Here is a 493,100-nt window from a genome sequence, read left to right on the forward strand (position 1 = left end):
TTGGAGACTTTGTTTTATTTATTTTTCTGTAATTAGGTGGAGTTTATTTTCACTACTTGACTGGAGATTCTTTTTTCTTTTAAATCATCAATGGATATATAAAAGATAATTCATTAATAGTTATAATTAATTAATTACAATGTGTAATTAATATTTAAAGTGATAATAAAATTATTTGGCTGGCATAAATGGCCGAAATCGGCGGAGAGAAAGTGAGAGGTTTGAAAAGAAACTCGAATAACAAAAGGTCATTTTGATGATAGCGATGACAGGATTGGTATTATTTGAAATTCGCGGTCACTGACTATTTTGGCATTTATTTAGTATGTGGTTTCTTTTCCTGACTGCCTTGGAGCCTATGGATGTCATGGTCAATATCTTAGTATAGTCAGCTCTCATTTATTCTATAAAATAAATCTTTAAAATTTTTTTTTAAGGATATCTAGTACTTTTGCTGGGTTCTAATTTAAAAATTAGACGGTCATTGTAATGAATTTTAATTAATATTTATTTATAAAATTTATTTATGATGGAGATTGAACTTGAAAAGGATTATTGGAGATATTGTGATATGGAGAGGTAATCGCGGTAATCTTGTTCCTTTTAAGGAGAACTAGGGTCTCGCAATATCCTTGACTTATATAAATTTTTAATGTTAATTTCAACATTTATGACGCATGTTATTACAGTCTAATTTTATTTATCAAGACTTTACTTTTTAATAATTGGAATAAATTATTTTTTTAATTAGTGTTATTTGTTTAAAAATGTAATTTCAATGTCGGTTGTAAAATTTGCGGTTTATTAAGTAAATTTCACAAAATTTTACTATTGCATTAGTTCTCATACCCTAAAAAATCGGAAGTGGTTATAGATTTTATTTAAATCCAAATTTACTCCGTTATTCGGAATTATGAAGTTTGAGAAAAATTCACTCTGCATTCGGAGTAAAGGGGAAGTTTTTTTTTCTAGTGAAGTGGCTTTGGAGTGAACTGGATTTTATTTAAATTCACATTTACTCCAAACCAGAGTTTCAGTATTAAAATACTCCCTTTCGGAGTAATTTCACTCTGAGAGAATTAAATAAATACATAGTTACCCGTTCCGGGTTCACTCCGTAAATTTTTTATGGTGTAGCGTAATTTTGATCAAATACACTGTAAACAATTTGCGGAGTAAACGCAGATTAAATCCGGGGACATTTTTAAAAACTTTTGAAATTCCAAGCCTATCTTATCGGTCGAAAAACTTGAAAACGAACTTGGGAAAAATTCCACAGTGGAGCCACAATCTTGACACGTTATTTTATATAAAAAACATGAATACATGCAACTGCCGTCTATTAAATTTACTTATCAATTAATTGATTGATTTAATTGTGCAATTAATAAATTTTCTCCGTATAAAATTTATAAAAATAAAAATTTTATTTTTATTTTCTGATGATAATGTAGAATTATATTTCCTTGATCTCTAGTCAGTAGGGTAGGGCTTGAGTTGTTCAACACCAAATAATTTGAAAAATTAAAATTGTGTTTTTTTACTGTTAGTAACAGAAATTACAATATTTTCAGTTTTTCATAACTAAATTTTTTTTTTACTGACAAACTTTATAAATCAAATCGCGTCATCCCATAAAAAATACCTTAGTAATGAATAAGACAAATTATTTAAATTCATTTTTTTTCCGGCAATAAACTTATAGATTATTTCCAATTCTGAAAAAAAAAAATAATGTATGATAAAAATTTATATCCAAAAGTACTTATTCGATTTTCGAATAAAAAATTAGTCATATATTTATATTTAAATCGAATGATAAAATTACCATAACAATATTCTTCTAAATTGCAATAAAAAAAGCTCGCATGTCAATAACAGACAATGCATTAAATTTTTATCGAAAACTCATCGATCAAATAACCCGCAATTCAGGACAATGCAAACTCTGTGAAACTGTAAAATTTTTCTGTCATGATCGATTGGACTACATACAACACATTTTATTTTTTATTTATATATATTCCCTCTTTTTCACTCTCCGTCCATCCTACTCGACAACCCAGAGCTCGATATACATTCATATACGATATGTATATCTATAGATCCATCCATTTTTGCAACAACTATTCCTATTACACTTTCTACGCTACTTCGTAACTCGTAACACATATATAATTGACGCCCATCACTCATCTATTGATCTTCGATTACAAACTTCATACTCACGCCCATTTTACTTAACATTCAAATCTTTTGAAAGTTCTTACTCCCACTCGGAAAACTAATTAATTGATAATTTAATAAATTTCGGAGTTATTCAAATATTGAAAACATTCACTGGCTCAAATTTATGAATTTTGCATACAAAAATATGTATACAAACATGAAATTTATGTTCGCTATCAATAATTTCGATTTAATTGAATTTTTTTTTTTTTTTTATGAAAATTCTTTGGTTTTTTCTTGGGTATTGTCAAATATGAGTCGAATTTGATAATAAATATGTTACAGAAGCGTTTTGAAATATTTTTGATCTTATTTCAGTCATATTTTTGAAAAATTTTCAATGTCTCCTGAAATTTATCAAAAATTATGAGTTTCGTCTTTTGAAAACAGAAATAGAAGTAATCAAATACCGGTTTATTAAATAGGGATATAAATTCACTTGAAATAGGACCTGAATAAATTTTATGATCGCAGGAAAAAAGGAAAAGTAGAAAAATTAGACAAATTCAGTAAAAACAGTTTCAAATAATAATTTTGTTAGATATAATGACCAATAGTCAATTATACAGTTTAAAATGTACGTAGACTGTGAAAAAATCTGATGAGAATCCGGAGTTAATATGGATTTTATTTAAATTCAAATTCGCCGCCACTCGGAATCCCGTTTAAAAAAAAACGGAGCGAATACGGAATTTTTTTCAGCTGAATGATTTGAATTTTATTTCAATCCTCATTCATCTCGATCCAGAGTCATCTTATTATAAACTCCGTTTCGGAGTCAATTTCACTCTAAAGCGTTCCCTCCGCGCATTTTTTACACCACGTGACCCAATATTCAGTAAAATCCTGAAATTCTTATTTGAAAATGTCATTTCTCCTGATTTTTTTTTTGCATGCATCCGAAAAATATTTGTCTGTAAACAAAGTCATGAATAATTAATGAATTTGTTAAAAAAAGTGGACAGTGACCCATACAACCCTTACAATAATTACTATCCCTTCGTTCCGCAATGTCAGAATTAAATTTTGACAGCTGTCAGTCATTAAAATCACGCCTATTTCAAAATCCGCATGTGAAAAAAATATAAATATTAATATTTCTATTACTGTAACCATTATTATTATTATACATTAATGGTTTTATTAGTACATTTGTATACATGAATTAACAATTGAAATAGCCGTCAACATTTAAACTCACTTGTTTTCACTTTACTCTCTGGATGATTCAATTGTCAATTATTAAAGCCGCAACGAATCGCCCCGTTGCCAAATATATGAGGGTTACTTTTAAATCTAGGGTTTATATATCTTTAAAAGAAGTTTTTATACATTTATATAAACATATATATATATCTATATATATTGACATAGATATATATAATAATACATAAAATATAAATTTATATTTATCAAGATACGGAAAAAATTTATTCGTTCCTGAAAAATCGGGGGTCAGTCGAATTGAATAAAAAAGTGAAAAATATGTTTAATAGCAAAGTGTGTCAGCTCTGCGGTATAATAAAGGATGTAGGGTAAAGTGGATATAAATAGTGTATACATAAAATAAAATGTAATGGTAAATTTGAATAATATGTAAATCGGGTGAAACTGTCGGGTGGCTAGTGGATAATAAATATATAGTAAATGCGTGGGTGATTTAATTGGTGGAACGACCTCCTCGATCAATTCAATTACACAGATTTAATCGAGTTATCGACCGTACGACAATCATTATTTTCGGCTAGATGTAGTATTTTTATCTGTGTAAGAACACACATTCAGAGATTACAAGTACAGATGGCCTGTGAAAATAGCCCGTTGATTCTTCGTGACTTGCTGGACGTTTTAACGATTAAATTTGTCCATTCGTGTTAGGGCACACTTAGTCCCTAGTGAACTTGTTCTGACTTTTCTAATAATTAATTTTAATTAACAAATTGTTCTGGATTGAATCTTTTGATTTACATGGCATCGTGCGATAAAAATAAATAGTAATTTTATATAAAACTGTGGTGGAGCGGATGACACTCTTATCCTCGAGCTCAACTGACCGGGTTTAGGTTCAAATCTCACAGTCAGCGAAATGAATTATTTTTCAGAAGTTGATACAATGTATTGCTTTTTGAGGCTCGTTTCCTGCAGAAGAAGAACCCAACCTGTCTGCAATCTTGTCCACTAAAAAATTTTCTCTAGGATTTGTCTAGGATTTGTCTAGGATTGTCGGAGAAATAAATTTTTCAAAGTTTTCTCTAGGATTTGTCTAGGATTTGTCTAGGATTTGTCTAGGATTGTCAGAGAAATAAGTTTTTCCATGTTTTCTCCAGGATTTGTCTAGGATTTGTCTAGGATTTGTCTAGGATATGTCTAGGATTTTTAAGGAAATGAATTTTTCTAAGTTTTCTCTAGGAATGTCTAGGATTGTCGGAGAAATAAATTTTTCAAAGTTTTCTCTAGGATTTGTCTAGGATTTGTCTAGGATTGTCAGAGAAATAAATTTTTCAAAGTTTTCTCCAGAATTTGTCTAGGATTTGTCTAGGATATGTCTAGGATTTTCAAAGAAATAAATTTTTCTAAGTTTTCTCTAGGATTTCTCTAGGATTGTCAGAGAAACAAGTTTTTCCAAGTTTTCTCCAGAATTTGTCTAGGATTTGTCTAGGATATGTCTAGGATTTTCAAAGAAATAAATTTTTCTAAGTTTTCTCTAGGATTTCTCTAGGATTGTCAGAGAAACAAGTTTTTCCAAGTTTTCTCTAGGATTTGTCTAGGATTTGTCTAGGATTGTCAGAGAAATAAATTTTTCAAAGTTTTCTCTAGGATTTGTCTAGGATTGTCAGAGAAATAAGTTTTTCTAAGTTTTCTCTAGGATTTGTCTAGGATATGTCTAGGATTTTTAAAGAAATAAATTTTTCTAAGTTTTCTCTAGGATTTGTCTAGGATTTGTCTAGGATATGTCTAGGATTTTCAAAGAAATAAATTTTTCTAAGTTTTCATTAGGATCCGTCTAGAATTTGTCTAGGAATAATCATTTTGTTTCATTTTTATGTGCTACTGAGATTTTAGAAGCCTTATCTCAAGCTTCTATAGAAAATACAGACTCAATACAGACTCGGAGCTCGATATTGTAAGGAATAATCATTTTCTTCCATTTTTATGTGCTACTGAGATTTTAGAAGCCTTTTCTCAAGCTTCCATAGAAAATACAGACTCAATACAAACTCAATACAGACTCGGAGCTCGATATTATAAGGAATAATCATTTTCTTTTATTTTTATGTGCTACTGAGATTTTCTCTCGGATTTGTCTAGGATTTTCAAAGAAATAAATTTTTCTATGTTTTCTCTAGGATTTGTCTAGGATTTCTCTAGGATTTTCAGAGAAATTAATTTTTCTAAGTTTTTGTCTTGGGTGAGTCTAGGATTTCTCTTGGATTTATAGAAAACTTCTTAATAACGCTGGCACATGAAAGCGAAGGAACACAATTTTTTTTTCTTACCACCCAGCCCTGAGTTTGGATTGTTTACGTAGTGAGTATGGAATGTTTACGTGCTGAGTGTGTATTTTCCGTGGAAGTTTCAGACGAATCTTCCGAAATATCGCTAGCACATAAAACTAAAGCGCAAAAATTTCCCCAAGTTTTCTTTCGGGTAGAAATATTTTCCTGCCCTAAAAAAATTTTATTTTCAATTAATCATAAAAAAAAGTTCCTGGGGAAAGTAAAATTTTTTTTGCGCCAGGAAACTATTTCTTTTTCATTTGAAATTGCAACAAAATAATTAAAAAATTTAATGATTTTATATAATTAATAAAAAATAATAAAATCAATTCATTTTTATATGTTTAATAAATCATTTCATTTTAATGTTTAAATTTTCCCCCTTGTCAATTGGGTCACTTTGCAAATTTACGACTGCAAACATTATCCATAACGTCCCCAAAAATTATATACTGCGGTACAATAATGTTGTAATATACATATAATAAATATAATATCTGTAGTATGTATGTAAGTTGGTGTATATATATTATATGAAAAGTTAATGGCTGTAACGGTATCGGTGATAAATTAATATTTTCGATTGTCCGAGTGTCCTCGAGTGATGGACAAACAAATCGTAAAGTACCGAAGAGAAGAGAGTGGACAGAAATAAAGACAAAGGTAATAATAATATGAAGGGATGAAGAGGGGTGGATAAAAATTATCACGTAGTGACTCGGTTCGCGCGATGACCAGTCGGACAATGCCTGGTCAATTATTGACGATTGTGTTACACCAACTGTTACATATATACGAAAACTCTATTTTTGTTGGTGAGTCCTGTCGATTATTGGGGGAGTGACCGCTCGCCAATCAACTTTTGTACTGTTTGAGTGTTTTTGTAAGAAATAAGAAACTTACATTGGCTTTTTATATCTATGTCCAGTTAATGTATGCATGTTTGCTTTATTCTTTAGCTCTTTGTTCGCTGACTAGACTTGATAAATATTATCAGTTTAATTAATTTTATTTTGTAATTTTAAAATATACTGAATATAAATGTAATATTTGTATCTGTCTTCATGACAAAAATTTGAAATTTTTTAAAAAATTAATTGTTTCAACAACAAATGGGATTTTGATCTTTTTGAAGTCAAGTTTTTGGTTTGTAGAAAATTTCCAGTTGGTTTTCAGATAATTTTCTATGAAATCGTACTGTCAGTTTTAGAATTTAATGAAATTTTCCAGATAAGTATATAATTATAAGAAAACGATACAATTTTTGAAAAGTTAGAGGAAAAATAAAATCGAAGAAACCTGTGATTTCTCATGTACCTGAAAATCGGAACGGACCGAAAATAAAAAAACAGAGTGAAAAGTAAAAAATTTATTGGATCTTTTGAAATTTTTCGTATAAACGCTAATGTGTCAGCCAATAATTGCAAGCCACCCCCACCTACTCCTCACGCAGTAAAATTTCGTAAATTTTTTTCGTTTTTGCGCGAAAAACGTTCTGATCTTCATGTTCATGATTTCTGCAGCTGAATGTTAAATTATGAAAATCAGTCTTACTGAATCTCTAACTCTTCAAAAATTCAATCGCACCTTTTTCTCATTATTACCTACTCTGTGGAAAATTTCCTGCTACAAAATTTAAATTTTGTACCAGTTTTCTTATGGTCCAAGGTTACAATGCACCCATAGTAAAATTTGTAGGAAATTTTTCACAGTGTAGCAAGATGTCAAATTTTGCTAAATTCTAAACGGTAATTTTAAAACTGAGTATTACCTTAAATATTTTCAATAAATTGTTTTTTCACTTCTGTCCGGCCTCACTTCCTGTCATCAACAAAACAAAAATTTGTTTACAAACAAAAATAAAAAACTACAAATATATAAATCAACCATTTATAACAAAAACCAAAATGTCTTATCCACGTGACTTAGCACGCGTGCGAGACAAACAGTCACGTGTATTAACAGGAAGTTAAGTGCCGGAAGTTTTAGCACCGCGTCTTTCCGTCGCAACCTCTTAACTCTACCTCCTACTGTCCCATTATACCTTCACAATCAGTTAATCACAATCATACTTGTGCACAAAACACAATAAATCAACTTAACTCGCCATCGAATTAAATGTATAACCCGTCGTCATAACTCTTCGCCCTTTATCCCTTTTTCCTCCGCTATCATTTCCGCCGATAAATAAATTTAAATTTTTTCTAGTTCCCGCCCATTTCAACGGGCATCGAAAAATTTTTTCCCAATATCCAATAAAATATTTCTGATATTTTACCATAAATATCAACCTCCAAACAATATCTATATATTATAAAATTTAATAAAATGAATAATTAATAGACATTTGTTATATTAATATGCAAAACAATGCAGAATATGCTTATGTCCTATAAGTTATAGTTTTTTAAAATAAAAAAAATTTATATGCAAGAGTAAGTCGCCAGGTGTTCATAAAACATTTGCATTCTTATTATATATACAAACTCTGTTATGTTCCGTAATATAATATAACATAACAGGAGTTTCTGTACAACAAAATACAACACCCTGGCATTAGTCTAATTTTATCGCGTTTCGTGTGCTTGTTACCATGTAATAAATTCCATCTTGAGGGCAAAGAGTCGAGAGTGCAGCCCAGTGATTCACTCTTTATCTTTATAAAATTATTTTAAAATACCACAAACCCTTTATAAATAAAAATCAATACAATAGGGCGTAAATAAAAATTTAATTACTGGTAAATTTTTTTTTTCGCAGATTTAAAATAATTATTTTTATTTTTTAACAATTGTCGAGTTTATAATTTTTTTTTTACCAATTTGCTGCTCGTATTTCTCTGGGTAATGATTTTAATTAGACGTAAAGTAGATGGAAAAATATAACCGTGATAGAAAGAGATAAAATAAAAAAATAAATAAAAAATGTAATGAGAGAAAAAGTTTTTCTGGTACTCGGGAAAATCAACTAGTGCAGATGCTCTCTTATTTTTATTATGGTGAATCTTGTACATGTCTTTGGACTCATTGAAAAAGACTAAAAAAAAAGGCCCGTCTTTCGTTTGCACTCTATTCTTTTTACGAGTAGAGCAGTGAAAAAAATATTTAAGAGTCGAGAAAGAAAGAAAGGGGAATAATGAGGGAGATGAAGGCGAAAGAGAGACGTCTGTGGGAACGAGGATGTTTGAAAGAAAAAAATTAAAGTGCAAAGGGGAGACACAGAGACATTGAAAATAACAAAGAGAGATGGATAACTGAGCATATGACTCTCCCTTATTTATATATACATATGTGTACATGTGTGTGTGTGTGTATGTATGTGCGCGTTTTCTTTATTTAGAGCTTGATCTCTTTGTCGCTCTTAAAAATTGCATAATGGACTGCAGACTCCATCAGCAAGATTTTTGGTAAGGGGATGAAGAAGTGGCTTTTAGTCCGCTAGGTGTTTCGGGGTAAAAAATGAAAATAAATAAAAATGGAATATAAAGAATAATAAGGAATGAAAAGAAATAAAAAAGACTGGATAAAGGAAAAGGTTAAATATAAAAGGATGTAAAAAACACTTTTTTTTTGAGACACGCGATCAAATTTTTGTCGTGTGTTGGACGTGTGTATCTATATGGTATTCAAAAATTTAAGTCAATTCAGTTTTTTTGGGGATAAAACTTTCAAGTTGACAACTCCACTAATGCGGGTAAACTTTGGATGATAAATTTTTTTTTTTTCATAAACTACTCGTTTGAAATTGAGCGGAATTTTTTTTTATGCTTGCTTAGGTTATTTGTTTTTTTGGAAGTTTTTCAAAACTTTGTCATTTTTTTGTTTGTTTGTTGTACGTAATTTTTATTTAACTTGAAGGAACTTTATGGAAATTATAAAAAAAAAATTATTATGTGGACTAGATATTTTTGGTAATTATTAATGGCGTAAAAATTAAATTAGTCTCCATAAATTCAGATATTGAGAATATTTGAACCTCATTAATTACTTAAACTCCTCAGCGATTGTCTGCAAGCAAAAAAATTATTTATTCCCTTAAATAATTTATATAATTTTTTTTTATCGACTAGAAAAATTCAGATATGTTAAATAAAACTTTAATTGAAAAAGTTTTAAATTAATCAGTACTTTTAATGGAAAATAAAAATTCAATTGATAGAAATTTTAAAAAAATTATAGTTAATTTTTAAATTCGAAATTCGTTCATAAAATTTATAAAATCGCTCATTAATTTGATATTTCTTCTGTAAATAAAAAAAAAATTGCATGTAGATTATTAGCTGTTTGTAGTGCAGATATATAACAAACATAAAAGAAAAAATTCACCCCCGAGGATATAATCAAAAGTTAACCGATTAGTCAGCCAAGTTCCCAGGACTCGACGATAATCGTGTGAGCGCGTGCTGGAACCAATTCCTGTGTGAATTTCATTGAGCCCACCCTCTCAATCGTCCCTTTTCTCTTTACTCCCTTTGTGCTCACTAGCCTACGCACAATCATTTTATACATATACAACAAATGTATGGATCTCGTAGATGTAGAAGTAGTACTCGACCAGTAAAATCACTTTAACGCGAATGTTGACCGTGTGGGAGTGATTTCACGGTGGCTTCCCTATATCTATTTTAAAAAGCTCGAGCTCTCGATATCTCGTACGATATACACGACACTCTTATCTCTTGCTCAAACAGCATCGCAAAATATATATGTATATGTATATTCAATCACTTGAGTACTGTATTCTTCGCTGCTATCAACCACCTTGTCCAGTCACGTGCCACTTTATTATTACGTATTATTATAACCACCACTACTATTACTTTGTACGTTGAGGTTTTGTTTCCATGCTAAATTATTCATTGAATTTTTAATTAACTATTGTTGTTGTTCATTGCGATAAGTATATTCTTACAGGATTTTGTAATTATAAAAATAAATAATTCAAAAAGCGTGAATTTTAGTTTTTGAAAGGGGTTACGAATAAAAGGGCGGCAAAATGGTGAATTTAAAAAAAATTATAAAAATTTTTTTTTGTAACAGTAATTTATAAAATATATCGAGTATATTAAACATATAAATATATAAAAATATACTTTAGTATTTAAAAAATACATTTTATCGTTTTTTTACTCAAAAAAAAATTTTGAATAAATTTATGGCTACTCCATTATAAATTTTTTTTCTCAATAATTTATAAAATATAAAAATATATTTTGATATGAAAAACATTTATGTTTTTTTTTAAATGAAAGCGGGAATTTTTAAATTTTCGTTAATCCAAAAATAATCCGAATTAAAGTAAAAAAAAAAATTCAAAAACCAAAATAACTAATAACAATGAAAATTTAAAAAAAAAACAAAAGTGATAGATATCTTGATTTTAAAGAATAAGATTTCTTTGTGCAAATGGCATTTCATCCCCTATCAAAAATTATGACACGCGTTCCCACGAAATCGTGCCCCTACTCTCTGGATCTCTTCCCCTAGCCGGGCACCTAACCAGTATCCTAAACACGTAATTCGTCCAGATACTGTTCTTCAATACTTACTAACATTACACACACACACTGTAAAAACCATGTGCATACTGGCACACATGTTTCAGTCTTTCAGTGCGTACACAGTACCCCATATCCAGCGAAATCCCCACCACGACCACCACGTGGCGAGCGTACGCATTTTCTCCCTTCCTCCGATCCTCGTGACCGTAGGTTAGGTCGTGTGTCGTGCTCGTCCTCCCGCACACGACATACGTTTGCCGCCACGCGACCGGTCCGCACGTAGTCCAGAATATACGCACTCTCAACTTGCTCTTACTTTTGCGTCTAAGTTCAAGTCCATCCACTATCCTAGTAATTTTAATCAGCGTTCATAATTATTACCACCATATCCAAGTGCCTCGGACGTGCTTTCATTTTTTAAAAATTTTAAAAAATACATATCAACTATTTGTGACCGTTCCCATACGTGTTAAGTGTGAACTGAAGTGTTGATTAATTTTATTGGTCAAGAAAAAATATAAAATGTGGCGTGTAGTGGTAGCAAGATCAGATGACAACAGCACTCTGCTGTCATCAGAAATATCAACGAGCACAGTGGGACCGGGTCATCATCTGTCAAGTATACCTGGACCACCAGCAGGTCATCATTATTATCCGACTTATCCACCACCACCTCCCCCACCGCCACCTCATCACGCGTATCAACCTCAGCATGACATGCGCCATGATATGAGACCTGATCCTCATCTCAGACCTGAGCTAAGACACCAAGAGATGCTGAGACCTGATTTACATCATCGGCAGGATATGAGGAATGACAGTATGAGACAAGACATGAGAAATGACAGCATGAGACAGGACATGAGACACGATTTGAATGTTCAGGGCCACCATGGAGACTTAAATGCTGGTGGAATGAGACAACAGAGCCAACATGATTTAACTGAGCTGAGACCTAGTCACGAATTGCCGGAACTTAAAATTGACGGACCGGAATTGAGGAGTCGGAGTGATTCCCAGCAGCAACAACAGCAGCAAGGGCATCAGCAGAGAAATTTAAAGAGGACTATGAGTGACTCTGATTGTGATGACGTTTTTTCAGAAGAAAGTGGCAAAGAACCGTAAGTTTATTTTTTTTATTTTTTCGAGCAAAACAAATCAATCGGATAATTGATGATAATAAAAGTGATAAATGTCAATGGAAAATTTTTTACAAAAACAATTACTCGATTTGATAACAAGTAATTAAGAGTACGGTAATTACTTTTAAATAAAACTGTTAGAGTTATTTTATTTTTAAATTTTATCGGTAATTAAAGAAGCTGTGTGTTGGTTTAAATTGATAATGGAAATTTTTTTACACTTTAAATTCAAGGACTAATTGAAGTTTAATGAAACGACACTGATAGAAGGATTTCTTAGTATTAAAAAAGATTTGTTAAGATTTAACAAATCATTTCTTAAACATCATTTTTTTGTATTTAATAAATATTTCTTAGCATCTAATAAACGATTTCTTTCCATTTGAAAAATGATTTATTAGTATTTAATAAATCACTTTTTAACATTTAATGAATCACTTTTTAATAATTAATAAATGAATATTCTATATTTAATATATTTTTTATTATTTGAACAAATTTTTTTTTATATTTAAGAAATTATCTATTAACTTATTTATCAAAATTTAATTCATAAAATCACACAGTTCAAGAATATATATCTATATATGTTTTTGCATGCAGCTACACACATTCATTAATATTTATATTTATAAACAAAAATAACTAAAACAGCCATCGTATAAAATTTTCTGTTCTTTTAATTTCAAAATACAATTTCATAGTAATTAACACTATAACTAGAATAAACAAATTAAAATTTCTTATATTAAACTATGCTGAGAAATAACATAAAATCCGTTTGATAGTGCATGTGATTTTAATGGTTTTATATTTGATTAAAATTGAACTGAATAAAACTAACAAGGCTTTCATATTTTCATATTTATAATATGGATGACAATTTACAAAACACTTCTGATATAAATATTATTTAAGTATATGAGAGCTTCAGTTGTAAGTTACGTTTACACACACACATCTAGCTCTTTTAATACGTGTACACCACTACAAGCTCGTGTGTATCCCTCTACCGACAAATTCGTCTAAGAAATATTTATTAAATATTAACAAGCCTTGTTTGGTGCTAACAAATATTTCTTTTATGTTAATAAGGCTTTGTTAGCATTAAAAATATTTCTTAATAATAAAGAAGTTACTTATTTCATTATAATAAATATTGTTAATAATTACTAAATATTTGTTAAATCCAAAAAAGTCAATTGAGAAAAATTTAATAAATCAATTTATTACTCCTAAACAAATCCTTCTATCAGTGGATAAAATTTTACAAGTAATGAGATATTTAATTGGTAAAAAATATTTTTGGATGAATTGTAAAAGTGACGGTTCAATTGAGGAAAAAAATTTTTTTTTTTGCAGACATTATTGCGCAGAAAGTTGTTACTGCGAATTTACTAGTCTTCGCTTGATACAAAAAAATATGTTCTTTTAATTCTTATAAATAGAATAAAAATTTAATTCAATTAATTCACAACATTAGTAGTAAATAAATTATAATTTTGGAGTTACTTATTGTGGTCAATAATTGAGGCTCAGTTTTTTATGTTTATATGAATTAGAAATAATTAAATAGTATAGAATTTTAATAAAAAGTATCAGGGTACAATAGAATTAATTATTGCTACGAAATTGAGAGTATATATTTTCATTTGAATTTTGGTTTTATTTATTATACATGTATATATTTTATGAATATTCATAAGTCATTTGTATATTTGTCCGTTGCTTTATAGACTTACAACAGGCGCAATCAACTTGTCATTGTTATAAAATGCTAATAATTAGTCTAGAGTAGAAAAAAAAACTTTTTCTTAAATTTCAATATTTGTAATTTTAATTTTTTATTATTTACAACCGCACAATCAATAAAAATAATTATTTTTTACCAAGCAAATACTCAAAAATATTTTTCAATATTTCAAAACAAAAATTGCCGCTTAATTATTCAAAATATCAAAAACTTTAATGAAACCTTTTTTTTTCACTCTTTAAATTTTCTACAAAAATGGTCTCATTGATTTTTTTCCTCCAGTCAATATTTTGAGTTCCAGAACCTTTACAAGAGTTTCAAAAAAATTTCTTTCAATTTGGAAGTTTAAATTTTTAAAAAACTCAAATGTTGTAAATTAATTTTGATTAATTTTTTATTGGAATAAAAAAATGCAAAATAAAAAAAATGAAAAATAATTTGAATATTTAAATATAAATGAATTATTTTTAGTTGCAATTCACCTGGTGGTGATTCTTGTCAGCACACATCCCGCAAGCGTAGACGTGGAATGATTGAAAAGAAGCGACGTGATAGAATAAATGCATCTCTTGGTGAATTACGGCGTTTAGTACCAGCGGCCGCGCGTGATCCACACTCGGGAAAACTCGAGAAAGCCGAAATACTACAGCTAACTGTTGAACATCTGAGGACCTTGAGAAATAAAGGTAAATATCACGTTATTCAATCTCTTCACCCGTTAAATATAATCTTTATTATTATCATTATGTATTAAAAAACCTGATGCAAGTCCTTGCGTAACGGATTTTTTTGAAGGACACGCGGAAGTAGTTCTCAAAATTTTTATACCCACCCATTGCTAAGTTGCGTATGAATGGTGTTTTTTTCTCGAGAAGAAAACTGAATGAGTTTTTGAAAATTGAAGGCTGAGCTCAAGACCTTCACGCCTACGGTATTTTTTATATATATATATATATATATATATATATATATATATATATATATATATATATATATATATATATATATATATATATATATATATATAATCTTGAGTTTGTGTTTTGCTCAACCGGAAGACACCTGTTGACCGCCTAAGGGATTTTTAAGAGACATTAAATTCAAAAAAGACCGTAACTGTAATTTTTTTATTTAGATTTCTGTAACCGTATTGCCATCTGTTATTTACCGCAACTGTTTATATTTTTATTTTTTATTTTAAATATAAAAAATTCATTAATTAATTAAAAATTTTTTTATTCAATAAATCAAAATATAAATAACTTTTTTAATTAATTAAATTTTTTTACATCTAATTTTTGATAAATTTAGTTTGTGTAAAAAAAACTTTTAATGGCTTACACAATTTTTATTTTTTTTGGAACAGAAAAAAAAGGATTTTTTGGTGCGAAAAATTTTTCACCGTTCCAAGCAAATGTTTATTTTCAATTTCTTGGAAAAAGTAAAAATTTTTTGCTCCAAGAAATCCTTTTTTCTGTGGATTAAAAAAAAATTTATTTGGTAATTAATTAATTAATTAAAAGAAAATAAAAATTATGGTGAACATAAATATTATGGTTGAGAATGAATGTAATGTTTTTAAAAATAATTATTTGAATGGTCTCACGAGTTCCGATTTCTCTACTCGTGGTATTGGTTTGTAACTAGCGGAGTCCTACCAGGAAGTTGGTGGTCCTGACGAATTAAAAGCAATAGAAAATAAGAAGCAGGTGCTGTAGCCAGCACCCTGAGCAGTAGTTCGGTCTTGGTTATAATATTTTTGCTGTACTGAGTATGGGATCCTGTGGGAAGCGAGGAGGAAGTCAACAACTCTTCCGAGTGGCGTTCCCACGATTGACGTACACACATTGCACGAAATATTACTGCCTATATATATGTGTATATATATTTTCGAGAGCGATAGTTTGGTAGGGGAACTGTCCGAGTGGAGTATGGAGAATATCAATGCGGTGTGAGTGAGGGAGAGTAAGAGTGAGAGTGAGAAAAAAGACCGAGGGGTGGGAGCTCCCCCTCAGGCACCCCATGAAAATGAGTCGAGAACTACACACTACTGGTGCTGAGTGTAGCAGAGGTGCCACTCTGTGTAGGGCAGATGCAGAGCCGCTCTGTGGGAAACCAGCAGCGATCCTATTGCTTCGTGATCATTTTTACTCATTTCATTTTAAATTTATACACACACCCCAGAAGCCACTTTTTTAAATTAACCCAATGAAAATAAATGTAAACCAAAACACTTAACTATTTTTATTAAAAAAAAAAAAAAAACAAAAAATTGCCCTTGCATTAATTAATTAATTTAGCATGATAGTGAAGTTAGCCGACGTCTAATTTTTGAATTATTTTTTAAACAATAAATTATAAAATAAAAATATTTGAAAAAATTACACTTGTAGTTTTTTAAATTTTCTACATGTGCATTTTTTTAATTTTTTTTTTTTTTAATTGAATTGTCAAAAAAAAAATCGAAAATTATCTACTAACTTTAGGCTCATTTAAATTAATAATTTTGAATAAAATGATCACTAAAAATTTTGAAAATTATTTTTCTACAAAAAATGAACAAAGAGTTTCCACTTGAAAAATCAGTTTCATTATTGTTCCATTTTCAGTAAACTCTAGTATATTAAAAAAAAAGAAAAAAAACATATGTATGATTTTTAGGATTTATGCTAAAATTATCCATGCTCGATCAAGTATGAAAAGCGAAAGAAAATTTTCTCACAAGGCTCATGCTCAGGGGTTGATTAGGATGGGTTTATTATACAGGCGCCCATTTTGCAGTGATGCAGCCGGCAAACTAAACGGGAGACAGGTAGCGTGGGAACCATTTAGACCCCCATAGATCCCAACCAGACACATTAGTCCACAGCACACATCCCCATACACACACTCTTACATATAAATACATTAAGTCCTCGTGCATATGACAGTCAATAGCAAAAGTGTCCCATGCACGAAAATACATTCCCCTTTAACTTTTATTTATTTTTTCTCATTCACTTGATCAGTCCACAGCCACAACTCGTAGCTCAGAGTCTAGAGAGAGATAAAAACCCGTCAAGGGAATTGAGGGGATTATCGTGGCCTGTTAAATGACAAATCTAATTTAATAGTCCTATCCCACTTGTAACTGCACACGAAATAAAACCAAAACTCATTTATCCCGCCGTTATTTTATAACTATTTTTTATCACCCATACCGCCAACACCCTCCAGACTCTAGAATTTATTAAAATGCCCCAGCAAAATAAAATATTTTTTTAATTTACGTCCAATCGGCTCGTAATTTTTCTACTTGTATTATATTTAAACAAAACAGTCTAGTGAATTTATAAATAAAACCAAAAATATTCCAGGTCCAGAGGGTTATGACACAACAAAATTGGCGATGGATTACCACGCAGTGGGGTGGGGCGAGTGCGCCGCTGAAGTTGGACGTTATCTGGTGACAATGGAAGGCCTTGATGAACGTGATCCTCTGAGATTACGTTTGCTGTCTCATCTGCAGAGTTTTCATCGTGAGCACCCGCCTAGTAATACATCATCGATTCCACCTACTGGTTCAATCACCGCGACGTCAACCGGATCTGTTAATTATGAAGGAATGACTGGGGGTAATGGAATGCCGCCAGGTACTGGAGTACCTCCGCTCATTGGAGGGGGTGCGATCGGCTGGGGACAATATCCTGGTCAGTATCCCCAGCAGCAGCACGGAAAACCTTATCGACCTTGGGGTGCTGAGTTGGCTTACTAATAACAATAATCATAATAATTATTATTATTGTTGCTGTTACATGAAAAAATTTGAGGAGAGAAAGCCAGTGAATAAACAGCGGATGGTTTATTTATTTAATCCTCTTTAAAATTTACTCCATTCGGATTTTAATAAAATCCAGATCACTCTGAAATTACTCCGCTGATAAAACTCCGAAACTCTCAGTAACGGAGTGAATTTGAATTCAAATAAAATTCGAATTTCCCTCAAATTTTTTTCAGTGCGTCTTCGTACAAAATCTGCTACCAATAGCACGTGTATATATTTAATTATTTTTTAAGAGTGATAATAATTTTTTAGTCATAACTTGTACCTAAGTGTGGAGATTTTTTATTTTATTTTAATTTAATTATTATTAGTATTATCTATAATTTATTGTCAGTAATGAGACTCTTGTACAGTGTAATTAATTATAATTTTTTTTGTAAATATTTATGTGAGTCTCCGGATTAATTTTAAATAAATTATATAAATATAAATATATTTATAGAGAATAATAAAGTGCCATTTAAAAATAAATAAATTATTATATATTTATAATTAAAAGTGTAAAGTATTTTTTGCAATATGTTTTTGAATTAAAAATAAAAATTGTATTTTTAATTACAGAATAAAATTTTATAAGTAATGAAGATAATTGCAATTAAATTTAAAAAAAAACATTATCTTTTTTTTTACTATATAATACTGAAATTTCAGTTGACCTGGTATTTTTTCAGCAAAAAAAATGTATTTATTTTTATTCTTTTCTCATGTTAAATTACCCCTTTATATCCCATTCAGTTTTCTCTCTATTATTCCGCGTTTCTGGGCACTATATTTTTTTACCATTCCAACTTGTTTGGAATAATAATCCTCAAAGTTGGAAAGCAATGGCCGTACGAATTCCCGGGTTAAACAAAATATGAAATATTGTCGAGGGGAAGAGGGTAAACCGGTTCTAATTAACAACTTGCAATAAGTAGAATACAATCTTTGCACCCCCATCGGCATCTTTTTATTTTGAACGCAAAACCATCCAATTTGCTCGAATATTCTTCACCCCACTACTTTGCTCGCCACGTGTCTATTATTCGGCCCTTACTTAATTTTACATTTACATTTTGACATCATTTATTTTTTTAATTTTACTCATTATTATTTTATAGTTAGACTTTTACTTCACTTTGGGTCTACTCAAACCTACATATATTTTTGATAATTAACTCCATAATTATTATTATTATTTTATTTCAAAATCACTATCGTACATAATTATAAATTAGATAAATTATTAGATTAACGATTTTTCTTTTTAAATTGAGAAAAAGGAGGACAGTATTTTGAATTTTTTTACTTAAGGGGAACCACTAGTGTAATTGCCTAAAAAAATATGATTTTTGGGAATTTTTTTTTGAGAAAACTACTGCATGGAGTGTTTTAATGTTTAAAGGATATATAATGAGTACAAGATTTAATTTTTGTACCAAAAAATTTAAAATTTTGCGGGTTATTCACAATCTCTTACCGCCCAAAAAAAAAGTCCCCCACTGTACTGATAGCAACCTTCCGGTGCATGAAATAAAAAAAAAACCAAAAAGTTTATTAAACTAGAAGACATTTTTCGTACCATGACCCTCGATCGAACGGACAAATTTAAATTTAAAAAAATGGCGGGGTTTTTAACAAAAAAATTCAAATTTTCCGCGAAAATTTGATGATGTTTGACCTGTTCTATTGTCGTAAAAAAATAAATTTTGACGAAAACGTAGCCCAAGTTTCAAAATATTATTTTTTTTTTTCATGTTTTCAATAAATTAAAAAAAATATAATTATTTATGTATAAATTCAAGTGGGAAATACTAATTCCATAATTTAATAATAGTAAGAAATTAATTTTTTTTTCTTACATATTCAAATATCACATAATAAAATACCAGTATGAATATCACGGGATGGTATTACGTTAAAATGTCAGTCAAAATATGATATTTGGTCTAGTTCTATTGTGACTGTAATATTTTATCGTAATTTCAAAATTTTTTTAGCACCAATGCAAAAAAAAAAATTCTTTTATTAATACTGAAGTTAAATAAAAAAAAATTAGCACTTGATATTCATGAAGTGCATCCATTAAATCATTCAACTACAAAATACTAAAAAAATATTGCTGTCAAAAAAATAATTGTTTTTATTATAAAATGAATATAATCAGCGAAATCAAAACCGATTGATTAACTCGAATACTGTAAATATGAACCACTAAATAAATATCAAGCCCTTGTAAATCTTTTTTAATTAAAAAAGCTATCGAACTTGAAAAATAAATCAGTAAAATAAATTTTTTTCACTCCACTAAATAAATAAATTTATAAAAAACTTTTAGTCAATAAAAATAAATGAAGCCCTGAAAAAAAAACAGGACAATAAAAAAAAATGAAACAGGAATAAAATAACTCTAAAATAATTATGGAAGATTTATCATAATTTATTGGAGCTCATTGTAAACTTTCACAGCCGTAATACAAAATAACTTATCATTTATCATACAATATTTAAAATTTATTAAGATTTATATGGACATACAAATATCTACTAACTAAAAATATGACAAGTAAATGATTTTATTAATTAGTTTTAAATGGCTACAAGCCACTGATATTTACACTTAATTCGCACGTGTATCGTTGATATTTCAGACCCTCCTCAATCTACGTCATAGTCAGATAAATATAACATATATGTATAATTTTGCTCAGTGACGTTCGATAATTTTAAAATAAATTCATTGACGTCATCCATACACCACCATATATATTCATACATTAAATATACACATATATATCAGGGATGTTTGAGTCGATTTGCATCCAACCGAATATAACTATCAAAAGTCAAAACGAATAATTTGAATTTTCTAACTATTCAATTCGAATTAGAAAATTTCGATCAACTTTCAAATATATAATGTGAACTTATTTGTTTGACGTTACCAAAAGTAATCTCGTAATTCGTGTCTGAGATCTACTACCCTTGAAAAAAATTTGAATTATATAAAAAATATCACAATTTTGTCATTAAAAAAAAATTCAAATTATTCGTAAAGTTTTGAATAATTCAAAAATTTATAAATGACGCGTAAGTTCAAATTATTCGCACACCTCTAATATATATATATATTTTAATTATCAATTAAATTAATTAATAAATTATTGCTTAAGTCTGTGCCAAAATAATAGGCGTTGAGCAAAATAAAAGTAACAATTCATTGTTTTTTTTTCGTTGGACATGTAGGCTAATAATTATCAATAAATATAAATATATATATATATAAGTAATAAATTTAAGGAAAGTGATTTTTTCATTGATATCGATAATTAATACTCATTAGTAATTAAAATACTTAAAATTACATATACATGTAGACTAGATATTAGGAAAAATGATTAAAAAATTTCCGTATAAAAAAAAGTAGCTTTGGTTAAATGATCATTTCATTTTCGCGGTTTTCATTCTTTTGATTTTCATGCTCAATGCAGTAGCAGCACATTGAGTTGCACTCGTCGAAACCCTCCATTATGTAGGTTACATATGTATCGATACTGTGAGTGTCAAGCGACGAGAGGGACCAGGACAATGATGTGACCTCGGGCTCGATGTATGTCACTGTCCATCCTGGTACTGCTGTCGTCACCAGCTCACATGGTACCTGGTTGTTACCATCGCAATTACTGCGGCCATTATTACTGTGATTGCCACTATAATTATTGATATTAAGCTGCGGGTTTATTAGTCTCGGCTGTTTCTGCTGCGATTTTGTCACCACCCGACTTTTCGTTGATAATTTTTTAATCGCCTAAAAAATATTAACATTAATTTTTAAAAATTCACTTGTTCACAATTAATTTTTTTTATTCAAATTTTTAAAAAAATTCCAATTTACTGAGACTATTTTCTATTTTTAAAAATAAAAATAATTTACCTTTAGGATTCTCCTTCCGGATTCAGTGAGAGCTTTCTTGAACATTCTCCTGGTTTATCGATCCTGTGGTGGAATTGCGACTACTAGGAACTCGCCCTTTTTTCCTCCAGTCCTCAGTTACACGGTAAAAAAATATATTTCACAGTTGTGAAGTTAAAGCACGGCCGGGCTTGATCAAAGCGTAACCGTGTAAACAAAAGCTTTATATCAATATCTGTATATATATATTTATGTTAATATTTATGTGTATGTATAGTAGGACGCGAATCAATAGAGTAAATAAATAAGACGTCGGCGATTATTGATGAGTAACAAAATAAATAGAGATGCGAATGTCGCGACGCCCGACGTCGTAATGCTGGCTCTTAGCTAAACGAGGCTCCTATTTATAACCTCGAGAGTTGAGCCAGAACACCGCGACTCCCGCTTATCAGAAAAGCCAGGCGCGGTAACCCCTGACTAGTCGGGTCACTGTCTAAGGGTAGGGGCTGGGCTGCCTCATGTTACTTTTAATATTTCAAAGTGTTGGTGCCCTACATTACCAATAATTACATTTGTCTATATAAATATACATATTCATATATATTTATTTTGTTTTCATTAAATTACCATATTAATAGACAAAATTTAATAAAACTTCTATGTATAAATAATATTCAAATTTTAAAACTTTAAAAAGACAAAGTTTAATTGAGACGCGGATGACATGATCCGAAATTAAAGTCGAGCTCGCAGGCTGGTAAAACACCACCGGTAATTTAAAGTTTGTAGGAATAATGGAGAACATGAACGAATAAGAGAGAATATTATTTTTCAGTTTTGTTCTTGCTTTAATTTTTATGAGCTGTCTGAGTGTGAGTGTGCGGTCTCGATGCTCGGGTTGTCTAGATTAAAAAATAACTCAATTAATGCTTTAAGTCTTTGCATTCGTCGGTCATAAGCTAGAGTTGGTAATAATTTAAAATTATTGATTAAAACAAGTTATTATTTATTTAAAAACTTTAATCTTTGTGTATGTATGGATACAGTATGTACTAGTTTTTTAATATTACACGGGAGATTATAGTTATTTTTAGACATTATTTGAATTTTAGAGCAATGAAGTTGCTGGAGTTAATTTTTTATTTATTTGAAATTTTAGTGCAATTATTAACTCATTTGTTTTTCATTTATTGAGCTCTCATTAAACTTAATTTTTATTCCAGATGACTGATATAAATTTTTAATAAAATTAAAAAAAAAGTTTTGGAGTTATTCCATTTCACAAAAATTTTTTTTCTACTCCGTGAAAAACCGGGAGTTATTATGGATTTTGTTTAAATTCAAATTCACTCCGATTCGGAATTAATTTATTATACTGGTTAGCCGACGGTTAATGATTTTTGGACTTGTTTTTAAAAAACAAATTATAAAAAAAAAAATATTCCAAAAAATTGCACTTATAGTTTTTAAAATTTTCTACGTGTGCATATTTTTAGTTTTTTTTTTTTTTTGTAATTTATATGTTGAAAAAAAATCTGGAAATTACTAATTGTCAGCTAACTTCAGGATCATAATTAAATGCCAATAATTTTTGGACTTCTTTTTAAAAAACAAATTATAAAAAAAAAAATATTCCAAAAAATTGCACTTATAGTTTTTAAAATTTTCTGCATGCGCATATTTTTAGTTTTTTTTTTTTTTTGTAATTTATACTTTGAAAAAAAATCTGAAAATTACTAATTGTCAGCTAACTTCAGGATCACAATTAAATGATAATAATTTTTGGACTTTTTTTTAAAAAATAAATTATAAAATTAATTTTACTCCGAACCGGAGTTTCAAAATTACAATAAACTCTTTTTGGGAGTAAATTTTACTCCAAGGGCATTTAAATAAATAATCATCCGCTCCGCATTTACTCTGGATTTAAAATTTAATTAAAGTCTCTATTCATTCCCACTCCGTAAATTCATAATTTATTGCCAACAAAAAATAAAAATAATTTCCAAAGATACTAATGTTGGAAAAAGCAATAGAGTATTTTTAAAAATACGCGGGGGACAAGAAACCGAGGGGCAAACGTACGCGTTAAATAAAAACCAACTCTGCGGTCTGAGCGTGTACGCATAACGAATTGTCCTGACATGTCCCTCGGGCCTGATGATGTGCGACCTGCACATCCACATTCGCCCATATGAGAGCACTCTGCTTCGAAAAGATGAAATTGCATGGAATATTGGATTAGCATGAGATTGATCGAGTCTCTATACAGAGTATTTTCATTCGATAAATTACTTGATCGCATAAAAAAAATCTCCTTGTTTCACTTATGTCCTCATCGTCATTTTCCCCATCCAATCTCGCCGACGATTCCAATAAATTATGCACGGGATGCTTCGTTTACCATAAACTCAATTCGCATCAATCAAAATTTCATTAGCAATCCAAAAATAATCACATCAGCTCATTTAAATTTTATCAATAAAAATCTCCGCAATTTAATTTATCAGTAAAAAATATTTAAAAATTAATCCCGTAACCCAGAATTCCACCGCAAACTTCACATGACTGACACACTTTTACTTTGACACCGTCTTAACAATTTCGCAGCGCAAAGTGCCAGACAATTTTCTTCAACACGCGACAAACACGCGACAACACGCGTCATAGTCGCGTGTTAATAAACTCAAAGACCATTTTTGCCTTTGATCACTTCTTCCCACACGATTTTATCATTTAATATTCTTCTATATTTATACCCACATCCTATCAATAATTAATTAACGAACTACTTAATTAATTAATCCCCCACACCCGCTTAATTAAAAATAATAAATTACCTTAATCAAAATTAATTATTTTAAAATCACTCGCAATTTAAAATCCAGCATTTACTCTATTTACTGAATTACTAACAGGTAAATTATTCAAGCGCTTTAAATATTAATGAATAAATAAATTAATTTAGTAAGTAATTAAAAAATTATAAAAAAATAGTAATTAAGTTTAATGAAGGGATTAAATATTTAAATATAACTAGGCGCGTATTATTTTAAGCTCTTTTGTGATGAGCTAAACAAAATTTGAAGCTACGTAATGAAAGCTCACTAAATACACTATGCAACTAAATGTAATAGTAATGTACATATTTTATATATATATATATATGTGTATGCATAGTATGTAGAATATATACAATGGATATGGAAGAAAGAAATCTAAAGTAAATCGCGCTGATGGGTTTCCAGTTCCCGCGTAGTTGGCCGCGTGTTGACGCGTGCGTGAGTCGCGTGTGAGCGACGTCGTTCTCACGCGACGCCACGCGTCGTCCTTCGCCCTTGTCCTCTTTTTATATCTACAAAACTTTTATTCTTAATACTTTGTACAACACATATACATATACAAAGTACTAAAACTCCTCTTTCTCACTTAACTTTTATCCATTTTACCCATTCTCTTATTCGCTCTTAGCTCAAAGCCGCAGCAAAGACCCCCCTCGAGCGACCCAGACGTGAAATGACACGTGCCCGCTCCGAAAAAGGAAAAACTTATAATTGTCATAACATCGCCCTTTGCTTTTTCTTATTCTTTTGATCATTATTCTTAATCCGACCCCGCGTTTTTTTAAATTTATTTTTGAAAATTTCGCTGGGTCAAATTAATAACTTTTTTTTTTTTTATCTCTTTTATAGTATTCTCTGAAAGCTATAATAAATTTAAACTGTATAGAAAAGCGGGCAAGACGGGGTAATTAGGGAAATACAAAATTTTCGAGGACTCAAACACGCAAAAATTTTTTTTTTGATACTTAGAGTAAATAGAAAAAATTTTCAGTCAGCATTAAGAAAAATTTTATTTTTGCGGGAAAAATGGGTTACCCCCTAAAAAAGTAAAAAAAAAATTCTGGATAGTAAATAAATGGGATTACATAAATTTTTTTGTAAATAATTTATGTTAAGAAACAATTTTTAATAGTTTTTATCATAAAACCAAAGTGACTGACACTCGATTTTTGAAAAAGTTTAACAAAAAAAATTCAAAATGATATTCAATTATATTTACAAAAACGATTTTGAAATATTTAAAAAGAAAGAAATTTTTTTTTTTTCAATTTTAAGGGTACCCCGTTTTGCCCCCTATCTCATATATATCAGCATAATAACAATTTGAAATTGGAAATGATGTATAACGATCGGCGCGTGCCGTCACGTGTCTATGCGTTCAAATATTTTTTTTCATATTTTTTTTCTTTTTTTTTTAATATATATATATATGTATATAGTATTACACCGGTTCTTATTCTCATTTAGAACCGTACTGTGAGTATGTGGGAGTTAATGTACATGTTCATTCAAATAAAATAAGCCTCAGCTAATTGCGCGCTCGTTCCATTAGAGATTAAACTTCAAAAGAATATTCGTCCTCATATTTCGTCATATATATACCTATATGTGTATGTAGATACAGTATAGAAAAAGTAACAGACCAGCTCTCGATACCACTCCTATTACTCACCCCACTGGTTTAATTAAATGTTAAGAGAAAATAAAATACATAAACATAAATAATATTGATAATTATTTTTATTTGCTATAAAAATTGATTTGGGGACTAGTTTATTTAATTAATTAATTAAAAGTCAATATTGTTGCGAGCTTTAAGACTCGTCTTTGTCAAAAAATCACGTACAGTAAATTTGACGTTAAATTTTGAATAAAATAATTTATTAAAGGAAAGAAAAATAGTAATTGGAGTAAGTGAGGACCAGATTGAAAAATTTTTAATTTCGACCCGCCAAATTTATTAGCAGTCGAGTGTCGATGCGTGGGAATCACTCGAATTCGGACCTCACACGCGTCTAGCGCAAGAGAAAAGTTGTAACAAAATAAAGGGGCTGATCGAGGGTTAATGTGTGAGTGCGCACATAAAAAAAAGTTCAGTACCTAATCACTGATCAATCTATTTGATCAAAACTTTTACGTTCACTCATTTTTTTTAATACTCATCGCGCAAGTAATTATTCACTTGTGGTGAAGTAAAAATCAGATAAATTATTTTCAAAAAGTTAAAGATCTTAGTAATTTATTTTTTACAAATCACGACATTTACTCACGTATTTTTATTTTCTTTTTTTTTTATGGAAACTACGGTAGAATTTTTATTAAATATTTTCTTATTTTTTATGTCAAGTTTTTACATATTAATGGAAGTTAAACTTTTATGTAGGAACTAGCCCCTTAAAAACTTATCCACTAAAAATTTTTATATATTTATATGCTGCAAAGGCGTTTAAACTTTTTCACTGATTCCAGAATAATTAAACTTTATACTCATGTTTATAAATATTTTTAAAATGTCTTGTAAAAAGAAAAAAGTTCACGAGTTTAAAATAATTCGTTTAGAAAAAAAACCGCGTAAAAAATCAAATTATAAAAAAACTAAAGAAAAAGCCGGAAAAAATGGAGCCTGGAAAAAAAATGAAAATGGTCTCAAAATTACAAAAATTGTACTGATTCATATAAATTTGAATACAAAATATATATGTAACTGAAATTGCGAACGGTCAATTGAACGCCAATATATATAGATATACATTATAAGAAAAATAGTAAAAAAAGAATCAAAGTTTTGAGTGACCTTAACCCCCATGGAAAAACATAATAATTGTGTAGAGAAGCCCTAGATTTTCATATCCCATCAATTCCATGGCCTTCGAGTGTCGGAAGTACTGGAATTTCCAGCTTAAAAATTTTGAAACGGCGAAAAAAATTCTGGCTACACTTTACCCCTCTGGAAAAAATTCGTTTCGAACTCTTCCAGCTGGAAATTCCAGTCCTTCGACACTCGGAGGTGGATGAAACTGTGACACCATAAAATTCAGGTGACTCCAGACATGGTAGAATTTTTTCCAGAGGGGTAAAGTGTAGTTAGAATTTTTTCCGCCGTTTCAAAATTTTCAAGCTGGAAATTCCAGTACTTCCGACACTCGAAGGCCGTGGAATTGATGGGATATGAGAATCTAGGGCTTCCCTACACAATTATTATATTTTTCCATGGGTACAAAGGTCACTCAAAACTTTGATTCTTTTTTTACTATTTTTCTTATTATATATATCTATATATATTGGCGTTCAATTGACCGATCGCAACTTCAGTAACATAAATATATGAAATTCAATTTTCAAATAAAAATTTTTTAAACAAAAATAAAAAATTCTTGTCTCTCCCTTGAATAAAAAAAAAATTTACACAAAAAAATTAAAAAAATGTATTACACACACAAGGTAAGACAGATCTCTCCCAAAATAAAACTAGATGGCAGTAGTTGTCTGGCGTAAAATCAACCCCAGCCATGCGCATTCAAACAAATAAGGGTGTGTTTCATTACAACAAAATAATCCACTAAAATAAATCAATTATCAGGCAACTCCATTAAATTATCATTAATAATTAATAAAATCCATGATGAGTAAATAGACAAATAAACAAATACCCTGGCAACCCAGTGATGATAAATGACAGCCGACATTGGTAACGATGTTTAGAACAAAATAAAGAGGATTGAGGGTGAATTTAGTCGGTTATTAAATGACGTTTAACTCTCGTAGGGGATGGAAGTATAGGTGTGGAAAAGGGGCCAAGAGAGGACCACGAGAGGAGATTGGTTACTGGTATCTGGGTGTGGGTGGCTGGCGCCGAGATGTAGGAAGAAGTGGAACCAGCTCCGTCCCGAGTCTTCGACGGTTTTCGGCCGGCCGGCCAGTCGTCGCTCCGCTCTCCACGGCAGGTGCTCTCTTTTACTGTTCCAGTGCTTCCACCAGCGTCCAATATCACTCATCTGCTCCAATACTAAATTTTATCCGTGGGCTCACGATATTTTATATTCAAAAATTTTATTCCTTTCAATTCAGTCAATCCATTCACTGCTTCATTCATTCATTCATTCATTTAGTTAATTAACTAATCAATGAATAAATAAATAAATAAATTAATTAATTAATTAACTAGTTAGCCAGTTGACAAAATGTATAAGTTAGCGAGGGTAATTTTAATATTTTTTTTTAAGAGAAAAATAATTTTAAAAGTGCATAAGTGAAATGTCATAGCGTGTAATCGATTATTAGCGGATGTCATGGATTGCTGAATTCGAGAGGCATTCAGAAGAGGAATAAGCGAGAGAAATAGATAAAGAAAGAGAGAGTGAGTTAGTTTCGAGAGAAGATACTCGAGGTAAATCGTAAACCAAGAGAATAATCGCAGTGACCGAGATTCGCGAGTGGGTTTAGTTGAGCTTGGGAAATTTTTTTTAAATATTTATGAATTAAAAAAAAAAAATACCCTTCAACTCAAAGGTATTTACACATGTGAGTAATTTTTTTTTTTTTAAATTTGAAATTTTAACGAAAAATTTTTAATTTTGAAATTACAAGGGGTTGTAATTTAGAGTAAAATTGTTAAATTAATATAAAATATATTAGAGAATGAAAATGGATAAAGTTGAATGAAATGTTTTTAACGTAGATCAAAGTTATCACGTACTTTGTCAAACCTAATTTACGAGTTTTACCCGACGTAACTTTATTTTTTTTATGTTTTTTTTTTTTTCCTCTTTCTTAAGAGATTGACTTTAGGAGATAGTGATAATAGAGAAAGGTAAAATGAAAAAAAGCAAAGCTGGAGAATGAGGAGTTAAAGAAAAAATGACGACAAGTCGTCAGCATTTGTGAAGGCACCTCGAGCGATTTTATGAAGTGAAGATTCTTGGGAATAAAAGTTGAAATATAAATATAAAAAAGAAAAAAACGTAATAGAGGCGACTGCGAATAGGAAAAAAAGCGAATGAGCATATTATAAAGGAACGAAATATTTTCTTTTGTAGTCGTCGCGTGGCAGCTGACGATCAAAGAACCAGATCGATATTTTTTATCATCGGGTTTGAAAAGTTGGACAGCGAGCAGCAACAGAGCAAAAAGTATATTGAAAAGGAAAAGCTGAATAAAAAAAGGAAACGGGATTGGAAAACTGTCCTTAGTTGGCCTCAGACTTTAATCATTGCGAGCAAATGAACAACAACCAAGTTGTCGGCCGGGGAGGTGGCAAACCGGGGAGGTGTGAATTAGAACTCATTTGGCTGAGTGTGCCTCGAGAAACAGACACGGTTTGTTAATTTATCACTATTATCATTATTATTTTATTTTTATCCTTAAATTTTATATATTTTTTGTGATTCTCAAGTTTGCAGACAATTAAAAATTTTCGAATTTATTTTTTCAACAATTTAATTAAAAAATGAAAAAAAATAAAAATTGCACTTGTAGAAAATTTAAAAAACTACAGGTGCAATTTTTTAAAATATTTTTTTTTTTAATTTATCATTTTTAAAAAGATCCCAAAATTATCAGCTCGGTTAACTTCATGATCTTGAAATTAGCAGACCACAATTTTCGAATTTTTCAACAATTTTATAAAAAAATAAAAAATAAAAATATGCACATGTAGAAAATTTTAAAAACTACAAGTGCAATTTTTTGAAATATTTTTTTTTTCATAATTTATTGTCTAAAAAAAATCCAAAAATTATTGGGTATCAGCAAACTTCAGTATCATATTTTTTATTACCAAAGTTTTTTATTACACAGTAAAAAATTTTGATTTTATTTCAATTCAAATTCGCTCCATCTCTCAGAGTTCTGGAGTTAAAAAAATTTTAATCCACATCTACTTATTCGGAGTTTTCTGGAGTTAATTTCACTCCGCAGGGGATTAAATAAAAAGTCATCCGCCGGATCGAATCTGCGTTCATTCCGAAATATTTTACCGTACATATATATTGTATTTTAATACAAATCCACGTAAAAGGATTTTCATGTTTTAAATAATTTATAATTATTAACTTTCTAAAGACCGTGCATTAAAATTTGTTACCTTGGTTTTATTTTTTTATTTTTATTTACTTTTATTTTTATTACTTTTCAGGTTTCCTTGATTGATGAATTTATGTCGCGTGTCTCTTGATAGAACACGATCAATTACTGTACACCATTACGTATATATATATACATAAAAAAATATTTAAATGTAAATTCAATGCCAACTAGAAAAAAAACTAATACTACTACTGCTACTACTACTAATAATAATAATAATAATAAATAATAATGTGTAATACACGAGAACGACACAATCGCACGGAAGAATCGTGATATTGAATAATAATAAAAAATAATTTAGCATAAAAAAGTAAGAAAATGTTTTTGGTAAATCGATAGAGTGGAACTGAATTATTCACTTCCGTTTAATAAGGAAGTAATCATGGTCTGTCAATAATAATTGGACATCTGTAAATGAGTCTGGTATTTGATTACACTCTAGCGTAGAAGATAAATAATAAAAAAAGAAATTATTATTATTACATATATGTGTATAGACATATATAAAAATATCTAGATAAGAGGTACACACGATACAGGTTTATTTTTAAATCGATTGAAAGGGTTAAGAGGAAATAAAAGTAAAAAAAAAAAGCAAATAGAGTAGGAAGGAAGGAGAGTAAAGAGGCCATCGGAAGAGACGGAGGAAATTCGAGAAGGAAATCCATCTAAGGAGCAGCCCTCGGTTTTCCCAGGCTAATGGTTGTCCTGAGGTGTGTCACTTTTTAAAATTCGTGGCCCAGCAGGAACCGCAGCTTAGCCGAGCAACTGAGTGGTTTGTGAAAAAAGACCTGACCCATTACTTATTTCAGCCGTCGAAAAATCTAAATTGTTTTTTTTTTATCCATTTTTTTTATTAAAACATCCAGCTGGAGCAGTAATGTGGAGCACTTGTCGTCTGCTCTGATCGTTCTCAGTCCCAGTGAGACTTTGAATCGATAACGCAGTTGCCTCGTGCTCTTGGTACTGCCACCGCAATATATATCACAACGTCTATGACAAATACAAATACAGATACAAATACAAATACAAATACAAATACAAATACAAATACGAGTACGAATGTAAGAGCATACAATACGAGGTCTATAAGAGAACAACGAAAGCACATGCTGTATTATTTGTCGAGATTATCCAAGTGGACGTCGGAAAACAAGTGGATGAATAATAAGACCGACCGAGGACTCTGATAAAAAATTCAAGGAAATGAATATAATAAATAATAATAATAATGATAATGATAACAACAATAGGAAAAAACATAAAGAGAAATAATAATTCACTGATGTAGCTTTCTCGTTTATCTCGACATGAGGAATGTTCCAGTCAAACGGAAACATTAACAAAGGAAAAGATAAACGGTTTAAGTATTTGAGGTAATTGCCAGATGAACGATTTTTTTACAAATCGATTAGATACAATACTGAAATTATTTTTATCTGATGAAAATATTTACGGCTTATCATCTATATAAGTACATATATATGTATAAAATTTATTGATAAAGGAGAAGAAATGTTTGTTGGTATTTAACAACCGATAAATAAAAAATCTAAAAACATTGTGCTTAGTCATCCTTGTCTTGCCCTCTGGGGAAATACGGGCGTTACATTGGATTGGTTTTTGTTCCGCCGCAGGACGAGCTACTGAACTGAGGGCGAAAGGGTGAGATCCAGGGAGAGACAGGGGAAGGAAAGAGAGGAGAGACGAGAGAAGAGAGGAAAGGGCTGGCGATACTGAGAGGATGAGACGGGTGAAATTGATTGCACACGTTCAAGAGACCTAATAACCTTCGGACATGGGTCAAGCTACGAGGAAACGTAAAACATCGAGCTATCAGTCTGCTCGTTAAATTTATTTTTACTATAATTTATTTATGGGCTTAATGGCTACGGGTTATGGCTTACAGTTATTAAGATAGTTCATGGTTATTATTATGATTATTAGGTAGCTGTGCTAGTCAGACCTCATAATATTTTGTGACTAAACATATAAATATATATATATATATATATATATATACATATAAATTTAAAATGACAAAGTGGCTATTAATTGTTATTTTACATCTGATGGTTCTGCTGGAGAGCGGCCAAGTCGGTTGGTCCCGACAACCGACTGAACGCGAGGCGATATTGATACCTGGTGATATCGTCCTCGGCGGGCTGTTTCCGGTACACGAAAAGGGCGACTTTACGTGCGGACCGAAAATTTATAACCGCGGGGTACAGAGACTCGAGGCGATGCTGTTTGCTGTCGATCAGATAAACAAAGACGATAAAATATTGCCGGGTATTTCATTGGGTGTCCACATTCTTGACACTTGCAGTCGCGATACCTATGCGCTGAATCAAAGCCTGCACTTTGTCAGAGCCTCGTTGTCGAACTTGGACATCAGCGTACTGGAATGCGCGGACGGAACTCCGCCGCGGATGAAAAAAGCTGCTGCTGCTGGACGGATTTTTGGGGTCATCGGTGGATCATACAGTTCTGTTTCACTTCAGGTATATATTTATTTTTATATAAGCATTTTAATCAATAGAATATATATATGTCTGTATATTTTTTTTTCTGATGTTGATATTAAATATTTTCATTTTTTTTTTTTTTTTTTTTTTTTTTTTGTTATTTGAAAATATTTTATTGTGCAAATTAAGTGAGACGTGACTTTATAATTGTTTGGTTGATAATAATAACAATTTTGAATTTACTGGACTACAGTTCTCCGATTTATTTAGTTAATAAATAAAGTAAAATATTTAGAGGAGTTTTAATTTGAAATAAATGTAAATTTTACAAACGTTTGAATTTATAATAAAATTATATATTTATCCAGGTCATATATATTTGTGTTTTATGAAAATATTTATAAGCAATAAATAAATAATATATTTTTTTTTCTAAGTCGTAAATATTGAGCGGTAAAAATAATTTTTAAAACACTAAATACTTTACAGCCCGTTTTTAAATTCACATAAATTTTTTATGCACGTGCCAAACTTTTCATAAAATTAAAAAAATGTTTTGGTAATAAATTGTCTGGTATTTCGCACTGTTCCCGCGTAGAAAAAAAATATAATAAAACAAATCAGAAATAAATATTTTAAGAATTTTAATTAATTCATTTAAATAATTTGAATTTTTTCAAAACTCCCGCTATTGCTTGGATTCCAAAAGACGTGCAGTTAACATTAAACGTACACGAAAATTTATTTTTTTATTTTTAAAATTTAAAACAGTTTCCCGCTTTTACTAATTTTTGGTTTTAAATTTTTAAATCCATTTTTTATCTTCATTACTGTCATAGTTTTTTTTCTTTGTCTCAAAACTTTAAAATGGAATTCAGTTTTCATTGTAAATATTTGTACTTACGCAGCAATTTTAAAATAGGACTTTAGTTGATAATAAATATTACAATAAAGGAATCCCGAGTGAAATGAGGCTGCTATTTAATGAAAAGAAGACAAATTTCAAGTATTCATTAAAAAAATTTACTTTATTTTCGGGAAAAATAGGGAGGCTTAAAAAATGATTTTTAAAAATTTTAAAAAATAATTCGCGCGTAAATTTATACATAAATTAAAAAAAAATTTTTAAAATAAATTCTGACATTTTTGACTGCCCGAACTAAATTTCAAAAATAATAAGCCAACTTAAATTTCCTTAAATAAAAAAAAAAAATCCCTTTATTTTCTACTTGTAAATTGTCTTTACGCAATATTAAAATAGCAAAATTCACTGTTATAACAAACCAATAAATTGTAATTATCAATGAGTAAATTATTTAAAGCCGAAATTGCCTGACCAAATATTTACCTAAACTTTGTCTGACTGAATGTTTATCTAGACTAAAATTACTGACTAACAAGTAATAGCCTTGACAGTACTAGTATTAGTGAGTAGTCACGTATCGCAATAGTCAAACGTGGGTTAAATCTCTCTACAAAATGAACTTTTCAAACAGCAATTATAAATTACCAGAGAAAATAAAGGAAAGATATAAACCACCCAGAGAATTTTCAAGCTCGTAAATAATTTGTGAGATTTAAAACGTGCCCGCGTATTATGTTGGTAAGACAATAAATGTACCGTAAAATCCCAGTGTCATGAAGAATGAGTAAAAATAACTCACGGGAGGTAAATTAACAAAGTTTAATGATTTTAAAAATAATAACAATGGCAATAATGTCTGAGTACCGCACGTGTGATAGAGAACAAGTAATACAGCCGATAGGAATTAAATAGCCTCTGACTGAAAATTATATTTCTGGCGGGATTCCAAGTTATCTAGCCCGCGATACGGTGCTTAAAGAACACGGTGTGTTAAAAAAATTACTTTCTCTAATCTATTTATGTTGGCAGGCTGCCAAGAATATACATGTGTGTACATGTGTACAAAATAAAGGGAAAGTGGGATTTGTTTTTCGAATAGTGGACCCAGTGGTAATGAAAATTATAAAACTTTTTTTTTTTTTTAAGGTCGCCAATTTGCTGAGGCTCTTTCATATTCCTCAAATATCACCGGCCTCGACGGCAAAAGCTCTCAGCGATAAGACGAGATTTGACTATTTCGCACGTACTGTGCCGCCTGATACATTCCAGTCGATTGCGCTTGTTGATGTTGTCAAAAGCGCTAACTGGTCTTACGTGTCTACTGTTCATTCTGAGGGATCTTATGGAGAATCTGGTATCGAGGTATATTATTATTTCTACTACTACTACTATTATCGCACTGTAAAAAAATCGGCAGTTGATTAGGAGTGATTACGGATTTTATTTGAATCCAAATTTACTTTTTATAAGGAGTTTACTTTTTACGTGTCCTGAAGTTCACAGACAAGTAAGAATTTTTTTATTTTTTTTCAATAGATGACAAAAAAAAAAAACTAAAAAAATGCACACGTGGAAAATTATAAAAACTATAAGTGCAATTTTTTAAAATATTTTTTTTTATAAATTGTTTTGAAAAAAATCTAAAAGTTATCAGACGTCGGCTAATTTCAGTAGTACGGAGTGATCTGGATTTTATTTAAATCCACATTAAACTTTTTGGAGTAAATTTTACTCCAATTATGATTATGATAAAAGTTGATTAATCTATTAATTAAAAATTTGGTCAATGGCTTATAGAAACTAAATATTTAAATTTTATCAATGAGCCGATTTAAATATTTTAATAACCAGACTCCGTTGCTTAATAGACAGCGATGAGTGTTAATCTTCTTAATAAGTTTTGAATAATTAACTAACAAGGATTTTTGATAAAGCTCTCTTGAGTATTCTAAAGCCGATGCTAAAAAAATTAAGTCTATTTCCATCTCTACTTTATAAGATAAAATGAAATTTTTGAAAAAAATGGCTGTCAATTTCCTAAATTAATGACGTGAAAAAATTGACCCTTTTTTTCGCATGTCTATTTTGTGTTTTCCAAAACCGTGACACGTCGATAAAAAAAAGTAATTAAAATTCACTCGTTCAAACACTCGACTAGCGGTAAAATAAAACGGGTAAAAATCATAGGACAAAATCCAGGGTTTAGGTTAACAACTGAAGCGTGAAAACGTATGAATAGTTAATTTAATCAAATTCCACTTGAGCTTTTGTATTACAGAAACTCCTTAAACTCATGCCCTATTCCTTTCTAACCCAGTTCCTTGTCCTCAGATCCAATTTCCATACTCCCTTACTCTCTCCCTTTACTCCATTCCCTACACGAAATATTAATTATTACAAATTATTCACAGGTATTTACCCGTCAGGCAACGGAACGTAATGTATGTATAGCAGCAGCCGAAAAAGTTCCAAGTGCCGCAGATGATAAAGATTTTGACAGTATTATTCAACGTCTATCTAAGAAATCAAATGCCCGTGCTGTTGTGCTCTTCACACGCGCCGAAGATGCACGGAGAATATTAGAGGCAGCACGTCGATCAAACATAACTCAGCCGTTCCAATGGATTGCGAGCGACGGCTGGGGACGGCAAAACAAATTAGTCGAGGGTATTGAAGACGAAGCAGAGGGTGCCATTACCGTTGAGCTCCAGTCCAAAACCATACCCAGTTTTGACGACTACATGCAATCTCTGACACCTCAAATAAATAAACGTAATCCGTGGTTCGGCGAATACTGGGAAGATGTTTTTGACTGCACACTACCAAAAAATCAACCTGTGATAATTAAAAAATATAATAATAATAATAATAGTAGTAATAATTATAATAGTAAAAATATAAATATTTGTTCGTCGAAATTACGACTGTCGCCGTCAAAGGGATACGAGCAAGAGTCTAAAGTACAATTTGTAGTTGACGCAGTGTACGCTTTTGCACTGGCACTTAACAATTTACAAAAAGATCTCTGTAAGGGTAAGGGGCTTTGTCAAGCGATGATCGATTACGACAAGGGGATCTTCTATAAGAACTATCTACTCAACGTGTCGTTCACAGGTGAGAGATGTTGTTTATTATGTTTTTAATGATTCTATCATGACGTGCCGACGTTATAATAACAATCGGAGTGATAATAATTATTGGGATCGATAAGATGCTGGAAATAATGAGCTCATTTATTTAATTTTTTTTTTTTTATATATTTATATATATGTGAGATAAATTATTTATTTCTTTGTTATTCTATTACTGTCATTGCTCATTTTTTTCGGGACATTTATTATTCTTTACAGCAGATATATTTATGGCGTAGGGCGGACGGGAAAATATTGATTTTAATAAATTTATAAATTTATCTGGAGATTTTGGTGGTTTGTGAAGAATAATTATTATTATTATGTTTTAAGATCAAGTTAAATAAAAGTAATTTATAAATAAATTTATTTAACAATCGATACGGACACTGGATTTTTTGTCAGCCAGGATTTTATTGTTTTTAAATAATTTTGAGAACAGAAATTTTTATTACTTGGACTCGAGTCTTGTAAATTTTTTATATTTTATAATTTTTCGAGATAATTATTTTTAAAAATCGTTAAAATTTTTTTTAGGGTAATTTTACTGTAAAAAATTTATGGAGTAAATTCGGAGAGTACGAAGAGGATGAATTTTTTTTTAAATCTACTCAAAGTAAAATTTACTCCAAAGGAGAATTTTTCAAAATTAAAATTCTGGATCGGAGTAAATATGGATTAAATCTAAAGAATGTGGAACAGATGATTTTTTTTTTGTAATCCACCCGGAGTAAAATTTACTCCAAAAAGGAAATTTAAAAAAATTTGAATTCCGGATTGAAGTAAATGCGGATTAAAATAAAATTTACATGATTCCGTTAAAAAAACTCAGTATTTAATTTGTATGGGGAGTAATTTTTTTTTTTTTTGAATCCGGAACTCAGAAGGAGTGACTTTGAAATGAAATAAAATTTATATGTACTCCCGATAAATTTATTTTTAAAAATAATAATAATAGTAAAAGTGAATAGGAGATAATACGTAGAAAGGTTGAAGAGGACGATTCAAGTGTGAAAACGTGAGTAAAGAGGTGAATATAAACTAGTTGGCTCACTTTAGCGATATGCTTCTCGGTATGTCTCAGCCCTTGAGAAGATGACTAGAGTACCACGCAGCAGGTCTATCTAGTTACACGTCAATATCCAAAGACTATCGATCCCAGGCTATGGAAAATCGCTCGCTGCCGTTTATTATTCCGGGCTAAATTGCGGCCCATAACTATCGTCCATATAAATATAAATATCTAATGGAGGATGTCTCGCATATAAAAATCTTGAAGAAAAATATAAAAATATATCATCACGTATGATACCCATATACATTTGCCGTGAGAATTATTTATTTTATATATATAATATATTATACGAGTGTCGCTGTGCAGGATCAGGGTGGCAAGATACATAATCGGAAAATAAACTAGGGACAAGGTTGTCAAGGAAAATCCCTTTTGAAATATCCCAAGATACATTTTAGCTCGTGACTTGAATACTAATGATCATTTTTATAAATATATACATATACATATTTTTATACAGCTGTGTATTATTATTATTGTTATGCTAATTTATTTTATTATTTTTTTTTTCATCATTATTATTAATAAAAAATAATAATAATTTAAAGGGTTATTAGAATTCAGCATATTTTTATTTTGAGATAAAGGTAAAATAGTGATTTAAATATTTAAGATAATTAGTAATCTTCTTTGTACTCTGAAACCTTTTACAGAAGAGGATTTATCCTTAAATTAATATTTAATGCTTTTAGATCTTGTAAGAAATTTTAATAATAATAATAATAATAATCATACTACTACTGCTGCTGCTACTACTACTACTTGGATACTCTCCATTTTAAAACACAATAACTGATAATAATAAAATTTTTGAAACATAAATTGAATCATGTTCACAAAACACTGAATCCAAAAATAATAAAAACCCGATTTTGAAAAATTTGTCCCTTACTGTGGTTTAAATTTGGGCAGCCGTTCTACTATTACTACTACTGCAACTATTACTACTACTGCAACTATTACTACTATTATTACTAATAATAGTATACTTTACAAAAATTTGACGAGTGAACGCGAATTAAATTCAGAGTGAATGCGAAACAAATTTATTTAATCCCCTTGGAGTGAAATTTACTCTGGGGAGTTTTTTTTAATACTAAAAAAACTCCGAATCGTAGTTAATGCAGATTGAAATAAAATCCAGACCACTCCGAATTACTCCGCTAAAAAAACAAACTCCCTACTAACTCCGTATACCGAGTGATTTTTTTTTTACTCCGAAACGGAGTGAATTCGAATTTAAATAAAATCCGCAATCACTCCCGATTTTTTACCGTGTAATAATAATAATTTTTAAACAAAGCGACTACGATTTCACTGATCTACTCTATTGACATCAATTTATTACATTGAAGGTAAAGTTTCAATAAATATTTTTAACATCAAACCCAATTTTTAAATGAATAAAAGATGTAAACTTAATTGCTAAAAATTAATAAACTTATCATAAAAAGGATGTCAATTAAAAAATTGAGTCTGAAGATGTTAAAAATATTTAACGAAACGTTACCCACCTAACAATTTGATGTCAACAACTTAAATCAATAAAGCCATAGTTCTTTTATTCAAAAAAAAAAAATATAAGAGTTGTCGTCTTATAAATTCAACAAATAAAATATGATATTGTTCATATAATAAAATATATCCCGTAACAAAGCATCTAATTTTATCATTTGATCCAGCAGCAACGATTGAAGGTCAAGTGTCTCAAAATAAATTCCAAGCTTTTAGTTATACATTTACACTGGTCATATATATCTATGATTTCTCTCGGCAACAGAATTAAACTCTGCATAATAAAGCTGGTGTTAGAGTTTGTAGTTAAATATTAAAAAAAAAAAAAAAAAAAAAAAAATTGTAAACTAAGTGATGTAAAGTGAGAGGAAAACAGAAACACGTGCATTGATTCCGTAACTCGAGAATATATGACCTTATACTGGTGAGAGACCTCTAGGAGTTATATTATAAATAATAAGGACGTTGACAAATTAAAATATGTATATATATATATATATATATATATATATATATACATATATATAGCAAATTTAATATACGCACAGTAAGCTGTTATGTAAGCTTGTGAATATGGATTTGCTAATTTAAATAACAATAATAATAATCAGATAATATTTTGTTACAGATTCTGCTGGCAGTGAAGTGAAATTTGATGAACACGGCGACGGTCTCGCGAGATATGAAATCCTTAATTTTCGTAAAAATGATCCTAATATTAGTAATGGGTACAACTATCAAGTAAGTTATTTATTGATAATATTTAAAGTATCTAAATGATGCTAACTGTGTTGTGATTTTGTAAAATGTTTAAGGTCGTGGGAAAGTGGTACAACGGATTGAGTATAAATATTGACGAATTTGTGTGGGCAAAAGGAGCTGACAGTATTCCAACGTCGGTGTGTTCGTTACCCTGCGAATCGGGAATGATTCGCAAGCAACAGGGAGATACCTGTTGCTGGGTGTGCGATCGCTGTGAGGAATACGAATACGTTTATGATGACACCACTTGTAAAGAGTGCAGTCCTGGATACTGGCCGCATCCAGACAAACGTGGCTGCTATGCGCTCCCGGTAAAATACATAAGATGGGACAGTGCCTTCGCGATCGCACCGGCAGTGATATCGTGTCTGGGTATCATTGTCACACTCGCAGTCGCTGGACTGATGTTTCATCACCGCAGTACTCCGGTTGTCAGAGCCTCGGGTCGTGAATTGACAATTATATTACTTGCGGGTGTACTTGTTTGTTATTTAAATACTTTTGTTCTGCTTGCCCAGCCAACTTTTGCTACATGTGTACTCCAGAGGTTCGGTGTAGGCGTTAGTTTCAGCGCCGTCTATGGAGCGCTGTTGACCAAAACTAATAGGTAACCAAAACTAAATTTGACACCTAAAAATTTTAAGATAATTTTTACCGAAAAATAAACACGGTCACTGAGTAGTTGACAAATTTCCGCGTAAAATGAGTACCCACATCGATATATTTCTTCAACTTATTTATTAACGAATTTAATTGTCACTACAAATTACCAAATTGTTGTCAATTTAGACTTTTTTCAAAAATATTGATGTGGGTACTCATTTTACTCGCAGTCGCCTAATCTAGACCGTAGACTGTCTCTCTATCAAAATTTCGCAAAAAAAAAAATTATTTGATTATCATAATAATGAAAATTTTTTTTTGTAACCCAAATATATGGATGTGGGTACTCAAACTAGAGGAAATCAGATGGAGAACGAGAAAATGCTAATGATTTTGTTCTAAATTTTGTTTAGAATCGCGAGGATCTTCGACTCGGCATCAAGATCTGCGGTTCGTCCCAAGTACATCAGCCCGCGGTCGCAGGTGTGCATTGCGACCTTCCTTATAGGACTGCAAGTGATGCTAACCCTCGTGTGGATGATAGTCGAGCCCGCGGGTACTCGTCACTTCTACCCAGATCGCCGTCAAGTTATTCTTAAGTGCAATATACAAGACATGAGTTTTTTATTTTCTCAGCTATATAACGCGCTTTTAATAGTAATAGCAACAGTTTATGCAGTGAAAACGCGAAAAATACCTGAAAACTTTAACGAGAGTAAGTTTATCGGTTTCACAATGTACACAACATGTATAATATGGTTAGCGTTCGTGCCGATTTACTTTGGCACCGGTAATGCACATGAAATACAAATAACGACACTCTGTGTTGCCATAAGTTTAAGCGCATCAGTGACATTAGTGTGTTTGTATTCGCCTAAAGTATATATCATAGTCTTCCAACCAGATAAAAATATACGGGGTAAAGTAACAATGGGTAGTAGTACATTTAAAAAACAAGGAAGCAGTGCTGGTACTTCATCCGTTGCTAAATGTAAGTATTTCTTTTTTTTATTCATAAATATTTCATATTCATTTTAAATTTAATTTTTTTCTTTCTTCGCATTAATCCAAGCCCAGACCCAGATCCAGACCTAGACCAAAACTCGACGATTTCATATAACACGTAAATTAATTTTATTTTTATTTATAATATAATTATTTTATCTGTTGATCCATTTAATTCAAAATTATGACGTTTAACTGACGGGTAATTTTAATGACGTGATATGTGTTGCATGCATTTACTTGTTATTTAACATGAAGCTATCGCGTGTGTATTTCATATTTTATTTTTTTATTAAGCTCTGGGTTTTTAATATTTTTATCTAAGTCTAGATTTTATGTAACATATATTATCATATTTTTTTTTTAATTTTTATATCAATGCAATTTAAATTTACAATTTGAATAACACAATTACAAGTGTCATTACTCTGGCGAATGCAAATTTGACTCTATTTAGTACTCCAATAAATTTCGTCCATTTAATAAAATATACATCGCTTTTATCTAAATGACATTTATATTTTATGGACTAATGAAGCTTATTATTTTCGTAATGATAATAATTTATTTACAATCGCCCGGGAAAAAAAAAAACTGGGGTTTGATGATATCTTTCATATATTGCCATGCATGTAACGGCAAATATGAGCTTGTATAAACATATATTATTATGCATACATTTAGCTGCGGTATTGTAGTCCATTATTAAAATCTATTTACTATCAATAGTAGATAAATATATGCAAATATATCAGTGTCTGGAAAAATTACTACTTTTTCTTTTAAAAATTAAAAAAAATCACCTTAAGGATTAGGTTTTAATTAAAAAATTTAGGGTCGCTTATTGTGATTTAGGGATTGCTGTTAAAATTTCCTGCCGCGCTTCAAGGAAATTAAAAATTATTTAAAATGAGAAAATATATTTGTAGGATCAAATTCATATTTATATAGTTCATATAAATGTATATGAGGAATTATAATTTACTCAATTCAAAAAAATATGTCATTGCTACTGCACTAATATTCGAATTTAAATCAAGTAATTTTTTGAAAAAAAAAAACAAGAAAAATTACAGATTCAAATAATAATTGCTGGTTTATTAAATTATCGCGTAAAAAGTAAATTTGAAACTGCCGCGATTAAGAAAAATGATTTGGGATAATTCAAAAAAATTTGAAATTCAAAATAATTTGAATCAACTAATATATAATAGATATACTTAATATGTAGCAAATCATTTTTCTTAATTAAGCTGTAAAAATTTGCTATTCAGGATTCCATTTAATAAAATTATCATTTGAAAGTGTAATTATTACTGAATTTTTCAAATATTTTCAGTTTTTAAATTTAACCGCCGCGTTACTTTATGAAGCTAAAATTTTTGATGCCTACTTTTTCTTATAAATAAATTATCTGTTTCACATAATTTTACATAAAATTTAATACTTTGCTATAAAAGTATCCAGAAACAAATATCATAAAATTGAACGTTCAAAACTTACCGAGCGCCAAATTTGAATTTTCAAGTCATCATATATTTTAAATGCAAACTTTTTAAAAAATTATTTGTAATAATTTATATATATTTATTAAAAAATATAGCGCATATTTATTTTAAACACTTATTATTATTATTATGACGTTTGATATTTAAATTATTTTCAAGACTTAACGTAACTGAGTTTAATTATTTGAATAATTTATTTACGGTGTCATGAGAAGTTGATGGATTTTAGTAGCAGCATAAATTAATTTTAAGACGCCCTCGACTTATTTAAATCACCGTAATAAAATTCTGTGTTAATTTAAAATAATTTTATATTTTTTAATGACATTTATCCGGAGTATATTAATTTTTATGTCAAGTACTTTCCATTATTTAATTTTAGGTTATAAATTTCAAATTAAAAATTTTTATTTACTCAAACGTTGCCCGACTATCAAATTTCATTACTGCGCACTATTATTATTTGAAATTTAAAAAAAATAAAAAAATTACGTTTTGAAGGCTAAAAGACATTTAAATCTAACGACGTACGTTGTCAAGAAAGTAATTATTAATTTTAAAAGCTTCGCTCTGGTTATTTTAGTTCCCTATAAAAGTCTATCGAAAGTAAGCGCGAGCATCGATTTTATAAATTTTAAATGTCGCTCCCGGGTAATATCACTCTCATACACTTTTCTTAAAGCTAATGAAGATAACTCACTTTATTTTTTTTATTATTTAACTTCAGATAAAACTTTAGACACAATATCAACTTCGAACTTTTAAAAAATCTAAAATAATTTAGTGTCCCGAGATAACTTTTTAAAACTCACTAAATTTACACTTACAAACATAAAAAATATTTTAGCTGAAAATTATTTAATTTAATTTGAAAATATTTATGATACTTTTAGAAAATACATTTAGAGAATTTTTGAACTGCGACAGTTTAGTTTTTAAATTTACGATAAGTGTTCGGCGCGAGATTTCAAATGCATCTTTTTTTAAATCATTACGAAATCGGAACTAATTAAGCGGCCATTTTTTTTTTTTTGTTGAAGACATCTTTTAATTTATGTGCAAGCAAGCAATAAGTATAAGTACTAATTGATATTATCTCAATATTAAATATGTAAACAAATTTAAAATACTAGAGATATAAATTCTCTCGTCATAAATTAATTTCTAGTCTCTATAATAGAGACTCTAAACATCAGACAAATTTAAAATTTTAAATAAATAGAGTAAATAATTTAAAAAATAATATTTATAAAAAATGCACTTGTCAATTTCAAAATTTTTTAAATGCCCATTTTTTCAAATTTTTATTTTATTAATTATTTTTTCTATTCATTAATAATTTTAAATTTATCACGTTACAAATTTTAGTAAATAAAAATTGAATATTTTAAGTCATTGTTACCTAATTTGATTTAGAAAATTTTGATTTTGAATTTTTAACCATTTTTAAAAATAATTAAGTCGATTATTTTTCAAGTATGAATTTTAAAAAATATTTTTAATAGACAAGACTAAAAATTTTTAATCTCTTATATTTGAATAATTATACAGATACTGAAAAGATAAAATTTTTTGGCGCGAAAATTTTTTTTTGCCTCAAAATTTTGAATTTAGTAGGATTTAGTAAATATAGATATACAAATTCATGGAGTGATCGAGTACTAGGTCTTTTACTTTAAGTAATAAAAGAAAAAAAAATGGCAATTGAAATGGACACAGTCTAATCATGTCAATAAAATAAAATTTACCGTTGATGTAAAACTAAAGTAAAAGTAAAATAAATTTCCCCAGATTGATAGTACAATTGACAGTATAAATTTACTGATACTTATCACCCTGATATCTATTTACAGATACCGGTTGTGAGATGAGCAGCGAACATGTACCATTACGTAGTGCATTGTGTGCTGTCGTTCAAACCTCAGTGGGAGTTACCGGCGTTACGGAAATTTCACAGTCATCGAACGCTTCTGAACAAGTCGCTCAGTTATAAATATATAAATACAAATACAAATACATATTATAAATATATATATATCTAAATAAATAAATAAAGACTCGACAGACTATAGACCTAGTCAATAAAACATAAAAAATAACTTAAGATAAAAAGACTTGACAGTGTAACTGTTTATCTTCAAAAGATATTTAAATTAACAAAATAAAAAGCCTAAAATTGTCGACGTGCTAAAGAATTTCGAACGTTTATAGACACCTGTCAACTACACTTAAATTATCAAATAATTTTCGATGAATGAATGCAAGATTTACAATATAAATATATATATTAATAAATATATCTACCAAAGATTTTCATTAAATAAAAGATAAAATACAATAACAGATTCTGTTGTATTTGTTATCATATATATGTATATATATATGAATACGTATACATGTTCTACTCAATTGTTCATCTATGTCATTGTTGTCTCGTTACTTGGTTGTTGACTCTTATCATTATTTATCATCGTTCATTAATTAATAATGTAGTTTCAAGTAGCGATTTATTATTATTAATATATAAAAAATATATATAATATAAAGTATCAGATAAATTTATGCAAATGCAACTCAAGTTATCGAAATACTCGAGGCCTATTTGTATAGTCAATAAAATTATTTTAAAACTGTTTTTATTAAATTTTATAATTAATTTTTTTTTAATTATTTATGAGAAATTTTTTTTAATTAAAAAAAAAGTTAATTATCAATTGCTATCGATTATTTATTGCAAAATACTTTTTTTTTATTTAAAAAATTTTTTCTTACAAGTTTTTTATGCAAAAAAAAATTTTGGCGGCAAAATATAAATTTTTTAAACCGCGAAATTTTTTATAATAAAATCGATAGTTTTTAAAATTAAAATATATGATAAATTTATGTTGCAATAATTTATAAACTGATTATTAATTAATTTTTTAAAATTTCTCATAATTAATATTTTTCTTAAAGACTTTTAATTAATTAATAAGTGTTAATTTTATATAAATGATTTATATTTAAATTTTACTTTATTTATTAATTAATTGATTTAAATAATTGTTAAAATTATTAATGATTAATTATGTTAACTGTTAATTATTATTTACAAAACAAATCTAGTCTGAGGCCTAGTAAAATTTATTTTAAAAAAATATTTTTTTGAAAATAATTGCAATAATAATTGCAATTTATTTAAAGACACTTTATATCAGTATCAATAAATATAATAAATAATAATAATAATGCACTGGAAAGAGAATTAAAACTAAAATAAAATAACGATAAATGTATTGTTTAATTATAAAAGTTATGAGAGTATATAAGTTTGAGTTAAATTGTAAATAAAATGGTTTAAAAATAAAAAATATACGACCAACATACACGAAAAAAAAAAAAAAGTCACTAATGTAATACTTTATCACTGTACACCCGTATCGTTAATTTAAACATGAAGATAACTTGGATGTTCATTAAGGTCAAGCATTTATTTACATTTAACAATAATTGTTTAAGTCATTTGTTATTTTAATGTTGGAGTAATTTGATTTATGAAATTTAAATTTTAATAATTCGAATATTTTAAGCGCGCGGAATTATTTGATAATTGGGATCAGAAAAAGTTATTGTGTAGAGCTAATTTTAATCGGAATCGCGATTTAGTTAAGACAGAGTGTGGTTATCAGTATTACGAAAGTGTGATGTGTTTATGAATAAATTTAATTTAATATCAACAGCAGTCAGACTCGTACGTATTAATACTACATAATTATTTTATTAAATTCTATGGCCTGGACAGCTAGATTTTTTCCAATTATTAAATTGGTAAGTATTCAGTTTTAATAAGCAATTATTTTATTTTTTTTTAATTGTTAATTTACTTTTATTTTAGGGTAGAGGTAGCAGATTATTGTCAGTAAGTTCAATAAATTATGGGTCAGTGATTCCATTTAAATTATCAGATATTGGCGAGGGAATTAAAGAAGTCATTGTTAAAGAATGGTAAATTATTTTAATTATTTTAAAGTCATCGTAATATCATATGCTTTTAAAATTACCCATGGCAAAGTAATTTAATTAATTAAATACTTGCCCATATTGTTTACTGGGTTATTTTGTCATGGGTTATTTTACCGTGGGTAATTTTTCATGGGTTATTTTGTAGTGGGTCATTTTTATGGGGTATGTTGTCATGGGTTACTCAACTGTGGGTAATTTTTCATGGATTACTTTGTAGTGGATTATTTTTATGGGTTATTTTATAGTGATACATTTTACGTTGGTAATTTTATTGAGTAATTTTTTATGTTAATTTATTTAAGAGTATTTTTTCCATCAGTAATTTTTCAAGAAATTTTACTATGAGAAATTTTATTGGTTATTTTTTTATGGGCAATTTTTTATGGGTTATTTTTTAATTCATATCACCGTATAATCATCAATCAATTCAAAATAAAAAATATCTACTAAAGTATGACTTTTATTTTAAAAAATTGATTTTTTTTTTAAATAATTTATTAAAGCTACTGAATAAAAAAAAAAATAATAATAATAATAATAATAATAGGTTTGTAAAACCAGGAGATAAAGTATCACAGTTTGACAATATCTGCGAAGTACAAAGTGACAAAGCATCAGTAACAATAACAAGTCGTTACGACGGGCAAATTAAAGCACTTCATTATAAAGTCGACGATGTAGCACTTGTTGGAGATGCTTTAGTTGATATCGAGTTACCAGATGACAATTCTCAAGAAGTTGTCGGTGTCAATGAAGAAACAATAGCTACTAAGAAACAGGAGCCGATACAAGGGGCTGCAAATGAACTTTCCGAGGTGAATAAAGGGGAAGATAATAACAACACCAAAGTCCTTACGACACCAGCAGTAAGAAGACTGGCTGCCGAGAGTAATATTGACCTTAAAGACGTTCCGGCAACGGGAAAAGCCGGCAGAGTTCTTAAGGAAGATATTTTAGCTTACTTGGAAGCTGGTAAATTTATTAAACCTCAGAATGTCGATAACCGAGGAGCGAATAAAAGTGAGGAGAGGAGGGACAACGAAGAAATTGTTCCTCTGATGGGTTATCAGAAGCACATGTGGAAAACTATGTCGCAGTCTCGGGTGGGTTTTGGTCTTAACAAATCGCTTTGGTTTATTGATTTTGAATTTAATATTTAATTTGCCCACGTTTGTTATTTATTGCAGAGTATTCCCCACTTCGTTTATTCCGACGAGTGCGACGTGACCAAGTTACTGGAGCTACGTAATGAATCAAAGGATTATCTAAAGACGAGCCACGGAATTTCATTGTCATTTACTCCGTTCTTTGTTAAGGCGACGTCAAAGGCATTGGAAAAATACCCGAGATTAAATTCATGGCTCGATGAACAAGCACAGGCACTAAAAATATTCAAAACTCATAATATTAGCTTAGCTATGGACACAACACAAGGCTTAATTGTTCCCAATATCAAGGATGTACAGAATCTGGGGATTATTGATATCGCCAAGGAACTTAATCGGCTCCAAGCACTGGGTCAGAAAGCCGCCTTCCCAATTGCTGATGTCACTGGTGGTACTTTTACTTTGTCTAATATTGGAGCTGTGAGTTCATACATAATAATCATAATTAATAATTAATAATTAATAATTAATAATTACAGATATCTTAGTCATATTTATGAATTTAAAAAATATTAAAAAGGAGTTCAAGTTAAATTGACGTTAAAAATTAACAGAAAAATTTTAAATATTTTTTGTACTGGAGTAAATTACTCAGTTTCTAGCTCTTTTTAATTTAAAAGATCTAATATTTTAAATTGGTCGTGATTTTTAACCTCTGAGGCCTTAATTTTTATCAGGATCGTCGTCTTAGAAATTCTATAGAAAATCTAGACTCCTGAGTTCAGCAAGAGCGGGAAGTTTTGGAGTTTTTCCTTAGAGTTAACTGTTTTTCAAATTTCTTTATAGATTTCATAGTCGCTTTTTTTTAAAAGTTTGAAAAATAGCGGGTATTTTATGGGGGAGAGAATTTCTTACGTTGACATGTTCGGTAAATTTTACTGGAGAAACAGAAAAAAATGTATGAATTTTATTATACTGTCGGTAAAACGAAACAGGAAGTTGAGTTGCCTAAAATAGGATTGTAGAGATTTCAAAAATTTCCCAGGCTCAATAATAATTATAGTGGAAGATAATTTTTTTAATTGACAGCATAATAAAGATTCGTAAATTTTTCTCTGTAGTTTTATTTTAGAGTAATTATAGCAGTCATAAATGAGCTGTCAGAAGTTTAATTATTAATAATTAAATAAATGAATAAATTAATTACAGATTGGGGGAACATACGCGAAGCCAATGATCCTTCCACCGCAAATAATAATTGGTGTGATTGGCAAAGTACAAAAATTACCACGTTTTGATAACAAAGGAAGCGTAACACCAGCAAATATTGTTTGCGTAAGTTGGGCAGCTGATCACCGGGTTGTCGACGGTGCCACAGTGGCTCGATTTTCAAATCAATGGAAATTTTATGTAGAAAATCCCCATCTTCTGATGCTGTAATTTACTAAATAATTAAAGTCTACAAACCGCAACAATATTCAAAACGTTTTGTTATAAATATATAAAGGATCAAGTACGAGACTTATTAATATATTTATATTTATATATAGACATATATTTTTTAAATATTTATTTACATCCAAACCCGTTTCATGACATGACATTTTCCAATATATTTTATTAATCAACCATAGATTTAAGTAATAGTTACTGTTATTTTTTATTTATTATTTATAATAATATTAATATTTATAATAATAATAATATTTAAAATTCTAACATGATTTAAAACTATCTACTTAGATACAAATCATCCAAAAAACATAGTCAGTCTGTCAAGTTTGAAGTAGAAGAGGTATTGATCGAGAGCATTGTCACCCTCTTTTTATTTACAGAATATTTTTTTGCCATTTAATTCTTATGTCAAAACATTATTTGTTTATCTGTACACAGAAAAAAAAAATTTCTTGGTGCAAGAAAAATTTTTTATTATGAAATCAAGACTAAAATTTTCTTAGGACTAGAAAAAATTTCTTAGCGCAAGAAATTTTTTTCTTACCCCAAAAAATTGTCTCTTAACTCAAGAAAATTTTCTATCACGCCAAGAAAATTTTGAGTTTCAATTGAAAATTCAAAAAATTTATCTGGATGAGTAAAATTTTTTTTCACTAAGAAATTCTTTTTTTTCTGTGTAATTTTTTTAAAAATTTTATTTTGATCGAGAAGTTTGAGTATTTTTAATCACCCCGTGGATTTTTTTTTGAATATTAATCTCTTATAGAGCTCTAAAAGACTCAACAACTATATCCACACGAGGATATTACTTGACCTCGTATTATTATTATTAAAAGAGTATACATATTATAAATATAATATATTTTGTTATACATATAGATCGGGCCACGAGGAACGACGAATATATGACTAGTCATCTATTGTTTTAAACATTTTAAATGCTTTCTTTTTTTTGCTTTTTGTTTATTTATTATTTTATTTTATTAATCCTTTTATTTTTAATCAATAACATTTCGCATTTATAATTATTTGTGACACAAATTATACTTCCATCTATTTTTGGTATTTATGCAGTCACATATTTTGAACCAAAAAATTATTGTTTCTTTTTCAATTTTTGCAGATTGATTCAAAAAATTATTTTTAATTAGTGAAACACCAGCGAATTAATTTTTGAAAAATATATAAATAGATTTTCGAAATTTCAGATTTTAACCCCAGGCTACCGAACCTTAATTTTATTTTTGATTTCAGTTATAATTGAAATTAAATATATAAATATATATTTTCTATAAAATGAAGAATTCTACCAAGTAATAATTTTTTGAATAAATCTGCAGTGTATACATAAAATTTAAGTACATTTTCAGACAGTACCCTCCAATTTTTGAAAATATTCAGTAACTTTTTACTGTCAACCGTATTAAAATTGTATGAATCAGTTTCCAAGAAAATTAAGGCATCAATTGAAAAAAGATAACATGAACTTCTCCCAGAGAGAGACTGAACTTCCGAATTACCCCCTCTACCGATTATTGCTGTACTGCGCATGCGTAAGAAAGTGGGAGAAACCTCATAGTACACCCAAAGTAGGAGTGAAAACCGGAAGCTAAATAAATTTCCACTAAGTTTTGAGATGAAAACTGAAATTTATTTACCAAATTTTATTTGGCTGCTAATTGATGACAACTTTAATTAATTTTTTTTTAAATCTATACCTCGTCGTCAAATTTTCTCGTGAACTCACTTCGGGTGTTTTCGGTTTTACTCCTCTAGGTCTTCTGTGTAAATATTCTCCCACTTTTTTTTACGCATGCGCAGTTTAGAAATAATCGTAGTGGGGACAGTTTCAAAGTTCAGTCTCTCTCTAGACGAAGTCCGATTACTTCTTTTCAATCAATGCTTTGACTTTTTTTTAATTAATTAATAAAATTTAGATACGGTCATCAGACAATTTAAAAAAACTAAAGGATATTGTCTGAGAATATCCTGAAAACCAAAAAAAGACTGAAAAAAACCAACCAACAATATTCTACAACCAGAAATGAGTAATATCGCAACCACATAATTACTTATTTTATAATTAATAATAAAAATAATAATAATAATAAGAGAGAAACCAATGGAACGTTTAGCTATGGCAGCATTACGCTTTTGTTATTAAATAAAATAAATTTATTTATTATTGCTATAGATAAATACACGACAATTTGTTCTCTCTCCACTACTCTTCATCATTAATGTATCAATTAATAACAAAAACAAATACAATACATTAATCAATACATTAACAACGAAGTCTGATCGACTGTTGTCGAAAATTTAATTTTTAAATATTTATAATTTATTAAATTATCATTTAAATAACAGAAAAGCTACTTAGATCTATCGTATCACTGGGAAGTTATTAATTTTTTTTTTTTATTATTTAATATTAAATAATTTATTTATTAATTATTTTGTTTCTCTCTTTTATATGCAAGGATTAGTCTTATAGTTTTCAGTCACTCAATTTATATTTTTAAAAATTAGTGACTTTGATTATTTAGCATAAGTTTTAGGTACAAGTTTATTATTTTATTCTCGAGAACAACCACGTTAGAATTTTTTTTTTTATTACTATATAATAGTTTACCAGGAGATCTTTTAAATACAGTCGACTACCCGATATAAGCCTGGTCTGGGGGACGCAGGGAAATTTTTATTAGAATTTCAGTCTTCCCACTACCGTGCGTTTAGTTTTGTTCCCGACTACCCGTTATAAGCCACTTTTATTTTATATAATTTTAAACGTCATATTAACATTTTGTTACATACGCGACTATCCCGATTTTCCTGGTGCTTATGGCGCTAAAATAAATACTTATCTTTTTACACTAATAATAATTATAATGAAAAAAAATTATAATGATAACGGTATTGATTACAGTAATAATTAAAATAATAATTTTGTTGATCAACTTAATGCTCAATAAAACTTTTAAATTGTAACAGAAGCTTTTAATATAATTCATCATTACAATTACCAACAATAAATTATATTTTACTTAATAATGATTGAATTATTATCCGCGAAAGATAGACAGTAAATTTTCATCATTAATTTGTCCATTTTTCCTGTTGTTAGTTTATAATTTAGAGAATTTTAACGGAGGCTTATAACGGGCTCTCTGGTACGAAACTCCTCAGAGTGGTTAAGTGGGGAAGTTGTTTGGACTCAGTAACTCCCGATTGAGGGAAGAGGCTTATCGGGTAGTTGACTGTATTTAATCAAACAATAAGTGCCGTATAAAAATAAAAAAATAATTTCTGAAGCCCAAATAAATTTCAAATGCAACCCGTAGTCAAATAATCAGTCAAAGAAAATGAACCAGCAAAAAAATTTAAATTTAAATCAACCTGCTAATTAAATATCTCCTGGATTTATTACCGACAATTGCATTTCAACCAGTGATATAAATATCTAATTGTTTGACAACAGTTTATTATAATTTATATTCTTTTTTTTTTAATATTATTATTAATTTTTAAATATTTATAAATTACGGCACATAGAAGAATATTTTCATTTATAATTTTTCTTGGCATTTGTCTTTCATTTATCTTTGACTTTTAATTATTATTTCTCTTAAAGTAAATTTTTGTATATAATAATATACAATATATTTATTTTGTTAATTTATTATCATAATTAATTAATTAATTAATAAATTAAATTACTATTTTATTTAATCACTCGCTAATCTGGAGATGAAAAAATAAAATAGTTTTATAGTAAAATAAAAAAAAACTATTAATTTAGTTTAAATTAGTGAGTATTGAGAAAAATATATAAATATGTGCGTGTAACTAATGTGCGCATGCTAATTTATATTGAATTTAGTAATTAATATTCCTAATAATAATAATAAAGTTTATAATGGATTGAAATATTTTTTTCTTTTTTTTTTGAGTACAAAAACTAAATCCTCCGTAGTAGATATATGTATATATTTATATATATATATATATATATATATATATATATATATATATATATATATATATATATAATAACAATAATAATAATTAGTATTATTATTATTATCATTTGAAAATACAAAAGGTACATTTTGTTTTGTGCACTTTATGGAAAACACAATTGATTAAATACTCAGATATTATTTAAAATTTTTTTTTTTTGTTTTTTACTTTTTTAAGTAAAGTTATCACAATTTTATTTTAAATTGTTGCGATAATTTTATGCGGAGTACGGAAAATACTTTTTCAGTCTAATGTTGAGATTGGAAAACAATTAATTAAAAACAAAAATTAATCTAAAGAACTGTCATGACAAACTCACCATTAATTTTTTTCTTGTTTTAAATATTATTATATCCCGCTTATTTTTTTTTCTTACTGATGCCTGCTAATCAGCATCGTAACAACGTCGCCAGTTGATCTTAAAATAGCAACTGCACGATCATGATCAGAATTCGAAAAATCAATTCCATCAACTTCGAGGATTTTATCACCGGGACGTAATGTTCCTTGTGCTGGTCCATCTGGATTTACTTTTGTTACTATTATTCCCTATTTTAAAACAAATCAATAATAATAATGAATAATTCATTTATTTTTCATCATAAAGACTCAACCCTAGCGGATTTAAATTACAGTAATTATCGTAATTTACAGTATTTCGAAAAATTACGGCAGTTTAATGTAGAATAAAGTATCGCAGTGTTACGATAAAAATACTGAAAATTTATCGTATAAATACAAATCCGCTAGAGGACTTAATTTTTAAAATTAAAAAAAATAATAAACTAAGTAAATAAAAATAAATCTTACAGTTTGATTTCCTGCTAAGCCCCCGGCAATACTAAAGCCAAGCCCAGGATTTTTTTTAACTTTAACTGGTATCTGAAATGAAACGAAAAAATAAATAATTAAATTATTTGTAAATTAACTATAAAAAATGATTTAAAAAATATGAATTACCACATTAACATTTTTATGCTGACCAAACATCCACTTTGTTTTCGATTTAGATTTATAAATATCAGAGCCACTATTATTTAATGAATAATTAATATTGTTAGACATAGACATAGAGACAGATACAGGAGTGCTACGACCTGAGTTATTTTTATCACTGTGTAATTCAATTGAATTATCAAGTGAGGGGGTGTAAACATGCATGTCAGTTTGTTGCGACGGAGGCTGCTGAGTGACTGGTGAAGGTGACATTTCATCTTTATTGCCATTGAATCTCCACGAGCGATCTGAATGTCGGAGCTGATTGTGACCTGACGATAACGGACTGCGATATTTTCTGCCAGTGATTGGCGAGGTCGGCGTGTTGATGTCGCTTTGAATTTTATCTCGATATCTATCATAGTCATCTTGACTTGAATAAACATTTCTTTCATTAATCGATACCGAATCATTGTCCGACAGGGAAATAGAACAATCGGGATTTTTAATACTACGCATTATCGGTATCCTACTGGGTTTGTCTTCACGGAATATAAAATTACGGTTGTCTTGATCATTAACATTAATAATTGATGACGTGTCGATGATACTACTGCTACCATCAACAACATCATCATTGTTATTGCTATTGCTGCTCATGTTCATCAAGCGTTTGTCTTTACTCCTAAATGAATTCGATAAATGATTGTCATTATGGTACGGAATTAATCCTCCTCTACCACAATCTCCAATTCCGCCTCCTCCAATTCCTCTGCCATCAGCATCAGCGTTAAGACGATTCAGTTGTTGGAAAAACGCGGCCTGCTTTGAAAAAGCCGCGGCAATGTGATAAGGCGGTGGCGCTAATGGGATTTCATTGCCCGTTTTACCCAAAGACTCAATCCCGTTAGAATCAGTGGGACTTTTGTAAGCCTCTGCGAGCTTCTCGGACTCTACGATCTTGGCGGTGTTTGTTCGCGAGTACTCCTCGGGTTTCCAAGTAGAGCTCACGTAGTCCGCAATTGTCGGCGGTCGTGAGAGACTTTCGTTAGTTTGCGGGTTACGGATGCACTTGGCTTCGCGGATTTCCGGTGACTTTTCCAGTGCCAGCACTGGACGACTTTCTTCAGAGTAATCTGGACTCGGGCCGTCGATTTGGTTCGGCTGAATGTTACTTTGATCTCTTGATACTAGATAAGAATTCTGTAATAAAAGTAGTAATTAAAATTATTTTTAATTTATGTTTATTGGTATATTATTTACATACTTCGTGGTATGAGTTGTGATTTATGCTGCTGTTGATCATCGGCACTGCTTTAGCTACAACAGCTTCTTTGATCATTCCTTCTCGTTCCATATGAATCTGAATAAAAAAATTATTTTATTTTATTTTTTAAAATTTATTACATGAGTAAAATTTTTTTTTTTTAAATTGAGCTGTCACTTAATTTAAAAAATCATTAAAAAAATTTTCTAATTCTACGGCAACAAGAAAAAATTATTGGCAAAATTAAAAAAAAAATATTCCATAGCAAATGTAATTAAATTTCTGTCAAGTTTACTAAAAATTATATGTACTTACTCTTTGATCGTGTATAGATTGATGATGAAGATTACGCGCATGTCGAGCCAAATTACGAAGCTCTTTAGGATATGGGGTAGGTGCACGATGTAGTTGTCTCGGGACCTCTGTTTCTAATTCTGTGGCAAAACAAATTCTCCTTCCAGTCCCAACAATTGAACCGGAAATTGGTCCCACTGCTTGCTCCATTTCTATTTAATTTCAACACAAACACAAACCCCAGATAAAAAAAAAATAATACCATAAATAAATAAAAAATATCTTTTACCAAATGACAAAACCTCGTTTAAAATTAATACTTTACCCTTTCATTCCTCATCCACCACCTCACTCTCAACTAGCAGCGTAACATTTTTAAATTAATCAACCGAGTCTTTAAAAATTCCTTTCAACAACAATAAATATGTGTCAACTTACGTTCAAGTTCCTTGCGCTGTTTCTGAGGTAACATAAAGCAACTCAGCACCATCATGTCTTCCTCGTGATTGAACTCCTGCTGCAGAGGCACCAGCGGCTGGCTCTGGTTGTCGCTCAGCCAAAGAGCTTTTAAATTATTCAAGTTAAGCATCGACACCGGCAAAAATTGTATGCAATTATTTACGAGATTTAAAACACAGAGCGATGACAAGTGTCCTATTTCCGGTGGCACACTCGTTATATTATTTGACCGCAGTGACAATAATGACAGCGCACTGCAGCTCCCTAACTCCGGTGGTATCGAACGCAAATAATTATTATCCGCATTCAAACAATGCAACTTACGGAGTAAACCTATCGAAGACGGCAAATATTCAAGGAAATTTTTAGTCACTATCAATTCTTCTAAACTCGACATCTGTCCAATATCATCTGGCAGTGAATTTAATTGATTATCGTCTATTTTTAATGTTACTATTGTACGTAAATAACACAGCGAGTCGGGTAATTGAAGAATTTCATTTGAGGAAAAATTAATAATTGATATGTCGCGCCAGCCTTGAATTTCAGCTGGTACGCTGTCAACAGAGTTCATCGTGCAGTCAAAGTGATTTAGACGGTACAGCTGCTCGATGTTCGGAGGAATACGTCGTATGTCATTACCGTCAATCCACAGTTCTGTTAAATTTGTTAAATCACCGACGACTTCTGGCAACTCTGTGAAGTCGTTATTCCCGATATCGAGACGCTGGAGATTTACGAGACGACTCATTGATTTTGGCAGGGTCATCATATTGTTTTCACGTAACTCAAGTGTTTTTAATGCTGATAGTCTTCCGAAATTCGCTGGTAAGTACTCTATGTATGCGTCATTTATATATAACTCACGTAGTCCTGTTATATGGGTTATTGCCTCGGGAAAACGCTCGAATGGATTTACGCTCAGGTCTATTGACCGTAAATTTTTGCATTCTTTTATATTGTCCGGTAGCTCTTTTATGCCTGAAAATTTTAATAAATATTATTTTAATTTATCATTTTTTAGTAATTAAATAAAATATTTTTTTTTATAACTGCATTGAAAATAAATTTAAATCTGTATAGTCAATTTAAGATCAATGAAATTGAACGGATTTTAAATAATTAATTGAGATGACAATATAATTTTCAGATGCGCTATTGGTCTTAAATTGAGTCATTTAATTGACTTTTAAATTTTACGCCTTTAAATTTTAATTATAAAAAATATGTGCGGCGGGATAAAAAACGATTTCAAACTTTCATGGTAGTCAGCCTCATCCTGGTCTGAAATTATTTTTTTCATTCCTGGTGACACAATTCACTATTTTATTTTTCTACACAGACAAAAAATTTTCACGCCCTAAGATTTTTTTTTTTTTGCATTAAGAATTAAAAATAAAAATTTTATTAGGGCGGGAAAAAATTTCTGTCTTCATTTCATAGTGAAAATTTTTTTTGCGCCAAAAATTTTTGTTTCTGTGTACAAAAAAAAATAATAAATAAAAAAAAAAATATATATTTACTATTTTTACTGAGATCTAAACTCTCAAGATTAATGAGTGATGCTATGGCGGGTGGTAATGTCGTAATTTCATTGTCGCTTAACGACAATACGCGTAATTCATGACACTGAAATAATGGCCTCGGTAAATCCTTTATCTACAAAAAAAAATAAGTCCAATTAGATACTTAATTAATTAATTAATTGATCAATTATAACTAAGAATAAACAAGCAACCTTTAAGTAAACATTTAAATTATCAATTCCGACATTACTTTGCTGTACAAAGTTTATAAATTAATTATTTAAAAAGTTATCTAAAACTTTTAAAAACTTTAAATAACCACTTCCATTAGTCTACTCCCATAAATTAATAATTAATAAATAAAATCTATCAACTCGGTTGCTATTTAGACAAGTGCTCTACTTATTTTTAGCATTTTAATTCCTCTATCTCTACTCAGCTCTTTTTTACCATAAATTATTCAATTAATCTAGCAAACGACTTGTTTTTTTTTTTTTAAATTATCCAGAAGTCTGATTACTCAGCTGCTAATTAAAAAGAATAATAATAATAATAATTTACCCTATTGGCATCAAGATAAAGCATCTCCAGTGTCCTCTCATAAATGAACACATCTGGTGGTACATCATAAAGATTGCAATGATTTAGTTGTAATTCACAAATGTCTTCTTCCTGTGCTCTCAAACATGCAGTGCACTGCCACCAAGAGCTACCCATTTCACATACGTCTGTAATAATAATAATTGTTTATTTATTTATTAATTAATTAAACTACGCAATGACAATCAATTTTTTTAATTTGTTCAAAGACAGTTCAATTAATGATAACAAAAAAATAAATATTGAAAAAAATATATGGAAAAATTTCACTTATAGTTTATCAAATTTTCTACATGTGTATTTTTTTAAAATACTTTTTTTTAAATATTTAAGTATTAAAAAAAATTATTAAAATTTCAAATGTCTGCTAACTTTGTAATACTGAAGTTAACCGACATCCAATAATTTTTGAATTTTTTTTTAAAGCAGTAAATCATAAAAAAAAAATATTTGAAAAAATTGCACCTATAGTTTATTAAATTTTCTACATGTGCATTTTTTTAATTTTTATTTTTTTGTAATTCATTTGATGAAAAAAAAATCAGAAAATTTTTAAATGCTTTAACTTCAGGATCATGCTAACTTTACTGTCATATGATACTGAAGTTAGCCGACGTCTAATAATTTTTATATATTTTTAAAAAGGAGAGGTAAAAAAAAAAAACTTTCAAAAAATGGGCCTATAGTTTTTTTAATTTCCTACATGCGCATATTTTTAGTTTAAATTTTTTTTTTGATTTGTTTAAAAAGAATCTTAATTACCATATTAACATGAAAATTTTCTTTTTATACTTTTTCATGAATTAAAATATTAAATGTCAAAAAATAGAGCAGTGGCCACAAATGCTACTTCTACGCTAACTGTCAATAATTATTTAGAATAATAATAATAATTACCCTTCAATCGTCAGGAACCGACGAACAGCATGTGAAATTTTTTTAAAACGTCAAGCAGAAAAAAATCACACACGATTATTAGATAAAATAACAGACATATAATTTGATTTTCTTCGGTTGGGTCTCAGGCACATCATCCTCTTCGTCTTGGTGGTCGTTGTCGTAAATCCAATTAATCAATGACCCCAAGTTGTGTTCAGTCGGCCGTATGATCACGATTTAATTAAAAACCCAGCACTTAATAACAACCAGCAGATAAATATCAGCTCACAATTAACAATTTACGATCAGAAACCACGACCAGGTGAACTTGTCAGCGTCATCCTCACGGTTTTCCTGCAAGGAAAATAAATAATTTAGAGCGTGAGATAATTTAATAATAAAGATGGCACCATCATTGTGGTGTATATTATTTTTATAGGAAATTAAACACTCAATTGGCCTACCAGAGTCCATTGTGCCGCGACCACGGGGATGATCGATAGGGAATTTTAAAACAATCGCCTACGGTTATTATTTTAAAATGGATGGGATCAGAGAACCACTGAAGCTGATATAATAACTAGTGTAATGAAATATTTGATGGTGTAGTGTAGTGTGTATGTTGAAGGATCACGATGCTCGAGCTAACGGAGCTTCTTCAGAGTTCAAAGTGATCCGTCACTGGCAGCTGGCTTTGCTTGTGCGGGTATGGGTTTACTTCCAACACTGGGATCGCAGTATCATCCTCAACGTCTATACACACTACACTACGTATGGAAACGATCTCTACACCCTCACCTAACTCACCAACACTGACAACTGACAACCAGCTTAGCTTGCTCTTGCTCTTGCTCTCTTTTGATCCCTCTTGCTACCACTAACTCTCTACTCTTCTGCTCTATCTCTGGCTCTCTCTCTGGTCCATACTAAATAAACTTCGTGAAATAGCTATCAACAGCGCTACTGTCGCGGTTATTCTTTTTTAAAATATTTATTTTTATACCCACAGTGCCGTAGCTAAATTATTTATTATTTTAATTAATTACTCATATTTAATTATAATTTTATTATGTTTTTTTATTTTAAATTTTCGCGCCATTTTTTATTTTTTATTTAAACTAATATATATATACATAATATATACATATATATATATATTATATATATAAATATATAATATTTAATAATTATAATTAATTACTAGATAATTAATAGAATTCAAATTTCAAATTTTTCCCGCTTTTAAAATAATTTAAATATTTAAAAACTAATGATATTAATTAAATAATTAGGTACTTAATTAAAAATATAATTAAAAATTAAATATAATTAATAAATCAATAATTAAATATATAAATATATGAAAAATATATATATATAATTTAATTACTTATAACTATAAATTTAAATAATTAAAAGTAAAAAATGACAAACTTGAATTTTAAAAAAATGACTTGTTTAAATAATTTAAATTTATTTAATAACTTTTTTTAATTATTTAAATAGATCAATTATCCCACAATAAATAAAAATAAATATCACAAGACAATAAATAAAAACAAAAACTAAACGTCAAGAAACTGCTGCCGCCAAACGTCAAATTTTCAAATCAGTTAACGAGGTTATATTATTAGTTATATTGTTTTTTTCTTTTTTTTTATGACAATTATATATTTTTCATTCATAATATCGCTTGGCACTTGCTCCTGCTCAATTCCAGTGCTCAGTGTTCAGTTTATTGTTGTCCTCAGCACAATATATCTCTATGTACAGTGATACCAAGAACAATTACTTGGAGTTCAATACAAATAATAATAATAATAATAATAATAATAATAACACTTATTATTTATTTAGTACCTCCATCAATCAGTACAAAGATCAACAAATGCTGAGAATTCAAGTTCAAGGCGACAGCAGACACTAAATTTAAATATTCAAAAAATTTATCATCTTTAAGGACATTTTTCCTAGAAGATTTAAAAAAAAAAAATAAACTAATGACAGTTGTCAGTGAAATGTTTGTGTTTACGCGGTCATTACTCTGAAAATAATCAGCAAATAATAAAAATTAAAAAAAAAACGCAGCACTTTCACATTTAAATTTAAATAATAATTGAAGTTACTATTTAATGTCTTTAATTAACCCGAGGTTATCGTGTGTAAAGTAAGAATTTATAAAGATATTAATATTAATGTTTATCATTATGACGTTTAGCTATTAATTAAATTAAAAAATGATTTGCTAAAATGTATGTGCTAATAAAATGTAAAAATGATAAGATTATTTAATCATTTTTATAAAAATTTAAACGTCTTGATTCGTAAGACACGATGAACTGTATTATTTATAAGTAATCCTATCTCACGTCATTATCTAAGAGTATTAATGAGTGATTATATATTAAGTTAATTAAGAATCATGTAAATTTTTAATATATCGAGACTTGTGCTCTGTCATTTAGGTGATGAACACCACAGCCGCTGCGTCTCTTCCTTCAGGAGCAGCAAATTAACTCAGACAATTTTAAAATTTTTGTTAATTTCGATGATGTTGAGTAAATTACCACAAGAATTCCGTCGGTATCAACGCAATCGTAATCAATTGCGGCATATTTTCAAGGAAACCCAACGCACTTTAGACGTTATCAATCATGAAAACTTTTTTCCTGAAGGTAAACTTTTTATTCAATGTCAGTAATTATTTAAATTTGATTTTACATCAGTGATTTTATTAAATATTATATTAATAATAATTGATTGTATTTTCTAGAAAATATTATTGATGAGTTATTACCCTCCTTAACTCTGGAGCGGCTGACTCATATTCTTGATAATCACCCGGCAATAGTGATATTGGGACAAGATTCCAAGTCGAAAGCTGCTTTGGTGAATCGTTTGTTGGCGCGAGATATCCTGCCAGTAACTGATGGATCATGGCGGTGGATTAAATTTAGTTATGGTCAGATGAATAACGTCAGTCTGACACTGGGATTGGAGTACGAAGTCGTGGACGGAAGTCAGGCTGCGGAAAAATCTTGGGAGACATTGACAGCTGAAGATTTAAACAGATCCTGCAATGAGGATTTGAATTGCCCGACGGTATTGGACGTCAAGTTGGACAGAGCGGTCCTCAAAGACGGTCTCCAGATATTTGTGGTACCCGATATCGCGGCAATAAGGACACTGGCTAAAGGAGCGCTGGGTATTTTGCCAATTTTTTTGTACGCACTGGGCGATTACCCGTTGACGGAATTAAATACTGAGGAGTTGAGAGAATTGAAAGAAACTTATCCGTATAACCCGGTACTGTTTGTTTCTTCGTTGGCTAACGTTGTGATTGACGGAGTCGAAGGTGATCTGACCGAGTCGGAGCAACATCGTCTGCAAAGTCAAACTGAAAGTAACGTAGTAAATGTCAAAAATGATGACATGAATGATAAAAAAGAAGAAGACGGATTTAATTTAGAGAAAATGAATTCTTTGGGTCGAACTTGGCTCGACCAATTAGGAGGCCTGGGTTTTTTACGCGTCGAAGACCCGGTGGAAGTTGATCAAATGACTTGGCTAGTCAGCAGCGAGTATGTGAGTGCCAGCGACTTTGTCGATTCTTACAAAAAAATCGACCGAGTCCTTCACTTTACACGCAGCTGCCTTCAAACCTACCTCGTTAACGCGAGTAATTACTTGACTGAAATTCAAACAAATTCTCTACGTAAATTTATTCTCAGTGCCTTTGATATGGCGCGCGAAATTCAAATAACTCCCCGTAGAATTCAGTACGCTCAGCAAAAAGAAAATGAGTTGTATGCAAGTTTGATGAACGTCGTTAATAAAAATCAAGACGAACTCGCGGTATTGATCCATAATATCATTCAAGAAATGAAACAGGATTTGTCGGCATCGAGAAATGATTCTTATCAGTACCAAAACAATAATTTGAATGACAATGAGCAGGGATCTTATGATGAATCTCGTCGCGAGTGGTGTGCGACTGTACGTACAGCAACGACAGAAGTTCAGAGATTAGTGTTCAGACGTCTGAGTGAGAAAGTAGCACGACAACTAGTTACGTCTGTTAATTGTTTGAGGGAAACTTTTGTCGGTACACTGCAGCGCTGCTTGCTTGAGTTGGAAAAAAGTTACGACTCAAATAATCATCATGACGCAAATTTACTGGCGAGCGACGCACTGAAACAGATATTATCTGCGGCTTATAATGTTGAGTTGCATAACTCGTCGCCGTCGTTGGTACACTCGTTTATTGAACGTCTGAGACAACTGTTCAAGTCAATACCACTGCCATGGTCACCGACCCCGACGTTAGATGAAACCTGGCGCAAACGGGTGACAATAGACGTACTAAATTCATTGTGCGCTGGTAGATTAGCGCGCACTATCTCGACACAATTTCGTGATAAAATAAAAGCTTCGCATGATGCATTTCACGCGGCGTTGAGATCCCTGGAAAATCATTACTCGGGTAAATTGGAGCGGACTGAAGAACAGAGAGTTGCGATACGTAAAATACACGCGCCTAGACTTGCTAAGCTCGCGCTGGAGGCAACGTCGATGAGCGACTTGGTAAGATATGGGATCCCGCATCAGGGAAAAGAAATTGGACGAGGTCAGTACGGGGTCGTGTTTGCTTGCGATGCTTGGGCAGGTGCACCAGGTCCCTGTGCAGTTAAATCCGTGGTGCCGCCTGATGAAAGACACTGGAATGACCTGGCAATGGAGTTTTATTATACGAGATCAATTCCGGATCATAAGAGAATTGTTAAATTGCGCGGTTCGATTATCGATTACAGTTATGGCGGCGGTGGCTGTGGAGCGGGAGCTGCTGTCTTACTGATAACTGACCGCATGACCCGTGATTTGTACTGCGGGATACGGGCTGGGCTGCCCTGGATTACGAGGATACAGATCGCTATCGATGTGCTCGAGGGGATTCGTTATCTACACTCTCAAGGGCTTGTCCATCGGGATATTAAGCTGAAGAATGTCCTGCTGGACACGGAAAATCGTGCTAAATTAACAGATCTTGGTTTTTGTATAACTGAGGCCATGATGAGCGGAAGTGTCGTCGGAACTCCTGTTCATATGGCCCCGGAGTTACTCTCTGGGCACTACGACAGCAGCGTTGATGTCTACGCATTTGGTATTTTATTTTGGTACATCTGTGCTGGACACACCAAGATGCCATTTGCCTTCGAGCAATTCCATAACAAAGAACAGCTTTGGACTAGTGTTCGCAAAGGTAAGAATAATTTTAACTCTAACTCTAAAAAAAAAAAATGTTTAATTAATAAAAGTATCAACAGTATGAATAATTGAAATTTATGACCAGGTTTACGTCCAGAAAGGCTGGCGAGCTTCGACGACGAGTGCTGGGAACTAATGGAGCAGTGCTGGGCTGGCGAACCGTCCCGACGTCCACTTCTAGGCGCGATCCTCCCAGTCCTGGAGCTGATACGCGACAAAGCAGACTTAGGCAAGTTGACGGCTGAACCCGACGCAACCAAACAGCACAGCTCGTCCTCGTCCTCGTCCTCGATGAGGAATCCTGCTTTAGCACTCGCTGAACCCAACAATCAAAGAGGAACTATGTCAAGTCCTCTTCTAAAACGTAGACCTCTCCGTCCTCTAAAATATCCTACTCTCCATATGACTAATTTATTTCACACTAGTGTCTGCTCGAATCTCTACGTGCAAATGCGCGAATTTTAATTATTATTTATTAAGACTGCTTTGTTGGTATTTAGTCTACAAGACTGTTTATCTTTCAATGAAAAATTTATTTAATTGATAATCCCTGGTAGCCAAGTTGACCGCAACTTGTTGACAATTCACTGCCGTAACCTGTCGCCGTTGACCGTAAAAATTGACAACTTTCAGCTTCTGTAACTTTTGCCTACAAGTTTATCAGAAAGTTGACGTCAAGTTGATCACAACTTCTGTACATCAATTTTCTGATCAGAAACTCTGGCTATCAGGGAACTTGTAAGATAATTTTCTAAAGCTTTAAATTTTCTATTTTCCTTAATATATTTATTTATTTTTTTTTTTTTTTTTTTCCAAAGAAATTATCAACCCATTTAATTTAAATTCTTAAGTTATTGTCACAACTATTTAAATACAAAGTGCGTTTCTGATTAATTTATAAAATAACTCGTGATAAAATAGAATAAAATTAGAACCCGTAGATAGCGTAGTAAATATTGTCCGCATTTGTACTCTATCTTAGCTATTAATTTAAATTACTTGGCACTTTTTGTTAACATAAATTTATTTAAATGCTACCACTACTGCTACTATTTTTACTACTACTTCTACTCTATTATTGAAAGTGATAGCACTTGTTCCCCATTTGTTACGCATTAACTTTTTTTTTAAGATAGCGTAATCCTGAGTACTAATAATGTTTATAAAGTTGTTATACTTTTCGTAGTCGATGGCGAAAACGAAATGTTGTTTTTTGTTCAATAAATTATTAGAATTAACATCAAAGTGAAATAAATTTTTGTTAATAAATGAATTTACTGTAAATATTTAAATAAAAAATGAATATATTTTTATAATTTCGTTGTTCGTCATTCGTCTATCGTTATCCCTTTACATAAATATATATATTAATTACTTTGTTTTGCTTATAAATTTGTTCTGTTTTCATTTTTAATTATTTATAAACCTTGAATACATATAATATATAGAAATATTTATCAGTATTTAATATTTATAATAAAAACAAAATAATCTAATAATAAAATGTGATAATTTGATTAAAAATATATTTTTTTAATGAGCAATCAACTGTTGGAAATAATAAATTTTTGTTTTTATATATAATTATAATAATAATAGATATTTCAAATGATTAATTGATTGATTAATTAATTAAGTTCAATGACCTAGTTTTAATAATTATATAAAAAATAATGATTTGATACTAAAATTATCGAATATATAATTTTTTTTTCAGATGTATTTAGTTACTCTGATTAATTAATAGCCGATTAATTAGATCGTGGGTCAATCAACTTTTAAAATGAGATGTGAGAAGACGAAAAATAAAAAGTTTATATCTACTGGATTTTTAAAATTAGATATCAAATCAAGAGCGTGCTCCTGAAAAATTCAGACATAAAAAAATATTACTTTTTTTTTACTTACTCGTTATATTTAAATTACGCGCTTATGTTAATAATATTAATTTTAATTAATGAGTTTCCAATTTAAAATTAGTTTTATCAGTTTTATCAGTTTGATTTTTTTTTGACTTGCAAATAGTTGTAGTGCTTCTGTACTGATTATGTGATAAGTAAATTTATATAAATATTAATTTTTGTACTCAATAAAAATGATATTTTTTATACTGATGACATAATTTATTTATTTGACTAAGACAGTAGGTCGAAGTTATTTTGTGCTTGCTCTAGGTCATGGAGGAACTTGTAAAACTGACTGAGTGTCATTTCCGTAAATAAATCTTTCATTCTACCATCGTTTTCTAACAGCAATTTTAATTGCAAAAATGTTTTTCCTACTTTATCGGATTCGCTGCTTGATGCTGTCACTGAAAAATAAATTTGTGTGAATGTAGCAGACATCAGACAAAGTTTAAATTATAAATAAGGAGAGTAAATAATTAAAAAAATAATATTTTTAAAAAATGAACTTATTAATTTTTTAATTTTTTAAATGCCCATTTTTTAAAAATTTTATTTCATTAATTATTTATAATTTTAAATTTAATATCTGCTGCATTTACACTCATAAAAATGAATAAATTTATTTATGAGTATAAATGTAACAGATATGATACGTTAATTAAATTTTAAAAAATGCGCGAACTGATTTTTCATTTTTCTAAATACGCAGTTTTTATTTTTATCCCACGTACATTTTTTTTATGTATTTAAAAATTTATAAAATTCCCACCTGTCAGTTACATTCACGCTCATATTTATTTTCGGCGTCAATTAAATATGGAGTTAATTTGAAATTTTTTTTTGGCGGGGTATTTTCAACTGAAATTTTTTTTTAGGAAAATTTTCACGGAATATTACTGTGGGTAATTTTTATTTATAAATTAATTAATAAATTAAGTATTTTTTTTTTAAGAAAACAAATCGATATAAATATTTGATATATTTCGTGAAAATTTGTAGAAATGAAATATTTGTTTTAAATAGTATAAAAAAATTTAGCGGTTAATTATAAATTTAAAGTGAAATCAATAAGTAAATAAATAAATATGACAAAAAATATATTAAAGGTTATTTACCACCAAATTTCCAAGCAATGTCAACGAGAGTATTTTTTGATTCCTCCATTTTAATTAAAAAAAATTAATTACTTATTTATTTATTATTTAAATACTTATATTTTATATTATTATTGTTATTAGTAGATATCATTAATGAGTTTTGTATACAATTCGTTTTTGTTGTTAATATTTTTGACGTTTTGTATAACCAAATGAACATTCACGCAGCCATTTTTAAATAAAAAATTTAAACAGCCGGCGCGCATGCGTATCCATAAAGTGAGACATTGTTTCCGCCATTTTTATTAATTTGAATTTTAAAAAATAAATTTTTCATTTTAATTTGAATCTATGTTTAATTATCTTGTATATTTTTACATAAATGAGTAATTTAATATAAAGTACATATAAAATAATTAAATTTAGAAGATAAAATAATTTTTAAAATTTAAATTAATTTTTTATTTGCTACATTTTGATATTTAACGAAATTGTTTATATAAAAAAAAAGTACTGAATATTGTTATGGGAAAAAAATAAAATGACAATGTCGCAATCTACTGAATTTAATAAGTTTATACGTAAAAAAATAAATCAACCTAAAATGCGTCCATTGCCACTATTGAATGAATCTGAGACAAGAATTGGTGATAAAATAAAATATCTGAGCAAATTCCAAATAGATAAGGTATCAATATGTCGCGCGACGAGGTTATAAGTTCACTAAAAATTTATATTGTTTACGTATCAATGATAAGATATATATTTTTAAATTTATAAATATCCCATTATTATTTATAATAATATTGTATAAAAATTTATTATTTTTATGTTACTCAAGATACGAGCTCGCGAAGTGCAAGAAATCATGGGAATGAAAGCAGAAAAAATGAAAATAAAATTTGAAAAAAATGCTGATGAATATCAGACACATCAGTGCCAATTCGCGCCAGCGCCAAATTTAATTAGAGAAAAATTTTTAAATTTTGCGAATAATTTACCAGTCACTGGATTACTTCCGGTAACTATAAATTTATTAAAAAATTTCAAACGTTTCAGTCAAATAAATAAACTCAATACTTCAAATTAATTTTCTTTGGATATTTTTTTAGTAAATTTTCCTTTTTCCCCCGTCACTCAAGTTAATAATGAAGTTTACCGAAGTTCTAATAATTTGAACCCGTACTTCCCCCCATCTCTTGACGTCTTCTTTCATTAAAACTTTAGACTAGTGAGCCAATAACAGATTAACTATCGTAGGACGCAATCCTACATTTTTACAGATGCCCTCAATTGCCCCGAGTTGTAACTTCAGTGTTTAGTATCGTGTAGTGCGCAATAAAGTTTATTACCGGCATTGAAACAAATAAACTCTCCTAATAAAGACTGAAACGTTTGTCATATAATAAATTGGCAAGCATTTAAATGGCTCATATGTTTGCAGACTTGGGAGCGTAATATCAAACGTCTTATTCCTAGAAAATTACGTAAAAAATATTCAAAATTATTTTATAATCACCTGGAAGATACGAAAAATTTTTACAAAAACACAATGCACGAGTTTGGAATAAATTTCATAATAATTTCTAACACTCAAGGTTTATTAGAAGAATCAGCTTTCAAATTTGATGGCAGGACTATTCATCGTTTCCGTTTTTTAAAAAACCGCCAAAGGCTTGAAACTAAATATTTTCATCATCATAATTTGATTAAAAATATTTTTCTACACGCTCAGATTCCAAGTGTATTATTTGACTTCCGGCGATATCGATTACTGGGAGCTCTTGATATTTTTGAGTATATATTTTTTATTTATTTTTTTTTTTTTTTTATCAATAATATTAATAATAATAATAATCCTTATTATTTCAGATTTTATGATTTAGTAGATGAAAATATAGAAAAAGATTCGTGGGTAATTACAAAATCTTATTACACTCATATAGTAACTTTACTAACGACCAAAAGATATATAAATGATATACAAAAAAATATGTTGCCTTCATTTATAAAATGCTCATCAAAATTATTAGCTTACCAAATAATTAAAATTTTAATGACAAGTATCACGGATATGCTGAATATTCTCGAAGATAATTCAATCCGGCCTTCATTATCCGTCAGTTTAAAATGTGAGAACAACGATCTTATTACATCGCCAACAAAGCAACATTTTTTATCTCATTTTCATCAGTTTATTGACAAAATAGCCACCGTCGGTTTACAATTACAGCCACTTGAGTCCTGGATGGACATGAAAGATGATCAGGAATTATTATCTGCCCTACTTCCCGAGTGGTTTATGCTCGAATCCCACTCAAGACTCACCGAAATCATCGAAAATTACTGGCAACATATTGACACTTATGTTAAAGATCTTCAAAGTAAATTTAAAATAATTTACAGCCCAGAAGCCCAAGCAGAAATTCGCGAATTTATTGACTGCGATTACAGTTTCCATGAAGGAGCCTTCAAAATTGACGATTTCAATAAACTGATTACTGAAATCGATGGTCTACCCAAAAACGAATACATAGCAGACATTAAAATATCACAATCGTCAGCCAAAGACGGCCTGAAATATTACACCGAAATATTTCGCGAGCATATAATTCAAGAGTTGTTGCAAAAACAGCGTAAATTTAATCATGAAATCTGTTCATCTTTCGAAGCCGTCAGAAATCGAGTTTTGAATATTCCTGAGACGACCAAAGAGTTACTGGAACTGGGTGACGATATGGTAACACTGACGACGTCATTTATGGCGGAAATGGAGGGAAAAATAAATTTCACTGTGACAAAAATGCTGTCGATGATAGAAATGACAACTCTGGACTACGATGACATTGAACTGAACCGCGAAACCGTAAATTGGCTCGCAAAAATAAAGCCAATTTTAGAACAAGGTAATCTGCAGTACGAGCAGATGAAATTCGCATTAGAAGAAAAGTTACAGCAGCGAAAAAACGATCTCATTGCTTCTATTGAAGATTTGTTTGCATATTTAGAAATAATGGATCTTATGGACGATGCCGAGCGTATTTTTGATTACCTTGAAGACATGAGGAAGCTTGTACGCTCTTTAGATCGCTTGGATGATGAAATAAACTGGATAAATAACGAAGAAAGTTTATTCAAATTTCCACAGACATATTTTCCACGGGTGAAAGAACTGAAGGGCATTATAATACCCTTTTATGAATTGATTTATCAGGCACGCAAATGGCAACGAGACTCTGGTGTCTGGTTGGACGGACCCTTCGAGTACTTGGACGCAGGAGTTATAGAAAATCGCACTGCAGACTATTATGCCTTTTTCAACAAAGTGTCGAAAGAGTATCGAGTTAAAATAAAAATGCAAATAGCTACTGGCTATCCTTACATATTCTCTGGTTCTATTGACGATTATGACCCACTGAACCAACCTGCCCCACTTAAACTGTGCCATCAGTTATTAGAAGACATCAAGTGGTTCAAAAAATACATGCCGTTGGCTGTTTGTCTGGTGAATCCGGCATTGAATCAAAGACACTGGGACGAAATGTCAGCGATAGCTGGCCATGATATTACTCCGGATGCTGGAACGACTTTGAGAAAATTAATTGACCAAAATCTTATGGAAGACGTTGGTAAATATGAGGCTATAAGTGTTAATGCTTCTAAAGAGGCGGCACTGGTGGATCTTTTTAATAAAATAAAGCAAGAATGGGACAGCGTTTTATTTAATACGATGATTTATAAAGATTCTGGAGTTAATATTTTGACGCAATTGGACGATGTAATACTGATACTAGAAGAACACACGATAAAACTTCAAGGAATGCGAGGTTCTGCATTTGTAAAACCTGTCGAAAATGAAGTAAAACTTTTCTACGAACTTCTTGTCCGTATCAGAAAGACAATTGACGAGTGGTCGAAACTGCAAGTCCAGTGGATTTATTTGTTGCCCATTTTTACGAGCCCTGATATAATTGCCCAGCTACCAGAAGAAGCTGCAATGTTTTCTGAAGTCAATAAGACTTTTTGTGAAATTATGGAGTCTGTTGGTGAGGATCCAAGGGTCAGAGAGTCAGCAGGTTCTTTGGGACTGCTGGAAAAACTCGAAGAAGCCAATGAACTGATGGAAAAAATAAATCATGGGGTGGTTGAGTATTTAGAGAAAAAACGATTATTTTTTCCGCGATTTTTCTTCCTCAGCAATGATGACATGCTAGAAATTCTTTCGGAAACGAAAGACCCGTTGCGTGTTCAGCCGCATTTGAAGAAGTGCTTCGAAGGAATTGCTAAATTGGGATTCAATGAAGACCGTGAAATTTATTCGATGGTCGGGGATGACGGAGAAGAAATAATGATGCAGGAAGTTATTTCTACTGACGCGGCAAAGGGTTGCGTCGAAAAGTGGCTTGTGAAAGTGGAAGAACAGATGGTAAAGACAATAAAACATGAAATAATGGTCAGTTATTTTGATTACGAAGTTACGGAACGCGTTAAATGGGCGTTAATTTGGCCGGGGCAGGTTGTTTTGTGCGTTTCACAAATTTATTGGTCGTTGGCTGTAACAAATAGTCTTTTGACTCAGACTATTTCTGCTCTCGAGTCACTTTACGATGCTCTTAAATCCCAGATGATTGACATGGTCGATTTGGTGAAAGGTAAAATGTCTATTTGTCAGTTTATAAGTTTATTTACGATGAATTGCGCTTATTTTTGGCGTGCGGAATAATGAAAAAAATTTGACGTGTTGGTTGTGGAAATAATGCTTTGTTTCCAGGTAAACTGAATACACAAAACCGCACGACTCTCAATGCATTAATAACAATAGACGTTCATGCTCAAGATGTGGTGAAGCTATTGATCGACAAAAGAATCACTAGTGAGACAGACTTCGAGTGGCTGGCACAGTTACGTTATTATTGGCAAGACAATGTACTCGTTAGAATAATAAACTCAACAGTTAAATATGCCTATGAATATTTAGGCAATTGTTCAAGGCTTGTTATTACACCGTTAACTGATCGGTAAGTTTTTTTGTTGTGGTAATTTTAAATAAAGTCACTTATAGATGTAAATGGGACAAAATGATAACATTAGGGAGCTATGAAAATATTTTAAACACTAAAATTTCCCAATACTCTACTTAGTTCTTCTTTCTATTCGTTTGAACAATTAATCATAGATGCTATCGCACATTGATTGGAGCATACTCGCTACATTTGAATGGCGCGCCAGAAGGCCCAGCAGGAACTGGCAAGACTGAGACGACCAAAGATTTAGCCCGAGCGATAGCAGTCCAATGCGTTGTCTTCAACTGTTCAGAAGCGCTGGATTACAAAAATATGGGGAAATTTTTCAAAGGATTGGCGGCGTGCGGTGCCTGGGCCTGCTTTGATGAGTTCAACCGTATTGAGCTAGAAGTTCTTTCAGTAGTGGCTCAGCAGATTCTTTGTATCATTCAGGCAGTTCGTGGCAATTTAGAAAAGTTTGTCTTTGAGGGAACGGAATTACCCTTGAATCCAGCAGTTTATATCTGCATTACCATGAACCCTGGCTATGCAGGACGTTCTGAACTTCCTGATAATCTAAAAGTACTTTTTAGAACTGTCGCGATGATGGTTCCAGATTATGCGATGATTGGAGAAATATTTTTATATTCATCTGGATTCAATTCCGCGCGTATTTTATCAGTTAAAATTGTCACCACTTATAAATTATGCTCAGAACAATTGTCAACGCAGTCACACTACGATTATGGAATGCGCGCAGTAAAAACGGTGCTTCTAGCAGCACAGAATTTGAAAATAAAATATCCTGATGCGGACGAAACTATTTTGATACTCCGCGCAATCGTTGACGTTAATTTGCCGAAATTTTTAGCTCACGACGTTCCACTTTTTCAAGGTATCATTTCTGACTTATTTCCAGGTGTTGATTTGCCTTCTCCTAATTATGACATCCTCATAAAATCCGTAAAAGAAGTCGCAGAGACGCGAAATCTTCAAGCAGTAGATGGATTTCTTTTGAAAATAATTCAAACTTATGAAATGATGATTGTGCGGCACGGATTCATGCTTGTAGGTGATCCTTGTGGTGGAAAAACTTCTGTTCTTCATACTTTAGCAGACGCATTGACTCTGATGGCCGAGTGGGATAATGAACAAGGCGCCAAAACAATTTATACGACAATAAACCCAAAATCTATAACAATAGGCCAATTGTATGGACAATTTGATCCTGTGTCATCAGAATGGAGTGACGGAGTCTGTGCTGTAGCTTTTCGTCAGTATAGTTCCGCTGAAGACTCTCTATCATCAAGACAGTGGATTATTTTTGACGGACCGGTCGATGCAGTGTGGATAGAAAATCTCAATACCGTTTTAGATGACAATAAGAAACTCTGCTTGACTTCGGGTGAAGTTATGCAGATGACTAGCGCCATGTCTATGATTTTCGAAGCCATGGATCTGCTCCAAGCCTCACCGGCTACTGTTTCTCGATGCGGGATGATCTACATCGAGCCCCATGTGCTCGGATGGCGTCCCATCGCGGAATCCTGGTACAAAACTCTTCCTTCCTGGTCTGAAGACTATGTAGACATAATTAGAGACATGTTTGAGTGGTTGATTGATGGGTGCTTAGAATTTACTCGAAAGAAGTGCCGAATCACTTTGCACGCAGGCCAAATCAATCAGGTAACAAGTACTTTGAATTTATTTCAAATGATTATGGATGACACGGTAAATGATGCCAGCAATAAAGACTCAGAAGACATTAAAGACAATATAAAGTTCTGGTTCCAAGCTGCGATGATTCTTTCCACAGTTTGGGGAGTCTCGGGTACTCTGGATCGGGATTCTCATCACAAATTTAATGAGTTTTTAACTGAGATTTGGAAAAACGAAAATTCTAGCCTTCCGATACCTGAAAGCATCACCCGAGACATAATTTTGCTACCTTCTGAAGACATACACGATAGTTTCTACGTTTTTCGTGGGAAAGGTCACTGGAAAACATTTGCCGAAGAATTAAAAACTGAAAATCCTATTGAGACTTGCAGTATTACGCAGATGGTAGTACCAACTACAGACACTATTAAATACCAACGTCTTTTCCATCAGCATATCAAACACAACAAAAGATTTTTGCTCTACGGTGCCACAGGAACAGGAAAAAGTTTTTACATTCAAGATTTAATGACAAACAAACTTCACGAAAAGTATATACCGAATTTAATAACATTCACTACACACACTACTGCAGTCTTAGCTCAAGAGCTGGTAATTTCGAAACTCCAGCGCCGAAAACGTCACTATAGCCCTGGAAATGGAAACTCATGTGTTGTCTTCATCGACGACGTCAACATGCCCGCAAAAGAAGCTTACGGAGCTCAGCCGGCAATCGAATTGCTGCGTCAAATGTTCGATCACGATTACTGGTATGATTCCAAGGATCCTGAGAAAATAACCGTGTCCGATACACTATTCATTTGCGCCATGAGCCCGCCAGGAGGCAGTCGTCAAGAAATCTATCACCGATTTCTCAGGCATTTCAATTTACTGACAATTAACAATTTCAGTGACGAAAGCATCTGCAGAATTTTTTCAACAATCGCTAACATGGGGTTCAAAAGAAATGGATTCGCTTCTGATGTCAATGTTACGGCAAATTTAATAGTGAATGCTACTCTAGAAATTTTCAAACGGGCAATAAATGATTTGAGACCTACCCCTGCTAAATCCCATTACGCATTCAATCTCCGTGACTTTACGCGCGTAATTACTGGCTGCGTAATGATCAAAAAGGAATCCATCGAGTCCCGGTCGACATTCACTCGTCTTTGGGTCCATGAAACTTTACGAGTTTTCGGAGACCGTTTAGTAGACAGTGCTGACAATTCCTGGCTCTTTGATCAGCTCAAACAAATAGTTTCTAGAGTTATGAAAGAGTCATTTGAAAGTGTGTTCAATGATTTGCCGAAAGAAAACGATCAATTGACTGAAAAGAGCCTCAGAAGTCTGATATTTGGTACCTTCATGGACGACTCTTTAGACAAAAAGTATGAGGAAGTGACTTCAATGGAGTTATTTCAGCAGATTGTGCTGCAGAATCTTGAAGATTATAACGCAACCCATCATACAGCTTTGGACATCGTGCCTTTTCGTTACGCGCTCGAACATCTAGCTCGGGTAAGCAGAATTATAGCCACACCCGGTGGTAATTTACTTATGGTAGGAGTCGGTGGATCTGGACGTCAATCCTTGACAAAATTAGCTACCGCGATGGCTGACTATGACTTGTTCCAACCGGAAATAACAAGTACTTATGGCGTAAACGAATGGCACGAAGATATTAAAGGGATTTGTAAAACGTCCGGTGCTCGTGGAAAAGATTTAGTTTTTCTTATTGCAGAGACTCAAATTACTGATAAAGTATTTCTGTCAGACATCGACGGGCTTTTGAATGCCGGTGAAGTTCCTAATTTGTTCAATGCAGAAGAGCGGCAGGAAATTATCGAAATCTGTCGTTCAACGGCAGCCAAAGACGAGGACAATATAACTTCTGATGGATCGATAGTGTCAGTGCTGGCGTACTTTGTAAGCCGGTGCAAAGAAAAACTTCATCTTATGTTGTGTTTTACACCAATAGGAGAGTCATTTAGAACACGTCTGAGATTGTATCCAAGTCTGGTGAATTGTTGCACTATCGACTGGTTTGAAGTTTGGCCAGAAGAAGCCCTCGAGCAAGTTGCTATCAAGTTTACAGCGGATATTAATGTCGTGGATCAAGTAAAAGTAAATGCTGTTACTGCCTGCAAGTACTTTCACGTGTGTGCTAAAAATATTGCTGAAGAGTTTTATCGATTAACCGGAAAACAAACTTATATTACATCCACGGCATTTTTAGGCTTGATACGAAATTACGCGCGGTTGATTAAAGTCAAGCAAGAAGAAATTTCTGAAGCACGAGCTCGATACGTGAGTGGCCTTGACAAACTGGCATTCGCTGCCGAAGAAATTAAAAGGATGAAAATAAACGTGGAAGCTCTACAACCAGAATTGGAAGCATCGGCTCGAGAAACTGTCGAAACTATGAAGCAGGTGGAAAATGAGAGTGCGGTGGTAGAGGAAGCGACCATTCAAGTGAAGAAAGAAGAAGAAGCTGCTAATCATCATGCTGAGATTGCTGGTGCATTGAAAATTGAATGCGAAGCAGATCTTGCTTCTGCACTTCCCATTCTCAATGAAGCTCTACGGGCTCTCGATACTTTAAAGCCCAAAGATATTTCGCTAGTTAAAGCCATGAAAAACCCACCAGCTGGTATTAAATTAGTCATGGCAGCTGTTTGTGTTATGTTAAATATTCAACCTGACAGAAAAGTCTCTCCCACTACGGGGAAGATCCTCCTTGACTACTGGAAACCCAGCAAAAAACTACTCAGTGATATTAAATTTTTAGATTCCCTAAAAAATTATGACAAAGACAATATTCCATTGCAAACAATAGAGACAATTAAACGCGTTTATCTGATGGATAAAAATTTTGAGCCAGCGATTGTCGCAAAAGCTTCGCAGGCTGCAGAAGGACTTTGCAAATGGATTCGCGCAATGGTACTTTATGACAAAGTTGCTAGAGAAATAGCACCAAAAAAGCGAAAACTAGAAGACGTGGAAAAAGATTACTCTGAAACTATGATTATTTTAGAGGAAAAACGTCTTGCCTGTACAGAGTTAACGAACAAATTAACGATCTTGAAGGATAATTTAGATAAAATTTTAGAAAGAAAAATAAATCTTGAAAATGAAGTGTCCCGTTGCCGCAATAAATTAATACGGGCGGAAAAATTAATAAGTGGTTTGGGAGGCGAAGAACGTCGTTGGTTGATAACTGCCGAAAATTTGCTTAAATCTTATGAAACTTTGCCAGGCGATATTTTAATATCTTGTGCCATAATAGCGTACTTGGCGCCATTCACATCAACTTATCGAGCAGATAATATAAATAAATGGACACTTTATATCAAGGATATAAAAATTCCTTGCTCGCAAGAGTTTCATTTTGTGAAAATTTTAGGCAATGATTTACAAATAAACACGTGGAATATTTCGGGCCTGCCTAGGGACGTATTTTCAACAGAAAATGCTGTGATTATGTCCAATAGCGAGCGTTGGAGTTTATTTATTGATCCGCAGAGTCAAGCTAATAGATGGATTCGCACGATGGAGAAATCGAGCGACGTTGAAATTGTTAAATTAACAGACAAAAATTATATGAGTGTCGTTGAGCAGTGCATTGAATTCGGTAAGCCGGTATTGATTGAAAATATTTATGAAGAATTGGACGCTTCACTGGACCCGATACTCATGAAAAACATCTACAGAGTCGCCAGCGAGTTTTATATAACTCTAGGTGAAAAAATAATAAAATACAGTGAAAAATTCCGTCTCTACATGACAACTAAATTACGGAATCCCCATTACGTGCCAGAAGTTTTTAATAAAGTCACGGTAATTAATTTTTCACTGACTAAAATAGCGCTCGAGGACCAACTTCTAGGGCTTGTTGTGGCCAAAGAGCGACCGGAATTGCAAGAGAAACGCGAGTACTTGATAGTACAGGGAGCGGCTAATAAAAAAGCACTTCAAGAAGTTGAAGATAACATCCTGAAAACTCTGTCTTCGGGCACGGGTTCAGAGATTCTTGAAGACGAGGAAGCTGTGGGAATTCTAGATTCGTCTAAGATACTGTCAACAGACATTTTGAAGAAGCAACAAGCATCCGAAGAGACTCAACGTAAAATAGAAACCGCGAGAAATGATTACGCATCAATTGCTAAATATTCTTCAGCTCTTTATTACACGTGCACAGATTTGCCTAATATTGAACCGATGTATCAGTACTCATTAGCCTGGTTCATTAATCTCTATGTCACCACAATCGAGACTGCTCATAAAAGCAAACTATTGCAAAAAAGATTAAATTTTTTACGCGATACTTTTACTTACAATCTTTATCAAAATATAAGCAGGTCATTGTTCGAAAAAGATAAACCGCTTTACGGATTTATTTTGTACACGACAATTTTAATCGAGCGACAAGAAATAACTGCTGAAGAATTGAATTTATTTTTATCTGCTATCGATGTTAAGAAAATGGAAAATCCAATCGACTGGTTGCCAGATAAATCGTGGCTCAAATTATGCCAACTTGATTGTCTGGGAGTGTTTAAAGATTTTGTAAAAAGTTTTCTCAATAATTTACAAGTCTGGAAAAATTTTTATAACGCGGATATAAATTCCCAAAGTGTACAATTACCGGCGCCTTGGGACAAAGAGCTAACGGACTTTCAGAAATTAATTATCATGAGAATAATACATCCGGACAAAGTTTTACAAATGATAATAAAATTCATCGAACGGGGAATGGGAAATAAATTTATCTTGCCAGTTACTTTTGACCTTACGAAATCTTATAATGACTCAAACTCGTTGAACCCTTTGATATTTATTTTATCTCAGGGTTCAGATCCCACTGCGTCTCTATTTAATTTTGCAGCGGCGATGAATTATCAAGATAAATTTATTACTATTTCATTGGGGCAGGGTCAAGGAGCGCGGGCTGAAAAATTAATTAGAGAAGGCCAGAAAAATGGCGAGTGGGTCTGCTTGCAGAATTGTCATTTAGCTGCCTCATGGATGCCCGCGTTAGAAAAAATATGCGAGCAATTTGACTCAACCAATACGTCAACTAATTTTCGGCTGTGGTTAACGAGTTACCCTACGGCTAAATTTCCTATTTCTGTCCTCGAAAACGCAGTGAAAATGACAAACGAACCGCCCAGAGGATTGCAGCAGAATTTAATGCGTTTGTATTCGTCGGAGCCTTTGAAAAATCCCGAATTTTTTGACAGCTGTCCTGGAAAAGAAAAAATTTTCTTACGTTTGACTTACGGTCTCTGTTTTTTCCACGCAGTTATACAGGAGCGTAAAAATTATGGCCCGCAGGGTTGGAATATTCCTTACGGCTTTAATGAATCAGATTTTGAAATTTCTATAAATCAATTGCAAATATTTATTAATCAATTCAATGAATTACCGCTGAAAGCAATTACTTACTTAACAGGAGAGTGTAATTACGGCGGACGCGTTACGGATGATCGTGACCGCCGTTGTTTACAAACAATCCTCCAGGATTATTATAATTATGAAATAGTAACAGACGACCGGTATAAATTGACCGAGGGCTCAGATGAATATTACAGCGTGCCTCGTAAAAATAATTACCACGAGTATGTAAAACAAATCCAGCGGATTCCACTGGATCCTGAACCTCAAGTATTTGGTCTGCATGCGAATGCGAGGATTACCCGAGACTTGGAAACATCCAGGATTTTTTTCGATTCCCTGCGCAAAATCTCCGGCACTGTCTCCCTTGCGGGCGGAGTTACTACAGGAGATTTTGGTTCTAAGCAAGACGAATTGCTGCTGGCAATAAAACGAGACATTTATGAAAGACTTCCGGATTTATTTGACCTCGAAGCTGCTGTAAAAAAGTATCCAGTACGTTATGATGAATCAATGAACACGGTATTAGTTCAGGAATTAGAACGTTACAATAATTTACTCCATGTTGTACGAACGAGTCTTGAAATGCTGGAAAACGCAATCTGGGGAATTATTGTTATGACTTATGAATTAGAAGTAATTTATAATTTATACTATTTAGATATTTTTTAAAAAATATGTAATTTTAAATATAAATTATTTATTACAGATAATTTATAATGAAATATTAAGCGGCAAAATTCCTTCTTTATGGATAAAATCTAGCGCATACCCGTCGTTAAAATCGCTTGGTAATTTTATAGCCGATTTATTGAAACGTCTTGAGTTTTTTAAAAATTGGCTGGATCACGGGAAACCCGAAACTTTTTGGATCTCTGGGTTTTCATTTGCCCACGCGTTTTTAACTGGCGCCATGCAAAACTTTGCACGCAAGTACAAAATATCAATCGACAAACTAGACTTTGACTTTGAGGTATTTAATATTTTTCCTCAAAAAATTATTAAATAGTAAAAAAAAAATAAAATTCTATCAACAGGTGATGTCAGATAAATTAAATTCAGCCCCAGCAGACGGTGTCTATATCTACGGATTATATTTAACTGGTGGCCGTTGGGATTTATCGAAAAAAGTCCTCACTGAAAGCCACTCAAAAATTTTGTACGACCCACTGCCGACTGTCTGGTTAAAGCCAACGGAAATAATAAATATTAATCGGCATAATCCCATTCGATATGAATGCCCACTGTACATAACATCTGAGCGATTTGGTAGCCTTAAAACAACGGGGCATTCAACAAATTACGTCTTGATGATTCTGCTGGACACGGAATTACCAGTCAGTCATTGGATCAAGCGAGGCCTTGCTCTCTTATGTCAGCTAACTGATTAAAGACAATTATCTATCATCATCTTCGTCATGTCTATTTACAATAACATTCACATCAACATTAATAATATTTATCCTACATATATATGAGTATGTACTCCAAGACCAAGACCTCAGCAACTCCTTTAATTAAAAAAAAAAAAAAAAGTTCAGCGAAAGGGTGTGGTCTCAGTTGCTAGGAAAAATCAGCGCATTCAATAATGGTTTAGCATCACACAGTATATATAAAGTATCTGCAGTACATAATATTAAACCTCAGCTCGAATCCAGTATCCAGTTCCAAAGTAACCAGAGTTACAGCAGACAGAGTTCTGGTAAATGAGAGTAAAAACTTTTAAACTCAATATACCTACCAGGGCATATTATTTAAAGTATTAGAGTACCAGTGCCAGCGCCTATATAGACCAGAGCCAGAGAGCATGAATCCATTACCCGAGTGCTTGAAACGAAACGCGCATTGCACTGCAATTACGCGTCTGCGCAAACAAAATGCATATTCTCATGTACACGCTTTCCATCATGCATTTACCAAATCATTTAAACTATTAATCATCAATCTAGCCTAGCAAGTTCCGTACCCATTGCCCATTTAATTTAATATTCATCATCATCAGTAAACAGAATCACCTAGATCATGAAAACAATTAATTAAAATACTCACTAGCATCTTGATTTGCCATAAACTTGATACCCGCAACCTGATACGCTATTGTTTATTTCACGATGTGTTGATTGCCTAGATGTCCATCCAACAAATCCTGAATTAACTGTAAAAAAAAAACAAGTGGTTATTCGTCATGAGAGATCATCATCAGACAACTAGCAAAGTTTGGATGTGTGCTGGTACCAAGACAAGACATTAGCGGTCTGTGTATGAAGAATCATGAATCATAGATATGATACGAGTACCAGTGCCAGCACCAGCACCAGCACCGGCACCAGTGTCAAGTATACAATATAGGTATATATAATATAATATAAAAAGAGAGTTGATAACCACTGGAGTCTTGTGTTCATACTCACACATTTAAAGATTACATAGAAACGATACCCAAGTAGGATGTAGAGATGGAGTTAGTAGTTGCTGATGCTCCGTGCCAGTGTGATGATGAAAAAAAAGAGTGGGGAGTCTTCAGGGTTCTGTTCTGTTCTGTGGGTGTTTGCTTCAGGTTCGAGCATCACCGTTTCATACTGACGCACCAGCCGTGTGCTTTGTCATTGTCTTTGATAAATAAATAGCTAAGAAGCTTCCGAGGAAGCTTTTCACGGAGCTCACAGTGTAAGTGCGCAAACTGAGTGCTAGTTTTTTATTTATTTTTATTTGCAATTATTGTAATTATGATGAGGATGATGGTGGTGATGATTCAAGTGATTGTGGTGTAGAATGATAAATATTTTTTGAGGATGTGATGCCGGGTAGCAGGACTAGTGATCAATGAACTCTCTCTCTTGCCTCTCTCTCTCGCTGGTTAGCGCGGTCTCTCTCTGGTATCTGAATGTCTTGGTGTTTTGGGGCGTGCTCCTTCAGTGTTAAACTCTAGCTCACACTCCACCGGATCTCCATGAACAAGTTTTAACGTACTCCTTTTTTTATTGCTATTATTATTATTATTATTTATTGTTTTTTTCCATTACTATTATTATTATTATTATTATAAAGGTGCGTGGCCTTCGATTTATGCATTTATTTTTAGCACGTAATTTAACGTCGTGAAATTATATATTTTTTTTTTTGTTTTAATGATGACGTTGAAAGTGAGCAAGTGAACTTAATTTGTAAAGCTGTTATCATTTTATTTGAATAATATTTTATTTTATTTAAATTTGCCGGGTTTATTTTTTTAAATTTAAATTTTAATTTCGCTGGCAATTTATTTTACTGATACGATAAAAAAACCAGGAGTTTTTTTTTATTGACTGTTATCGGTTACATCAGAGTGAAGAGCAGAGAGTGACATGTTCTATATATTTTCTTTTTGTTACTTTTTTTAATCTCGAAACTAAAAAAAAAAATCCGGCTTTTATCTTCGGGTAATTTTTGGTGAAATCGACTGGTTTATTTTTAGTTTGTATTTATTTAACTTTGCTTTCCTCTTTTCGACTCTGTATGGAGGCTGGTTTGCTGATAATAATAATTTATGATTTTTTTTTAAAGATGAAGACCTAACGAGGTACAACCGGGCCAATGAATGCTCATTGACGAGGACAAAAGAGTCCGCGGGAGGTGACGAGTAGAATTACGCGGATGTTTTTTTTTATTTTAAATAAGAAATGATTGATATTGACAACAACTTCGGCATGATGGGAAGCTCCAAGATGCCGCACAGCCACTCAACTCCGGCTGGCGTTGACGGTGGAAGTCGTACTCCGCCTACGACACCACGTAAAGCTGGAAAAATGCTCGCCGTGAGAGTGCAAATGCTTGATGACAAAGTCACCATGTTCCAAGTCCAGGTAAAATCATCATCATTTATCTTTTTTTTAAACTTATCTCGAAAAATGAACTTGTCAAGTCTAAAACGTATTTTTTACAATTGAATACGCGACGTAAGTACGTGAAAATGATCGATTATTGAGGTCAATGGGTCTAACTTACAAGTACTCTTGTCATTCTTCAATACCTCGTTCAAAGTTTAATGAATCTCATGTATGGTTTCTTCAAGTATTTAAAATTTGTTACAATACTGATACTTAATAATTAAAATTATTATTGTCATTAATTGAAATCAATAAAAAATAAATAAAATACAAGAAGTGGAGCCTTGAAGTAACGTCAGTCAGATGAGTGATGAAAAGGACCAATTGTCTGATAAATTTAACCCGTGATTCACTTATAAATCTATTAGAAATTACACATATATGTATGTACGCTTATGCATGCCCCTCGGTACATATATCTATATATTTAATACATAATATATGATATAATTTCCACAAGGATGGACTATTAGAGCACATAACTTATCGGGCGTAATGCATAAAACAGCAAATGAAGGTACAAAGATGCAGGCTGCGGTGACCTATTGATTTATTTATTTTTCTTCCCTATCTTCAACGAAAATTATAAAAAATATAATCCTATAAATAAAATATATATATAAATAAATAAATCAATCAGTTTAATTTATATGTTTACTGTCGACAGGCTAAAGCATTGGGAAGAGTTTTGTTTGATCAAGTATGTAAGCAGTTAAATTTATTGGAGGCTGACTACTTCGGGCTGGAGTACCAGGAGCCAAATGGAACTAAGGTAAAAAAAAATTATTAATTCCATTTAAAGGGCGCGATAAATCCGACCTCTTTTTCCGAATTTATTTAAAACCCTCTGAAGTAGTGAGGTCTAAAATTATTTCGTCCGTTACCTGGTTTATTGAACAATAGCTATGTTATTTTTATATAAAATAGTCGATAGTATTTTTAGCGGCAGTTATATATTTTAAATGGTTGATGGTTTTATTTTCAGTACTGGTTGGATTTAGAGAAACCTGTTTGTCGACAAGTAGGTTTAACAATGGTCGATCCACTGTTAAGATTCTGTGTTAAATTTTACACACCGGACCCAGGACAATTGGAGGAAGAATTTACAAGATATTTATTTTGTTTGCAAATAAAACGAGATCTTGCTCATGGTCTACTTCAATGTAATGACAATACTGCTGCATTAATGGCTAGTTACATTGTGCAAGGTAATATATATATGCATGTCTTTTTAATTCTATGTATTCATATTTATATATAGCCCTCACTTATAATAATAGCAGATGTGTCAAAAGAACTGATGAATTATTACGTGCGATAAATTTAAATAAACCAATTGTATTGTCATTATTATTAATTTTTTATTCTTCCTCTTTCAGCTGAATGTGGTGATTATGTAATTGAAGATTATCCAGATCATACTTATTTGTCGACATACAAATTCGTCCCGCATCAGGATCATGAACTTGAAAGAAGAATTATGGAAAATCATAAAAAACATTCGTAAGTTTTTTAATTTAGGGCAGTCTCACACTGCCCCCACTTTTTTTAAATATTCAATGACTCGACTGTCACCGAGATATAGATTTGATAAAAAATTACTCACAGTTGTTATCAATTGGAAGTCAAACAAAATTTGGTAAATAAATTTCAGTAAAATCTTCATGTCAAATTTTCTCTAATTGATAGCAACTGTAAGTAATTTTTTAAAAAATTAATTAATAAAATTTAATATGATTGACAGTTCAAGGTCATTGAATATTTAAAAAAAGTCGAGAGGGGTCTGATAATTCCCTTAATTTATCAGTTTATTTATTTGTAATTATCATTACTTAGAATAAATATTTGACATTGATCTAAATAAATAAATTAATTATAGAGGTCAGTCTCCAGCGGAAGCAGATTTAAATTTATTAGAAACGGCTCGACGATGTGAACTTTACGGCATGAAAATGCATCAAGCTAAGGTGAGACACTACTGAATATATTATCGGTTATTAGTTAATTTATTAGCTAATTGATTATTAATAGGAATGTATTGATTACGGTTAATGTGTTATGCAGGACCATGAGGGAGTTCCATTGAATCTGGCGGTCGCGCATATGGGCATCGTGGTCTTCCAAGGTTACACCAAGATCAACACCTTTAGTTGGGCGAAAATACGCAAAATCAGCTTCAAAAGAAAACGATTTTTAATAAAATTACACCCGGAGGGTTACGGCTATTACAAAGACACCGTTGAATTTTTCTTTGACGGACGTAATGAGTGTAAAAATTTTTGGAAAAAGTGCGTCGAGAATCACGGGTTCTTCCGTTGCTCTGTTGTCAAACGCGTGTTGAGACAAAAAACGCGGGTCCTTAGTCGTGGATCTTCCTTTAGGTAATTAAATAATAAATTATTATTTTTATTAATTATTAATTAATGCCTGTTAATTTATTTATTTATTTATTTATTTATGCTTATCAGGTATAGCGGAAAGACACAAAAGCAAATCGTCGAATTCGTGCGCGATAATTACGTAAAACGTCAAACATTTCAAAGGTCAGTTTAAATTAAATTACCACGCTTATGCTTTTTTTAAAATTAAACAAAACTTTAATAATAATTATACTATAAATAATTACAATTATAATTACAATAATTTAATAATATTTATCATCCCCAAGTATTGTAGATAGTGCATGAGTAATTATTGCGTCCCCTGGAGTCCAAATGTTGGTTTTAAAAGTTCATGAATATTATTTATCATAATGTGCACACCTGATAAATTGTCACACAATGTTTGTTTATATTTAATTACTGTAATTATTTATTATTTAATTTAAATAATACTGGCACGTCTCTCTTCCAAGAAGTGTCCATTTAAATAATTAATTTAAAATTATTGCAAAAAAATAATTTAATAAAATGTAAGATAAATTTTACGGGTTTTAAACTTGTAAATATATATATATATATATATATATATATATATATATATATATATATATATATATATATATTTAGTAGACGACTAAGTATACTCCGAAATAGCTTATTCGTCAGATTACTTGCTTAGTAATCCAAAAGTTCCGTGTTCAAATCCCAGCAGTACGCCGTAATCCAACACGAGCCAAAGTATTGAGTATAGAATAATGTTATTAAATTTATTCTGATAATTAAACTTTGGTAAATAAAACTACAACGTATATACAGTTTCGTTTGTTAAATAAATAATAAATGAAATAGAATTCGTTGGAACAAGAAAAATTTTTGCAATAATTTTGAAAACGTAAATTAACCCATTTAATTTTTTATTTAAATATCTATCGGTATTAATTATTTATTATTTTATTTTAAAATAATTACGCACAAAAGTAATATTTATTATTATAAATATTAAATATTAAATGTTAGAGTGTTGCCTGCTCGGACAAATGGGTGGCGGGGAGTCAGGCTCACCATCAGGCACGAATTTAATCACCTGAATGATCGATGTTTAATCCCTTTTTATTTATCAATAACACTACAGTCTTATTATTATTTTTTTTTATCTATTCACTTATTTTATTATTATTATTTTATTTAATAATAAATTTACTTGTTTCCCGTTAACGTCCTCACTGTCCCTAAGTTCACTCAAATGAAAAATCGCAATAATGCTCCATGTTTTATTTTTAGCTGACAAAAAAATAAATTAGTTGGATTTTAAATTAGTCACGATTTAGATAACAAAATCCTTATCGTACAACACACCCGTAATTATTTTATTTAACTTTTTCTGTTTTATCCTTGTAAATATTTAGCAAACAACAAATAATAACAATAATTATATATATGTATACATATATTACAATTCATATCCGGCACTTAATCACTGATAAGATATTTCCGCGGCAATCGCACAATCTGCGAAAGCTTTTACACTTTTTTTAACATTCGCATGCTAAATTTATTTATTTAATGGACTAACGAATTTTTTTTTTTTTTTTTTTTTTTTTTAATTATGCAGACTCGATATTTTTGGTCACATAAAATATGAAATTTTTTACAATCTTATCTACAAATCGCATATTGATTTAAAAGATTTTTTTTTATCATTGATTTCATTAAAAAAAAAAAAATTAGTATATAATTTATCAAATTATAGCTGACGTCATAAGCCTGGTCTACGGGACGCAGGGGAATTTTTATTTGAATTTCAGTCTTCCCATTACCGTGCGTTTAGTTTTGTTCCTGACTACCCGTTATAAGCCACTTTTATTTTATATAATTTTAAATGTCATATTAACATTTTGTTACATACGCGACTATCCCGATTTTCCTGGTGCTTATGGCGCTAAAATAAATACTTATCTTTTTACACTAATAATAATTATAATGAAAAAAAATGATAATGATAACGGTATTGATTACAGTAATAATTAAAATAATAATTTTGTTGATCAACTTAATGCTCAATAAAACTTTTAAATTGTAACAGAAGCTTTTAATATAATTCATCATTACAATTACCAACAATAAATTATATTTTACTTAATAATGATTAAATTATTATCCGCGAAAGATAGACAGTAAATTTTCATCATTAATTTGTCTATTTTTCCTGTTGTTAGTTTATAATTTAGAGAATTTTAACGGAGGCTTATAACGGGCTCTCTGGTACGAAACTCCTTAGAGTGGTTAAGTGGGGAAGTTGTTTGGACTCAGTAACTCCCGATTGAGGGAAGAAGCTTATGACGGGTAGTCGACTGTAATTAATTAATAAAAGTAATTTTATATTGTGAGGAAAGAAATAAAATTCTGTCTCATGCCGTGACAGGCACGATATATTTTTACAATTACCTGCAATAAAACTTATAATTTAAATGCTGGTCAGTCGAAACGAGAGACTTTTTATATAAATTAAACTGTCAACTTGGTCAGTTAGGATGACACATGATTATTCTGAGAGTTACAATTAAAAAATCAAATTGTGACAGGGTTTAAATTAAGTCTCAAACTAATTTACCGGGTAGGAACAGACGGTTTCTGACCCAGAAAAGAGACTGATGATTTTCAACCCGATAAATTGCTCGGTGTTAACTCGAGTGCTTCGACTGACTAAAAAGGCATTATATCGTAGATAAAAAATAAGTTTTTTTGATAAATTTGCTGATGAGTAGGCAAGAAGAAATTATATTATTTTTTTTCTGTGGCCAAAAATAATTTGATTCTGCATAGTTAGCATTTTAAAAAGTAAAAAAAATGATTTCATATAGAAAAAAAGAAGTGATATTGATTTTCATATTTTTCTGAATGACATCATTATTTTTATACAAAAGAGTACACACATTTTTTGTCATCAAGCCGTAGTTAATTATTCATGAAGGTTTCAAACCCTACGAGTTTCCAGCGCTTTAGAGCAGGATAAAAAATTCATAAATTATTTTTTAAACAAAAATTCTATTTAAAAAAAATAATAAAAGCATAAGATAAAAAAATGCAGATCTCAGCGCCCGAGGTCTATGGAGATGAAGTGAAAAAAAAATGCACTGGATGCGAATAATTATAAGGAAAAAAATATACTTTTTATTTAAATATAGCCAAAAAAAAAAAAAAATTAATATAAAAAGACAATGAAAGAAAGGTTGTCATCCTGATATAAAAGCGTGACACAGGTCTGATGCTGAACTTGACTCTCTCTTGCTCGCAGGTCCAATTCATTCCGGCAGACTAGCGGTTGTAGGGCATTGCAGGGCTCGGAGGGGGGAGGTTATCGTGGCGCCACCCCTAGCAGCTCGCTTATGGGCAGCTCCAGCATCTCTGCCCACCCCCTCCTGCCCCTTGGCGACCCTGGTATGTACCACGACCGAACAACACTGATATAAATTCACCAATTAAATTTATCTTCAATAAAATAATAATTAATTATTTATTTCAAAATATCAAATTTTAAATCTTTTTTTTTATTGGATTTCGCTTTTTTCATTTTTTTTTATTTTAAAGTAATTTGTAAATAAACGTCCTATTGTAGAGTAGTGCTTAGGTGACATAGACAGTAGGAGCTTTTTTTATTTTTATTAATTTATTTTTTTTTTCATTTAATTGATCAGTTGAAGCTGCATTTGATAATTAAAATTAAAGACAAATCGGCAGAATGACCACCGATTAAATTTTTATAAAATACAATGTTGTGGTTTTTTTTTTTTTTAATTAAATAAATACCAGTAGTTGCTATTTGCTATAAAAATTTTTAAATTAAGACTTCTCACAAAATTTCCGCTTCTGATTGTCATAAAAGCATTGCCCTGATATTTAACAGAATAAATTAAACGAATAATTAGAAAAAAAAGTGATTTCTTAAAATAAATAATGAAAAAAAAAAAAAAAAAAAAAATACTAATGATATTAAATGATTTAGCCCTGGGAACACCTCATCTGTCTCTGTCATGCGGCTCGATGACGCCGGATTCTCCGACGACTGTGACGAGTGTCTCGATGGGCGGGACGAGTCATCACCGTCGCGACGACACAGCTATGTCCTGTCGGACGCTCACCTCTATCGACGTCCATACACCAGCTACTCCCAATCAAGTACCGGGACGACATATTACGGCTGCTCACCAGCAACTCCATCATCATCAGCAGCAGCAGCAGCAGCAACTTCACCACCAGCAGCAGCAGCAACAACGGATAACATCATCAACAGGTCGTATCAGCCCCTCTAACAGCAGTCCCCCAGAATTTCCACCACCCCGACCCTTACCCCGACATCCTTGGCAGCGTTCCGCAAGCTGTCGTGAGCTTTACGCGACTTCCTTCGAAGATTCAGGTCGCGCGCGGCAGCCTCGCAATGACAAGCTGGAAGCCGGGTTAGCAGACACCTTCCAGCTGCCATCGCAAGGCGAATTAGATGCACCTGTAACTCGTTACGACGAGAGTAATCGTTCGTACAGTGCAGCGAGCTCAAAGCTACCATCGCTCGATCACGACTCAGTGCCCGAACGCGTTTACAGCAGCTCTTATCCCGGCACTTCCTCGGTCTCTACTGAGTCCGGGCACGAAGAGTCGGGACCAGGAGCTGACCTATCCCACGACGATTTGTCCCACGACTCCTACGAGCTCCTCGAGCGCGAGCACGAGTTTGAGTATCCCGAGTCTTATTCGAGTCCTCACGAGGACGACGACGAACAGGAGGCACTGTCTGATCAGAGCGACGAAGGAATCGAACACGAAATGTTTCAAATGGACTCTGAAACTGATTCCTTCGTCAAACATCGTTCTATTAAATCTACCGACAAACAATTATTTAAATCTGTACTCGCGGATATTAAAAATGTTAATAAATCAAAGTCTACGGATCGGCACTCAACTCTTAATAAATTAGATAATAATACTAATAATAATAACAACAATAATATTATCAGTAATTTAATTCCACTGACGACAGCTATGACGACGACGACCACGACAATTACTAACAATAATTTAATTGTTACAGAGGCGCGAATTCAGCGTTCGTCGACGCAAATCGAACGTAAATTTGAAATTAAAAATAATATAGGTGACTCAGGTAAGCCGCCGTTGCCGCACCAGGATACCGTTAGAAAAGACCCGGTTATTTTACAAGTGCAGAAGCAAAAGTTGACTGTTTTGAATGAATTAAAGAGTTTGAAACCTAAGTATAAGATAACGCACGTGGATTCCGAAGTGTTGAGAGATGAGGGAATAATGCGACCTAAATCCCGTATTGACGATGACTTGAGTCCGGTCGACGGCAATAAAACAATTTTAGACCAAGCTCGCGAGAGGACAACACGCGCTAGAAGTATCGTCAGTCTGGAGGATCAAATTCATCGGCCGTATATCGAGACCGGTAGTCTCGGAAGAAATCACGGGAATAAAAAACGGGAGGAGACTAGAAGTATTGAGAAATTGATGGCCAAGGAGAGGAAAAATATTGAGAGAGAAGAGCGTAAGAGGATGGAACGGGATGTCAGACGGTGGGATAAGAGTGATCGCGATAGGAGATCGTCGATGGGACGTGTGGATTCCCGAGAAAGACGTAGTATGGAACGACTTGATTTCCGTGAGACTTATTCTGTACGTGTGGAGAGAGATGACAGCCGCGAGTTGCGACGCAGCATTGAAAGACTCGATTCAATTGAACGAAATAACGGGGAGAGATTTATTATTGACACGAGTATCAATAATAAAGAGCGCAATGGCAAGCGTAATCATCGGGATTCATGCCGTGGCAAGAGTGTCGAGCGCTTGGATTCGAGGGAACTGAGGAAGAGCATGGAGAGAATCGATTCGAGGGAAAGCCGCAGAAGTCCTGGTAAGACTCACGAGTATGAGAGACACACATGGGAGCGGATTGATTCTGGCAACAAGAGTCCCTTTGATCACCGCCACAGCTCTTCACGCGACGTACGTGGAAAGAGTTACGAGCGTCTGGATTCCCGTGAACGAGAGCGGCCTACTTTCGACTTCGATCCACGGACTATTGAACGTCTGAGTTCGCTAGAGAAGACTGTGCTCGAGCGATTTATTCCCGCGGATTCATTGGATAAGAGCTACGACAATGGTAATGGCAAAAAATATTCTGGCAGCAAAACTTCTGCTGACAGACGTAGTTTTAGTAGAGTTGATTCTCGGGAGAGACGCAGTCTAGAGAGATTGGATTCACGTGAACGGAGACGTAGTATCGAGTGCTTGGAGCCGTGTAGTGAAAATTCACATCGCCGGAGAGACACAAGAGATAAAAAAGATGAGCTGCCTAGAGAACGTGATGACTGGAGAAGTTTGGAACGTGCTCGCAAAGAGGCCGAGCGGCTTGAACGTGAGCGACAGATCAAAGTATTTATGGAGACACGTAATGACGCTGATTTACCACTGGAATGTGAAGCTAAAATGAAGTCATCATTTACTGAGTACGATCCCAAAGTCGTTGGCGGAGTTATTGTTGGCTTCGAAGAGACTTCTTTAGCGGGACACATTCCCGTCGAACGGACCAAGAGCGATCCTTGTCCTGGACGGCAGCGAATTGGGTCGAACAGCAAGAGACATATGCTGATGCACCAGAAATCTATCGATCTTACGCCCGCCGACTCAGGTGACGAGGACGCGTTTATTGCCGAGGCACCACGTAAAAGTAACGACATTCCTTATACACTTCACAAGCGCGTCATGAATGGGACAGTGTCTGAAGACAAGTCAGAATCAGATAGCGGTAAAAATTCTACAAGCAAAGTCACCAGTAAGTCTATCGATTTAGTTAAACTACCGATTAAACAAGTGACAGATGTGTCAATGCTAGATTTAACAAAACTACCGCCCACTCCGAATGCTATTACAAAATTGATAACAGATCGACCGAAGAGTATTCTTATAAGTCCTGACAAAACAAAGTCTCCAAAAATACTCAGTCCTAAATTATCACCAACGGAACCTAAAATAATTCACATAAATACGGAAAAGACACCTACGGGTATTTTAAAATCACCTTTGAAGACGATGGATAAAATAAAAAATGAAATAGCGATGCACAAGTCTGCGAGCGTTGATAAAAAAATCCACAAGTTATCACCTACTGATCCCAATGTCACGATTATTTCGGTGATTGATAAGAAGAGTAAAAAATCACCCGCTGACTCCGGGTCTGAGCGGTCGCCTTCCAAGGGGCAGAGCCTAGCGAGCATCGTTTGCTTGGAAATGAAGCAGGTACTGGAGAAAAAGGAGGTTCAGAAAGAGCGGCTGAAGGTTCCGGACGACTCGCTAGAGAAGCAAGACAGCATTGAGAAAATTCCGCTGCCAGAGATTCCTATCCGAGGTGGAATTATCAGATCACCGACATTAGAAAGGTCTCCGACCAAAGACAAGTCGCCGTTGCGGTCACCGACTAAAGAAAAATCACCCGTCAAGTCGCCGACTATAAAATCACCGACTAGAGAAGTGATAACTGTTGACATTGAGCCTCAGCCGCCGGCTACACCCACACACAGACCGACTACGCCGATAAATATTCCACCGGCTTCGCCGACACGTAAGCCAGACGCATCTCCGAAGACTTCAACAGCAACTTCACCAGCTAAAAAGCCTGAGAAACCAAAGACTCTTGAAAAGCCCAGCATACCTGAGAAAACAAAACGTATTTTAGATCGTATTGAGTCACGATTCTCTGAAATAAGTAAAAATTCACCGACAAAAGTATCACGTCCTAAAATAATAGACACTGGGTTTGATGACTTCGTTGATCCGGTAGCAGATTTACCGCTTGATGACGTCCCAGTTAAGCCAGCGTTTGAATTGGAGACACTAAAAGTGCCTGACTTTAATCCATTTATGCTGAGACCGCATGCAGAGCCGCTGCGTTCAAAGTCGCTGTCGCTGGCTGAGGAGAAGGCGCCGATAGATACTCTGCTGTCACCGGAAGTTGAGAACAAACACTTTGTGCCAGATGTGTCGCCGAAGAAAATAAAAAAAGCCAAGTCGGAACCCAAGAAGGATTTCAAGAAACAGTCGAAGTCACTTGAAGGCGACAAGCCGCCGCTCAAGAAGACGGGATCCAAAGAGTCACGCGTGTCGCCGGCGACCTCTAAGATAGACAAGTCGAAGTTAAAATTAGACATGCCGCAGGAAATAATAATCATTGACTCGACGGACGTTGACGTTGATGTGGAACCGGAGATCAGTATTGTACAGAAAGGGAGATCCAAGTCGGTGACCCGGTTGACTGATCGCTCTCTGTCTAAAGATGAAGAGCCGAAGAAACCGCGTGCTAAGTCCGCGTCCGTTGATGATGAATTGATAAAAGGAATTGTTGTTTTTAAAGTTGATAAGGCGCGGCCCAAGTCTCTGGGGATTTCCAAGAGTCTCAGCAACACGGAAAAGGATTCTATCGACAGAGTATCCCCGAAGAAAATAATGAAAGGCAAATCTGTTGATGGCAAAGTGTCTCCTATTCGCAGATCACCTTCTCGTTCACCCGCACGCAGTCCTGATGCCAAAGAGTTGCCGGTCCTTAAAGACGAAGGCGAAGAAGAAGCGGCGGCTGAGGAACTTGAAGTAAAACCAGACGTAGACAAAGACGAGGATAAGTCAAAATTAAAATTGAATGATACTGCGCAAGACAAATTGGTGATTCGTGAAAGTGGACCAGTGCTACGACGTATGGATTCTATTCAGTCACCAGCTATTCAACGTCGTGCGAAATCTTTGGACACTACGGCGCCATTGATTCCGTTAAATAAATTACCACCAGCAAACGCTTTGTCTCCTAAAGACGACACCGTTGATGACCCTGATGATAAAGCTCTGGATAATGATAAAAAAGAAATAAAACTAGCCATTGAAGTATCACCCAATCATCGTTCAGACAGCACTGATCCTACTCCAGTACCAGAAATTTTTACCGACTCGCAATCAATGACTGAGCCCTCGACTCAGTACCTCGAGTCACCGTTGAATGAATTCCAAGATATAACAACTTGTCCGGATTTGATTCCGTATGAGCAAGAAAGTGGACAAGTTCAGCAGAGACCATCGCAAGAAGTTGAAACGGTAACGACGAAGATTAAGCCGGCTACGAGGTTCATTGATCAAAGTTCTGTTGAATCATCAGCGGAGCCAGACATTGTTCAAGACAATCAGATAAAGCCCCTGAGCGATGTTAAAAAGACCAAGGGGGAGAAGAAAGCCGAGAGTTCTAGTGGCACTGACAGCTCGGAGGGTGAGAAGAAAGGGATTGATCGTAAAATGAAGACAATTGGCTCGTCCCTATCGATCACTACTGACGAGGCAACTCCACGTGGTTCAATTGAACGCGATGATGTGCCGAATGTCACGGTGAGCATCGTCGAGGGACAGATGGAGATGCCGATTGATTACTTTGATGGGGATGATGCTCCACATATGGTTAAATCGCCGATTCAGATTTCTATTGAGGAGTGTTCGGATGCCGAGGAAGAACCATCGGCGAGTGAAGAACAGAATGATGAGTTATTTGACCAGGCGGTTTTCCAGGCCCAGCAGCAGGAGAAGCAACGACTGGATTCAGCTGGAGACACCAGTGAAGACACTTTGGATGCTCTGGATGCACAAATTCAGATGCAGGGACCTGACAGTGACGTCTCGTCGCCGGATTACGCTGACAAGATGGACGAGAAGACGTTGGTTGAAGTCGAGTTGACACCTGAGTACTTGGAGATGCGTAAAGAGGACGATGAAGAAGCTGAAGAACTCCCGGAAGATGAACCACCGAGAATGGACTCCGCGGACCTGAGCAACGCGGATTTGGATAATAAAAAATCACGACTGAGTACTGAACGATCGAGAAGTGAAGAGACGATAACTTATACTCCGGATCGCGAGGATCCTGACTCAAGTTCTTGCTCAATAGCCCGTCCACTGGGTATCGGAGTCCTGCAGCCGATTGTGGATCACCGTGAGATCGCGATGATCAAAGAAAGCCGCCGAGAACTTTCGTTGGAAGACGAGAGCAGCAGTGGATCTCAACCAGGACCAAGAATGGAAATGAGTTCCACGTGGAAGCCATTTCCTCTTGAGAGTTCTGGGAGTTCTAGTCTAGAAGACGCGGGCTGGATGCCTCCAGATAGCGATCAGCATCATCAGTACCCGGAAGGTGCTTCGGGTGAAGACAGCTTCAGAGAAGACCTCGCAGACTATCCGGGAGCTCTTGCGTACACAATAGGTCCAGAAATTCTAGCCAATTACGGAGCTTTTGCTCTGTCGCGCACACTTTCACGTATTTCTGAAAGATCGACAACTTCCGAGCAAGATAAGAGCGATCTCGAGGACTCATTTAAGCCGTCATCAAGGTCACCGAGTCTGGATGACGAGTCTCTGATGTCTAGCGACCATCAGCCTTCATTGTCATCAGATCCGCCTTCTGGAACAGCTTTGCCGTCGGTTTCTGACGATCGCAGAACCTCTTCAGAGCTCCCAGACATTCCTATAGACGTACCAGGTAATCCGGATGACGACACAAAGTCCCCGAGAACCAGGAGATCTAGATTGCAGTTACAGACTTCAGAAGACTGGCCATCGCCTCCCAGCTCTCCGGTCTTCGAGACTCCGGTGGTCAGTCACGTGGAAACCTTCTACATGGAAATAAAACCCGAGGAAGCTGTCAAAGTGACTGTGACTGACAGCACCGAGACACCGCGTAACGAAGACAGTGACTCGAGCGACGAAAATCGAACTCTGCATGACGATTTGCACTCGGGGCTGCTCGAGGACAACCAGAGCTCAACTTCTGCGACTTTAGTCGATGGCACAGTTAAAATAGTCGTCAAGCCGCGCAGCAATTCCTACATAACTGGTTCCTCACACAGCGAAGACACTTCCATGGGTCTCTCCATGTCCGAGTGGTCGAGTTCCAACAACACAGTCCGTCAATTTTGCCAGTACTCTGGCACCAAGTCCGATGACAACTCACTTGCCGAGCTCGGCGCTTCTATTTCCGACTGGTCCGGCAGCACTACTGTCATCCCCGGGCAGCAATACTACACGGCAATAGCCGCGGAAAAAAGCCAAAGTGACACTACGACTTCGGAAAAAAGTGTCACAAGCATGCGTCCAAATTCTAAATGCCAAAATGTCAATTTATCAGCATCACGAGAAGACCTGACTAACTTGGGCTTCGATGATGACGACACCGGTTACCCCGATGACGGCGAAGAAGGCGAAGGAGATGACGATCAAAGAAACGACGAGTTCAACGAAGCGCGCAAGTTTGTCGAGAGTCAATTCGACGAGCACCGCAAACGCTACGACGATGATCAATCGACAAACGCTTACACTGACATATCACCACCGCAGATAGTATTTCACCGTGACTACGATGACGAGGAGGAAGAAGGAGTCGATGAAGATTTGGAGTTCGGTGCATTGCCAAGTATACCTGTGCCTATTTTAGAAGAAGAGGAAGAAGACGAAGACCAACATCTGTATGACAATGTGCCGGTACGTAATATAGGCCGAGGAAGAATGAAGGTCAGTCCTGCTGACAGCATGTCAGAGGACACCCAAGACAGATACTCTGGTCTGGCTTCAAGGTCGAGGTCTGGAGACGACGAATGGAGTTTCGAAGAACCGCGAGTTGAAATGAGTCTAGATGAAGATCGATCTTCCCGGGCATTAAAAGAAGCTGCTCATAAATTCAATCGCGGGTACTCGGACCCCGTGCCTCTGGACAACAGACGCGGCACCAGGTCCACTCAGCGACCTGTGATTTTTCCCAATAGAGCTAAGTCAACTCCTTACTACTCGACGACGAGCTTGAGCGGGGAGTCGACGACCTCCAGTCCTCCGATGCCAGTGCGCACGCAAATACGAACTAAGACCATGGCAGCTTACGCCGCATGTCGCAGTCCCCAGAGCGAGGGTGACACTTCCTCGAGCATGGACAGTCCCGCACACACTCCAGACCGCGGGCAACGCGCTTTCAGGCGCAAGCGGCAGCTCAACGCCAAACGACGGCATCGCGTCTCGATGGACTTGGAGATAAAAGACGGACACGTCGTCTCCAGCACGGATTCTAGTTTTGACGTCGCCAACATTCCGCCCCCGCTCCTGATCGAGGAACAGGAGGATGTAAATCCCGACGAAGAGGAGGAAGATATGATGGAGACTCTGGGTCATGAACAATAGATTCTGTAATTTATTTATTGAGTTTTAAGTTTTTCGAGAGGATTTTCGAGACTGATAACAACGAGATACGTCAATAGACTAAACGATTTAATCGTTTTAAATAACACAAGCAATGTCGAGTGCTCGTGATGGCTACTTAATACAGGAATTGAACTATAAAAAATAAATAGAGATCAAAATGATTTTTTTTTTCTTCAAGCGGAATGTCTTGGAGAGAAAAAATAATCGCGTAAGCATTGTTGAGTATAGAACTGTTTACGATAAAAAAATAAATAAAAAAAACACAAGTTGAGAGGATGTTCGATTGAGGTGTAGAGCAGTAGAGTCTTAGTGCTAGGCTTGTAGTTAGGTCACAATAAAATACTCGATAGTATTAAGTCGTTACTAAAGGAATTTAAAATAGGAATGAGTAAATCAATACAATAAATAATAATATTTATTATTATAAATTAATTCATTAATTAATTGATTGATTGATTGGTTGAAGGAACAATAGAACTGACGATTAAGTTTACAAATGGATGACAATCATCGCGCCACGCGTCAGTCATCAATTATTAACAATACACTTTCCTCCCTTAATCTACTATAGCAAACGGGTAATTTAATAAATCTCATATATATTTATATATATACATATATACATAGAAAAAAAAAATTATTAGTGCAGAAAATTTTTACTCGCCCTAATTTTCTTGATGTCAAGAAATTTTTTGCATTCTGGATTGGATACAAAAATTTTCTTGAAGAGAAAATTTTTCTTAAAGCGGGAAAATTTTTATTGGGGACGAGAAAAAAATTCTTGCGCCAAGAAATATTTTTTTTTCTGTGTAAAGTAAAAGATCTAATACCTGATCAGGTTAGTATTCGATTACTCCATATATTTGTATCTATATTTAGTAAATATAGATATACAAATATATGAGTGATTGGGTACTAGTTCCCTGATCGGGTATTAAGTCTCTTACCTTATATATTATATGATTTCGGGAGTGATTTACGTTCAATAAGTAATAATTATGACAAAAAATAATAAAGTTGCTCAATATTATAGATTAACGTCACGTCGATTTTTATTAATTAACTATTTACTTTATTGTATTTTTTTTAAAATCCTCTATTAGGATTTGAAAATATTATTTGTGATAAATGTGCCATATTTATTTTATAATTTAATTTTTAAAAATTTACACAGTATTACTAATTCAATTTAAAAAATAGCGCAAGTTGAGTGCCGAATCGACGACTTGCCAGGGAATTGGTCACACAAATAGACAAAAAAAAAAAAAAAAAAAAAAAAAAAAAAAAAAAAGTAGAGACTGTATTATTTTATTTAAAAATATATGGTCGTAAATTAATGTGGAGTTCTATAAAGTTTGAATGTATGTGCGACTGTCAAGTTGACGAGAAAAAAACTTTTGAATTTAATTGCGTTTGAAGTAAATGCAAAAAAATGTATTTTCTTTGGCATGAGGAGGACCGATTGTACAATTAAAAATAATCACGTAGACTCGTATCGGTATTACCTGTAAAATAATGCATCTATAGACCATCATACCCCATTATGCACAATCATTGCACAAATTAATTTACACGATTATTAATTATGATTAATTAATAATTTTTTAAGTTATATCATTTTTTTTACTTTTATATTCATTGGAAAATTCATTTCATTTTAGCATTACTCCAATTAGAAAAACGACTGATATAATTGTGTACTCAATTAAATTATAATATCGTTAATTATTAAGCACACGAGCCTCGCCCAATTACACGTAGTTCAAATAATAAATTTAATTAATTAATTAATTAAATAATAAATAAATTACTATTAAATAAAAATGCCAGAGTAGGCGATAAATAATTTTATTAGGGAACAATTATTAGGAAATATTAATTTGAAAAAAAAAAAAAAAAAAAAAAAATAATTACGTTTTTAAAAAAGTCGACTTGAAAGCCCGCGGTTTTAATTGATCGATGTAATTTAATTGGTTAATTAATTAATTGGCGGGCTTTGTTTTTTTATTTAAATGTAATTAATTGATGGGTCAATTAAAAATGAATTTGGTGTAGTTGAATTATTATGAAAGTAGTACGTAACATTTTGACAGGTGGTGATTACAACCGATGGAACTACACTAATGGATACGTTAATTCGCCGGCTTGGCACGTGCCATTCCGGGTCAACCCGGTGCGTAATGTATTGGCTCATGCAACGCCACGCACACTCACTAATCGGTTCTTACCAGCCTATCCAGAATGAACAACCGCATATGTGGGGTAATACAACTTAAAAAAAAAAGACAAAAATATGAAAATTAAAAATGCCTTTAAGAGGAGAGACATTTTAGTTTAGGGACAAAATTTTTATTATTTTTTTTTATATAATTTTACAATTTAGTTCAAATTTTTAAAAACAGCAAAAAAATTTTCACTCCTGCCGAGAAAATTTTATATCATAAATTGAAAACAAAAATTTTCTTGGAGAAAAAAATTTCTTGCATTGAAAAATTTCAAAATTCTAATTTTTTTTTAAATCAGCCGCGAAATTTAAAAAAAAAAAATTGAATTTTTTGTTGTAAAAAAATCGGATAATTATAAAAGTAAATTAATTTTTTTTTTTAATTTATACCAAAGAATTCTAGTCAAATTAATTATAATTATTTTTATACTTAGAAAAAAAATAATTACATTAAAATTTGATAAAAATTTCACCTGCGCGGGATTCAAACTCGGGAACTCCGGTCACAACCAAAATTAGTAACTTCTCATAACTTTTGTCCTTAGACTAATTGTCTTAAAACTCAAATAGGCAAAAATAAAATAAATTATTTTTATTTAAAAAAAAAATTACAGTTAAGCTGAGTACCACGTATCACACGGCGAATCTTGAAATTTATTTTATAAATTTCCAGATAATAAAAAAAAAAAAAATATGTAAAAATAAAATTTCTTTTTCCATTTTATTTAAATTTTAATAATTATGCATATTTTTAAAAACTAGATTTAGATGCATCACAATCACATTCCATCACATTCTTATTTTTTTCATCTACTGTATAGTTCACTAGATCACCTTAGAATAGTTTACAATTTCATTTATCAGCAAATTATAATTAATCCCAACATTGTAAATAAATCTCAGTGATTTATTCCCTCAATGTTTGCCGCGGACATTAATGCCCTCGAGTGCCAATTAGATTTTTTTAGACAAAATATTTTTCATTGCTTGTCTCGTAGTTAACTATATATAAATTTACATACATACATACATAAATAAATACATTCATACATATAAATAAATGATATAATCAAATTACACATAATCATTAATATTAATTAAAGACATTAAAACACTTGACTCTCTTTCTCTGTCCTGTGTTGTGTGGTACTTAGCATCCCCGCATCTAATTATTGTTAATTACAATTAATTACTAACTATTAATAACACTATATATATACACATTAATTAATTTATTAATTAATTAATAATTTGATTGGTTGATTTGTTAATTACCCCACCTATGAACCATTTAATAAGTAGCGACCCTTTTAATTCCGTCATTACCATAAAAAAAAAAAACTTTTTTAATTAATAACTTGATAATTATAAATAATTAATTATATTTAAATAATTAATTATTGGATGTGAAGCACAAAAAAACGCACCATTTAAAATAATGATCCTGAAGTTAGTAGACAATTAACTATTTTCGGATTTTTTTTTCGAAAAATAAATTACAAAAAAAATGCACATGTAAAAAATTTTAAAAACTACAGGTGCAATTTTTTCAAATATTTTTTTTTTCATAATTTCATTTTGAAAATGAAAAATAAAAAAATTATTAGACGAGTAACTTCAGTATCATAATAAGCCGATGTCTGATAATTTTTTGATTTTTCTAAAAATTATAAATATGAAAAATAAAAATATTTTGAAAAATTGCACCTGTAGTTTTTTAAATTTTCTACAAGTGCAATTTTTTAAATATTTTTTTTTATTCATAATTTATCGATTTTGAAAAATTCCAAAAATTATCGAACGTCGGTTAACTTCAGTATCATTTATGATAATTCATTTTTTAAAAAATAAATATATATGTATGTATATTTATATATATATATATTTATATATATATATATATTTAAGGTGCCTTTATGTATGTTTTTTTTTTAATTATTAATTAATTAGTAATTGATATAGATGTCAATGAATCACCACCTGTCGACTGCAGCAATGGGAATATTTAAAAAAAAATATAAATATTAATATAAAAATAATTAATTATTAATTATTGATTATTAATAATTAAAAAAAAAATTCCCTTTTATAAAACGTAAATATTTTTTTTCATCCTTGTACTCATACACTCCTTTTATAAAATTTTTAAAAATCTCGTCACTATTGCGCATGTTAGTTTTACTAAATCTCTATTTAATTGACTAATTAATCAATTGATTAATTAATTAATTAAAACCTTCTGTCACCGAGAGAAAGAGAGAGAGAAAGAAATTAATTATAATCCCGTTTTTATATTAATTGAAAAAAAAAAATGAAAAAAAACTTTGAGAAATTTTTTTATCAAGAAAAATTTATATGATAATTTGTTAACAAGATGATAAATATGATAATTTTTTCTTAGATCAATTTCCGAATTATTCATGTTGCACAGTTGAAATTTATTAATCACGTCATTATTGTTGTTAATTAATTAAAAAAATAATAATTATTATTATTATAAATATATAAAAAAAAAATTCTCGACGATACGGTATCAAATAAATTGTACAAGTGAATATATTTAAATATTTTACGGTAAAATTTATCTTGAGGTCGTCAGTCTAATTTATAAATTGATAATTAATTAATAAATTAAGTTAATAAATAATTATCAGTATTAATTATTGAAACTGTCGGTCAAGAATTTTTTTTCGTGAGCTTTAAAAATTCAATTTAATTAAATTTATTAACAATAATAATAATAATTAATAATACTAATAATAATAATACAATTAATCATAAATTCTGACGATCTTAAAAAAACGTAACTTTTACCCGTTTGTCTTTTGGCAGAATATATAAATAAATAAATAAATAATTAATAATAATAATAATGAAGAATGAAAGGTAAAGGTACGCGTCGATTTTATAACAATAAACGATGCTTGTTAAAAACAAATTAATAACGTTATTCGATAAATCAAATTGAGCTCTTCCTGCGTGTTTAATAAAACGCAAATAAAAAGTAAATAAATGAAATTATTAAATAAAATATAAAATAATATTAAATTGAGGAAGAACGTGATGGAAAAATAAAAATTTTAAAGTGAACAAAATAATAAAAATTAAATCGTAGGAAATTTATTGTACATTGATTATTGATACATAATAATAACATTAATAAATTATATACAAAGTCATTTACAGGCGTTAGTTTTTAATCTTTTGTAAAAAAAAATTTTAGTTCTTTTTTTAAATTCTTTATTTTTTTTTTCATTTATCAGAGTTGCCAGTCACCCAGGTAGCACACGACTGTGACATCAGTTTTCAGGCAACTTTTTGACTTGATAAGGCATTAATATGTTGACAAAACGATCAGAATTTATGTCACTGAAAAAATATCTACTGAAAAGACAACACAAGTGACGAAAAAAAGTAAATTATAGATAGTGGTAAAATAAGTCATGTAAATGACTTTTCAATTGACATGAGACAGGAAAAACAACACGTCTTTGTCTCCGGAACCAACACTTGCATGTCGTATTCATACCAAAAAAAATGACGGACAAAAAAAAATTTGTCTTGTTCTTTTAAAAGACATTTTAAAGTTGACTCTGTGCTACTTGGGGCAAAAAAAAGAAATTACGAATTTAAAAATTTTATTCGCCCCAGTGGGATTCGAACTCCGATCTTTCAGTTTTAAGTCTCCATATCGGACATAAAAATATTCAAATTTATGACCAGGATATTTTATAAAAATAAATTATTAATTCAAATTTTTTTTACTAAATAAAATTTTAGCTTTTTTTTTCTAGTGAATTTAAAATTTGAATTTGCGCGGCAACTCTGCTTTTATTATTTCAAGAGTTTATGAAATATTTAATTTTTTAAACCTTTTTATTTTTATTATTATTATTTTTTTTGTATCTTTCTTAAATATTAAATCGCACTCGTGGAATTGTTGGTCGACTGGATGACAATACCAAGTGTGAGTAATCCCCATGTAAAGGAAAAAAAAAACTCTATATAATATATATTTTAATTAAATGTTTTTCCATGTTACTGATTGCGCACCAACACAAAATTATCCGCTGCATCTATTATTTATTTTACATACATTAAATATTTATATTATTTAAGTAATCAATTAATAATAATAATTATTGTTATGTTTTTTTAATGAGGGTCCGATTTTATTTGTGCATCCAAACCTTAAGAGACTTTATATTTAAATAAATAAAGTGATAAATTATAATTTAAAACTTAGCACAATTTCGAATGCACGGCACGTTATTTTATTTTCAGATATATTTAGAATATAATTATTATTTTAATTTAATTTAATGATTTTTTCTACGCTGCAATGTCGCATGTTCCTCAGTTTGTCTCACTCCACATTTTTTTAAATTGTGAGATTTATTTAAATTATGATTTTATAATATTATTTTTATTGCAGATGGTGTTGATGCTAAAGAAGCCCAAGACCAAGACCAAGATCAAGATCATGAACAAGTTCAAGTTCAAGATCGGACGCCAAAGGCTGAAAATAATAATTCATTTTTCCTGAATGGCAAAACTGAAAAGACAAATGGTCTTGCGGATATTAGTGTCAATGTTAGTGTGATAAATGCTGCTAATTTAAGTCTTGAAAGAACGGCTAAGATTGGCGAGCTTGATGATTCAGATCTTAAAAAAACTAAGGTAACTTTTATTCTGATTAATTTTTTACTTTAACATGTAATTGATTATAAATAAATGGAAAAATTTGAAAAATGGTTGACTTTGCGGGCCAACAAATCTTTCTGCTATTTTTGAGCTCACTGCGCTCAGAGACGTCATTATTTGTAAATTTTTAACCTCAGAAAACTTTTACTTCTTTTAAAAAATTTTTTGCATTATAAATTGAAAATAAAAATTTCTTGGGGTGAGAAACTTTTTTTTTTTCTGAAAAAATTTCGCTGAAAAAAAAATTAATATTTGTCAGATATCTTTGGAACAAAACTGATTTACAAATATTTTGGGACAATCAAGAAGATTTTTAAAACTAAGTTTTGATTAAATGTTGAAGCAAATCTATCAAGTGGTTTACGAGTTAAGTAACAAAAACCTAAAAAACTTTTTTGATTTTCTACTCGTCTGATTGACTTCAAAATCTTATCAATTTTAAATTTTGATAAGCCCTTTTGCACATCATTTCAAAACGTCGAGATCTGATGAAAACTCGATTTCAAAAAATTGAACCAAAATTAATAACTTCCCTTTATTTTAAAATTTTAAATTTTCATATTGAAAAGTTAAAAAATATTAAATTAATTACAGAAATGGCCAACAGACAAAGCTTATTTTATTGCCAAAGAACTTCTTATGACCGAGAGAACTTTCAAGAAGGATTTGGACGTAATAAATGTGGTGAGTAAAATACTATTATTTTCTAGTATCAACTGCTTGATTTACTGAATTAAATGAGGGTATGTTCAGTGGTTTAGAGAAGAAGTGTCAAGAGAATCCGATTTGGAAGGGGAATCCGCAGTGGGGTTGATAGAACTGCTAGCTGATGCTCACGGGCCGTGTTTACAAGAAATGGAAGTGCGTTTAGCTAGATGGGAGAGCAACGCGCGGCACAATATTGGTGACTTTCTCTATAACACTCTGCTAAACGTTCTGCCACTCTACGATCAATACTTGGAGAACTTAATGCCAGTGCTCGAGAAGATGGAATACTCAATCCGCACATCACGTCGCTTCGACCAATTATGCCGGGAATTCGAGAGCCAGAAATACTGTTACCTTCCTCTGAGTTCATTTCTCCTGAAGCCGCTTCAGCGACTGCTTCACTACAACAGTATTATAGATCGTCTGCTAGATCACTATCCAAAAGACCACACCGACTTCGAGGACTGTCTTGCTGCGCGAGACCGTCTCGGAGAAACTCTTCTAGAGGGACTGACAGTTTTGAACCAGGCCCAGAACCTCGTCCAGCTCTGCGAGCTGCAGCGCGACATCAATGGGTTCGATAATTTAGTCCAGGAAGGACGTCGTTTTATTCGTCAAGGATGCTTGCAGAAATACAGTCTCAAGGGCTATCAGCAGCGGATGTTTTTTTTATTTTCCGATATTTTACTCTATACATTCCGTACTCAGCAACCTGCGCAGTGCTTCCGTGTGCAAGGTCAGCTGCCGCTCAAGGGGATGGTCATTAAAGATGGGGAGGATAACAAAACTGGCTCGGATTTTGTGTTTGTCATTGAACAGGGCAATCAATCATTGACTGCCGCTGCCAATAATGAAGAGGACAAGGAGCGATGGCTAGAAGATCTAAATATGGCTATCGCGCAAGCTGATACTGTTGATGGAAAAACTCCTTATCTCAGTCTTAAATCATCAAGTAATTATTTTATTTTACCCGGAAAAAAATATTATTTTTAAAAATTCAAATTGGAAAAATTTATATTTTTAGCGGCACTAGGATCGACAGATGAAGTGGGTCTTGAATTAGACCGAACGAACTGCGGTGGAGCCAAAGCATCTCAGCGTAGCAACACAACCGTCCATGTGTGCTGGCACCGGAACACCAGCATAAGTTACAGCGACCAATTGCGGGCTTTCCAGAACCAACTTAGCGGGTTTTTACTCCGCAAGTTTAAAAACAGCAACGGCTGGCAGAAGCTCTGGGTCGTTTTTACCAACTTTTGTTTATTTTTTTACAAATCACACCAGGACGACTTCCCGCTCGCGAGTCTCCCGCTTCTGGGTTACACCGTCTCGACACCCTCCGAAAAAGATGGCATTAATAAAGACTATGTATTTAAATTGCAATTTAAAAATCATGTTTACTTCTTCCGCGCCGAAAGTGACTTCACATTCGGAAGGTATTTATATTTTTTTCTTTAAATTAATAATTTAAAATTCAAATTTTTTTTTAATTACTTATTAATTAAATTTTTTTTTTCAGATGGATGGAAGTAATAAGAAGTGCGACACAGCAAAGTCACATTCCAATTAACTTTGCCGAGAAGGAAAGTTATTGAAACTTTATAAAGTTTTTATTATTTTATTTAATTAAAAAAAAAAAAAAAAAAAAAAAAAATACGCAACAGCTGTATGTATTTATTGATTTTTATACTTTTAAATGCTTGATCTACTATTTTTTATTATGAATTTTTAAAATTTTATATTTAAAAAATCTAGTTATTCAATGAGCAATAAAAAAAAAGTGATCTCCCTCTTTATATATGTCAAAATATATCAGGTGGAATATCTCAGTCACTAATATCTCAAGGTAAACAAAAGTAAAAAATATTTTTGCTGAGATTTTTTTGTTTGACTCGTAATTTTTTTAAAGAAATGAGGGAGAGACCGATAAAAAATCAAAATATAAAAAAACGCGGCCTTAAAAAAATCCAATAATTTTAAATTCCAATTGGTGAAAAATTTTTACTCTAATATTTTATTTTTACAACAAAAAAAGAGACAATTATTGATTGTAAATAATAGTCTTGCAATTAAAAAGCGAGACAACAAACATCGAATTAACGTTAGGATATTTTTTTTAATTAATATAATTTTATTTACACTAGAGTTATGTCCCTGACAATAATTTTGTTGAAATTTTTAAAACTATTAGTAATAATAATAATAATAATAATAATATTAATTAACCAAGTAAATGTTATAAACAAAAAAAGAGAAATGTTATCTAGATAAATTTTAATTATTTTATAAAAATTCGTCCATGTTTTTTATGAATCAACCGGTTGATTAATTAAATAATTGATTATTGTAATAACAAGTGATTGTTTACTTTAAATATTATTGTATTTTATTTAATTATCTATACTATTAATTATCATTAATCGAGACTGTAAGAATATTAAGACTTTGCAAATATATACGATCGGAAATAATTATATCGAATCAATTTCAATATCAATTACCGCAATTTATGTAATTAAAGTACATATATATACATATATAAATAAATAATATCATAAATAAACATATAGGCAGCTTATAATTAAAATCTTTTTTAATTTTACATGAATAAGGAATTGTTTTTACAAGGATTTGATTTAATCCTAAAACTGATCGTTTCTATGGAATTTATAAAAATAAAACCCAGTTATAAATAAACGTTATATATAAATATAAATAAAAAATAAGAATATGTTTTGTTTATTTATCTGGACCTCATATATTTTTTTCAATAGTAGATTTGAATTAAAACGGGTTATTAGAGTAATTATGATTATAATGAAAAAGTTTGTGGTTGTGATTAACGCGATGGTAAAAATGCAAGTGACGTTGATGAGCGTTTAGTTTAATTTATCTTTGCTGTCAGATTGTGTGGGAAATAGATGCGATGTCTTAATGCACAGAACGGGGTTGAGGCAAACATTTTTTTTATCGCGAATAAAAATCTTTTATTTACGTTTTATTTATGGACGTAAGTAGACGTACTTATTTATAATTACTTTGGATTATTATTATCGGTTTTGGTAAAAATATTTTACTAAATGGGTTAATGATTGTTAAATAATTTATACAGAGTAAATATAAGTTATAGTTTTACTGCACAGATATTTTTGTTTGCTTGTAAAAATTATTTGAATTTTAAATTTTATTTAACAGAATTAATTTTTTAAAGTCTGAGAATTTAAATTTTTGTAAAATTTTTTTTTTAATTCTTTGGGATTTTTTGGAAAAAAATAAATTTGTTTTTTTTTTTTTTTTAATTAAAACTCGGGTATAAAATTCAAGCTTACGAAAGATTCTTATCGTATATTTTGTAATGCATTTTTATGGATTTAACTGATAAAAAATAATCCTGAAGACTTAAAATTATGCCCGATGTTTAAAATTAAGAGCCGGCATTTAAATTGTCATTAAAAAATCTCGATTGCTTAAAAAACTTTACGTTAAAAAAAAGAAAAAGTTTAATTTGGCCTAGAGAATAAAATAATAAAATAAAAAATTACTTTACCAATTTAATATGAACACAATTCCTTATCAATTCAAATCCATATCAACTTCCCGCCTTTTTTTTAAATTAATTTACATCAACAATTCATCCAGACAATCACCAACAAATCTACTTCGATTACAAAGAATAATTTTTTTGAGCAAAAAAAAAAACCGGTTTAAAACCCGGGAATTCCCGATGCCGCTCCAAGGAATAAATACAAACTTTAAATAAAAAATTATAAACTTTACGAAACTTGATTGCTACTATGACTCATGACTAAAAAAAAATAAAAAAAATCTAACAAAATATTGACAGTGAAAAAAACTTATTAATATATTTCCTAAAGTGAATAAATTAAATGAACAGGAAGTAAAAAGTTTAAATTAATTTATTTTTCTGGCTTTGACTCGACTCGAAATAAAATTAAACAGCAACTGTATTAATTCATAAGTTACAAGAATAAATATTTTTAATAGATACGTTTGAAAAATCAGTGAACGAGTTAAATATTCATTACTTTACTCACTCGTAAGTACAGTATCGATGAAGGCAATCTCCTTTCCATCATCATCATCATCATCATCATAATATTTATATTTACCGCAGCAGACTACAAACAAATATTTTTAATACCATCTTCACGATGAGGTAATCATTTTTTTTTCTGTTATATAATAAATTTTAATTACGATTATAAATATAAAAAAATAAGTCATTGGAATAAATGTCATCCATTATTAATTATAATTGTAATTAATCATTAGAAATTATTGATCTTAATAAAAAATTTTTTTTAATTAATCGATAATTTAAAATGAACAATTTATTTTAAAAAAAATAAAAACTGACCTTGTCCTAAATTTGAAATTTAAAATTTTGCAAAGAAAACTAGAACTACGCATTACTGAAGTTTATTCCTATCATAGGTTATCAGACATCAGTTTAAAGATGTGACCTGCTGCAGTTCAAGTTTATCTATTTTATTTATTATTTATTTTAAAATTTATATGTACGCTAGTTTGAATCTATTGATATTTTAAAATGAGAGCAGACAAATTCCCATGCTCGACTGCCCTCGTTTTTAATCTGTTTGTTTTATTATTATTATTATTTATTATTTATCAGCAGAAAGATTATTTTGGAAAATCCAAAAGATTTATTCTATTCCCGATGAGTCATAAAGGATTTTCCCCGCCATTTTGCCGGGAATTTTAAATTTTAAAATGAAGGTATTTAATTATGAGTCTGAATGTAGCTGACAATTTTTGAATTAAAGAATAAATAAATAAAATTTGTAAAATGCGCACTTGGAAAATTTTAAAATCTGTACGCGCATTTTTTTGTTCGAATAGCAGACATCAGACAACTTATAAATTTTAAATAAATTTAAAAAAAAGGATGATACTGAATTTAGTCTAATAATTTTTGAATTTCTTTTCAAAATCATAAATTATAAAAAAAAATATTTCAAATAATTGCACCAGTTTTTAAAATTTTTACATATGCATATTTTTCGATTTTTGTAATTAGTATAAAAAAAATTCAAAAATTTCTAATTGCTAAATTCAAAATCATAAAAAATGCGACGCTAGTAAAGTTAGCGGACATTTGAAAATTTTTAAAACTTTGAAATAAATTTAAATGTTTATAAAATAAAAATAAAAAAATGCATGTTTAGAAAATTCAAAATTCACATTCATTTTTTCAAATTTTTATGTAATTAAAAAATTGACATATGCCCGCTACATTCACACTCAAAAAATGCGCGTACTTTTTTTTAAATTATCGACGCAATTTTGAAATTTTATTTATTCATTCAAAAATAAAAAAAATTGTCAAATGTCTGGTACGTTCACACCCACAATTTTCAAAAATTTTATCAATTTATTTATTCAAAATTATAAATTGTCTCATACCTGCTCCACTCACACTCATTATTTATTTATATTTTATTTGTTTGTTTGTTTGTTTGACTGCAGAATTATAAGTTTTGGATTAACGACCGCGTGACCTTGACAAGGATTATGATAAATAATGGGTATTTCAGAGAATAAATAAAAAGTGTGATATTGAATTACGAGGAAGTGTAAGACATCTTGATGTTGATGCGTCGATCAGTTGGGGGACGTGAGGAAGGAGGTGAGTAAAGAATGAGCTGAAGAAATAAAGTAGAGGTGGGAGTCTGTGGGTATATTACATCCCGGTCGCTGGATGATCAGCACAGTTCGACATGGCAAGGAGTAAAATAAGCATCGGCCTCGTGGCCCTACTGGTACTTACAGCAAACGCTTATGGTAAAATCAACTGTTCATAAATTTGTAAATCAAAAATTGTTCTGATAATTTATAACAATAAATTTAATTACAGATTTTAGGAACACGAGATCCTCGTCATCGAGCAGTTCCTCAAGTTCGAGCTCGAGTGGAATCGATGGCAAAACTCACACGAAGACGGACACTAAAGTAGAAGGAGGTGGTACTGCTGATGCTGATGCTAAGGCAATAGGTGATGGTGGTCTGGTATTTGACGATGACAATTTTGGGTACGGCTTCAGTGGAGGTCATGGGGCACATGGACTTAATGCTGGATACGGAGCAAATGGTGGCCAAGGTCTCGTCGGTGCGGGTGGAGCTGGACATGGACATGTTGGAGCAGGAGGCTTCAATCATGGATACTCTGGTGGAAGTGGTTATGAACATGGACAAGTTGGTGGAGGCCATGGGCAATACGTAGGAGGTCAAGGCGGTCATGGATATGCTGGTGGACAGAGTGGAATTGGTGGACAATATGGTGGAGTTGGAGGTGGATCCGGTTATGGAAATGGTCTGAGTACTGGTGGAGCTGGAGCTAATGCTGGAGCCGGAGCTAATGCTGGAGCTGGAGCTAATGCTGGTGCGTCAGCTCAAGCCGCGGCTGGTGCGACTGCGACTGCTGGAGCTTCCGGTTAGTTGATTAAATTAGTTTGTATATTTTTTAATTATTTATGGTGGATTTTTATTTTATTCAAGGTGTTGGAGGCGGACATGGCGGTCCAGGATATGGAGGTGCCGGACAAGTAGGACATGGAGGCGGATATGGAGGTAGTCAATTTGGAAGTGGTGGTGGTTATCATGAAGAAAGTGGTTTTCATTCTAGTGGTGGTGGTTATAAGCATGACAGTAGTTATGGAAGTGGTGTAGGAACTGGAGGAGGACCAATTATCCTTAATGGTCAAGACCATGGAAGTCATGGTGCAGGTTTTGGTATTGTTGGTAGTGGCGATGAAGGCCATAAAGGTGTTGGTGGAGGTCACGGTGGTTTTGAAGAGCATGGTAGTATCGGTGGAGGTCATGGAGGTATTGAAGAGCATGGTAGTATTGGTGGAGGCCATGGAGGTTTTGATACTATTGGCGGCCATAAAGGTGTTAGTGGAGGATACGGTAGTTTCGCAGAGCATGGTAGTTATTCAGAGCATGGTAGTATAGGCGGAGGTCATGGAGGTCACGGAGGTGAAAATGTATTTTTGGGCGGCCACAAAGGCGTTGGTGGAGGACATGGTGGTTTTGAAGAGCATGGTAGCATTGGCGGCCATAAAGGCGCTGGTGGAGATTTAGGATTTGGATCTTCTAACACTAATATTAATTCTATTTCTAACGCTAACGCTCAAGCTCAAGCTCAAGCTGGTAAGGCTTTTACTATCGCCAGCAATTTAATAACTTATTTCCAAACTAAATTTAATTAACAGTGACTATGAATGTTTGCTAATTAATTAATTGTCGCAGGAGCAGGAGCAGGAGCAACTGGTGGTGGATACAACACTGGTGGTGGATACAACGGTAATTATGGTACCCATGGTTCAGGTGGACATGGCTCGGGTGGATATGGTGGACATGGATCAGGTGGATATGCCTCAGGTGGACATGGCTCAGGTGGATATGGTCAAGGTACCTACGGTGGTAATTATGATCTTGGTGGTGGTCTTGGATTAGGACAAATTGACCCATGTTTCGCACCTACTAGTATCGCTTGTAAGCTCGCATGTTATAAAACGGTGGTGGTTTCCATCTAATAATTCAGCAAACTATTAAATTATCTCTATACAAAATATTATCATGGCAATTTTTTACCAGGTGCTGGGTTTGGTAACACGGGTGGTTACGGAGGCAACGGTGGCTATGGAAGTCATGGTGGTGCCAGTGGAAGTCACGGTGGTGTCGGTGGACAACATGGTGGTGTTGGTGGCGGATATTATCAAGGTGCTGGTGGACACGGTGGCTCAGGTTATGGCGGTGGAGCAGCGAACGCTAATGCCAATGCAAATGCCCTAGCCAATGCTAATGCTAATGCCAATGCCAACGCCAATGCCAATGCCGTTGCAAATGCACAGGCTGGTGCCGGAGGGGGTGCAACTGCCAATGCTGTTGCCAACGCCAACGCCAATGCAAACGCACTTGCCACCGGTCAGGGTAATGCCTATGGAGGTGGTTATGGAAACGGTTACGACAACGGCTACGGACACGGTTACGGAAACAACGGATTCGAGTAAGAATTATTTAGTTATATACTATTTTTAAAATAAATTTAAAAAAGAAACTCGTTTACTCGCTCAAGGTAAACTTGATTTTAATTTTTTTACATGACGTCAGTGATTTTTTATTTTTTCTCCGCACAAGGAAAAATTTTTAAATATTTACTTTTTTATTGCAGCATATTCTCGCGTGTCGGAGAAGATGCAGACGCTGAAAAAGTAGGCAACAAAACTCCGGAAGTAAATAAAACTGGAACTGTTGATAATGCCAAGGGAGTCTACAGCAGCAGCTCATCTAAGGTTGATGACAAAGGCAAGGGTACTTATCATGTCGAAGCTGGAAAAATTAATTGATTTTATAAATTGATTAATTAATTAATAGCGTATTATTTAAATCTCAGTATCTATAAGTTTATAAATATAATTAGTTTGTAATTTAAAGAGAACAAAATATCAAATAAATATATACGTTTTTAATAAATCCTGTTTGTTGTTTATACATTTATATGATGTTACTAGATTATAAGTTGTCGGGAAGAGAAAGGTCTTGGTCTCGAGGTCGCGCGACCGTGACAGTGGGATTAGATTACGAATTACGAAGGAGGCATTTCCAAACGTAATAGTCAGAGTGATGTTTAGTAGTTATAAGCTATTATATATAAATATGTAATGAGAGTATCGCATCTAAGTATACTAGACGCTTATCAACACAAGTTGCGCAAGAGTATTCTGGAATTCTTGCAGTGATGTCAACTTGTAGTTTTTACTTTTGATATTGATATGAAATTTTTATATCGTTATTTATTGAATAATAAAGTGTTTATATTGAATTTGATAAAAATATAATGTTTTTTTTTTTTTTTGAGGTCAGTTGGATAATTTTTCGATTCATAGATTTGATAAGCTGTATTTTTTAGTTAAAATATTTTATGAAAAATTGGGGGAAAAAAATGATAGTGAAGTGGCTGAGGTCTAATAATTTTTTATTTTTTTTAGAGGAAGATAAATTGAATAAAAAAATTCTATAAATTTTGTTAGACGGCGATCTTGATCGAAATAAAGGCGTCCGTTGGATGTTTCGAGGCATTGGTGATGTCAGAGAAATCTTCTGGAAGAATGCTAGCACAGTGAAGTGGAGGAAAATAATTTTTTTTCACAACACCGAGTCCTGGGTCTAGATTTCCTATGGATTTTCTGTATATTTTTTATGTATTTTCTATCTCTTTTCAATGGAATTTCTTAGACGACGATCTCAACCAAATTTAAAACATCCGTTGGATGCTTAAAGGCCTCGAGGGTATCAGACATCTTTTGGAAGAATGCTCGCCCACAGAAATTAAGGAGAAAAATTTTTTCAGTAAATAGAAAATTTCCATAACTGACTAGTAATCATAATTATAAATTAAAATAAAACCCCACAGATTATTATCCAAGTATATTTATTTATTTATTCAAAAATCAGGTAAACAAAATTACATAACTAATTTATCAGTCAAAGACAATTGAATCATTTTGATCAGTTGTACTAGTACTATTACTAAGTGCAGGTTTGATATCACTGACAATTTCTTTATCAGAACCAGCATCATCTTTTTTAGCAGCATCCAAAGCAGTTCCATTCTTAGGATCCATATCATCATCATCTCCACCACTTCTGCTGCGGAAGTAATCATAGTTTCCATATCCCGGCACGACTCCCGGTCTCTCGTAATACGGATTGTACCCATAATTATTATTATTATTCTGTCCAGTAGCCAGTGCAGTCGCCAAAGCCGAGCTCAGACCATCAGGTCTAGCATTCGCAGCACCGGCACCAGCAGAAGCAACCGGTCGCCCGTAACGATCTAGGCCCGCAAATGCCGCAGCAGAACTTGATGAACTTGATGAATCATACGGGTTGTAACGATTGTAGCCATTGTTATTGTAACTGTTGCTCATTGCCTGTGCGTTACTGCTTCCAAATCCATTACCAGATGCTTCAGCTCTTGTCTCAGCATTTGAATAACCACCTGACCCCACACTCTGGGCATTACCTCGAGCATTTGAATATCCATTTTGACTGTTAGCTTGTGCGCCTGCTTGTGCATTTGAATATCCACCATAATTATGACTGTGCGCATTTCCACGAGCATTCGAAAACGCGCCATCACTATTTGCTTGGGCTTCTGCTTGCGCTTGTGAATTACTTCCGTAATTATTTCTGTCGAATCTATTTGAAAAAAAAAAAAAAAATTCAATTAATAAAGTACTTAATTAATTAGGGCAGGGAGAGACAAAATGGAATACCTTTAAAATTTTATAAAAATCATTTTTTTAAATATAATTGAGCATTATTTTGAATTTTTTATTCTGTCCTTGAAAAATTCTGTTTTTTCAAATTGAAAATACTTTCAAATTTTGTAATTTAATTAATTATTCAATCTTTTACTTCGAAGTTAATAATAAATAAAAAATTAACAATCTTAAGTACGTAATTAAATTTTTTCAAAAAAAGAAAGTGTCACTCAAAAAATGTCTTTTATTTTATGATACTTAAAATTTTTTTTTCTTCCCTTGCATACAATAATTATACGAATTGTAATTTTTCTTTTCATTAATTACTTGTAAGATTTAATGAAATTTACTTAATTTCCAGAAATTTATTTTCCCTTTTTTAGGGAGTTCCCCATTTTACCCGCGAAAAATAAAAATTTTTTCTATTAAAATATTAAAAAAAAAATTAATTTGAGTCCTCGGAAAAGTATTTTCTTGAATACCCATTTTGCCCCTCCCCTCCACCCTAATTAATTAATTATTTAAATAAATTACCTTTGATTGATTGGTGAGTCATACTGCCCATTGATATCATAAGAACGTCTGGCATTATATTGACGCTGTTCATTTCTCAATGCATCCAATTCATCAGGAAAATAAAATTGATTTGCCCAAACTATTTTTTAAAAAATTAATTATTAATTATCAAGTAATTTAAGTAAGTAAATAAATAAGAATACCTACCGGTGGTGAACAAGAGAAGAAATAAAATAGCAGAAGTCATTTTGATATCCGAGATAATTTACGTTTATCAATAACAGAACTCAAAACTTGACTGAACGATTCGGCAAAGTTGGCTGGATTTTTATACGTGAAACTGGTGATGATGACGATGATTATGGCCTAGTAAAGTACCGCGTGGATAAACCAGAACTAATACACCCAAATCTTACGTCGGATGTAAAAAACTATTCATATCTTGACAGTCCCCTCTTAAATTATTTTTCTTCAGAGGATAATGTTAACGTCTTTTAGTAAACACGCGGTAAATTATTCAAATAGTGGGAAAGATTATTTTAGTTCATTGACTTAAAAATATTTATTGTTGTTTTTTTTTATTTTTTGAATTAAGTAACTTATGTAACTGGTAATTTATTTGAAATATATGAGCGCTGGTTATTAGATTTTAAGAGCTGAAAGAGGTCTAATGAAATGTTTAATATTTAATGTTGATTCTTGGAACAGGTATCCGCGGTCAAAGTCTGGGTAAATCCATCAGAGTGGCCATGAAAAATAACCCATTGGTACATAATGTGTTATGTGTACATTTGATTATTGCTGTCATGTTAATAGAAGACCTTCCTCTAGGCGCTGGGTTTTTCTACCATATACTTATATTCGCGTATGTATTTTTAAATATAAATTAGTCTTGACATTCAAAATACTTATATTTACTGTTAAATAATTATTTTTTTAAATTTAAATAAAGAGACTGAGATTTTTATTTTATTTAAACGAAAGAATTTACATCAGTAGATATTTTATTTTCAAAATCATATCAGTGACGTGCAGGTTTTTTTGGTTTATCTTCGTTAGATCCAAGTTATCAGAAATTTATATGTAGCCGATTAGAACAGGACCTGTAATAAAAAAAGTTTTATTTTATTTTGTGGAAATTAATAGTTAATTTGATTTTATATTAATTTTATAGAAAACGATCTATTTTGGTAAAAAAAAAAAATTTGTATTTTTGGCGGTAAAAAAATTTTTCAAATTTTTTTTGCTTTGGTTGTAAATATTCATTTTTTTTTTTAGGAAAAAAATTTAATTACTTAGCGCGAAAAAATGTTTTGAAAAATTTTATAAATTTTTTTTTTTCCTATTGACTTCTGTGTGTTTAAAAAATTTTTTAAGAAATCGCGATTTAAATCTAAAGTGAATTATTTTTTAATAAATTATTTTTTTAGAATAAAATTGACAAAAGAAGTTTATTTAAATTTCAAAACTCTAGATCAGAGTGAATGCGCATTAAATAAAATTCATAATACCCCGAAGTTCACTGAAAAAAAAACTCCGTATGCAGAGTGACTTTTTTTATAAATTCCGGAACTCGACAAAAAATTTTTAATAACTAAAATAATTGATAAATATTTACCATTTCTTCCGTATCCACCATAGCCACCATTTCCACGGCGATTTCCACCGTATCCACCATAACCACCATATCCTCGTTGATTACCGTACCCATAACCACCTCCACCATATCCTCGTCCATAATTTCCATACATTCCATAGCCACCTCTACCTCTTCCCCCATACATTCCGTATCCTCTACCGTAACCTTTTAATAAAAATAAATAATAATTAAAATAAAAATATTAATTAAGATAACAAATAATAATTACCTTGTCCTTGACTGAGAGCAATTAGTGCAGCAATAATAATAAATGCCCAAATAAACTTCATTGTTATAAAAATATATTTTTATAATGAGACTAAATAAATTTAAGATAAAATTCTTAAAGAAGAAATAAAACTGATGGCTCCAATAAAGATGCTGCGTCCTTTTATACTAATCATTTAAATAATGATAATAGTAATTAAATAAAAATATAAAGATGATTGAATGACAAATTTACTCAATGACAGGCGTTGGATATTTCCGAGTAAATAAATACAAATAATTTGCTAATTATTGTATTTACGTATTCCATTAATTTAAAGTGTCAATTAATTTGTTAGATAATTATTTTTTTCTGAGGAGTACACTATTTATCTGTTTCAACGATTCAGACATGTGGGCAATTATTGATTATTATCTTTGAGAAGAAATTGAGGAAAGCTGAACATTTGTATTTTCTTGAAAATTTATTTGTTTTTTGTAGTTTTATTATTTCATACTATATCTAATCGATAATTATGAGCGGCAAATTAACATGATTATTTTTTAATTAATAAAAAAAAACACAGTAGGTTGTGACGTAGTAGAAATTAATTTATTTAAAATAAAATGATACATCAGTAGCTACAATATTTTCAAAATCATAGTCGTGACCTCCAGGTTTTTTAAATTATTTCTTTTAACCGCCAAAATTGAATCCAAATCCATTGGGGCCTGGAATAATAAAAATTTTATTTTTGCTTTATTTATACAAATAATTGGTAAATTTTGAAAAATTGATTTATTTTTGTTTAAATAAATTTATTGTGCTAATATTGAATTTTCACAGATTAAAATTATTGATAATAAAAATATCTCAATAATTTATTTGTAAATAATGATATTTTAAATTTTTTGGTACTAGAAAATATATATTTTTTAATTAATTTAAAATTTTAATGGTTTCTTCACTGCCAAAAATTGAGGAGTGAACGTGAATTATATCTGCAGTGAATGATGAGTAAATAATTTTTTTGAATCCTTGGAGTAAAATTTACTTCAAATGGAAGTTTATTTTAAAATTGAAACTCTGGTTCAGAGTTCATGAGGATTTGAATAACATCCATAATCGTCTCTGCTGGGTAACAAACTCCCTATTTACTCCGGATGCGGAGTAATTTCTTATCGACTCCGGGTGACGGAGTAAATTCGGATTCAAATAAAATTTGTAATCACTTCATTGGAACACAAACTCTATATTTACTCCGTATGCGAAGTCATTTTTTTTTACTTCGCAACTCCGAGTGACGGAGTCAAGTCGGATTTAAATATAAAATCTGTTAACACTCCGAATTCACTCCCGATTTTTTACAGTGTTTTAATATTCATTTAAAAAAAAAAAATTATATATGAAGACGACAAAAAATTTTGAATATTCAAAAATGAATAAAGTAGCCTGTAAAAAATTTTCTATTCTTACCCAATCCAGCATTTCCACCGTATTCATCATTTCTTCCATATCCATCATTTGGACCACGTCCTCGGCCATTATTTCCATTTCCTCGACCATTATTACCATTCATTCCATATCCACCTCTTCCTCCATTCATTCCGTATCCTCCGAAACCTTTTAACAAAAATAAATAAAAGAACAATTAAAATAAATATCTTAATTAAGATAAAAAATAATAATTACCTTGTCCTTGACTAAGTGCAATTAATGCAGCAATAATAATAAATGCCCACAGAAACTTCATTATGATAAAAAAAATATCTTTGTAATGAGATCTAATAAATTCAAGATGAAATTCTCAAAGTTGAAATAAGACTGATGGCACTAGAGAAGATGCTGCATCTTTTTATACTTGTGAATTTAATAATAATAGCAATAATAATAACGAAATAATAATGAAATAATGAAAATTACAAATAATTTTACTATAAATTTATTCAATGATCGGCATTGAAATTTTTCCAATAGGAAATAAACAGAAACAATATAAGTAAATACTAATTGTGCTTACATACATGTATTTATTTTAAGTGTCAATTATTTTATCATATAAGTATTATATATTTATTTGTTAAAAAGTAAAATAAGCATGTAATGCAATTAATAAAGAAACTGTTCAAATATATGTATATTAATTTTGTTATTTAAATTTTTTTAAACTTCTGGAGATTTTTTAATTTATTTTTCAGTAGTATCCAGATCGACCGTAACCATTGACTCCGTATCCAGTAGTCCCATATCCATTAGTACCATATCCATATCCGTATCCATTGGGATTGTATCCATATCCGCCTTTAAAATTATAAAATAAATAAAAAGTCAAAATGCGCGAGTTTTTTAAATTTATGTCTACATATTCTTAACATTGATATTTATTTAGACAATAATTTATACTCATATTTTTTATGATACTGAAAGTAAAATAAAATTTTTCGAATATGCACAAATAGTATATTACGCACCAAGGGAGGAAATTAGTGCGTTTCCATCCGCGCAATTATACACGCGGGTTGGAATTCTTCACTTTCCTCCCTTGGTGTGTAATATACTATTTCTTCAAGTATTTTTCACCATCTCTGCAGCAAAAGTTTAAATTCCTGCCCTGTTTAGAAAGAAAAAAGTTGTTCTTTTCTTTTATTATGAGAAAACAAAGAACGGAAACTAGCGGATGTGAGATTTTTCCCATGAACAGAAGCAAAAATTTGAACTTCCAGGTGCAGATCTGGTGAAAAATCGCCTTCGGCTCTAGCAATTACATACCCAGGTCAGAATGTCTTACTTTCCGCCCTAGGTGTGTAATGTACTAATTTTTATTGTCTGCTACTTTCAGTATCACAATTTTTTAAGGATCGAAAATCAATAACTCAAGTATGAATTAAAATTACTAAGAAAGTTAATCAGCTTAAATATAATTACCGTAACCATAACCACGTCCATTATATCCATTGTACCCATTGTAGCCTAGATTACCATAACGATTATTGTATCCATATCCATAGTCTCTATTGTACAGACCAGTGTCTTTATCATCTTTGCCAGTATCTGTAATCGCATAACAAAAATTTTTCAATAATTAGCAAATAAACTTATGGTTACTAGTCTAATTAAAATAAATAATTACCTTCTCCTTGACAAACAGCAAAAAATAGGGCGGCAATTACAACAAATGAACCGAATAATTTCATTTTTAGCTTTTAAACCTCAAGTAGGTAACACTCGTTGAATACTATCGATAGCTCGAAATGCAAACTGATGTTACGACAAGACAAAATGAGTCCTTTTATACTGAGATTTTATTTAAAAAAAAAATGTAAACTTATCTTATGACAAATCTTGATGTTTGGCATTGACGTTTTTTATTTATTAGTTGTTCTATTAATTAGTAATTTTTACAAATGTTAATAATGCAGTTAAGTAGACACGATAGATGTAAAGGATGAATATTTTTTTAGAATTGAAGGATTGATAGGCTGAGAAGGTAAGTAGTGATTATCGATACTGATGAGTATAAATAAAAATTATTAAATAACAGGTTCACTGACAAGTTAATTTGAACAATTTTTATTATTTATTTATTTATTTATTATAATAGTATATAATAATGAAAATACAATTAATTACAGATCACTAAGGAGTGCTGAGAATTTATTGTATGGGTATGGGTTTTCTTGCGTCTGCAGATTTATTTAAATTAACATCCGAAGGACTTTTTTTGATTCTAAGGCTGAATGTTACTTTCTGGTATGAAACCGATAAATAATCAATTATGTTATCAAAAAAATTATTTTGAAAAAATTTCGCGCATTGATTTGCTGTAAAAAATTTATTTTATTAGAAAAAAATAATTCATTATTTTAAAATGACAAAAAAATATGAGCGTGAATGTAGCAGACATGAAATTTAAAATTATTAAACAGTAAATAATTTAAAAAATTATGTTTATAAAAAATGCACATGAATTTTTAAATTTTTTGAAAGCGCAATTTTTTAAAAATTTAATTTTATTAATTATTTAGCCTATTTATTAATAATTATAAATTTGTCTGATGTCTACATTCACACATAAAAAATTTGATTCTGAAGTCAGCAGACAATTAACAATTTTCGAATTTTTTTCAACAATTTTAAAAATATAAAAATATGCACATGCAGAAAATTAAATAAAGTACACGTGCAATTTTTTAAAATTTACTTTTTATAAATCCAAAAATTGTTAGACCTCAACTGAATTCAGTATAAAAAAATTGTTTTATTGAAAAATAATATTTTAATTAATTAAACAATAATAAGTAATTAAATTTTTATAAAAAAAATTGACTAAATAATTTCTAATTAATTAGCAGTACCATTATTTTTGTTATTTTTATTATCATTACTATTAGTATAATCATCATTGTCATTTTCATCATCATCGAAGACTTCAATCTTAGGCTTAAAATAACAAACATAATTATTTTTTAATTCAGGTACGATCTCAAATAAATGATCAATTTCACACTGAGGTAATTGTCGAATAACCGCGAAGCTCTGAGGCTGCAGACGGCAGCAGCATTTAGCGAATCCTTCAAAAAGCTTTGGGTTGGTCCATATTTTTTTCAAAACTAGCCGCTGCAAAATATTCAAAACGAACTCACTGAGCTGCGGGTGGTGAATCAAAGCTTGCATTACAGTGCGCATGAGTAAAATCGGCAAGGGAGTTTGATCGACCAGCCGATTTATGACAATCGCTAGTATTTCTTGGGTAAAAATTTCTTTTTCAGCGAAACATAACGCGGTGCCAGCGACCAGAGTCTTGAGATCAACTTCGGTAGATTTCAAGTTATGCAGAGCAATCATCAGTTCAGTAGGAGTCAATGGCGATTTCTGTGATGGATCTGCGTTCCTATTGGCTGCGAATGACAGCCGATTGATGACTTCTTTCACGACCAATGGGTTCAGCTTGATAAGTTTGGGTAAGATGGCAATGACTTCTTTTTTGGTCAGTCCATTCAACACAGGAATCAAAAAACGCACGTCCAAGGAACGGGTTTCATATATTTTGCGGACACAGGAAACTAGTTCAGGACTTGGTACTTCTTTTTCAGTTAATATATGAAGAATGCGTGTTACCAGAGTTTCTGAACCTCTGGGATAGTTTTCCACGAGGGTAAATAACTCAGGAGAATCGATTCCGAATGAACGTATTGAACTTTCCATCAATTTTATAACAAATCTTCTAACATTGGGCTTCATGGACGTGTAAATACGCGCTAGCTGATTAATTAGACCCTTGTTTATTTGCAGCAGAACTTGATAGAGACCTAGACAAGCCCGTACTGTTGATTCAGACCATTGGGTTTCTACTTGATCCCGCCCGCGGTCTCGCCCAAAGAGAACTTCCGGCGGAGATTCAAGTCCCAGGAATCCTAAATATATCACTGCGTACTCGGAAATAAATTTACTGAGATCTTCGCGGGCACAGAGCTCGACTATGATGCTGATGGCAGGCTCGCTGATAGCCGATTGCTGGTGTCCCGAATGGAAGAGTAGAATATTCAGGAATTGTAACTTCTTAGTAGGCCTTAGGGAGATCAAGTCTTTTAATAAGTAAAGAGAACTATTAGCGCGTACGTCGCAGATGATCTTCAACGAGTCCACCATTTCCTCAGTTATCAGAGGAACGTCCAAGTACAGACGTGCTAATAATAGATCACAATCTTTGTGGGAATTTATCAGAGCCACCAAAGTTGACAGCAGATTATTGTAAGCTTGCAGTGGCGCTTCTTGCTTGCTGCTATTTATTAAAATCCGTCTTTTGAATCCCTGGTCCAGAGCGTACTCTTCATACAGCAAACCAACAGCCAGATCTAGTCTTGTCCCCAAGTCCTCAGAAATATACAGCAGGACAAGTTTTTTTATTTCAGGGTTTAGTGTCGCTAATCTTAGTAATATTTTAGAACGATTTGATAAAACTCCACCTGGAAGCGAATTTTCTGAACTGATGATCCTGTCAATTGTTATCATTAGCATTTTTTGCTGGGTAGCTTTCGAAAGCTGTGGAATATTAAAGCCTTCTTGACCATCATTTTCCTGTTTTACTTTAATAGAAGTGTCCGTTGGCTCTTGATTTAAGTCTTTCATTACAAAATCATCATCATTTTTTGGTAGTTTCAATTTTTTTTGTGAATCATTCATTTTTCCTGATACGTCTTTTGGTGATTTACTAATTTTTCTAGAATCATCATTTTTTTTACGGGCAGTTTGTTTCAATTGGGCAGCTAGCAAGTGAGCAATTTCACCACGTTGAGACGATAGATCATGAGGAACAGAGAAGTCAGGATATTTTTGTAAAAATTTATCTCCAGTCATTTCATCCGGAACTCGGCTCATTCCGTCGATCACTAACTCGGTAGCAACATCAACAGTTAGACGTTGGAGTATAAAATTATCAGACAACTCAATATTCGCTGGAGAAGTCTCGAATTTCGTACGCTTAATTGAGCTGCTTGCTGGTGTCTCCAGTTGGCGCTTGGCTACATGATTTAGGTCGTCTACAGGCTCCTGCTTGATTCTAACTCGAGCTGAATGATTCCTCAACTCCTGCAGTGACTTTTCCAACTGTTTCTTCACGCTGAGGATCTGCCATGAAGACAACGTTGGCGGCAGGCTGCCCTGCAGGCGCTTTAGTTCCTCGATGACTCTGCCAATAAACTGCGGGCGCATTTTCGCTATCCGGACGATAGTCCCCATGCAAGTTATCAAGTTAACGCTGGTTACGTGCGGCGAACTATGAAATTCAATCAGAAAATCCATGACCTGATTGGCTTCTTCCTCAAGCTTGCGATGCCGCAGTATTTTAAGAGTCAGCGGTACGTCTTCTAGTGAAAAATCACCAGGATTTTTTTGTATCTCTGGGTTGGGGTGTGTCTGCAGCAGCACGACGGCTTCAAGAAATTTAATAGCCTGTGTACGTATTCCCTCGTTGTCACTGTCGATCATTTTCATGACCTGAGTTTTTACGGTACTCAGTTTATTCCAAGCGGTTTCCATTTCCGGTGTCACTGATGAGTTGGCAATCCATTTTAACGCAGATGTTAGAATGCGAATGCTAGTACGGGTTGAACGTTTTACAACTGCTGGCACTCTGTCACTGAGCAAAAGGATCAGAGGTGTCAGCATTTCAGGAATTTTATCTGGATACTTATCACTGTAAAAATTATCTTTAATTAATTAATTGTCGGAATAAAAGTCTAGAGGTTTAATTACCCAGCTTGTTCAATGAAACCAGCAACTAGCCTCCTCACATCTTTATTTGAGTCTGAACAAAATGACAAGAGATCACCAAAACTACTGCTTGTTTGCTGGGGATCGTTATGCAGTAAATATTCTTGAACTTTAGAGAGATTTTCTATCTTTATCTTGTCATTTTGACTCACAACTACCTCGTTTAACCACTCAGAAATTTGCTGCTTAGGATTCATGTTATCTAGAACTAGAAGTGCCAATACCCAGGCTCAGTTGTTGATAAAAAATAAAAACTGAAATAATTAATTTTATATTTGTTATTAAAATACTAAGTAGTAATTGTTATACATGAGGTTATGTTTTCTAACATAGTAGAAAATACAAGATGGCCGGTGACAGTGATCTAGTGACCCCAAAAAGAAGAAAAGTCAAGAAAAGAAGATACAAATATGACGAGTGCGAATGTAGCTGTCAATTCGAAAAATTTTTAAATAAGTGAATTAAATTTGAATTTATTAAAATTTTAAAAATGATCATAATCATTTTTTTAAAAAATCAAAAAATTATTAGACGTCTAACTTCAGTATCATCAGAATAAATTTCAGCGCCTCTAGTGTACAATTCTTCAACTATATTTTTTAAAAGTTCCACTAGTGCGCATGCGCAAAATTTGAAAATAAGAACGCGTAGCAAAAGCACTCCATTGTAGTTCGAGCTGTCGTCAATGTCGCGTATTTTTACCCGTAACCGCTAATTCAAGTCAGTAATTTTGAAAAAAGTTAATTGTGAATTAAATTAAAGTGGTAGTTTTATTTAAAAAAGTGATAAAAGTGACAAGTATATTAAGTTTTGTAATTTTGTCGATGAATTTGGTGTTCAATCATGGCTGCGCTGGTTCCAGGGTCAGACCTAAAAAGTTTTCAGACAAAAATCATCAACCGGTAAATAAAATACATTTTTTTATTATTTTATTTTTATTCAGCGTACATATTTAGTACAGAATTATTTTTTTTACTTATAAAAATTAATTGAATATTTAATTATTTAAAATTACAAATTGAAGACTGCGGCCGACTTCGGTCCATTACATATTAATTAATTAATTATTGTTCCCATCATCCTGATGGTTGTCTACGTAATTATTTTCCTTCGGAATTCCATCAACATGACTTAGATTACTTTTATCATCATGTCCGTTATCTACATGATCATCATTTTCTTCATCATAATGATCATCATAACGGACATCACTAGAACTAACAACAGCGCTTTCATTTCCCCGAGCTCCAGTTGCTGAATCCTCATTCAAATTATTCGGATTAGAACCTGGACCATCAGCTGCTAAATTATTCTCGTGCTCGCCTGCAGTTGCCTCTATTTGATTACCACCAGACTCTTCTGAACCTTCAACACTTGGCTCCAGTCCAACTTCAGTTTCATCTCCTCCGTTCTCACATCTCGCGTATTTAGTAACAACACATTCTCTGGTTACTGCGTCAAAGCACAAACCAGCTGAGCAATTTTTGGCAAATGGGAATCCACCAACACATACACAAAATCTCGAGCAATCTTTATGCGGCAGCAAACAGGGGTCCCTTGCTCCACATAATGAACAATTTCCAATACATTCATCATGTTTTTCATCAGCAGAATCCTCTTCTACAGCAGGTACTTCAATTTCTTCTTTATCTTCACTAGTATCTAGACTATTGTCAATAGAATTTTTATCAGCATCTAATTCATCAGTAGCACGTTCATTATCATTTTCATCTGAAAATGTTAATTCATTATCTTCATTATTGTCTAATTGATTATTTCCATCAGTATTCAGTTGATTAGCTCCAGTTTGATCAAATTTATTATACTGTTCAGTATCTGATTGATTATTTCCATTAGCATTCAATTGATTGGCTGCATCAGCACCAACTTTATCATGTTCAGTAGCAGTATTTGATTTTGGGACTTCAATTTTACACTTGGCCTCTTCTGGATCCACGCAACAATTACGTTCAACACTAAAGTGAAGATTGTCAGCACACGTCAGTAATTCCAGGCGCCCATTTTCCTTGCAACGGCAAAATTTATCACAATCCTGATGAGCAAACAAGACTGTTTCAAAGTTACCATCACTATCCATCGTACAATTGCCCAAGCAACCGTCGAATTTATTCAGACATTTAGCTTCTTTCGGGTTGACGCACTTGTTCAGCAATTCTGAGTAATGATAATTTCTGCTACATTTTCGTGTTAATTTATAGCCTCCCACCATACACATGCAGTATTTGTCGCAATCATCGTGAGGTAAATAGTGAGTAAAATATAATTTATCGTTGAACGATGGGCATTTTCCTATACATGTTCCCAGAGTTTTTATTCTGTTTAAAAAACTTCTGGTCTTCGGGAACATATATTTTGTAGCTTCATATTCTCTTGCTTGTTCTGCAGTCACTCCAATTATGGCGATCGACAAAATAACTATGAAAGATAATTAGAGTAAAAATTATTAATTAATTAATTAGTTAACTAAGTAGTGAAAATTGGAATCTTGCAATTACTTACCGAAAAACCGCAACATTTTGAATTATCGAATAAAAGAACAGCAGAAACTAAACTCAGTTTATGAATATTTCTTCACACGCATCTTCTTTTTATATGATAACTTTTGCAATAAATATTATAAATAAATAATGTTGCTATGAAAAAAGAATTAATTAAATGGGTCTTAATTACCCTAAGTAAATTTAATTATGAATATACTTAACTTTTATCAGTTTAATTTTTTAACACATTTTGATTGACTAACGTCATATTTTATATAAAATTCATCACCAGATTCCATTGTAATAAATTTTTAAATTAGATTATTTATATTTCTTAATAATAAATTACTTATAAATAATAAAAAAATTTATAGCTGCCAATAAGCGACAATTGATGGGTAAAAAAATATTGAACACTTGCGTAAATTTCTATTATATAATAGTTTTTTCCCGCCAAGAAATTTTTTTTTTGTGTTGTATTACATCACATATAGCTTTTAATTATTCATTTATTTTATCTCAGTACAATTAACATTTGATTTATAGTCACACGTTTGAGTTTTTTGGTTGAAAAATAAATCATCAGGACAATTAATAATTTCCGCATGACCGAAGTCGCATACGCAGAATTGTGTGCAATTTTTGTGGACAATATGGACAGTATGATCCAGTGAATTTTCTGCTGGGCATTTTTTCGTGCATCCTTGATTACTTTTACTGACACTGCATTGATCGTAAGTGTCAATACACTTTTTCTGTTTCGCTGAAAAATATTTATTGCCCTTGCATTTTTTTTGTGAGAGAAACCCTAGAGTGCATTCGCAGTATTTTTGACAGTCCTCGTGGGCTAGTTTAGTAAATTCAAATAATTTGCACTGTCTAGCGCAGTCAGATCCACTTTTTTTCAGTTGTAAATTTTCTGCGCCGTCAACTTCATTGATATTCAAATTATTTTCTTCAAATTCAGAAAATTCAATTGCGGTAGCAAATGTCATTAAAGTAATAATCACTATAATAATTATAATTTATAATTAATTTAGTAAATAATTTAGATAAATTTTTTTTCATACTTTACCCAAATATTTAAACATTTTGTAATTTATTTTAAATAATTATTTTAATGACAATGACAATTGGCGCGCAGAAACTCACATACTGACGTTTAATCTTGACCATCAACATTTATAATTCTTACAATCTAATCTAATATTATATTCATTATAAAAATTATAAAAAATAAAAAACTTAATCTTTATCTTATTAATTTAAAAAAACAAATAAAGATGATTTTTAAAAATAATTTTATTACAATAATAAAATAAATAAAACAATAAACTATGGAATACATTTTGAAAGAATTTCTATAATTTTAAAATTACAATTACTAAGTTTACTATTAATGTTCAATTGAACCGACACCAGTACAATTAGCGTTGAAAAAAAAATCGCATACTTTGCTTGCATTATTAAAATGTAAATTTGCCGGGCAGTTGATAACAATTTTTTCGCCCCAGTTACATTTACAAAATTTTTTACAATTTTTGTGAGGGATGTGAAGCGTATAATTAAGTGAGTTAGTCATTGGACAGTTGCCTAAACACCCTTCGACTTCTTGGTCTTCTTTGTCATCAACTTGCTCAGTGATTTCGTTGTCATAGTTGATGGTTTTTGATAACGTACGTTGTGACGCGAGATATTTAAATTCTTCGATACGATTTGGTGATTGGCAGTCAACATTGTAAGGCCAATCACAACTTTTGACTTTATTATTAAATAATAATCCTGCAGGACAGTTCGTTGGTTTTGCTGCACCCCAATCACACATACAGAATTTGGTGCAATTTTTATTGGGCAGTAATTCAACGTGATCGAGTAGATTTTTTGATGGACAGGTTCCTATGCATCCATTTTCATCAATTGGTGGCGTTGTTGTTGAAGGTTCTGTCGTTGGAGATGATGTCGTTGGAGGCTCTATTGTTGAAGGTGATGTTGAAGAAGGTAGTATTGGAGTTAATGTAGTGTCTAAAGATACATTTTTACATTCAGTTAATGATGGATGAACACATTTTCCCCAGAGATATGAGAAATATTTTCCATCTTCACATGAATATTCAATCAGCTCTCCCCATGGCGTACATTCGCAATATTTATCACAGTCTTCGTGTTCCAATAAATGATCCAACCCATAATCATCATGCATATCATCGTCAATCCAACTCTCACATTCTCCAATACATTTCGATGCATATGTTGTACCAAAAAATGCAACCACCAATACCACTGCAATATAAAATTTCATTTTAATTTCACGTAAATAAAAAAACAATTGGTAATTCTATAAATAAAAGCTTTAATTATTTTTACTAGAAATTTATTATTTCTGTACATTTTTTGTCTATGTACAATTATAATTATCATCACTCATTTATTACCAATAGTATAAAAAACAATTCTAGATAATTTTCAAAGTTAATTTTAAAAAATTACTTACCCAATAATTTCATGCTGATTTTTCCGTCTCTAGAATTTTTTTTCATCTCAAAAAAATGAGGGATACTTCGACCAAGTCAATAAATCGTGTGTATAAAAAATATGACCACAATTATCTTATATTTTAATTCGTAATCAAGCACTCGATAATAATCACCAAATCAGCCAATCAATTTGATGAAATTCATGTAAATTATGCGTCATTGTCATACGTAATTAACTATTTTAAAAACAAGTAAAGCTAAATTGCTTGTATTATCGGTCCACTTCAACTTTACCTGAAATTCTTATCATATTACATCTACTTATTGTATATTGCAAGTTAAAAAAACCAAAAGATTAATTATTATCTAATTTGAGAAATTTATTATCAAAAGATCTTATATAATCGCTAAATACAATCAGTAACACATTGAATTAACTATACACAGAAAATAAAGATTTCTTATAACAAACAATTTTTAATCACCTCAAAAAAATTTTAATTTGCCCAAAAATAAAATTTCCATTCTGAATTGACATCAAAAAATTGAAACTCAAAATTGACATCAAATACAATGACAAGAAAAAATCTTTTAGGGCGAGAAATTTTTTCCAGTCGTAAAAAAATTTTTGTTTTCATTTCATAATGAAAAATATTTATTTCCATGTCAATTTACTCTTCTAATATATATATTTTTAAAAATTAATAACTAAATATAAGCCGATTTTTACAATCAGCCTCAGCAGGACTAACACACTCATGAATATCCATTGAAAAATGTAAATTATAATTGCATTCCATTTCCGCAGGGTTACCATTGACGCAAATGCAGTATTTAGTACAATCACCATGGGCTAGATACTCAAAATCATCAGGATTTTGTGAACACGTGCCAATGCAATGAGTATTCTCTGGTATCAATGAAGGAGTAGTAGAAGTAGTTGTAGTTGCATCCGAAATACAGACTGCTTCGTTAGGCGGATAACAAATCCCATGGGTAATACTGTATTTGAAGCCATACGGGCAATCTTTAACCAGCGCAGTGCCTTTCTCACATATACAAAATTTACGGCAATCAGCGTTGGGCAAAACGTGGACAGCTTGTGGCCAATTTTCATCCGGACACTTTCCAATGCAACCCATTCTTCTTTCCGCACACTTGGCGAATTTAGGCAACACACATCTTCGTAACTCAACTGACCAATGTTTGTTTCTCGGGCATTTCTTTACAAACAGATGCCCCAAAAAGCATTTGCAAAATTTGTTGCAATCCTCGTGAGGTAATATTGAAAAAATATGTTTCGAAGGCCATGAACATTTTCCGATGCACTTTGACAAATCCATTGGTTTTATTTCATCAAATAAATTAAACTCTCTTAAACTCACACTTTCCATTGCTGACGCGTACGTCAGCCCGAATATCAAAACTATAATTTGGAGATTAATTATAAATTATGCATTCAATAATTAATTAGAAAAATTTTTATCAATACTTACTGAGAAACAACATTTTGTTTCAGTATCTGTCGTTCTTTTAACAAAACTACTGAGCAAATGTGAACTTAAAGTCTTTTATACTTAATACTGATCACTAAATAGTTTAAATTACAGATGTACTCTATTAGTTCAATGAGTCAGTATGAGTAAAAAAATAAAATTCATGATATGAAATCTAGTGTAAATATTAACAGACATAGGATAACTTAAAAATGGTTTTAAATTATCAAATTACTTAATATTTATTTTTTTATTGTTGATAATTTGATGATAGTAGATATCTTGAGAAAAATTTAATATAAAAAGTATATTATTAAATTTAATTAATTAATTTTAATATTAAAAATAAATAACAACATGAATTTATTTATTTATTTGTAAACAAAACGATGGACACAATGATTAATATAAAAAATTTATTTAAAATTAGTAATCATAATCACTATTAGGACAATTGGCATAATATGGAAGGTCACAGCGAGCCTGTTCTACATTAAAGTCCAAACCCTCTGGACAATTGTGTACTTCGGTATTTTTTTCACACCGACACAAGCAAAATTTATTGCAGTTCTCATGAGCCAGTAGACAAACTTTGTTAGGATCTTCACAAAAACACTCTCCTATGCAGCCTCTAGAACTATAGTCTTCTTCTTGGCATTGAGCTTCTGCGGGGTTCATGCAGACAAAATTTTTTGACGAAAAATGGAGACCTTCTGGACATGATGCTTCTATTGGTCTGCCCTGGCTGCACATGCAATATTTAGAGCAAATTTTATGGGGCAAATACGGAATGTAGGTGTCTCTGCAACTCCCGATGCAATCGGTCGATTTTGCTGATATTTTTGAGATTGAAACAGCAGCGGTTATCGCTAAAATTGCTGTGAAAATTTATAAATAATTATTTTATTATTTTAAAATTAAGTTGGTTACTTACTTAGAAATTTACTCATTTTTCGGGCTTTTAAATAGTTAACGATGGTATAGAAATGACTAAAGACGTTATGAATTTTTAGTTTCCTTTATATAGCCAACTAATCGCTAGAATTAATCGATTAATGCCATGTAATGGACTTTACTTTTGGCTATAAAAAAAAAACTATGATACGTGTACTATCTAATTTATCTAATCATCTATCTGTTGCTACCTGTTTTTACAATTTTAGGATTTATCTCGTTTGAGTGCTCATGTTGATATGATTAATTACATTTTAACATGCGTCGTAAGAAAAAAGAATCGATAGTCACAATACCATTAAAGTAAAATTTCATTAACTTGGAAAAAAATTTGTTTTTTTGTATTATCGGGGCGTTTCGAATAAACTGGAAAAATTTGAAAAAATTATGTAGGAATTACAGTTTCAAAAAATTTCAGGATTTTTTAAAAATATTTAATAAAAAGACTACTGGAAATTCTATTCAAAAATTCTTATTTTTTAAGGATTTCCAAATGGTTACGAAAAATCGGAAATTTCCTAGAAACTTGACATCGAAAGTCCCTTCTCTTGTAATTTTTAAAAATTTGCAAAATCTTAAATCCACAAGAACAAGTAAAATTTCGAAAAACCTTTGAAATGAAATTTGAATTTATTTTTGCTCTTTAATTGTGTGAGAAATATTTATTGTATAAAAAAATATAATATATAAGAATTTATTTTTTATAAATGTAAAAGATAGAAAATATGTTTATCATTGATTTTAAAATTCGATATTGAATTATCTCTCTGAAAGTCTTTCGATGCCGGAAGACCCAATCACGGGAATATGTAATCACAAGTTATCACCAAAATAAAAAAAATAAGGTCTCTAAAGTTTAATTTGTATATTCTAAAGCGGGAATTTTTCATATTTTGGGCTGGAAAAAATTTTTATCATAGACTATTTCAAAACTCTTTTTATTGAATTATTTATTTGACTGTGGGTTAATATACAAAACAAAAAAAAACATCTGTGTTGTGAAATTTAATATTAACAATTTTAGTTTTCAAACCTCAATACTTTCAGATACAAATAGAATTTTCTAATAATATATATATTTAAATTATAAATATATACATTTTTTTAAATATCATAGATAAAAAAAACTGGAGTACTGAAAAAATATTAAAATAAAATCATTGAATTTTTATTACAAAAAACAAGACACGATTTCATTGAAAAAAAAATTATTTTTTTAATTATTTATTATTTCATAATACAACGATCCATAGAATAATCAGTAAAAAAGCTTTAAATAAAAAATCAATTAAAAATAAGTAGAATTATAATCAGAATGGGCACAGCGTGCGATTTCCGGTTGGACGCATTTTTTTTCTGGCCAACTAAATAATAATTCAGCCGGACAACTGTGAATAATTCTATCATAGCCTTGAATACACAAACAATATTTGTTACAATTTTTGTGGGGAAGTAAATAAATAACATTTGGCTGCATATTTGCTGGACACTTTCCAATACAGTCTTCAGAATTTACTTCCTGGTGATCATTCACTTCATTCGGTTGTAAGCAACTGTTCGTTTCCGGTATGAAATTCGCTCCAGGTTGGCACTTCATTACAATGGGGTTCCCAAAGTAACACAAGCAGAATTTTTTGGGGTCTGAGTGAGGGAGGTAATTTATTGAACTGTCGCATTTCCCAACACAAGATGACTTCGATTGACTAATTGCAGCTACGTCCTCATTCTGATTATCGTTTTTGATAGCAGATCTGTCTTCTTGACATTCAGCGTCCCAAGGATTCATGCAGACGTGATTTTCTGGTGAAAAATGTAGGTCAGCAGGACATGACATCTCAGTAGGTCGTCCATGATTGCAGACGCAAAATTTTGTACAAATTTTGTGTGGCAAATACGGAGTTTCACTATTTTGACAGTTTCCGATGCATTCTGATATTTCTGATGACACTTTTGACAAAGTGATCAAAATAACGATCACCGAAATTACTAAAAAAAAAAAAAGTTTAATTAATTTATAATAAGTAGCAACGTTTTTTTCTTTTTGACAAAACTACTTATCGCTTTTGAATTTATTGAGATAATAAATATGTATTATGATTGTTTAGAACTTACTTAAACATTGACGCATTATGTGGGTCTTGAAATATTTAACACTATTAGAATTATTCAAATGATACCGCGGTCTTTTATCTGCCATTTATATAGAACACTAATCGCTAAAATATACTGATAAAATTATTTGGTGTAAGCATTTATCAAATTAATATATAACAAGGAAGTGGGATATATTTTTGATTACCAAAAAACAATGATATGATAGTATTATCTAATTTATCTAATCATCAGTGTTTGTTTTTTATTTTTATTTCGATAGAATTCAAATGCCTTTTGACAGTGACTCTCCTATTTCAGTTTATCTAGATGTACAAATATTTTTAAATTCTCGTAACGGTTTTCGATAGTTTGTATTTTTCTCTCATAAGTACACTGAGAAAAAAAATTAAATTCGGGTAAATATTTTTGAAACCTATATTGTACGAAAAATTTTTTTTAAGTTTTGAGAATATTATTTTTAACAAAATGAGAAGATGAAAAAGAAAATTTCAGTCGCTAGTCTTATGCCCACTTCCTCTCTAGCAGTTCCCAAAGATATTCAGTCCAATTTTTTCCAAGTTTCGCAGCAAGAAATTTTTCTAAGTCCTCATACTGAAAATTATAAAGGAAAAGTTTCAAAAAATCGACCATTCAGGATTTAGTGATATGAATTTCTGTGCTATAAAAAAAAAAAATTTGGTTTTGAGAAAAAATAAATTTTTCTTGGCTTTTTAAGAAAACTTGACATCTTAAAGTTGTCCTGCTACTTGGGAATAAAAATGCCATTGCATGTTTTTTGCCGCCAATTTAAAATTGATAATAACCCGCGTATTTTTAGTAGATCGCACACTGCCATCTTCTGTTTCATATCAGAACTTTATCATCATCTTCATTGATGGTAAGTTTCATTCAAAATTTCCCTCTTCGGGCACATAATTTTATCAGAGTACGATAAAATGAAAATCATTAATTCGAAATCATTGAAATTCAAAAGTTTCACTATCTTAAATTATTAAATTAAAACTACAAAGCGAATTAAAAGTGGGATCACTGAGTTGACATCAAAAGCAAATAGTTTAAGGAAAATATCAAAGTATCAAAGTTTCGTTATCTTTTACACAGAAACTTTTTATAAAAATAATTTTTCAGTGGTTAATATTTAAAGCCGAGATGTATAATTTTGCAAGTACTCTTACCTTATTAGTGTCAAAGGCACTCGACCTAAAAAGCTCGAATGCCAGGTCGTTCCCGCCTGTAACCATCACTAATGGTACGTAGACTAAATAAAAAAGAAAAAATAATAATAATAATAATAAAAAATAACACAAACAAGAAGGTCAAAGATGAAACAAAAAACGTGTCGTGACTTTTACTCTGTAAAAAATCAGGAGTAAATTCGGAGTGATTACGGATTTTATTTAAATTTCACATGATACTGGTTAGCCGACTCCTAATAATTTTTGAATTTTTGTTTTAGCAATAAATTATAACAAAAAAAATATTTGAAAAAATTGCACCTATAGCTTTTTAAATTTTCTACATGTGCATATTTTTAGTTTTCATTTTTTCGTAATTGATTTTTTAAAAAACAAATCCAAAAGTATAAAAAGTTATTTAATCAGCGTTCGCTCCCGAAATTTTTTACAGTGTATCGAAAAATGAAAGATATCATGAATACAATTATAATAAACATCGGGCAATTATTATTATATAACAATCCAGAACACAAGATGTACATTTCATATTTATATTTTTTAAATATATTGTGTACATAGATTTATTTATTGTATGTTTTATTTATAATTTTTTGGTTTCTTGAAGACTTTCGGTAAAACACTTTTATTTTGTACCTCCATTTCATGTTTCTGAGTATATTTACGAAGATACTATATATGTTTGTATATTATTTCTTTAGTTTTATTCATACATCAATTAGAGAAGTCAACATGTCATGTTCATCCCCTTTACCGTTAATTCAATCGGAAGCCTCTTAGTATTTTTATTTAAATTACGCATGAGTAAAAAAAAAATTTATTTTTCTCAAAATAACTCGGATGAACGTGACAGGAAAATTATCTGAATAAAATATACGTCGTCATCAATAATCAAGGAACACACACGTGTTTTTTTTTTTTCTTTTTTAGGTAAAAGACCCCATTGTAAATTGACATTGTAGCGAGGGGATAAAACCTCCGCTTGTCTTTAATTTTTAAATATTTGTTCCATTTATTACTAACGTAATAATAAATGGTAATTATTAATCAATAATAATTATTAAATATTACATAATTCGGTTTTATCATTTAGTTAATCATGTCATTCATATTAATTATAAAATTATACAGAAAGTAAATAAAATTCAAATATTCATCCGCTCGCACATCCACACACACGCAAATATACATATATATTTACCTATTTTTCACTTTTGTAATAAGTATGTAATTATTAGTTTTCAACACACTCGAGCGTGCAGACGATTCATCGATTCAAAGTTCCCTCTTTTTTTGTCTGTATCCATATATTTATTTTTTTTTCTTTTCTCTTTGTGTCTTTGCCCAAACATTCTCGAGTATTTATACGAAGAATCGACCGTAAAAATAGTTAATACAGGTAATAATATACGGAATTGACTAGAATGTATCCGCGCAGCGATCGAGTAAGTCTCAGTCATAAATTTGGACCATTTTATTGTGTAATTGTTTTTTTTTTAAATACGCTGCACTATTTTGTGTTGAAATGCTCCAATAAAATGTAGAAAAAAATCAACATTTGGCAACGTAGTATATATATATTTTTTTTTACTTCTGGGCTTTGTCAAACCCATCGATCAGCGTCTCTATTATAAACTTTATCGTAAGTTTATATATAGTCTCCACATTATCCGTGTAGCGATCCTCGAGAGTGCGTTTAACAGCCTCCAAAAACGGTGTTTCTATTTTCTGTAACATATTAATGCGAGTAAATCCTTTATCATCCCTTTATAATATGACATATTAAATTTTTTTATAGCCTTATATTTTATAGCTGTCGATTTATGGATAAATATTGTAGCAACTTTGACGTGAATGAATAATATATGGGAGTATATATCGTGCGGGATGAAGGAAAACGTTATGGCTTAGACCTCAAGTCGGCTAACACACATTAACATACATAGATAATGTATATGTACATGGGTAGAAGTGTATATAAATATATCTTTATAGTATTTTCATATAAGCTGTCTTTTACGCCCTCTTTGTCTAATAAAAGGACAATAGGACCAATAGACAAGCTCACCCTTCGCTTTTCCTGTTTCTGCAGGGATGTCGCGAGCAAGAACATGAGCGACGTTAACCGCTAGAGAGAATCAAATCAAAGAGCCTTTTGTAATATATATATATATATATATATTGGATTGAGGAAGAATATAATATGATTAAACCACATACCGCCATAACATCATTATCATTATCGTATTTAAAATTTATTTTCGGTATTTATGTCAATGGTACATGAGTTTAGGAGTGTCAATAATTTGAACTTAGGAATTATTCCTATCAAATTTAATAATTAGAACTTGGAATTAAATTATTCATAAATTTTCAAATTATTCATACACGGAAAAAAATATATGGAATTTCAACATGCTGTCGATTAAAATTTAAACAGGAAGTCACCAAAAAAATATTAGGCAGCACTAAAAAGAATTATATACTTAAAAGTTAGATAAATTGAATTATAGTAGAGAACAAGAAATTTTTCAAGGCTCACAATTGTAATAGTTATAGTAGAGCATGATGTTTTTGGTGACTTCCGGTTTCAAGTTTGGTCGATAGAATACTAAAAATTCGTCCGTTTTTTATCTCAATTTTTCTGCGGGTATTTTCGAATTATTTTAAAATTAACGACTGTGTCAAAAATTTTCTTTTGATAAAATTGTTATATATTTTCCAAAAATTCAAATTTTTGCCAGAGGTAATTAGAACTCATATGAAAGCACAACAAAATAATTACTTGGTAATTTTAAAAAATTAAGCTCTATTAAATAAAATTTAAATATTTGAATTCCAATCAAATTTCTCGGATTTTAATCGAATAATTTTAAAAGAATAATTCTATGAGAATCGAAGACAATTCGCACAGTCCTAAGTCTAGATAAACTTTTGAATAAAATTAAACATCTAATTATGTATTTGTTAATATGAATAGTTACCCAAAAATATTGTTTGTTGAATCCTGGTATTTTGGTATGAGATGCGCCAACTTGATGAAGATATGTTAAGAAGGCATCCATATCATCTAGACTTTTAATACTTTCATCTAAAGTTTCCATAACTGTATTCGCGTGTTCCGCGAGCTCCATGCTCTCAGCTTGCTGTTCTCTCGTTTTAAGTTCTCGAAATTTGGTAAATAGATTAAGGAGCTCGCTGTTGTCTTCGAAGAGCCTGTAAAATATATCAGTTATCGATATGTGAAAAAAAAATGAGAGAAGAAGAATAAAGAGAAGCAATTTACAGAACACAGTATTTAAATAAAGACTTAAAATTCACTTGACACGTGAACCGTGATTCATATATACATGCATGATTGAAGCAACTAGTACGACAGCACACATATGTATGGTAAAACGAGGGCAAAGGGCATGTACACACAGAAAGGCTTATTGATTCGCCAAGCAGGTTGACCGCTGGACCGAGAAACGTATCACCTTTTGTAACGGCGCTTCGTAACGCGTGAATACCAACATGTATTAATTCCACTTGTTTTATTTAAAGCTTTCTTAGCTAAATTACAGACGATTCCCGAATGTAAATAAAACTGATCGACGGTAAATCAACATTTGGTTAAATAATTTATAATTGAGATATAAATAGACCTGACTTACCAAACCAAACACTAAATGCTAAAATCATTTTTGATGTGTATATATATATATATATATATATATATATATATATATATATATATATATATATATATATATATATATATATATATATATTTATGTATTCAGACGAGGGTTGATGCCTATAAGGAAGATCCATCAAGTGTTATCAAGAGATTATATGAAAAATTTAATATATTAAATAAATGAAGGTTATAAGCCGATCTCGAGGACGGAAAATGATTAAACGATTAGTTGCTATCCAGGAACATTAACATTAACACCGCCTCCAGACATCCCTCCTTCAATTTCACGCTGAGTTTATCTCGCGAAATTTAATTATGTTTCCGTTTTTCTCATCTTCGATATTGTTTATTTATAATATGATGTTTCATATATTATTTATAGATGATACTAAATATTTTTTATCATTACGCTCGACAAATATAATAAAGAATCTATCTCTGTATAAATATATATACAAAAAAATATAATAAGGCAAAAAAATCTTCACTCGCCCCAAGAAAATTTCATGATACTGAAATTAGCCATTGCCATAACTTTTGAATTTTTTTAAAAATGAAAAATTTTAAAATAAAAAATATTTTGGAAAAATGCACACATAGTTTTTTAAATTTTCTACAAGTGCATATTTTTATTTTATTTTTTTTTAATTAAATTAAAAAAAAAAAATTCAAAATTTATTTTCCCGCCAAGAAATTGAATTTTTTTTGTTTCTATTTTTAATCTGTCGTATATTTGTGGCTAATAGTTTAATACAAATCCATTAGACGTTTATTTCGAGTTATTTTCTCATAGGAATTTGACGTCAAAGGGATGAGGATCGTATTTACGCATTATAGGGTGTAGTGTGTCTCAGTGGGAAGGTTTTATCACTTTACTTCTCCACCAACATGTTGAGATTAATTTCCGGTGAAGCTCATTGATCATTGACGCAGAGAAATGTGTTTAAAATTGATATCGTCTGTCGAGCTGGTTAGTTTTTTTTTCTTTAACAAGTCGATAGTTTTAAAGTCTCTTTTGTTAATAAAAATACTCTACATCCACATATATATATATATATATATATCTACATATAGGGATGTAGGGATGTGTAGAATGAATAAACAGCATAGCGGAATTGATAAAACCACACGATATGATATTTAAATTTAAACGAGAATATAAAGGACGGCTTACTTGACAAACATATAAACTCCAGTTGGTTCCATAGCTCGTGCAACGGCTTTCCAACTTGCGATAATGGTAAATTTTTGTCTCGCTGTTAATGGTAATCGCGGATCAGTCGCTGCTGGAGGTGGTGGCGATTCTCTGCCACCTTGACTAGGCTGCGTCGTCGATGACGCCAATTTGCTGAGATCGCACCCCATTGTTTTTTAAATATTTAAATCCAGTCACTGACACTTTACACTTTACCTAATTTTTATCTACGCCACCTACGCGACACATAAATTTATATCTTTATCCATCTTTATCACCATTTTAAAATAAACATCAGTCTCTCCTCCCTTCCAAACCTGCGAGGCTCTGCTACCAGACAATTATTAAAAAAAAAAAAAACGCGGCAATCTTTTTAAATTAAATAACAAAAATAAAATATCCAGGTTCTATATAAAAAAAAAAAAAAAAAAATGAAAAAAAAATTTATCGAGTTTAAAAAAAGTTCAATTGAGCTTTTATTCTTTCTACTAAAACTCCAGCATTACTTTATTTATTATCTTCAACTTATCCCGCGCTTCAAAGATTCTTCCATCTTTATCCCGCCAATTTTTTTCATTTTACGCCGCGTTGTATTTCTATTATAAATTTTATTCTTTTTAAAAACTATCAGCTGGGAAAAATCCGACAGAGCACTCACTCACAGGTGGCAATAACCAGCTTATTTTTGATGACAGGTATAACCGAGCTTCCAATTGTAGTAACAATAACAATAACAACAACAACAACAACACAATGCTGGGGATCACACTCCAATAAAGGCTGTGACCTACTACCGTTAACTCTGTTTCCAGAATCAGACTCATTGCATTTATTTACCTACGAGCCTCTCAGAGCTTTTCTCATTCCGCAACTGCAACAAAAAATCTAATAATAAAACTTTACACTTGACATCATACACTACCTCATACTCTCTCTATATATATATGTATATATATATTACATTAGATCCATTTTATTATTAATATCAACATTATTATACTTATTATTCCTCACCTTTCTGTACCTCGCAAGCTCCAGCCTTGGATTATTATCTTGTCTCATCGATGCTAATATTATCATCCGATTTTATTTTTTTTTTTTTTATTACAATAAATCAAGTATAGACATTAATTATTATAAAAAAAAATATCAATCGATAATTTGTTGTATCTTCCTCTAAAATCTGACACGCAAATGATAGACATGATAATAATAGGGCAGTATCGTACAAGAGCAGACGTTTATTTGTAACAATTCTTTTATATATATATATATATATATATATATATATATATATATATATATATATATATATATATTTTTTTTGAATAGATACGAATATACCACAGAATGAAAGTAAAATAGAGATGAGAGCAGAGCTTTTCAGATCAGACACAACGTCGCGTCAATAAAACGTTACTTTTTTGTTGGTTTATAGCGTCGTTAAAAAACTTTATGATTTATTTTTATTGCTGGATGACTTGCAAGCTTACTTTACTCCGAATTTAAAATTTTTGGATTATTATTAGTAGTATTATTGTTATTATTACTATTATTATTATTATTATTATTAATAAGTTGTGAATGTTTACAGATGCAGAGAGTTAAATATGTGAAGAGGTATATATAGATATAGTTATTACATAATCACCCTCGAAAACTGGAGATAAAATTGGTCAAGGGTGAAAACTCGAATGATGTTGCCTGCAGCCCAGACGAGCCGAGACTAAGGCCATATCGTAATAAACCCTCGAACGCGCGCTTGCGCCCCAATTGCGGATTCTGCTGTAGTCTGATGATGTGAGTTAGTTTCGATGCTTTTTATCCACATAGTTGATGCACATATATATATATATATATATACATATATACTATTATTATTATTATTGTTATTATCTTGTGTATTAAATTTTAAAAAGCTATATCTATTTTACAGGTATTATTATTAACCGTCTTCGCCTTACCAGCCGCATTACGAGCCGAGCTACGAGGGATTTATTTTTTATTGAGTTAATGACTACGGACAAAATTACTTTTGTTCTTTATATATTTTATCAGGGGTTAATTATTTATCTAACTGCTGGAGAAGAGAATGAATTTTTATGGTACATTGATTTTTTATAAATAATTTTGTTGTCAAGTGATTTTAGGGGATGAATTTTAGAGAAGAATATTAAAAGTAAAAAAATGTATGTATAGGTGTAGGTGAAGGTATAGGTATAAATGGTGTATTCTTTAAAGATTGAGAGTAGGGAGGGATGTTGAAAATAAGTATATGGCTGAAGGCGTTCTGTGGCAGATTTTGTTCAGAGCAGTTTCGTTCACGAACCGCGAAACAGCCGGCTATTTCTTCATCATCCCTGGAGCTAGTTTTTTAACACGCCGTTCTGCTAGAAATTCCGTTGTAATGTGAATCGTCGCGAATATCTTTTCCGGTTTGTTATTTTTTTTTTTTTTAATTATTTTATTATTATTATCCTCTACGCTTGTTATTATAACTTAATATTTTTTTCCCATTACATTTTGTTCGCTTTGCATTTATCATAATCTGTCTTGTCTCCACGGTTTACTGCCTGGTAAATTACCTCTGTTATAAGATTTTTCACTTGTATAATAACGATCATTATACTCGATTAACGGGGATCCGAAGACTCAAGTGGTCTAGCATTCAGCTCAAGGTATTTATAAAAAAAAATTTATTTTAAATATTTAACTTTGTTCAAAGCAAATTAATACAAAGTACTCTTGCCATCTGGCAAAAGCTCGAGGGATACTTAGAGAGCAATATCCTCGATCCCGAAAACTTAAAACCTGAGCTAAAATTAAAAATAAATAAGCAAATAAATATGGATGATATAAACCACAGGTTTGCAAAATATAAGTTTTACTTTTTTACGAGTCTCGGCGAATTTCTAGGCCCTATCGAGCCCGACCAAAGGCAGAGCTAAATATTTAGCAACATGAAGCCATAGGTTTCAGGAGCACAGACATATAATTAGAGTCCAAGGCATCTCGTGAGAAAATGCTCCAACGCACAATGATTGTAGATCACGAAATATCTTGTTCTCTCTCCTCTCCCTCTCGCTCTTTCCCTCGTTCTCTCTTTTTATTTATGCATGCTACTTCTTTGTTAATATTACACTGATGGCTATAAAGATACTTTGGTTAGCAATCCGGTGGCATTCACTCCTCGGTTTCATCAATATTTTATTCTATTTTTAGAATTTAAATAATTATTATTGTTTTATTTATTTTCAGATCTGGGATTGCGACATGAAGACAAAGAACGTGAATCGGAATTCATTCAAGCATCAGGTAAGAGTGTATCGAACGGCGTAATTAAAATTCTGTTCTATATCCAGTACACCTGTTTGTTCTTTAAGGCAACCCTTCTTTTCAACGGGGAATAAAACACACCCGTTCTTTTTATGTTTCAGAGAATATCTTCACAGTCCTTGCCTCAAGGTACGCACTAAATATTATTTTTAACTTTAAAACGTAATTTAATTAGTACACAAAAAAAGGATTTCTTTATGAAAATTTTTATTTCTTAAGGCGAGAAAATTTTTTATTTTCATTTCATACTGCGAATATTTTTTCCGCCAAAAAAGTCTTTTTTTTCTGCGTACACCGAAATATAAAATAACTATTGGAATTTTATTTTATTTTATTTTATTACAAAAAAGCGCGAAAATTTAAAGAGTTCACTCAAAATCATTTTCTTACCGAAAAATTCTGAGCTCAATTCAAAATTTGTTATTTTTTTGTAGTGTAAATAATTCAATTTTTTATTAATGACATGCGGATGATTATCTGATGAATTTTCATTGTTAATTGTGAGTAAAACTGGGTCTGAATGAATCATTACTCTTCCATTTCTACATAGTGTTCATTTATGGAGTAATTTCGAGTAACTTTTGAATAAAAAATAAAATAAAAGGAACCAGTTTTTATTTTGTTTTTGGCTCAGGTTTACTCTAAATCGTAGTGTAAATTTTATCAAAAAATTATCTTCATATACCGAAGAAAATATAATTTTTCAAGTCATTCTTTTTATTAGCGTAATTACCCGAAAAGTATTTCTTTTTTTACAAATTCCTATACTAAGCCCAGTAAATATAATTTCCACAAGATTACTGATGGAAATCTCTCATGTTACATATGTCCTTTTAATCCTAGAGTACGTAGCCAGTGAACTGGATCACGAACTACTCAAACAGTTCTCAGTGTTTAGATTACACGGACTGAGCTACAGATTACAGTATAAAGGTTTAGATCGGAAACTCCATTCTCTCTTTTTTTTATTGTGAGGCATTGTATGAACATATACATATACATATTCATATTCATATTCATATAGATGTAGGCATAGATATACACAAATAGGTAGACATAGATGTAATAGAGCCAGGGTGTGTGTATTCTAAAGACCATGTATAGCTGAGCTCGTATCCTGAGAGTGGGACGAGTCAACACTCTCGATCCTTTTCCTCAACTTTACTCCATCATCATGTCTTCGTATGTTGGTTGAGTCTTTCTTTCTCTTCAGTACTTCACTTACTCCTTCTCTTCCACCTGGCATTTTGTAGCCATCCGGATAACCTGTTCGATGCTCAGCGTCAGTCGCGGGAACGCCGGATTTACCTGCGATACATTCAGACCTATCCCTTTATTACTCCATCAATACCTCTTATTTATTATCATTATTATTAATAGTAGCCATTGTCTAATTTTTTAATCACTCATGAACACAACAAGTGAACTAATTAAGTGGTTGCTTTAATTTCAATTAATGACAATGATTTATTTTAAATAATCGCCAGTAATTAATAAATATCAGTGTCGGTGGTGAAGTATTAATTATATAGAACAATAATTAAGTGAGTCATTAATTAAAGGATTGAAAAAAAAAATCAGGTAAGACTGAATTTTTAAAAATTTTTAAAATATTATAGGAATTACGGAACAAAGTTAAAAAATGATTGAATGTTAGAACAGTTGATTAATTAGTAGAGTAAACTATTTTTTTTAAACAGACACGGTGTTGAGAGAAAGACATATGACGTGAATCAGCGGTCATATATTTATAATTTGAAAGTATTGATAGATGTGTGATGTATTCGTTTCAAGAGTGAAAACGTTACAAGTTTATTTCTTTAAAGAAACAGGTTTTAAAAATTAAGTAAAAAAATACTACTACGATATCGTTAAATAAACAAGACACCGGATTTCTATCCATCGAAATTTAAAAAATTCAAAATTAATTAAATTAAATACAAGTTTATTATAAATTTTAATTATAATTAAACGTTGAGATAAGATTCTGCTGTAAATGTTTGCAACAAGTATTGGTTAAAAAATATATCATGGAGTAGTTATAGTGATGGTAATTAGGGTAAGAACAAGACTGGTTTTTCTATTCACTTGGCGTGATCCTGCGCTGCTTGCGTTTAGTTCATTGCTCTGTGCATGATCCACACGCGTATGTAAGTACGTCCCTTCAAACATATATAAATATATATGTACGTAACATACAAGATTCTCTTTACTTCTCAAGGTGACTTTTGCCAGTAATGGCGATTGTGACGCCCGCGATGGTAATACACTGGAAGTACTTAAAACTCGGTATTATTTTATATATATATATGTATAGATATGTACTACTGCTTACTGGAAGGAAGTAAATACATGAGCAGGATATATAATAGTGTAAAACATTTGAGAGTAGCAACAGGTGTAGGATTTAAAAATAATTTAGACGGATTTATATTTTCTTTTACAAGAAATTTTATAATTTTTGCTGAATTTAAATAACTCCAAGCTGGATACTTAACGGTACTGTCTAATGGGTGATACGATAATTTTAAATCGATGCATGAACCTAATCCACTTTACAGTTATAATAGAATTATTGTAATAATAATAATAAATCGCGGTTATAGATGAGGCAGATGTTTCAGGATTCAGATTATTGATATAAATAGAGGAGCACATTCATAAATGATGAGACATATATGTGATACTGAAAGTACCCGACATCTGATGATTTTAGTTTTTAATTACCGGGTTAATAAAAAAAAAGTCATAAGAAATTTTTAAAAGTATACATAGAAAAAAAAATTTTTGGCGGGAAAAATTTTTATTTTCCTTAAGAAAATTTTTTCACTATAAGTTGAAAAAAAAATTTCTTGGGGCGAAACAAAATTTTTTGTAAGAAAATTTTTGTCTTTAATTCAAAATTCAAAATATTTTTTGTACCAAGAAATTCATTTTTTTTGAGCACGATAAAATTTTTTAAAAATTTTTGCATGTCAGTTAATTGAAAATGATAAATTTTTTTAATGTCTGCCACTCAGCATCATATTTATACATGGTTATACATATATATATATATATATATATATATATATATATATATATATATATATATATGTATTTGCATGATATGATAATTTTTTTTGAACAAATAAAGTAAAATCCCGATCATGTTTTACAGACATACTTAGTGGCAGTAAAACAAGTTAAAGAATCCAAGGGCAGGAGATTTTTCTTCGTAGGATACATCTCGTGGCAACTTGAGCGATATAGAGTCTCGATAATCGCCAACAAATTCTAGCCGAGGCATATCTCTTGCACGATATATCTTTTATCATATTTATTTGCATTCCTATCCGTACTCACCGTTTATTGAGAATAATTACAGAAAAAAACATCTTTTTTTCCTATAAACAGGTTATTATCTCGCTGTTTACTCCTTTTAATTTAATTATAATTATTATAATATCGCATGCATCATAATAAAATATAATTAACTCGGAAAAATAGTTCCGTTAATATTTATAATAAAAGTATTAAATTAGCTTACAAATAAGTGCTCATTCTTACTTTTAATGCGGTTCGGACGCTATTTTATTTATTTACAGTTTTCATATAAATATAAATATCAAAAATATATAAATATCGTGAGAAAATCCGTTATTGTCATAACTCGTAAGTGTCTTCGGTTGACGAACAATAAAAGGGTCTTAAAATAAAGCAGGTAGTATGAAAGTAGGTAAATACTTACTCTTATATATACATATACATATATATACACATATATATGTTGATGCGATTTTTAGATTCACCCAGGCGTACTTCCCCATCGTGTATTCACCCAGTAAGTAGTCTACGTCTTATTACTCACCACCGGGATCTCCTCGCTGTCTTTATTTCTCTCCCTCTACTTTATATCCATTAGGATATATATATATGTATACATATATAACAAGAGGAAAATAGTAATAGACGTAAGCCCATTAACGGTATTTATCATCCGTGCAGGTGAGATTAATAAAAAAAAAGGAGCAATCAGCACGGTGATACTCCGTATCGGCGATCGCTCCCCGGTCCATGGACTTGGAGCCAGGATTATTCAGTTAATAAAATTCAGTACAGTATTAACTCATTACTATCGTAGTAGTAAATTGTATAGAGTTTATAAAAATAGTCATAGTGAATGCACGAGGGCGTACCTACACGGTCTATGGGCTCGTTCGGAGGAGAATAAATTATTTTATATTCTGTTCTGTCTTTTACTGGGTATGGGTATGGTATGGGTCTTGGTCTTGGTCTTGGAATGGGACTCAGTTGGTGTATGGCCCCCAAGTTAAGACGTATGTGGTGGGATGATACCGGAAGTGAAGCCAGAGCGGCGGAACCTACTCGTACCCGGACGTTCGTTCAATGGAAAGTTTGTTTCTTCAGAGTTGTACTGAGAGCTGGACTCTTGAGTCACTAAACTAGTCTTCTCCGCATACACAACATCTTCTGGACTATCGTGTGCGATTTTATATACGTTTTACCACAATATATAACATCCTTTGCACCTTTAAAAGGTTCGCCCACTTTTGTGCCCATTGTCTGTTTACATATTGTGCTAAATATATATTATATACATATTATATAATAAAAATATAATAAAGAAGCCGACAACATATTGGTAAGAAATTAACAGAAATGGTCAGCCAACACGCAATGGCTACTACAGTGCGTAAAGTAAAGCAGGAAAATCGGTTACGTCGACAAAATAATTTTAATCACGGTACAGATAATAACTTTTTATTTTTACTTACCGAAATTATTATTTGATTTGTATTTTTATTGAAGAATGGCTTACATTGATAATTGTTTTTGTTTTATTGCAGATGAAGAAACAGTTTATAAGACGATTTCGTCATCGAAATCGGTGTCGAGGAGTATAAATAATCAAGGAAGAAATAATAATAGTGACTGCAGTGCAGTCTTACAAGTTGAATTAGGATTTCAACACAGAATGCCACCTCTCTATGGGGAGGAACAGACTCCCAATCAAAACCAGCAAAGTCTTCAAACTCACAGCAATAAATTTCCGGTATTGTTCTATAATTATAATTATAATTATTATTATTATCAATACATATCTAAGATTATTAGATTTTTTTAAAATATAAAGCACAGTAAAAATAATAATAAGACAATCGGGTAATTTCATAAGACGGTGAGACAATTAATTAATAATTTAAAAATGAAAGATCGGCACGCAAGCCTGTTCGCGAACCAGTAACCGTTCAAGACTTGTTAAACCTGATGAAATAGTTTTACGTTAATCGTACAACCAAACGCGGGATGTATTGGCGAAGGGGCGGAGAAGGGGATGTTACTATTCTTGGGAATTTTCTCAAGGGACTACACTCCCGGGACGTACACGGAAGACAAAGGCGTTGGGTATGCTACTGCTATCACCATCATCATCATCATCATCATCATCATGATCATCATCTATATACCGTTTACCGGAAACGCCAGCGCGATTACGGCAGTACAACATGTAGCTCATACGTCACTTTGCTGGCTTTTGGTTGATATGAATTTGCGAATTGGTCATCACCTTCAAACCTAATTTTCATTCATTATACTTATATATATATGTAAATTTAATTTATGAAATACCGCTATATAATTTCCTCGGTTTGTTGCAGATTGAACGAGAAGTAGTTTTGAGTTCCGTTGACAAAAACACAAAGATACCGATTTTACATGAGTACAACAAAAGAAGCGGACTAAGTCGCGCGATAGCTCCCGACGCCCCGGTCAAACAGCAGGCCTGGGTTCAGGAGGTGAGCTTATTAATTTTTTACTCAAACAGAAACAGCACACAACACTATTTATGTTATTATTTTTAAAAGGAAATAATTCGTAGTAGAGATCCTGGTACATTGTTCCTTTTCAAGACAAACTTATTTTTCTCATGATTACGAGTTATATGTCGGCGGTTTTAAATGGAGACATATATGTATCTAAATCTCAAACTGTGTAACTCTATCATCTATTAAGACTATTTTCCCGCGTCTAGCTCACATACGATTGTCCCAGATCTGCACAAGGATTGTCACGAACGTGAAAGGCAAACTTCCGTAGGGAATCTAACGCCGAGTCGAGTGTGTTTCTCTTAACTTTTATATATACTTACCCAATTCGCTCTATATACATATATATATATAATATATTTATATATATAACTAAAGAATAAACTCTTTAATAGTGTTAGACAACTACTTTCTTATGTAGCTTTTCTTCAGTATTTCTTCCTTGCCTTCCTTATTTTACCCATAAAAGATAAATGGATATATATACATATATATATATATGTAGATAGATAGATAGATAGATGCGCTCGCCTGTTCAATTTATAACTTATCTGCAACACGTCCCATGCCTCATCATTTTATAGGATATTAAATAACAAAAAGCTTTGTATTATGATATATATTTTTGATAAATAGCTAACAATAACCCGTGTGAAAAAATTCGCTTCAAAAATATTCAAAAAAGTTTGATACAAAGAACTTATAAATTTTAGACAGATTGTAAAGTTTAACTTTTTTTTATCTTTTAAGACTTTTGTAAAAAATATAGTTGATTTATAACTTTATGTAGAGGAATTTTCAGCCAGATGAAAATTTTTTGAAACATAATTCGCAAAACAAATTTTGACTACTTTTCTCTCGTTCAAAAATCTAGTACTGTTACTTTCTACAGATTTGAGTGAAATTATAACTTTTTTAAAAAGGACATTCACATTTTTTTCCTTCTAATTCAGATTTCAAAATATATATTTTTGAACGAGATAGAAATTTGGTCAAAGTACGTTTTAAAAAATTTATTTAAAAAAAATTCTTATTTAGGTGGAAATACCTTCACGCAAAGTTATAAGTCAACTTTATTTTTTACTAATAAGCCTGAAAGTTAGAAAAAAGTTCAATGAAGTTATAATTTGTCTCAAAGTCAGAAGTTCTTTACTTCGAACTTTTTCGAAGGGATTTTTTTTTACATAACAAGGACAAAACATTTAAATAATAATAACAATACATAGAGAAATTCTCATTGGAAATCACATTTAAAAAAAAATCAACTTTTGTAAAAATGACATTTTCTTAAGTAGTAAATCGAAATTTATGTCCCATACAAAAAAAAACATCTCGAGCTGAACTTAGATTTCTTTAATTAAGAAAATGATTCTATATAAAGTCATAAATTTTTAAACTAAAAATATATAAGACTGAAAATTTCCAATAGCGAAATTTCTTATAAGAAGAAAACACAATATTTCTAAAAGTTATTTTTTCTCTATGGATGGTGTCATAGTACCGGGCCACGTTGGCCACCTGACGTCATCTCAAACACATGGAAAAATTACTACGGCCATATGAAAATTTACAAAGATCATATCACAAATTACTGTAACCATTGGAAATTTGACTGGTCATAGTAATTTTTGCAATATGTTTATTTTAATTTACATCAAGTAGCCAACACTGTACGACTTTGCTATGACACCATAGCAATTCAAACAAGAATATTTTCTCCGCGTAATAAATACAATAAATTAAAAAAAAAAATCTTAAGTGTATACAGACGCCTGTTGTAATTGGCCCGTGGGAGTAGGATTTGCCATTGTTTGATGGATATATAACGCAATTATTATGAAAGCCAGCACAAGAAAAAAATACGTTATGGGTAAACACGTATACTGAAGAATAAACACGCGGATTAGAAATATAGCCAATCAATTAAAACGATGGAAGAAATAAATATAAAACCCTATATACTACATTCTCTCTTACTGTGAAAATAAAGAAAATTCGGTTTAGTGAGCACATATGGAAGAAAGACATAAATTTATATTTATCTTCGGACTTTCTTGTAACTAAAAGTATTTTATGAGTTTATATTTTTTTAAATGTTTTTCTGTCCCTGTTTGTTTTTTCTTGTTACTTAGTTTTTATACTTAGTCTTCCAAGTTTCTCTTATATTATAAAAGTGTAGATCGAGATAGAGAGAGTCCGCTCCGTATGCGAGATGCGTGAGACAACATCGCGCGCGTCCTATCACGAAGACTTTAACTGTCGCTTGGGACTTATTATTCCAGTCGTATCTTTTCTCAGGATTTGACGTACGGTCAAAGACTCGGAAATTTTTCTCCACTATTTATTTATATATAAATACATGTATCAGCTAAAATGATAAATTGTTTTGTATTTTTTTATAAAAAAAAACTTTGGTGTCATATCTGGTTGATTTATTTGCGCTCAGGGTAACCAAGTAGATCACCGACAGGATCATGTGCAAAATTTTCAAACCCAGGACATTTATACGTAAGAATTTTTTTTAGTTTTTATTATTGCACACCTCAGGCGTGAACACTTTTTTTATTGTTGTGTATGAATTTGTAATTACGATAACTTTTTAAAAATGTCATGAAATGGCCGAAATTCTTTTTTCAGTACCTTTGTATTTTTTGTCGTAAGAACCCTACAGAAAATCAGTATCTAAATCCTTTTTGTTTAATTGTAATTAATAAAAAAAACTTAAAACCGGTAGTTGATAAAAAATTTAACTGCCATTTTTATTTTTTATTTTTTTCTCCACCTACTGGCAGCACTAGTGTCAGTAGGGTTAAAAACGGCATTTAAAAAAAAAGCGGGATTTTTAAATAATAAAAATGAATCTGAAAGTAATAACAAAATAAATATTGATAATTATTATGAGCGACTGAGGCGCGCACTTTTTTGACTTTAAAATTTTTGTTTTTATTTAAATTTTGATTTATATAAAATCAGGTCAACACCAACAGGAGCAGTACCACGAATAACAAAATCAGAAGACGACCGTACAAAATCACTTTCACGAACATATCATACGATCAAGGACATGATTTCTAGTCGTTTCGGTCCCTCGAGAAAAGACATTGAACCAGACGTTGAAGTGAGTCTCAATAATGTGACAGAAGAAATTAGAAAATCAAATAAAAGTATCGACGAGGAGGAGAGTAAAAAAAAAGAAAGTATCTACAGCAAATCATCACGATCGCAAGACCCATCTATGAAGATGCAACACTTTCAGCCAAATAATGCCTACAATGCTCAATCATACAACTCATATTACCAAAGTTCCCAGAACGGTATTATGCAATCGGGACAGCTTTCGAACGCGCAATTACACCCAAGTCTTCCAGGGCAGTCTGCCCAGCTGCATGTCAGCCACATAACACCTCCAGGCGGTGTCCAAACCGTTCATCAGACACAAGTCTCTGCTTACAATCCCCCGGTACCTGGTACGAGAAACGATTACGTCGTTCAAGGCTCCAGTGGGATACAGCAGCCTCATCAGCTACAAAATCCCCCTGTCGGGAAGCACGGACTGCCTATGCAACCTGTGTCCGCAGCAGGACCTAATCATCAGAGCTACCAGAGTCCTCAGCAGCTGATACATCAGTCGCAGATTCATCAGAGTCCTAGATTTTCTCATCAGCACATGCAGAATATGCACCAGAGACAGTTGATCCAGCAACAGCAGCAGCAGCAGCAACATAATATGGGAGCAGGTCAACAACCCAGTCCAAGATCAACCGCTAGAGCCCAACAACAATCACTATTTCCTGCTGGTGTCTCTTATCAACAGTATCAGCAAGTCAGGCAGACTATCTCGAGATCTCAGATTGATTTACCGAGCACTTCTCGACAGGCTCTTGACGTAAGAATTTTAGGGCAAGAAGTTTTTTATCATTACAATAAAGGTAGACCTGGTTATCAAGCTCCGCCACAGGTTTATATTAAACAAGATAATAATAATAAGGAGAGTAATAACGAGCTGCGTTCATCGATGATGGAGAAAGCCATGTCTCAGCCCCACTTGTGTTACGATGACATAAATAATCAAGATATTGGAAATAGTAACCCAGATAATACATTGTCATCAGAAAAGTACGAAATTACCGTCGAGGGCAGAGGACAAGAGTTTGCTGATGACAAAAATGATAATGCCCAAAGAAGAGCCCAGAACGGGGACTTCAGACCTGACACGAGCTTCGGAAACCGCAGAGACGATGTCAGGTGTTCGAAAAAAGATTCTGAGAAATTTAATCAGGAACAGGAACTGAGTGCGAATGATAAGAACGAGCTGGGGCACAATAAAGTTCAAGAGCAAGCAGTAAAACGCGAAGATTTGTCTGAAAGTAATGGGAAAGATGGTAAAAAAAGCGCGCAGTTAAAACCAGAGGAACGAAAATCTCCGGAGGATAAAAAAACCTCCGAGTTGAAGAAGGAAGATCTGGAAAACGGGATGATGAGGCTGAAAATAAATCATAATCAAGGCTCGGGCTCGGATTATGATAAACCAGGTCAGAGTTCCAGCAACGTCGACTCGGGAAGAGGCTCTGCCGTTTATTCGAGTGGTCGACGACCGCCGCCAGTCGATCAAAATAATGGCCAAAGTATGTTACTACTTTTGAAATAATAAAATTTATTTAATGCTCGTATTTTTTATGGGATTTTATTTTAATGGCGTCTTTATTCTCCAATAGACAGAGACTCGGAATGGGTGGATATCGTGGAATCTGAACTGCGTAGCATTTTAGAACCGTCAAGAGACATTCCGGCGATGGCTCACTCTACTCTCTCGGAGAGCGTATCTTCGGTGACGCCACCACTGCCACCACTTTCGCCTCACGGAAGTCCCCGGACTCCGAGAAATCGATACACGTCAAGGTAAATACGTCTATCAAGCCCTACACCATTATTATTATTGTTGTTGTTGTATTTTTTTTATCCATTACTTCAATATGTTATTCAATTTAACAGTTTGCCGTATGGAGCGAAACCCAATTACACTGACTACGGAAAAAATACCGATAAGAGAAATTTTCAGAGCAACATCAAACATCGCGGGGCTTCGACATCAAAAAAAGACGCGGCTAAAAAATTTTCCCACCGTAAGTTTATTAATTTTTTTTATAGATAAATAAATATTTTAAATATCTAATAAATTTTATTTGATAGTTTTCGGTGTAGAAGCAGCGGATTTAACTTCGACGACAACTGGACTGGACTTAGACTCGATGTTGGACAGAAGCGACTCGGATCTGAGCACAAACGACGCGAGAACTATCAGAAAACAACTTGAAGGCCTGGAAAACATGTACAGCGAAGTAAGTTTACGGGTAATTGAATAAACTAGGATGCGATGGTTACAGCAAAGTAATTTCAGGTTTTGAAACTGCTCGGCGGAAGTGTTAAAAAACGAAAGAAAGCACGAGGACTAACGAGCTACGGATCGGTATCTTCATTACCAACCTCTTCGGTATCTTCGAGGCCGATCGCTCGGCACCACGACAAGAGGAGATCGCATGTAGTTGATGAGAGGATTAAAAAAGCCAAAGATATTAAGAGCGTAAACAAACGGTTTCAACGGCTTGAGTCCCACGTAGTTACCCTGGCACGTTCCGTAGCTCATTTGTCGTCGGAAATGCGCACTCAGCATTTAATGATACAAGAAATGGAAAATATTCGGGGCGAAATAGCCGCGCTGAGGACTCAAACCAGTATGGCGATGGTCAGATCTCAGTCTCAGCCGTTAATTAAAGACGCCGAATTGCCCGCACTCTCCAATCCTTCGAGGGTTAAAAAGTTGACGAAATTTTTTGGTACTGAGCCTCCACTTATCCGGCTGTTTCTTAGAGAACTTGGTTATGAGGTATACTCTTTATCTTTGCTACTGAAACCTGTGTTCCTTATGAGCTAAAATATATAAAAATTATGATATATATAATATATAAAAATAACACTCGCACTGTAAAAAATTTTCGGAGCAAATGCGCATTAAATCCGAAGTGAAGTTCAGAATTAACTTCAATAAGAATTTAAAAAATAGTCAATAATAATAATTAAAATTGCAAATATATAAATTACTAATTAATGTACTGATTTGTAGAAATATGCAGCTGCATTCGAAAAAGAAAAAGTTGGAATGGTCGAATTACCGTATCTGTGTGAAGAAAGACTTCAAAAAATGGGCGTACCTTTAGGACCGAGACTGAGGATTCTTCAAGAGGCTAGGATATCCGTTTGCAAAGATCCTATCTATGTAGTATAATATTTATAACACGAGACATTATCGAATGGCGAATAAAATAATTTACCGATAAATTATAAATTTACCGTACTACCAATAACTTCTTCAACGATCTGTAAATAATTATAATTTTTTCCACTTAAAAGTATAAATTTGATTGATCATATATCTGATATCTAATTTCAAAACCTAGTACGAGACAATTTTTCATTATTTTTGAATTTTTTTTTTAAAAAAATGAAAGTATGAATCTGAGGTTTTAAATTTGGCGCCACTGGTTAATGATTATAAGAAGATAAAAAGCTGCTTTAAAAAATGATCTATTAGCCAAAGAGAAAATGTCTTAACGAACTCAATTTAAAATAAAAAATAAATGATCCGAGGTTAACTTTGGAAATTGCTTTAGCTACCAAAGAAATAACGTTACTGCTCGCGAGTACCAAAAAAATTTTTGGTTTTTTTATATTACTATTAACTACATTATTATATACTATAATTATTAAATTACCTATTGTACAGTCATATATTAATGTAACATTAATTTTTCATAAGAAACCTTATTTTTAAATTACTCTGAATAAATTTTCTACTTAACTTTTTATATAATAGAGTAAATAAAACGGTTGTAAAATTTTCCCAATCATTATTATTACTTATTACTATTATTACTTTAATCATTGACCTTATTATTTATTGTTAATTATTGTATTTAATAAACTCTTACATTGTTTAAGAAAACAATTCACACGAAACAATAGTTCAGTTTATTTAATTTATAAATATAATTTAATGCGCGTGATATATCTACTTATTCAAGATATTTCATGACCTTTGATTCTTAATGGCTCAATCGCGTTTTAAACTTTTTTTTATTTTTTATCCGTTCATAGCTAAAATGAATATTCACAAAGAAATTAGCCTGCAAAGATTAATTTAAATTTTAAAACCACTGATATAAATATTTAATTGATCCCATAATATTTATATAAATTATTATTTTTGGCCATAGTAAGTCGTGTTAGTTGGACCAGTTTTAACAGGAAATACACAATTTAACAATTGCGTCCAATTATTTTTCTAGCGGTCTCTCTACTTTAACTAAGTCTTTGATTGACCGATATAAGGCTGCTCTTGAATACTTTTTATGATTCATCGTCTACTCTATTTTTTTTTTCTTCATTTATTATCATTATTATTTATTATTTTTAGTACCATAATTTTCAATTTATATTAAAAATATTTGTAAATAAAAATTTCAATATTTTTTAAAAAATAATTTATTATTTTATTCAAATTATTCATTTCAAGTACAGAAGGACCTCGTTATAAGACTATATTGCTTTTTTATAAATCAGGTATCGCGATAATTTTAGAGAGAAACTAAGTCTTATAACGAGATCCTACTGTACTTGTACTGGAAAAAATTTGTAATAAATTCGGAGTGAATGCGAATTTTTATTTAAATTTGAATTCACTCAAAGTCGCGGATTTAAAATAAAAATCGCATACGGAATTAATACAGAATTTTTTAATATTAAACTTCTTTCTGCATTTAATTTCTGTCCCTAGGTGACTAAATAAATGAAAAATCATCTCCAGATTTAATTCAAATTCACTCCGAATTTTTTCCAAGTATCAATAAAAAAAAATTAATTAAGAAATAAAAGGAAAATATCACTAAATATTACAAGTATTCGATCAATGTATATTTATAATAAATACTTTATAATAAGTATTTAATTACAGCCACTTTCTTGTTACTTAAAAAAAAAAATCATTGAAAAAAATATTTAAATACAAATAAAAAAAATAAAGTATTCGAATTACTTTAAAAGAATTTAAATAAATATTCCATATACTGCCGCGTCAAGATAAAAAAATTCTACCCCTAGAAATAAAAATTTGAATATTTAAAAAAATTATGAAATAAAAAAAAAAGTATTTTATATAAATTTATTGTAATTAAATAGACGTGAGTAATGGACACGTGCACACCCACAAATATAATTTATTATAAAAATTCCATACATATATATGTATATATAAGGGATATAGTAAGATGACTTAAGTTAATGTTTAACAAAAACGATACTATCTCAATTAACCTACGCCCCGCTTTAGATACTCGTTCATCATATCTTTAAATATATATAAGTATCCGAGCTTTAGTTTAAGCTCATCATTACATTTTATTCCATTCTATTCCATTCATTTCGATTCAAGCAGTCACGACGTTACGACATTATGAAGTACTTTGCAATTTTTATCGTACTGGGCTTTATTGGATTCTCTATTTCTGAAGTGATACAAAGTCGAAATTGCGAATATCCTGAAGGTAATCCATTCATTTTCTTTTCCAATAATTATTTTAATTTTTTTTTTATACAAAAATAATAAAATTCCAGGGACAGTAATAAACTGCACAGTACACGAAGTGCGCGTCGATCCTTGCAAAGAAGCCGATCAAGGAAAACCATGTCGCATTAAACGAGGACAAAACGCCAGTATTTCATTCGATTACACAGCAAGTAAGTTAATTTTTACTAAAAAAATTGGGAGTAAGTTTTTTGTTTAAGTCAAAATTTACTTAATTACTCCAAAAAAAATTACTCTGCATAAAGAAATTTTTTCAGTAAAGTGATTTCGTGATTTAAATTTTACCCGAATTTCAATGGAAAAATAAATTTCCTCTCAATAAATTTCGCTTCAGATTAAATCCGCGTTAACTTTAAAATTTTCTACATACTGAAAAAAAATCAGTAGTGAATTCGGAGTGATTATGGATTTAAATTCAATCCAGATTGACTCCGTCACTTGGATACGGAGTTTGTTTCTCCAGCAGAGTGATTTCGGAGTGATCTGGATTTTTTAAAATTGTCAAGAGAAAATTGATTGAAATAATTCAAGTGATAATGATCTGAATTTTTATGATGCCTAAATTTTTTCAGACTTTGAGGGAAACAGTTTGGAAAGTCGCGCTTACTGGGCTAGTCAGGTGATCGATCTACCTTTTGTCGGGATGGAAACCAACGCCTGCGCGACGACCGTTTGTCCCGTTCAACCAGGACAAAAGCAAACTTACGATATTAGTCTTCCTATCTTAAAATCATTCCCAGCTGTAAGTTATTTATCTATATATTTATATAAATTACTTTTTATTTTTATCAACACATAAATTTTTAATTCAAAATCATTTAGATAAGACCGCATGTTCTATTGAAGAGCACTGGCCTCTGAATTGATAAATTGTCATGAATAACTCTTGTTAAAATGGATAATAATAGCTCATAGATAATTGTTATTTCGAAAAAGAATCAAATGTTATTGAGTACAATTGATTAATTAACGTATTGATAAAAAAAAAATTCAATACTTTCTTTAGTTCTTCTACTCGTTCATTTATTGGTTTTTATTTTATTTATTATTTATTATTTTTTTTTTTTTTTTTATAGAGAACCTATGACGTTAAATGGAAGTTATGGAATCCTCAGCAACAGGAATGCTGCTTCATTTTCCAAATTAAATTACATAAATAAAATTTTTTTTTATTTAATATCGCACTGGTTTAAATAATTGTTCAATTTGTCCATTTTTACCAAAAAAAAAAAAAAATGATTTCTTGGCGCAAAAATTTGAAATTAAAAATTAAAAAGAAAATTTTCTCAGGGCTAAAAAAAATTTTATTGTCACGTTTTTTTTTTTAAATTTAAAATGCAAAAAATTTCTAGGGACAAGTAAAAATTTTCTGCACTAAGAAATACTTTTTTTTTTATGTATAATTAATTAAAAATAAAATAATTAAATACCTGATAATTGACATTTTTTTTTTCATTTATTATAAGTACGCATTTTTAATTCATTTCTTTTTCCCGCTAAAATTTTTTAAAATAAAAAATTGTAGTTTAATTAAAAATTACTTCTTCATAAAGTAATGAAAATAATTTAAAAAATTATAATTTTTGAAAATAAATTTTTGTCAAAAAAATATTTACTGTGATAATTATTATTTTTTGTTGTTTATTATAATGGAGGGAATTAAATAAATAATTAATCAAATTTTTGAGTGAAAAAAAAAAAAATAAAAAGTAAACCGCTGCGGACAGGATTCGAACCTGTGCGGGCATAGCCCATTGGATTTCGAGTCCAACTCCTTAACCACTCGGACACCGCAGCCGATATTCGATATCGAGGAAAACTCTCCCATTTATACTCATCTGTACTTTCGCATTATAATTAATCACATTAATAACAATAATTAATGTTTTTTCTGTCATAAACCAGCGATAATACTTTTAAAAATAACTATAATTGTAAATTAACACAGAAAGTTAAAAATAGACTGCGATAAGTGAAAAATTTAAGGGGAAAAAATGATTAATTTTTTAAATAAAAAAATATGTACTTTAATTTTGACATCAGTATTGCTAAGGTCAGAAAGATTAAATTAACTTTTACTGCCGCAACTTGTCGACAATTTGCTGCGAAAATTTATGACAATTTTTCGTCAATTAATGGATGCTAACTTTTGCTACCAGCTTTCTCAAAAAATTGACATCAACTTATAGAGATGTCAACTTGGCAGCAGATTGTCGTCAACTTGGCTATCAGTACATTTATATAATATACTAATAATTATCTTTTATTTTTTTTTTAATTAATACAATTTATTTTTTATGTACAATATCAATTAGCGTTAATTAAATTAAATAAATTAATGCGCGCCGAAGATCGTTATCTGAATATCCCTTATTAAATAAAACGATCCACTCAATGTTAAATGTACATCAATATAGTAAAATTAAACTAATTTCAGTCTTACAGAAGAATATTAAATTATCTATAATAAGATAACATGTAAATTATAGATGAAACAATCTACATATTAAAATAAAAAGCGCTTTTGATCAAGAATTCTTTCAAATCGGCGTTACTGAAATAATCCATTATTTCTCTGAAGCACGGAAACGGTAACTTGTAGATGGGTTTGAAAATAAGATGCTCTGAGACCTTATCTAAAAGTCTTTTTCTGGCGTATCCTCTCCAGAAGCATCCACTGATGATTTCCCAATAGTGCGGGAACTTTGTTTTGTAGCTTTCCAATTTAAATTTATTAAAAATATCATCATTGTTCAAGAACGCAATTATTGTGACCAAATTAGCAGTCACGAGGTCATAGTAAGTAATACCGTCGCTTAATATTTCAAGCTTCATTTTTTTTATTTCTGTTTCATATGTTTTTTGATATTTAAATGGGTTTGAAAAGCTAATCATCATGTCGCTGTCAGGATATGTGGATCTAGTTATCAGGGCATCGATAATACTTTTATTGACATATAAATTCAAAAGCTTTAGCTTCAAAACGTGCTGAGTAAAAAAATCAACAATGTCTTCAACTTTATTTGCTTGGGATAAAAAATTTGAATCCGGGTTATCTTCTTTCCGATTTCTGAATAGATGATCTAAAAGTCCATAATCAAGAGGTGTGTGGCCATCGTCACAGAAGATATTAATATCAGCGCCATATTTAAGTAAGTTTTTGATAGACTCCAATCTTCTGAACTGAAATGCAGAATGAAGTGGCGTTCTTCCTCGACTGTTTAAAAAGTTAACATCAGCTCCGTATTCAATTAAGAGCTTCAAATGACTACTATGACCACACACAGCGGTGTGCAGTATGGGAGAATGTGCTCTGTTACTAAATAAATTAACATCTACTTCATGTCTTAAAGAAGAGTACGGACCTTGTTGCTGAATGTACCTAACTATTAGCTCTACTCTTGTAATTCGACTAAGTTGAACAGCTGTGCGCAGAATGCGCTCAGTATTGTGATAATCCAATGCTTTTAAATCCTGATGCGTGAAGACATATTCAAAAGCCTCTTTGTCTTGATTACTAAAAGCATAAGTGATTAGAGCATCGCCATTTTCATCTTGGAAATTGATGTCAACACCTCTTTTAATTAGCATCTCAATAAATTTTTTTGGGCTGTAGCTGAAAGCTAAACTGAGTGCTGAACCCTGATACCCTCGTGGATCCACGTACTTTTGGTGGATATCAGCGCCGTGGTCTAGAAGAAGTTCAAGAACTTTGCAGTCATCGTTATCTTTGATAGCTGCGTGAATAGGATAGTAAAATGTGGAGAAATAATTTATTGATGTATCAGCGGCAAAGGGTCCATTTTTAATATCAGTACGTGCGCCATTGATAAGAAGGAGTTTTACCATTTCTTCATCTTCATTTGCACAGGCAATATATAACGCCGTCTTTGCACCAGGACGTGTATAGTCAATGTAATTAACATCAACACCACGGGCCAGTAACAGACTTACGATGTTTAAATATTTTTTTTCAACTGACTCATATAAAACGTTGTAAGTCTTCAATGCCTTGTTGATATCAACACACAGGCACTTGGTCAATAATTTTGCTAATAACTCAACGTGGCCTTTGTCAAGCAGATGATTTAGTAGTTTCACGTAACTTTGATCCGAGATGTTATTGTCAGACATATGATCCACCAGTACTTCTAGTATCGTGTTTTTATTGTAAAATCTTAAGGGATCATTATTATAATTGTAAGACAAGATTGCGATATCAAGTGTATTTTTAGAATAGTGACTTTTTTTATCAATATCAGCTCCTTTCTTCAACAGCTTCTCTACTATGTTAGGATTCCGATATTTAACTGCCAACTTTAGTGGCGTATCTTGATTTGTTTCATTATCATTATTTACTGGAACGTTTCTTGCTAACAGAAAGTCTATGATTTCATTATTTCTGTTCTCTACGGCAGTGCAAAGTAATTTATATCCATACATCCATTCTGATAAATCATCAGGTAGGTTGAGCGAGTTTATAATTCTCTTTAGTTTGGCTGCATCTTTATTGCAAACAGCTTTGAACATTTGCATTTCTGCTTCCATCTTCATAAAAAAAAAAAAAAAAAAAAATCATGTCGCTGTTTAATCAGATATAAAGTAATCAATCAAACCTGAAAATTTAATTAAAAGCAGTAGCCCTTAATTTTTGAAAATTCTAAATGACATTTCTGCCATGGCCATATTCAAATTTTATTAAATAATTTAAAAAATGAATCCAAAAATTATTAGACGTCGACTAACTTCAGTATCAGAATAAAAAAAGCTATGGGTGCAACTTTGGAAGTTTTTTTTTATTATTATTTATCATTTTGGAAAACATCAAAAAATTATTTAACATTGACTAACTGATATTATCAAAAACTACAGTAAAAAAAAATAAAATTTCCATATAATTTTTAGAATTTAAAAAAAAAATGAAATCAATTTTATAAATAAAATATTTTCAAGACTTTCTTAACCTATAAAAATTAGCATATTTAAAAATTAATTACAAAACTAAAACTATAAAAAAAAATAATAAGTGTGAATGTAGCAGACAATTGACAGTTTTAAATTTTTGAATAAACAAACAAAATGTAAGTACAGCAACAATTAAACAAGTATTTAGAAAATTAAAAAATTGGAGCGTGCAATTTTTTCAAATTAATTATTTGAATCTCTCTGTCTATTTATTTAAAATTTCTAAACTCCCGCATGTCTGCTGCATTAACATTTACAAAAAATAATTATTTACCTCAAAACAAGTTTATTAAATTTTCAAAAAAATTTAAATACTCATAAATAAAACATTCAAAAATAAACAAGTTATATTTCAATAATCATACACCAAATGTATATTAAATTAAATATATTTAACTCACAGCCACCAGAGGTCTCACTATTCCCAAACCACTTTCTTAATTTATATACATATATACCTATATATATCAGGAAATTTTGAACAATGAACGCATTCAAAGATTACAATCCACTGCCATTTTATGAATTTAAAATAATTATTACAAATAAATAAATAAATAAACAAATTAATTACAGGATTAAGAAGGCTAGATCACTAAATCATCTGCTAGACTATAGAAACTACATAGATAAATAATAATAAACATTGTGTTTAGTTTTAAAGTCAGCATAAAGTAAAAGTATCCAAGAACGTGCCCACAATTTCCAGAACCCGGTTCTCCCAACAACCGCTGATTTTAAAAAACTATCAAACTTCCCGCCAAAAAATTCAAACTCTTCCTAACAAGTAAGTAGCTCTCGTTACATGAATCGCTCGGCAGTAAAACAAATAAATATCCAGGTTTATATTTCAGGTGAGAAATTTATGATAAATTATTTGAACGCGACGTCACTGGGGTCTTAACGTTGCCTGCTGGCACAACTCACCAACAACTCACCTGTTGGCCTCGCTTGAGAACAGTTGATCTCTGTCGATCTGAGTTCATACACACAATAAAAATTACACACTATATACTACTCACTACAAACAGTAATATCAATTTTATATATTAATATATAATATATAACATACACTAATTTCCATAAAAATATTTAAACACAGTGCGGACTACAATTGAATGCTGTCTTGCGGAATTAGCAGTTCACATGTCGCAAGTTTTTGAGTTTCGCATAAATATTTCCTGTATTTAAATTATCCATCAATTAATTTATCAATCAATTAACTGATAGTTATATTTATCAAGTGTCAGTTTAAATTGTCTTCAAAATAATTCAAATGCGGTCAGTTCTCCAATAGCTTGCAGATGAATCGAAGGTAAGCAAGACTGCCAAAAAATGTCAATGAAAATAAATTATATAAAAGTAAATATCAGTGATATATGTAGTGATTTGCTGTCGAGAAATAATTAACAGCATGTATGTATATATGTATATACTTTTTTTTTGAATAATAGTAAGTACTTGTAGTAAAAAAAGGGTAATAGTATAAGAATAAGATGGTACATATATTGTATAGGCAAAGGTTGGGTGTTGGGTCACGTTCCCAAGTTCCGTTCCCACGGAATCGCGATAACCGTGACGGCATTGCATGCTCGTACCATATCTAACTATATTGTAACAATATAAGAAGCAAAATTCTTTATATCATATATATTTTTAGAAATTTTTTTTATCTAATACTGTTGTCATTAGCGCAATAATGATAACGTTATCTTGTTATCATTTAAAGTTGCGTTTTATAATTTTAAGTTTCAGGTTTTTTGGAGTTTTTGAATTTAGTGAGCGGTAAAAATTTAATTTAATTTAGTATGTGGAAGAATGAAATAAAAAGTAACGGACTAGATGTTAATGGTGATAATTTAATACTGATAGATAGAGTTAAAAAGTAATACCGGTATTCAGGCATTCTCTCCGCGATTTCTACACCTCAACGACATATGCAAATGCATTTCCTACCATTTCTTCAGCGTCTTATTGTAGTTTAGTGACCTTCTTGTGTATATATGTGTAACGTACATTCCTGTAGCATGATATGTTAATTTAATAGCCGTACTATTAATTTGTTATCTGAGTAACGTAAAAGTGAATAACAATTATGAGGATGAAGATGAGGACGATGGAAATTAATAATGCGAGGTAATTTTAAATTAATCCCAGTAAATAGCTGACAAATAAATTCGCGGATTAAATTATAATCTTTTAAGGACTTGACACAATAATGTAAGATGAACGGTGACCGACTATTAACCAATAAGGTAATGTTCATGCTGGGTCAATGTTTACTGGTTTTATATTACACCTTATATCAACCCTGGATACCTAATACTGCAGCAACAAGTCCACTGACTTTCCTTTATCGTTTTTATTTTTTTTTTCTTTTCATTTTACTCTTTCACTTTTTCATTATTTAAAACTTGCTCGGACTTTAAAACCTTGGAAGTTATTTAACCCTTCGGTGGTTAATTGAAAATTCGAGACACGAATGTTGTCTGGGGTGAAGTTTACTCAACAATGAAAATTGTTTTTTAGAAAATTTAATTCTACGCAAAAAAAAAAAAATGATTCTGAAGTTGGCAGACAATTAAAAATTTTCAGATTTGTTTTATCAACACAAAATTAAAAAAAAAAAAAAAAAACTAAAAAATGCACATATAGAAAATTTAAAAAACTACAGGTGCAATTTTTTAAAATATTTTTTTTTTTTATAATTTACGGTTAAAAAAAAATCTAAAAATTATTAGACATGTAATTGATTTTAAATTCTTAAATAATTTAATAAATAAATTTATATTGAAACAGATGATGAGCATTAAAGAGCCATGAGTAAAAATCAATCAAGGATGATGCATGTAAACGGGCACAATCAGAGCTCATCTCAGGAAATGGGTAAGTTGCCACCAATTATATTATTAATTAATTAAGTAGACAATTAACTTAATTTGGTGTCGACGTTATTGGCTAGACTACGATCGTAATTGTGGGTGTTGTTAAATTGATTCGGCTCCGTCGATTGTTTCGTCAACAATAGAATTTAAGTCCTTTAATAGCGTCAAGTGTGCCCGTAACACTGTGCTTTGATGTGTACTATAAATAAATTGTTTTCGCTTGATTTTCGTTTTCAATGGAATGGGAGCGCCAGATATTTTATTCAAAATACGTCTCAAGGTTCTGCAAACAACCGTTTAATTCAACTATAATTTAAGTCTACATTATTTTAATTATTTTTTTTTTTTTTGTTATCGCGTCAGTTTGATGGATAAACAGATAAATCCGTCAAGTCGGATTTTGGAGTAACTCAGTCTTGCGTATCCATTCGTAAACTCATCCATAAACGGTCAAAAGGGTGCGAGACAAAATCATTTGAGTGTAAATTACCAGCAGACTAAAGATCTTACAAACTATTGAGGAGTAAGAGACCAGAGAATACTTGGACGTGAGCAATTAACGCTGCGGTTTAGTGTTAATAATACGATACGGCTCATTGACTTAAATAATTCAAAATATATACAATGCATATAACAACCATGACACATCCTTACGTTTAAACTGCTTTTTATTTCATTTTTTATAAAGAAAAAAAATATCCAAGTAATTATTTAATTTTTTTCACGATTGTTCGATTTATTTTCAAAGTTAATTTAAAATCTACTTGACCAATTAATTTAAAAAATTAACGAGCTATTAATATTTATGAATTTTTTCAATTGCCACAAGAATTATTTAAAGGAAATTAATTTCCAAGATACTGAGTCCGTACATCCGTACACTCCTTTAAAAATCCTTTTAAAAATAATAAAAACACAGCCTTGGAAACTAACTCGCGTTAAAAAAGGCAATAAATTTCTAGTATTGTCTAACATTTGATTTATTTTACTCCATGATTAAAATTACGCGGGAATTTTTTCAAACTTTAATTCGCGACTCGTGAACTTTGTTTTAAATTTTTATAATTTAAAATATCCAGCCGTGAAAGCTCTTACATTAAAAAAGGTCATAAATTTCTAGTATTGTCTGGTTTGATTTATTCTACTCCCTAATTAAAATTACGCGGGAATTTTTTCAAATTTAAATTCCCGCGGATATTTTAAATATTAATAAATTCTTCAATCAAAGAATAATTCAAATCAATAAATAAATTTCCGATAGCCATCCACTCCTTAAAAAATCATTTTAAAAAATAAAAACAAATTCCTCAGCCTTGGGAGCTAAAACTCGTATTTTAAAAATGCAATTAATATCCAGTATTGTTTGACATTTGATTTATTTAACTCCATAATCAATATTACGCATACATTAGCTGGATGAGTTAACAAAGCAAAGTATACCGTATCCATTATTCAAATAATTTGAATTGAGCCCTCCCGGAAACATACAATTATGACTTCCGTTAAATGCAGACTCGATTGTTGGCTAAATAATATTATTAAAAAAAAAAAATACATAGATCATCAATACAGACGCAGTAAAACAAAATTCTTCAAACGGATGTCAAATCTATGAAACTACAAGCTGTTATGTAACAATAAATAAGTTTAATTGAGAGATTACTTATCTAAATGACAAAGTGTAAGGCAATGTAACGCGTCATCTGAACAATCTCAACTATTATATTATCTGTTGTACAACAAAACTAAACGCGTTATTGATCGCGAGTCTCCACCAAACCAGCTGGACTATTACGCGATTTAATGTGAGCTGTTCTGACAGTAGCGTTAGAACTGGCTCTGAAAATACACATGCGTTCGAATGCGCACTCTTGCAAGCGCACCCTCGTTTTTTAACTTACGTTGTCATTGTTTACCTTCGCTTACACTTAAATTATTTATTTACTTAATGATAATTTTAAATATATTGTTTTTTATACCCGAAACTCGATAATAAATAAAACGCATCACAGTACAACAAATGTAAATAAACTGAGGACTTTTTTTTGACCGTAAATAACACGTTATATATGTATATATTTCATATATTGTTATCGTAACATATTTTTAAATTTAATGGCATTGAAATTTTATTTTAAAAAATTTTTTGTCATTTCGTATTTTAAAGTGTAAGCTGTTGAGTATTTAAAAAATATATATAGATATATGTGTGTATATATTATTGGTAAAGTAACGGTGAATAATTATTAAGTAATTAGTTAATAAAATACCGAGCGCATAAATATTTATTACGTTATTAAAATATTTAAATGCCGGGTACGTGGTTGTGAATTTATTAATAATTTTATATATTTATTTATTAGTAAATAAATAAATTTTAAGAATATTTATATAGATGGAGTTATTTAATACGGGTTCAAATGACTGAAAAAAAGTGATTAGTGATTAGTGAAGGAGGTTATCGATAGTATTTAAAATAAATGATTTAAATTACAAAAGAGGTCACGGGGAGTTTAAATATTTAAAATGTCTACAGACATGATGAATACAATTGACGAAGCTGATCAGGCTTGGAGTGAGTATTTTGAAACTGAACATCCTGTTGTTTGAATTTATATTTTTTAATTACAATTGTTTTTTTGTGCATTAAGGAAATTTTCGGACAGTGTCTCCCTCCAGTTTTAAAAAATATTCAAAGACTTAACTGTCAAAATCGTAATAAAATTTGATTAATTAATTAAAAAGCAATTAGAGCAATCAAAGATGAATTTTAAAAAAATTAGTGACAGTTGTCATCAATTAGAAGTCACTCGAAATGTGGTAAATAAATTTCAGTAAAATTATGTCAATTTTATCATTATAATTTTCAAATTTCGTTTGACTCCTAATTGATGACAACTGTAATTTTTTTTTATTTTGAATACAGATATGACAGTTGAGTAATTGAATATTTTTAAAAAATGGGGCGGGCACTGACCGGAAATGTCCTTAATAAATTATTTGGCAATGATGGGTTCAATTTTACTGAGTACTGTAACCCAAATAGCAGAGATAGCTTTAAGATGTCAAAGATTTCTTAAAAAGGACAAGACAAATTTTATTTTGTCCCCGAGCCAAATTTTTTTATAAAAACAAAACATACAGATTTGTCCTAGAAGTCACAGGAAAATTGACGTCGTTTAGATGACGTTTATAATTAACTATTTGCCGTCATTTCTTTCAAATCCTCTAATCAAATAATTTTTTTGACATAAATTTCTGACATTGCAAGTGTCCTACTTGAGAATTCATAAAAGGCGGGAATTTTTTGAATTTAAATTTTCAAATAATGAATATTTTTTATTTTATTGCAGATGAGATGTTGGAATGCGAGACAGGATCTCTCCTTGGCAGAGTAGCAGACCTCGAGAGACAGTCCTTGGCACAAAGGGACGAGATTGTCTGTCTCCGTGCAACTTTAGCAGACGCATTACGACGTATAACGCAGCTGGAGAACCGTGACAAGAGAGATGACGAGAAACATGATAGAAAGAATGATAGATTGTTGTCGTCGCCTTTGAGAAACGGTCATATATCTTTGAGAGGTGAGCGGTAAATTATTTTTTTTTAAAATACACTTTTCATGTCAAAGCTAAGTCTGAATTATTAAACAATATAGGGATTGAAATATATATATATAGAGTACAGAGAGTACAGAAATGATCGTGCCAAGGCACGATATCACTTGAATGAATTTGCCAGCGCAATTGCCCCAAATATCCAGCAATGTCTACAATGGAATTATAATCACGTGCGTGACTTGTTTATTCCTGATATGATTCTTAGACATGTGGGTATTTTATTTAAGCAACACTAAATATCGAGCAATCACCTTGACTTGAGTACACCAGAGTTCTCATACTCATCACCAGGAAACTCTTCAAGGTCAATTTTATTTAGAGGGGAAAGTTCGTGACAGTGTTGTACTAAAATAAGTTTTTATGTTAAGAACGTGCATGTACTGTATATATATATACATATTAGATTGTTGAGGCCATTTCCGTTCTCATCTGCTGGCGGTACTTTCTCTATCCATTTTAAAAAAATAATTATACGTGGTATTATCCGTAATAAAATTTAGTTTGTGGATTAAATAAATATATTATTATATTTTTCAGCGACACAAAATTCTGTACAAAAGGATGTGATGAGAAACCGACAGACTAATTCACCGTGCCTAAAAAATTCATCGTCTTCTGGATCAAGTCAGGATGTCAGAGATTCAAATGTTAATTCTAGAAGACCTGCTAGTTATACTGCACCTTCGCAACTGCCACAAAGGTTGCTTTTATTGTTTATACATTCATATAAATATATATTTATATATAAATCATTCGTCTTCGGATTTTTTATTTCCCATTTAAATAATATGGAATTAAAAAATTCTAAGCTTGGAATTTTATACCTAGGAGGAGATATTTGTGTAGGAAATTGGATGCTCTACAAAAAAAGTCTCTTCATTTTTTGATAAATGCTTTTGTTCAAAAGTTATTGGAGCTTGAAGTCAAATTTGCGGGAAATTTCTAGATCTTCTTACTTTTCTGACGAAACTATCAGACTTATCACAAAATGTCACAGGATCTTTTTTGTAAAGAATTTTATTCCCTACAAATTATCTCTGATAAAGTTTTTTAAATTTTTGCATTGTTCTCGAGTTATTTTAATTTTAGTCGAGCTCTTAAAAAAAGTAGTTCCGATGGATTTCAAATCTTGACATTAAAATGAAAATATTTAGAAAACGGTGCGGAATTCAAAAAAACTTTACAGGACATAATTTGTAGGAAATAAAATTGTCTACAAAAAAGGTCCTGTGGCATTTTGTGATAAGTTTGATAGTTTCGCTGGAAAAATGAAAAGATCTCGAAATTTCCTATAAATTTGACTTCGAGCTCCAATAACTGAACAGATGAATTTATCAAGAAGTTATAAGAGACTTTTTTTGTAGACCGTTCAACTTTCTACAAAAGTATATCCTCATCTTATCTTTACAATGAGCCATTGCCGAGTTATAAAATTCCAAATTTGATTTTTTTATTCCATCTTATTTGAATAAGAAATGAAAAATCCTGGTGACGTCTCTTAATATTAATAGCAAGAGTTTAAACTTTGTTAAATTTTTTTTGACCCACCCTAATACTCATAATTTATTTCAGACGATCAGTCCACTACCAATCAACAAATTCATTGCATTCAGACAGTCCCAGTAGCAGCAGTGTCTCCCCTGTGCCATCACCCAGCCCTAGAGCGACCCCATTACCCACTGCCAGGTACTGCCTTACTTTTAATTAATAATTCCATCCAATAATTACTAAACATCATCAGCAGGTCGCCTACCGCCCGATCCAACGGACCTCCTCAAAGTAGTCTGAGACGCGCGAAACGTTGGTCATCAACCGGAGACTTTATTCACTCTCCCCAGTCGCCAAACAATTCTCACCTAACCAGCTCCAGGTAATTTTAATAATTAACTCAACTCTACTTTAGTAAATCGCTTGACAAATAAATAAATAAGTAATTTATTATTCAGTACTTAGTACTACGTTAGTTATTTTGCTGCTCCTGTCATTAGCACCGCATGCTTTTCGTTTGCATTGTCGTTAATTTGTAGATTATCAACATCAACCAAGTCACTGTTCAACCTGTTCAAGCCTCCGGTCCTGAACAACGTCAAGCATGGGTAATTAATTTCATTTCTGTGCTCTCACTATTAAACTCACTCTTTTTTTTATTTTTCCTAGAATATTTATTTATTTCCTACTTAGCTCATTAATTATAAATACATATTTTTAAATTTGAGTGGTATAATTATAATTGTTGATGTACGCGCATCGCTGGTGTCGAAGAAAGTTATTTATTTCCGGTATCATGCAATATTCCCACCGACACTTTCGCGTGTGTAATTTCTTGTACATCAAGTTCCAGTGATACCCGTCAGCAACAAAAAACTCGATAAAAAAAATATATATATATATATATATATATATATATATATTCTATGGCTTTCAAGGTTCGCGCTTATATTTACGTAACGTATAAATTTTAATCCTCACGATCTCTTATTTTTTTTATTGTAAAAAAAAATTGTCCGCCATTATCTGACGTCATCTGACGCATTGTACCAGAGTAGGAGACTATTATCTGTCAGTAGTCGTCGCGGTTGTGACTAAAAAAAATAAGTGTGTTAGTGACTAAAAATATACTACTAGTTTATTAAGATAATAATAAATGAAATATAATTGAAAATTATTTGTTATTTTATTTAGTACCAGAGACATGCAGTACAACGAGTCGGAAGGGACCGTGCGAATGTATTTGCGTGGAAGACCCATAGTCCTCCATGTTCCTACATCCTATGTTGATAGTTACGACCTACACAAAGTTAACACACCACCGCAGAGTAAATTGAAGCTGGACTGGGTCTATGGATACCGGGGAAAAGATTGCCGCAGTAATTTACACCTTTTGCCGACTGGTGAAATTGTATACTTTGTCGCATCCGTGGTCGTCCTTTATAATATGGAAGAACACTGCCAGAGGCACTATTTAGGACATACTGATGATGTTAAATGTATTGCCATTCATCCTAATAAATTAGTCGTCGCTACTGGACAAGTTGCCGGTACTGACAAACGGGATGCGATGGTAATTATTTTTTTATTTAATTATAATAGTGTCGCTAGTAATTCCAAAAGGGCGTAGAATTTTTTTTCAAGGACAATCGATTTATAGAACGGGTAGGTTGCGTTTATGGCCGCTGCTCCATTTTTTTATATTTAATACTTTAATTAAATTAATGAAAAAGTATAAAATAAAATATATTTTTTCCTGTGCCCTTTTGGTTTTAAACTCAGTGACTGAAGTCACAAATGTATAAAAATCTAAGTCGTTTTGGAATTAGTGATGTGATATATATTTAAAATAATAATATTTCAGCCTCACATAAGAATATGGAACGCAGTAAGTCTTGCTACGCTGACTGTAATTGGCGTTGGTGAATTCGACGGATCAATTTGTTGCCTGTCATTTTCAAAAGCTGACGGCGGGAGTTTTCTTTGTGCAATTGACGAGACTTCTGATCACAATATTTCTATTTGGGATTGGCAGAAGGGTGAACGCGGTACCAAAGTTACCGAGACGAAGGTATAATTGTGGATATTTAATAAGACATCCGGGTTTCTTTAATATAATTATTTGAATTTCAGTGCTCAGTGGACACGGTCGTGTGCGCAGAGTGGCATCCGTTGGAACGCAACCAAATAGTATCCTGTGGCAAAGGACACGTATCATTCTGGTCACTTGACAATGGCGGTATGCTTTATAAACGTATGGGAGTTTTTGAGAGCCGGGAGAAGCCAAGATACGTAACTTGTTTGGCGTTTAATCAAAATGGTGACGTTTTAACTGGAGATAGTAATGGAAATGTAATTATATGGGCGCGAGGTAATTTTTTTTTAAATTTTCCCGCCGTAATTTATTTTTAAAAATATTTATTATGATAATTTTTTTTTTAAGGGACAAATACTATTTCTACGTTGGTAAAAAGTTTACATGAAGGATCAATATTTTCAATATGTGTATTGAAGAACGGAAATATTGTCACCGGAGGTGGTAAAGACGGTCGTATTCTATACTTGGATAACTCCTTGCAACCAACAGGTGAAGGAGCACAAATTGAAGATCATTTTGGCGGAATAAGAACAGTGTCAGAAGGAAGGGGGTCGCAATTATTGATCGGCACTACGAGAAATTGTATTCTAGTTGGAGACACGGAAATAGGATTCTGTCCAGCGATGCTGGGTCACACTGAAGAGGTATGGGGTCTTGCTGCACATCCTACTTTGCCCCAATTCGCGACCGCTGGACATGACAGACTTCTCCAGATGTGGGACAGTCTCAGTCATTCGGTCGTTTGGAGCAAAGACATAGGAGAGTTGGCTCAGAGCGTTTGTTTTTCTCCCGATGGCAGTGTTATGGTGGTAGGATGTGTCTCTGGTAAATGGCTGGTTATTGACAGCGAGTCGAGGGAATTTTATACCCATCATTCAGATGGTTCGGAGGCGCTTCAGGTTGCTAGATATTCACCCGATGGTACTCTACTAGCTATCGGCTCACGTGATAATTGTATTTATATTTATCAAATAAATGAGACGGCTAAAAAATATAACAGAGTCGGTAGATGTATGGTAAGCATTACTAATTATTTTAACACTAATTACTAGCCAACTGGTAAATAATTGAAAGTTTTACTAATGGATTTTTTGATAATTATTTTTTTAGGGACATTCAAGTTTTGTTACTCATCTAGATTGGTCTGTAGACAGTCAATATTTACGAAGTAATAGTGGAGATTATGAATTATTATATTGTACGTATTTATTTAATTTTACTTCAGTCAAATCTGAGAAATTTACTGACAATTGACGTCAAAAATTATTTTGTCAATTTTTTAAAAAATAATTTCCTAGACAATATTAAATATATAAGTACTTGTAATTATAAGTAAACTGCAACTCGTATCACTCAACATAACATCCAATTTGTTAAAAATTTATCTTGACTTCTATTTAATTACAAAGTGATGGTAAAAAATTATTCAGTAAATTTATTTTATAAACTAATTTTCTAGTCACAATAAATTTGGCGCAAAAACTCAAAATTCAAAAAATGACGGTCAACTTTTTGATGGTCAATTGACGTCAATTGTCTAGACAATTTCTCTGCCTTAGATTTCTATATAAAATAATTCGAATTTATTTATTTATTTATGATTCAGGGAATCCTGGAGTATGCAGACAAATTCCACAATCATCAAATTTAAAAGACATTGAATGGGCAACACATACATGCGTGATATCCTTTGAAACGATAGGAATCTGGCCAGAAGGTGCTGACGGTACGGACGTCAACAATTGCAGCCGCAGTGGGGAGGGTAAATTACTGGCAACTGGAGATGACTTTGGTAAAGTCAGATTATTTTCTTATCCGGCGTGTCAGCCAAAGGTAACACAGACTCGATATTTTATCACTGTACCGCTGAATGCTGCTTAGTGAAAAATAATAATAATAAATTTAATTTTCTAGTCACTTTCATACACGTACGGCGGACACTCGAGTCATGTAACAAACGTTACATTCCTTCACGATGACACACGTATTGTATCAATAGGTGGAAACGATACCAGTGTTCTTCAATGGATTGTTAATTAATAAAACAAATAAACCGATAACACACAAGTCGAAAATATTTCAAACCAACACATTAAATGCACAATCAAAATATTGTTTTTAAATAAACTCAGTAATCCTTGGAAAGTTATTTTATATATTATTATATTTAAATATAAATATATAATAATATATGTAATGATACCGTCCATACAAGATATGTCAATTTTCACACGCGCGTGCTGCGAGACTTGTGTTGTTGATTATTTTTTTTAAAAACAATAATTACTATCAATATATATAAATAAATATATATATATTTTCAATGAGAGTTAATTATAATGTAAGAAGAAGTATATTTTTTTGGAAAGTCTTTAACTAAATTAATTTAAATTTAATAAAATAGTGTACAATAATTTACTATACTGTAAAAAATTTCGGAGTACATGCGAAGTCAATTCGGAGCAAATTGATGTTTATTTGCTTAATCCTCGGAGTAAAATTTACTCCCAAAGGGATGATCCTGGTTAGCAAACAATTAACAATTTTAGAATTTCTTTTTTCAACAATTTAATTACAAAAAAAAAAATCTAAAAAAATGCACATGCAGAAAATTAAAAAAACTACAGACGCATTTTTTTAATAATTTTTTGTTTAAAAAAAAATAAAAAATTATTTGACCTCGATTAACTTCAGTATCATCCAGAGGGAGTTTATTTGAAAATTAAAACTCTGAATCAGAGAAATAAAACCCAGTTAACTCCAACATTACTCCACTAAAAAGAAACTCCGTACGCGGTTTTTTTTGTACTCCGAAATGAGTGAATTCGAATTCAAATAAAATCCGAAGTCACTCCGAATTTTAAAATGCAATATTTAGTTATTGTTTCTGTTAAATATTAATTTTTTAAAATTACCCGCTCTACCAAAGTCATTTTTTTTTTTTTTTAATTAAACGGTGTCAATATTAAATTGCCCATTTATGTCAAATTAATAATATTTATATTTATAACTTGTACAGTTATTTTTCTTTGTCATAAGTACTGCAATATTATTATTATTATAATTAAAATTAATATTATTTACGTTCAATACTTGAGCCGTAAATGTAAAAAATGTTTTTCATACTACAGTTCATGTATCAATAATTTGATAATTACATTACAATTCGAGTTGTGAAAATTAATAAACCAGTCCAACAAAAATAAATTATTTATACCTATCACTTGCGAAACAAATGTCATAACATACCGCTACTAAATAATTAAGTTAATAATCCACGTAGATTCGCGATCGAATAATAACATGACCGCGGTATCCTGATTTTTTTTCTTATTAATAATTATAATTACATATATATTTATCTCTTCATCAACTCGGATGATTGGCTCGCGCAATCACAAGCAACTATGTACTTAATGTATGACGTACGCGCTCCAGCTTGCGATTCGCGGTGTCAGTAATCCAGTGGATTGATATAAACGCGACTTATGTTGTGTATTACATGGACAGGAGTAATGTCTTATATTGTGTATGGCACAAAGAAACTACAAGCAAACAAACGTACGGTACGGAAGTAGGACAACACTTTCCCTCGTCTCAATTCTCGGTTGGTAAATCCATTGTTATTTACCTCTACCCGGCTTCATTACTCTACTCTTTGCTTATACAATTAACTCGGGTAAACGCTTATCAATAAGTTAAGTGTCAACTATCAGACGGAATTAAATTACTTTTACTATGTGACAATGATAAAATCATTGATGAAATCACGATGATTAACATAAGTAAAAGTGCATTTTTAAAAATATATTAATGATAAAATAAAATGTCATGCGATGAGTAAGTAAGGGAATAGAGCGAGCGAGTGAATGAGTAAATATATGAAAAGAATATAGAATATAATATAGAAGGAAAAGAAAAGGGAGATGATGGTATCATATAGAGGAACCACTTGGCTACTTACATACCACTCCAAATCAAGGACCAGACCAACCAGACATACCGGTTTTCTTTCTTCCTTCTTGCTCACCCCTAAACAGGATGCACTAAATTTTTTTTTTCTTAACTTCTCCCTTCTCTTGTACATTTATCTTTTTTACCCGGAATATTCTACAGGGCATACAGGTGTCCCATGATCGGCGAATCATCTGAAAAATAATATTATTATTGAACAAAATTTAATAACTAGGCAGTAATCGATCGTGTTATGAAATCCGAATCAGAATAAACGGGGTGACATGAGATTTTTGCGGGTAATTTAATAGCTGATACTTGGTATCGAGTATGATAATGATATGTGCTGATGAATTGATGATAATGATGGGTGATGTATGTAAATTAAATTTTTTTGTTCTGAAGCCAGGAGCCAGGAGCCCTTACAATTGCTGAGACAACATCACACGTCTTGAGGAGACGATGCGACATGATGATGTGTACTTATGACCACAGAATACTCAAAGAGCTGCATATTCACGTGCATTGTTGCACGACACTCTCCCTGACATGGCTTGACGCAAGAATGCCTCAACGTGTGATACTTGCTAACGAATTGTCTGGTTTTTTACTTTTTTTATATGGTTTTTCAATATGCGCATACATTATATTTACTTTTTCTCTTTGCAAGTAGCAGAGGATATGTATAAGATACTCACTTTTTTTTACTTCGTCATTGTCTACATTAATAAATGGGAAGATAGTACGGAAGTTAACTAATGTCTAGACATTTTTTTCAAAAAGTTAAACTATTTTAAAAATTGCGCCAGTAGATTTTTTTATTTTTTACTTGTATTTTTTTTTTTTTTTAATTGATTTGTTGAAAGAAAAAATTGAAAACTGTCAATTATCTAGTAACTCCAGGATCTATTGGGAGCCATTTTGAATTTATGATACTGAAGTTAGCTGAGGTTTAATAATTTTTGGATTTCTTTCAAAATGATAAATTATAAAAAAAATATAAGTGTGAGTGTAGCAGACATTAGATAATTTATAAATTTGAAATATTGAAATTTTAAACAAATACGCGTACGGATTTTGAATTTTATTCATTTGTTCTAAAATTTGAAAAATTGACAACTGCTACATTCACACTCACATAAAAATACATTTATAGTTTTTTTAACTTTCTATATGTGTACTTTTAGTTTTTTTTTTTTTTTTTTTTAATTGACTTGTTGGAAAAAAAAATTGAAAATTGACTGTCTACTAACTTCAGGATCATTTAAATTTTCGTACTAACCTTGAAACTTTATAAATGTGAATGTAGCAGGTATGAAACAATTTATAAATTTTGAATAAATAAATAAATTAATTAAAATAATGAAGTTAAAAAAGTGCGCGTAAAAATTTTTAAATTTTTTAAATACTCATTTATTTATTTTTATTCTACTTCATTTTATTTTACGTTCAAAAAATTGTTAATTGTCAACTACTCTCACACTTATGAAACTTTTTCATATATATGTAATATATATTAATATAAAATATCATAAAATAAGTATCATGTTTTGTAGACAATTTGAAAACGTATTTTATTATAAAAAGTATTTCAATTTAAAAAATTATTCAAATTTTTATAAAATTTTCGCGCCATTTACATAAATCGTGTCATAGTTTCATATTAAACCTAAATGTGCTTGACTATTGATGCATTATTTAAACCGCAGTCGTCTTTCATAAAAAAAAAAACATTCTATATATTTATTATATATAAAAAAATTTATATTAATAAACAAAATGTGTTTTTTCAGTGAAGTTCCTTCAGTGAAGAAATTGGATAAGTCGCATTTTTTATAAAAATCAACTGAAAAATTAATTTTCAAACTAAAGTATGACATTTCATATATTTTCTGGCAAACAGGGGCTGAGGGTCTGATCCTGATAAAATTCTCATCCCATTACTCAGCAAAAATGACAGAAACAATATTTGTCTAGATTTTTTTTTTCAAATTTTAAATATGAACCTTAGCTCCATAAAAAAAAATGATATCGCTAAAAATTCCATAACTCGCAGGGAAGTGAAGTATTGCTAGTTTTAAATACATTGATATAGAAGCTACTCCAAATTATCATACACTTCCTTCCGGTGATGATAATTCGCTATCGCACATATACTCCATCGGCAATTAACGTCGCAATACTAGATCTACCGATCCGATAACCAGAATCATCAGCTAGAATTTTTTTATAAAAATAAGGAAAAATTTCTATTCATATTTATATGCACAGGTATTGGGAATGATGAATTGTCAGGGAGTTTTGTTTATCATTTTTTTATGCTCGTTAAGAGCTTCCTTGGGAGTAATGAATAGTAAGAGTGAGTCGACTATCACGAAATATATAAGAAAAAAATTTAAAAAAAAATATATATATATATATACCAAGACTGAACTGAACCACTGAAAGGGAAAAAATAAAAAAACTGGGAGGTGCAGTGTAAGTGGTATGATGTAGAAGTATAATACTCTATAGTGCCGTTTTGCTGTGTATACATGAAACTGAGTGAGAAATGAAGCTGCATCTTTACAACTGAAAAGAGAAAAGATTAAAAATAAAAAAATAAATATATTTATATATATATATGTATACAAGTACCGCAGTTGAGACGAAACAGGTTCTGTTATTCCTCTGGCGGTTTGAAGATGCTGAGGAAGAGAGCAGCATTAAAAGAAGATGGATAAAAAATAAAACCATAGTGAGGTAAAAAAAAAAATTTATATATATATATATATATATATATTATAAAAAAAAAAATTCTATGGCAAATTACTTCACTCTTCAGGTCTCTTATTCGCAGACCCATCAGTTATTTTTATTATTAACAAAATTTTTAGCAAGCGCATCAGCTGATTATTGTTATTATATATTTAAATATGTTATTTATTAATAATAAAAATTATACAACTACGTAGAAGTATTGTTTTTACATTTAAATATCAGTCGTCTGTTGCGGGTGCACATAAAAACCTATGGAATCATTAAACGCATATGACTGGGAATTATTTCATATGCGTAACGCGACGCGCAATACTACACCATGAGTTAAAACGTACGCGGTATTATGTATTATATTATTATTTTTATTATTATTAGTTGCTGCTGTATACTGTATACTGTTTTATTTTATTTTTCCTTATATATCTTTTACGCGGTTAAATTTTTATCACTATTTCTTCAGAGCTTTGTTTCAAGATTTTAAAAACGGCATCACGTTTTTAAAACTTCCTCTGACTTGAATCTTTTACTGAATATCTAATATCTTTTTTTTATTTTTATTTTTTATATATAAAAATTCTTAATACTTGTACATGTACATAAATTATAAATTATATAAAATTTTATAACATTTGTCTAAATTTAAAAAAAAAATTGTACTCCAATATTCAGACCTCGTATTTATTTAACTTAAATTATTTAAAGACTGAAAATGAATTATTTTCTTACTGACTAGATGGATTTATTGCTAAAACTATTTTAAATCTGTTTAATTATTATTTTAATGAAAGTAAATGGGGGTCTGACTACTGGAATTTAGCTTAAAACTATCTTATTATTTTTAAAAAATAAATATAAAATTTAAATTATTTTATTATTTTAGATTCTAAAAAAAAAATTTAACGAGTAGCATGGAAAAAAAATATAAAAAAACTGAGGGCTAATTTTCGAAGGCGTAGGGGCTGGGTAATTTATCTCTATTCAGAAAAAGGTAAATTTGAAAAATTACTGTTTGAAATAAAAATCAAGGGTCTCTTTTAAAACATGAATTTCACAATTCGTTCAGGTGATTAGTAGTTTTTAAGTTTAAATTACAATTTTATGCTTTAAGTAATAAAATTTTTAATAAATGAAAACTGTATTAACAGTATTTAAATTCGAGCTGTGCGAACTACGAATAATTTGAAAATTTTCTTTTGAAGAATTTAAATTTGTAAAATTTTTTTATAATAATTCAAATTTTAGCGGGAGATAAATAGAATTTAAACACAAATTTACAAAAAGTTATTTTTGTTTACTTCAAAAATTCTTAATTGAATAAAAATTTAATATTTGAAAGCTGATCAGAATTTTCTCGTTTCAAATCGAGTAAATTTAAGTTACAAATAATTCGAAAAATGAATAATTTGATAATTTTCAAATCACTCGATTCAAATTTTGAATCTAATATAACTTTTGATTCAGACATGATTCGCACACCCCTAATTTAAATATTAATTTCAAAATAAATAAATAAAAATTACAATAATAAAAAAAAAAAAAATTTTTTTCTACAGTTATGGGAAATAAAAAAAAATTCCGAGCGACTTTGACCCGTGAATAAAAAAAAGTCACTGTAAATACACACATGTATTTGTATAAATTACTCTTGGTAATATTCTGAATGAAGATGATGAGTCGGACTGTACTGTAAATTTGTATCAATTGCTCGTACAGCTGCAGCTTCAATTTATTGTGGGATTAGAAACAATGAGTGAGGTCAACTGGCGATGGTTCCTATACCTTCTTGTCAGAAAATAAGTGCAGACCCGTGGTTATAGAGTACTTAGTGCTCAGTGTACAACCCAAGACCGCCTCATCATTTCATTGCTCTTATTTGTTGCTCTGGACTACTGTGCGACCGCTTATGACGTCAATATCCGAAATTACCAGATGCTGATCACGCTCTGTCCCACCATCTTCTTGTACTTCTTTGTGCATTAATCAATTCATTCTCTACTCAACTACACATAAATACGTACATACATATGTACATACTATTAAACCACACGGCTCTTAATAACGCAATCAAACAATCCTCATATATTTTTTTATATAGATATACATCGACTCGATGGTTGAAAATAAAAAAAATTATCTTAGAGTCGTAATCTTCTTAGTAAATTATTATTAGTGTTAAAAAAAAAGCCGATAACAAAGTATATATATGTACACATGTACATTATATATATATTTATATATATATGTATGTATGTATGCGGGTATCCTTGAGAAAAATAATAAATTCATAACGTAATCACGTATTTAGTATAAGAAGTTGAATGGCCAAGTAAGTATCAAGTTGATTATTATTATTATTATTTATTAAAATTAAAAAAAGACAGTTGTACATATGTATAAAGAGGACAACTTATTATTATTTTTATTGCATATTGTATTATTGATGTATGCATGTAATTTAATGTGTAAATTTAGTGTTCAAATATGGGCCCACTACTCCAATTAATTTAAAACGATAACCCGGAATGGAAACTGAAGATAAATTTTACCCAACTTTTGTATGATAAGTGATAAATTTTATTTTCAACAATAAGTACTTGTCTGTGTACATAAAAGTGAATGGGGATTAAGTTAATTTTTAAAATATTGAGTGATAGAAGTCAATAGATATAAAAATAAATATATATATTGTGTGTATGGATGTATTTGTGAAATAAAATTTCTTCGTCTGGTTGCTTTGTTTGCCCACATCTCTCGCTCCCTCTTGTATTAAAGATACTCTCCATTCCAAGAAGTGTACAGTCATCGGAAAAAGTACCCGCTAAATTGCGTTACTTTAAATCAACCAGTCATATGTGTATTCACATTCATATATCCATACACACATTTAATCCATCTATCAATAATAAATACGAAATTACGTCCATAAAACATTATTCTCTTTATAACTTTATTTATTAATTGATAAAATTACTTTTATGTATTTATATAAATATATTTGGCTACTGTACAAAAATATAAATAACACATGTACGTAAAAAGACATCATATATACACATACACATAAATATATGTATGTACATACACGTGTTCGTAAAAAAAAACTTATTTTTTTACTGCTGATACGGGTGATATTGGGAAATATATATACATATATATATATTTTTCAAAAACGATTTTTAGCCATGAAAAAAACAAATTAAGGTAAACGGAAGCTTCTCACTGCGTTAATAAAAATATATGTACATACAACCATGATGTAAATATATATATATATACATATATATATATATATAGAAGATTATAAACACGCACTGTGTACGGCCATGAACGCATGCGGCGCGATACGGAACCTCTCCTTTGTCCGTCAACTGCTGATGCTTATAAGTATAAAAATATATATATATATATATGCGTGCGCGTGTGAGAAGTTAAGTATGAGAACGACGTAGGTATTATATATATGCATATGTGTACACATATGAAAATATATATATATATATATATATATGTATATATATATAGGTGGGGCAAACACGTACATAAGCTGATACAAAACCTACTCCTTTGTTCGCATGCGATATATCTTTCATTTCTTCCATGAAGAATTACGCCCTCATGTATCACATAAAATTATAAATCAAAAATAGACTTAATATATCAATTTTTATATATATCTTATCATTTGGAGCTCTTCCTACTTTAGGTGATCTTGAAATGTCGATAACTAAGTACAAAGGTATTTCTGAAATAACTGAAGTAGACTAAAATAAATAATAAAAAAAGAATAAGGCATTTGTTGTCAATTAACATGAAAAAAGAAACATTTCCGGTTTAAAGTTTTATAGTTTGAATAAAATTATAAGAGTGAATATTTTATTCAATTTAAACGAGGATCTGTGGACATTTTCTTTATAATATTTACGTTGATCGGGTTTGCTGAGTTATAAAGTGGACAAACAGGTATAAGGAAAATCACACAGAATGTGTTACCTCAATGTCATTCAATGAATAGTATTTGTATTTTTATATTGTATGAGTAAAAAAATTCAAATTGTAAAGATTAAATTTAAAAGATCCATGTCCGCCATTATTTTTCTTTTTATGATGTTAAAATAGTAATTTGTGGCGGGTTTAAATCTAGCAGAAACCCTACTGCGTTCAGTTTCTCAACACACAAAAAAATCTTAGCTTGGCATTGGCAATTTTGTTACACTCGGTTTTTACGACTTGCTCGGTTTTACTTTTTTCTAGGTTCCGAAACTCTGTCACTAAAAAATAATCCTCTTCAAACACTCTTATCGGTTTTACTTTTTCGTTAACATAAAAAAAAAAACTCCAGGCCCATGCCCTATCTCATGCTTAAAATCACATGGAATAGAAACACAAACTACTTTACTGTGCTCTCATATATTATCCCAAGTACTTAAATTATTTAAAGCCAAGTATAAACTGACTAAAAACTAACACCGATCAGTTTTTGCTTTAAATATTTTTAAAATTATTCTCTATAGAAAATTTTCGTATATTTTTGACGACCTCCCACGCACATGATGCCAATGTGTTTAATTTTCTTACAAGGGTAAAAAATTAAACTCACGTGATGCACTTGTCATCTTAGCATGGGGTTACAGCTATTTTCACTCTTCATACATATTCTGTATCTGATCATGTCATACACTAACACTTTTATTCAGTTTATTTTTTTTATTTCAAGTCTTTTTATATCCCTCGTACATTAAATGCATCAATGACTCACTATAGTCTCTCATTTTTTTTTTTTTAAACATTTACGTTCCATATCATTGGAACTTCCACATGAATCAAAAGACTCTATTATAATGACAATGCGCGGCAAAAAATTGTCGCTTCTATCTAAATTTATAAATAAAAATAATAATAACATTATTATTATTATTTTTATTATTATTTATAAATTAACAGCATACAGGTGTAATATTATTTACACGAAAGGTTATGCGTGTATAATTTTCTTTTGTAAGGATATTTAGGGATCGTGGTTTCAGAGGGGAAAACCTGCGTCATGGTCTTGAGTTTGTATATATATGTATATATGCAACCGTATACAGATTTAGTTTTGAAAAAAATTTATAGCCAGAGTTTAAAACCAGAATACAATAGTACACCTTGCGAATTTGTCTAAAAGTTCCCCTTGTGATACACAACGCACTCAACAGGTGAATATTAATTCAAATGTTAATATGAAATATTGTCTGAACCCGGGTCAAAAAATAAAATTTTGGTGTAATTTTAAAATTTGAAAATGAAACGAGTCTGACAAGACAAAATGATGTCAAGTTTAAGTTATTTTTGTTATAAATGGAAAGCATATTTGGTTTTGACTTCCTTTTGACTAACATGTCATATTTAGGATCGATTTATGACATGTCAAATTAAAGTCACGTTGTCTTGGATTTGAATCCAAGTCCAAATTGACTTCAATTTTTAAGTTTGAAAATTTATGTTAGAGTTAAAAAAAATTATGGCAGTCGAAATTGAGTTAGTTAAGTCAAATGAGTCAAAAAAGTTGAAATTATTTTTTTTGACCCGAGAATACAAGGTTTTATTAAAACAATACTAAATATATAGTTTTTAATGACATGGAATCATTAAAATTCAATTACTGAAATGTCATTAGTATATTCATGAAAAGTCATAGCATTTTAGCGATGGAAATGAATAAGTAATGAGATAATTTACAATATTCAGTTTTTGAAAAAAGATACTATTGAGTGAACTTATTTTACATAATTTAATGCAACTTGGGTAATTTTTGAATACGGTATGCCTTTACCACCTTGAAAAGAGGTTGAGTCAATTTTAGGGAAAAATTTTAGTTTGAAACTCAATAGCACGCGGAGAAAAGATATTTTTTTTTCTATAGTAAATTATGCTATTGAAAATTTTTGATTCAATGGATTTTTGGTTCGGGAACTTATAAATTTAATACAAAGCAGTTTTCTGAATGGAAAACTGAGTTTTTAGTACAAAATAATGAATTCTATATTTTTTCAATGTTGTGAAAAGACATTTAGATTTTGAGCCACATGAAAAATCATAGAATTCATCGATTTTATTTTTTCTCTTTCACTCTTCAGAAATTCGATTGGATCTTTTTCTTATCGATGAAAGGTCACAAAATTTTCAAGTCCGGACATTTTTGGGCCTAGTGATCGGCCAAAAATCGCTCTTAATAGTTTTCAGCCCTGTGCTCCATATCTGGACCTTTTGTCGACCACTTTTCGGTCCAAAAAAAATTTTATTATTTTTTTTACTTGAAAATTTTTCTACCTGGATAACGAAAAAGTACAAAGAAAAATTTCTACTGTAACATTATGGCAAAAGTAATTTCCTACACATTTTTTGCCCTATAGCAAATGACTAATGTATGGCAAACATTAAAATTTGAATTATTACCATAAGTACTAAAAAAACTTCCTTCTAGGGATCTATATCTATGCCACGTTCTAATGCGATTTTTTTGAACACGTTTTAAATTTACTCAATACTTTATGACCATCATAAACTCAAAAAGTTTTATCACAGTAAAGTATTGAATTTCGTTACATCATTCTGTTCTGACGAAATTGATTTTTTGTGATAATAAAATATCATAGTACTATATATAAATATTAATTCGATACTTAAATTTTAAAGATACTTTTTATCAATGCGGCCCGAAAAATTTTTGAAAAAAATGCACCCAGCTTAATTTATGATTTCGTAAATTACATATAAAAATAAACTTATCACAAAAGATAAATTTTTGTCATTCTAGTGTTTTACACATACTTAATTAACACTGATTAGATAAACATAATATTTATTGAGTGATAAAGGAATGATTGATATATAAAAATATATCAGACGATTGGATTACACGTAAGATTAATAAACTTTGTTTAAAAACAAAAAATTTAAATGATACTGAAAATAGCAGGTATCTAAAACGTTTATTGTTGATAAACGAATTAAATATTTAAAAATTTAAAAAATCTCCTCAATATCCATTTTTAAAAAATATTATTTTACATAAAAGTTGTATGTAAAAAATTAGCGGATAAATTTAAAAATAATTTCGGAAAAACCTTTCGGTTAAAAACTGCGCGAAATAATAGACGTCATGAATTCATAAAATAAAATTATAAATATAATAAAAGAAAATTGGTTTTACGGAAAAATAAACGTACAGATGCATCATTGATGACGTAAACGAAGTAAAAAAAAAATGATATATCATATAAAAGTTAGCATTGATATATAATCAACTACACTTAATATCAAAACAAAAATCTTATGCAAGATGAAGAATTGACGCAAATCTCTATCATCTATAATTAATCACATATATCTTACGTATTAAGTCCTTCTTCATGTTTAGTCATAAAAAAAACAAAACGTACATATTCTGCTCATTTTTTCACATTACCATGATTTTTAATCGCAAAAAATAACATGTCCTGTTTACCCGCATTTTCGAAGGACCTTATTCAACCATGACTGCTTCAAACTTGCTTGTTATTATTATCATTTGACTTTTCTGCATTGTTGAGTACCGAGGATACCAACTATTTACTCAACTTAAACGTTTTATTGATGACTATCAATGAATACAGTGACCGTTATCATCATTATTATATATATTTAGACAGTTTTCAGAAATAATACTACTTATGAAATAGTTATAATATTATATTAACATAAATATATGTATATATAATAGTGTCTGTAAGTATAATATAATACAACTAACAATGTTTCATGAGAATCAGAGAAACCGGATACGATAACGTGCTATCTAAAAGCAAACTGATATAAAAATTACAGCCAGTAGCACTTTCAACTTTAATTTATAAATTATACTTTTATTAATACCCATTAAATATATATATATATATATATATATATATATATATATATATATACATTGAATGATGAAATATATAAAGGCCTCATTATCTAGAATAATTAATTATTGTATTGCTCAACTGCGCACCATTCAATATTTATTTGACTCTAAATTTAATTGACTTGCGTATTTGGAAAATTTCATACTATTTATACTAATGTGTAATTGGATGATGGTTTTTAGACGGTAATTGAATAAATGATTAATTATTAATTGTTGATAATTGGTGATTGTTAATTTATAATTGAGTATGATGAATTATTTGAATAATCTGATGAATTTGCCAGTGAGATTTAGTATTTATGTGTATATATATGTATATACGCACGTTATTTGATGAAATTTAATTAATGACCGATCTCTGGTGGCGTGGTCGATCTGGCGAACAAGCAACACATCAACCAACCCAGCAACCGAAGAACAGCAACAGGTCTCTAGAGTTGGCAACATCGCCTGGAGTAGTTTAAATGTAAACAACTGAGCCGGCTGTACAGTTTACGTCAAAAGTATATTGGTACAGTCCTGTAAAAAAGTTATATATTTTTTATTTATTGATAGATGTTATTATTTATGTTATTGTTATTAGTAGTAGTACTAGTGGTTATCATTATCGTCTGAAGTTATGAGTGATCAATTATCAGTAAGAATTTGAATTATGGGATGCAATTGTGAGAAAGAAAAAATGTAATTTTGGTTATTTTGGCACTTGGAAAATTTAAAAAAATGTTATGTTATTACGCATGAGTATAAAAATAAGAAGAATATAAAAAAGTTTAAATGAAAATAAAAATTTTGCTGTGGGATTTTATTATCCCTCCAAGGTCGAGGCGGATTCGATGGAGCCTGAACACGAAAGTGACCAGCCCCGCACATTATTATATCCAACTCGAGTTAAGTGTGTGTGTGTTGCCCAAGATTTGTTCATGGGGAGTTTGTTATTTTAAAATAATATATACATGGGTAAAGATAACAAGAAAAATTACAGTTTCGAATATTAACCCGGCGCTTTGAATAGAAAACTGGAATAATTTGAAAAAAAACTGTAAGAATTATTTTAGGTTTTTAAAGTATTGAGTGAAGGTACACTGAAAATTGCAAAATTTATTAGTGCAAATTCAATTTTATAAAATTATTATTTGAAATTGTAATTTTTGAAAAACTTTTTCAAATGTTTCCAGTTTTCTGTTCAAAAAACCGCGTTAGGATTCCGAGTCAAAAAAATAATTTGATTTTGACTTTTTTCACTGCTGTAATTCTTTTGACCGGGAGATTTGAAAAAAAATTCATTAGAAATAAATTTCAAATAATAATTTCAGAAGTTTTGTAAAATATTAAGTTAAAAGTACATCAGAAATTGTAAAATTTACTATTGGAAATTCAAATTACGAAAACTATTATTTGAAATTGTAATTTTCGAAAGATTTTTTAAAATGTTTCCAGTTTGCTGTTCAAAAAACCGCGTTAGGATTCCAGGTCAAAAAAACAATTTGATTTTGACTTTTTTCACTGCTGTAATTCTTTTGACCGGGAGATTTGAAAAAAATTCATTAGAAATAAATTTCAAATAATAATTTCAGAAGTTTTTTAAAATATTAAGTTAAAAGTACATCAGAAATTGTGAAATTTACTATTGGAAATTCAAATTACGAGAACCATTATTTGAAATTGTAATTTTCGAAAGATTTTTTAAAATGTTTCCAGTTTTCTGTTCGAAAAACCGCGTTAGGATGTGAAACAGTAATTTTCGTTATCTTTTTTCCATGTAGTTGATACATTTGCATGACATAGATCTTGAAAATGAATTTCAAAAAGTTATGAATTGAAACTAATGTAGATTTTAAATTTAAAATTCATCGCAGACCATTAAAGTTATAAAGTTTGTTCGGTCACGGATACTTGGTTCAGTCTCTAATCTCCCTTTCACGTAATCGTAATCGTAACCTTACAACCTTGGGCTTTTCTTTCCTCGGATATTTATAATTTCGAATACTAATAATATGCAGATTAATAAAAGTATGAAAAATAAAATTATTATTGTTATTATTATTATTGTATAAATTAAATTCTCGTGGTTAAACAAACAATCGATAATTAATTATCACAATTATCATCATCAGTGACTGAAATAATGCGTTTGTCATAATAACACGTATTTGTAAATTATACTTTGACGTATTAATAATAAATTATTTAAGATAAATTAAAAAAATAAAAATATTATTTATAAAAATAACCGTTTTTCCCACGTATATGCTGCTGCAACTTGAGAGCCGATCAAGTAAATTCTTTTTTTTTTCTTTATTTTTTTTTCATATGTATATAATAAATGTGAGGGTGCAGTCTTTCCGCTTTCATCTCGCAAAGAAATATAAAGAAGAAAAAAAGGATCTGAGGCAGGTTATAAGCATACACACAAAGAAAGAAATAGATGAGGGTAGAGCTATAGTGGGTTGCTTAAGAGTTTGGTACATAGGGACTATAGCACATTAGACCAAAAAAAACCATCTGGAAAACTGATGTCAGTCGTAAAAAAAAGATAAAAAAATAGTGTTATGTTAGAATTAGTTAAGATGTACCACAGATGATTTTTTAGTTTATATTTATTCCTGGCTTATCATATGTCAACAGAAAATATCTTTTGAATTATAATATAAATTTAAAAAAGGATTTTTTATCGAATGATAATTTTTTTTTTAAACAAAAGATTTTAATTTTTTGTGACAAACATAGCTTCTGTATATATATTTATATATATATATATATATATATATATATATTGTAATGAGTTATTACAAGAGTATATATATATGTGCACATCTGTTTTCCATGTGTGCGAAAATAAAGTAAAACGATCTGAGAAAATAAAAAATTTTGAGAAAGTTGTTAGACTCAAATTACTTATATATTAAATATAATATATATTATTACTATTATTGTATTTATTTTTGTTATTGGTTACTACATTTTTTTTATATATATATATATGTATTATGTGTACGATTAAAAGTATAAAGTAGCATTTAAATGAAAAGATCTATAAACGAATAAATCAAATAATAAAAATTCAAACTATATGTATATAAATGAATTAGCATATATTTATATACGAATATAATAACTGAAAGTTATAGTAAATACTTAAATATTACAGCTGTATTTGTACACTTAACAGATGGGTGTATGTATATATCATTGAAACATTTACAAGTAATAAAAAATGTTATCGGATGTTATGAATTATTTGAATTTTAAACTCGGATTTTAAATATTATATCCTCACTAGGCTGTAAAAGCTTAAATATCTTTACTTTCTATCTCTAAACTCGAAGATGGACGCATATGAAAGGAAAATTAATTCACACATACGGAAAAGAATTACTTAGATACCTATATATATAGGTATATGTAATATTATAACTATTGAGGATTAACTGTTTAACCAAGTGCGCTTATTATTAAGTTCCTCGTATTAAACATATATATTTATATATATGACTATGAATACGAATATGAGTATAATAATTTACAAGTACGCACTAAATGTTTTAGGGGACTTATAAAGTGTAAAAAAACGTCGTGTTCAAGCACGAGATATTATCAACACAATATGTATTCGTAAATTTTTAAATATTAAGAAATACCCAAAAGTTTAAAAGTTAAATAAGCTACATATTTATTAACTGTTTAATATTTCTTTTAAAAATTTAAAGCGAATTAGGGTACAAGTACTATTTTTGGTCACTGCTCCATTTTTGGACATTTAATACTTTATTCAAATTACCCGGGTAAAAATTTTTGGCCGAAAACACACCGAAATTTAATTATTCTTAATAAACACCGGAAATTTGCCGATAAATCGAGTATTTGTTGTTTTTTTTTTTTTTTTTTAAATAAATTTATAAAACTGAAAATTTCAAGCAACTTAATACAGAACTAAAGATTTTCAAGTTTTCGAGCATTTTTAGACCTTGTATTCAATACCTGAGCCTTTTGTCGGCCATTTTTCGATCCAGAAAAAGTTTTATTATTTTTTTTTGCTCGAAATTTTTTTACCTGGCTATTGAAAAAGTATAAAATAAAATTTCTATTGTAACGGGGTGATAAAAGTATCTTTGTCCACGTTTTAAAAATTAATTGTGCCCTAAACTGAACCCAAAGTGGTCAAAAACGGTACCTCTACTTGAAATCATCGAAAAATTCAAATCAGCCAGAAATATCAACATTAATATAATTAATGGTAATAAATTAACTTATTTATATACTTTATTTTTACATAACTTAAAATTCCCGTCATAAATGTTAAAAAATTAAAATCACAATGTATTTCATTTTATTTCATTTAAATAATTATTTTTTTTACTGTCCATAATTCAATTAATTTTAAATAATTCATTTCAAAGCTGATAATTATTTTCAAAACCATAATTTTAATTAAAAATTATTTTTCTTACGTGTAATTAGTTTCTAAAAACGATTAATTTCACAAGGCTTTAATAAACTCACAATTATATAAACTAACTACATTTTTTAAAATTTTTTGAATTTGAATCCCCGCCAATATTAAATTACTCACATAAAATATTAATTTTTAAATATACTCATTGTATTTTCATTAAGATTATGCTTTAATCACTTAAAGTATGTCAACAAATTGATGTTAATACAAAATTAATAAATTTCCATGACAATTATCTTTAAAAATTTAAAAAATTTTACCCGAATGACTTATAGATAAATAATATCGCAATGAATTCTGTTTACAAAATAATATTTCAAAATACGCCATAAAAACGAGGTAAAAAAAATATAAGAATTTATTATATTACAGATTGGATGAGTTCGGTAATGTTGGTATTAATATACAAACGATAAGCTAAAACCGTCACGTTTGTGGTAGTGATAGGCGCTGGAAAATTCCACTCTACGTCTCTCATTCGCATTTTGTACAATATAATATGTATATATATGCATATATATACGTATTTTTTAGCGTCGTCACATTAAGCACGTATGTATAGATATATCTATCTGCATATATGTATATATGTATGTAAAAGTTTAACAAAAATAATAAAATTGAAATCTAACAATTTTATAATTATTATTATAATTATTATTATTATTATTATTATTATTATTATTATTATTATTAAATTGTGTCAATGATATTGTAAATAATTACATCGTATATAGACTCTGCTTATGCAAGTGATGGAGATTCGCCCTTCGTAGAAAGGGAAAGTCGTAAGTGAAAGTCTTCACAAGTCTACAGTATTAAAATTTTATATATATATCTATGTATATATATATATTCATGTATAAAATATATATCCTACAATTTTTACAATTAGTTTAGGTTAATGATAAAATAATTACTGCTTTAAAAGTCTAATTACTCTGAATATTAAATACTTGAAAAAAAAAAAAAAAAAAAAAAAAAAAAAAAATAGCGGTAAATTTGAATGATTGAAATTTAAAAAAAATACTTATTGCGTGATTGATAAATAAAAAAAAGTCTGGTCATAAACCACAGATGGTTCAATAAAATATACATAAATGATAACGATTCCCCAATGTACACGTCTTATCATCTTCAGAATATCTAATCATCTTGTCAATATATGTATAAACACACACATATACGTAGATATAAACTGGCAATCTTTAAAAAAATCAAAAAGTTGATTTATGTGAAAGTTATTAAAAATTACCACTACTTTTTATTTAAATATTAACTTTATTAGTAACATATGAAGATATGTTTTATTCTGTGCGTAATATAATGGTGTGTGAATAAGGTCTGGAATTATCTGAGGGTATGGAGCAACAAATCAACGCTTTGAAGACACGTGTGACCAAGTGTAGGATCAATTAGAAATGTTTCTCGTCAGTGTACTTATTTCTTTTTTTTCCCAGTACACATACGGGTAGATGAGGGCTGGGCTCGGCTGTTCAGGGCTGTTGAACATACGGTTTTTATGGTATTTAAAGTTACTCTACATAGGGGTGATGTTTTTCAATTCATAAAACATTCTCATAACTATCATCCTGACTTATTTTGTATTTGTCAACCAATACGCATCCAACAGAGTATTTAATTTAAATAAAATTTTTTTTCATACAAACATTATTATTATTATTAATAACAAAAATTTTCATACTTCATTAACAAATATAAATATTTTTCAACCAAATATATTTTAAAAAAATATATTTTTTTTTTAACATTTTTTTTGCGTAATTAAAATACTGAGAAATGTATATCAATTAAAATAATTTAAATATATAAATAATAATATTTATTACTGATACTATTTAGTAGTATAATTTGAGCTGTTGATAAATTGCGCGCGCATTAATAAAAGTTATCATATAGTCTTCATTCATGCCAAAGTTTATGCCTACGGAAGTCTATACTCACGTTTAATTTCTCAGGAAAAACAATCACACAAATTCATTCTTACATATACATACATATACATATAAATATATATATATATATATATATATATATATATATATATATATATATATATTATTCTACAATTACAATCATTGATTCAATAACAACGATTTTAAAAATAAAATATAATTATATATGAGTTAAATCATTAAATCGTATTACTCATAAATTTATAGAGTGATTAATATGCATAAGTAGATAACATAAAAAAAATGTTTATGTAAAAGCTTTTCACTGAAAGATTAAAGAACATGCGAAGAGTGTAGAAAGACCGAGACCCTTGTTATTGGGCGTTGTTGCCAAGTCTTATTTCTTCTTTCAGAGTTAAGTCTACAGGACAAGTTTTAAAGTTAAAGACATTGGGGGAGTGTATTATATAGTATATATATATATGTACATATATATATAGTATATAGTATAGTAAGATTTCTCGAGTTTAGTCGAGTCGTAACGAGTCTCTAGACAAACTTGTGTTGCAGAAAGAGTCGACTGGTTGTGATTACGCAGAGTAAGAGAACGCAGTACAAGTGTGTGGATTTGTATCCACCATAAAGTATATCTATATATTATATATCCAGTATAAAAAGACGTACACGAATACCAGTATATATATATATATTTTTAAAAGTTAATGTATAAAAAGTGGGGGTAATTCCAGATCGCCCGCCAAGCCTCAATTTCGTCTCCTATTGGTGGATACTTTAGCGCCGCCTTACGTTTGTCCTCGGAGTTTTTCGCTCACGAAGCGTCGGCGGCACGCACGGGTAAGCGCTGTTCAATCAGTCAGCTTACGAAGGCTCTATAAGTTGGATTGCTATTTGTTATTTTTTGTTTTACCATAAACCCGACGCAGGATACAGACGAATAATAAACAACTTTGTTGTTAAAGATAAACAATTTATAATAAAGGAGCAGCAATTCTTCTTGTGGGCAACGAGACACTGAACTGAATTTTAAAAAAAGTGCCAAATTTAAATTTTTAAATTTACGTTTTTTTTTATTTAAATTTTTTTTACACTAATATTCGTACTAATAAATAAGTGTCACTAGTGCCAACACAAATGGTAATCAGTGACGCGACAATAAATAACAAAAGTGTAGATTTTTATTGTGGTAATTTAGTTGTAGTTACATGAAATAATAATTTACCAGTGATCAGTAAAAAAATAAACCGGTATTTATTTTTTTTTTTCAATAATTATTTAAATATTTGAAATAAATGAAATTACAAAGTAAACTTTTCTAGTGAAGTTTTAAACTGTGAGCTGATATAAAGAAGAAAAGAAGATTAAGAAGAATAAAATAATAAATAATTCGTAATTACTTGAAATAATTCGTGAGTCAACTTGTGAGCGCAGGCAGTTTCACAAAGGAAAGTTGACTAGTGTAATTGTGCGTAATTAATATTTTATAAATTATATTTAAACTATAACTAAACGTGTATCGAAAATGTCTACTGCTGTTATGAGCACTCCGATATACGAGTGCAACGAACATCTTTTTAAGGTAATTTAGATTTTATTTTTTTATTTTTAATTATACTGAAGTTAGCCGTCTTATATTTTTTTTTTAAATGACAAATAAATAAATAAAAAAAAAATGTTTAAAAAAATGCACTTATAGGTTATTAAATTTTTTATATGTGCATATTTTTAGTTTTTTTTTTTTTATAATTTATTTGGTGAAAAAAAAAAAAAAAGAATTTTCGATTGCTAACTTCAGGAGTGTGAATGCAGACAAATTTAAAATTATAAATAAATAGAGTAAATAATTAAAAAAAAATATTTATAAAAAATGCACTTATCAACTTTTAAATTTTCTAAATGCCCATTTTTTTTTAATTTTATAAAATTTATTATTTACTCTATTTATTAATAATTTTAAATTTGATGTCTGGTACATTCACACTCATGCTTCTTGGTTATTTTGATTGTGATAATTGTTCCTTTAATTAATGAATTATAATTACAGCAGGCATAAGTAATATTTTTTTAACGAAATACGATAGCAAGAAATGATTTTTGACTCTCACCGCGCGTCGCTCGCTCGGGAAACTTAACGACTCTCCTTTCTTATAAGTTTCTCCTGACCGTCGGCTCCAAAGTGAAATTTTAATCTTTTATTCGTACAATAAAAACAAACGTCAACTTCTCTTAATAATAATATTGTTAATAATAACAATAATTTTAAATTTAATTCACTTGAGCTCCAATAACTCAGTTCCCAAAATAACTCTGATATCTGCATCGTCATCATTTTTCATTAACGTCATTGACATTGATAGACAACAGACAAAAGAAGCTCGAAAAATTCTCACGACACAAAGAAACCGATGGTATATTTATGTATATATATATTAATATCACATATTCCATTTACCTAGATGTATATGCATGACCTACGTTAAGAAATCTATTTTTAATAGCTTAGTAATTTTGTGGTATTCATAAAACAATTTCCCTTTCTCTTTACAGATTAACAGATATTTATTATATATTATCATAAATCTATATATAATACAATATAGATAAATAACAATATTAGTAACCGAGATCAAGATGACCAGCAAATGAAGTTTGCTAATGAATTTAATCAAAGATCTCGTACGATTTCCGGCATTAACTCTATATTGTATACTTTACAAAGTCACTTCCGTCGAGGTTATTTATTTATTTTTCATATCAGTGTCATTTCACCTGATACCAATGGCGGATCATTAAGCGCTCATTTTAAATTAAATTTTAAAAAATAGTTTATAAATGGAGTACCAATACACGACGTAATGCTATACTGTGGGACAGGGATCAGACAGAGACCTGTTGCATGTCTCGATTTCAGGGCCAGGATATAAACCACTCGCCCCTCATTCTATTGTCTAGTGAATTCCCTAGAGATCCACGTGTATTGCCACATTCTGTGTACTGTGTACTTAAAACTCTGGGTGAATTAACTAGTGGATGTTTAGTTTGTCGTTATTGTTAATGCCCTCATACTATACCGTATTTCACTTGTACCGAAAAATTTTACCATATTTTTAAAAAAGAAACCGAACCTGACAGGCCTTTCTATTTTACTCTACGGTATTGACTACTGCTTTTGGTTTCTATTCACATCAACATTTCAACCAAAACCGTCATTATTATTATTAAGAAAAAAAAAAAAAGTAAAAAGGTGAGATCTATTATACTCTAGATAATTGATACAAATGATGTCTAGACTTTCTCAGGATTTTATTTTAGTTGATGAAAAAAAATATTTTATGCAATGGGTTATTAGTTATTTTTAGATATCAACAAGTATAAGCAGTAACTTTAGTAATATATATAAATGTGACGGATGAAATAGCGATAGAAACTCGAGCGAAAGGGTTGCGGACACGCTCTTTTGCTCCGGAAAGGGAAACCTTTTACGGTCTGTTGACTTCCGTCCGCTCAGACTAAGACCAAGTCTTTCATACTGTATATATATATATATATATATATATATATATATATATATATATATATATATATATATATATATATATATATATATATATATATATATATATATATATTAACTTCAAGAAAGAGAGCGAGAAACGGAGAATAAACAATAAAACCGGCGGTCAAAAGTCGATTAATTTTAACGAACGTTCATATAAATGTATAATTATTTCTTGTCTCATTAATTAAACGCGGGTCTCAATAAAAATCTGTTACAACTCATTAATATGCATTAGAATAATTTGAATTACGTATATATGTATATATTGTGTCGTAAAAAATAATAATGGCAATGAGAGAAGCTAAATAATGATTACAGAAGGTCAGTAAAGTGAATGGTGATGAGAATGTGTTTAATATACAGAAAAATAACATAAAAAAGTATACGGTTATTGAATTACGCAACGTAATCTCTTGTGTAGCCGTGTGTTGTCTAAAGCATTATTGCTATTCGATTTTGTCCGCCATGTTTTTACCATTTTTTATGTTTGTATATACAGATATATGGGTACTTATGTGTTGTTGCCGGTTGAAAGTTGTTTAACAGTTACAAATTACTTATGACCTTCAGTTATAACGATGAAGGAGAAAGTTAATGCTTACAGACACACACAAATGCACTTACAACTCAACTTAAGCTATACTTTTTAATACTTTTACATTAATTCATTCAAAATTTTACTTTTTTTGAAGCTACTATCGTTAAAAACATTTTTAAATTATTCAAATTTAATAAAATTCCTCAAAGTACATACTCGACACGTACACACATGAAAGTACACACGTAATTTTATATTTGAAAGGTATATAAAGCGTTTCGGTTAGTAAACAACAGGATGTTTACATCGATGAATTTTACCCATGGAAATTTCCACAATAAATAATTACATTAATAATAATTTAATTTGAAATTTTTAGTTTTGATTAAAAAAAACGTATTCTTTTGACTGATTACAGAGCGCAGGCGGACAGATGAAGTCCAAGGAATCAATGAACGTCCAGGCATCACCAGGTCACATACCGCTGAGACGGAGCTACACATCTCTAGTGACTCTGTTTGAGCAACACCGCAAATTAGATCGCAGTGTAAGTGAGCCAACGTCTCGTTACAAGACCGAACTTTGCCGCCCGTTTGAAGAGTCTGGGACTTGCAAATACGGAGATAAATGTCAGTTTGCCCATGGGTACAACGAGCTGCGTAATTTGACGCGTCATCCGAAGTACAAAACAGAATTATGCCGCACATTTCATACAATTGGATTCTGTCCTTACGGGCCACGTTGTCACTTTATTCACAACTTCGAAGAAGCGAGAATTCATAATGAAAAAGTTAATCAGCAATTAGGCGGCGTACAGCCAAACATCATGGGACTGACACCGTTTTTAAATGTCAGCGCAGCTGCTGCCAATTTAAATATTTCATTGCTGGAGCAAATAGCTACGGGTCCTCATCAAGCCATAAGCGCAATTAATAACATTAATTCTCCGTTAATGAGAACCAATTCATTGAATATCGGGAACCAGCATACGGCATTCACCAACTCAACGCTACTGAGAGCTAATTCATTGAATTTGATGACTCACAATCAGCAGCAGCAGCAGCAGCACAGTCACCAAACAAACTCAGTTGCTATTGGTACCCGACCAAAACCTTTAAACCTCAGTCCAACTTTTTCACTTGGTAGCACTGCTGAATCCGTATCACCTTCTTCAAGTCTCAGCCAGTCTCCGACAAATTCAATGGCCAGTTTTTTCAGTGATGACTGCGGTGTAAACGGCAATTTACCAACAACTGCATTTAGTTTTGGTCAAGATTTTGGACTTCTTGCTGCAACAAGACAAAGTCCAAGTCCACCGGGTGTTTTAATTAATCAGCATTCAGTTACTGATGATCTCATACCGAGAACTCCGTCTCCATTGTCACCGAACAACGAATCCAGATTACCCGTTTTCAATAGAATTAGCAGTACCATTGGAGACTTTGAAAATTTGAAAATTTAACCAGGCAATTTTCATTTTCATTATTATCCATTTTTTTTTTTACATTTCTTACAACCGTTACTGTTTTTTTTTCTTTCTTTACTCAATCCATGCAGTTATGTTCGGTTACTTATAATAATTATTTATAACACATCCCTTAAAAATACCACATATAAAGACAACCCCTTTTTTTATGTGTGCGTTTAAAATAAATTAATATAATAGATTTAGGATTCAGTGATTTTAAATACCGTGATCTATAAGCGACGACAATCATGACCGTGTGAAACGTTGCAATATTCCATAACATAACATAACATTACGATTTTTTTTACCCTAGATTATTGCCGTGCTAAGCACACAAGTGTGGCAACTTGCTATGGTATTTCTACACAAGGTATCTCTTCTCTGCTTAACGCGGCAGTACATAAAAAAGTTATCTTTAGTTATTTTTTTTTTTTTTTAATTAATTTATTATTTTTTTTTATTTTTTGTCACCATTATCGAAAAAAATAAAAAAAAAAAAAATGATAATTGCTTCTTTATGTTACGCAGGAGAAAAATAAGTTATCGTGTAATATGAACACGTGTTTAATTTCGTTTAATTTTTGAAAGAGCCGTCGATAAGACAAAAAAATATTATAGTTGTACTAATAATAATAATTATCTATATAAGGTATTTCAAAATACAATAAACGTTAAATTGTCTTCCAAACTTTTATTTAGTGAGCTAATATGTTGGGATGGAAAAAAATTGAATATTTAATTTAAAAAAGTCGCAAATTTATGAAACAGTAAATTTGATTTTGGAAAATTCAAAGCGCGATTATTTATTAAAATAATTGGTGTTTTTTTTTTTTTTTTGTTACTTTTTAAATCATTTTGTTGGTCATCCTTCGGAAATAAGAAAAAAAACTCTAATCTAAGTGGAATTGTGATATGTAATTATTTGCAATAGAAATATTTACTATTTTATCGACATTCTATTAACTATGGACACGTGTTGAGAAAAAAAAACTTATGACAGAATTATCGAGTTGGTTAATTTAAGATTTTTTTTTCTTTTAATTTAACTTATTATTTTAAATTTAAGGAGAGCTACATATAAATAGTAATTATAGTTATTTTTTCTCACATTGCCTTAAAAAACGTCTTATCAAAAGCGTTTTAAAAAAATAATTGTCAAATTAAATATTAATGAAAAAGAAACAACAAATTAATAAATTTAATTGCTATGAAACAAAATAAAAAAAAATTTTGTATATATTTTTCTTATGAAAAAATGAATAATGGAAATAATTTTGTTTAATTTATAATTTGAAAATATTATCAAAAGTTTAATTTAATATTTTTTTATTACCCATTATTATATTTTTTAAATTGTCTTTATGAATTTATATACCATCATAAATATTTAAAGAGTCGCTTCTAACTGGGGCTTCAACATCGTGTTTAATTTTTTAAATTAATGTGTATTACTTTAAGTTATAACTTACATTACTCAATAATAACAACTACAATTACTTTTTTTTTTTTTTTTAATTTATCAACAGACCGAGTAAATAATTTTGCTCAGTTTAAAAAAAATAAAAAAAAAATTTAATTTAATGAAAATATTAATAATAATTTTTCACTCGCTGTTTAATTTAATTTCGTGATTAAATCGTTTCTAGTATCTTGCTTATCAATAATTAATTAATTAATTAACTAATTAATTAATTAATTTTTTTTTTATTTATTTATTTTTTTTTCGTATAAAATAGTAAGTTATCTATTAAATATGAATAACTCGCATTAAATATAATAATATTTCTGTTAAAGCTATTACAATTACACACTATATATATTTATATATATTTATATATTTTAATGTTTTCAGCGCTGTAAATTATTATTAATTATTAATTATAAAAAATAAGTGTGCATCTATTTATCAATTATTTAATTTTTTACGATTTATGTTCTATATATTATATATAAATATATAAATACTCTATATATTATATTATGTATTTGCCATATGATGGATTGTTCGATTGTCTGAAAAACCCTTCTTAAAACCCATGTCCATCATACGACAGTTTAATATGCATATTTATATATCATATTTGCTTTTTCTCAGTTTATATTTATAATAATTTCCATATCTTTTAATTATTTTCAAAAAAAAAAAAAAAAAATAACTGTGATGCACACAGAAAAAAAAATAACATGTGCCTTTCTATAACTTTAATATTAACGATCAATCAATTTTACATATATATATAAATATAAATTTAAATTATTTGATTTATAATTTTCATAACTTAATTTTCCAAATGTATAAATTTTTGAGAAATAGCAAATTTATATTTTTGTCCAAGATCTCTTACAAAAAAGGGCAATATATTTATTTATACTAAAGTACGTCAGAGTGTTATATTTAAATAATAAAAAAATATTTAAAATTTAATTAAAACTGAGTCAGTCCAATAAAAAATAAATTGATAACTCTAGAGTAAACTAATTTTTTTTTTCAATGATTTTTTTTTACGATCCATATATTGCCCTTTTCTACAATATATATATATAGACTTATCACAGTAATGATAACGATGATAAGAAAAAAAAAATAATCGTAGATTTATGTTTAACTTTTAATTTAATATATTTATTTTTTTTCAATAGTATTTATATATTTATACAATATTTTATACTGCGTTTGATTTAATAAAATATAAAATATAAAAAAAAATAAAAAAACAAAAAATTTACATGAGAATAAATGTATAACGTGTTTGTACGATAAAAAAATAAACAAGTAAAAGTCATAATCTCCCGGCTTTTAAAGTTGATATGATTGTTGAAATAAAAAAAAAAAATTACTGAGACAAAAAGTTAAATTACTTGTACGCTCTTGTTTATTTTCCGAATGTGCTATAAATTAAGTTGATTGTTATTATATATTATTATATTATTATTATTATTATTATTATTAATTAATTAATTAATTATTTGCATTATTTATTTAGAAATTTCTCATTTCTTATTTATCTTTTAAATTTATTGCTCCAATTATAATTTATTTACGTTGTAACAGATTTTTATTTATATTCTTTTTTGCATTTTCTTGAGATTCTTATCAAATAAATTGTATACTTTTAATAATTTGTCTTTTTTTTATATTTTTTTACTCTATCAATTTATATCATTAATATTTTTTTTTCAGGCTGATTAATCACCGACAAAATTTTAAATTTCCCGCATTATTAAACTGTAAATTGCGGAGTGAATGCGGACTGGACTGTTTATTTATTTGATCTGACTAAAATTCACTCCGAAGGGGAGTTTATTTTAAAACTTAAACTCTGATTCAGAGTAAAATTCATTTTTTAATATCAAAAATCCGAAATGGAGTGAATGTGAATTTTAAAAAAATCAAAATCTCTCAGCTAGAATAACAAACTTTATTTACTCCATTTGCGCAGCGACTTTTTCTAAAACTCCGGAACTTCGAGTGACGAAGTGAATTCGAATTTAAATAAAATCCATAATTACTCCGAATTAATTCCCAAATTTTTAGTGTAGAGTTATTCCATAATCTTATGAATTTATTTAAATTAAATTGCAAAAGTATGTAGTATATATTTATTGGCAGTTTTAAATTTTAGAGGGTAAGAGTTCATACACCTATTGCGCGTCTCATTCATAGCTCGTAATCTAAAATTAGTTGAGAGCCTTGTATTCGACTACGTCGTAAATATATAACTTTATCCATTTTAAATCTCAAAATTTAAAAAAATAAAAATATTTAAAAAGTCATCTAATTATTCCCGAAATAATTTATTCATTTAAATTACGCAACATTAAAATTGAATGCTAATGTTGATGATCAGATGTAACAAAAAATTAATGGCCGATCGGTAATTTAAAAAAACGTACATATATTTCGCTTAAAAAAGCAATACATTTATAGTAAAAAAAAATAATAAACCAAGAAGAGGGTGAGAATATGCTCCTGAGAAACAAGCTTCGGTACAAGTTTCTCCTTTTTATTTAAAAACGTTTTTTTTATTCTCATTTGTCTCTTTTGACTCTGCGCGACTTTGAAAAATAGATAAAAATGTGCAAATAAACGGTGCTTGGGGCACTCAGGGACAACCGGTTGCCATCTTGGTTTCTTATATAAGTCCCTCCCGTGGTCTGAAAAATGCCTCATCCACAATCTCTTCTCAATTCCCCTCTCTAGCTCTTCCAACGCCTTTTTCTTATTACAGCTCACTAATATAAAACCTATCTCCTTTCTCTCGCTCAACATCCTGACACTTTTTTATTTATTTTTTATCTCTTACTTATAAATATCACGGCGATATTCAATTTATATTTAAATTTTCATTGATTAAAACAAAGATTATTTTTTTCAGCCAAACCGTAACATCACGTAATACTACAGTACTCCCTATTAGTATTGTAATTATCATCATTATTATTATTATAAATTATTGTATCACGGAAAGAAATAAAAAAGAAAGTTTAAGCGTGAAACTTTATGTATATTGCGCTAAGATCAGCCTTTTTTGAAAGGGAAAGTCGAACATGCCACCAGAGAGCATAGAAGACAAAACTGCCTTACTCATGTATTGAGCAATGATAATTACATATATATATTTATATTTATATATACATATATATATATATATATATATATATATATATATATATATATATATATATATAGAAATGACGAAACACCCGATTGAATAAAACGATAAAATAAAATAACAGATTAGAGAAACCTGACAACTAAAAAACGAATTTTATTAATTACTTTTAAAACTTAATGACAAAGTGATTAATTTATAATGAGTTTTAATTAACTGATGATAACTAATAGCGATAATAATGAAAATAATTGTTATTTTTATTGTTACTGTGTGTCTAATCATGACCTTGAGAAAATTTTTCGGGCATGTCCTCGAGTTATTTTTATATTTCGAGTATCACGTGGCGACTTTTCGACTAGTTCCCGCGGTTTCCTATGCGTTTTTTGTGTACTTTATTCTTATTTTATCATTTAACTTTGTTTATAAGTATCGCCCGCATGCTACGTTTTCAATTGGCCAATACGCCATTCAACTAAATGAATTTTTTTATATACAAGCTTACATCCCAGCTGCGTACTCTAGGGTAAACGATCGACGTAGGCGTAATATAATAATAACTCCAAGTGAGTTAACGTTTTATTAACAACAAAATAACCGACGTGACATTTCTTCCTTGTGTCTGAACTTTGGGGTGAACAACAATAACTATTTTTGTATATAATGATAATAGTGATAAGAGTAAGATATTAAGTTACACTAACATGTGTGGTGAGTTAACACACACTCGTACTTTTTTATAACAAAAAATCTTACACTTTTTTTCAGCAAGAAATGGAAAGTCACAACTGCCATTTCTCTCCCGTTACAATTGAAAGTGGGCACTTACTACCGCGAAGCTGAATATAACTTTCGATGGATCATCGAACTGAACTAGCGAAAGTCTTATATATACAAATTATAAATATTGTATTATATTATATTAATATATATGTATGTATTTTTTGTCACTTACGATTATTGCTGCGCTAGATGTCATTTTATTGGTATGGTCTGCATTTACCCCAACTTGAGAAGATAAGTCTGAGACTGAAAAATATACGTGATACAAAAAGTGAGATAGAATGTCAACACAATGCGGAGGAAAAGTTTTTTTTAAAAAAAAACTTTCTATCTCTTTCGTTTGTGTTGGCTCACACCACAAACTTTCTCGTGTTATTATATATGGAGATTTTTTTTTACTTTCGTGGTGATTATTAGAGCACTTTTATAATTTATTTTTATTAATAAAATATTTTTTGGAGCAGCGTTTAGTCGAAATTATGTTATTATTTTTGCTATGAGTTTTATTATGATATTGAAAGAAACACATTATTTATTTTAAATAAATAAGTGGATGTAGCAGACATGAGACAATTTATAAATTGATTAATTAAAATAATCAAATTTTAAAAAATCCGCGTACGGTATTTTGCATTTATTTAAATATGCATTTTTTAATTTTTACTCTAACAATTTACTCATTTACTTTAGAATTTTAAAAATTAATGTCTGCTACTTTGAATATCTTGTTTCTATTTATGATTTTGAAGTTAGACAATTAAAAATTTTCGGATTTTTTTCAACAAATCAATTACAAAAAAAATTAAAAATATACGAGAGTGTGAATGTAGCTGACAGTTTTCAATTATTTGAATTTTTGAATAAATAAATAAAAGAAAAATAAAAAAATGCGTATTTAAATATTTGAAAAATCAGTACGCGATTTTTTTTCAAATTTTTTCCATTAATTTACTTAATTTATTTATTTATTCAAAATTCATAAATTGTCTGCTACCTTCACTGATAAAATATGCAGACGTAGAAAATTTAAAAAACTAGATGCAGTTTTTTAAAATATTTTTTTTTTACAATTTCGAATTTTGAAAAAAATCTAAAAATTATTAGACCTCGGCTAGCTTCAGTATCTGTTTTATTTGAATTTGAAGAATCAGAGTTAAATGTCTACTTACATCACGGATGAGAGAATATGTAATTTATATTCTTGTTTATATATAAATATGTAGATATTTATCGTATTTAGATTTGTGAATCTGATAATGATTAAATTTTTTTGAATGAGTTTTACTAGCATTCATTGCATTAGTGTTTGTCGTCACTCTCGGAATTAATGTGAAGCGCAGCGCCCTCTTGTGGCGCCAAATTCAAATCTTGCTACCAACAGCAGTAAAAAAAATTCATACCGAATATCTTATCATCAACTGTCAACACTGTAATTTTAAAAACATCTAGATCTACTTGTTGTGTTTAGTATTCGCGGTTAAAACTTTTTTTTAACCTCAAATTATTGTTGTCAATATTTATTTATACAAAAAATAATAAATTTAAAAAATGTCTGAGCCCCAGAAAAAAAAATTCAAATCGTCGAATTTTATTGACGAACTCGATCAAAAGAGGAAAAATGTAAGTAATAATTATAAATATTTTCTTTATATTTAATAAATAATTAAATTTGTTTAGACTGCAAGTTCAATTTTGAATTTTCCATTCATTAAAAAGCGCGTAAAAGTATTGTCTGCCGTCGACGAAGTCGCTAAAAATTCAAAGGGAATTCTTTACTGGATGTTTCGTGAAGGCAGGGTTCAAGGTAATTTAAATATATAATATATCAATATATTTAATTAATTGTAAATTAAAATTCCAGATAATTGGTCATTTTTATTTGCTCAAAAACTTGCGCTAAAAAATAAATTACCGCTACATGTTTGCTACTGCATTTTACCAAAATTCCTTGACGCAACTTTGAGACACTATAAGTTTCTCGTTGAATCACTTGAAGAAGTATCAAATGATTGCAAAGATTTGAATATCAGCTTTCATCTTTTGCATGGAACTCCCAATGTCGTTGTTTTGGATTTGGTTAAAAAACATAAAATGGGCGCGCTTGTTGTTGATTTTTTTCCACTGCGAGTTCCAAGCGGTTGGGTCGAAGATTTGAAGAATTCAATTCCTAAAGATGTGCCTCTTTGCCAGGTAATTTTTTTTTTGCCCTTTAATGCTGATCATTTATAAAACCATTTGAAATAATTTGAATTTCGCAGGTTGACGGACATAATTTAGTGCCTTGTTGGGTAGCATCAGACAAATTAGAATACGGAGCACGAACAATAAGAGGAAAAATAAACACAAAGTTACCTGAGTACTTGACTGAATTTCCGCCTCTAATAAAACACCCGCATGATAGCGCATTCAAAATACCAACGATCGATTGGAAAAATGCATTGAAAGATGTCCAAATAGATCGTACTGTAGATAAAGTTGACTGGTGCAAACCAGGATACAGAGGAGCATTGATGGAATTGGAATCATTTATAACAAAACGTTTAAAAAATTACAATACCAAGCGTAATGATCCAACAGAAGATGCTCTCAGCAAATTGTCACCTTGGTTCCACTTTGGACAGATATCAGTACAACGAGTTATCCTGGAAGTGAGAGAATACAAGAAGCAGCACAAAGAATCCGTTGAAAACTTTATGGAAGAATCAATTATCCGACGTGAGCTGAGTGACAATTTTTGTTTCTACAACAAAAACTATGACTCGGTTGAAGGAGCCAATGCTTGGGCTATTGAGTCATTGAACCAGCACAGGAAGGACAAACGGGAGTATATTTATACTCGGGATGAGCTTGAGAACTCACAGACACACGATGATCTGTGGAATGCTGCCCAGAACCAAATGGTCAGGGAAGGAAAGATGCATGGGTTCTTGAGGATGTATTGGGCCAAGAAGATTTTAGAGTGGACTCCGTCACCGGAAGACGCTCTGGCTTGGGCGATTTATCTCAATGACAAGTACAGCATGGACGGACGTGATCCCAATGGTTACGTCGGGTGCATGTGGTCCATCTGCGGTATCCACGACCAAGGATGGAAGGAGAGATCAGTGTTTGGTAAAATTAGGTACATGAATTACAAAGGTTGCGAGAGGAAGTTTGATGTTAAAAGTTTTGTTAGAAAGTATGACGGTAAAGTAGTTAACAAGAAAAATGACATATCAAAAATGTTTAAGAAAAAATAATAAAGCTCAAGTAACATCGGTTCATAATTTATTTGTATTATTTATATGTATAGTTTACATGAACACATCATATTTTTATTTAATTATTACGTAGTATTAAAAAAAATGACACATAAAAAATGTTTAAGAAAAAATTGATATTTTAAAAAAATATATTATGGGTTTATCTTATAAATTATTTACTTAAATACCTCATTTTTTCTGGACAAGCTGATTGAGCGCTTCAGCAGGAACTGATTCTAAAGATTGAAGAGAAGCCGCAGCTGCTTGGAGACCGAGTGAGACACAGGATTCTTCATCCATTTGCTCCAGCATTCCAGTTATTATTCCAGCAGCTAAACAGTCTCCACATCCACTTACGCTAAATTTCTTTTGCGTCAACTCTCGCTTGTCAAGATTCATCAAAGCTGGATAAAATTTACTTTTTACTTCACACTGACTTGAAATACTTCTTTGGAGATCAAGGAAATCGTGCAATCCATTCTGCTCTGCCTTTCTTGCAACCTAGTAATTTTTTGAATAAATTTAAAACTGGTTACACTTAAATTTATCGTGCTTACCAATAATCCCTTAGAGCCCATTGTTGTGAATACAACAGGAATATATTCTGCTAATTTTTCAGTCAGTTCTTTTATTTCATTGATATCGATGTCGTCTTCATTGAAAGATTTCATTGATGATTTAGTTATCGAAAAATATTCAGACATAATAAATAATTCTTTGACATTCGGCGATACAAATCGCAAAACGCTTTTCCATTTGTCATTTTCAAATATTTTGCAAGCTTTTTTGACATCCGTTGGCTCGTACCAAACTGAAAATTTGAATTTGCGATCCTAAGATTAGCAAACAACAATTTAAAAATTTTTTTTCAGCTGATTAATTACAAAAAAATCTAAAAATATGCACATGTGGAAAATTTTAAAAACTGTAAGTGCAATTGTTTCAAATATTTTTTTTTTATAATTTATTGTTTTTAAAAAAATTCAATTATTAGGCGTCGGTGAATTTGAGATGAATGTGAATGTGACTGACAAGTGTCAATTTTTCAAATTTTTGAATAAATAAATAAAATGTAAGTTGAATAAAAATTTAAATCAATAAAAAATTAGTGCGCGCCTTTTTTTAAAATTTCATTATTTTAATTTATTAATTAATTTAGTTATTTAAACTATAAATTGTCTGATGTCTGCTACATTTACACTCGTAATTTGAATTTCATATTATTGGTAATTAATAATAGCTTATAAATTATTTAAAAATTGCGCCACTACTGCGCAGGTCATAAAAATAATAAAAACAAATAATTACTTGTTTTAAAAAGTCTTTAAATATTAAATTAAAAATATAAAACTAATTTAAAAACTACTTTTCAATTAATTAGAAGTTTTTAAATAAAATTCGCCATTTTTAAAATTACTAATTCAAATCTTAAGCGGCTAACTTCAGATTGTATTTAATAGAATTTTCTATAGGTATATTTTTTAAATGTATAGTACGTTTTGTCTGTAATTACAACATAGACACTATTAATTGTTACTGTTGACAGAAAATAATATATTATTTATTTATTTTTAAATAATTGTAATAATTTGCGCTGGATAATTGATAAATTTAAAATAAAAATATAATAAATTTAAAAAATGGGGAAATCTAAAACTGGAAAAACAGCAGCAGCGTTTACATTAGTGGGATTTATATTTATAATTATTGCTTTCACCACACCCTACTGGTTACAAACTGATGGAAAATTAAAAAATCCTAAATTCCATAATCTAGGTAATTATTTTATCATTTTTTATATTTATTATTTATGACACTGAAAGTAGTAGACGTCTGACAATTTTTTATTTTTATAAACAAACTAGTCCTCATCCCTTTGAAAAATTATTTTTCATAAATTCTGCCACAAAAAACTCGAAATTTTCTTCATTAATGCTAAAATAATTCATTTGTAATTTAATATGTACAATTATTGATGAAAAATCATATTCTTAATTATCGAAATCAAAACAAATAAATTTGGAGTAAAAAATCCACGGTCAGCCTCCGAGACTCCATTTAAATAATAAGTAATAAAATAAATAATTTTTTACATAATATATAAGGGAGGGGACTAATAATTGAGAATTTTCATTTAATATTTCAAAAAAAATGTTTAATTTAAAAAAATAGTTGAAATAGAATTTCTTTTTTTGAAAATTAAAAAAAATTGTCATGATCTTGAAGTTTCTAGACAACTAACAATTTTCAGATTTTTTTTCACCAAATTACAAGAAAATAAAAAAAAAAAATATGCACATGTAGGAAATTGAAAAAACTACAGCTGCAATTCATTTTAATATTTTTTTTTTTCATAATTTATCGTTTAAAAAAAATTCAAAAATTATAAGACGTTGGCAAACTTCAGTATTATAAATTGTCTGCTGTGCTTACTGTCATAAAATATCAAGGATAAATAATAATTATAATTAAAATTCCAGGACTATGGCAAGTTTGTTTCAAAAATTTCGAAGACACGTATCATTTGTATGACACTAAATTTTCCGGATGCTGGTGGGTGTTTGAAGAAGAGTACTACATTATTCACAAAATCCTACTTCCTGGATTTTTCGTAACCACCCAGTTCTTTTTCACGCTCTCCTTCACATTAATGTTAGTCGGATCATTTTTGGCAGCTCTCTACATGTGTTGCTCGCGACAGCACGACAAATATCTCCATCTACTCTGGGCAATGGGTACGAATCTCTGTTTATCAGGTTTCTGTGGCATAATAGCCGTCATTGTCTTTGGAATGTATGGAGATGGGAGAGATTGGATGCCCAACTGGGAGCACAATGACATCGGCTGGTCTTTTGCACTAGGAGTAGTAGGAAGTTTTGCTAATTTAGCTGCTGGCATTTTGTTCCTCATTGAGGGAAGACGACACAGGAAGCGAACTGAAAAAATTTTAATTGACGAACCGAGAGCACATCACACAAATATTTAATAAGATAACTAATTTGTGTTGATTTGTTTTTAATCGACATTTAAAAACAATTATAGTAATAATAATAATATTAAGGAATTTAAAGTCAGTCATGACACGTCAACTCTACATGAATAAGACTGACTTATGACTAATATTAATCCGTCCATTACGTCTTCTATTATTAAATATAGAAAATTATTATCAATCTCATTGTATATATTATAAAAAATAATCAAGTTTTATTTTTTTGTCTATTTTTGACATTTATAGAATATAATGCACTCAATATATTTTAATTATTCATTGTAAAATGTTACCGGAAATATATCTTTTAGTTGCGCCGTGTAAAAAAACTCGCTCCAAAAAAGTTCGACATGTGAACTTTTAAACTTGAGACAGATTCGAACTTTGAGTGGAACTTTTGTACTTTTGATAGTAAAAAAAATGTTTATCTAGAAATTTAAATCAGCGAATTTTGAGTAAAAAAAGAAATTTTTAAAATGTATTTTTTACCCGTTTCTGAAAAGTTCAAAAAATTATAATTTGGAACTTTTTCGGCACATATTTATCGATACACGCATATAAATTTATATGTTGGCATATCAATTAAACAATCAAATTTATAAAAATATACAACTTTTATTTACATTGCGACTTATGTAATTATTTTTTTAAATTAATAATAATTTTTAAATAAAAAAAATTTAATACTAATAATTTGTTGACCTAGAAATCACTTATTTTTTTTTATGTATTTCCTTCAAGAAAAATTACTTATTTTTGACAGTTCCAGTGATCCATGAATCAAACGACTGACTCATTCTGCATTGAACAAAATTTTTTTTCAAATTCTTAATACATGACGTACATTTTCTTTATGTGACCCTGGTTAGCCGACGTCTAATAATTTTTTGATTTTTTTTAAACAATAAATTATAAAAAAATAATATTATTTCCTGTCGAAATTCTTTTTAAAATATCAGCGTAAAGGTAACTGACAAGTCGCAATTTTAAAAATTTCAATTTAAATAAATAAAATTAAAAAAATTCATATTAAAATTAATAATAAATAAATTGGCGCCTTTTTTAATCTTTATTATTTCAATTAATTAATTTATCTATTTCAATCTATAAATTAAATTTAAAAAATATCTTGAAATAAAAAAAATTTTTAATTAAAGGTCACCCAGGTTACGTCCTGACCATTCATACCCCAGGTCAATAATTCATGTAATTTAAAATAACCCAATACCAAAAAAAAAAAATACTGGTCTCAAAGTAGTGCAAAGAAATAAAAGATGACTAACATGCTAATATAAATAAAAAAAAAAATCGTGGGAAAAATAATGATGAAATAGTAGTACATAATTTAAATGTACATGTAGATATTTATGTAAGTATCCATTTGCTTATATTTATAAAAAATAATACATAATATAACATTGAATGGTGACAGAAATATTTCTGTGTGTGTATTTGTGTGAATGATGACTCGCATGGAGTCACAGTGTCCTGAATTATGACAGTGTGAGTATGGGAAACATATACCTATACCTATCACCACATTGTTTGGTCTTTATACATACATGTATAAATATATTGATACAATGAAGTTGGCCACAAGCATGACACTGACTGGCATCAGACCAAGCCCATAACCCATCAAGAGAGAGTCCAGAGCTAAAGAATAAACAGTTTACCAACAGTAACAATAACAACAACAACAACAACAGCAACATTGACTTAGATATTGTTGATCTTTTATACTTTTTTTTTACATACTCAGCCTTGTCGCGCGCGCAACTACACGTGTCATACATCTCAGTTTACTTCTGGGTGTGGTTGCGACAAGTTTACTCATACGACTTAAATTAATTTGTTTAAACAAATTATTAATATTTAAAGTCATTTACTTGGTGTCATTTAAACACCAACTCTGATAAAATGAAGCAGAGAAGTTTGTCAGGAAACGCTGGGGTAGGAGTGTTTATTGTCGCGTTAGTGTGTGTTTGTGTTGCATTTGGGACACCTTCATGGCTGACAAGTGACACCAGAATCACAGGTGCACGGGTTGATAAGCTGGGGCTCTGGACCCATTGCTTTAGATCCCTGGGTAACCCCCAGGAACCACCGAGTGCACCAACGAGATTTTTTGTTGGGTGTCGTTGGGTCTATGATCCATTCACTGCCGGGTATTCTGATATCAGAGGTTTTCTTTTACCCCGTAAGTTTTTTTTCAGTCACAAGTGATAATATTGATAATTATCAACTGATTATTTTATTTTATTTTTTTACAGCATTCATGGTAGCGACCCAGTTCTTTTTCACGGTTTGTTTCCTTGGAATAGTCGTGTCATTTGTGCTGGTGTTGCTCTTTACACTCTGCTGTGATCCAGAACAAAAAAATTACGTGCTATTGATCCAAGTAATTGGATACTTATTGCTTTTGGCTGGAATTTCCGGATGTATCGCTGTAATAATATTCGCCTGTCTAGGAAATGGAGATGGATGGATGCCAGGACATGAAAATAACTTCCTAGGATGGTCGTTTATTATCGGTGTTATTGGCAGTATATTAACAATTATTGCCGCTATTTTATTCCTCGTTGAAGCGGACGTTCAGAAAAAAAAATTGCAGTATTTTAAAGAATCTCAAACGCGATTCCAAATGGACTCACCGACAGCGTAAAACGACAGCTTATATTTTATATGATAATTATTTTATCATTATTAATTAATTAATTAATTAAGTAGTTAGTCCGTAAGTTTGTTATTTTAAAAAAGTAATAACTGAGATTCAAAGTAATTAACGACGTGAACTACGACATTAAAATAATCTCTTCAAATCCGTCCTTGAGAGTACAAAGACACCGTCCATTATATATTAGGTATATATATAAATATAAATACATACTTTAGCTGTGAATAAAACTTTTATCAAATAATTATTCACGTAAAAAATGTGTTGCGTAATTAGTAAAAAATTTTATTTGATATTTCTACGATTATTTTATTTTTTACAAATAAAATAAATTTTTTATTCGTTATTTTTGTAATATATCAAAAATTAATTTTAAATTTTGAATAAATAAATTTTAATAACAATTTATGTCTTAGTTATTTTTATTTAATTAATTATGTAAGTTAAAGGAGTAAATTATTTATTTATCGATTATTGATATTCAATTATTGACTTCTCTTAAAATTTTAAAAATTTATTTTTTTTTAAATGTCATATTTTTGTACAAATAATTGGGTCTCTTATTTTATTAGGTTGTAAAAAAAAGGGTATGAATGTAGTCGACGGAAATGAAAAAAATTTTTGAATTATATGAAGTGTAATTAGAAAAATTAAAAAATATTTAAATATTTGAAAAATACGCGCGTTTTTTTAAATTTAATTTTTAAATATAAAAATTATTAAAAATTCAAATTTGAAAATAAGAGACCTAATTACTTACACTTTATTTTATTCAATCAGTGATGGTCTTGTCATTCAAATGAAAATTTTTCATAATTATTACAAATGTCATACATTTATAAAAAACGTCATTGACTAAATTACTGGTAACATAAAAGTAAGAAAAACCTTCGAAAAATTTATCAATCGTCATAAATAAATAATTAAGTTTCATATTTATTAATCTATTAATAATAACAGCTTTTACTTTTTGTAAATTATAAAATATTTATTTCAAAAGTAAAAGTTCGGGAAAAATTGACAGATGGAAGTACGTGTACTTGCGCGCGCAACTAAATAATTTAATTAAACTTTTTTACGAGTACTATAGTGTAAAAAGCCATTCATGTTATAGTATAATACACATATATATGTATATGTATACATATGATGTGAGGTGTGGCATACTGACTAATTGTTTTTATTAAAATTTGATTTTTGACAATTGTAGTAATTGCAGAATTACTAAAAAATTATTAATTAATATTCCCATTGATAATAATAATTAATAATAAATATAAAAAATGGGGTCGCAAAATAATCAGGACTATCACCGAGCGTCAAGTAAGCAATTAAAACAATAAATAAATTGATAAATTTATATTTAACACTAATATATTTTTAGATGCAATGGTATTTGGGGGATTAATAACTTACGCAGCAGGTGTTTTGCTCGTTATGTCATTCACCAGGTATTAATATTTTTTTATTGGTTGTACGATTAAATCTTCGATGGTAACCCATACTACTGGGTTATTTCTCATATTATTTATAAATAACAATAGTAATAATGATAATAACTCATTTACAGTCCGTACTGGCTCCAGTCATACCAAGAAACCTTCAGCGATTTTAAACACATGGGATTATGGGAATATTGCTTCAAAGATTTTCGTTTTCCATACAATCAATTGGACACCCTCTTCAATGGGTGTCATCACATATTTTCAAACGACTTTTTTATGATACGAGAATGGCTAGTTCCGTTTTGGCTCATGTCTGTACAGTTTTTCGTAACTGTTGCACTTTTATTATCATTTTTTGGCCAAACGATCATAGCTCTAGTTTTAGTTCGTTGGCCTCTGAGATTCGTTCTCAGATACGAGTGGATATTATCTTCTACTGCATTTATTTGTGATTTAATAGCTGGTAAATATACTATTATTATTTAAATAAATTATTTCGCGTGACTAATTCCAAAAGACTTAGATTTTTATACACTTGTAACTTTAGTCATTGAATTTAAAACGACAAGGCGTATAACTTTTCTTTTTTTAGTTGCAAATCATGTGTACACTTGTTCTAAAACTGAAAATTTGAAATCTTAAAATTTTATATTTATTCAATGCCCTCAGAGTGAAATTCACTCCAAAAAAGAGTTTATTTTAAAATTGAAACTCTAGTTCGGAGTTTACGAGGATTTAAATAAAATCTGTAACCGCTCAGAATTAACTCCCGATTTTTTACGATGCATATAATTTAAATTATATGCCCTTTTGACTTTAGAGATTTTCTTAAAGCCAAAAAGGCGCGAAAAATATAAATCCTTTTGGAATTAATTTGTAATGTGGAAAAATTTATAAAACAAATTTTTTTTCTTTAAGGAACTTTCCTGTTTCTGGCAGTCGCAATTTTCGGAGGTCAATGTTGGCGCCGTGATTGGTTACTTTACCCGAACTTCAATTACTTATCATGGTCATACGGACTCGCAGTAATTTCATTCATGTTCCACATCATTGGGGCATTTTTCCTCTACCTCGATGCCCGTGCCGGTTACAAACTACGCAAGCAATCGCGTAATTTAGTCGTGCAAATGCAACCAAACCCTCAAAGCCACCATGGCTCACATCATGGCTCCCACTTTGGGTCACAGCACAGTTCCCATCACCGCATGGGAGGATTTGTATAAAATATATCTATATAACTTATTAATTACTCTGTAATCGAAGCCGTCCATATTTTGTACTATTAATTCGCGCCACGAGTGTTAATTTTAAATAAGAACACCGATATTTTAGTACACACTTTTTTATACTTATAATAATTATTGCTATTATTAATTATTAAAATAATGTAAAGTTGTAATTTATAAGGTATTATAAATCTCGTAAATTATTTTCGAGTATATAATAGCTATTGCATGTTTTTAAAATAAATATATATGCAATGAGAATAGATTAAAGTATTATTTTTTAGGTCATGCAATAAGTTAAAACGATTTACTTTACCTGGTACCAGGCAATTAACTGCAATGTCGATGACCTCGTTGATCGTTTCCAATGATGGGTTACCGTCCAGAATTATAAGTTTCGCTTGTTCAAATGCCGATCGATTATCTCGCACTAAGCTCGGGTCGATTGAGTTTAAAATATCCATTTCGCCAAATCCAAAACGACATTCGCCGTTCACGTCTATCACTCCAGTGTATCTGCAGCGTACAATTTTAAAAATAATTAATATTTATTATTAATTAATTAGTCAATCAAGGGCATTCTGACTCTAGTTTTTAAAAATATTCAATGACTCATACTGTTAAAATTTGATTAATTAAAAATAAATTAGAGCGTTAATGGAAAAAAATACAGGTCAGTTGCAATATTGTCACCAAGGTATAAATTTGGTAACAAATTACTTACAGTTGTCATCAATTAGAAGTTAAATTAAATTTGAAAAATAAATTCCAGTAAAATTTTGATGTCAATTTCATTTGAAATGTCAAATTTTGGGAACGAATTTTATACCAAATTTCGCTTTGTCTTCTAATTGATAACTGTAAGTAATTTTTAAAAATTAATTAGTAAAATTTAAATAATAGAGTAACAGCACGACCTATAAAAAATTCAGAGTAATTACAAATTTTATTTCAATTCAAATTAACTCCGATCCGGAATTTAAATTTAAAATAAACTTCGGAGTAAATTTTTTATCATGCAAAGTAATTGAATATTTTAAAAAATTGGAGAGGGGGGTCTGAAAATACCCTTAATAAAAAATTATATAGAAACCTTGCAGTAATATTTCCGCCCATTTTTTTAATATTACCCCCTCTATCAAATTTCCCAAAAATTTCAAGCCCCGGTTCATCGTCACCAACGACAGTAATAAATTTCGTATTTTCGACTCCAAGCGCAGTAAGACTTGCCGCAATATTTCTGCCAACTCCTCCGTAGCTTTTCCGACTCTTGCCTCTGTTTGTCCGTCCGTCAAACTGAAATAACAAATAAACTTATAAATAATTGTTACCACTGTGTAAATCTAACTATAGCCAACACTAAATTATTTAATAAACAAAAGTTAACTTTAAAAGTTTAAATTAAACTTTAGCAGTAATTACTCATAATTGTCTTGTTTCGTTATTCGATAACGCGACCAATAAAACGTTATGTAAAAATTAATGTTAAGGTGGATGTCCTTAGCTAAATTTAAACTTGCTCGTTATTATAACAATAACTATGCAAATCCACTGTTACTTTTACTCGTACTTACATCTAGAGTATTTATTGTACACGCGATTCAATTAATAAATTCAATAATAAAAGTCCGCCGTTTAAATAATTCAAGATTTTATTGATGTCATAAATTTTATTTTTAAAAAATCAGATATCGTTTTATTCATTCAATAAATTGTTTATTCATGATGAAATAAAAAAAACGTTTGTTAAAAAAATAATTACAGGATAGATATAGATAGAGATGGATATTGTGCGCAAGCTCTCAATATTGTAAGCTCAGTGCTCATGTTAAATAAAAGCACAGAGCAGTTGCAAGTACATTTGAAGGCGCTACTGTGTAGCGGTCGACACAGCAGCCAGGGAATGGTCACGATGATGACCACCACGACAAATGAGCTTTCCACATAAGCTCCGAAGCGGATTTTCCTATAAAAGCATTGGGGTAAAAACTGTCTGCGCAAAAACTCAGTAACACGAGTGTCGGGTAATAATTTTAAGGAAAATTTCGAGTTTGATTGACGGATATTTTGAGTGGACGGTATTATTATCATAAATATGTTTAAATAATATAACAATACGTAAATTGATTAGTGTTTGTGAGTGTGTGCTGTGTGGGTGTTTGTGTGACAATTCGTAAAGACCCGCGCCATCTTCGTGCCCGAGATTGGCCTTTCCGAGTTCAGTGTGTGCTATTAGACATTGTTCTAATAAAACACATACACGAACACACATATGTGCAATACGATAAAAAATTATTGATATAATACATAGAGTTACCAGTGATGTCATTTTATTTTTATTCCAATCTACAGAACTCTGTAGATCGCCGTTAAAAATTCATGTAAAAAAGTTTCAAACACGCAAGTAAAAACTTATTAATAACTAAAATATTAAATGAATATCCATAATGTGTCAAGTTAAGAGCTTCGATTTATCTAAAAATAATAAAAAATTGTCGTCTGATAAATTAACTATTTTAGTTTTCGAACCCTGGAGTTTTTTATTCGGAGCTGCATCAGCTTGGACTTGTAATTACCCAATCTACCGGTGATTATCGATCATTTATAAATATATACTTATACAGTACCTGATAAATTTTTTATTCATCAGGTGTTACGTAAAATAAATAAAAAGAAAAACAAAGTACAGGAAAGTTATTTAAGGAATTAATGTATCAAGATAAATGATCTGGAACTGGAGAACGGACTTGCACCCATCAACGGGAAATGATTACTCGGTAATACACTTTATAAAACTATTACTTTGTGACAGTGGTAGTTGTAACTTTAGTTGTAACAGTGTAATAATATTAAGTGGTGGTGATAGCGAGGATGGTGATGGTGACGGGGGTGGCGGCGGTGCCGGTCGTCCTGATACATTCATTAGACAACAGAGATATTATCTATCCAAAGGTTTTTTGACATCTCAATTATATGGTTAGTATCATATATCTTTCAATTATCATATTTAACATAGTTATAATTAATAAAATGTAATTACACGACTTTTTTTTATCTACACTACTGACTTAAATAAACCCGCCGATTAATGGAGTAAAAAAAAAAGTAAAATTAAATTTAAATTTAAAAAAATAATAATGATTTGGATTTTATAATTAGAGATAACGAAATTTATTGAAGCTTTTATTTTAATAAGCATAGTGTTTAACTTTGGAGCTTATATATATTACATGTGAGTTGGTTTAATCGATTGATGTTTATCGCGCGGTTAAAATATGGGTGGAGAAATAAGAGAAGAGGTGATTGAAATTTATATTACTTTTTTTTTGGTCGTAAGATAAAATCATGTTTACGAGGGTAAAAAAAGTAGGTGATTGCGGGACGGAGGCTTTAATACAAAGAGGAGAGACGTAAAGGGCTTTTCGTAATATATATATCTATATATCTGTTTATTATACATATATACATATACATATACATATATATAGATTTTAGGGTTGCAAACTCGGCGGGAGTTCTAGGCAAGCAAATAGAGGTCAAAGGGTATATTGCATAACGATATAATAATTATAAAATTTATTATTTTTAAATTAATTAATTATCGGAATCTGGCCGTCTACCAATTAGTCAATCAATCACGCATGCATTTATATACTCAAATATTCGATACCCATATAAATAAATATTTTAAAAATTATTGTCGCGCATAAAAATTTTATTTTGTACTCCCGAGTTTATTTGATTAATTCGATGACAATGTAATGTACTTAGTAACAATGCATGTGTGTTGTAATTTTACACGTACAGATATTGCCTCTATAAAGAACATAAACACGTGATAGTGTAAATTATATTTAATATCTTGGCAAGAGTAGCGACATTAATATACCGCGCGCACGATATAGTGCCATTGTGTGCTTTAGGAAATGTAACAGCAATTGGATCGATGATAATACACAATACAATCAAAGATATGTATATAATACAGATATTACTGGGTATAATACACACCCGGTGACATTTGATTAACTATAGATTTTTTATTTTTATTCAAATGAATATCGTCGTCGCCTTCGCGCGTGAGACTAAGACATTTGTTAGCAAATAAGGATAGTTTAATATATATATTATTTTAAGTCCATTCCCAGACAGTGCTACCCACTTTTTAAAACTTCAATGACTTTAAATTGTCGTAAGAGTATCAAAATTTTATTAATGATAAAAAAATAATGAAGAATTTATTTTTAAAAAAGACAACGGAGTAGTAAAGTGCGCCGAGGTACAGATTTTTTAAAAATTAATTACAATTGACATCAATTTGGAGTTAAACAAAATTTGGAAAATAAATTTTACTGAAATTTATTTTAACTCCCAATTGATGTCAATTGTAAGTAATTTTTTTTTAATCAATTGATAAAATTTTCAAAAGTTTATGACAATTTAAATTTTTAAAAAGTGGCGGGCATTCTCAGATGACTTCAAATTTAAATAATTTAACTTTATAATTTAATATTTTTGGATTACAGGGCATTACTTGATCAACATACAGCTCATGTGATAAGACAACGGTCCAGTCTTAGAGCTCGAAATTCCGGCAAATAAATAATAATATTAATAATAATAATAATAATAACTTGTTATTATTATTATTATTAGTAATAAAAGCGATAGAGTTAAGAGATTATTTGAGAAATTTGATAGAGTATGATGGTGATGCTGCTGCAACGTCTTACCGCCCCACAGTCGACATACTCTTTGGAAAATAAGACTAATTATTTGTGCGATTATTTTGAAAAACAAGATAATAATAATAATATTAACGATAATACTATTAATAATAATAATAATAATCAGCAGTTACTGCTACAGCAAATTTGCTGTGACAACGAGTTTAATCCAACTGATATAATTAAACCAATTGATAATTCGCATTACTGTAATAATAGTTATAATAATAATATATACAGTGATAAAGATAAATTACGACGTACAAGCGTTTGCTATCACAACAAAACTGTAATTACTAATAATAATAACAAAAATAATAGTAGTAATAATAATAATAACAACACTTATAACGACGAAGACACTGAAGACGACCAACAATTATTGGCACGAGATAAATTTCAAAACAAAAGACATCAAGAGACAATTATAACAAACAGTTTAACAACCGCGTCGACGACAACCGCAGGCACAACAATAACAGGCACATCCTCCGCGGCATCAGCAGCATCTGCTGCGGGTGCGGGTACGACGACGTCCTCGTCGGCCTCACAAGGACGTTTTTGTCCTCCTGGTCAAGGTGTCGCGATGCGATATTATCGATTATGGATATACGCTTGTAATATAGTTCTTCTTGGAAGTGCTCTCGGTTTGGCAGCAGCGGTTGCTCGTACTCTGGTATTTACCGGTGATCCACGTCGGTATTTAATACCCGGGGTACCGCGGGCACTGGATCCAACGGCATTGTACGCTTATCTCGCCCTCGCCACACAATTGGGACTCGTACAATTACTCGGTTGCATTGCCGCAAGACGTCTCAGTGCACGGCTCCTCAATGCCTATTGGATACTCCTGCTTGCGCTGCTGTTCGGTGATACCATTATCGGGGTGGCTTGGATATTTCGGTTCGAGAGAATACGAGCGGAATTACGACCTAGTTTGAGATTGAGATTACAATTGGAGTACGGGAGAGATTTACGGTTCAGCGATCAGTGGGATCAATTACAGAGGGATTTTTCTTGTTGCGGTATTGTTGGACCGAATGATTTTGATGGCCAGTTCAGTTATCCAGACACGTGTTGTCCAGTTGTCGAAACAATTATCAAGGACACTATCACAGCGACGACTGTTTTTGACAGTAAAACCAATCAAGGAAATATAATATACAACATTAATGATACAAACATTAATATCGTTGGAATTGGTAGTAATAATGATGATAATAACAACAATGTTGGAGACGAAGGTGGTGGTGGATGTCAACAACCATTCGCTAATGGCTGCGAGGAGTATTTGATGAACTGGTTGAAAAAAACAGCGGATTTTTTATTTGTCCTCGGCTACTGCGTAATGGCATTTGCGAAATTATGTTTCCTTGGAATTCTCCGATACGAGATAAGGGAGATGATACAAAAGATAAAGTTGCTCAGAGAACCACCGCCGCCTGCAACATCAGCGTACATTCAATCACTATGTCAGCCAATTCACGCACCACCGGCAAATACCGCAGCGACAACAGCCGCTACGACAACAATTACAGCTTTGACAGCAGCAACCGCGACCAATACAACGACAATGATGATGATGACTGGCTCTGATCAAAGGGGATCATCCGCTGGTAGCTGCGGTGCTGGTGACAATGCTGCGGCAATGGCATCAATCACAGGTATGGGTGATTATTCAATGGACAATAGTAACATGTACTATGGTGGTGGCGGTAGTATGGGTGGATCCAGACGCACAACATTACCAATTGTCGTATCCTCTTTTTGTACCGCTGATGCTGTCATTAATAATAATAATAACAAATCATCATTTAATTTCGGTAGGAATTAATCACTGCCATCATTCACTTCATTGCTTTCCTACAAGCAAAAAATATTTATTCACTCAGTAGCAAATCCTCTAGTGCGCACCAAGGCTTGCATGGTATCTAACTTATTATTATTATTATTTACTATTATTATTTTTTTTTAAATAAATAAATTACCACATCACTCATGCACATCATGCACATTTATATAAAAATAATATAAAGTTAAGGATGTGTATGTGTTTTGTATGATAAACAGGTAACAACAATATACCTCAACTGCCACCAGCTCAACAGCTAGTTAATTACCATCACCAGGACTACCCGACTAGTAATAAACACTCATTTTTGTACACAAGCAACATCCAGCAGCAGCAAGACACCGGAGCCGACAGCGATACCAACAGCCACTGTGCTCTGATACTCGAGGAATCGTCAACCCCAACACCCCCGGTGACCCAGCGCAGCAATTGCCATCATCCGCTGATCACCAGCATGCGTGACAACAGCAAAAACAAAAACAATGGTAACAATAATTACGAAATGCGCGAATTCAACCGGCGGTATCTGATATCAAATGGTGATGCCTCGAGTCCCCAAATCGCCAGTAATCCCGGTGTAAAAATCATCAGTCAAAACAAACGAACTTGACTATGGAGATGGTGCCGGGAAATTTTTAATCGTTTTTTTTACAGAACTAATAGACCTGTCGAGCTTGCTTCGAGCTTTCACAAATAGATTAACATAAATAATTAATTAATAATAACAATAATAATAATACATATAATTAATCTTTGTTTTTTTTTTAATTATTTTCTTTCTTTTTTTTTGTAAGTGAAAGTGATTGTAAAAAAATAAATGATAAAGACTGAGAATTTTTGCGACGGATTCGATTCTATCGATTATAAATAATATTGCAGGGTAGTGATTATTATAAATTTTATTTATGAGTGTGAGTAGCAGACATCAGACAAATTTAAACTTATAAATAAATATAGTAAATAATTAATAAAATAAAATTTAAAAAAATACATATACTTAATTTTGAATTGTCTAAACATGTATTTTTTATTTTTATTTTATAAACATTTAAATTTATTTAAAAATTTAAAAAATTATCAGATGTCCGCTAACTTTACTATCTACATTCACACTCATATTTACTTATAAATTTATTTGTGATGATTTACTTATTTTTTATTAATTATATATATAAATATTTAAGATGATAATACTAGTGTATAGTGATTCTGAGGTGAATAAAGTGAATAGTATAAAGTCATTACTAAAAGATATTACTGCCAAGTCGCGGCTTCCAAAAAAACCGCGCGCGGAAACTTACACATGTCTCCAGTGTCGCGTATAGTAGTCGGAAATACAAAAGTTTGAAAGAGTTTAGTTAAATATCATGTAAAAGTTATTTTCACCTCATTGTCTTTATTATTGAGAACGACCAAAATTAATATATATTAAATATAAGAATTTAAATTATAATTGCGCAAATAAAAGTTGATTAAAAAAAACATTATAATTATATAATTGATGATGCTTACGAAACTAATTTTAGACATGTGCGTACTGAAAGCTTTAGTTAATTTAAGCAAGTGTGAGAGAAGAGAGTTCCTTATATAAATAAATTTGTTTGTGTAAATAATTGCTGAACAAGGCTCATACACTAAACCAAAATTGTATAAAAAAAAGTAAAAAAAGAAGAAGAAAATTTAAAAAAAAAAAAAAAAGAAATTTAAGTACAGTAATGTAGATATGTTTGTAATTCATATTCTTCTACGTAAAAAATATAAATGAAAATGAAAAATAAAAAACAATAATTGCGCGCGGAAATTTTTGCGACAAGGCTGCGCTTTATTGTTGATTATTATTTGAAATTTAGTTTTTTAAAATTTATCGCGATATGTATAGAACATCTCATTGTAAAAGAAAAGTATGAAGCTGTTTAAAAATAGTTATTTAGACTAAACCATTCCATGGAAGCTTTAATCCCTGCCGTCATTCGTAAACAGATAGTACTTAGCTACTTTACGCACCCAAAACAATAAAAAGAAACACTTAAAATGTAATGAGTAAAATGAGTACTTAATAAAACATGAGATGGGAGCTTTGAATATAGTGCCTGCTTTATAAATATATGATATTTAAAAATATATATTAATGTTATGATAGTTTTACAGAATGCGGTCTATTTAAAGTAGAAATGTAATAACAAGATCAATAAAAATGCTATAATATGTATATGTATTGTACTTGTGTACGATCGTAAAACAAAAATTGTGTAAATCTTAAAATAAGCTTATATAATTAGTATATATTTGGATGTATGTAAGTATGTAGAGACGAATGTATAAATATATGAGTGTGGAAAACGTCAACCATCAATAATAGAGAAATTATCAAGACTGCTTTCTTATATCCTTGCTTTGCTTTTATATATATACATATATATAAATATAAGTATATATATTTATATCTATGAATTTATTAAGTGCGCGGTTTAAACATCACACTCATTGCGCGTATGATACCGAGTGTTGTGAGTACACTGTAAAAAATTCCGAGTGAATTTGAATTTTATTTGAATCCGATTTCTCTCCGCGGAGTTAAAAAAAATCACTCTGCGTACGGAGTAAATACGGAGTTTAGTTTATCAGTGGAGTGATTTCCCAGTGATCTGGATTCCGAGGGAATTAAATAAATAATCATCTTCTTCGCATTCACTCCGAATTCAATTCGCGTTCACTCGGTAAATTTTTTGCAGTGTAAGATTTGAAAAAAAATAATTGCTCCAATACTGTACTTATTATAATGGTGATGATGCTAGTCATGTAAAAACTAACGTATGCGTGTAAGTCGATTAATATTAATCTCGATTATATGAATAATATATATAATAATAATAATAATAAATAAATAATTCGTTATTTAGTATAAATAATTTGTATTTACTTTGATAACCGGCTCTTCCACTTGTAAAATAGTATCTAAAACAGCCCCTCCGACAACAACCACTTGATCCTTTTGATTGACAGCTGCTGATGGTGCTGATGAACCAGTAGTGGGACTAGATTGAGACGAGGATAAATTTGAAAGTTCAGTAGCGATGTCTGCGGCGACTTTTGCATTGTTTTCGATAAGTATTTTATCTGATCAAAAATTATTATTATTATTATTATTATTATTATTATTATTATTATTATTATTATTATTTGTTTTGAATAAAAAAATTAAATTACGTACTTGATAGCAATGATCTTCCGGCGGTGAGTTTAGTGACTCTCTGAAGAAGATATGGAGTCACATTTTTTCCAGTTATTTTATTAAGTTCCGCCTCTTTAAGCGCTATTTCAATAAACTTTTCAATTTCCGTAGGATCGAAAGCTGCATTTTCAGGAATCGGAACAGCGAATATTGAACCTGAGTTAAGTTTCATATTTCGCTGGACATTTATACATTGCGCGGCTTCACGAGCACCTGGTACTGTCACTGGTGATTTAATATTGTCGACAGTTGTTCTGCTGTAAAATGCCGGGAACATTGTAGTCCCTATTGATATCACTGGCACTCCATGTGTTTCCTATTTAAATTGATCATATGTAATGACATTTTTCATGATACCAGCATCGGAACGAAGCTTCAGTGTCTCTACAGCCGGTCGAAAGGCTTCAGCCAGCAGACAGAAACAAACTTGTTTCGTCTCTTGGGAACACTGATACTTGTCATTTGTTTAGACCATTAATGATAATTTATACTTATGCTAATAGTTAAATTAACTTGTATCTGACTAGCTGCTGACACTGTAACTTTGAGTTCCAATTCCGGTCATCATGAAAAATCTAGTGTGTAACTCAGGACGAAACACGATTTCAAACTGCTGTTAGCCAACTTCACCCTGGTATGAAATCGTTTTGTTTCATCCCTTGTCACACAATATACTTTTAAAAATATTTATTATGTAATTAAAGACAGCATGCGTGATAATTAAAGATTACCAAGAATTCTAAAGTCTTAGGAATGTCTAAAATAGCTTTGACACCAGCACAGACAACTGAAACAGGAGTTTGGCTGAGAACAATCAGGTCAGAGCTGATATCGAAAGTACTTTCAGCGTTCCTATGAACACCTCCGATACCACCAGTTGCCATCACAGCTATTCCTGCCAAGTTGGCCAGTGTAACAGTAGCTCCTACTGTCGTTCCACCATTAAATCCACCAGCGACTATCGAACAAATATCCCTCGCTGAACATTTTACGGCACTTGACTTTGCTAGTTTATGGATCTGCTCTTCATTCATTCCCACGTGGATTTTACCATCAATTATTCCAATCGTTGCCGGTACTACATTCTATAATTTACAATAGACTATTTACGTCATCCCTTACATATTTTATAAAGACTCTGTTAAAATAATAATAATCCACTAAAACTTCCGAGGATACAGAATTCAAATTACATGTTCTACTACATCATTAATCAAAAAGTTTTGTCTCTTTATTGGGTCTCGTTCAAGTATATGAAGAACTCCAGTAAATCCTAGTAAAGAAACTAAACTTTATGATTAATGATTTATGTAATTTTTATCTTGTACCCAAGTTAATTTTAATTATCAATAAATAAATAAATAAATAAATAAATAAATAAATAAAGAATTACCTGTTTTTTTATAATGGCTTCAATATTTATTGCAGTTATAAAATTATCTGGATAAGGCATCCCATGAGTTATTATTGTTGATTCTAATGCAACAATTGGCAAATTATTTTTTTTACCAACAATAACCTCATTTCCATAAATAAATCTGTCATTATGAATTAATTTTTTTTCAATTACTTTCCATGGTTTATAAAACCTGCAGTAATTTTTCAAAATTCCACTTTTCCAAAACATTATTATTTTATTATTTATATCAAAACCAATTAAAAATTATTATAAAATTTCACCGGTATCCAACCTGTCAATGTTGTCATTAATTTTCTCATAAGTCTCCGACATTTAAATTTTCCCGCCTTTAGAATAAAAATAAATGAGTGTGAATGTAGCAGCTAAATAGAGTAAATTAATAAAATTAAATTTAAAAAAAATGCGCATTTAAAAAATTTTGAAGTTGCATTTTTTTTTAAATATTATTTTTTTAATTATTTACTCTATTTATTTATAATTTTAAATTTGTTTGCTACATTCACACTCATGACACGTGATATTTTTTTTTGAATTTACAGTTTTCAAAAATATTATTATTATATTATTTATATCAGTACAAATTTAAAATTCACCAGAGTTCAATCTGTCAATCAGCTGTCACTAATTTTTTCATACTAAAAATTTCTGACATTTAAATTTTCCCGCCTTTGGAATCAAACTCATAATAATAATAAACGACAATAATAATAATATAAATACAGTTGTTACATATATATATATGTAGATTGTCATTGTTATATATATGTACATAAATTGTTTTTTTTTTTGTTTTAGGTTACTAAAAAATTACACTTTATAATTACATATATTCTCAAGCCGAACAATGGTGAATAGTGAATAAATAAAATTAAATGTGTACATTAGTACACAAAATAAATTTAAAATAGAAAATAAAATAAAAAAACTCGTCATACAAGTTCTTATGTAAATTTTAAGTGCTGATGTTTAGTTTATGAGAAAGGAAATTTTCAGTCTGGTCATAACGCAAAGTCATTTTAAGCGGCGACGACTTGGAGACTTTTTATAAAACAAAATAAAATTTATTTATTTTACACTAATTATTTAATTTAATATTTTAAAAATGGCCGATAAAACGAAAGCTAAGCAACCTCACAGTATAAGTTCACTTGGAAAAATTTATCTCATAATTTATAATCTCTCATTAGTAATTGGGTAAGTGTTACAAAATTATTACAGTTATATTATAACTCAACAATCATAAGAAATATAAAATTTTTCCAGGTGGAGTTATATTCTATGCCTTCTTACGCGCTGTTATCTGACGAATGATTTCCAGGGTCAAAGTCTCTGGGATACAGTTAAATTATCACTGATAATATTTCAAAATGCTGCCGTTTTAGAAGTTATTAAAAATTTTAATTAAACATTTTAAATTTAAAATATGAAATATAAAGATTTATTTATATTTTTATTTAGATACTGCATGCAATCGTCGGTCTCGTACGTTCGAACCCAGTGATAACGACGTTCCAAGTTTTTAGCCGAGTCATGGTAGTCTGCGGAGTGCTTATAGCAACACCACCAACAGCAGCAGCAGCATCAGTTGGTCTTCCGATAGCATTGTTCGCCTGGTCCGTCACTGAAATTATAAGATACGGATACTACTTCGCTAATCTTGTAGGATTTGTTCCGCACTTCCTGGTGTGGCTCAGATACACGACCTTCATAGCACTCTACCCCATTGGAGTCACTGGTGAATTACTGTGCTTCAATGCCGCCCGACAGTTTGCACAAAAACATCCTGACGTATGGAGTTACTCGCTTCCTAACACATGGAACATGACATTTAGCTACCACTACCTTCTTCTGTTTGTCATGTTCCTTTACCTTCCTCGTAAGTAATAACGAAACACATTTACTCCATCTTCTAACAAAATCTGTATACTTATCAATTATTATTTGTTTCAGTATTTCCTCAAATGTACTTACATATGTTCGGACAGAGAAAGAAAATTCTAGGTACCTCTGCCTCCAAAGCTCAAAAAGTTCACTAGATTTATTTTAAATTTAAAAAATATCAGCTCATGTATTTAAATACACGACTAAATAAATTAACAAGTTTTATTTTTATTTAAAAGTTTATTATTGAATACAATTACGCTTGGTCACCAGTTGGCATGGATTTAATAATGTCTGAGTTACCAGGATCGGTGATCGATAGAGTACATACTCGGAAGTATTTACCGCAAGCTGTACCAAGCTCGATGTTATTACCAGTGTAATGATGGACTCCGGTCTTAGCTAACATCGCATAGTATTCAATTTCCGATTTCCTGAAAAATTCAGTAAATAAAATTAATTATTTATCAGTATCAAGCATTAAGGAAGAAATAGTAAAAATAATTAATCAGGAATCGAGTCAATCAGACCGACTTCTTTGTATGTTGAATATTTATTTCTTCAGCGCAACCTCTCGTTGGTTACTACCCACTTCAGATCTATATGACCCATAATAAAATAAATATGGAGTCAACGCCCATAAAAAAATTATTATTGATTATATATCAGTAAACATTTGAATTGTATGGACAATTCAGCCGCCGTGTTTCAAAACACAGTAAGAGAAAAATTTTTAAAAATCGACTTTTTAGTATTTTTACTTCCAGTGGTGTCTTGTGGACGATTCAAAAATTTTATTTATTTTATTTTCTAAAATGATTCATGGGTCATGTAGATGTTCCTGAAGAAGTTGGTGGTAACCCTAAAGTAAAATAAATATTCAATATACAAAGAAGTCTGTACCTGAAGATCGGAACGTGTTTCGCGCAACGAAAAAAAAGAATTTGAAAGAAAAAAAATCTACTGAATGACTAAATTTTTGAAATATTTTGTATATGAATGCTGGTATGTTAGCCTAAAATCTCAGACTATCTCTCAAGCAGCCAAATTATTTTTATTTTTTTTTCTTTGCGCGAAAAACGTTCCGATCTTCAGGTACATAAAGAAGTTGATCTGATGAAGCTGATTATAAATAAGGACCTGAACAGTACATTAATTTAAAAAATAATTAATTTAATTTTTTACCTAAGTGGTGGGGTATTGTTCGCAATGATAACAAGCTTAGCTTTGCCTTGACGCAGAGATTTAAGTGTTTGTTTGTATCCCAGAACGTATTTTCCTGACTTCATTACCAATGCAAGCCTGGAGTTGATACTCTCCATTGCCTTTTTCTGAAATAAATTTATTTATTAATTAAAATTATTTTAAATCAACAAAGTGAGGTTAACACGTGGCACTAATTGTCATTGTAAAATACCTACTTGTTTTTTTTGCGCAACCATTTTGCTGATTTATTTTTTATTTCGCTCAGTATAAAATTAAATATTTAAGTACTTGCTGTACTTAATTTTTATTAATTGTAATAAAATAATTAGCGATTATGTGCAGAACCCAAGTTGGTCAAAGCCGACCCTAAGATAAAAATGGGAGATTGGGTAAAATTGTCACAGGAACAAGCGCACTTCGAGTAGTTTCGGTTTTTTACCCCCTCCAGGTGTTCCAAGTATAAAATGTTCTGTCATTTTTCCTTGCGCATGCGCAAACTAAAAATAATCAGTAGTGGGAGCGATTTCCGAAGCTCGTTCTTTTTCTGGGTCGAGTTTACCTGCGGAAAAATTGCGGGCATTTAATCCAGAGGGCGGCTCTGTAAAAAGTCATATTTTTATATATTTATATAAATATGAGGTTATAGCAAAATATAAATCAAGATCTGGCCGAGTGATAATCAAATGAACTTGCGTTTTTGTGTTGATAAAATATTATATATATTTATATATTTATAAAGTAGATAAATAATTAAAATTATTTGCTGACTGATAAATTAAAATTTATTATTATTATATTTTATATAAATAAGTATATAATATATTTTAATACCTCAATCGTTGAAGATTAATAAAATGTCAGGAACAAATAATTCATCAACTCACATGGAGAAAGATTTAGATCTAAGTAATGTTGGACGAGGAGTCTGGTTGGTCAAGGTACCTAAATATATTGCTAATAAATGGGAAAAAGCACCGGGGAATATTGAAGTTGGTAAACTAAAAATAACCAAGTAAGTATTTGTAAGCTGATATATTTTTAAGTAATTAATTATATTTATTTATTTACTTAGTTAATTAATTAACTATTTGACGTTTAAAAAATAGAGTGCCTGGAGAAAAAGCTGAGGTGACACTTGGACTGTCAGAAACTGTCTTAGCATTGAAGGATCCTGGTGAAGAAGATATTCCAAAGCAGCACAAGCTAGATGTTAGTCAAGTCAAACATCAGATGCTTGGTGTTTTTTCTCATATATCACGTAAGATATTTACATTTAGGACACGTTAAGAAATCAAGTCTAGAAGAGAAAGGCAACTTTTGTGTTCAGTAATATTATCCAGTTGAACCAGAGGAACAATTTGATTCTATGTTCATAAATTCTGCGAGAACGCAAGTGCTGTATTAGGAACGTGATCAGAAACACTAGAGATTAGTAAATATTTATTCAGGTGGTTACTAAGTGGAAAGCCACATGGTTTTAAAGCTAGAAAACTAAAGATACCTGGAGAATGTTCAGGAATACATCTTGGTAAAGGAATATTTAACTCCTGCATTCAGGAACATCCTCTGGTCGTCAACCTAGAGGAAGAATTCGACACTACAGAGACACTAATCACCTGGATAAATAATTTTTCATCTCGAGCGTATTTATGAACACGCCCTGAATATTTTTTAGTTCCTCTTTTAGTTAAACTTCGTAACTTTCTACTTACTAATCATCTGGAGAAATTTTCATTAATCTCCAGTGTTTGTCTGAACATGACTGATACTGCGTTTATCGCAGATTGCATCGTTCTCTTCTAGAGTGAATTTCTAAACCCGCTCTTGTGTGATGTATTTTCATTGATTGGAATTGATTGATGTGTTTTGTTTTTTGACAGCTTGCAATAATTCAGATGCAGTTGTACCTGAAGGAGATAAATTGTGTATGGAAGGTAAAATTGTACAGAAATTAGAATGTCGTCCTTATGCTGACAACTGTTACATGAAGTTAAAGTTATCGAGTATTAAAAAAGCCGCTGTTCCCGTTAGAGCTATTCAGCAGTTATCTAAAGTTGTACATAATTTCAAACCAGTATCTGATCATAAACATAATGTAAGTTTTTTCGACTCCATTTATCTTAAGGTAGTGTAAAATAATTATTTTAATTTTATATATGATTGTAATATTTTTTTTTTAGATTGAATATGCAGAAAAGAAAAAGGCTGAAGGTAAAAAAATGCGTGATGACAAAGATGCTGTGCTGGATATGTTATTTGCAGCATTTGAAAAACATCAGTATTATAATATCAAAGATTTAGTCAAAATAACTCGTCAACCAGTCGTAAGTTTTAATAAAATTTATATTTATACAATAATATACAATTTTCTTATTTATATTTTTTATGTACAGGTGTACTTAAAAGAAATTCTAAGTGAAGTTTGTAGTTACAATATTAAAAATCCACATCGCAATATGTGGGAATTGAAACCGGAGTATCGTCATTACAAAGCTGAAGAAAAACCAGCAGCTGATGCTACTGCTGGGAAAGATGAGTCTGAGGATTCGAGTTAAAATTTAATAAATAATTAAATAAATAAATGAATTTACGGTACGTTATTAATTAGACGTTGGCACATGCTTGGAAAATTAATGTTTTATCTTCATCTAAATTTGTCACCGTCAACTCAACATTGGCAGCGATGAATAATACGGATCCACGTTTATAAACTTTATCAGTAATTTTTGCAGACCCTTGGATAATTATCAAAATAGATGCCGAGTTAACGGGAATGAAATTGCAACTTCCGGTCACTTCAATTTTGTTAACAGCAAAATCTTTGATAGGCGGTTTGAATGTCTCAGTAAATTCATTCAGTCGTTTTGGTTCAAATTTATAGGATGACTGACTTTCGTACGACAGCATTTCAATTAGTGTCGGCACGTCTTTGAATTTCGGAGTAAGTCCAGCACGTACGACATTATCCGAGCATGCCATGCACTCGATGCAGTCTTTGTAATGAATATACATGGAAATAAAAAAATTATTTTTGAAAAAACTGTCGACTTATTTAAAAAAAAAAAAAAACGTACCACCAAATAGATACGCGTGAGGAACATTCGGGCCAAGATAAAGTGCTTCTCCAGGTTCTAGTGTTATGTAGTTGAAAAAATATATTCCAAAGCATCCGATGTCACCTGGAAAATCTTTGTGCAGCCTCTCGAAAAGACTTCCATTCAATTTTTCTCTACTGTCGTTATCTATAAATTTATATAAAAAATTAATTTTACTTTGGTTTTTGTTTAGAAAAAATTTCCATACCCTAATAGCCAAACTTTCTCTTCAAAAACTTGCTGTTCAGTGTTTCCGGTCATGTTAACGTCAAGTTTACGTCAAGTTCTGCTGTTCCAAGTTGTTACTGTAATATTTCAACATGAAGTGCAAGCTGATATAAATTTACAGCCGCATTTTGCGGGAAAAACTTTAAAAGTAAAAGTTGATTTCAATCTGACAGAAATTTATGAGAAAAAAAATGAGTGAGCAAAATTTTACTGCCAAGTAACAGTCGACTATTTGCGCCATAAAGTTTTTGTAGTAAACTTGACATCTTATTTCGGTTGTAGATTTCCGTCAACTTGGCTACTAGGGTTCATTTAAAAAAAAAAAAATTTACCCATTTGAGATAATCGATTTATAAAATTAGACAATTGTTGAGCAACGATATTCGAATTTCCATCAGTAGTCGCATAAGTCAACAGAGCTTTAAAACATTTTTTTAAATGAGTTTTGGCATCATCATTATTATCTTGGCAGTGATTTAAAAAGTCATTTACCACATCCTGGTCTCCGCAAAGTGCAACAAGCTCGGGAATTGATTTAAAATGATAGCAGATCTCCTGCGTGGGTCGAAAACCGCATAAAGCTTGGAAAGGTGTCAAAGCAATTGCGAGTTCCGGTTTATGATTAGGATCTTTATAAATAGTGGGAAATAATTTATGCAATTCGGCAGCGTGTTCTTTGGCTGGGTGAGCTTGAATAGAAAGAGCTTTATCAACTGATAAAACTTTAAATAAAAATGGTAGAGTGTTGCCAAATATTTCTTTGACTCTATCACCCAGAATGTGACTATTGGATTCTTTGGCGATGAACTCCGCTAATGATTCTTTGGTAGTCTTTATAAATGACGGGCCATTTGGGTGTGTTCCCATCCATAATTCAGCATATGGTTTATCGTCATCGATTTTTACCTCCGGGGATGATGATTTTATGAGCTGAGCGACGCTGCTCGTCATCCCTTTCTTACCCCAGTCATAATTTTGAACTGCGCACTCCAATTCCATGCTCTAGTCTAAAATTAAATTTCAAATTGATCAATTTTAATCAATCAGTGTTACATAAATCAAAGATAAAACAAAAGATTTTAATTTTAAAAATTATTATTCATTTAAGTCATAAATTTACATACCTTTAGTTTAAAATAATAAAATATGATTGTTAATTAAAATCTCTTAATTAATAATTTCCTTTGGTATCTTCATGTATTTCATCAGCACATATATGAAGTATGCACACGTAGACGAATTAAAAAATCTAGAAAATCTAGACAAATACCGCTGTCAGTTATCTACACACGATAAAAAAATTATTTTAATCGCGACGTCAGCGCATGCGCCGAATTCTCATACCTACTCTTGTTGATTTTTTTCTAAATATATGTACTTTTTGAGTACATAACCTTTGTAGTGATTTAAAAATTAATTTTTTTGATTAAATTGTCAAATTAAACGGTAACTTATTTATTTTTACCTAATAATTAGAGTTTAATTTTTTTAAACTTTCAAATATGAAACTGAAGTTAGCTGACGTCTAATTTTTGAATTTTTCCCAAACGAATTAGAAAAAAAATTGTATCTGTAGTTTAAGAAAAATTTTTTTTTTAACTGAAGTAGAAAAAAAAAATAAAATTTTGAATTGTCTGTTAACTTCAGGATCATTTGTAATATTTTGTGATGACAGTTCAAAAATAAAATAATTTTATAGACTTTATCTTACCAAACATTTTAAATTTCAGCTTCAACAAAATGTCATTACCAATATTGTCATTTATTCGAAGAATATCAACATCAAGTGTTCTTGGTAACAAACGAAATCCTAGAAAATTCTTATTCTACAACAAAGCTGGTTCAAGAACATTTAAAGAACGGCAGAGAATCCAACCTCATCCATTAATTCCCATCAACAGTGAGTACCAATACCAAACTCAGAAAATTAAAATATTTAAATAATTGTCTACGTTATTTAAATTCACAGAACGAGGATGTAGAGACACAGGAATTACAGTCAATGGAGAGTACGTAGAAATCCCTGAAAAAATACCCGAGCTGATAGTACCAGATCTGACGAACTGCGAGCTTAAACCCTATGTCTCTTATCGTGCGGAGATTCAAGAGCAGCCCGAGATGACAGCGCAGTTGCTATTCGATGCAATTTACGCGGAAAAAATAAAAAAAGACTTTAAGGAAGGAAAGCTAGATGAGGCAGGACAGCCTCTGGAGCCGAGTGCCGAGGAGTCGTTGACAGCAGAAGAGGCCTACCTGCGAGCACGTCAGACAGGATGCGATCTATTTCTACATGAGGCACCTCCACCGCCACCAAGAAGAGTTGAAAATGAGCAGTAGTCATTTTCGTCTAATTAATTACTATTATTACTGTTACACTAATTCATTTTTTAATGTCAATCTTTATTATATATATCATTTATTGTCGTAGAACGTGATTATGTAAGTATTTTCACATGTATAATTTGTTTTGCTGTTTAAACAATTTCATGCGATATACTACAAACTAATGGACCTATTTTGTCGTTTTTTTTTATAAATCACCATCATAAAAAGCGATTCGCAGACTTTTAAAAAATTCTAATAGCTTTTTTTTGTATATATTTAGTCAATAATAATAATGATAATAATAACTTTAATATTATTAATTATTGGTAATCATTCATTATTAATTATTAATAATTATCTATACATATAAATATATATAGTCATTTTTACCCAGTCTCCAGTCCTGTCTTTATACAAAATCGTTTAAAAATTTTTATTGATTTTAAAAAATTTAATTTTTAAGAGTATTCCCAGACAGTGTCACAAAATTTCAAAATTTGAATTATGATATTGACAACTTATTTTTTTTAATTAATTAAGGGCATTCTTAAACAATACCTCTAACTTTTTTAAAATATTCAATGATTTTGAACTGTCATAACCGTATTAAAATTTTATTAGTTAATTAAACATAAGTTAAAGAATTAATTGAAAAAAAAACAAGATGATTGTAATTGTTGCCGAGCTATAGAATTTAAAAATTATTCACAGTTGACATCAATTAGGAGTTAAGCGAAATTCGGTAAATTTCTGCTCAAAAAATTTAAATAGTTGCTACACTAAAAGTTACATTTCTCATTATAAAATTAATTAACAATACTTTAATACTGTAATGACAGTTCAAGATCATTGAATATTCAAAAAAGTAGGCGGTATCTTTTGAAAATGTCCTCAAAGTATACAATAAGGCTGGATTCCGATAGGGGACTGGCAATCGGGTACTTTATATATATTCATATATATAAGATTCTACGTGCACTTTACGTACATTAGATTTAATATCAAGTTTATCAATCCACTGGCTAATTTTTTTATAATCGCTATATAATTATCATAATTATTATTATAGCAATAATTTTTCTTTAACTCTGATATGGCGACAAGAACTCTTCGTCCATAGTACAATGATATTAACAATAATCCTAAAAATATTTGATGTTATTGACTACATTAGACCTTGTATTGCGTATGGATATATCACATTCTCATACATTTATTTTATTAATTTATTCTTTCATTAACAATTTTATTTGGCGAGTATTTTATTTGCTGATGGACGAACAACGAGGATTACATTCACGCCTAATCTACGGCTAATTAAGTATTTTAAATTTATATATTTACTTGAAGATCAACTATAAGTTTGTTTTTAAATTTTTCCAGAGTAATTCGATGTTAATTATCTCAAGCATTCATTCAGTAGTAAAAAAAGTTTCTTGTTATTTTAAATTAAATAAATTCTGTTTCTGTTTCTGTATTTATTTATGAGCGAAGTTTGATTGTTATAGTTTTGTATAAAGATCATGAATTTAATTAAACAAATATTTTAAATCGTTGTCGGTTGTGCGCAACTTATATTGCTTTTAATTGTAATTACTTTTTTTTTTATATATATGATTTAAAAGCTCGTAAATATTTCTCACAAAAAGTAACTCATCAAATCTCAATGCCTTTTATTATTTATATTTTTAATTATTGAGCTTTCTTTGCGTGAGACTTAAATCGGCCGACAGTATATTATATATAATTATTAATTATTGACTAATTACCATTATGGTAAGCACTCAGTTTATCAACGTGTAAAGATAAATATATTTTTACAATTAAAATAATAAAATTAATTACAATTGATAAATAAGTTAATAAATAATTAATATTTTACTTAACACGTCGAAATATTGAGCTTACAAATGTGTATAAATAATGATAAAGACTCGAGTAAATACTCGATTGGCAGTACGATAAGATATATATATATATATATATATATATATGTATATATATAATTTATATAATTTATCTAACAAACAAATAACATCTTAAGGTAAAAATTAACTGTCAAAATGACAGTTAAATTTTTTATCATTTACAAAAAAGATGATCATTACAAGTACTAATTACATTGATATTTACCAATTAATTAATATAATATAATAATTATAATTAAATGATCAGTCTATAGTAATTTAATTTACTAAATTACATGCGATGATTTGAATTCCTCAGTCGATTTTTCTTTTTTTATCTTTTATTATGATAAGACAGGGGATGATATTTATAGCAATCGAACATCGTTTTATTATTATTATTATTGTTTATAAATAAATTTTCCTACTCGTACTCTCGGATAAAGACAAGATATTAATAATCCAGTAAAACAAACTAAACAATCTTGACAATTTACACTGTAAAAAATTTTCAGTGAACGTGGAGCGGATGACTTTTTATTTTATTTCCTTGGAACAAAATTTACTCCGAAGGGGAGTTTATTTTAATATTGAAACTCTGGTTCGGAGTAAAATTTCCTCCTAGAAGTTTATTTTAAAATTTAAACCCTGAACCAGAGTTACTGCGAAGTAGATGACTTTTTTTAATCCTCTTGGAGTAAAATTTACTCCTAAAAAAAGTTTCTTTTAGTGTTAAAACTCTGGTTCGGAGTAAAATTTATTACTAAAGCGAGTTTATTTGAATATTTTTACTCCGAGTCAGAATTCAGATTTAAATAAAATCCGTAATCACTTTAATTTTTTACAGCGTACTTAATAAAATGGATGGTTTATTTGTAATTATGTCGGTGTTGAAAATTCTTCTTGCCTCAATGTAATAAGAGACGGTACTGTAATTCTAATATCGTAAATTAATAATTTACTCCATTGGGTCGCCGGTATTTTCGAATATCGTCGCATGTGGGTTGGCTCCAACCGGCCAGAGGAAACCTGCTCCGATGCTTCCTGGAGGTAGATACGAGGCACCTCCACTTAAACCAACCTAATGGAAATTCAAACAACATTCTTGTCTTTCTTAAGAATATTTATTACTCGGCATGTGCTACACAGCCAGTGTCAGCTAATACATGCAGTATTGAGCGTAGTGCAAAAACATTATATTTTCTGAGCCCTCAAATAATAATTAAAAAATAATAAGGCAGTAAGGCAATTTAAAAAAAAGTATAAATAATTTATTGTAATTAAATAAATAAATATTAAATTAAATTTACAGGTACAAATTTAAATTAACGACTAACTTAGTGTATTACAACAACAAAAAATTAACTCAGTATGTGTTGAATTAAACGTGAAGTGTGTAAACATAAATTATAGTACAACTTAATTTAATCCCTGAGATACTTAACCAGTAACTCAAATTATAAATATCTAGTGTTTGTGTGACTAATTAACAGTCAGGCTCTTATATTTTAAATAATTAATGTATTTTTTTGATTCGATTTGATTTGATTAAATATTCATATAAATAGATATGGAAAAAAATCATATGTGTATATATAAATATAATAATGTATAGATATATATATATATATAAATTAATAAGCTACTGAAAGCTTAGTTCGATGATTGAACAAAGGCAAGAAAACTTATTTTTATCAAGGAGTTACCTGTTGACTCCAAAGCATCGTACGTTCAGCCAATTGGCAGTCAGTTGCGAGTCTCGATGGCAAACTTTTCCATCGTTCTTCTTCACGCTCGCGTTCGCGTTCAAATTCATCAGTGTCATTGTCGTCCTGAACTTGTGACAGCGGTGGCAATATTTGTTTCCGTTGCGCCAATTTGTAGCTGTCCTGTCTGGGTACATGATCGCCAGCGATATTGCGCCTTGACAATGAGGATGACGAGGCTGAAGACACTGCACTGTCACCGACATTAGACAGTGGAGTAGGACTGACACCACCACGGTGCCTGTGATACATATTTCTTTTTTGCTGCAACATTCTCTGCTGCACCATCAACTGGAGATGCATACTAGAGTCCGCGCGTATTTTAAACGGTTGCTGGCTTGGTGATGTCGAGCTTGGGCGCAGATGAACCAGATCTAAATGCCCACGTGCTTTTCCTGAATCTAATTGTCCCATTGTCATCGTTTAATTAGTTATTAATTCAATTATCAATCGACGGTAAATATAATTAGCGAGATTTTGTTTTTTAATTTAATTATCTAGTGCATGCGTTCAATACCTTGAATGCTGCGTTGTTTGGTAGGTCGTTCGGCAGAATTATTTTGTTGTCCAAAGAGTAGTCTAGGTCCACCATCAGATGCTCGCCTTCCTTGTCCTGTTCTTGACAACCTGGCGGCAATCGGTGACGGACTTTTGGGCGGAGGTGGGGTACACGACGGTAGACTGCTTGTAAATCCGGTAATTGTTAAGTCAGACGGGCAACCGGAATCGAAACTTGACTCGAATAGATCCGAGGATGAGCTGCCGCCACATCCAGGGCCGAAGATAGTAGTGCGGCACGGAGGGTCGATGGGATCAAGGATGTTATCAAAGTGATGATGCTGATAATCACTTAGCCGGCGGTTAACTATCTGGCTGTCAATTCGCTGGCTTATGTCTTGATCTAATCCCAGTCTATGCTCCTGGAGTTTTATTTGTGCGTCACGAAGCTCATCCCCACTCGGACCCTCTTCGAGATCGCCCTCGGCGCTGCAACATCCTTCGTCGGTTGATGAGCTCGTTGAGCTGAATCTTTTCCCACTTCTCCCGTCATCTCTTGCTCTGTAATTAATTACAAAAAAAGGTTACATTGACTCCCCTGTATTCTACTTTATTTTTAAATCCCAAACCCCATAAAAATCGCTAGTCAGTAGTAGTTTTTTTTAACGCAGTAGCAGCTTCACCAGTCTACGGAAAAAAGTGTATCCAAAAAGCATTGACCGTAGCAGTTCTAATAGGCAGGAGTTGTTAAAGCAATGGATAAAAAAGATTAGTAAATATTACGATTATTTTTTTAAAATTTTGTTACAGTACAGGAAACGGAAGAGTTAAACGTTTTAAATACTCAGCAAACCCACAAGCTTTTTAAATTTACTGTTTAAAAATTTTGTTTTTCAACAGTATAAAAATAAAATAACAGAAAAGTAAACAAAGGGAAGCAGGTTAAAACGAAAAATTACCAAAAAACTGATAATGGAACGGCTTTTGATCTTCCAATCCGACCTAATCCAATAAAATGTTGGACGATCCGTGTCGTCTTGTAAGAGAAATCAATAATCATCGGCCATTAGGCTATCGCTGTAAATAAAAATTATAATTTTGTTATGGTGAAATAAATGATGGCAATTTATAAGTCGAGTAACGATTTTGCGGACTCCGGTAGGCCGGATTGGAAGTTCCGCAAGTGATGATGACAATGGTTTTTTTTATTTAACTTTAATGGTTGCTGCAGACGATAAATAATATATGAATGTCGTCAGAATGAGTATTATAGATTATTATTGAGCAATTATTATTTAACGTAAATGTTTACCTTGACTTAAACTTGTCGTCTCTAGCCCGTGATGCAGTCCACGCGCTGCTACTGTTATTTGTTGTCATGTTGTCTCTTTGGTGTTGCTTCAGTCTTTCAAGCAGCAAAAAATATATTGCAGCGGAATGATCGTAGCTGTTGTTCTTCAATGACTAATTTAAAAAAAAGTGTTGATAATTATTATAATTTCCTGATTTATGAATATTATAAAAATTATTTTCTATTTAATTAGCAGCTTACATCTTTGATACGAGGGATCTCTACTCCTAAACTTTGCATAACTCTTAATATTTGTTCGTTGGGCTCTTGTAGAGCTGATGGTATCGTCGTAATTATTGGACAAACGGAATCGGCAGTACCAATAAGCCAACGATGCCTTTTTATTTGTGGAATTGTGTATCGTTTTGTTGGCTCTAATACTAACATCTTACGTATTAAGTTTTCGCAATCTATTAAATATAATATTAAAAATTAATTTAATTCTCGTAGCTTGATAATAATGTTAGTAATAATTAATAAATATTTACCATTGCTCATAAAATATGGAATTCTAAATCTACCACTCAGGACACGGTCACGCAGCGACTGAAGAGTAGATCCGTCAAAAGGTAAAGCCCCGCATACCAAAACGTACAAGACAACTCCTAAGCTCTGTTGTAATAATAAAAAGATAAATTTTAAAAATTAATTAAACATGAAGGCAGGGTAAAATGAACAGTTTATTGGATAATTTACTCACCCATACATCTATCTCAGGTCCAGCATAATGCTTGCCCCGAAAAACTTCCGGTGCAGCGTAAGGCGGACTGCCGCACCAAGTGCTCAATCTTTCCCCGGGTACAAATCGATTACTGAACCCAAAGTCTGCTATTTTAACGTTCATGTGATCATCGAGCAATAAATTTTCGGCCTTTAAATCACGATGAGCTACACCGGTATTGTGACAGTACTCGACGGCTGATAAAATTTGTGCAAATGTTGCACGTGCACGAGACTCGCCCATTCTACCATAACGTGCAATATAATCAAATATTTCGCCTTTACTCGCGTACTCACACACCATATAAATCATGTTCTTTGTTTCCATAACTTGGTATAACTTAACGATATGCGGGTGCTCAAGTTGTTTCATTATTTCAACTTCGCGGTACACTTTTTCCAAGTTTGTCGAGTCCAATTTTGTTTTATCGATTATTTTAATGGCAACCTGATGATAAAAATAAATAAAGTTATAAATAAATAGCACATTCGTAAAAAATGATCATGTCATAAATAATTTGAAATTAAATTATGGATATTTATAAACAATATTTTATTTTTATTTACCTCCGTTTTGGTAATACGATGCCGAGCCAATTTGACAACTGCAAAGTTTCCTTTACCAATCGTACCCTCGATGTCATAAAATCCCACGCGAATTTGTTTTTTACCCTGCGTACCAGCTGATTCCATTTTTGCTTCAGTATTATTATAATTATTATTATTAAATATTATTATTGTATTGGGAAACAATAGATGTCTTGTTCAATCCTCTCTATTTCAGTCTTTCGTTCCGCGTCGATTATTTATTTTGATCCTTTTTGTCGACGTTAAATTAACTCACCACCTGTAAAGTAAATTTATACTTCCATTTAGTATCAAAATAACATAAACTATAAATTTCCATGACAAGTATATCCCAAAATTTCAATAGACTTAAATATAAACCTTAATCGTTTTATAATTTCTATAAATAATCTCTATATTATTGCAATTAATAAATGAAATTATAAGAATTAGATAAATTTTAAACAAAATATCATTTGGCTCTGGGTTTAAATTACACATGAGTAATTAAATATGATATTTATAAAGCAATTACTGCTCAGTCCTCCCTAATTTCATATTATTACGTCGACGACAGGTTCAATGAAGAGTTTGAAAGAGAATAATAAAAAAAATTTTAAAAAACTAACAAAGATATAAATCGTACCGCGTGCGTCATTGCTTACGCAGGTCGCAAACCTTTTCCTATACAAGATAACGAACAATTCTGCTGTAGGACGTCGACAGCAATAATTAGCGACAATAAATAACTTTTTAAAATATGACTTTGACATAAAATAAGTAAGTTAATTAATTAACAATGCACTCGAGACCGAGGTAAAAAATGAATACTCGTTACACAATAGCAATTATCGAGCATAATTAAGTTGATGAGGTGAAAAAAAGTTTAAAAAAAGGGCGGCAAGTAATTAAATTTGAAATATAAATAAAATAAAACTAGTAAAATTTATATTGCAATTAACAAGTCGCCATAGTGCCTCTAGGTGTCAATTACTTTCACGTATCGCCCGTAGTCCACCGGTCGATAGAAGGCGAAGGACCTGATGAATGCACACACAAACTACTACTACTTTCTTCAGCACCCTTACGTGTGTTCCTTAAAACTAAAGTCTCTCCCTCCTCCCCTGCACTCTTATCTTGTTTTATTATCATTATTGTAGTATTATTCATATATATACATATATATATACCAGTAGTATACCTGTCACAATAAAAAAAATAACCCCAGATCCCCAGAACCATCAACTAGACCGTCTAGACTTAACTAGCATTCAGACATCTAGACATTTTAAGTAGCAATAAAATAAAAAACATTCGCCGTCTGTTAAAATATTATCTGTAAATCATAATTTTAATTACAAAAACAATTTTTTATCACTAAAAAAACAAAGTTATCTTTAGAAGTCAAATTATAATTATCATTACAATTAATATCAACATCATATCAAACGTTATCAAACGCGCTGCCATTAGCTCAATATTTTAAACTATTATCTTATTATTTTTAATTATCAACGACCTAATGACTTTGTGCTCATTGACTACTAAGTAAATTCATATATAAATTCAAAAGTCAATGGAATTTTTTAAAATCATAACTCATAACTCAATTAAATTAAAATAAAAAACTTACCCATACCATTGACGTTTTAAAATTGCCGCCCATTGAACTTCAGCACTTGGACAATTTTATAAATATTTATAATTATTTTATTTAAAAAGTCTTTCTGTAAAGACACCCCGTGAACTCGGCATATCATCACGACAGATACACCTCGCAAGCACGACGGTTCGATACCGACTAACAGACGGCCATGTTGCAACCCCCAAGTATTCCCCTTAGCGCAACTATACATATACATATATATGACATATATATTATTAAAATATATAGTTATAACAAACCAACAATTTCTCTACTTGTCGTCATTGCACTCGACTCGTAAAATCCCTTCCTCTTTTTCTCTCTCTCCTTCTCAGTATTTCTCTGTCACTCGAGTGGCATCACCAGGATGATGATCTGTCTGATCTCTTTTATTTTACAAACTCGTTTTGCATCACCCACTACCAACTAGTTACTATTTACTGGTGACATGCTCATTCTTATTCTCCTTGAGTAATTTTTACTTTGCGAACCTAAAAAAATATAAAGAAATAAATAGTAATCATATACAGGGCAACAAACAAAAGTTTCACATCCAGACAAATTTAAAAAAACTAAAGAGAATAATTGATACCGTACAGCCAATAGAAGTGGGGTATACTTACAGACGCACATACTATCTTTTACTGCAATTGACGTCAATGTTCTTCTCCCGTCTCATTTAATTGCCATACAAGTTGCAAATATACCCTTGACTTACTCGAGCAAATTGACCGTCAGGAAAGACCTCAAGGTAAATGGTAACATTTTCTTCTTTTTTTTTTTTATTCTTTTACATCAAAGCTCTACTTACTTTGCGTACGTACTATAGATACGCACAGGAAATTAATCTATAAGATAAATACGTCTGTAGATTACGTCGAAAAATAATTATCTCAAACAATTGACGCAAGTATTTTTTTTATTACTCATATCTGTCATAATTAATTCAAATTCAAATTACTGTCCGTTTGATTCAGGTTTTTTTACATGAAGAAACAAATTGGTGATAGTTCGAGAAGTCAAGAAACTTGGGATCATTATCGTGATTACCAAATATATATACTTGTTCTATATATATGTATATGGAGAGATATATAAATGTATTAAATTATTTAAACATTTATATTCCGAGTCTCATGATTCTTTTCTTTCTCTCTGATAGCCGGTGTATTTTCGGCCTCGAGCCAACTTTATGTTTTATAGCGAAGAACGTGCGTCATTATTAAAGAAATAGTCGAGGTCACTGAGATTCAAACTTATCGCGTTACACTTTGCCGGTATTTGATAAATTTTTATATTTATTAAATCTTAAATTATTTTTTATCTTTGATATTTACATCCATAGATCCATAGATTACAGCTAGCAAACCAACGTGACTCATATATAAGTATAAATATAAATTTTTTTAATAATATCCTAAAAAATAAAATTCCTGAAATGGCTGAGGTTCGTCAGCTCCAAGTGGGGGAGGTTCGCAGTAAAAAATCATGATGATAAATCAAGCGAACTAATTGCCAGCTGACGTAGGTACGGTTCCAGGTTCAATACCTACAGGACCCAACAAATTATTGTGGATTAATTTCGGAAACCGGGAGATGACGTATAATTTTGTTACGGTCCTGGTTGACGTCACTCTATGACGTCAATTCATCGCCTCCTTCATTCGTTATTTCGAGTATGTGTGCATGTGTGTGGGTATACTCCAATTCTAAATTTTATACTACATACATAGATAAATATCTTACTAATACTATTTTCTTTTTTTATTTATTATACATTACATGATGTTCATTCTCATTGGTGATGATTGCACTCATACTCGTACTCGTATGTCTCACTTCTACGTAAGTACTCTTCTGTACTTTTCGGTGTCACTCCAAATTAAATTGAATACATAAATTTATTTACTACTACAATACTACACATACATATTTAAATACTCTATGATAATAAATATGAAGGTAGTATTTAATATACATATGAAATTATCCGTCTAATAATTTTTATTTTTTTAAAAATAATAAATTAAAAAAAAATATTTGAAAAATTGCGCCTGTAGTTTTATAAATTTTCTACATGTGCATATTTTTTTTTTTTTTGTAATTAATTTGTAAAAAAATGGAGAATGTAAATTGTCTGTTATCAGGATCGGTATTTTATAGATAATTAATTTTTATATTTGAATTAATAGATTAATGGAATGAGGAAACAATTCAATCGTTGATGATAATTAAATAATTTATTATACTTTCGATTACGTGGATATCAAACATTTGCTAGCAGGACCTTCAGGTCTCTATCTACTTATTATTACTAGACTATTCACGCGATCAAGAACCTTGAATCGCGACTACCAAGCCACGATTATTATCATATTAAGTCTAAATAAAAAAAAAAAGAAGAAAAATATTATAGAGAAATGCCAAAAGTCACGTTGCTGTCAACTTGCAATTATTTATTTAATAACTAACTTATGTTCTTATCTTTAGTTGTAATTAACTGATAATTATTTTTTTTTCTTATCATTGGCATTATTTTAAAAGTAAATTACGTAAAGAAAATGTGTAATTTTTTCTTTAAACTAAAGTATTTACTGGAAATTATTGTCGTAATTATTTTCAGTAAGTAATTTAAAATTATTACAGGAAATAATTATAGAGTAGTTGAGTCATGGGTAAATTTTTAGTTTTAAATCTAATTACAATATGATTTTAATTACTTTTATTTATGTTTGTTTTAGAGAAATAAATACTTAGAACTGAAGTAGGGAGATCAGCTGATAGACACGTGTCAAACTGTCGACAGATAGTGTCTTTTCCTTGGACTAAATAGTAAATATCTTATTTATCTCATTATTAACAGAGTTAAATTTAATAAAAGTATTATAAATCTGATTAGAAATCAGTAAAATGTCGAAGGATAATTTACTTCCGTATTATGCTGCTGGGAAAATTGTTAAAGGATTTGGAAGAGGTTCAAAAGCTCTTGGTATTCCTACAGGTAACATATTTTTTACAAATAAATAATTAATCTTAAGGGGGGCTACTAGAAAAAGATGAATTTTGGGAATTAAAAAAAAACTACTGCATAGAAAGTTTTAATGTTTTGAGGATATATTTGGGGATATATAAGAAATACATGATTAAATTTTTGGACCAAAACATTAAAAATTCAGCGAGTTATTCGCAATCTTCCAAGGCTTCAAAAAAAGTCCCCCACTGCTGCAATAACAGCGACCTTCACAGTGCGTGAAATAAAAAAAACTAAAAAGTTAATTAAACTAGAAGGTATTGCCCGTACCATGACCCTGGACCCAAAAGAAAAATTTAAATTTAACAAAATGGCGGAGTTTTAAAAAACGTATAAAATTTCGCGCGAAAATTTGATGATTTTCAGCCTGGTAAAATTACATTTTCTATTCGATTGGAAAACTGGAAGTTTATGGTATGGAAAAACATATAAAAGAAGCTGCTATAAGAATTCAATTGATCACATGATTTTTTTTCGGTTATAACTGTAGCAATTTTGAAAAATGTACTTTCGGGAATCGACGAGCGGCTGCTTTTCAGAAGGTCGTAACTCAAAAAAACTATTTGAGATATGAACTTTAAATTTTAGTGTTATTTTTGAAGCTATAGACTATCAAAATATTAAAAAAATGATTTTTTCAAAATTTCACACTAGTGGTCCCGCTTAAATAAATATAAAAAAATATAAAATAATAAAATTTGATATTTATAAATTAGCAAATTTTCCTGAAGAAGTAGTTGCTCAATTACCGGAAGGATTTAATACTGGAATTTATTACGGTTGGGCAGCACTTGAGGGTAAAATTTATAAAATGGTTATGAGTATAGGGTGGAATCCATTCTATCAGAATGAAAAAAAATCAATGGTAATTATAAATAACTACGCATTCTTTTAAATAAATAAATATATGGTGTTACATGAAATATTATTACAGGAGGTTCATATCCTACATAAATTTTCAAATGATTTACATGGGAAAGAACTGAAAGTTGTTATTACTGGTTTTGTAAGACCGGAAGCTAATTTCGATTCCGTTGGTAAGCTACAGTACTAAATAATTTAGAGGATTTATCAACTTAATTAATAACTAATTTTATTTTATCATTCAGACGCTCTAATAGCAGCGATCAATAATGATATAAAAATCGCAGATGAACGATTGGATGATCCAAAGATGCTGGAATTCAAATCATCGGAATTTTTAACAAATTCCTGAAATTAATTACATTATGACCTATAGATAATTATAATTAATATTATTATTATATATACAGGCACTAGAGGACCACAATTATATTTTATATGAAAGAAAGTATTTATAAAGATAAAAATATATAATATATATTTATATTTATCAAATTATCATTATGATTATTATTATAATTACAAAATAACTGAGTACGTATTCAAAGGTACGATCTACGTAGCTGGAGATGATGGAGATTGAGGCTGTTGAGTTGACGGTAAATAAGAAGGAGGAGGTGGGGGTGGGGGTGGCATGTGCCAGGGTACATTCGTAGGCGTGGGTGTAAAGGTCGAATTTGCTTGCCACGGAAAACTAGGTCCGGGCGGTGGCGTTAAATCGACATTCGGCTGATATGAAGTCGCTGGTGAATACTGGGATTGAGGTGAAAACCAATTTTGATACGAGTAATGATCCCAAGGATTACCACCGACATTACTTGGGTATGACGCCCACGTATTTTGTTGTGGCTGGGAGTAAAAATGAGCTTGAGCTTGGGCTTGAGCTTGTTGCTGATACCAATAATTATTTTGTGATACTGCTCCCGTTTTTCTAGCACTGCTCCAAGGATGCTGTGACTTCCATCCATCATTTTTCTTCTGACGCTTTGACGACGGAGTACTTCTATTAGTATCATTACTTTTTTTATTATTATTACTACTACCACTACTACTATTATTCCGTTGTCTCTGTTTAAGAGAAGCGAAGTATGCTTTTTCTTGCTCGTCATCCGAAAATTCTGGATGCTCGTCTTCGCCTACGTCATCAGTGGCTTTTATTCTACGAATAAAAAAAAGTTATTGTTATGCAAGCTAAAAGATGCATCAGAATGAATGCATGTTATTGTCATTATTATTATAAATAGTATAAAGAAAACATACTTGAGAAGGTCAGTCATGAATACAAGAGTTGTATAAGGGGTATTGGGACAGTAATAAACTGTCATACCAACTTTAATATCACTCTCTTTTATATGCTGAGCGTTATTAAATCTAACGCAGTAATGAGGCTCGGTCACTGGTCCAAATACGTCGAACACACGTCCCAAAGCACGCTTACCTTTGTCCACAAATAACATCGTGTCAAAATTAAGAGTCGGTTTGTTAGCTTTTGGGGTCACTACAACCATTTGCTCTACTATCCAACCGACCTACAATTATTTAATATTTATTTTAATTAATACTGCCAAGTTTAATTAGACTGACTATTAAATAGACTATTTAATAAAATATTACTTCGCCCATAGGATCACACAGTACTTCTGGTACTGATATCTGCACGTTTTCAATTGGTGGCAAGTCATCATATTCTCCTCTCTCAGGGTTACCTTTCTTCTTCCTGTAAAATAATTTAAATAATCAATTAATTTAATTATTTTTATTAAGTATTTTTTTTTATTACCTGTTTTTATTGGAGCTTTGTTTCTTAGTGCCATCACTATCGTGGTCATCATCAGAATCCGAAGAAGAGCTGCTGCTGCTGCTGCTACTGCTGTTGCTGCTATCACTGGAACTAGAGTCGTCTTCACTGTCAGAGTTATCTGAATCTTGAACCCTGTAATTTTTATTCCGAGAATCTGATATTGTTATTTGTTCTCTGATGATAGTCAGCTCTGGATCAGTTATTTTCTTGGTTACAGATGGGCCTGGATCAGGAATCGTAACTTGCTCTTTGACAATAACTGGCTCTGAGTCATCAGTAACTATTCTTTCAGTAATAACTAGTTCTGGGTTGTATACTGGGACTTGAAGACCAGCATTAGCTGTGTCTGTATCTGAATTTATCACCTGTTCATTGGAAACTATCATTTGGTTACCAACGACTGTCGGATTTGACTGTTCCCTGCTATCAGCACTTTGATAACTGTTTTGATCATCACTATCACAGTCATCATCATAAGTTGCCGCAATTACGCTCAATGAATTGGTCGTTCCCGCACTTGGTACATCAGATTTTAAATTTTCACTTGCAGCAGCAGTTTTGAGTTGTTTCTTAGTCTCGCTCATGATATTAAACTCAATTAAAATCTTTTAAAACAAATTATTATTAATAAATCGTTAGGAAAGTAGTCACCGAGTAACCACGTGCTTTTTGTTTTATAAACACATGGAAATTCTGTATAAAAATATAACCTAGAATTGTTTGTTTCAAATTGTATTTGCCGCCAATTTCGCTAGATGGCGCTTGCTTGCTTGGAAATTTTTGAAAAAGTATGGACGGCAGAGGTAAAATAATATAGAAGGTATTATTTAAAAAAAATCGAACATTCATTTTTGAGCTTCTCTCATACACAGCATACGAAACGAACAATGGAAAATTTAAGCACTACAATAGCAAAAATAAATATTCTTCAGAGACTTCTTTAAAACGTGTATTTTCATCCAAGTTTGAAGGTAATGTTACCGAGTGGTGTGTCGAGTTATATGAAGCTTGTATCCTAGACAGAGAACCAGACACTAGTATCGAAGAAATAGATGTACAGATCTATCCGGTTGATAGAACAGAATTTAAAAAACATTCTACTTGTAACTTTTACTTGGTCGATGACGATGGAAATCTTGTCTTCTTTGCATGAAAAAATCAAAGATTTGGTGAGCCTTTTTCCCGTATAGTTGATAAATACATCTTTGACAAATATGACTATGTTCCACTTAAAAGGACAGAGAAATTGGTTCCAAATGATACGATGACATTGCACATTGAACTAATAACTTGTTAGGATGATAATCCTACATTTCCTTATGAGATTATTTTATTTATTTTTATTTTTTTAGTTCAGAGCAGCCTGCAGTAACTCATATATGCCCAGAAGTGATACCTGATCTCCATTATATAATTATAAACTGATATTCCTGTATGTATGAATGTATGAATAAAAAATAGTATCAATAAACATTTTTTTATTCATAATTTAATTATCAGAAACATTTAACTAAAATATGTTTTTTTACTTTCGATTTGATAAAAATTTTAGCCACAAAAAATGGCATCACTTAATCGATATTAATAAATATTTCAAACAAATTAATAAAGTAAATGATCTAATCTTTTGTTAAAATTGTTATTATCGTATCGATAATTCTTCGGCCATTCTGATGATGAAGTAGATTGAGCAGAGGATCCTGCATTTTTTGTTCTAATAATTTAACTAGTTCGATCCTCATATGCTGCAATAGTTGTGCGACCTGATAATAAATAAATTTAATTAGCTAAAATAATGTTAATTAAAAAAAATATCAGAAACTGACCTTGTGAGATTCGACGGCAAATAAAATCCAGCCATCAGCGAGTGATAAAATAAATTCGCCATTATGTTGTTCAATACTGATACCATACCCAGAAAAAAGTACAAGCGGTAGCATAGACACGACAGATATTTCTTTAATAAAAACTTTGCTCGTTTTTATTTTTTCCTGATAAACTAAATAAGGACTGGGAAAATGTCCCACTGAAAAATTAACAGACGACGGATGAATATGGACGAACCCATCGTCTTTGGTTTGAAATTTAAGTTCTTCAGGTTTAGGCTGAGTTGGAATAGCTCCCGCTGATCGCATTTGAAATGATTTTTCAGGAGTGAAAATCTTAACAGTATTAGGATACAGAGCCGCACAAAGTAAACCCTGGAGAAGTTTTAAATTTTCGTTATTTCCGTTCAATTCACTCCCAGACATCTCGATAACTTTATCTACTCCTGGTTGCCTTTTTTTTATATCAATCGGCGCGAACCCAATGGATACCAGTAGCTCTAATAGCTGATGTTTAACATCTGCGAGAGTTTGCAATGTTCTTACTGATAGGAAATTTTCATAAGCAAACACTTGGCCAGCATGATAACCACGTGAACTTATATCCAGCCATTTCTAAAAAACAAATAATATTTTTATATCTTTATCATGAACAATAATTAATTTAATAATTACTTTGTAAGCCTTTAGAATAGTCAGCTGATCAGAGTAGGCAGTGGTAAATTCTTTTTTTTTAGCATCAACACTTTGTCTCTTGTCAAAGGGTGTGGTGAATGGACTCTTGTGCGACAGACAAGCAGCAATAGTTAGCGCCGAGTCGACGCAACAAAAAATAGCACCGTATAAAATTAATTTTCCTATTCTAACGTCGACAGGCAACGCTGCTAAATGATGACCCAGAGGAGTTAAATTGCACTGAGAATCAAAAGCTCCAACGTCTTGGAGTCTTGTGATCGCGTCTCTGACACTCTGTTCAGCAGGAGGTTCTATAATTTTCTCCATTACGTTGAAAAGATTTACGTGTTTACCACCGTTCATTATTTGGATTCTGAGCAGCAGGGGCTCCAGTGGGATCCTCTGGATTTCGGGAATTGGCTGCCCGAGAAAACGGTAAGCGAATCGGTTGGAAGTGTACAAATGAATACAAACACCTGACATCACTCTTCCAGCTCGTCCTTTTCGCTGCATTGCATTGGCCCGTGATACCCAGCAGGCTTCTAAGCTCGCCATGTTGGTGTTGGAGTTGAATCTAGTCTCCTTCATCTTGCCTGTGTCCACCACAAAGACACAGTCGTCAATCGTGACTGAAGTCTCGGCGATATTTGTGCTGAGTACTATTTTTCGTGCTCCGTTTTTGGGTTTCTGGAACACCATCGCTTGCTCTTCGCTGGTGAGCATCGAGTGCAGAGGAACTACGACAAAGTTACCAGAACGTGGTGATAATATTTTATTGTCAGTGATGACATCTTTTGTCGCTGATATCTCAGCAATTCCTGGTAGAAATACCAAAATAGATCCTTTACGTGGGTAATCATGATCACCGTCGACAATCCACTCCAGGACCTTTTCTATCAAATCGTAATTTATTTTATCATGATCCATCACATACAAGTTTTTATAAACCTGGTTTGAGTAACCAGGATACCTGCCAACTAATTGACTGAGACGTAAATTTTCATCAGCAATTGAGTTCTGCGGTGGGTTACCAGCAAGTGCATCAACGTCAGCAGTCTCAAGTTCCATTTCAAGATCTTCCCAACCACCCCGAATTTTTCGTGTGTACTTTGAGTTTTCCTCAAGCACAAAGTCACACCGATCGAGCACATCCTCCAGAAATATTTGCTCCACCGGAAATGTTCGTCCAGGGATCTCGAGAATCGGTGTCCCGTTGAAGTAAGACGAGAAAGTCTCAGCTTTCAGAGTCGCGCTCATTAAAATAATCTTCAAATCAGGTCTCTTAGGAAGAATCTGTCTCAAGAGCATCAGCAGAAAGTCACTTTCTGCACTTCGCTCATGGACTTCATCAACAATAACATGAGTCACTGACTTCAGTGTAGGATCACTGGACATACGCTGAAGTAAAATACCCGTAGTGCAAAATGTTAAGCGCGTCCAGCTAGATATTTTACTTTCCAATCTAATTTGATAACCCACCGTGTTGCCAATTTTCTCATCACGTTCGAAGGCAACTCTCTCAGCAACTCCAATAGCACTTATCCTCCTCGGCTGAGTGCAGATAATTTCCGCATGACTTTTGCTGTCACGTCTGTTGACGATCCAGTCATCCAGCATAAATTGCGGTACCTGAGTACTCTTACCACACCCTGTCTCACCAGAAATAATCGTCACCTGATTATTATCCACTGTTTCAATGACATCAGTCATCATATTCCAAGCCGGTAACTTCTGACGGCTCTCAATAATTTTTCTAAACCTTTGATTCTTATTTTTATTCATAAATCTCTTACAAATTGTGTTGTCCTGCTCGACAACTTCTTCCTCCGACAATTTATTCTTGCTCTGTTTACTGACCGTTCCTTTCTGATGATGGGTCGACAATCCCGTCTCGTCGTCCGGGAGTTCAGTAAACAACGAGTCATACATATCAATAAAATTCGGATTATTGTTATTTAAATACTCCATCATCTCGTCTTCATTCTCTAACAGAGATATCAGAGTAAATAAACACGACTCTCCAGTACACTGTTCCTTCGCTTCTTCGTACAGTCTCTTAACAATCATCAGGTACTTGACGTTTGGATAAGCCATTGATGGATCACTCTTATATAAATACAGATAAGGTGGCTCGTATGGATACTTATTGCCTTCTGGAAAGCGAATTTCCAAAATAAATTCCGAATCTTCTTTTACAGCCGTTTCAATTTTTTTTTGCTCCGGCTGCTGATGTAAGAATTTACATCTATCAGCAAATCTACATTTCCCACTAACAAATAATCGACAAACGTCATTTCTCTTACTATTATTACTATTATTATTTTTCCTATCATTTTTTTTAGCTGTCTTATCATCAGAATCATCAGATTTTTTCCTCAGCAAATAATCCAACTTTAATTTAACCAACCAAAGACGATTTTTTATTTTCTCTACAAACATTTCACTGTAAATAGATTCCAGTGCCTGCTTTTCATCGTCGCGTTTCTCCAGAATGTCATTTAAATCCTCTTCACTGAAACCATCAGCATCACCAGTATTCACTGGCTTAACTTGATAGTATTTTTCAAAAAGAATTTCCAGAGCTCGACCAAAGTCTCCTTCAGCGTGGCTCAAAGCTTCGAGGCAGTGGTTAGGATGGAAGCTGTAGCTCTCCAGCTTTGACGAAGCGAATCGTTGAGTAAGAGCCGCGTTTCCTTTGGGAGTTGGGTTCTTGGATGAGTAATCAACGACACCACGTATCACTAGGTCGCCTCTCTCCATCCAGTACTGCCCGTCCAACTTGCTTTTTTTATTATCCTCAAAATTAGATACATCATTGAGTTTAAATGATGGTCCGTAGACATGCTTCAATGTGTTGAACAGCTGTCGCTCAGATTCCTCGGATATTCTAAGGGTTTGAAGCTCGACCTTCAGACGTCCACGTTTAGGATTCGTCGCTACGTTTATACTTTTTGACGTTGACGTTGCTGACGTTTTTTTTGATACCCTAGAATATTTTAAATATTTTTATTTATAACCTACAGCTATTTTGAGGTTATTATTATTTTTTTTTTTTTTTTTTTTTTTTTATTAAAAAACTTACTCGTTCGATGTTTTATTTCTTGGTTCCAGGACAATGTCCTCCATTAATTGTGCACTTAATTCGTCCATAATTAACTAATTATTATAATATTTTATTTACACAATTTAAATTATTAATATACATGAATAAATAATAATTTCTACGTTCCTTTACAAATCCATGATCTACTAAACTAAAAATGACTGATGAAAAAAAAAAAAATAAATAAAAGTGCTCATGCCGATGTTACCCCTACTGCTAAATAATAATAATTATTATTATTGTTAATAAAAACAAAACAATTCGAAAAAAAAATAATTCAAATGACAAAAATTCGTTATTTAAAAAAATAAAAAATAAAAAATAAAAAAAAAAAAACAAAATTGACTGTCAAAAAAAAAAAACTACTATGCCTTTTTTAAAATTTTTACTATTATGTAATCTGTTGAAAATTAAAAAATTATCTGACGTCTGGTGAATTTAAAATGACAAAAAATATTTTAAATTAAATGGGATTCAAATAAACAAACATCAAAATTTTTTTATATTTGCAATATATTAAATAATTGAGTAAACAATATGTGCGACAATAATATTTAAAGTCATGGTATATACATTTTGTTATTAATATTATGAATAATTTTTATTATTATTTTTTTTTTTTTCATAATCATATTCTCTCTTACGAAGCACTAAAAAACGACATCTATGAGATAAGGCGGAATATTTAAAAAAAATTTGAAATAAAAATTAATCTGTATGAAAAAAATGATAAATATAATTAATGTAATACTTAAAAAATAAAATATTAATGATTATGATGAGTGATTAAACTATATTAGGTACCGAATTCATCTACACCCGTTTCCTTAAAGGGGTACCGGTAACCGATTTTCAATTTAATTTAATTCACGGACTAACACTAGAAACCTAAAATAGAGAGTCTTTACAGTTTTTTTAGAGCTTAACAAAGGGCTAGAAATTTCGTATGTTCAAAAATTCTAATTCGCCTTCGAGAAAAATTGTTTTCAAATTCTCATTTGCTCTACGAGTGCAACAAAGAAGTCCCGTTTCTATTTCTGTGTGAGAGAAAAGGTCCGCTATAGCGTATCCCCTTTAAGAGATGACGCCAACATGTTTTGGCGCGAAATTTATATTATACACATATATCTTCTCTTAATAATATAGAGAATAATAATAATAATAATGACTATAATGGGTATATTTAATTTTAATATTATTTTCTAAGACATGATAGATTTTGTAATCGGATTAGTTTTGTTTACAATCTAAATATACTAATACACACAATACACATGCAAATTGTATGAAATTTTTTCGACATTACACGGTAGATCAAAATTTTTCAATAGTCAGTCGTGAACAATGAACACTGTCGGATTGATAAGATTCAATATTGAAGTGCCATTAGGCATTTTCATTTATCAGTACACCTTGACTGATATTGACCATAACCGATGGTTAGTTTTAACTTTTCATACAACGAACTCAAAACGATAACTGTTTTTCGATGTTGATGAAGTTGGTGGTGATTATCTTAGCCAAACAGTTATAACATTCGATACATTGTATAATATGATGATATTTGAATTAAGTGTTCATCGAATCTCCGACTTTGGAACATGGACAGTTTACGATGAACAACTAGGCCTAGATTTTGTAATCGGATTAGTTTTGTTTACAACCTAAACATACAAATACACACAATACACATACATATTGTATGAAATTTTTTCGACATTACACGGTAGAACAAAATTTTTCAATAGTCTATCGTGAGCAATGGAAACGGTCGTTTTCCAATTTGAAATTGAAGTGCCATTAGGCATTCATAATTCCCTATATATCGTGCTAAATAACAGCAATTTACCATGGTTAATTTTCACTTTGTATGAAATTTTTTCGACGTTACACGGTAGATCAAAATTTTTCAAAAGTCAATAGTGAACAATGAACACTATCATATTGATAAGTTTCAATATTGAAGTGCCATTAGGCATTTTCAATTATCAGTACACCTTGATAGATATTAACCGATGATAGATATTAACTAAACATTCATAGTTACCATTTTCATGATTTAGTACTGCAAGAAATAAAATTATTTAGCGATCTGTATTGCAGATTTTGGTTCATCATAACTGGATTTTTTTTATTTACTAGCCGATATTTACGTGACCAATTCAGAAATTTTTTTCTTCCACAATGAACGTACTTGATATTTTTTTATTATAACAAAAATTATTTTAGGAAACATTAATGTCTTAATGTAATTTAGTATATACTATATTACAATCAAAAATGATTCTTGTCACTCCGTCGGATATCAGAGAAATAATTATGCCAGGATCGTTCTCAAGCTTGGAATATAATACTTCTGAAATAAGTTTCTTACCAGGGACACTATACAAAAGGTGGCCGCCATCTGGTGGCGAGCACCAAACTACTCCCTCTGCTGTTGCTTTGTTCTGGTGACTTTTATCTCTTACTTTAAGCAACTTTTTTGTTTTGGTTGGAGCATAAAAAATTCTTGCGTTAAATAATAGTACTCATTGCGATAAATTTTATATTCTTCAAACAAAAAAGTGCAGATTGTTACAAAAACTCATATATCTTGCTTCAAAAAAATATCTAATATTAAGAAATAAAAATTTTTGTAACAAGTAAAAATTTTTCGCTTTAAGCATAAGAATATGTTAACTTGAGAAAAAATATTTGAATTAAAAATAAAAATTTCAAGATAATTATTTATTTAGGGCAAGAAAATTTTGATTTCCCGAATCGATTTTTAAAAAAATTTCAGGATTCAAATTATCTGTTTTTTCTGTGTATTTATAATTCTCAAGAACAGTAGATAATTTAAAAATATATATAGGATTGATATTAATAGCTAGAATTATTTTATAATATGAAAATCGTAAAACTGCTTCGATTCAAACATCTTGTTTGATTATTTTGCTATAAAGGGTTTCTCTTTAACTCATAAGGTTATTTATTTGTACGTTATGAAAACTGCTGAATATAAAATGGCAAAAAAAAATTTTAAATTAAATAGGATTCAAATAAACAAACATCAAAATTTTTTTATATTTGCAATATATTAAATAATTATTAGATAGGTAAATAATATGTGCGACAATAGTATTCAAAGTCATGGTATATACATTTTGTTATTATTATTATGAATAATTATTTTATTTTTATTTTTTCATAATCATATTCTCTCTTTCGAAAAACATGTCGCATTAATAATCAACTACATTTTTCATTATAAAAATGTTGTACATTTTTGTTATTTTATTTATCTTTTTTTCCATTATTAACGTTCACGATTGATAAATCAATAGTCATTTAAATATATTATCCATATACCAGCTATAATTGTATTAATAATTTGTAGCAAGGACGTATAGACACAATTATCCAGTACTTTTTTGGTACACACAACGATCATTCACTTAATTTATTATTTATTCGCAATTTATCGGGATAACTCGAATTTCCAATAATTAATCATCGTTATATTTATTAATTAATTAATTAATTAACTAATTAATCATAATTAATAAGAGGCGTTACAATAGTTTTTTTTTAAGGCAAAAACCTTTAATACAAATTTAATTATTTAATGGCAAATAATTAAAACGAAATTTACACAGTTCGCTCACTGATAAATTAATTATAACAACATTACAATAGTATTTAATTGTTTTTTATTTTTTAATTCAAATATAAATGATTAATTGATCAAGTATCAGAAAAAAAAACAGAATACTGATCTTCGAGTCTTATGACATTAATTTAATTGTTAATTATTAATTGTAACTATAATTTTAAATCTAAAACAATTGAAATAATATTAAATAAATAAATGGAAATTAACGTTTACTAATATGTAATATATATATATAAAAGTATGCCCTTGATCTTTTATATAAACAAGTTATTTAATAATTAAATTGATATAAATATTACAATATTTAATTTATTAATTAATCATTTAAATAATTAATTTTATTATTATAATTATAAATACAAAAAAAAAAAAAATTAAACAGAAAAAATTTAATTCATTTTATGACCGGTAATTAATCACAATTTAAAAATACGTCTCACATGAATTTAATAATAATTCTCTCTCATAAATTTATATTTTATCAGAATCTAGTTTATAATTTTTTAAAGATAATACGAGAATAAAAAATAAATCGGCTAATGGCGCAAAATATACTAAGAGTTTATTTCTTATTTATCATTTTATTTTTCTTTAAAAATATTCATGTATATTTTTCTTATATAACTTTTTTTTTGATATTTATTTATTATTTATTTATTCATTCATTTTTCCATTAATATTTTTTGTTCACAATTTCTTTGTGTAACGATTAAAGATCACAGGATTTTTTTTTCTGATGCAAAATCTAATGACAGCGAGTTTATATAATTTATTTATTTATAATATTTTTTTTTGTTTTTTTATTTTTTTTAGAAATCTACTTATATATCGTCCGGTTGATTGTTTATTAATTTATTATTATAAATATTTAGAGTATAAGGAAGAACGTATGCACGTATAATTAACGTGATTATTAGACAATTAGAAAAAATTTAATCGTAAAAGATATTTAAATTTTCTATATTGTGGAGAATTAAGCCACTGATTGGATATACGTCTTCAATGCTATTTATAATAAAAATTGTTCCATTGATTGTTAATAATTAATTTTAATTTTTTTCATCAGTCTAATTAGTTTGTTATTATTATTTAATTACGATTAATTAATAACACGTGTCGAGTCGGATAATTTTTAACCAATTAATAATTTTAAAAAATTTTTTTTATATTTTAAAATAATCCTGATGTAATTTATTGTTGTTGCTGATGTCTACACAAATTTATTTTGAATGAAAAATAAAAAAGTTTACAAGACTAGAAATAAGTAGAATATATTTTTAAATCACCGGTTTTTTTAAATAGAGAGCCGATATTTTTTAAAATAATTGAAGAATGACAGGATCAGGCTGATGTTGAAAAGATTCAGTACGATGGGAGAGAACAGTTGGAATACAATCGAGATGATTATCTAAAATACTAATCTGGTAACCTAGTCAGAGTCTTCCTCAATAGTAGGTGGTAACATGGCAAGATGGTGAATCTCCAACATCCCTCGGGAAAGTGCATATTCTGCAAGGGCGCGGTGACAAAATACATACTGATCAGGCATTTGAATACTGTAAGCTCGCTGGGCACGAATTTTTTCGACTGTACCGCGAATGTCAACAGTTCCTGTATCTTCCAGGCGAGATATACAAATATCCAGTGTGCAAAATGTTCCTAAAAAAGCGTATCAATTATCAATTAGTAAAATTAATACCTAAGTACTGTTTTTAAAAGGTTTAGTTGTGATAAATAAATATTAATTATTACCAGTACGACCGATGCCAGCACTACAATGTACAACAATTGGTGGACCACGAGGATGACCAGCCCAAGTATCTCCTCTACTAGCAAGTAATTTTGTCTGCTGCTGTCTTACCAGTGAAAGAAATTGCAATAAAGCTCTTGCTGATTGTGGTACTCCGTAGTCTGGCCAAGCTGTGTACAACATATGGCAGACTTCACGAGTTTCTTCAGTCTGCAATCAACAAAATATTAAAATACAACCGCTGATACACCAACGTATAGACAAACATGTTGAATATTTATAATAAAAACCTTGTTGTTGGTCAAAAGCAGCATAGATATCGTGTAATCTGGATTCGTGTCAACTTCAAGTGTCGTTACAGTGAACCCACCAGCAGATACTTCATCACCCGGTTCAGGACCCCAGTACTGCGCGCATTTAGTACGACCTCGCTCAATAACTCTGTTGAAGTATAAAGTTATCAGGTTTAAATCTCTGGTTACTAATTAATCCAACTAATAAATTATCAGACTCTAATTCTACCTGGTAGTCATGACAACAACTAGAGTCTGTTGTTCCCAAACCATCCGCCAAAAGTCCCCACAAGTCTTAGGCAATGGTCCTTGTGTGCTGATAAAAGCGTTCTTTTGTTTATAACCATCGACAAAATTAGCATTGATATAGTCAGAGGAAGGATCATTGTCAACTTGAGACAGACAAACTCTCGAGTGATCGTAACACAGCACATCGGTGTATCGATTTTTCGGTTGGTTTTGACGCAATTTGGCATTATTAAATGAACCATCGGGTGGCCTTTGTTTTATTTCCGCGTACTCAGCTACCAAACCGGCACGTCCACGTGAGTGAATGGCCTCAACAAGCTGCTCCATTGTGACAGCTTGCAAGCCCAGGTCTCCATGAAGGCTGTCATCGTCACTGAACCCAGAACTTGCAGACGAGGGTGGTTGTACTGGTGACGGTGCTTCATCACTCGCAAGCCAGCAGTCACCGTTTGTTATTTCAATGTCACCAATTGTCACACTTCCATTTTTAATCTTGTGCTTTTCGCTTATTGGACTCGTTGAGTTACTGCTACTTACAACATTGTTTGTCGTTTCATTTGTTGGGCTGTGATTTGGTGACTTTGATGTTGGTGATAGAGGACTACCCACTCTAGGGGTAACCTGGAAAATTTATCATTATCTTTGTTATCATCATCAATTGACTTGTCATCATAAATTAAATAAATGAATAGTTAATTACCTCACACAATTCACCACCACTACGATTCGTCATGGACTTGAGACAATGTAACAGCCAGGCTTCATGCTGTATCTCCAAAGTACCGCCCAAACGTTGTGGTAACGAATCTCGTGGAATATGAAGTGTTAATTGTGGAATTGATACCGTAAATACGCGGTCTCGTAATTTTTCTCTTACGAATAGACGTAAAATTTTAAACGGCGCTTTGAACCAGAGCGGTGCTGTTACAATCAGTACTTTTTTCAATTTTGCTGGATACCCTCCCTAAAAAATAAATAATTAACACATTAAATATCAAACGTCGCTAGTACTATTCAAATTTATAACAATTTAGCGGATAATTTAAATGAGTTTCTATTATTAATTTTGCGACGACATTAAACTTGGATTCATTCCAATGACCCAGAACTTTCGCAGTAATAGTTTATATTTAAAATAATATGAAATGATAAATTTAACAGGACACTTTTATTGTAAAATAAACTCTATCTATTGACTTTTGTTTTGTTGCTCCATAAAATAGTTTAAAAAGTAAAATAAAAAAGGTAAAAATTATTCATATTATGGGTGATGTCACTCTGGTGTTAATTAATCAAATTAAAGCGCCACTATTATACATAATGTATATCAGATATATAGATCGTTAATAAATATACACAAGCTGATAATTATTCAGTTAATTACGGCGAGCCAAAAGGGTACACTCTAATGATTAAAAATAACCATAGCCACGGTTTGAAAGTCACTTGAAAAAAGATCCCTTGTAAAAAAAAAGTTAACTTCATTAAAACCGTGTATTGGAGTATTAATGTAAACTTTTTATCAATAATTATATTTATGTAGACATTAAAAATAAAAATAAATTGATAATTTCACAACCGGTACAACAAAGTCTTTCCGTCAATCAATAACACTCGATTAGCGTGTCCTATTCCCTGTACACGGCGGATAGACATAATAAAAAGGATAAAAAAATGAGCAAAAAGAAGGAAATAATAAAGAGACAAACAGCTGGAGTATAAAGCTACAACTTAATTCAGCACAATGCGTAATAATTGTATACCTCGACTATTGAATTTCTAATGAGGTATCCAGATTTAAATACAAAGTAACAAAACTAGTGAGTGAAAAGAGGACTAACGAATACCTTTGTAGGAAAAAACAGGAAAGGACTTGGATACGCTAATGTTAGAATATATATATATATGTATACATATACATATATATATACATACATATATATATGAATATATATATATGTATATGGATCCGAACGGAGCTGGTTACTGATGGAATAGATAGGAAGTTACGACAACGACTACTGACCGACGAACGTCGAGCGTCGTCGTGTGCTGGTGACGTCCACGAATACGGACATGCGCGATTTGTCGTCGTCGTCGTGGTAGTTTTGCCGAAAGGCCTCAAAAGAACCCTCTTTTTTAGTTATTCGTTTTGGGGTTGCACAACTACTCTGATAAAACGCACACTCGGTAAAATCATCTCTCCCTCCCTCTTGTTCTTCTTCTTCTTCTTTTTCTCTTCATCTGGCCGCAGCGCTTGCTTTCATTTGCTTTAGGGGATGAATAACTCGTATGTGTATCCCGTACACTGTGTACATCATATATATGTATGTATAAGTAATAATAATAATAGTAATATGTTGTAGCAATAGTATGTCAGTGTGTTGGTACTTTGGTAAGGGTGAGTTGGGTTCTCAACTAAGGGAGAGTGTTATCTATTAATGTTTCTTGCATACTCTGTTACGTGTCAGGTACTTCATACATATATTCATTCCATAATACACATCTTACATTGCACGCGAGGTGTTTTTAAAAGTTTGTTTCATGTAACCGAAAGGTATAAGGGTTTTAATAATTAACACACTTATTATATTACGATTAACTACACTGAAAAAAATTGCGGAGAGAATGCGGATTTAAATAAAATTCGTAATCACTTGAAATTTACTCCGAATTTTTTACAGTGTACTGACGTAAATGATAATAAAAATATATTTTAATAGAGGAAATGAAATATATTTATAGAGGAATTAAAATAATTTTAATATGTTCATTGGCTTTAATTAAAATTGTGTTATTTGTTTTTTTATTACTATTATTGTTGTCGCTGTTGTTTATAAATAGTATAAGTTGATTAGTGATTGTTACAAAATTAACCGCGATTTGATTAATTACCTTTAGTAGTGTGAGAATTTTTTGTGACAAATCGTAATCAAAATTCTGATATTTGCTGTCGGACATGTCATAAATGAATACTAATCCGTGTTTTTGTGTTTCTGCGCTCTCCAACGCAGCGTCTAGTTGATAAACTACACCCTGTAAAACATAAATATTAAAAAGCTATTGTACTGCGTTGTTTCATTACGCTTTACAGTACAATTATTCAATGTCACTCTATTTATTTTTTTTTTTTTTTTTTTATGTATTAATATGATGGAAATATTTAAAGCAAAACATTTAAGTGGAGGTGTTTAAACATAAATTGTTATTAATGTAATTTATTAGCACATTAATAATGTTATTATTGTTTGTTTAGTTTTAAGCATTCTCTGTAAATAAAATAATGTTTTAACAAACCTGTAGAGTTGTTTGATGCGTTGTACACTGTGGTAGATGCAAGTGTGCTGTAAAAATAGCTATTGCTGCACCTGTACCGTCTCTTGATGGCTAAAACAACGATTAATTTGTCATCATAATATGTGTGAATAAGCTGATGATGTAATAGTCTATTTTATATATGCTATATTGTATCATCATATTACACATCTTGTATATTATATTATCTTATATATATATATATATATATATATATATATATATATATATATATATATATATATATATATATATATATATATATATATATATATATATAAAAAATTTATACACAGAAAAAAAGGATTTCTTGGCACAATTTTACTTGCCCCTAGAAAATTTTTATCTGCTCCAAGAAATTTTTTGTCATTTAAATTGAGAACAAAAATTTCCTTTGGGCGGGAAAAAAATTCTTTACGCAAGAACTCCTTTTTCTGTGTATATACATATATATGCATGTGTATGAGGCTAGTACTTTGCTGCAATTTTTTTTCATCTTCATTTTTTAAAATAATTTAGTAGGTATTAAAAAAAAAATAATCACCTTTTAGGTTTTAAACTTAGACTACCGCCAAAAAGGCATATAAAAATATATGTCCTTTTGGAGTTAGCGACGCGATATTTTTACTGGTGAAATTTCGACGGTGTAAAAAAGTTTAAAAACAATTTTTTATAATTTAATGAACTACAAAAAAGGTCTAAAAAGAAATAGATAAATTTTAAATGTTAAAAGATTTTAAAATTTTAAAATAGAATCATAAAAAATTTTTATTGAAGTTTAAAATTCTCTATGAAGCTACATATATAAATATATATGATTTATAAGACAGTAAAAATAGAAGTAAATGTGATCAAGTAAATTATTTTCGTACTTTTGTGGTAAATATTAAAAAAATTCCGAGCGACTTTGAACAGTGGGCATGGAAAAAAAAGTTTGCCGCAAAATGACACTGAGATACATATATATATGTAATAAAATGTGTAGTATGATATTATTTTTAATAATATCAAGTGTGTACATACATATATGCGTATGTACATATGAGAATAATAAACTTACCAGTACGGTAAATTTACCAGTACGTAATTCTGAAAGAAGTGGCTCTTGAGTTGGATGAAGTGTTGCCAGACCTTCACGACGTCTTGTAGCCTCGTGTTGTTCGTACAATGCTAATGCACGTGATACTTCAAATTTACGTGCTGTCAAAAATTTAACAGCCGTACTCCAGGATACCGGACTTGCTCTTCTACCAGCGCGACATTTGTTTACCGCTTCTATAAATTCTTTTGTAGCCTTTGAAAAAATAAAATACCAAAGGTATTTATAAATAAAAAAGGTCATAAAAAAGCTTATAAATAAATATATATATAAACATATATTTTTTTCTCTTATAAATTTAGAAAGCAGATAAATAATTTTTAGACTGGAATAATAATGTATTTAGTGAGCTCATACATTAGAAAGAGCATTAATAACACGTTTCATATATATTAAATTATAAATATACGTATATATAATTGTAGATCTATTTATATCCAAGTAATCGATCGTACTTAAAAAAATTTATGACCATTTAAATGTCAATAACTCCTTGAGGATTTTATTATTTTTTATTTCATTGATTATTAATACATTTTATTTCGGTGATTAATAATCAATTTATCAGTTGATTGCCGGTAAAAAAATACAATAAGATATTTTTAAAAAAATGTGAAGGCTTAGCTGATGATTGGAAAAATCTATTGAATATTTTCCGGTTTATTACTCGTATAGTCTCAAGACATTTTTTGTCATACATGCTTGGGATACCAACATTACTTCCGTTAGTGAGTTGCCCCTCTCATCCCGCCGTTATTTCCGGTACCCCACCCTCTGTATATTCTATAATATTGCCTCTAGATGCCGAGGAAATTGACCACGGACAAATTTTTTTTATTAGACAATAAATTACAATTATAAATCATCTCCATACCTACACCATTAGATCATAGCTATACTGTACAGTAAATTGTCATCATTAAAATTTTTTTCTTCACTCCAAAATATCTTCCAGTTAATTTTATGTTCGATATCAATAATTATCACTAAAATTAATAAATATTTCAAGTAAACCTGAATTTAAAAAAATTTATTAGTAATTTAAAATAATAAACAAATTTTATTGAGCTGTCATTGAGCCGCAACAAAATGACGTTTCATTTAAAATTAAAATTTTTATAATTCTGATAAATTTTTTTTACTGAGTATGCTGGTAGAAATATCAATAATAAATTTAAAAATAAAAATAGTTTATTAAAAATATTTAAATAAATAAACTCACTTGTTCCTGTTCTACGGTCAATGCGGCTGCCATCTTTTTTCAACACAAACACAAACACTCTTCTGAATCTTCCTCCAGTCTCCAGTTAATCCACTCAAATATTTATAAAAAATATAAAAAATTATATTACCACATTCACAAGCCAACTGATTAATTTATCAGCAAATAAATAAATAAATAAATAAATGGAGTAATTAATTTATTTATAATTAATTAATAATATTAAACTTAGTCATTATTGTTTATTTTAATGATGAATATTAAGTGTAAGACCACTTAAATATTTTATTTATAAAAAAAAAAATAATATAAATACGGGAGATAAATTAGTTGTTCATTGCGCGATCACCACGTTGTTACTCCGAGATTAAAAGTGTGTGACATAAAACCAACATCAACACAGCTTTTATATTTAAAACCACAAACTATATTTAATCCGTCATCAGACTAGAGAGTATACTCATCTTTTTATTTTTTTTCTTGATGACCAGCCACCAGCAAGTTGATAATCTTTAAATTTTATGAACTGTCAGTTGATAAAAGTGACAGCTCGGTTGCCGCGGCCGCGCGATAGTTTGGATTTTTAAACTACGGGGCGTTGTCGAAAAAAAAATGTATAGATAATAAAAGGTTATCTTTTATTGGTGTCTTTGTAAGTAGACGGCAAGCAGGAAAAAAAAAAGTTACTTCTATGCAGGTTTACCCGGGAGAAAAAACATTATTAACCAATAAAAGTGAATTTATATATAAATAACAAAGTTTTTATTATTAATTATTTGAATAAAACAAAATAATAAATAATAATAATGTCGGAAAGTGTTAAAAATTTAATGGAAACATCTGGTGATGATAAATCATTGGGTAATATTGCTGTTGATGAAAATGTGCTCGCAAACGCGTCTACTGCTGATTCAACAATTCCCAATGATAGCCAAAGTTTTACATTAGCAGATTTTGATTCCTCGTTGCAGGAAATTGATAGTAAAAAAAATAAAGATAATGAGGGTATGTATTATTTATTTATTTTTTTGTAATAGTAATAATAATTATGAATTGTATATTTATTTGATGAGTTGTGTGCAGAGTTACTGGCAAAAGCGCGGGAGCATGATGCTGTTCAAGATGGTGGAGCTGTTGAAGATTCAAGTTTACAGAGGAATATAAATGACGATGATAAAGATAATAAAAATAAAGACGAGCTAATGGAGCGGATGGAAGAAGATGAAATTATAGAGGGAACTCCTCCGGATGAAAGAGTTTCGCCGTTAAAAAGACCGATGGCCAAAAGAAATGGATCAGAGGAGCCGGCGTCGAAAATACAGAAAATTGACACTGATGTTATTGAGCCGGTTAAAAGTTCTTTTGGCAGTGAGGCAAACTCTACTGAGCACTCTCAGGATGATAAAAGTAAAGATAAAGTCGCAGATGCTAATGAAAATACGGTGAAGGCTATTGATGGGGTCAAAGATACTCTGGCTAATGATAAAGTGGAGGGTGAGTCACTTTCGGAGCTGTCCCAGGCTTTGGAGAACGTGCTGGAGGATAAGGCCGAGAAGGACGAGGCACAAGACACAGTACCCGATGAGCTGGTGGTCAAGTCCAGTGTAACTGGTGATGCTTCTAAAAAATCACGACAGAGTATAGAAGTTATTTTTGACAAAGCTTTAGCTCCGCCGCCAAAGCCCAAAGAAGTTGTGGAACTTGATGAAGATGGTGAAAAAATTGTTTTGGATTCTTCCCAAGAAGATGAGGGCTCACAAGCTTCTGATTCTAATACGATCGTCAATAATACTCGTAATAAAAATAAAATAACAAATGGTAATAACTCTTCTAAAAGCTCTGAAAGTGATCGCACTGCGAGTATGCAATCAGACTTGAGCGACGAATCAGGAAAAATAAATATTGTCGTCAAAGATAACAGTGTTCCGATTGTCGTGACGTTACCCAGTGACAATGAAGCTGATTCGTCAATCGAAGACAACAAGTCTAAGATTAAAACCGTACCAGTTGAACGAGAATTCACAATTGTCATGAAAGTCAAATGTTTGCTGCATGTTGACAGTCAGAATTCAAAGGAATGCGTTGGGAAAGAAGTTACGGCAGTTTACTGTGAAAATTATCCTGATCTTCATTCACCGTCCAGTCGTATGAATAGTGACACATCAATTCTGGCTGATGTATCAGCATCTGACAATAAAGAAATATCATCACCGTCTTCGGTATCCAGCAATCCGCATCCATTGCCTTATTCCTTGCCACCTAGCCGTCACTCCATTGTTTCAACAGTAAGCACATCAAGCTCTTCCTCATGCGCTTCATCAGTCAAGTCTTCAAGCGGATCTTCCACAAAGTCTTCAACAAAAGACAACCCGTTTTCTTTACCTCGTGGTTTTGCTAAACACGCAAAAAAGCCTCATGATATGAATGCTATTGATGAAAGTCCTGAATACATAAAGCATGGATGGCGTAATGTCAATTTGATAACAACAAATATTATTGATCACCTAAATAATGAAATAGCTACCGCTGATTTATCAGCACACAATGGCAGCACCAATGAACATATCGATGGCCCGTTAACCAGAATGGCATCTTCAACTCCGGAGTCGAAAGCTATTCCGTCAACTCCCAAGACCAGTAAGAAAGGCAAAGTTACTAAGAGAACTAAAACACGCAGCACTCGTTCACGAACTAATGGAGCTACTAAAGCATCTGCAGAAGCAGCAATCAGTCTTCAAGAAGAATTCAAAAGTATGAAAGAGAAGGAAAAAGAAAAAGATAAAGCACAACCAGCTGTTTCAACACCTAGCAGAGCTAGTAGCAGAGCTGCGAGTACTTTGAGAAATCAAACACCAGTTGTTGATGAAAGCGCTGATAGTCGTGTTGGTAAATTATGTTTTGCTAAATGGTCTGACGGTACTTATTATCCGGCAGTTGTTGTCAGTAAAAATAAAACAAAATTTAAAGTTAATTTCTTTGATGACAAAAGTAAATTAGTCTCTGAAGCTTTTGTTTATGTGATTAATGATACATTATCACCAAATGATATTGTCTGTGTAGAAATAAATGAAAAAGATAGTTATGAATCATCTGCTGTTATTAATGAAGTTGAAAAAGATGGTGATGAAGTTTGGTATCATCTAGAAACAGAAGAAAAAAAAAATTTACGGCTTACTATAAAAGATATATTTTTGACACCAGATCATTTTAAAAAGTTTAAAGAATCTGAGATAGCTAGTGCTGAGGTACCATCAACACCGCACTTTGAAAAAATAACATTGGATAATGTAATCGAGGGTTCACGAAGACACAAAAGTACCACCAGCCCATCGGCTTCACGGGCTTCGCAAGCCCAATCACAGGGAACAAGTGGTAGCGGTAAATCGGCAGCTTCGAATCAATCAAATGCTAAAAAAAATTATGACACTTCAGATTCCGACACTAAGCCCGAAGTTGTCACCGAACTGGGTGACGTTAACCCAGAGATTGCTGGCATATCAAGCGCGTCCACCTCCAAAGGACCGTCCAGTAGGATAAAAGGCAAAGGAAAGAGCAAGAAGAAAGCCGACGATGAGGAGACAATAAAGAAATTCGGCCCGATACCTGAACCCGGTTCAACTTTATTCAAAAGATTTAATTTTATACTAACTTGCGCGCCACTGGAGTGTCTAGATGCTATCAAACAAGCCAAGCCTGTGCCCAGCGATTGCTCTGAAGAAGGAACCGACTACGAGGTCGAGTGGTCAAGCATTCCATTCCTACGTGAACGACTGGTCGAGCAAATAACCGCTGGTGGTGGTCGTGTCTATAATACATTCGACGAAATCCCACCAGCAGAATATTCAAAGACCAAACTTATCACCAACGTTCCAAATATCACAGCAACCAGCTTACTGTGCCTGTCTGTTGGTATCTTACCTTACAATCATCAATGGATCATCACGTCTTGCATCAACAACAAACTTGGCAGTCCCGAGGGTTCAGAGCTGCCAGCCGGTTACAGTCTTCGACTAGAGAACTACGTCAAGAACCACGAGCGTCCCGGAAACAAACCCTTTGAGCATCTGAAAGTCGTGATACCAAAGATATCAGTAGCGGAGTCATCTGTTAATCTTTGGAAGCGCGTTATTGAAAACGCCGGTGGTGTCGTTGCATTTATTGACAGTCCCGAGGACGAATTCTTTGACGCGACTGTCGTCGTGACAAATCAAAATTGTCCAGCTTGGGTAGAGAAAAAAGCTCTGTCCTATGAAATTCCACTAGTGACAACAACCTGGGTCGTCCAATGCATCGTCGAGGGAGCGACCGTACCAGGGATAGAAGAACGTTGTAAGCACAAAAAAACATCAGAGCCATCATAAAAGTCATCAAAAGGTCCATTTAATCATATATTTTTATTATAATTATCTTTTTTTAATACGTTTCCCCAGAGGTTTATATTTTATGTTATTTAAAATAATGAAAAAAAAAATAAAAATCCTCACAATGAATTTTGTAAATCATAATTACTATTAATTTCTTCTTTATTTTTAATCTTCTCTGTAAATCAATTTTAAAATTTTACCTGTACTGTTGTAGAGAAGAGTGTGGAGGACATAAGCAACTGAAATAATTATAATAATTAATGATAATAAATAATATTAATGAACAATTACTAGAATTTCGGTACATGAACATTTAATGTGTAAAAAAATAGTGATGATGATGATGATAATAATAATAAAACAAGTACGTTTATTCGATACAAATCTTCATTTTTTCATAAGCCGTAGTTATTATATATTATGTACAATTGTTCTGGTGATAATTAAAATATATTGGCATATTTTGGCAAATCATGGATCTGATTTATTGAACCTTTGTTTATGATCCTGAAGTTGACAATTAACAATTTTCGGATTTTTTTTAGCAGTTTAATTTAAAAAACTTAAAATATGCACATGTAGAAAATTTTAAAAACTATAAGTGCAATTTTTTAATAGTATATTTCACCATACCTACACCAAAAGTTTAAATTCCTGTCCTGTATAGAGGGAAGAAAATCTTTTCTCTTACGGGAAATTATACTATTACATACCTAGGGTGAAAAGTAGAACATTTCAATCCAAGTGTGTATACAATGCTTCATCAGATCTGCACCTGAAAGTTTAAATTTTTGTCCCTGTTTGTGGGAACTCCCTCGGTATGTAATATACTATTTTTTTTACAATTTATCGTTTTAAAATGAATTATTAGACGTCAGCTAACTTCAGTATGATTATTTTATAGTAAAAAACATATACATTATTTAAAGACATTAATATTTTAATATTGATATTGAAGCAAGAGTACAACGGAATTTTTAAGCAAATAATAAAATCTAAGGATTGTACCAATCGAGGAAGAGAAGGGAAAAGGACATGACGAGCAGGAAGAAAAGAATCCAAACACGAAGTCCAGCATTGCGTTGAATAGCTTGACGTATCTGCTCATTGGCTTCTTTTACATTCTCAGTAGACCCGACGACGGTAGATACCAGTTTGTCTAGATCGCGATCCTGCGCCAGGACTTTTTCAGTGAATACTTCTTGGAGCTCGGCAATGTGAACGACTTTGCTCTCAATCTGTTTTACTTCCTCAGTAATAGTATTCAGTTCATTGTAAAGCTGTTCGTTTTCGGCTTCAAACATCTGGACGTCCTCCGTCGACAATTCTTCTTCATAAGCCAGCGAGTTGACGTCTCCATTCATCTCCTGGACCTTCAGCGGACTCGAGTTTGCTGATGAACTTTTTTTTTCTTCAGTCGAGTTCAAACCAGACTTTTGTGATAAAATACTTGAACTCTCCTCGACTGCTTTAACATTCAGCTCCAATTTAGACATAGATTTAAGTTCCAACTGTTTCTTAACCCGGATTGCTTTTTGCTCGGAGTAAATTTTGCAAACATTATTCAAGTATTCCTCAATTAAATATATCATTATTTCTTGATGCTCATGATACTGCTGTCCAATATTTTGATCCGCAACATCCCGTCTCAGCTCTTTTATCAACTGCGAGCATTTGCTGATTATTTCCTGGGCTCCACTGTCAATCTGATCGCGCTCAGCGTCAGTCATCCGCGCCTGGCTAATCAAATGTCCAGAAAAATTCAAATAAGCTGGTCTATTTTCTAGCAAAAACTCTTTTAGTCTCGTTATCTGTGTCGTTACCGCCAGAGATTTTTTATAAAAATTTGACTCATGACGTAATTTCCTAGGTGGTGATTTTGATTTGTCATCGCTGTCCAACGCCTTTTGACGTATGCTCACGCTTTTAACACTAGCTCGGAATAACGTGCTCACGTCCATTTTTCTAATTCATTCCAATTATCTAGAATATTTTTAAATAAATAAATAATCAGTACATAATTATTTTATTTACCAACTTCATTCTGTAGCTCACCTTTCAGGTTAGGTTGCAACTTATGATTAATTACTCTCGCAATTAAATTTATCTCTACCTATTTTTTTCTACTTTCCCAATTTAATTATCAATTCATTCTATTTCAACCATAGAATCTATTTTATTTATGACGTTTCCGTTTTTTTTTTTTATTTAAAGCCAACAATATGTAGCCTACGTAAACAAGAAGTAACAAAACGAGATATTGCAATACCAGGAAGTAAAATGAAAACTGGCGCGTTATTTAAATTTAAAAAAATAATTTTAAATCACAAAATATTTTATTTTACAAAAATCACAAAAAATGTATGATAAATTACATTACAAAATAATTATTTAATTTATACTAAATAATTTACAGTACTTATTATTTATTAATCATCGATAACCCAAAGAATATTTATTCCAGACATTCCTAAATTAACTCTGCCCAGCATTCCATGGTCACGTGTCTTAATAATGTAGAGGAAGAGTAACAAAGTATGGAACATGTTATTACGACCCTGTTAATTATCAAGAAATTATTAGATATTAATTAATAATAGTAAATAATAATAAAATTATAATAATTACCCGAGGTATTTCTTCGTAATCTGCTGGCAAAGAATCGCCACTGAGAGCCAGACAGTAATGCGGAGGGTTAACGGATTGGCAGACAATAATGGGGCCTTTGTTTCTCGGTAACTCGGACCCACTTTTGGCCATGTACCTGGAAGTAAATGTCCGGGCATCTGGTTGGTCTAGAGGAGCTTCTAGCTGGGTGTCCATGTAGGAAGAGACAAGATGCATGATGATGGCTGTGTCTGTTGGTAAGCTAGTGTCCCAGGGCTTTCCGTTGTAAGATCCGCCGCTGCACCACTTGAACTCGCTCATAGACCCGCCTTTGGACAGTTCCTTGATTCTTTTAACTAGGTAGTCTTGATTGTTTGATATCTCGAGAAAGGGTACCAGAGTTGGCAGAGTCGGGATTCCTATCACGATATTCTGAGCCTGAGCCAGTTTGCGCAGACGGTCTAATCCCACGTGTCCTAACTGGGAGTCACTCAGCCCGTGGCGAATCAACGCCGCGTTGACGTTATCTATTTCAATCATAACACGTTCGACAACAGTTTTACTTATCCACATGCGTAAATTAGCAGTCCATTGGTTCACTTTGTGGCTGTCAATTCTGTATTTACGCCAGACGTCAGGTGCTCCGTAGTAACCGCGTGGTGATGTTCCTTCTTCATTTCCTGGACTTGATGATTTTGTTTTATCAATCGTAGGCGCTAACTGATAAGTACATCGTCGTAATAACGGCGATATTTCACCAGGATTACGCATTGCCGGGTGTGACCAAAATGAACTCAGTAAATTTGACGGCTGATCGACTGCTGTCGAGTGTGTGGTCTTACGTTCGCGTTCCGTTACGTCTTTTAAATAATTCTGCAATTCAGTTTCATCTTGAATCAGTCCCTCGCCGGTTAAGCTTCCGTTCATTGATGTATTCAATGATCTACTCAAAGAATTATTCGTCGACGTGTTATTCAAACTCTTCGGAGACGCTGGTGAGCTGGAATACTTTCCCGGTCCACAGTAAAACGGACTTGAATAAGTTTCTGCAATAAACCATTATTATAAAAAACTAATAATAAGTAAATAATAATTATTGATAAACTTGAGTTAAAAAATATTCACTGGTTTCATTTAATCCAGCACCCAACGATCTTCTGCTCAAATTTAACGGCGTCGTCATATTTATTATCGGCGAAATCGGCTCTGGTAAACATGATTTGATTTCGCTCGTCAGTGGAGTTGATTTAAATAATGTCTCATCATTAGTTATTCCTAATAATTTTTTTTGCTCAGGGTTCAGAACTACTGGCCGCATATTGAATGTTCCTACTACATAACTTACGATATGATACAAAGCATTAAGTCCAAATATTAATACTAGAACCCATTCAATCCACATAAATTGTTTGTACGTCGCATCAACATACAATCTAATCAATAAAAATTAATTAGTTAACATTAATCACTCTAAATTAAAGACATTCCCAGACAATAGCCACTTTTTTAAAATATTAAATGACAACTGTCATAATCATATTCAAATTTGATTAATTATTCAAAATAAAATTGAAAAATTAATTTACAAAAGGACAAAATAGTTGTGATTGTCGCTGATTAGGTTTTAAAAAAATTACATACAATTGTTATCAATTAGGAGTCAAATGAAATGTGGTAAATAAATCTAAGCCTACTAAATTTGAAAATTTGAATTATATTGACATGAAGATTCTACTGAAATTTATTTAATAAGTTTCGTTTAAGTTAATACTTAAAATTTTTTAAAATTAATTGTTAAAATTTTAAGATGATCGTGACAGTTCAGTCAATGAATATTTAAAAAAATGTGGGGCATTATCTAAGAACGCTTTTAATTATCAAACAGGATAATTTTAAAAAGTAAAACTTACAAATCAAATAACAAAATACTTAGTAGTGCTCCATTTATCAAAAACCATGTGATACTATTTTTGACTCGTGATTGTGCTTGTCTCAGATCCAAAGTTTGTTGTACCTGTGGCTTTGGCGCCAGCATTCTTAAATTTAAAAACAAAATAAATAAATAACAATCGCTATTAATTATTAAATAAAAAACAATAATTAATACCTTGCGTTCGGCGAAATACATCTCATAGGTGAATAAAAATCGCTCATTATTTATTTTTGAAATTACAGCTCAAATAAATTAATTAATTGTAACCTGTCATGAGTAATTAATTATCTAATTCTTCTAATTGTTTTTCATTCAAATTATTTTATTTAACAAAAATTAAAATAACAAGAGAAATAATATAACCAACAAAATTCCGGGTGACCTGAATCAAATCATGAACAAGAGCAAACTACCAAATGCCGCTATTTTTTCACTACGTGATTCAAAATACAAATAATTATTATTTTTTCCTGATAAATTAATTTATTTACGCAATTAAATAATAAACTTCACTTTCAAAAATTCAAATTTAATTTTAGCTGTCAAATAAAATTTTTTTCCCGGTTTTTTATTCAAATTAAATAATTATCAGGAAAATGATTGACGTAGTGATAATCTGACGCTTAGCAGATGAAAAATGTATAAAAATATGTATAGTCTAATAAATGAATAAGAATATATAAGTAATAGTAACATAAGTAGTAGCAAGTAGAAGAAGTACAAGAATATAAAGGAATAGAAAGAGGACAAAGTATTATTTTGTTTCGTCAACGAATATTACGGAATTAAAACGTTAATTGTAGTAGTATACTTTTACTCAGCATCATATATATATACATACATATATATACCCATTCAACACAAACACACACTCATTGACTGGTTCACATTCTAGGTGATACAAGTGTACAATAATCAGCTGCATATATTTTATTTATATTTATTAAAATCCGTCATACATTTAATATATTAATACTCGTGCAAACAAGTACATAGATAATAATATTTAAAAATAATAATTATTTTGAACATCGATAGTTGAGAGCTGGTGTATGGGTTTGCGTCATTTGTGAATTGTATCCTCAAGTATTGGATGGGTTGGTATGGTTCTAAATGTGTGTGACGCATCAACGAAAAACTGCAAGCTGGCACCGTAGACCCACGTAAAAAAAACGTTATATTCTTCAGAACACCAGCAACTACTTACTTCATATTTATTGTATTTAAATAAAATATACAGTCGCCGAAAATCTGCAGTAAAAAAATAATTTAACGATACGAGTTTTTTTTTTAAATTATAATAATGAACAAGAGTTGTGCCCGGTGTGAAAAAACGGTATATCCTATCGAGGAGCTTAAATGTCTTGATAAGGTTAGTATTTTTTTTTTTAATTTTATTTTTAAGATCAATCACTGGCGGGTTTATTTGATGTTTCCATCTGGATCCTGCTGGTGTTTAATTAATTAACTACCGGTACATCGAGTTAACCTTTTTATTTGACGTCTTAGACTCGGTCTTGAGATTTTTTTTTATTTTTTATTTTTAACGATGACGTTAAATGGAAACGTTTAATTTGCGTGAGAATTTTTATTTTTTAAAAATTAAATAAAAAAGGACATGGATATTAAAAGAGAGGGGTAGTGAATGTAATATTCTTTGTTTGACGTTCCCAATGTACTCTAGCTCTCTCACGGCCACGTTTAAATGATGTCATGAATTAATTAAATGAAAGAGAATTACGATTAATTTATTACCATGAGGATGAGGATAACTTTTATTTTCAGTAATATGATTAGTTAATTATTATAATTGCTGCGGGCTATTGATCATCTAGTATAATCATTTTATTTTATTTGAGATAATAAAACCTAAATACTGATTGACATATTTATCTTCAGATATGGCACAAGCAGTGTTTCAAGTGCCAAGGATGCAGCATGACCCTCAATATGAGAACTTATAAGGGTTTTAATAAACAACCGTACTGTGAAGCGTAAGTATTTACAATAATTTGATAATTTGATTATCGAGTAAATAAATAAATATCGTCGTGTTATTTAATCGATGACGGAAGATGGTCATTGATTTTATCACGTGGACGTAAAGTAAAACAAATATGTATTTTTATATATATTTTAAACGAACGCCGAGGGAGATGATTATTTTAAGTATTTAATGCTTCTCTGTGAAAGTGTCGTTACATTAATTTTTTTTTTCTATTATAATTTTTGGATTCGATTAGAAAGATATTACAACAAAAAATATTTAAAAAATTCCACCTGTAGTTCTTTTAATTTTCTACATGTGCATATTTTTGGTTTTTTTTTTTTATTTTGTAATTTAAATGATTTGTTGAAAAAAAATTGGGAGATTGTCTCCTAACTTTAGGAATGAATGTAGCTGACAATTGAAAATTAAAAAAATTTTTTAATAAATAAATAAAATTTAATTACTCAGGCACATAGAAAACTTTAAGATGTCTTTTAAAAGGACAAGAAAAATTTTGTCTCAAAGCCATGTTTTCTTAAATGAATGAGACATAGAGATGATGGTTCTAGAAGTTTTTTCCCTTCTTAAAGAAATTTTAACTGAAAAATCGTCTAAATAACTTATTTGACAATTATTTGTAATTTATTTTTTGTCGTCACTTATGTCAAGCCTTTTAAGCAGATATTTTTTCGGTGACATAGTTTCTGATTGTTTTGTCATTTTAGTCACAAAGCCAAGTGTGTTAGTTGGGTAGAGTAAAAATTAAAGAATGTGTATTTAAATATTTGAAACAGTACGCGCTTTTTTTTCAATTTCATTATTTTAAATTTATAAATTTTCTCATATTCGCTACATATAAATTCATACTTCAGGATCTCAAATTAGCTGGAATCTAATAAAATTTCAAAATATTCCACTTATAGTTTTTTAAATTCTACATATGCATATTTATACTTTCTTTTTTGCAATTGTTTAAAAAAAAATCCAACTGTTAATTGTCATCTGACTTCCGGGTCATATTATTTAATAAAATATAAATTTTTTAACAGGCACATACCAAAAGCAAAAGCCACAACGATGGCCGAAACACCGGAACTAAAACGTATTGCCGAGAATACAAAGATACAGAGTAATGTTAAGTATCATGCTGAATTTGAAAAAGCTAAGGGTAAATTTACACAAGTAGCTGATGATCCAGAGACACTAAGGATTAAACAGAATAGTAAAATAATATCAAATGTTGCGTATCACGGGGAGTTGCAGAAGAAAGCGATTATGGAGCAAAAGAGAACGATGACGGGAGAGAATGACGAACAAATAGGTAACAGATAAATAAATTTTACATTGTTATAATCGTTGGTGGTGATGGTGATGTGTGTCTGTTATTGTCATTGTGTCGCCATATGTGTTTTAGAGTACGTAGAATATACAGACGGTTCAATAGCACCTGCGAGCAGTGTTATTAATGCTAACGTTAACGCTAACGCTAATGCTAATACTGCAATGCCGGTGAGAACAGTAAGTCCTGTTAATAAAATGCCAGGAAAAATAGCTGACTATGATCCCATAACTGAGGCTAGACCCAGTCCATACTCAGCTAGACAAGCAGCCACTACTGTTATCTATACAAGTGATAAGGGCGCAGGTATGTTTTGTCTCGCTTAGTTGTCTTTTTATGTCCACGGCTTTGTTGTTTTATTTATGTATTTTTATTGATACTTGATATTGCAAGAATGTGCTTATTTAAATCTATTGGGTAATTTTGTTATGATATTTATATTTATTTATTTATTGTGCAGTAACAAATCCACCGGCAAGAAAAATAGGATCTGTTGCTGACATCGATCCAGTCAATGAGTATTACGGATCTTTAACGCCTGGTATTAATAATAATAATAATAATCATGTTCCACAACAGCAACAGCCGCACCCGCCTCCGGTACAAGCCAATACTCTGGTACATTTTTATTTTTATTTTTATATTTAAATTTATTATTTTATTTTTATTATTAAATTATTCAAATAAGGTAAGAGGCTCAGTACGCGATTAGGGAACTAGTACAGCATCACTCATATATTTGTATATCTATACTTAGTAAATACATGAAGTGATCGAGTACTAATTCTCTGATCGAGTATTGGGTCTCTGATCAGGTACTAGTTCTCTGAACAAGTACTAGGTCCCTGATCGGGTATTAGTTCAGTGATCGGGTGCTAATTCCTCGATCGGGTATTAGGTTTTTTTACTTTATCAGTTTTTTTTTTTTTTAATTTATTTATTTTTGTTTCGTTTTTATTTTTTTATTTAAAAATAAAAAACCAGAGAGTCTACCGCGCGTTATATGATTACGAGGCGCAAGATGTAGACGAAGTGAGCTTCTGCGACGGCGACCTTATTCTCAACTGTACGGCAATCGACGAGGGCTGGATGACGGGTCTTGTACAACGAACCGGACGTCACGGAATGTTGCCAGCTAATTATGTTGAACCAGCCCATATTTAATATATTATTATTAAATAATATATATATATATTATCAAACAATTTACATTCACGATTTTATTTATACAGTTGTCTACATTACTAATATTTTATTTACGCTGATTAATATTATTAATGTGGACTTAATATGAGAGGGAGAGACAAACATAATTAGAAAAAAAATTATAAAGAAGAGGAAATAATTGTCATTATATCAAGGGACCACATATATTTTCTTATAAAGTGTACACTTTGTTATTGCGTAATATTGACGTAGGATTCAGGAGATTATTAATTAATAGTTTATAGCTAATTATGGAACAGTGCCTTTTATAACTTTCCGATAGCATTTATATTTATATACATATATATATATATTAAATAAAATCATTCCGTGATCTTCCAATTGTTTAGACAATCCATTAAATATTAAAAGTTAATTTAAAAAAATGATAAATATTTTGAGTTTAAAAAATAATAATTTTTTGTTGAATATAAATGCCATGAGTATGTAAATTACTCATTAGCTTAGAAGGAAATATTTAAATGTTAATTTAAAATAATTAAAGTGTTGAAAATTACAAGATTTTAATAACAGTTAACACATTTTATTATTTTCTTGATTAATAGAAGGCTTAGGAATTTAAATAAATTACAATATTAATTAATGTTGCGATTTAGACCATTTGTAAATTTATAAAAACAACTAATTAAGTTGTTAATTTGCCTTTTAAATTATAATTTAAATAATTAAGTATTTTTTGATGAATATTAAATAAAAACAAATGATAAATAACTTTTGTAATTACTGATAGTTATCGATAAAAATTCGGGTTAAGATTAATTGAGTTGATAAAAAAATTTAATATGATTATTATATCACTTTTAATTACGATATAATATACATATTAATATGTGCATTATGTAGATCAAAGTTTACTATCTACTTATTATATTTTCATTCAATAACAATAATCATAATAATAGTAATTAATATTATTATTATTTTATTTGTGCTAATAGTAAAAAATGTTGCTTTTAATTGTTCTTCTTATTTTAATTAGTACCCATATGTACAAATAAATTATTTTTTCCGATAAATATTTTTTTTAATTAACTTTTTTTCTAATTAATATGTACAAAATGTATTTATATATTTTTTAATACAAAAATAATATTAATAATTAATTAATTAATTAATTATGTTCCATCTGGTGCAGATCTCCCGGCAACTTTAGGCATTTTTTTATTCGTCGAGTCTTCGAGTTCTTTTGGTTTGTAATAATGGGGAGCGACTTCTGCCAGCCACGCGCTTTCAATTTCAGTTACTTGTCTCATGTATTCCTTGGCGGTGACTACAAGTTCGTGATAGACAATCCACCTGGGAAGTTCTTGGAACAACGAACTGTTCGGGTGAATAGATACTGTTTGATTGTGTTTAACTGTTTTGTAATTACCGCTCTTGGATAAGCGTGCGACGTGATAAAAATAACCGGCGGTGATGGATTTTCTAATGGCGACAGTGTCAGTGAGCCCGGAAATTAAATCCATTTCGACGCGTTGCATCAGTCCTACAAGTTGCTCCCGTACATCGCGCGCTCTTTTCATCGATTTGTACTGAATGAAGTTTTCGTAGCACCAGTGAGTGCTGAAGTCTGATTGCTGCCACTGATTGTAGACGTTGAGTAGCGTCAGATGGTCACCTCCTGGTACGTGAAAATTTTTCTTCGCCGTGTCTGCATAAATAATTTTATCTTTAGGCCGGAAGAAAATTGCTCCAGTTACTGAGAGCATGGCAGCGATCGTGGCGATTTCTTCAGAGCACTTGTACTTCTCGCTCGCAAGCAGCATCTTTGCCATCATCGGATCCAGCGGAAACTCGGCCATCCTACGACCCAGTTTAGTGAGTTGTCCTCGATGATTGATGGCTCCGAGTGCGTACAATTGTTCAAGTGCGAGGACCAGTATCTCATGTGGAGGCGGATCTAGAAAATCAAAGTGAACCAGGTCGTCAATACCCAGAGCTTTCAATGTCAGTACAGCGTTGCCGAGATTGATTCTCTGTATTTCAGGTATCGTATTGTCTTCAAGTTCATGCTGATAAGCCCACGCGGTGTACAGACGGAAACATTTACCGGGAGCAACTCGGCCGGCTCTTCCAGCTCGCTGATTCGCAGACGCCTTACTGATGGGAACTGTTATCAAACTCTCCATTCCCGTGCGCGCGTTAAAGTGATTTTGTTTCGCATATCCAACGTCAATAACATAAATGATATTGTCTATTGTCAGCGAGGTCTCTGCGATATTTGTAGCCAGCACGACTTTGCGTGCATTTGGTGGTGTCGGTTGGAATATTTTAACCTGCATATCACTAGGTAAATTTGCGTAGACTGGTAAGATTATCAGTTCATTCATTTTCAATCGCATTGTCCTTTCCTGCAGCATCTCTTGACACGTCTCAATGTCATCTTGACCTGTGAAAAATACTAAAATATCACCTCGTGGCTGGGTCGCGTGTATTTGTAAAATTGAAACGACACAAGCGTCAACGTAGTCAGCTTCCGGAGCCTTTGTATAATAAATATCAACTTTGTAACGACGTCCAGGAATACGGAATATCGGGGCGTCGTCAAAAAATTCACTGAATTTCGTTGCATCAAGAGTTGCTGATGATATAAGAAGCTTTAGATCCGGACGATGACGCGCAATATCTTTTACGAGACCAAAAAGAATGTCAGTGTGCAGCGTACGTTCATGAGCCTCGTCGATTATTATCACGCTGTAGGATTCAAGACTGGGATCGCTCAGAAATTCACGGTGTAACGTACCGTCAGTCATGTATTTAATCTTCGTACGCTGGGATGTGCAGTCTTCGAACCTAATGGCATATCCAACTTCATTCCCGAGTTTTACGGCCATCTCATGAGCGACTCTCGTGGCCACAGACATCGCGGCGACACGTCTCGGCTGTGTGCAGCCAATCATTTTATCACCTTTAGTAAATCCCGCTTCGTGTAGATACTGAGGAATCTGGGTCGTCTTCCCTGACCCTGTCTCTCCCTCAATAATTAGCACCTGGTGTTCTTTAATCGCTTCAATAAGATCCTTCTTGAATGGATAAATAGGCAAACTCTTTTGTGTCTCTTCGATAGATTGCAATCTATTGCTCTCGACGATACGACTTGCTCCTTCTTCATCTTCTGTTTTAATTTTGTCAGAACCAGGCATCTGAAGCGCCTGGATAAATTCAATTTCGTCTTCCAGAAGTAATTCATGATCTTCTTTACGTTTTTTGTCTTTAGCGCCAAACTTGTAGACGGCAGAGCTCATCTGCTGGGACTCCCACTTGCTTTGCTCTGACTGCGGCGTTTCATTTTCCGTAATATCAGGTTCCAGGTCATTTTTCTCACCTTTTCTATCAGCCAGTGGCATATGGTAACGCTGGACGCGTTCAAGGTCACGAGCTTTCTCATGCCCGATCGCCAGTTGAAGTAACTGCTTCTTGTGTTCTCTGTCTCTCTTTTCCCGCTCAGTCAGGGATTCCTCATCAAAAAGATACTCGTCATCAATAATGTCAGCCTCTAGCTCAGCAACTTTGTCGCCTTTACGTTTCTCCAAGTACTGCCTACGTGACTCGACCCTAAGCTTTGGCAGAAGCTTGTCCCGAGCATCAGTCTCTATCAGCTTCAATCTTTTCGCCGCTTCAGCGGCTGACCCCGCGGGCATTGCGATTTTACGCGTTTTCGCTTCATCTTTTCGAAGAAGACGTTCTGCAAACTCATCACGTTCCTTGATGTCTTTCTTACGGCTCTCCTCCTCCTTGTCACTTTCATCAGAAGATGATTCTTTTTTATTTCTGTACTTGCTCATTTTTCTGAAATTATTTTAATTGACAATTTATTATTTTTACAAAACAATTAATAATTTTTGGATTTTCTCAACAAATCAACTACAAAAAAAATAAAAAAACTAAAGATATGCACATGTAGAAAATTTGAAAAACTACAGGTGCATTTTTTTAAAAATATTTTTTTTACTTCGTTTTAAAAAAATTTTAAAATTATAAGACGTCAGGTAACTTCAGTATAAAAAACTTACGTATATTTTTATATATTTATATAGGTTAACTTAATTGTTATATTTAAAATATCCGTGATATTTTGACTTCGTTATTTACAAAAAATAATTTTAAATATTGATGAAATTTTTTTCACTTTTAAAAATAAACTTTTGTTTGTATTTTAATTCTATTTTTTTTTTTAATTATAAATATGACCGACGTAATTTTATTTTTGTTAATACGGTATATATATTCATATATTTCTAGTAAATAAATAAAAAATAGGTTATGTCGAGACAGCGCGAGTGTCCTCTACAAATAAAATAAAAAATTTGAGCGGGAACTAAATATTAAAAAATATTCAAAAATTTCCTTTAATTTTTCATCAAATTTTCGTCAACTTCGGACTTTTCCATTTTTTACGATAATCTGTATGCAACTTGCTATTGAATTTGACGTAAATTTAATGCCCGAATTAGAATACAAATTTACTTCAAAAGTTGACTAAAAAAAAGTTGTCGTCAATTTTAGGCAAATTTTATGTATAAATTTGCTTACCTTCTGAAATGGTAAGAATGAACATTACCGACTTTTTTTTTCGTAAAAAGTTATTTTTGGTTCGAATTCGAGTAGAAGTCATAAGAATTTCCCTCTCATTCGGAATCTAGAAGTTGCAGAATCAGCTGTCAAATATTGCAGACAAAGTTATGATTGAGAATTTGTAAATAAAAAATGCCGAGTTATAATTATAAATGTAAATGCAACGAGCCGGCGAAAAAATCAATTGTAAGGAAAGAAGGTCATAATAAAGGCCGTGAATTTTATGCATGTGCTAAAGAACCAGGTCGCAATTGTAATTTTTTTAAATGGGAAAACAAAAACTCGTCTCAGTCCCAGGAAGATGAAGGCCCATGGGATGGTGATGGAGTACTTTGTGTATGTGGTGGCCTCGCTCAAAAGTATATGAATTAAATTAATTAAATATTTTTACGGTTTACTTAATAAGTTTAATACTTGCTCTATTTTTTTTTTAGATTTATGGTAAAAAAAGATGGACCCAATAAAGGTCGATATTTTTACGGCTGTCCCAAAGCTCAAGACAGTACTTGTAAATTTTTTCAATGGGTAGAAAACGTAAACATTGAAAAAAAATCAGCTGAATATGACGTTGATAATTTTGAATGGGATGATGATGATGATCCAGGATGTCCTCAACAACCAGTACAAAATAAAAATGATAAAAAACAGGATGTAGTTTGTGTTTGTGGAGATCCGGCTCGCCAGTAAATTATCAATAATTAATTAAATTCAATGGCTCCATTGATTTAATAAAATTCTGTTATTTTTATAGATTTGTTGTCAAGAAAGAAGGAGCCAATAAAGGCAGGTCCTTTTACGGCTGTCCCAGAGGTCAAGAAAGCACTTGTGGATTTTTCCAATGGGTTGAAAATGTAAACAGTGACGAGTATCACGTCAATGATTATCAGTGGGATGATGATGATGACAGCGATGATCGAGGAGCCTCACAGGAACCAGTTAAAAAAAATAAAAATGAAAGCGGAGAGGAAGTAGTTTGCGTTTGTGGAGAACCAGCTCGAAAGCAAGTTAATTAAAATATTTAAGCCGCGTTGTATATTTATTTGAACTCTGTTATTATTTTAATAGATTTGTGGTGAAGAAAGAAGGAGCCAACAAAGGCAGGTCCTTCTACGGCTGCCCCAGAGGTCAAGAAAGCACTTGTGGATTTTTTCAATGGGCTGATATTGATGTTGCCGCCCGGAAACAACCTTCCGCCGTTCAACAACCTGAGAATAATTTCGACTGCCAGTGGGATGAGGACGATTGGGGCGATGATCAAAATAGACCCGCGGATCAATACAATAGACCGTTGAACTCGGGTGGAAACCAAGTCAGGTGTATTTGTGGTCAGCCAGCTCGAAAGTACGTATTGATTCACGTTAATTATTTTTATTCATGTTTTTTTCCGATAGTTCAACAACACTTGACTTAATACTCCTTTTTTCTTCTCCCACACCAGACAAACCGTGCAAAAGGACGGCCCGAACAAAGGCAAAGAGTTTTACACATGCTCAAAGGATTCTCCTAAATCATGCGGATTTTTCGATTGGGCGCAAGATTATTCTACTAGACAACCCAGCAACCAGCAGCCCAGTCCTTCTCCATCCCTAAAAAAACCCGTTCAACTTAAAAAAGGAACTGGTGTAAAAAAATACGGTTCGCTTTTTTAATTTTTTTTTACTTATACTCAACTTTATTTATTGATATTTTATACTAGACACTTAAATATTCCATTAAATTATAATGAAAAAGTAATAAAAATAATCAGTATCAACTATAATTTTTTTTAATGATCAATAAATCAAGAGTTTTAATAAATAACAGATAATTTTAATGATTCGTTATTAATTTATTTTACAGTACACATATATTACTGAAAATATACATATGATAAAATTGCGATTCAGTAAAGCAATCTCGACATTCGTTTGGGTTTCAAATGTTTAAAAAAAGAAACATATCTATGATGTCTTACTTAATTATTTAAATTTAAATAATACATTCAACAATCTTCTGACCTCCACCGAACAATAATCTCCCAACTCATCATCATCATCTTCGTCATCTCACTACAACACAGCCAAACGCTTTCATCACATTCTCGTCGTTATTACTCATACCTTACACATCTTTATTATCTGTTGTTACATTTTATATTCACAAATACATGACGTTTTCATTAATACCCAAGCAGCACAGACAACTTTAAGATGTCTTCTAAAAGGACAAAACTCATTTTTTTTGTCTCAAAGCCAAGTTTTTTTATATTAATAAGACATACAGATGTTGGTCCTAGAAGTCACAGGAAATTTGTGTAATTTGACTGTTTGAAGGTGCCTTAAGTAGTTGGGTGGCCTACAATTTTCGGCTGACGTGCAAAATATTTCAGAAATCTAGATCCAGTAGATTTTTTACTTTTCATTTTCGTTCCGCGAAAAACGTTCCGATCTTCAGGTACATTACATTTTTAAACGCCCTTTTGACTTTAGTCACTGAGGGCATATAGTTTTTTTTTGCCAATCGTCTTGCAGACTTATAGCTAAAGACAAAAAAATTTTGAAAACCAAAAGGGCATCTAGCATAAATAATACACAGTTTTGCCTCTTAAAATTTATTTTCTAAATTTCCAGCTCCAGAATAAGTCTACAATATAATTTGCAGCTAAAAAAAATTTATACACCCTTGGTTTTAAACTTAGTGACTAAAACCAAAAGGGCGTATAAAAATATGTCCTTTTGAAATTAGCGACACGAAATAGTTGTGATTAAATTTATGTCGTCACATGTGTCAAGTCTTGTAAGCAGATATTTTTTTGAGGAAATAAATATCTGATTGTTGTCACCATTTTGGTGCCTTATCAATGGGTCAAAAAACAGTCTCAAAATTAGTATCTTAGATGTCACAAAGCCGTGTGCTACTTGGGTACATCAAACGCGATTAACAGTACGTTGATAAGAGAGTTAGTTATATTTTTTTCGCGATTAGTAGCTGGTATAACTTTGACAATCGCATGTCCCCAAAACTTACAGCCGTATATAATAAATATATATATATATTTAAGAATGTATATATTATTATTATATAGATTATATATTAGTCGCAGGATCGTTAAAACGACTCGCTCATGTACGTTTCAAGACATGTGCGACTTTCCAAATATGACGTAAGGTATTTACTACTGATACACTATTTATGTGATAGTAGACACGACGATTAATTAATTTTTTTTCTTGTTTATCTAATGATGACATGTGGCGTATAAAACATATTATATATTTATTTATTTATTTATAATTATTAATTAATTATTTTAATGATTAATATTATTTCAACTATTGGCCTCCATTTCATTTAAATCCATTACGTTTCCATTTATTTTTTTAAAAATCAACACTCGTAGGCGAGCTCGCGCTTGATTGAAAATAACTTGCGCTTTTTAGGATTTTTTTTCATCCATTTGTTTTTATTTTTAGATGTTTTTTTTTATTTGTAAAACGACCATGTCGATTAAAATTAATTGTTGGTTTTTAATTAATAACCAAACACTTGACTTTACAAGTGGCCCCGCTAAAATCGTGCCACGACAATTTTTTTTGTTTGTTTAATTTCATTTCCGGTTTGCAAATACCATCATCAATGACCCTGTCATTTATTATTATTAAATAATTTATCGTTTGAATAAACTCGTGCGATTTAAATTGTCATTAATTTAATTGTTTTCAGTGGCCTAAAAATACGGTTTAAATTATCAGATTTAAATTTAAATTAAAAAAAAAACACATTCATATTTTTAATTATGAAATATTTAGTATTAACAACAATAACGATTATTAATAATTATAATTATAAATTGTTAAATTTAAAAAACCGCGCGAATAAAAATTTGATTTGTTTGTTTCTCATTTTCAGTCTGTACTCTCCTAGTTAATTAATATAACGCAGAGAACGTTAATTAATAAAAAAAAAAAAAAAAAAAAAAAAAACAGTCTATCATTAAAAAAAAAAAAGTATATAATGATAATAATGAAACATAATGCCTACAAATAAAATACAGAGTAATCCGAAAAATACATATTAATATTATTATTATTAATCAATATAATAAACAAATATCATCGGGATATTTATTTAGTCGATTAATGTGTGATCAATTTAAACGCGGACTCGGTTATTTTTATTTTATTTTTGCTCAACAAACCTCTCCCCAAATACTCTTCGCAGTAATAACATTTTATTTCTCCTTCAAAAATACCATCAAAAGGCTACTCTCCTTATTTTGATGGATGAATGTCATCCATCACCAGCCAATAAATCGATGGCAAATCAATAAACAAGTTATTTATAATTACTCATATATAATGAGTATTAATCGATTGTTAAATCACAGGATAACACAGCAACGACAGTAACGTTGTCGAGATGCGCCGGCGCTTGGTGGTGGAGTCATTGGTGCAAAGTACGCATGTACTTTGATATTTGGTAAATGTGACTAAATAAACAATTAAATTCATTATTAATTAATAATAGTAAAGATATATCGCGTTACTAATTCCAAAAAGACTTTTTTTTTATTAATAATCTAATCAGCCGCAGACCAGTTGCCGATTTTTCATGACTGATATATTCGCCAGAAATTTTGGCTTCTGGTTTCGTTTGCTCCAAAGCACAGTTGGGAACCGGAAGCCTTCTGTCAATTTAAAAATCTAGTACATAGACCCATAAACAGATCTGCCGGACTGGTAAATCAAATATATATTTATATGTATACTGCCAATTGACGTATCGAAATATAAGTCCTTTTGGAATTAATGACGCGATGTAGTTAATAATAAATTTATTTAAATAATAAAATTACCCGAAGTCTACGTATGCCGGATCTAGTGATTAACTGGCAGTCATAAAGCTCGATTCGTTCAAGATTATGGCACGCCTGCAACAAATGATCAAGACTAGCATCCGTTATAAGTGGACAATTATCAAGCTCCAAAACGGCTAAATTTTCAGCAGCACATGGTGACAGTGCTAGCTGTCGTATTCCTTCATCAGTTATTAATTCACAATGAGACAAACTCTGCAAAGAATAATAAAAATTATAATAATAGGTTTTTTTATTTTTTAATAATGAATAGTAGAAGCTATTTTAAAATTTTAAATGTACCAGTTTCTCAAGTCGCGGGCAACCCATTGCAAGATGAATGAGAGTGGCATCAGTGATGAGAGTGCACTCTTCTAGATCCATTTTCTCTAATAGCCTGCAGTTCTAAAAAAAAAATGAAAATGAAAATGACAACTATACTTGAATTTTAATTTAAATATATAATAAGACCTTTATATTTCATAAAGTTTTATTAGCTTAAGTAGTTTTTTTATTTATAAATGACAGCTTACTCGAGCGAGGGCTTGGAAACCAGCGTCAGTGAAGTGAGTGCAGGCAACACACTCGAGAATACTGAGCAGTGGACAGTGTTGTGCTAGCATCAGCAACGAGGCGTCTGTTAAATTTGAACAGTTTGATATACAAACGTAGTGCAGTCGCGGGCAACGTTCGCTTAATTCTCGCACTGCGTCGTCAGTTATATTCTACAAATAAATAAATATAATAGTTAATTTTATTTTATTTAATTAAATTAAATGACAAGCGGCAATAAATTACTCGGCACTCATGGAGATTGATTGCTTCGAGGTTTGGGCAGTAACGAGCGAGGCACTTTATGGCCCGATCAGTAAGTTGTCGGCAGCCCTTGCTTAGGAAACTTCTCAGCTCTGGACATCCACGTGCCAGTGCTTCGACCCCGTTGTCCGTCAATAGCTCACACCAAGACAAATTAATGTGAGTAAGTAGTCGGCAGCCATCTGACAAGTCCTTGAGCGCAAGATCGGTTATCTCCGGACACGAGTCTAGATTCAAACGCTGTAACTTTGAACAGTGGCTGCTCAACGCAGCGCAAGTTACGTCTGATATTTTTTTACACTGGCTCAAATTCAATTCTTCGATGTTAGGACAAGATTGGGCGAGTGTTTTCATCGAGTTGTTGCCTATACTCTGGCAACCGCGGAGGGATAGCTGACGTAAAAAACCTCCGCATCTTCTTGATATATTTTCTATCACTGGTCCCTATTAACATAAATTTATACTTACATATATGAATAATTCGTAAGCTCGAACTATTAGCACATCCCTAATAAATAATCATATATAATAATTAATTACCTCAACGTCTCGTTGAAAATCGAATAAATCAATCCGCTGCCAATTGGATCCATCTAAAGCTAAAACGTTCCAGGCTTTGCTTACTTGAGCACATCGACACAACGAGACTACATCAAGATATGATAGGATCCTTAGCAGTAATTCTTTTGGCAGTTTTTTGTTTATTTGTGCCTCGTCGTCATGAAATACCCATGTTAGCTATAATTTAATTATTATTACTGATAAATTTTACCAAAACACTAAAGCAATTTCAAAATTCAAAATTACAGTAACAACAATTTAAATAACATATATGCACATAAATCTATATATATATTTATTTATAATTAAAATGATGATGTTGATGACAAAGAGAAATAAAGCTAGCACGTGGATTGAAGACCGATGATAAATACCAACCTGTACACCAGAGGACTGTTTTTTCATACTACCCATCGAGATTTGGGCTATCGATGGGGACATATAGTAAGAGCTCGGCAGACACTCCTGCTGCTGATGGTGGTGATGATCGCAGCACTGCCGCTGACGCTGCTGCTGATGATGCTGCTGATCATGCTGGTGACGGTGATGATGACGATGATGGTGATCATTATGATAGTAATAATAATTGTGGTAATGATGATAATAATGTTGGTAGGGATAATGGTGCTTCGACCACTGATTACCCGCCGTCGTCGATTGCTCCATCCTCGCAACCGTCTGGATCCCTTTATGCACTTTTATTTCATTTACTTTTTGCTACAACAACCCAAGTTATTTTTTTTCTTTCATTTCATTTTTTTCTTTTCCTCTACTATGTTTTCCCCGTCTTCTTTCATCTATTTTATCTCTTGCCAAAACTAATTGTGACTCAAAGCCATACAATTTTTTTATCTTAGCCATAAAAAGTAAATAAAACAAAAAATGAATAAAAATAAATGACTTTTTATCTCGGATCAAGATTTGTTTCGACGACTGCAAGGGGTAATTCGGTGGAGAGAAGACAATCAGCTGAAGGTCTAGTGTGCGTTTGTGTTCGAGGGTAAAAAAAATATTTAAGTAAGGGCAGGATAAAAAACTTACGGATAAAAGAATTGTAACAAAGAACGTGGGCTAGCAACAGAAAAAAAATAATATGCGCTCCTTTTTTTGTGGGGTGAAGTATAAAAAGGTCAACGGCAAATTGATTAATTTATATTTATCAGTTATCCCATGGCGACTGAATGTCTTCGCTTGTAAATGTTATGGAAATGTAAATGATTATGATTATGATAATGAAAAATGATATACAAGATAATAAAAATATTTATCATGCCAGTGGTCTTGCGACTTAACTCTCAGATTAAAGACGAGAGTACAATATATAAGTTAAGAGAGAATACGCAGTCAGCTGTTCGCCTCGACGAATGACAACACAACATTGAACGATCAACATTGAGACGCAAGACTCCTTTTTAATAACATCATCCACATGCAAGTGCTATCACATACATGTATACACCCACACTATTTATAAACTTTATACGATTATTCCTTTCTCTAAAAACATTTCATTATTTATCTGTCTATTTTTTTTCTTATTTGAAAATTTTTTTATTTTCATCCGTCAATTTTACCACAGCTTTGTCTTTGTGTCATCTCTTGTTATAAATTCTCCAACGTCCTACCAAATACCCATAGTCAAAAAAATACTAATACTAATGATAATCATAAATAAATAATAATAATAATAATAATAGTAATGATAATAACAATAATAGCAATAGTAGTAACAATAATAATAATAATAATTGAACACAATAGAAGATAATAAAAAAATACTTGCCTCGAGTCTCGTACGCCCCGAATGTATCATCCTTTTTCGACGCGTTATTTTGACGTATTAACGGGTATAACCCGCCCAGGTAATTGTCAAAAAAAATATTTAAAAATGAAAATCTTTTGTTAGACCTGAGGTTTAGTGTCACTTGGTGTCACTCACGAATCAGCTACAATTCGCTACTCGCTGAGGCAAATGGCCGAGCTTCAGGAGGACCTACCACGGACGTGTTACTGTGTATATTTTTCTCTCTTCTTTTTCTTTATCACGAGTAGTGGGGGTGGATTTGCTTTTACTCACTCTGACACTCGGAATCTCTGCTTGCTCGCTTTGTCTGACTTCCTCTAGCTCACTTGTTCTCACAGGCGGCTGGTGTCTCTCGCCAGCAGCTCTTCTCTTGGAACTAGTCCAGGTGACGACACAAGCCACGCTTATTTGTTAATACATTGTGAGTTAGTTACTGATCGACCAATCGCAACTACTAAATTTTATGTTTACACGATCCCCATTGGTCCCAGTGACGTGTGTGTGAGAAGCGGTGACCTTTTTTTTTCAACTTATCAATTGTCAACAATAAGTTTCCCGCGGAAATTCAAATTTTACCGCCGGAAGTTGCGTCTTGACGTGAGTCAAGTTCTGGGTTGTTGAGGAAATTTTTATTTGTTTTTTTATTAATTACTCGGGGTAATTTAGGTCATGTAAATTATTTTTAATGATTATTATTAATTAATGGAGGGTAATTTTGAGCGGGTAATTATTTTTTAAAAATTAAATGGAATTTAAATTAAATGTGGCTGTACTGGGAAACAAATATGGCGGATGTGAGAGTAATATTTGTTGTTCCACGTGCGAAAAATAATTAAAAATAGATACACGGTTTAAATTAATATTATTATGTATTAAAAGTATTAATTAAAAGTTACTGAAAATGGTTATCGTAAGTATTTATTATTAAGATTTAAAATATAACTGATAAAGTATTGATATAAAAGTTAGGAAAAAAGAATAGAATAAAAGTAAAAAAAAGAATAAAAAAAGTAGTAGAAAAAAAAGGTATAAAAAGAATGGATGAAATAAAATTGATAAAAAAAAATGTTTGACAGGCTACGGATGAAATGGAGGAGAAGGACTTGGCTCAGTCGCTGAGTCTTTTAATTGAAATGAATGCAAGTGTTATTGAAGTTAATAAACTGGTGGAATTGATGATGAGTCGTGCTAAAAATGGTGAATTATCAACCTCCAAAGGCTTAAGTTTTTTAGAAACTAAATATCACATGTTACTCTCATACCTCATTAATTTGACGTACATTATTTTAAAAAAATGTTCTGGAGAACAAATCGAAGGCAGTCCATCGATTGATCGTCTTGTTGAAATAAAAACAGTATTGGAAAAAATAAAACCCATTGATTACAAGCTCAAGTATCAAATTGACAAACTGGTAAGAAGTACAGGGAGTGGTGCTGGTAATGATGACATGGACCCAACTAAATTCAAAGCCAATCCTGATGCTTTTGCTGCTAAAATTGATGAGGATGATGAGGATGAGGATGAGAGTGATGATGAAGAAGAAGGTGATGCCAAAGATACTGATAAGAAGAAGCAGAAGAAAGGTGTTTATGTCCCACCTAAAATTGCGGCTCTCCATTATGGTAAGTACTGTGAATTAGATTTTGTTTTGGAAGAACTGATGACAGTTATTTAAATTGTGTTTTATTCTTTTTAAAGACGGAGATGACACTAAGTTGGATAAAATACGCAAAGCTGAAGAACGATCTCGCAGACAAGCAGTGTCAGGTGCAATATTACGTGAATTGAAAGACGAATTCCTCGATACGCCTATGGAGGATAGTCTTGACAGAGAAAAGAAAATAGATTTGAGTAATGAACACAAACAAAAAATTGAATATGAAGAAACTTACTTGACACGATTACCAGTTTCTAAACAAGAAAACCATCGCAATCGTCAAATGTCAACCCTGGGTACACTTGGTGATGAAATAACAAGCTTTGGTGGCCCTTCTGCTGGTAAAAAACGTCGTGCTGCTAAAGAAAAAACTAAGAAACGTATGTATAAAATTTAATTAATTACTTTTATTTAAGGTAACTGACCCAGTTCTCGATCAGGGAACTAGTACCCGATCACTCATGTATTTTTAAATCTATATTTAATAACTTTTACCAAGTACAGATATACTGAGACATGGAGTGATTGGCCACTAGTTCCTTGATCGGGTCCTAAGTCTTTTACATTATTTAGTATAAAAATAACAAACAATTAATTGATAATTATTTTCTCTAGGCTTCAAGAAGAAGCGAAACTTTTAAATGCCAAAATTTCTCCAAGCAATTTTAAAAAACTAAGAAGCCAACAAAACTTCCAAATGCTAAAAATTCAATTTTAAAATTAAAAGAAAAAAAAATCATCTCCATTCTACCTTGAACCTCCTACACATATGAGCTTACGAATTTACTATAAATAAGTTAAAACAAAAATGAAAAAAAAAAGTAAAAAAAAAAATCATGATTATAATTTAAGGAACAAATACTCATTTGTTATTATTTGGTGATTAAGTTTGGACTCTTGATTTAGTTTTATTATAAATAATCATACAATTTTTAAGTTATATACAGGTTAAATAATGTAAATAAATTTATTTAGTTCAATTAACTAATTCTACTATAACTACTTGTTAATTTTTGTAATAATAAAACAAAATAATAGATGTAATATCGTTTATTTTATGCAGAATAAAATTATTTTAAAGGTGTATACGTGATTTATATTTTAATTATTTTATCATACATTAAATCATATTTCTTTTACCACACCACCACCGCCTTCAATTTATCTACTCATACTCATACATGTAAAAACAAATGCCAATAGCATAGAACAAGTGCATATATATATGTAGTCATCTGAATAAATATATATGTACATTCCTTTGTGTACATGTATAACAGGAAAAAGAAACGACGAAACCTCCTGTCATATTCTTTACAAAGAAAGCCATTGTTCGAAGTACATCCGTAAATCGTTTGTAAAATAATTAACGTAAGTTTTTAAATAGTTAATTATAAATAAAATATTTTGTGATAAATAAGTAAATAAATAAATTTATTTACTTAACTATCCAGGCAACGAGTGAACGACATTTATTTTATTTGTATTGTTAATTTTAAAAATTTATGTTGTACATAAACATATTGTGAAATTTTAAAGTTGGGAATTTTTTTTCTTGATCTAGGATAAAAAAAAAATAATTGTAGCTGTTTTTATTCTCGTCTGGCAATAGCTGAGTGACGTAAAAAGTTGGCTGTATATTCACATCTAATAAATCTTTATATTTAAAATATATCAAAATTGCTTAGCGAAATAGTTTGAAATATAAAAAGGAAAAAAAAGTTTTATTATAAAATTTTTACCAACAATGTAAGCTCGTTTATTTATATATATTTCATATATTTACTATTATTTTTAGTATAATTGTTTTGTTTCTTTTGTTATTATTTTTTTATATACAAATAAAAATAACAGTTTTGTTATTTCTTCATTATTTTCTCGTTTTTAAATAAATAACTTAAATATTTATCATATATTTATCAAGCTTTCATATTTTTTTAATTTACTGTATGATGATTTAAAACATTCAAATTATAACCTCAAAAGTTATTTTAAAAATTATTATTTATCAGTAATAATAACGATAATAATAAATAATATTCATAATCCTTGACAGTATTTGCTTAAATTTGAAATATTTCAAAAATATTTAATCCTTAAACTATTTCTTTACATTTTAGCTCATTGTGTCCAACATCTGGGTGCTGCTTTTTTCTCTTCAATAAATTGGGAATTCCCAGATTAAGTTTATTGCACTTTCACAGTACAATTAAGTTCTTCCAGGATTTTCTTAAGCTTTTTTTTTAACATATTTATTGTTCTAGCTTTTCCCAGCGTTGCCTGCTACCTTTCCTTCGCCTGCTGTCCTTTTCTATCGGTTCCTTTCCCTTTTTTTTTTCAAGACCGTATTTCAAAAGTATACCATTCACTCTTATCTTTCTTCATATTCAAGCACCAGTTCAAGTTCATTAGTCTAGAGTTTAGCTTCGTGTTGAAAACGTCAGTTCTTCAAGACCACTCTCTTTATTTCAGATCAATCTGCTTTAATTAATAAAGTTATTAATTATTAATTAATTGTTAACAGTTAAAACGATTTGAAATGGCTAGTACGCAGTTAACACCACGACCTAGAATGACGAAAAAACACGAAAAGCCTCGGCCCTTGAAACTTAATCTTCGACACTCAAGTATTGATGAGAGAATAGCTACAGGTATTTACTTACAATCATTATTAATTAATAAATCAATCTATCAATCAATCAATCATCAAATATGAATAATAATAACTGCAGTTGAAGACTTGGTATCTCTCATTGATAACGTAGCTTCGAATTTATCGAATGGTTTTCATGATCCAACGCTTCAGCAGAACATTATTACAATGTGCAACACATTAAAACAGTGTGCTCATCAATTTGAACCAGTCTACAAAGGTTTTATTTGTAATTTAAAATTTTTAAACCCTAGTATCAAAATTTGAGGAATAAAAATATTTTTTATTTGATTTAGATCAATTGGACAGAGCTTTTGTAGCGATTCGTAATGGAAGCCAAGACGAGAGACTCGATCTGACGACAAGAATTCATCTGCTGGAACTTATTGAGCTAAGAGCCAAGCAGTGGCGTTACAACGACTCTATGGATGCTTATTATACATCTAAATTGGCTGATTTGAATGAAGTTTGTGTTTAATTTATTTATTTATTTATTTAACTTTGTTATTATTTTATTTATTAATTTAATTATGTAAATTAGCAGCCGGATGTTATTGGTGTTGATGCAATGGCCAATCAAGTAGGAATACTTAATTTGACATCACCCCAAACGCCTCCGGTGCTGGGTGTCGGCGAAGTTATTAAAAATAGCGGGAAATTTGCAAAGCCAACACGGATTCCTGGTAAAAATTATTGCAAAGATGAAGTTGTCATCCGCAATAGTGATTCTGGAAAAGGTTAATTATTTATTTATATTTATATTTCATTATTTTTATAAAGTTACGCAATTTATTTTTATTATTCATTGATATTAGAGTTCGTTATGATTTATGACTTAGATATATATAATTTATTTTACGTTTAAAAAAAATTTGCACGTTAAAACAGTGATGGGAATAAAGGGAAGACGTGTGCACATGATAGAGGAGCTCAGCGAGACAATCATCTCCTTTCAGCGAGGTAAAAAAGACAACGAACGAAGTACAGTAAAAAAAATAAGAAAATAAAAATATAATAAACCATCAACAAAATTAATTATATTAATACTAAAGTATGCAGTGCGTGCATTGTGTTATTGACCACTCATTTTAACGTGCATCCAACGCAAAATTAATAACTTCGTTTTTTTTTTACTCATACTAGTTTTAATCGGCATTTATCATCATTTATAATTAACATTTTTTTTTTAAATTTAATATAGAGAAGAACGCATGGTTGAAAATTAATATGCACCGTAACAATCTACGTCACGATTAAATTTATATAATAACAGCTATGATATTATTTTATTAATAATAATAACTGATTAATATTTTAATTGTAATAATTTATAAATATTTTACAGTTAATCCTGGAGCTAGAGAACGACTGGTCCAAATAACTGGGACTTCAGAAGAAAAAATTCAGTAAATAATTTATTATTAATAAATCTGATTATTTCAATAATTTAATTAATTAATTTTTTTTTTGACTTTATAGTTACGCGAAAGATTTAATAAAAGAAACCATTCAACGAAATGCTTCACCAGTACGAATGGGACCAGCTAGAGTGGACAAGAGCGGCATCGGAGGTTCGAGCTCATCACTTAACAGCAGTGCGTCGGACGAGAGTAATCGTCTTCCTCAGCAATACCAGCAGTCGCAAATCCGTTCATCAACGTTACTCCACAGCTTGTCAACCAACGACGCGAGCATCGGCGAGTACAAGCACACCGTCAACGTTGGCAATCACTCATTAAAAATAACCGGAAGCAATTTGAATCTCGTGAGATCTGCCAAAATAATTCTCGACGAGCATTTTTCTAAATGGTCTGGTGATAGTGGTATCGAGTGCTTTGATTTTACTGATGACTTTCCTTCATCGTTTCCCAACACTCCTGTTATCAATCAGCAAATTAAGCTACCTGATAATAATGCAAATGTCAATGCTGCTGTGAATCTCAAGAGGGAAACAAGTTTGGAGAGTAACGCGACTTCCGAAAGTGAAGAAACTTTTAAATCTACTAAACAAACGATCAAAGAAGAAATAAATAATCGACAAAACGGTAATTTTTATTTAATTATTTATTTATTAATATTGTAAAATATTTATTTTTTATTCCAGATAATCGAGAAATGTCCTATGAATTATTATTGCTTTGCGCAAAAGGTCCTTACGCTAAAAGACCACCGGCCAATTGGGTCCGCATTAAAGAAGAATGTCCAAATATTATTCGTAAGGTAGAAACACGCCGGTCAACTGATAATTCTTTTATGCGTACAAATTTTTACCATGGAAACTTTGATCACTGCGATCGTCATCGCCGATCCTACTAAATACTAACCAAATACTAAACAGAACAATACTAAAATTTAAAAACAAAACCTAATGATCTGCTTAATCATTAATCAGTAATTAACAATGCATACTTTTCATTCATTGTTATTAATCTATTTTAATTAATTAATGAATTTCTTTTTTTTTTTTTCTTATTAACTACTTGAGGAATATTTATCTTGTCTATGCGCGCATTAGACCCATCTATTTAATATAGAGGAAATTTTTTAATTAGTGCAGTATTTGATCAAAAAATATTTGATATTTATAAAGATATTAAACGTGATAGTATTTGTATTTTAAAAAAAAATATATTGTTTGTACCTGGAGTACGAGGAGTGAAAAGACTTCTAGTTAATGAATAAGTATTTATTCTGTATTGAATCTCAGATGCATTTACGTCTTGGTATAAAGGAGTTATATTATTATTATCATTATTATTATTATAATAATAAGTAAATTAATTATAAGAAGTAATATATAGATATAATTTAATTATCCGTGGCATATTAACTCCAAAGATACAGAAATGTAATAACTCCAAAGATAAGAAATCAAATACATATTTACTATTAAATAATTGAGATCAAAATTTTATTAGAAGAACGTTAAGATTTAAAAGATTAAATGTAGATATATCAAAGTACAATAAAAAGATTAATATCTAATCACATAACAATTATAATTAACAACTAATTCCTTGCTTGTTAAAAATGACTAATTTTTATATAAATATATTTTTTTACTTTTTTTTTTGCACTCCTAACAAAGGTAAGCTGACTTTATTTGCTGATACTGGTGATGGAACAATTAATTGTTTAATTACTTATTAATCACTCATCAATTAAGGGCATTCTTAGACAGTGCCACCCACTTTTTTATTACATTTAATGACCGGGTTATGTTGTCCTAGGCTTGATTAATTTTTCTAATCCAGTACATCTTTGGAACCATCAAGCCGAGGGTAAAATGACCCAGGACAAATTTTATTAATTAATTAATTAAAAAAAAATGTTACTTGCAGTTGTCATAAATTAGAAGTCAATTGAAATTTATTAAATAAATTTTAATCCACAAAATTTGAAAATCTGACATAAAGATTTTACTGAAATTTATTTATCACATTTTATTTAATTACTAATTAATATCAACTGTAATTACGCTGTCATTTTTTCAATTGAAGCTCTAATTTTTTTATAATTAATTAATAAAATTTTAACACCGCTTTGATAACTGTCATTGAATATTTTTAAAGAGTGGGAGTATTGTCTGAGAATGTTCTTAATATAAATTTTATTATTTTCAGTCACCGATTCGCTGGTTCGAACCGGACACTTACAAAGCTAAAGTCGCAGTTGCTGGTATGAGAACTGTGTTGTCTTCCGGCGATATTGATAATGATATTGAATGATAAAAAGAGAAGATTAACTATTTATTGGCATAAATATACCAATTACTGACTCTTTAATTAATTACACACTAGTGATTATTTGTTTCTGATAATTTATTACTCGCTTTATTATTAATTGCTTGGATTACTTTTTTTTTAACAGACAAAGAGTCACTAACTGGGACATTTTCTATATTTAACTTCTTTTTTTATCCTATTTAATCTTCATTAGCACACCAATGATTACTATACTTTTATTTTAAAATATAAAACATAATTTTATTACAAATTGTACTCAAGTCATTTTACAAACATATTTGTTGCTAATTATTTACACTGATCTATTATTTTATTAATATTTATTTATTTATTTTATTTTTCAAATAGTCTAGTCTAAACTAAAAAGACTTTAAAAGTAAAAAAAATTTATTAATCACTAGTCGTTTATAGAATTATTAATTTATTATATCATTTTTCTTTACTAATTACTATTTTTGTTATTTTTTACAACTGAATAGTCGAGGTGATGAGCATTAGATTGATTTTTTTTGTTAATCAATTGGATGTTGTGCTTTTGTAATTAATTCAAATTTTATTGTTTAAATAATTGGACTATAATTACCGTTGGTAATAAATTGTACTGTTAATAAAATTATTTTATAGAAATGTAAAGAAATTTTATTTTTATTCAATTATTTGCCTGTGCCTCTGACGGAATGTTAATTCATTTAATTTATTAGTTAATTAATAAGAATTGAATATTGCAAGTAGACATCATTAGAAAGTTGATAAAACTCCTGTGATGTCACTATATTTTTTAAATAAAACATTTAATTTAAAGTCAGGACACCAAACAGGTCTCCGGAGCCTTAGATGTTCGTCGGCTGACTTACTTCCGCATCAAATATAAAATTCCGATTAATTATCATTAATTATTAAACCAAATACTTAATATAAGCAATTGACTTCCACTGACTTTTTTAAAATTTAAAATTTATTTATTATAATTAAAATATAAAATGTACAAGATAAATAATTACATGATATTAATGTTTTATAAATTATAAATATTTTTATGATACTTAATTCTAACAACTAACAAGCCAAAGTTTTTGAAAAATTTAACAAAACGATCAAATATACAAGGGACAAATTTATCAAAATAAACGTCAAATTTATCAATTTGAAATAATTCAATATCACTTAACAAATTTAAATGAGGTAATTTTTCGGTTGTCAAATGCGGGTAAAAAACAGTAACATTACTAAAATTATATTGATTTGTACCATTGACAGCTAGATTGTGCTCATTAACAAAATTATCAAACAAATTCAAAGGCATTGCGTAGTAAAGTCTGTAAGGAATTTTATCATTTTTAAATTTCGCTTCACATTCACTCATTTTATGATTTATTTCCTCAAGTACATGGGCCATTGACTTGCTTCCTTGTTCATAGAGAAAGAAATCTTGTTTCAGTTTGTAGCGGTGCTGATCTGAGCTCATGTAGACTCTCTTAGTGTTTCTTAATTGTAAAAGCGCAGTAGGCAGCGAGTAAGTGTACGAAGTAAATAAATGAATGTGTGTAAGCTCTGGTTTTGACTTTAATTCTTTGGCAATATGCCTCGTCAGCGGTAGTACTCCTCCTTGATGGAGAAATCCGTAAAAAATAATCAGTAGAATATTACTTATACCCCAGAGATACTGCAGTCTACGTACTCCAATATTTTTTTGTACTAATCGCACGACTTGTTCTGTATTTTTACAAGCCGCTATTTTTTTATTGCTTTTCTCAATGATAGGCGAGTAGAGATACACGATAGGAAATATTGTAGGAATAATAAATCTCGGTTCTTGATGAGGAAATACTGATAGCAGTCCAATGGGAACTATAAAGCAAGCGGTCATCAAGCTTTCAATACTTTGGATCCGTGGTAATTCCAACCACTGTCTTTTAGTGATGCTGTAAATTAAGTAAATTCATAAATTTAATTATTTTTATATTTATTTCCATGATTTTTCTTACCCATGGCACATTTTCAAGCCAACAATGAGACCAATGATGCCTAGAATGTTAAATAAAAGAGGTACGTTGACTAAAAAGTGAAGGAACCGTGGGTGTAGTCCATGGTCAGCAAGATTATCAGTAACAGAATTGTATCTTAAAAAATTCAAAGGTGTAACGATGATATTTTTGAATCCAATGTCTAGATTAATTATTTCTCCGAGAGTTAAGTAACCGAAGTAGAAGCTGTCTGCGATTATCAAGAAGATAGTAGCGGGTATTCCGCATAAGATAAATATGAGAATGCGCACATGGAAATCCCAGAGGTTGACACTCCTTGAGCCCAGTCCTCGTTGGAGCCAGAAAAAAATAGTAGGAAATGCATAAGCGAGGAATGTTGGACGGTTGAAAATACCAAGTACTGCAATACTAGAGATAATTAGGCAATGATTGAGCGAGTGCGATGGAAGCGATGCACGCAGTTTGTAATATTTAACACGTTCGACAATATTCTGAGCTTTGTCATAAGCATTTTTAAAATGATCGCTCTGGATCACTACTTGCTCAGAGTATACTATGCACCTAGACACGTAGTAAATTAATAAAGTATTCAGGATTAATTCAATGGAGTTTGACAGAGTGCGTGTTGCGTAAACCACTATGACGTACGAACTCGCGTAAATAATTAACCGCGATCGATAATTTTGTTTGTTCATTAGGCATGATTTGTACAGACAGTAGTCTGACGTAAATGATAAAATGCACAGCGTCAAACGTGGAACAGTCACCAAGAAGTATGACGTTCTGACATTTATTTGAAAGTAGTACCAGATGTAAGGAGACAGTACATTTATTATTGAATAAGGAATTCCGACTACCAGCTGAGATACAAACGCAGATCTTATCGGAAATGTTGCATTATATTCCCATGGTCTGTGTACGTCGATGTCAAAACGATCGCCTGGAAAAAAATTGACGTTTATAAAATTTGAATAAAATATCATTGGAAAATTATTTGATATACATATTAAATGACCTGCGATAACTTCGATTGATTGAAAAAACTCATCAGGGTGAATGTATCCTGTCTGTGGTAGCAGAGTAAGCAAAATTCTTACTCCAGCAAGAGCCCAGTAAATAAATAATGGTCTTTCCAGTTTCTTTGGTGGCTTTTCATCATGACTAGATTTATTTTTCGGTGCATTAGTAAATCGTTTTAATAAATCCTTTAATTTCATTTTTTGTTTTGATTTTTTATTCAAATTTACATCAATTTATTACGCGGTCACATATTTTACCTCAAATTTGCATTTTAAAAAACTACAATGTTACTAAATTTTTAAATTAAAATTTAAAAATAGAAACTCATTTAAAATCATTTAAATGTCCATTATTTATATTATGTACAAAATAATACACGAATAACCTATTTATGTTTTTATTTTTTTAATTACTTGTATTTAAAGTGGCGCGCGCACTTTTAATACCGGTTGCGGCTGCGCAGCAGAAACCTCGCGCACGCGCAGTAAAAAAACTAGTAGAAGACGAAGGTTTTAACCGGCGCCATTTTGATGGTCAGTTCGTCGTAGTTTGTCATCCATTAGTGTCGTTTACAGCTCGCAGTGTATATATTTACATCATCAAATATATAAAGAGTGATAATTATTATTGATTGAATTTAAATAAATTAACTTACGACACTACGATTGTAAGCGCGTTTAAATAACAACTTTTTTTGTTAGCGTTGACCGCTAATTTTTAATAATTTATCGATTAATAAAATAAAGCCACACAATATGGCTGAATTTGACGCGAAAATAAATATGTCTCTCGGTAAGTGGCCAAAGTACAAAAAATTTTTAAATATCTACGAGTCATACCTCCGTGAGCGTACGGTTCAATATTATTTCACAATTATTATTAATATAATATTTAATATATCATAATAAGTGTATAAGGATTTATATTATATAAATATAAATGATATATGTATATATATATAAGCACATTATATAAATATTTATATGAGCACATAGCTGCCAAGACATGGGGGACGTAGTCATGGTCTATATCCTAATAAAGGCATTAATGGAATTGAATGGATTTTTTTTAAGGTAGTGGAGAAGGAGATGACGATCATGATCATTATGATGATGATGATATTTATAAAGCGCTTGAGTCACCACGCAGTTATTTTAAATCAAGAGTATATATATATATATATATAACAATGGTTTAATGCATGATGTAAAAATTCAAATATATTTTAAGGAAGATTTATGTGACTCAATCGATGCTGAGTGATTTTCAATTGAAATGAGAAGTAAGGTTTGACATTTAGACATAGAGCCGAGCACTCGGTTCTTTTGAACCCTTGTACTCGGCTCTACTAGGTCAGCCTCGCTATTTAAAGGTTGAGTGGGCAGATTTAGGCGTTAAAACACCGAAGAAATCTGCTCATACCAACCTACAAGAAATAGGCTGAGTACCATCACATCCCCAAGATGGTGGAGAGGGGTTTCGTCCTCTGAGTTGCATCTGGGCAGACTGGAATATTGGTGATGTCCAAGTTTTTCAAACGACCGGTAAACCAGTGCCCTGTAACAAACCCGACTATCCTCAATTGAGCCCTATTAGACTGGTACCTAATTTTCTTGAGGCTCCATGAAATAGTGCCCTTGTATGACGCATGTCTTCGGCCTCAAGCCACAAATTAAAGAATCTGTCGGAGGTCTATTGTAACAAGTTATTCTTGATGAAGCACAAAGGCACGCCGTGAGCAATTGGTTGGAATGAAAACTATTTATCAGTTTGATAACGATGATGATAAATAATAATAATGATAATGATACGATTGTTAAATGTCCCATGAAGAATAGGTTCGACATTTCCTATCGAGATACCATTTTGTTCCCATGATATTTTTTAACATTAAAACCATCCTTATATAACTGTTTGCATTTTTAAAAATTATTATGAATTTAAATAATTAAATGCATTGGCCAGGTTTTGTTATTGTCGGAAATTCAACGATCTTTTGTTAAAATTATTTAATTTATTATATTTAATTGAGACCGTACGCTCACCCTAAGTAAAATAAAAATATAAATATTTGCCGAGAATAGAAAATATAAAAAAAACCTTATTTAATATCAACAAACACCAAGAAAACCATGAAAAATTTTTAACCTTCCTTTTAAGATGAAATCATAAAGCTGGAGCGCAAGGAAAAAAAGAAAAAGCTTAATGTCAATGGAAAACCAGCTTTGAAGAAGAATATAAGAGCGAATAATGTCAGAGGTGTTGGACGTGCACGTAATGCTGTTGGTGCTGGAGGAAATAAAAGTTTTACTGGAAATTTTAAAAAAAATTTTAAGACTGGCGGTAGTCCCAATTTGAATGCGAAGAATCGTAATCAGAGTCAAGCTTGGCGTCTGCAACGCGGACGTAACGCTAATCAACCTAACAGTGGATTTATAACTAAACGTTACAAGCAACAAAATGGAGTAATCAAGAGAACCAAGACTGGACTTGGTATTAATAAAAATATAAATAACAAGCAGCAGCAACAACAAATAAATAAAAGAGGATTAGCTTTACGTCGGACCAAAAATATGAGATTTGGTTTAACTCGTTCGAGAAGTCGTAACAATCTTGCCACTGCTGGTGGTAAAAATTTTTCACCAAACGCACGAGTACTTAAAAAAACAAACAGTCTACCGGATTTACGTAATCCTAATTCTGTACACAATCGTCTGGGATATCAGAGTCTTAATCAAGTCGCATACAGAAACCGTGTTAAAAGAGCTAAAAAATTGTTACTTCAACTTCAGAATAAACAAAAACGTGGTGACGAACAGATGGTAATTTTTTTTTACTTTTATTTACAAAAAAAAACTAATAATAATTGTAATATCATTAAAGCTACTGACTAACAATTTTAATAAATATTTTTACAGGTATATCGTCCAGCCAAAGCACTGACAGCACTACAACGACGTGCACTTGAACGTCGTCAGCAGCAACTTTTATCATCACAGAGAATTTTCAACGCCGGTGGGCTTCGATCCGATCAAATTTTACGCACACAAAGGCGTGCACAGTACGCACAGAAATTTATGAGACTCAAGTAAATTCACACTTAATACATTCATTTTATAAGTCTTTTATTTGATTCATTATTTAAAGCAATTTTTTAAAAATCAAATAATTATTTTTTAGTACAATTGTATTTTTAAAAAAATGATACTAATTTATTTAATAAATTTTTGTTTCAGTGCTGCACAAATGAATCCAAATGTTAACTTTATGTGTACTCTTGGAGATGACTTCAATATGAATCAACGTCAGATGAATTTCAATCAAAACCCGGGTCGTAATTTAGGCAACAGCAGTCTTCGTCACATTTCACGAGAACGTTCACCTTTCAGACCAAACATGCAAAATTCTGTAAATTTTTTAAAAATCTATTTTTCAAATTATTAATCATTAGTATTTTTTATAACTGTACTTATATATTTATTTGATTATTTATAGATTCCTAGATCACAATTTATGAGACCACGTTCCCGTTCACGCTCTCGTTCACGCAGTCGTGTTCAAACCGTGTCGTCAATCCCAGCAGGCGCCAACGTCGACGATAGGACATTCAGCCAAGTCATGTACAGCGTCTCAAATAATCTTGGAGTTACTGGACGAACACTCAATGACAGATTTAGCTTTTAATTAATTAATTAATAAATAATATTAATATTTAATATTAAGTAATGATAAAAAAAATTATAATAATGATAAAAATATATTTATCTAAGACTGCGTAACGGACGTAAAAGTTATGGAAACTAATAAATGAAAGCAGCAATCCGGGATATACGTACTGTCATACTAAATGTATAATATTAAAATATCGTGCGAGTTATGCACAAGTGTATAAAATATCAACTATTAATAATAATAATATCAATACGTTTAAAAGTAATTATGATAATAATAATAATAGTATAAATTTATAAGTTAATCAAGTTTTCTGTGTCCATTTAACACTGATTATTTTTTTATTAATTTAATTTTAGTGCAAATTGTGTTTAAATTTGTTTTATTGACTCAAGTCAATTAGATTACTTTTTTTTTTTGTAACTAATATAATTATTAAAATTAATATTATCCTATTTTTAAAAAATTGAAAATAAAATTTTAAAAACAAAATACATTTTTTTGCAGTAAAAGTTATTAATTTTAAATTTAATTTAAAAATTATTGTATATTATCACTTAAGATTTACTGTCGACATAATGATTTATTAATTAGTATATTACTCACCTTGGGAGAAAAGTAGTAGTAGTATATGTACATATTTAAAATTTTGAATTTAATACATTAATAAGTCATTTACTGTAAAAAAATTGCGGAGTGAACCTGGAGTGATTGTGGACCGGATGACTTTATTTATTTGATCTCGGAGTAAAATCCTCTCCAAAGAGGAATTGATTTTAATATCAAATTCGAATTCACTCCCAATTTTTTACAGTGTGGTGCTCAATTTATAAGACAAAAATTTAAAAAAAAACTGATTTTGAATTATGGTAATTTTTTATTGATTTATTATTTTTTAAAAGTATATAAAATATACTCTTCAATACAAATAAAAAATAAGCCCCCTCTTTTAGGTTGCGCACAGATTTTTCACTTACAATAATTTAAAAAATAATTATTCAATATGGGGTTCGTCAATTTATTACTATCAATTAGTTATTTACTTGAGAGGCAAATGAATTGGGATAACTATTTTTTTAAAAGTGCAAGAGTACGAATTTTTCTTTTATTAATAACCAGTTAAATTTGTCAACTTGGTATTTACATAAAAAAAGTTTTACAAAAACTGCTCTCTTTTAATATACTGTTGGTTATTTCGTTAGATAATTGGGCAAGAGTAAAATTAATTACGAAAAATGAGAAATAATTTTGAATTTAAAGACTAAGTTATTAGTGGAGTTGAATTGGCTAAGAAATATTAATGAAATAATGTAGTTTTGATTTAAATAATTGTTAACGATGTTTATAATATTTGATAAACATTTAAATAGAAATAAATTTTTTCACATTTCTATGCGCGGCTCGTCATAAGTCCAAGGAAGTTCTTCATTAAATTTATTGAGGTAAGCGGCACTTTTAGCAGCATGGAGTCGCGGGTTGTCGACGTAGGCTTCGCACCCGTAGCACCAGACAGACAGATCCGTAAAACTGAGTGTCATAGGATGATCTTCGTTTTGGCCATGGAGAATTGCATGTTGGTTGATATTTCTTGCGCAATTGACGCTGTAGCAGTGGAGGCAGATCCAGTTTTCGGCGGTACTATTGCACTCTTTGCAGGGCGAGTTTATGTCGATACCTTGCGGAGGAACATCAGCTATCAATTCTAAGTGAGGACAATCACTCAGAGGTATTATTGCAAACATCAGACTATCAACGAGCGGTCTACTTTCGGGAGGATCGCTGGACATTTTAGACGATCCCGGTCTGACTTCTTGATAAGAACTACTGGATCCAGGTTTCTCTTCTTCTGGTTTGGCTTTCTGTAGATTATCTGCGCCAGTTGGACACTTCGTGACATGTTCACTCTGATTTACATTTAACCCCTTCATCTCTTTAGCCAGTTCGTGTATTTTATTTTTCTCTGACTGCCATTCTTCCTGAAGTATCTTGGACTCTGCTCCAGGACTCACGTCGTATATTTTATCGCTCACACTAGCGGGTTGAGGTATTACATTTTCTTTAGGCAGTGCTGCTTGAAACACGAGATTTGGCCAGTAGCGTTTGTGCGTTTTTAGAACATTTTTAATACTCGTAATAGCAGATGTACAGAGGGCAGCTGTACTGCGTGTTATTGGTGCCAGAGGATCACCAAGAAGCGCTTTCGTGCACATGGTCATTGAATAAGAGATTGAGTTTACGTTGTAACCACCTTCGAGAATTAAAATCAACCGGCCGTTTGCCAGAGATGACAGCCAGTGAGTGAAGTGACCATAAGCAACTGGAGAAACGCTGTAGCCGCCAAGAGGATCTCCAATGCATGCATCGAATCCAGCGGACACTAGAATCAATTCCGGATTAAATTGATAGGCTATTGGCATAATTATTTGTTGGAATGCCGCAATGTACTCGGTGTCGCCCATTTTTTTACGATTCCATGGAATATTTACGTTGAATCCCTCACCTTTGCCATTTCCCACGACATTGTAATTGGCGTGAACTGACGAGGGGAAAAATGACCCGTTGTCATAACGATGAATTGAAATGTATAGAACCTTGGGGTCATCTTCAAATATTGCTTGAGTTCCATTGCCATGATGGACATCCCAGTCAAGTATCAACACACGTTTGCATCCGTGAAATTCAACTGCGTAACGCGCGGCAATTGAGACATTATTGAAGATACAGAAACCACATGCTGCGTCTCTCTCTGCATGATGCCCTGGTGGACGTACAATTGCTACCCCTGATTGACTTTCACCATTCAATACACTGTCAACGACCTGTAGAACTGAACCCACAGCTATACAGGCGCTTGACCAGGTCTCTGTGTGAAGATAAACGGACTCAAAGACATGTGACTGTTTAATAACCTCAGACATTTTCTGTTTCTCAATACCTTTCATAACTTGAACGTAAAGTTCCGTATGAACCAAGAGAAGTTCTTCCTCTGTGGCCACGCGGCCTGGGATTCGGTAGCAACGTTTGAGTAAATCGTACTCTTCGTGCTTGGAAAATATTCCGGTGATTCTTTGAGGCTGCTCAGGATGACTATTGTTGCATGGGTTGCAGTGTTTCAGCATCCGCTCGTCGTAAACTAGACAAACTCGATTAGGAGATTTTATTAAATTCGTCGTCAGCTGGAGGGAAATCAACTGATTGCGGATGTCATTGAGAAAAATCTCACTTTGAACTGGATAGCAATTACGTGTCTCATAAACTGCCGGCTTTGTTTCAGTGCCTTTGAAAACTACTGCCGGAAGATGACGTTCACATTCTTCTTTGATATCTTCTGAGTGTATGCTATAAATATCCTGGTACTCGTAACAACTCCAATAAGGTTTTTGGGCATAAATTACATTGAGAATAGTATCGCGGATACTTAAGGAAGGAGCCTCGAGGCTCGAAATCATTGGACAGGGATCTCCCAACAGACACCGCAAAGTCAGAGCTGCCGATTCTGATAAAGATTCTAAACAATATCCTCCTTCGAGAACTACTGCTACTTTACCACTAGCTAGTCCAAGTAATTGTGATAGCAAGTGTGCATAAAATGCTGGTGTTATTTTCATTTCACCCTAAAATAATAAAATAATTAATAAATAAAATAAAAGACAAGTAATTGTTTTATTTTTTTAATTTCACCACCTTCTCGTCTCCAACCGCGGAATCAAATCCAGCAGACACGACAACGAGATCAGGTTGAAACTAAATAAAATAAAACAAAAGAAATTAATAATTATTTTTACAAAAATTACCTCAGGGCAACCGAGTGCTGCATCATAACCCGCTGAAATTACAACGAGATCCGGTTGATACTGATGGTAAATAAAATTTAAATTTCATTAGCACCAATATTATGTCTTATACTTTAGTAACTAAAAAAAAATTAACTACCTCATATGCCATAGGTAACAAAACCTGTTGGAAGATCGCCAGATAATCAGCGTTCGTCATACCAGTTTTATTTAGTGGTATATTAAAATTATGCCCAATTCCCGCGCCTTCACCTACGTAATGATAATCAGATTCTCTTAAATTAGGCCAGAATTCGCCCTGCTCATAGCGATGAATCGAAAAGTATACGACTCGAGGATCTTCATAGAACATCTGCTGCGTCGCTTGTCCATGATGGACATCCCAGTCAACGATCAATACTTTTTTTGCTAGATTGTCTCTCAGCATTGACTCAACAGCTATCCCTACATTGTTGAAGAAACAGTACCCGCAGTACTCTGATTTCATTGCATGATGTCCCGGTGGTCTAAATGAATATCATTTTTTTAATCTCACATGTATAGACTATATTTTTGGAGACACGATATGTGCACTGGGTCTTTTAGGGAAATGTTTTCAAAGTTTATAGGCTTTCAAAAATCTGGAAATATTCCGGATCACTTCTAGGTGTCTAATACATGGCCCAGAAGTTGACAAAGTCAAAAGTTTAAAATTCTTGTTAACAAAAACTGAAGAACAATAAAAAAAACAGAATTTTTTTTCCTCCAAAGACCCAGTATACATACGCAGAGTTAATTTTTTGTTGATGTTATAAATTGAAGAGTTAAATTAACAAATACAATAAAATGATTAGTCAATACCTTATAATTGCCATTCCATTTTGTACTTCTCCTCTACAAATGGATTGCAATAAATTAATTGTTGATCCAGTTGCTAATCTTGATAATTTATATGTTGACTAAAATTAATAATAAATTAAATAAAATATAAATTGTTAAAATTATAATGTTAGTATTCAATATTTGTCTTACTGGATGAATATAAATAGCGTCGTATCTTGAAGATAATTCTTCAAGTTTTGTGAGATCAGTACATCCATCAGTGGCTTTTAGAATATCTATTTGCTTTTGGGTATGCTTCTGAAGTAATTCTTTGTCCGTAGCCAATCTTGGGCTGATTAATTTACATCTACTAATCAAACCCAGTTCATTGCACCGCTCAAGAGTTCTTGTCAATCTCTTTGGACACTCGGGATAGTTTTTATCCCACAGGCATTCATGCTCCGCCATCGAATTGTCATAAACAAGACCAGTGTCCTTGCGACTTAAGTCCCGTGAATCCATTGCACTTTGATAAATATCGTGAATAAAATTAGTATCTGGTACTTGACTCGTCTGTTGAAGTTTTAATTTGTGTTCAGCAGCAGCTTTTTTTTTGGCAGCTATTAATTCACTTGACGGTTTAACCTAAGGATTTTTAAATATTATTTAAATTATTATCATATAGTAAATATTATGATTAATAAAATCTTATCAGTGTGATAACAAAAGCTATAAATATTAAGTTAAATAAAATTATGAATTATTCAAGTACTTTTGATAATGAAGATTTATTTTTGTTGCTGCTCCATGATTTTTGTTTCCCAGACATTTTTCATTCAATAATTATTTATTATTTTTTTAAATATTTTAAAACTCAAGCTAGTAAAAATAAAAGTAATTTTTAGATAAAATAATATATAGTAAATTATTAAAATTATTTTAAATGTGTCACTGATAAATCCACTGATGTCAAATTATATTGATGTTAAAAAATTTAAATATGTGGGCGACAAACTTCCCACGCAAAATTATTTATTATCCATTTAAATTCCTATACATTTTTTTACTTTCATATTATTTAAGCATTCATCTTTTATTAATTATCATCATCATAATAATAATAAGAATTTTTAATTAACTGAAATTATAAAAATAATAATATTGAGAACTAATTTTTAAAAATAACAAATAAAACTGATAGAAAAGAGTTGACCAGCAATTGTTTACCCATTTGAATCCAGATAATACTTTTTTTAAAAGTAATTACTCAAGCGAAATAAAAAAAGAAAATTAGAAAACGTTATATTTTTTTCTGGTTTGTTGGTGTATTAAGTTCTGTTTACAATGGAAATCATTTATATTGTTGATGGTTTAAATTTATTTGATGAAAACCCGCACTAATTTGTGCTTCGAATTCTAGGTACAAAAAAGAGTCCAACCAACGCCATTTTAATAAAGATAATCTTTGAATTAATAATTATAAATTAATAATTTATTTATTTTATTAATTAATTAATTTATGAGTAAAAACCCAGCTGTCAAATTTATTAAATGTGTAAAAATGACTGTGATATTGGTTTCTAAAAAAGTAAAAGCTGTTTTTTTAATTTGATTTAAAAGAATAGACGTTAATAATCATGTCGTCGAAGGAAGTTGTTGATGGTACCGGTTCGGATGGACCCAGTGAGCCGAAGAGATTAAAAACAACCGATGAAAAAGAAGAGTGTGAACGTGAACCGAAAAGATTAAAAACAAGCCATGAAAAAGAAGTGTGTGAAAGTGAATCTGGTGCTGATAAATCTGATGACACGTCAGAGGCACCAGCAAATCGTCTAAGTGATAAAAATAAACAAGAGCAAGATGACGAAAAGAAAGAGAGTCTGCTAAATATTGGACAGGATTTGAGCGTAAGTATTTTTATGCAAATATTTATTTATTTTCTTGGATTAAGTACTAAAGTATTTCATTAATTCTTTAGGTATCCAGTGCCTCGGCAACATCAAATGCTGAAACTACTGGAGTTCATGCAGAAGTTGTCGCTGAACACTACAATGCTATTCCAGAGCGAGGTTTGACTCACAGAACCCAGAGCAGGATTTTTTTTATGAGAAATTTTAATAACTGGATGAAAAGTATGCTGATAAGTAAGTAGTTCATGTGATGGATAGAAATTGATCATCATTGTTGATGACTTGATGTAACTGGTGTTCTTTTTCGTAGATGAATATCTGGTGAAGATAAAAGACGCACTGCCACATGGTACTCCAGTTAAAGTACTCGACATGTGTTGCGGTAAAGGTGGCGATCTTTACAAATGGAAGCAAGGAGTCATATCACATTTAATATGCACTGACATTGCTGATATGTCTGTACAGCAATGCGAGAGTCGGTATAAAGATGTTGCTAATCAAGCGAATAATAATCGTGGTTATGCTAAAATTTTTAGCGCTGAATTTATTGCTGCTGATTGTACGAAGGTAATTTACTATCATAATTTAAGGGCATTCTCAGGCAGTGCCCCCACTATTTTTAAATTTTCAACGTCAATTGTCAAGTGTATTAACATTTTATTAATTAATTAAAAAAAAAAATTGAAATCTTGAGTGAAAAAAGCACAGTTTCGCCGAGATGTAGAATTTAAAAAAAAATTAGGAGCTAAACAAAATTTGTTGAATAAATTTTAACTTCCAAAGTTTAAAAATTTGAATTTTAAAATCGACATGAAGATTTTACTGAAATTTACTTAACAAATTTCGTTTAATTTCCGATCGGTATCAACTGTAAGTAATTTTTTTTTAATCTATACCACCTTTTTTCAATTATTGCTTCAATTTTTTATTTTTGAACAATTGATAAAATTTTTAAAAAGTGGAGGTCTGAGAATGGCTTTAACTTGTATTATTTTTTTTTAATCTCTATTATTTCCTTTTAAAAGCTTATCATTATTATTCTCTTTAGAAAATACCATTAAAAATAATTCATAATTTAAAACCATTCCCTGTCAATGGGTTCCATGTCAGCTGATTCCACTGATAATTGATTTTGCAGTTCATTATTATTATTTATTTGACTCCATATTTTAAACGTCAGTAAAAAGTATCATCTCTAACAATTGATGTCAAATTTAAATTTAATTTTGAATCGTATTTTCTAATTGCAGAACTGTAATAATTTATATTCTATTTATTGTTCAAATTTGAATTTACAAAAGTTATTAATTAATAATTTAATTGATTCAGGTACGTTTAAGAGAAAAATATAAAGACGCAAGTATCCAACTTGATTTAGTAAGTTGTCAATTTGCTTTACATTATAGTTTTGAAAGCTTACCACAAGCTGAATGTATGATAAGAAATGCCAGTGAGAGTCTTAAGCCTGGTGGTTATTTTATTGCGACCATTCCAAATGCTAATGATCTCGTGTAAGTTACTAATTAATTAATTAATAATTAATAAATTTATTAAAAAATAATATATTTTAGATATCAATGGAGACAAGCAGATGGTAATAAATTTGGAAATAGTGTGTACAGTGTTGAGTTTTTATGTGACAAAGAAAATATACCATTGTTTGGTGCTAAGTACAATTTCCACCTAGAAGGTGTTGTTGACTGTCCAGAATTCCTTATCAACATTACAGTATTAAAAAAACTTGCCGCTAAATTCGGGCTTGAGTTTCTGTCGTTTGAGCGTTTCAATGAATTTTACACGCGATGTAATGCTGATGGTAAATCTTTGTTAGCTAAAATGCAAGCTATGGAATCATATCCGCCATATCATGAAGCCGAGTTGAAGGGTAACAATCCTGATGACTATCAACATGCCATCCAGTATATGCAAAATAAACCTGACCATCGTAAAATTGGTACTCTCACACTTGCCGAATGGGAAGCATCATGTAAGTGCATTTGAATCCCCGCCTTTTATTTATAATACCGAAGTCAGCCAACGTCCAATAATTTTTGGATTTTTTTAAAACTATAAATAACAAAAAAAAAAAATATTTAAAAAAATTGCATTTATAGTTTTTTTAATTTTCTACATGTGCATATTTTTAGTTTTTTTTCTGTAATTGATTTATTAAAAATTAAATCCAAAACTGTCACTTGTCTGTCAACTTCAGTATCATTTAAATTTCGCTCAATTATTCAAATACTAAAAATAAATTTTAATATTTTTCCAGCTCTGTACGGCGTGATAGCCTTTAAAAAAATGAAAACCTCATGGAATAGTGAAGGGAAACCCGAATATTCAAAAGCGTGAGAATTTAATTTTATAAAAAAAAAAAAAAAAAAAAAAAAAAAAAGAAAAAAAAAAAAAGAAAATGTGTTTTTTACATTGATAATGAAGACTAGATTTAATAAAAAAAATATTTGCATAAATAAGTGAAATGTACAATTATTGAAATAAAAAATTTTTTTCAATTCTCTTATCATCCGTCCATACGTACATTAATTTCCTACATAAGTATAAGTAAAATATATTAAAATAAACTAAAATTTAAACCAATTAAATAAAAGAACTGAAGTCACGTGAGCCCCGGAGCTGAGCGCACGCGCAGTTCCGGATTCGTGGCACTTAGCTATTTTACGTTTGACCATTCGAGACTCTCACTTGTGTTCTGGACACTCGGATTATCACTTGTGCTTGTGCTTGTAGTTGCTCGTGCTGCTGAGCCAGTACAGCTTACAATCGCTCGTACTTGTAGGTGTATATCTACACCAGTACTTGTCTCCAATCCTTGCAGTTCCAACATTACATTAAATCGCGTACAGTGTATGAGCTAGTACTGGGTAAAGAGCAGCCGCCAGTGCCAGTAGGTCTTAGTTACCTGTCGTCATCACTACCAGAAGCTTGCTGTCGCTAACACTTTTTTTTTTCACATTATAAGTTTAAGTATAAGTATAAAATCGCAAGAAAATTAGTCTGGCCGAGGCAGAATGGAAGTCGAGCAAACGCCCGCCAGGCCGAATTCCGAGTCCGTAAGTTGCATTAATTATTATTATTTAATTAATATCTATCGGTCCACGCACTTAATTACTTGTAAAACCATCATATTAAGTCAGTTTACTCTTTAAATACGGTACGCTTGCTAGAGACGCGAAATTTTTCAAAGTCCCAAAATGGCGTCTGCGACTAAGTCCCGAGAGCATTGTAGCTTAATAATTATTACTCATATTTATTTATTTTGTCGTTTAAATTTAATATTTTACTTGAACAATCGGCTATTTTACTGAGTCCCTAATTATTATTTTATGATAAATAATTTATTTATCAAGTATTCTCATATTAATTTTATTATTTTAGGAAAAAAAGGCCAAGGAAAACAGCAGCGCAGCCGGGAATCATGGAGGTAAGGAGGATAAAAGAACAATACGTAAAGTATAAATCTGATAGCGCTTATATTAATTCAAGTTCTAGAAATTTCTCATTTAGGTTAACCGCGTATAAATAAATCTATAGCTTTAGTCTGATAATATGTTGATATATTTTACAAGCTAGAGTTTTGTAAAGAAAAAAAAAGTATCTTATTTTATTGTTGAGTTTATTGAGTAGCACGTGCTCGGGTGGTTTTGTTGAGCTGAGCTGGGGTAGATGTAGATGCGCGTTAATTATTCAGTAGACTAATCGATATTTTTCTTTAACTTTGTTTTATTTAGACACTCATATGAATGGTATGTCGAATGGATTCGATCGCAAGAAAGAGCACAAGTCCGAGCGTAAAGACAAGGAGAGATCCCATAAGTCTGAACATCGGGACAAGGATCGCAAGGACAAGGAAAAGAGCCACAAGTCCGAGCATCGGAGTAAAGATCGCGACAAGGAAAAGGACAAGGATCGGCATAAGGACAAACACAGCTCGTCAAATGGATCTAGTTCTAAAGACAAGGACAGGCATGCCAATAGTTCGAGCAGTAGCAGGGATAAAGACAAGGATAAGGATAAGAAAAGTAGCTCATCTAGCAAAGACAAGGACAAGGAGCATAAGAGTAGCAGCTCGGTAACCAAAGACAAAGATAAAGACAAGAAGGATCATCATAAATCTAGTTTGAGTTCTAAGGATAAAGACAAGTAATTATTTATTTTTATTTATTGATTAGCTGATTTAATGAAGCTGTTATTTAATAATTTATTTTATTGTAGGCATCATTCAAGTTCAAAAACAAAAGACAGTAAAGACAAAGAAAGGAGTAAAGATAAGGATAGACATCATCATGATTCTTCCCGTGACAAAGATAAAGACAAAAGTTCGTCGTCTAAAGACAAAGATCGTAGACACAGTTCTTCTAAGGACAAGGATCGACATTCCACGTCTCATTCTTCATCGAATGACAAGGATAAATCTTCAAGATCTGACAAAGATCGTCATCGTCATGACAAAGACAAGGATCGGCATCGTCGGGATAAAGACAAAGATAAGAAGAGTCGCGAGGATCGCGACAAAACTGAAGTTAAGGAAGAGGTTGTTGTTAAAGAGGAAGAGAAGAGTCAGGTTTATAATAATTCTCAGGTCAATTACGAAGAGGAAAAGCCTCAGGTTAAAGAAGAACAAGTGAGTCAAGTGGTTGAGGATGAGGAAGACTCTAATAGTGAAAATGGGCTTTGTATCAATGAAGACGATGGTAATGATAATGAAGACAGGAAAGTAAAACGTGATGAAGAAGATGACGAGGATTATAAACAGGAGCAAAATAGTATGAACTCGTCTGACGGTAATGACACCAGGCTGTCTGATTTACAAAATTCTACTCTAAAGACAGAAGAAGATTCTGATGAAGACTTACCGCTGGTATGATTTCGTTGCTATGTTCACGTTTTATAAATATATATACGTATATTTTTTGTCAGCTATAAATTAATCAGTAGATTTAAAAAATTAAATTAAATTTTGTCGAGTAATGGACTATGGAGATTATGATGAAAGTCCAGAATGTTTATTAAAAACAGAACTGCCGTTTGATTACAAACTTACTTATAAATTTAGAGTATTATATTCATTAATTTGCGTGTATATAATTTTAAATGTATGCTTTATTGTTGTAATGACAATTTAATATTTAATTTATGGTTATTTATTTGTTTTTAGAGTATACGCAAGCCTGCGAATTCACAAAATTCAAAGAGAAAAGTTGAGTCGTCTGATGACGAGGATGACGTCCCGTTGTTAGCTAGAAAGAAATCTAAAAAGGAAGCTGTTAAGAAAAAAAAGAAGAGAAAACATTCTGATGATGAAGATGAAGAAGACTATGAGGAAGAAGTTAAATCTGTAAGATATCAAATAATTAATGATTTATATTTTATGTTAATAATTAAAACTGATGATTTTGTTATTAGAAAACAAAGAAGAAAAAAACAGCAGCTAAACCTGTAAATACAACGTCACCTAGTCCGAAGAAAAAGAAGAAGCAGGAAGAGGAGACTGAAGTCTGGAAATGGTAAAAAAAATTTATTTTATTTTTTTATTTTGAATATACAATGAAAGTGTTGAGTTGTTGAAATAATGTAGGCCAACTCTTACATCACTTGAGCTCCGTCGTACCACGTGGTTCAAATCAGCATAACCTCTTTTAGTATTCATGTAATTCGATAAGTGTCTCCACAGTGTACACAAATTTAATTACTTATTAATTGTTTTATTTTTTCTTTATCAGTATGACGATGCAGTCTTTTAAATTTTAAATCTGCTATTTTATTTACTTCAGATACTAAAGTTTTTTTTTACTCTACTCAGCAATAAAGTTACTGCTGAAAACGGAGCATGAAATAATGTCGCTAATTGAATGATAGGGAAGCCAAATAAAAATGCGAACGAGGATTTTATTTTTGACGAAAACAATACGGAGATTATTTAAATTTGATAGCTATGGTATTAGACATGTAGCTCGTATTAAGTTGTATAATAGTTTTAATTATAACTGTAGATTCTTTAGGTTATGCTCGCATTCGTTAGCAAAAAAATCTCGGTTGATTATAAAGTTAGTTGAGACAGCCAGCAAATTATTGAAGTTTATTTAAAGTCTCGTTATTAAAAATTATTTATTGTATTTTTAAAGGTGGGAGGAAGAGAAAAAGTCGGATGGCACCAAATGGACCTTTTTGGAGCACAAAGGACCCGTGTTTGCTCCAGACTACGAGCCGTTGCCGTCATCGGTAAAGTTTTATTACAACGGCAAAGAAATGAAACTCACTGAAGCAACTGAAGAAGTCGCGACGTTCTACGCTCGTATGTTGGAACACGACTATACCACGAAGAAAGTATTTAATGAAAATTTCTTCAAAGACTGGCGTGAAGTTATGTCTGAATCGGAACGTAAAGTAATAACAGATTTGAGTAAATGTAATTTCCGTCCCATGTACGACTACTTTGTCCAAAAGTCTGAGGAACGTAAGGCCATGACGAAAGAAGAGAAGAAGGCGCTTAAGGAAAAAAATGAAGAGATAACTAAAGAGTACGGATTTTGTACCATTGACGGTCATAGAGAAAAAATAGGTAACTTTAAAATAGAACCGCCTGGTTTATTCCGAGGGCGTGGTGAGCATCCGAAAATGGGTAAACTTAAGAAACGAGTTATGCCTGGGGATGTATCGATAAATTGCTCAAAGAATTCGGTGATACCAAAACCACCGGCTGGGTACAAGTGGCGGGAAGTCAGACACGATCCCACAGTGACCTGGCTTGCGTCTTGGACTGAAAATGTTCAGGGACAAGTAAAGTATGTGATGTTGAATCCCTCAAGTAAATTAAAAGGTGAAAAAGATTGGCAGAAATATGAGACTGCTAGAAAATTAGCTAAATCAATAGACAAAATACGTGCAGAGTATCGTGAAGACTGGAAGAGCAAAGAAATGCGTATTAGACAAAGGGCTGTGGCACTGTACTTTATTGACAAACTGGCTCTGAGAGCTGGTAATGAAAAAGATGAAGATCAAGCAGACACTGTCGGTTGTTGTTCGTTGCGTGTTGAACACATAACTTTACACGAACATAAAGACGGAAAAGATTTTGTCGTTGTATTTGATTTTCTGGGTAAAGATTCCATAAGATATTACAATGAGGTACCAGTTGAAAAACGTGTATTTAAAAATCTTCAGTTATTTAAAGAAAATAAATCTGACGGTGACGATTTGTTCGACCGTCTCAATACCGCGGTATTGAATAAACATCTTACTGAATTGATGGACGGACTCACTGCCAAAGTATTCAGAACATACAACGCATCTTGGACTTTACAACAGCAATTGGATCAATTGACTGATCCCGATTACTCGGTGGCGGAAAAAATCCTTGCTTACAATCGAGCTAATCGTGCTGTCGCTATTCTCTGTAACCATCAGCGTTCGGTACCCAAAGGCCATGACAAGTCGATGGAAAATTTGAATGCCAAAATTGAAGCAAAGAAGGAAGCTATCAAGGAAGCTGAGGAACAGGTCAAAGACACCAAGCGGGAAGCTAAGCATGGATCGGTCAAAGCTAAAGAGTATGCTTTGTTTTTTTTATTTTTAGAATTTTATCTTGTAATAATAATTATTAATTAATTGATTGATTAATGGTTATTTTTTTAGTTTACATGAAAAAGCAAAGAAGAAATTGGAAAGATTGAAAGAGCAGCTGACTAAATTAGAAGTACAACGAACTGATCGTGATGAAAACAAAGCAATTGCATTGGGAACGTCTAAGCTCAATTATCTTGATCCGCGAATTACTGTTGCATGGTAATAATTTTAAATATTTGAATTATTAATTTTATTTATTTTTATTAAATAAACATTATTATTAATCATTAAATTTATTATTACAGGTGCAAAAAACACGACGTTCCGATTGAAAAAATTTACAACAAAACTCAGCGTGATAAATTCAGATGGGCGATAGACATGGCAGGACCCGATTACGTTTTTTAACAACATTCATTATAATTAAATTATGTGTAATTACATAACTATACATATATTTATATGTATATACATACATATATATATATACATATAAATATGGTTTTTATAAAGTCAAATGGTTGATTATTCACTATTTCGACAGACTATTTAGTAAAATTTTTTAAATTAAATTGCCACTTTAATTATTATTATTTTAATTACTGTGGCACCATAGTTTGATTATTCGTCTTTGTTACACTGAAGAAGAATATATCAGATAGATTTTTTTTTTCTTTTTTTTTTTTAAATTAATAAGTTATAATTTGATGGAAAAAAAAATGTGAGTGTGCTGACAAAAAAAAAGGAAAAAAAAAAAAAAGAAAATTGCGTAGTAAAAATAATAAAAAAAAAAAGTTTTATATAAATATTATATAGTGTAACGAATGAATAATTGTGTGAAGTGTATCTTAGATGATAAAGTAATAAAAATAAAAACTTGAAATAAAAAACTTAAAGTACGAAAAAATAAAATTTAAAAGTGATAAATTAAATGGTTTAAAAATAATGGACTTATTGTTTTTCAAGTAATTAAAAAAAAAAGGAAGTTTATTATTTAAATTTGATATTGTAAATAATGTCTCTTAGTGTACAAATGTATAACTTGATGTATATGCTACGTTCAAAACAATGCTGTACATTTAATCACATCATTCAATTTGGGCACAAGCGGTGTTGATTTTTTAAAATTAGACATTTAAAAAATGATTAATTAACAAAAACTAAATATATACATAATGATAATTAATACTATATAATATTATAATTATAAATAAAAATTCTTAAAAATAATCATCGTCCCACTATGCAAATATGTCAAGCGCATAAATTATGATTTAATAATGATTTAGTGACGTTAGAAAAATTACGATACAACGATAGATTTAAAGCACAAGATTATTACTCATATTTAATTTAATTTAATTATAAATAAATTTACTTTTTATAATTATTATATCATACAATAACCAGCCTATATTAATGCGAATTTATATTGTAGCATGTCCCCAATATTATATATACATACATGTATATGTATATGAATTTAAATATAATAACGTATATTAACACAATATTTAATTATCAAAGCGTTTTAAGTTCTTTGGTAATTAATGATTTAGTTAACGTAATAAACAATCAATAACTGGGAGGATTAATTATTAGTTACGTTAATCTTATTGTAATCAAGATAAATGACATCTCTATGTCGAGTGACTGAAAGTTTTTATTTTTTAAGTTAATCACGACACAGACATTTTTTCTGTATTAATTGTTAAGAACGCAAGTAGAAATTATAAAAATTAAATTAAATTTTAAAATAATAAATTGTCATAAGTATGCGATTAAATAAATAAATAATCAAGTAATAATTCAATTAATTGTTTATTATTATTCTCTTCTTTTAATTTTAAAAATACACGCCCGCTAAAATTCAACAGATAATTTTACGTTATTTTAAATTCGTCTGAAACTATATATATATTTATAAAATAATTGAGTAAGAAATTTCATAAGGTGTGAAACTACTAAAAAAAATTTGCGCTGAAAATTGAATTTAAATTTAAATTTAAAAATTAGGCAGATTTAAATGCATTCATATATTTAATATTTATAAGAGACATTTAATTTAATTAAAATAATTTTATTAATCATTGGAATTTATCACCAGTGATATTTATATATTTTATATAAAATAAAATTCGCTTACCTTTACTAGAAAAGTGCGAAAATATATGAAGTAGATATTTAAATGAAACAAAGGGTTAGTTATTAGATATAATTATGATTAAGTAATTATATTTTAATATTTTTACAAGTGTATGATCTGATAAGATTAGATTATGTGACTAGATATTAATGTTTTTGTTGTACGTCATATATAATTTTCCTCACATTTAATCTTTAAATCGTGTCGCAATAAGACTTTGATCTCAGTCTTTTAATAATAAATTATAATAATTTATTGTAAACTCAAACTGCGTTTTTGTTTTAAAAGTTGGTTTATTTATTCCTTAGACATAACATATTTTTTTAAATATTATAAATAATATAAATTACTTATTCTACAGTACATATATTTATTCATTGGTAAGTTACTATCGTAATCTCGACAATCTTCTATTTCTAGTGTAAAAGTTATATGATATCGTTATTAACAGACGTATTACTCAATTTTCTGTTTATCAGAAGCATTAATTTTTATTTGATAGTGTGTCAATAGATAAAATAATAATTATGAATAGTAAAAACCATCTGTATGAAAGTGCATTTTCTATTATTGAGAACGCGGAAAAAGATAGCAGATTAATTTTTATTTTAAATAAATGAGCGGGATTTGAAATTTATACAAAAGATTTTTAAAAATCTATGCGTGAAAATTATGGCAAAAACATTGGTTTTATCAGAAAAATTTTCAAACAAAAGTTGTAAGAAATTTAATTTTATAAAAAAAATGTCTCTTATGATTTTTTTAAACGACCAATAATTTCACCGTAATTTCAAAATTAAGATTTATAATAAATGATTCAAATTTTTGATAATTACCAAAATCTTAATTTTGAAATTATGGCTTTCTTATTAGTCCTATGACAAAATTACAAGAGACATTTTTTTTATAAAATTAAATTTTGAACAACTTTTATTTAAAACATTTTTTGATGCGACTAATATTTTCACCGTAGTTCCAAAATTAAGATTCATAATGATTGATTCAAATTTTTGATAATTACCAAAATCTTAATTTTAAAATAACGGCTTTCTTATTAGTCTTATGACAAAATTACAAGAGACATTTTTTTTATAAAATTAAATTTTGAACAACTTTTATTGCAAAAATTTTTTTTAAATCTCGTCCGTAGTAATAACAATAAATATTAAAGTTAAAATTTAAAAACTTTGTTAGTTTCCCCACTTGAAATTGCGCTTATCAACTACAGTGTAATTAGTGTACGCATACGTGGAAGTGCGTAAGGGGAGAGGAATTTTCCAAGAGGGGGAAGTTGTATCTAGAGGCATCTAGAGGCCCTAGGACATTCAGTCTTTGGTCTTTGGTCACATGTTTTTTTGAATCATACAGTACGCAGCACACGATACGATTTATGTGATAAAAGTATTTTACAAATATATACATATATGAAAAAAGACAATAAGGTGTGGCCACGAGGTTCAGTAGTAGTTGTAGTCCGCGTCACAACATAAAAATAAAAAGTAATAATTGAAGTTGGTGGTAGACAGAAGGAACAAAAGCCGAGAACCAGCTGACAGTCTATTGCTACCGTCTGAGTGCATCCAAGTAACATGGCCACCATGTTGTCCCGGACAATTGTCCGCTTAAACTCTAAAGTAAGTTATTTATTTGTAATTTATTTTTTAAAATTATTTGAAATTCATTGACTTTTATTTATAATAATTAGCAGGTTAATTAATTTTATTACGAATAATGAAATAATTAGTTCACGGCTACTAATGAACATTGAACATTGAGTGATCTCCATATTAGATTGTGTCAAGTCTCTAAATTAGGCGCCAGGGTCAGATAATTTGAAGCCAATTTATCGCAAAACATTGCGCCAATGACCTTGTTTATTTGATTATTTATTTTGAGTTAATTGTTGTGTAACGATAATTAATGTTATCATTAAATTTTTTATATTTTTTAACACTCGAGATAGTTCAAGGTTATTTTTTATTACGTTACCAATTTTTCATTTATTATTAGAACTTTTAAATATCCCGTGTGCTCATAACTTGGTCTATAAATTTACTGGGTAATATTTAAAATGGCGGATTTTTTTGTTTAGATTCTTTCAAAAACTAACGGGCTGGTGAAACAACCGGTAAGAAGATTGAATGTCCATGAGCATATTTCCTACAGTTTGCTCAATGAAGCCGGCATACCAACTCCGAAATTTGGAGTCGCTAAGACTCCAGATGAAGCTGCTGCGTTCGCTGCCAGCCTTAAGACCAAGGATATCGTGCTGAAGGCACAGGTTTTAGCTGGTGGACGTGGAAAGGGCCACTTTAAAGACAGCTCTGTCAGTGGAGTAAAGATGTGCGAGACGTATGTATTTTTAAAAATTACTTTGCTAGCTCGAGTTATGTTGCTGATAATAATTGATCTTTTTTTTTTTGGATCTATAGACCGGAAGAAGCCAAAGCTTTAGCTGCCCAGATGTTGGGAAAATTATTAATCACCAAACAAACTGGTGAGGGTGGCAGAATATGTAATGCCGTAATGGTTGCACAGAGAATGTTTCCTCGTAAAGAATATTATCTTGCTGTCATGATGGAGCGAGCCTTTGGAGTAAATATAATTATAATTAGTATATTGTATAACGGGGGATGAAACAAAACGATTTTAGACCAGGGTGAAGTTGGCTGACATCACCCGCGGGTGGAAATCGTGTTTTATCTTAAGTTACACACTAGATTTTTTATGATGACCTGCATTGAAACTTAGTTTCAATGTCAGCAGCCGGAAACGATTTAAGATCAATGGTGTGATCAACTGTTAAATTGTCATTTAATAGTAGAGACTTTAGAGACACTGAAATTTTAAGTTTTGATCCTAGGATTATGAGAAAATATATAATTTACTGATTATTTAGGGTCCTGTGATAATTGCCTCAAGTCAAGGAGGTGTAAATATTGAGGAAGTAGCAGCCACGAACCCAGATGCTATTATGTATGAACCAATAGACATCAACAAAGGCATTACTAAAGAGCAGGCGAATAGAATCGCCGAAAAACTTGGTCTGGGACACGTCAAAGACTACATATCTAACATTATTTTAAATCTTTACGCCATGTTTCTGAAGAAAGACGCACTTTTGCTTGAGGTTAATCCTCTTGCCGAAGACATCCAAGGCAACTGTAAGTTTAGTCATTGAAAGATCGATAGTGATGTCTAAGAATACTTGCCATTGAAATGATAATTTATTTAAAATACTTTTTTTAGACTTTGCCCTTGATTGCAAGTGCAGATTCGATGACAACGCTGAGTTCCGGCAAAAAGAACTTTTCGCTCTGCGGGATTGGACTCAAGAAGACCCCAAAGAGGTCGAGGCTGCCAAGTTCGAGCTCAATTATATTGCGCTTGATGGTAACATCGGGTGCATGGTTAATGGGGCTGGTTTAGCCATGGCTACCATGGATATTATTAAGCTCCATGGTGGAGAACCCGCTAACTTCTTGGATGTCGGTGGCGGTGCTACTGCATCTGCAGTAAAAGAAGCCTTCAAAATCATTACATCTGACCCTAAGGTAAAATAAATAATTATTATTATAAAAATGATTTTATAAATTTTTTTTACTGGTTACTTAGGTTCATGCTTTGTTGGTTAATATCTTTGGAGGTATCATGAGATGTGATGTAATCGCCGAAGGTATTATTGCTGCAACAAAAGAATTAGATCTGAAGATTCCTGTTGTTGTGAGGCTTCAGGTAAATATTTTTTTTTTTAATTTTATCATCGATATTTGTGATAACTAATTAATTTATTTTAATTACAGGGAACAAATGTTGATGAAGCTAAAGCTTTGATTGCTAATGCAGGACTAAAAATTGTACCAGTTGATGATCTTGATGAAGCAGCTCGTATTGCTGTTAAATTATCAACAATTGTTAAATTAGCCCATTCAGCCAATCTCAGTGTTAATTTTGAAATTCCTCAAATTTCATAAATTTACCGGCAATAATCAAATTTTAAAAATAATTGAGATTAAAAAAATATAATAATTATTTCGTTTAAAATTAAAGCGAAAAAATCTATGATAGTGAAGGTCTATAAATTAAATTAACGTTTCTGTTTTTATCAATTTGCCATAATTATTTATAAAATTTATGTTAAAGTCAAACAGAGAAAGGCAAGCATGTGAAAATTACATTTTTCATTAATAATATAAACACATTTATAAATTAATACACATATCGCTTCGCGGTACTGACAGACTTATAAATGTTATTTGTTTAACTCAAATATTTATCATATTGATATATAATTAAATAATATTAATATGAAGAACGTTAAATAGTTGAATGAAAAATTTCGGTTTAACAAAAAGTAGCAGCAACTAATAAAATAATTAGCAGGCACTTTTATTTTATTTTATTATTATTTTCGTTTTTATTATAGTGCTTTAGATCGACAGATCTGCGATTCAGTATTAAGATTTTATTTTATTTAAATGCCTGCGTCATTTGAAGATTTAAACTCAATAAATAAATAATACTTCCAATTGTCCTGCGGAAGCTATTGATTTAATTATAAATAATAATTAATAATAATATAAATGTATATAAAATTATTTTTTATTAATTATTATTATTAACTGGCTAATTTAATTTTCATTTGCCAATTTAATTCACTATTTATTACCAATAAAATGGATAAATTACATAAAAACTTTACTGATTATTTTTTAAACACTAAATTCCCTCAACCTCAAATTAATTTTTTTTAAATTTATTATTTAGTTTTTTGAATTTAATTATTTATTTAAAATTTATAAACTGTCTCATATCTGGTACACTCACGCTCATTTTTAAAATCATTGTTCAAATCCTTTCCGTTCAATTGTAATTCATAAAATCATAAAACTGCAACAGCTTTTGGCTATCAGGGATCATTTTCGTTATTATCCTCAGAGTAAAAGATGACAGCAAATACTCAAAACATAATGATTGAAAACTTACCTCTGAATAATAATCACTTGAAACTCAAAAATTACCAACTAAATAAATTTATTTTTATATTAATTTAGTAGTTTATTATAATAAATATTAATTAATAATCGTAACTGTATGCTGTGTATTTTTTTACCGTTTCTAACAAAATATTGAAGCTACCTTGATAGGCAAGTTGGCGTCAAATTTTGATGTCTAATGTGACATCAGCGCTCAAAAGTTGAACTGAAATTTTTTTATGTACTGTACGTCACTGAGACGACAAAAGTTTAAGTTAAAAAATTGCGCTGAAATTCTGGTTACTGGTTTCCTGGGTAACTACTCTTCCTTATCAACAAAATAACAATAATAATTCAACCAATAGAATTTCCCCACGCGTTGTTGCTGACAGTTCCATTTAAAATGGCCACGCGGTGTGCAATGCAACGAATAGCTTTTTCAATTTTCATAATATTTATATCACTAACAAATATATCAAAAGGTAATTACACAATTAATTATCATCTTAAACTCTAGATCTATAAAATGAATAAATAATTTTAATATTAACAACTAGATGTATATTTCAATAACCTAAAATAATTTTTTCAGTAACTGGTACTCCCTACGTCACGTATAGCTCTGTTTTAAAATTATTAAATGTTGATTATAAAGTAAGATTGCATTCTCACGATGTTAAATACGGCAGTGGAAGTGGACAGCAGTCTGTTACAGCGACAGAACTCGAAACCGATGCTAACTCATATTGGTTTGTCAAGGGTCCAACTAAAATGCCATTTACTAGAGGGTAATTTGAATGTTTTTTTTAATGCTCATTTTAAATTCAATATTCATTCGTTACTATGATTTATGAATAGGAAACCAATCAAGTGTGGAGATACCGTAAGATTCGAGCATGTAAACACTAAAAAAAATCTTCATTCCCATTTAATGCGCTCGCCACTGAGTGGTAAACAAGAAGTATCAGCTTATGGTGATCAGAAAGGCGAAGGTGATTCTGGTGATCATTGGATGGTTGTTTGTAATTCCGATTACTGGGAACGGCGTGAACCAGTGACTCTTCAACATATTGATACTCAAGTGTAAGTTATTTATTTATCAAGGGAGACCACTAGTGTGACCGCCTGAAAAAAAGATTATTTTTGGGAATTTTTTTAAAGACTACTGCATAGAATATTTCGATGTTTTGGGGATATATTTTTGGATATATAAGAAATACATGATTAAATTTTTGGACCAAAAAATTTAAAATTCAGCGAATTATTCGCAATCTCCTGCTTCAAAAAAAAGTCCCCCACTGCTGCAGTGATGGCGACCTTCTAGTGCATCAAATAAAAAAAACCAAAAAGTTTATTAAACTAGAAGGTATTTCTCGTACGATAACCCTCGATTGAAAAGAAAAATTTTAATTTAACAAAATGGAGGAGTTTTTAAAAAAATGTATAAAATTTCGCGCGAAAATTTGATGACTTTTAGAAAAACATAAAAGAAGCTGCTATAAGAGTAAAATCGATCAGATGATTTGTCTTCGAGTTAAAATTGTAGCAGTTTGGAAAATGTATTTTCGAAAACCGGTGAGTGGCATCTTCAGATGGCTGTAACTCAAAAAAACTATTTGAAATTTGCACTTTAAATTTTAGTATGCTGAAAAAAATGATTTTTTCAAAATTTCACACTAGTGGTCACCCTTAATTGCTAAATTAAATGAGCGGGAAATTTAAAATAATTTTTTTTTTTATAGATTTTTATCAGTAAGTGGTAGATCATATGGATCTCCAATAGCTGGACAAATGGAAGTTGTTGGTGAACATTCTGTCCACAGTGGCTACACTCAATGGCAAGCGATGGAAGGCTTGTTCATTAACCCGACAAACATGCTTGGTAGCAGGCACGATGAACTTTAAACAAATAATAATATGATTTATTTAAATTAAAAGACTATTTAATTTAACGATTTAAAATAATTATTACATTGTCTTCAAGGCTCTATCATCGCACTACCGATACTTGAGTTGTAAATATATTTATTCCACCAAAATATGCCAATGCATTAGTTTGTATTTGTAATCAGCGTGAATGATAAGATGAACCAGTCTGGGATTTATCAATAAAAGATTTAATTAAATAATAATAATAAAATTTTATACAATAATTTCAAATATCAAATTAAATATTTTTAAGTTGACATTTTCCGCCTATGTCTTGTGAACAAATGAGACCATTGTACGGAAACAATAAATTTAATAGACCATAACTGCCAAATATTTCCTGTAACTTAAATTTTCTGATAGCATGGGGGTAGTACCGCTGTCTTCCTGTGTAGCAGCTCAATAATTTCCAAGTTCCATAGATAAAGCTGACGACCCACACTGAAAACAAAGTGTCAAACAGCGTGATCAGTAGCAAGCAAGATGTTTTTCCAGTGACCAGCAGCCTTGTGAGCGCTATGGGAAAGCAGAAGTTGATGATGACGTTAACTTTACTTGGATCTTCCTCAAATAAATCCCGTAGACTCTCATACAGATAAGGCCCGATTACTGTCAGAGAGTAGAGACAAGCTAGAGACGTATGAAAGCAGATTAAAATAAAGTTTCCCATGTTCTCCCGGGTCACACATCCGCCGATGAAGAAACAGTGGTGGTCTCGGTAATGGAAGCACTTGTTACAGGCTACGCAATGTTGCGTAGGCTTTATTGTATAGCACATACATTTTTCGCAGTACCAGTACTTTAATTTTGCTGGAGATTCCCCGGCATTTATGGTTATCGCGACGGTGTCATTGGAATCAGCGTCACGTGTCGCGCGTTTCGCTGTCGTCGCGTCCTGGCTTATCGTATAAATGGCGTACCAATTTAGGTAAACTTGAATGGAGATAAATATAAATAGTGGTGATATCCCTTCGTTGATGTACAAAGTTGTCACTGTCACGAGGATGCTGAACATCAAGGCCACTGGCGGGCATATTTTAAACGCTAGTTTATATAAATTTTTTTTTTCCATTAAGACTCAATTGTCATCATTCTGCAATTATTTATATTTAAAATAATTAATACTTTAAATTACTATGGTAATTTATATATTTTTTATTCAATCTTACCATCTAAGCTAAAAGTTAATGACCAGTTTTATTCCACTGATAAATTTAACTCAGGATTGACTATTCCACTGTCGCTCATAATTGCCACGTTAATTATTTTACTTTTTTTTTTTTAAATTACAACTACAGTAGATTGTAATTAGACCAATAATTGGTAATAGTGTATTTACATTTTACTTACATGATTTCATTGTTTATTTATTTCTTCTTTATCTAAAAAATAAATTTTTGTTTATATTAATTAAAAAATTCTGTCAAAAATTACCATCGCCAAATAATTTCACTATAAATTTTAATTAATTAATTAATACCTTTATATTTATTATTGGTATTGATATAAATATATTGACCATTTATTTATATAGTAAATAATAAATCTGATTGATTGATCATAAACATAATAATTAATTATTCAAATAAATAAAAAAAAAAGGTTTGACCTAGTTCAGTTCCGTTATTCCTTATTGTTTACAAATATTAGGATAAAAATAACCAACAAAAAGGAATTTCCATTACCCAGTGTTTAGTGTTAATAATATATACATATATATATTTATAAATAATAAATATGTATTATCAATTGTCGAAACAAGTGATCTTGAACACTGACATTCACTTGTTTTTAAATGATTATTTTAAAAATAATATTTAGCTAAATTCAAACTTAACCTCTCGCTCTCGATTACGAAAAATTTTTTATGTTAATTTTAATTATTTTTTTTTATTAACTGTCAGTAATTTAAAAAACAATAATAATAAATAACTTGTTACATATTAATTTTAAATTATAAAAATGTTGTCAATAAAACAAAAATCCGAAGACGATAATAAATTAATTGGTTGCGATGTTGGCAACAACAACATAACAATTAATTTTTCAGGTAAATTATTTTTATTGATTATTTATTTATTTATTTTATTTTTTATTAAATATTTGTTATTTTTCAGGATGCAATATTTGCGGGGATTCCCACAGCACTCATGAGTGTTATTTTTTATTAAATTTAAACTACGTAATTATTTAAATAATTTATTTTATGATTCTGAAATTAGAAGACAGTTTTAAACTTTTCAATTTTTTTTTTCAACGAATTAATTACAAGAAAATAAAAAACAAAAAATGCACATTTAAAAACTCAAAACTATGTGCATTTTTTTTGGTATTATTCATCGTTTGTAAAAAAATTAGACGTCGGCTAATTTCAGTATCATTTTATTTTTTATATTAACTGAGTGATTTAGTTATTTATTTATTTATTTAGATCAAAGACACTGAGACAATATCACGAGCACGTCAGACATTACCCAAAGACCTGGAGATCACTCGAATGGCTGATGGAACGACTAGTATAATTGCCAAGTGTGATTACCAACGAGGAACAACCTTTGGACCTTTCGAATCCAAACGTAACTGGGCAATGAACCCTGCGACTAATTTTCCTATCAAGGTTTTCGGAGAGTCGGTCAATGATACTTATTACCTAGAGTATTCCGACGAGGACATCAGTAACTGGATGTGCTTCGTACTGCCTGCCACTAACGCCCGGGAACAGAATTTAATTTGCTATCAAATGAAGCAGGATATTTTTTACACGGCGATGAGAACGATTACAGCTGGAGAAGAGTTGAGAGTCTGGTACGCGCCGTACTATGCGCAGAAGATGAAGATGCCGTTGTATATAACCGATTCTACGAGTCAAGACAAACCCATTCAGATGGTCGTGGCTAAAGATCAGGACCCGCTGGAGGTGCTAGACAAAGCTATGGCGCAGGAATTAGCCAAGAGACTTCCAGCTACGCAGCTGGGTGCTAAAGATGATAAGAAGATTTGGACATGTCGTATTTGCTCGGTGACGATTAATTCAGTGGTCGCTTACGCAAAGCATCAGATGGATCACTACAAGCCTCTAGTTGGGTCTTTTTGTACTGTTTGTGATAAAAAATTTTCTAGTGTCTCTGCCTTAGAGAAACATAGAGCTGACTGTCATGATTCGGCGGTCAGTGAAGATATTGGGATACCGACTTCGGCGAACCAGCAGCAGCAAAACGCCGCGACTATTTTAAATATGAGCGAGGATTTCATGACGGGAAAAGAAAATCAGCATGATCTATCACTGCTGGATAATTCAATTAATACTAATGATTTGCTTCATCATGAGGGAAATCTTATAGAAAATTCTTCATTGAAATCAATCCTTGAGAATCAGTGTTTGAATATGAACATAAGTTCAATAGCTGAATCTATTTTATCTGAAAATATATCAGGTGCTGATTCAGTTAAATTTAATGTTGAAGAATTGTCATCTGAACTGCTAGACATATCTCCAGATGTTGATCAGAGAACTACTGGACGTTCGATTGATGATTTTGATTGTGATATTTGCGGTAAAAAATTCCAGCGTGTTAATTATTTGTATCGTCATTTACGTAAACATACTGGGGAATTCATTTGTCCCACTTGTTTGTGCGTTTTTGCTAGAAAAGACAATTTGCTGTCGCATGTTTGCTCAGCTCATACGACACAGAATAAAAATAACGTACGCTATCAGTGCTCATATTGTCCTAAAAATTTTGCGGTTGAAAAATATCTGAAAAGACACATAGCGCAGCACGTGGAATTCAATCGCTGCAAGAGATGCCGTCATAAATTTACGACAAAGTCTGAACTGGACTCACACAAATGTGCGGCACCCAAGCCAGTTTGCGGACAGTGTGGAAAAAAATTTCTCAACGTAGTGTATCTTAATCGTCATATAAAAAGACACAATGAGGTGCCAAAAGTCCCCAAGAAAAGAATAAAAAATGTGGAAGAAAAGCCGGCGATTTGTGAAAAATGCGGGGAAATTTTTAAAAATCTCTGCAGTCTTCAGCAGCATCAAAGATCTCATGGCGAAAGAACTTATGAGTGTGATATTTGTAACCGACGTTTTCATCGGATCGGTGTTTTGAAGGAACATAAAGCCACTCATCAGAATGTCGAGCTACCTTGCAATATTTGCGATAAAAAATTAAAAAGTAAAAAAGCTCTGGACGTTCACATTCTGCTGCATGGAAACAAAAAGTTTCAGTGCGACAAGTGCGACAAGAGTTTCTTTCAAAAATGTAATTATCTCAAGCACTACAAACACGTTCATGCAGAAAAGAGCACTCACACTTGCTCACACTGTTCAATGCAATTCACCAATAAAATAACTTATAATAAACATATCGCGAGTCACAGTAAAACAACTGCTGAATTTCTCTGCAATACTTGCAATAAATATTTTCACACTCAGGCTAAACTTAACAGACATGTTCAGACTTGTCACAGTGGTATTATTTATCGTTGTCCTTTCTGCAAGATGACTGCAAGACATCGTCACAGTATGAGAAGACACTTTGAGAGACAGCATAAAGATTCAAATGATGAATGGAATAAACCAGGATTTGTTAATCAGTTTGCTGAAAAATCACCGGTTGAATTTATTAAAAATAATTCGAAAAAACCTGGTACTTCTAATAAACGAGTTTTACATTCTAAACAACCATCAGTTGGATCAAATGCTGAACCAGTTATTGGACCAATTGCTGGATCAATTACTGGACCAATTGCTGGATCAATTACTGAACCAATTGTTGGAACAAGTACTGGACCAATTACAGGATCAGTTAATGAATCAATTACAGGTTCAGTTAATGGGCCAATAACAGGATCAGTTACTGGACCAATAACTGGATCAGTTACTGGAGCAATTACAGGTTCAGTAGTTGAATCATTTCCTGTTAATTTAAATACCGTACAAGTAAATCAAGTTGAAGAAAATAATCAAGTTTTGATGGAAAATATAAAAGTTGATCAACAAATAAACAATACTCAGCTACTAAATGATGTACCACAACTTAGTATTGATACAGATTCACAACTTGCTGAATCTGTTTTAAATAACACATATATTTTTGGTGAAGATGGCGATATCATGTTCTACGTCTTGGATAATAATCCCATCCCGGGTTACTAAATATAAATATAAAATATAAATATCCGTTGGTATGAGGTTCAAAGACGACCCTGAAGACTGAAGTACATATTAAATATTAAATAATATATATATTAAAAAATATATTAATAGAGTTATATTCAGTGGTATGTTTACATGTCTCAGTAGTTTGTACGAAAGAAAGTATTTAAACTTCAGTCGATAGAGTTAATTATAATTGTTATATTTAAAGTTTAAGAGTTACCAATTTTTGAGAACTTTTGAGACTGATGTAACTGTGATATACAGTATTTGCAATTAGCAAGCAATATTATATTAACATATATCCTTACTGTGTTACATTTCTCACTGATCACTGATCGCTATTATTTTATCAATACCAATTGGAGTTTTTTACTGATTACTCAGTAGCCATTCACTATCTTTTTGTCGAAACTTTTAATTATCTCGAGTTAATTATAAACAAATTTCTTTTTTTAAAATAAGTACAATGTAAAGATAAATATTTTCCCAGGTTTTAAAAATAAATATTAATGTTTAAATACATATTTTATTATTTTTATTTCACGCAAAGTAGCAGTCATTGACAACATTTATGTATTTTTAATAAACAGAGCAAATACTGACAGGTAAAAATTTTTAAAAATGAATCTGGGATTTTCCAAAATTTTATTGGGTAAGTATATTTTTTTTTTTCTAATTTTTCTGATGACAAAGGTAATTAAAAATAATAAAATTTTTATGTCGGCTACTTTCGGTGGTGTAAAATTTTGTCCGAGTAAACATTTAATTTACTTGGGCAACAAAGTAAATTATTAAGTTAAAGTCAACAAAGTTAGTAAATGTCCAATGGCTACGGGTTAATATTAAATTTATTTATTTAAATACATAAATTGTGATGATACTGAAGTCAGCTGACGTCTAATAATTTTTGAATTCTTTTAAAAACGATAAATTCTAGAAAAAAAATATTTCAAAAAATTACACTTATAGTTTTTTTAATTTTTTACATGTGCATATTTTTAGTTTTTTCTTTTTTTTACTAATTTGTCGAAAAAAAAATCCAAAGTCATTTTAAAATATCCATAAAAAAAATATAAAAAACTCCGTATCCATATTTAAAAATTTTTTCTATTTATAAGATAACGTTTGAGTGTCAGCTTCTTATCAGAGTCCAGTTCCTCTATAAATTTTATTGATAAAATAATTTAATTTTAATGACAGATAATTACTTATTGTCATCAATTATTTCAAATTCCTAAAATTTAAAAAAAATGACCATTTTTTTAGCATATAAAATAATTTTTCAGACTGGAATTTACTTCCCTGAATTTTTTGAATTTTTTTCCGTGTACATAATTTATTTTTTTAAAAATTCAAAAACAGGATTACCCTCACTATTATTACCAATCACTAATTGTTTATAAATAAACCCAAAGTTACATAAGAATATAATAAAATTTAACCATCACCTGAAATTAAAAAATTTGAATTTCTGTGAAAAATATATTTGACTAAAGTCCCGTCAAAAGATAAATAAAGTAGCGCGTGCGCAAAAGGTTAACGTGACCGTATGTAGTTTTTTTTTTATTTTACAAAAGGCTGAATCTTCGCGAGTATAATAAAATTTTGTCCGCGGTACTGCGCGATAGTTCTCGATGATTTTTATACAATTAAAATATTAATATTGGACCAATTAATAATTAGTTTGTGTAGTTACGTAATTAAATAATAAACAAATAAATTTTTTAGGTAAAAATCCATAATAAATAAATATAAATTATCGTCCACGAGAAAGTGGCAGCAAGATAATAAAATAAATCGAATCTATACACAAAGTTATATACACATATCTATATAATATAACGAGGGCCAACGGCCGGGTGATGCGCGCATATGTCTAGGCTCGGGAGGACCCAGCCTCTGGCAATAGGACAGGTGAAGAGGTCCGCGGTTGAGCATCATCACCACAACCATCACAATCACAATCACTACGGTCCCAGCACCAGTGGTAGTAATAATAGCAGCAGCAGCAGCAGTTCCACCTCCAGCACCAGCAATAATTTAAATCAGCAGCATCAACATTCAGCAGCAGCAGCATCGTTGCTGAGTGGCTACGGTGGTGGCCCGTCAAAACGTTTCAGACACAACAACCCCTCTACCTCAACCTCAGCATCAACATCAACCAGCATTCACGACGACGACGACGACGACGAGGAATTCGAAACCAGTATGACTGACACGGCAACAGCTACCACTGAGAAGAGAGCTAACTTTTCGGCGCTACATGTTTCTAATCCAAATGGAGTCAATAAATTGTCCAATGTCGCAAACTCCAAACCAGGATCTGCTAAAAAACTTATTATTAAAAATTTCAAAAGTAAGAATTATATTTTTAGTTTTTTTAAAACTTCATTTTATTTTTATTAATCGCCATTAATTTTTTTATTGTGACATAACCTACAATCAGCTGACTGTAATTGGCATATTGCCGTTAATTGCAACATTTGTCATTGAAAATTATTTTGTTATATTTTTATTTATTTTATCTTATCTGGTAAATCTGTAACTTGGTAAAATTTATTTAACATTAAAATTAACTTTTTTTCCATTGTTCGTTAAATTGTAACATAACCTGTATGTTATTAATAATTAAACGAAAAAAAAAAAGTTGAATGATTGAGCAACATTCGAATATGATGGTTCGAGAATAAGCTCGGCAGACGTACATATTTATTTATACATTTATGTAATTTTTAATACCGCTTATTGATGTGTGTTGTTATTTTTACTCAGACAAACCAAAACTGCCAGATAATTACCAGGAAGAGACATGGGAAAAATTGCGAGAAGCTGTGGTTGCTATACAAACAAGCAAGAGCATACGTTATTCGTTAGAAGATTTATATCAGGCTGTTGAAAATATGTGTAATCACAAAATGGCATCGACGTTGTACGCAAATCTTACGGTACTCACTGAGTCACACGTCAAGGCGAACATTGAACAATTTTTAGCAGAGTCTATGGATCGTCATATATTTTTAAAAAAGATGAATGAATGTTGGCAGAGTCATTGTCGTCAGATGATCATGATTCGCAGTATCTTTTTGTACCTGGATAGAACATACGTTTTACAGAATCCCACAATCTCATCTATTTGGTAAAATATTTATTAATTTATGCTGACAAAAATTTTAAATATACATCCAGATATTTTACACTGTGAAAATTCGGGAGTGACTGCGGTTTATTTAAATGCTAATTTACTTGGAGTTCTGGAGTTTAATTAAAAAAATCCCGCAACTCCCCTACGGAGTGAATCTTACTCCAAGGAGATTAAGAGGGAAAAGGGTCTGAGATACAAATTAAATGGCAGATTTTTGTGATTTTTTTTCAGAGTACTTTCGTTTTTAAAATTCTTAAAATTTGTGACATTATTAAGCATCATTCAAAGAATATTCTGCTAAATTTTGATAAAAAAATATTGAAAAATAAGTTAGTGGTAGTGGGGAGAGACGAGTCACCTCGAAAACAAAGTCTCTATACCGTGGGCAGGATAACTCATGACTGCCTTATCTGAAATAAAAAAACCAAAAAGATTTCTTTAGTACATAAATTTATCTTACTTAAAAAATAAGGAGTTATTGAAAAAAAAATCCTTCGTTCAGATGTAAGGTAAGCTTATGTACTAAAAAAATCTTTTTGGTTTTTTGATATCAGATGAGGCAGTCATGAGTTATCCTGCCTACGGCATGGAGACTTTGTTTTTGAAGTGACTCGTCTCTCCCCACTACCACTAGCTTATTTTTCAATATTTTTTTATCAAAATTTATCAGAATATTCTTAGGATGATGCTTAATAATGTCACAAATTTTAAGAATTTTAATAACGAAGGTACTCGGAAAAAAAATCAGAAAAATCTGCTATTTATTTTGTATCTCAGACTCCTTTCCCCTTTAAATAAACAGTCACTCCCCCAATTTTTCCCGTGTATTTTTCGATAATTAATTTTTGAAAACAATTATTTTAGGGACATGGGTCTACATCTCTTCAGAATGCATATAGTTTTAAATAATCTCGTGCAGACAAGAACAGTCGAAGGACTGCTGATGCTGATTGAAAAAGAACGTCAAGGTGATACAGTCGATCGCACGCTGCTGAAATCACTACTAAGAATGCTGTCAGATCTGCAAATCTATCAGGAAGCCTTTGAGACCAAGTTCCTGATGGCGACTGAGCGGCTTTACGCTGCGGAAGGCCAGCGACTGATGAACGAGCACGACGTCCCGGAGTATCTTGCTCACGTGGACAAACGTCTGCAAGAAGAAAACGAGCGGTTACTTCACTATCTCGATATGTCGACCAAGTGGTCACTGATTCACACAGTAGAGAAGCAGCTGCTGTCCGAGCATGTCACCAGTATTTTACAGAAAGGCCTCAGCGGATTACTGGACGAAAATCGTATCAGCGATCTCTCCTTGCTGTACAATTTATACAGCCGTGTGAAGAACGGTCTCGTCGAGCTGTGCGTTAATTTCAACGCTTATATAAAGAAGAAAGGCAAGACGATAGTGATTGACCCGGAAAAGGACAAGACAATGGTCCAGGAGTTACTAGACTTTAAAGATAAGATGGACAATATTGTTAATACGTGTTTCTACAGAAATGAAAAGTTTGGTAACAGTTTAAAAGAAGCCTTCGAGGCTTTCATTAATCAGCGTGCTAATAAACCCGCTGAATTGATAGCCAAGTTTGTAGATATGAAACTCCGTGCGGGTAATAAAGAAGCAACTGAAGAAGAATTAGAACGATTGTTAGATAAAATAATGGTGTTATTCCGTTTTATTCATGGTAAGGATGTGTTCGAAGCTTTCTACAAGAAAGACTTAGCCAAAAGATTGCTGGTGGGTAAATCGGCGTCCGTCGATGCGGAAAAGTCAATGCTGTCGAAGCTGAAACAAGAGTGCGGTGGTGGATTCACCAGCAAGCTTGAGGGAATGTTCAAGGACATGGAACTTAGTAAGGATATAAATATCGCGTTTAAACAGTACTCGGGTAATTTGCAGCATGAAATAGTTGCTAATAATTTGGACTTGACGGTCTCTATCCTGACAATGGGCTACTGGCCAACGTATCCGGTTATGGAGGTGACACTACCCTCGGAAATGGTCCAGTATCAGGAAGTATTTAATAAATTTTACTTGGGCAAACACAGTGGACGTAAACTACAGTGGCAACCGACTTTGGGACACTGTGTCCTTAAAGCCTGGTTCCATGCTGGTAACAAAGAGCTTCAGGTCTCGCTGTTCCAAGCTCTTGTGCTTATTTTATTTAATGACACTGATGATTTATCACTTGAAGAAATAAAAGCCGCGACTAATATTGAAGACGGTGAATTACGAAGGACTTTGCAGTCACTTGCTTGTGGTAAAGCTAGAGTATTGCAAAAAAATCCACGCGGGCGTGATGTTGCTGATAACGATCGTTTTGTCTTCCATGCTGATTTTACTAATAAACTTTTTAGAATTAAAATTAATCAGATTCAAATGAAGGAGACGGTAATTTTATTTGTTTTATTTTATTTATTTGAGGTGGAAGACCTTGTACCCGATCAGGGAACTAGTACTCGATCTCTTCATGTATTTAGTAAATTTAGATACATAAATACGCGAGTGATTGGGTACTAATTCCTCGACCGGCTACTGGATTTCTTACCTTATTCAGTTTTTGAAATTTATTTATTTATTTATTGTTGTACAGAATGAAGAACAGAAAGCAACTGAAGAAAGAGTTTATCAAGACAGACAATATCAGATAGATGCTGCTATTGTGAGGATTATGAAAATGAGAAAGACGTTAACGCATAATCTTCTTATTAGTGAACTTTACAATCAGCTTAAATTCCCTGTGAAGGTAATTAATTGAATTGATTAATTAATTAATAAATAATACAGTCGACTACCCGTCATAAGTCTGGTCTAAGGAGAAGTTATTTGGACTCAGTAACTTCCGATTGAGGGGAAGAGGCTTATGACGAATAGTCGACTGTAGTAGTATCAGATTTGAATATTTTTAAAATTCATTTACTAATTAATTATTTTAATTTTAAATTTAGCCGGCAGATTTAAAGAAAAGAATCGAGTCATTAATAGATCGCGACTACATGGAACGGGACAAGGACAATGCAAATCAGTACAATTACGTTGCGTAACCACAACCACTTGCCAAAGTAACGTTTAACTCATGGGAATTGTGTGTTAGAATTAAAAACATCACCATAAAATAAATGAAAAGTAAATAATGATAAATAAAAAATATAAATAAGTCAAGGTAACAGAAGCGGAACGACTGTCTTCACTGGCTTTGCACGCTAAAGTTTAAAATTAAATAAATAAGCAATAAAATTTATCACTCAATGACGTCAAATACGACAGAGAATCTGGACTTTTTTTTTATTTTATCCATCAGTGATCAAGTGAATGATTTAATGCAGCTTCAAAAATTACATTATACAGTGGAATGATAACTATTTTATTATTATTTTTTTATTTTTTCCAGCTCGATTTATTCATTTATTATCAGACTTTATTTTTTTTCTTATACTCTAGTGTTTGTACTCGGGTTTATTTTTTGTTTATTGAAATAATAACAAATTGTAATTATAAATTACAGCTCAATAATGTTTGCTTGAGCTTGCAATGAGATATGAACTTTATAATGATTAATGATAAATAATTACACTTAAGAGACTGTTTGTACGAGTGAAAGTGTTCAGTGTTTTCAGTGCGTAGACGTCGACTTAATTCAGATAAGAAATAATTAATTAATTAATTAATTAAAATTATAATAAAAAAAAAGCTAAAAAAAAAAAAAAAACAAATAAAATTTTTCCATTGAAGTAATCAACAAAGTGAACTACTATAGGATACAAATGTATAAAAAAAAAAAAATTATTACTTACATTTAATATCATCATTTATAAATAACAAAGCATTATAATTATTAATTATTAAATAATAAGATTATTATTATTAAAAACAACAAAACATTTTAAAAGATGCGATGTCATTTGGCTTTTCGTAATCGTCTCATTATTTATAAAATTTGTTTATTGATTAAATAAAATAATAAACCGCGGCCGGATTATTTTTAAAAAAATTTTTCATTTCAATTTTAATGGCGGGAGATTTAAAATTTTAAATATCTGGCATACGGTAATGATATTTTGATACAAACACAGTAACTAGTCGTTAATCATGGATATTATTTTTGAAATATATATATTTAGTGACATTGTTTAAAATTACTACGAAATTATTATTTTAGTTACGCATTATAATTTATATCAATGACTTTGTCGATAATGAATAAATAAATAAATGAAAATACAAAACTATGTACTGTGTTTGTGTCTTATGCTTAATGTGGAACTTATTATTTAAAATGTGTAATATTTCGTAGGATTTATCAAAGGAATGTAAATAGGGTAAGATAAAAAACAACAAATAATAATAATAATAATAATAATAATAATAATAATAATAAGTAAAAATAAAAAATATTCGTACTTGTAATAAAAATACAACGAAAACGATATTGAAAATATCAAACAATTATTTATATAACAACTAAATTATAAAGTAACAAAATAATTTAAGTATCAAGTATATTTATGATGATAGTGAAGTTAGCCGACGTCTAATAATTTTTGAATTTTTTTTTTTTTTTTTCAAAACAATAAATTACAAAAAAAATTACACATGTAGTTTTTTAAATTTTCTACTTGTGTATTTTTTTTGTTTAGTGAATTATTGAAAAAAAATTCGAAAATTGTTAATTGTCTGTTAACTTCACGATCATTAATTATTTATTTATTTATTTAAAGCTAAAATTGACTGAACATGTTGGTCTTTTTCGTCAATTTCGTTGACGAGAGCGTTGGCGAAATTAAGGGCGCTGGCTTCTTTGTTTAAAAAGTCGGAGACGACTTTAGAAGAGGGTTTCCCGCCTCCGTGAGCAAGACACTCTCTGTGGTATTTTTCCCCGGCTGATCTGCTCAGAGGGTCTTTTTGGAAGTAAGTCTGCCAGATCCAGGAAGCGATAGCGCGGGATATGAGGTAGGAGTAGTACTTGGCGCCGTAGCCAACGAGGTGAGAGAATCTCAGCTGCCATGCGGTGTTTTCCACGTAGGGAAGGCCGTAGTAGTTGTTCTGAATCTCGGCTAGTGCCTTTGTGGTGGATCCTTTTAGCTGTTTTGAATGGTAGACATGATCGAGCATGCTGTAGAAAACCTGGACCTGCAATTCTGAGGCGGGGAAAACGTTTTTAGAGGCGCAAAGCTTCTCGATCATGTCATCCGGAAGTGATTCTTGGGTCTGGTAGTGTTTGGCGAAGAGTTTTATGATCCTTTTGTCGCTGGCAAAATACTCCATTAGTACACTGGGTACTTCGGCAAAGTCGGAGCTGCAACGAGTTCCCGTTACGTGTTGGTACTGTGTCCGACCTAGCATTGAGTGTAACGCGTGTCCCATTTCATGGAAAAGATTGTCAACGGCCGAGGGACTAAGTAGACAAGGATTGTTCCATCTTGGCGAAGGCAGTGACAGCATTAGAACAACCACCGGGTTCTGGTAGGTTCCGTCAGCTAACAATCTGCCTCCGCGGATCGTAAAGTGGCAGTCTTGATTTGGTTTTCCTTCTCGTTCGAAGAAGTCGCAGTAAATGTGTCCCAGCGTTCCTTCATTTTCATCAACCACCGCGAGTTTTTGTACATTTGGCGCCCATATTTCTCCAGATTCAGCAGGCTCTGGTTCCAGTCTGACTCCGTACAACGACTGGGTTAGAATGTTCAGACCTTCCATGCATGCTCCAAGTGAAAAATAAGGCGCGAACTCATTATTCGATGTTCCCAGCCACATTTTCTTGACTTTGGTTGTGAAATAAGTCGTGTCCCATGGCATCAGAGCTTGCTGGACACTAGTTTCGGTTTTTTTCATTTCTCGCATTACATCAAAGTCTCTATTAGCTCGATCCTTCAGCTCCACATTCAGAATGTCCAAAAAAGCACGGACTACTTCCGGAGTTTCAACAGTACTTCCTCTGATAGCGCGATGCGCGTAAGTAGAGAACCCGCAGATCTCCGCCAATTGATGCCTTGAGTTCAGCAACTCCTTCAGCAAATTTTCTTGCCGCTCGTCTGGGTATAAAAATATTTTATAAGCAGCTTCGCGTGCCAAAGCATTAGCCGAGTCAGTGAATAACCCATTGACTAAAATATGATCGCCCTCTTTGAAAAAATATTGTCTAATATGTTCAGGTAGCAGATTAGAGTCAACTGATCGAGGTGTCACAGCTCTGGCCATAAATTTCTGTCCGACTTGTAAAATTTTATCATTAATTTGTACGACCTGTTGGCGCAGATCCTCCGGCAAATGAATGCCGCACTGCTCAAAGTCAAAAAGAAATAATTTAGAAACATGGTCATCAATTTCCGTAGTTGGTTTTATGTCACCAGACTTCACGACTCTGCTCAATGAATTGTATAATCCCCGGTGTGTATTCAGTTTCTCAACGATTCCGCTGACAGCCAAACACGTGTCTTCAGCCGCCTCTGCGTACTTATGATCCGGGTGAGCGATTCTTATAAACTCTGCCAGATCAGCAACTCTGCAGAGCGAATCTGACAGGTCGTCAAATATCTGTACCATCTTACGAGACCTGTCATGTCCTACTGCTTCTTCTATCAGTCTGTCCGAGTCACTGATCGCCTGGTTCTTCAGTTCTGAGAATCCTTCGGCTGTTCGAAGCTCCGGTAAACCAAACAAACCCTATCAAATATTTTAAAATTAACTCATACTATTTTTATTTCCACTCTAATTAAAAAGGTCTACTTACACTTGACTTGGGTGATAAATCAACTGCGTAATTTTCTGCTGGTCCATAATTATTAAAAGCTTTTGCTAAGGGTGACCAAGTACTGACACTTCGTCTTCCTTGTGATTTTTTTAAATACTCACGTAATATTCGTAACATTTTTATTTATAGTCTCAGTCATTAAATAAATTCATTCATTCATTCATCTAAAATTTTATTCTATAAAAATTTTTTAAATTTTATTTATAAACAATTCTACTGCTCCAGGTTCCGGGTCTAGTTTAAACTTCTAGGTTGTGTTTTACATAAATATAAAATATAAACATTATAAAGTCCTCCCAGGATAAGTCGCCGTCGGTTTATACTCCCACTATTTGAAAACAAGTCTAATCTCACGGTATTACTACACATTGACATCACAAACCGAAAATTTCCGACAATTCCCGACAGCGACTTACTATCTGAGAGGGCTGTACTTTAAATAATTATGATATTTAAATTAGCTGACGTCTAATAATTTTTCAACATTTTTGAAATCATAAAATAAAAAAAAAATATATTCAATAGATTGAAGACAATTCAAATTGACTAATATATAGATATACACAGTATGAATTAAATAATTTTTCTTAATAAGGGTTGTTGGTGATAAAAAATTACGTTTCTTAAATAGCTCAGAATCTATTTGACTAAATGATTTAAAATTTTCAGAAAATCTAAGGAAGAACCATCTAGATCGGTTAATTTAATAAAAAGATATAAGAGGTTTACATCCACACACATACAGACATCTCTTTGAAAATGTCAGAAAAGCATCAAAATTTATTATTTATTTCTTTGATAGCTCAACCGAACTACTCCCGCAGCTGCTGCTTAGCATCATAACTTCCTCTCCATCATATTTATCTTTTCTCTGAAAAAATTTTTTTCAAGTCGATGCAAGTCAACAACAGCGGGAGTAGTTCGGTGCTCGCCACTATATCGCGCCCACAACTTGTAGTGTCCCTGGTAAGAAACTTATTTCAGAACTCTTATATTCTAAACTTGGAAACCATTTTCTCATAATTCGATTGCGTCAATCGTCATGACATATAATGTCTGAATAATTACCTCCAACAATGCAATTAAATGATCTGGGACAGTTTCTACAAGGATTTAGTAATGTGGTTCTGGATTTGTTGGATCCATGATTATGACTGAGGACTTATAAAATTTTATACTACTTTTATACTAATTAATTTTATACTTATAGAAAAATAAACGGGATTCTCTTTTTTGCACTCGTAGAGCAAAAGATAATTTTAAAACAATTTTTCTCGAAAACAAATTATAAACTTTTAAAATACGAAATTCCTAGCCCTAACATTGTTTAGTCACTCATCATAATCTTAATATTTTCTTTTTTAAATATTATATTAATTATATTATTATTTTAATTTTTTTTTATAGTATTGATTATTATTTAACATTTAACTTATTAATTTTATTTTTCATTTCATTTTTTTCTTTCAGTTTAATTTTTATTTAAAATTATTTTTAAATATCCCGCCTTTTTTCATAAATGTCGCCGCTTTTTATTTTTAATCAATGAGTAAATGAGGTTAATTTGTACTGTGTGTCATGGTTCCACATGTATGTAAATAGTATTAAATTCAACAAATGTCTATTTTTTTTTTAAATATCAAAACAAAATAAATAACGTATAGATTTGCTGTAAAATGACAAAATCACTTGTCCGCGCGAGTTTGGAATTAATAAATATAAATGATGACATAAAAAAAGGTAATTATTCATTTATTTAATTAATATTTTAAATCTTTAGGTTATAATGGACATAAACAAATAATCATTTTATTTATTTTTTCTAGATAAAAAAAAGAAGAAGAAGTCTGGTGACATTTCAAATCTAATTCCTGCAAATCATCGCGTTAGCAAAAAAAATAAATCAGGTATTTTATAGTTTTTATTTATTTTTATATAAATCTATACCAGGTTGACCCTAACCTTTAAGTTTTATTTATTTATATTCGTCATTTAATTGCAGGGTCAATTATTTTCACGCATAATCGCAAACTGACTGTACACGAAGCGCGAAAAAAATTAGCTGATAAAAAAGATCCTACTGAAGATAACATTGAAAAATTATTGTTACTCAGCAATTATTCCGTTGATTCCGATACAGCTGCGAAGGTTTTTTTTTATATTAAATTAAATTTCTATTCAATTATAATTTAATTCATTAATTTAATAATATATTATTTTAGTTATTTGAACGCGCAGTGAAGAAACGTCCAGTTTTAGAAGCAGAGAAGCCTAAAGAAGAAGAGCCCACCGCATTTACTGAAGAAGATTTCGCTAAATTTGAAGCTGAGTTCATGGGATAAAGCTGCGATGCTGAACAGTGACCGGGAGAAGGGAAAATTAATATTAATTATAACGTCATTTTTTTTTATTTACTACACTATTTGGGTGCTTGGCCTGCCATTTATTGATGACAGTCGTCTGCAATCGTTATTCTATTCTCATGATATTGCCTTGATGGTACCAGCAGTCATAGGTCTGGGTTTTATCGGCGGTCTCATTGCATTCACTTGCTATCATCTCAGCCCTCAAATATTTCCATCGAAAAAATCTGAATAAAAACGCTCCCGTATCAAATGAATATTTAAATCATCTGTAATTTGTTGCACATCTTCATTGCAAAATCACTCAAGATAACAAGTAGAATATTTATATAATTATAGATAATGATTGCGATATAATTTATCGCTTGCCGCAACCAGCTCGACTTGTCAGTAGTTTAAATTAAAATTTTTAAATCGCGCATTGATTCAACTTATTTAAAACTCGAGTATTTATTTGGTGGAAAAAATGGCTAGGTGGTTGGTGATCGGGGTTGGAGGCGCAACTTGTAGTGGCAAGACCACGCTATCAAAAAAACTAAATGAAGTTTTAAAAAACAGCCGGTTGATTAATCAAGACTCGTATTTTTTTCCTGAAGACGATCCGAGGCACACTCACATTCCAGAATTGAATCATCACAATTGGGACATTCTTACGAGTTTGGATATGAATCGCATGTATAGAGATGTAATGAAAGTTGTGTCTGGTACCAATGTAGCTGCTAAATTAAACGAACCTGATAGTAAACCATCAGCTAGTAGTTGTAATAAAAACGAAATAAAAAATTTAGATACCCGCATTCTTATCATCGACGGATTCTTAATATTTAACTATAAACCTATCGCTGACTTGTGTAATCTTAAGTATTTCTTAACAATAACGAAACAACTGTGTTGGGAGAGACGTCGGCATCGTGTCTACAATCCGCCTGATGTTCCAGGATACTTCGATAAAGTCATCTGGCCTGAATACGAAAAATACCTCAAGGAAATAGAGAAAGACAAGAAACTGTTTAGTGAAATAAATTTCATTGACGGGACAACGAGTAAGGAAAAGATTCTCCAGCGAGTTCTCGATGACATTTCGAAAATAATGTGATTGTTTATTTAAAATAAAATTTAATAAGTATATTTTTTTGTCAGTTATTTATTCTTTTTATCTTCGGTGTCGCAATTATAAACAATTACGCGTATTAAATTCACATAAAAACTTACAAGCTACTGTATCTTTCTTCTTAGGTATTTGAGAATCAAATTAACTTATTCAAAATTAACGTTTGAAGCTTATCCGTCGTTGAGCATTTAGATTATACGCAATTGGTTAATTTAATCACAGCTACAGTTATATAAATATGTTTGTTATTATAAGAGTGTAATGTAGCTGACAATTGGCGGGTCTTAAAATTTTATAATAAATAAATGAAATGTACGAGTGAAAATTTTAAAATACGCATTTAGATAAATAAAAAATCAGTAAGCGCATTTTTTTAAATTTCATTATTTTATTTATTTAGAAATTATAAGTTGTTTCATATTCGCTACACTCACAGTCATCACTTTACATTAACGCGGCATTCTTCAACAATATTTCTGATTATTTTTTAATTATTTCGCATTATTTGTGGTAATTAATTAAGCAAAAAAAAAATAATTATAATTGATTATTAATAATAAATTATTATTTGTACTGAGTATTATATAATCATAATAATTTTATTGTTTATTTAATTATTTCTTTGACAACTCAAGACAATGATAGTAATAATAATAATAATACAGTAAGCGACTGAGGTAGTTGTTCGGCACCCGCGTGGCTTGGGCGATTACTAAAGATAAGTAGCATCGAGCAGGATTGCTACTTGGTCGGGTAACCACTTAGCCACGCGTCGAGTTCTAATAAATTATAAGGTCTTTGATCGTTAGGCGTGGAATGAGGATCTAGTAATCGGTAAAATGTGAATTTATCGATCACTAGAGCCTTACACAAAATCGAACTGTACTGTATATAATTGATCTCATGTATCACTTCTAGGAGCATATAAGTTACAGGTTGCTCATATAAGTTGCAGGTTGCTCTAAACTGAAAAAATAAAAATTTATTTATTCATTTATAAAAATGAATATATTTAGATCGAGTAAAACACAAACTTTTGAGTTTTGAAATAATTAAGAAAGTATACGCATACCCTTTTTTGATTTCCAAAACCACTCTGGCACGCCACAGTGGAATGTTACAACCGAAGTATCGTTTAGAACAATTACGTCCTCGGGCCACGGTAATGCACAATTTTTAAAATTAAGGACGTTCATTTTTAATTGAGAGGCGTGACAACGAATAGCTAAATCTCCAACCTCTATATAATTATCAGCGGTGAGATAGTTGTCAATGAGTGATTTTTCGCACAATTGTTTCAGTCTTTTTAATTTATATCTATCAGCAGCCTCAAGCAAATACTCTGAATGATCATCCAAATCATTGATCTTACCGGTGTAGAGAAATTCTAATAGTCTTTTAAATATATCTGGATCGATGTCCATAATATTAAACTCAGTACCTTCAGGTGTTTGTTGATGACGAGCAACATCTTCATACAACAGAGGACATCGTCTTTCTAAAACTACTCTATGGACTTTAAATTGAATATCCTTCACCTGTATATTGATATCACCATTGTCTTTACGGTGCTCATCATACAACTCCAAAAAAGTTTGCGGTAAGTTGTCCTCTATGGCGACATGATATCCTGCCCACGCAAAGGGAAATGTAGGATTATCATCCAAATAAGTGATTAGTTCAATGCGCAATGTTAATGTATCATTTGGAGCTGTTTTATCTGTTTTTCTAATTGGAAAAGAACTATGTTTCGTAAAAAATCTTCCACAAACTGTATGGAAAGTGTCCTCAATTATTTTATTTTTTCGTGCAATAAAAATAAGATTTTCATCTGCATCAACAATGTAAAAGTTACAAGTAACATTTTTTTTTACCTCTGTTTGATTAACGGCGTAAAATAGTATCTGTATTTCACCAGAATTTTTTTCCCGATTTTCTAATACCACACGCCACTTGATTATATTACCTTCAAGCTCTGATAAAAATTCACGAGTTACAGGAGTCTTTAAATAGTTTGCCATTGCGTTGCTTAAATTTTTTATTATCCAAGTATCGTAAGTTTGATGAATATTATTTTCGATTTTTTTTAAAGGCATTGTAACGACAATATGGTGATAGTATTATAATATTAAATTAACACAAAACAATTTTATTTTATTCTATCAACTCGACTCTGACTAGTGGCTCATGAGAATTGTGGAGTAGTGATGCGCAGTGATGCGCAATCAAAATCGATTAATCGAACAACCGATGTTTTCGTTTTGATTGTCGATTTTTATAAATCGATTGTAGGCTTTTCGATTAATTGAAAAAAATCGATTATTTTTTTTGAAAACGATTTTTAAACATCGATTTTTTGTAAAATTAATTAATTAAAAATACAATTTGTTTTTCAAAATCATTAACTCAAACATTATAAAAATTGTTTGACTAATACAGGCAAACAAATGATAAACAACTTAAGCGAAATTATTAAAGTTAGATATGTATCTATTTATAATTTTATAGATCAAAATTTTACACTGAAAAATTAAAAAAATAATCGATTTTAACAATCGATTTTTATTTAAACGATTCTACAACTTTAAAGTTGCGATGAAATAATCGATTTATCACAAAAAAAAAAAATAATTAATTAAATACAATACTCCATTTATTGAGAAAATATTTTTTTTTCTGAACTGTTTTTTACTGAAAAGTTTAAATAAAAAATTATTAAACACAAACAAAGTATTTTATTTGTTATTATTTTAAATATAAATGACCATATGAAAATTTCATACTTCGAAATGGAAGCAAGAGACGTTCCCAAGTGAAATATATGCTATACGTAATTTCTATGAAAGTACAAATTAAAAAGTAAAAACAATTTTAAATGAGAAGAAATTCAACAGGAGAATGCATCGGAGTTACTAATTTGAAAAGAATAGAAAGTACCGAAAAAAAAACATCGAAAAAAATGTTTGAATAAGATATTGTATCAAGATAGAATAAATTTGAAGTAAAATTTTAAAAATAAAAAATTTCTGCAATCCGAAATAAATTCGAAAAAAAAAAATCCCTTAAAATACAATTTCATAGAATATAAAAAAAAATTCACATTAAAAAAACTTCGAAATATTTAGTTTTTGAAATTATAAACTCTTGAAAATATATAATGAAGAAATATATTTGAATCGAGAATGAATAGTATGAATATTATTTTGCATCAAAATGGAATTTGTTCGAAATCAATATTTAATACTGAAATGTTACCAATTGAATTCTAAAAAGACTTCTTTATCGGAAGCAGTTATGTTTGACAGGTTTTTTTGCTAATTAAAATCTATTTTAAAAACAGAGATCTTTATCAATAATAATTAAAATTATAATTAAATGAAACGTAAAGATAATAAAGATCTCTGATAATAAAGATACGCTTCTGCACATTATTTCTCCGCCAAGGTTAGTTAAGACTATTACGTGTTTTTTTTTTTAATATTTAAAATATTTTTCTACCATATTCTGCCGCCATTGTATTTTGACAAATGATTTTTAATTTATCTTTAATTTCTAATAATTTATTTTGAATATTCAAATTTACCGTGCAAGTAATAAGAATAATTAACAAATTATTAGTGAAAAATCATAAATTTATAGCATATTTTTTGGTCAAATTAATATAATCGTTGACACAAATAAATTTCAATAACATTATTACATTTCAGTTTTCAAATTTCGCGCCAAGATTACGCTACTGCGTTGGGTGCATAAGAGAGATCCGAACGAAAATGCAGCCAACGCTACAAATGCAAGAAAATTTAAAAGCAAAATTGATCAATATCAAAATAGTTATTTTTACTACGTTAGATAGTAGTAAAATAGTAAAAATAACTATGCTAGCATAGAAAAATTTCCCATTTTTTTTTCTTTCTGTGATAATACAAATATAAAAATTAGAAAATTAATTAAGAAAAATAATTACAAAAATTGTGAAGGTTGTTAGTAAACGTCTCTCAGGTCATCTTCGTTTTCATTCGTCATCTAAAAAAGAAAAAAAAAATAAATATTTATTATATAACATCACGGAAAGTAAAGATAAGAAAACAATTAGGTAAAAAATGTATTTACAATTAAGTAAGGTAAGAGACCCAATACCCGATCAGAGTACGAGTACCCGATCGCTCATGTATTTTTATATCTATATGTACTAAATTTGAATAAATATAGATATTCAAATACATGGAGTGATCGAGTACTAGTTCCCTGGTCAGGTACTAGGTATTTTATTTATTTATCTTATAGATATCAAATTTTATTGAGAATGAAAAGCTATTGAGAACTGAAAACTTTTAAAACTTTCAAATATGTTTCAATTCTATCGGTACCGAACGGTTACCAACAATGATTTCGAGAGCTTCCCGAGCTCCAAAATGGGAGGAAGTTTTGGAGTTGTCCCACTGGGTCAATTGTTTTTTATATTCATTGTTGAAAAGAAAAAAAAAAAAAAAAAAAAAAAATTACTTACTTTCTAGGACGTATTTCACTACAACTTGTATATACAGAAAACGATTAACGAAGAACATTTTTTCCACTTGGTTTAAATCACAAACGACTAAACGATCGTTGCCAGACAGAACATATTCCTTCCTTTCAAGATTTAAACGATTCCACCGAAACCCGAATTCGATTGCGATACGATTCCGAAAATCACGGTGTATAGTCTTAATTATGCAATATAGATTCTTGTTCCTTCTACGTTTTAGGAATCTTAATTTTAAATAAACAATATCTCTGTTTTCTGCGAGATTTCGTGCAGATAAATTATGAAGACGCTTAATTCTTGAGTTTCTTGATACTCGAAGTACAAAACGTCTTAACTCAAACTGCTCCATGATTAGAACTAAAGGTATATTAAATTTTACGCTACCTCGTATTGTTGAAAAATTGTATTAAATTTGTAAGTGCGTTTGTAATCGAACAATACATAAAGTAGAACTAATCCGATTATAAAATCTAATATTTCGTGGAATTCAATATTAAAATCAAATATATTTTAGTCATTATTATTATTATTATTATTGTCTACATTATTAAAAGAAGATGTGGTAATTGTTGACAATCGCAGCCTCACTTATTTTTGACCATAAAAAATGCATATTCTTAAACTTTTTTTTTCTTTAAATATCCTATTTTTCGGCGCATTTAAGCATATAAATTCAAGAATTCCTGGAAATGAGATTTTCTATTAGGCTTGAGTAATCTTGAGTACTTCTTAACAATAACCAGACAACTGTGTTGGGATAGACGTCGGCATCGTGTCTACAATCCACCTGATGTTCCAGGATACTTTGATAAAGTCATCTGGCCTGAATACGAAAAATACCTCAAGGAAATAGAGAAAGACAAGAAATTGTTTAGTGAAATAAATTTCATTGACGGGACAACGAGTAAGGAAAAGATTCTCCAGCGAATTCTTGATGACATTTCGAAAATAATGTGATTGTTTATTTAAAATAAAATTTAATAAGTATATTTTTTTGTCAGTTATTTATCCTTTTTATCTTCGGTGTCGCGATTGTAAACAATTACGCGTATTAAATTCACATAAAAACTTACAAGCTACTGTATCTTTCTTCTTAGGTATTTGAGAATCAAATTAACTTATTCAAAATTAACGTCTGAAGCTTATCCGTCGTTGAGCATTTAGATTATACGCAATTGGTTAATTTAATCACAGCTACAGTTATATAAATATGTTTGTTATTATAAGAGTGTAATGTAGCTGACAATTGGCGGGTCTTAAAATTTTATAATAAATAAATGAAATGTACGAGTGAAAATTTTAAAATACGCATTTAGATAAATAAAAAATCAGTAAGCGCATTTTTTTAAATTTCATTATTTTATTTATTTAGAAATTATAAGTTGTTTCATATTCGCTACACTCACACTTAATCTTTTTACATAATACGGAAGTTAGCCGACGTTTAGTAATCCTTTGAATTTGATGATTTGTTGAAAAAATCCGAAAATTATCAATTGTCTGTTAACTTCAGGATCATTCTTTACTATTGCAATTAAAAAAAAAAAAAAAATTTCAACAAGGTGATAAATTTTAATTTTATAATTTCGTTGTCTCAGTACTTGAAAGTTGATAAATCAGCTGAAAGTTTTATAATCGTAATAATCATGAAATAATAACAAACATTTATATCCTTGTAACTGTAATTAACTTGGCTAATTATTATTGAAATAGACATGAGTAAACGTAGCTGTAATTCTACACAATATTAACTACTTATAATAGTAATAAATAAAACAAAGACAAATAATTTTTAATTTTTTTTTTTTTTTATGAAAATTTTTATAAAGTTTAACGAGGGAGAAAAATTTAAATCAATAAATTATGCGGCTTCTAAATGACGGGACTTGTTGTTGTATTTGTTGGTTTTTTTTAATAATTAATAATAATTGTAATTAATAATAAAGTAAAGATAGCACGACGTATGTTACATAGAGTAAGTATTTAGTTTAGGTTGAACTTGGGCATTTGTGACATTGGTAGCCGGTGCGCCAGCGGTATCATCCGGATCATTTTGCCCACATGCTTTACGAACATACTGAGGCGTGACAATTACTTCCTCTTCCATAGCAAGTACTCGCTTATCAAGCTCAGCACACGCAGCCATTTCTTGTTCCAGTTTAGCAAGCATACGAGGCGAATTATACTTTTCTGGATCATCATGGAACACTACCATTCCATCTTTTTGATTGATCGTCGCGTATATTTCCCCATCTTCAATCTAAACATTATAATAATTATCAGACCAGGCTTATAACGAATAGTCAAGTGTAGTTTTTAAAATTTATTTACCATATTTAGAATATATTTTTCAGCATCAGCGGGACCAGGAAGCTGTACCCGACTTGCAACATCACTAAGACTGAGTGTCAAAAATGTTTTGGTCAGTCTTTGGATATTTTTCTTGTATAAATAACTAAGTACTTGTTTAACAAGACCAAGATTATGATCTCTGACAAATACTTCACGATATTTATTAATAACTCCTTGGACTTCCTCGCAGCTGTTGGTGGAATACGCGGTAGCAAGTTCGCCGTATGGTTGACTCAATGGCCTGATAAAACGTATCAGCACTTGACTCGCGTACTTGGGTATGTTGACTATTTTCCCGTGGAGTATCAGTGACACGAGGATAAACTTTTTGTACGCCTCCAGCATAATATGGCTCACAGCCATCGCCGGTATTGTCACACACACCTCGAAAAAATACAACGCCCTGTCGTAGTTTTTTAACGCCGTGTAAATCATGCCGCCGTAGTAATAGTACAGGAGAAAATATTTTGAATCAAATTGACCGCCTTCCTGACCCACGCCGGTGATGTCCGTGTTGAGGAATTCTAGTGCCGGTTTGAAACATTTTGATAACAGGCACAGCTGACAGAGGTCCGCGTGTATTGACGTCAACTGGCTGTCAAATAATTGGATTTTACGGATCGCACGTTGCAGAAGTTCTATTCCGCGCATTGGCGTTTGCATTTCGACTAATGATTGTGTAAGCAGGTGACACAAATCAGCATCTAAATTATTAATATTAAATATAAGTTAATAAATTACTCATCATTAATTGTTTTTAAGGGATGACCACAATTAAATTATTTCAAAATTCCCTGACATTTCCCGGTTTTCTAGTTAAATTTTTCACGTTTTTCATTTGACCAGACCTGAAAACTAGATACTTGAAGCTACGATTTTTTTTTTGTTAAAAGTTTTGAATTTTTAAAGATCCTGTAATTTATGAATTTAAATGTAGCAGATGTGTGACAATTTATAAATTTAAAATAGTGAAATTTAAAAAAATGCGCGCTGATTTTTCAATTAACTAAAAATGTATTTTTTGAATTTTATTTATTAATTCCAAAATTTTGAACTGTCGCAATTAAATTCCCGGATACTTTGCGATATTCTCTGACATATTCATATTTCCCGGTTGCATTAAATTCCCTGGTCATTATCGGATTGTAGTCACCCCGAATTTAAAAATAAAATTAAATTAAAATACTAACAAGATTCGGGTGCAAATCTCACTTGCTCGCCATTACACCCAATAATAAATTCTTGGGCTTGAGTAAAAAGTAATTTATTGGCATCTGAATTAGCATGTCCACTAGAGGATGATAAGTTGAACTTGACACATAGCACAGCAAGTATTCCTAGAGAATGCTGCTGCAGGTCAAGTGTCTCAAGTACGTTATCTAGAAGCGCGGCATTCTTCAACAATATTTCCGATGATTTTCCAATTATTTCGCATAATTCTCGGTAATTACCTGGGTAACAAAAAATAATTACAATTAATTATCAATAAAAAATAATTATTTGTTAAGAGTATTACATAACAATAATAATTAAAAATATAAAAAGTTTTTAAAGAACAAGTGTGGAGATTTATAGGTTATAATAAATGTGGATGCTAGTGAAAAAAATAATTAACCTTGGGTAGAAAGTGTCTGGACGTTATTTACAAACACCTCCAGTGCCGAAGCCATTGTCAGTGTTGTCTATTGCTCATCACCACAACTTATCTATATTATTATTTCAAAATTATTTATTTACAAAAAAAAAACAAATAAACTATCGCAGCAACGGCAAGTACATCAAGGCCACTTGAGCAAAATTTACCGGACCCACAATCCACAAATGATGTTCTTTTTTTTGCTGCTCACTTCAGGGTTTGGGGTACAGTAGTAGTCAGATGCGCCAGATGTCACTTTTGACACATGAGTGTGAATGTAGCAGAAATGAGACAAATTTTAAATTACAAATAAACGAATTAAATAATTTAAAATATAAGAATTTTAAAAATGCACACACTGATTTTCAAATTTTATAAATGCGCATTTTTTAAATTTTATTCGATTTATATTTAATCCATTTATTTAAAAATTTAAAAAATTGACAACTGTCAGATTGTTTTAAAAATGATAAATTATAAAAAAAAAAAATATTTAAAAAAATTACACCAGTAGTTTTTAAAATTTTTTAAAAGTCTATATTTTTAGTTTTATTTTTTTTGTAAGTAATTAATTTTCTTGAAAAAAATTCGAAACTTTTGAATTGTTAACTTTAGGATTTTTCATTTTAACACTGACATGAACTTGGTTATTTTGACAATCGATTATCGAGCTATGGAAATATCGAAGCTGGAGGGAACAAATTTAAAATCTGTCACTTGTTACTATGGCAACAATTGCTGTTATTTTTATTGCCCAACAATTACTGAGTGTTTAATAATTGAAGCGCAATAATAAATTGTAATAAAAATTAAAAATGTCCAATGCGACGTATAATGAAATTTGGAAGGATACTGAACTGTGTCTTGAAGAAATAATCCAGACTGATTCAAATTTACAAGGCGCTAAGCCGCAAAAAGACAGAAAAAAAATTCATAAAAATATATCTGAGTTATATGTCAGGTAATTTTTTTATTTATTCATTTATGGAAGGGGTAGTAAAAATTTTTTTTATATACTTTAGGTATATCGTCTGCTGCAATAAATTAGAGCAGTGCTACGACCAAATTATCCAGCCGCAAAAGCGTATTCTGCTGCGTAAACTTTTGGATTCAACACTTGGCAGGATATTGGAGCTGAAACATGAGCTAGTGGAAGTTGATCTCTCGGAGTATAATTACTACGACGACGTACTGCTCAAGTATGGAATTTTACCGCAGGAAGCGGAGCTGAGGATACCGATTTACTTTAGACGAGAAAGAGAAGACGAAATAGCTGAGCGTCGGAAATTTATCAGTGAGGTTCTGAGAAACGCGGGTGTGCTGGACGAGGTGGTTCAGCCGAGGAAGATGACGGAGCCTGAAGCTGTAAGATTGATACAGACCCACGAGAGAGCGCGGCAAGGACGAATTCGGTAGGAGTTTGGTATTTATTTATGCTTTTACTTTGAAGTTGATGATGATGACTGATTTTAATGCGTGATATAGGTTTCAATTTATGAAAGAGATCAGGGAAATGAAGGAAAGGTCGACGATTAAGTCTGACGTAGCACAGGTTGATGTGCTAAGAGAAATAATGGCTACGATGAGAATCCAGAAGGTCTGGCGCGGTTACATAACTCGCCGGCGGATGAGAAAGAGAAGAATTGCGGAGATGCTGTTAATTGGAATGGTACAGCCTGGTCAAGTTATTACAGACAACTACAGGAATGCGGAGAAAATAAAGTTGCATAGGTACGCAAAGCAGATTGAGTACCAGCGGATCTTTGAGAATAAATTGGTTGAGATAAAGGAGTACGTCAAGTCGGAAAAAAGTGCTATTATGGAGGAAAATATGAGGAACGATATCAGACAGTGGATTAATGAGTATTTTCAGCAGACTGGTAAGATACCTGAGTTGCCGTCTGCTGAAAGCGGTGGGTCGAGGATTATTTTAAGCCGACAGGTGAATTTATTGTTTATACAGACGCTTAATTATTGCAATTCTCTTATCTTTTATAATTAATAATTTATTATTAGGGCACTGAGAGCTCACTGAGTAAATCAAAAGAATCGTCGTCGTCAAAAGAATCAAAAAAATCTAAGAAATCAAAATCTAAAAAGGAAAGCGATACTGAAAAATCAGAAGACGAATCAGATCCGGGAATAAAAATAGTCCCGTCGAATTTTCTGCCCGAATTAATTCAAGCGCATACTGAGTACCAGGACGTTTGGAGGGACAAAGACGAGTCGAAAAACCCCTGGCAGCTGCCTTATGACGATATGATACTGGCTGAAAAGACACGGGAGATCGAGGATGAGGTAAGAGTTGGGGTTGATCAAGCACTCAGAGGTAAGTGCCAGACTTATCACTCAATTGATTTGACCCTTGACCGTCCAAGCATTTACTGACCGATAAAGTTTTGTCGCAGATGATATTGAGGCGCTGCAAGCAGCTCTGGACCGAGACAAAGGACACAAAGGCAAACGGGCTAAAAAACCACAAAAGCGAATGCGCCGTAGCGGAAAACGTAATAAACGCAAGAAAGAAAAAGACTTGACGCCTGATCGTACCACCGAGTCGCTCTTTGAGGAACTATTGACCCAAGGCATTATCAAACTGGTGCCAGAGGTTTACTTAAATAGCTTCAGAGGTGAAAAATCTTACGCCAACTTTGATCTTTGGGAAAAAGGAAAAGATCCCCTTCCTACAATAGGTAATCATCAGTAGCTACTAATTGATAATCAATAAAACAAACTTTTATTCGTAGTACTGATGGTTCTGCAGGTGACATAAGACAAGTAGTAGCCGAGTACTGCGTCTTGCCTCTAGGAAATGAATATGTGAAGCTCATGTCACCTCTAGTACGATCAGTATTGATAGCCGGACCACATGGCAGCGGTAAAAAAATGCTCGTACACGCGATATGCACCGAACTAGGTGCAACTCTATTCGACATCACTCCAGCCAACATCGCTGGCAAGTATCCAGGAAAATCTGGGCTCATAATGCTTCTTCATTTGATATCAAAGGTGTCCCGATTGCTTCAGCCATCCGTGATTTTTATGGACGGCGCGGAAAAACCTTTTGTCAAAAAAGTTCCCAAGACCGACAAAACGGATCCGAAACGCCTGAAAAAAGATTTGCCTAAGCTCGTTAAAAGTTTCACTAACGAAGATCGCGTAATTATTGTTGGCACATCAAACTCTCCTTGGGATGGTGATCAAAAATTGTTGTACCAAACTTATGATAAAGTTATTTATATACCCCGGCCAGATTATGGATCGATGTCAATGCTGTGGAAGGATTTGCTCTACAAAGTACTGTCGTTATTTATTTTTACATATTTTTTGATTCGTATTTACGTCATATTTTATTTTTAAATACTGACATTTGAAATTTATTATCAGTACTCCGGGATTAGCCGTCAATTTGATACATCAGCGATGGCGAAGATTTGCGATGGGTTCACTGTCGGTACTGTCATTGCGGCAATAAACGAAGTAATTATTTTTTTGACGTCATTTTATTGTCATTAAATTATTTTACTGGTTTTTGTAATTTTCGGTGGCTAGGTGATGACAACAAAACGAATGGTTCAATTACGAGTCCAGCCGTTAACGCACGTCGAACTGGTAAACGCTTTAAGTACACGTGACCCCGTCTATAAAGAAGAAGAAGAAGCTTTTCTAAGTACGATAAATATTTATATACTAATTAAATAAATTTAACGCTCATAAATATAAATGAATATTTAAATTCCGTAGCTTGGTATTATAAAACACCGACGTGTCGCAAAAAGCAGCGCGCCGTTGAGCTGGAGCTCCAGAAGCTAGAGGAAGCTAATGAAAAGCAAAAGAAAAAAGGAAAAAAATAATAACATAATTTATGGACTTAATTCAGAATTATAAAATAATTTTTTATACTATCTGTCGTAAAAATGTATTTTTATTCTAAATTCACGCTCTCTCCGTTTATTATCTGACCTCTGTTAGTTTATCAAGTGATCCTGCCACGATTTTAAAAAAAATTTCCGCGTGTTACCAAAAAAAAGAAGCTATTAAAATTTTTTTATTAATTTAAATAATAATTAAGTCCGCGTGTCGTCAGTGATATGATACGTGATATCATAACATCTCTCGGGCATTTTATATTCTTTAAATAAAATAACTTACATTATTGCTACCATCATTATTATTATTATTACATTATATTCTTTTGACAAAAGACCTATTGAGAGATAAAGAAATGATTTGTTTAAGATCATTTAATCTTTGGCCCCGTAACTCAGGTCAATTTCTTTTTTTATTTCTCAATCTTTAAATTATTTACTAAAAAAATTTATATTATTTATAAACAATTAAAAGATACAGTCGACTATCCGTCATAAGCCTCTTTCCCTCAATCGGGAGTTACTGAGTCCAAATAACTTCCTCCTTAACCACTCTAAGGAGTTTCGTACCAGAGAGCCCGTTATAAGCCTCCGTTAAAATTCTCTAAATTATAAACTAACAACAGGAAAAATAGATAAATTAATGATGAAAATTTACTGTCTATCTTTCGCGGATAATAATTTAATCATTATTAAGTAAAATATAATTTATTGTTGATAATTGTAATGATGAATTATATTAAAAGCTTCTGTTACAATTTAAAAGTTTTATTGAGCATTAAGTTGATCAACAAAATTATTATTTTAATCATTACTGTAATCAATACCGTTATCATTATCATTTTTTTCATTATAATTATTATTAGTGTAAAAAGATAAGTATTTATTTTAGCGCCATAAGCACCAGGAAAATCGGGATAGTCGCGTATGTGACAAAATGTTAATATGAAGTTTAAAATTATATAAAATAAGAGGCTTATAACCGGTAGTCGGGAACAAAACTAAACGCACGGTAGTGGGAAGACTGAAATTCTAATAAAAATTTCCCTGCGTCCCCTAGACCAGGCTTATGACGGGAGTTGACTATCAATGAAGACCTCGATGGGGATGATTTGTTTAAACAATTGAACCCCCAAGGATAGCTGTGAAAAATCATTCATTTCAAGGTGTTGCCCACGTGCTCTAAAGTGAAAACAAAAATATTTATAACAAAGTGCCGTTTGTTTTTGCAGTACTTCAGTATTTCAAGCATATTTGTGTCTATCAGTGTATCAGGTCTAGACGGTAGTAGTCCAAGTGTTAGATGTCACAGAGCTGGATGTTGATGATGGAAAATGTTTTGTTGGAGATGAAATACAACAGAAGGGACGCAGTTGCGCGGTCGGTATCAAGTGTTTGATGCGCGGGAGCACGAAACCTGGAAGACGCGCGCACGCGCGTCGGAAAAACTAAACTCCTATTGGCCAGCACCACATGGTGTGATGTCAGACCACGGGCCGGTCCAATTCAATAATAACGAGATGCCCGCACGACCAAACGCCAGCCAGTCCTTTGCGACGTGCTCGTGAAGTTCGATCGTTGGAACTTTTTGGCTACGTTATATATACTGACTGTTTTAAATATTCATCCTCACCTCTATAACTTTTACATACATTTTATTATTTTACCACAACTGTTTACTTTTTTATTACAAGCTTACGGGTGCTGTTGATAATTACCGGTGTTATATTTTATATTTTAAATAAAACCGATAATTACAATTCTATTGTCCATTGGTTAACTCTTCAGGATTATCCACGTTTTAGGTATGTTTTCATAACTTTTATTTCACTCAATTCTAATTATTCACCCAACTAATTCAAATTTATTTTTTTTTATTTCATTTAATTTTTAGAAATAAATTTACTATCCTGATTCACCAGCAATAAATTGATAATTGCTGCCGATAATTATTGAACATTATTCAATTAAAGTTCAATAACAATTATTGTAATGGAGTGTAATGATAAATTGATATGTTCGATTGCTAAAAAATCCACTAACATTTGAGTACTTGAAGCGTCACAAACCAAACGGTAATGCCGTGTGTGACGCATCAGTTTACGTTAGAAATATAGACGCCACTAGAAACTTCCGGTTTTGCTTTTATTTTATATTTAATCCTTAATATTTTATTTTAATACCAGTAATTAACCATAAGTATTAACTGCTGGTTAAATATTTCATATTTTATCTTTAAATCTACAGGTGAAAATTTCAAAAATTCAAACCAAGGAATTTAATATACGAAAATTTATTTTTAAAAAATCCGTCCACGTGAGTTAATTTTTTAATGCGTAACCTATTGTACTTAAAAATTTACTTATTCGAAAAGAACAAAAAACACGCGGACATCACGTGTTCATAAGCCTGACTGACTATTCATTAATTACTGCTACTGTACTTTCAAATATTCGCTCCGATTGATTTATTGCTAACGGAAATATTATTACATACATTTTTATTATTTTTTTTACCGGTTACTATTTTTCCAAGGTCATGGTTATAAGCGAGGGTCCGCAGGACAAAGGGCGTATTTGTGTTGTTTCTTTTCTGGCATTATGTTTCCTTGCGTTCGCTATTTATTCTTAAATATTTCTCATTAAGTACACAGTAGTTTTTTTTTCTTTCCTTCATTATTATCATTATTGTTAATATTATTTGTTTACTTGGTATATAAAGTATCTGCTTACAATGCACTTAGAGATTCTTCCAGATATTTTTTTTATTTTTTAAATTAACAAATTATGTATGAGATAATTACGCAAGTGTCACCTTTTTGTCGACCTACAATCAGCTATTGCAAGTCAAATTTTTATTAAAAATTCATATTTTAAAATTATTTTTTTTTTTTTTATCAATTATTCATAATAATTACATTAATATTCTAATTAAAAAAAAACTGGAGTAGATTTAAAAGTAAGAAAATTTTTTTAATTTGAACACTTGATTAAATATAGTAATTAATTTTTTTAAAAGTCGCAATGATTAATTTTAAATGATCATGAAGTTAGCTGACAATTAAAAATTTTGGATTTTTTTTTAGCAAAATAATTACAAAAGAAAAAAATCTAAAAAAATCCATTTGTAGAAAATTTAAAAAACTATAAGTGCAATTTTTTAAATATTTTTTTTTATAATTTATTATTTCTAAAAAACTCAAAAAATTATTAGTCGACTTATTTCAGTATCAAAATTTTAATGAATTATTATTTAAAAATATTTCCAATAATTATAAAATCCAGATTTTAAATTTGATTTTATTCATAAACATGTGAGTAATTAAGTTACTGGAATTACTAATAATGAGTAAAGTAACTAATTAATTTTCAAGTACTTAAAGACAAGTAACCTGAACACTTAAACTTAATACTAATACGTTTTATAATTTGTCATTGCAGTGAAATCTGATTAGCAGTTGTAGTGGTGACCTGTAGGATTTAAGTTTAAGCAACACGATATTAAAGTTAAATGATAATTAAAAAGGAAGTAAATCCGCATGCGTTATCGAACGACTCTCAGCTGTTGTGTATATTGAACTTGACCTCGTTTCACACTCGCATTTTACTTTATTGAACAGCAATCCATCAGACATTTCAAACCTATCGATCTTAAATATTCAATTTACTTCTTACCTCACACTAATTTTCATTTTATTTTATTCTACGGTCTATTATTTTAATATTATTCATTATCGGCCAGTAATTAACATTTAAACTAATTGACGGTCAATTATACTCACCTTACTAATTTGACAAAACTTAATCACGGCATTAGAATTATAAATTTATCCCATTTGCTATTTAATCAGCTTTTTTTTTAATTTTATACTTGGAATGTCGTCACGATAAAGTTTTAAATTGATAAACATATTTTTTTTCTTTGAGACCGTATCTTTTCGGACGCTATCAATATTTTATTTTTATTACAAAGCTTACAACACACGTGGCTCATGTGTGATTCCCTCACTCTTTTTCTTTGGCTTTTGTTACCATATTCATTGCGATAACTATTATATATTCGAAATATATAATAGTATATTTTATGTCTTGTAGAATATGGTCTCAGAAATATTTGTCTACTATTTTTACTTCCGCTAAACATTATATATTTGAAATAAATAAAATCAATCAATAGATTGTAAAAATTTCGGAGTGATTACGGATTTTATTTAAAACTGCATTCCAATTCGGAATTTTAATATGACAATAAAGACCTTTTAGAAGTCAATTTTACTCCGAGGAATTTAAATAAATAAACATCCATCCGCTCCAGATTTACTCCGCGATCTGTAATAAAAAAAATAAAATTAATTAGAAATTTTTCATCCCTGTTAATTATTCAGTAATTAATTTTATTAAAAAAAAAAAAGTTTAAAATATATAAAATTTAAATCTTGTAGAATATGGTCTCAAAAATATTTGTCTGCTATTTTTACCTCCATTAAACATTGAGTATTTTAAATAAATAAAACAAATATCTGTAACAAAATAACAACATTAGTTGGAAATTTTTTTTCCCTGTTAATTATTCAGTAATTAATTCAATTAAAAAAATGAAGTTTAATAAATGTCGATGAATAATTTATTGACTTTTAACATAATTAAACTTTGTAGCCAAAAAAAAAAAATACATTTTATGGACTTTAAATAAATAATGGGAGGACATTAATGTCCGCTAAAAATAATTAGTATTCATTTTCCTATAAAGTTATTTGAATAATTATCGTAATAAATATGAGGATTGATATTTTTTTATCATTATTTTTTTAAAATTATTTATTAAAGTATGTAATAAATAATCGAAAAATAATCTTGGAGTTCATGCAGGTGACGATTATCCGCAGAAGGTGATGTAACTGAAATTAATATCTTTTTTCATCTTACACACGATATTATTTAATATTATTATATTTTTATTTGATAACGCGCATATCAATTCCAATCGTGATCATGCGACGGTATTTTTTTTGTTTTATTTCCAATATTTCATTTTTACAAATCAACGTTAGAAAATTATTGTTATTTTTATTATTATTTATTCAAAAGGTCGGTATGATTGACATAAATGTAATTTACATTTTTATCATATGTCAATTTTAAGTTGTTTATTTTCAATGTTAATTAAACTAATTGTATTCTAAAAGTATTCACGAATAATTACAAATTTTTAAATTCATATTTCTTTTTATTTCACAACAAATGAATTTTTTTACGTAATAAATTTTGACTCTCACCAAGAAAATTGTTGCATTATTAATTAAGATCCAAAATATTTCTTTGCGCAAAAAATTTTTATACACCCAAAGAATTTTTTGAAATAAAAAATATTTTCTCGAGCCAATAAAAAATTTTCTCTGTATATTATTAAATATATCAATAAAAATAAATTAATCACCATGATCTATTTCTAGTAACTATATTATTGAGTAAATAAATGAATGTTAGCCCTTTGAACTATAAAATAATAATATTTAAAACCCAAGTGTCAACGGCGCTTCAATCATTGCTCCGAGGTCACGGCTATTACGACGTCTAGTTTAATTGAGTAATCACAATTGGATTTTACCAGTGACTTAAACCAATTTTATGCAATTATTGCTTCTATACAAACATACACATTCTTCTATTGGCCATTAACTATTTATTATTTTTTTTATTTTTTATCGAAAAGCTAAAATAAATAAATATTTAGCAATAACGACCTCGCTCACAAAATTTAATAAACGGTTAAATATATAAGTTGACGTAAAAATAATTAGTGCAATTATTTATTTAATTACTCGGCTACTTCGGCAGTTGTTCAAGTCGCTGAAGTAAACTGAAAATATTTAATTTATTTAAATAATTATTAAGATGTTCTATTAATAAATGAATGATATTTTATGTTACAGCCTACTGTCCACGAGGTTAAAACGTCTGATAAGTCTGCGGTAAAATAAAAAACAGTAACCACGAAAAACAATAAAAGTAAACGTAAAAAAAAGCAACGTACTAAAATGCCAGCGAGGTTTGAAAGTGTAAACAATCCAATAATGCGCGACCAATCGATTTCAAATGGCGTTTCATATTCAGCAGACAATGAGATTGTAATTACCGGTTTCTCCGGTCGTCTGCCGGAGTCGGAAAATATCGAAGAATTCAAGAGAAATTTATTTGACGGAATAGATCTGGTGACTGATGACGAGCGACGATGGCCGCGAGGACTTCACGGTTTGCCAGCACGTTCAGGAAAACTCAAAGATTTGGCATCTTTTGACGCGACTTTCTTTGGAGTTCATGCTAAGCAAGCAACGGTGATGGATCCTCAGCTGCGAATGCTTCTGGAACTTACACACGAGGCAATCGTTGATGCTGGTATAAATCCCACTGAAATACGCGGGTCAAAAACTGGAGTTTTTGTTGGTGTATCAGACTCTGAGTCTGATGAATTCTGGACCGCTGATCCGGATATGGTCAATGGGTACGGGCTTACTGGTTGCTGCCGTGCCATGTTTCCCAACAGAATTTCTTACACGTTTGATTTAACTGGCCCGTCATTTGCAGTCGACACAGCTTGTTCTTCATCACTTTACGCGATGCACCAAGCAGTCATGTCTATGAGAACTGGACTCTGTGATGCGGCGATAGTTGCTGGTGTTAATTTAGTTTTAAAGCCCACCAGTTCACTGCAATTTCATCGCTTGAGTATGTTGTCACCTGACGGCAAGTGCAAAGCCTTTGATGAATCAGGAAATGGATATGTACGCGCAGAAGCTGCGGTAGTTATTTACTTGCAGAAAGCACGTGATGCCCGGCGAGTTTACGCTACAGTTGTAAACTCCAAAATAAACGTCGACGGTTACAAAGTCCAGGGAATAACTTATCCGTCTGGTGATATGCAGAACCAGTTGATGAGAGAAGTTTACGCTGAAGCTGATATTGATCCGCGTGAAGTAGTTTATGTAGAGGCACATGGAACGGGAACTAAAGTTGGAGATCCACAGGAAGTTAACTCGATCGCTAATTTATTTTGTAAAGACCGCAGATCGCCGCTGCTCATGGGGTCCGTTAAGTCAAACATGGGACACTCAGAACCTGCTAGTGGTCTTTGTTCGATTGCCAAAATGCTGATTGCTATGGAAGCTGGTATTATTCCTGCTAACTTACACTTTAATACTCCAAATCCAGACATACCGGCACTGAATGACGGAAGGATCCAAGTTGTTGACAAAGCAACGCTCTGGAACGGCGGACTTGTTGCTATAAATTCATTTGGGTTTGGTGGTGCAAATGCCCACGTTATTTTAAGAAGCAATCCGAAGCCGAAAATTCCACCGGTACTGAATGTCGAGGTGCCGAAAATTGTCGCCGTTTCGGGAAGAACTCATGAGGCTTGCGATCTTTTCTTGGAAAAAATAAAAGAGCAGCAGAAAGATGATGAGTTTGTTGCTCTTGTACACAATGTCCATAAAAATAATATTGTTGGACATAATTACCGAGGATTCCAGATCTTGGGAAGTGAAAGCGCTAAGGAGATTGACGAGTATCAGTCGACGCAGGACCAGAGACCAATCTGGTACATTTTCTCCGGCATGGGAACTCAATGGGCTGGTATGGGAAAACAATTATTTGGCATCGAAGTGTTCCAACGCAGTCTCAGACGTTGTGCCGAGGCTTTGAAACCTGAGGGCGTTGACTTACTGAACTTGATCCTCAATGGAACAGACGAGACTTTCGAGAGCGTACTCAACAGCTTCGTGTCAATTGCGGCGATCCAAGTGGCCTTGGTGGATGTTCTGTCTTTGATTGGGATCCAGCCTGACGGTATTGTCGGTCACTCAGTAGGAGAACTTGGTTGTGCTTATGCTGATGGTACTTTTACTCCCGAGCAAACAGTTCTTGCGGCCTACTGGCGTGGTAAGAGTATCGAAGATTCAAAATTACCGCCCGGTGGAATGGCAGCCGTTGGATTGAGCTGGGCAGAAGCCGCTAAAAAATGTCCAGCAGATATTTCACCCGCTTGTCACAATTCATCGGACTCTGTCACTGTGTCAGGACCCGTCGAGTCAATCAAGAAGTTTGTCGAACAATTAAAAGGAGAAGAAATATTCGCAAAAGTCGTTAACAGCTCAGGAGTTGCCTTCCACTCAAAATATATCGCTTCTGCTGGTCCAAGACTACGGTCAGTCTTAGAAAATATTATCACCAGTCCTAAGCAAAGAACATCCCGATGGATTTCTTCATCAATTCCCGAGTCAGCTTGGGGAACTCCTTTGGCTCAACTCAGCTCGCCGGCTTATCACGTAAACAATTTACTGTCCCCAGTACTCTTCCAAGAGGCACTAAAACACGTTCCCGCAAATGCTATCACTATTGAAATAGCGCCTCACTGTCTACTCCAAGCGATTCTCCGACGTTCATTGCCGCCGACTGTCACCAACGTGGGTCTTCACAAGAAGGATCACAGCAACAACTTGGAATTCTTCTTGACCAACGTTGGTAAACTTTACAACTCAGGTGCCCAGCCAGACTTGAGCAAACTTTATCCACCAGTCAGCTTCCCAGTTGGTCGGGGTACCCCAATGATCAACTCTATCATCGGATGGGATCACTCAGTTCAATGGGACGTCGCTGATTTTTCAGGCAAAGTTGGGGGATCTGGTGAGACTGTTGTAGAAATTGATTTATCCAAGGAAGAGCATGCACACATCGCAGGCCATACTATCGACGGAAGAATTTTATTCCCTGCTACTGGATACCTTGCTATTGTCTGGAAAACATTCGCTAAATTGCGCGGTAAAGATTACGAAAAGATGCCGATTATTTTGGAGGATGTCCAGTTCCACAGAGCAACGATTATGCCCAAAGAAGGCCCAGTTAGATTTTTAATAAATATCTTCGACGGAACTGGTGGTTTCGAGATTTGTGAAGGCGGATCTCCAGCAGTGACTGGAAAAATCCGCGAGTCTGAAAATATTGAGAAAGATCAATTGAACCTGCCAATTCCTGCAGTAAAGAATGAGTCTGATCTACTTAATTTGAACACTAGTGATGCCTACAAAGACCTAAGACTCCGTGGGTACGATTACAATGGAATTTTCCAGGGTATCAAGTCATCAGATAACCGCGGAAGGGTTGGAGAGCTCGCGTGGGTCAATAATTGGATTTCTTTCATGGATTGTATGCTTCAATTCAGTATCTTGGGCAAGGATACAAAAGATCTTTATCTGCCAACGAGACTTCAGTACGCGGCTATAAATCCTGTCGCTCATCTTGAGGCTGCCGAGAGCTTAGAAGAAGAAGCTGGGTTCAAAGTGTACTCTTATCCTGACATCGGTATCATCAAATCCGGGGGCGTGGAAATGCGTGGCATGAAAGCTTCTTTAGCTCCACGAAGACAACAGACTCAAGCGGCTCCTAAGCACGAGAGATACGTCTTCATTCCGTACGAAAACCCTCAAGGAGTCGTCGAAGACCCAACCAAAGCCCGCATTCACGCTCTGACCGTTTTACTTCAGACCATCATCGAGAACTTGGGAGTGATGAAAGTCAAAGGAGTCGAAGCTGCTGGTGAGAGAAACGCCGAGGCTCTTCTGGCTCCCACTGTAATGGACATTCTCTTTGGGGAACCTGCTCTCAGTGCCGATCTTCAAGTGGCCACGACATCCCCCGAGAATTACACGGCAAACTTGGAACAGTGGGACATCAAAACCATCGCTAAAGATGTATCTAAAACTCCAGTAGGTCAAGATCTTCATTTCGTTATCGGCGCAGACGTTCTTAGCAACGGTAACGCCACAGCGCTGACCAACCTCGCTGCATCTATCAAACCCGGCGGATTTGTTATCCTAGAAGAGACCGGTACGCCTCAGAAATCTTATCTGAAAAACTCAGGACTCGTGTTGGCTGCTAGCCAAACATCCCCCGGCAAATCTTATCTTTTGTTGAAAAAAGTTGAAGAAAAGTCCGAGCCAATAATTATCCAGATAACGGAAAAAAATTTCTCGTGGTTAGAAGGCGTCAAGGCAGCTTTGAAAAAATCCGAGACCGAAAACCAAAAAATATTGTTGGTCTCTCAAGGCGAAGAATTACTTGGTTTGATCGGTTTGATGACTTGTATTCGTCGTGAAGCCGGAGGTCAGAATGCGCGATACGTATTCATTCAAGACAAAAACGCGCCTAAATTTTCGCTTTCAAATGTTTTCTACTCATCACAATTGGACAAGCAATTGATGTCAAATGTACTGAAAGGCAACCAGTGGGGAAGTTACCGCCACTTGCGCATGGATTCACAGACTGACGTTTCATCGTTACAAGTAGAGCATGCATACATAAACGCACTCACGCGTGGTGATCTGAACAGTCTGAGGTGGATTGAAGGCCCACTGAGTTTCTATCAACCGGAAAAATACCCAGACAGCGAGCTCTGTCACGTTTATTATGCGCCACTTAATTTCCGTGATATTATGTTGGCCACTGGAAAGCTTCCTCCGGATGCGCTGCCAGGTGATTTGGCTGGACAAGACTGTATTCTTGGTCTGGAGTTCGCTGGAAGAGACAGCAAAGGCAGGCGTGTTATGGGAATGGTGGCAGCACGTGGTCTCGCTACGACGGTTTTAGCTGATCCAGGTTTCATGTGGGAAATTCCTGAGAAATGGAGTCTCGAAGAAGCTGCAACGATTCCTGTCTGCTACGCCACGAGTTACTACGCATTATTTGTACGTGGAAGACTACAACCTGGTGAAAGTGTTCTGATTCACGCTGGTTCAGGAGGAGTTGGACAGGCAAGTATCGCTATTGCGTTGCACGCTGGATGCAAAGTTTTCACGACAGTTGGGTCCCAAGACAAACGTGACTTCTTGAAGAAGACGTTCCCTCAGTTAACGGACAGAAATATTGGCAATTCTCGTGACACTAGCTTTGAGCAGTTGATTTTGACTGAGACCAAAGGCCGAGGTGTTGACGTAGTACTGAACTCACTTGCTGAAGAGAAATTACAGGCATCAGTAAGATGTCTTGCTAAGGACGGGCGCTTTTTGGAGATCGGTAAATTTGACTTGAGTAACAATACTGGTCTTGGAATGTCATTCTTCTTGAAGAATACGAGCTTCCATGGTATTCTTTTGGACGCACTCTTTGGAACTGACTCCGTTGAGAAGAAGGAAGTCGTTAAATTGGTATCTGAAGGTATTGCCAATGGCGCTGTGAGACCTTTGCCCGCTACAGTATTTTCCGAGCAACAGATTGAACAAGGATTCAGATACATGGCCAGTGGTAAACATATTGGTAAAGTTTTGTTGAAAATCCGCGACGAAGAGACTCGTGGAATCGCCCAACCTGGTCCTAAGACAGTGGCAGCTATTCCACGTACGTACATGAGTCCAGACAAGAGCTACGTCCTCGTCGGAGGGCTCGGAGGTTTCGGATTAGAACTCGCCAACTGGATGATCACTCGCGGCGCTAAACACATCGTTTTGACATCTAGATCGGGTATCAGAACTGGCTACCAGTCAGTTTGCGTCCGTCGCTGGCGAGAAATGGGCATCAACGTTCTTATCTCCACTGCTGATGTCACAACACCCCAGGGCGCTGAGAAATTGATCGCTGAGTCAAGTAAAAATGTTCCAGTTGGTGGTATATTTAACTTAGCAGCAGTACTACGCGATGCGTTGATCGAAAACCAAGAGGAAGCTCACTTCAAAGCTGTAGCACTTCCCAAAATTGATGGTACCAAGAACCTGGACACTGCGTCACGGAAAATGTGCCCAGCACTCGACTACTTCGTTGTCTTCTCATCAGTCTCATGTGGACGTGGTAATGCCGGACAGACAAATTACGGACTCGCCAACTCAGCTATGGAGAGAATCTGCGAACAAAGACAAGCCAATGGACTTCCAGGTCTTGCTATCCAATGGGGAGCTATCGGCGACGTTGGTCTAATTCTCGAGACCATGGGCAACAATGATACTGAAGTCGGTGGTACTTTGCCTCAAAGAATGTCCAGTTGTCTCGCCACCATGGACACATTCCTCCAACAACCTCACCCGGTGCTGGCCTCAATGGTGCTCGCCGACAAACACAAACTCGGCGACGCCGGAAGTCAAGTCAGTATTCTCGAAGCCGTTGCCCACATCCTGGGTATCAAGGACGTAAAGACAGTCAACAAATCCAGCAGTCTCGCAGACTTGGGAATGGACTCACTGATGGGCACTGAGATTAAACAAACTCTCGAGAGAAATTACGATTTAGTTTTATCAGCTCAAGAAATTCGCGGGCTTACTTTCGCAACACTTACGACTCTCGCCAATGGAGGCGAAGAAGTTGCGTCCCGCACCAACTCACCAAGCAAAATTGGATCTCCACGATCACCACGTAGTCCAGATCAGATGGACGACTCGCTGTTATTCCAGTGCTCGGGATCTGAAATCGTACCTTATGAAGCAGTTTTGCGGTTAAACAGCGACAAAATAACCGGCATGCCGATATTCTTCGTCCACGCGATCGAAGGGACGATTTCAAACATGAAGAGTCTCGCCGTCATGTTCCAAAGACCCGTCTACGGACTACAGTGTATCAAAGACGCACCTTTAGAGTCTATTGAGGATCTCGCTCAATTTTACGTCGAACAAATAAAGTCAATCCAAAAGAAAGGACCCTACACATTAATTGGTTACTCCTTTGGTGCCTGCGTCGCCTTCGAAATGGCCCTGCAGCTTGAAAATCAGGGTGAATCAGTGACACTTAATTTAATTGATGGATCTCCAGATTACGTCAACAAACACAGTCAAACTATTGGCAAACATGCGACGCAATCTGGTTCAACTCTCGAGGCTGATGGAGAACGTAAAGCCCTTGCTTTCTTCGTAAGACAATTAAATGCAGACGTCAACTTTATCAAGGTAAATTATATATTTTTAAAATAATAATATTATCCGAAAGTTAGTTTATCGTTTTTAAAGAAATTCAAAAATTATTTCAGTGTCATAACAATAATAAAATTAAATAATAATGTAATTTATTTGTTACAGGCGTACGCTACCCTCAGAGACATAGAAAGTCATGAAGAAATGATGGACAAAATGCTGGAACTTATTGGACCCACACCTTTCGAAGGCGAGGATCTTAAAGTAGCCGGTGTATTGTTCTTCAAAAAATTATATGCTGCCAATATGTACAGACCGGCGGGTAAATTCAATGGTGTTGTTACCCTAATTAAATCATCAGACAGTTTTATGTCGCTGAGTCGCGACTACGGACTAGCTGAGGTAATTATCGACATTAAAAAAAATTTTTTTTAAAAAAAAAAGTGAGTAATGATTGAAATAAATAAATATTTTTTATATTTCAGTACTGCAATAAGAATGTAAAAGTAGAAGAAGTATACGGCAACCACAGGACAATTATGACAGGCGACAGTCTAAAGAAAATGGCAGACATATTAAGCGCGTAAATCATAAGGTCAATAAATCTGACAGGTGAAAATCATTCCAAACAAAGTTTAACTAAAGAAACTAAAAAACAAAGCCCGCACGAAAAATAGATTAAATTAATATAATTAAATTAATTAAGTAACTAAATAATTATTTTTAAATCCGTCAACTCAATCCCTCGTGTATAAAAACGATACCTAGTTACTCGACGTTTAATAATTTTTTGATTTCTTTATCAAATCAATTACGAAAAAAAAAAAATTGCACCTATAGCTTTTTTAATTTTCTACATGTGCATATTTTTATTTTTTTTTGTGATTGATTTGATAGGAAAAAATAAAAAAGTTTTAAATTGTATTCTAACCAAGATCATGTATAAAAACAACCGCGAGAATCTCCTCATCAAACCAAGCCATCGACCCTAGAATAAGTTCATCCTTTTATCATACATATATATATATTTATATATGTATTTTTTTTCATTATTACAAAGTAAAGACATCAGCATTTAATTTTTACGATTAATCTGTTGTACTGCATAAGTAAAGTGTCCATACAATTTTTAAATTTCGCTCAGTGGACAGGGCGGGATTTTTAAATTGTATGGGTCACTGTATTTATTATCATTATATTGACCGCCATATCTCACGAGAGTATCGAGGATCACATAATGAATACTTGCATAGGAAATAAATCATTAAATATTAATAAATAATAATAATAATAATTACACATATTATTTATTATTAAAAATGTTTAAATTGATTATCGTTTTTTAAAATATTAAATTTTCAAATGTAAGTTAACGTTAAAGTTTGTAATATACTTCTTTATAATGTAAAAAATATTTCTTTATATTTTTTTAAAAACATTTCTTTGACCTTATAGATATATTGATATACATAAATATATACATATATATCTATATATTATGATGAATTCGCCTTGATTTTATTGTGATTTAGCGTAATTATCGTCTGTTGTTATTAGCAGGTGTGTTCTTAAATGTATGACTAATTTTTTTCATAACATACTACTACTATATACCACATAATAAATATATACTACTGATACTAATTAAATAAATACTAATACTAAAATAAATAAATATTATAATTGTAATTTTAAGACACGATTGGGACCGCCACAATTTAATGGTCTTAATTATTAAGTATAAATGTAATAAAAAATATGTCCCAATTTTATATTACTTTATTTTGTAATTTTTTATTCATTTTCCTTATTTATTTAGTAATAAATATCAAGGTAACAAGTTTGGATGAATACTGATTGATATGTCAAGTTATCTGGCTGACTCATGTGCGTTTTTTAGAAGTCTTTAAACTGGGATCCGTTATCCCGGCTTCGGGATTGCAGGTAAATGATACTGTGAGTGCGTATCTTGTACCGGAAGTCACGGGTTCAACTGCATGGAGATTTTCTCCTCCTGATGTGAACATTGATACTCTTCCTGTAATTTTAAATTCAATATTTCAATTTAATTAAAATAATTTCGTAGCTCTAACTAATTTCAAAAAAAAAAAAGTTGAATGTATTTTCACCTTTGCGGGGTTCAACTGTAGAATTAACGTTATTACTATCAATAAAAATAAATCTCCCGCCTTCGAAATCACGTCCGAAGTCATTTAAATACAAGAGAGATGTGTAACTAAAATGTTCATACGTCTCCTGAAACAGAATTAATTTTTTTTAACATAAACATGAAAATAATAACAATAATTTAGGATAAAAAGCTGAACCTTGTCTATATGCGGATGCCAATACTCATCGTGAGTAGTTTTAGCAGAGACGTTGGTTATGCGGGAGAAAAATGTTGGCTTCGTTAGATAAATTTTATCAGCATCGACACCAAAGTGATGCGCTACTGCGTGTTGTATCTTCGTCTTAACTACTCTGTAATTAAATAAATAAAAGTCAGTACCATAAATAATTAAAATAATCATAAGTCCAACTAGAACTTGCTTGTAAATAGCGAAGTCTGCAGGATTAAATATTTTAGCAGCCTGCTCGAGTGAGTAGACATCAATGAATTTTTTTCCTTTGCTCAGAGCTCCAGAGTGGAGGTCTAGGATAGTAGCGCCGCCATCAGAACCGCCTAGATTCATTCCATTGAGAGCTATTTTTAACAGCACGTCAGTCTCGGTGTTAGATACCAGCTTATCAGTGACAACGCGGCCACATTTCTCAGGCATGCAGCCTGGGTACGTGGCCATCTCAGCTTTGTAGTCATTAGCGCAATCTAAATTCTGAGTTCTACTTAAGAGAATGTCTTTTTGTCGCGCAAATGACACTTCCTTGCCACGTCTACTGTTGTACCAGACAATTAGCAGGACTCCTAGGATCAGCACACATCGCGACCAGACTTTCTGATAAGGAAATGATACTCTAGGCCCAAATTTCCTAAAAAAATTTATTTTAAATCGGGCGCTATATCTTTTGACAGAATTTATTTTACTTACGGTTCCACTGGAGTATCATCCTCTCGAGTGTCTTTCTTATCATCATTTTTAGAAGATTCAACTTTTTTTCCCTTAGTAACGTCTCTCTGTCTCACTTTTTTATCTTCCTGCGTCATATTTTTCTGGCCTAAGATCTAAGGACGGATTCGAATTCGTTCTTGCACTTGACGTTTCTCTGACAGTTCGTTGATGTCTGTTTGTAAACTGATAAAGACATAACCTCGCGCATTTATTTATACCTTCCCTTCTTCCAAGTAGCTGAGGGTCCTGAGGGTGTATTTCGAAATGCGCTGCGAGCAGCTGTATTCTAGATAAGAATATTTAATAAATTATTGATAAAAATAAAAATTTTCGAGTATATTTTTTAGTCTGATTCATTATTGACATATATAAATTTTAACGAAATTATTTAATTTTAATTTTTAAATTTCGCGCCTAGTTGGCGCTACTGCAGTCGCTGTACTCAGAGTTCAAATTTTTGCTAAAGTGGGGGAAGGGGGCGAGAGAATCGTAAAGTCGATTCGTCGATTGGTTTGTATCAACTAGCGATCCAATAGCGGCAGTCAGTATCAACGACAATGGCAGTAGAAGTCCAGATTGTTCTTTACGTTCGAATTGAAACAAAGTATTGCAGTGGCGTCGTGTGAAATTGTGCAGTGATAGTAAAATTTATCTTTTGTTAATTTAAATTGTGTAAAGTATCAATGGTGTAGTTAAATCTTGAGTGTTTAGTGCTAGCGTAAAGTGTTGAGTGTTCAGTGCTAGTGTAAAGTGTTGCTGATGGCTGATGCTGATATCTTCCAAGTTCCTGAGCAAACTCATCTGGCATCGTCTGGTGGAGAAATAGCAGTTAAGTGATGTTTTTTAGCTGCAATACACTTGGAGCAATTTAAATCAAATCTCCAAGTGTATTAGGACACCCTTCTGCACATTATTTCCCCGCCAAGGTTTGTTCAAACACTCAAGTGTTTTTTTTTAATATTTTATATTTTTTCTGTCATATTCTGCCGCCATTTTATTTTGACTTACGATTTTTAATTTTTCTCCAATTTCTGATAATTTATTTTTCGAAAATTTAAATTTACCGCGTGAGTAATCAGAATAATTAACAAATTATTAATTAAAAATAATAAATTTAGAGCATTTTTTTTAGTCTAATTAATATAATTATTTACACAAATAAATTTAAATCAAATTATTAAATTTCAATTTTGAAATTTGATGCTGAGTTAAAGTCGAAAAATAAATGTACTCTGAAAAAAAAATCATTTATTAATTTTTTAACTCTAATTTACTTAATAAGAATAATTTATAAGAGTGCATTCCGAAATGTGCTGCAACTCAGCTTTGAGCTGTTGATAATTTTTACTCAATGGCGGGAAAAATAAATCAAATTTGAGTACTACTTTATCAACAAGCTTCCGATGCGCCATGCAGCCAAGTTATTTTTATAAGAACTAGGTGATTGCTAACAATTATCGTTAAAGCACCACGACCACGTGCATTTTTATTCATTTACCACGCAATAAGGATTTAAAAAATACGTAACGTATAATTACGTTAATAATTAAGTGTTATTGCAACAAACTACTAAATAAATTTATTTATTTAGTAGGTCATTTTTGAGTTTCAAGTGATTGTTATTCAGAGGTAAGTTTTTAATAATTAGGTTATGAGTATTTCCGGTTATTTTATTTTTAATTAGAATTGGAGTTTAAATCCTTGATTACCGGCTCCGATGTTTTTTTTTGATTAACAAATTATTTATATTTTTTAGTGATTAAATAAATTAATGACTGAACCGGTCGTTTACTCCATCAAATTCATTATTTTTATGGAACATCAAGACTCATAAACTCGACTATCGAAAACTAATTGAAGTTTTTTTTAAAAAAAGTGAGTATTGATTTTTAAAATTTTTTAAATTTAAATTCTAGTCAATGTTTATGAGTGAATGTAGCAGACATGAGACCATTTATGAATTTTATATAAATAAATTAAAGAAATGGAATTTAAAAAAATGCGCGAACTGATTCTTCATTGGTCTCAATACGTTACATTTTATTTCTGTATTCAAAAATTTAAAAAATTCCCACTTTCCAATTACATTTACACTCATAAATATTTTCATTAATTACGTAGAATATATTTTTAATTAATTAATTAATTAAATTGTATTTTCATTCGAGGTTTTGCTTCAATTATTTGTAATCATGTGAATATTAACGTCCATGTGAAATTAATTAATTTTAAACAGAGAAAAAATTTCAAACTTTTTCGCGGCATGAATATTTATAGAAATTAATTTTTTACGGGATTAGTTTTTACAGAGACTGGGGTCGGGTTTTCCTGAATTTTTATTTTGTTGTAACGATAATAATTTTTTTTTTAGATACAAAATGCCGACGTCACTCGCAGCCCAATTAAAAAAACTCGAAGCGCCACAAACATCTTTGCTTCTGCAGGACAAAAAACGTCCTAGTTTGTTGTTCGATCCGAAGGAAGCTGCGAATCTAGACCGAGAGAAAGTTTTTAAAATCGGTAAGAGCGGGTTCGACGAGCTCCTGAAACAGTCCGATGTCTTCCAACAGTTCGAGCCGATTTTCTTCTCGCCAAGTTCGCTGAAATTTGAGCGCGCCATGTACACGAGCAAAGAGAACAAGAAGCTGGACGCCACGATCAACAAGTTCCTGATGTATCTGTCGCCTTACTTTCTGCTAAATACCGCGCACAAGACACTGGAATGGCTAATCCGTAGGTTCCACATCCACGAGTACAACAAAGACGGATTTGTCTTGCTGATACTGCCGTATCATGACACGAGAATCTTCGTCAGAGCCCTTCAGCTCGTGGACTTGACGAATCCTGCTGACAAATGGCACTGGCTGGAGCCAATACAGAAGCCTGGAGTTCCGCTGCCTTCTCTGACTGTCGCAAACCGGCTGGCGTGTGACAACAGTTTTCTAAACCTTCTCTGCAGCCATGTGGTGACGGCGACGGAAACCTATGGGCAGGAAGCACATCGACTGAGCACTTTGTACTCCTTCTACTCGACCAGAGTAATCGGAGCTATCGATCGAGCTAAAGACATCAGTGAAGTCCAAGTAAGTCACCTTCTTCCAGCACTTTTACATGGTCTCAGCAGCTCTGTTGTTGATTATACTGCAAGTACTTACTTCGTACTCACTCAGTTATGGAAAAAAGTCCGTCTTGATGACAAGACAATTCAGCATTTACTTGCCAAGGCTCTAAAACATCCATCCCCCGAGCTCAGGACCAACGTACTGATGCTAGTTTACTCCGTCTACGATACTCCGTATCATCCACTGACTGTTGTTTCTGATAAAGTAGTCACCAGAACAGCGAAACACTCGTGGTTCTGCGAAGAAACCATGAAAGTTCGAGCTACTACATTAGATACCTCAAAGTTTTTAGTTCTTTTGTGCGAGACCGCTATCAAAATAATTGTCAAAAACCCCGAGGAGGCTGAAAAAATTAAAGACATGATCACGGCAATCTTTCAAAAGATAAATTTTGATGACAAGGAAATTGATGTCATCTTAAAAAATACTTTGAAGCCTAATCTAGCGACAGGAACTCTGTCTACTGCTGGCAAACAGTTTCTGAGTCAGTTTTTCGGTTCTATTGAGACCCGCTATCCAGTTTGTTTTGACGAATACCTCAAGGACTTGATGGCTAAGAGTGAGAAGGACCTGGAAGCCAAAGAAGTCCTTCAGTTTTTGATGTCTTGGCACTCGGGGGCCCATCAGACTAAAATGTCCATGGAAACACTGAACAGGTTGTATCATTTTAGCGCGGAGCAAAGAATAATGGCTTTGGAGACGCTATCGAAAGAGAATCTCCGTGTCAGTGACGGATTCCAGGAGCTGCTGAACAGTTCGCTGCTCCAGAGATTCAACGACGATGATATCCGAGTGGTCAAGACTCTTCTTAACTTCCCGGTAAAACGTCTCAAGAGTATTTTTTCTTCAGACGTTCTTGTAGATCAATTGATGGTTCTGCTGTCTCAATGTCATACTGAAAAGAGGCACACTCTGGCACGTCCAGCTTTGAAAATTCTACTTGACGTCTGGGACGAAGGAGATGACACCAGTATTTTTATCGCTACGTTGCCATATTTGTTTCCGAGTCGCGATGAAGAAGTACAAATCGCCATGCAGATTCTCAACTCTGCGTTTGCCAAGAAAAATAAGTACTTGCAGATGGTGAAAAATGACGTGGGGGCGCAAGCTGACGCTGAATCAATTGGTTCAGCCGCGTTTCACAATATTCTCAACTGGGAACTCCTGCCACCCTCGGAAAATGTTCTCTCTACTATGAAACTATCAGACAACGTCGACGCAACGGCTCTATTCTTCAATTTGGTACTTCTGGGATCAGTTTGCCGCGTTCCCGTGGGCAAGTTGTCGCCGAAAATAGCCCGGGAGGTGATCGAAATGGCTGCTAAGATGATAAAGCAGTACCCCAAGGTCCGCGCGCTGCCCAACTGCAACCAGCTGACTGGAGAAAAAATTCAGGAAGCGCTTCAACTTACGTCCAAAGAAATTTTACCGCTGCAAGCTGGTACTTATGTGCTGGAAATGGTCCACAGACGACTAGACTTGCAGTCAAACTCAGTGCTGGACTTTGAAAACAATCCGGAGCACGCGCAGCTTATTTTGCGCACCGTTGAAATTTTGTTCGACGGCATTGCGTCGTCAGCGAACAAAGCCCACTACTCTTGGTGTCTGAAAATATTCTTCCAACGTCACTTCCCGACTGCTCCAAACCTCTTACGTTTCCTTTCGCAGTTTTTCGTAAGACCAGTCGCTCCCCAAACTTCGCTTCACTGTCTCCAGATAGCTCTTGCTGTGTTAAATCATTCGAATTCATTCCAATGGATTTTCCAGGATAAAACATTCTTCGGTAATTTATTAATTGGACTAGCGCGGCCTAATGAAAAATGCCGCATAGCAGCTCTGAGTATTTTAAAACGACTATCACAGACATTCAATATCGCAATGGAAGGACCCTCGACTCTGCTGGATAAAATTTCCGACAGAGAATCAGAAATCAGAATCGACCATGAACAACTTCCGGTTATTTTGTACTCGTTGCTGTCTCCAGACCCGGATGTCGAGTCGCAGTTCAAGAAAATAGTCCGTAAAAAACTACAGGATACGCGGGAATTTCTGCTGAGCACTATCTTGGACGACAAAGTACCGATTCATATCACCGCGCAGCTTCTGGAGATACTGACTCACGTAAACGGACCGGAAGTTCTCCAAGAGCTTGCTCCGAAGGGGCTACGGCTGCTGGATCAGCTTCGGGAGTGTCCAGATAAACGCTACACTCAGATCGCCCTGAGTAATATTCTGCAGAGATTCAACTGCATCACAGTAGAAGCACTGAAGCAGGAAAGTGTCTGGCGGCTGTTTGACCAGGCCTTGAGCACCCACCAGCTCCAAGTGCCTCTGGAAGGTAAATCAAAGTCACCAAGTATCGTTCTTTTGAAGCAAATCGACCAGATATTCTTTGACAAATGCAGCAAAATAGCATCCGGTCTCCAGAAAAAAATAGTCGCCAAGCTAGTGGACATCGTGACTGATTGTGAGATCGGGACCATCGTCGCGGCTGCTAATAGAGCCGTGAAAAGAATAAAAATTGATGCTCAGCTGGTGGTAGATGAGCTTCGCACAATGAAGGAAGCAAAATTACCTGAGGAAGACACTTCAGCAATGAATCCAGCACGCAAGCGAAGGTCCGCGCGCTTGAAACAAATCCACTTACGACCGGAAATAATCAATACTCGTGAATGGAAACGTGGGATTACTGTACTCGAGTTTATTCAACGAGCAGAAAATATCGTCAATGAAGAGATTCTGCTGCCAGTTTTATTTGAATTACTAAGACTATGTCTGGCCTTTGAAGAGCAAAGTCCGCTGGAGTACACGAACCAGTTACTGCTGTCTACAATTTATCATTTGGCTTCAAAAGGTCTGCCGATATCTGACGCCCATCAGCAGGTCGATTTAATATCTCAGTGCATAAGGATCTCGCAAAATCCCCAGACACATCATCATGCTCTGCTGGTCCTGGTTCAGTTGTTCAAGATCGCGGACATTGAAACAGCTCTGCACAATATCATGCCGATCTTTACATTCATGGGCAGCTCGGTACTGCGTCAAGACGACGCATACTCTATCCAGATTATTTCCAAAACCATCGAAACTGTCGTCCCGATAATCAACGCCACCAACGATGAGACTCATGCCTGCGCAATTCTCCGCATCTTCGTGGTGTCTCTTCCCGACATACCTGAGCACCGGCGAGTCCCGTTGTTTAATAAACTGCTGCAACTCCTGGAGAACCATCTTCACCTTTTTTACCTCTTGACATTCGAGAGCCACGTGCTGAATCAGGGGAAAAACCCTCAAGACCAGCAGACATCATCCCAGAGACTCGAATTTGCCCTGACTATTTCCCAAGAATTTTCTCCAAAAACTCTTATCGATGTCTGCGTAAAATTAATCGAGTTTATGAAGATTCTACCCATCGAAATAGAGGAAAATTCACAGAAACGACAGATTGTTTTTCCAAAGGAACACATTTTTGACGTTGCTAAAAATACTCCCAAACAGCTGCGTCACTATCGATACACAATCGTCCAGTTCCTGAGTGTCTTGTTGTCATCCTCAGAGTTTGTCAACAAAGTCGCTCTACTAGATGACCAGGAAACGATGAAGATCAGGCCCTGCTATGATAAATTAATTGTCGAGCTGATACTCCTTATTCAAAGCGCCTCAAAAAGTGCTGATCTGTACCAGGGCAAGCCCAAGGAAAAATACTGGAAAGTCCTTCTGCACAACCTCTATGACATTCTATCAGCAGTAAACGGTCTTCTACCTAACGGAGTATTCATACTGAGTGTTAAGAAATTAATGAATCACGATTTCCTCACAGTAAGACGTAAAATACTTGAGCTAATGAACGCCCGTCTTCAGCAGCGCAAGTTCACTGAACTGGATCACCTAAATCTAATTACTTTGATAGATCCACTTCTACAAATAGTTGGCAAACATGGGAAAATGTTGAGCCAAGAGATGGAAGTTGTTCAACAAACTTCACTGATTACTTTGAAACTATTAGCTAAACTTTTAGCCTCCGAGCATCCGGATCAATTTAAACCGGTACTTGAACTGTCAACTGAGTACATGGCCGCCAAAGATGGTCCTCTCCTCGGTTCAGTAGTTCTTTGTGTCGCGGAACTCAGCAGCACGATGCGTATCCACGCGATTCCTTTGATGAATAAGTTCATGCCGGCGATTATTAAGTTACTGAAGAGTCACTGCCATCAAGAGTCCCCGGACATCGTCGTCATAAGTATCATCAGCGCGCTCCAGAAGATTGTCGAGTCGTTCGTTAAGTTCTTGTCCTGCTACCTTGACGAACTGGTGCCAGAGTTATGTCGTCTCAATACTTTGTACACCGACCCGGATCACCCGAAAATCGGGGTCATAGTTACGAAACTGAAAGCCACTTGCCAGAAGATTTCTACTAATGTCAGGATGTCGCCTCTGCTGCGCACAGTCGCTGAAGTTTACGAGTCATTTATTGATAAAAAAACTTATCACTACATTCCGCAGCTGATGACTATTCTGGCGGACTCGTTCACAATTTTGACACCCGCGGGACTCGGAGCAGTCGTTAGTGACCTGACGGACTTCTTCCTGAAGGTCCTGCAGTTCCGTGAAGAGTTGGGTGGCTCCCAAGAAATGGAAGTTGATGAAAATGCTGAAGTACTCAAGAAAACTATTGTCCTGGTAGAAGAGAGCGCTGGCAAGGCTCTGGTGTCTCTGGTACTAAAACTCAGCGAGTCAACATTCAGATCTTTTTACTACAAGTTATATGACTGGGCTGCCAGGGACTCGGAATTCAAGTACCGGAACATAACTTTCTATCGGTTGTCCTCCAGCATCGCTGATGGACTCAAGTCCCTATTTGTCCTCTTTGCTGGACACTTACTTCAACACTCGGCTCTGCTGCTCGACCAGAACAATCCAGCCGTCAATAAACCAGGCGACAATACTTTTGCTGATGAATCCTCTCGCGTTGAATTGGTCGAAGCCATTCTATCGACTCTGCATAAATTATTTAGCTACGACGCTCATAATTTTATAAATCAAGCGCGATTTGAAATACTGGCGCAGCCGATCGTTGACCAGATTGAAAACACCATGGGAACTAAAGAAGAATATGAGGTTCGAGCGAGAGAACTGATCGTTCCCTGCGTCGCCTGTTTTGCTGCTGCTACTGAAGACGATTCGCTTCATAAAAAATTGGTCTACCAGACGCTACTGAAGACTCAGCACAAAGAGTCTTACGTTCGTAACACCGCGCTAAGTGCTGTCGTGGAGATCGCCAGGAAATTGGGCGAAGATTTCATGCCGTTCCTGCCAGAAACCATTCCGTTCCTCGCGGAATTGCTTGAAGACGGAGAGCGAGAGGTTGAAAAAGCGACGCAGAATGCTGTGAGAACTCTTGAAGAAATACTTGGGGAACCTTTGCAAAAATACTTTTAATCAGTAGAATGTAAATGAATTTATAAATAAATAATTTTATATATTTTATTTAGAAAAAAAAATATTTTTATTTATAACTTAGATACAATTTCTTTCTTATACGAAATACATTTTTTTTCTATAATACAAATAGATACATCAAAAAAAATAATCAAGTTTTGTCATTTTTTTTTACAAGTGTTTAAAAAAAATATATAAGTCATGATTTATAATAAATTTATAGACAAATTATTACATATCGAACTTGTACCCGGCATGAGAATTATTTTATTTGAAAATAAACGCGTGTTCAAACAATTGGACGTAATACGACTCAGTATCAATGAAATTAATAAATCAATCAAAGTTTTATTAAGTCATCCATTCAATTATTTTATTTTTTATCTTTGAATCGAATTATTGTTGTTATTACTCTTCGGGTAATAGTTTGTCGTTAGGCTCTTGATTTATTTTCTTGATCGCTTGTTATTTAGAGTTTGTTGTATTTTATTTAATTGATAGTTTATTTTTAAAAATATAATCAGACTTGTGGGACATCTTGCGCTGCTCTCAGAGCCATTCCTTCTCCAGAGTTGACTGCCGGCGTTTTCCTGAGTGATTATAAATTAAAATATATGTTTATTAAAATATATCATTATTATTTTATCAGTTAACTTAAGTTATAATTTTTTTTTCAAATTTTGATTATTAAAAAAAATTATAAATTTTTAAAATTACAAATTTTACATAAAAAAAATATAATTTTCCTCAGTTTGAAATTTAGTAGAAATTATTTTAGAAAGTAATTGAAAATATTAAAAAAAAAAAAAAAACAAATTTTCTTTATAAATTTTTTGATTGTTGAAAAAAAATTTAGTCTTTAAAATTCCAAATTTTAAATAAAAAAAAAATTTTCTTTCAATTTTCAATTTAGTATTCATATATTTTACATAAATAAAATAAAATTTTTTAAAATTGACCAGTAGAAATTATTTTAAAAATTAACTGTTTAAAAATATTTAAAAAAAAAATTATTTCGATTGTAAAAATAGACAACCGGAAATATAAAATTTATTAAATAATATATTTACCTTTTTCGATATTGAAAAATGATATAAACAATGACAGCATTGCCCACAAATAGCAATACAATAAGTATCGATGGTATCACCATATCTAGAAAAAAAAAAAAAAAATTTATTAATAATAAATTAATAAATTAAAATATTCAGTACTAAAATGTAGATTTATTGATTACACGCGACTGTTTACTCATGAGTCACTCAAACACCGCGTGGCACATCGAACTCTGAACTTAATAGATATTTAAATAAATAAACAATTTTATGGCCTCAGTTCTTTGGCGGCTCCAAGGGCTTCTGGATCCGGAAAACCTGATAGATTTAGAATAGGTATTTGTCAATAGAAAAAAAAATCTACTGACCTCTGACAACGTCTGTTTGTTTAGCCATTGCTGTGTTCACTGGATCTGCCATAGCGAAAATGTTTCCACCCGCGACTGCGTTCTCGGTTCTTCCAATTCTGACCCCCGTGCTCTGAAAATTGTTGTCCGATAAACTTGACAATCGGTTGCTATCAGCTTCTGTTTTTAAAATCACCGCTGATGATGCTGAAATAATTTATCAATTAATTTATTATCTTTACTCTAAATAATTTCAGTGGAAAAAATACGGAGTAATTATGGATTTTATTTAAATCAGAATTTACTCCGTCACTCGGAGTTTAAATTAAAATTACTTCGCATACGGAGTAAATAGGGAGTTTTTTCAGCGGAGTGATCTGGATTTTATTTAAATACGCATTCACTCCAATTCAGAGTTTTAACATTAAAATAAACTCCCCGGAATAAATTTGACTTCAAAGGCATTAAATAAAAACACAGTCATTTACTCCAAATTTACTCCGGACTTAATCCGCGTTCACTCGAATTTTTTGGTATAAAAAAAATTTTTTTTTAAATTATTCTGTCAAGGTTGCGGTTTTATTTTTATCAATAAACTTGATATCTTTTATAATTACTGACGATTTGGTAATTAAAGTCAAGATAAGAATTCTTTCTTACATTTTGATATAAATTAAATATTTCCAACATTTTATACTTTTAAATTAATGAATTACTTCATTTTATCGATAAATAATTATAAATTTTTTAAATAATTATCGAAAATTACTCAATAATTTATTTATAATTTAAATATATGAAAAAAAATTATTTATGTCAACTATATTTATTAATAATAAATATATTTATGGTCAATGACCATTTGCACAGATAAAATAATTAAACGTGATGCAATAGATTAATAAATTTATTGAATAAATGATAAATATATGAAAAAAAAGCCACGTGGCTGTCATGCGTTAAAATTTTTAAACTTAAATGCCAAGTACTTGAATGTATATAGTAAATATAATAATAATAAGTAACATGAGGTCAGTATGAGGCTATCGCACTTGACTTCCCCTCATGATTCACTTAAAACACATTACATTACATTAAATAGTTGTGTATTTTTAAATAATACTCCTTTATTTACGATAATTTAACTTTCCGACCGGAAATTTAAACTCTTTGTTATATTAATATGTAATTCTTAATACTTTTTCTGTTGATTAACTGAGCAGTTCTTTTATTGTAAGAGTAGCACAAAAGACTGAGTAATTTATAAAGTACTGAGATGATAAGAGTGATATGAACAAGTGTATTGAAGACGCGGCGGACTAGTACTGAGGAATGCTTAATGATATGAGTAGAGCATAAGTATCTATCGTATTGAATTCCCGAGTACTCTGTTGAAAACTCTCACGCCAATTGCTTTACAAAGATCCGATTTGTAATTTATTTAGAGATTTTTTAATTCATTTATTGAATGATATTTTTCAGGGTTTTTTTATTTTTTATTAATTAAAATAATTATTTTTTTGATTAATTCTAAATTGAATTTATGAAATTTTTTATTGAGGATTGAATTTTGATTAGTTTTTTTTTAAATTTAAATTTAAATAAATCAATAAATGATTTTTTTTTTCATTATTTGGGATTTTAGAGAATTTGAATTTTTTAATTAAGATAATTATTATATGTATGGTTAAATTTTAATTGAAATTTTATTTAATTGAGAAACTTAAAATTTTTTCCATGCCGCCATTTTTTAAAAATTAACATTCAAATAAATTCAAAAGTTTAATTAATTTTTTTTTTTTTTTATAAAAAAATATCCTAGTTTATTTTTGTAATTAATAATGACATTAAACATTTTTTGAAAATTAAATTTAGTTCAAAATTAAATTCTTTGACGGACTGAAAAATTGAATTTATTTTTTAAATAAAAAAATAAATTTAAATTTTATTTAAAAAATCGTAAAATTCAAAAATTTAACTGATGATTAATTTCATAATCCCGCTAAAATTTTTTTAAATTCGTTTATATTTTTATCTGTCAAAAAAAACAGATAATCCAAGTCCTCAATACAAAGTAAGATTTAGATAATAAATATCTAAATACTTGATAACAACAAACGTATAAAGATATTATTAATATATATGTAAATTATTGTCAAGTGAATATGGAACAGAAATCAAGGATTAATTTAATTTTTCAAACTTATTGCGTCAGTCATAATTCTGTAACTGCACGGAAAAAAAATAAATAACAAATTCGTGAAACTCGCGCATTTGAATAAAAACAACCGGATAAATATGTTTATACAAATATATGTGAAAAAAATATTTAAAATTTTAAAAAGTGAACAAAGACGAGTATACAAACTCACTTATGAGGTTTCTTAGCGTGTCTGCGAATATCCGTATCATCTTGTCGTCTCTTTGGTTTTTATTGGCACAGATTTATTCAAAATAATCAACAATAAATATAAAGCATATTTAACAATAATAAATTTTATTAATTTATAAAAATATAATAATAAACTAAAAATTAAAATAAATAATTTAAAAATAATATAAACATTCGGTTGGTAATTGTCAGCTAAACACGGTCAGCATCACGTTCTCACACGGTTTTCACGATACTGTACAATCTCGCGGATTCTTACTATCTCTTTTTAATTCCGTCTTTATTTATCACTGCGGACTACACTCTACAGTCAGATAAATGTCCAAAGTCTCTTCCCGCCTTCTTTAATGTAATTTTTTCTACACTGTAAAAAATTTTTCTGTAAATAAACCATCTGTGTAAATTTAACGCGGTGTTATCTACTTTATAGACACTATAAAAAATAGAGGTGTAAAAAAGTGTGAAATAACGGTGTAAAAAAATCCTCGGTGTAAATTAAACATCCGTGTAATTTTAATACGGTGTAATTTATTTTTTATATACTCGGTTAAAAATTTTTGTGTCAAAATGGGCTCCAAAAATTTCACACTGCGGTGTAGTGTAAAATAATGGTGTAAATTAACCATATATTAAATTTTAGTATGGTGTAATTTACTTTTTATACACTTTATTAAAAATTTTTGTGTAAAAATGGTTCTCGAAAACTCTACACAGTAGTGCGAAATAATGGTGTAAATCTTCGGTGTAATTTTTATACGGTGTTATCTATTTTTTTTACACCGTTCCATGTTACTCGTTATAATTTTTATCAATGAGTAACAAATGATTATTGAAAATTTTTAACTAATTACTCAATAACTATTTTAATTTTATTTAAATATAAAAAATTATTTTGAAAATTCAAATATTTTTATTTTATTGTTCTAAATCCAAAATTCACAAATTAAACATTTACTCAATGGTGTAAAAATTTTAATTCCCACGATATTTGGTGTAATTTTCACACCAGAATTTTTACCAAGTCATATACACTACTCCAAAAATTTTTTACAGTGCACGACTATAAACTTTACTCTTTGCTTGTCTTCTCTACTCTATTAGAAGATGGTCCATTCACTTCTAATAAGTTTCCAGCAGATTATAAACTCTCTACTGGTATTCTAAGTCACGATCAAACTGACTATTAACTTTTCATTTCAAATATCTACAATACAATTAGACGTCACAGTATACTTTTAAATATAATTACACTAATTATTTTTTATTCGCTTCGTAGGAAACTTTTAAAGCAAACAAACAAACAACAGTATGTTGGACGTTTCAAGTTCATTTGACAAATAATATACTCAAGTTGTATATATATATATATATATATATATATATATATATATATATATATTTATTGTTTATCTGCAGAAAAATCTATCTGGCGTGATGTGAGGAAGAGTGTGAGAGTTATTAAATAATAATAATATTATTAATGTGTTCTTCAATTGGATTTTTTGATAAACTATTGACCTGAGTAATAAATTATCGTCCCCTAATAATAATTTATTGTTTACAGTTAATCATTTTTTTTTCTAATCAATTTATTTTTTATAAAATACAAATATTGAAAATGAGTTGGTCAAATAAAAAAAAAATATAAGAGTTGGGAATAATACTAGTAATTTTTTTTCTTATCATAAAATTAGAAAGTTGCGGTGTAGTTTTATTTAAAATATTTTTTTTATCTACAGTAATTATCAGTAATTTAAAATAAATACTGTATATAATGATACTGTGAAATTTATGAGCACGTGGCGCGGTTAGATTTCACAAATTTATATATATAATTTTTATTTAAAACTTTTCGCGCTGGTATGCAAATAAAATGAAAGAACCGGTGGTTTTTTTGTGACTGTAGGATACCAGTTTTTGCTGAGTCTTCATTTAATTCGTCCTATTGAATTAGAATTTATTTATTTTCGGAGTGGAATTTTTTTTTTTTGTTATCCAGTATTGATTTTATTTTTGGGTGCTTGGAGATAATTTATGTATTTATGGATTTGGGTTAATAATAAATTAATAATAGACTGACCTTGAATATTGGAGCAAGAAGTATTTAACGGAGATGAGTATACACGTGTCCCGGTATCGGAGCTAACTGGCGTCAGCAAAGAAAGTATATACGAGACACGCACTCTACCCCACTGAATCTTCCCTCTATCCCCACCATTAAATATATAGATAATATATAGGTATATATATGTATACACATATATATACTTGTACTTCTTCCCCGCGTAAAGGTCCGGGTTTTCCCTTCGGGAATCTCAGGGCCGTAATTTTGTTGTACTTTCACCCATATGCATATATATGTATTTGTATATACATATATTTATGGAAACAATATGTTATATAATTTAACATAAATATCATACATTAAAAAATTTTCGGAGTGAACGCGGGGTAAATTTGGAGTAGATTTTTTATAAATTTAATCTCCTTGGAGTAAAATTTACTCCGAAACGGAGTTTATTTTAAAATTAAAATTTGGGATCGGAGTAAAATTTACTCTAGAGAGAAATAAATTTTTAAATTCCGCATTGGAGTGGATGCGGATTTAAATAAAATTCCCATCACTCTGAAATCACTCCTTTGAAAAAAAATTTACTCCATATGCGGAATGATTATTTTTTAACTCTGGAATTCCGAGTGACGGAATTATTCACTCCTGTTTTTTTACAGTGTAAAGTAGCAGGTATGAATAATTTAAAAATATATCGTCTGTGACGACTGACCCATTTTAGAAGTTCCGGTAGCCGGTATTGGGTCAAGGAGTGGATGGAGTTTTGTATTGACTAGAGTTGACTAGACAGTAAATGACGTGTCGGAGAATTGAGAAAAATAGCGCGAGAAAGATTTTAGATAAGGCAACGTGTATTGTACCTCACGGTGGATGAATAAAAGCATGAATGAGTGAATGAAAAATTACCAACGCAAGTGGGCAGGCTGTCGATGGTCTCGTTCCATCTCCCGTTTCGACAGTCGAGTGTCCTCGTGGGTTCGTTCGTGTCAGGGAATATCGTACCCGACCGACACTTGTAAGTCCTTGAGTCGAGGGTATCGTTTGTGACGTAACTTCCGTTCGGAGCTTGCGCCTCTGGACAACCGATTATCGCTGCAAATAATTATTTTTTTTTAAATCGTCACCGGGCGGTAATTTTTTCAAATTTAAATTTGAATACTCACCTCCATATTGCAGTAAAAATCCCCGAGCAGGATAAACGCGGGAAGAAGAGATGAGATCGACTGTTATTTTATTTGAATTCGATATAATTTTCATGCCCGCTCTTGTTCCGCAGGATTCAAATAATATTTTTCCATTCTCGCGTACGCGAACGGTATCGAGGCATCTCCCGTTGGGTTCAGGGCCTGTAAATAAATTTTGTAAATAAATAAAATTAAATTGCTCAGGCAAGTAGTAAAATAAATAGGATTGCGGTTGAGTTTGTCTAGATTAACAACTCAGCGTAAATTGTAACGGAGTAACTTACTGCGAATATTGAAGTCGTGGAAGATTAGTGAAACTCTCTGACCTGGAACGGTATGGAAAGTCCAGCCGCAGGAATATTTACCGGGATAATAGAGAGGATAGCCCGGGGATTTAACGTACCCTCCTTCATTGTCATTTATTGTGACCTCCATGTTGCAATATCTTCGTACTGCGTTTTCTGCAATATATTTTATTTAAAAAAAAAAAAAAAAAATTTAATTAATAAATGAATAATTGTTATAAATTTTTAATTTCCGCATTTAAAAAAAATTGAGTTATCAGCTAAAAAATCGCTCGCGAATTCGCCCTTGGCCGACTTTTATTCCCGGTTCGCCTCCTGTAGTTTCGCCCCTCGGCTCACCCTTGTCTCCACTTCTGCTGATGGTAGATGGGAATGAACAGATGGAAACAAGAGTCAGACGCTAGGGGTTGCGATTTATATTGATGTAGATATAGATATAGATATAAATTTGCAGGTCTACAGTAGCGATACAACAAAAATATCCACCTCGCTTTTATTCGAAAATTTCTTTCTTCTATTTTTTATTTTTTTTTTCTATTGTTTGCCAATCGATTCATTTTTTACGAGCTGTGCAGGTTCTTCTAACGTTTCTATTATTTTTTAATTAGCCTATTCAAATGTATTTAATAAAAAATTGTTAGTTATTTCAAATTTAAATTTCAAAGCTGAAAAAAATAGCCAACGAAAATTTAATACTCGGGTGAATGAACGCGCGTATGAAATATGGATTGGTATGGACAGCTGGTTGATATTAATCTGGACATGAGTACGTTTGATTTTGTCCTTTTTGTGTCATAAAAATAGTAGATGGTCAAAAACGTTGACAGAATTTTTATTTGTGGATTTAGAGTAGTAGAGAGGAATAATACGACGGACTAGCGGATAAGCTTTGGCTTCAAAGTTTGAGGTCGAGTTTTATTTGTTGAGAATATTTGCTGGGTATTGTTGTAGTTTATTGGTTACATTGTTGGCCAAATTGGTGTAATAATAGTTTTAGAAATTACCGGGTATGCATGCGTATTTAAGCCGCAGGTTTGCCGGCTGCCACTTTGATGCGCCTGGATGATCTTCGGTAATGGTGACTCGACAGTGATAAAGTCCACTGCATCTTTAATTCAACAGAAAAATAATATTTTATTTAAATAATTTTTTATTTTAACATTTATTTAATTATTTATAATAGATAGAGTCATATTTTCTGATTTCAATCTTTAAAATTAATAATTTATTAAATTAGATTTTTTTCATCAATTTTTACCATAAATTTCACAATTAAAAAATTGTAAAATTTCAAAAATTAAAATTTGGAATTTTATAGAAAGAAATTTTTTTTTTCTTTAATTAAAAAAATTACTAACTGACGATTTATTTCTAAACAATCTAAATAAAAAGGTATCGTTACAATAACTCTGTTATAACTTTTAATCACTAGGATCGCGTCGCGTACATAGACACCGCAAAGAGAAAGGGTGTGTGGATAACAGAGAATGTATCCTACAAAAGGGGACTGCAAAAACGTTGCGTTCCTAAATGCAATTACTACATTCGTTTGCCTACGGGTTAACGATAGTACGTGTGGGTTTTCACGTACAAGCCCGCGCACACTTGCAAGTCAATTGAATTGGCGAATGAAAAAGTTGATTTGTTCTTTTTACATGTTAACTCTCAAAGGGAAGTTTAATAATTTTCTTTTTGTATTTCCATTAAAATTATCCAACATACTTTTAATTAAAAAATTTTTTTACTTTTACATTTTCGGATTTTCTCATATATTTCATTTAGAAACTGTACCAACATAAATTTATGAAAAGATGATTAATAGGAAAAAATTTTTCAATCCATTTTTTTTTCTTAGCAGTGATAAAAAGCTGAAAAAACAGATGCTATGATTTGAAGTCTGGTGATAATCCGTGGATTTGAAAGTAGCACGTGATCGAAAAATTTTTCTTTGTTCCATCCCTCGCACAGTAAATTCTGATGATTTTTCCCGACCCTTGACAGATCATCTGCACATCTGCGATCACTGCTCTCGACATCTTTCACCATATTATTATTTATGTTATATATATCGATTTATTTCTCAATTCACACTTACAATATTATTCATACCAAAAATAATTTCAAATTGTAACTTGACGTTCTTTTAAATTTTCTACACGAAAAGTATCATATTTATTTTTTGTGGTTGATATTTTATGTTAGACATTTTCTAGTCTTCTTTCGAAATCTTTCTTGTCCTTAACAATTCTCAAGAAATATGATATCTATTATTGCATACATACTCATTACACGGTACCTCAGATTACTTAATCATACTAAAAAATTCGGAGTTAATTTCACTCCAAGAAAATTAAATAAATAAACAGTCATTCGCTCCGCAGTTACTCCGAATTTAATCTGCGTTCACTTCGAAATTTTTCGCAGTCTAATTATGAAAAAAAAAAAAAAAAAAAAAAAAAAATTACGAAAATAAATAAATAAATTACCTGCGATTGAATAGAGTCCGCAAATCAATGACCGAGTCATCTCCTTCATCATCTTTAATATAATTACCCCTCAATTGAATTTTCGCATTCTCATGCATCCGCGATCGGAACTCGCGGAATCTCGCAGCCCGGCGGACTTTGTTTACTTGATGGCAACTGTGGGTTTTGTCGCGTTGATACTCGGCTTCGAGAACGAAAATGAACGCGTGAAGAGATCGGCAAGTCAGGCGAATAACTCCATCAGAGCACGTGTCCTCTTTGACTACTTCCATGTAGCCCGCGGGTAATCTCACGACTTTTAACACTCTCGTAGTTTTTGAAAATGTGCTTGTGGTTTTTATATCCAGTATCGAAAGCGCGAGCAGCGTCACCGCTAAGCACCTTCCGGGTTGCATGTCTAATCATCACAATGCTACTGAACTCATTCCTATATTTTTTTTCATTTATATATATTAATATATATTCAAATCATGAAAATAATGATAGCACTTAATGATTATGAATTTATTTTTGAGATCAAAAGTTACTTAAGAGGCACTAGAAAAACAGGTACTGGAGTCTTGAATTTAATTGGAGCTTCAAGTATTTTAGATTATTATTTTTTGATAATAATTTTAATTATCCTCGTATATAATTTTTATTGACGTCAAAATTCAATTTTCACTTTTAAATACAAAAATAAAATTTATTTATTTAATTTTGAAATTTAAAAAAAGTTTTTCCACTCCAATTTATTGAACTTTTCGATTCAAGAATTTTTTTTTAATCACTTATCAAAATAATTCACTAAACTCTTAAGATATTTATTTTTTATTCCGCCTGATGAACCAAACCGGGTACTAATGTAAGTTAAACTTGGAATTCCACTTGGGATTTAAAAATTACGAGCAATCTAGTCCGGCTTCATTTGAAACTTCTGTGGCTGCTGGATAGTCTACTTTATTTATAAATAAATTTTCCACTCAATCGAGTAAAATAATAAACAAACAATTTCTTTCCCATCATTTGAATTCCCGCTGCAAAAAATTATTGCCAAACGTCATCTTGTCACTTCACTAAAAAATTTCAAAATTTTCCACTCAAGAAATTCACATTTTTATTTTTTAAATAATTTTTAGTGCAAAACATTCTAGCTGATTAAATTTTTCGCAAGTATTGATATAAATTTGAATTTAAAAATATATAGTAAAGGGGGAAGAAACGCAGGAGCGTTCGCTCGTAACGATGGTGGAGCTCGAAATGTTAGAGAGCGTATACATTTTGGTTAGTGCTCCCGATCGTGCTGGTAGCGTGTAGAGAAGCCCCTACAGACTATATAACTATGATATACACTCTCATATATAAGTATATACATATATATGTTGCTGCAAGTATACGGATATTTTGTATGGGAGCCCGGTGGGCACGTGCGTGGCAAATTCAGCCGCGAGTAAATTCTACGATCAAACGACCCCTCTAGAGGGTGGAACAAGTGAGATACAATGCCTTAGAAGCATTTATGAGGGAGAAAGTTATAGATAGTATGAAATAAAAAATAAAAAGCAAGATATGCACAAGGGTAGCTAAGAATTAAAATTATTAATGCCTGGATTTTACACTCAAGATTCGCGACTTATTATTTTTACACGTATTTTTTCTCTTTATGCAGCTAGTCTTCCGGAACGTTTGCTACTTCCGGTTCGTTAAATTATACTGAAACTAGGGTGTTTAATTAAATTATTATTTTTATTTGTTTTAATATAAATTCATTTGAATGAATTTTTATTTTTTTAAATAAAAAGTTAACTGAAAAATAAAATAGGAGTAATAAAGTAGTAGGAAAAAAAATATAAAAATTTTATAGATGTATATATATACAATATATTTTTTTCTGAGAAATGTAAATAATAAAATTTAGTATGAATGAAGTGCAATAAAAATAATTCAAAAACGAGATTAAGTTGAGATAAAATATTTATATAATTTAAATTTTAGTGGATCGTTAGTTCTGAAGAAATTTCTTTGTGATTTCATTTCAGTGAGGAAGAATAGTAAAAATATATAATAGCATTTAAATTATTTTCAAGATGCGTTTATTCTTTGGATCACGATCTAGGCATCAGACGACATTTATGGTCCGGCATGGTTCACGGTGTATATATTTGTAAAATACATATATATGAGTATTGTTGGTGAATTCCGGGTGTAAGCTATTGTGTGTACATGTCCCTTGATTTATCCTGAGAAGTGGGAGGGTAGGGGAGATGTCACTGGAGCACGTGCGCGGCAAACGCATCTGCGCCACTGGACTACTATAATATATAGAATATAGTAATAGTGAAACAGGAAACTGACACGATCTCTTGTGCTCGACTATTATATTATGGGTATCTGAGAGATTCTCTTGAGAGTTTACTAGACACTATTTCCTTATTTCCTCACTTCCGCATGTGGGTTATTATAGAATTTGAACGTAAACTTTCGTTAGATTTTTAAATAGGGATTGATGATGTTTATTGTTTACTGTCGCGACTGATAGGCATCTAGGGGCTGCAGATAAAATTATTTAATGAGACATATGGTCTCTGGTTAACGCTTAGTTTAGCCGGCAATAAATTTGACAAATTGTGTAAACGAATCATTTAAAACTCCCCCTATGTTTTTACGTTATTTTGGGTAATTTTTTTCAGGGGGTGAGATACATTATTTTTCACTCAACACTTAAATCGATTGTCAAGGGAAGGGAGAGACCGGCTGCTTAATTTAATTTTATAATTTTTTATTTAAAAATATAAAATTAATGATAATTAATTGACTTCAAATGAGTTTTGAAAAACCCGCGAAAATGATAACAAGTAAAATAAATTTAATTTGTTGATAAAAAAATTTTTTACTCTGTAAGAAGCCACAGAATCTCAGCAGAAAATTTAAAAAACGCGGGGTCAATATCAAATTTTTTTTTCCGACTTATTTCTCAAATAAATTCTAAATTATTTTCAAAACTGCCGGTAAAATTTTCTCATAAGTAAAAAAATTTATTTTACTACCCATCTTACCTCACTTGATATAATTTGGGTTTTAAATAAAAACACTAAATTTATTAGTAATAATAATTATATATTTTTGTCAGCTATCTCACATTTATTTCTTTATATATGTATATGTATATTTATACTCGACAATTTTTAGTTTATACATATATACATATACACGACAATAATTATTTATAATATATTTATAACCAATAATCATATATATTTATATATATATATACTCCTTTCTCATTCCCATAAATTCAAATTTATTTTATTAATTTATATATAATAATAATAATAATATAATTTGGTGTTGATTTTTTCAGCGCCCGGCTAAATTACATTTTTAATCCATTTACTAGTTTTACAATCGCACATTAATTTAAATATATATTTAATTTATACATCTATCGTTCCTGATCGAAAGTCCCCGTTCACTTGATTCCTCTTTATTTATTTTCATTATTTTATTTTATTTAATTTAATTTTTTTAAATTGTAAAGACGAGTATTAAAAAGTTTAATTCGTGAATAAGTTCGATGATAAAACATGATCAATGAAATTTAATTTTAAAAAATCTTTAATAGACTTGTTCGTACTTCTCATAAGATATTTGAGCAAACGATAGGACGATAAGAAAAGATTTCGATTGTTAAATATATATGTATATATATAAGATATACAATCGTCTTAAATTGAATCTCTAAGTCTTATTTCCGTGATTTATTATTTTTAAATATACTTAATAATAACAATAATAATAATTAAATACAATACAATTAATAGTAAATAATTAATTAATTAATTAAATTAATATTTGACACTCAGTGTCGCATAATAATTTTAAATATAATTCAAAGTCTCATCGTATTTAAAAATTTATAAATAATTATAATTTATCGACGACAGTCGTCGTGTAGTCGAGTGACTCAAGTCGGATCAACGTCATTACGCTTAATCGCCGATTTACATTAGATCATTTCAATAATTTATTTTATGTAACATGCTCGAAAAATACGCAGTTAAATGACTGAAGTCCGACTCATAATCTTCTGATTGGTCAGAGCTGTGATGAAATATACATTAAATCACAAAATTTGAAAAATGGGCGGAGTATATCCCTACTCAATAGTCCAAACCAGTAATGAATCTGTTACCTTCTTTATGACGTCACTTTCAATTTAGCCTTATTAACATGACCGAAATCTCTACTGCACATGCGCACTTAATTAATCAGGACACGCATGTGCAGATCAATGAAACGTCAGCTGAATTTTGTAACCTAATATATTTCTATTAATTGATACGCCATAACACCAAAGATAGTATTAAACAAATTATCCAATTCCATAAAGTATAAATTATTTTTATAACTCCGATGTATGACGCCGACTTTAGACATCTAATAGCATTTTTTTCGTGCATTAGTTACATAAATTATTGTATACATCTAGTGACATACAGTCGAATTCCATTAACTTGGAACTTCTTGATCTTTACCCCCACTACAAACTACGCTGTCTCCCACCCGATGCTATACATTTGTATGTTCTGTATATTTATAAAAACATCATTAATATAAATGTAAGAGCGCATGCGCTGTAGTTTACTCTTTAAAGGAGAAGGGCCATTCGATAAGTCAGAATTTCCGAATTACTGGAGTTGGACTGTATTATATATATACTCTGGTGAGTTGGCAACACTTGAGCATAAAACCGATTCCACAAGATGTATAAGATACTATTTTAGACATACACGCTACACTAGAACTATAATGTTCTGAGCAATTGAAATCTATTTGGAGGGACTCATCGTTAAATCTGGAACGAATTTTACTATTTTTTAATTTTAATCTTTTTCAAATTTCTTACTCTCAAACGCGGCATTTACACTCATGTACACTTTTTTTTTATCTGAGGGATTAAATTGACATACGTTTCGTGACTTTCCTAATTACATTACGGCGTAATATATATTTTTAAAATTCGCCTTAATTTATTGCCTACTAATAAAACTTTAAACTCTGGTATTATATTTAATATACCAGCAATCACAAAGGATCAAAACATACTTTTTTTTTTTTATTTTATTCAATGACTCAGTCGTTTTAATTATTAATGATCATGATAATTATTTAAATTGATATTTAACTTTAAAGTACTCAATTATATTTTTTTATTAGGCCATAAACGGCGTCAATAAATTTTAAATAATTAATGATATTAATTTAGATCGAGAGATTGAGATTTTATTCGTAAATTTCTACATATCCATTAAATTCGATATTTAAGTTTCGATGAGAACAATTACAATTATCATTATCATTATCATTACCCTCAAGAGACCTAGTTAAGAATAAATGAAAAGGATAAATTATTATTATTATTATTATTATTAATATTATTATTATTAATAAATGAGTAAAAAACGACGTTATTAATATTTTAAAAATTTTTTTCAATGGTCATTGTGATGTTAATATTATTATTATAATTATTTAATTAATTATTGTAATAATTATTATTAAATGATGGCTTATCTGAAGTACTTGAGTCCCGCAACAAGAAGGAACTTTTCAATAAATAATTCAGAGTCAAGGACGGCGATATGAGCAGCGCGTCCAATCAATGCGTTTGCCGTTGGTGGTAATGCATGATGGACATCGTAACGTACAAGACTGACACCTGAAGCTGACATTATTGGATAAAGAATATTGTGGACCATTTCTCTGTACGCGGTACCTGTCAGTTAAAAATACATTTTTAATTGCGGTAATAAAAATAGTAAAATAAATGAACTTGAGTAATTAATCCCCAGGAAAAAAATTCATAAAAAAATATATATGTTTAAATATATAAAATATGTATAAAAAATACATTTCTAATCGCTAATTTTTGGCTAATTTTTGTATATTTTTTAAATGTAATTTAAATATATTATTTTATATATATTTATACATATTTTTTTTTTATGTATTTTTAAGATTATTTTTTATATTTATAACATATATATTTTTTTATAAATTTTTTTCATCGGGGAAATTATAATTTAATATAAAAAATACGGACCTTGGTCAGTTGGGTCACGTACGGCGGCTTTGCATAACTCGATCCGCGCTGAATGAAGCGGAACATATCTGTCTTGAGCGCTGCCGCAGAGTAACACGTGTTTGAATCTTTGCAAGTTGCTCTTTTGACTCAGACGGAACATGAAGGATCTTCTGACGTCTGATGAATCCTTCATCGCGAGCTGCAGCAGGGAGCCGGATTTTTTCCATTTCTGCATGAACCACATGCCTGGTAATGAATAATTTGTTTGTTAGTTTAGGGGTAAATTACGGATAATGAGTAATGAGACTTGAGAATACAGTGAGTTGGTTAATTGAATTATTAGAGCTGACGAACCGGCATTGACGAGTCCACTTGTGTTGTAGAGTGTCCCTAGATGTGGTCCGCTCAAACTGAGAAATGTGTGGAGTCTTGGCAGCAGTGGCCTCAGCTGCGGCCTTGTTAATGCGCTCCGAATTATTATGGTCCCCAGTGAGTGTCCGATGAAACTTACTTTCGTGGGGTTTAGTCCTGACGTGTCTATGTGGTGGAGGATCTCCTCGACAAGTCGATCAGTCATTGTATCGAAATCCGAAAATGTATCACCCTTTTGATTAAATTTTGTTTTGTTTAATTAAGCTCATTAGGGGGTTTATTTTTTTCAATGAATGTTTGATGAGAAGCTTCAGGGGGTTGCAATTTTTTTAGGGAAAATTTTTTCCTAATTTATTTTAAATTATAAAAAATTTTTTTACTAAAATTACGTTGAGAAAACGTAACTAAAATTTAATAAAAATTTAAAATTACGTCTCCGTATTTTTAGAACTAATTGAAGGGAAAAAAACTTTTTACAGAAACTAAAACTGAAATTTTTACTTAATCCTCAGATAGAATTTCATTGAAATAAAAATTTTAGATGAGGAAAAGATGAATGGAGTTTTGGTATCCAATTAAAAAAATAATTATTTTTACCTGATTCCGTTCAGACATAAGAAAATCTAAATGAGCACCAGGTAACCCGAGCTCGAGGTAAGTTTTAACGAGCCTCAAATCAGCGGCATTGCCTTCCAAGCCATGAACGCAAATAATAAGATGGGGACCTTCTGGTGAAAATATTCTGTACTCATCGCTGATATTAAAATACGGAAGACTGCTCGCCACCCCAGTGTAGTCGCTGCAATTTGATTGGAAAAATCTTATCATCACCTTAAATCCAGTTCAATGAACCTCAACCAGAATAAAGCAAATATATAAATATGAAAACAACACACCTGTACATTTTTCCAGAAAAGCTCATCTGCCTCTTGAATTCTTCTTTGCACTTTTTGAAATTAATCGCGTCGTCCTGAGTCGACTGGAGAAGCTCTTTGCCTTCTTGGTAGCAGTCAAGACAAAAGTCTCTTGAGGAATACACGCTGTTTTCGCGCTCCCTTTCAATTCTGTCGCGGCTTCTCTGGGGACTGCACGGCGCGGTTTTGTTTTGCTTCGGACTCCTGGCTCGCTTGACAGTCTCGTAGACGTGATAAAGCGGATTATCAACCATTGGAACTGGAGCCGGGTCTCTGAATGCCTCCGGAGGCGGAGGTTCGTCTTGAAACATCTTTGGTGGTGGCAGTCTTACTTCTTCATAAGAATGTTCTGTTGTTTTTTCCCGGCTCTTTGTTTTATTACTTTTCTTCTCCTTCTTCACTGGGATTTTATTCAAATTTATTTTTTTTTCTTCTATTTAACAAAAAAATTTTTTTATTTTATTGCTTCCATATATTTTTTTAAAGTTTAAATTAATGGATAAATAAAAAAATTCATGAAAAATTTTTCTAATTTAAACTTTAAAAAAAAAATCGTTTTTTAATTTGCAATAAAAAAATTGAATTCTGCTGAAAAACTCCGACCGAAAATATATTTTGTATCATTAAAAAAAAAAATTGATGCCGCTTCAGCCCATGAATAACTCAGTGGAAATAAAAAAGTTTTCACTCAAAAATATTCAAGGATTGAAAAAAAATTATTCTAAAGTAGGGTCGGCTTATAATTTTTTTTATGATAAAAAAAAATGTATTCGATTGAATTTACCGCAAAGCCCGATACTGGACACAATAAAATTTTTTATCGCAGATTTTTTTTTGTCATTTATCCGAACATTTAAATAATCAAACTTACGTCAGTCCTTATAATAATACATTTCCGTTCGGTATAATTTAAATAAGGAGTAATTTAAATATTCTAATAATAGGACTAACAAAAATTAACAGAGGAGGAATCTCATTAAAGGAGCAAACTAATTACAGGAAGTCAGTATAAATTTTCGGTTCCGCTGATAGACAAGCAACGTAATTCCAACTAATTATACGTCAATTACAACTGATGGAATAACGGGTAAATTATTATTTATTATAATTAATAATAATAATCTTAATTAAATTTATAATTTTAATGTTGCATAATGTTATGAAATTAAATTGCGTGATTAAATTATTGATTTTACAGTTTCTATTTATAAAATAAAATGTTAAGTCATGCATTAAAGTAATAGGGGTTTTAAATTTTCAATATCGTCTACTTTATATTTTATCTAAAAAAAAAAAAGTTTCTTTTGACCCTTTGTCCCTGACGCTGAGCGCAGCGCCCCAATTTTTATTGAAAAATTATTTATAAAGAAAATAAATTTTTTTTGAAATTTTTTTAATTTTTCTACTATACTTTTTAGGATCAAAGGAATGAATGAAAATTATTTTTCTGATATTTTAAATATTAAAAAAAAAAATTTTTTTTGTTGGAAATTTTAGTAAAAAAAATTCCAGAAAAAAATTACCAATGTCTAGTTGTATAAATTTGTGTGGTTTGAATTTCAAAAAATCACAATTATGATACTTGGCAACACCTTGATATGATAAAAAACGGCGGCGGGACCCCGTGATGGGACGAAAGAAGGATTAATTATAATAATTTAAAAAAATATTAAAATACCTTTGCGCTTTTGTTCAGAACTAGAGGTATCGCCGCTACTGACCCACCCAGAGCACTCAGAAGTAAGATTATTAGAGTCTGTACTGCTTGCGGGACTGCTGGGTCTCGAAGAAGGCGGACTAGGAGGACCAACGGCGACTAAATCAACACCCAGAGTCTCTTTGCTATCTCTAATAGGCATACAAGGCAACGAAACCGCGCTCCTGGGCACAACCATTTTATTTTGCGCCACTGGAACACTAGCACATCTCAGTCTTTTGGCATTTGGCTCCGGCACCCCCGGTGACGGAGACTCGTCGGACGTCGAAGAGACCAGGCCATTGGTGTCGACCCCGTCAATTTTCAAAATGATCTGGTTGTTGTTCTCCACCTCCAGGACGCTCGTCATCGCTTGAGCCCCGCGATACTTGGGCAGAGGCAACGGCAATGAGTCTTTTTCGTCATAAGGCGGTGGTACTGAAGGCGGCGGAGGGGGTGGAGGCTTTCGGGCACGATGCTGGCACCTCTTGTTATTACTATTAGAGCCAGAAGATCCTTCTTCTTTTAGTTCACCGTCGATAGCCGGTGCCGAGTGCGGCCTGCGGCCTCTTCTTCGCTCCTCCGCGGGCTTTGTGTCGATCATCAAAGCAATAACTTCATAAACTGGTTCCTTTTCCACCTTAATATTCTTCTCCATTCTCTTATTAGATTTATCTGCATCCGTTCTCCAGCGGTCTCGCTCATAAATATCCTTGTCTTGGCAACAGTCCACACGACCGACATCAAACAGCCTTTCAGTACTTTTGGGTCTTCTAGGTCTCTCGGAAACTTTGCTATTAGTGGTTCCATTGGTCCTGTAGAAAAAAGTGTCGACCGTCACTCCACCGTAGACTCCACTGAATCTCTTGTTGAGGGGATCCACCAGAAGCGAGTGGCTCTGCGCGTCTCCATTTAAAGTGTTGAGAAAATCCTGGGATTTGACCCTCTCCGGATGCCCCGCAGTCCTGCCTAGAGTGTGATACCTCCTATTCTCCGCGGTGGCTGCCTTTTCGGGCTGTTTCCGATGGTTGCCGCGGTAAGTCACGCGATCCAGGGTTGCAGATCGCATGTTGTTTGCAGAAGCATTGATTGGATCACCATTGGGAATATTTACAGACTTGTCTAGTGGAAATAGTCTGTGGCTCCGAGGTTCCAGTCTTATTCGTCTCGAGTCGTGTTGGTTAGCGTTTGAATTTGAGTTGGTGCTCGTGGAATCTTTATTATTATTATCGAACGAGGCCAATTGATTATTAAAGTCAAAGTTGCACGAGGGAATACCGAACTCACAGGTTTTATTAGAAGACGGTCGATAGCCTGGAAAGTGTCCATTTGGTGGAAGTTCTGGAAACATCGCTGCTAGCAGTGACGTTATTGATGTTGACGGCTGCATGTACTCATTACATGAATTAGCCACCAGCATTTGGGTCGATTTAGCTCTTGGCAGTGGCATCACTGGTGTCGAACCTGAATTAAAATAAATATTTAAATAAATATACCAGTGATACAATTTAAATTACGAGTAATAAATGGGAGTAATTAAAGAAAATAGTAGCAGCGAAGCATGATAAACTCAAGGAAGCAGCAAATTAATAAACCTAGAGATGGGTTCGGCGCGGAGAAAGCCTGCTGCTGACCCGAAGGAGGAAAGAGCGTTGTGCTGCGGGTTGTGTGGAGCGGCGCCTGGGAGCGTGACCGGCCTTTTGATGGCACCGAGGTCGGTGGCGTCTGATTACGGGCTGCTGACCGTTGCCGGGGGAATAATTGTGTCGACGCAGACCTCGGAAGTGTCTTAGGGGACGTCCGTGGCTGCTGGCTCGGTATTTCTGGTCCCAGTTGATCCAGGGATTTGCTGTGTCGAGCTGGAAGCGACGCTGGGGCGAGTGACAGCCGGGCTTGGATCGACGCTATGTCTTGAGCTGCTCCCTCACTGCGGGGTGACCATACGCTCGAGCCTCGAGATTCCAGAATCGCTGATATCCCACAGCTGCAGTCTTCTATACTGGGAACTTTTAACCAAATAGATGATTATTATTTACCATCAACTTAATTTGATAATTATCGGTAGTTATTAATTTTTTACCGCTATTGCGGTGTCTCTGTTGCATGTCGGCATAATTGTCTTCGAATATTAGAGGCAGTGAGTGAAGGTCGCCGTCTAATTCAGGACAATGAACTGGTAGAGGTGGCAGAGCCGCCAAGTAACGTGATCTCCTTGCTGCCTCGCTCACCGCTTGATAAGATTGATAATTTGCGTCGTAGCAACCTGCTGCTGATGTTCTTGGGTTCTCGAGGACAAAGAACCCTTCGGAGAAACGTTTAACCTGTCAATTTAAACGCTGTCTGTATCAACAAAGTATCTAGCTCGTCTTTCAAAATTTAAACTCCAAAGTTTTAGATTTATTTTATGGTTATTATTACACTGTAAAAAATCGAGTGCAAATTTTTTACAGTGTGGGAATAAAAGTAATAGGCAATTAAAATTAAAATTAATTGTAAATATTGGAGAGAACTAACGCGTAGCTGATGATGGATTCGGGCAAGATGCTGGTGAACGGCCTCCTGACGTGTAAACGCATCCAAAAAAATGTTCCAGAGCACGATATTCTGGGCGCAAAGTTGTGCGATATCTATGTCGTCGCTGTCAATTATTTTTGATGCCTCTTTGTGCTTGCGCTCAGCGATTTCCAGATCTCGCTGCTCTCTGGATGGTAAAAGTCTTGCCAAGTCTGCGATGTCATTCAGCAGATTTTCACGAGCTGTTAATAATATTCGCGTCACTTCGCGCTGCGTCGCTCGCGCGTGTTGTGTTCGCGCTGCTGATCCTACACATCTCGTCGTTGTTTCCTTTTTTTTTATTTGAAAAATTTTTACTTAGTCTACAACTTTTACTATCATTAAAAAAAATATTTATTTAAATAAAAGAAATTCAAATACTTGTAAGTTATAAAATTTACTTTTAATTAAAATAACTTTTAAACTACCGCATTTACATGAAAAAGTAATCAGATACTTTTTGTAGAAAATTTAATTTTCTAAAAAATTTTACTGATACTTTTTTTTCGTATCTTCAATAGTTTCGGTGTAATTTTGATTTAAAAGTTGGAAAACTTTTTATTGAATTTTTCAGAATTTTATTCTGCTTAAATTAAAATTTCAGCCAAACTATCAAAGATACAATAAAAATATATATAAACAAACTTATAGAGGATAAAATTTTCTACAAGAAAGATTTCTTTGAAATTTTACGTAAACTTGTTACTTTACGAGTTATCGCAACATAAACTCCAAAATAAAATATTAACGACTAAAAGCATGCAAGGTATAGAAATTTCCTTAAATAATTAATTTTAAGTAATTAATTACAATGTTCAAGAACGCAGTACTGTCTGCGCCATTAGCCGTCGGCTGTTTGAATTGTAACCAGGGTTTCCCACTCCTCGGTGCGCTGTAATATTTTATTTTTTTTTTAAATATTTTTTGATAAACTCGTTCTCTAACAAGTGAATAATTAAACTCACCAGCTTTGTACATAGTGAAGTATACTCTTTCTGCATCGGAGTAGCGTAAGAAGAATATTGTTGCATAATTAATTATTTATATCTATATAAAAAAGTAAAATATTGAAGGGAGAGACGATACTGACTTAACGAATGGCTGATGAAGTGCTACAAGACAGGCGTGGATTTCAATGGATACCGCGGCCAGATGAAAGTAGTCAAAAAGCACCGGTAAATGATAGTGAAGCCCCTTTGTTGGTACGAAATTTAACTGCAATGCTCTACAAATAATTATTCTCATTAGTTAGCTCGTTAATTGCACTGAGATACCGGCAAATCCTGAGAACGAGAGGTAGTTTTATACTCGAGATTTTTTTTTACTGTTTCTATTTCTGTTTGCTCTCACCCGAGAGTTTTTCTAGGAGCAAAAAATCATTGATGGATAAATTTAAAAAAAACTAAGTAAAGTTGGAATAGAAAAAAAACGAGGTAAAACTGGTCCAATTAACAGCTCTTGAAATTTTAGCGCTCAAGATGTCAGTATTGTGTTGTATAAAATGTAAAAATGTTGATTTACACTCGAAGAATTAGACGACACGATTCCCATCAAGAACAAACTTTTAAGCTCTTTCTGTTTTATGAATTTCCATGGACGTGCACGTGGTGGATTCTTTTTTTTGGAACAAAGAAATGGAGCAATCAATCGAGGCTTAAAAAAATTCGAGTAGGTATTTTTTATTTTTAGTTTTTGTTTTATTTTAGATTGGAAATAAATATATATATATATATATATATATATATATATATATTTTTCTTATACGATATAAGTATTGATATACTTTTAATATGGATTTCGCTGGATAGTGGGCGATAATATGAGAGTACTTTTATCTTGAGAGAGGTTTGCTCACGCTCTGAAGGAGGTATAAATTATTATTATTATTTTTTATAAATGAAAAGAAAGAAAAAAATCACCTTGATGACACACATGCCATATTTCCTGGCTGGGTGGGCTCGCTGAACCAGAGCTCGACGCTGAGATTGAAGTGAGTCCGGGAAAGAACCTCTTCGATTTTGTGACTGTGCACGAGTACGTGAGCACGAAAGAGGACCGAAGTTCCCAGGGTTACTTCCTCGTTTCTGTAAAGTATCTGGAAACGTTTGCTCGTTCCCGGCGGTTCCATGTTGTCTAACGTACGTTTATCTAAACGGCAAACAGTTCGAGGCAAATATAATATTCCATGTTCCTAACGCTCGTAATAATACACAGGAAAAAATATTTATCTCTTTTCATTAGGAATTGAAAAAAAAATTTCTTGCAAAATTTTGATTGGAATAAAATCCATTTTCACTCCGAATTTAATTCCTATTTTTTACAGTAAAATAATAACAATATTTTTAATGTAAAATAAAATAATAAAATTTGTGGTGTTTAATTTAGTGAGAATTTACAAGGTGTTTGATAACAAGCAAAAATAAATAGGCTTGTTTAGCCTCGATAGTAAAGCGATTGTAAAATCGATTATTGCCAATAGGATTACTATTTAAAATTCTATGTGATGAATTATGGAACACTCACGATTACGAAGTTGATCGACTTCCACTTTAATTGGCAGTTTAGGTGATACCCTGAGGGCTGTTCGTATTTGATAGTACCTATAAATAAACAACAATTTTATTCATAAGGCTTCACTTTGAATTCAAATTCCGTGTAAACTATTGTGTTTATGTAAAAACTCTCTGAATCAATTTTACAGGAAATTTAATTTCCTACAAAATTTTATTCTCGTACTTTTTCTGTATCTTCAATAGTTTAGCCACAATTTTGATTTGTAGATAAAAAAAAATTCCATGGGAAATTTTTCAAAATTTATGCTGAGTTGTTTGAATCAATATTCTGGCCAAAGTATCAAAGATATGATAAAAATGTATATGAATAAATTTATAGAGGATAAAATTTCCTACAAAAAAGTATCAGTGAATTTTTACATAAACTCAATAGTTTACAAAATATTTTGATCCGAACTCCAAAACTCGATTGAAATAAATTTTAATGAAGAGAAAAATATAAAAAAAAACATAAAAGAGAAAATTAATTAAAAGTTTATTGAAAGCTGTATGAGAAGTAAAAACGATGGTATTTATATTATAATAAAAAATAAAACAAGAGATTTACCCGCGTTGAAAGAGATCAACATTGTAGAATTTGCAAAGCTCGAGGGAGAACTCGAGGGTGGCCTGTAAATCGCTCATCTCTCGGCGATTTTCTGCGTGAGCCTTCACCCTCTGCCGTCTTATCCCTAGTCTCGGTCGCCGTAGTCTTCGGCTCTGTGGCACGTCTTTTTCTCCAGGTCCCCTCGGCTATTTACTTTCTCGTCCTCTTATCCTCTTATCCTTTCTCCGGTTACCTTTGAGTTGACTACTCGGCTCACAACCCACCGGCAATATCACTGACAGGAGACTACGGTGATCGCCAAGGCGCCAGAGTCTACATCGTTACTTATTTCGCTAACCCGACGACTAAAACCTCCACCGCTATTACTCCAACAGCTTGGCACTTCCGTCTTGGAATATCTAATACCTCTCTCGACGTCATCTTCATCCATTTTATCATCGTGTGTGACGCTTGTCTACTTTCATTAGACTTTAATTAACCTGCCAACAAAGTAATCGTCAAAGTTAAATAACTAACCTGGCCTTTAAGTAAACATTGTTCAGAGTATTCTAGGCAGAGCCTGTCTTCTACACTTTTTTAAAATATTCTTGACTTTCCTTGTCATGAATTTAAAATTTTATTAATTTATTTGTAAAAAATTGAAGCATTAATGAAAAAAAGGACAGCGCAGTTGCAATTGGTGCCGAGGTATAGATTTTTAAAAAATTATTTACAGTTGACATCGATTAGGAGTAAAACGAAATTTGGTAAATTTCAGAAAAATCTTCATGTCAATTTTATAATTTGAGATGTCAACTTTTGTAGGCTTGAATTTATGTACCAAATTTTATTTGACTCCTAATTGATGACAATTGTAAATAATTTTTTTAAAATTTATATCTCGGAAAAATTGAATTTTCTACAGATTTTCTTGTAAGTTGACATCCTGATTTTCTATAGAGTTTCTTGAAAGATGACAAGTTGTCATTTTTTATAGATTTAGTTTAGATGTCTCTAGATTTTTTAATTTTTCTCAACGGAACACTGATTTTGAAAACAGCAGTAAATTTTGAAGTTGGCCACAGAGTCAACCGTTTCTCAGTCTCTGTTTTTTCAACTTAAAAATAAAAAATTCCTCATATAGACACTGATTTCGAGTATGAATTAGCACTTAAAAATAAAATTTAATCACGACAACTAAATCTGATTAATTTATCAAAAAAAAACTAGTAATTAAACAAATGAAATAAATTTGTAGCTAAAACTGGCAAGTGTGCTCTAGTGTAATTCTCGAGACCTTAAAAAGCTGTGAAGCGACACTTAAAATTTTTCGAGAGTCTCTACTAATCGTCGACCCAAAAAGCCCAGGAATGAAACACGCGAGTTGGAAATGAGGAGAGAGGAATGCGAGAGTAGTGGCAAGGGGTAAAAAATTTAAAAGAAACAGAAACACCGTCACAAGTACAGTTGAGAAGAAGCCCGCGTAATATAGAGTAAGAATAAGAAGAATAAAATAGAAATACAAAAATAATAAGTAGGCTACAAACGTGAGTGAGAAGACGTATTACCTCGCCGACGCTAATGACAAAACAAGTCTCGGAGTTTACAAAAGCGTCTAGTGCTCAAGGAGCCTAAAGCTCATGCTCGTCCTCAACTCTTGTACTCTATTTCATTCCTTTTCTTGTATACTGCAGCAAACTGTTATATTTTATAAAGACCAGCACTACACTAGATAGCTACAGTAGTACCGGTAACACAGTAATAGTCTCCCATGTTACCTAGACTAAGATGCTTTAAGTTGTCTGGGATAAGGACTTAAGAATGTTGCACATAAAGATCTTTGAGTTGAGATACAAAATAAAATATTCGCTGTGTATTCTACTAAATGCATTTCTGCATGTTAACCGACATTTATATATATATATGTATATATTTACGTGACACTTGAGCACCTCCGAGACTCCCCAATGCGTTTTGCTCTCGTTTGTCCCGGTCTTTTTATCTTTTTTTTTTATTATATTTTTTATTGTTGCTGGTCCATGGGTTTTTTATTATTTTATTCCCTTATTCAATACACGTGCAGACGGTGTTTTTATGCTGTGAGGCTACAGACCGTGTGTACATGATATTACGGATGAAAGAATAAACGGATGGGTAGAATAAAAGTGACGAGAAGCGCAAAGTCAGAATAGGAGTAGAGGGAAGTAAAGAGAAGAGAGGAAAAGTTTAAAGGGAGGGAAGAGGGTTGTGTGTATAGAGGTTTTGTACAGAAATAGATGACGTTTGAGGAAGAGTTTATTTCATTCTCTAAGAGTAAAGTGTATAATAAGACGATGTAGTGGACTTGAGTGTACTTAAATACTCTCGAGTTACTGCCCTCAAGTTAATTTATTCTTAGATTTGCTATTATTTATTTTAAGATTTTGTATTAGTAGTAAGATTATAAAAGTCATTTTTTAAACTTTGAATTTTTTATTTAAAAGTGGGAATTTATTTTTTTTTTTTTTTTTTTTTTTTTTTTTTTAAGGGAGAAATTTATTTTCCTGTCCGTAATATGAAACAGGAGGTCGCTCCAGTGTCCGTCTTTTATTATCAATAAAATTTAATAAATCTTTATTTTTATTTTTTTAATCCTGGAATTGTAATTTTTTTAGGACTTTTTTTTTTAATTATAATTATTTGATTTATGTCTTTTTTGATCTACGGTAGAAATTTAATTTTTTATAAAAAAAAAAAATGATAAATGTGTCATCTAATTACAGAATTTTAGTATTGGAAAAAACATTAAAGTTTAAACTAGATCAAGTGATGAAAGGTCAAATAAAATTAATTTATGAATATTAAAAAAAGAAGAAATTTAAAAATTAATGGAGACACAGTTTCATTCACTGTAAAAAAATTTTCGAAGTGAACGTTGATTAATCTGCAGTGAAATTCATTTTCTCCTAATATATTGAAACTCCGGTTCGGAGTAAAATTCATTCTTTAACGGAAATTATTTTAATATTAAAACTGAATCGGAGTAAATGTGGATTTAAATAAAATCTAGATCACTCCGATATCACTTCGCGAAGTTATTTTTATCAAACTCCGAAACTCCAAGTGACGGAGTGAATTCTGATTTAAATAAAATTCGCAATTACTCGGAATTAACCCCAAGTTTTTTACTGTTGAGTATCAGCTCCCATGAAATAATCCCTCGACATGTGGGAATAAATTTATGTTTTTAAAGATTTATTAGACTTTTAAAATGCAGAACTACTTTTTGAAGATAGTACTAAAGTTTACGTAAAGTTATATTGAGATAAAACAAAAAATTATTTGTAATGTGTGAATGACTTTACTGGAGTTTTAAAATTGATGATTCGCGCGATTGGATAGAGATATGTAATGTGTAAAGTTTTTATAATGATTTAAAGTGTGAAAGTAGAGAGAGCTGATGTTTGGTCAGACGTCTAGACATTAATATCCGATCGGAAATGCGTACACTCGGTTATGGAGTTTCAAGACAAGGGGGCGATCGAGATTAACGTGAATAGGAAACTTTGACAGCTTTTCACCCTTCAATCTCGACGATATAAATCCGCGATTTATTTTTTCTCATAAACTTTATAATACGGGTTGTAAGTTTAACTTTAAGATATATATGGGTATATTGCAATAATATATCACCGTATACCAGCTATACAAATATTTTATTATACTTTCGTCCGTGTTTCATATTTTGAATATTATGATTTATAAAACAAACAGTAATTTTTTTTCGCCTTTGTGTCGTCACCGAAATATATACACTTTATATATGTATATATGTATATATGTATATGTATATAGATAGGATGCTGCTGATTGCGAAACGCCACATCAATGATAAGAATAAAAGTGTGTAGGAGTTTCTATTCATTTATGTTTTTTTGTCACTGATAAAAAAAAAAACCTGTCATTGTTGAATAAACTTCGTGTGTTGATGTTTGATATTTTATTCAATTATTTTTTGTCTTTTTATCAAATACGCGAGATAAAAAATTTTATAATTTATACGTCATTATTATCGTTTTTGTTTTTATTTAAATTAAAACTTAGTTTCAGAGTTTAAATTGAAATTGTTTTTAAAATACTGTATTTATGAGAAATATCAATGAAAACTTTTTTATAGAGAATTTAATTCTCTACAAATTTGTTTATATGCATTTTTATTGTATCTCTGATAATTTGTCCGTAATTTTTATTTAATTAATCAGTATTCAAATAGGGGAAAAATTTTGTCATAATAATTTTTTTATATTCAAATTAAAATTACGGCTAAGCTATTGTAGTTAGGATAAAAATGTACTCAACCAATTCAATAGAAAATTTAATTTCCTACAAAATTGACCTCTTATATTTTTTTCATATCTCTGATAGTTTGTCCAAAATTTGAATTTAAAAAATCAAATGTTGAAATCAAAAAACTTGTAATAAAAATTTTCTCATTTTAAAATTTAAATTCTGGTGAAATTATCACAGATACAAAAAAAATTTATCAGATAAATTTTATAGGAAATTAAATTCTCTACAAAAACTTCCTTATTGATATTTTACATAAACGCAATAGTTTACCAGTAATTTTTATTAAAAGCAAAGCTTTTAATTTTTCAATTAATAAAAATGTTACGGACGTATAATTAAAATTGAAATAAAAAATTCGCATCAATTAAGAATAATTTGTTACAAAACAAATAATTATTTAATTTAAATAGCAACGAACAATTTTCAAGACTGCATCATTAATGAGTTTAAGATTGAGTTGAGACCGAGAGGTCGCGGTTGCCAGGACCCTCATCGAATAGGTCATGAAACCGTTTCAACTTGTTCTATTCATACAAACACTATATCTATCACATCCAAGTGATAAACCAGTACATTACACGTTCTATTACTATATTACGTCCATCAGAGTGGTAGATATTCGATACTCGATACCTGCACGAAAGAGAAAGGAAATAAAAAGAGACACGAAGCTCTTTAGGACGAAGCCTCTCAGATTCTCAAGCACCCGGTATCGATCAATATCGACAACTCGGCAACTGTGCCGTGGAATCGATACTCAGGCCTGATGTTCTCTCTTCTATTCCAGTGTCTAGACTCTACTCTGCTCACAGTCTAAACCATACCGTTAAATTCCAATGCTTATTTCTGCAATACTTATAATAGAACTCAAGTAAAAATGAAAAGGGACATTCAATACAACCTCATATATATATATATATATATATTTTTATCTTCCGGTTTCACTAAAGCATTCATCCTTGTCTCTATCATTTCAATTTTTATATTCATAAGTATATATATTTATATATATTAATATATACGATCTTTTGAAAAATTTCAATGAGCTTTTTACTTAAAAAAAAAAAGTCGGTCACCTTATTTTACATTAATGCCTTCCATTAGTTAAAAGTATTTATTTAAATATTTTTATTTCAATAAAGAAAAAATAAAAGATCTCAAGTTTTTTTTCTTAATGTTTAAAAATATTTTATAGTTTTTTTTTTTTTTAAAATAATGACAATTGTTCTAGTGCATCGCAGCATTTAAAGGCCGGCTCTTTGTGTCTTTATATATGTGTAGAAAATTTATGTGACGATGGTGAAGTGAATGTAGTTGCAAATGTGTGGGCGTATATATAAATACAAATATAAATATATATAAAAATTGAAAAAGCGCGATGACTTTTTATAAAAATATTAAAACGAATTTGATTTTACGTCACTTGCCCGTACTAATATAATCTGTGTACGTAAAAACTCGAGTACAAGAGTGTATACAGAAGAGTAGAGGGAAGTGTTGCCTGGAAAGGTAGAGGCTGAATTTAGTGATAAAAAGAGAGGAGAGATGGATTTTTAAGTTAAAAGGTCACGTCCCTCTTGTACGACGAATATTTAAAGCTTCCCACTGGAGATAGAGCTGGAGCTAGAGATAGAGCTGATGCTGGTACTGGTTTTCTAGTCATAAATGTTTGCGCGTCGGCAACCCGACCCAATTAACTCATCGGCTTTATCTACGATTAATGTCAGTGCGTTGGTGTCGTCTCAGTTAATTTAGGATTTAATATTTAAATTTTTCAACTTTAAATTTTTAAAATAAACTGTGTAATTGCGCTGGAGAATTTAAATGCCCGTTTATAAAAATTTATTTAAGGTCAAAGTTTAATTTTATTACAAAGTTTATAGTTCATGTTAGAAGAGACATGGAAATAAAATAAGACCCGTGTTTGGTTCGATGAGTACTTGGGTAATAAATTTTTAAATATCCCCGTTTGTTTGCCAGATCTTGTTTGCTAACTCAGACTTCTCCATATATTTTAGGGATAAACATGACCTTATCCGTAACTTTTTTCGGGCATTAATGGAATTTATTTAATTAATTATTGTTTTATTAACTGCTGGTATTTTGAGTGGTTTTTAATTTGGAATTTTTTAAATGTTTTGGCGGGGGCATAAGTGGGCTAAGTTGTCTTGCCCTAAATTTTGAATTTAGATAGATATTTATATGTTTTAAATAACACCTGGTCGTTTATTAAACGACCGCCAGAAACCTGGCAATGAATTTTTAAAAAATTTAGTGGCAAGTCGCCAGCTGTTTTTGTAGTAATCTGTCTTGACTTGTTCGATTTTAAATTGACTATTGTTTTATTAATTTTATTTGTAAAAACAAAATAGGCCACTTTTTTTTTATTGGAATCGTAAATTTAAAAAAAAAAATTTAATGACAGTCGGGCTTTAATTTTTTTGACAAATTTTTTTACTCATACAAAAAACTTGTTACAGAAAATAAAATTTTTTTGTAACTCGAAATTCCCAATTTTTATTAAAAAAAATTTTAATTAATTTGTAAATTAAAAAATTTTCTGTTTGATTTTAATCTCAAATTTTATTTTTAAAATTTAATAAAAAAAAAAAAAATTGTCCTGGTTATAAACCTCGAGGCGAATTGAAAATATCGCAAATATAATTCATATAAAATTGAATACCGATATCTCCGAAAAATAAAACAGATAAAAGTAAAATATAAATTCAAAACCTTTGGAAATATATAATAATTTTAATAAAAAAAAAAAAAAAAAAAAAAAAAAAAAAAAAATATCTGCAAAAAAGTGAAAGCAGCCGAAAACAAATTCGATTAACTAAACATTAAATACACATTAAAAAAAATTTCCATCTCTTTTTCAATGCATTTACCCAAAAGCTTATATATATTATCGATTTATTTTAAAAAATTTATCTGCGTCAATTTGTTCGGTTAATGGAGTGATAAAGCAAAAAGGACGACTCCGGTAAAAATGACTATAACTCACCGGGAATCGTACATTGGGCCACTCGTTCTGCAGCTTAAGCTCGGGCTTTCAAATGCCTCCAATTAATTTCGTCAGCAATTTTCCTTACTTTAGTTATTGCTCAATAACAAAAAAAAAAAAAAAAAAATTCTCTTGCAATCTAAACTAAAACTTTACGTAAATTTTAATCACATAAATCACTACCAGCATCCCGAAGTAGACTCCCAGATTAAAAAATTTTTTTTCTACACGACAATTTACACCCGAGTTACAGCTTTCCAAACTCTTAAATTTTTTCAAAACTTTTAAACTCGACTCGATAAATTAATTATTTTACATGAAAATTGAAATAAACTTTTTATTGATTAAAGTGAAGGGTAAAAAAGCCGTAGCATAAACAAGTCAAAGACCAGGGAAATAAAAAATGGGAGTAAAAAGGGGAAGTACCCGGGAGACTCAAAACGTCACGTGACTCATGGGCATAGTCATCCATATTTAAAAACCCACACTCCACCCTTAGCAGCATAATCGGCAAGATCACGTTTATTGGCACATGCAGGTGACGGGTAACGGGTAAACTAGCCAGAGTAAAATCAGTCCCCGTCTCTTGGCTCGACTTTGAAACCCATAACCGGCGACGATCGTTTCCGCTCGAGTGAGTAACGCCTCATGTTGCATTCATCCCCTTAATGCGTCTCTGTCGTCTAGCTGATGTCCACCCCTTTTTCATCATGCACTCATCTCCATTCCCTTCAATCCCGTCCCAGTGTAATCTATTTCTCTATATCACCTCGTATACCATCGCGCTATATCTATACTTCTCTATATGGATAAACGCATCGATCCATAGAGATTATCCGAGCTTGCAAATTGCAAGTTCCGGTCTCGTGGGTTTAATGTGAACACGATCAGAACGCCGACCGGGATGAAAAAAAACCGGCTGATTTGATTGAATATTAATCAGCCCGCTATCAAAGTCCTAACTTTTTTACCCTCACACCGGTTCAAAATCAAGGCTTTTGCTTTTTAAAGGTCGGAAATAAAATTAATTAGGTCACGGGTCCATTAATTTTTTTTTTTTTTTTTTCACCAAAAAAATTTTTATTTGGTTGTAATTTATTGCCGATTAGATAACTCGATAACGTCAATCCATTGAGCCGCGATATCACTACTCTAGCTGATTAAACCCCTCGCTCTTTTTTTTTTTTAATTATTTATTAATCCTTTTTTTTTTTAATAATAATTTCTTTACGTATCCCGAGGGGAAAAAAATCATTTATTGTAAATTTAAGAAAGTAAATACCGCATAAAATTTTAATCTAAAAAAAAAAATATACACATTTATATATCTAGGTTACCTTATACCCTAAGGGTGGTATTTAAACAGAGTTTCTTTCTCGCCTTCCGTTCACACTTTCTCGTTGGCAATCTCCGTTTATAAAAAAAAAAAAAAAAAATTAACTTTACCTCAAAATTCAATATTTACACTAAAAATAAATATCTTTGGTAAATTTTTTTTTTAAATAAAAAAATCCATCCCTTGATTCGGCCTCAAAAATAAATATTTAACACGCGACTTTGAGAGTGTGATTAATAAAAAAAAAAAACTAAATAATAATAAAATGTGACAGAAGGCCGAGCGGGCGATCGAATGTACGCCCCGCCTCGTACTAGTGGTTTCGGTCAAGTCTTAGTCTCCCGCTCACGCACTTCGTCACTCACGTCAACCCCAGATAAACGGAGCAAAAAAAATCCCAAGAGTTTACTTATCACTATACAGATCTACCGTACGGTGGGTATGTAGTTTTAGTAAGTCAGTAGTACGAGTAGAGTACGAGGAAACACGAACCGAGGTCGCGGAAGCGCGAGAGTAAGAGGAGTAGTTTGAGATATAGACGTAGATGTAGATGTTGACGTAGAAGGAGAAATAGAAGAGGAAGAGGAAGAGGAAGTAAAAGGTGACGTTACCCGTCCACTTTAATGCACTCTCTTTACACTACCCCATTGCCTAGTAGCCTAGTATACCCTCGCGACCTCGAAACATCTTTATAAGCAAATCTCTCCTGTCTCTCCGCATCTAAACTCAAACAACTTTTTCATTACAATATTTACCCGATTAAATTTCAAAATAAATTACAATAACAATTCATTTACCTCCCACTAAATTTATTTTTCTATCCCACCCGCGGAATTATTTAAATAAAAGCTCTTGCTAAGCTTTTTGTTCCTTACTCAGCTTACAGCCTCACCACCGTAATCCATCGTCAGGCGTGTCTAGTCCTTTCTCTTTTCACGTACTGTGTCCTTGGTTTCCTCGTCGGCTCTCTCTCTTGTCTTCTGAGCTCTTGGACTGATAAACACTGAGAACTGGGGGCTTGTAACTATCAAGTTTTTATCAGACACCCGCGAGTTTTTATAGGATTCAAAAAATAAAAATAAATTTTATTATTCAACACTGAGATTTTGTTATTTATTTTGAGAACTAGTGATTATTTATCGAGCACACTGTTGACGTTCGGGTGGTTGTAGCTGCTCATATGCTAGCTGGGACACGAGTAGCGACCGCGACCGCGCGCGAGTACGCTCGGACCTTTACCTCGCGGCTCTATCGTGCGTCGAGATGACGACTGCGATCAACTCAACGGCGCTTGCTCCATGAACATCTAATACAATATATATATATGTATATATATATCAACCCCACCTTCCCCGACACAATTACGTGCCAATGATTGTATATAAATTTTTTTGCAAACGTTTTATTTTTTTATTTAGCTTTTACTTTGTCGTTATTCCAGATGAGAGGACAACAAATTGTTAGAGACCTTTTTTTTTAATTTTTTATCGTAATTATTATCTAATAAATAAAATATAAATAGACCTTTAATAGTTTTTTAAATAATTTTTATTTATTATTTATTAATTATTATAATTGTGTAGTCAATCGATAGATCAATCAATTGAGTTTATTTATGACTGAGTAAATGTATTTGAATTTAATAAGACAACCATCTCCTGGGATTTTCAATAGTAATGGCATCTATTTCTTGAGCAGTAAATCCTTTGGCTGGCATACGTGGCAAGACATTTGTAAGAATGTGAGAGTATCCATGTCCGCCGAATTTAACCTGGAACCAGTCAACCATCGAGAGGGAATCAATTTTTAAACCTTAAACTTTGATAGCGGTTTGATATATTCTGTCATTGCGGAGAGACATTTATTTAGTGGCTGTTTTTTTAAATATTTAATATACTAGTACACTGAAAAATCGGGAGTGATTACGGATTTTTTTTTTAATTTTTAAAAATTTAAATTTTTTATCTGTCAAAAATTAAAAAAATTACTTCTACTGTATTAAAATGTCTATAACTTTTTAAATTTTAAATTTATCGATTTTTTTCATCAGACATTTTTTATAGCCCATTAAATTATCTATAAAATTTTCCTATAACTTTTTTACGTAATGTCAAAATTTAATCAGCAAAACTGATGTAGAGTAATAGTACTTTAAAAATAATTTTTTTTTTTTTTAATAATTTTAAATAGAAGAGGAAAAAAAATTCGCTGCGCTGCAAAATAACAATTTAATATAAAAATAAATAAAAAAAAAAAAATTGATCACAGCAATTTACCAGCCGGTGCTTGGTATGGATATCGTGACTCATGAGAATCTGATCTACGCCCCGGTCTCGCTTTATCCAATTTATCCGGTCGAGTCTCTGGGCATCCGAGGGCATGTCCGTGGTCTCATCAAGTTGATAGTAAGAACATTCTGTTCCAAATAAATCGAATTGAGTATAGCAGCCCAGCTTTGCAAATTCCAGGAGCTCGTCTTTTTTCACCAGCGTTCCTATTATTTTAAATAAATAAATAAATAATTAAAAAACCAGTTTTAAAACAATACTAATTGTAAATTTAATTAACTGTCTAAATGAGACATGACAGCCTTCTTGGCATCGCCACCAGCTTCGGAAAATATTCTCATTATTTCAAAAGGCGCTTGGGAATTTCTTCCGGGATGAAATGACACCGGGCAGTTTAGCTGTCTTTGGACTTTGGCTGTGGCGCGAATTGCTTTTTTTTCAAATTCTAAATGACAAATTCCATAAATAGATGAATAACTAAATAAATATTTAAATACTTATCAATTAAATTACCAGTTATTGGCCAAGAACTACCAACTTCACCAACAAATCCAGCTTTAACACCCGGATATTCTTCACAACCTTCAGTTAATTCTTTTAAAATTAAATCGTACATTTGTTCTTCATTTTTTAAATTATTTTGACAGGCTTCAACATAGTGACCTTAAAAAAGATAATTAATAATAATCGTCATTCTCACAGTACCCCCCACTTTTTAAAAATTTTCAATGACAACTGTCAGAAGTGAATTAAAATTTTATCAATTAATTCAAAAAAAAAATTCAAGTTGCAACTTCCGTTGAGTTGATTTAAAAAAAAAATTAGACAGTTGACATCAATTGGGAGTTAAACAAAATTTCAGAAAATCGATGTCAATTTTATAATTTGAATTTTGAAATTTTGTGGCCAAAAGTTCATTCAAAAATTTTCATTTGACTTCTGGTTGATGTCAACTGTCAGTAATTTTTTTAAAACTCTAAATCTCAACGAAATTGTTCTCTTTTTAATTAAGGTTTTAATTTTTTTTTAGTTAATTGATAAAATTTTGACATCTTTAAGATACAAGTCTTGAGGCTGTTTTTTTTGACCTATCAAGACACCAAAATGTTTATAACAATTAGGAGTTTATCACCGAAAAAATGTCTGCTTAAAAAACTTAATAGAAATGACGTCAAAAATTAAATTACAAATGTCATCTAAATGATGTTTAAATTGAAATGACTATATTAGGACAGAAAAAAGATGTCAAATTTCCTATGACTCCTAGAGTCAACATCTTAAAAAAAACTTAGTTTTGAGAAAAAAAAAAATTTGTCTTCTCCTTTTAAATGACATCTTAAAGTTGTCCCTGTGCTACTTGGGTAGTCATAGATATAAATAATTAAATCTTACCGGTCCCAGCAATAATATTAACACCAGTTTGCTGGCTAACTTTAATCATCAAAGGAATGTCCCGTTTAATTCCATGACTCGTGTTCTCTACAATCGTACCACCGCCATGTAATTTAAATAATTCAACTTCTTCTAAAATAGCCGCGTGAGTATCAGCATCATTAAATGTAACATTGTATCGACTACTGTACGGATACTGTCTTACAAGCCCGACATTTCTGATATCAATCCCACTGGCAAAATGATTCTTGAGTTTGTCAGGCGGAGGTACGTAAAATTTATCAAAATCCAGCGCCAGATGCTCGTGAGTTAATGTCCTGGATAGTAGGGACAGATTCGTTGCTCCAAGGACTTTAACAAAAATCGTTTATTTATTATTAATTATTATTTAAAGTTTGTTAATTTTGACAAAATCATACCTGTTTGCACACTACCAGCTGGATTCATTATTAAATGTCTTGTGTATTACAGTTGAGTGCAGGCTGTGATGTGGAATTTTCATATTTTATGTACCGTTATCTCTTATGAGATAACTTTATACACATACTTATGTTAATATTTATTATTTAATTATAAATTATCATTTAAGACTTTTGTTTTTTATTTTTATTTTAATTTATTAGACAGTAATTATTTATTTTTTTATTTTTACTAGGCGGCAAATTCATTCTTTAAATAAATAAATTATATAAGCTTTTATTTTATCAATATATATATATATATATATATATATATATATATATATATATATATATTATAAATTTTGCTATATACTTCATCACTATTATATTAACTTTATTATAAATAATTAGAACTTATTAATTCAAAAAAGAAAAAAATATTTATTTCCCGCTAAAAAATTCAAAATTTAAATTTTACGGCGGAAATTAAATTTTGCTCTACAGAAAAAATCTAAAATAATAATTACTAAAATATGAATAGGAAAATAATTAAAATAAAATGGAGTTGATTTTTTTTTTTTTTTTTTTTTTTTTCAAATTTATTATATCCTTTATTTTATAACCTTGAGCTGGAAATAATAAAAACACTCAAGATCTTAACTCTTCAATCTGATTAAATAATCTATCGACATATATATACATATATATAGAAATATAAACCACATTACTGTTAAATAATTAGTGTCAGTAGTAATAAATAAATATATATATATGTATATATTTTATAGCCCACTAGTGTCAATCGAGCGATCGCCGTCACATTAATCATTTAATTTATTATTTTAAGCTGATTAAAATGCCACCGAGCGATCGTCAACGACCAATTGCACTCATTTATTTAAATAATCGTAATTTAACGGCTTCTTTTTTTAGCCTAACTCATTTATCATCCATATATTTTTGTATATATATATTATCAATAATAATTATAATAATAATAATTAATAATAATAATAATAATAATAATTAATAATAATAATAATAATAATTAATAATAATCATAAAATACTAATAATTTACATTTACACAAAACTCTCATATTTATTTCCTCAATTCTTTTCTTTTTGTTTAATATTCAGTCGTATTATATTAATTTATTTCGATAAAAACAATTAAATCTCAGTAATAAATTTGTTTGTCTGTAAAAAAAAAAAAAAAAGAAATAGACAGAGAAGACTCGAAACAAGTAGAAAAAAAATATACATTATAATTTACAAAGCAAAAAAAACTATACGGCGAAATAATTTAAAATCCGCGGTTATTTTTTGCTTGTTGGGTCTATATTTATATTTATATATATTTATATAGACATTTAGATCACGATGAGTATTTATTACAATTAATTAATTAGTAGATTAATTAATTAAATTAATAAATAAATTTACTGCGACTCGTAACACGCGTTGATTAATTAATGTCCTTATGTTTATAGTGAAATAATTAAAAACGAAAGAGTGGTGACTACAGTTATCGTAGACGATCTCAATTCGTGTTGTCGTTGAATTTATTTATATTTATTATAATTATTTTACGTCAGTAGATACGACGATAACGGTGACGACGTCGGTGACGTGGCCGCTGCAGCCGTCTCAGACGGTAACGAGCGAGTCGACGACGACGGATACTTGAGTTTAACCGATACGCAAGCAAACTCACGTGAGTTACTCGGAGCCTTCATAAGCTGTCATCGCTGTCATCTTGATTTGTTTCTACGCTTAATGTACTCGCGAGACCACTGACCTCCGCTGCTAGTTCGCCGCCACCTTCTGTTTCGTGGGCTAGATTTTGACCCTGTTGCTCATTTCCTTAAAAAAAAAAAAAAAAATTTATTTATATTAATCGACTAGTCATAAGCCTCTTCCCCTCAATCGGGAGTTACTGAGTCCACACAACTTCCTCCTTAACCACTCTAAGGAGTTTCGTACCAGAGAGCCCGTTATAAGCCTCCGTTAAAATTCTCTAAATTATAAACTAACAACAGGAAGAATAGATTAATTAATGATGAAAATTTACTGTCTATCTTTCGCGGATAATAATTTAATCATTATTAAGTAAAATATAATTTATTGTTGATAATTGTAATGATGAATTATATTAAAAGCTTCTGTTACAATTTAAAAGTTTTATTGAGCATTAAGTTGATCAATAAAATTATTATTTTAATTATTACTGTAATCAATACCGTTATCATTATCATTTTTTTCATTATAATTATTATTAGTGTAAAAATATTAGTATTTGTTTTAGCGTCATAAGTACCAGGAAAATCGGGATAGTCGCGTATGTGACAAAATGTTAATATGACGTTTAAAATTATATAAAATAAAAGAGGCTTATAACGGGTAGTCGAGAACAAAACTAAACGCACGGTAGTGGGAAGACTGAAATTCTAAAAAAAATTCCCCCTATGTCCCCTAGACCAGGCTTATGATGTAGACTGTAAAAATTTGAACTTCGGTATTCTTGTCCAAAAAAAAAAAAATTCATTACAAGAATCCAAAAAAACTAAATTTCTTTCCTACAATTTATTAATAAATTTTCTTAATAATTAATTAAAAATAAATAATTACCAGAATTAGCAACCGGCGTTTCTTCATCGCTCTGTCCAGGACTTAAAATAGCTTCTTTAATTTGACTATTAACGCCTTTAGGATCTAAATCCGTTGCCCAACTGAAGTACATCAACGCTAAATGAGTATTGCCAAGTTTTTTGTGAACCTACACAAGTATAAAACAAAACAACAATTGAATCTTCAAAGTAACTATCAAATTTATAAACCAATTAATCTAAATAAAGATCAAAGATGAAAGTAAAAGCAGCTTAGTTACCTTTCCTATCGAATAGTAGACTAGAGATTCTTTGGGTGCGATATTTTTGAGTTCTTCAAATTCACGAAGTGCCTCATTGTACCGTCCGATTGAAAAATTGATACTGGCCCGATGGAACTTACAAAGTGTGTTGTCCGGGGCGTTCGCGATAGCGGCGTTGAGTGTTCTCAGCGCGAAATCGGTTTTTTTAAGCGCGTGCTGGACGACTCCGATGTGGCACATGATAGCAGAGTGATAGGGATTTATCTGCAGCGCTCTTTTGAAGTGGACTTCCGCTAAGCTGTATTGCTCCTGCTTTGAGTAAATGGTACCGAGACCAAACCAGGCGTTGTAATGCCTCGGGTCTAGTCTTATCGCGTTTCTAAACGCGTGCACGGCTTTCTCTAGCTCCTCGGTCAGAACATACTCGTGGCCAAGGAGCGTATAGGCGTACGGGAAGTTCGGGTCCACTTGGATCGCGCGCTGGAAAAATTTTATCGCAGTCTCGTGTTCCGTTTGAGCTGAGAACAAATTACCCGTAGCGCACCAGGCTGCCGGGGAATTGCGATCCTCTGCAACGAGTTCCTGCGCTAAAGTCGACAGCTGGACCTCAGAGTGTAAATGCCACAAGACAGTGCTGTATATTTCCATTAAATCCATACGCTGAGGCTCCAATTGCCTGACTTCGGAAAAATAATTAGCCGCCTTTTTGTAGTCATTCATTTCAAAATGGGCTCGAGCGAGCATTGATAAGACCCAGCCGGTGTTGTAGTGATGTTTTGGTAGGACACTGAGTATTTCAACGGCTTGTGAACAATTAAATTGACTCAAATGCTGATAAGCCATTCCGAGTTCACGTAACAATGACATTAGACCTTCAGCGCATTGTTTTTGAACCAGCACTGCGCAGTGTTGTTGACTGGCACAGTTACTATTATTACTATTATTACTATTGTTATTGCTATTACTATTTTGATTCAATGCATTTGTCGTGGCGACCATTTTCTCAGACGTTATTGTTTCACTTTTTTCCTTATCACTGCGATTACGTTCGTTTAGTTCATTGAATGTCGCTTTGTTTAAATTTGTCTTTGACAAACGCGCTTTGGTCTTGCGGGAGGGTGACTTTGGTGTTGTGAATTTATTTCTATTGGGCGATTTGTTGTTTTCTTTAACCGAGTAGCTGTGACTGAAAAGTCGGGAAGAACGACGGACGTTGGGCCCCTGGAGAGTCGGCGGCGCTGGAGTTGGTGTTGTTGGTGTTACGGTTACGATATTTGCGGTGTTGCTTGTGTTCCCTGACTGGGAGAACACGGGCTTGCCCTGTTGCAATGGAGTCTCTTTTCTCGATATAAATTGCTATAATAGTAACAATTAAATTTTTATTTTATTTAATAAATGCGGTCTTTAATTGGGTCATTATTTTTTTTTTTTTATTTTCTGATAAACGTATGGTGTATATTTATATAGAATTGAATTATATATGTTCGCTGAGTCTTTATGGTGAATAATTTGTTAGAGACAAGTTTCGAATTTACTTTTACAAGAACTATTCGTAACTTACAAAGTTTTGATGTCTCAGGTTAAAGTTTTAAAACAATTTTGTAAAGAATCCAATAGTTTGTAAAAAAAGTCTGAAGATGAGTATGAGTAAATAGAAAAGTTTAAAAGTTATACGCAATCTAATGTCGGTTGATAAAAAATAAATGATTATTTTTAATTTTTTAATAGAAAATTTACGTCTATTAAAATTAATCAGACTTTTATGAAAATCGTAAAGTTGTGGAAAATTTGAATTAAACTTTTTGACGCGGTTTTAAAATTTAAAACGAGAAATTTCAGGGAATTTGGAATAAAAATTAAAGTTTAACTTCTGTGTAAAGAAACTTACAAGCTTGAGTTTAAGTTTTTTTTTTTTAGAAAATTTAATGTCTTGAGAGGAAAATTCTTTTAATAATTTGAAATAAGAGAAAAATGTCACGGGTGACATTAAAGCTGACCCAATAATTTTTTTGTGGATTAAAAAAAAAGAGACTGCTATAAAAATAAATGACCTGAACTATCCCGTTTCCAACAAGAAAATATGTTTTTATATATTTATTTACTATGAAAATATAAAATTTTTTTATGCAGATTTTAGAATAGTAAAATTTTATTTTCATGCGTATAAATTATTGAAAAAATATCAGGTTTAAAAATAAAAACTAATAATAAGTAAATTCATCTAATCAGTAAGAAAATAATTGTCTTAAAATTATTTGGTAAGAAAATTCTATGGGGGCTGATAGAGTCCGTTATAAATAATCGTGACAAAAATTCCTGAACAAAAATATCCATCACTAAAATAACCCAATTAATTTCATCGATATATTAAAGTATGGTAAAATTCAGCTCAAAATATAAATTTTAGTTGCTCGAGAAATCAATAATTCCGAATATTCTGCTAATTTTTTGAAAAGTGAAAGCCAAAATTTTTTAGGTCACTCTAATATATTTTTATTGAGTATCAATCGTAAATTTAAACTCGACCCGATTCTGACACTCGGACACTTTATTAAATGTACAGAGGGTATTTATTAATAAATAAATGAATATAACTTACGCCTACATGAGCACGAAGACTACTGACACGTTTAGCTAAACTTTTCTGATCATTTGATTCAGTTAAAGTGACATGTGAAGGTAGTACTGTTGGTTCTGGAGAATTATTGTCCAGCGGAAGAATACCAAAACTCGGAGTCAAAGGACTCATTGAATTACTAAACATACTACGATACCGCTGAGGTTTGCTGCGCGGTGATATCGTCGGTGGATTTGTATATAAAATAGCCTGTGGTTGGGGACTTTCTTCTATTGACGGATGTAATCTGACGCCCTGAGTGCCATTGACAATTACAGCTTGCGTTGGAGTCCTAAAAAAAATAATCGTCAATAAAACCCATTACCGAAGCTTAAAATTAATTAACTAGTACAGAGTTAAAATCAGCATATAGATAAAAATCTTACGTGTTTATGTTTAGCGTTGGAGAATTGCTGGGAAGAATAACGTCAGGCTCGGTAATATAATTAAGCTGATTAGTACCGTGACACATAGCGAAGGTGTCTATTTTTTCTAACTGAAATACTTTATTGGGATCAGGTTTCTCTCCGACATTACAGAGCTCCTCAAATGAGTGCCATAAAAATGGATTCAATTTTAATGCTAATTTATGCGCTTCGTTAGCCTTTGAAGTTCTTGTCAATTTGTAATATACTTTGGCTATTATTTGTAGTGAAAAACACGCTTGGTCGCCAAATTGTATAACTATATCTTCTAAATTTTTAACTTGTTTGTAGTAACCGCCGACAATGGCTGCCTCAGCTTCCGCCCATTTTTCCAAATCGTAACAACATTTTGCGAGTAAAAATCGACACTGTGGTGTACTGGGTGATTTCTTTGTTAATAAACCGTATGCTTGTCTTATTCTCCCAGCCCGGTAGTAACATGTCGCTAAGAGAAACAACGTATCTTCGTTATCCACTGAAATTTAAACGTAAATTATTAATTACTTGACTTTTATTACTTCAATAATTAGTTTCAAGTGTTGCTAATAATTATCGTATTAGAACTCAGCTATTTTTTTTATAAACAAAATATATATGAGGATATAATATTAAAATATTTATTTTTAATGATCGTTATTATAATTAATAGTCTATTGGTTGAATAATAGTACAGTAAAAACAAGTGGAAAAAAAAGACGTTTAAAAATAAGTATAGTCGGACCTCGTTATAAGACTATCATTCTGTCTTTTTTATAAATCAGGTGTCGAGATAGTTTGAGTAAGAAACTAGTAGTCTTATAACGAGGTCGGACTGTATTGAAAATTAAAAATTTTTTTTTAAACTGAGGGTTAGTGGGTTTAATATAAATATCTTAATTTAGAGTAATTATGAAAGCCAATTAATTATTTTTTTATATTTTATTTTCCTAGAGTAAAATATACTAATGTTTTTTTTATTTAAAAGACATAAATTATGTCAATTGATAATTTTTTGCGTTGACTCAAGTACCTAAATTCATAAAATTTGATTCATACCCTATACTATTTTTTTTTCCTCAAGTAAACATATATTTGATTCAACATAAAAAATAAATACTATGACTTAAATGTGACGTTCGAAATAATATTTATTATAATAACGATCAATTTGTGTATAGAGAAAAAATAACATGATTAATGAATAATTAAAAAAAAAGAAATAGTTACCTTCTGCAAAAAGCCTTTCTGATAAAAAAATAGCGTCGTTGTACGCATAGTGATTGAGACAATGCCATATGGCGGCCTATAAATAAATATTTGTTTGTTTTTATTCTTCTATAAATAAACTGTCATTATTATTGAATAAAAAAATTTATCTAATTAATCATTTACTTATTTGTAGACAATACAAATTTATACCCCATTGAAAAATAAATACACATTAGTAAACAAGCAATAAGTAGACTCGTTTTTTAATAAAAATTTTGTCAATTATTGTGTTTTCATTAAAAAATTTTGTTTTTTATAAAATTTAAATCTTCTCTTCTTAAAAAATTTTTAGTAAATTCAAAATAATGGTTTTTATCACCATCAATTTTATTATTTCCATAATTTTATCAATTATAATTTTTCTAAATCAAAAAATTATTTATAAATTTTTCTTTTTGATACTGAAATTACCCAGTGTCTAATAATTTTTTTTTTCAAAATGATAAATTTAAAAAAAATAGCACTCAGTTTTTTAAATTTTTTACACCTGCATATTTTTAGTTTTTTTTTTTTAATTGAAAAGAAAAAAAAACAATCCTAAAATTGTTAATTGTCTGCTAACTTCAGTATCATTATTTTTTTTTTATATAAATCAATATTTTAAATTTATAAATATAATTATTTATTATCATTTACGTAATTTTACAAATAAAGTAATTCAATTTACGAGTATGAATGTATCAGACATCAGACAATTTTAAAATTATTAATAAACAGCAAATAATTAATGAAATAAAATTTTTAAAAAATGCACTTAGGGAATTTTTAATTCAACAATTGCATTTTTTATAAATTTTATTTATTTAAAATTTCAAAATTTTCTGTCTGCTAAATTCTTACTCATTTTTATTACAATAATTTTAAATTATTTTAAAAAAAATTAATTTTAAAAAATATAATTATTATATAAGTAATTAATATATTTTTATAAATAAATGACTACTGATTAATTAAAAAATTATAAAATAATGTCGAAATTGGGGTAATTGAAAGTATGTCTCAAAGGAGATTAGAATTGGAATATCGATATGTTGAATTGTCAATAAGTGTAGATGTAGATGCGCAGACTAGAGACTAGACTACACATATCTATATATATATATGAATACATGTACAGACGTAACACACGTTGACTGGACGTATGAATAAAAAACTAAACTGAGTGAGTGAAATAAAAAAAGTCTTTATCTGCGTTATTTTATCAGGATAATTAAATTAGTTGGGGTCTTTCTCATAAAATATGATCGATCCGTGAATGCACTTTCTCACCTGAACTGGCTCCTGTACAATCATGCTTGCAACTTCTTTACTTATTATTATTATATATATATTTATATATATATAAATATAAATTTACTAATCCACAATTAGACAATTTGTTTATTTATTTATTTAATTTTACTCAGCAATTGTTGTCAAGTTACGGTCGGGATAAGTTACTATAAATACGAATCCGATAAGAAAAATGATAAGAGAATTGAGAAGGTTTGAACGATTCATTGGAAATATTTAACACGAGAATCCATCTTTACTCTGCTTATTTCAAGTCAACAACTGACTTTGCTATTTTTCAATTCTCCCAACCTACGATATTTTAAATATCTATTTTTGTTTTTTGGGGACAAATTATAAGTCACTAGAAAATTCGTTGCGATTTGAGGTTAAGTAAATCGACGCTAGGTGGCGGGAATTTTCAACCGTCAGTAGGCAGAGTAGATTTGGTCGTAAGTTGGTTGGTAAAGTAAAAGTTTGTCAGTTCATATTATTGGTCTGTTCAGATTTTCCGCGCGGTGCACTGGGGCGCTTACAATATACCCGGGAAAATTTTAATTCATAATTAAATTTAATTAGCCGAAAAAAAGTGAATTACCAATTTTTAAAAAATGTATTAATTATCAGTGTATTGATTAAAGTGAAACAAATGTTAGTATTTAAAATCGATCATTAATTAATAGAAATTAATGTTAATTTCGTGTGCGAAAAAAGCGTCAAAGTACTCTGGGTGGCGGGTACGAACACACCAATAGAAATAAAATAAAAAATATATAATTAATTAATTGCTTTAAATATATACATATGGATATTTATATATATATGTATATATTTAAAATAATTCATTAATTATATATTTTTTGTTATTTTATTTCTATTGGTGTGTTCAGACCCGACATCCCGGGTACTTTGACCCTTTTTTCGCACACGAAATTAACATTAATTTCTATTAATTGATGATCGATTTTAAATACTAAGCTTTGTTTCACTTAAATTTCACTTTAATCAATACACTGATAATTAATACATTTTTTTTTTAATTTTTCGCATCTATATATTTTTTTTAATGATATAGACTACAAATTATAATTTCAGACTGATAAAGTCCCTCGTCAACTGATTTCGAAACATGAATAATAAATAAACAATTACGAAAATAATAGCAATTGAATATTCTATATCATTTTGCATTTATCTACTTAAAATATAAACAATTCAGTAGTTGCCATATTAAAATAATTATATCAATTTTAGAAAATTGTTTTCCCGAAAAGAGTAACTATAGGCAATAAACTGAATACTTCAGTAGCACAATTATTATTGTAACTTAGTATCATGTACTTCTACCACTCCCGTGGTCATATCTTTGAAAACCTTTTAGTTGATAGGCCGACAAATCGATTTTCTTATATATATGGCTATACTGAAAGAAAGCTTCTTTGTATTAACTTGCATAGGACTTTGGAGACCAGTTGAATGGCAGGGAATCAAAGGGGCGTTTTACAACTGCTACACTTTACTAGTTATTTTGAATAGTGTGACTTTCGTTATTTCTGAATCCATGGAGTTAATATTTTTCAACGATGGTATTTTTGACTTCTTTAATAACTCCTCGATGTTGATAACTATTATAGGGATGTGCGGAAAAACGATAACGGTTATAAGCAATCGTGGAACTATTATCAAAATGATTGAAAAGTTTAATGGAAATCCATTTAGTCCGCGGGATAATCAAGAAGAAATTATTCACAAGAATTTCAATCGGATGATCAGGTGATTTTTTTTAAAAATCTTTATTTGAAATTTATTAAAATGTTACATACTTTCAGTGAAATGAAAAATTACTTGAAAGAATTTTTTTTTTTTTATCAGGAACTTGTTTTCAGGCAGATTTTAAAAATTTCCTTTGTAATGTCATTTTACATTAAAAAAAATTTTTTTCCGAGTTTAATTTCTCATTAAATTAATAATAGAATATGAATTTTCAAAATTTTTCTTCAAAGTAACAATTAAATTTTTTTACTACAGACATTCGGACATCATTCTGAAAATAGTCGATAGCTTCCTAGGACCTCAAAACGTCGACACCTAATGAAAACTCGATTTTCGAAAATCGGAATGAAAACAATAACTTCCCGAAATTTTTGATTTTCATTGATTCATCGATTTTCTTATCGGGAAGTCTTTTTATTTGAATCTGCTCAAGATAAATCTTTGAAATCTGATAAATTAAAAAAAATAAAAATTTTTTATGCAGTATAAACATCAATAGAAAATCGCACGAGTGGAATTTTTATTTAAATCAAACTTGAAAACGCGAAATAAAATTTTTCCAGATAATTTTCTGGCAGTAGGATAGTAGAATTTGCTGAAAATATGTAACATTCAAATATCAAAGTACGAATTGTTAGATGATCATAAAAAATATTAGATTTAATACTTTTGTGTATGCAGTATTTTTTGAAGTATCTGTAAGCGTATTTACGGTGGGAAAAGTATTTGAAGATCGTCCACCAGGGGTTTTACCCTGCAGAGCATGGCTACCTTACGATTATTCAAATAATATCATTATTTATTGGGTGACCGCTTCCCAGCAGCTTCTTACCATTTTTATGAGTGCCAACGTTGACATTGCCTATGACACTTTGTTTCCTGGGATGATGATGCAAGTTTGCGCCCAAATAAATGTACTCAAACATCGATTTCGTCTTACTTTAGATGCACTGGAAAATGTTTCCGTCGACAAAATGGATCCTGTTATGGTTAAAACTGTTGAAAAAAAAATTTTTGCCGAGTGTGTTGAGTATCATGTAGAAATTTTAAGGTTATTTGATATTTTTATATTATATATTTAGATCTAAAAAATAATAATTGTTATTTTTTTTAATTATATAAGAATTTATTTGTTTGTAGGATGGTTGATATAATGAGTCATGTATTTGGCCCAATGATATTTATTCAATATTCATTCAGTTCAATAATTCTCTGCAGCAGCGTTTACGCGCTATCTCAAATGGTGCCCTTTTCGCCAGAATTTATTGCATGCTCTGTATATATTCTCTGCATGTTCTTCCAAATATTCGTCATCTGTATGTCGGGCAACCGAGTAACTCTCGAGGTAAATTAATAGCTATAAAATTTTTTCCAAAAATATATATAAGCTAGAGGTACTATTTTTGGCCACTATTTGACACTAGAAAAATTTAAATAAAATAATTTGTAAAAGACGCAATGACAATTAATTTTTAAAATCTGTACAAAGATATTTTTATCACATTGATACAATAGAAATTTTATTTTATACTTTTCCATTAATCAAAATGAAGTATTAAGTGTCCAAAAATGGAACAGTGGCTAAATGTGTTTTCTACCCTACATCTACAGAAAAAAAAAAAAAAAAAGATAATAGTTTGCAGAACTCAGCACTGCAATGTACAATACAAATTGGTTCGCACTGAGCAATAATGCTCAAAAACACATTGTCATGATGATGATGTCGTCAATCAAACCGATTATATTCGCCAGTGGACATGTTGTTACTTTGTCACTAGAATCATTCAAACGAGTAAGTCCAAAACTTCTTTGTTCACTCAAACTACTTTTTTTTAGCTGTAAATTTGAAAAAAAAAAATATATAACAATTTTTTCAGCTGCTAAAACTATCCTACACTATTTACAATGTATTCCAACAATCATCTTGAGTAATGTGAACTAATAAAAAAGTATTGCTTAGAATTAAACTGAGTCAATAAATTTATTTAGTCTCAAGTTGTAAGTTAGTTTGAGAGTTCTTGTCCTGGTGAAATTTAATCAACGACTAATCCCCACTATTCTCTAGACAACAGAACCCGAACCAAACAATAGTTGCTTTATTAAAATATAAATATCATTTCATATTCAACAAATTGTCCATTTAATAATTTAAACCCTTTCTTATGACAATTCTTCGTACTAAACATTTCCCCCTATAATTCTTGTTGCGAATTTACCTCAAGATAATTACAGCAATTTGAATTTTATAACAGCGGGAAATTTTGTATTTAAAAATTAAAACCCCGTCGTATGACAATTCTTGGTAGTATATATTTTCCCCTATACTTTTTGCTAAAAATTTGAAAATTTACCTCTAGGTGATTACGGCAATTCAGTAACTTATAGTTGGATAAATGCTGCAATTTGAATTTCATATAGACGGAAATGCTTAATATTTAATAAGTAAGACTGGCAACAAAGAAACACCCTTTTCTTGACTGCAGTATTAGAATATCTGTCGGCTCTTGCTGACAATACCAGCATCTAATCGATACAATGACAACTATTTTACCACAATGTTTCTTTATACTAAGTTGGGTCGGTCTTTGGCGACCCGTTGACTGGCAGGGATGGAAGTGCATACTCTACAATGCGTACAGTTGGTTTGTCGTGCTGAATAATATTTTATTTATAGTAACAAAGTTTTTAGATATGATTTTAGTGAGTACTACGGCAAATGAATTTATAAATGATCTCGCCAGTATGACCGGTCAAATCGGTGCATTTGGAAAAATAATTGGGGTTCTTTATAAACACAGAATGATAACTCATGTTATTCAACTTTTGGACGAAAAACCTTTTCTATTATTCGATCTGTTTGAAAATGATATTAAAAAAAAATATGATGATATGTTTAGGTAAATCTTTAGCTACATTTTAAAACTTTTTTTGATCATTACACTGTAAAGAATCTGGAGTAAATTCGGAGTGATTTCATAGAAAAAAAAATGTCTATTGGTTGATCCTACGGGCCAGCCCCAAAACTTCCCGCTGTTTTTGAGCTCTTTGAGCTCGAAAGCATTGCTGTGAATACATTTTCCAGCTCTTCGAGCTTTTATTTATAAGTCTTCTACAATAACGCTGGTACATAACAGCAAAGGAAAAAAATTTCTCTAGGATTTGTCTAGGATTCAGAGAAGTCTTCTATAATAACTCGAACACATAAAAGTAAAGTTTATTTTTTCGAGGAGTGATTTCAGAGATGTGGATTTTTTTAATCTTAAAATCCTCATTCACTCCGATTCGGATTTCAAATTTTAAAATAAACTGCCTTTCGGAGTGAATTATAAATCCAGGGATTATATAAATACAAAGTCATTCGATACAAATTCACTCCGTATTTAACAAGCATTAACTCCAAAAATTTTTTACAGTGTATTAATAACACTAATATTTGAAGAAACGTTTAGTGGTTTGAGCAGTGTTAATAAATCTTGTAAAGCGTTGTAATCCGTTTGTATTGTTTGTTCTTTACTGCAGCAGTTTCTGGAGTTTTAATTACTCAAACATTGATGGCTGAGTTTCCAACTATACTGCCTTTCAAAGGATGGTTCCCTTATAATTACTCGGAACCAAGTATTTTTATAATAACTGCAGCTCATCAATTATTTACATTTTTTCACGGCGCGTACGTTCATGTGGCTTTTGATACACTATTTCTTGGAATGATGCTGTACGTTTCAGTACAAGTAAATGTACTGCAGTATCGATTTAAACATACCATTAGGACAGTGGTTAAGTTTGACGTCATAAATCAAAACAGTGATGAGGAAAATAATCCTAATAAAAAACTTATCGCCGAGTGGGTCGACCATCATAATCATGTTCTAAGGTTTTTATATATTAGGGGAGACCGAGTATGGAGGTCTTTCCATTATTAAGTTTTTACACAGAAAAAAATTATTTCTTGGCGCAAGTAATTTTTTGCATTATGAATAAAAAAAAAAAAACGATTGTCTTAGGATTAGAAAAAAAAATTTCTTCGTGTAGGAGATTTTTTTTTGTCCCAAGAAAATTTATTTTTTAAATTGACAATCCAAACAATATCTTGGAGCAAGTAAAGATTTTCTCAGGGCCAGTGAAAATTTTTTGTGTCAATAAATTTTTTTTTCTGTGTATAGAAATATTGCAATTTTTTATTTTTTTAAAATGATTTAAAATTCTAAAGAACTTTATTATTCAAATTTAAAAACTGAGTTGCCTTTGCTTTGATCCTTCTTATAGTTAAATTTATTAATCTAAATTTTTATAAAAATAACCGGTTATCATATATAGATTTTTAGAAATATATGAATAAATTTTTTTAGTTTATCAAATTATGTGCATGGAATATATTCCGGGCCAGTTTTTCTCCAATATTGCCTGAGTTCGACTCAGATTTGTGTCACTGTCTACGGTATGACAAGTGTTCCTATATTTTCTGTTGAATTTATGAGCCGTATATTTTTTTTATGTGGTACAACGTTGCAAATATTTATGCTTTGTATGGCTGCTCACCAAGTGACACTTGAAGTATATTTAAAATTAATTTTATAAATTTTAATTATTAGTGCTAAATTTTTTTAAAAAGTTTGCAGATTTAAGCAACTCGACCTACAATACCGATTGGTGTGATTTAGATATCAGACACAGAAAATCTATTATTATTATTGTTTCACAAGCATTGAAGCCTGTCATATTTACGTCTGGTTATTTCGTAACTCTGTCACTTGAGTTGTTCAAAAATGTAAGATAATTTTCAAATATTTAATTTTTTCGATACTCATATTAATTATTTTTTTACAGGTGATTAAATTGTCTTATTCCATTTATAATTTCCTACAGTAGTCACATTTTATTGTGTAAAAATAGAACTAGATGTTAGCTACATATATTTGCTGTAGAATGATCTACTATAATAGTAACATATTGTGCACATCAACACATAGTACTTTATACTAGTTCACGGATTTCCAATCCCATTTCTTATATGTAAAAATTCTTGAAGACATTCAAATAAATTCTATTTGCAACTAGAAAGGAACAATATTATTCATTTAATAATTACTAAAATAATCAAACCTGACAACTGAATATTCACTAATTTATCCTAATATGGGTCTGAAGTACTTTAATACCTAAACTTGGACTGGAGTAAATTCGGATTAAAATAAAATCTTGATCTTTCCCTATTTACTTCATATACAGAATGATTTTGAGTAAACTTCGGAGCTCTGATTTCCGGAGAAAATGCAGATTGATCAAATTTTTAATCACGCCGAATTCACTTCCGATTTTGTGGAGTGTAAGAACGTTGTTACGTTGTCACTAGAATCATTCAAACGAGTAAGTCTAAAATTTTTTTGTTCACTCAAACCACTTTTATTTAGTTGTAAATTTGAAAAAAAAAATATTTAACAATTTTTTCAGCCGCTAAAACTATCCTACATTATTTACAATGTATTCCAACAATCATCTTGAGTAATGTGAACTAATAAAAAAGTATTGCTTAGAATTAAACTGAGTCAATAAATTTATTTAGTCTCAAGTTGTAAGTAAGCTTGAGAGTTCTTGTCATGGTGAAATTTAATCAACGACTAATCCCCACTATTCTCTAGACAACAAAACCCGAACCAAACAATAGTTGCTTCATTAAAATAGAAATATCATTTCATATTCAACAAATTTTCCAGTTAATAATTTAAACCCTTTCTTATGACAATTCTTCGTACTAAACATTTCCCCCTATAATTCTTGTTGCGAATTTACCTCAATATAATTACAGCAATTTGAATTTTATAACAGCGGGAAATTTTGTATTTAAAAATTAAAACCCCGTCGTATGACAATTCTTGGTAGTATATATTTTCCCCTATACTTTTTGCTAAAAATTTGAAAATTTACCTCTAGGTAATTACGGCAATTCAATAACTTATAGATAGATAAATGCCACAATTTAAATTTCATATAGACGGAAATGCTTAATATTTAATAAGTAAGACTGGCGGCAAAGAAACTCCCTTTTCTTAACTGCAGTATTAGAATAACTGTCGGCTCTTGCTGACAATACCAGCATCTAATCGATACAATGACAACTATTTTACCGCAAAGCTTCTTTATTTTAACTTGCATCGGTCTTTGGAGACCCGTTGACTGGCAAGGCTGGAAGTGCATACTCTATGACATGTACAGCTACTTTGTCGTCGTAACAAATTTCGCGTTTTCATTATCACAGCTCCTGGATATTATTTTAGTCCGTACTTCAATAAATGAATTAACAAATAACATGACAATGTTACTTGTAATGGTAACTGCCTGTGGAAAAATACTCGGAATTCTTCGCAACCGCAATGAAATCCTTCAAATTATTAAATCTTTAGAAGAAAAACCTTTTAAACCTCGTGACCAATATGAAATAGATATTCGAAACAAGTATATTTATGTCAGTAGGTAGGTGTGGATTTTATAAATATGTTTTTTTTTATACCCAGAAAAAAAAGATTTTTTTGGTGCAAAAATAAATTTTCATAATGAAAAAATTTTCTTAGGGTGAGTAAAAATTTTACGCGCCAAATATTGTTTTTTCTGTGTATAGATTTATTACACTGTAAAAAATTTTCGGAGTGAACGTGAATTAAATTCGGAATGAATGCGGAGCAGATGACTTGTGTATTTATTTCATCCCCTGGAGTCAAATTCACTTCAAAGGGTAGTTTATTTTGAAATGAAAACGGAATCGGAGTAAATGAGGATTTGAAAAAAAATCAGATCACTCTGATGAAAAAGCCAACTCTTTATTTACTCCATATACGGAATGATTTTGTCAAAAACTACGGAACTCCAAGTGACGGATTTAATTTGAATTCAAATAAAATCTGTAATCACTCCTGATTTTTTACAGTTAATTAAGATTATTTTTAACAATACACGAAAATTTTATGAACAATGAGAGGATAAACTCCATAAAGTGTTTTAACCCGTTCTTATTGTGTGTATTTGACAATAGGAATATCAGGAATTTTATTAACGCGAATTCCAGAAGCTAAATTACCCGATGTATTGCCTTTCAGCAGCTGGTTGCCTTACAATTATTCAAACCCGAAAATTTACTTACTAACTGCTGCTCAGCAAATTATTAATTCTCTGATTAGTACCTACGCTCAGGTTGGTTTCGATACTCTCTTTCCTGGAATGATGATGTATGTTTCTGCACAAACAAATATACTCCAGTATCGTTTCAAAAAAGTTATCAAAGCTCTTGAGAAAATTAATCTCAAAAATTGTGCCGACCAAGTCAAGAATCATAAAGACGCTGAGAAAAACATTATTACTGAGTGGGTCGAGTGCCATATTGCTGTTTTAAGGTTTTTTTTTTTTTTTTTTTTTTTTAATATTTTTAAATAGGACCTGAATAATCTTATTCATTTACTGTACGTTCAGTTTTTCAGATTACGTTTACGAAATATTTTCGAAACCTGTTTTTTTGCAGTATTGCTCAAGCTCAATAATGCTTTGCGGAACAGTATATTATTTTTCAAGTATTCCAATGGACTATGTTGAATGTATCAGTACTATGGTTTTTATTATCGGCACGATTTTACAAATATTTATGTGTTGCATGTCAGCTCATCAATTGACTCTTCAGGTAAATTCAAATTTTCTCCGACTATTAATAAATTAATTTTTATCTTCCATGAGCTTTAACATTAATTGTCTTCCATGAAAAAATTTTTCTTGTACTGGAGTAAAAAATAAAAAAAAAAAAAATTAGTATTTTCAGTTGATCTTTGGATAATGGGATCTGTCAAAAATTATGACAAAAATTTGAATATTCATAAAAATATATATAAATATAGATATCATTTTTTTAATGAAAATTTTTCATTGGGATCCAGAGACCAATTGCCGAAAGTGCTGACATTTTATTTTATTTTTTTGTTGGTTAAAAAAATTATGAGGGATAAAAATTAAAGAATGCAAAGAAATTTTTAAAAAAAGAAAATTCAAGTTTGCAGATCTTAATGATGAAATGTATAACACCGATTGGTTCAATCTGAGTATAAATGCTAAAAAATCCATGATTATAATCGTCCTGAAAACATTTCAACCTGTGGTTTTCATGTCTGGTTATATCGTCACACTTTCAATTGAATCCTTCAAAAGTGTAAACTGAAATTTTCTATAATTTATTTTCATTATGCAAAAATTCTAAAGATATTTTTTAGTTAATTAATTAATAAACTAATTTTTTCAGGTAATGAAATTATCTTACTCTATTTATAATGTACTTCAGTAAGAAAATAACGTATAAATTTCACAGTGTTTTTGATTTGTTACTACAGACACTGAAATGTATTTACTCAACACAATTTTTTGTAGTTTGTAATTTTTTTAAAAATAAAACAAATTGTATGACATTAATGTTTTTCTATACGAAAAAGTAAAATAAAATTATGAATATTTATCATGTAATCAAAATATTTTTTTAAGTGTGTTCTAATATAAAATTTAAAAAACTATTAATTAGAGTTGAGCAAAATAATGAAAATTTTATTTTAAATCTATTATTTGATAATTTTCCTCTACGAATATCGGAAAAAATAACCCCCTTTTTTTAAATTTTAAATTTTCATAGCGGAAGTTAAAAATAATTTAACACATGGTGTCGTCAATTAAACCCATAGTAATACCAGTGAATTTTATCTGTAGAATTATTAACAAAAGTAAGTCCAAAATATTGTTGTCATATATAATTATTTAATTGCTTCGATGCAAATTTTAAAAATAATTAGTTAATTATTTTTAGCTTCTCAAATTATCTATACTAAAAAACTTACGGCTGGTATTAAATAATAAAAAAGAACTGTAGATTTGAGTAAATAAATTTATTTAGACTCAAGTCGTAAGTTAACTTAAGTGTTCTTATCTTGGCGAAATTTAATCAACGACTGATCCCCACTTTTCTCTAGACAACGGAACCAGAAGCAAACAAAAGTCTCTGCATCGCAATAGAAATATTATTTTATATTCAACAAACTGTTCATTTAATAATTTAAGCCCTTCTTTATAACAATTCGCGATATCAGATATTGTCTTCTATTTTTCCCGCTGCAATTTTGGAAATTACCCTCAAGATAACCGGCAATTAAACTTATAGATAAGTGCCGCAATTTGAATTTTATATGGACGAAAATTTTAAATATTTAATGTGAGACTTGCGATACAGAGACTTTTCTTACTCGACTGCAGTATTGGGATAACTCTAGACCCTTGCTAACAATAACAGAAATCTAATCAATACAATGACAGCTATTTTACCGCAAAGTTTTTTTATACTGAGTTGTGTCGGTCTTTGGCGACCCATTGAATGGCAGGGTTGCAAGTGCATACTTTACAAAGCGTACTGTTGTTTTATCGTACTGAATAATATACTTTTTTCATTAACCGAGTTTTTAGATCTCATTTTAGTCAGCAGTACAATAAATGAATTTACAAATGATCTGGCCAAGATGCTTGGTCAGGTCGGCGCATTTGGAAAAATAATTGGGGTTCTTTGCAATCACAGAATGATCGCTTATGTCGTACAACTTTTGGACCAGAAACCTTTTACTTTACTAGATCTATACGAAATTAATATTAAAAAAAAATATATTTATATTTATAGGTAAGTTGTCATATATTTTAAAAAATTTAAATGAATCTTTATGTACATTGGATTGAGCAGAGTTTATAAATCTTGTAAAGCTTTGTAATCCGTTTTTATTTTATGTTTTTTACTGTAGGAGTAACGGGAGTTTTGTTTACTCAAATATCAATGGCTGAGTTTCTCAATGTACTGCCTTACAGGGGATGGTTTCCTTATAATTATTCGCGACCAAATATTTTTATAATAACTGCAGCTCATCAGTTATTTACATTTTTTATCGGCGCGTACGTTCACGTCGCCTTTGACACACTATTTCTTGGGATGATGTTGTACGTTTCAATTCAGATCAACGTATTGCAGTATCGATTTAAACATATCGTTAGGACAATGGTTAAGTTCAATGTCGTAAATCGAAATGGTGATGAGGAAAATAGTCCTGATAAAAAACTTATTGCCGCATGGGTTGATCATCATAATGACGTTTTAAGGTTTGTATATTTATATTTTAATATTATGTAAAATATTCGCTACAGGCTTGAAAAAATATTTTGAAAAAAAAAATTACTCCGTAGTTTCAATGAAAATTATCTGTCAGTATAACATTTACCGCGAAATTCAAATAAAATTTCTGTTTAAAAATATTGATTGACAAGAATTAAAAATGATGAAATTCGAATTCTTTTCAATAATTTCAATTCTTTTGTTTGTATATATAGATATACAGTTTGCATGGAGTGACCGGATCTCAATTCTTTTCAATCAGTATTTTTAACCAGGAATAACATTTCTTATTTCCTTCGTGTATTTTTATAGTAAACTTTTTCTTGTCGGAAAATCGAGCCTAGCAAACTCATTATTTAAAACTCGGAGAAATTTAATTCCCGGGATTCAATCGAAAATTATGTAAATTAAATTTAAACATAAATACATTTTTAAATTTATGTTTATGCTATGCTATTTATTTTTGACTTTTTGACGGTTTTCAGTTCCTGTTTTTGAAAATTTTCTAAGCGTAAAGTGCAACCTTTTGTAGAATCGATAGCGATATAGAAATTAACTCCGGCGGCAACTTAAAAATTATAAAAAATTTTAAAAATCGTTACTATATAAATTTTAAAGCTAAGCTGATTTTGTCATGATCCTTTTTTTTAATGTCAAATTAAATTTTTACAAAATAACTCATGAATGAATTCTTTCAGTTTATCAGATTATGTGCATAGAATCTTTTCTGGATCAATTTTTTTCCAATATTGCCTGAGTTCGACTCAAATTTGCGTCACTGTCTACGCCCTGTCAAGTATTTCGGTGTTTTCTGTTGAATTTATGAGCGGTATGGTTTTTTTACTCGGTACAACGCTGCAAATATTTGTACTTTGTATGGCTGCTCACCAAGTCACTCTTGAAGTATGTCTTTAATTTATTTTATAAATTTTATTTATCAACACAAAATTATTTTTAAAAGTTTGCAGACTTAAGCGACTCGACGTACAATTCCGATTGGTGTGATTTAAGTATCAGGAATAAAAAATCTGTTCTTATTATCGTTTTACAAACATTGAAACCGGTTGTATTTACGACTGGTTATTTCGTGACTCTATCGCTTGAGTCATTCAAAAATGTAAGATAATTTTTTTAAATTTATATTTATATTTTTTTCAATACTTACATCATTTTTTTTTCTTTTACAGGTGATTAAATTGTCTTATTCTATTTATAATTTTCTGCAGTGACCGTGTTTGATAGAGAAAAAAATTTTGGTCATAGTAGTAATATATAAATGATAGTAAATATATTGAAAAATCATTGAAAATTATAGAAATACACTGAAAATAAATAAATGATATATTCTATAAAAAAATTTTATTTTTTTTTAAACCAACTGCATTGAAGCTGTGAGTTTACATCTCTTTATTGTCAATCACAAGAAGTCAGAATTTTAGACTAATAAGATTTGGCGGGTAGAAACTCAGTTTTGAAAATAATAATTTTTTTTTATCACCGGCACAAATTATCATACACTATTTAGAATACAGTAAAAAATTAATCTAGACTCAAGTCATAAGTTGTAAAACATACTACTTGACAGCATTTAAATCAAGTGCATTTTCTACTAAAAACATGGTAAAAATTTAGTTACTGTAGATGTTCTTACAGTACTAAATTTTATGGGTAATTTTTACTCAAAAATTTTCCAGAAACTATGGGCATATCCTATAACTCCAAGTAATTATTACCATAACATTATAGGTTGATATTTCATAAGAGTACAGAAACAGTTACCATAATTTTCACTCCATGTACTTATAAATTTATGAAAAAAATTGATTTTTAAATTTTTTGGTAAAAATATATAAAGCCATAATTCTGTTGGTAAAAAAAAAGAAAATGTTAATCAATTATTAAAAATAAAATTATTAAGTTTTTCAGATTTTGTATACGCAATATTTTCAAAACCTGTTTTTATTCAGTACTGTCTAAGTTCAGTGATACTCTGGGCAACTGTATACAGTCTATCGAGCATTCCGGTGTTCACTGTCGAATTTATTAGCACCATTGTTTATATTATTACGACGGTGTTACAAATATTTCTGGTTTGTATGTCAGCGCATCAAGTTACACTTCAGGTACATCACGTATCTAATAAGATAATTTTTTTACTTGAAAATATTTTAAGTAAAAAAAACTACCTTACCTTTTTGTAATGAACCCTGATAGCCATTTTTATCGCAAATTGACAGCAATCTACAACTGAAATAAGATTTACAGTTGACTGCAAAAAGTTTATGGTGCAAATAGTTGGCGGTAACTTGTAGTAAATTTCGAAGTGAAATTTTTTCTGTCAGTTTGAAATTAACTTTTGCTTTTCAAGTTTTTTCCACAACTTGAAGGTAACTTTCTTGTTCAAATTGCATTTCTATTACGGCTGTAGATGTAAGTCAACCTGTAGTTCATGTTGGGCTCGTACGGTAAAAACACTGACCAAGTTTTTGAAAAAAAAGTTTGGCTATCAGGAAAATTTTCGGTATTTTAAACTCAAATTTTAGTTCGCAGATTTCAATGACGCGATGTTCGACACCGACTGGATTATTCTGAGCACCAGCGCTAAAAAATCCATGATTATTATTACTACGAACACTTTCAAGCCAGTAATATTTATGTCCGGCTTCATTATAACTCTATCACTCGAATCATTCAAAAGCGTAAATTTATTATTTTAATAATAATATTCTAAAATTTAAGTCTCCAAAAAAAGGAGGGAAAATTTAAAAATCTTAGATTTGAATCAAAAATTTGAATCTTGAAAATTATTTTTAAAAAAATGATTATTTAGTTACACTTTTGAACGAGCAAATAAAAATTAAAATTTTTTTTGGGTTTCCATTCCAAATTTACATGGAGGCGGTAAAAAAAATATTTTTATATAAAATTTTCAATCGAGATTATAAATTTTCTCTCAACGTCAAAGAATAAATCTGCAAAAAAAAAGATTTTAGTTTTTTTATAAATAATTTTTTTTTTTCAGGTAATTAAATTGTCTTACTCCATTTACAATGTTCTTCAACAATCATAGATTTATAAAAAAAAGTATTAAATAATAGTAAACAATGTAACCAATCGTTTACCGAAACCAAATCTCCAATAGATAAATAAAATAATAATATATTTTAAAATTTTTTCTGAGTAAAAATTAAATATTTTGTCTTTAGTTGTTTTCAGCACAAAGTCTTGACTTAAAATGACAGTAGCAAGTCTCTACTCACTAACAATTTAATCGATTAGAAAATAATGAAAATTATATACAGTAATTACGCCATCATCTCTATCAACAGCCATTACAATTTTAATAATTCATAGGAACAATTTCCAGTTGATTGAACTTACAAAGTTTCTTTACCAGCAATTATCTGTCATCAGCCCTAATGGCGGCAAATATTTAAGTAGCAGAAGTATAAATGCAAGACAGAGTAAAATTTCTTAGGGTCGTATTCCTTCATTTCCTTTATCATACCCACAATAAAATTCAACCCTTCCATTCTCAAAACTCACTTACATAGTATCCACAATGGAAATTCTGCCAGAGTGTTTCTTCATATTTACGTGCATAGGTCTTTGGAAACCTGCCGGCTGGACTGGTTACAAATCAATAGCCTACAATTTGTACACAGTCTTCATGATATCTATACCCTGTCTTTTTGTGGTATCTGGATTTTTGGACCTGATTCTACTCACTACAGATGTATCTGACATAAGTGACAATGTATTTTTGGTACTCACTATCATGGCTGGCTGTGGAAAAATGTTTAATATTATTTTGAATCGAAATATGATTTTTTATATCATCGATTGCTTGCAAAATAAACCGCTCAGACCTCAAAATGATAAGGAAATAAATATTAAAAATCGGTACCATCGGATAAGTAGGTAAGTTTTTTATTTTTCACTTTTTTTTTTTTATTATAAAAATATGTACTTTTTATTTACTTAAAATTGTAAAATATATTTATTTAGTTTGAAAAGAGGGGAAAGAATATTTTAGTTTTTAAAAAAAAATTGAAATCAAAATTTTTTTTTTTTTTAATTCTAATAATTAATGTTGAAATTTTATGATTTAATGATTTGTGATTTTTATCGTATGATGGGTAAAATGGAACATTGATTTTTTTTTTTTAAATGGATTGAATTGATTTTTTTACGACAATTTTGAAAATGCCGGGAAATAATTTTTTTTTTTTGAAATTTTTAGTCAATTGATCAGTGATTCATATTTTTTTTTTTAAATTAATCTGTTAATAATCTGACTAAAATTTTTTTTGAAGACTTTAATCTATAAAAAAAAATTTGTGGCAATAGAAAAATCTAGTCTGTGAAAAAATGAATTTAAAAAATTGTCATGTTGAAGAAAAAAAAAATAAAAAATTTCTGTTTATTTAAAAAATAAATTATTTGAGTAAAAAAAAGATTTATTACATTTTCTTACTCAACAATGACTGGAGTTGGAGTAACGCTGTTCGTCCTTGGAAAAATAATTGAAAATGGACCTCAGAGGATCCTGCCCTACAGAGGATGGTTACCTTACAATTACTCACAACCAGTAGTGTACTGGCTATCAGCTGGACAACAAGCGCTCTCAATGATCATTGCCGGGGGCGTAAACGCTGCCTTTGACACTTTTTTTCCCGGGATGATGTTTCTCGTTTGCGCCCAAATAAATATATTCAAACATCGATTCAAAATTATGTTGAATTCCCTCGAAATAAATGATAACAACAATAACAATGACATCATTGACAACGACTACAGAAAAGTAAATTATATTTTTGGCGAATCCGTTAAGCATCACAATTATATTTTTCAGTAAGTGAATATTTTTGTAGTCGATTAATTTTCAAAACAAAAAATACGTTTTTTCAGATTGTTCGATAATATAAATAATGTATTTTCTACTGTGATATTCGTCCAGTACTCAGTAGGATCAGTTATTTTTTGTACGAGCATTTATCACATGTCAGACATGAAAATAACGACCGTTGAATTTGTGTCAAATATTTTTTACATCGGCAGTATGTTATCACAAATATTTTTGCTTTGTGTTTCTGCAAATCAAGTGACATTGGAGGTAAAATTATTTAATTTTTTAAAATATTTAACACACTAATTATTGTCTTAACTATCATCAACTAATTCTGATAAATTTGATTCAATTGCCTGGAAATTTAACATGAATTTTTTTGTCAATTGGTTGCAAATTACATTTTTTATTTTTGCAAAAAAATTTTTATTTAGCGAACAAATTGTATTCATTAATTTTTTTTTTTTTCAAAAAAAAATTTTTTTCGGCAAAAAGTTGAATAAAAAATTTATTTACAGTTTGAAGATCTCAATACTGCATTATATGACAGCAAATGGTTTGCAGTGAATAATAGCGCGCGAAAATGTTTAATAATAATGATGATAAACTCTCAGAAACATATAACATTTACAACTGGATACATTGTGACACTCTCACTTGACTCATTTACTAGTGTAATTATACTTCCAAAAATTATTTCACTCCTCTGGGATTCCTGTAATTACAAAATTTTTTTTTCAGCTGGTTAAACTTTCATACACAATTTACAACGTTCTCCAACAATCTTAGCCCATAAGTTACTGATAAATATTAAAGTTGACAAAAAAAAATTAGTATTTAAAAATTTAATACACATTAAAAAATTATTTATTCAAAAAACTTTTTTTTTTCTTTTAAATTCATTAAATATTATTTTATTTTTTTCTTACAGTTACTACACCGGTAGTAAATTTTTTAAAAAATTAATTTGTCATCACAATTTCATCAAATTTCCACACCCTAATTTTAGTTGACTCCAAATTTCATCCAGAAAATTTTTTTAAAAAACCCAAAAATGAACTTGAATTAACGAGAGCCTGAGCGCGAATTTCAAAATTCAAAATTTTTTTCCCGAACGCGTCAAGCATCAAAAATACCGCGAACGTCCACAGTTATTTGCTTGAATTGAATTATAAGTCTTCCACAAAATTCAAAACAGTCTTTTCACTTCTGCGTCTCAAAGGCAACTGACACATTCCCTTATTTTATTATTCACATCGATCGAAATGACAATGCAAGGGGTAGAATAATTACCAACAATATTTTTCCGCAAGTTTTAAATTTTATTTCCGTCTCAGTAATTTAAAATTCAACGTATGACAATTTTTCCCGTTTTCTTTATTTCCCAACCCGTCGCCGCCTATTTATACATCGCAATTATATTCAATTGCAGACACATCCCTCATAATTTATTATTCAAAATCGATCCTACATGACGATAACAATAGAGTTGGACACTAGCCATCAATGTCCCCGCGTTTTCCGCGAAAGTCATAATTTTCATCGCTAATTTAAAATTCACCGCGCGACAATTTATCAAATACATTTTTTCCTTCTCTCGGCTATTTTTATAATAACTCTAGCAAGTTGCATAAAAACGCTGATAAATATTAAAACAGATCTATTTATTGAAAACAAAGGAACAGAAAAAACCCTCGGGTTCATTGTTCCCCCGAACTAGACTTCTCTGCATAAGTCCTTAGACTCAAGTCCGCAATGGACGTTCTGCAGGAAAACTTTACAGTGTTGTTTTATCTGGGGGTATGGAAACCCCTGGACTGTACGGGCATAAAGTCATTTGTCTACAATCTATACACGCTTTTTATAACATCAATTTCATACACATTCTTACTTTCTCAAATACTAGACCTGATTATAAGTACAAGAACAGTAAGCGACTTTACGAACAACATTTTCATCGTATCGGCGATTCTCACTGGCTGTTTAAAAATTTTCCGATTTATACGGAGCCGCAATACTTTTATTAACATTATTAATAATTTCAAAAGGGGATTGTTCAAACCTGCTAATGATGATGAGATAATTATATGGAATAAATATGCACGAATTACGAGGTAAATTTTTTTATTAAATTTTTATTTTATACAGAGGAGAGCTGAGCTACTTAGTAATTTTTTTTTTAAATTATAATTTATTTGAAACAGTGTCATAATTAAATATCCTGTCATATGAAAAAATATATATTCGAGAATATATGCCGGTGAAATAGCATACATACGACAATAATGAAGATATGCGTGCGGGCTGTCAAAAAATACTTCAAAATTTTGGGGCACTGACATTTTAGCAAAATATTTAATTTATATTTCTTCAAAATTATTTAATTTAATTTTTTTTCCTTGAATTCACTCGTGAGAAAAAAAAATTTTGTTTTCAAGCTACTCCATAATGTCCAAAAATGAATTTTTTTTTTATTGCTTCTGAAAGTTTTTTTCATTATCTCTAAATATGTGAAAATTAAAAAATCTATACAGTAAAAAATTGGGATTACGGATTTTATTCAATTCCTAATTCACTTCCTTACTCGAAGTTCCGGATTTTTTTAAAAAAATCACTTAGCATACGAGTAAAAGTGATCTAGATTATATTTAAACTCACATTCACTCCAATTTTGACTCTAAATATTAAAATAGATTCCCTTTCAAAGGGAATTTTACTCCAAGGAATAAAAAAAATTCATTATATAGCGACCCCATTACTGCCCATCCCTCCCTTAATTAATTAAAATTTTAATTTTTGAGGCTGGTCACCATAGGAGCGACGACGTCACTAATAATTGGGTTGATAGTAATGTCATATGCGCTGTGCTCATTTAATATACCGCAGCGGCAATTATTATACCGCGCTTGGCTTCCTTACAATTACTCATCACTGCCCATCATCTACTGGATCTCCTCAATGGAACAACTCGCCACAGTCCACATCCTTGCCGGGATTAATTTTTCATTCGATTTGATTTTTTTCGGAACAATGCTGAATATTTGTGCGCAAATAAACATACTGAAGCTCCGTTACAAAGTAGCTTTGTCCCACATTTATTCAATAAATGACACCCTCAATAACAACAACGTCGGCGAGCTCAGAGATGTCAGCAAACTGATCCGTGAATACACTGATTCTCATGATTCTATAATTAAGTATATTTTTTTTTATTGTTTAAAAAAAACAATGAGTCAAATTTTTTGCTTGGATTTTTATTTGCACTGATGGAAAAATTTTTAATAGGCTATTTAATTCAGCTCATCATTTATTTTCTACTATTGTTACGATTCAGTATTGCACGAGCTCAGTTGCTATTTGTACGAGTGCGTTCAATGTAACAAAAATGAATTTTTTTTCATTTCAATTTTTCTCAACTGCACTATATATTAATAATGTTACGATTGAGTTATTTATACTCTGTGTATGTTGCAATGAAGTAACACTTGAGGTAAATTATTATTATTCTAAATATTTATTGCAAAAAAAAAATATTTTAATTATTTATGTATATATAATATATGTATATTAGTTTGCAGACTTAGGTAACACATTTTATGATTGTCAGTGGTATGCAATAAATAATTCAAATAAAAAATCAGTAGCAATAATGATGACAAACACAGTAAAACCGATTTATTTCACTTGCGGATACGTTATCCATTTGTCACTTGATTCATTTACGAGTGTAAGTATAAAAAAAAATTAATATCAGTAAAAATAAAAATATATAAAATAATTGATGAAGATTGATAATAAATCTAATTAACAAACTCTTGCAGGTACTTAAACTTTCTTACAGTATTTACAACGTACTTCAAAGTGCGGATTAGTTTAAAAAGTCTATGATAATTCTGAAAGACTAAAGTAAAATGTAACAATATATGTACTTATGTATTTATTACTCACTGTAAATGGTTATATATTTAATTCCCTTCATTATCAAGTCATAGAATTTTTAAATTGCTATTATTTTTTAAATTTTTTATTTTTGTTTTGCTAAAATTACTCGAGTTCCGGAGCTTAAAATAAAAATCACTGCATACGCAGTCAATAGGAAATTTTTTTTCAGTGTATTCAGTAAGATATTTGTATAATAGAACAGTTAAATATATCTTATATACATATCTGCTAGTTTACTGCATCCTCACGCTGCAAAATTTGAAGAACTGAAGCCCTAGCTTACTTTAATATTCAAAACTGTGCAATAGCAGCAACAAAGGCGTTTGGTAATCCCATGTGTCAATTTTTCCATAAAATATTTACTGATAATAGCGGTCTAAATAATTTGAATTTCCGTCTATTTTTCTTATGGTTCCTTTCTTCGAACTATTCCACTGCCGTAATTTTCATAAACGTACGTAATTTTGAAAATTCCTACGCATAAATAATAAATTAGAGCAATTAGTGGGCGACATGGAAACAAAAAAAAACAAAATATTTATAATTAAAAAAATAATCTGCCGGGATTGAATTAATCACTAATTATCACGACAGCTTTAATTTTCATTATTTTAATTATGTTTATAGTTTGGAAGGCTCCATAATATTTTTTACAACAGTCCATGGTATTTTTTTGATAACTACAATAAAAAATCGATAGCATTGATGATTAATAATTCGATGGATCCAATTTATTTTGCTTGTAGATACGTCATACATTTATCTATTGATTCATTCACGCATGTATGTTTTTTTTATTATATTAAATATATTAATTAACAAGTTTATTCATTAATTATTTTTTTCATTTCTAGGTACTAAAATTATCGTATAGTATTTATAATTTACTTCAGAGTACATTTTAGTAAAGCAATTGTCGATAAAGTTTTAGAATATTATAAAAAATAAAAGTAAATTTTTTTTTTTTTTTTTTTTTTTTATGACAGAAATGATGACGGATTTTTTATTCTTATCAGTTTTTCAACATGACCAATACGCGGAATACAAATATTTTATATAGCATGTGGGGTAAAATGACTAAAAAATGAATTTTTAAAAAATCATGATAATTTAAAATTAGTATGACATCAAATTAAAACAGTAACTAATAAAAAATAGTTTTTTTTTTTAACTACTAAACAGTTTGTGAATTAATTAAATTTTCAGATTAGAAATCAATAAAAAAAAATTAACAAATAAATAAATAAAAAATAAAGAAAAATTTACGAGATGAAAATTTTTCAAAAATTCAGAAAAAATTATTTCAGCTTTTAAAAAATTTTTGAATAAAAAAAATACTATAAAAATTTGAAACTAATTTCGATGCGAGCGTGATCCACCATCGGGTTCGTTAATTTCGTCGTCTAGTTCAATGTGCGGACCTTCTCCACTTTGGTCAGGTTTCCCGCGATTTCTCGCACCAGCTTGCCCTACAAAATGTGAATTAAATTTTAAAATAAAAAAAAAAAAAATAAATAAAAATACTAGAAAAATACCTTGTCCGAAATTTTTTGTTTTACTGAGATACGAATAATCTTTGGCGTTAATTAATCCAGGAATCACACAAGCACTCAACGCACTTCTGTTCAAATTCATGGGCGATGCGTCGTACCATTCATTTGTATCGGGGTCATAACACTCAACATAAGCAATGGTCGTATACCCTAATTACAAATTCAATTATCAATCAAAAATATCCACAGAAGTTTATTTATTAACTTTTATTTTGAAAAAACTTTTTATCGTCATATTGAAAAAGTAAAAATAAATCTTCTGAGTTTATTTTCAATGATTAACACACGGAGATAATTTTTTGATAAAACTTACTCTACAATTTAGAGTAAACCTGCGCCAAAAATAAAATAAAAACTGATTTTTTTTATTTTATTTTTTATTCAAAAGTTATTCAAAATTTTGATTTTCTACCCCATAATTGAACACTATCTAGAAACGACGAGTAATTATTCATTCAAGCCCAGTTTTATTAGATAATTTTTTCCGTGTAGGCTACACAATAAGCCTAAAAATAACCCGAGTATAAAAATACTAAAGGGGTTGTCTTGTTTTTCTATTAAACTTTAAAAAATGTCATAGTAAAAAGCGTTTTTATGTAAGACACTGAAAAAAACAGTGTTAAAATGGACTTATTAACATCCAGTGAAATTTTTGGGGCAAATCTCCATTATTAAACATCTGGCGCCCACTCAGTAACATTGAAATGTCATTGTGCACAAATACTCTTTAGATTTCCCCATCAATTAGTAATTTTGTCGTATCATCAATTTTTAAACAATAAAAACCTTTTTTTTTTTTTTCTGTGTTTAAAATGGAGTTCGACTTCTGATACTTGAAAAGTAAAACAACTTTTTTTTAAACACCGAAAAAAATTTTAAGACCGCTACAGTGTTACATAAACACCCTTATCGTGTAGTTATATAAATATTTTGGTTAAAGTACAAAAAGTAAGTAAAATAAATGCAAACCATCATAGCCGCCAATAACAAAAATCATATCATCTAAAATAACGGTAGCAAAGTTGCTCCTGGCACGAAACATTTGCGTAACTTCTTGCCACTCTTCCGGCTGACTCGGATTATATCTTTCCGCTGGGGAGCCCGTCCCAAAAAAAGGTCAATTAAATATTAATCTTTAATTCCAATGATTCAGCCATAAACTTGGCAAAATATAGGATCCAGACAACCCGTCCCAAGTAACCCAACTTGAATGTCTACAATCCTATACCCACATCTCATATTATAAAATATTTAAGGATTTTACCAGAAGTAAGTCGGGTGAGTCCGCTGTATCCCCCGAACGCGTAGAGGCTGTCACGAAAAGCCACAAGGGAAACTCCAGTCCTGGGATTGATCATCGATTTTATGTAACTCCATTGACTCGTTTCGACGTCAAACGCCTCAGCAGAACTGTAAATGTCTTCTCCATTGAACCCGCCGACGATGTAAATTTTATTATTCAGCGCAGCTGCCGATGCATCTGAACGCTGCCGATGCATAGGCGGTATCATTTCCCACTGATTCCGTTTCGGCTCGTACCTCTCGCCAGATGACAGTCGTATCCGTCCATTTGAGCCACCCAGGGCGTAAATTTTACCCCCATGGGTACATACGCTCACGTAACAACGTACGTGATACATACAGGCCTTTTCGTGCCATTCCTTTGTCACAGGATCGTAACAACGCACGGTATTGAAGTGCTCACGTCCGTCGAAACCTCCGATCACGTATATCAAGTTATTTAAAGTACACAGACCGTGATAAGCACGTGGTACCACGTCAGTATTTACTGATAAAAACCAACGATCTGCTCTTGTGTCGTAAGTTTCTACAAAACTTGTGGGTGAACCTCCGCTCCAACCCCCGATTGCGAATAAAATTTCATAGGGAATTCGTGGACGGGAAAATATTTCTGTATTTGTACTCGATGATTCTATGATACGTTGACACTCCTATTGAATAATAATAATAATTAAAATTATTATTGTTTGCATTAAAAAAAAAAATTTGCTGAAAACTTGAAAAATGATCTTGAAGTTAACAGATGATTTCCAATTTTCGGATTTTTTTAAAAGGTCAATTATGAAAAAAAAAAAATAAGTAAAAAAATGCACATGTAGAAAATTAAAAAAACTATATGTGCAATTTTTTAAAATATTTTTTTTTTTAATAATTTGTGGTTTTAAAAAATTTTTTTAAATTATTAGACGTTGGCTAACTTCAGTATCATCTGAAATTAGAAGACGATTAAGAATTTACGGATTTTTTTGCGACAGTTGAATTTTAAAAAAAAACTAAAAATATGCACTTGTAGAAAATTTGAAAAACTACAAGTGCAATTTTCTGAAATATTTTTTTTTTTTAATTTATGGTAGAAAAAAAAATTCAAAAATTAGACGTCACCTAACTTGAGAAAAATTTCGAGATTTTCCAAAATTTTTAATAGAATTGATAGCGTTTTGTAAAAACATGCTTTATTTGAGTAAAATCTTAATAAATAATTTAGTTGAAGAAGGAAAATACGTGCGGTTGATTTTGATAAATTTTTGTGGTTAATTTATAAAGGGTATTTTTTATTTTTATAGGGATCTGACGCAGGTAAAAAGACTTTGTGTTATTTAAATAATTGAACAAGCAAATTTTATTCCAGAGTAATCATCAAATATTTAACGAGAGGTTTTCAAGTGGAAATTAAATTTTTTATAATTTTTTCAATGAAAATCACTCTCTCTTTGTATGGTGGTTTTAAATATTTTTTCAAATTCTTATTGTATAGAAAAATTAAAAATTTGAATATTTTCAAAAATTTCTTGAAACATTAGAAAAAATTCTGAAATCGTCTCTAGATAATTTTTAAAAAATTAGTCCGGAGTTTCGGAGAAAAATTTTTAAATCAAAATTATAAAAAAATGTACGATAGGTTAAACTAAGGCTTAATTAAAAATAAAAATTGAATTGAAAAAAATTACCAGATTATCTTGAATAGGTTTCCAGGTTAAAATATTATTAGAAATATATTTCGAATTAATGAGACCAAAACGAATGCACTTGAGAAGTTTAGTCAAGTATCCCAATCTCTCTTGTTCCTTAACTTCCACCCAAGTTTTTACAGCCTCGAAAACAACTTCTTCGTTCCTAACATTAAGCTCATCGTCACTAAGTATAGCGCACAGTTCCCCAGAACTCAATTCTTTGAACTCCGTGCTCTGTCTTAATATTTTTTTAAAATTGTGTCTTATGTATTTTCGCGTCTTCTCCTCAAGGTCGTGGCAGAAATAGTGTCGCGCGTATTTATAAACCCCTAGGCAGTTTTCGGGCCACAGTTCTTGGAGCAGAAACTGACAGCAAAGTTTAACGACTCCAAGAACTTCAAATTGATCAGCAACAGGCAGCAGTTGTTCAACATTTTCAACAGTCACTTTGCACGTTCCGGTGTATGCGTAGTCCAGGATTAATGTAAATAAATTACCAGGTACCCAATTTATTGTCACTTCCTTCGTATCGCTGGTATTCCCTCTCAAATTGTTGGTAAATAAAGCCTTGAAATAAGGACTTACTGCCGATAAAATTGCTCGGTGGATTGGATAAATTTCGTCTCCCGCGCATATTATTTTGCCATCACAAAGTTGACTATTTGCACTAAATAAATTATTTATTTTACTACTGATTATAATTAGCAAAATATTTAATATTAGACATAATTAGGGAGCCCAATTTATGAAAATTTGAATTGTGAAAAAAATTGAGCCCAATTTGCATATTTACTAACAAGTAAATTTCACAGAGAAAAAAAATAGTCCATTCTACTACATAGAAATTTTTCTTAAATTTATAAATTTCAATTTTATCCCTATGTAAGTCAGGAAAAGTTTCTGTAAATTTATCAATCACTAATTTTTTCTCTGTGTTTTTATAAAAAAAATTATTCCTAAAATAAATAAAAAAATTTACCGAAGTTCAGACCAAACTGCTGGAAATTCAATAACTTTATAATCTGTTGGCAGACAAACGCATTTTTTTTTATCGTTTTGTTTTCTCTTAATCTGCTGTCTATGCCCCGAATAATTGGGCATCTCAGATTAAAACAACAAGATTTTATAACTTTTATCACTAATTAAAAAATCCTTACTAATTAAAAAAAAAATGTAAATAAATAATTATTGAAATTTAAAAGTTTGTTTATCGATTGACGTATTTTTGATCCGATTGCGCTGAATGCGCAGTCGTGGTAATGACATTTGAATAAAATTTATCAAACAAATGACAAACTCTACTTAATTAATAAAAACCAATTATTATTTTCAGTTCAATTGCGGATATTCAAATAATAAAAACCCAAGGTTTTAATTTTTTTTAAAAAAAAAGTATTGAGGTTTTAAATTGTTTAGAACATACAGGATATGGGAATCGATATTTTCCATAAATAGATTGTGTAAGAAAGGAAGAGGAAGAATAAAACAACTCCCGTATTAACATTACCTGAGTAGAGGGTGTATAGTAATAGGGGGTGGGTGGGAGGAAGAGGGGGAGTTTGAGTGAAAGAAATAAGAGTGTGAGTGCGCTGACTCAGTAAAGTCGCGCCGCCGCATCGCGGGCCACACCTCGCGACCGATACCCTCAGTTTGCGATACATCTCCCACATGGACACTAGCTACTGGTGTGTAACTGAAAGTGTGTACTGTATAGAGTCGTTATATTCATCCCCAACTGTGGTATCTACAACAGAACCCGCTATCTCCTTCATCTCGATGTCTGTCTGACTCATTCGTTCCCTTTCTACTCGAGTGCTGGTCCCTATTTTCGACGTTTCGGCGCATTCAAGGTCGTGTTCACTTTCATCTCATGTTTGTAGTAACAAGCTGACTAGTCTACTACTGTGGATTTTTGCAATACCGTGAACTTGAAAGATCCATTCAGACAAATTTTTATATTCATTATATTAAAATTATTTATTTTTACTATAAAGTTTTCTTAATTAATTACTTACTTGTGCGGAAATCAGGACTATTGATTTTAGTGCCGGTAAATTTGTTACAGGACTTAGTAGAAGGATATTTTTAAAAATTAATTTTATTAAAAATGGAATTAAAAGGGAAAGTTGCTTTAGTTACTGGGGGATCTTCGGGAATCGGCAGAGCTTTTGTTGAAGAATTACTCAATCAAGGAGCTAAGGTACTTCTTCATTTTTTATATTGTCTTGGAAATTTTTTCTCTTAGATAAAAGCTGTGTATTTTTATATGGAGCAATAAGAGACTGAATAGGGGAGTTGGGAAAATTATAAATAGAGATTATTTTTAGATGTAGATTTTAATTATTTTAAAATTGTGTTCTCAAGGTTACGATATGTGATATTAATGCCGAAGAAGGTGAAAAATTAGCAAATGGGTTGGCACTTAGACACGGTAAAGATCGTGTTATTTATTGTCAGTGTGATGTTACTGATTATCCTCAATTTGAAGGTAATTATTATTTTTTTTTTTTTTTTTTTTTTCATTATTTTAAAATTATAATTATTTAAAAAAATTTTTTACGGCAGAATCATTCAGAATAACAATTTCAACATTTGGTCATATTGATATTCTTATCAATAATGCAGGGATCATGAATGATAGATTTTGGGAGCTTGAGGTCGACATTAATCTCGTAAGTTTTTAAAATAAATTTTTTTTTTTAATTTGAATTTGAATTTAAATTTAAATTTAAATTTGCAGAATGGAGTAATTCGGGGTACGATGTTGGCACAGCGATATTTAGGAATAGACAAGGGTGGCCGCGGGGGTGTTGTGATAAACACGGGCAGCAATGTGAGTTTGAATCCATACGTAAGTGTCCCGATATATTCGGCAACGAAGGCGGCAATTGTCAGTCTCACCCGAGCATTTGGTGACAAATATCACGTGGATCTCACTGGAGTTAAAGTGATGTCTTTGTGTCCAAGTGCGACAGACAGCAATCTTGTTCGTGATGTGGGCAAACAATTGCTATCACCTAGATACGAAGACGCTTGGCGTCGTGATACCGCCTCCTGCATTCCACAAAAGTAAAAACTTTTTTTTTTTTTTAATTAAAATTGTCAATTAAATATGAGGTCTTGTAGGTCAAAAAAAGATCTGTTACGGCTGAATTTAAATATTAATAAAAATAAATTTTTTTTTCAGAGCTGAACATGTGGCCAAAGCATTAACACACGTGCTGACAAACGGAAAGAGCGGAAGTGTTTGGCTCGTAGAAAACAGCCAACCCGTTCGTGAAATAGTCTTCCCGAAGCATTAAACTAAAAAATAATAAAATAACTCATTTAAATTTTAAAAGTATGTTAAGTAAAAAAATATCACATTTGATAAAAAAATTTTGAGACATTCCTCGCTTCACCTGCTGAATAAATCCTGCCGTTTTATACACCGTCGATAAATTTTTTAAGGAAAGTAAGCGATTATCTACTCCGCCCAAACGGACTCCCGAGCTCATAAATTTGAATTTTTAAATTTTCATCATTCGCATTGATATTTTGCAACAAACCAAACTTATTTATAATAATAAGTGTTTAAAAAAAAATTATAATAATTAATTACTTTTTCAGACAGTGTCCCCCCACTTTTTCAAAGTATTCTTTAGGAACTTTTTTTACAGTTGTCATCAATTAGGAGTTAAACAAAATTTCAGGCGATGTCAATTTTAGAATTCGAATTTTCAGATTTCGTAGGCTAAAATTTATTACCCGATTTCGTTTGACATCAAATTGATGACAACTGTAAGTAATTTTTTCTTAATTAATTAATAAAATTTACTACATTTATGACCGTTCAAGGTCATTGAATATTTATAAAAAGTGAGGGAAGATATTGTCTGAGAATGTTTTTAAAGTGAACAGAGAGGAAGTAACTTTTATTAATGATAGATTAATTAAAAGAAAAAAAAAGTGATTTTTTATGCGGCTATAGCTATAATTGTTTGGAAAGTCAGTCACTGGCCTATAAATAATAGGCGAACAAACTTCCGAGTCTATAGTCAAGACGTCGAGACGTTTAAAACTAACTGACGCTATTTATAAACTTTTTTTATATTTAAAAATTTAAACTTAAGTTTTTTTAGTATAAATTTTTTATATATTGTTATTATTGTACATTATCTAGTCATTGAAGTAAGTAAAAAAATTGTTGGCTCGATATTATCTTATAATAATAATTATTATTATTATTATTTGCTCGGTTTGTATGCGTGGTATAAAAAATAAAAAAATGCTCTAGCTTTTTTCTTAACTATGTCTAAATTTTTACATATCCGCTTTTAAATTTTTAAATACATTTAAATTTATTCATTGAAAAAATATTCATTTATTTTATCCTTTAGTACACAAAATATATAAGCTGTTACAAAAGGAAGGATTAAAAATTTATAACAAAGTTTTTTTAAATTCTAAATCGCTGGGACTCTGATTGAAATCGTTTTAGTCTCCAGGTAACCTTCCAATCCATCTTCGCCTCTGAAAAAATTAATTCAAAATTCATTTAGAATTTAAAAAAAAAAAAAGTGATTAAATAATAACTTACAATTCACGTCCAATTCCTGATTTTTTGTACCCGCCAAATGGAGTTTGGGGTGTAATGGCATCATAGCAATTGACCCTTTAATAAAAAAAAATATTAAAGATGTTAATTTTAAAAAATCAAATTTATTATTATAATTAATCCCGATAGCAAAACTCTAGTCAGAAAGTTGTTGTCAATTAGTGGCAATCAAGATGATGACAATTTTCAACTTTTATAACTATTGACTACAAATTGTCACCATTTTCCCAGAAAGTTGACATCAATTTACTGCCGCAACCTATCAACTAATAGATGTCAATTTTTCCCACCAACTCTCAGAATTGCTGGCAACTTATGGAAATGCGAATTTTTGCAGCTAACTTGCTGACAAGACTGCAGTAAGTTGTCATTAATTTGCTGCCAGTTTTAGCCATCAGGGAATTTGAAAAAATTCAAGAGAATTTCTACTTTGTCAATCGTGAACTTACACGTGACTAACCTCTAATATTAAATTAATTTATTAATTATAATTAAACTATCAGGACTTTAATTAACAAATTGTTATTTTATAGAGCCCTAGTCTAAAGTAATCCGAAGCTGAAGAAAAAAAATTGAGACAATTGATTGCATATTTTGTCGAAAATTTTGTCTACATACATTAGAGTACACACGGGCTAACGGAAAACGATGAACGGGAGTTAAATTTGATTGTTTACGCACTGGAAAAAATTAATCTAATTACCAAACAGATCCAGCGTCAACGGATTGAGTGAATTGCAGAGCTTTGTTGATGTCGTTGGTAATAACAGCAGCTGCGAGACCGTAAGTCGTATTATTGGCTCTCTCAATAACCTCTTCCATGGTTTCAAACTTGAGAATACATTGGACCGGTCCAAAAATTTCTTCCCTAGCGATCTTCATGTTGTCTTTGACATTTGAAAAGACAGTCGGTTTGATAAAGAAGCCGACGGTGCCCTCGCGATCTCCACCAGTTTCACAAACGGCGCCTTCATCTTTGCCGCTTTTTATCAGCCCCATTACTTTATCAAACATCTCCTGGTCAATTTGCGGTCCCTGGACAGTTTGCGGGTTAAAAGGGTCTCCAACCTTCCGCTTCATCGCGAGCTCTTTGGCTGCCTTGACGAACTGATCATAGATCTTCGCATGCACGAAAGTTCTGGAACCCGCGCAGCAAGACTGTCCGTGATTGTCAAAGAGAGCTCTGTGCGCTATGTTCGCAGCTTCAGGAATGTCGGCGTCATCAAAAACGACAATGGGACTTTTGCCGCCGAGTTCCAAGCTCACGTGCTTCAGATTACTCTTTGCAGAGGCGCCCAAAATCACGTGTCCTATTTCCGTGGAGCCGGTGAACGCAACTTTACGGATATCTGGATGCTCTGTGATCGCTGCTCCAGCAGTTGGTCCATATCCCGGCACAATATTTATCACCCCAGCAGGGAATCCCGCCTCTTTAACTAACGCTCCGATATAAAGAGCCGTCAGCGGCGTTTGCTCTGCGGGCTTTAGTATAATCGTGCATCCGGCTGCTAAAGCTGGGCCCCATTTCCAGGCCAACATCATTATTGGATAATTCCATGGTATTATTTGTCCCACGACTCCAATTGGTTCTTTACGGGTCATTGTAAAATTACCACCATCTGAGCAATTAAAAACAGTTGGTTTTAGTTATTGATGTAATTTTTTTCTGAAATTTTTTGAATTATTTACCAGATGGAATGGTATTGCCGTGGATTTTATCACACCACCCGGCGTAATATCTCAAAGTTGATACACTTGCTTGGATATCTACGACAGAACTCTCGAATGTCTTGCCATTGTCGAGTGTTTCGAGATTGGCCAGATAATTGATATCTCTTTCTATTAAATCAGCGAGCTGTCAAAATAATGTAACGTATTATTTAAATTTTTTATCTAAAAATAATTTTGATAAAAATATTCGAGAGAATTTTAAAACTTTGAAAAATAATTAGGAAGTTTTTGAAATTTGAAAACTGTAAGACTTTTTAAAATTCAAAAACTGTCTAAAAAATAAAAACAAAAAATTTAAAAATTCAAAAACTGCCTAAAGTTAAAAAATATTTATAAAATTTTTTAGACCAAAAAAAATATGAAATACCCCTGGTGGGAGTCGAAAAAAGTTTTATGAAAAATAATTAATTGATAAAAAAAATATTTCTATGAAAATTGGTGTCTTTTAAATGAATTACTTTATTGATAAGCAGCCCGCGAGCAGATGCATCCATTGCGCGCCATGGAGATCCCCTTGCAAACGCTCGCTTCGCAGCAGCTACCGCTCTATCAACATCAGCCTTTAAATTAAACAAACATCACATGTGAATATAAATACTCCTCATAAATATACATTACAATCTCTAGTCTCCATAAATAAAACATACTTTATCTCCTTCAGATACTTGAATAATTACAGCTCCATTTGACGGATTGACTGTTGGAAATTTTTTCCCACTGACTGCGTCCACGAACTCGTTGTTTATAAACAGCTTTAAAAATTTTATTAATTACTTAGAGTTTTATATTTCATTTGCTACTCGCTACTTAAAATACTCCAAGCCTTTTACTAAATTATCATTTAATAACCGGTTTAGTTATCGCTTGTTTTTAGCAACAAAATGCCTGATATATTAATGCCGGAAATTTTAAATAATAATACATGTAAAAATTTGTTACCTGGGTATACTTTATTGCCGGTTTAGGATTTGCCATTTTGGAGTTGCCGCGCTGGCCAAAATTTTCAAATTAATTAATTAAAGACTTAGGTGTAAGAATGGAACCCAAATTAGGAATGAGAACTGACAGTTTTATGTAGAACAAACAACGCGAGAAAACTCAAGTGACTTGCGCATCGAGTGCGGCCTTCGTTTTATATAATCAACTATCATTTAAGAGGGGATTTATATTTAATTCGCAATGCTAGTGTATTATGATATTATATCATTCATGTATGCGTATAAATATACGTCTCGATAATATATAATATGTATGAGGGCTTGAAGTATGATTAATAAATTGGTGATGATTGATGATGTGAGAATGATTGACACGCGATGAAAATAATAAAAATAATGAGATATAAACAAACCACTTTAACTTTGGAGTTGATAATAAATGGGAGTATCAAATTGATGATAATTTATTATTAATATTATTCTTATATTATTAAATTGTTTTATTAGGAATACATACAGGATACTAGACGAGACAAAATTTAATTAATAATTATTGGAAACTTTTATGGAAATTGTTTTTGTTTCTAAATACTGGTCCAAAGCCTCGGCGCCGCTAGAAATAAAAATTCATTATTTGAGTGATTAGTAATGAGTTTTTTTGGAGGAAGAGAAAGTCAAAGGATGTGCTTACAGTTCGCGACCGATTCCTGATTGTTTGTAGCCGCCGAAAGGAGCTTGAGGTGTGATTGCGCCGTAATGATTTACCCAGACGTTGCCAGACTCGACGGATTGGGCAAATTTAATGGCTTTGTTTATGTCGTTGGTCAATACTCCGGCTGCGAGACCGTAAGTCGTTTTGTTTGCGCGTTTTATCACGTCTTCGATACTGTCAAATTTTAAAATCGACTGGACGGGACCAAAAATTTCCTCTTTAGCTATCGTCATCTCGTCGGTTACGTTGGCGAAAATTGTCGGCTGGTAAATAAATGGATAATTAGTTTGATGATTGATGAAAACTTATAAATGGAGGGAAATTAACCTGGATAAAGAATCCTTTAAGTCCGAGACGTTCGCCGCCGGTGACCAAAGTCGCGCCTTCTTTTTTTCCGGTCGCGATGTATTTTATGACGCGATCGAAAATTTCTTTTTCTACTTGGGGTCCTTGGTCGGTTAATTCGTCGAAAGGATCTCCGAGTTTTCGTTTCAGTGCCAGTTCCTTTGATTTTTTAACGAACTCGTCGTAAATTTTTGAGTGAACGTAAGTTCGCGATGCAGCGAAACAAAGTTGCCCCGCGTTATTAAAAATAGCGTCGTGAGCTTTCTTTGCTGCCTCGTCCACTGTAAAAAAAAAAATAATTTACTGTCTGAGATCAGTATATTCTATATATATTAACATTGCATACCATCGACGTCATCAAAAATAACTAGAGGGCTCTTTCCGCCGAGTTCAAGACTCACTCGTTTGAGATTACTGTTTCCTGATGCCACCATTATTTTTTTTCCCACCTGACAAACAATTTAAAAAATATTATGAACCATAAAAATAAAAACTCCAATGGATTCCAGGATTTACCTCCACAGATCCAGTGAATGCGATCTTGGAAATGTCAGGATGCTCGGCGAGAGCAGCTCCAGCAGTAGAACCGTACCCAGTGACAATATTAATAACTCCTGGAGGAAATCCTGCCTCTTTAGTGAGCGCAGCAACGTACAAATTGCACAGCGGAGTCTGTTCTGCTGGTTTTAGAACCAACGTACATCCGGCTGCTAAAGCCGGGCCCCATTTAAAAGCAAGAAGAATAATTGGATAATTCCAAGGAGTGATTTGTCCCACGACTCCAACTGGTTCTTTTCTAGTCATCACTAAACTCCCATCGTCTGTCGGCATTGTCTGCCCATGAATTTTATCGCACCACCCAGCATAGTAACGAAGAATTTCCACAGCCATATGAGTTTCTCCTACCGCATGAAGAAAAGGTTTTCCATTTTCCAGAGTCTGGATACTCGCAATCTGTTGGGCATCTCGTTCAACCAAATCCGCAAACTGCAAAAATAAAATCACTCATCAACTCCCAACTGGACTTCCAACAATACAATTTTCCATACCTTGTTCAAAAGCGCAGCTCGCTGGGCAGGCTGAAGATTTCTCCACTCAGATCCTCGAGCAAATGCAGCCTGGGCAGCCGCCACCGCCTTGTCAACATCAGCCTCAACAAAAATCCCCTCAATTAAATCCCATCCCCACTAAATATTCAAACCCCGAAATCCCAAAAAAAAAAAAAAAAAAAAAAAAAAAAAAAAAAATAATAATAATAATAATAAATCTCACCTTATCCCCTTCTGCCACTTCCGCTACTACCGACTCATCCACCGGATTGATACTCGGAAATGTTTTACCGCCCACAGAGTCAACAAACTCATTATTTATAAACAACTTCTTATACTTTATTTCAGTCTTCTGATTCGCCATGTCGACTCCACGATACGTCGATCGACTTTGACTCTACAACGGGCTCTCTATCCCCTGACTAAAGAACTAAGACACACATACATTCATATCTCTATATATAGACATGGTTGCCTACTACAGCTGAAGCAAACACGGTAAAAATTTCGACCAGCTGCAATAAATCCAACGATAAATTGTTCTCGTTGAACTCACAATGAAAACGCTGCAGCTGACGTCACGTGATGTTATCGTCACCTGTATCTGATTGTCAATCAACAACATTCCGATCGATAATCCTCATAATCAACTCATACTCACCAGTAATGCCATTATCCCCTAGTTAACACCTCAGCCTTGGCTTAAATGCATGCAAGTATAGGATGTAAATCACAAACAATTAACTAAACTAAACTTTTATTCCTATTTAATGCTCACATAAAATAAATTTAAATCAATTCTTAGTTGTAAAATTAGTATTAAACTTTTATTATTGATCGATCAATTAACCAGATAAAGTTTTAATTGATATTGTCTTCGTCTCCAAGTAATAGTCCAAGGACTCAGCGCCACTAAAATTAAAATACGTTCGATTATTTGTTTATTGAGACTTATTGTTTACGCACTTACAGTTCACGACCAATTCCTGACTGTTTGTAGCCACCGAAGGGAGCCTGAGGCATCAAAACTGCGTATTGGTTGATCCAGACGTTACCGGACTCTATTTCCTGGGCAAATTTAATCGCTTTGTTGATATCGTTGGTCAAAACACCGGCTGCTAGACCGTAAGTTGTCTTGTTTGCGCGTTTTATCACTTCCTCCATGGTGTCGAACTTCAAGATTGACTGGACGGGTCCGAAAATTTCTTCTTTGGCGATTGTCATGTCGTCGGTTACGTCGGCGAATATTGTGGGCTGCAGAGAAATTTATTATTTTTTATTTAGAGTCAGTTGGGTTTTGAGAAATTTAGTAAGCAGGTACTTGGATAAAGTATCCGAGGTCTCCGTGACGGTTTCCACCGGTTATGAGCCTTGCGCCTTCGACCTCGCCAGTTTTTATGAATCCCATGACGTTGTCGAACTTTTCTTTTTGAACTTGAGGCCCTTGCTCGGTATTTGGGTCAAAAGGATCGCCGAGAATGCGTTTCAGAGCTAGATCTTTAGATTTTTGGACGAACTCGTCGTAGATTTTTGAGTGGACGTAAGTTCGGGTCGCGGCTGCACAGATTTGACCGGAAAAATGGAAAATAGCTTCGTGGGCTAGTTTTACTGCTTCATCGACTGTTTAAAAAAAATTACACTTGATTATTATCCATAATAATTATAAATTTGAGCGTAGACTAAATCAAAAAATTTTGGAAATTCGAAAAATCTAGACATGACTATAATTTAGTTCTTTATATTCAATACTTTGTACCGAGCTCGTGAAAAAAAACACCAATATTGCTATGTACAAACCATTGACGTCATCAAAAATAACCAAAGGACTCTTTCCGCCGAGTTCAAGGCTGACATGTTTGAGATTACTGTTTCCTGATGCCACCATTATTTTTTTTCCAACCTGACAAACAATTTGAAAAATATTATGAGCTATAAAAATAAAAACTTCAATGGATTCCAAGATTTACCTCCACAGATCCAGTGAATGCGATCTTGGAAACGTCAGGATTCTCGGCCAGAGCAGCTCCAGCAGTAGAACCGTACCCAGTGACAAAATTAATAACTCCTGGAGGAAATCCTGCCTCTTTAGTAAGCGCAGCGACGCACAAATTGCACAGCGGAGTCAGTTCTGCTGGTTTTAGAACCAACGTACATCCAGTTGCCAAAGCAGGGCCCAATTTTAAAGCAAGAAGCATAATTGGATAATTCCAAGGAGTGATTTGTCCTACGACTCCAACTGGTTCTTTTCTAGTCATCACTAAACTCCCATCGTCTGACGGCATTGTCTGCCCATGAATTTTATCGCACCACCCAGCATAGTAACGAAGAATTCCCGCAGCCATATGAGTTTCTCCTACCGCATGAAGAAAAGGTTTTCCATTTTCCAGAGTCTGGATACTCGCAATCTGTTGGGCATCTCGTTCAACCAAATCCGCAAGCTGCAAAAATAAAATCACTGATCAACTCCCAACTCGACTTCCAACAATACAATTTTCCATACCTTGTTCAGAAGCGCAGCTCGCTGGGCAGGCTGAAGATTTCTCCATTCAGATCCTCGAGCAAATGCAGCCTGGGCAGCCGCCACCGCCTTGTCAACATCAGCCTCAACAAAAACACAGTTGTAAATAAATTTAAACATTCATAATAATATCCTTGACAAAAAATTTTAATCTCACTTTCAATCCCTCAGAAACTTCTGCCAGCAGCTCCTCAGTCGTCGGATTTATCACAGCAAATTTTTTCCCACATTCCGAATCAACAAACTCATTATTTATAAATAATTGGGTGTATTTTATATCAACTTTCGTGTTTGCCATTATATCGACAAAAAATCGTAAGAAGTTGTATGAAACAGTAGCGAGTTTTTATGACAAAATGATGTCGAAGACAGCAGACCATTGGTTTATGTATGTAAATTCATCGCTGATAGCCGCTGTATAATAAAGAGTGCAGCATACAATTTAGCTAATTATCAGTATTCAAATTTCCACATTGATAATTACACAGCAATGATGACTTGTATTTATTTTCATAGAAATTTTCAACACGAAAATAAACGTTTTGCAGGTCAACGGGGTGACGGACGCGGGGATGACAAGTGTATTGACTTGGGCATAGAAAATAAATAATAGTAATCATGAAAAATTACAGGAAGGAAACAAATAACAGGCAAATAATATCAAATAACTGCACAATGAAATGTGTAAGAAAAAGTACATGTGTAAAATTTGTGTTAAATATTTAAGATTTTGTGTGTTTATTTAACACTGTTATCTTGCATGACCAGATTTTAATTTATTTCTTCTGTAGCAAAAAAAAAATTTATTTCATACAAAAATAACACTTTTTTAAATGTGTTGCTGTTAAATCAACACAATGTTTAAAAATATGTTTGTATTTTCACACATCAACGCATGTTAAAATAACACTAAAATAAACGTGGACTCTTTTTTACACGCGGTTTGTGTTAATTATCATGAAAAATTTTTTTCTGTGCAAATTGATTAATGTTAGTCAAACAAGATAACAAAGTGTTAAATTTACATATAAGAATTTCAAATATTAAACACTCAAATATTTTTTACACATCAACGGAATGTTTTTGATAAAAATATCGTCTGATATTTCATTTTTTAAATAATTACTACTGCCTGTAAAATTAATATTATTTAAATTTAAATAATTTACTAACAATAAAAAAATAATTTAAGTGAAGTAAGATAAAATACATGTTAATTTAAATTTTTATCTCATGATTTAAAAATTCTGTCATGTAAAAATCATTTATATTAATGCATTTAAAATCTACATATTTTATAATTCTTGCTGAGTTTATCGTTAATTACTTCAATTATCCTTTAATTTTAATTAAAATTAGTAAGAGTGAAATTTTCAGTAAAGATTTTTTTTCTGTTACTGATTTAATTCTTTAAGCAAATTTTCATCCGGCTGTCATTTAATATTTTAACGCTGGTTTTTTAGCGGTCGTGAAAAATTTTCAGTGAACACAAATTTTATCCGGAGTAAATGTGGACTGGGTGACTGTGTATTAATTTAATCTCTTTGTAGTAAAATTCACTTCGAAGGAAGTTTATTTTTATATTAAAACACCGAACTCGTGAATCCGGATTTTAAAAAAAATCTAGATCACTTCGGAATCCGGCTAGAAAAGCAAACTCCTTATTTACTCCATATGCGGACATTTTTTTTAAACTCCCAATTTTTTACAATGTAGTAAAACTTTTAAAAAATTATTCACCTAAAAAAAAAAACAATTTTTTTTTCAAATTCATAAATTTATAAAATATTATTTTATTTGTTTCCCTTCAGAAACTCCGGAACGAGTGAAATAAAATCCGTAATCACCCGGAATTTTTAACTGAGTACTTACTAATACCGTCTTAATTAAAATTCAAATTCCACAGCATCAGCATCATGCCCTTCTTTTAAAAAGTAATCATTTTATCTAAATCTACTCCATTATTCTCAACGCAGCCCTGATTTTTGGCGCACCGGCCGCCATGTTGCTTCTCAAACAAAATGACATGCGCAGACAAAAAAATAAAAATCACAGAAGGAAAAAAAATGTTATTATAGTGACAGAATTTAAATATTAACGATTTTTCTAGTTAGTGTAATAGAATAGTAACGCGATTACAAGTATCCTTAATTAACAAAATAAATTAATAAAATCAAAACAAATCTATTTTCTCTCATAAATTATTTTTTTTAAAAATAATATACATATATATATTGATTATAATTATCGTCACTCGTATTAAAATATCTATTTTTTAATTCCCAGTCGCGAGTTTACATATTTTTAACATTTTCCTTTTGCTGTCATATTTATTTACCGAATGAGTGACAGTTCCATCACTAATTTATTGAATTAATTAATTTATTAATTTCTGTTTTTATAAATATATTATATATAAACTGGGGTATATTTTTGCGTTATCAATTGCTGATAATTAAATTTAAAAAAAAAAAATAATTCGTCATATTGTATGTTATATATTATATCTAAAATAAAATAAAAATGATATTTAAATGATATATATTTGAAAGATGAAAACTCGCCTGTCAATTTAGCGATCACGTAAGTGTTGAATTTTAAAAATCTATACAAAAATAATTGGTTAATTTATAATTAAATTATATTTTTATAAATTTTATTTATCATTCATTTATTATTTTATTTTTATTTTATACACCAGTTATTTTCTTTAACTCGACAACATAACCTCATTATTATTCATTTGTACAAATAATTATGGTAATTTATGAATAAACTCTCACTAATTAATATATATTTTTATTTAACAGGACAATAAGGAATTTAATAACAACGATAATTATTTATTTAAATAAATCCTGGACATTTAAAATGAATTTGAAAATTCCTTGATTGTCCTTGAACCTAAAAAATATTAAAAAAACAAAATTAAAACAACAAAATAATTGAAAAAAAAAAATATTATCATTTGTATTCGATATTTAAATATTGTTTCTTCTTTTTTTTTTGTTTGTCGTGCGTATATATAAATAATATAAGAGTATTTATATCATCAGTTCTGTTGTGATCGAACCAGAGCTTACTGCAGTTTAAATAAAATAAAATAAATGCTCTGGTAATTTATTTATCAATTGAAAATTAAAAATTACAAATTATCATTCAATATATCAGTATTTGCTGCTAAACATAAATAAATAATAATAAAGAAAGATGGTATTTTTATCGTGAGTAATATGTCTATGGAGTCGTTGCTCGAGGGTAATAATAATTTGAATAGGGTTATAAATAGTTTTAAAGTGTTGGTTTAATTGTTTATTTATAAATTAATAATGTATCAAACTGTGTATCCGTCGCATTTGGTGATGCAGATTTTAGATCAGCAAACTAACAGACACTGCCCTCAAATTCCTATTCCACCTTATCCTTATTCTGTTAATCCACATAATAATTATCATAGTAATCGGCATCAGCAACAACAACATAATTATCATCAGGATAATATCAGAGGCCAGTTATTTCATTTTAATGGCAATCAAAATAGACAACGGGAACTGATACAGGTAATTTATATATATATATATATATATATATATATATATATATATATATATATATATATATATATATATATTTGTTTTTTTATTTATTTTAGTTTTTAATTTTAGGTGAAAAAATTTTTAATCTGGAAATTTATTTCATTTTTTTTAAATTAATTTTGGAATAGATTTTAAAATTTTAATTTTTAAATTGTGTTATTTTTGGCGGTATTTGAGCTCAAAATTATAAATGTAAAAAAAAATTAATTTTTAATTCAAATTTATCTCGAAACTTTAAAATAAAAAAAAATAATTAAAAAATCTACTCGTAGTTTGGATACCAAATGGACTTTTTAATTAATTTTGTAATAAATTTATCATATTTTTTCACTAATAGATTTGCTAACTCATTTAAAAGTCTGTAATTAAAATACTATAAATTAAAATCAATAAAAATTGAAAAAGAAAAATATATGTATGATATATTTTATAGATACTTGTAGTTATTACAAAATTAAAAGTGAATTATCATTTATTTTATGTAATAGTTTTAATCGGCCGGCTGTAATTGAGTAAATAAATTTATTGGAACAGCAAAACACTTTAAGAAGCAATAAAAATGACCCGCAGCTATAGATTTTTTATCAGTGATTTGAGTCAGCGAGTTTATTTTATTTAATTAAAATATATCGTTTGGAAAATTTTTATTAACGATCCATAAAACTGAAAAAATAAATTCATATTCATTTTTCATTACTCAACTTAATGATAACTTCGACGAAAAATTCTTATTAATTTATTAAATATATCATATATTTTAATATTCAATAAATGTTTTCATCTATTTCTTATCACTTTATAAAAAAACTACAAACTCAATTTTTTTTATCTGATATTTATTAAGAGATCAATTATTAAATAATTAATGAAAATGATTAATTTTTTTTTTTTATTTAATTGATTTATTTTTATTTAAAAAGACTAGAAAATTTTTTCACATGATAATTTTTGAATACTTAATAAACTTATCAATTAATTAATTAATAATTTTTAATTTAAAAAATAGAATTCAATTTATCCATTGGGACCTAATCGAAGAATGATTGTTGAAAGTGTTTCATCTAGAAGACCCGGAGGATTTACTCCAGGAGTTAATAATCATAGTAATAATCCAAATGTACCAACGAAAAACTGGCACCAGAATAATAACAAAATAAATAATAATAATAATTATAATAATAAAAGTAACAATAAGAACGTAAATAATAATAATAATAGTAATGGATATTCAGTGCCAACGAATGTTAACAGAGTTAATAGTAATAATGGTAGTAGTAATAAAATTCATAATAATAATAATAATAATAATAATAACTATCATAATGATAATAATAATAATGGAGTTAAGAAACAAAATTATAATCGATCAAATAAACGTAATATGCAGAGGGATCAATTGCAAATAAAAGAAATCAGTAGTTACGGTAGTGACAGTGGTTTTAGTTCGCGATCTCCTACGCCAAATAAACATACCGATAGTCAAAATGAGAGCTCCGATGATCGGGAATCTATCGCATCATCCGCTGAACCTGATACCAAGTATGTTTATATAATTATTAATAATTAATAATTCGGAGTTTTGTTGATTTTATTATTTAATTTTGATTATAAAGCATAGACATGAGCAGCAATCGGTTGCTCACATGGCGGTGACCTGCATGGAAATTTTGAAAATTATTAAATTCTATAGTAAATGGAATTTTACTGACTATCAATAAAAATTACATTTTTTTTTTAAGTTTTTGATTTTAATTGAAGTATTAGAAAATGTTTTTATTTATATTTTATTAATTAATTTTAATCAAGTCTATTTTTAATTTTTCTCGTGATAATTTTTTCTGTAACCAGGGAATTTTGTAACACTTTTTTTTTCTTATAAAATTTTATTTTTAATTACAGTCGACTACCCGTCATAAGCCTCTTCCCTCAATCGGGAGTTACTGAGTCCAAACAACTTCCTCCTTAACCACTCTAAGGAGTTTCGTACCAGAGAGCCCGTTATAAGCCTCCGTTAAAATTCTCTAAATTATAAACTAACAACAGGAAAAATAGACAAATTAATGATGAAAATTTACTGTCTATCTTTCGCGGATAATAATTTAATCATTATTAAGTAAAATATAATTTATTGTTGATAATTGTAATGATGAATTATATTAAAAGCTTCTGTTACAATTTAAAAGTTTTATTGGGCATTAAGTTGATCAATAAAATTATTATTTTAATTATTACTGTAATCAATACCGTTATCATTATTATTTTTTTCATTATAATTATTATTAGTGTAAAAAGATAAGTATTTATTTTAGCGTCATAAGTACTAGGAAAGTCGGGATATGTGACAAAATGTTAATATGACGTTTAAAATTATATAAAATAAAAGAGGCTTATAACGGGTAGTCGGGAACAAAACTAAACGTACGATAGTGGGAAGACTGAAATTCTAATAAAAATTTCCCCTCGTCCCCTAGATCAGACATGACGTAGTCGACTGTAAAGCAAAATGCGATTCTTTATAAAAATGAAAAAAACATTAATATTTTTTTGTTTTTTAAATAATTACAGAAAATTTCAACAAACACGTCCAACTCCATTATCAAATATAACGTTCACATCTCAGGGATTTATTAACAATACAAATCAATATTATCCTAATCAACAACAATATATAAATTATTGTCACAATAAAAGTCCTACGATAAGTCCGTCTGCATCACAACTGCAGCTAAATAATTATCAAGGAAAAAAACGTAATCACACAGGTGGTAAGTCCGTCAATTAAAAACAAACAACTTTATTCGTGCAAACGATAAAAAATTACTTTCGCTTTCTTTTTAAAATTACATTTTTAAAACTTATTATTGCATTTATTCATTTTTTTTCTGTTCAAAATGGAAGTAGATAAAACAAGTCCGGTTCAAAAGTTTCAACGGGCAAGAAAGTACCCAGAATTGGCCGCACAATATATAAATGTGTTTCCCAAATCATTTTTGGCGCCAGATCGTTACTTAGCGAGGGCGAATTTAATTGAGGCGACGATATTACCAAGCGAATTACTGCGTAAATCTAAATGGGATTCTCTGTCGAAAAGTATCTGGGATAAATTTTACAAAAATCAACAATCTCGAGTGACGTATATCAGAAAAATGATGCTTTGGAAATATTTGCTGGTGTATATTAAGGTAAGTTCACTTTTTTTTTTCTTTCCTTTAAAAAGTTTAAATTTATAAAAACTTTTGTGTAAATATATATTTTTACTTAATAAAATTAAAATTTCAATAGTTATTTTACAAAAATACCCTGATAGAAATAAACATTATTTTTCAAAACAGATTTTCTTGACTCGATAATTATTTATATATTTTTTTTCATTTTTTAACAAGTAAAAAAAAATTATTGTTATTTATTTTAAATAACAATAATTTAAAATTAAGTCTTAATTTATTTGAATGTATGAAATAAATAAAATGAATTTATTACAGACAATATTTCCGAAATACGGTCTTTTTTTGGTCGGATCAACAATGAATGGATTCGGCGCGTGTACAAGTGACGTTGACATTTGTCTAGTCGTAAGAAATACCGAGATGATACAGCGGGACGAAGCGCTCTATCACTTGGAGCAAATAAAAACATGTCTACGTTGCTGTGGTAAAATATAATATTAATAATCTCCATACTCTACGCGAAAATAATTATTCATTTTGATAAATTATAAATTTATTTACAGATTTTATTAGAAATTTAGAATTAATTCACGCGAAAGTACCAATACTTAAATTTAGTGATGGAATACAGAACCTGGAAGTCGATTTAAATTGTAATAATGCCGTGGGTGTTCGTAATACACACATGCTTCATTGTTATTCGCGAAGTAAGTTTTATTTATTAGACAAAAAGAAAAAAAAAGAAATATTACAGTTTCATAAAATAATGCGGGTAACCGGTCATAATATTTGAGACAATAAAATCTTACTAACTTTCTACAAAAATATTGTAAAAAAAATTCTGGTAAGGTAAAAAGACCTAGTACCCGATCGGGGAACTAGTACTCGACCATGTTTATGTAAATCGTCGATTATTGCCACGGATTTTTTTAGGGAATCCCAAAAATTCTGATAAAACATCAAAATTTCTCATGATACTGGAATTAGCTGTCGTCTAATAATTTTTGAATTTTTATAAAAACGATTAATTTGAAAAAAAAAATATTTCAAAAAATTGCACTTATAATTTTTTAAATTTTCTATACGTGCATATTTTTAGTTTTTTTTTTGTAATATCATGGATTTTTTTTGTTTGGTTTCCCGCGCAAATTGAAAACTAACTGTTCGAGAAAATTATTTAAAATAAAAATTTTATTAAATATAATTTTCAGTGATAAATTTAACTATTTGAAATGCACTTTTGATTAAACTTTTAGTAAAATCCTGAATTATTTTTTGAAACTGCAATTTTTTCTATTTTTTATCCGTATAATAAATATATTTATTGTGACTATAAATAAATAATAAATAATTTATAAATTAATCAGTTGATTGGCGTGTGAGGCCTCTAGTACTTGTTGTTAAATTATGGGCACAAAAACAAGATATCAATGATGCTAAAAATATGACGATAAGTAGTTACTCATTAGTATTAATGGTGATACACTTTTTGCAATGTGGTGTCAGTCCACCAGTATTACCGTGTCTACAAAATTTGTATGGTGATAAATTTAGTCCTAACTCTGACATCCACACTATCGATATAAATGAGGACATGCACATTCCGTCTAAACTGCTGGGTGAATTGAACCACCAGCCACTTGGTCAACTGTTCTACGAGTTCTTCAAATACTACGTCAACTTCGAGTAATTATTATTATTATTTCCAAACTATCAATGTCTAGTAACTAATGATTAATTATTAATATAAATTATTTTTTTAGTTTTGATAAGTATGCAGTATCAGTCCGTTTGGCCAAACAAATCCCAATTGAAGAGTGTCGGTTTACTCGTTCATGGAAAAATGATCCTCATCAATGGAAGTGTCTTTGTGTCGAAGGTATTTTAATAATTATTTATTAATATCTAATATATATTAATTTGTTAATTTATATACTGAAGTTAGCCGACGTCTAATAATTTTTTGATTTTTTTCAAAACGATAAATTGTAAAAAAAAAAAATATTTAAAAAAATTTAGTAGTCGCTAAATTTTTTATAAATTCTAAATACTATGACTAGTATATATGTATTGATATATCTATATCTATATATATTTTTTTAGAACCATTCGATTTGACAAACACAGCAAGATCAGTATACGATCACGATACATTTGAACACATAAAAGAAGTATTTAAACGCACATGTGAAACTCTAGAGAAAACTCATTCACTGGAGAGCGTTTTCAGAAAACTAGTACCAGAGGAAAAGAAACCAAGTCCCAGCAAGTCTTAATAAAGTAACAACAATCAACAAAGGAAACTAAAACCGATTAAACGCCACATATGTCTTCAAACCTTAAAGAGGAGTCAGAGACTTAAAAAGTTTAATGATTATTATTTAACAAATACCTCAGCGGTGGATAAATATCAATAGCATTTAAAATGCTTAGTCTTACATTCATTAATCTATTAATTAGTTAATTGATTAATTAATTAATTAACAGTAATCGCTCATATTAATTAATGATTATTGATTAATGATTAATTTAAGTAGTACGTATGTGAATGTAAGCTCAAAAATTTTAGGCTGTGCTTATAACGAGTCCACGCGTGACTATTGATTCTGTGATAATTATTTATTTTGAAATTTAAATTTCGATTGAATCTAGTGCGCGTGTTAGTTTAGAATATTAATTGATTATTTATTCTTTCAATCTAATAATGAGTCATTGCTATTGAGGTTTAGAAGTCTGTTTATATTATTATTAATATCATTATTATTATTTTTTTTATTTACAGTAATGAAAGAATGGAGGAGTTTAGTTGGGGCGGAAATATGTTTTGTATTGAGGTGTTGATCGTAAACCATGGTGCAATTTTAGTATATATACATCAGTATAATTATATATTTATTATACATCTTATTTCAAAAATTGCTGATGTTTAAAATCGATTGAATTTTATTATTTTTTTTTTTGAAATTTAATGGCTAATTTACTTAATTATTTAAAGGAAAAATAAATACGTTGATTGCAATTTATTTTAAAGTAATTAATATTTATGGGAATTAGAAATTGATGAACTTTTTTTTTTTTGCTAAAAATTTTCTAAAATTTTTCTTTGCTTTGTTAATTACTTTGGGAATAAATTGAGTATTTATTTTATTTTTTGATTGAATTATATTTAATAATTAAGAGTAATTAGTAATTGAATTAAAAAAAAAAATTGAGTTATTTTTTATATGAATTTTTTTTCGCTACATTTTTTTTTCTACGCACTGTGTTCTCATGTCATCTTGAGATAAAAAAAATGTGTGCCTTATAATTGATATTAATTTTGCAACAATTAGAGTTAAATAAAAAAAAAAAAAAAACAAATAGTAAAAAATAAAAAAAAATAAAGAAATAAATAAAAATATAGAAATGAGATTTATGAATGAATTTAAATTAAAAATTTAATAAATTGTAAGGATGTTAAAGGTAAGGTAGTGTGGGGGGGGGGGGGGGGGTGATAGATCTCATTAAAAAAAAATTAAAAAAAATTAAAATATATATAGATAAAAAAAAATTTTGTATGTTAATTTTGATTTTCTCGAGTCGTATGATCAAATGTCTCTTCCTCAATTTAATTAACTTTGAAATAATTATAAATATATAGATAAAATAAAAAAAAAAAGGAAAAAATATCAGTAATAAATAATAAAAAAAAAGTTAGTGTTAATAAATTTTGATATATTTTTTTTTGTTTTGTTTATTTAAAAATTTTGTGAAATATATTGTGTAATATTTTTAATAATTAATTTTTGTTTTTGAGGAAGAGAAAAAGGTGTATTTTTTTAAAACGTAATTATACAGTTGTATTTTGGTCTGTAATAATAATTTTTTTTCATTTTTTTTGCACTCGATTAGTAAAAAAAAACACGATTTAAAAATAAATCATCTTGATTAAATTACGGAGATTTAAAAAGATTGCGTGATTGTATTTAAAATTTTTTAAACTCTGTAATTTAATTGATTATTACTCCCGCTAATTTTTTTTCCAAAGCGCAGATGAGAATAAATGAATGATTTAAGTATGAGATAAAAATAATGATTTTACAGACCAAAATATAAAATATCATTGGGCATAATTACCTAATTTATGAATACTGCGCACAATTAAATGAATTGTTTAATTAAAAAAATACTTTCATGTCCAATTTAACCAATGAAAATATTTAGCACAATCTTTGAGTATCAAAATAAAATAAACGTGCCAAGTTAATTTTTTTTCAATTGACAATAATTTAAATGAACAGTTGCTTTTTTTCAAAATTACTAAAAGGTAAAATATCAATTAAAATAAATAAACATTCCATTAATTTAATTTATTCCCACTTATTTGTAAATCAAAGTTTTAATGAAATAAAATAAATAAAAATTAGTAATAAAATTTATCAAATAAAATAAAATATTTTTTGCGGCAATGTAAACTTAAATTATTGTAACTTTTTTGTAATTGTAAAACAAATTTTTGTAATAAAAAAACAAATTAAATAAATGAAAAAAAATATTAAATTTAATTAGGATTTTCGCTTCAAATTTTTTTATCAGTATCCAGCTTTCATACACAGAAAATAAGAATTTTTTGGCGCGAAAAATTTTAACTCAAAGTAATTTTTTGTATTCTAAATTCAAATCAAAATCTTTCTTGCCAAGTATTTTTTTTTCTATTGAAAATTATACATGCGTCATCTGATATATTTTTACAGTATGTGAAACCCTTATAAAGGATAGTTGACTATAAAGAAATTTATATATATGTATTTTTTTTTTACATCACATTTATTGGTACCATTTAATTTTACAGTGATTTTAAATTTCCTCTCTTATATTCAATTTTTTTTAACAATTTGCATTAAGAGACGTGCTGTTTGTCGGAAAAAATATAGATATATATTTTTCTCTTTTATAATCTATACATTTATGTTTAATCATAAACAAAATAAACCAATAATCGTATTAATAATAATAATTTCAATAAACATTGCATGTAATCGCAATAGATAATTTTTTTTCAAAATTAAATTTAAGTTTTTACAATCGAGTTCAAAATAATAAAAAAAAAATTCATTGTATTGTCAATTTTTTTTTTTTTTTTTTTTTTTTTTTTCGTTTAAAAAAAATTTTTTTCCAAATTCAAATTTAAAATTATAGTTCCGACTTTTTTGCCATTTAATTTTGGTCGAAAAGAAAAAAAAATAATAATAAAATTTAAACGGAAGCGCATTTTTCACGTCGCATTATTTCAAATTATAATTAACCAATTTAACAAAAATAATAAAGAATATTGATTACAATTAATATTATCTATAATCATAATTATAATAATAAGAATAATAGTAATTTAATGAATGAATTAATTAATAATAATAAAACAAAACTAATGATGTTGTATTTTAATGATTAATCGAAGGATTTTAGGTCGGTGCATTTTCAAAAATTATTTTTATTTTTAATTAATGAAAATCTTCAGCCGTTCTATTTTTCAAAAGTTTATCAAGGATTCTTTGATCTTTTATATTATCAATAACAATTTGTCTATATTATCGTAAATTCAGTAGCTCAATAAATTTAAATATTTATAGAATTTTCATAAATTTTCCTGAATAAAATCACAAAAAAAAAACTTTTTAATCAATAAAATCCTTAATTCCATTTATCTATTTATCATCATCTTGAAAAAAAAAAGTAATAACAATAATCTTTGATATCTTGATCAGCACACGACCACTCGCTGTCTCGAGTATTCCGTAAAAAATCTTAATCTCAATTACTGACCAAGTGTCCTCCGATAATCAATTTAATCTTCATTATTTATCCTCGATGTCATAAAATATATTTAATAATATATTTTAAATTGAATTATCGCTTACGGTATTGGCTCTTAATCAATAAAAATCCATCGGTAAATCCATTCCTCCAATAAAAACTCCGTTATTAACAAATTCAAATTATCAATCCAGATAAAGAGCCACAATAATCCGTATCTCAGCGTAATTTATCGTCCCCTGTTGTTGAAGAATGTATCATCGTCACCATAATCATCATCATCATCATCATAATAACTCCACCATAATTACACAGATCATTATGAAATGAGCTTTTAATTCAAAGTCGCTCCCGCGACAACAGCATGGCGTAAATGCGTACATTCCCACCCCATCAATACCAGCGTTCAGTACGGCTGTGAGAATTGTCCACTTGGTTGTGATTGTCCCTGGTAGAACCCACTCCTGTCGCCCTGATAAGTCGAATCTTGACTTAGCAGACCGTCCATCTGCGACTGGAAATCTCCAACAGCAAATGAGTCCTGGGACAGTTCAGCCTGCGACAGACCGGGCTGAGAAAGACTGAACCCGGGCTGCGACATTCCTTGAGTAGTTCCTTGAGTGAGTGGCAGACCAGCAGCGGCTCCTTGGCTGCTGTAGGGCTGGGTGTTGATGTCGCTTTGGCTGAATTTGCCCATACGTGGTCCGACGCTGCTACCAACGCCCATTTTTTTGATCCCCGTGCGGCGGTTGCGCTGCTGGTTCTGTCTTGCCTGCAGTGCTTGCTGATGCTGGTTGTAAAATCGCGGTGGCACGTGGGCCATGTTCATGAACATTCCCACTGGCACGGGGACGTTGTTCATAGCAGCTTGCGCCCGCTCGGGACTTATGTAACTTATGGTATCGTGAGTTCTGCTGAACATATCCAAGGGTATGTTGCGTTGGTAGTAAGGATTGTGTGACTGTGCAGCTCCATTCATTTGCCCACCGCCAGATCTGTCGTAAACGGAGCCAGGTATCAGAGCTTCGCGCGCGTCGTACATCGAGGTCGACATAAAGTGCGACCCGGGATTCGCTGAGTTTATTAATTTCTTTGGTTTAGCGAACTGGATCATTGACTCTTTCAAATTATTCAAGGGCCCTTCTACCAGGACCTTTTGCTCTTTGTAAAAGTTCAGCAGATGGTTCCACAGCGGCTGCTTTGACAGAACTTTCGGGTTGCCGACAATTATGATACCGTACTTGGCACGGGTCAACGCGACGTTCAAACGACGCGGGTCATTCAAAAAACCAATGCCCTGGTGCTCGTTTGAGCGGACGCAAGACATTATGATGATGTCTTTCTCACGTCCTTGGAAAGCGTCAACGCTGGCTACTTCTATCTCTTGGTAAAGCTTTGAGTGCAATGAGCCCTGGTACTGCATGTATTGTACCAAGTAAGCGCGCTGTCCTTCGTAGGGTGTGATAACGCCGATCTGCTCGGGTTTCACGCCGCAGCGCAGAAATCTCGTGGTTATTTTTTCAACATTAGAAGCTTCTGTGCGGTTAAGATACGATGTACCGCTTCCGGCGATTTCTTCTTGGCCCTGAGTCACGTAGAAGAACATGGGCTTGTCGGGTACAGGCCAAGGGAAATCTATTTTCAGGAGTTTGCGTTCGTCGGCACACACGCCATTTTGCAGGGAGCCTTCATAGAAGAAATTTGACGGGAAACGAGACAAGTCTGGGTGCATACGATACTGAACTTCAAGCCTGAATGGACGGATGCCCAACACGACCAGACGTTCGAATAGAGATTGGGATAAACCAGCACGTGCTGCCTTCTTACACATCACCACTGGACCTAGTTGACAATGATCTCCAACTAATATCAGCTGTTTGGCCCCCAAGACTACTGGTACCATGCACTCGGGTTCGGTGGCTTGCATACTCTCGTCAATGAGTATCGAGTGGAACTTCAAGCGATGCAGCCGCGGATCACCTGCACCCACGCAGGTACAGCAGATAACATCAGCGGCTTCAAGTAACTCTTTTTCAGCGGCTTTTTTTAATAAACGGTAACGTTTTTCATCTGCTGATGACAATTCCCCAGTTTCATCTTTAAGCTGCTGTAATTTCTGTAACTCGGTGTTGGTTTCCATGTTTTTTATTTGGTTATGCAGAGCCAGAAAACTCACGGGCGAATCGATAGCCTCCCGGGACTTGGCACAGAGACGCACGACTTTGAGATTTGACTTGTGGATTTTTTCAGTCAGTTGGTCTACTGCAGTGTTGGATGGCGCGCATACCAGAACGGGACCACCGTTTTGTTTTACCAATTGGTAGACAATCGTTGCACTGGTGACAGTTTTCCCGGTACCTGGAGGCCCTTGGATCAAAGACAGGGGTCGCTGTACTGCGTGTTTGACGGCGTAGACTTGGGAGCGATTCAGATCAGGTAAATTTGGAGCACTGAAGTGTTTGGGTAAGTGGCAGCGGAACAAAACTTCCTCGACTTCATGGCCCAGTAGACGGTGGTAAATATATGCGGATACTGACGTATCGTCAACGGCAAACTTACGCAGCGCCAATTGCATACGATCGAAGCTGGTACTCTTCCATATAAAGTCAACAACAAAATTACTTACGCATTCTGTCGGCGCGCCGGAGTTATTTTTCAACTCAATCCCAACTTCTTCACCATAATTGTCGGGTATTTTAATGACGTGCCCGATACCTGACCAGGGTTTGTGCAGCTCACCGAGATAGCGCAGTCGGAGCTCGTCACCGTGCATCAGCTTCATGTCCCCGTCGGTTTTAGCCAACATAAAGTAGGCTATGGTCTTCTTGTTCAGCCCCACGTCCCAGCGCACTTCGATGTTCTCTTGGGTCTGTGATTCTTTGAGTCGCTTGTCGTAATCCGCCTCGAGTTTCACTAGCGGTCCGAAAATATTCTGATACTGGTAGCCGTCTTCATAGCGCAGCAGCACCTGCTGAGGCTCCTCGTCTACCCCAGGCTTCTCGAGGTCTTGGAAAGTAGCGTCCACATTATCGCGCCATAATTCCTCGAGTTTGTTTATCTGCTGTGCGGATATTTGCCGTGCACGTAATTGCTCCTGCTCAGATGGAATTTTTACGAGCCATGATAAAAAACTACGGTCTTCAATCAACGGTTTCCATTGCTCTTGATCCCTAAATTAAATTAAATAATTTATATCACTTAATTTATTTATTATTCAAATCAATTTTAAATTCCCTACGATCCTATCGATTATTCAAATACTTTTTTTTTAACCAAATATAAAATATTAACGTGACTCCAAATTAAATTTTTTTAATCTCGCGAAAACTTTTGCCCGTAATTCCAATTTTTTTTTTACTTCAATATGTAAAAATTTATAAAAAAAACTTAAAGTATAAAATTTGAAAAGGCAACCGGAAGTCATGACAATTTATTGTAATAAATTTTAAAATAATTAAATCTAAACTAATAATAGTTCATCGATGAGTCACTTTTCAAGTACGCATTTAGAATATATGAATAATTATCTCAATAAGTTAAGTATGTTAATAAGTAATACGGATAGTGGTTTAAGCTGTTTAAATAATACCGGTCTCTGGCGTCAATACATAGATAAATAAATAAATAAGATACATAAATAATTACCAGTTCATATCTTTCAGCGAATTTTGAGCAGCACATGGTTGTCGGCAAAGCAAAACAACAACAGAGTCAGCTTTGGCTGGTATGAATCCAAGGACAAATACATTCCTCACGGCACATGAGTAGCATTCCAGTACTGTTTCACCCAATGGCCCATCTCTGTACAAATAATGAAAACAATTGTAAATAAAAATAATGATCTAGGGTAGAGGTATCGGTTTTGGACATTTGAAAAATTTAAATAGTCGACTACCCGTCATAAGCCTCTTCCCTCAATCGGGAGTTACTGAGTCCAAACAACTTCCCCCTTAACCACTCTAAGGAGTTTCGTACCAGAGAGCCCGTTATAAGCCTCCGTTAAAATTCTCTAAATTATAAACTAACAACAGGAAAAAATAGACAAATTAATGATGAAAATTTACTGTTTATTTTTCGCGGATAATAATTTAATCATTATTAAGTAAAATATAATTTATTGTTGATAATTGTAATGATGAATTATATTAAAAGCTTCTGTTACAATTTAAAAGTTTTATTGAGCATTAAGTTGATCAACAAAATTATTATTTTAATTATTACTGTAATCAATACCGTTATCATTATCGTTTTTTTCATTATAATTATCATTAGTGTAAAAAGATAAGTATTTATTTTAACGCCATAAGCACCAGGGAAATCGGGATAGTCGCGTATGTGACAAAATGTTAATATGACGTTTAAAATTATATAAAATAAAAGAGGCTTATAACGGGTAGTCGGGAACAAAACTAAACGCACGGTAGTGGGAAGTCTGAGATTCTAATAAAAATTCCCCCTACGTCACCTAGATCAGATATGACGTAGTCGACTGTAATTAAAACAAATGTCAAAAAAATGGAGTAGTTATACTTCGAGCCCCAACAGTAATTAATAATTATTAGTACCTGTGTAATGTAACTTCCTTGTGTTTGGCGCGCACAAGATGATTAATAATATGCGAGCCAGATGTGTTACCCCGTCCATTACAGAACCACTTTCTGCAGACATTGCACATAACAACACACGATGCTTCATGTATGCCACAATATTTACACGCGTGCTCTGGTAAATCGCGGTTGTAATAAGCTTCCTCTTCCTCCTCTTCAAATTGTAACTCTGCGAGGTTCTGAGCTGCACCGGATATTTTTAAATCCAATGCTGAGCTTCCATTCGTTCCATTGATCTGCAATAAGAATAAATAAAGAAATGATGGCTATAAATTATTATTTACTGTCTCGATAAAAATAAAAATAATCCGACACTAGATAAGCTGAGCTTTATTAAGTATGAAGATTAATAAATAAGCTATTGAGGACAAATCACGTGGCGCCTGAATTCTTTTTAAATTATAATTGCAAATAAACTTGATAAGTATCAAGCAAATCTTAGACTCATAATAAAAATAAAAAATAAGTGGCTAGTAATTATTGTTTTTTAAATTTTTAAATTAGTTGTTGGTAAATTTTTTTTGACGTGGACAAAAAATAATGGAAAGATCTTGAACCACCTGGTGACTATTTGCTCTACGATAGAAAAAATTTAAAAAAAAGAATTAGAAAAACTGGTACCTGGACCGATTGGTTCGGTTGGCTCTGGGCAGAGTCATGTTGGGAAGCTTGGGTCTGACTCGGCGACGGTAACGTGAAATCAGTGAAGTCAAATTCACTTCCTTGAGTGTCAGCTCCAATCAAATCCGCCTCTTCGGTGTCCAAAAATGTAAGAGTTTGGCTGCTGGGTCCATACGCATCGACACTCATTTTGTTAACCTTTTTGTGTCCTTCTACTTAATAAACTTTGAAGCTTCCACGTTTTTGCCACTGATCTATATTACAATCAACAAAACGATCAATTAATTAATCAGTAAACCAATTATTCAATTAATTATAAAACTTTTGCTTCCAGAGGTTGAAAAAAAGACAAATTTTGAAAAATGTGCTCACGATTAAAAAAAAAACGTGTCAACGTTTATGTTTCCATACTAATTTTAGTTTCTTCGGTTGGCTAGTGGTCTTGATAATTATCAGTAGTTAATTTTTAATTACTTTTAATAATAATTATTTTTTTTTTTTACTATTAATATTAATATTTTTATGTATCAGCAAACGGAAGTGTTGAAATTATTAAAGTTACATATAATGTCACGCTCACATTTATATATAGACATATATCTATATATTATTAATATGTAATAATTGTTTAAATAGAGCGTTAAAAAAAATTAATTACCGAAAAAATAATTACGCCATATTTTATTTTCTCCCACTTCTTGGTTTATGTCTCTCGATTGTAAAATAAACTCTGGTATTAAACATTAACACACTGATTTGCCTACGACACAATGAGAATGAAAGTACATATATGTTGGTATATATATATTATATGTATACGCTAGTCGTTTGTTACGTCATCAGCTGATTTGAGAGATGTTCCGCGGAACGTGGTCGTATTTAACGTCTTTCAACCTGAACCTAAACTCCAACATTTCGGAGCAAGAGCAGTTTTAATTTTTTTTATCAAAGCTACAATTTAGTTTGTCTATATTTTGATGCGTAATTATTATTATTATTACTTAAAATTACATGGAATTGAACAGTAATGACACGTAATGTTGATAAAACAGCGACATGTCATTCATTTTTATTCGTCGGCCTGATTCCGAACACTTACGAATTTGAATAAATTTTTTTTCCCGCCAAAAATGGGAATTGGTAAAAATAATTGTTTTAATTATTTATTATTGTAAATATGAACAAGATATTTCGAAAAATTAATTTTTTAAGTAATTAAAATAATTATGTGAGCTTGGGTAATTTATTTATGAGGTGTAAGTAATTTTAATTAGTAATTATTGAAGCTGATTAGTTGGTAAGTGAGCGCGGGGAGTGGGGAGGCTTCGGAAGGCGTCGGAAGACTTCGTGACTGCTCGGGAAAACTCGGGAATACTCGGGTCAGTTTGTTCGACTTGAGGAAGAAGAGCGAGCAGAATTTTACAGTCGGTTGAGAAACTCGGCAGGGACGGGAGGCGTTGGCTGCTTATTATTTTAGCTCTTGGGTTTCGTGAGTAGGAATTCAATTTAAAATATTTAACGGTTGCTATTAAAATCATTTGATGAAAGATTGAATATTTAATGATATTAGTTATAAATAATTGATTATTTTTAATTAATTAATGGACATTTATTCGCGGCTGTAAAATTTATTGGCAACGGCCATTTTTAAATTTTGTTCTAAGAATTTTTTTTTTTTTTTTTTAATTTTGTCGAGTAAATTGATAATTGATAATTTTTTATTAGTGATTGGTGATTGGTAATAAATAATTACGAGGAAATTAATTGATAAAATTAGAGAATTAGATTTTGAGTAATTAAATTAAATTCAATAAAATAATTTTTTGTCTCTGGGTAATTTTGGCGTCCATTGTTGAAAAATTTTTTTTTTTTGTTGTTTATTACATTGGGGATTCATTTATTTTAATTGTTACCGTGTTTGGAAAAATTGAATACTTGGCAAAAATAATAAAAATGGGTGACGCGTAGATGAACAGTGGGGCTGTGAGCCGAGGACGCCGAGTATAACGCGCGGGAAGAAGTTCGTCCGCCATTTTGAATTACGGAAATTTAAAATTATTTTAACAGTCGGTCAATTTTTTTTTTTGTTTAGTAACAATAAGTGGTGGACAATATAATTAAATAATGACTATTGATTAATGTTTTAAATAATAATAATAATTATTATTTGGGAAAAGAAGAATATCAGTGTGGGAAAGTCGGAAGTGAATTTTTCGATCGAAATTTAATTTTACAGTTAGTCAATTTTTTTTTTTTTTTTTTTTTATTGTTGGTAAAAGTGAAAATTAGTTTGAATAATTAGTAGTAAAAAAAAGTGTATCAGTGCGGGAAGTCGTGAGTGAATTTTTAAACCGAAACGTAATTTTATTGTTAGTCAGTTTTTTTTTTTTTTGTTGATAAAAATAAAAATTAGTTTAAATAATTAATAGTAGAAAAAAAAGTGTGTCAGTGCGGAAAATCGCGAGTAAATTTTTGAACCGAAACGTAATTTTATAGTAAGTCAGTTTTATTTTTGTTGATAAAAATAAAAATTAGTTTAAATAATTAATAGTAAAAAAAAAAGTGTGTCAGTGCGGGAAAATCGCGAGTAAATTTTTAAACCGAAACGTAATTTTATTGTTGACCAGTTTTTTTTTTATTTATTATAAATTAGTGGTGAAAAATTAAAATTCAAATTAATCAATATATTTTAAATAATAATAATTAATAGTGAAAAGTATATTAGTGCGGGAAAGTTTTGAGTCTTAAAATTTTAATTTTAGCTTCAATTCGATCAGTTAATGTTTCGGAATCTATTGAGATTTTTTTTTAAATTTTTTATCGTGTGTTTTAAAGTGTTGTGGTATAAGTGTTGTGATTATCAACTAATAAAATGAATAGTGATTGGGTAAGTCAAAAACTCTAAGGTAAAGTCCCTCGTGACCAAGTCTCCTATAAATTTTATATACAAATCTATTATTCCAATATAAACACTCGTAACTTTGCTGCTAATTGTAATAATTTAATTAATTACAATTGTAAAAATTTAGCTTACAAAAATTTTAACGAGGCTGGGGACCGGGTA

The 493,100-nt window shown here is 31.4% G+C and overlaps 82 protein-coding genes and 1 non-coding gene across 144 annotated transcripts; 44 read left to right on the forward strand and 39 right to left on the reverse strand.

The window, feature by feature from the left end:
* The first annotated feature begins 11,468 nt into the window (after positions 1-11,468).
* On the forward strand, positions 11,469-18,392 carry LOC103569359 (hairy/enhancer-of-split related with YRPW motif protein 1). The gene is made up of 3 exons (XM_014441568.2): positions 11,469-12,347; positions 14,593-14,807; positions 17,478-18,392. Exons 1-3 carry the CDS (start codon positions 11,749-11,751, stop codon positions 17,873-17,875), a joined length of 1,212 nt encoding a protein of 403 aa, XP_014297054.1. The 5' UTR covers positions 11,469-11,748; the 3' UTR covers positions 17,876-18,392.
* Positions 18,393-21,235: 2,843 nt separating this feature from the next.
* Positions 21,236-22,191, reverse strand: LOC103569360 (uncharacterized). Its single transcript, XM_008546637.2, has 2 exons — positions 21,858-22,191; positions 21,236-21,731 (listed from the first exon to the last, which is right to left on the reverse strand). Exons 1-2 carry the CDS (start codon positions 21,900-21,902, stop codon positions 21,357-21,359), a joined length of 420 nt encoding a protein of 139 aa, XP_008544859.1. The 5' UTR covers positions 21,903-22,191; the 3' UTR covers positions 21,236-21,356.
* Positions 22,192-29,752: 7,561 nt separating this feature from the next.
* Positions 29,753-45,994, forward strand: LOC103569361 (metabotropic glutamate receptor). Its single transcript, XM_008546638.3, has 8 exons — positions 29,753-29,997; positions 30,816-33,273; positions 35,249-35,464; positions 36,514-37,216; positions 40,452-40,564; positions 40,639-41,192; positions 41,602-42,179; positions 45,555-45,994. The coding sequence occupies exons 2-8, from the start codon at positions 32,806-32,808 to the stop codon at positions 45,692-45,694; spliced, it is 2,772 nt and encodes a 923-aa protein (XP_008544860.1). The 5' UTR covers positions 29,753-29,997; positions 30,816-32,805; the 3' UTR covers positions 45,695-45,994.
* Positions 45,995-47,152: 1,158 nt separating this feature from the next.
* LOC103569362 (lipoamide acyltransferase component of branched-chain alpha-keto acid dehydrogenase complex, mitochondrial) lies at positions 47,153-50,364 on the forward strand. Its single transcript, XM_008546639.3, has 5 exons — positions 47,153-47,508; positions 47,576-47,685; positions 48,251-48,806; positions 48,891-49,289; positions 50,019-50,364. The coding sequence occupies exons 1-5, from the start codon at positions 47,470-47,472 to the stop codon at positions 50,247-50,249; spliced, it is 1,335 nt and encodes a 444-aa protein (XP_008544861.1). The 5' UTR covers positions 47,153-47,469; the 3' UTR covers positions 50,250-50,364.
* Positions 50,365-54,379: 4,015 nt separating this feature from the next.
* LOC103569365 (protein lap1) lies at positions 54,380-83,083 on the reverse strand. 5 transcript variants are annotated; one of them, XM_008546645.3, is made up of 11 exons: positions 83,016-83,083; positions 82,626-82,731; positions 60,267-60,602; positions 59,331-59,497; positions 58,767-58,902; positions 57,223-58,224; positions 56,806-56,996; positions 56,491-56,586; positions 55,248-56,426; positions 55,098-55,169; positions 54,380-54,836 (listed from the first exon to the last, which is right to left on the reverse strand). In XM_008546645.3, the coding sequence occupies exons 4-11, from the start codon at positions 59,484-59,486 to the stop codon at positions 54,660-54,662; spliced, it is 3,009 nt and encodes a 1,002-aa protein (XP_008544867.1). In that variant the 5' UTR covers positions 59,487-59,497; positions 60,267-60,602; positions 82,626-82,731; positions 83,016-83,083; the 3' UTR covers positions 54,380-54,659. The 5 variants fall into 5 exon arrangements, with proteins under 5 accessions (XP_008544867.1, XP_008544866.1, XP_008544868.1 ...); XM_008546644.1 differs by lacking the exon at positions 83,016-83,083 and adding an exon at positions 82,812-82,910; XM_008546646.3 differs by lacking the exons at positions 82,626-82,731; positions 83,016-83,083 and adding an exon at positions 61,056-61,200.
* Positions 61,852-67,647, forward strand: LOC103569364 (dual serine/threonine and tyrosine protein kinase). Of its 2 annotated transcripts, XM_008546642.2 has the most exons (5): positions 61,852-62,415; positions 62,714-62,923; positions 63,022-65,508; positions 65,599-65,742; positions 67,231-67,647. In XM_008546642.2, exons 2-5 carry the CDS (start codon positions 62,797-62,799, stop codon positions 67,251-67,253), a joined length of 2,781 nt encoding a protein of 926 aa, XP_008544864.1. In that variant the 5' UTR covers positions 61,852-62,415; positions 62,714-62,796; the 3' UTR covers positions 67,254-67,647. The 2 variants fall into 2 exon arrangements, with proteins under 2 accessions (XP_008544864.1, XP_008544863.1); XM_008546641.2 differs by lacking the exon at positions 67,231-67,647 and having other exon boundaries at positions 65,599-66,609.
* LOC103569394 (dynein axonemal heavy chain 7) lies at positions 71,046-81,967 on the forward strand. Its single transcript, XM_053739291.1, has 5 exons — positions 71,046-73,169; positions 73,289-73,535; positions 73,694-81,212; positions 81,286-81,549; positions 81,614-81,967. Exons 1-5 carry the CDS (start codon positions 71,255-71,257, stop codon positions 81,965-81,967), a joined length of 10,299 nt encoding a protein of 3,432 aa, XP_053595266.1. The 5' UTR covers positions 71,046-71,254.
* LOC103569367 (FERM, ARHGEF and pleckstrin domain-containing protein 1) lies at positions 83,084-109,267 on the forward strand. Of its 5 annotated transcripts, none has more exons than XM_014441604.2 (15): positions 83,084-83,243; positions 84,120-84,418; positions 85,110-85,214; positions 85,428-85,650; positions 85,822-85,945; positions 86,322-86,409; positions 86,507-86,823; positions 86,911-86,985; positions 90,119-90,261; positions 90,827-91,114; positions 105,762-106,006; positions 106,625-106,714; positions 106,784-107,690; positions 107,763-108,174; positions 108,258-109,267. In XM_014441604.2, the coding sequence occupies exons 2-15, from the start codon at positions 84,236-84,238 to the stop codon at positions 108,331-108,333; spliced, it is 3,276 nt and encodes a 1,091-aa protein (XP_014297090.1). In that variant the 5' UTR covers positions 83,084-83,243; positions 84,120-84,235; the 3' UTR covers positions 108,334-109,267. The 5 variants fall into 5 exon arrangements, with proteins under 5 accessions (XP_014297090.1, XP_053595470.1, XP_014297091.1 ...); XM_014441605.2 differs by lacking the exon at positions 83,084-83,243 and adding an exon at positions 83,270-83,542; XM_053739494.1 differs by lacking the exon at positions 83,084-83,243 and adding an exon at positions 83,535-83,624.
* A 3,184-nt stretch (positions 109,268-112,451) lies between these two features.
* On the forward strand, positions 112,452-115,255 carry LOC103569368 (uncharacterized). Of its 3 annotated transcripts, none has more exons than XM_008546650.2 (6): positions 112,452-112,561; positions 112,635-113,210; positions 113,276-113,929; positions 114,029-114,274; positions 114,377-114,788; positions 114,954-115,255. In XM_008546650.2, the coding sequence occupies exons 1-6, from the start codon at positions 112,498-112,500 to the stop codon at positions 115,126-115,128; spliced, it is 2,127 nt and encodes a 708-aa protein (XP_008544872.1). In that variant the 5' UTR covers positions 112,452-112,497; the 3' UTR covers positions 115,129-115,255. The 3 variants fall into 3 exon arrangements, with proteins under 3 accessions (XP_008544872.1, XP_008544874.1, XP_008544873.1); XM_008546652.2 differs by having other exon boundaries at positions 114,029-114,190; XM_008546651.2 differs by having other exon boundaries at positions 114,035-114,274.
* A 941-nt stretch (positions 115,256-116,196) lies between these two features.
* On the reverse strand, positions 116,197-117,989 carry LOC103569369 (FK506-binding protein 5-like). The gene is made up of 3 exons (XM_008546653.3): positions 117,772-117,989; positions 117,583-117,703; positions 116,197-116,983 (listed from the first exon to the last, which is right to left on the reverse strand). Exons 1-3 carry the CDS (start codon positions 117,809-117,811, stop codon positions 116,263-116,265), a joined length of 882 nt encoding a protein of 293 aa, XP_008544875.1. The 5' UTR covers positions 117,812-117,989; the 3' UTR covers positions 116,197-116,262.
* A 516-nt stretch (positions 117,990-118,505) lies between these two features.
* Positions 118,506-119,542, reverse strand: LOC103569370 (neuropeptide-like protein 31). The gene is made up of 3 exons (XM_008546654.2): positions 119,433-119,542; positions 119,183-119,368; positions 118,506-118,667 (listed from the first exon to the last, which is right to left on the reverse strand). Exons 1-3 carry the CDS (start codon positions 119,491-119,493, stop codon positions 118,642-118,644), a joined length of 273 nt encoding a protein of 90 aa, XP_008544876.1. The 5' UTR covers positions 119,494-119,542; the 3' UTR covers positions 118,506-118,641.
* Positions 119,543-120,007: 465 nt separating this feature from the next.
* On the reverse strand, positions 120,008-121,223 carry LOC103569371 (glycine, alanine and asparagine-rich protein). The gene is made up of 3 exons (XM_014441586.2): positions 121,104-121,223; positions 120,888-121,034; positions 120,008-120,142 (listed from the first exon to the last, which is right to left on the reverse strand). Exons 1-3 carry the CDS (start codon positions 121,162-121,164, stop codon positions 120,108-120,110), a joined length of 243 nt encoding a protein of 80 aa, XP_014297072.1. The 5' UTR covers positions 121,165-121,223; the 3' UTR covers positions 120,008-120,107.
* A 382-nt stretch (positions 121,224-121,605) lies between these two features.
* On the reverse strand, positions 121,606-122,605 carry LOC128667772 (keratin-associated protein 19-2-like). The gene is made up of 3 exons (XM_053739292.1): positions 122,542-122,605; positions 122,337-122,462; positions 121,606-121,712 (listed from the first exon to the last, which is right to left on the reverse strand). The coding sequence occupies exons 1-3, from the start codon at positions 122,603-122,605 to the stop codon at positions 121,606-121,608; spliced, it is 297 nt and encodes a 98-aa protein (XP_053595267.1).
* A 1,040-nt stretch (positions 122,606-123,645) lies between these two features.
* On the reverse strand, positions 123,646-127,254 carry LOC103580439 (symplekin). The gene is made up of 2 exons (XM_008562187.2): positions 126,666-127,254; positions 123,646-126,606 (listed from the first exon to the last, which is right to left on the reverse strand). The coding sequence occupies exons 1-2, from the start codon at positions 126,878-126,880 to the stop codon at positions 123,753-123,755; spliced, it is 3,069 nt and encodes a 1,022-aa protein (XP_008560409.2). The 5' UTR covers positions 126,881-127,254; the 3' UTR covers positions 123,646-123,752.
* A 3,214-nt stretch (positions 127,255-130,468) lies between these two features.
* On the reverse strand, positions 130,469-136,338 carry LOC103577193 (uncharacterized). The gene is made up of 6 exons (XM_053739293.1): positions 136,221-136,338; positions 135,401-136,094; positions 134,089-134,171; positions 133,598-134,032; positions 132,389-133,084; positions 130,469-131,464 (listed from the first exon to the last, which is right to left on the reverse strand). The coding sequence occupies exons 1-6, from the start codon at positions 136,303-136,305 to the stop codon at positions 130,581-130,583; spliced, it is 2,877 nt and encodes a 958-aa protein (XP_053595268.1). The 5' UTR covers positions 136,306-136,338; the 3' UTR covers positions 130,469-130,580.
* LOC103577197 (peritrophin-1) lies at positions 132,144-133,261 on the reverse strand. Its single transcript, XM_008557754.2, has 2 exons — positions 133,155-133,261; positions 132,144-133,084 (listed from the first exon to the last, which is right to left on the reverse strand). The coding sequence occupies exons 1-2, from the start codon at positions 133,165-133,167 to the stop codon at positions 132,360-132,362; spliced, it is 738 nt and encodes a 245-aa protein (XP_008555976.1). The 5' UTR covers positions 133,168-133,261; the 3' UTR covers positions 132,144-132,359.
* A 1,649-nt stretch (positions 136,339-137,987) lies between the features above and the next one.
* On the reverse strand, positions 137,988-142,636 carry LOC103577186 (neuroglobin). Of its 2 annotated transcripts, XR_549401.3 has the most exons (4): positions 142,273-142,636; positions 140,401-140,632; positions 138,618-139,144; positions 137,988-138,278 (listed from the first exon to the last, which is right to left on the reverse strand). XR_549401.3 is itself a non-coding variant. In XM_008557735.3 (3 exons), the coding sequence occupies exons 1-3, from the start codon at positions 142,461-142,463 to the stop codon at positions 139,004-139,006; spliced, it is 564 nt and encodes a 187-aa protein (XP_008555957.1). In that variant the 5' UTR covers positions 142,464-142,636; the 3' UTR covers positions 137,988-139,003. The 2 variants fall into 2 exon arrangements, 1 of the variants encoding a protein (XP_008555957.1); XM_008557735.3 differs by having other exon boundaries at positions 137,988-139,144.
* Positions 142,637-144,248: 1,612 nt separating this feature from the next.
* LOC103577187 (transcription factor mef2A) lies at positions 144,249-158,365 on the forward strand. 4 transcript variants are annotated; one of them, XM_053739116.1, is made up of 12 exons: positions 144,249-144,398; positions 145,552-145,608; positions 145,731-145,758; positions 150,480-150,685; positions 151,293-151,430; positions 153,907-153,968; positions 154,434-156,085; positions 156,176-156,359; positions 156,453-156,583; positions 156,651-156,799; positions 156,859-157,344; positions 157,582-158,365. In XM_053739116.1, the coding sequence occupies exons 1-12, from the start codon at positions 144,396-144,398 to the stop codon at positions 157,741-157,743; spliced, it is 3,258 nt and encodes a 1,085-aa protein (XP_053595091.1). In that variant the 5' UTR covers positions 144,249-144,395; the 3' UTR covers positions 157,744-158,365. The 4 variants fall into 4 exon arrangements, with proteins under 4 accessions (XP_053595091.1, XP_053595093.1, XP_053595094.1 ...); XM_053739118.1 differs by lacking the exon at positions 144,249-144,398 and adding an exon at positions 144,442-144,728; XM_053739119.1 differs by lacking the exons at positions 144,249-144,398; positions 145,552-145,608; positions 145,731-145,758 and adding an exon at positions 145,799-147,210 and having other exon boundaries at positions 157,582-158,364.
* A 1,546-nt stretch (positions 158,366-159,911) lies between these two features.
* LOC103577188 (MD-2-related lipid-recognition protein) lies at positions 159,912-161,275 on the forward strand. The gene is made up of 4 exons (XM_008557737.3): positions 159,912-160,057; positions 160,128-160,250; positions 160,671-160,840; positions 161,175-161,275. The coding sequence occupies exons 1-4, from the start codon at positions 159,967-159,969 to the stop codon at positions 161,256-161,258; spliced, it is 468 nt and encodes a 155-aa protein (XP_008555959.1). The 5' UTR covers positions 159,912-159,966; the 3' UTR covers positions 161,259-161,275.
* A 538-nt stretch (positions 161,276-161,813) lies between these two features.
* Trnas-cga (transfer RNA serine (anticodon CGA)) lies at positions 161,814-161,895 on the reverse strand. The gene has a single exon. It is a non-coding gene; the product is annotated as a tRNA-Ser (tRNA).
* A 492-nt stretch (positions 161,896-162,387) lies between these two features.
* Positions 162,388-207,441, reverse strand: LOC103577190 (putative ankyrin repeat protein RF_0381). Of its 6 annotated transcripts, none has more exons than XM_008557740.3 (4): positions 207,319-207,441; positions 190,124-190,317; positions 179,119-179,302; positions 162,388-164,646 (listed from the first exon to the last, which is right to left on the reverse strand). In XM_008557740.3, the coding sequence occupies exons 3-4, from the start codon at positions 179,239-179,241 to the stop codon at positions 162,598-162,600; spliced, it is 2,172 nt and encodes a 723-aa protein (XP_008555962.1). In that variant the 5' UTR covers positions 179,242-179,302; positions 190,124-190,317; positions 207,319-207,441; the 3' UTR covers positions 162,388-162,597. The 6 variants fall into 6 exon arrangements, with proteins under 6 accessions (XP_008555962.1, XP_008555963.1, XP_008555960.1 ...); XM_008557741.3 differs by lacking the exon at positions 207,319-207,441 and adding an exon at positions 194,978-195,039; XM_008557738.3 differs by lacking the exons at positions 190,124-190,317; positions 207,319-207,441 and adding an exon at positions 189,355-189,668.
* On the forward strand, positions 166,002-178,049 carry LOC103577191 (echinoderm microtubule-associated protein-like 2). 6 transcript variants are annotated; one of them, XM_014441598.2, is made up of 14 exons: positions 166,002-166,378; positions 167,863-167,949; positions 171,302-171,532; positions 172,106-172,268; positions 173,141-173,254; positions 173,310-173,438; positions 173,596-173,664; positions 174,251-174,629; positions 174,921-175,127; positions 175,190-175,427; positions 175,500-176,170; positions 176,265-176,352; positions 176,761-176,987; positions 177,069-178,049. In XM_014441598.2, exons 2-14 carry the CDS (start codon positions 167,883-167,885, stop codon positions 177,192-177,194), a joined length of 2,709 nt encoding a protein of 902 aa, XP_014297084.1. In that variant the 5' UTR covers positions 166,002-166,378; positions 167,863-167,882; the 3' UTR covers positions 177,195-178,049. The 6 variants fall into 6 exon arrangements, with proteins under 6 accessions (XP_014297084.1, XP_053595096.1, XP_008555971.1 ...); XM_053739121.1 differs by having other exon boundaries at positions 173,313-173,438; XM_014441600.2 differs by lacking the exon at positions 166,002-166,378 and adding an exon at positions 166,823-167,199.
* On the forward strand, positions 196,733-202,915 carry LOC103577192 (mRNA decay activator protein ZFP36L1). The gene is made up of 3 exons (XM_008557750.3): positions 196,733-197,432; positions 197,505-197,764; positions 200,701-202,915. The coding sequence occupies exons 2-3, from the start codon at positions 197,708-197,710 to the stop codon at positions 201,742-201,744; spliced, it is 1,101 nt and encodes a 366-aa protein (XP_008555972.1). The 5' UTR covers positions 196,733-197,432; positions 197,505-197,707; the 3' UTR covers positions 201,745-202,915.
* Positions 207,442-208,617: 1,176 nt separating the features above from the next.
* LOC103577185 (deoxyribodipyrimidine photo-lyase) lies at positions 208,618-210,412 on the forward strand. Its single transcript, XM_008557734.3, has 4 exons — positions 208,618-208,766; positions 208,824-208,950; positions 209,008-209,336; positions 209,405-210,412. The coding sequence occupies exons 1-4, from the start codon at positions 208,695-208,697 to the stop codon at positions 210,383-210,385; spliced, it is 1,509 nt and encodes a 502-aa protein (XP_008555956.1). The 5' UTR covers positions 208,618-208,694; the 3' UTR covers positions 210,386-210,412.
* A 7-nt stretch (positions 210,413-210,419) lies between these two features.
* On the reverse strand, positions 210,420-230,440 carry LOC103577184 (uncharacterized). Its single transcript, XM_008557733.2, has 9 exons — positions 230,423-230,440; positions 229,933-230,285; positions 229,271-229,624; positions 228,519-228,855; positions 228,228-228,424; positions 219,822-220,024; positions 219,045-219,244; positions 210,946-211,199; positions 210,420-210,889 (listed from the first exon to the last, which is right to left on the reverse strand). Exons 2-9 carry the CDS (start codon positions 230,164-230,166, stop codon positions 210,578-210,580), a joined length of 2,091 nt encoding a protein of 696 aa, XP_008555955.1. The 5' UTR covers positions 230,167-230,285; positions 230,423-230,440; the 3' UTR covers positions 210,420-210,577.
* LOC103577180 (transmembrane protein 182) lies at positions 211,893-214,027 on the forward strand. Its single transcript, XM_008557728.2, has 2 exons — positions 211,893-212,164; positions 212,869-214,027. The coding sequence occupies exons 1-2, from the start codon at positions 212,029-212,031 to the stop codon at positions 213,372-213,374; spliced, it is 642 nt and encodes a 213-aa protein (XP_008555950.1). The 5' UTR covers positions 211,893-212,028; the 3' UTR covers positions 213,375-214,027.
* Positions 215,258-216,445, forward strand: LOC103577181 (uncharacterized). The gene is made up of 2 exons (XM_008557729.3): positions 215,258-215,580; positions 215,654-216,445. Exons 1-2 carry the CDS (start codon positions 215,301-215,303, stop codon positions 216,043-216,045), a joined length of 672 nt encoding a protein of 223 aa, XP_008555951.1. The 5' UTR covers positions 215,258-215,300; the 3' UTR covers positions 216,046-216,445.
* LOC103577182 (uncharacterized) lies at positions 217,163-218,991 on the forward strand. Its single transcript, XM_008557730.2, has 4 exons — positions 217,163-217,380; positions 217,442-217,508; positions 217,628-217,965; positions 218,421-218,991. The coding sequence occupies exons 1-4, from the start codon at positions 217,341-217,343 to the stop codon at positions 218,723-218,725; spliced, it is 750 nt and encodes a 249-aa protein (XP_008555952.1). The 5' UTR covers positions 217,163-217,340; the 3' UTR covers positions 218,726-218,991.
* LOC103577183 (uncharacterized) lies at positions 220,571-228,210 on the forward strand. Of its 4 annotated transcripts, none has more exons than XM_014441659.2 (4): positions 220,571-221,505; positions 221,583-221,704; positions 223,255-225,119; positions 225,526-228,210. In XM_014441659.2, the coding sequence occupies exons 3-4, from the start codon at positions 223,433-223,435 to the stop codon at positions 225,915-225,917; spliced, it is 2,079 nt and encodes a 692-aa protein (XP_014297145.1). In that variant the 5' UTR covers positions 220,571-221,505; positions 221,583-221,704; positions 223,255-223,432; the 3' UTR covers positions 225,918-228,210. The 4 variants fall into 4 exon arrangements, with proteins under 4 accessions (XP_014297145.1, XP_014297147.1, XP_014297144.1 ...); XM_014441661.2 differs by having other exon boundaries at positions 221,595-221,704; XM_014441658.2 differs by having other exon boundaries at positions 220,571-221,315; positions 221,379-221,704.
* Positions 230,441-230,722: 282 nt separating the features above from the next.
* On the forward strand, positions 230,723-232,071 carry LOC103577177 (very-long-chain (3R)-3-hydroxyacyl-CoA dehydratase hpo-8). The gene is made up of 4 exons (XM_008557725.3): positions 230,723-231,153; positions 231,223-231,343; positions 231,418-231,835; positions 231,910-232,071. Exons 1-4 carry the CDS (start codon positions 231,062-231,064, stop codon positions 231,993-231,995), a joined length of 717 nt encoding a protein of 238 aa, XP_008555947.1. The 5' UTR covers positions 230,723-231,061; the 3' UTR covers positions 231,996-232,071.
* On the reverse strand, positions 232,049-233,443 carry LOC103577178 (60S ribosomal protein L30). The gene is made up of 3 exons (XM_008557726.2): positions 233,262-233,443; positions 233,026-233,171; positions 232,049-232,274 (listed from the first exon to the last, which is right to left on the reverse strand). Exons 1-3 carry the CDS (start codon positions 233,280-233,282, stop codon positions 232,097-232,099), a joined length of 345 nt encoding a protein of 114 aa, XP_008555948.1. The 5' UTR covers positions 233,283-233,443; the 3' UTR covers positions 232,049-232,096.
* A 242-nt stretch (positions 233,444-233,685) lies between these two features.
* Positions 233,686-235,866, forward strand: LOC103577176 (general transcription factor IIF subunit 2). The gene is made up of 6 exons (XM_008557724.3): positions 233,686-234,058; positions 234,153-234,304; positions 234,927-235,141; positions 235,227-235,370; positions 235,440-235,638; positions 235,779-235,866. Exons 1-5 carry the CDS (start codon positions 233,901-233,903, stop codon positions 235,599-235,601), a joined length of 831 nt encoding a protein of 276 aa, XP_008555946.1. The 5' UTR covers positions 233,686-233,900; the 3' UTR covers positions 235,602-235,638; positions 235,779-235,866.
* On the reverse strand, positions 235,651-237,637 carry LOC103577175 (mannose-6-phosphate isomerase). Its single transcript, XM_008557723.3, has 4 exons — positions 237,494-237,637; positions 236,702-237,376; positions 236,121-236,288; positions 235,651-236,039 (listed from the first exon to the last, which is right to left on the reverse strand). Exons 2-4 carry the CDS (start codon positions 237,366-237,368, stop codon positions 235,651-235,653), a joined length of 1,224 nt encoding a protein of 407 aa, XP_008555945.1. The 5' UTR covers positions 237,369-237,376; positions 237,494-237,637.
* Positions 237,638-237,706: 69 nt separating this feature from the next.
* Positions 237,707-238,880, forward strand: LOC103577174 (39S ribosomal protein L41, mitochondrial). Its single transcript, XM_008557722.1, has 3 exons — positions 237,707-237,815; positions 238,100-238,269; positions 238,339-238,880. Exons 2-3 carry the CDS (start codon positions 238,110-238,112, stop codon positions 238,704-238,706), a joined length of 528 nt encoding a protein of 175 aa, XP_008555944.1. The 5' UTR covers positions 237,707-237,815; positions 238,100-238,109; the 3' UTR covers positions 238,707-238,880.
* Positions 238,881-240,895: 2,015 nt separating this feature from the next.
* Positions 240,896-247,495, reverse strand: LOC103577171 (probable serine/threonine-protein kinase MARK-C). 9 transcript variants are annotated; one of them, XM_053739690.1, is made up of 9 exons: positions 247,413-247,495; positions 245,504-245,783; positions 244,917-245,384; positions 244,705-244,828; positions 244,418-244,626; positions 244,178-244,329; positions 242,885-243,426; positions 242,308-242,768; positions 240,896-241,682 (listed from the first exon to the last, which is right to left on the reverse strand). In XM_053739690.1, exons 2-9 carry the CDS (start codon positions 245,627-245,629, stop codon positions 241,560-241,562), a joined length of 2,205 nt encoding a protein of 734 aa, XP_053595665.1. In that variant the 5' UTR covers positions 245,630-245,783; positions 247,413-247,495; the 3' UTR covers positions 240,896-241,559. The 9 variants fall into 9 exon arrangements, with proteins under 9 accessions (XP_053595665.1, XP_014297133.1, XP_008555930.1 ...); XM_014441647.2 differs by having other exon boundaries at positions 247,409-247,481; XM_008557708.3 differs by lacking the exon at positions 247,413-247,495 and adding an exon at positions 247,143-247,364.
* Positions 247,496-247,809: 314 nt separating this feature from the next.
* LOC103577172 (riboflavin kinase) lies at positions 247,810-251,497 on the forward strand. 9 transcript variants are annotated; one of them, XM_014441650.2, is made up of 8 exons: positions 247,810-247,899; positions 247,978-248,425; positions 248,494-248,840; positions 249,892-249,980; positions 250,048-250,149; positions 250,896-251,044; positions 251,114-251,216; positions 251,289-251,497. In XM_014441650.2, exons 5-8 carry the CDS (start codon positions 250,059-250,061, stop codon positions 251,393-251,395), a joined length of 450 nt encoding a protein of 149 aa, XP_014297136.1. In that variant the 5' UTR covers positions 247,810-247,899; positions 247,978-248,425; positions 248,494-248,840; positions 249,892-249,980; positions 250,048-250,058; the 3' UTR covers positions 251,396-251,497. The 9 variants fall into 9 exon arrangements, with proteins under 9 accessions (XP_014297136.1, XP_008555937.1, XP_008555938.1 ...); XM_008557716.3 differs by lacking the exons at positions 247,810-247,899; positions 247,978-248,425; positions 248,494-248,840 and adding exons at positions 248,847-248,993; positions 249,341-249,441 and having other exon boundaries at positions 249,890-249,980; XM_008557715.3 differs by lacking the exons at positions 247,978-248,425; positions 248,494-248,840 and having other exon boundaries at positions 249,890-249,980.
* A 7-nt stretch (positions 251,498-251,504) lies between these two features.
* LOC103577169 (H/ACA ribonucleoprotein complex non-core subunit NAF1) lies at positions 251,505-253,535 on the reverse strand. The gene is made up of 4 exons (XM_008557703.3): positions 252,824-253,535; positions 252,658-252,760; positions 252,304-252,572; positions 251,505-252,202 (listed from the first exon to the last, which is right to left on the reverse strand). Exons 1-4 carry the CDS (start codon positions 253,426-253,428, stop codon positions 251,599-251,601), a joined length of 1,581 nt encoding a protein of 526 aa, XP_008555925.1. The 5' UTR covers positions 253,429-253,535; the 3' UTR covers positions 251,505-251,598.
* An 832-nt stretch (positions 253,536-254,367) lies between these two features.
* On the reverse strand, positions 254,368-258,908 carry LOC103577170 (putative ATP-dependent RNA helicase DHX57). Its single transcript, XM_008557705.3, has 4 exons — positions 258,428-258,908; positions 255,346-258,331; positions 254,671-255,285; positions 254,368-254,607 (listed from the first exon to the last, which is right to left on the reverse strand). The coding sequence occupies exons 1-4, from the start codon at positions 258,493-258,495 to the stop codon at positions 254,464-254,466; spliced, it is 3,813 nt and encodes a 1,270-aa protein (XP_008555927.1). The 5' UTR covers positions 258,496-258,908; the 3' UTR covers positions 254,368-254,463.
* A 3,599-nt stretch (positions 258,909-262,507) lies between these two features.
* On the reverse strand, positions 262,508-270,429 carry LOC103577168 (tyrosine-protein phosphatase non-receptor type 9). The gene is made up of 9 exons (XM_053738926.1): positions 270,032-270,429; positions 268,771-269,004; positions 267,693-267,782; positions 267,291-267,431; positions 265,096-265,359; positions 264,376-265,016; positions 264,144-264,294; positions 263,856-264,063; positions 262,508-263,762 (listed from the first exon to the last, which is right to left on the reverse strand). Exons 1-9 carry the CDS (start codon positions 270,062-270,064, stop codon positions 263,533-263,535), a joined length of 1,992 nt encoding a protein of 663 aa, XP_053594901.1. The 5' UTR covers positions 270,065-270,429; the 3' UTR covers positions 262,508-263,532.
* A 234-nt stretch (positions 270,430-270,663) lies between these two features.
* Positions 270,664-274,807, forward strand: LOC103577166 (uncharacterized). The gene is made up of 2 exons (XM_008557700.3): positions 270,664-271,036; positions 271,115-274,807. The coding sequence occupies exons 1-2, from the start codon at positions 270,838-270,840 to the stop codon at positions 274,390-274,392; spliced, it is 3,477 nt and encodes a 1,158-aa protein (XP_008555922.1). The 5' UTR covers positions 270,664-270,837; the 3' UTR covers positions 274,393-274,807.
* A 488-nt stretch (positions 274,808-275,295) lies between these two features.
* Positions 275,296-276,654, reverse strand: LOC103577165 (syntaxin-18). Its single transcript, XM_008557699.3, has 2 exons — positions 276,451-276,654; positions 275,296-276,378 (listed from the first exon to the last, which is right to left on the reverse strand). The coding sequence occupies exon 2, from the start codon at positions 276,354-276,356 to the stop codon at positions 275,391-275,393; it is 966 nt and encodes a 321-aa protein (XP_008555921.1). The 5' UTR covers positions 276,357-276,378; positions 276,451-276,654; the 3' UTR covers positions 275,296-275,390.
* A 78-nt stretch (positions 276,655-276,732) lies between these two features.
* LOC103577164 (transmembrane protein 209) lies at positions 276,733-279,541 on the reverse strand. Its single transcript, XM_008557698.3, has 5 exons — positions 279,110-279,541; positions 278,913-279,038; positions 278,128-278,435; positions 277,024-278,048; positions 276,733-276,953 (listed from the first exon to the last, which is right to left on the reverse strand). Exons 1-5 carry the CDS (start codon positions 279,154-279,156, stop codon positions 276,825-276,827), a joined length of 1,635 nt encoding a protein of 544 aa, XP_008555920.1. The 5' UTR covers positions 279,157-279,541; the 3' UTR covers positions 276,733-276,824.
* A 60-nt stretch (positions 279,542-279,601) lies between these two features.
* Positions 279,602-284,428, forward strand: LOC103577163 (LIM and SH3 domain protein F42H10.3). 2 transcript variants are annotated; one of them, XM_008557694.3, is made up of 7 exons: positions 279,602-279,830; positions 279,974-280,307; positions 280,835-280,929; positions 281,975-282,246; positions 282,340-282,570; positions 282,725-282,882; positions 283,249-284,428. In XM_008557694.3, exons 2-7 carry the CDS (start codon positions 280,239-280,241, stop codon positions 283,426-283,428), a joined length of 1,005 nt encoding a protein of 334 aa, XP_008555916.1. In that variant the 5' UTR covers positions 279,602-279,830; positions 279,974-280,238; the 3' UTR covers positions 283,429-284,428. The 2 variants fall into 2 exon arrangements, with proteins under 2 accessions (XP_008555916.1, XP_008555917.1); XM_008557695.2 differs by having other exon boundaries at positions 279,602-279,686.
* A 79-nt stretch (positions 284,429-284,507) lies between these two features.
* LOC103577162 (probable pre-mRNA-splicing factor ATP-dependent RNA helicase mog-4) lies at positions 284,508-287,800 on the reverse strand. The gene is made up of 2 exons (XM_008557692.2): positions 287,505-287,800; positions 284,508-287,280 (listed from the first exon to the last, which is right to left on the reverse strand). Exon 2 carries the CDS (start codon positions 287,274-287,276, stop codon positions 284,607-284,609), a length of 2,670 nt encoding a protein of 889 aa, XP_008555914.1. The 5' UTR covers positions 287,277-287,280; positions 287,505-287,800; the 3' UTR covers positions 284,508-284,606.
* Positions 287,801-288,058: 258 nt separating this feature from the next.
* Positions 288,059-292,028, forward strand: LOC103577160 (uncharacterized). Its single transcript, XM_008557691.3, has 5 exons — positions 288,059-288,425; positions 288,501-288,749; positions 288,818-289,066; positions 289,132-289,407; positions 289,505-292,028. The coding sequence occupies exons 1-5, from the start codon at positions 288,199-288,201 to the stop codon at positions 289,713-289,715; spliced, it is 1,212 nt and encodes a 403-aa protein (XP_008555913.1). The 5' UTR covers positions 288,059-288,198; the 3' UTR covers positions 289,716-292,028.
* Positions 292,029-292,048: 20 nt separating this feature from the next.
* On the reverse strand, positions 292,049-296,301 carry LOC103577159 (F-box/LRR-repeat protein 20). Of its 2 annotated transcripts, XM_008557689.3 has the most exons (8): positions 296,061-296,301; positions 294,656-294,994; positions 294,257-294,454; positions 293,699-294,160; positions 293,434-293,625; positions 293,204-293,305; positions 292,901-293,116; positions 292,049-292,534 (listed from the first exon to the last, which is right to left on the reverse strand). In XM_008557689.3, exons 1-8 carry the CDS (start codon positions 296,088-296,090, stop codon positions 292,427-292,429), a joined length of 1,647 nt encoding a protein of 548 aa, XP_008555911.1. In that variant the 5' UTR covers positions 296,091-296,301; the 3' UTR covers positions 292,049-292,426. The 2 variants fall into 2 exon arrangements, with proteins under 2 accessions (XP_008555911.1, XP_008555912.1); XM_008557690.3 differs by lacking the exon at positions 294,656-294,994 and having other exon boundaries at positions 296,061-296,294.
* A 540-nt stretch (positions 296,302-296,841) lies between these two features.
* On the forward strand, positions 296,842-298,800 carry LOC103577158 (neuroguidin). Its single transcript, XM_053739049.1, has 4 exons — positions 296,842-296,991; positions 297,158-297,704; positions 297,781-298,119; positions 298,355-298,800. Exons 1-4 carry the CDS (start codon positions 296,983-296,985, stop codon positions 298,378-298,380), a joined length of 921 nt encoding a protein of 306 aa, XP_053595024.1. The 5' UTR covers positions 296,842-296,982; the 3' UTR covers positions 298,381-298,800.
* Positions 298,801-298,912: 112 nt separating this feature from the next.
* LOC103577157 (eukaryotic translation initiation factor 4E-binding protein Mextli) lies at positions 298,913-304,609 on the forward strand. 5 transcript variants are annotated; one of them, XM_008557686.3, is made up of 10 exons: positions 298,919-299,110; positions 300,264-300,390; positions 300,472-300,612; positions 300,689-300,858; positions 300,937-301,129; positions 301,281-301,352; positions 301,738-301,798; positions 301,872-302,437; positions 302,497-302,612; positions 304,016-304,604. In XM_008557686.3, the coding sequence occupies exons 2-10, from the start codon at positions 300,279-300,281 to the stop codon at positions 304,118-304,120; spliced, it is 1,536 nt and encodes a 511-aa protein (XP_008555908.1). In that variant the 5' UTR covers positions 298,919-299,110; positions 300,264-300,278; the 3' UTR covers positions 304,121-304,604. The 5 variants fall into 5 exon arrangements, with proteins under 5 accessions (XP_008555909.1, XP_008555908.1, XP_008555904.1 ...); XM_008557682.3 differs by having other exon boundaries at positions 298,921-299,110; positions 300,934-301,129; positions 304,016-304,602; XM_008557684.3 differs by lacking the exon at positions 298,919-299,110 and adding an exon at positions 299,173-299,488 and having other exon boundaries at positions 300,934-301,129; positions 304,016-304,603.
* A 527-nt stretch (positions 304,610-305,136) lies between these two features.
* On the reverse strand, positions 305,137-307,516 carry LOC103577214 (GPI mannosyltransferase 4). The gene is made up of 3 exons (XM_008557772.2): positions 307,139-307,516; positions 306,124-307,063; positions 305,137-306,060 (listed from the first exon to the last, which is right to left on the reverse strand). The coding sequence occupies exons 1-3, from the start codon at positions 307,338-307,340 to the stop codon at positions 305,154-305,156; spliced, it is 2,049 nt and encodes a 682-aa protein (XP_008555994.2). The 5' UTR covers positions 307,341-307,516; the 3' UTR covers positions 305,137-305,153.
* A 150-nt stretch (positions 307,517-307,666) lies between these two features.
* Positions 307,667-311,208, forward strand: LOC103577156 (uncharacterized). The gene is made up of 5 exons (XM_008557681.3): positions 307,667-307,935; positions 309,304-309,965; positions 310,062-310,231; positions 310,380-310,551; positions 310,639-311,208. Exons 1-5 carry the CDS (start codon positions 307,899-307,901, stop codon positions 310,825-310,827), a joined length of 1,230 nt encoding a protein of 409 aa, XP_008555903.1. The 5' UTR covers positions 307,667-307,898; the 3' UTR covers positions 310,828-311,208.
* A 461-nt stretch (positions 311,209-311,669) lies between these two features.
* LOC103577155 (histone deacetylase 6) lies at positions 311,670-316,722 on the reverse strand. 4 transcript variants are annotated; one of them, XM_053739709.1, is made up of 8 exons: positions 316,638-316,722; positions 316,363-316,548; positions 316,183-316,289; positions 315,621-316,055; positions 315,450-315,547; positions 314,749-315,115; positions 314,610-314,669; positions 311,670-314,429 (listed from the first exon to the last, which is right to left on the reverse strand). In XM_053739709.1, the coding sequence occupies exons 3-8, from the start codon at positions 316,237-316,239 to the stop codon at positions 312,198-312,200; spliced, it is 3,249 nt and encodes a 1,082-aa protein (XP_053595684.1). In that variant the 5' UTR covers positions 316,240-316,289; positions 316,363-316,548; positions 316,638-316,722; the 3' UTR covers positions 311,670-312,197. The 4 variants fall into 4 exon arrangements, with proteins under 4 accessions (XP_053595684.1, XP_014297141.1, XP_008555902.1 ...); XM_014441655.2 differs by lacking the exons at positions 314,610-314,669; positions 316,363-316,548 and adding an exon at positions 314,500-314,559 and having other exon boundaries at positions 316,638-316,719; XM_008557680.3 differs by lacking the exon at positions 316,363-316,548 and having other exon boundaries at positions 316,638-316,719.
* A 114-nt stretch (positions 316,723-316,836) lies between these two features.
* Positions 316,837-319,841, forward strand: LOC103577154 (mRNA cap guanine-N7 methyltransferase). Its single transcript, XM_008557679.3, has 6 exons — positions 316,837-317,317; positions 317,389-317,554; positions 317,631-317,887; positions 318,650-318,831; positions 318,892-319,307; positions 319,593-319,841. Exons 1-6 carry the CDS (start codon positions 317,048-317,050, stop codon positions 319,670-319,672), a joined length of 1,371 nt encoding a protein of 456 aa, XP_008555901.1. The 5' UTR covers positions 316,837-317,047; the 3' UTR covers positions 319,673-319,841.
* A 213-nt stretch (positions 319,842-320,054) lies between these two features.
* On the forward strand, positions 320,055-326,717 carry LOC103580080 (DNA topoisomerase I, mitochondrial). The gene is made up of 9 exons (XM_014441656.2): positions 320,055-320,391; positions 320,717-320,762; positions 321,070-321,481; positions 321,554-322,199; positions 322,497-322,676; positions 322,745-322,845; positions 323,464-324,888; positions 324,974-325,123; positions 325,210-326,717. Exons 1-9 carry the CDS (start codon positions 320,350-320,352, stop codon positions 325,310-325,312), a joined length of 3,105 nt encoding a protein of 1,034 aa, XP_014297142.1. The 5' UTR covers positions 320,055-320,349; the 3' UTR covers positions 325,313-326,717.
* A 698-nt stretch (positions 326,718-327,415) lies between these two features.
* Positions 327,416-332,141, forward strand: LOC103577153 (succinate--CoA ligase [ADP-forming] subunit beta, mitochondrial). 2 transcript variants are annotated; one of them, XM_053738996.1, is made up of 8 exons: positions 327,416-327,430; positions 328,245-328,684; positions 329,143-329,402; positions 329,483-329,645; positions 329,950-330,214; positions 330,300-330,604; positions 330,666-330,785; positions 330,854-332,141. In XM_053738996.1, the coding sequence occupies exons 2-8, from the start codon at positions 328,640-328,642 to the stop codon at positions 331,022-331,024; spliced, it is 1,329 nt and encodes a 442-aa protein (XP_053594971.1). In that variant the 5' UTR covers positions 327,416-327,430; positions 328,245-328,639; the 3' UTR covers positions 331,025-332,141. The 2 variants fall into 2 exon arrangements, with proteins under 2 accessions (XP_053594971.1, XP_008555900.1); XM_008557678.3 differs by lacking the exon at positions 327,416-327,430 and having other exon boundaries at positions 328,192-328,684.
* Positions 332,142-332,398: 257 nt separating this feature from the next.
* LOC103577152 (stromal cell-derived factor 2-like protein 1) lies at positions 332,399-334,069 on the forward strand. Its single transcript, XM_008557677.3, has 4 exons — positions 332,399-332,508; positions 332,619-332,814; positions 332,885-333,109; positions 333,769-334,069. Exons 1-4 carry the CDS (start codon positions 332,430-332,432, stop codon positions 333,929-333,931), a joined length of 663 nt encoding a protein of 220 aa, XP_008555899.1. The 5' UTR covers positions 332,399-332,429; the 3' UTR covers positions 333,932-334,069.
* A 90-nt stretch (positions 334,070-334,159) lies between these two features.
* Positions 334,160-335,517, reverse strand: LOC103577151 (palmitoyltransferase ZDHHC22-like). The gene is made up of 3 exons (XM_008557676.3): positions 335,436-335,517; positions 335,125-335,337; positions 334,160-335,048 (listed from the first exon to the last, which is right to left on the reverse strand). The coding sequence occupies exon 3, from the start codon at positions 335,025-335,027 to the stop codon at positions 334,194-334,196; it is 834 nt and encodes a 277-aa protein (XP_008555898.1). The 5' UTR covers positions 335,028-335,048; positions 335,125-335,337; positions 335,436-335,517; the 3' UTR covers positions 334,160-334,193.
* Positions 335,518-335,903: 386 nt separating this feature from the next.
* LOC103577150 (PR domain zinc finger protein 15-like) lies at positions 335,904-339,647 on the forward strand. The gene is made up of 3 exons (XM_008557674.3): positions 335,904-336,005; positions 336,073-336,137; positions 336,387-339,647. Exons 1-3 carry the CDS (start codon positions 335,918-335,920, stop codon positions 339,120-339,122), a joined length of 2,889 nt encoding a protein of 962 aa, XP_008555896.1. The 5' UTR covers positions 335,904-335,917; the 3' UTR covers positions 339,123-339,647.
* Positions 339,648-340,691: 1,044 nt separating this feature from the next.
* On the forward strand, positions 340,692-346,655 carry LOC103577149 (cullin-4A). The gene is made up of 5 exons (XM_008557673.3): positions 340,692-341,481; positions 341,898-342,261; positions 343,132-344,659; positions 344,862-345,014; positions 345,217-346,655. Exons 1-5 carry the CDS (start codon positions 340,998-341,000, stop codon positions 345,310-345,312), a joined length of 2,625 nt encoding a protein of 874 aa, XP_008555895.1. The 5' UTR covers positions 340,692-340,997; the 3' UTR covers positions 345,313-346,655.
* A 213-nt stretch (positions 346,656-346,868) lies between these two features.
* LOC103577148 (mitochondrial intermediate peptidase) lies at positions 346,869-349,482 on the reverse strand. Its single transcript, XM_008557672.3, has 2 exons — positions 348,996-349,482; positions 346,869-348,928 (listed from the first exon to the last, which is right to left on the reverse strand). The coding sequence occupies exons 1-2, from the start codon at positions 349,131-349,133 to the stop codon at positions 346,973-346,975; spliced, it is 2,094 nt and encodes a 697-aa protein (XP_008555894.1). The 5' UTR covers positions 349,134-349,482; the 3' UTR covers positions 346,869-346,972.
* Positions 349,483-350,561: 1,079 nt separating this feature from the next.
* On the forward strand, positions 350,562-351,606 carry LOC103577146 (uncharacterized). Its single transcript, XM_008557670.3, has 4 exons — positions 350,562-350,756; positions 350,843-350,923; positions 351,019-351,164; positions 351,239-351,606. The coding sequence occupies exons 1-4, from the start codon at positions 350,693-350,695 to the stop codon at positions 351,356-351,358; spliced, it is 411 nt and encodes a 136-aa protein (XP_008555892.1). The 5' UTR covers positions 350,562-350,692; the 3' UTR covers positions 351,359-351,606.
* Positions 351,607-351,620: 14 nt separating this feature from the next.
* Positions 351,621-352,507, forward strand: LOC103577147 (nicotinamide riboside kinase 2). The gene has a single exon (XM_008557671.2). It carries the CDS (start codon positions 351,846-351,848, stop codon positions 352,473-352,475), a length of 630 nt encoding a protein of 209 aa, XP_008555893.1. The 5' UTR covers positions 351,621-351,845; the 3' UTR covers positions 352,476-352,507.
* Positions 352,508-353,068: 561 nt separating this feature from the next.
* LOC103577145 (speckle-type POZ protein-like) lies at positions 353,069-354,701 on the reverse strand. The gene is made up of 2 exons (XM_008557669.3): positions 353,563-354,701; positions 353,069-353,456 (listed from the first exon to the last, which is right to left on the reverse strand). The coding sequence occupies exons 1-2, from the start codon at positions 354,584-354,586 to the stop codon at positions 353,452-353,454; spliced, it is 1,029 nt and encodes a 342-aa protein (XP_008555891.1). The 5' UTR covers positions 354,587-354,701; the 3' UTR covers positions 353,069-353,451.
* A 4,175-nt stretch (positions 354,702-358,876) lies between these two features.
* Positions 358,877-361,211, reverse strand: LOC103577143 (COP9 signalosome complex subunit 3). The gene is made up of 4 exons (XM_008557665.3): positions 360,983-361,211; positions 360,558-360,818; positions 359,347-360,071; positions 358,877-359,275 (listed from the first exon to the last, which is right to left on the reverse strand). Exons 1-4 carry the CDS (start codon positions 361,035-361,037, stop codon positions 358,982-358,984), a joined length of 1,335 nt encoding a protein of 444 aa, XP_008555887.1. The 5' UTR covers positions 361,038-361,211; the 3' UTR covers positions 358,877-358,981.
* A 411-nt stretch (positions 361,212-361,622) lies between these two features.
* Positions 361,623-364,924, forward strand: LOC103577142 (dynein regulatory complex protein 11). The gene is made up of 9 exons (XM_008557664.2): positions 361,623-361,964; positions 362,026-362,415; positions 362,489-362,945; positions 363,020-363,332; positions 363,412-363,696; positions 363,768-364,300; positions 364,391-364,483; positions 364,556-364,673; positions 364,748-364,924. Exons 1-9 carry the CDS (start codon positions 361,819-361,821, stop codon positions 364,855-364,857), a joined length of 2,445 nt encoding a protein of 814 aa, XP_008555886.1. The 5' UTR covers positions 361,623-361,818; the 3' UTR covers positions 364,858-364,924.
* A 1,454-nt stretch (positions 364,925-366,378) lies between these two features.
* LOC103577141 (fatty acid synthase) lies at positions 366,379-379,427 on the forward strand. Its single transcript, XM_008557663.3, has 4 exons — positions 366,379-366,677; positions 370,805-377,791; positions 377,921-378,157; positions 378,241-379,427. Exons 2-4 carry the CDS (start codon positions 370,910-370,912, stop codon positions 378,340-378,342), a joined length of 7,221 nt encoding a protein of 2,406 aa, XP_008555885.1. The 5' UTR covers positions 366,379-366,677; positions 370,805-370,909; the 3' UTR covers positions 378,343-379,427.
* An 89-nt stretch (positions 379,428-379,516) lies between these two features.
* On the reverse strand, positions 379,517-381,044 carry LOC103577139 (2-oxoglutarate and iron-dependent oxygenase domain-containing protein 3). The gene is made up of 5 exons (XM_008557662.3): positions 380,803-381,044; positions 380,306-380,743; positions 380,083-380,236; positions 379,885-380,011; positions 379,517-379,793 (listed from the first exon to the last, which is right to left on the reverse strand). Exons 1-5 carry the CDS (start codon positions 380,916-380,918, stop codon positions 379,639-379,641), a joined length of 990 nt encoding a protein of 329 aa, XP_008555884.1. The 5' UTR covers positions 380,919-381,044; the 3' UTR covers positions 379,517-379,638.
* Positions 381,045-382,275: 1,231 nt separating this feature from the next.
* On the forward strand, positions 382,276-389,432 carry LOC103577138 (HEAT repeat-containing protein 1). The gene is made up of 3 exons (XM_008557661.3): positions 382,276-382,452; positions 382,580-382,698; positions 383,195-389,432. Exon 3 carries the CDS (start codon positions 383,202-383,204, stop codon positions 389,382-389,384), a length of 6,183 nt encoding a protein of 2,060 aa, XP_008555883.1. The 5' UTR covers positions 382,276-382,452; positions 382,580-382,698; positions 383,195-383,201; the 3' UTR covers positions 389,385-389,432.
* Positions 389,433-389,512: 80 nt separating this feature from the next.
* Positions 389,513-399,619, reverse strand: LOC103577137 (uncharacterized). The gene is made up of 8 exons (XM_008557660.3): positions 399,225-399,619; positions 397,743-397,846; positions 396,718-396,894; positions 396,413-396,595; positions 396,156-396,341; positions 390,808-390,993; positions 390,455-390,539; positions 389,513-389,974 (listed from the first exon to the last, which is right to left on the reverse strand). The coding sequence occupies exons 1-8, from the start codon at positions 399,617-399,619 to the stop codon at positions 389,905-389,907; spliced, it is 1,386 nt and encodes a 461-aa protein (XP_008555882.2). The 3' UTR covers positions 389,513-389,904.
* Positions 399,620-404,694: 5,075 nt separating this feature from the next.
* On the reverse strand, positions 404,695-423,775 carry LOC103577213 (protein FAM135A). 3 transcript variants are annotated; one of them, XM_053739056.1, is made up of 17 exons: positions 423,470-423,775; positions 413,944-414,422; positions 413,347-413,423; positions 412,743-412,971; positions 411,914-412,048; positions 411,789-411,818; positions 411,634-411,715; positions 410,785-411,114; positions 410,351-410,591; positions 409,866-410,276; positions 409,558-409,734; positions 408,253-409,485; positions 406,557-407,007; positions 406,258-406,480; positions 405,643-405,892; positions 405,307-405,534; positions 404,695-404,979 (listed from the first exon to the last, which is right to left on the reverse strand). In XM_053739056.1, exons 2-17 carry the CDS (start codon positions 414,018-414,020, stop codon positions 404,774-404,776), a joined length of 4,380 nt encoding a protein of 1,459 aa, XP_053595031.1. In that variant the 5' UTR covers positions 414,021-414,422; positions 423,470-423,775; the 3' UTR covers positions 404,695-404,773. The 3 variants fall into 3 exon arrangements, with proteins under 3 accessions (XP_053595031.1, XP_008555993.1, XP_053595030.1); XM_008557771.3 differs by having other exon boundaries at positions 408,253-409,734; XM_053739055.1 differs by lacking the exon at positions 423,470-423,775 and adding an exon at positions 423,392-423,460 and having other exon boundaries at positions 408,253-409,734.
* Positions 423,776-424,185: 410 nt separating this feature from the next.
* Positions 424,186-426,766, reverse strand: LOC103577136 (phosphotriesterase-related protein). Its single transcript, XM_008557659.1, has 6 exons — positions 426,694-426,766; positions 426,275-426,625; positions 425,396-425,545; positions 425,163-425,327; positions 424,871-425,088; positions 424,186-424,365 (listed from the first exon to the last, which is right to left on the reverse strand). Exons 1-6 carry the CDS (start codon positions 426,719-426,721, stop codon positions 424,234-424,236), a joined length of 1,044 nt encoding a protein of 347 aa, XP_008555881.1. The 5' UTR covers positions 426,722-426,766; the 3' UTR covers positions 424,186-424,233.
* Positions 426,767-427,290: 524 nt separating this feature from the next.
* LOC103577135 (cell division cycle protein 27 homolog) lies at positions 427,291-435,377 on the reverse strand. Its single transcript, XM_008557658.3, has 7 exons — positions 435,106-435,377; positions 433,795-433,870; positions 432,550-433,063; positions 432,146-432,455; positions 429,565-430,902; positions 429,306-429,453; positions 427,291-428,540 (listed from the first exon to the last, which is right to left on the reverse strand). The coding sequence occupies exons 1-7, from the start codon at positions 435,127-435,129 to the stop codon at positions 428,410-428,412; spliced, it is 2,541 nt and encodes an 846-aa protein (XP_008555880.1). The 5' UTR covers positions 435,130-435,377; the 3' UTR covers positions 427,291-428,409.
* A 2,253-nt stretch (positions 435,378-437,630) lies between these two features.
* Positions 437,631-441,778, forward strand: LOC103577212 (odorant receptor 43a). 2 transcript variants are annotated; one of them, XM_014441574.2, is made up of 5 exons: positions 437,631-437,932; positions 438,022-438,226; positions 438,518-438,673; positions 441,491-441,646; positions 441,706-441,778. In XM_014441574.2, the coding sequence occupies exons 1-5, from the start codon at positions 437,721-437,723 to the stop codon at positions 441,745-441,747; spliced, it is 771 nt and encodes a 256-aa protein (XP_014297060.1). In that variant the 5' UTR covers positions 437,631-437,720; the 3' UTR covers positions 441,748-441,778. The 2 variants fall into 2 exon arrangements, with proteins under 2 accessions (XP_014297060.1, XP_053595232.1); XM_053739257.1 differs by lacking the exons at positions 441,491-441,646; positions 441,706-441,778 and adding an exon at positions 438,759-438,969.
* Positions 441,779-442,987: 1,209 nt separating this feature from the next.
* Positions 442,988-446,687, forward strand: LOC103577211 (uncharacterized). The gene is made up of 6 exons (XM_053739294.1): positions 442,988-443,345; positions 443,906-444,263; positions 444,898-445,063; positions 445,154-445,183; positions 446,409-446,480; positions 446,682-446,687. The coding sequence occupies exons 1-6, from the start codon at positions 442,988-442,990 to the stop codon at positions 446,685-446,687; spliced, it is 990 nt and encodes a 329-aa protein (XP_053595269.1).
* A 26-nt stretch (positions 446,688-446,713) lies between these two features.
* Positions 446,714-450,116, forward strand: LOC128667773 (odorant receptor 4-like). Its single transcript, XM_053739295.1, has 5 exons — positions 446,714-447,033; positions 447,745-447,949; positions 448,008-448,163; positions 449,590-449,745; positions 450,069-450,116. The coding sequence occupies exons 1-5, from the start codon at positions 446,714-446,716 to the stop codon at positions 450,114-450,116; spliced, it is 885 nt and encodes a 294-aa protein (XP_053595270.1).
* A 492-nt stretch (positions 450,117-450,608) lies between these two features.
* On the forward strand, positions 450,609-452,841 carry LOC106693531 (putative odorant receptor 71a). The gene is made up of 4 exons (XM_053739296.1): positions 450,609-450,844; positions 451,505-451,900; positions 451,958-452,162; positions 452,827-452,841. Exons 1-4 carry the CDS (start codon positions 450,609-450,611, stop codon positions 452,839-452,841), a joined length of 852 nt encoding a protein of 283 aa, XP_053595271.1.
* An 809-nt stretch (positions 452,842-453,650) lies between these two features.
* Positions 453,651-455,767, forward strand: LOC103577134 (odorant receptor 33a-like). The gene is made up of 5 exons (XM_008557657.1): positions 453,651-454,009; positions 454,697-455,092; positions 455,181-455,385; positions 455,467-455,622; positions 455,717-455,767. The coding sequence occupies exons 1-5, from the start codon at positions 453,651-453,653 to the stop codon at positions 455,765-455,767; spliced, it is 1,167 nt and encodes a 388-aa protein (XP_008555879.1).
* A 1,423-nt stretch (positions 455,768-457,190) lies between these two features.
* Positions 457,191-461,463, reverse strand: LOC103577210 (kelch-like protein 10). Its single transcript, XM_008557768.1, has 6 exons — positions 461,342-461,463; positions 460,360-461,029; positions 458,655-459,342; positions 458,360-458,482; positions 457,373-457,540; positions 457,191-457,306 (listed from the first exon to the last, which is right to left on the reverse strand). Exons 1-6 carry the CDS (start codon positions 461,461-461,463, stop codon positions 457,191-457,193), a joined length of 1,887 nt encoding a protein of 628 aa, XP_008555990.1.
* A 527-nt stretch (positions 461,464-461,990) lies between these two features.
* Positions 461,991-464,631, forward strand: LOC103577133 (15-hydroxyprostaglandin dehydrogenase [NAD(+)]). The gene is made up of 5 exons (XM_008557656.2): positions 461,991-462,562; positions 462,727-462,850; positions 462,928-463,034; positions 463,103-463,431; positions 463,550-464,631. The coding sequence occupies exons 1-5, from the start codon at positions 462,470-462,472 to the stop codon at positions 463,662-463,664; spliced, it is 768 nt and encodes a 255-aa protein (XP_008555878.1). The 5' UTR covers positions 461,991-462,469; the 3' UTR covers positions 463,665-464,631.
* A 58-nt stretch (positions 464,632-464,689) lies between these two features.
* LOC103577132 (aldehyde dehydrogenase X, mitochondrial) lies at positions 464,690-467,778 on the reverse strand. The gene is made up of 7 exons (XM_008557654.3): positions 467,630-467,778; positions 467,338-467,442; positions 467,149-467,250; positions 466,649-466,814; positions 465,663-466,578; positions 464,942-465,016; positions 464,690-464,874 (listed from the first exon to the last, which is right to left on the reverse strand). The coding sequence occupies exons 1-7, from the start codon at positions 467,663-467,665 to the stop codon at positions 464,808-464,810; spliced, it is 1,467 nt and encodes a 488-aa protein (XP_008555876.1). The 5' UTR covers positions 467,666-467,778; the 3' UTR covers positions 464,690-464,807.
* Positions 467,779-467,923: 145 nt separating this feature from the next.
* On the reverse strand, positions 467,924-470,522 carry LOC103577129 (aldehyde dehydrogenase X, mitochondrial). Of its 2 annotated transcripts, none has more exons than XM_008557652.3 (8): positions 470,396-470,522; positions 469,958-470,332; positions 469,735-469,836; positions 469,202-469,672; positions 469,032-469,134; positions 468,668-468,966; positions 468,320-468,603; positions 467,924-468,241 (listed from the first exon to the last, which is right to left on the reverse strand). In XM_008557652.3, exons 2-8 carry the CDS (start codon positions 470,096-470,098, stop codon positions 468,172-468,174), a joined length of 1,470 nt encoding a protein of 489 aa, XP_008555874.1. In that variant the 5' UTR covers positions 470,099-470,332; positions 470,396-470,522; the 3' UTR covers positions 467,924-468,171. The 2 variants fall into 2 exon arrangements, with proteins under 2 accessions (XP_008555874.1, XP_008555873.1); XM_008557651.3 differs by having other exon boundaries at positions 469,958-470,164; positions 470,396-470,521.
* LOC103577131 (aldehyde dehydrogenase-like) lies at positions 470,475-474,209 on the reverse strand. 2 transcript variants are annotated; one of them, XM_008557653.2, is made up of 8 exons: positions 474,131-474,209; positions 472,410-472,840; positions 472,235-472,336; positions 471,702-472,172; positions 471,532-471,634; positions 471,056-471,354; positions 470,705-470,988; positions 470,475-470,646 (listed from the first exon to the last, which is right to left on the reverse strand). In XM_008557653.2, the coding sequence occupies exons 2-8, from the start codon at positions 472,548-472,550 to the stop codon at positions 470,580-470,582; spliced, it is 1,467 nt and encodes a 488-aa protein (XP_008555875.1). In that variant the 5' UTR covers positions 472,551-472,840; positions 474,131-474,209; the 3' UTR covers positions 470,475-470,579. The 2 variants fall into 2 exon arrangements, with proteins under 2 accessions (XP_008555875.1, XP_014297184.1); XM_014441698.2 differs by lacking the exon at positions 474,131-474,209 and having other exon boundaries at positions 472,410-472,970.
* Positions 474,210-474,304: 95 nt separating this feature from the next.
* On the forward strand, positions 474,305-482,476 carry LOC103577128 (poly(A) RNA polymerase GLD2). Of its 2 annotated transcripts, none has more exons than XM_008557649.3 (10): positions 474,305-474,835; positions 475,063-475,812; positions 476,855-477,387; positions 478,414-478,613; positions 478,747-479,030; positions 479,331-479,499; positions 479,579-479,722; positions 480,383-480,701; positions 480,779-480,894; positions 481,119-482,476. In XM_008557649.3, exons 2-10 carry the CDS (start codon positions 475,582-475,584, stop codon positions 481,289-481,291), a joined length of 2,169 nt encoding a protein of 722 aa, XP_008555871.1. In that variant the 5' UTR covers positions 474,305-474,835; positions 475,063-475,581; the 3' UTR covers positions 481,292-482,476. The 2 variants fall into 2 exon arrangements, with proteins under 2 accessions (XP_008555871.1, XP_008555872.1); XM_008557650.3 differs by having other exon boundaries at positions 474,306-474,835; positions 478,750-479,030.
* Positions 482,477-484,162: 1,686 nt separating this feature from the next.
* Positions 484,163-490,953, reverse strand: LOC103577127 (regulator of nonsense transcripts 1). Of its 2 annotated transcripts, none has more exons than XM_008557646.2 (5): positions 490,695-490,953; positions 490,037-490,290; positions 489,374-489,651; positions 488,454-488,609; positions 484,163-487,978 (listed from the first exon to the last, which is right to left on the reverse strand). In XM_008557646.2, the coding sequence occupies exons 2-5, from the start codon at positions 490,223-490,225 to the stop codon at positions 485,215-485,217; spliced, it is 3,387 nt and encodes a 1,128-aa protein (XP_008555868.1). In that variant the 5' UTR covers positions 490,226-490,290; positions 490,695-490,953; the 3' UTR covers positions 484,163-485,214. The 2 variants fall into 2 exon arrangements, with proteins under 2 accessions (XP_008555868.1, XP_008555869.1); XM_008557647.3 differs by lacking the exon at positions 490,695-490,953 and adding an exon at positions 490,409-490,674.
* Between the last annotated feature and the right edge of the window lie 2,147 nt (positions 490,954-493,100).

The sequence above is a fragment of the Microplitis demolitor genome, chromosome 5 (assembly GCF_026212275.2).
Source record: "Microplitis demolitor isolate Queensland-Clemson2020A chromosome 5, iyMicDemo2.1a, whole genome shotgun sequence".
In the NCBI taxonomy this organism is placed as follows: Eukaryota; Metazoa; Arthropoda; class Insecta; order Hymenoptera; family Braconidae; genus Microplitis; species Microplitis demolitor.

Bases quoted from the DNA above. Each gene is read 5' to 3' on its own strand.
- LOC103569359 (XM_014441568.2), top strand. From the start codon at position 11,749: ATGTGGCGTGTAGTGGTAGCAAGATCAGATGACAACAGCACTCTGCTG. The intron at 12,348-14,592 runs GTAAGTTTATTT...AATTATTTTTAG, and splicing joins GAAGAAAGTGGCAAAGAACC to TTGCAATTCACCTGGTGGTG. The intron at 14,808-17,477 runs GTAAATATCACG...AAAATATTCCAG, and splicing joins GAGGACCTTGAGAAATAAAG to GTCCAGAGGGTTATGACACA.
- LOC103569360 (XM_008546637.2), bottom strand. From the start codon at position 21,902: ATGTTCAAGAAAGCTCTCACTGAATCCGGAAGGAGAATCCTAAAG. The intron at 21,732-21,857 runs GTAAATTATTTT...AATATTTTTTAG, and splicing joins CCGGAAGGAGAATCCTAAAG to GCGATTAAAAAATTATCAAC.
- LOC103569361 (XM_008546638.3), top strand. From the start codon at position 32,806: ATGACAAAGTGGCTATTAATTGTTATTTTACATCTGATGGTTCTGCTG. The intron at 33,274-35,248 runs GTATATATTTAT...TTTTTTTTTAAG, and splicing joins ACAGTTCTGTTTCACTTCAG to GTCGCCAATTTGCTGAGGCT. The intron at 35,465-36,513 runs GTATATTATTAT...AATTATTCACAG, and splicing joins ATGGAGAATCTGGTATCGAG to GTATTTACCCGTCAGGCAAC.
- LOC103569362 (XM_008546639.3), top strand. From the start codon at position 47,470: ATGGCCTGGACAGCTAGATTTTTTCCAATTATTAAATTG. The intron at 47,509-47,575 runs GTAAGTATTCAG...CTTTTATTTTAG, and splicing joins TTTTTCCAATTATTAAATTG to GGTAGAGGTAGCAGATTATT. The intron at 49,290-50,018 runs GTGAGTTCATAC...AATTAATTACAG, and splicing joins CTTTGTCTAATATTGGAGCT to ATTGGGGGAACATACGCGAA.
- LOC103569365 (XM_008546645.3), bottom strand. From the start codon at position 59,486: ATGGGTAGCTCTTGGTGGCAGTGCACTGCATGTTTGAGAGCACAGGAA. The intron at 56,587-56,805 runs GTAAGTACATAT...TTTTTTATTCAG, and splicing joins AATCTATACACGATCAAAGA to ATTCATATGGAACGAGAAGG. The intron at 56,427-56,490 runs GTATGTAAATAA...CTTTTATTACAG, and splicing joins ATCACAACTCATACCACGAA to AATTCTTATCTAGTATCAAG.
- LOC103569364 (XM_008546641.2), top strand. From the start codon at position 62,797: ATGATGTTGAGTAAATTACCACAAGAATTCCGTCGGTATCAACGCAAT. The intron at 62,924-63,021 runs GTAAACTTTTTA...TGTATTTTCTAG, and splicing joins TGAAAACTTTTTTCCTGAAG to AAAATATTATTGATGAGTTA. The intron at 65,509-65,598 runs GTAAGAATAATT...ATTTATGACCAG, and splicing joins TTGGACTAGTGTTCGCAAAG to GTTTACGTCCAGAAAGGCTG.
- LOC103569394 (XM_053739291.1), top strand. From the start codon at position 71,255: ATGGTAACACTGACGACGTCATTTATGGCGGAAATGGAGGGAAAAATA. The intron at 73,536-73,693 runs GTAAGTTTTTTT...AATTAATCATAG, and splicing joins ATTACACCGTTAACTGATCG to ATGCTATCGCACATTGATTG. The intron at 81,550-81,613 runs GTATTTAATATT...TTCTATCAACAG, and splicing joins AACTAGACTTTGACTTTGAG to GTGATGTCAGATAAATTAAA.
- LOC103569367 (XM_053739495.1), top strand. From the start codon at position 84,236: ATGATTGATATTGACAACAACTTCGGCATGATGGGAAGCTCCAAGATG. The intron at 86,410-86,506 runs GTGAGACACTAC...TGTGTTATGCAG, and splicing joins TGAAAATGCATCAAGCTAAG to GACCATGAGGGAGTTCCATT. The intron at 91,793-91,885 runs ATAATAATACTA...CGACAATTACTA, and splicing joins CTCAACTCTTAATAAATTAG to ACAATAATTTAATTGTTACA.
- LOC103569368 (XM_008546650.2), top strand. From the start codon at position 112,498: ATGGCAAGGAGTAAAATAAGCATCGGCCTCGTGGCCCTACTGGTACTT. The intron at 112,562-112,634 runs GTAAAATCAACT...ATTTAATTACAG, and splicing joins ACTTACAGCAAACGCTTATG to ATTTTAGGAACACGAGATCC. The intron at 114,789-114,953 runs GTAAGAATTATT...TTTTTATTGCAG, and splicing joins TACGGAAACAACGGATTCGA to CATATTCTCGCGTGTCGGAG.
- LOC103569369 (XM_008546653.3), bottom strand. From the start codon at position 117,811: ATGACTTCTGCTATTTTATTTCTTCTCTTGTTCACCACCG. The intron at 117,704-117,771 runs GTAGGTATTCTT...TTTAAAAAATAG, and splicing joins TCTTCTCTTGTTCACCACCG to TTTGGGCAAATCAATTTTAT. The intron at 116,984-117,582 runs GTAATTTATTTA...TTTTTCAAATAG, and splicing joins GACTCACCAATCAATCAAAG to ATTCGACAGAAATAATTACG.
- LOC103569370 (XM_008546654.2), bottom strand. From the start codon at position 119,493: ATGAAGTTTATTTGGGCATTTATTATTATTGCTGCACTAATTGCTCTC. The intron at 119,369-119,432 runs GTAATTATTATT...TTTTATTAAAAG, and splicing joins TGCTCTCAGTCAAGGACAAG to GTTACGGTAGAGGATACGGA. The intron at 118,668-119,182 runs GTAAATATTTAT...TTTTTATTACAG, and splicing joins TGGTGGATACGGAAGAAATG to GTCCTGTTCTAATCGGCTAC.
- LOC103569371 (XM_014441586.2), bottom strand. From the start codon at position 121,164: ATGAAGTTTCTGTGGGCATTTATTATTATTGCTGCATTAATTGCACTT. The intron at 121,035-121,103 runs GTAATTATTATT...TTTTGTTAAAAG, and splicing joins TGCACTTAGTCAAGGACAAG to GTTTCGGAGGATACGGAATG. The intron at 120,143-120,887 runs GTAAGAATAGAA...TTATTATTCCAG, and splicing joins CGGTGGAAATGCTGGATTGG to GCCCCAATGGATTTGGATTC.
- LOC128667772 (XM_053739292.1), bottom strand. From the start codon at position 122,605: ATGAAATTATTCGGTTCATTTGTTGTAATTGCCGCCCTATTTTTTGCT. The intron at 122,463-122,541 runs GTAATTATTTAT...ATGCGATTACAG, and splicing joins TGCTGTTTGTCAAGGAGAAG to ATACTGGCAAAGATGATAAA. The intron at 121,713-122,336 runs GTAATTATATTT...ATAATTTTAAAG, and splicing joins TGGACGTGGTTATGGTTACG to GCGGATATGGATACAATCCC.
- LOC103580439 (XM_008562187.2), bottom strand. From the start codon at position 126,880: ATGAATCCTAAGCAGCAAATTTCTGAGTGGTTAAACGAGGTAGTTGTG. The intron at 126,607-126,665 runs GTAATTAAACCT...TAATTTTTACAG, and splicing joins GGTTTCATTGAACAAGCTGG to TGATAAGTATCCAGATAAAA.
- LOC103577193 (XM_053739293.1), bottom strand. From the start codon at position 136,305: ATGGCAGATAAAAGACCGCGGTATCATTTGAATAATTCTAATAGTGTT. The intron at 134,172-135,400 runs TTAATTGATTTT...GGCTATATAAAG, and splicing joins GATTATAATTCTACTTATTT to GAAACTAAAAATTCATAACG. The intron at 133,085-133,597 runs GTGATTATGATT...TCCAAATTATAG, and splicing joins TTATGCCAATTGTCCTAATA to TTTTGATATTCGGGCTGACG.
- LOC103577186 (XM_008557735.3), bottom strand. From the start codon at position 142,463: ATGGGGTGCGATCTCAGCAAATTGGCGTCATCGACGACGCAGCCTAGT. The intron at 140,633-142,272 runs GTAAGCCGTCCT...TATATTTTACAG, and splicing joins GGAGTTTATATGTTTGTCAA to GCTCTTCGAAGACAACAGCG. The intron at 139,145-140,400 runs GTAACTATTCAT...AATATGTTACAG, and splicing joins TCAACAAACAATATTTTTGG to AAAATAGAAACACCGTTTTT.
- LOC103577187 (XM_053739116.1), top strand. The intron at 150,686-151,292 runs GTATTGTTCTAT...GGTTTGTTGCAG, and splicing joins CTCACAGCAATAAATTTCCG to ATTGAACGAGAAGTAGTTTT. The intron at 156,584-156,650 runs GTAAGTTTATTA...TTTATTTGATAG, and splicing joins GGCTAAAAAATTTTCCCACC to TTTTCGGTGTAGAAGCAGCG.
- LOC103577188 (XM_008557737.3), top strand. From the start codon at position 159,967: ATGAAGTACTTTGCAATTTTTATCGTACTGGGCTTTATTGGATTCTCT. The intron at 160,058-160,127 runs GTAATCCATTCA...ATAAAATTCCAG, and splicing joins AAATTGCGAATATCCTGAAG to GGACAGTAATAAACTGCACA. The intron at 160,251-160,670 runs GTAAGTTAATTT...AAATTTTTTCAG, and splicing joins TTCATTCGATTACACAGCAA to ACTTTGAGGGAAACAGTTTG.
- LOC103577191 (XM_014441598.2), top strand. From the start codon at position 167,883: ATGAGTAAAAATCAATCAAGGATGATGCATGTAAACGGGCACAATCAG. The intron at 173,665-174,250 runs GTAATTAATTTC...TATTTTATTTAG, and splicing joins CTGAACAACGTCAAGCATGG to TACCAGAGACATGCAGTACA. The intron at 175,128-175,189 runs GTATAATTGTGG...TTTGAATTTCAG, and splicing joins CCAAAGTTACCGAGACGAAG to TGCTCAGTGGACACGGTCGT.
- LOC103577190 (XM_008557740.3), bottom strand. From the start codon at position 179,241: ATGTACAAGAGAAGGGAGAAGTTAAGAAAAAAAAAATTTAGTGCATCC. The intron at 164,647-179,118 runs GTAAGTAGCCAA...TTTTTTATGAAG, and splicing joins TCCTTGATTTGGAGTGGTAT to ATGGAAGCAGAAATGCAAAT.
- LOC103577192 (XM_008557750.3), top strand. From the start codon at position 197,708: ATGTCTACTGCTGTTATGAGCACTCCGATATACGAGTGCAACGAACAT. The intron at 197,765-200,700 runs GTAATTTAGATT...GACTGATTACAG, and splicing joins GCAACGAACATCTTTTTAAG to AGCGCAGGCGGACAGATGAA.
- LOC103577185 (XM_008557734.3), top strand. From the start codon at position 208,695: ATGTCTGAGCCCCAGAAAAAAAAATTCAAATCGTCGAATTTTATTGAC. The intron at 208,951-209,007 runs GTAATTTAAATA...TTAAAATTCCAG, and splicing joins TCGTGAAGGCAGGGTTCAAG to ATAATTGGTCATTTTTATTT. The intron at 209,337-209,404 runs GTAATTTTTTTT...TGAATTTCGCAG, and splicing joins AAGATGTGCCTCTTTGCCAG to GTTGACGGACATAATTTAGT.
- LOC103577180 (XM_008557728.2), top strand. From the start codon at position 212,029: ATGGGGAAATCTAAAACTGGAAAAACAGCAGCAGCGTTTACATTAGTG. The intron at 212,165-212,868 runs GTAATTATTTTA...TTAAAATTCCAG, and splicing joins TCCTAAATTCCATAATCTAG to GACTATGGCAAGTTTGTTTC.
- LOC103577181 (XM_008557729.3), top strand. From the start codon at position 215,301: ATGAAGCAGAGAAGTTTGTCAGGAAACGCTGGGGTAGGAGTGTTTATT. The intron at 215,581-215,653 runs GTAAGTTTTTTT...ATTTTTTTACAG, and splicing joins CAGAGGTTTTCTTTTACCCC to CATTCATGGTAGCGACCCAG.
- LOC103577182 (XM_008557730.2), top strand. From the start codon at position 217,341: ATGGGGTCGCAAAATAATCAGGACTATCACCGAGCGTCAA. The intron at 217,381-217,441 runs GTAAGCAATTAA...ATATATTTTTAG, and splicing joins GGACTATCACCGAGCGTCAA to ATGCAATGGTATTTGGGGGA. The intron at 217,509-217,627 runs GTATTAATATTT...ACTCATTTACAG, and splicing joins CTCGTTATGTCATTCACCAG to TCCGTACTGGCTCCAGTCAT.
- LOC103577183 (XM_014441659.2), top strand. From the start codon at position 223,433: ATGATGGTGATGCTGCTGCAACGTCTTACCGCCCCACAGTCGACATAC. The intron at 225,120-225,525 runs GTATGGGTGATT...TATGATAAACAG, and splicing joins GGCAATGGCATCAATCACAG to GTAACAACAATATACCTCAA.
- LOC103577184 (XM_008557733.2), bottom strand. From the start codon at position 230,166: ATGTTTTGGAAAAGTGGAATTTTGAAAAATTACTGCAGGTTTTATAAA. The intron at 220,025-228,227 runs GTAAATACAAAT...TTGTTATTTCAG, and splicing joins TGGAAGAGCCGGTTATCAAA to TTTGACGGACGGACAAACAG. The intron at 210,890-210,945 runs GTAAGCACGATA...AAAAATTACTAG, and splicing joins TGGGCTCTAAGGGATTATTG to GTTGCAAGAAAGGCAGAGCA.
- LOC103577177 (XM_008557725.3), top strand. From the start codon at position 231,062: ATGGCCGATAAAACGAAAGCTAAGCAACCTCACAGTATAAGTTCACTT. The intron at 231,154-231,222 runs GTAAGTGTTACA...AAATTTTTCCAG, and splicing joins AATCTCTCATTAGTAATTGG to GTGGAGTTATATTCTATGCC. The intron at 231,836-231,909 runs GTAAGTAATAAC...TATTTGTTTCAG, and splicing joins CATGTTCCTTTACCTTCCTC to TATTTCCTCAAATGTACTTA.
- LOC103577178 (XM_008557726.2), bottom strand. From the start codon at position 233,282: ATGGTTGCGCAAAAAAAACAA. The intron at 233,172-233,261 runs GTAGGTATTTTA...AATTTATTTCAG, and splicing joins TGGTTGCGCAAAAAAAACAA to AAAAAGGCAATGGAGAGTAT. The intron at 232,275-233,025 runs GTAAAAAATTAA...TGAATTTTTCAG, and splicing joins AACAATACCCCACCACTTAG to GAAATCGGAAATTGAATACT.
- LOC103577176 (XM_008557724.3), top strand. From the start codon at position 233,901: ATGTCAGGAACAAATAATTCATCAACTCACATGGAGAAAGATTTAGAT. The intron at 234,305-234,926 runs GTAAGATATTTA...GTTTTTTGACAG, and splicing joins TGTTTTTTCTCATATATCAC to CTTGCAATAATTCAGATGCA. The intron at 235,142-235,226 runs GTAAGTTTTTTC...TTTTTTTTTTAG, and splicing joins TATCTGATCATAAACATAAT to ATTGAATATGCAGAAAAGAA.
- LOC103577175 (XM_008557723.3), bottom strand. From the start codon at position 237,368: ATGGAATTGGAGTGCGCAGTTCAAAATTATGACTGGGGTAAGAAAGGG. The intron at 236,289-236,701 runs GTAAATTTTTTT...ATAAATTTATAG, and splicing joins AAATCGATTATCTCAAATGG to ATAACGACAGTAGAGAAAAA. The intron at 236,040-236,120 runs GTACGTTTTTTT...TTCATTACAAAG, and splicing joins TCACGCGTATCTATTTGGTG to ACTGCATCGAGTGCATGGCA.
- LOC103577174 (XM_008557722.1), top strand. From the start codon at position 238,110: ATGTCATTACCAATATTGTCATTTATTCGAAGAATATCAACATCAAGT. The intron at 238,270-238,338 runs GTGAGTACCAAT...TTAAATTCACAG, and splicing joins TCCATTAATTCCCATCAACA to AACGAGGATGTAGAGACACA.
- LOC103577171 (XM_053739690.1), bottom strand. From the start codon at position 245,629: ATGGAATCAGCTGGTACGCAGGGTAAAAAACAAATTCGCGTGGGATTT. The intron at 243,427-244,177 runs GTAAACATTTAC...AATTAATTACAG, and splicing joins GACGACAAGTTTAAGTCAAG to AGCAAGAGATGACGGGAGAA. The intron at 241,683-242,307 runs GTAACTCCTTGA...AATTTCCATTAG, and splicing joins CGATGCTTTGGAGTCAACAG to GTTGGTTTAAGTGGAGGTGC.
- LOC103577172 (XM_014441650.2), top strand. From the start codon at position 250,059: ATGTCGAAGGATAATTTACTTCCGTATTATGCTGCTGGGAAAATTGTT. The intron at 251,045-251,113 runs GTAATTATAAAT...ATATTATTACAG, and splicing joins AGAATGAAAAAAAATCAATG to GAGGTTCATATCCTACATAA. The intron at 251,217-251,288 runs GTAAGCTACAGT...TTTATCATTCAG, and splicing joins AGCTAATTTCGATTCCGTTG to ACGCTCTAATAGCAGCGATC.
- LOC103577169 (XM_008557703.3), bottom strand. From the start codon at position 253,428: ATGAGCGAGACTAAGAAACAACTCAAAACTGCTGCTGCAAGTGAAAAT. The intron at 252,761-252,823 runs GTAATAAAAAAA...ATTATTTTACAG, and splicing joins CAAAGCTCCAATAAAAACAG to GAAGAAGAAAGGTAACCCTG. The intron at 252,573-252,657 runs GTAATATTTTAT...AAATAATTGTAG, and splicing joins TGTGTGATCCTATGGGCGAA to GTCGGTTGGATAGTAGAGCA.
- LOC103577170 (XM_008557705.3), bottom strand. From the start codon at position 258,495: ATGGACGAATTAAGTGCACAATTAATGGAGGACATTGTCCTGGAACCA. The intron at 255,286-255,345 runs GTAATTATTAAA...TTTGTTTTTTAG, and splicing joins CTATTCTAAAGGCTTACAAA to AAATGGCTGGATATAAGTTC. The intron at 254,608-254,670 runs GTCAGTTTCTGA...ATTTATTATCAG, and splicing joins TTGCCGTCGAATCTCACAAG to GTCGCACAACTATTGCAGCA.
- LOC103577168 (XM_053738926.1), bottom strand. From the start codon at position 270,064: ATGGCAGCCGCATTGACCGTAGAACAGGAACAA. The intron at 267,783-268,770 runs GTAAGTTTATTA...TCGTTGTTTTAG, and splicing joins CTGGTAAATTTACCGTACTG to CCATCAAGAGACGGTACAGG. The intron at 265,360-267,290 runs GTAATTAATCAA...TTTATTTTTTAG, and splicing joins AAATTCTCACACTACTAAAG to GGAGGGTATCCAGCAAAATT.
- LOC103577166 (XM_008557700.3), top strand. From the start codon at position 270,838: ATGTCGGAAAGTGTTAAAAATTTAATGGAAACATCTGGTGATGATAAA. The intron at 271,037-271,114 runs GTATGTATTATT...AGTTGTGTGCAG, and splicing joins AAAAAATAAAGATAATGAGG to AGTTACTGGCAAAAGCGCGG.
- LOC103577165 (XM_008557699.3), bottom strand. From the start codon at position 276,356: ATGGACGTGAGCACGTTATTCCGAGCTAGTGTTAAAAGCGTGAGCATA.
- LOC103577164 (XM_008557698.3), bottom strand. From the start codon at position 279,156: ATGAGCGATTTTTATTCACCTATGAGATGTATTTCGCCGAACGCAAG. The intron at 278,436-278,912 runs GTAAGTTTTACT...TTTATTGATTAG, and splicing joins AGTATTTTGTTATTTGATTT to ATTGTATGTTGATGCGACGT. The intron at 278,049-278,127 runs GTGAATATTTTT...GGTTTATTGCAG, and splicing joins TGCTGGATTAAATGAAACCA to AAACTTATTCAAGTCCGTTT.
- LOC103577163 (XM_008557694.3), top strand. From the start codon at position 280,239: ATGAACAAGAGTTGTGCCCGGTGTGAAAAAACGGTATATCCTATCGAG. The intron at 280,308-280,834 runs GTTAGTATTTTT...ATTTATCTTCAG, and splicing joins AGCTTAAATGTCTTGATAAG to ATATGGCACAAGCAGTGTTT. The intron at 280,930-281,974 runs GTAAGTATTTAC...ATTTTTTAACAG, and splicing joins AAACAACCGTACTGTGAAGC to GCACATACCAAAAGCAAAAG.
- LOC103577162 (XM_008557692.2), bottom strand. From the start codon at position 287,276: ATGAGCAAGTACAGAAATAAAAAAGAATCATCTTCTGATGAAAGTGAC.
- LOC103577160 (XM_008557691.3), top strand. From the start codon at position 288,199: ATGCCGAGTTATAATTATAAATGTAAATGCAACGAGCCGGCGAAAAAA. The intron at 288,750-288,817 runs GTAAATTATCAA...TTATTTTTATAG, and splicing joins TGTGGAGATCCGGCTCGCCA to ATTTGTTGTCAAGAAAGAAG. The intron at 289,067-289,131 runs GCAAGTTAATTA...TTATTTTAATAG, and splicing joins TGTGGAGAACCAGCTCGAAA to ATTTGTGGTGAAGAAAGAAG.
- LOC103577159 (XM_008557689.3), bottom strand. From the start codon at position 296,090: ATGATACATTCGGGGCGTACGAGACTCGAG. The intron at 294,455-294,655 runs GTTGGTATTTAT...ATTAAATTATAG, and splicing joins AACAGTCCTCTGGTGTACAG to CTAACATGGGTATTTCATGA. The intron at 293,306-293,433 runs GTAAGCTGTCAT...TTTTTTTTTTAG, and splicing joins GTTTCCAAGCCCTCGCTCGA to AACTGCAGGCTATTAGAGAA.
- LOC103577158 (XM_053739049.1), top strand. The intron at 297,705-297,780 runs GTAAGTACTGTG...TTCTTTTTAAAG, and splicing joins AATTGCGGCTCTCCATTATG to ACGGAGATGACACTAAGTTG. The intron at 298,120-298,354 runs GTATGTATAAAA...TATTTTCTCTAG, and splicing joins TAAAGAAAAAACTAAGAAAC to GCTTCAAGAAGAAGCGAAAC.
- LOC103577157 (XM_008557682.3), top strand. From the start codon at position 300,279: ATGGCTAGTACGCAGTTAACACCACGACCTAGAATGACGAAAAAACAC. The intron at 300,859-300,933 runs GTTTGTGTTTAA...TATGTAAATTAG, and splicing joins AATTGGCTGATTTGAATGAA to CAGCCGGATGTTATTGGTGT. The intron at 301,799-301,871 runs GTAAATAATTTA...TTGACTTTATAG, and splicing joins ACTTCAGAAGAAAAAATTCA to TTACGCGAAAGATTTAATAA.
- LOC103577214 (XM_008557772.2), bottom strand. From the start codon at position 307,340: ATGAAATTAAAGGATTTATTAAAACGATTTACTAATGCACCGAAAAAT. The intron at 307,064-307,138 runs GTCATTTAATAT...ATTTTTTTCCAG, and splicing joins ATCAATCGAAGTTATCGCAG to GCGATCGTTTTGACATCGAC. The intron at 306,061-306,123 runs GTAAGAAAAATC...CTTAATTTACAG, and splicing joins GGCTTGAAAATGTGCCATGG to CATCACTAAAAGACAGTGGT.
- LOC103577156 (XM_008557681.3), top strand. From the start codon at position 307,899: ATGGCTGAATTTGACGCGAAAATAAATATGTCTCTCG. The intron at 307,936-309,303 runs GTAAGTGGCCAA...CTTCCTTTTAAG, and splicing joins GAAAATAAATATGTCTCTCG to ATGAAATCATAAAGCTGGAG. The intron at 310,232-310,379 runs GTAAATTCACAC...TTTTTGTTTCAG, and splicing joins CAGAAATTTATGAGACTCAA to TGCTGCACAAATGAATCCAA.
- LOC103577155 (XM_053739709.1), bottom strand. From the start codon at position 316,239: ATGTCTGGGAAACAAAAATCATGGAGCAGCAACAAAAATAAATCTTCA. The intron at 315,548-315,620 runs GTAAGACAAATA...TATTAATTTTAG, and splicing joins ACGCTATTTATATTCATCCA to TCAACATATAAATTATCAAG. The intron at 315,116-315,449 runs GTATTGACTAAT...ATATTCATTTAG, and splicing joins AATGGAATGGCAATTATAAG to ACCACCGGGACATCATGCAA.
- LOC103577154 (XM_008557679.3), top strand. From the start codon at position 317,048: ATGTCGTCGAAGGAAGTTGTTGATGGTACCGGTTCGGATGGACCCAGT. The intron at 317,318-317,388 runs GTAAGTATTTTT...TTAATTCTTTAG, and splicing joins ATATTGGACAGGATTTGAGC to GTATCCAGTGCCTCGGCAAC. The intron at 318,832-318,891 runs GTAAGTTACTAA...AATATATTTTAG, and splicing joins CCAAATGCTAATGATCTCGT to ATATCAATGGAGACAAGCAG.
- LOC103580080 (XM_014441656.2), top strand. From the start codon at position 320,350: ATGGAAGTCGAGCAAACGCCCGCCAGGCCGAATTCCGAGTCC. The intron at 320,392-320,716 runs GTAAGTTGCATT...TTATTATTTTAG, and splicing joins CCAGGCCGAATTCCGAGTCC to GAAAAAAAGGCCAAGGAAAA. The intron at 322,846-323,463 runs GTAAAAAAAATT...GTATTTTTAAAG, and splicing joins GAGACTGAAGTCTGGAAATG to GTGGGAGGAAGAGAAAAAGT.
- LOC103577153 (XM_053738996.1), top strand. From the start codon at position 328,640: ATGGCCACCATGTTGTCCCGGACAATTGTCCGCTTAAACTCTAAA. The intron at 328,685-329,142 runs GTAAGTTATTTA...TTTTTTGTTTAG, and splicing joins TTGTCCGCTTAAACTCTAAA to ATTCTTTCAAAAACTAACGG. The intron at 330,215-330,299 runs GTAAGTTTAGTC...TACTTTTTTTAG, and splicing joins CGAAGACATCCAAGGCAACT to ACTTTGCCCTTGATTGCAAG.
- LOC103577152 (XM_008557677.3), top strand. From the start codon at position 332,430: ATGGCCACGCGGTGTGCAATGCAACGAATAGCTTTTTCAATTTTCATA. The intron at 332,509-332,618 runs GTAATTACACAA...TAATTTTTTCAG, and splicing joins ACTAACAAATATATCAAAAG to TAACTGGTACTCCCTACGTC. The intron at 332,815-332,884 runs GTAATTTGAATG...ATTTATGAATAG, and splicing joins AAAATGCCATTTACTAGAGG to GAAACCAATCAAGTGTGGAG.
- LOC103577151 (XM_008557676.3), bottom strand. From the start codon at position 335,027: ATGGAAAAAAAAAATTTATATAAACTAGCGTTTAAAATATGCCCGCCA.
- LOC103577150 (XM_008557674.3), top strand. From the start codon at position 335,918: ATGTTGTCAATAAAACAAAAATCCGAAGACGATAATAAATTAATTGGT. The intron at 336,006-336,072 runs GTAAATTATTTT...GTTATTTTTCAG, and splicing joins CATAACAATTAATTTTTCAG to GATGCAATATTTGCGGGGAT. The intron at 336,138-336,386 runs GTAATTATTTAA...TTATTTATTTAG, and splicing joins TTTTATTAAATTTAAACTAC to ATCAAAGACACTGAGACAAT.
- LOC103577149 (XM_008557673.3), top strand. From the start codon at position 340,998: ATGTCTAGGCTCGGGAGGACCCAGCCTCTGGCAATAGGACAGGTGAAG. The intron at 341,482-341,897 runs GTAAGAATTATA...ATTTTTACTCAG, and splicing joins TATTATTAAAAATTTCAAAA to ACAAACCAAAACTGCCAGAT. The intron at 345,015-345,216 runs GTAATTAATTGA...TTTTAAATTTAG, and splicing joins AGCTTAAATTCCCTGTGAAG to CCGGCAGATTTAAAGAAAAG.
- LOC103577148 (XM_008557672.3), bottom strand. From the start codon at position 349,133: ATGTTACGAATATTACGTGAGTATTTAAAAAAATCACAAGGAAGACGA. The intron at 348,929-348,995 runs GTAAGTAGACCT...AATATTTGATAG, and splicing joins ATTTATCACCCAAGTCAAGT to GGTTTGTTTGGTTTACCGGA.
- LOC103577146 (XM_008557670.3), top strand. From the start codon at position 350,693: ATGACAAAATCACTTGTCCGCGCGAGTTTGGAATTAATAAATATAAAT. The intron at 350,757-350,842 runs GTAATTATTCAT...TATTTTTTCTAG, and splicing joins AAATGATGACATAAAAAAAG to ATAAAAAAAAGAAGAAGAAG. The intron at 350,924-351,018 runs GTATTTTATAGT...ATTTAATTGCAG, and splicing joins TAGCAAAAAAAATAAATCAG to GGTCAATTATTTTCACGCAT.
- LOC103577147 (XM_008557671.2), top strand. From the start codon at position 351,846: ATGGCTAGGTGGTTGGTGATCGGGGTTGGAGGCGCAACTTGTAGTGGC.
- LOC103577145 (XM_008557669.3), bottom strand. From the start codon at position 354,586: ATGCCTTTAAAAAAAATCGAAAATAATATTCATCAAACTTACGATACT.
- LOC103577143 (XM_008557665.3), bottom strand. From the start codon at position 361,037: ATGGCTTCGGCACTGGAGGTGTTTGTAAATAACGTCCAGACACTTTCT. The intron at 360,072-360,557 runs GTTAGTATTTTA...TTAATAATTTAG, and splicing joins GAGATTTGCACCCGAATCTT to ATGCTGATTTGTGTCACCTG. The intron at 359,276-359,346 runs GTAAATAAATTT...TATAATGTTTAG, and splicing joins AAAAATATATTCTAAATATG to ATTGAAGATGGGGAAATATA.
- LOC103577142 (XM_008557664.2), top strand. From the start codon at position 361,819: ATGTCCAATGCGACGTATAATGAAATTTGGAAGGATACTGAACTGTGT. The intron at 363,333-363,411 runs GTAAGTGCCAGA...GTTTTGTCGCAG, and splicing joins GGTTGATCAAGCACTCAGAG to ATGATATTGAGGCGCTGCAA. The intron at 364,484-364,555 runs GTAATTATTTTT...TTCGGTGGCTAG, and splicing joins TCATTGCGGCAATAAACGAA to GTGATGACAACAAAACGAAT.
- LOC103577141 (XM_008557663.3), top strand. From the start codon at position 370,910: ATGCCAGCGAGGTTTGAAAGTGTAAACAATCCAATAATGCGCGACCAA. The intron at 377,792-377,920 runs GTAAATTATATA...TATTTGTTACAG, and splicing joins CAGACGTCAACTTTATCAAG to GCGTACGCTACCCTCAGAGA. The intron at 378,158-378,240 runs GTAATTATCGAC...TTTATATTTCAG, and splicing joins GCGACTACGGACTAGCTGAG to TACTGCAATAAGAATGTAAA.
- LOC103577139 (XM_008557662.3), bottom strand. From the start codon at position 380,918: ATGACGCAGGAAGATAAAAAAGTGAGACAGAGAGACGTTACTAAGGGA. The intron at 380,744-380,802 runs GTAAGTAAAATA...AAATTTTTTTAG, and splicing joins GATGATACTCCAGTGGAACC to GAAATTTGGGCCTAGAGTAT. The intron at 380,012-380,082 runs GTTCAGCTTTTT...ATTCTGTTTCAG, and splicing joins GGCATCCGCATATAGACAAG to GAGACGTATGAACATTTTAG.
- LOC103577138 (XM_008557661.3), top strand. From the start codon at position 383,202: ATGCCGACGTCACTCGCAGCCCAATTAAAAAAACTCGAAGCGCCACAA.
- LOC103577137 (XM_008557660.3), bottom strand. From the start codon at position 399,619: ATGCAACCCGGAAGGTGCTTAGCGGTGACGCTGCTCGCGCTTTCGATA. The intron at 396,895-397,742 runs GTAATTTCTAAA...AATATATTGCAG, and splicing joins TAAATACGCATGCATACCCG to AAAACGCAGTACGAAGATAT. The intron at 390,540-390,807 runs GTCAGTAGATTT...TTTTTTTTCTAG, and splicing joins ACAAACAGACGTTGTCAGAG to ATATGGTGATACCATCGATA.
- LOC103577213 (XM_008557771.3), bottom strand. From the start codon at position 414,020: ATGAGCGATTTACAGGCCACCCTCGAGTTCTCCCTCGAGCTTTGCAAA. The intron at 411,716-411,788 runs GTGAGTTTAATT...AAAATATTACAG, and splicing joins CTTCACTATGTACAAAGCTG to CGCACCGAGGAGTGGGAAAC. The intron at 410,592-410,784 runs GTTAGTTCTCTC...TTAAATTGACAG, and splicing joins GAATCCATCATCAGCTACGC to GTTAAACGTTTCTCCGAAGG.
- LOC103577136 (XM_008557659.1), bottom strand. From the start codon at position 426,721: ATGAATCCAGCTGGTAGTGTGCAAACAG. The intron at 425,328-425,395 runs GTAATTTAATTG...TTTGTCATTTAG, and splicing joins TAGTTCTTGGCCAATAACTG to AATTTGAAAAAAAAGCAATT. The intron at 425,089-425,162 runs GTTAATTAAATT...TTAAAATAATAG, and splicing joins TGTCATGTCTCATTTAGACA to GAACGCTGGTGAAAAAAGAC.
- LOC103577135 (XM_008557658.3), bottom strand. From the start codon at position 435,129: ATGATTGTACAGGAGCCAGTTCAG. The intron at 432,456-432,549 runs GTAAGATTTTTA...TATTTTTTTTAG, and splicing joins CCAACGCTAAACATAAACAC to GACTCCAACGCAAGCTGTAA. The intron at 430,903-432,145 runs GTAAGTTATATT...TTACTATTATAG, and splicing joins GTCTTCGTGCTCATGTAGGC to CAATTTATATCGAGAAAAGA.
- LOC103577212 (XM_014441574.2), top strand. From the start codon at position 437,721: ATGAGTGCCAACGTTGACATTGCCTATGACACTTTGTTTCCTGGGATG. The intron at 438,674-441,490 runs GTAAGTCCAAAA...TTTTTTAAAAAG, and splicing joins CACTAGAATCATTCAAACGA to TTTGCAGATTTAAGCAACTC. The intron at 441,647-441,705 runs GTAAGATAATTT...ATTTTTTTACAG, and splicing joins CACTTGAGTTGTTCAAAAAT to GTGATTAAATTGTCTTATTC.
- LOC103577211 (XM_053739294.1), top strand. From the start codon at position 442,988: ATGACAACTATTTTACCGCAAAGCTTCTTTATTTTAACTTGCATCGGT. The intron at 444,264-444,897 runs GTTTTTTTTTTT...TTTTAAAAAAAG, and splicing joins TGCCATATTGCTGTTTTAAG to AAAATTCAAGTTTGCAGATC. The intron at 445,064-445,153 runs GTAAACTGAAAT...TAATTTTTTCAG, and splicing joins CAATTGAATCCTTCAAAAGT to GTAATGAAATTATCTTACTC.
- LOC128667773 (XM_053739295.1), top strand. From the start codon at position 446,714: ATGGCTGAGTTTCTCAATGTACTGCCTTACAGGGGATGGTTTCCTTAT. The intron at 447,034-447,744 runs GTTTGTATATTT...GAATTCTTTCAG, and splicing joins CATCATAATGACGTTTTAAG to TTTATCAGATTATGTGCATA. The intron at 447,950-448,007 runs GTATGTCTTTAA...TATTTTTAAAAG, and splicing joins CTCACCAAGTCACTCTTGAA to TTTGCAGACTTAAGCGACTC.
- LOC106693531 (XM_053739296.1), top strand. From the start codon at position 450,609: ATGGAAATTCTGCCAGAGTGTTTCTTCATATTTACGTGCATAGGTCTT. The intron at 450,845-451,504 runs GTTTAATATTAT...AGTAAAAAAAAG, and splicing joins ATGGCTGGCTGTGGAAAAAT to ATTTATTACATTTTCTTACT. The intron at 451,901-451,957 runs GTAAGTGAATAT...ACGTTTTTTCAG, and splicing joins CATCACAATTATATTTTTCA to ATTGTTCGATAATATAAATA.
- LOC103577134 (XM_008557657.1), top strand. From the start codon at position 453,651: ATGGACGTTCTGCAGGAAAACTTTACAGTGTTGTTTTATCTGGGGGTA. The intron at 454,010-454,696 runs GTAAATTTTTTT...TTAATTTTTGAG, and splicing joins AAATATGCACGAATTACGAG to GCTGGTCACCATAGGAGCGA. The intron at 455,093-455,180 runs GTATATTTTTTT...AATTTTTAATAG, and splicing joins TCTCATGATTCTATAATTAA to GCTATTTAATTCAGCTCATC.
- LOC103577210 (XM_008557768.1), bottom strand. From the start codon at position 461,463: ATGCCCAATTATTCGGGGCATAGACAGCAGATTAAGAGAAAACAAAAC. The intron at 457,541-458,359 runs GTTTGCATTTAT...ATTTGTAATTAG, and splicing joins TGTTATTGGCGGCTATGATG to GGTATACGACCATTGCTTAT. The intron at 457,307-457,372 runs GTATTTTTCTAG...CACATTTTGTAG, and splicing joins AACAAAAAATTTCGGACAAG to GGCAAGCTGGTGCGAGAAAT.
- LOC103577133 (XM_008557656.2), top strand. From the start codon at position 462,470: ATGGAATTAAAAGGGAAAGTTGCTTTAGTTACTGGGGGATCTTCGGGA. The intron at 462,851-462,927 runs GTAATTATTATT...TTTTTACGGCAG, and splicing joins TGATTATCCTCAATTTGAAG to AATCATTCAGAATAACAATT. The intron at 463,035-463,102 runs GTAAGTTTTTAA...TTAAATTTGCAG, and splicing joins TTGAGGTCGACATTAATCTC to AATGGAGTAATTCGGGGTAC.
- LOC103577132 (XM_008557654.3), bottom strand. From the start codon at position 467,665: ATGGCAAATCCTAAACCGGCAATAAAGTATACCCAG. The intron at 467,443-467,629 runs GTAACAAATTTT...AAATTTTTAAAG, and splicing joins CGGCAATAAAGTATACCCAG to CTGTTTATAAACAACGAGTT. The intron at 465,017-465,662 runs GTAATTAGATTA...TTTTTATTAAAG, and splicing joins GTTGACGCTGGATCTGTTTG to GGTCAATTGCTATGATGCCA.
- LOC103577129 (XM_008557652.3), bottom strand. From the start codon at position 470,098: ATGGCGAATCAGAAGACTGAAATAAAGTATAAGAAGTTGTTTATAAAT. The intron at 469,837-469,957 runs GTGAGATTTATT...ATTTTTGTTGAG, and splicing joins AAGTGGCAGAAGGGGATAAG to GCTGATGTTGACAAGGCGGT. The intron at 469,135-469,201 runs GTAAATCCTGGA...ATTGTTTGTCAG, and splicing joins CATTCACTGGATCTGTGGAG to GTGGGAAAAAAAATAATGGT.
- LOC103577131 (XM_008557653.2), bottom strand. From the start codon at position 472,550: ATGGCAAACACGAAAGTTGATATAAAATACACCCAATTATTTATAAAT. The intron at 471,355-471,531 runs GTTTGTACATAG...TTTTTTAAACAG, and splicing joins TATTTTTGATGACGTCAATG to TCGATGAAGCAGTAAAACTA. The intron at 470,989-471,055 runs GTACCTGCTTAC...ATTTCTCTGCAG, and splicing joins ACCTCGGATACTTTATCCAA to CCCACAATATTCGCCGACGT.
- LOC103577128 (XM_008557649.3), top strand. From the start codon at position 475,582: ATGTATCAAACTGTGTATCCGTCGCATTTGGTGATGCAGATTTTAGAT. The intron at 479,500-479,578 runs GTAAAATATAAT...ATTTATTTACAG, and splicing joins AACATGTCTACGTTGCTGTG to ATTTTATTAGAAATTTAGAA. The intron at 479,723-480,382 runs GTAAGTTTTATT...TAAATTAATCAG, and splicing joins GCTTCATTGTTATTCGCGAA to TTGATTGGCGTGTGAGGCCT.
- LOC103577127 (XM_008557646.2), bottom strand. From the start codon at position 490,225: ATGAGTGTCGATGCGTATGGACCCAGCAGCCAAACTCTTACATTTTTG. The intron at 489,652-490,036 runs GTACCAGTTTTT...TTCTTATTGCAG, and splicing joins AACCGAACCAATCGGTCCAG to ATCAATGGAACGAATGGAAG. The intron at 488,610-489,373 runs GTACTAATAATT...TTATTTGTACAG, and splicing joins AAGGAAGTTACATTACACAG to AGATGGGCCATTGGGTGAAA.